The sequence below is a fragment of the Mixophyes fleayi genome, chromosome 3, assembly GCF_038048845.1.
Source record: "Mixophyes fleayi isolate aMixFle1 chromosome 3, aMixFle1.hap1, whole genome shotgun sequence".
NCBI lineage: Eukaryota > Metazoa > Chordata > Amphibia > Anura > Limnodynastidae > Mixophyes > Mixophyes fleayi.
In genome coordinates, this window is record NC_134404.1 from 51,921,376 (window position 1) to 52,498,091 (window position 576,716).

A 576,716-nucleotide genomic window follows, 5' to 3' on the forward strand; every position below is an offset into this window, starting at 1 on the left:
CCCAGGAGAATACAAAAAAAGTATACACTTATTGTCGCCTGTTAATAATATAGTCAGTAATGAAAAAACGTTATGTCCCCCTCAATTAAATACATTTATCAGGATGTTATTAATGTCTACTGTACATATTTAATATTGCTCCTGATTTCAAACATATGTTGTAGCATGCATACGCGATAGTCATAACTATCACTCTGCATTTACACACGACCTGTAGCTGGTGCAAATAATACAACTGAATAACATGTAGCTTAGAGATGTCTAAAGCTTGAATCGGGCGCCGCTGCGTGTACTGGAGCTTGCCACGCCCTTAGAGTAAATTGACTACACTCATTTCCCTCCCCATTCCACTGATGAAATTGTATCCTGTCGTAAGTGTTCTTTGCGCTCGAAGATGAATTTTATGTTCTTGTGCTCACTGGCGTATAGACATTTTCTGGGCATGCAAAGTGCGATTTTGCGCAAATACTGAACATATCAGCATTTATGTTAATGAATCAGGCTTAATATTTCAGTTTCTCTGATTAGTTTGTGGACCAAATTTCAATTCTGCATTGTTGAGAAGGAAAATAAAATTATTTAATACCCATTTATAAAAAAAATAAAGTATCCCTGCCTAATTCATTAAAGAAAGTAAGGCAAAAAAAAGGAGTACATTTTTTCCTGGACAAATCATGTTACAAAATAAGTGGTGAAAATTAGTTTATTATTATGCACATAAGTTAAATGGCTGTTTTTTATATTGCACACAAATACTTGACAGCTTTATTTGCACACTAAAATTTAAAGTTGATCTAGGATATTCCCTACCCCAACTATAAATCTGCCATCACACTTTAAATTTACATCTCTCTCCAATGCAACATGGTTTAGCCAAGGTGCAAAGTTACTCCTTTTCTTTTTTGCTTTACTTTCCTTAATTAATCAGGCCCTCTGTGTCTCTTTAGGAGTAAAACTAGCATATAGTTTTCAAGAAATATAATCAACAATTTATATAGCGCATTATTAATATACATCCACTAAATCGAACCCTAATGTGGTTGGAACTTCATTTATTGCCACTGGTAAATATATAGTATTGGATAGGGGGTGTCCACAGAGTCTTGTATTTTGAAGTTATCCTAACAGCCTACGGTTATGGACAGATGTAAACCCATAGACTCTATGGTTGCTTATTCATTGAAAAACTTTACTGTTCAAATAGAACAAAACTCAATTAGGATATGTTCACACAACAGCAATATCACTATTGTAGCTGTTATTATAAGTTTGCAAAGCCTTCTTTGTACTGTCATGAATACTATATTCTCCTTTTATGTTACTCCATTTGTATAGAAAGGTAAAGATCTTACTGTCTTACCAATCAGATATGACCACTTACTAAACACAGTGCAATGAAGAATTTATATCTATGTGCTCGAGTACAGAGTACATCCATGTGCCTTCGAGTTCATCCATAAGCATACTCAATTTCACTCCATATATACTTATTTGTTACTAAAGAATATATGTATAGCTAAATTAAAAAAGAAAAGAAAACTTGAATACTCCCATGTCTCTGTTAATAAAAGAGATACTTCCTTATAGGAATTAATCTGGACATATGGAAGACATAAGAATATATCTCTGAAGTGATATGACTAGAAGTGAGCATAACTATGCAGATCATCTAATAATTCATCATGGTTTGGGAGGTTTACCAGACTCAAATCAAGTCACAAATAAAAAAGCAGAAAAGTCACCCACAGAGAACTTCAATAATTAACGTATATGTCCTAAGGCGGCTATACAGCTAAACGCTTAATACCCAATCAAAGATAGAGTCCAAGTGTCATGCAATCAGAGTCAGGATGGGTCTCGAAGTCTGCTCAGGTGGATACTAACCCCAGAGAGGTGCAGAGTCTAACCGAAAGAGAGGTTTTCACCAGGGATCCCCACAAGAGAATATGGGATTAGCAGCTTTCTAAACACAGATCGCTGTCCTCTAGGGGACCGATGAGCGAGACTAGATGGATGATCAGGAGATATTGGTTGCAGTAAGATTATGTCAAAGTGCTGGAGGCGGAACCAACAGGTAAATGGAAGTTCAGGATTATAGGAGACAGCAATAGTCTGCAGGATGCTGATGCACCAAGGTCCTGATGAGCTACAAGTCTTGGAGCAGGATTAGCGGAGATGCACAACGATTTGCAGCGTAACAGCAATGTCTTGACTGCGGAGGTGATACAGATATACATAGGAAAGTAATAGACTGCAGGGTAATGAAGCGCTGAAGTCCTGATGAGCTGAAAGCCCTGGAGCAGGATCAGAGGAGATGCACAATAATATGCAGGGTAGTGGCAGTGACTTGACTGCGGAAGTAATACAGGTATACCCAGGAGATCAATAGACTGCAGGGTGATTGCTGAATCCAGAGTACAACGAGGTGGAAACAATAAATAGGAGCCAGAGGAAGAAACGTCCTAACAGGTAAGGAGACCTGAAGATCTGGCAACCATAGTAAGGAGACAGGTGCTTCAAATTACAGGCTGACAGGTACTTAGCCAATCAAGTGAATGTAGGGAGTTTTGAAAAGACCAGGTGTGGGCATGCAGTACAGAGCAGCCAGAATGAGAGGTTAGCTTGTGCAATGTGTGACACCAAGATGGTAGACCACTGACCTCTCCGCTTTGCTTTGGTGTAGATATCATGCATTGGAGCAAATTGTACAATAGCATCTCATAGATCCCTATTTTGGTAATCTATTATTGAATAAATACACATTATGCTATTATATTGTTACATACAGGTGTACCCCAAGAGCCTTCAACTACCTTCCCTTGACCGTGAATCTCAAACATTTATTGTACTCATGTATAGCTCAAGAGAACAAAAGCAGCATGCAGAGTGCTACAGGAGATCTGTCCAAGCTGAATATGTCACCACATATTCCAAACACACTAAAAAATATTCAGAAAGGTTTTATCTCCCTTAAGGATATATTTATTAGCAAAATATAGCACTACTAAAGTCTATATCAATAGTTGTTATGTCAGAGAACAGGTGGCTACAGTATTCATCCATCCAGATTGAGATTTTGGAACAGTAGCTTTTACCTCATACACCAGAATGCAGTGGAAGGGTAAAGAAGAACCTGCGCTCACTTACTTATGGACCTATTAGATTAATGGTGGTAGACCCCCATCCGGTGGTCATTGACATGACAATTAAAAGAAATTCTCACTTTGAAAACCCCTGCTAGCTCAAGAGTGGTAGAGTGACCCAAGATTGGAAAGGACCTAATGTGACTAATAGATGTCACATACAATGAGGTTTGAGCTGCAGACTGTCAGTGGGAACATACAGAAAGTACTGCTAAGGGTTTATCTTACCTAGAGAGAAAACTTTGCACCCCCCATCCACCCACCCAAGACACCACCACATTTCTACAGGCAGATCTCACACAATACCTAAAGTAAACAGGACAATATATTGCATAAATTAGTTAAGACAACAAATATATCACTGTTGGAGTTGTTATTCAATGTATTCTTGAATACTGTGTTGTCCACTATGAGCACTGATCTGTGTTCATTGAGGCATTCTGCATCCCTACTGATATTACTTATAGCCTTTTCCATAAACATATCATTTTTTATCCTGGGTGTAGGTGGCCATAAGTTTACTCCATTCATGATTTTTATCACATGCTGAGCTCTGCTTTATATTCATAGAAATTTTAAGCAATAATTCATGGAGTTGTCTTTTATGTTTGTTCAATTATGTTCTGCTATATTTTTGTCTTTTTATATTTTTATGCTCTATGTTACTTGCCTACATTATGATCGATTCACACTATTTTAACATATTCATACAATTTCTCGACTGTGCAACTTGTCATTTATTTAGATTTTGTTTATCTTAAAGACACAATCCTCTTTTTCATGCAGTAAATGAGTACATCGTTACTGGTCTTCTTCCGTTTCCAAAATGTCTCGCCATTTGTTTAATAATTACTAGCTACTATCTCTCTTCAATTTATCAATAATAGCAATATTAAAAATATGTTTTCTTCTTAAGCAATTATATCCTGTTGAAAAGGGAAAATTAAATTTATGTATATTCTTACAAACAAGAAATCTTAACAAGAAAATACTATATTTTTTTGTACTTTAACCCTTTCTTGCAATAACAAGCTGATAAATGTCATGTTTTTTGGTGTTATGCAACAACTTAATGTTTACAAACTTCATGTGCAGGATGGGTTTGGCACAATAACTAGACATCCATAATTAGAAACCATGGAATTTAATTCTGACACTCACACCAGGTGCTTCTGTATTGCTAAAAGGACAGCAAGAAGAATTCCCATAGTTATGACCAATCTCCCCTGCACGCCAGCAAAATTAGATCTTGTAAATAGAGAGTTTTTGGTGTATTTGACTTTGAGTTTACTTATCATAGTGAGTTAGATTAGTTAGCCACATAGCTGTTTAGGAATTTGTGTGTTAAATAGAGGTTATTTCAGAAAGACTTTTCTTATTTATCATAGGTAATAAATCAGACATGTTAGGTACTAAAGGTATTTTAGACTAAATTGGAATCTTTAATACTTCTATATTTCAATGATGCCATCTGCTTATCCATCAACTGCAGTTCAGGTGCACCCCCAAGTCCTGGTCTTTGGAAGCACACTGGTAAAATGAATCTGAGCTGAGTGTTGAGGGTTGGCACCTGCTTTTGAACATGAGCATGGTGTGCACAGAAAAAAATTCACATTAGGTTCAACCTTTCAATTTAAGACCACCCCTCTTATTAATTTAAATATTTAAATTTTTACCTAAAATACAGCTTAATTTATGCTTTAATGAATTAATCATGAGAGTGAGGAGACCAAGTAATTTCACACAGATCAGGGATAGATTAGATGGGAGAGGTAGGGCAAGGAGGATATAACACAAGCATATATTTTACAAACGGCTGTAAAATTGTCTCTAACTGTAATCTCTTCTTTCCTAGGGCCCAATCCTTTTTCTTGCTCACCTAGAAGCCTATAAACAAGCATAAACTGGCACTAATAAATCACTCAAAAATAATCAGAATAAAGGTGTGCAACTGTGTTTCCTCTGCTGATCTTTAAGACCTGGGAGGCGCCAGTAGTGTACAACAACAAGGAAAGGCTGGGTCTGGCTAATGAATGGCAGTTATAAAGGGCAGGGTGGCTAGTGATAAATAGGGAAGAGAGATTAAAAAATGATTCAGCTGGCCATAGGCATTGCAATATCATCAGTGATAATTGGGCAATTGGACTGGTATTGCTGTGCCCATTATGAATTGAGTTCAAATTGATTGGATTATATCAAGCATATTGATAAATGTGATTGGAAAGTGTTTTGGCTTGTGTGTGCAGTCATCTTCCATTGAAATATAGAATATAATGGCAGATAAGGACCATTTGCCCCATCTAGTCTGTCCATTTTAATATCCCTGATAACCCCTACTTGATACTATTTTTTCAGAGTTAGGATAGGCGTATGTCTATCCTATGCATGTTTAAATTTCCCTAAGCTATAAGCATCTACCAAATCTGTTGTGAGGCTCTTCCATCAATTCACTAACATTTTGGTGAAGTAATGTTTCCTCAAATTTCTCATAAACTTGCTACCATCCAGTGTGTCCAATGTATGTGCTCTTGATCTAAGACTTACCTTCCTCTAAATAATCCTTTTCTCTAGTAGGTTTATGAAACTGTTGATATATTTGAAAGCTTCTATTATATCCACTCTCTCTTCTCTGTTCCAAGCTGAACATATTTAGACCATTTAGCGTTTCCTGTTAAGTTTTGTGATTTTAGACCATGTACCATTTTAGTTGCATCTTTATTGCACAGTCTCTAATTTTTTTATGTTTTATATCTATTCACCTATGAAAATAGGTGAACATACCTTACACTGACTGTATACTTGGTGCTTGGGAAAAGTATCAGGATTGTCTCATGAGTGGCTCTTTTAAGAGCCGTTTTCCTGTGGTGCAAATGGCATATTCTTATAGCATGCATTCATTTTGTGTAAGTGGGCCAATTTATTTGGGAAGCACACCAAGATGTTGTCATCTGGTGGATTGAAAAATATTGGATGCCTTTGCACTAAACATACACTTATTATGGAACAGCACTTTAATAGGCACAATTCTATCAATGTATTAAAAACTTTAAAAAGTACAACTGTAATAGACAGTTTCAATGTCAATGTTACTCATTATTTATTTAAGCGGTGGTAATCATATTATCGGTGCTGATAACACCGACACCGACTTGATAGACAAAATTTCCCTGAACATGACTTAACCGACATTAAAAAAATCCAAACTTACCTCTTTCATGACAAGAGAACTATCCAACTGTGTTCTCTAACATCCCAATCAGAAGTAATAACGGCACTGTCTTTTTAATCATTGAAATTGGTGACCGCGTTATTGCAGTTTTAAAACTTCTAATATGGCCATTTTCAATGATGTAAAAACGCAGTGCCGTTAATACTTCTCATTGCGATGTTTGTAGAACACAGTCGGCAGGCGCGGGCTGACAAATCTTAGCCCGGGGGGCGCACAGGCGGTCGCATCACATGGCACGCAATGCGGCCGCATCATTGATGACGCTGCCGCATCACCTGTCATGTGATGCGGCCGCCTGTGTGCTGACGCGGGTAATATTAAGCAAAACGTGCATCCACGAGGGGAAGAGGCCGGCCCAAACAGGGGTCAGACTGAGCGGCCCAAGAGACCGATGCCCCCCTGCCCCCCGGCCCAGCCCGCCCCTGACAGTCGGATAGTTCTCTTGTCATTATTCAGATAAGTCTACATTTTATTACTGTAAATAGTACCCAACCCTTATTTAAGATATGAGTGAGGTTAGAAATGAGTATTTTGGGGGGGAAACATTAAAAGTGATAATTGATTGTTGTCACATTGTTGTCACATTATTTTAATGCTACTAGCATGTTTACTATTTGCTGCCTATATGTGAATTTAAATATTGAGTTTATTTAATGGTCATACCATAAGTACAGCTTTAGCCTTTTGAAAGCACCTCTTTATGTGGACAATGAGAGCAATGGTAAAGACATATTTAGAACATTATCTCAGTGATGATTGTCACGTTAAATGAGAAGGTTCAGAAGAAATTGGATCACTGCAAAACTGCAGAGGACTAATAGGGGCATAAAGATGTCAGAATAGTACTGGACACTATCACACATTTAGGTGATTTGTGAATGACAGAAAGAGGTGTTAGTAGTAAAAAAAATACATTTACGTTCCTAAAAAAAAAATTAAATTGGCCAAAACTGAACATGTTATAATTGTTCAATGTTCATAATTTCTGTTAATATTTTTCCGTATTTATTGTGAGGTTGTAATATTATTAAAACATAGAAGGGAAATTGAGGCTTTTTTAAGTACAATTTAATACAGGTGTTTATACTTTCTCTTGATTTTATGAAATTTGCTAGTGGGATTGCTCAGCTGTTATATTTTCTGGCCCAATTCTACCCACTTCACGCTGGCTGGCCACCCTGGGGTGCCTTACTATGCCAGGGAAGCCTACCCCAGTACCTTCTAAGGTTCATATCGTTACTCAGACAAATGCAGTTAGAAAGTAAAACAATACATTTATTGTAATAAAACCAATCACTAGAATATTATATACACCAGTAAATAAATGCCAGGCAAGTTTACCACATTATCTGTCCTTACACCACTATCTTAAGGAGTTACAGTCATTGGTAGTCGTGTAAACGGCACTTACAAATCCGTCACACACCACACTGACAAAAAAATGACCGTGAGTATAATAGCGATAATATAATGATATCGACTAACCATGTAACTGACAACCAGTATTTCCGGCAGCTAAAATCCCCTTCAAATGTAAAATGCGACTTTGCAAAACCCATACAGTAAAAAATCATGTCCCTTTTAATGAACATCATGATAACTGCTGTTTTAAAGTGGCAATGGGTGAACCCACAGCCTGGATTACATTATCCAGGCTGTGGGTCCACCCATTGCCAATTTAAAACCGCAGTTATCATGATGTCCAAAAGTCACTTGATTTTTTACTGTATGGGTTTTGTAAAGTCGCATTTTACATTTGAAGAGGATTTTAGCAGCCGGAAATACTAGTTGTAAGTTACATGGTTAGTCGATATCATTACATTATCGCTGTTATACTCATCGTCATTTTTTTCAGTGTGGTGTGTGTCGTATTTCTAAACGCCGAGTTACCCTACCACACCCGTTGCAGTCACCTGGCTGCCCTGACTTGACAACCCATGGATCTGCCAATTTATTTCACTGGTAGAGAATGGCAACTCAACACCAGATCTTGCACCTTTTAGGAATCAAATCACAGAATGAACATTCCCTCCCCCTTGGAGTAGCTCCTTATATTTAGGGTCAAATTTCCACAGTGTTTTCCCCTCCCTCGGCATTGGTGAGTGCTAGACTAGCGGGTTGGAGGAAGAGTGTAGATGAGCTGTTATTCCACAGTGGTCCCCCTGCGGTTTCCCAGACAGAATGCCTCAGACAGTCCTGTGGAGGACAATGGGTATTAATTGGCCTTCCCACCTCAAAATATCAGATAACAGTTAACCCCTCCTGAAATTAACCCCTTACACTACTTTGTGATGTCACAGGGTCCCCAGCTGTTCCATGCTTCCTGTAGAGAAAGGAGAGGGAGAATCAATGTAGCGACACCCTCCTAACTTGTGTCCTGGAATCTCATCCTTACCCATAAACCACCTGGCTTCACTTTAAGAACAATGAATAACAGCTTCACTGCAATATCAACAATATACAATATTCATATTTACAATGAACTACAATGTGCCCTTATTCACATGTAATTAAACACTGCAGTTATACTCTGTTGAGCTGAGGAACAAAAGCAAGGGCTATAAAAAATACATGAGATAATCCACATTTTGGGCCTGAGTCATTAAGGAAAGTAAGGCAAAAAAAGGAGTAAATGTTTTCCGGGACAAACTATGTTACAATGCAAAGGGTGCAAATTGGTTTATTATTTTACACATAAGTTAAATACTGGCTGTTTTTTCATGTAGCACACAAATACTTGATAGCTTTATTTTTACACTGAAATTTATAGTTGATCTAGGACATGCCCTACCCCAACTATAACTCTGCCCCCACATTTTAAATTTGTCTCCCCCTCGAATGCAACATGGTTTTGCCAAGGTGCAAAGGTACTCCTTTTTCCTGCTTTGCTTTTCCTAATGACTCAGGCCCTTTGTGAGAAACGAGAGACAGGCTGGTTAAGGAGTTATTAAACTTGTTTCGTAACAGTGATTTATGTAGCCAACTGAATAAATAATAATAATAATAATAATAATAATAATAATAATAATAATAATATAATATAATAATTATAATACGAATAATAATAATAATCCCAACAATTTAAAGTGTATGTTTTATATGCATATAAACAACCAGTACATGCATTACATTACTCATCATTAATTATCAAATGCCTCATGGTTTATAGAATCATAATTTACTATGCTATTGTATTGTGCTGCAGAACATATTGTTGTTTTATAGATAAAGGATAATATTCTGCATTCACAGTAATTGAGTGCACTAACAATAAGTAATTACATACTTAAAATTCATTCTAGTTCACTCTAGTTGTTGGTCAACAAGCCCAATTAAAGGTGTTATGTTGTCACAATTATGTTGGAAGAGCTTGCTGGGGCATGAAAAAGAGATTAACATATTGTTAGTTACTTATCTCACACTGTGCAGATCTGCAACATTATTTGCATTTGAAAACATAGACTAACCAACACCTTAAAACAGTTGCAAAAAACCTCTATTGCTAAAATTTAGCAAAGATGTCTGGATTTTTTTTAGCATATGTTTTAAGGTGCTGGTTTTACTTTACACATGGAGTTTCTAACATATTGGACTTGTAACATACTGGATTTATAAGATATCTGCAGAAAGAAAATAAAAAAGCATTATTTAGCTAAATAAATGCTTAGTTATCTATAATGTACAAAGGTGTCATTTATTATTTCAGAATAACTTGTAACTCTTACAGATCCAGGAATTAAACATTGGAAATAAAATGCTGCTGGACTATAAGATATTCTTTTTTGACCAAAAAAAATGGGCAAAAAAAACCTGAGTTACTTATGGTCCAAATGTTGGCTTAAGGTCTGCCATGATAGTTGCTCTACCTAGTGGGAAGAACAGTGGAGACAGTAGACTGAGCTGCAGCACTCCTTCCTCCGTCAGCAGAGTAACATTAAATACTGTGCCAAAGATTGGGCTAGGACTGTTCCTGCCTCTGACATATTCAATGCCCTTTATCTGTTCATGTAGGTATCCCAACCAAAGTGTAGACAGCAGCCAAATAGTAATCATCTGCTCTCCAGTATGAATGAAACATGTGGGTTTACTTAATGTGGTCTCACTATTCCTCTTTCTAATCCATCAAGCTCCACTGTTTGAAAGTAAGGTTGCAGAGATGTGTCTATTATCACTTTGGACACTTCCAGGGATCTTGCTATTTCTGGAGCTAGATTTCGGATACCTTTTTGAGCCTCTATTTAGCTATACTTATCTGGTCCTCATTTTGTACTATTACTACCAATGTGAAGTCTGCCTTTGGACAGATTCCATTCTTTGTGATTGCCAATTTTAGCTGCCTAAGAGCAGAAGACACTAAACCACAGGTTCTTGTTAGGATCAAGAAGCTTATTTTTTATTTTTATTTCACTAGAAAATGTCTACATTGAGGAAAGGTAATTGTACAGAATAGGAGACATGACCTGGGTCAGATTTCTGAAAGATTAAAATAATTAAGCTTGAATTATGGAACTAAGAAATTCAGAATTTTTTAAATCCTTTCCAAATCCAGCAAATCATTGTTCATACATTACAAAATAAAATATCATATGTTTTCTCTTGGTCATATCAATACCTCAATTTTTACATGTTAGCAGGTTGTGGTATTATGGTATAAAATTGTGCCACAATAGCTCTATTGGTCCTGGACTTAATCACAGCTTTACTGACCTTTGGGGCATGTAAAATCATATTCCATCCGCCACAAATTTTACAGCAGTAATTGATTCCAAAAGCAAATCTTATCTCTCTAATTGCTATATTACATATTGCTTTGTACAACTAGTATTACTTATATAGAGGTTTAAGCAAACCTATTCTAATGGATTTGTTATAACAGTCTGCAAGATATCCAAACAAATCTGCTTAGTGAACCAGACTTACACCAATGGACCAGCTTAACTTGGCCAATAAGAATGCATGCATCAAATATCAACGTTACATGGTGCCACTTAGCATAAGAACGCAGAAGAATAGGAGAAGCAATGTTATGGTTCAGCAGGGAACACTGTGTCTTGTTAATATGACTGATATTAAAGTAATATTTTTATTATTGTCCATCCTGGTTGATTTCTTAGCCGCAAAGCGAAGTAGCATAATCCTATACTGAATCATCCCTGTTGTTGTTTGTATGCATTGCTCTCTTCCCATTGACTCCACACCTCCACTGTCCTTCAGAGATCTAAAGCCTTTCAGTTTGCTCAACGGCACAATAAAAAAAAGATGAATATTTTTATCTATTTTAAACAAAATGCTAGGGGTAGTGGATAATCCTGAGTGACCACTGCCGCATCTAAAAACGATGGAAATAGGTTTGTTAGGTGCTAATATACCTAATTCCTATGATTGTTATATAATAATAGATTGTAATGTCATTTACGTTTACATACCATGAAAAAGTAACAGTCACAAGAATTCATTATATACATTTTCCATTTATTTATATGCAGATGTACATACATAGAGACCTATTTGAGATTTTTTTGGATATTTGTCCCGTTAAGTATCATCTGTCATTGCAACAATGACAGTTGACTTTGGGGGCAATTTAGTATAAAATTCATATTGGGACAGCGCATCTGAAAGGAGGTTGCCCTAGCTATGACTCTTTTCTAATGAAGACTCCAGATTCCGATGCGTAGTATTTGCTGCACATGCACAGATGACATTTGTGTTGAACAGTGCAAGGAAAAGCAGCAAGACTGTCGGAAAGTGATCCAAAGAATGGTTAAAGCCATCTTCAGATGGTGTTAGAGATCAGGGTCAAGCTCCAAAGAGTTAAGCTTTTTCGGAGAATGACAAAATTGCCCACACACTATTGAGTATTATGGGGACTGCTAGATTGCACGGTACTTTGCCTTAAGTGCGTTTGGGTTTTATTAAATTGCTATTTACTTAAAAATTTCTGCATGGTTTAGGGCTTAATAAATAGGAGGACCTCAGAAGGACATAACCACAGAGGAACCGGGAGTGAGACTACAAACTTATCTTTCCAGTGGGGTGGTGATCCCAGGCTCCAAGAAAAAGAGGGGTGCGTTCCCTGTTGCAAACCCTCCTTTTTGGCAATATCCAAATAAATGCATAACACCTGAATCAAATACATTCTGAATTCATTTGATCGACTTGACAATAATATCATAGTCATATGTCACCCAAAATTGGGCACATACCATTTTCCAATTAAGAGAGGATGCAAGGTCACATGTGATGAACAAGTGAAATATGTAGGCTGGCATTTGTGAGAAGGCAACATAAGTACAATTCAAGGGACATTGAATTGCAGGGAAAGCCTCTTGCTTTATCATATTACAATATCCTGGACTGGTAGCTTCCATTGGGCAAATATATCTGAAGGATTTGCGTATGGCCATGAGTGAGCAAAGGAAGGTCATGTTAGTCAAGAGCCAGGGCCATCTTAACAACATTATGGGACCCCGGGCAAAGCAGTGCACCGGGGCCCCTAGATATAGATATAGATATAGATATAGATATAGATATAGATATATAGATGTATACAGATACAGATATAGATATATAGAGATAGAGATAGATAGATGTACTTGCTCAGTGACCCTTGAAGGTTTTTTTTGCAGGTTTATTTCTTTTGCAGGATTATTTATTCTCATTAAGAGCCGTGCCTATGGGGCCCCCTTGCCCGTGGGGCCCCCGGGCAGCTGCCCATCGTGCCCAATGGAAAAGATGGCCCTGTCAAGAGCACAGATAGACGAGCAATTCTGTCTTATAACACCCTTCGTAACTGACCATAACTGTTCCTGTCTGATTCCCATACTTATACTTAAGTCAATAAAAAATAGAATACCACTGCAACTAATAATAAGAAAAATAAATAGAATTATAGAATTCTCAAGTCTTCCATTAATCTCTGTCTTATGTTTTCTTTGCAGAGGTTTTCAGTGAATTCTTCATTAAGCTCTGGTAACTCTTTTGAAACTTGAAACCAAGTAAAATATTGTCTTAACCTTTCGTCTTGACATTTTTTTTCTCTAAATTGTTTAAAACCTCCATATAAATAATTGGCGAATTTCCAATTTGTTTCAGAAATAGAAATGAGACATTATCTGAAGGCTCCAAAAGTACAGAATTATTTATTGAATATTTAATGCACAGATATTTGTTTTATATATCTTCATGGGTGTACTTCTTGGTTCCTAGAATCTCTACTCTAGTACTTAGCTTATACTACTTAATTTTCTCATAAGACCTATATGCATTATACTCTTACTATTCATATATAATAATAACATTTATAATACTGGTAAAAAGGAACATCTGAATACAGAGAGCAGCTGCAAATCAAATGTTTTATCATTACTATTGTGCAGATAATAGTAGACAGCTCAGGGTTTCGAAAAAAACGTGTGACAGAGGTGCATTTTCCATCTAATTTATAACTACATGAGGTCTTCTGTAATGATAAAGTGCGATTTTTCCATTTACAAAACGTGGGCTTGGTAAAGCAGCAGAATGTGCTTTTCTAATTTAGAAAAATCAGGCTGAGGTCTGTTCCCTAAAGGCAGGATGTAGTGTAGGTAATAATTGTTAGGTCTGAGTGAAAGAAAAAAAAAATCCTTGTGGCTTTTTAATATGACTATGAATAGTGTTACTCTTCAGCTAGATGAGATAAAGGCTGGAACAAAAAGAATCTTGAATTACACCAGCAAAGGCCTAATAGCAGCAATTACTAGGCCCTAGTATTCCGAGTTCCACACCCATCAGAGCCTGAAGGTAAAAGATGTAAGAGGCAAAGAGTGAAAGCCTTGTCTGAAAATGCAAACATGAGGGTATTCACTTGCTAAAGGCCTAAATGAACCCTCCACACTATCCTTTGTGCCCTTTCAAATAAAGCTATTGAGTTGTCATGGTAATAGCAACATGAAAAAACTTCAATGTGCTACTTAATTTATATAGGGATCATTATTGATCTCCAAGTGATCTGTATTGTTAGGAATTGTGAAACTGAATAAGTAGCTGTCCATCTCTGTCAATTATTGTGTGTAATATATATATATATATATATATATATATATATATATATATATATATATATATATATATTACATATATATATATATATATATATATATATATATATACATATACAGATAGATAGATACATATAAAGATAGATAGATAGATAGATAGATAGATAGATAGATAGATAGATAGATAGATAGATAGATAGATAGATAGATATTGATATAGACAAACAAGTACTGACCTGCTAAAGGGTGGAAAAGAATTCCACGAGTATTAAATGGAATATTGTACCAGTGACACTTTGAACTATAATTGGAAGGAGCTAGAGATTAGAGGTGTATATAACCCCAAAAGTTCTGTTCGCTGTGATTCAGGCAAATTTCACAGTTTTGCAAATCGCAGCATTAAAATTGTCTGTCGGACACCAGTTTATCTGACAGCAAATACAAATAAATGAGATATTGTGAGATATTGTGACTTTACAATGAAAATATGTTTAATAAATGAGGGTGGACAGACTGACTAGTGGTTAGTGCACAGCAGCATAGGTTGATATCATAATAGATTGCCTGGATTGTGTAGTACAAAATGAATCACTAGTTGAAACGGTAATGTATTGACTATTTACACACATATATAGCCAATGGTGCTAAATGACAACTACAAATATAAATTGTGTTTTTGCGTCAGTGTATGGCAAAAAATTCATTAGCTGAGATGTCAAAATATTGCCTGGCTATTTGTACACTGAAATCGCTTTCATACATTCATCCAAATCACATATTCAGGTGAAATTCCAGTGATCTAAATACGCATGATGAATGTGTGGATGGTTTAATGTGCATATTTAAATCATTTTTTTTGTAAATCTCTGTGCATCGACTGATGTGACCTTTATATATGATTTCCCCAGTGTGCTCAGAAGTGAAGAATAGTCAGAACCCTCTGATATTCATGGCTTAAACCAGGATTCCCAAATAACATTCGCATACATTTTTCACTAGTACAACCCAGGAAGAATGAGTGTCAGATGGGGCAATAAGTTCCTTTTATAAGGCTACACACATGAGACATTGTTGATCCTTGTTGATTGGCTTCTTTACATTCCACGCACTGTGATTGACCTGATTCTGCAGTGGGCTTACACTATGGTGAACTCTGAATGAAATTAGCAGATTAATTTCAGAATGGAACTAATTGTCTCATCTCTACCAATATCAATACATGGGGCTGGCATCACTTAGTGGCCCTCGTCATGCAGATGTATCTTAAAAAAAACTTATTATAAATCAGGCTTTGCTTACGTGACCAGTACATACATTCATCCCATTTCAGAGAAATAATACTCCCCCGGGCTTGATATTTGAAAAAAAACAAACAGATTCACCCTGACTATTATATATCCTGTTATTCTATGGGGGGAATTCACATGGACCGAGTTACTGCCGAAAGTAACGCAGCCTGCGTTCTATTACCTTTAATTGTAACCCGAATTTCTGCTCGCGGCTCAGAGAGCAAAAATCAGCTTTAAATATTACTGTACTATTGGTAATAATACACGGTATTACCGTAGTAATGGTAATAGTGTGCAGGCCGCTCTACTTTCGCCAGTAACGCGGCCAATTGAATTCCTTCCTATAAATACTATTTTTTTCAAAAAGTGTTTTTTCTCGACCCCTGTTAATACTTTTGATATATTTAATTGTGCTATAATAAAAATAATACTATACCTAGGAGAAATGTGTTGTTTCTAATGCCATGAATGCATTCTATAATAGTTCATGACAATTCAGTGTTCTTTTGGAATGATTGCATGATAAATCATTATGTCTCGGGAGATCATTTGCTATTGTAGTGCCAAGCTACAGCAATAATACATGCAAATAAGTAGAGGCATAAAGGTATCTAGACAAAAAGGTAAACTTCCGCCTTCATTTTCACACCTGAAGTTAGTGATTTTCAATGGTTTTTACAAGAGAGGCCGCAACTGGTTTTTACAAGAGAGACGAACGCAATTAAATAGTGACAGTGTTTGCATTTGAGCTTACACTTACCTTGAAGGGGTTAACTGTGGTTGCAGGCCCGACCAATGAATGTCTCATTGGAGGGTCTTGAGTTTCTTTATAGGTCCTCTCATTTCCTGGTTGCCTCATTCTGCTTTGCAAGATCCAACCCACCCATGCGTGGTGCCGGATTGATAGTTAGTACCTGTTTTAACCTATTTTCCCCTCGTCACAGATCAGGCACAGTTGGTAGGAAGGAACTGCGATCAGCAGCTTTTACATACAGCAGTATTGTGATTGGCCTCAGGTCTCTGTTCTCTTCAAAGCAACGGTAACTCTTGGCCCTTCAGTGGGGAGGGTCCTTATCTGGCTCAGTGAGGGCGGGCATTTGAGTTTAGAGGAGGTGCAGTCACTCTTACGTCAGGTCAGCGCAGGCTAGGCATTTAAGGGCAATTTCCATTTTAATTGGATTCACAGCGGTTCGCCATACCCACACTTGGCAGTGCTCTTTCTCCGCCACCAAATTTAATTAATAAAACTGTGACCTTCTTTAGTTACTTTATATATGTCTCCATGTCTTTATTTTTAGATAAGGAAGTTAAGTATGTAAAGGTCTTGTGAAGGGAAAGAACAACATACAGAGTGAACTATTTATAAAAGCAAGTGAGAATAACTTTACACACACAGGCAAACATATGTTAGAATAAAACACATTACTTAAAAAAAGTAGCATCAACACACATGACACTGTTAAAGAAGTGCATTAAGGAAAATAGTACCTTTCCAGAAAAATTTAGTTACTAGATCATAGGTTACTAGTGGTTCCCAAACTTATACAAGCCCAGGTACGCTAATAAAGATCATTTGAGGACCAAGTTCGAGAGTCTAGGAACGGTAGGACATCATCGTTCTGGATAATAAGACATCATCCTTGGTTCGAAATGTCAAACCAGTGGGCAGTTATATGGTGGTATATATATATATATATAATGGGAACAAGCGCTCAAATCCAGAAGTAAAAACACACACCCTATCACAAGCAGCACATAGAGAGACTCTCTCCCAAGAGCCCAATATTAATCCTGTATTAAAATCCTATAGCGCTCAGTGATAGAACATATAACTCCACATATACAAACTGCATATCAACTAACATATGTCAATAAAAACGTGCACTGGGTGGACCTTGGTTACACCCATGCACTTGCTAACATGCAGCAAATACCCCTTTGGGGTGATCTAGTACATTGTTTGAATTAAATGTGGAATAAAAGCTGAAAGAAGCATGAACCAGATAATAAATTGTACCGTTATAGACTAAAGTCTAGAAGACAGTGTTGTGCCACACAATAAATCAGTGTCCCAAGTTCCGTGGAGATGTATCATCCGTTTGGGCGAGCTGTGTTCCTGGATAGAAATTCAACCTCCCGGTGGTGATCGCTGCTGGTGGTCTCAGTGTCCAATCCAAGGATCGTGAGTAATGCTGGGTAATGTAGTTCGTATATGGTAATAGATCCTCCAGCGTTGGACACTGTATAATCACAACCACCGACAGTGCCTTTCCAAAGCGTGCACGTCAACCAAGGAAGACCAAAGCAATGGATCAATACAAAAAACTTTATTGTGACATACAAATTACATCAGTACTTACACTGAGGTTTTGGTCACGATGTTCATAGTACTCCTCTACGCGTTTCGTTTCCATAGGGAACTTTATCAAGAGTGAGTAATACCATAATCAAGGTGCTTTATATATCGATTGTGTCAATTTGGTTGGGTAATTAAAACCAATCCTAAATTGCTATAATTAACTCCTTGTGTACTCAGTTCTGTGAGCATTCCTATCATCTACTGATACAGCCTTACAGCAGTTGTTAAATATCTAAATAAGACAATTCAATAAAATCATCAATGGAATATGAAATAAAAACAATATTTTGCAGTATTAAATAATAACAATATCTCATATAACTGCAGTTATAATAAAATTATGTATATGGAAAACGTATATAATAAAATTATGTATATGGAAAACGTATATATATGTAAAAACCCACACACAATATACCAATCGCAAATTTAAATGAGCATGTCAGTTTCTTTAAGCCACATATAGGTGTCAATCCATATTAATTGACCGATACCCAAATATGTATCTTCTAATGTCTTCATAGAAAATGTGTATTCTTTTGATACCTTATTTCAATAGGTTAGATTATAATTGGTATATCTTAACAATATATTAAATAGTAACAACAACCATTATTACAAGGTCATGTTGCTCTGACAAATTACTCTAACATGCTTCAACACAATATGGACAACAGTGAGGATAAGATAAAACTTATATTAAATTCAATCTTAATAAAACCAGGTCATCTACTCTTTTTGTCTTACAGTAATGAATTAATTTCGGAATCTATGTTCATCCCCCTAGGGGCCAAAGTCCGCAATTTGAACATTCATTTCATTTCCTCTTTGTTCAACTTTTTGATATAATCACCCCCCTCCAATCTGGTCTAATTTGGGTCAGTGCCATAATATTCAAACCAATGGGGTTACCTCCATGGTGTGCTGCAAAATGCTGGGATACACTATGCAGCATATTCAATTTCTTAATGTTCCGAATATGTTCACTAATGCAAATTTTTAATTTCCGTGTGGTTCGGCCCACATATTGGGTATTACATGGACATTCCAATAGGTATACTACATTTTTACTGCTACATGTAAGATGTTGTTTCACTTTAAATTGTTCCAACGTCTGGTTGGACTGAAAGGCACTAACAGGTTTATTAGATCTCAGACTCAAACATTTGCAGTTAGTACACATGCCACAGTAATAGAAACCCCCTTTCTGGGAGATGTCTCTAAGCCAATTCTTTGATTCTAATTCTCCAGGTATGTAACTGTGTGTAATTGTCAGGGCCACACTAGGTGCTCTACGGAACACTAATTTCGGTTTGGGAGGTAAGATAGTATACAGTTGTTCATCCTTCAACAACACATGCCAGTGTCTGTTGAGAATTTTCCTCAATTGTGTAGCCGATCTTGAATATTGGGTTATAAACACAGGTGCTTGAAATTGTGATACTACCTGATTCTTGGCTGGTTTTGACTTATATTTGAGCAGAGTGGAGCGATATATATCCCTATTAGACTCATAAGCTCTTGTTACTAGGTCAGGGTCATATTTTTCTCGAAAAAATTTATCTCGCAACTGTGTACTCTGTTCTTTATATACATCAAGATCCGTGCAGTTCCTACGGATTCTACGGAACTGACCATGTGGAATATTGGTTAACCAATTATAGTGATGGTGACTTGTGGCCAGGATGTATCCGTTCACATCTACTGGTTTAATGAAAGTTTTGGTCTTTAACAAATTCCCTTCTATATATATCTCTAGATCTAGATACTCCACTCTACTCTGGCTACAAGTATGTGTAAAAACTAGATTACTCTGATATTTATTTATATACAACAAGAATTCATCCAGTTGTATACGTGTTCCTTTCCAGACTATGAGGACGTCATCTATATACCTCCTCCAGAGCACCAGCTTTGCCCCGAATTTGTGGGGGGACCAGATGTATTCTTCCTTCCACTTGCTCATGAATAAATTAGCATAACTCGGGGCAAACCTGGTGCCCATTGCTGTTCCACGTGTCTGTAAGTAGTATGTTCCTTCATACCACAGGTAATTATGTTGTAATATGAATGCCATACTATCAATAACAAATTCAATCTGATTTTGTGGCAAAATACCTGCATTCTCAAGATAAAATCTTGAACTAATTAATCCCTGATGGTGATCTATTACAGTATATAGGTTGGTGACTTCACAGGTCACCAACCAAAAATCCTCTTTCCATTCCAAACTATCTAATATGTTAATTACCTGGGTAGTGTCCTGAATATAGGACCTTTGAATTTTGACATGGTCTTGAAGAAAATAGTCTGCGTAATGGGACAAATTAGATGTCAGGGAACCAATCCCCGAGACAATTCATTAACATCATGTACTCAGCCTATGGGGATTTTCAATCTCAGTTCACATAATCTATCCCAATCTGAAACGACACTCTTAAATAAGGGGATAAAGTTTGCTCCAACCAGCAAAATGAACAAATTTGAAGTATATTTAGGTTTACATAGGTTCACACGCAAATTATCGTTGAAGAAATACTTTGTGAATACCAAATTACCTGAATCACGAACGCTGGATCAGTATACACATACCAATTTAAAATTACCATGTACCTTTAACCCCAGTTACATGAAGGGGAACCTTATTAGTTCCTTTGAGAGATTAGTTGCAGACGATTTGGAACAGATAGATAGTAAATCATTTAGACACCATGATAATTTGACTAGGGTAGAAAGAGAAGCATTAATTGGATTACAGAACAACACCAATATTATCACCAAGCCTGCTGATAAAGGTGGCGGTTTGGTGATATTAAACATAGAAGATTATAGAACAGAAATGTCAAGAATATTGAATGATATTGAGACATACTCTCGTTTATCTACTGACCCAACACAAGAATATCATGATTTATTAATTTGTCATTTAAAATCAGGATTAGACAATGGTATTCTGACCCAAAAGGAGTTTAAATATCTAGAGACACTCCATCCGAGGAAGCCGGTAATTTATTATTAACCAAAAGTTCATAAGAGCGTTGACAACCCCCCAGGAAGACCAATTGTCTCGGGGATTGGTTCCCTGACATCTAATTTGTCCCATTACGCAGACTATTTTCTTCAAGACCATGTCAAAATTCAAAGGTCCTATATTCAGGACACTACCCAGGAAATTAACATATTAGATAGTTTGGAATGGAAAGAGGATTTTTGGTTGGTGACCTGTGACGTCACCAATCTATATACTGTAATAGATCACCATCAGGGATTAATTAGTTCAAGATTTTATCTTGAGAATGCAGGTATTTTGCCACAAAATCAGATTGAATTTGTTATTGATAGTATGGCATTCATATTACAACATAATTACCTGTGGTATGAAGGAACATACTACTTACAGACACGTGGAACAGCAATGGGCACCAGGTTTGCCCCGAGTTATGCTAATTTATTCATGAGCAAGTGGAAGGAAGAATACATCTGGTCCCCCCACAAATTCAGGGCAAAGCTGGTGCTCTGGAGGAGGTATATAGATGACGTCCTCATAGTCTGGAAAGGAACACGTATACAACTGGATGAATTCTTGTTGTATATAAATAAAAATCAGAGTAATCTAGTTTTTACACATACTTGTAGCCAGAGTAGAGTGGATTATCTAGATCTAGAGATATATGTAGAAGGGAATTTGTTAAAGACCAAAACTTTCATTAAACCAGTAGATGTGAACGGATACATCCCGGCCACAAGTCACCATCACTATAATTGGTTAACCAATATTCCACATGGTCAGTTCCGTAGAATCCGTAGGAACTGCACGGATCTTGATGTATACAAAGAACAGAGTACACAGTTGCGAGATAAATTTCTCGAGAAAAATATGACCCTGACCTAGTAACAAGAGCTTATGAGTCTAATAGGGATATATATCGCTCCACTCTGCTCAAATATAAGTCAAAACCAGCCAAGAATCAGGTAGTATCACAATTTCAAGCACCTGTGTTTATAACCCAATATTCAAGATCGGCTACACAATTGAGGAAAATTCTCAACAGACACTGGCATGTGTTGTTGAAGGATGAACAACTGTATACTATCTTACCTCCCAAACCGAAATTAGTGTTCCGTAGAGCACCTAGTGTGGCCCTGACAATTACACACAGTTACATACCTGGAGAATTAGAATCAAAGAATTGGCTTAGAGACATCTCCCAGAAAGGAGGTTTCTATTACTGTGGCATGTGTACTTACTGCAAATGTTTGAGTCTGAGATCTAATAAACCTGTTAGTGCCTTTCAGTCCAACCAGACGTTGGAACAATTTAAAGTGAAACAACATCTTACATGCAGCAGTAAAAATGTAGTATACCTATTGGAATGTCCATGTAATACCCAATATGTGGGCCGAACCACACGGAAATTAAAAATTTGCATTAGCGAACATATTCGGAACATTAAGAAATTGAATATGCTGCATAGTGTATCCCAGCATTTTGCAGCACACCATGGAGGTAACCCCATTGGTTTGAATATTATGGCACTGACCCAAATTAGACCAGATTGGAGGGGGGTGATTATATCAAAAAGTTGAACAAAGAGGAAATGAAATGGATGTTCAAATTGCGGACTTTGGCCCCTAGGGGGATGAACATAGATTCCGAAATTAATTCATTACTGTAAGACAAAAAGAATAGATGACCTGGTTTTATTAAGATGGAATTTAATATAAGTTTTATCTTATCCTCACTGTTGTCCATATTGTGTTGAAGCATGTTAGAGTAATTTGTCAGAGCAACATGACCTTGTAATAATGGTTGTTGTTACTATTTAATATATTGTTAAGATATACCAATTATAATCTAACCTATTGAAATAAGGTATCAAAAGAATACACATTTTCTATGAAGACATTAGAAGATACATATTTGGGTATCGGTCAATTAATATGGATTGACACCTATATGTGGCTTAAAGAAACTGACATGCTCATTTAAATTTGCGATTGGTATATTGTGTGTGGGTTTTTACATATATATACGTTTTCCATATACATAATTTTATTATATATACGTTTTCCATATACATAATTTTATTATAACTGCAGTTATATGAGATATTGTTATTATTTAATACTGCAAAATATTGTTTTTATTTCATATTCCATTGATGATTTTATTGAATTGTCTTATTTAGATATTTAACAACTGCTGTAAGGCTGTATCAGTAGATGATAGGAATGCTCACAGAACTGAGTACACAAGGAGTTAATTATAGCAATTTAGGATTGGTTTTAATTAACCAACCAAATTGACACAATCGATATATAAAGCACCTTGATTATGGTATTACTCACTCTTGATAAAGTTCCCTATGGGAACGAAACGCGTAGAGTAGTACTATGAACATCGTGACCAAAACCTCAGTGTAAGTACTGATGTAATTTGTATGTCACAATAAAGTTTTTTGCATTGATCCATTGCTTTGGTCTTCCTTGGTTGACGTGCACGCTTTGGAAAGGCACTGTCGGTGGTTGTGATTATACAGTGTCCAACGCTGGAGGATCTATTACCATATACGAACTACATTACCCAGCATTACTCACGATCCTTGGATTGGACACTGAGACCACCAGCAGCGATCACCACCGGGAGGTTGAATTTCTATCCAGGAACACAGCTCGCCCAAACGGATGATACATCTCCACGGAACTTGGAAGACTGATTTATTGTGTGGCACAACACTGTCTTCTAGACTTTAGTCTATAACGGTACAATTTATTATCTGGTTCATGCTTCTTTCAGCTTTTATTCCACATTTAATTCAAACAATGTACTAGATCACCCCAAAGGGGTATTTGCTGCATGTTAGCAAGTGCATGGGTGTAACCAAGGTCCACCCAGTGCACGTTTTCATTGACATATGTTAGTTGATATGCAGTTTGTATATGTGGAGTTATATGTTCTATCACTGAGCGCTATAGGATTTTAATACAGGTATATGGTGGTATGTTATATCGCCATTTCTCCTACTGCCTTTATTGTAAAACTTTCAAATTCCATTGACTAACATTTTCCATACTGTTACTTATCAATTTCCATTTTGACCTCTGGGCGTGCATGGAAAAGTTTAGTATACAAACAAAACAATTCTTCAATGTTTCAAAGAACAAGAGTGAACAGTAATGTTCAAAACTGTACTCATTCAAAATGCTTATGGTATATATTACTAATGATCACAAATTTACAGTATGTCTGGAAAGATATTAGACAAAGAAATGTTATTTAAATGCAAAACCCAAGGTGTTGGGTTGTAAAACTCTGGGTTTTGCATTTCATAAACATGGCATTTTAAATCATGGAGTAAAAATCTCAGATAATCTGTGATTTTAAAAAACTGATCCTTGATAAATGAACCCTTTGGTGCTGATAATCAAACTCGTTGATGTTAACAGAGAAAGCTCCTATGAGCCTTTTACTCCTCACACATGTATGTTTCTTCCTGCTTTAAATCAATAAAAAATACTTCCTGCATTTTGTTCAGTAAAATTATTTGATTTCTAAGAATAATCAAAATTCTAACAAGTAACAAAACTGAATGAATATTTTTTTTCAACTCCAATTTCAATTTCATGTGATAAGCGCGCTTGAAAATGTGATACCCCAGTTAAACCCTGGGTGTCCAGAGTCTATAGTAAAGAAAATGTTATGTGTGAGAATTATTATGGCTCATATACATCGGTAAATGACTTATGTTGCTTTAACATTTACAGGGAGATGGCCATTATGTGTTACTAGTGAGTGGTGATATTAGAGCTATACAATACTGTTGAGTGCTGAGGTTCCTTTAAGAAGAAACGTGAACTGTGAACTCCCAGAAGGCAATGGGCAGAGGAAAGTTCAAGACTTCTGAGGGAGAGAGATGAGGTTTATAAGTGACCTGAAGACAGACCAAGAGATAAGAAACCTGAGCTGAATCTTCTCATGCAACTGCTCACTATCTCAGGAACAAGCTGAGAGAGATACAAGTTTTACTACTGGAAGTGGTTCATATGAGGGACTGTAGTTGAAAGTACAGTAGGTCTGCAAATCACCTTTGTCACAGATTCCTCCACTTGCTTTCCTCCATGCTAACAGATTTAATGTACTACAAGTCCACTGACTTTTGTAATGCACTGAGTACTCCCAGAGACTTCAAGTCCAATAAAAAAAAACCTTCAGTGATATTTTATACCCAGCCACAATTTCACTGCAGAAACAGCCTGTTGTTTTCATTGCAGAGACTCATTTAAATTAATAAGAAATAACTGTCTGGAAAATTGTCAATTACTCTTTCAGGCTGATTATTGCACAGAAAGTAACTTCAAAGTATGGAGGATTTGAGTCCATCTTCTCCGTTATTCCAAACTGGCTACAACATTAAGTTACTGTAAACTTACAGACAACTGGCCGTGTACACCAACGTTACTGAGAGGTATTAACCCATTTGATGGGATATAACTGAGACAATATTTACTGCATAGTAAAATTTCCTATGAACAGAGTCTATAGTTGCCTGCATAACCCTTATTTATACTGTGTTCGGTTTGTAAATCTGTTATTTATATGTGTAGACAATTGTGATAATCGTGACAGTTAATGTTATACCATTCTTCATTTAAATGTCTTTGAGTTCTTTTGACCGCAATATCTGCATCTTCTTAAGTACATGTTCCGTTATCTGAAAGCTCTCCAAGATATCATCTGGGGCCTTCCCCCAGAATAAAGTGAAGTTCCTTGAGAGGATACTGTTGACATTTTCGTGTTTTGAATAATCCTCCTTACCTCTCCGAAGGCACGAGAATACGGAAAAGCGAACCTGTGAATGTAAGACACTGTGTCCTGGTAAGGTGCAACCTACACAAATCTAAATCACACGACACCCAACGGGGTAACACAAAAACACTTATATGGACGTCAGTATTCTAACATGAGAGGGATCAAATGTTTTTAGAACGCCTGAAGCTTTACTCTAATGACAGGTGAGGTCACCAGGAGAAGTTTTTTAGAGAGAGAGAGAGAGGCAGGTGCCTCACACAGTAGGGGAGACTCTTGTAACACAGGTGGTTGTATCACCAGATAGGTGGCCGCAGGCGATGACACAGGCAGCCGCATCATCCGTGGGACATGGCCAATGGTGTGGTGTGAAAGTGCCAATGCCAGTTATGGGAGGTCAAGTGGCAGTCAGAGTTTATAAAGTCTCTGGCTTCCTGCCTTTAGATGTCAGCCGCCATTTTAGCTGGGATCTGGGAAAGAGGTGGATGATTCCAGGTCCCCGGTGAGGGCGTCCTCCATGGATGTCGCAAGAGCGCATAGAGAAGGGAAAGAAAAAGAGCCCAATTTTTTAAGAGTCCCTGAGAGGTTTAGCTAAAGAAGGGGTTAAAGGCCCCAATGAAGTAAGAGTACCAAAGAGGAGTGTTAGGAGCAGCAGGGGATCCCCTCATTCAAGGGTACCCCAGGAAACAGGCATCAGTGCAAATTAGAATATGTAGTAGAGCATGAGAGCTGCATTTGGACAAGAGGGGGAGAGTCCCCACAAGCAAAGTTCCCAAAAGAAAGAGAACCTTTGGATTGGAGAGTGTCTGGAGAAGCCTTAATGGACGAGCGGCAAGTATGACCCTTCGTGACAATAGTGCGAATAATGAACTAATGTGAAAGAGGACCCTGTGTAGAACCCCCATGTAAAGTGCCCTCATATTGTGATAGAGAGTCACTACAGAGGCAGCATGGCTAGCAGGTGTTGAATTAGGGGAGCCGATTCTCCCTGTATGAAAGCAGCCTTGAAAAGTGCCTCTGTACTATGAGGATGGGTCGTTGCAACCAGGCAGCATCATTGCTCTAGAATAAAGCAGTCCCCACAGTGAGATGTAGAAGTCCTGTGTTTTGGAAATTGTTACAACAAGTGAAGCAGAGTCCCTGGATATTTGGAGGTTATTAATAGGTCTGCCTGAATATCCATTGAATGTTCATGTATTGCACAGTAACTGCAGTGTGGGTCCCAGACATGGAAGGGTCTCTGGATATTGGGATATTATATTAAAGTAACAGTGTGAGCAGCAGCAGTGGTGCTGGAGTCAAAAGATCCCTGAGTGGGATGGGGTGCACCATTGCAACACAATCCCTGTATGTAGTTAATCCCTGTTGGAACTTCAGAAGTATGTCCGTTGCTTCCTGACAACTGATAGAGAGAGCTAAGTATTTATAGAAAGTGTGTACCTATTGCACCCAGCAACACTGTGTAACTATGCACACAGGACTTAAGCACGAAATGTATTGGAGGCACTTGGAGGAAGATGTACTTGTAACCATTAGGATCTGAGCTGGATGAGTTTGGAGTTATGTGTTTCTATCATTGCCACTGTTACAATATATACATGTTTATTTTTCTGAGAGATAGTCTGGTGCCCAATAATTTGAAATCACACTGCACAACAGGGTACCCTCTGATCGAGGATACCACACCCATGCCATAGTCGGAGCAGAAGAGGAGGAGTACCATACTACATATTGGCACCCTAAATATGTGCGCACACACACACACAAGACCAGCAGGGGTTTCACATTAGTAGTCCCTGTGACTGATGCATGCTGGGAGCATAAAGTGCAAGTGTGCCACTACACTTATGGGATGAACGTGTAATTTATCAAGCATATTTTTTATAAGATTCTGTTATGGTGATTTTTTTGTAGAATAGCTTTATTTTGTTAGCAGTTTTAAAAATATTACACAATCATTTTTAAGATAAAAAAAAGAGTATAACAGTAAGTTAAAGGTCATTGGGAATAAAGCTTCCCATTTTATATGTGTTGTAGCATTAATGTGCTAGTACAATGCTCAAAATTAACACCATAAGACCTCAAGCTTTTCTTTGTCTACGATTTTGATAAAGTAAATATTAACAGTATTATTTTTAGAGATCTCAGGCTCGATATCCCGAGAAGCGAACACACCAGAACTTAGCCGATCCGAGCCGAGCCGGCTTGGTACTTTCGCACGCCCTCTTAATTGAAAGCGAGGCAAAATGTCATTGTTATGTCGTCATATCTCGTGAGTTTTAGATTCTATAAATACCGCCCTCCACGGCGATCCAGCGCCAATTCACAGAGGGACACAGAAGGGGTAGCACAGTCCTTGGCAGTCTGTAGAGCAGTTGGGCAGCGTCATAGGTAGAATAGAAAGAGTAGAGGGTAGCAGTGTTCTTCACAGTCTACAGTGACATTCAGGAGAGCTCCATTGATCCATTTCTAATTGTCATTGCTGAAATAGAAAGAATTAATAGGTCTGGCAGGCTTGGTCTTCTAAATCTGCAGTCCCATAATGTACAGTGTTATATAGGTAACACAAAAGAGGAGAGCTCCATTGCCAATTGTAATTGCTGAAATACAAACACTAGGGCTGGCAGGCTTGGTCCTCTGAATTTGCAGTCAAATTGTACAGTGTTATATAGGTAAAACACAAAGAGGAGTGCTCCATTGCTCCATTGCTAATTGTCATTGCTGAAATACAAATACTAGGACTGGCAGGCTTGTTGTAAATCTGCAGTCACATTGTACTGTGTTATATAGGTAATACACAAAGAGAAGAGTCCCATTGCTCCATTGCTAATTGTCATTGCTGAAATACAAATACTAGGGCTGGCAGGCTTGGTCCTCTGAATTTGCAGTCAAATTGTACAATGTTATATAGGTCACACACAAGGAGGAGAGCTCCATTGCTAATTGTCATTGCTGAAGTACAAATACTAGGGCTGGCAGGCTTGATCCTCTGAATTTGCCGTCAAATTGTTCGGTGTTATATAGGTTGCACACAAAGAGGAGAGCTCCATTGCTCCATTGCTAATTGTCATTGCTGAAATACAAATACTAGGGCTGGCAGGCTTGGTCCTCTGAATTCGCAGTCAAATTGTACGGCATTATATAGGTTACACACAAAAGAGGAGAGTTCCATTGCTCCATTGCGAATTGTCATTGCTGAAATACAAATACTAGGGCTGGCAGGCTTTGTCTTCTGACTTTGCAGTCAAATTGTACAATGTTATATAGGTTACAAACAAAGAGGAGAGCTCCATTGCTAATTGTCATTGCTGAAATGCAAATACTAGGGCTGGCAGGCTTGGTCTTCTGAATTTGCAGTCAAATTATACAGCGTTATATAGGTTACACGCCAAAAAAAGAGCTTCATTGCTCCATTGCTAATTGTCATTGCTGAAATACAGATACTTGGGCTGGCAGGCTTGGTCTTCTGAATTTGCAGTCAAATTGTTCGGTGTTATATAGATTACACACAAAGAGGAGAGCTCCATTGCTAATTGTCATTTCTGAAATACAAATACTGGGGCTGGCAGGCATGGTCTTCTGAGTTGCAGTCAAATTGTTCAGTGTTATATAGGTTACACACAAAGAGAAGAGCTACATTACTAATTGTCATTGCTGAAATATAAATAATAGGGCTGGCAGGCTTGGTTTAAATCTGCAGCTACATTTTACTGTACCATTGCTCACTCAGAAACAGGAGTGATGGCAGGGTTCAGTGCTGAAACAGAAATTGTAATAATAGGACTATCAGTATACTTAAAAGTGATCCAGTGACATTCTACTGTGCCATAGCTCATACAGAAACAGGAGGGGTGGCATTGTTCTTGTCACTCTCCAGTCTCAGTCATGATGATACTAATCCCTCTACCTCATGTGCTAAGGCCTGTGTTCACGTGCATAGTAGTTTTAAGTCAGGGAAACAAAATTGCAAATAAAAAGTGTACCTTTGTAAAGCAAAAAAACCTCTCTAATAAAGATGAAAGTTTACTGTAGAAAAACATAAAATTGCCAAGATGCCATTCTACCCAAAATATTACCAAACATACCAGCATCAGCTAGCTCCCTTCTCTCAGCTAGATTTCAGCACCTGCATTCTACACTGTCATCATATTCACCCTAATCAGTGTGTACATCATCCTCAAACAATACTAATTGATCCCCGCTGGAATCCAGCATCACAGAGGTCTGTGTACTTTGATGTAATTGCCGGTAATGGCCTTCCTCATGGAATTTGTAGTTCATTTTATAGCAGAGCTTTCACGATTTTTGGGCAATTCTTTTAGACCAGACCAAATGTCAAAATGTTGTGCTGACTCATCTGCATCACCACTGAGTCATGGGAAAGCTTAGTTTTTTCCTAGAAGCAGTTGCCAGAGAAACTGAAGGAGGAGACGTTGTTGTGTCATGTACCACTTGAGCTGTCAGGCTGCTGACCAGGAGCTCAATGCATCTCTTGAGATCTGGGTCAGTTTAAAAGACAGAGAAGACATAGCTCTTAAACCTAGGATCAAGCACAGTTGCTAAAATGAAGAGATCCGATTTCAAGATGTTGATAACTCTTGGATCCTGGGGAAGCGAATTAAGTACTTAATCTCCAATATAATTCCAATATAGTTAGCGGATTTGCTTTGTTTCATTTCCTTCTTCAATTTCTGTAGCTGCTTCAAAAAAAGTCTAGTTAGGGGAATCACTTGACTCAAGCTAACAGTGTCTGCACTTTCTTCCCAGGTGACTACTTTGCTGGACTAAAGTACATTCCCCCTCAAATTCTATTTTTCTTGCAGCTGCTGCATTCACCTACATACTGTAGCAGAATGCCGAAAATGAACCAAAATTTTTCTGGACAATTTTCTTTTAAAATTTTCACTGTGATTTTTTAAAAAGTTCTGTACCACCAAGTTGATTGTGTGAGCAAAACAGGGAATGTGATGGAATTCCCCCTGCTGTAATGCTGTAACAATATTAGTGGCGTTACCAGAAATCACATATCCTCAGGAGAGTCCAAGCAGGATTAGCCATGTTCCAATGGCATCCCTTAGTTTTTCATCATCATCTTTTATTTTATATAGCGCCTCTAATTCTGTGAATTCAGAGAACTCATTCACATCAGTCCCTGGTCCATTGAAGCTTACAATCTAAATCCCCTAACATACACACACACAGATCGAGAGAGACTAAGGGCAATTTAATAGCAGCTATTTAACCCACCAGTATGTTTTTGGAATGTGGGAGGAAACCAGAGCACCCGAAGGAAACCCACAAAAACACAGGCAGAACATGCAAACTCCACAAAGATAAGGCCATCGTTGTAAATCCAACTCATGACCCCAGTGCTGTGAGGCAGAAGTGCTAACCACTAAGCCACCCTGCTGACCACAAACAGGTTGTCAGCGGTAAGCCTCTTAGTGAAGCAGATACACAGAGTAGACTGCCTCTGAAAGATCTGGCATTGTTTGTTAGATGTTGCTGCTGTTTATGCTGCTGAAGGCGATTTACCAACCCAGTGGACTGTCACAGTCATATAATCTTTAGTTTTCTCAGTTCTGCTTGTTTCCATATCTGTGGTTTAGTGTACAGTGGGTAGAATGGCATTTTGTATCACAATTATTTTCTTTTTTGTAACCTCCTGGTACAGGTGAGGAATTGCTTTTCTAATAAAATGGTGTGGTGATGAAATTTGGTAAAAGGGACACAATACCTCATTTAACTGTCTAAAACCAGCTGCATTAATAGTGGATATTGGACGCAGGTCTAAAACTAGCATAGTCGCCATGGCATCTGTGATCTGTATTGCGACTGGATGACAGCTTTCATACTTGATAAGCATTGTTTAACAGTCAATTGTTGTAAACTACTAGTAGTCTTTTTCTTGGTCTGCTTCTGGGTTGAAGATCCACCCCCAGCAGCAGGAGCAGCAGAAGTGGGCCTAATGCTCAAGGATCCTTCTGAGGAGTGCTGGATAGGGCAGGAGTCATCTCGCATTAGCTACTTGGATGCAGGACTAACTCCGATCACTTGTGAGGATATTGATGATGAAGGTGTTGTGGGTGTAGATTGCAGGTGCTGGGATCTAGATGAGAGAAGGGAGGTAGCTGATGCTGGACTGCTTGTTGTTATTTTTTTAGCATAAGTTTCTGATTTTCCCAACCGCTTTCCATGAACTCGCTTCAAATGGCGTAACATGGATGAGGTTCCTAGATAGTTAAGGTCCCTACCTCTATGGACTGTGGCTTTACAATGCTACAAATAGCTAGACAACTGTTGTCAGAATTTGGCTAAAAATAATTCCACCCATAAAAGTTGTTTTTTTTCATTTTATGCCTAGGCATGACAATGGCCTTTTTATCACTGTCAATAACTACTGCAGTCTTTTTTTTGAAAGTGTATGGAAATAATATTGTGACCAGTGAGGTGGTCAAAATTGACTGCAAATGACTTGAAATTAGTGTTATTGAGGTTAATAATAATGTTGGAACAAAAAAACTAGCAAAATTATGTGATTTTAGCATATTTTAGCTATTTTCTAAAAAAATACAGATTCAAAACTAAAACCAAAAACACACGAGGGCGGTTTTGCCAAAGCACGAAGTTAATTCAGATCCAAAATCAAAACCAGAACACGGGGGTGAGTGAACATCTCTAATTATTTTCACCTCTGTTTGCTATGTTCATCAAGTAGTTGCTGGATTTCCTTTACTCATTACTTGTTTGAGGGTTTCTTTACTCATTACAATGCTAAGGCTTTCCCTAGCTTTACATTATAGGGGCTTCCCCAATATGTTACAGCACAGTAGCTCTCTCTCTATTATTAACATGGAGGTCATAAAATGTATCAATTGCCTATGCTTGTTTACACACAAGGGTAAGGGTTTCATATAATTTAATGGTACTTTTCCTAATTTACAGCTTTAATAGTAAATAAGTCCTTAGTGGCCAATTGCAACCATATTTACTTAATAAAATATCATAGCAGCAGTGGCCCAGTATGGTGTACCATAGTAACAGCAGAGTAAATAAAGGGAATCACCTAATGCTTTGGGATTGTGGTTTATAGAACTTGTTTAATTCAGAAAACGATAAAGGTTATTTATTACCGTTCCATATGCAGATTATATAATTAATACTACAGAGTTTTACATATCATTAAAAATCAAAATATGTCATTGTTAGTTTGATATTTGAGGTGTGTATTCTCTAGTATCCACTTCCATACTGGCAAAAAAAAATAATAGTTTTACTAAAATAAGCCTCCACTTATTGATCCACGTACTGTGCATTGTTGACCAATGTCCTTGGTTGCCAAATAGGCAAGTTTGTTTAGCACAGCTCCCACTTTTCCTAATTAAAGCAGACAGTCCTAATTTGTCCGAGCTCTGTCCTGTTATCTCAATTGGGAAAACTTTGGGGGTTGTGGCCACGCCCCCATTGAGACATGGTCCTGCTGATGTTCCGAGGTTGCCTACCCAAATGTTGGGAATTAGGATTTAGTGCAACAAAGGGCAATCTGAACATTTTTTGTTAAAAAAAAGTAAAAATACAACAGCCTGAAGTCACATCATCATTATCATCATCAACATCAACATTTATTTATATAGTGCCACTAATTCCGCAGCGCTGTACGGAGAACTCATTCACATCAGTCTCTGCCCCATTGGAGCTTACAGTCTAAATTCCCTAATATAGACAAACACTCACAGACAGACAGGGAGACAGACAGACAGGGAGACAGTCAGAGAGAGAGAGGCTAGGGTCACTTTTTGATAGCAGCCAATTAACCTACCAGTATGTTTTTGGAGTGTGGGAGGAAACCGGAGCACCCGGAGGAAACCCACGCAAACACAGGGAGAACATACAAACTTCACACAGATAGGGTCATGGTCGGGAATCGAACTCATGACCCCAGTGCTGTAAGGCAGAAGTGCTAACCACTAGGCCACTGTGCTGCCCCGTCACAGGCTGCCTAACCCTGACCTACATTGTAGTCAGGTAGCTGGTGCCTATGGATAATATTACTGGTCTCCAGGTGTAACAAACTTTTTGGTAGAATCATTGATCTCTATGGGCCTGATTCATCAAAGCACGCATTCTGAGCGCAACCTGCATTCAGTATTATACGCTCGTATTTAGGCTTTGCAGTCGCCCAAAGTCAGTAAGGCACGGACCACAAGATATGTGTGTTTTTGAAAATCGGGACAGACCTGCTGTGCTCTAATACACCAGACGCAGCAGAAATCATCCAATATCTATGTGGATTATAAATTTGCCAAAGAATGGACAGGAAAAAGGAAATAAACTTACATTATTGCTACCTGATAGTAATAAAGGCATTAATGTAAAAACAGGAAACAAGTGTTTTTTTACCCCATGAAATATATTTATTAGAATGTTGTTAATGTCTACTGACCATAAAATACATTGTTACAGTTGCACGTGATTGCACACACATTTCACAGCATGCATACAAGACTGTCATCACTACTGATCGGGACTTATCTCTTGCTCCATGAAAAAGGTTACAACAGAAAAACACAGATGCAGAGACGCCCCTTCCCCTCACAGTTCACTCCCCGAAATCGTAGGCTGTAGTAAGCGCCCCTTGTGTTCACCAGCGCACGGTACAAGATGCGTTCATGAATGTTTCTGCCGCTTCTGGGCATGCACAGAGTGGTTTTGCATACGATACGCTCAAAATGGGCAGATACGTGCCTTGATGAATCAGGACCTATGTGTTTTACTGAAAGATGAAGGACAAACAAATTAAGTAAAGTAACCCATGATATAGCTTTAGATTTTCTGTTGGAAAAAAAACAAAGATCACCCAAATGTAAAATGATTAGTGACCTAAAGGGCGACTCATTTTTTTTGCAAACAGTATTACTGTGTGTAACTTAAAAATCTAGTTGTACAGAAATATTTATTTAAAAATTAAGGCTTTAGTGCATGCGAGTGTGGGATAGACAGTGGCAGTTTTATATAAATATTCCAGGGACTATTTTTGCTCCCCATAGGAAAATCAGCCATCAAATACTGTAGAGTTACAATGAAAGCAATCTACATTTACGGGTCTACATATACATATGTTTCACCCACAGTGAGTATAGCCATGGTCCATTTGTGCATCTGATGTTTGGTTTATTAAATGGCACAATGCATATCTTGCATAAGTTAAAACCACAGTCTAATGTGACATTTGGTTCACCCATATCATTAATTTAATATTTCTATTTTTTCCACAATTACACTGCTTGTTTACCCTCATTCATGTCTCATTTGTTGCTGGCAATAAGGTTACATTAGGGCTGTCTATTACCGACAAATATTTGAAATATTTTTTTCTGCAACACTTTGGTTTATGTTGGTATATCTACGTGCAGTGTGCATTAGTTGTCAGATACTTCCATGGACTAAGATACTTAATTAACATTGCATGAAAATTATGCTTTCTGTCACCTCCAAATGGTGTAAAAAATTAACACTTTCAAATATTTGCACCTTCACCAGCTCATTTAAATGTCTTATCCCTACTGTCATAAATGCATCAGGCCACGTTTTCCCCTATAATGTAGGGTTTTTTCCTCAGCAATTCCAGTAGAGGCACGAAAATGCCTCAATATGTATTACGATGATTTTCTTTTAAGATGCATTTGACCAGCATACAAGTACCTATTTTATTCAGTGTTCACTTCCTGCTCATCTGACATATGGCCAGTTTTTTAGATCATCAGCCTGTAATTCAGTGAGTGTGCTGATCCTGTAGCAGGCAGTGACCTGCCCACTCTTATGAATATGTTATAGTTGCCAACCTTTAGCGATCGGCCTCCGGGAGTCTCAGAGTAGAGGTGGGCGTGGGGGGCGTGGCTCCGCAAATTGCATAATTTTGGCCCCGCCCCTTGTGACATACTGACGCAAACGCGTCATTTAAGCATGGGGGGGCGAGCCAAAATGATGCGATTTCTGGGGAATTACATCATGGAGGCTTCAAATCTGCCCACTTCACTAGGAAGTTTTTTCTAATTTTTCAGCTTTTACTGCAGCCTACAATTTCAGTGGTGGAGCGGAGAGGGGACTGGACGTATGCACATAGTCAATGCATAGTAATGGCATGTCAAGCTCGAGTGCACTCAGCAGTGTATGAGTCAAGCATTGGGCATCTCAGAGGTATGTGTTTTTCAGTCGTATCACTTGCACCAGTTACAGGTCTGGTGTAAGCACTGATTACTAGTGATGACGGCTGTATGCATGCTAGAACATGTGTTTGCTATCAGGAGCAACTGTAAAAATGTAGTTTATTTTCAGTAGACATTAAGAACATTCGAAATAAATTTAATGGAAAAAAAACAAAATAAAAAAATACGCATAGGTGATATTAATTGAGCAGTTTCTATTTTTTAACTTTTGTTACTTTGTATTCCACATATGTATTGGACATATCCTGCAGCGTTCTGTGTATAAGAGCAGAGTGGGCCTAGACCGTATTCATAAACAGATGTATATTCACATCGGCTTCATGCTGAATATGGACGTGCGTAAATCCGATGCGCGTGTATTTTTTATTTTAAATGCACATTACGTTCCTTTTGCGTTGGGTGATGAATCAGGCCCAAGATGTTGCATTTTTTTCTAATGGAGTTCTTTGAATAAACGCATAAGAAAATGCATAATAAATATACAGAAAACACCGCCCTAAATGGGCGATTTATAAGGAACATCATTAGATAAAGTTAAGTGTACTCAATTTCATTGTATTGTAGCCAGACCCTAATTAAGGGTTCAGGCCACCCTAGGCTAATACACTCATAGCGCCCTCCCACCTTCCACACCAGGCTAATACACTGTAGTAAAAAACAAACTCATCCTTAATTTAAAATCTAGCTTCCTACAATCTCCCCCATCAATGTTGTTTTTCCAGTGCTTTGGAAACTCAGTTCTACTTGGCTTTATAAAAGGATCACAGCATCTTGGAACTCATTTTGTTTTCATTAAAATCAGAACTGTATAGCAAAATGGAGGAATGAAAGAGCGCTACTGAGAGTTTGACTGAGGTGGAGGGGGCTATCACGCCTGCGCCTGTTGACGTGCTTATATTTCCTACTTGCTTATATTTAAACGCCCACACAAGGATTGTCTTCTGCCTTTACTATGGAAATATATCAAGATTAAACCATTACTACAGTTTTCTTTTATGTTTTCCTTTTACTTTGGAGAACAACTAATCTCTTATTTCTGCAAATTAATTTCAGTCTCAGTTTCCCAAAAAATTTGCGCCCCCCCAAAAGCCTTGCTCCTTAACCTGCTGCCTAGTCAGCCTATTGGATAACCAGGCCATGATCGTAGCCCAATCACTTCTATATTTCTATAGTATTCAACTCTCACTTAGCACCTATTCTGTGAGATATTTTATATCTATCTATCTATCTATCTATCTATCTATCTATCTATCTATCTATCTAAACATATATATATATATATATATATATATATATATATATATATATATATATATAAATATATATATATAAATATATATATATATATATATATATATATATATATTCTTAAGATTTTGTTTTACTTTTAAAGGTGACCTATCATAGTTGTGTTGATGCACTGCAATTATTACTCAAACATTTAAACAAAATAAACATTTTTTGGGGATGACCAGGTGGTTCATGGCATAGGATGTTCATAGCCTGCTCTTCTACTATAACTATACTGTTTATACATTTATGGTGCTAATTACATTTGCTGATTACTTTTTATTTCCCATTCAATTATTAAACTTCTATACATTTTCTATGAAGCTCTTTTATTGCATTAGCTGCTATCCCCAGTTTTCTGCATTGGAGGTTTTAATAATTATTATTATTATTATTTTTTATTTATAGGGTGCCACTAGCTATCCGTAGCGCCGTACAGGGACAGACAGTAATATGATACAGGGTGAGACAGCACGGTACAGTTGACAAAAAGCACAGTAACTCAGAAGCTCAATGTACAGCTAGATGAGAGGTGAGAGCCCCAAGCGGGGTAGAGAGAGGGGTAGAAGGGCAGGAGGACCTCGTGGAAGAGACAAGGAGCTGAAGAGCAGAGTTGGTGGTGGAGAACAGAAGGAGAGGAGGCCCTGCTCGAAGGAGTGTACAATCTAAGGGGAGGGTAGGATGAACAGAGACGCAATGGTAGGAAGAGGGAATGGGGAGTACAGAGGCAGAGACGGAGAGGGGGGAAGAGGAGAATGAAAAGGAGAGAGGTAAGAGGGGGACAGGAGAGAGGGCAGGAGTGGGAGGGGGTAGGGGGAGACAGGGAGGAGGTCAATTAGGTGGGGGACTGGAGGGCTTTAAGGAAGAGGTGGGTTTTTAAGGCCCGTTTGAAGCTAGACAGGTTGGTGGAAGTTCTGATGGAGCGGGGGAGCTGGTTCCAGTGAAGGGGGGCAGCGCGGGAGAAGTCTTGGATGCGAGCATGGGAGGAGGTAACCAGGGGGGAAGAGAGGCGGCGGTCATTAGCCGAGCGCAAAGGGCGGGATGGAGCGTGAATGGAGATTAGGTTGGAGATGTAGGGAGCAGTGGAGTTGGAGAGGGCCTTGAAAGTAAGAGTGAGGAGCTTGAACACGATTCTGTAGGGGATGGGGAGCCAGTGGAGGGATTGATAGAGGGGGGAGACAGAAGAGGTGCGGTGAGAAAGGAAAATGAACCGAGCGACAGCATTGAGTACGGAGCGAAGGGGAGCGAGATGAGAGCGGGGGAGGCCAGTAAGGAGGAGGTTACAGTAGTCCAAGCGGAAGATAATAAGAGAGTGGACAAGAGCTTTAGTGGCATCTTGGGAGAGGAAGGGCCGAATGCGTGCGATGTTGCGCAGCTGGAAGCGGCGGATTTAGCGAGAGAGAGAATATGAGGGGCAAAGGAGAGAGAGGAGTCAAGGGTGATGCCGAGGCAGCGAAGTTGAGGAACAGGGGAAATAGAGGAGTTGAGAACGGTGATAGAAAGGTCGGAAGGGGAGGGGGAATGAGCGGGGGGAAAGACAATCAGTTCGGTTTTAGCGAAATTAAGTTTGAGGAATCTAGAGGACATCCAGGAGGAGATGGCGGACAGGCAGGCGGACACCCTGGAGAGGAGGGAGGGAGAGAGATCGGGAGAGGAAAGGTAGAGTTGGGTGTCATCCGCATAAAGGTGGTACTTGAGACTAAAGGAGCTGATGAGTTCACCCAGGGAAGAGGTGTAAATAGAGAACAGTAGGGGTCCAAGAACAGAGCCTTGGGGGACCCCTACTGGAAGGGGGTAGGGGGAGATAGATCCAGAGGTGGAGACGGAGAAGGTACGGTCAGCAAGGTAAGAGGTGAACCAGGACAGGGCGGAGCCGGAGAGGCCAAAGGATTGAAGGGTGTGGAGCAAGAGTGGGTGGTCAACGGTGTCGAAGGCCGCTGAGAGATCCAAGAGAATGAGAAGGGAGAAGTGGCCCCTAGCTTTAGCAGAGAGGAGATCGTTGGTGACTATGGCCAGGGCAGTTTCAGTGGAGTAGAGGGGGTGGAAGCCAGATTGGAGAGGATCGAGGAGGGAGTGATCAGAGAGGTAGGTGGAGAGGCGGCTGCAGACGAGCTTCTCAAGTATTTTGGAGGCTAAGGGGAGAAGAGAGTTGGGGCGATAGTTGGAGAGAGGTGGGTCAAGATTAGGTTTCTTAAGAATGGGGGATAAAAGAGCGCGTTTGAAGGAGGAGTGGAAGATGCCGGTGGAGAGGGAGAGGTTGAAGAGGTGGGCGAGGTGGGAGCAGGTGGCGGGGGAAAGGGAGCGAAGGAGGTGGGAGGGGATGGGGTCCAGGGGACAGGAAGACGGGGGAGAGAATGAAATGAGAGAGTGGACTTCTTCTCCCGTAGTGGGGCGGAAGGAGAAGAGGGAGTGGTGGCTAGAGGGAGAGGGAGGGAGGGTGGGGGGGAGGGCGGGGGAGGGGAGGAGAAGATTTAGAGTCTGATGGTCTCGATTTTAGAGGAGAAGAAGGAGGCAAAGTCAGTGGCGGTCAGGGAGGAGGGGAGAGGAGGGGCGGGGGGGGACAGGAGGGTGTTAAAGATGGTGAAGAGGCGGCGGGGTTTGGAGGACTGGGGAGGAGATAAGGGATTTAAAGAAAGATTGTTTGGCGAGAGAGAGAGCGGAGCTATAGGAAGAGAGGATGAACTTGAAGTGGAGAAAATCAGCCAGGGAGCGGGATTTTCCCCAGTGTCGTTCAGCCGTACGGGAGTATTTTTGGAGGAAGCGGGTGAATTTGGAGTGCCAAGGTTGGGGCTTGGAGCAACAGGGTTTGACAGAGTGGGCCGGGGCGATGGCATCAAGAGCAGAGGTGAGGGTGTGATTGTAGAAGGAGACCGCCAGGTTGGGGCACGCCTGGGAGGAAAGGGGAGATAGGAGAGTGTCAAGAGTAGAGGACCGAGCAGCAGGATCGAGAGCGTCAAGGTTGCGCCAGGAGTGAGTTGGAGTGGGCGTGGGGAGGGGAGCGGGAGAGGAGGAGAGAGAGAAAGAAAAAAAAATGTAACGTAACAGATGGATAGGTGGACAGAAAACTACACCTCACTTCCACAGCATGGTTCTGACTTTGCATAATTAAAACCGCAACATACACAATAATGCTACTGGCTTAAAAAGCTAAAAAAAAAAAAATAGAACAACACAAATATATTGTACGAGTCACTGAATAAACATATTTATTAACCCACATCAAAAATGTGAAAAACAGATTTTATATAATATATATAATAGTAAATCAAATTAAAATACACTCACACAATACATAACACTCACACTCCTCACACTATACATAGTGTGAGGATTCATAACTTTAGCTCCAGATGACAGCTGTCAGAAAATAATTACTGTCAGGATTCACAAATGTTGCTCCAGATGACAGCTGCCACAATGACAGCTACAAGCACATTTTCTCAATTCCTGTAATCAGCGCTCTGCTAAGAGCAGCAATCTAGCTAGTCACCTCACCTGGACTACTGCACAGCTTTTGCTACTCTACAATCAACCATTCAGTGAAAATCTCAAGTAAATCAGAACAATTAATCTCACCTGTTTGTAGGCTTTATGAAGTCCCTCAGTTCTACCAAACCTTTACATGAGCAAATTTTTGTTTTAGATTTCTCTTCTTGTGCTTTTAATAATACTTATTTTGTTTGAATTTACATCATTATTTTATCTTCTCAATTCCTTCAAAAATGACTCCCCCTATATTCTACCTTCTCCATTCCATTAACTTTGACTTTGACCATCATTACTCTATCTTCTACAATGCTTTGCTTTCACTTGTACCTCATGACTAGTCCTCGAAGGACTGAGCAGCTTAGGAGGACGTGGTGTGTTTCTGACCAATTTGTTAATTTGTTAATTTCTGGGAGTTGCCATTGCCATGACCTGCCATATATGGACCATGCTGGGGTAAAGCTGAACTGGGATGCTTTGCAAAAACGCTCAAAGAAACATGAAGCGGAGATTAGCAATCTGAAGAAAGCAGTACTCATAGCTAATGCTGACTATGAATGGTTGGTTTGCCAACTTAACCACCTGATTACAGGTCTCAGTTTGCTGTCTGAGAGCCTAAAATTACTGCACCCTTGCGTTTTCATGGCAACCCTAAAGAGTGAAGGGGATTCCTGACCCAGATTCGCCTATAGTTTGAATTACATCTTGCCTTGTTCCCCAGAGAGTGGATCAAAGTAGAATGTATAATCTCCCTGTTGATTGGCCAAATTTTGTCCTGGGCCTCCCCACCCTACAGAGAATGGGGCTGCTTAGCACCATGCCCCCACGGGGCAGAAAATGCCTGCTGTTTGAACTGAAACAAGGGCCATGGCACATATATACAGGAATACTTAGAGCAAGGATTCATCAAGGAATCCAGATCCCAAACCTGTGCGAGCTTCATTTTCAATACGAAGAAAGACAGTTCCCTAAGACCCTTCATCTGTTATCGTGGGCTCAATGAAATAAAAATAATCTCTTTCACTCCCACAGATCTCTGACCTCTACAAGTGGCTTCTTCAGGCCACAGTTTCACCAAACACTAAACTGGACCTTTGTGAAGCCTACAACCTCATCCGTATCAGAGAGGGAGACAAATGGAAAATTGCATATAACACTAAGGGTAGGCATTTCAAAAACATGGGCCGTTTGGCCTGTGTATGGCCCCAGCTACCTTCAAAGGCTATTTGAATTCCTGCTTTAGGGACCCACTGGAGACATCAGTCCTCATCTACCTGCATGACATACTTATCTTCTCTAGCACACTCAAGGAATATTACAACCATGTGGGAGAGGTACTGCAAAGGTTACTGGACAATCAATTATTTGCCAAAAATGTAGAAGTATTCCTTTCAACCAGTTCAGTGTGAGCTACCTGGGACACAACATCTCAGCAAAGGGCATATGAATGAAACCACAGAATCTCTCCCTGTGTTCAACTGGCCAGTGCCCAGAGGGATTAAGGCTATCCAGAGGTTTGTGGGGTTTAACAACTACTAGAGACGTTTTATCCAAAATTTTTCAAGAGTAGTTAGCCCTATCATGGCATTGACCAAACAAGGGACTGCCAAGGGTACATGTACTCCCCAGGCACAACTAGGCTTTTGAAAACCTCTTTAAACCTCTTCATTTCAGGCATACATCCTCTGGTATCCCAACCCCAGGGTCTTTTATAAAGTTACAGCCACAATAACCTGCAGTATATTCAGGGGTCCAAGAAGATGAACTGTCGGCAGGCAGAGTGGGTGCTATTCATAACCTGCTTCAACTTCATTATAACATGCCAGCCTGTTTCCAGCTTCATCAAGGCTGACACATTCTCCGGGCTGTTCTCTCCTGAATAATCCATAAAGGAGTGCAAAGTTATTATCCATTCAGGCTTGTTTCTGGGACGGGTAATTTTTTTGGAGTTGCTGAACAAGATCTAAGCCACAGCGACAGAACTTACCCAAGGTGCCCAAGGCACCAGCAGCAAATATGTTTATTTCACCAAGCTTTCAGGTTCTGCAATGGGGACCTGAATCACGATTGGCTGGACATCTTGGTATCAGGAAGACTATTGATTTGGTCCTTTGAGAATTCTCATGGCCCACTTTAAGGAAGGATGTCACCTTTATCATCCAATTGTGCACTAATTGTGCATGCACCAAGTCACCACAAACACTCTCTTCTGGGCTCTTGATGCCCCTGTCCATTCCACAGAGGCCATGGACCCATCTTTTCATGAAATTTATCATCAATCTCCACAGTTCTCAAGGCAACACCATCATCCAGGTGATAGGGGTCATTTATCAGAGCAAGTCCACTTCACAGTCTTGAAGAAACTGCCATTGGCACTTCAGATCATCACCAAGGAGGTCTTCCGACTGCACGGACTTTCCTTAAAGATCATATCTGACAGAGAGGAGGGTTTCAGTTAGTGGCAAGGTGTCACGGGCACTAGGAGTTTTTGCCCAGGATATCACCAGATGATGGACTTACCAGAGTAATATAGCTGGTACTATGGTTCTCTGGTAGCAGGGTGACAACGGAACAGGAGAAACAGCAGATGGTGAGAGAATGCTCAAGGAAAGTCTATGACTAGCAGCAACTGGTAATGAGTAGATGAATGTACACGAGGAACTAGATGGACAACGAAACGTGAGGAGAGTCAGTGGTCTGCGTATAGCAAGTTGTACCACTGCTTATGTGAGAGGATACTTGAAACTGGTGTAACAGGGAACAGGAGTCAGTGGTCTGCGTCAGCAAGTTGTACCACTGATATATATATGTGAGGATGGGCACGAGGAGATGAATGAAAAGCAGAGTATACACGGGGCACACAGAACTTGATCCCACGATGATATCCACAATACAATAATAACTGACAAGCACTGCTTGAAGTATACAAAGTTACAATAGCTATCCAGGCAATAGGAAACAAAGTCAATGGTAACAATAGCTTCAGTGGATAGGAGGCTCCGGAGGAGAACACAACTCAGTCCAGATGGATATGCAATACAAAAGCAAAGTCAATGGAAAGTATGCATACCACGGTTCAGGAGAGCAGGCTGTCAGAGAGACGTGCAGGGATACCTGAACGGCTGAAGGCCGGCAGGAGGAGAGACCACTGGAGGGTGGAAGCGATAATGAGGTTGGTGCAGCGCACGGCAGGTAATCCAGAATCAACGAAGCAATACTCAGGAAGCAGTAGTAAGTGAAACTGGAAACATGATGAACAAGGGAGAGTTGAGGCTGTCTGGTATCCAGTAGTAGTGGTGGAGGCAGCGGAGAGAAGGCACGCTGAACACGGGAGAGTAGAGGCGGTCTGGAACCCTGTAGTAGTAACGGAGGCAGCGGAGAGCTGACACGATAAACACAGGAGAGTTGAGACGATCAGGAACTCTGTAGCAGTAACGGAGGCAGCGGAGAGCTGACACGATAAACACAGGAGAGTTGAGGCGATCAGGAACTCTGTAGTAGTAACGGCGGCAGCAGATAGGAATCAGCTGAGTGCAGGAACGATGAACACAGGAGAGTTGAAACGAACAGGAGTCCGGTAGTAATAGCAGATAGGAATCAGCTGAGTGCAGGCACGATGAACACAGGAGAGTTGAAGTGGTCTGGAAACCACAATAGCAGTAAACAGGAATCAGCAGGAGCTGAATACACGAGGAACACAGGAACACCTTCAGAGGCTCATGGGGAATGAGACTCCAAGATCAGGCAACCAGGTAATGATCACAGGTGGTTTAAATAGGGAGGGTTGTCTGATCATCCAATCAATTAAAAGCAACAGGTACTGGAGGTTTGATAAGGGCTGCATATGCGCAGACCCTCAGGATGGCGGACGGCCACGGTTCCTGAACACACGGGAAATGGCACTCACAGTCCGGTGAGTGACACAAGGTTTTGGTGGGCCTTCGGTAAGAGGCTGGGATTTCCACTGCTTCTTGTCTGCATGCAGCCCCCAGTCAAACAGACACACAGAGCATGCTAACTAATTCCATGAACAGTTCCTATGGCGATTTGTCTTGGATGCCCAGAAATACTGGTCCCAATTGATTGCATTAGCAGTGTTCTCATGGAGCATGCCAATTAATCCAGCAAACAGTTCCTGCGGTGCTTTGTCTCAGATGCCCAGGATGACTGTTCTCATTTTCCTGCATGAGCAGAGTTTGTTGGTTATACCTTCTGATGTTGCTAAAGGAGTTCAGCAGTGTTAATGTGGATGATAAGCCACAACACTTTTGTAACTTAAACAGGTTGCTGTTTATTTAAATATGATAACAATAAATGAATGCAGTTACTTACAGTTGCTTGTAGTACAGCAGTATTCTGCTGTAACACCAGTTCCAGCAATCAGGCGATACAGATATATGCAGTACACACTTGTATGTAGATATGCTGGTATGCAGATGCAGTCTTGTAATATGCTTATACACTCTTATGCAGATGATGCAGGCAGGTGTTCTATATATGCTGCACAGTCATGCAGGTACTTGCTGTGGCAGATTCCTTTTAATATATCTGTAGGGACAGTCGGGAGCCTCTGTTCACTATCTGAGGGCCTTTGGGGTTTATATACATGCAGGCACGCAGCTGCTCTAGCTGCGACTTGTCCCCTCACCATCTCACGGGAAGTAATGACGCGAAGCCAAACTTCTGGTTATCGGGACCCGCACATGCGCAATAACAACATTGTCAGGCTACCCCACTTCCTCCTAGACCACCGAGGAAACGGTAACCATGGCAACCCGATTTCATTAGGAGACGGAGCGTTAGCGCTCCTATATGCCAACAGAGTTATCTTGGAAAAACTTGATGCAGGACTCCACGTATCACTCACTTAAGTTAACCATGGGTACCATCTGGTGGCCATTCCGTCTTCACATGCAGCCTCTTGGGATCCTTCAGCAGAAAACATGTGCAAAGATATCCAAGGACTATGTAAAATTCTAAAGACAGTGGTAGTTATCAAAAATAAAGATACCAAGAATATAAAATTCCATGGATGCTTGACTCTCACAGATCTGGTAGTGGAGTGCAGTACCTGGTGCACTGGAAGGGCTTCAATCCTGAAGACCTGTCTTTGTTTAAGACAACCAATGTTCACGCACCTGCACTGCTCACCAAATATTGCAGACTGAATCATGGCAAGCCTAGAGAATCACATGCGGAGTTTCCTCCTAAAAGGGGCACACTGTGAGGATTCACAACACTAGCTTCAGATGACAGTTACCTGAAAACTATTCACAATGAAAGCTACAAACACATTCTCTCATTTCCTGTAATCAGTGCTCTGTTAAGAACAGCATTCTCGCTAGTTATCTAATCTGGACTTCCGCACAGCTTTCCTAACTCTGCAATGATCCCTTCAGTGAAAAGGTCAAGTCAATCAGAACAATTTATCTCACTTGTTTGTAACCTGCCATCTACATGATACATAGTATCACCATCATAATTAACAACATTTATTTATAGCGCCAGCAGATTCCGTAGCGCTTTACCATTGAGTATATATTAATAGTATATATTAACTATCAAGAAGAAAAGGAACCCTTAGGTAGAGTAAGTGTATATCAATAACCATTCAGCAATGCAGTCTTGCCACAAATAATTAAAGTAATCAACAGTGCTTAGTATATAAAATGGAAAGTGAACATACCAAAGGGTCATTATGGCCCTAATTCGTGTTTGGACGTACATCCATTTGCATAACGTATCTTGTGGGAAATAGCTCTGCATGTGCTCGGAAACAGACCACACACCAATGATTGCAATTGCATGCAATTCATACCTGAACGCAAATCACACTTACGGCAGCCTACGACTTGAGAGATGGAATGGAGGAGGGTAGCGTAGGCCATGTGCAGTAAGGGTGTTCTGAGGGCTAATAATAGTGATGACTATCATAGCATAGGCTTTGTTTTAAAGCCTGCATGTATGCATGCCCCTAGATAGCAAAGAAGATGTGTATGCAAGTAATATAGATTATAAAAAGTAATTTTATATGCTGTACGCATTAAAAGCAATTTTATTTATGTAGTTAATGTAAAACAAAAATCTTGGAATTATCCTCAAGTTCGGTGCTCTATTTTTTATAACGCAACCTACATGCAAGTTGCGTCCGAACATGAATAAGACCCTATAAGTGTTTAAGACATAATTCTTCCTACACTGACATGTTTGAAATTCAAGCACAGGAGATAACCTTTCATTTTATTGGTTATCCCAAAGAGTTATTGAATAAAATCCTAAATGCAGTCAGACAAATGGATACACCCTCTTATGTTTAAATCAAATCTAAGGATTTAACTGTTTAAATGCAGCCTACAATTGCAGCCTTCAAATTTAATGGGTCATCACATATTATAAAAAAAAGATTATCAAGAGGAAATACTGGATCCTGCTTTGAGATCAATGGTTTCTTATAATCCTGTGGTTATTTTCAAAAGAAATACTAAATTAAAATTGTATTGGCTCCCAACTATATGGTACCAAAACAGCATGATAATAATACTAAATTTTTTAAGAGATATTACCACTTGGTTGCTTGGCTCCCCGATTGGGTGCTTAGGTGTGTGAAACCGGCATATATTACTTGCATAGATATTAATCCTAATAAAGGATTTACGTCGGCCAGCAATGGCAAAAAATGTATGATTTGTAACTTTCTAAAGTGTACTACGGATAATATAATCTGCATGCTGCAGTCTAGCTGCACTTAACAGCATTGGAAGGACCACTAGACGTTTAAAGAGAAGAATCCCTGAGCATAGACATAATATTATGATTAAATTGACCTCCCATAGCGTTTCCAGTCACTTTATGGATCACCACAATAGTGATTCTGGCTGTTTAACCGTAGTCGGCCTGGAAAATATTTGGGTTACCAATAAGGGAGGTGATAAGTTTAAGCAAGTTTGCAAGCAGGAGGTTTTCTGGATGCATCAATTAAATACAACACATCCAGATGGCATAAATGAAGCATTAGAATGGAATGGAATTTATTTTTTTGCCCACCTGTGTTTTTTATTTGGGTAATCTGCTTTGTATTCCAATGTATTACTATATTAAGGGTGCTCAGGTATAAATGAAGCACTGAAATTGAAAAATTATATTTGATATATTTACCAGGCCATTTGTGTATGTTAGTTATTTATTTTGCATAGCTAATTATTATTACATTTATTAAGGGTGCTTAGTGATTTTCTTTTTCTTCTCTTTTTCTTTCTTCTTTTTTTTATAGTTTCATCCTTAATAATGGTGGTATATTGATAGTATGTACATGAGAAATATTTTGGTTTAATGTGCATAAGAATGGGCGTGTTGGTTCGTTGGGTGTATCTTTCCAGCTTTAAACATGTGACTATTGAACCCTATTATATACATGTTTCTATTGTAATATAAATATTGGGGAAATATTTTGATTTGATTTATATTGATTAGTGCTGCTATTGGCTATACTTTTACAGCCCCTCTAATGTGACAAAAGAAAGGTATTTGGACTGTATTCCTTGTGGTTTAGAAGAATACTAATAAGCATGTTTAAATTAATATCGGATCCACTCACTAACGAGTTTTGGCAACAGGTAGGAGGGATTTGTTGCACATTCATTAATTGAGATTATGACAACTTAGATTTGTTTGTATGTGTGTGTGCTTGCGTGTGTGCGTGCTTGCGTGTGTGCGTGCGCGTGTGTGTGTGTGTGTGTGTATCCCTTTTTACATTTTTCCACACCAGTCACTGCATGTGAACACAACTGATTACTTGTTGTAATTGATGATCGTCCACTATCTATGTTATTGCTGAATGTCCACAGTATGTTTGCTAATTCCCTCTGAATAAGTTGTACTAAGAAACTCATAAGGGTAACAATATTATTTTAGTTTTGAATTAACTTTTAAGGTAAAGTAGTTTTATCTGGATTGTTACAAGTGTATGTGAACACTATGGCTAGGATCTAGTAGCTATTTGTTACAACTCACCTGTCCTCGCTCCAGTGCCGCGATCCTCTCTCTCTTCCGGGTCGCGGCGGCGCTGTCACGTGACAGTCGGGGCAGGGAATTCAAACTTGCAACCCTACTAAAGACCTACTCTGATGCCTGGGCAGCGTCAGAGCAACTTCCCATGTTCCCTGACTAGGTGCTTCTCGTGTGTCTCTCCGTGTACCAGTTCTTGCAGACTTCTCAGACATTCTCTCCACTCCAGTGTACCAGACCCAGGCTTGCTGACAACGTATTATCTCCACTCAAGTGTACCAGACCCAGGCTTGCTGACAACGTATTATCTCCACTCCACGTGTACCAGACCCAGGCTTGCTGACAACGTATTATCTCCACTCCAGTGTACCAGACCCAGGCTTGCTGACAACGTATTTTCTCCACTCCAAGTGTACCAGACCCAGGCTTGCTGACAACGTATTATCTCCACTCCACGTGTACCAGACCGAGGCTTGCTGACAACGTATTATCTCCACTCCAGTGTACCAGACCCAGGCTTGCTGACAACGTATTATCTCCACTCCAAGTGTACCAGACCCAGGCTTGCTGACAACATATTATTTCCACTCCACGTGTACCAGACCCAGGCTTGCTGACAACGCATTATCTCCACTCCAAGTATACCAGACCTTGGCTATCCTGATACTACCTTCCAGTTTCAGTGTTATCGTGGGCTACCTCCTACATCCTTACCTCTAGAGGTAGACCAGTGGACCGTGATCTGCGATCCTCCGCAGCAAAGCCCATCCCGCCTTGCGGCGGTTCTTGGTGAACACCAGGGGGTTCGTTAGACTCTGCACCAGGGCCGGCCAGCGCTGATCTAGAATAAGGCAAGCACTCCATATTTAATACCTTCATTGCTACATTGTTGTACACGCTACATAATTGTTACACTATTCAAATATTGGAAGGGAAAGAGGAGGACTTGTATAGTGATACAAATTCATTGTTACTTTTCTCCTTGTAACGCCTGGATTTACCAACACTTGTAGTGGAAACTTTCCACATCCTGACCTTATGTGATTGGACCCAGAAGCCGGAGCTCTAAAAGACTTAACGAGGATCTCTGCAATATACCATAGTTTGTACTCCATTAATCTATTTTCATTGCAACATGTCTTATTGCTTGGATTAATAACATCATCCTATTTTTGAATGAAGACCTTCTGATCAAATGGGAATATTTATTCCTATTTAAGATCTGTAACATAATGTTAAGAGCAAAATGTATTCAATGAATGGAGCGACTTGCTAGTCATTGTTTTGGGACCCTTAATGAGTGTAATAGACAAATACTGCATTGGTGGATGTTTAATTGATATACACTTACTCTGCCAGAGGGATTATTTTTACTTTGCCTGTTGATATATACTGTGTATAGTTCTTTAGTACAATTTGCTATTATAGATACATTATATTTTATCTGTTTTCATCATTTTTGTTGTGGATTAATAAATACATTTATGCAATGAATTGTGGAACTCATTTATTTAAGGCTTTAAGGGACTTTTTCCAGCCTTAAAATTAATTGGACAAACTCCATTATTTTTTTTCAATTCAGGCATCATGTCAGTATAGTGTTATGCATTTATTCTCTGTGTACAAGGCCACTAAATTTTAATATTTGGGGAGCTGATTGTCTGATAACCCTGCAGCTTACACTGCACTTAGCATTACCCTTTTCCCTGAGTCATTATGTATAAAAACCCAAATGTGGAAAAAAATTCCTGTCATGGTAACAGGCAGAATTAAGTTGACTAAAATGATCAAGGCAGGGCTTTGTACAAACAAGGTGGCACTCAAGGATTTTCTTCAAGCAGTAGTTCCAGGAATAGGTGATATATATAGGTGAATAGACTGATGTGCCTCTAATTCCACAATTCAGCGATAAAAAATGATGGTTTTGGGGGCCATGTGTTATTATAACCTTGCTTGTTTTAATTTTGCAATGGTCTCACAGAGTTCTTTACAGTGAATCAGAACCTCATGTAGCAGCATAAGATATAGAATTGCCAACTGTCCCTCATTTTCAGTTCCAGGCTTTAAAGATTCGTCCGTGGAAATGTCCTTGTTATTCAATATTTACCAAGTGCACAAAAAAATCTCTTTCTTCTGTAAGTCAGAAACAATTCTTGCCATTTATACTTTATCCACCTATGGGCTTTATATGCTATGATGGGTAATGCCATTAGAGATGCTCAGACAATTTTGAAACAGATCTTCGACTACTTCATCGAATCTACAAAGAAGTTATAAAAAAAAATTCTAACTTTTCCAAGTTTCAAGCGTGCTGGAGCAGTTCTAAGGATCAGTTCCCTGAGAACCGAGTACACCCGAACTTCGCCGATCCGAGGCTCAGTACTTTTGTGCGCGCACGCGGAGTTGAAAACGAGGCAAAACGTTATTGTTATGTCGTCGGATCTCACGAGTTTTGGATTCTATAAGTACCGCCCTCCACGGCATTCCAGTGCCATTTCACAGAGGGACACAGAAGGGGTAGCACGGATCTTGGCAGTCTGTAGAGCAGTTGGGCAGCGTCATAGGTATAAAAGAAAGAGGAGCGGTATCAGTGTTCTTCAAAGTCTCCAGTGACATTCAGGAGAGCTCTATTGCTCAATTGCTAATTGTCATTGCTGAAATAGAAATAACAGGGCTGGCAGTGTTGTTCTTAATCTGCAATCAAATTGTACTGTGTTATCAAAATGGATTCACAGCAGTACACAGAAGACCAGGAGCACCAAGCAGCTGCTGGCACCAGTCATGATGATAGTAGTCCATCTACGTCATATGCTAAAGCTTATGATAAAGTGCAAAGTGTTTTTAAGTCAGGTAAACAAAAATGTAAAAAAACACCTTTTACCTTGGTCAAGAAAAAAAGACCAGTAATCCAGGCAAATTTATCTGCAGAAAAAAATAAAATTGCCAACATGCCATTCTACACACGCAGTGGCAAGGAAAGAATGAGGCCCTCACCTTTTTCTATCAGTGCTAGTTCTGCAACTGTCACTGAGGCATCTTCTCGTAAAGGTCAGTCATAACCAAGCAAGACCTTGTCATTCGGACTCCAAAGTGGTGTCCAAATACTTTTACATGTAAAAGCCGAGATGGAAGAAAACAGTAAGGCATTAGAGGAAAATGTATGTTTAGAATCAGAAATTACACAAATTGCTGAGGAGAGTCTAGCCACAAGTGCTATGTGTAAGCCTGACCTTTCTGATAGTGTACCCATAAAGAAGGCTACTTTCAGCATTTCTGCAGATGTGTGCATGAACAGCCCAAGTGTAGCCGGTGATACACAAATTGAGGTTGCCACTTTGGAATTGCAACAGTATAAGGGGGATATTTGCGTAGCTGATGGGGGCGCTAATGAGAATGTTGATGAGAATGATGTTGTTTGTGTAAGTCCTGCACCAGTGGAAGCAGTTCTTGCACGTGATAAGAAGTCCATTGTCATGCCCTGGCATAAGACTAAAAAATCCACCTCTTATGTGTGGAATTATTTATATCCAAGTCCTGACAACAGTTGTCTAGCCATTTGAGGCGTTTGTAAAACCACAGTCAGTAGAGGTAGGAACCTTAACCATCTAGGAACCTCATCCATGTTACGCCATTTGAAACGAGTTCATGGCAAGCTGTTGGGAAAATCGGAAATTTATGCTAAAAAAATTGCAACAAGCAGTACAGCATCAGCTAGTCCCTTCTCTCACCTAGATCCTGACACCTGTAATCTACACCCACAATACTGTCCTCATCAATATCCTCAGTAGCGATTGGAGTTAGTCCTGCATCCAAGTTGCTAAGGCTAGATGGCTCCTCAACTACTCTGGATTCCTCAGAAGAATTCTTGAGCGTTAGTCCCACTGCTGCTGCTCCTGCTGCTGGGGGTGGATCTTCATCCCAGAAGCAGACCAAGAAGAAGACTACTATTAGTTTACAATAATTGACTGTTGAACAATCCTTTGCAAGAGGAAGCAAGCATGAAAGCTGTCACCCAGTCGCAAAGCGGATCATGGCGACTATGCTAGTATTCGATCTGTGTCCAATATCCACTATTAATGCAGCTGGTTTTAGACAGTTACTTGAGGTCTTGTGTCCCCGTTACCAAATTCCATCACAGCACCATGTTACTAGAAAAGCTCTTCCTCACCCCTACCAGAAGGTTTGTAAAAATGTAATCATTGGGCTACAAAATGTCATTCTGCCCACTGTACACTTAACCACCGATATGTGGACTAGCGGAACTGGGCAATCTAAAGATTATATGACTGTGACAGCCCACTGGGTTGGTGATTCACCTTCACCAGCAGCAACAGCAGCAGCATGTACCCAATTAAGTCACATTTTTCAGATGCAGGCTACTCTGTTAATGTAAAGGTAAAGCTTGCAGCTATTTACCTAGTAACCAGCTCAATCAGTGAACTGCAGGAATGATCAGGGGCAAGCAGGGCTGTGAGGCAGCGGGCGAATCTGCCCCCCCAGGCTGGTCCCATAGTGGGCTACCTTGGACTGGGTCACTGGGCCACCTGCATTTTTTTTTTTTCTTAAAAATGATCCTAATAGGCTGCTGAGTTGAGTCTTGCCCGCAGTCTAAAAATTGCCTTCCCTCCCATGGGAATGATCCACATAGTAGTAGCAGTAATTGCACAGATGATATATCAAACAAACAGGAGAGTTTCTTATTTCTTAACAAATTGTTTTTACTTTTAGACTGCCACTTTAGTTCTTCATGTTTTGTACAAGAAACAGTCTCGAAGATACAGAGGAAACTTGATCCCTAATCTTATTTGTGGGAGTATTGATTAGTTTCCTCATTCTTTAAAAATCACAGCAAAGCAAAAATAAACAGAACAAAAAAATATTTTATTTCTAAGATAGTTCAGGGGTCTGAATTCTAGAAGAGCAAACAATATAAAATACCCAACAGCAGAAAAAGCAGACAGGTAAGAGGGAGGACACCTATATATAGTTCTGTACATTTCAGCAAATCTGCTTTAAAGATTATGGGCCTAATGCAGAGTTGTATGCAATTTACACTGAAATCGTAAGTGTAAATTGCATCCTGTAATTTACACAGGATTCCAAGTAGAATTAGAGAAGTGCGCTGACCCTCATGTTTCAGTTTTTAAACTGGTGTAATTTCTAACCCAACCGTGTTTTAGCTTTGCTACCGAAGGTTTTGGTTTTGGATCTGGATTTTATTAAAAATTGTGAAAAATAGGTAAAATAATGTCATATTGAGTTGTTTTTGCTCCTATGTTACTTTTTATAGCATTAAAATTCATTTCCAGTCTTTTCCAGTCTATTTTCCAATGATCCCTTCGCAACAGTCACAATTTCCACCAATTGTGACCAAAGTCTGCAGTGATATGGCTGGCTAAAATTAGTGACAGAGCAGTAGCACAAATATATCGCACAAATACATAACACTTTAATAAAAGATACAAGACCTAGACTAGGGAACTCAATACATGTGTCAGAGTCACTAGGTGGAATTGATGATACCTGCCAGCAGTTGGCGCCACTGAGTACTGAGGTGCGGAGTCTAACACGCCCCTGGTTTTCACCAGGAACCCCCGCAAGGTGGTATGGACTTTTGCTGCAAGGGGCGTGCAGGTCGCGGCCCTCAGTATCAGTCAGCTAGCGAGGTAACAATTGAGGCAGCAGTGACAGCCCACCAGGATGCAGGATGGAAGAGTAGTCAGCAATCCGGGTCAAAACTAGAGGAACGAATATAGCCAAATCAGAAGCAGGAGAATGGTCAGGAAGCCGGGTCAGTACCAAATATCACTCTAAGCCAGAATCAGGAGAAGTCAGGAACAGCGTGAGAGGGGCAGTGGAGGGGGGACACAGAGTGAGAGGGGCAGTGGAGGGAGGACACAGCATGAGAGGGGCAGTGGAGGGGGGACACAGCGTGAGAGGGGCAGTGGAGGGGGGACACAGCGTGAGAGGGGCAGTGGAGGGGGGACACAGCGTGAGAGGGGCAGTGGAGGGGGGACACAGCATGAGAGGGGCAGTGGAGGGTGGACACAGCATGAGAGGGGCAGTGGAGGGGACACACAGCGTGAGAGGGGCAGTGGAGGGGGGACACAGCATGAGAGGGGCAGTGGAGGGGGGACACAGCGTGAGAGGGGCAGTGGAAGGGGGACACAGCATGAGAGGGGCAGTGGAAGGGGGACACAGCGTGAGAGGGGCAGTGGAGGGGGAACACAGCGTGAGAGGGGCAGTGGAGGGGGGACACAGTGTGAGAGGGGCAGTGAAGGGGGACACAGCCTGAGAGGGGCAGTGGAGGGGGATACAGCCTTAGAGGGGCAGTGGAGGGGGACACAGCCTGAGAGGGGCAGAGGAGGGGGACAGCGTGAGAGAGGGCAGAGGGGGGGACAGCGTGAGAGAGGACAGAGGAGGGGACAGTGTGACAGAGTGCAGAGGAGGGGGGGACATCGTGAGAGAGGGCCGAAGAAGGGGGGACATCGTGAGAGAGGGCAGAGGAGGGGGGTTATCGTGAGAGATGGCAGAGGAGGGGGACATCATGAGAGAGGGCAAAGGAGGGGGGACAGCATGACAGAGAGCAGAGGAGGGGGGACAGCGTGACAGAGGGGGCAGTGTGTCTGGATGCAGAGGGGGCAGTGTGTCTGGATGCAGAGGGGGCAGTGTGCCTGAGGGCAGAGTGTCTGGATGCAGAGGGGGCAGAGTACCTGAGGGCAGAGTGTCTGGATGCAGAGGGGGCATTTTTGCATACAACTAAATAAGTATTTCTGTCCTGACCTAAATACTTATTAATTTTTTTTGTGCCAACTACTTCTAAAACAGGACTGCTCAATAATTATTTTGGAGGGGTGCCTTGAAAAAATGTGGAGACTCTAAGGGTGCCGCGAACTGCAAAAGTTTGGGAACCACTGGGTTAGGGAGATTTTGGCGGTAACATTTGCTGGCTGCAGACAGGTGAGCAGAGATAGCATCCCGCTGCTAGGCAACAGAACGTGGTTGCTGAGAAGTTGCAGGCGTCCGTCTCCTGCACCAAGTGTCAGTGCGGAGACGGCGCCTGACAACATAATCTGGCAGCCTTGCAAAAATACACTTTAGAGATCATAAGTACCTTCATTAGTAGGGGATCTACTTCATAATCAAGAAAGAATGCAACAGAGCATCCCTCAAAGACACTTATGCTACAGGAACAGGCAGCATTCATTGGATGGACAGTGGTAGAATTAATATAGTTAATTTATACAGTTAATAGAGACATTGATAAAACTAAATAGACAAAGGTGGCCTACACTTCATCTATTTATGTACTATGGACTTATCGTTGAGTATTCTCCGGGAGCCAAGAGTAGAGCTTACAAACAAGTTATTTTACTACTTTTACTACAGTGCTTTTTATGGTATGAGTAAGGTAGATCTGGCTGAAAGGCTCTTCCAACCTTTCTTTCCCCGCATTTTCTCCACAATTAAATTGGACCTTACTATGTGGTCATATCAGTATATCACTTGGATAGTCTGTATCAATGCTGTCAAAATGAATATCCTTCCCAAACTTTTATATGCACTTATTGTTGGTTAGATTTTTCACAAGAGTCGAGTTCTCAAACACCTTGTTTTACTATAAGTGCTTTTTCTGGTTTGAGTAATGCTGCCCATGTAAATCAAACAACGGGACTCGTCACTCATATATATTTGCAAGTATATAAATATGTCATGTATAATATGTGTCATGTATATCAATATGCAATGCATATAAAAATATTTTTAGATATTTGTATAGCTTTAAAAGGACGAAACCGCTAGGCTAGGTAATATATAAACCAGACAGTTCAGATTGGGCAACAGTTGGCCTTCTCACACAAGTAAGTATGAATAACTCACATTGATGCAGATTTGGTTGCCAAACATCTGTCTTGACAAGACAAAGCAATTGAACTTGAAAGTCCACATTCTGAGAAATTTAAAGACAGAATTTGACATATTGGTCACCCAACCAGCAGTCAGTTGGCAGTTGGCAGCACTAGTATCATGCTGAAAAAAGTTAGGCATTGCAATGAGTTACAGACATCCAAAAAAGGGAATTTTAGTACTAGAATGTAACAAAGGCTTCAGAAGATTCTTGGGGAAAAGTGGAGGAGCCAAAATCATGCAAAATGGAATTGTCCTTGGAGCCACCCACCCATATGTTGAAAACGACATGCACAAAGGTTAAAAAACCAAGCACTCTAGCAACAGTCACTGCCCTTTGTAGCTTAAGGGCTTAATTTGTTTGGGCCCCCAGAAAAACCAACATTTTGGTTGTTGGTTGTTCAACTGGATATTCGATAGGAATGTTAACAAATGAATCCTGGATATATGGATAACAGTGGTCATCTTCCTCAATTTAACCAGTCAACGCCCTCATTGAAGATGTCTACATGAACATCAATTACATTTTCTTTGACTATAGAAGATACACCAAGAGAGAGTTATCAGCAATATATTGGAGAGGGTCAGCAGCAATACATTACAGAGGGTCAGCAGCAATACATTGGAGAGGGTCAGCACTGCAACATTACATTGGAGAAGGTCAGCTGCAATACATTGAAGAGGGTCAGCAGCAATACATTGGAGAGGTCAGCAACAAATATATTGGAGATGTCAGTAGCAAATACATTGGAGAAGGGACAGCAATGGCAGTATCAGAGCTCATTAGACAGACAGCGTCTGCATCAATAAACATTATTTAACACATGATGAGACAATGAGGGCACAATGTCAAATGGTGCAAGATGACATTGTACTTGGGACAACCAACCCCGGAGTGATACATACATGTTTTCAACAGCTACAGGATTGACATAATATAATTAGTGGGCAGCAGAATAGACAGGGTTATAAAGTCAACAATATAATGACATCAACAGTATTATTAGGACAACAATTTAAATGTAGACAGTATTTATTAGGTTGACAAATCAAAAGGAGACAGTATTATCTCTAACTTTAACCCTGTCCCTATCCCTAACCCTGTCCCTAGACTTGACCCTATCCCAGTCCTTATCCCTGTCTCTATACCAGTCCCTTGACCTGTTCCCATCCCTGTCCCTAGACCTGTCTTAGCTATATCCTTAGCCCTATTCCTATAGTAATACTGTCGAATTTGAATAGTCTGCCTAATCAGTGGGGTACTAATTATCAACAACGAGAATTCCGACAAAAAGAAGGTAGACAGGAGAATTACGATGGCTATTATAGCAACATCTACTAAATGTAGATTTACACAAAAAGTAACAGGAAAGATTTCCGAGAGGAATTAATGCCGGCAGTGTCATTCTCCGCACAGCAAACTTCCTGACAATCAGTTTGCTGCACTTAAAGGGGCGATGCGAGGACCCGGCGTCAGGATAAAGTAGAACTGTTACCTCTGTAATGTATTTTATACTTAATTTAATGTTTTGGTATTGTTTTCTGTTTTGATCTTTTTTTCTAGCCTGTGATGGTCAGTTCATATATACTAAACATCCATGGATTTATATATATATATATATATATATATATATATATATATATATATATATATACTTAGAATACTATGCAAATTGCACAAACACACCTCTTTATCTGCCTTATAGACCAGTGTGCCTGATACACTTAGGTGTATCAGTCACAGCAGCCATGTAATACAGATCAATCGCTAAATAATTTAATGTAAGACATACCTTTGGGCTTTGAGAAAATCTCTTTACTGAGACGAAACGCGTCAGAAGTACTTGGACCTGCTTCTCTCCTTCGGAAGTAATCTGAGAAGATTGGACCACAGTTATTTCCTACATGCTCTAAATATCTTTCCAAATGAACTTACAGACTGGAGTGCTACACGTATTGAAGTGATACATGCCAATTGTATCTAGTAGGAACATCCTACCAAAGAACAAATATCTGTCTGGGCAGTATTGTGAGTACTCCTTTGTTTGGATTGGAACTTATCCACAACAGACGATTGCTAGTAGATGGTATTCCGGAGAGCTGGAAAATGAAAACTACGAGGGTAAACGTGAGTAATAGTGGGGTCAACTAACCACCTAGATCAGGGGTGTCCAACCTTTTAGCTTCCCTGGGCCACATTGGCAGACGACGAGCTGGTTTGGGCCGCACATAAGATACACTAACAATAACGATTGTTGATCATACAAAAAACCATAGAAAACATAGTTAACATATATATATATATATATATATATATATATATATATATATATGAGGAAAAAAGTGATATATATATATATATATATATATATATATAGATAGATAGATATAGATATATATATAGATATCACTTTTTTTTCAAATCCCCCTATACTTACCTTTCAATCGCCCTGTTCAAAAAATCCTCTCTAGTTATTATACTATAATCACTTTTTGTATTGTTTTGATGCAATATCATTTAAGCCAGGTATTGTATATCAGGGTGCAATGACCAGGCCTGCGGTACCTGACATATACACCACTGTGACCCCAAATTGTGACCTGTTTTGATAATTACACCACTATGTTAGTTAAGGGATAACAACTTATAATGGGCCAAAGAGAATAATATATAATGCCCCATTAGTAATACAAATAGAAGTATGTAGCAGGGAGATAAGGTCCATGATGCTCCAGGACCAGGTGACTTTTATTCACTTGTTAGCGTCCCTTGAAATAATAAAAAAAATCCCCCTTAACTTACCTTTTAATCGGCTGTTCTCCTGTCTTTTCTCCAATTCTGTGCTGCTGATTGTTCTTCTCGCGCGGGTGTCTCCTCTGTGCTGCGCTCCGCAATGGATGTCGGGCGTGAGGACATCACGCCCGACATTCACTGCGAGTGCCGCACGGAGGAGGAGACAAGGGAGGAAGCCGGAGTACCAGCTGACGTGACCACGTGACCGCAAGGTAAGTAGTTTTTTTTGCAGGATGTTTTTTTTCCATTAAGAGCGCTGCCCCCTTGCCACAACCAAAACTCCTTCTGGGCCACATTTACAGGCGTGCTGGGCCGCATGCGGCCCCCGGGCCACGGGTTGGACAACCCTAAACTAGATCCTCTGTAATAACAACAGGCTCACGATCCGGAGTAATTCTACATAACGTATGTGATCTTAAAGTGGAGTATTTACTTAGAAAAGAGACTTTATTAAAGAGAGACTCTATATATATATATAAAATGTGCAATTAGGATATGCCAACACAGAGTCAAATATCTACATACTAAGATAGGTCCATATATCTTTTCTACCAAAGGAGATTGAAGCTCTTTATATACATTTTTTCATATAGGCGATTTTTGTCTATTTGAGCTCATTATATTAATGTTGTTTTTATTAAGCAAAATATATATTTGTGCAATAAATTGTTTATGTTTATATATTGGTATATATATTGGTATCTTCTGCCCTGGTTTTTTATTATATTAATTTATTGGATAATTATCTCAGCGCTGTGTTTTTGTTTGTAGTTGGTTCAGTACTTTTTTTGGGATTAGCAATTAGCTCCTTATTCCACAGCTGCTCTGATATACAATATATATTATATTTGTATATCTGTATATAGCCCAGCGCAGGATATTTTTCTTCCTTTTTGACATTATAGACCAGTGTGCCTGATACACTTAGGTGTATCAGTCACAGCAGCCATGTAATGCAGATTAATCGCTAAATAATTTAATGTAAAAAAACAACAACATGTTTCTCCCACCCAAAGAGCACTAGGGTTGGTTAAGCTGTTTGGGAGGGGAAGCGTGTCTTTTTTTAAAAATGTAATTATTTTTTTCATCACAGCAAGGTCTGTTGCACCAAGAGAAAGCACCCGCTAAAGATACATTTCCTAGATACCTACCTGTGGCTGCTTTCAACTCAGCATATCATGTAAAGAGTGTGAACATGCCTTTACATTGCTAGGCTCGCCCACTAACTTCCCTTTTCCAACTCTCTAAGCGCAGTCAGAGTGCAATGATGTGTGACGGATACTTGGCCAAAAGTGCTTTTAGTGCTCATAAGTTGGACTTGTATCCAACTCTACATGGGGCCCTATGTAGTTGGAACAGATGAGGGAAAACTACAGCAACAAATGTTGGCAAATACGTTTCTGCTGCTCTGAAGGTTTGAAAATTTGGGTCACAATTGGCAGTTAGAAAACATTTTCGAACAACTCTTAGAGGCATATTCAATTGACGGCGGGATTGCCAAAAATCCTGCGCTCCAAAAATATTACCGTTAATACGGTAATCCTGCACGTAAAAACCGTTAATACGGTAATTTACTCGCTGGATTTCAGCTCGGAGCTGCGAGCTGAAATCCAGCGAGATATTACCGTATTAACGGTAATATTTTTGGAGCACGGGATTTTCGGTGATCCCGCCGTCAATTGAATATGCCCCTTACTGTTTAAATCCATAAGAAAAAAGTTAGGAAGTGTAACAAATATACAAAATAAACAATGTTTTATATATTTACATTTTCACTAAGTCTAACCTAAATATTGGCTTACATAAACCAGCTAAAGACATTCACAAATACATGTGTAAGACTTTTATGAGTTAATTAGAACTGAAAATATTTGAGATACATTCGGGGTTGGGGAAGGGAAGTCCCCAGAGTAGGCAAGCATAACATCGATAAACAATTAATAAAATATTTGATTTGCCAAAAAGATAAATATTTGTTAACTATTTAAAATTGTCCTATCAAACGAACCACACATCATATCTGGTGTTGCAGGGGCGCACGGAGGATTTTTAAGGGGGGGTTTCCCCTCCACCGAAAAAAAAACAAAATAAAGAAAGAGCTGCCATGTAGGCAGCACTGTACTATACAGCAGCCGCGGCGCTGTCAAAGAAGCGTCCGCGGCAGTGCTGTATACAATACAGGTTGGGACAGGTTATACAGTGCTGCTATATAGTACAGTGCCAATATGTAGGGGCACTTCTTTAACGGAGGGGAGGGGTTTCTGGAGACCCAGAAACCCCCTCCTGTGTGTGCCCCTTTGGTGGGCGTGGCAAGATTTTCAGTGAGTGCTGAGTTTGTCAAATGCTAATTCTTGAGTTTTTGCCTTGTTGGACTCGCCGTTTTTTTTACCGTACATGTGTCTAATCCAACTTTTTCTTAGCACTGAAGCGGTTAAAGGATAGGTAAATTTCCTAATAATTCATTTGTGATAAATTGGATTAGGCCCAAACATACATAATTCATAGGCATGGCTTCTATTAAATCAATTAAGCCTAAACATGCATGCATGGTACCTGAAAGCTTTAATTTAGAAGATATAGCACTATCTGGCTCCCTGTGGAGCAATCCTATTAAGTTTGGTTGCTCTGGGTAAGAGATGCATTTATGCAGCCATAGGACTTCTGACTTTCCCCCTCCCTCTACAAAACTTTATTCTGTGCTACTTTTTCTACAGTTGTTATCTCTGGGCAGGCAAGATTCAATAACTAGATGCTCCAACCAGACTACATTGAGCATGATAATGATGTAAGAAAAGAAAAAAAATACTTTTATTGTTTCTAAAGGATGCATGGATGCAATGTATAGTGTTACCAAAGTCCAACAAAAGGCATTTCTGAAGTAACATCAATAAAACATTGGATAATATACTCAGGTCATTGTTCTTTTGAGTTATAAATGCTAAACAACAGCTCTAGAAAATAATCATGTTAATGTAGGCATATTAGGGGCCTGTTGTCTAGGGAAATAAACTTTCTAATCATTCTAATGAAAAGACTTCCAGAATTAGAAACTGGGTCTGCTCTGGGGCCTTGTTACATTATAAACATGCTATCAATACACACAAATACGCACACAGATATTGCTGTGGCTGATGTTCAAAAAATGTGGTAGATAAGGTGTGCATATTTAGGCTTACTAATATGGGGGATACATAATAAATCATGGGGGGTGGGAGGGGGTGACATTTACTACAACAGAGGATTATAATAGTGCATAATAGTGCATCTTTCAATAGTCCAGATTTTTTTAGATATGTCCCGATTTTCGTATGATAAATGGGGTGAAGCGTGTTGTGAGGCATGGGTGGATCAGACCTTGTTTGGCCAGATCAGGGGGGGGGAGCCTAATTTATCCTGGTCTTCCAATCAGAAATGTTGTATATATTATGAAAGAGATTACAATATAATTAATAAGCATTTTTTCCTATATTGGACTGTTGCTGGTGTCGAAGTCAGCATATTGGATAAAGTCATTTCAATTAAAATCGAGCAAACTTGGTTGTCTTTGTCTGAAAAGATGCGTACGGCACGCTACGGCGTAAAAGGGCATGCTACGGCGTAAAAGGGCGTACGCAGCTGCAACACGTGGCAACAACAGTATTTAGTCTTTTACATACATTCGCACACACACGCACACTTGTAAAATAGTACATAGTTAATGGTAGTTGCAACACATAGTCATTTATGTTGAAATATAGTAGTATTTATGTGTAATATCATAAAGTTATATGCATATCAGTAAAACATATGGTACAGGTTGAAGGAATCATATCATGTGTGGTATCATAATACTCCTCTTAACATTTGCAACTGTCCGGGCCACTCTGCGAAGGAATCGCAGAGTGCATACGCAAGTTATGAATGATAGGGAATTATGAACTATTTAAGACTAAGGAATCTTGGCGGGAAGATCGGAGCATACCCCCTGAGGAGATGACCCCCTCCTTTGGATTCTTTAGGTTGAACTAGCCAATGATTGACAACCCCCTTGGACCTTCCTGAAACCTGGACCAATAGAAGCAAGCTATACCAACTTCATTGTTTTACTGTATTTCTGTGTGCATATAAACAGCAGCTCATCTAGTGTGCAGACATCTTGTCCCCAGACTTCAGGATTGAATGACTGTACACTGGATCCAGAGCGCCTGCGATAAGTAACGGCTGTACTTATTATAATTTTCGCTTGAATATCTACTGCTACTTTTTGAGAATAAATCTTTGTGCGTTGGAAACACAAATCGAGATTTGACAATCGTTATTGGTTAGCGAGCATACGCACTTAACACTGGGTAAAATAATTCTATTGAAGGATTTGGTGGAACTTGAGAAAGGCTTTTTTTGCCACAAATATTAATTTACCTAACTATTGGATTCATCAATATTTAATGGATCATCACATACATGCATATATATTTTTTTCTACATCTATAGAAAAATAATTTCCCTGGACATATGTACACAAATGAAGTGAATGTAAATTCTCCTTATAGGTAGGATTTATCCGGAGAAAGTATTATGTACAATAACTAAAAATTGACTGAATGGAGCACATCACGTTCTTGTTTTGTGTAGTTTTGATTCTCTTTGAATAAAGTTTGTATCAATCATTATAAATTCATTTCAGCAATATAAATATTCATAACGTTTGTGCAAAGGACAACATGTCCTTCACATAAAGGAACACATGCAATTAATGACATCCCTTTTACAGTTCATAGGAGATTTCCACATTACCAAAATTAATTAAGACTTCTGTAATTGAATATTCTGCACTGTGCACATTGCGTGTCGGTTTGGACTGCATTCTGGGCCTCTCCACACTCCTGAACATGTGCAGCTGCTGGCAGAGTGAGAAGAGGCTTTACAAAGGGGATAGGACAGAATAGTTGTTGTCACTCAGCAGGTTGCATGTCTCCCCTGCTTGCTCTCTGTCTGCTAGCTGTGACCTCCTCTGGTCCTTCCTGCTGCTCTAAGGCACATAAATAGTCTTCCTAGCCTACTGTGCACCGCGCAGATTATTCTCCCAATCTGCTACACAGTTGTGGCCCGATTGAATTAGCATTATGCTACAATGTCTGTTTTTTTCTCTCTGTAACATTTTAATGCAAATGCTAAGTCACTAAAAAGTATCTTGCAGCTGCAAATTTAGTAATCATGCAATGATTGTCCACCTGTTTTTTTTATAATGAGCATATGTTATTTTGGACAACATAGGCATAACATAATGTGAATAAAATAATGACTGTAGCAGTTTTGAAGAAAGTTCCATAGCCATACATAATATAAAAATAGAACATTTAGGTTATTCTTTATTTGTACACTTAGAATAAACACACAAGAAGGTAACCAGCCTATATTTTCTTTACTGTCCAGAAATCCATAGTTCCACTTTTTCAGAGCATCTTCTTTGCTTTATATACTAAAAGATATATACTGATATACTGATACGTTTTGTAGAATATTTTATACTTTGAAATCAGTAGTAGCTTCAAGGTAAAGCACTGGTGGTATAGTGGTCTGTAATCTGCAGGACAGGTGGGGATTCAGATTACCTTGGAGTCTGAAATGTAATCTAGACAGCTCCAAGGTCCTAAGCACTCCCCTCTTTATCATTAACCCTTACTCTCTCAACCACTGTTTAGTAAGACAGGAAGATTCAAAGACATTAACATGCTTCTCAGCAGGTCCTCAATCTGCAAAGTAATTATAATCATCATCATCAGCTATTTACTGTATATAGCACCACTAATTCTGCAGTGCTGTACAGAGAACTCATTCACATCATTCCCTGTCCCATTGGAGCTTACAGTCTAAATATAATACACAACATACTATATAACACAAGGCATACTTGAAGTATTCAAGAAATTTCGAAACTCTATCTAACTGTCCCGATCCGACGAGCTCAAACTTTTGGTCGAAAATATCTAGATCATGGTGTATATTGTATAACTGTTAACCAAATAAGTCAAATTCAAAGTTTGAACTCAAAGATAAACTTCCATTTGAAAGACATAAAATAAACTGTATATATATGCCTTTTTGCCTGTTTGAGCTTAAATAGGTACATTTTAAAGAATTTTAACCTTTTTTTTAACTAGAAATATGACATTCCAGAGTTCAGATTTGAAGATCACATGGAAAACAGTTAGAAATATTATACAATGAAGCCATTTAAGCTCAAACAAACTTGAATATTTTGGAACAGGCATGACCATTGTCAAACCTGCTCACCTTGCTTGAAATTAGCTCTAACTTTTTAGACTATCCAAACTTTAAGAATTTATAATGGACTTTCTAACTTGTCAAGAACATTTTCTAGCATCTCTTCAAATAGTCAAACAGTTAATAATATTGGTGATATTATCCATTTCAAATAGGATATTTACATTTGAAGTTCAGAAATTGAACAAACACATGGCATTCTGTTGAATTGTTTGCAGTGCACACATCCAGCCAAGTACAAAATTATGATTGCTTTGGACCCTAAACTGTAATCAAAACTTGCCCCTGTCTGCCAACTAGCTCCTCTGACCATTCCCCAACAAGATGTGCTATGCCCAGTAATTAATTACCTGGATGTAATATGACCAGTGACAACATATAAAAATGCAATAAGCCCTTTAATTGGTCATCAAGGTAGAATATTCCCAGTAATTGGCCAGCTAGGTTTAATATGACTAGTTGTTGTTGCCCAGCAAAATGTAATAGTCCTGACAGGTGGCCAGCAAGTTGGTATATGCTTTTCAGATGGACATTAAGATCTAGCAATCCAAGCAGGTGGCCATAAAATGATATATGTCTAGTAGGTCAGCCCAGTAAGTAGCAATTAATAGTCTCAGCGGTGGTCTAGTAGATAGCAAAATATAATATGCTCACCAGCTGACCAGTGGGTAACAACATGTACTGTTGGCAGTATTTAACCAGTATGGATGCAAGATGTTACCATCATAACCAAGCAAAAAATCAGCTTTAATCACATTGTATGAGTATCACAATATCATTACTTCCTCAGTGCTTTGGTCCTCACTGAGCCCCCTCAAGATTGGTGTGTCTCTGTAAAGGTGTTTGGTATTAAACTTTAGCAGAGTCTTTTTTGCAATGCGCTGTATAGCTCACATGGATACTGTGTGAGTGTAACAAATTGCAGTAGTGACCCAGAAGCATAGGCCCTGGTGGCGGACGGCCTCTGCTACAATATTATTAGTTATATTACAGGAATAATAATATATGAAGGAGGAATAAATAGTGAGCAAACTGCGGCAGAAGTTCACACAATAAAAGAAATCAACGTTCAAGTTCATGGCTGAAGTTTGGTTTACAAATATTAATATTAATATTAGCAGCAATCACGGGTCACATAAAAATTAAATGAGTAGCAGTCAGAAATCATGGATGACATCCATTGTAAAAACACCAAAATAAGGAGCATTTATGATTTGCAGCCAAAGGATGAGAAAAAGGAGAAGACACAACAAAACCCAACACTTATGTACCGCAACATCAGAGGTCAAAATCCTGGCACACAGGTCAATGGCGGCGGTCAGAGTTCAAAGCCAAGGTCTGATATGTCAGGAAATAAATGAGTAGTAATCAAGTTCACAGATAAAGTCCAGTATTTGTGCAAGAAATAATTAGTGGATATATTCACAGCTAAGGTTTGACTCCCAGGTAATGACAATCAGTGGTCAGATCTGATACACAGGAGATGAAATAGCAATAGTCTAGTTGACAGCCAGGATCTGGTACATAAATGCAGACTAACTGGAAACCCTAGACTAGGATCCAAGGTACTCAATAATCTGTCAATATGTGCTTGCTGTCGCCAGATACTTATAGATACAGATGAATGTCCAGCACCTGGGATTACATCGCTCCTCATCAGTGAACTCTCTGTTAACCTGTCCCAACCTGAAAGGTAGTATAGCAAAGGTAAATTACTTATACATTCTGGACAGTTTTCTGTAGAGTCTGGTTTTACTAACATAAGTATCCCTATGATGTTCTACACACACAGAGGAGCTACTACTGCCATGGTTTGTGAGAGTGAGCTATGAAATCCATTGTAATAGTGTCTCTAATAATGTTTATTACCAGTACTTTTTGAATCTCTCACCTGCTTTCATTTACGCGTAACATTGTTCTCTACTGTCAGCTTGAAGTTCAATGAAGGTCCTGTGCAGTTGGTTACTCTCATGGATCATTTCTACCTGCCACAAAGGTAGAAATGTAAGCATGCATTGAACAGAAAATTGCTTTATTCATTAATGCAATGTATCTAGTAATGAGAAGAGACTGTCATAAAACAAAGCTCAATGCCAGTAGTGATATATGGCCAGTAGGTATTTTCTTTATGGAATCTATATTTTATAGGTCATAATTACAGTATACAAATCCATTTATGGTAAAATGTATATGTAAATAGAGTCAATAGAGTGTAGGGCAGCACAGTGGCCTACTGGTTAGCACTTCGGCCTCACAGCGCTATGGTCATGAGTTCAATTCCCGATCATGGCCTTATCTGTGTGGAGTTTGTATGTTCTCCCTGTGTTTGCGTGGGTTTCCTCCAGGTGCTCCGGTTTCCTCCCACACTCCAAAAACATACTAGTAGGTTAATTGACTGCTATAAAATTTGACCCTAGTCTCTCCCTCTCTGTCTGTCTGTGTGTGTCTATATTAGGGAATTTAGACTGTAAGCCCCAATGGGGCAGGGACTGATGTGAATGAGTTCTCTGCAGGGATCCAGACTTTTGCTATACCCCGGGCGATTTTAGGGGGGGCGATTTAGGCCCCGCCCCCTTTCTAATTTCTAAGGCTGCCGGCGGCTGCACAGTATGTGCAGGTCCGCTCGGCAGTGACAGTGTGCTGCCCCGCTGCTCTGATTGTGTTTAAAACACAGTGTGCAGCCGCCGGCAGCAAGCCTCTGCTAGGGGGGGGGGGGGCGATCGCCCCGATCGCCCCCCCCCCCTGGATCCGCCACTGGTTCTCTGTAGAGCGCTGCGGAATTAGTGGCGCTATATAAAGAAATGATGATGATGATGATAAGATAATATAATATCACAGCAAGTTTTTAAAGAAAAACATCTTAATGGATAAAAATATCAGCTAAGCAACAATTTGACAAAAGCCACTTGCAAAATAAGGGAACTTACATCTAGCATTATTTTAAAACATCTTACACAAGCAAATACTCTATACCTATTTATCAAATGTCTATTAAAGTATGTTAATTTTCCACCCATCTTGTATTCCATTAGCTAAGATAAATCTCTAAATTATAGGCCTACATTCTACATTAGCAATGCAAATATTTGAATAAACCCTCTCCAGCACTGCAGACACCCATTATAGAGTGTTAGTGCAGTTTATCTAAAAAGGGCATCACAACTCACCCCATTTTATTACACTATTGGGTGCCTCTCAGTGTCCTTGTTTTTTTGTAGCTCATATATACACTATGAGACTGATATGTAGTTAAACGTAATGATGCCCTGTTTGAGTATAAGCACAGATGCATATGCACACCTGAGTTACATGTATGTCGAGATAACTTAAGGTTCTACGTATCTGAAGATACTCGCAACCTTAACCTCATCAACTACAAAGCTCACACCCGGTTTATGTAGGTTCAAAATTTACAATTAACATTTCGTAGTAAACATTTTTCAACATCTGTGTATCACAAAACAAGTCTAATCTCATTGGGACATGTTTAACTTGGAGAATAATTTCTTGCTTGACTGAAGAAACTGTGGTTTAGAGAAGAGTAAAGGTCAAGGGAGGAGAAGTAGATTTTGGTGTGATCAGCGCAGAGGTGGCGATGTAAGATGAATGAGCAAATTAAATCCCCCAAAAGATAGTGGAAGTCCCAGATAGTGGAAGTTGAGGAGAGTATATGACAGAGGTAGAGACACTAAAGGAGCAGTTCAATAGATAGGAAGTGAACCAGAAAATAAATGTGTCATGAATTGGAGTGAAGGCTGTTCAGAAAAAGATGGCAATCAACAGTGTTAAAAGCAGCAGGAAAGTCCAGAAGGATGGGTATGGAGAAGTGACCCTTTGCTATAAGTAGATCATTGATTGCTTTTGTGAGTGTAGTCTCTTTGGAATCTGTAGAGAATTGTAGAGAGTCAACAATAAAATTAGAGGATATATATATATATATATATATAGGTATATATATATATATATATATATATATATATATATATATATATTGTAACAAAAGGAGGCATTTAGCTGGCAATATGCAGAGAAAGCAGGGAAGTAGAGTAAAACATTTGTGCAGTAATGCACCTAGATTGAATGTAAAGATCTATGTATGAAAAGCAATAGTTTAAATTTGGTTTAACTTACATGACTTGAAATCCTTCCTCTCAGCAAACAGACAGGGTGTGCCTGTTTGAATTACAGAGCCAGTGATGGGCGCTTCCTTTTAAAGAGAAGGTGGGCGTGTCACCTGTCCATCAAGCTAAGGCTGGGGGAGGAGTATCAGGTATAAAAGCTTGTTTATATAATTTGTGCACGGAGACCAACGATGGGTGAGCTGGCTGGTCCTGAGAGAGAGCTGGACTATGTAAAGCTAGTGTTTAGGGTCTCCATGATTGCTGTGCAAGTATACGGTGTCAAAACATTTACCATCCTGACAATAAAGCACCATAAAAAGGAAGAAGTTGTTCGCGTGTGCTTCTGCAGTAGCGGGCTCTTGCCACAATATATATATATATATATATATATATATATATACTAGCAGAATACCCGGCATTGCCCGGGATTTAAAGAATGTTTATTTACAAAAATCAATCTAAATATTAAACATACATGTAAATATCATGTTAAAATTGGACCAGTAGAAGGTGAAAAGTGAAAATGTCAAACTGTATTTGAACTGTATATGATGGAACGAACCGATAAACAATTACTTCAAAACAGCTTGATAAACTATATTTCTCGTTTCTTCATTTGGGGCAAATACATACCAATTTCTTGGTGATCCAACTCTTAAACACACAACGTAAAATTGTCCATGAGAAAAGCAAGGTGATTCCAAGTTGACTCCACCTACATGTAAAGATTGTCCTTGGGCCTTATTGATAGACATGGCAAAAGCTAAACGAACTGGAAATTGTAGACGCTTAAATTGAAATGGCATATCAGATGGAATGAGAGGTATGCGTGGAATGAAAGCATTGTCACCTTTTGCACAGCCTGTCAAAATAGTTGCTTTAATGACCTGAGAATGGAGCTTTTGGACTACTAATCTTGTACCGTTACAAAGTCTTGGAGGATTTAAATTTCTGAGAAGCATAATGGGTGATCCAATCTTCAGTACCAGGTTATGCGGTGGCATTCCGGGAGGTTCTAAAGAGTTTAAAAATTCAGTAGGATAGTGCACAGCCTCATTTTCTTCAACAACGGTATCTATTGATTTGTATAATATGGCTTGTCCAGGCAACTCTTCTTGAATCTTTAAGTTGATGTTGTTTACACAATTATTTTAGTTACTGAATGAAGCGGCATTAAACCATTCCCAATATTTAACAAATGATTAGTAAACTGACCGTCCATTGTGTTGCCATGCAGAGAAACTCTCATATTTGTGGTTAGTCGCAAAGTGCGAACATGCCTCCAAAGATGTGATGATTTAAGGCATGCATTAATTTCATCCGCCATTGTTCCTTTTGGAATGACCGGCAATGTTTGTCGAAAATCTCTAGCCAATACAATAGTGACTCCACCCATTAGTAAATCATTGCCTTTTAAAAATTTAAGTGTTTGATTGAGGGCCTGTAAAGCATTTTTGTGTGACATGGTGCATTCATCCCATACAATGACCTGACATTCCTGCAGAATCTGAGCTTTTTCTGTTCGTTTAGTGATATTGCAGACGGGAGTTTCACTTCGGGCCAGATTAAACGGTAACTTGAAAGCTGAATGTGCTGTTCTTCCACCAGGGAGCAAAGTTGGAGCAATTCCAGTAGAGGCCACAGCAATAGGTATCTTGGAATGTACTCGAATTTTAGCAAGTAACAACTTGATAAGAAACGTCTTACCTGTTCTTCCAGGTGCATCCAGAAAAAATATATTTCCCCTTTTTTTTGGAACTTCTTCCAAGATGGTAGTGTAAGCAGCTCCTTGATCATCCGTCAGAAGTGGTTCATTCTGTGATATGTAACTTCTCAGTTCTTCAGTGTTGTATGATGTCTCTCTAATCATCTCTGTAGTGATTATATTAGATATTCTGTTGGGAGGAGAAAGGCCGATGTCCTGGATTGTTTTGCCTATTATTTCTAAAACCTTGTCTTCAATAAGGATGAGAGTTTGATTGAATATTGCAGGGGTAAATTCAACATTGGCACCAGAATTAATCATTTGAGCTTGGAGACGTATGTCTTCAGAAAGACTCTCTTTGTGTGTATTCCATAGTTTCATGGGATCTGCAACTCCACAATTAACGATGATGATTGGAAATAGAATCCTCAGGTTTTTTGGTGATTTAGTCTCAGCAGCCTCCAACATAGTTATATCCCAATGTGTATCATCTTCCAACAAACCTCTCCTTAGGCAGGCCTCACGAAAAGTGTGACAAACTTCCCCATCAACAGTCCTAAGGTCTTCGAAAGAAGTAGGACCTGTAACAGTGAAAAGCAAATTTCGGAGATAGAAGCATTCAAAATTTGTGGGATGTACCGTGTAAACACGGCCAAGGGCTTCTGTTGCTCTGATACCAGGATGACCATTTACATTGACCACCTGTTTTCTGCTTCCAAGACATTCTTCCAGACATTACAGAGTTATGGTCGTTTTCGATGATTTTTAGGTGTTACCCCCCTCGCCACCCCCACCCTTAGGAGTGCTAGGGTTGTCTTGCCCCCACAATATTTGTTGTCAGACTGTAAGTCATATGTGTACCAGGTTTGGTGTAAATTGTTCCAGACATTCCAGAGTTATGGTCGTTTTCGATGATTTTTAGGTGTTACCCCCCTCGCCACCCCCACCCTTAGGAGTGCTAGAGGTGTCTTGCCCCCACAATATTTGTTGTCAGACTGTAAGTCATATGTGTACCAGGTTTGGTGTAAATTGTTCCAGACATTCCAGAGTTATGGTCGTTTTCGATGATTTTTAGGTGTTACCCCCCTTGCCATCCCCACCCTTAGGAGTGCTAGGGGTGTCTTGCCCACACAATATTTGTTGTCAGACTGTAAGTCATATGTGTACCAGGTTTGGTGTAAATTGTTCCAGACATTCCAGAGTTATGGTCGTTTTCGATGATTTTTAGGTGTTACCCCCTTCGCCACCCCCACCCTTAAGAGTGCTAGGGGTGTCTTGCCCCCACAATATTTGTTGTTAGACTGTAAGTCATATGTGTACCAGGTTTGGTGTAAATTGTTCCAGACATTCCAGAGTTATGGTCATTTTCAATGATTTTTAGGTGTTACCCCCCTCGCCACCCCCACCCTTAGGAGTGCTAGGGGTGTCTTGCCCCCACAATATTTGTTGTAAGACTGTAAGTTATATGTGTACCAGGTTTGGTGTAAATTGTTCCAGACATTCCAGAGTTATGGTCGTTTTCGATGATTTTTAGGTGTTACCCCCCTCGCCACCCCCACCCTTAGGAGTGCTAGGGGTGTCTTGCCCCCACAATATTTGTTGTCAGACTGTAAGTCATATGTGTACCAGGTTTGGTGTAAATTGTTCCAGACATTCCAGAGGTTTGGTCGTTTTCGATGATTTTTAGGTGTTACCCCCCTCGCCACCCCCACCCTTAGGAGTGCTAGGGGTGTCTTGCCCCCACAATATTTGTTGTCCGACTGTAAGTCATATGTGTAGCAGGTTTGTTGTAAATTGTTCCAGACATTCCAGAGTTATGGTCGTTTTCAATGATTTTTAGGTGTTACCCCCCTCGCCACCCCCACCCTTAGGAGTGCTAGGGGTGTCTTGCCCCCACAATATTTGTTGTCAGACTTCAAGTTATATGTGTACCAGGTTTGGTGTAAATTGTTCCAGACATTCCAGAGTCATGGTCGTTTTCGATGATTTTTAGGTGTTACCCCCCTCGCCACCCCCACCCTTAGGAGTGCTAGGGGTGTCTTGCCCCCACAATATTTGTTGTAAGACTGTAAGTCATATGTGTACCAGGTTTGGTGTAAATTGTTCCAGACATTCCAGAGTTATGGTCGTTTTCGATGATTTTTAGGTGTTACCCCCCTCGCCACCCCCACCCTTAGGAGTGCTAGGGGTGTCTTGCCCCCACAATATTTGTTGTAAGACTGTAAGTCATATGTGTACCAGGTTTGGTGTAAATTGTTCCAGACATTCCAGAGTTATGGTCGTTTTCGATGATTTTTAGGTGTTACCCCCCTCGCCACCCCCACCCTTAGGAGTGCTAGGGGTGTCTTGCCCCCACAATATTTGTTGTCAGACTGTAAGTCATATGTGTACCAGGTTTGGTGTAAATTGTTCCAGACATTCCAGAGGTTTGGTCGTTTTCGATGATTTTTAGGTGTTACCCCCCTCGCCACCCCCACCCTTAGGAGTGCTAGGGGTGTCTTGCCCCCACAATATTTGTTGTCCGACTGTAAGTCATATGTGTAGCAGGTTTGTTGTAAATTGTTCCAGACATTCCAGAGTTATGGTCGTTTTCGATGATTTTTAGGTGTTACCCCCCTCGCCACCCCCACCCTTAGGAGTGCTAGGGGTGTCTTGCCCCCACAATATTTGTTGTCAGACTGTAAGTTATATGTGTACCAGGTTTGGTGTAAATTGTTCCAGACATTCCAGAGTCATGGTCGTTTTCGATGATTTTTAGGTGTTACCCCCCTCGCCACCCCCACCCTTAGGAGTGCTAGGGGTGTCTTGCCCCCACAATATTTGTTGTAAGACTGTAAGTCATATGTGTACCAGGTTTGGTGTAAATTGTTCCAGACATTCCAGAGTTATGGTCGTTTTCCATGATTTTTAGGTGTTACCCCCCTCGCCACCCCCACCCTTAGGAGTGCTAGGGGTGTCTTGCCCCCACAATATTTGTTGTCAGACTGTAAGTCATTTGTGTACCAGGTTTGGTGTAAATTGTTCCAGACATTCCAGAGTTATGGTCATTTTCGATGATTTTTAGGTGTTACCCCCCTCGCCACCCCCACCCTTAGGAGTGCTAGGGGTGTCTTGCCCCCACAATATTTGTTGTCAGACTGTAAGTCATATGTGTACCAGGTTTGGTGTAAATTGTTCCAGACATTCCAGAGTTATGGTCGTTTTCGATGATTTTTAGGTGTTACCCCCCTCGCCACCCCCACCCTTAGGAGTGCTAGGGGTGTCTTGCCCCCACAATATTTGTTGTCAGACTGTAAGTCATATGTGTACCAGGTTTGGTGTAAATTGTTCTAGACATTCCAGAGGTTTGGTCGTTTTCGATGATTTTTAGGTGTTACCCCCCTCGCCACCCCCACCCAGTAATGAATTTCAATTTTAATTTTTTTTAGTTGCCTCCGTCATGTTTTAATACACTCGTATGCAAAATTTCATGATCTTCGCGTGAAAAATGTGGATTTGTATAGAAAGACAGACAGAAGGACAGAAGGACAAATTTTCTCTTTTATATATTAAAAAAAAAAAAATATATATATATATATATATATATATATATATATATCAGTAGTATATATTAGTTTGCGGACGAGTGAAGCATGGAGGTAGATGAAGAGAGAGTCTGGGTCAAAAGATGGTTCCCCAGCAGTGTGGAAGCACTTTTGCCTGCAGGTCTGTTTGGTGTGCCATGGTTGATATTTGGATCATTGGAGGCTATATGCGGTGGCTGGAGTTACATTGTCTAGTGCTAATGTAATCATTTTGTCGTAGAAAGAGGCTAGATCAAGACAGGACAGGGTAGATAGAGTAGATGTTTTAGTGAAATGATTAGTAGATCAGGTCAAGAGTATTTAGATGCTTGTGTGCGTTGATTTGGTGCAAGGGAGAGTATCAGGTAAGGAAGAAGGTCAAGTTGGAGAAACTAAAGATGGAGCAGAAATGGGAGATGACAAGGCCAAGGCTGTGCCCATCACAGTGGGTGGGAGATGAAGTCCACTGGAAGAAACCAAAGCAAAGACAGTGTGTTGTCAGTAGGAATGTTTAAATCTTCTAGTAGGCAGGTTAAATATAGAAAATAAGAGAACCTGGCAGCAAAGTTGTCAAGGAAATTGGAAACTAGACCTAAATGACAGCAACGCGAAGGTGGATAAGGGGGAAGAGACTGATAATATGGAAAAGAAAGAAAGAAAGAAAGAGTTCTGTGTGTATTACTCAGAAAGTGCAGTATAGAGAAAATAGATTGCCTACTCTACCAACCTCTCTGCTTTCAGAATTGATAGCGTGGCTGAAGGAAAGTCCTCTGAGAAGAGAGCTATGGCTGATGTAGTGTCAGAGGAGGTAAGCCAGGTTTCTGTAATGGCAAGTATGTTGAGGGACTTCGAAATGAATACATAAATGCAAGTTACAAACAGAGTTCATATTCCAAAGTGCACAGCAAAAAGAGAGAGGGTAAATGATATATATGGAAATGGTTGGAGAGATTAGAAGTACAAGTCATCAAACCCAAATATAGTACATGTTACACAAGCTGAAATAGGGTCAAGACTTTTCAAACGGCCTGGTTGGCCCAGATTCTTCAAACTTGCCAAAGTTCAAGAATTTCCAATAATTTTTCAAACTTTTGCATAGATTCAACAAACTAGTTTCAAAACTATTTTCAAAACTAAAATTCTGCTATGAGATATTTAAGTGAATTTCAGAGGGTGGAGGGTGTGATTTTTAGTTTATATTCCTTGGTTATCAGTTATTATATTTTAGATTTTTAGTTATTATATCCCTGTTGCAGAGCCTTTTTGCTACTGCAAAAGGATTTGATTTCTACACATCCTTGAATGTTCAGCAGATTGGGTAACTGCCTACAATATAATTTCAATCAGATATGATTTGCACCTTCCATGAAATCAAAATGTAAAAAGGCATTTAAAAAAACAAATGTTTCACATATAATAAAGACAGTTCATATGTGTCCTTAGTATGGTGATTTATTTCAGACATCAAATGGGTTTGAACATGCAATAAATTAATAGTATACTGGACTTTAAATTTACCTTTTCAATTTTTTCTACTAGGTGCTGTTCCATCAGGATTCCCAATCTCACAAATGATTATGCAGAGTGTTTGCATAGGACACTTACCAAATTGGAAAGTGGTGGTCAGAACAGAGGCTGAACTAGCGAACTGTGGGCCCCGGTACAGGGAGGCAGGGTGGAGGGGGCCCCATTATGTCCATGGGCATGGGCTCCGCTATACAGAACCTGCTGCACCAATGATTGTTCCACCACTGGTCATGAACCTACGTGCTTGGTGACAAAGAGACGCGTTTGCAGCATTGGATACAACGGCCCTGAACTAGTCAAATTCACACAAAATATGAAATGTCTCTATTTATTTTGTCCCATTTCAAAGTATGTGTACTGGTATTGCATTAATAAAAAAAATCACAATAAAATATATAAAAATCATATTTGACAATGTGACTATTGTGTAGACTTGACAATGTTTCCTGGTAATATAATTAGTTTAATGTGTGACCAGAAGATAACAAATGAGCCACACAGTTTTGAGTCATTATTAGTCTATTTGCAAGCATTAATTGAGCAAATCTGTAGAATAAATTAGTTAAAAGGCTTGAAGATAAATTTCGGCTTTCAGAAGTAATTAACATACTTAAAATCGTAACATAATTCAAGTACTTGTTCTCACTGACCCAACCAAGGACAATTTCCAGATTTTTTTGATTATTCTTAATTAAAAAGTAATATTATTTTCAGTCATATTTATGCTATTTTATACCAGACACAATGGAGCTTGTTCTTGAAAAATGGTAAAAGCAAGAAACAATTTTCCGTTTGTATTGGAAATTGAATGCTTGAAATGTGTCAATTATTTTTCTGCACTGCTTTCCACTCTTGACATTATGCAGTCATTTCAGTGTATTATCTATCAAAGACATCTGAACAGCAATGTACTTCTAAGTTGTTTAAACCAGATTTACCTTCATAGTGTTTAGCACTTAAGTGCATTATGGAACACAATGTTAAATTCAATTTTATGACATTTTCAACTCAATTTTATTGGTTTATATATTTCAATAGTTATATTTTTCCTTATTTTATGGCCCAGTTAAACTTTTATTAACCCTTCCCCACAACAAGGCATTTATAAATATCATTTGTAAAATGGTGACTACCATGTATTCCACCATGTTGAATTCTCACACATTTTGGTTTTATTATTATTATTATTATTATTATTATTATTGTTATTATTATTATTATTATATTTTATTTTTAAGGCACCACATAGGGTCTGCAGTGCCCTACATGACACATACAGAAAGCAATGATCCCTAACACACAACATGCTACATGAAAAACAATATACAAAGACCAGACATAGTGAATGAATAAAAAACAGGTAACATGGTAATGCAGATCAAATTATTTGCGGGGCAGTGAGTGAGAGTGATGGTAGTAACCAGCGAGAAGTAGGCCTAAGCTTAAAAAAACAGGGCTAGGGAAGCAGGCCTAGAAGTACAGAGGGTAATAGAATATTAGAAGGAGAACACAAGAAAAAATGGCCCTGCTCATGAGAGCTTACATCCTATATGGAAAGGGGGAGACACAAATAACGTACTACAGACTGGGAGAGTGGGGGTGAAATCCTGTACAAGGAAGTTAGGAGGATGGCTGATAGGCTTGAATAAAGAAATGAGTCTTAAGGGCACCCTTGAAGCCTTTGAGAATAGAGGTTCACCTGATGGTGTGTGGGGGATCATTCCACAGATGGGGATCAGGAGTGGGAAGAGGTGATCTGTGAAGTAGTGAGGCATCAGTCACTGGCAGAGCAGATGGGGTGGCGTGGAGTGTAGGTATTGATAAAGTTGGAGATGTATGAGGGGCAGATTGATTGAGAGCTTTGAAGACGAGAGTGAGGAGTTTAAATTTAATTCTGTAAACCATGGGGAGCCAATGTAGGGACTGACAGAGGGGGACAGCAGCGATAGAGTGTCGGGAAAGGAAATTGAGTTGTGCAGCAGCATCAATGATAAACTTAAGAGGCACAAGGCGACAGTCAGGTAGCCCAGAGAGAAGGGGATTACAGTAGTCAAGACGAGAGATTACAAGAGAGTGAATAAGAGTTTAGCATTAATGATTTTCTAAACTGAGGTGCCAAAGTGTAAAAAAATAAAAAATCTATTAAAAAAATGTACATTACATATATATGTACAAGTTATCTCGTGCATGATACTCATGCATTCTAGTCAACTCAAGCTACTTAAGGTGTTAAAAAGGTTCTTGTCATGCATTTGGGCCTAGCCCAGGCCTCCTCAGGGGAAGAGCGTTACTTCCCGAAGCAAGCGCCCGTTTTTAACGTGGTTTTGTCCACATGTCACCACCTCATCATTTTTCTCCATCACCTCATCCTTCATCTTCATCGCCACATTCTTCATCAAGCTACTTAAGGTGTTAAAAACTCCCCACTGTCACCCCCGGCAACCACCAACCACTCCCAACTGTCACTTCTCCTTCAAGAAATATATAGGTCAGTGTATAACTCTGCCCAGCAGATGGCGCTGCAGCTTGTTTTTGTTTTTTTCACACACGCCACTAGGCATTTATATAGTAGATAAATATTACTGGCATGATATTGTCTTTAAATAGTAAACAGCATGTAGCTGAAGATACAAATTTAAAGCGTTTTAGTTTACAGCTCAAGACATAATAGTTTGGCAGTTGAGGGCATTTTTAGATTTATACGCTAGGCTGGGACTGAAGCAGCATAACTCAAATTCTGTGAATGCTATATAGCATAGTTGTGAGGAAGGAACTTAGAATATGGGTAGAGACAAACCATGGTATTTGATTTGGTCTTCACAGATTGCAAAAAAATGGAGCTGAAAAGATATATTATTGACATACTGGTTTGTGACTGAAAAGCATTGTTTGGGAGTGTAATTAATCTGGAGGCAAGATATAATTAATACGCGTCTTATACAGTATATACTTGTGTAGTGATACTCATCCAGAGAGCGAGGGACACAGTCTAATGGGTTAAGGTTTCAAGGTGAGTATAGAGCTTTTAGTGTGGGGCGAGGGATACTGATGATATGTAAGGTTTAGTACAAGGTGGGTGAATATTATTGTAGACTGCAGGGCAGTGCAATGTGTGGGTGGTAGTGATGTGTGAAACTTTATTAGGCTGTATATTAGAGATGTGTGCTGACCCCTGCATTTTGCTTCTAAAACGCGTTCATGTTTTGGTTTTGTAACTGTTTTTGCAAAACAATTCACAAAAGGTTTTGGTTTTGGATCTGGATTTAATTAAAAATTGGGAACAATAGGTAAAATAATGTAATTTCCTGCTGCTTTTGCTCCTTTATTACTATTTATAGCATTAACATTCTTTCAAGTAATGTCTAGTCTATTTTCTAATGATCCCTATACAAATGTCCCAATTTTCACCAATTTTGGCCAAACTCTGCTGCAAGCTATCTTAATTAAGGATTTGTAATTTTGTTTTCATTGTATTTGCTTTCTCCCATTCAATTCCAAAAATAATTAATCAGTCTATAGGTTTCTCTAACTCCATAACTTAGCGTAAATCATCAGCCATCATATCTCCTTCTTTAAATGTATTCTTTGCCAGGACCAAAATCTGTCCTCTAATTTCTCAGAATGTGGATTTTTAATTGCATTGTCAAGACATGTTTTGGGCAACCAAATCTGCATCAATGTGAGTATTATACATACTGACATGTGTGGAAAGGGCAACTATTGGCCTGTCTGAACTGTCTGTTTTACAAATTTTTCACACTTCATTAATAGAACATATAAATAAAATTTATATACATTCCATATTTATATTCATGGGTCTTGAGGGTCACCTCTAGGGATGTGCACCGGCGACTTTTGAGGTCTCGTGTTTTGTGTTTTGGATCCGGATTTTCGTTATTTTTGAGGTTCGGATTTGTCTCGCAAAACACTTGACGAAAGGTCTCGGTTCGGATTTAAGGTATTGGATTCGGATTTTTTTTGAAAAAAACATAAAAAGTTTAAAAATCAAGTTTTTGGGCTTATTTTCACTCCTAGGCTATTATTAACCTCAATAACATTCAATAACAAGCATTTCCACTAATTTACAGTGTATTGTGAACACCTCACAATATAGTTATTAGTCCAAAACGTTGCAACAAGGTATCTTTCTGGACTGCGTAGAGGAGTGGGTCACCACAATATATATTAAAAACCCTGAACTTTTATGAATCGCACCAATAAATGTACCTGGACTGCGTAGAGGAGTGGGTCACCACAATATCTTAAAAACCCTGAACTTTTATGATTCGCACCAATAAATGTACCTGGACTGCGTAGAGGAGTGGGTCACCACAATATCTTAAAAACCCTGAACTTTTATGATTCGCACCAATAATTGTACCTGGACTGCGTAGAGGAGTGGGTCACCACAATATCTTAAAAACCCTGAACTTTTATGATTCGCACCAATAATTGTACCTGGACTGCGTAGAGGAGTGGGTCACCACAATATATTAAAAACCCTGAACTTTTATGATTCGCACCAATAATTGTACCTGGACTGCGTAGAGGAGTGGGTCACCACAATATATTAAAAACCCTGAACTTTTATGATTCGCACCAATAATTGTACCTGGACTGCGTAGAGGAGTGGGTCACCACAATATCTTAAAAACCCTGAACTTTTATGATTCGCACCAATAATTGTACCTGGACTGCGTAGAGGAGTGGGTCACCACAATATCTTAAAAACCCTGAACTTTTATGATTCGCACCAATAATTGTACCTGGACTGCGTAGAGGAGTGGGTCACCACAATATATTAAAAACCCTGAACTTTTATGATTCGCACCAATAATTGTACCTGGACTGCGTAGAGGAGTGGGTCACCACAATATCTTAAAAACCCTGAACTTTTATGATTCGCACCAATAATTGTACCTGGACTGCGTAGAGGAGTGGGTCACCACAATATATTAAAAACCCTGAACTTTTATGATTCGCACCAATAATTGTACCTGGACTGCGTAGAGGAGTGGGTCACCACAATATCTTAAAAACCCTGAACTTTTATGATTCGCACCAATAATTGTACCTGGACTGCGTAGAGGAGTGGGTCACCACAATATCTTAAAAACCCTGAACTTTTATGATTCGCACCAATAATTGTACCTGGACTGCGTAGAGGAGTGGGTCACCACAATATATTAAAAACCCTGAACTTTTATGATTCGCACCAATAATTGTACCTGGACTGCGTAGAGGAGTGGGTCACCACAATATCTTAAAAACCCTGAACTTTTATGATTCGCACCAATAATTGTACCTGGACTGCGTAGAGGAGTGGGTCACCACAATATCTTAAAAACCCTGAACTTTTATGATTCGCACCAATAATTGTACCTGGACTGCGTAGAGGAGTGGGTCACCACAATATCTTAAAAACCCTGAACTTTTATGATTCGCACCAATAATTGTACCTGGCCTGCGTAGAGGAGTGGGTCACCACAATATCTTAAAAACCCTGAACTTTTATGATTCGCACCAATAAATGTACCTGGACTGCGTAGAGGAGTGGGTCACCACAAGATATATTAAAAACCCTGAACTTTTATGATTCGCACCAATAAATGTACCTGGACTGCGTAGAGGAGTGGGTCACCACAATATCTATTAAAAACCCTGAACTTTTATGAATCGCACCAATAAATGTACCTGGACTGCGTATAGGAGTGGGTCACCGCAAGATATCTTAAAAACCCTGAACTTTTATGAATCGCACCAATAAATGTACCTGGACTGCGTAGAGGAGTGGGTCACCACAATATCTTAAAAACCCTGAACTTTTATGATTCGCACCAATAAATGTACCTGGACTGCGTAGAGGAGTGGGTCACCACAATATCTTAAAAACCCTGAACTTTTATGATTCGCACCAATAATTGTACCTGGACTGCGTAGAGGAGTGGGTCACCACAATATCTTAAAAACCCTGAACTTTTATGATTCGCACCAATAATTGTACCTGGACTGCGTAGAGGAGTGGGTCACCACAATATATTAAAAACCCTGAACTTTTATGATTCGCACCAATAATTGTACCTGGACTGCGTAGAGGAGTGGGTCACCACAATATATTAAAAACCCTGAACTTTTATGATTCGCACCAATAATTGTACCTGGACTGCGTAGAGGAGTGGGTCACCACAATATCTTAAAAACCCTGAACTTTTATGATTCGCACCAATAATTGTACCTGGACTGCGTAGAGGAGTGGGTCACCACAATATATTAAAAACCCTGAACTTTTATGATTCGCACCAATAATTGTACCTGGACTGCGTAGAGGAGTGGGTCACCACAATATCTTAAAAACCCTGAACTTTTATGATTCGCACCAATAATTGTACCTGGACTGCGTAGAGGAGTGGGTCACCACAATATATTAAAAACCCTGAACTTTTATGATTCGCACCAATAATTGTACCTGGACTGCGTAGAGGAGTGGGTCACCACAATATCTTAAAAACCCTGAACTTTTATGATTCGCACCAATAATTGTACCTGGACTGCGTAGAGGAGTGGGTCACCACAATATCTTAAAAACCCTGAACTTTTATGATTCGCACCAATAATTGTACCTGGACTGCGTAGAGGAGTGGGTCACCACAATATATTAAAAACCCTGAACTTTTATGATTCGCACCAATAATTGTACCTGGACTGCGTAGAGGAGTGGGTCACCACAATATCTTAAAAACCCTGAACTTTTATGATTCGCACCAATAATTGTACCTGGACTGCGTAGAGGAGTGGGTCACCACAATATCTTAAAAACCCTGAACTTTTATGATTCGCACCAATAATTGTACCTGGACTGCGTAGAGGAGTGGGTCACCACAATATCTTAAAAACCCTGAACTTTTATGATTCGCACCAATAATTGTACCTGGACTGCGTAGAGGAGTGGGTCACCACAATATCTTAAAAACCCTGAACTTTTATGATTCGCACCAATAAATGTACCTGGACTGCGTAGAGGAGTGGGTCACCACAAGATATATTAAAAACCCTGAACTTTTATGATTCGCACCAATAAATGTACCTGGACTGCGTAGAGGAGTGGGTCACCACAATATCTGTTAAAAACCCTGAACTTTTATGAATCGCACCAATAAATGTACCTGGACTGCGTATAGGAGTGGGTCACCGCAAGATATCTTAAAAACCCTGAACTTTTATGAATCGCACCAATAAATGTACCTGGACTGCGTAGAGGAGTGGGTCACCACAATATATATTAAAAACCCTGAACTTTTATGATTCGCACCAATAAATGTATCTGGACTGCGTAGAGGAGTGGGCACTGGGCACCACAATAAAATATATAAAAAACCTTCAACAGATCTGCATTACACTACACATACGGCTGCTCCTCCATCCTCTCCATCATATACATGTTGGAGTTTTAGCGTGTGACAACCTCTTGTTTTTGATAATGTCAGTGCATTTGGAATATTTTTCAATTTGCCCCACACCACTGAATGTACTTTATCTATGATACGCAATACGCATCTATCTATCTTGACTGCGTAGTGTGGTGGCCCCGGTACACAATTTGGTACCGAGGCCACAATATAATTAAAAAACCCTCCACGTGTCGGAATTCCACCAAACAAGTATCTGGACTGCGTAGTGGGGTGGCCCCGGTACCCAATTTGATACCGGGGCCACAATACCTCCTCCAAACATGCTACAGACAATTCGTCATTGAGAGACCCCAGACAGACAGGGTCGAAGTGCTATTGTTTGACTTTGTAAACCCAAAAAAATGTCCCTGTTGCACATAGTCGTGCAATGAAGACTGACTTTTTCATTTAAAGGCACGATCTTTAAAGTGTAGTGTTTGTAAGTCTAAGTCATATTATACTTTTGGTAAAATTGGTTTTTTTTGTTCCTCTTTATGGTAATTAATTAGTAATAGAATTAAAGTAGGAAATAGAATTAAATAGAATTAAAGTAGGAAATAGAGTGGTATAGAGTTGTAGTGTGGTATAGATAGAGTGGTCCACACAATATAATAATAAAACCCTCAACTGGTCTGAATTCCACCAAACAAGTATCTTGACTGCGTAGTGTGGTGGCCCCGGTACACAATTTGGTACCGAGGCCACAATATAATTAAAAAACCCTCCACGTGTCGGAATTCCACCAAACAAGTATCTGGACTGCATAGTGGGGTGGCCCCGGTACCCAATTTGATACCGGGGCCACAATACCTCCTCCAAACATGCTACAGACAATTCGTCATTGAGAGACCCCAGACAGACAGGGTCGAAGTGTTATTGTTTGACTTTGTAAACCCAAAAAAATGTCCCTGTTGCACTTGCACATAGTCGTGCAATGAAGACTGACTTTTTCATTTAAAGGCACGATCTTTAAAGTGTCAGAAAGAGAGAGAAGACACAGGAGAGGAGAGTTGTAGCTGGGGACCTGGGGTGGAAGCTCCCAGGCTCCCCCAGCATTGCCTGGAAGTCTGAGCGTGGTGACTGAGCCAGGGCAAGGAATGTGTGCCCTGGATGAGGGGGAGAACTCCATGCCACTATAGTGAACCCAAGAGAGAGGGGGACACTGCACATGGAAGAGGCCCTGGAGTGAGGGCTGCTACAAGAGGCATGGTAGCTGTAGTGTCAGATCCTGAGGCTGAGAGTACACAGAGTGACGTGTCAGAGCACAGGAGACATTATCCCCGCAGAGGAGGGATGAGCTGCAGTTGAGAGGTATGTTGTTGAAATAGGACATGCACACTTTAACAAACCAATCATTTCAGCGACAGGGCCTACCAAACAACTTTGACTGAAATGATTGGTTTGTTTGGGCCCCCACACCAAAAAAGCTATTCATCTCTCCCTGTACAGACTAAACAGGCTCTACTGAGGCAAGATGTCGTCCTCATCCTCAACCTCTGATTCCTCTCCCCCTACAGTGTCTACTTCCTCCTCATCACACATTATCAATTCGTCCCCGCTGGACTCCACAACCACAGGTCCCTCTGTAGTATCTGGAGGGCAGTGCTGTACTTCATTGAGGAATTGATTATTCATTTTTATAAACATCATTTTTTCAACGTTGTGAGGAAGCAACCTCCTTCGCCGCTCACTGACCAGGTTCCCCGCTGCACTAAAAACTCTTTCCGAGTACACACTGGAGGGGGGACAACTCAGGTAAAATAGAGCCAGTTTGTACAGGGGCTTCCAAACTGCCTTTTTTTCCTGCCAGTAACAATATGGACTGTCTGACATGTCTACTTGGATGGTGTCAGCAAAGTAATCATCCACAATTTTTTCTATTGTCACAGCATCCAATGCAGCGAGAGTAGACATGTCTGCAATGGTTGGCAGGTCCTTCAGTCCGGACCAGATGTTATCAGCATCCCCGCCAGTGCCTCTTTTGGGAAAACTGAGCTTTTTCCTCGCAGCCATAGATGTGGAAGAAAATGAGGGTGGAGCTGTTGGCATGTCACGGTCCTCTTCAGAGGACAATCTCCTGACCAGCAGGTCTTTGCACCGCTGTAGACTTGTGTCCGCCGGAAACAGAGACACAACATACGCTTTAAACCGAGGATCGAGCACGGTGGCCAGAATGTATTCCTCTGACTTTAAAAGAGTGACCACCCTCGGATCCTGGCAAAGCGTACGAAGGGCTACATCCACAAGAGCTACATGCTTGCTGTAATCGCAATGGCTTACCAGCTCCTCCCTCACTTTCTCCAGCTGCTTCTGCAACAGCCTGATCAGGGGAATGACCTGACTCAAGCTGGCAGTGTCGGAACTGACTTCTCGTGTGGCAAGTTCAAATGGCTGCAGAACCTTGCACAACACGGAAATCAGTCTCCACTGCGCTTGACTGAGGCGCATCCCCACGCCTTTGCCTATGTCGTAGGTGGCTGTGTAGGCCTGAATGGCCTTTTGCTGCTCCTCCATCCTCTGCAGCATATAGAGGGTGGAGTTCCAGCGCGTCACAACCTCTTGTTTGAGGTGATGGCAGGGCAGGTTAAAGCTTTTTTGATGTGCCTCTAGTCTGCGGTAGGCACTGGCTGAATGCCGAAAGTGTCCAGCAATTTTGCGGGCCACCGCAAGCATCTCCTGCACACCCCTGTCACTCTTGAGGTAATGCTGCACCACCAAATTAATGGTGTGGGCAAAACATGGGACGTGCTGGAAATTGCCCATATTTAATGCCCGCACAATGTTACTGGCATTGTCTGACACCACAAATCCCCATGAGAGTCTAAGTGGGGTAAGCCACTGGGAGATAATTTCCCTCATTTTCTCTAATATGTTGTCAGCGTTGTGCCTCTTATTAAAGCCTGTAATGCACAATGTTGCCTGCCTTTGCATGAGCAGCCATTTTGTAGATGCTGCTACTGATGCAGCTGTTGCTGTTGCTGCGGAAGGGGATGCATCTACCCAGTGGGCTGTCACAGTCATATAGTCCTTCGTTTGCCCAGAACCACTTGTCCACATGTCCGTGGTTAAGTGGACAGTGGGTACAACCGCATTTTTAAGAGCACTGAGGACACTTGATCGTACTTCTCTGTACATTTTTGGTATCGCCTGCCTAGTGAAGTGGAATCTCGAGGGGATTTGGTACCGGGGACACAATACCTCCATCAACCCTCTAAATCCCACTCCACTGATGGCGGACACCGGGCGCACGTCTAACACCAACATTGCAGTTACAGCCGCAGTTATACGCTTTGCAATAGGGTGACTACTATCGTATTTGGTGGTCATGGCAAACGACTGTTGGACGGTCAATTGTTTGGTGAAAGACTTAGCGGTCTTACGACTTCCCCTCTGGGAAGATGACCGACTAACAGCAGCAACAGCAGCAGTGGCAGTAGTAGGCGTACCGCTGCAGGACTCCTCGGATGAATCCCGTATTGAGGAGGACTCAGTCTGGCTGCTGACTTGGGCTGCAGGACTGAATCTGATGGAGATTGTGGAGGAAGTTGACGAGGAGGGTGTTGCTGGTGTGTATCCAACTGGACCACGGGATTTAGGTGTCCCTGTACCGATGAGGGTCCTAGCCCCAGTTCCTGAACTAACCACTGAACTATGAAGGTTATTCAGGTGACGTATAAGGGAGGATGTTCCTAGGTGGGCAAGATCCTTACCCCTGCTTATTTGAGCTTTACATAAGCTACATATTGCCATACATTGGTTGTCTGGATTTGGATAAAAATAACTCCAGACCGAAGAGGTGCATTTTTTGGTCTTCTGACCAGGCATGACGATGAGCTTTTTCATCCCATGGACATCAGCTGTTTCCCCCCCTGGTGCCTCATTTACAATAACCACATCACCATCCTCATCATCAAGTTCCTCCACAGCGCCAGCTACATCATCAATAGCCTCCTCCCGAGCCACCTCTTCCCGTACAGTGATGGGAAGGTCAGGCTTGACAACCACCAACACCCTTGGACTCGCCTTGGGGATTTGTGATAATTTCTCTTTAGAAGGCAGAGTTGTTTGCTGTTTTGTTGCTGACAGCATAACTCTCTTCAATTTTTTGTAGGGGGGGGGAGGAGGAGGAGGGCTAAGATCAGTGGGTGAAGCTGAACCACTAGTCATGAACACGGGCCAGGGCCTAAGCCGTTCCTTGCCACTCCGTGTCGTAAATGGCATATTGGCAACTTTACGTTTCTCCTCAGATGATTTTAAGTTTCTCTTTTTACTACTTTTTCTTAACTTGGGCTTTTTGGATTTTACATGCCCGGTACTACGAGATTGGGCATCGGACTTGGAAGACGACGTTGATGGCATTTCATCGTCTATGTCATGACTAGTGGCAGCAGCTTCAGCATTAGGAGGAAGTGGGTCTTGATCTTTCCCTACTTTATCCTCCAAATTTTTGGTCTCCATTATATGTAGCACAAGATACTGCAGAATGTGTGAACTTGGTAATATTGCAGTACCAATGGACTTATACTGCTGGATTGGTTTTGCAAATTTGGTTATAATTATTATTTTTTATTTTTTTTTTAAATTTTTTATTTTTTTTTACTTTTTTCTTATTTTTAAAAAACTTGGGAATAATGGGGAAATAACTATGCCCTTAGAAGCACAGAGCACAGGACACAGCACCACTGGACTGAACAGGACACGGCACAGGACCCAGCAGCACTACGGAACTCAGCAGGACAGAGCACAGGACACAGCACCACTGGACTGATACTGCAGAATGTGTGAACTTGGTAATATTGCAGTACCAATGGACTTATAATGCTGGATTGGTTTTGCAAATTTGGTTATAATTATTATATATTTTTTTTTTTTTTAAATTTTTTATTTTTTTTTACTTTTTTTTTATTTTTTAAAAACTTGGGAATAATGGGGAAATAACTATGCCCTTAGAAGCACAGAGCACAGGACACAGCACCACTGGACTGAACAGGACACGGCACAGGACCCAGCAGCACTACGGAACTCAGCAGGACAGAGCACAGGACACAGCACCACTGGACTGATACTGCAGAATGTGTAAACTTTGTAATATTGCAGTACCACTGGACTTTTACTGCTGAATGTGTGAACTTGGTAATATTGCAGTACCAATGGGCTTATACTGCAGGATTGGTTGTGAAAATTTTGTGGTAATTAAAAAATATTAAAGTAGTTTTTGGTATTTTTTAAAAAAACTTTTTTTTATTTTTTTAAACACAGGGGAATATTGGGGAAATAACTATGCCCTTAGAAGCACAGAGCACAGGACACAGCACCACTGGACTGAACAGGACACAGCACAGGACCCAGCAGCACCACTGACCTCAGAAGGACAGAGCACAGCACACAGCACCACTGGACTGATACTGCAGAACACAGCACAGCACAGCACAGCACAGCACAGCACTAAACAGCACAGCACAGCACAGCACTAAACAGCACAGAACTAAACAGCACAGAACTAAACAGCACAGAACTAAACAGCACAGAGGACCACCTAACACACCCTCCCTCTACCCTGATCAATGCCCGAGTGAAGATGGCGGCGACTAGCGGGGAATTTATAGGATCCGAGTATCGCGAGATCCGACAACGGGATTATGAGTCAGAGCCTCAGTTTCACTTTTGAATTTGGCGCCAATACCCGGATCTGTCTCGGATCCGACTCGGATCCGCAACGTTCGGGTGGGCTCGGATTTCAGAAATCCGAGTGCGCTCATCCCTAGTCACCTCTGTTGCAAGTTTCGGATTGTCCCCTTTACTCACGGGGTAGACGAAGCTTCCCCCGTGGAGTGATCCTGCAGCCCTCTTCATAAATATATAAAAGTCCCCTGGTTTGATTCAGAAGAGCAGCACTATGGCACAGACCTTAAAAGTAAAACAGGGCTATAAAAGCTCTGCTTTTGGATACTGACGAATGCTTTCTCTGCCCAACCAGAAGTGAATAGTACTAGTCTTTAAAGTTCTTGGTATGAGAGCAGGCCACCTTCATCCATTTATTATTATAAATGTCTAACTCTATTCATTCATACCACTGTCCATCCAATGACCTCTGCCTTTTTCTATAGCTTCAAAATCTATGACGCATGTCCTGCAACATCCAAAATGTAATGTGTGCATATTCTTTTAAGTTTTGTAGTATGGGTGTAGGTCACCTTCATCTATCAGCATCATCATTTATTTTGTTAGATATTGTGATTTGGCTCTGCTGGATCCACATTGCTGTTCATGCCTATAATACCACTGTGTTGTTTTACTGTGTGTTTTGCAGCCTGCTGTAAAACGTGTTGCTTTATGTTTGTCTTCAGTTTAGTAAAAAGTGTTTTACAGCATGCATAGCACAGCTTATGGTCTCCATGCCTGTATGTATGAATGAGCACACACAGATACTACATATTTACATACAGCAAATTACGTAACACTTTACAATTGGATATCTCCTTGTCTAAATATCTACTGATGCCTCTGTCCATCTAATGACATCTGATTGTTCCTGTGTCTTCACTCTCCATGATGCATGCTGTCTAACATTTCAAATTTAGTGTGTGCATAGTGTTTTAACATTTTTATCTTTTGCACCTTACACTAAACTTTTTTTGTTGTTTGAATTATCTAATGGGCTTGCTTCAGTTGGTGGCATGGCAGATGTAATTTTTTTTGCAGCAGTTGCAATGTTCTCCATGTGTCGCTGAATGTCGAAAATGCACAGAAAAAACTCACATGCAAACATCCTTTTTTAAATATAGATCTCACTGAATGAGCCTTTCAAAATTGACAAGTATTGAAAAATAGAAAACATTAGAATATATAGCATTTCTTGGAGGTGTGCAGGTAAGTTGACCCTTACATGCAAACACCCTTTTTAAATATAGATGTCACTGAATGACCCTTTCAAAACTGAAGTATTGAAAAAGAGAAAAGATTAGAAAATAAATATATTGCATTCTTTGTGGAGGGTGCAGCTGCCTGGACACTCACACGCAAATACATAGTTTTTTTCAAAATTAATTCAGATGTCACTGCCCAAGATTAACCTCACTAAAACAAAACTTAAAATTCTAAAAGAAATACATTGATTTGTTTTTTGTATTATGCTGCTAATAATCATATACCAAAAGCACACTGTTTTTCTCCACTAAATATACTACTTAGTTCAAAATGATATCTAACTCTGTCCATATACTAGTACTATTATATATGAATTAATAACAACCAGTAGCCACTAGTCTGTCTAAACTTTCTGAAATATACATGGTCAAACGGTGCTCTTTTTATACAGATTCTGACATTCATGTGGATGTGTGGTAACCCAGCCCACTGATCCCAGCTAGCACTGCAACATCTGAGATATTATATTTGATAATTAGCATACGGATGCAATATGTTCTCTAACCTTGGAGCTAACGCAATTTAACTTACAAAATTCACATCAATCTGTGATATCCTGAATTACTTGCATCCTGAGTCTACATTGTTTAGACAGGTTCTAAGATACAGGAAGAAAAAGTACACAGGACCGAAAGCTAACGACCTCCTGCTGTGCCTTCAAGTTGAAAAAGTGTCGGTCACTGAGATGAAAAGGTCTAATTAACATGAGATTACCTGCCTTCAGACAGTGCAGAAAATACATTTTCTCCAGAAAAGTTATAAAAACAAATCATGATATACTATCTCAGAAATCAATACATTTCTACACAAAATACATACCAATACAAAAATTGGTACATTTGCAATGATTAAAATTGCTTAACTGCGCTATTCATTTAAATACATTTATACAATAAGCTATTTATAAATGATCCAGCCATACACGCATACAAAAATACAACAATGTAATGTCTGATGTATCCAATCTATTCTGAAGGGACTAGGCTGAGACAAAAGTGGGTGGTGACACAGAGTGCCTGAGTCATTAAGGCACGCATAATGGGCCTGAGTCATTAAAGGAAATAAGGCAAAAAAATTAGTAAATGTTCTCCAGGACATGCAATGTTACAATGCAAGGGGTGCATATTAGTTTATTATTTTGCATATAAGTTAAATACTGGCTGTTTTTTAATCTAGCACACAAATACTTGATAGCTTTATTTTTACACTGAAATTTAAAGTTGATCTTGGACATACCTTATCCCAACTATAAATCTGTCCCCACATTTTAAACTTGCCCCCCCCTCCCTCCCTCCAATGCAAGTGCCCTTTTTTAACGTGGTTTTGTCCACATGTCACCACCTCATCATTTTTCTCCATCACCTCATCCTTCATCTTCATCGCCACATTCTTCATCAAGCTACTTAAGGTGTTAAAAACTCCCCACTGTCACCCCCGGCAACCACCAACCACTCCCAACTGTCACTTCTCCTTCAAGAAATATATAGGTCAGTGTATAACTCTGCCCAGACAGATGGCACTGCAGCTTGTTTTTTTTTTTTTCCACACACGCCACTAGGCATTTATATAGTAGATAAATATTACTGGCATGATATTGTCTTTAAATAGCAAACAGCATGTAGCTGAAGATACAAATTTAAAGAGTTTTAGTTTACAGCTCAAGACATAATAGTTTGGCAGTTGAGGGCATTTTTAGATTTATACGCTAGGCTGGGACTGAAGCAGCATAACTCAAATTCTGTGAATGCTATATAGCATAGTTGTGAGGAAGGAACTTAGAATATGGGTAGAGACAAACCATGGTATTTGATTTGGTCTTCACAGATTGCAAAAAAAAGGAGCTGAAAAGATATATTATTGACATACTGGTTTGTGACTGAAAAGCATTGTTTGGGAGTGTAATTAATCTGGAGGCAAGATATAATTAATACGCGTCTTATACAGTATATACTTGTGTAGTGATACTCATCCAGAGAGCGAGGGACACAGTCTAATGGGTTAAGGTTTCAAGGTGAGTATAGAGCTTTTAGTGTGGGGCGAGGGATACTGATGATATGTAAGGTTTAGTACAAGGTGGGTGAATATTATTGTAGACTGCAGGGCAGTGCAATGTGTGGGTGGTAGTGATGTGTGAAACTTTATTAGGCTGTATATTAGAGATGTGTGCTGACCCCTGCGTTTTGCTTCTAAAACGCGTTCATGTTTTGGTTTTGTAACTGTTTTTGCAAAACAATTCACAAAAGGTTTTGGTTTTGGATCTGGATTTAATTAAAAATTGGGAACAATAGGTAAAATAATGTAATTTCCTGCTGCTTTTGCTCCTTTATTACTATTTATAGCATTAACATTCTTTCAAGTAATGTCTAGTCTATTTTCTAATGATCCCTATACAAATGTCCCAATTTTCACCAATTTTGGCCAAACTCTGCTGCAAGCTATCTTAATTAAGGATTTGTAATTTTGTTTTCATTGTATTTGCTTTCTCCCATTCAATTCCAAAAATAATTAATCAGTCTATAGGTTTCTCTAACTCCATAACTTAGCGTAAATCATCAGCCATCATATCTCCTTCTTTAAATGTATTCTTTGCCAGGACCAAAATCTGTCCTCTAATTTCTCAGAATGTGGATTTTTAATTGCATTGTCAAGACATGTTTTGGGCAACCAAATCTGCATCAATGTGAGTATTATACATACTTACATGTGTGGAAAGGGCAACTATTGGCCTGTCTGAACTGTCTGTTTTACAAATTTTTCACACTTCATTAATAGAACATATAAATAAAATTTATATACATTCCATATTTATATTCATGGGTCTTGAGGGTCACCTCTGTTGCAAGTTTCGAATTGTCCCCTTTACTCACGGGGTAGACGAAGCTTCCCCCGTGGAGTGATCCTGCAGCCCTCTTCATAAATATATAAAAGTCCCCTGGTTTGATTCAGAAGAGCAGCACTATGGCACATACCTTAAAAGTAAAACAGGGCTATAAAAGCTCTGCTTTTGGATACTGACGAATGCTTTCTCTGCCCATCCAGAAGTGAATAGTACTAGTCTTTAAAGTTCTTGGTATGAGAGCAGGCCACCTTCATCCATTTATTATTATAAATGTCTAACTCTATTCATTCATACCACTGTCCATCCAATGACCTCTGCCTGTTTCTATAGCTTCAAAATCTATGACGCATGTCCTGCAACATCCAAAATGTAATGTGTGCATAGTCTTTTAAGTTTTGTAGTATGGGTGTAGGTCACCTTCATCTATCAGCATCATCATTTATTTTGTTAGATATTGTGATTTGGCTCTGCTGGATCCACATTGCTGTTCATGCCTATAATACCACTGTGTTGTTTTACTGTGTGTTTTGCAGCCTGCTGTAAAACGTGTTGCTTTATGTTTGTCTTCAGTTTAGTAAAAAGTGTTTTACAGCATGCATAGCACAGCTTATGGTCTCCATGCCTGTATGTATGAATGAGCACACACAGATACTACATATTTACATACAGCAAATTACGTAACACTTTACAATTGGATATCTCCTTGTCTAAATATCTACTGATGCCTCTGTCCATCTAATGACATCTGATTGTTCCTGTGTCTTCACTCTCCATGATGCATGCTGTCTAACATTTCAAATTTAGTGTGTGCATAGTGTTTTAACATTTTTATCTTTTGCACCTTACACTAAACTTTTTTTGTTGTTTGAATTATCTAATGGGCTTGCTTCAGTTGGTGGCATGGCAGATGTAATTTTTTTTGCAGCAGTTGCAATGTTCTCCATGTGTCGCTGAATGTCGAAAATGCACAGAAAAAACTCACATGCAAACATCCTTTTTTAAATATAGATCTCACTGAATGAGCCTTTCAAAATTGACAAGTATTGAAAAATAGAAAACATTAGAATATATAGCATTTCTTGGAGGTGTGCAGGTAAGTTGACCCTTACATGCAAACACCCTTTTTTAAATATAGATGTCACTGAATGACCCTTTCAAAACTGAAGTATTGAAAAAGAGAAAAGATTAGAAAATAAATATATTGCATTCTTTGTGGAGGGTGCAGCTGCCTGGACACTCACACGCAAATACACAGTTTTTTTTAAAATTAATTCAGATGTCACTGCCCAAGATTAACCTCACTAAAACAAAACTTAAAATTCTAAAAGAAATACATTGATTTGTTTTTTGTATTATGCTGCTAATAATCATATACCAAAAGCACACTGTTTTTCTCCACTAAATATACTACTTAGTTCAAAATGATATCTAACTCTGTCCATATACTAGTACTATTATATATGAATTAATAACAACCAGTAGCCTCTAGTCTGTCTAAACTTTCTGAAATATTGAAATTAAAACCAGTTAGTCAGCAAATTATTCTATTTGACTGATCGCTACAGAACTGCTTTAAAATAATCACACAAAATTGACGCGCAAAACAGGGTCATGACTCGGTTTCACTCGAATTTTTAGAATCCGAACTGCTCATCTCTTCTGTACAAAATTGTACGTTTAAGATGCATTTTAATGCAAGTTAAGCATATGTGCCTAAAAGGCATTATACTAAATGAAACCATACATATGTTCTTTTCTATGTGCTTTAGCTTGCTGTGTCCTAGAGTACATTGTTTGAATGCTTCCTGTTCTAGTTCAGTGCGCCAGGCTCAAGTCAATTACATTTATCTCAATGGGAGCCTGTTGCAGATGCTATGAGAGGCAGTTGAAGATCCTTTACATATGTGTCTAGCTTGAACATGTTAATAACTTTCTGTTATTTCACATAGGCCTGCATAAAAACTGCAGATTGAGCATATTGTTGGTCACTGAGTGTAGTGTCAGTCACTGAGATGAAAAGATCTAATTAACATGAGAATACTTGCCTTCAGAAAGTGCAAAAAACACATTTCCTCCAGAAAATTTCTAGAAACAAATCATGGCATATTGTCTTAGAAATCAATACATTTCCATACAAAATACATATCAATAAAAAAATCGGTACATTTGTAATTATAGAAATTGCTGCATTGTGCTATTAATATAAATACATGTATACAATAAGCTATTTATCAATGATCCAGCCACACATATACAATAAAGTAAAGTACATGTACCTAAGTGCATATAAAATGCACATTGCATGCTGTGACAGGATGGACCTTCTATGCCACCCTTTCCAGGCTGCTGGGGACTTGCCTTGCCACTGTTAGTAGTAGAGGCTTGCTGCTGCCACCACTAGGCTCCTTCGCCGGCACCTATTACCACTTTCTTCACGGTAACTCTCGCTGCTAGTGTACCCCTTTGCAGGGCACCTGGGCTGGTACACCCTACACTTCGTCCTTTAGTTAAGGGTTGCTGTGGATGGTTCCTCCTGGCCTATCACACTGGCCAGAGCTGCGGGGTAGCAGGCAGAGCGCTGGTCCCAACCTCAGAACAGCCAGATAATGAATTAGATCTGTCTAATCTGTAGGTCACAGGAATTGTCACAGGTAAGTAGGCGTCAAAGCAGGATTTTGAAGCAATGATGTTTTTATTACCTCAAGTAGCCCATATTTAGATAGTTACATGCCAGTTTGTGATACAAGCAATATTTCCAGAAGTTACAGATGGAATGATACATTACATGGTCAAACGGTGCTCTTTTTATACAGATTCTGACATTCATGTGGATGTGTGGTAACCCAGCCCACTGATCCCAGCTAGCACTGCAACATCTGAGATATTATATTTGATAATTAGCATACGGATGCAATATGTTCTCTAACCTTGGAGCTAACGCAATTTAACTTACAAAATTCACATCAATCTGTGATATCCTGAATTACTTGCATCCTGAATCTACATTGTTTAGACAGGTTCTAAGATACAGGAAGAAAAAGTACACAGGACCGAAAGCTAACGACCTCCTGCTGTGCCTTCAAGTTGAAAAAGTGTCGGTCACTGAGATGAAAAGGTCTAATTAACATGAGATTACCTGCCTTCAGACAGTGCAGAAAATACATTTTCTCCAGAAAAGTTATAAAAACAAATCATGATATACTATCTCAGAAATCAATACATTTCTACACAAAATACATACCAATACAAAAATTGGTACATTTGCAATGATTAAAATTGCTTAACTGCGCTATTCATTTAAATACATTTATACAATAAGCTATTTATAAATGATCCAGCCACACACGCATACAAAAATACAACAATGTAATGTCTGATGTATCCAATCTATTCTGAAGGGACTAAGCTGAGACAAAAGTGGGTGGTGACACAGAGTGCCTGAGTCATTAAGGCACGCATAATGTGCCTGAGTCATTAAAGGAAATAAGGCAAAAAAATTAGTAAATGTTCTCCAGGACATGCAATGTTACAATGCAAGGGGTGCATATTAGTTTATTATTTTGCATATAAGTTAAATACTGGCTGTTTTTTAATCTAGCACACAAATACTTGATAGCTTTATTTTTACACTGAAATTTAAAGTTGATCTTGGACATACCCTATCCCAACTATAAATCTGTCCCCACATTTTAAACTTACCCCCCCCCCTCCCTCCCTCCAATGCCACATGGTTTTGCCAAAGATCAAAGTTACTCATTTTTTTTTTTACTTTTCTTAATGAATCAGGCCCATAATCTGTTCTACAGACATTCAGCACTGGGACATGGAGTAAAATCTTATAGAATTAAAAACGTATGAATAAAATACCACAACACTGATGATACAAAGCAAGTGCTTCAGTATATAAACACAATGGGCTTGATTCATCTAGGCACGCAACCTGCATTTAGTATTCTACGTACGTATTTTAGTTTTGCGCACTCCCAAATTCACGAGGGCACAGATCTCAAGATGCGTGCAGTGGTGAATACGGGTGTAGGACTGCTCTGTTCAGCTCTACTACACAGGAGACTGCAGGATAACTCCAATACATATGTGAAATATAAAATTACACCCGCGGGACTCTCTGGCACTATAAAACAGTGTGCATTGTGCATTTGTTCTAAACCGCATGTAAATCGGCTCTCCATACTCCGAAGTTAACAAGGAAGGGATCTAAAGTTACGTCTAGTGTTGACTACGGGTGTAGTTTTACTAGACCACTCACTTTAGGATATATACAATACCTATGTGGAATATAAAATCTCAAAAGAGCGCACAGAATAAAAATGAAACAAGTAATGTTACCTGTCAAAAATCTAGTCATGTATGATTATAAATGGAATTTTTTTTTAAAATTAATTTTTTTGTATAATGTTTATCCCCTTGGAAAAAAACATTTAATTGGCTGTTCTTAAAGTCTACTGTACATAATGGACATTTTTACACTGGCTCCTGATTGCAGACACATGTTATATTATGCATACGATATTGACATCACTATGACTCAGGACTATAGCTGGTGCAAGAGACAAGGTAGAAAATCAAGTAACTGTGAGACGGCCAGTGTTTGTTTTGGGCTTGGCTGCGTGCGCTCGAACTTGGCACGCCCTCATTGTAAATTGACTATGGGCAAACATCCCTTCCCTGCCCTGTTAACTGCCTGAAATCGAAGACTGTAGTAAGTGTCCTTTGTATCTGCAGATGCAGCTTACTTAACTTAGTTGATGGATGTATGTGCCAGTTCGGCGCATACGCAGATGAATTTTGCATACGATACACTCAAAATAGCCAGATACGTGCCTTAGTGACTCAGGCCCATTGAGCTTTTGGTAGTGTGATGAAATAGCAGAGAGACAGCTGGATACACTAGAAATGAAAGAAGGTAAGAAAAGTAGGAAATGAAACTGGATAGAACACAGCCACAGAGTTCTAGGTGATGTAGGTGTTGGGAGAAGAAGGATTAGAGAAAGGGAGAGGGAAAGTGACCATGGGGGCAGGTAGAGGGTGGAGAATATGAGAGAATAGCATAGACCTAATTTCCAGACACACGGGAGAAAGCACAGATAAAGCGTTGGCGAGAGGGGAAGGACACAAGTAAAGCAGTCGTGTTCTAGAATGAGGAGATTTCTTGACAGATTGTGTCATTTTTGGGGGTTGTGAAGACAAGGGCTGTAATGGAGATACGGTAAGTGTTGGCAGAGCATGAAGATGAAGGTGGCAGAGAGGCAACAGGCATTGGGTGACTTTATGGACACAAGAGTCTTAAAGTAGCAAGGGAGAAGACAGAGTTGTTAGACAAAGAATGAATTTGAGTTGAATGGAGTTAGCATTTGAGTGATATTGAGTGTTCCTTGGTATAGGTGGAGTCACTGCCGTGTCTAGGGCTGAGGTAAGAGTGCAATTTTACAGGAGACAGCCACAGTTGGGCAAAACAGAGTGGTGATAGGAGAAAGGAGTAGTTTAAGTATGGAATAAAAGGGGAGAGGGTCAGAAGGTCAATAGCATAAAGATGATGCTGAATGCACCTGGATTTGGGTCACAGGAACAATATGAGAAGTGAGAAGAGGCAAAAGGAGATGAGATTAGTGCAAGAGAGTGGATAGGGGAATTTGGAACAAGTAATTGAGAGATAGGACCTTGGTGATGACAGATAACATAAAAATAGATTGGATAGCCATGGACCTCAAAATAAGAGAATAAAGAAAGAGAGGCATCAGAAATGGTCAGCAGGAAGAGATTTGGATGTCCGTACCATGTAGGAGAATGCTGCAGGGGAAGCCATGTCAGAGAAGGATGGTCAGATTTAAGTAATGGCGAGGAGGTTGAGAGAGATAGAGATGAAATTATCATAAATAGAAGCCTGTTTATTGCAGCATTATCTTGGGATTAAATGTAGGGGTAAGACAGGGCTTGGGGTTGAGAGTGATTTAGAAAATGAACAACATGGAAAGAAGATTTATGGGTGAGGATTTGTTATGGTGAGAGTGGGTAGGTGAGAAAGAAGTACATAGCTTAAAAAGTAGAGTATGAGTGAACAAAATATTGTAAGATATGGGGTTTCTGAGGGAAGACTGGAGTCGAAGAAAGAGGAGGTTGAGGTCAGTAGTAGAAGGGGAGATAGGGGAAAGATTTAAGCAGACAGGGGAGGAGCAGGAGGTGAATATTTAAGTGGGATGATTGTGGAAGAGTAGGAGAAGCAGTGATGAGTGATTATACAGGAGGTAAAGGGAGTTAAATAGATGAAGAGGTGGATATTGCTCAGGCAGCTGAAATAAAAAGGAAAATGTGTTGCAGAAAGATGTGGGGAAGCAATGAATGACAATTAGTATTATAATAATAATAATAATAATAATAATAATAATTAGTATTAAGTTGTTGAAAAGAGTGCAACTACAGTCTATCTATCTATCTATCTATCTATCTATCTATCTATCTATCTATCTATCTATCTATATATCTATCTATTATTAATACATGGATGTTCACTACTTTTGTAAGTTTTTACTGTAGAGTACAGTGCAGGGTGTTTTGGGTGTCTAGTAATGTAATGGTGTGCGTTGAGGTGTTAGTGTACTTAGTATGGAACACAATGTAAAGTGTGGAATTTAGTAGTATATATAAGGTAGTGAATTCCACCCAATACTAAAACACTTTTGGTGGAATTATTTAAGGTATAAAAAAATAAATAATATGGATAAGGGGGCTGAAAGGCAACACAAAGCTGTCAATGTGTATAAGAATTACTAAGTACTATAATAAGATCATGTTACAAAATTATATATAGAATAATAATTTGTTCAAAACTCCACACAGCTGCAACTCAGTGTAGTGTTTTTTGGGACTAAACTGTTTAAACAATTCAAGAAAAAATACATAGCAGCGAGAAAGTATATAAAAAACTCTATAAAACTGGAACAATTTAAAGGAATTTTATATATAGGACACTATATACAATATTGTAACATGGTCTTAATGTATACTCTTTTTCCCTCTGAAGAAGTTACAACTGGTAACAAATAGTGTAAGGGTCATTTAACTAGTGCATATATTGATTTTATCTGGGGCTGGTTTGTCATTATGGCAGAGGGGCCCTACGCTACAGGTTCCTCTGCTATAGTGGCAACAGCCCCAGCTGGCTAAGCCTAGTGCTGGTTGTAGCAAAATAGGGGGGACCCCACGCTTTTTGTCCCCCTGATTTTGCTACTACCACTACTCGGCTGGTAACACAAGTATTAATCCTGTTATGAGGGGCGGACCCCTTGCTTTTGTTTTCTAGTTCTGTCTTTAAACACTGTTTTATAGTGCCAGAGGGCCCGGCGGCTGTATATTTATATTTCACATATGTATTGTAAGTATCCTGCAGTCTCCTTTGTAGTAGAGCCAGACAGAGCAGGTCTACACCCGTATTCACCACTGCCCGTATCTTGAGCTCCATGCCTTGATGAATTTAGGAATGCACAAAACCTTAATGAATCAGACCAAATATGTTTAGACTTTTTTATTTTTTAGGCTATTAAAAATGTCTATGTTTATTACTGCAATTTGTGTGTGCTTGTATCTGTGTTTTATGATGATGCATGTAGCTGTATTTTATTGCACTGTGTATTACTGCACTGTGAGTGTCTATTTTTACTGCATAGAGTAAGTCTGTGTATACTTGTGTGCTTTTGCACTTTGTGCATTTTGCATCTATTTGTGGTGTTCTGGTTGGTTGATAGTTGGTGACAGCCACTCTGTTCCTTCCTCAGAGGGGGAGTGTCATGAATCCGGAAACAAAAAGAGGTGAGGTCCCAACCAGAATAGGACTCAAATCTGGACACACTTAAAGGAACTATTTTAATTGCAAATACTTAAAAAAGAGGTGGTTCACCATATTTAATTAGACACTTGGGGCCTCATTTGGATTAGATATTAGCCCATTTGTGAGACATAAATATGTACATTTCCAAAACCTGCATACATATTAAAAATAGCCCATAATTAGATTTTAGCGTATCTTAGACTTCTGGCCCTTTACACCTGGAGAGGCAGAGTGGGGCCAGAAAAGCATTTGCTGAGTATGATAAGTGTGTGTACACATTAGTGAAGCACGCAACCCAACCTTATAAGACTTGGACTCATCCTCAGATATGCTTCTTAAGAGTCATGTGTTTGTGGTACCGAATGATTGGTGTAAAGATACATGATGTTGGCGATGACACCCAACGCAACATCTAGTTACTTCTGATTGGTTGTTTGTGTATTAACCCCTCCAGTTGACAATCCTTCAGTCATTTGCATCATGTCTAAATTATGTCAAGTTGTGGGTGTATATTATTTTCTGTTATTTGTCATTTCCATTTATACCATTGCAGGAAAGGAGATTCTCATTGGACTTATAAAGCGGTAAACTACAGATGTGGTGCAGTATTTAATTCCATTTTACATGGATAATGCGACTTTTTAACTAATACTCTCAAGACACTTTTCTCTCATGTGTACATGACACGTCATTGCATTATATTGTGTATGAATAGGGTAATGCAACTTTAATAACTATCACTGTGAAGCTGTATTTCTACGCTGTTGTTGAGTGTAAGTATACACATTTGATGCATATATATCCTTTATGTAGAAATACTGCTGTGTTTTGACATATCTTGACATACGTGTCAATATACACGTAAGTACACAGTTTTACGCCACATCATTTTCACATGCATGTTCTGGTGGTAAAATACGTCAAACTGTAAATGAGGCCTTTGGTGCTTTTTGCAATAGTTAACTGTCGACATTACAAGTCATATTATGACTTGTATGCCAACAGCACTACTAGCAACCTGTGGCTGGACCAATTGCCTTATCTATAGTAGGGTAAGTCTTTGCAAAGATATTTATTTTGCCAATCTAATATGTACTGTGCACCATAAGTGTCCCTAAGTTGACCACTAGTACGTATATCCAGGTCTTATGTGAAACCATTAAATATATAATAATTATTTGTAAAAAAATATTTGGGATCATATTTCTGTATTAAAAAATAGAATGATATTCTATGACATTGGCTAAACACTAACAGTAACAAAAAAAAAATCTATTTTTTATGAAGATGCTAAATATTTATATTTTGAATTATGATTTGTTTTCCTTTTTAATTATTTAGCAAGTAGCACCATATCTATGTTCAGAACTGATGACCTAAGTACCACACACTATCTGTATTCTCTATTGAAATTGGTATGCAAAAATGCTGTTAATGGTGATAGCAAGCATAGGGACATGGCAACTTGATTTTCAGTATTATATTTGAATCAATACCATTGCATTTTGATTAAATTGCAAATGCACATCTACAAACCAACCAACTGAGCCCTTAGGTTAACATTTGAAGCAGTGAACAGATGGAGCACCTTTCTTTTAGACAAATGACGTGATCTGGCACTTGTCAAACTGATGTTAATGCTCTGGATCATTAACTCCTCCCACTCATATATACTTTTATGTGAGTGCAGTGAAGTAAATAGTGCAATAAGCATTCTTCGCTCTGGTTGTCTAAAAGAAGATTGCTTCATCTGTAATCCTAAGAAAAAAATAATATACCTGCAGTCATAATTCCTTTGTTTCTCTGTTGTCTGCAAAGAAATAGTGCTGATCATATCACCTGTTGGTACTGTGCATAGAGAATATTCAGCATTGATTTGAATATAAATTGTTTAGTTCAAGTTAGTCACAGTTGTTTACAGTAGTTTTATAGACATTTTTCCACCTGATATTTAATGCCTTACTAACCCTTAAGTTACCTTTAATAAATACAAAAATAAGGTAGTTCAAAAATATGGTTTGATGATTTTGCCTAATTTTTTTTAGACATAAGTAGTATTCTTGGTGGGGTATACTGCACTCAAATAATTAGGCATCATAGTTTAATAAAGCAGCAGTAGAAAACAAGGTATCCCTCCTTGATATAATATAGACAAAAAACTTACAATTTAACTGCGCTCATAATTAAACTTAATTTGAATGACTCCAAACATTAGTATGATGAAGATATCCTAAAAATGGAATATACTTGCAATCAGTAGGCTAACATAGAAAACTATGAATTCTTAAAATTTCAGAGTATAAATCACAACTAGTATATAGAAGCTTATGAGCAAATGCAGGTAGCAAATACAGAGAAAAATCCCCCAGCACAACACTGTTAACCAGTAATAAAGCCACTGTTTCTTATTGTACATAAAAATGTTAGTTATACCCCATTCATACTGCACCAAAATCCCGGGTTTTTGCCGGGGCGAGCTCAAACGACCCGGGTCTTGGTGCAGTATGAATGGTACAAGTCAAAAATCCCGGGTCTTCAACCCAGGATTTATCGAGGGGTAATTCCCGGGTCGGACCCGGGTTGCCTGCACTATGAATGGTGCAACCCGGGTTTTTCAACCCGGGTTGCACAGAACACAAGCTGATTGGCTGTCTGCCTGTCTCTGGAGGATGATGTCATCGGTGGGAGCCCGTGGAAGAAAAAAAAAACAGTCACCTTTCAATGACATCACCATTTTTCAGCCAATGAAAACTGCTCTGGTGATGACTCCCACAAATTGCCAGGGCACAGACTTGTGCAGTATGAATGGGGCCAACCCGGGAAATTCCCGGGTCCGAGGTGCAGTATGAATAGTGTTTCTGAGCTGGGACGCTCTGAGCCCCGGCAAAAACCCGGCTTGAAAAACCCGGGATATTGCCGGGGCAGCAGTATGAAAGCGGTATTACACACATTTGCAAATGCATGATAAGCCACCTGCCCCTTCACGGCGCTTCTGCTAATAGGGTGCTCCTAACTCTAATCAATAAGAGTAGCTATTTTTGGGTCATACATATATGTGTTTTTAATATGAGAGCTAACTTACCAATAGGTACCCCGAAAGCCTCCAAATGGCAGTATAGCACCAGCACTCCCCATCAGCTACTGATACCAGAGCATGCCTGTAAAGCAAACAAAACAGACAGGAAAGTTGTTCAATCATTGATTGCACCTCCTATAAATTGATTGAGCAACTTTTCAATCTGTTGAGTAAATGCAGGTGTTAAGAATCTTGTGTTATAAACGTAAGTTTGTGCTTACTAAAACATGCATGCAAAAAAGTGATTGGCCAAAGTGATTGGTCAACAACTGAAAATGCCAGTATCTTATAATGATAATTCAATGTGTATAAAAAGATTTTTGAATCAGATTGTACCTCCTATTCTTCACAATTGCGCCAATAGGGTGACAGTTCTTGCAGGGAAACCTGAAAATGTCAATGTCAATTATCACGGCTTAAGAAGACTCCAATAGAGTTTTGGTTTAAAACTGCTTTGCATTCGTGTCTTCATTCAGTTTATAAGTCTGAATCTTCGAAAATTGAATTGTGTTTGGATATTATTGGTTATCCAATTGTATAGTATTTAAGAAGTGGTTGTGAGGATCTTTATCCAATCTGCCTCAAAACAAAAAATAAATAGATCTACTTAAGTAGGCATAAATAAGAACTCTAGCAAGAGTCTTTTGTCTATGCATATATTTTAATAGTACTGTGTTTTTAATTGTAACACTCCTTCTGTATTATGTGTTGTGAGGGTGTATATATATTGAATGGTGTAGATGTTTCTCACCTCTGCACTTGGTTTTCAGTGCCTCCACCCGCTTTCACTTCTGGGAGGTGTTCTTGAGATACACCAGTTGAAGAGAAACCCCCTGCCCAGTATTAATACTCTGTGACACACTGTGTGCTGCAAAAGCCAGCCAGGAACATGTATTCAATTGGAAACACTAAATGGAGCATTTGTGATTTTGTAGAAAAATATACTTTGGCATAGCTTGAAATCATAGTGTGAACAATTCAATAATAAGACAGCGTGGACAAAGTAGAGCACCAAATCTTACTATGAACAACAGGTTAACACAATAACTCTCAATAAATCAATAATATCAACAGCATAAGACATAAACATTAATTGTCACAACCTTATAAACTGGATCAATATATCAAATGCTAACCTTACAGGTTCCTGATGCTGGGAAATATCTCAAGGGGTGAATGTATAAATATTTACTTATATCTCTACTATATATTGCCAAACACACACTGTGCAGCACACAAACACATCACACAGATGGAGCAGGACACTGCAATTTGGGGTCCTTTTGCATGGATCCCAGCAAAAAATAGAAACACCTTGTGTCCTCTTTGCAGCTTTTATAGGTCTTTCAATCACTTGCAACAACGTACAACAGTCGCAGTATGCAAACCTTCCCACAGCAACAACTGTAAAATCCTCCGTTTGTATCCTTTTTTTTATTTTATCCTGGAATTTGTAGTTCCACAACTTTAATTTAACACAAGAGGGATCACATTGTGGTATACCCATAATAATAAAGAAGAGTCCATGAGAGAAAAAAATGGAAGTCCACAATAAAGAAGGATGTGTGTTACTACAGCATGGGGGAGCCAATTAATAGTGGCAGCATTGCCATATTGAATCTCAATATCTAGAGAGGAGAGAGCATGTAAATATACCCAATGGAAAGGTTTTCTGCATGACCCAGTGTAGCAGTTTTAATGTGGCCCATCTAATCAGCCATTCATGTGGCAGAAACTCAATGCATAAAAGCATGCAGACATGGTAAAAAATTGCAATTATTGTTCTGTACAAACACCAGAATAGAGAAGAAATGTGATCTAAGTGACTTTTACTGTGGAGTGATTGTTGGTGCCATACGGGCTGTTTCAGTACCTTAGAAACTGCTGATCTCTTGGGACTTTTACAGTCTCTAGAGTTTACGGAGAATGATGCGCAAAACCAAAACCAAAAACATCCAGCGAGCGGCAGTTCTGTGGGTGGAAACACCTTGTTAATGAGAGACGTCAGAAGAGAATGGCCAGCCTGGTTCCAGCTGACAGGAAGGTGACAGTAAATCAGTTAACCATGGGTGGTATGCAGAAGAACATCTCTGAATCCAACCTTAAAGTAGATGTGCTACAGCAGCAGAAGACCACACATCACCCTTGTAAACACCACACAATACACAGCACCCTTGTGACCGAAACACAATACACAGCACCGATGTGACCGCCACACAATACATAGCACCCTTGTGACCGCCACACAATACACAGCACCCTTGTGACCACCCCACGATACACAGCACCCTTGTGACTGCCACACCCCTGTGGCCACCACAAAATACATAGCACCCTTGTTACCACAATACAATACATAGCAGCCTTGTCACTGCCACACAATACAGAGGGCAACCTTATGAACGCCACGCAATACAGAGAGCAGCCATGAGACACCCACCAATACAGAGAGCAAAATGTGATTATTATTGATACAAACTGCAATTAATAATTGAGAATGTGATTATCAGCTGTTATTTATTTTCATACCTCCTAACACCACAAATGGCCAAAGGAGAATGTATAAGATTTGGTATATATAACTATTCTTTCTTCAAGTGTTCAAAAATCTGAGCAGACTTAACAATATAAATAATCAAACACAGTTTCAGTGGCACTAGTGTCTAATCTCCATTGAAAAAGTTGGTAATTTTGTTTTAAGAAAAGAAACTGATCTCTATGTTAATACACGTGGGTATTTTCACATATCCCTTGTTGTGCTTGTTTTCACTAGAGATGTTAACTGACCCCCGGGTTTTGGTTTTGGATCTGGATTAAGTACGTGTTATAGTTATGGTTTCGTTCTTTTCGGCAAACCGCCCTCATGTGTTTTGGTTTTGGTATTGGCTTTGGATCTGTATTTTTTAGAAAAATAACTAAAATATGCTAAAATCACATAAATTCGCTCTTTTTTGTTCATACATTCTTATTAACCTCAATAACACTAATTTCCAGTAATTTCCAGTCAATTTTGACCACCTCACAGGTCACAATATTGTTTTCATCCACTTTCAGACAAAGACTGCAGCGAGCTGGTTGGTAGCTAAGCAACAGAGCAACGACATAAACACACAGCAGTTCATAGCACATCTAGGAAACATTGCCACATAGCAGTGGCCGAAAAGAAAAGTGGTGCAAGATGGAATTATCCTTGGGCCCTCCCACCCATCCTTATGTAAGATATTGAAAAGGACATGTACAGTTTAACAAAGCAAGCACTCCGGCGACAAGGAGTGCAACTTTTGTGGCTGAGGTGCTTGGTTTGTTTGGGCACCTACAAAACAAGCTACCAATAGCTTAGCTGCCTTAAGCCCAACAGTGCTGTCAATGAACTCTACATTATTAAACCATGTCAGCTCAGCATGCATCTTTATTCTCCTTCTCCTCTCTGGATACCTTCCTCTCATCCCTGAAGAACTGCCAAACTTATGTAGACACAGGAATGGATATTACAACTGGAGTAGCATTACATCTGATTCAGACAGACTGTGACACGGAACATGTGGACAGCATGGATTCCGTCATGTTTGAATACGCTGCATTCAACAGAGATTTAAACCAATATAGATGTAGTTGAGGAGACCGTAATTAAATTAAAACGTGACCCACCGGATGAGATCCCGGATGTAAGAGAGCTTGTACATGAGAGATACACTGCACTTCAGAAGAATAATACAGAGGAGGCCCTGAGGCAGGATGATAAATATGTCCAGTTTAAAGAACAGCTAAGATATCTGAGAAAACAAATGGGCGTGTCACTGGACCCTGCAGACGAAGATTTGGAAGATGAAGACGAGGAGATCACCGTCACCCAGAAAACTCCTGTAACACAGTTTGAGATGGTGAACCCAGTGAAAAACAAAGTATGTGGTCACAAGTACGAGAGAGAAGCAATTAAATGGATGATTGAAAACAAACTTCAGCACCTATAGCACATGTAGGTAACATTGGCACTCAGCGGTAGCTGAAAGGAAAACTGGTGCAAGATGGAATTGTTCTTGGGACCCTTTCACTCACCCTTATAATGGAACTTAAAAAGGACATGCACACTTTAACAAACCAAGCATTTCAGCAACAAGGAGTGTCACCTTTTTGGCTGAAGTGCTTGGTTTGTTTGGGCCCCGCACTAAACAAGCTAACAATGGGCTTAAGGCAGCTAAAGTAACAGTGCTGTCAATGAACTCTACAATGGATAGATGATGTTGTCATCATCTTCAGCCTGGTCCTCACCTTCATCAGTGTGTACATCATCCTAACTCAATATTAATTCATCCCCGCAGGAAACCACCATTACAGAAGTCTCTGTAACATAAATGTCAAAAACAAAATATAAAAAACAAACTTTTATCTGTTTAAAGAAAAAAAACATATCTTTAATAAAGGGGAAATTTTACTGTAGAAAAACATAAAATGGACAAGTTGACATTTTACCCAAATATTAATAAGCATTCCAGCATCAACTAGCTTCCTTCTTTTAGCTAGATCCCAGCACCTGCAACCTACACTGTCATCATCGTCATCCTCATCAGTGTGCACATCATCCTCACACAATACTAATTTATCCCTGCTGGAATCCACCATTACAGAAGTCTCTGTGCTTTGATCTAAATGCAAGTAAAGGCCTTCCTCGTGGAATTTGTAGTTCATTTTGATGAACATCATCTGTTTCTTATTTTTAGGAAGTAGCTTCCTATGCCAATCGCCAACAAGGTTCTTGGCTGTGCTTAAAACTCTTCAGGAGTGTACACTGGAGGGTGGGCAGCATAGGTATTGCAAAGCGAGTTTCTACATGGGTCTCCAAATTGCCTTTTTTTCCTCCCAGAATAAAAAGGGACTCTCTGACGTGTCTATTTCTATGCTGTTGTTAAAATAATCCTCTATCAATCTTTGGTCTTTGGATGTTGATAGTATGATCAGTTGGCGTTACAGCAGAGATGCCACGATTTTTGGCCAGTTTTTCAAGACCAGACCAGTTGTCAAAATGTTATGCTGAATTATCTGCATCATCCTTTGGTCTCTTAAAAATGCTTAGTTTTTCCTAGTAGCAGTAGCCTGAGAAACTGATGGAGGGGACACCGTCGTGTCAAGTACCACTTTAGCTGTCAACTTGCTCACCAGGAGCTCACTGCATCTCTTGTGTTCTGGGATAGTTGGAAATAAAGAGAAGACATAGCCAGGGCCGGATTAAGGGAATGGAGGCCCCTGGGCTAAGGGCGCCTCCATTCCCCCATGAGGCCCCCAATGTGAGCCACCTGCCGCCCCCCGTCCCCCGTGAGGGCCCCCCTTCCCCCAAGTGCTTACCTGTCAGTCCAGTCCTCCGTCCCCGGTGCGCTGTAAACTCCTTACTGAGGAGATCTCGCGAGAGTTCACTCACGAGATCTCCTCAGTAAGCAGAGTACTGAGCGCCGGGGACGGAGGACTGGACTGATACTGCTCAGCAGCATTGATCGGGCTGGGGGCGATCCCCGCCCCCGGACCGATCAATAATGCTGCTGAGGACTTTGAAGGGCCCCCTGGATGCCCGAGGCCCCTGGGCTATAGCCCAGTTAGACCTCGGGTTAATCCGGCCTTGGACATAGCTCTGAAACCTAGTATCAAGCATAGTCGCCAAAATGTAGTGATCCGATTTCCAGAAGATAACTCTTCGATCCTGGGGAAGTAATTAAAGTACTTAATCTACAAGTCCAACATACTTAGCTTAATTTATTTGTTTAATCTCCTCCTTCAATTTTTCAAAGTACTTTTCGAAAAGTCTAATTAAGGGAATCACTTTGCTCAAGCTAGCAGTGTCTGAACTCATTTCGCAGGTGACTACTTCGAAACGCTTCAGCACCTTGCACAATACAGAAAGTATTCTCCGCTGGACTAAAATACATTCCCCCTCCTTTCCTTATATCATGGCTTGTGGATTAAGCGTGGATGGCTCTTCACTGTTCCTCCATCCTCACAAGCATATAAAGTATGGAATTCCACCTTGTTACAACCTCTTACTTCAGTTGGTGGCAGAGCAAAATAAATTGTTCTTGCAGCTGCTGCAATTTCCTACATGCTATTGCAGACTGCCACAGACAGCATCTCCTGCACGTTCCTGTAATTTTTTTTTAAAATCTCTGTACCACCAAGTAGATTGTTGGAACAAAACAGGAAATGTGATGGAATTCACCCAGCTGTAATGCGCTCACAATATTGGTGGGGTTATCATAAATGACATATCCTCAGGATTGACCAAACAGTATAGGACACGTTGCAATGACATCCCTTAGTTTTTCAAACAGGTTGTCATCAGTATGTCTCTTAGTGAAGCCACTGATACACAGAGAAGGCTGCCTCAGAATAATCTGGCGTTGCTGGGTACATGCTGCTGCTGTTCCTGCTGCTGAAGGCAATTCGCCAACCCAGTGGGCTGTCACAGTCATATAATCTTTAGTTTGCTCAGTTCCGCTTCTGCACATATCTGTGGTTAAGTGTACAGTGGGTAAAATGGCATTTTGTAGCCTAATAATTACATTTTATGGAACATTCTGGTAGAGGAGAGTAATTGCTTTTCTAGTAAAATGGTGTTGTTATGGAATTTGACATCGGGGACACAGGTTCTCAATTCACTGTCTAAAACCAGCTGCATTTATTGTGGATATTGGACGCAGCATAGTCGCCATGGCATCTGTGATCCGCTTTGAAACTGAGTGACAGCTTTCATACTTGTTTCCTCTTGCAAACGATTGTTTTACAGTCAATTGTTGTAACCTACTAGTAGTCTTCTTCTTGGTCTACTTCTGGGTTGAAGATCCACCCCCAGCAGCAAGAGCAGCAGCAGCAGTGGGACAAACACTCAAGAATTCTTCAGAGTAATCCTGGATAGGGAAGAAGTCATCTAGCCTTAGCAGCTGGGATGCAGGACTAACTCCGATCACTAGTGAGGATATTGATGAGGAAGTTTATGTCGGTGTGGCTTTACAAACGCTACAAATGGCTAGACAACTGTTGTCAGGATTTTGTAAAAATAATTCCACACATAAGAGGTGTATTTTTTGGTGTTATGACCAGGCATTTCAACGGGCTTCTTATTATCACCGGCAAGAACTGCTTCCACTTGTGCAGGACTTACACAAACAACATCATTCTCATCATCATCCTGATCAACATCTTCATTAGAGCTGTCGTCAGCTACACAAATATCCCCCTCATCCTGTTGCAAATAGAAAGTGGTATCCTACATTTGTGTATCACCAGCTACACTAAGAGGCATACCGCTGACAACTTGTTTGAAAAACTAAGGGATATCATTGCAACAAGGCTTATAGCGCTTGGACTCTCCTGAGGATATGTCATTTGTGATAACGCCACCGATATTGTGAGAGTATAACAGCGGAGAGAATTTCATCACATTCCCTGTTTTGCTTACACAATCAACTTGGTGGTTCCGAGCTTTTTAAAAAATTACAGTGACTTGCAGGAGATTCTGTCTGTGTCCCAAAATAATTTGGGTCATTTTTGGAATTCTGCAACAGCATTGTAGGAGATTGCAGCTGCTGCAAGAAGAATCGAATTTGAGTTGGAATGTACTTTAGTCCAGCGCAGTAGAGAATACTTACTGTGTTGTGCAAGGCGCTGAAACCACTCAAAGTAGTCACCTGTTAAATGAGTTCAGACACTGTTAGCTTGAGTTGGGTGATTCCCATAATTGTAAATTTTGGAAAAACAGCTAGAGAATTTGAAGGAGGAGATGAAACTAAGCAATTTTTCTAACTATGTAGGACTTGTAGATCAAGTACTTTATTCGCTTCGCCAGGATCCGAGAGTTATCAACATCTTGAAATCGGATCACTACATTTTGACAACTGTGCATGATCCTAGGTTTAAGAGCTATGTCTTCTTTTTATTTCCAACTGACCCAGATCTCAAGAGATGCAATGAGCTCCTAGTCAGCAAGCTGACAGCTCAAGTCAAGTAGTACATGACATGACAACTCACCCTCCCTCAGTTTCTTTGCAACTGCTGCTAAAAAAAAAACTTAGCTTTCCCAAGACACCCAGTGGTAATGCAGATGATTTAGCACAACATTTTGACATTTGGTCTGGTGCGAAAGAATTGGCCAAAAATCTTGACAGCTCTGTCGTAAAATAAACTACAAATTCCACGGGGAAGGCCATTACCGGCAATTACTTCAAAGTACAGATACTTCTGTAATGGGGGATTCCAGCCGGGATTAATTAGTATTGTGTGAGAGCGATGTACACACTTACGAGGGTGAGTGTAGATTGCAGGTGCTGGGATCTAGCTGAGAGAAGGGAGGTAGCTGATGCTGGTATGATTGTTAATATTTTGGGTAGAATAGCATGTTGGCAATTTTATGTTTTTCTACAGTAAACTTTCAACTTAATTAGAGACGTGTTTTTTTCTTTAAAAAGGTTCAAGATGTTTTTCTACATATTTGTTTCCCTGACTTAAAACCACTATATACTTGAACATATGCTATAGCACATGATGTAGAGGGAATAGTATCATCATGACTTAGACTGGAGAGTGACAAGAACAATGGGACTGGAGGATGGTGAGTGAAAAGTAAACTGCCACCCATCCTGTTTCTGTATGAGCTATGGCACACTAGATTGTCACTGGAGACTTTTAAGAACACTGCCAGCCCTATTATTAGAATTTCTGTAAAATGTCACTGGAGCCTTTGAAGAACATTGTCAGGTCTATAATTTGTCTTTCAGCACTGAAAACTGCCACCTCTCCTGTTTCTGTGTGAACTATAACTCTGTAGAATGTCACTGAAGACTTTGAAGAACACTTCCACCCCTTCTCTTTCTGTTTAAGCTATGACGCTGCCCAACTACTCTGGAGACTGCCAACAACCCTGCTGTCCCTTCTGTGTCTCTTTGTGAAATGGCGTGGGATCTCCTTGGAGGGTGGTACTTATAGCATCCAGAACTCGCGAGATCCGATAAAGCGACAATGACGTTTTCCTCGTTTCAGTTCTGAGGGCATGTGAAAGTACCAAGTTAGCACGGCTTGGTACTTGGATCAGCTAAGTTCAGGTGGGCTCAGTTTTACGAAAACCAAGCCCGAGCATCTCTAGTTTTCACATATCCCCTTTTGGGCTTGTTGTCACATATCCCCTGTTGAACCCGTTTTCACATATTCCCTTTTAAAAATAAAATTTTTTTTGCTGAGCGACGCTGACCTCCGCCTGGGACTGAGTGAAAGTTGCTACAGCACGAGTCACACAGCTTGAGTCGCATGCAGCCACTGTAGGCCAATTTCTGTGGAGAGGCCTGCGGCTGCAGCCCCGGCAGGCCCATTGTTAATCTGCTCCTGAGTGAGAGCACAGTAAGAATGTGTTATAGCCCAAGGGATGTAATCCCTGCAGATGAGTGATGAGTAACTGTGATCACTAGAGGAAAAGTGAGCTGTCCTGTGTTTGAGGAAAGAAAACACAGCATGTGAGAGAGCTACACTGAGAAAAATGAAATGCTTACAAGTGCATTGAACACAAGATGTCCCAGATGTGGGAAATGTTTAACAGTGATAATGCAGTAAAAGCATGTCTGTGGACAGAGAGCAGGGAGAGGCTGACATGCAGTCTGCAAGTGGATGTGTGGAATCACAATACCCAGGAGGAGCTGGTATATAATCTGTTGTGTGTAATAATGCAGTTATATTGTGTATGGAAGCAAGTGACTTAAGTTAACTGTGATTTTGCTGAAGTTGAAACTATGAAACAGAATAATGTTTTGCTACTGTGATACAAGTACAGGAGGAGTGAGGAGAAATGTGAATTGCCCTAACAGCATCCTGAGAAATGTTTAAGCTTTGTGCAGGGTGAGTATGTGGAAATGTATGTGATGCAACCATATTATTACTATCCGACTAAGATATGTGCTGGAGGAAACAAGAGCTGTACACATTTATTTTAATGTTATTTGCAACTCAAGTATTGTGCTTGAGTGAGGAGGAGTGTACTTAAAGAGTTCTATTTTGTAATAGAGAGTGACATACTGTTAAGTATATATAGCACCATTTAAAGGAGCCATTATGTTTTTGGACCGTGGGAGGAAACCAAAGCACCTGAAAGAAACCATGTAAACACAAGGAGAACATACAAACTCCAAACAGATAGAACCCTGGTTTGAATCAAACTCATGACCCCAGTGATGTAAAGCAGCAAAGTTAACTACTTTGTCACTGAGTCTTAAAGGGGCTCAGACTTCAACACGTCTTTTTTTTTTATTTGTATTTTGTGCAGGAAAATTAATGTGAAAATACTGTTTTTATTTTCTGTCTTTGGATAAAGACCTGTTTGTGAGTGACAGCATGGGTAATTTATAAACATACAAACAGGAACCAGAAAGGCATTTGCCTATTTTTGCATTTCAGGGAAACATGATACTGCACATCAAGGTAGTGGCGTCTGTATGTGCAGAAAGGGAATGGGTAGGGGAGGGTGGGGGGGATTTGCCTAAAATTTGCATCTTCTGATGGGACAAGCTTGGTTTGGGCTAAGCACATGAATGGTATTAATGGGTGGTCCTCAGTGTATGTTTCTGCCACCAGGGGCTGGCTGGGCTGTGGGCAGAAGGACATCTGAAACCCAGGCCGGTCCCATAGTGAGCTACCTTGCGCTGGGCCATCTGCATTTTTTTTCCCCTTTAAAATTTTCCTAATAGGCTGTTGAGTCGAGTCCTGCCCCCTGGGCTAAAATTTGCCAGCCTTCCCCTGGCTCCACTCCCTTTTCTTTCTCTCTTATCCTCCTCTCTAAACAAATGTCTGATAAGAGAGTAAAGTACATTTATCTGAAGTACGGAAGGAAAGTGTTGACGATGGAGGTGGGGACAAAGAATTGTTAGCACATGCATGAGGAGAAAGTGTTATCTGGAGAGGTGGCAATAAAATTACTGGTGCTACCAATGAGTTGTGTAACTGTTTGTAGCAGGCACTATCGTGGAACCCTTTTCAGACAAATCTTTAAATAAATATATCTCATTGAAATTCCATGAAATAAAACATATGGGAGAGATTTTAAAAGCAGTTAGTGTGACTTTAGATATTATTGTGCATGATGTGCAACTGTTACTATGAGTGATAGCATATGAATTTAAAGTATTGCCCTAAACTATAGCCTTTTTAAGGAAACAAATTCAAATGGGATATTTGGAAATTATGTATATATTTTATTTATTTATAACATGTTGATTTGCTTGTTACAAATTAAAAATTTAAAAAAACTTAGAGACACATAGTAACGATAATTCTTACTTTAGTTATGCTATATTGCATTTATTTCTTCCAGCAGAAATATATAGCTCTCTCCATGAGCATATGTTTAATCTGCAATGAAATTACAGCATTTTCAACACCTATGAAGAATTGATTAAAGACTGTCTTTCACATGTATTAATAAGTGTGAGCACACTATAGATGCTAATCACACTCATCATGAAGATTAAACCCTGAACCAAATACCATTCCTGGAAGATATATATCAAGGCTCATTATCATTAAAAATGAAGATATGCTAATTATTGTATTTTCTTTTAATACTTTCTGTAGTTAATTTGATTATGTCTCATGCAGTGTGTCAATATGTATTATTAATGCACCATCTTTAATACAGTGAACATGTTTAATATTTCAAGCAATGATTCAAAACTGACAGAGGGCTTGTTACTTATCGGCACCCTCTGTCACACTGTGATTTGACACAGCTGATCCATAAATCTGTCATTAAATTGTATGTACTATAGTTTATCAAAATATGTTGAACATGTTTTTCAAATAAATAAATTGACAGAGAAACAAAGAGTAGGGCCCTCCTGCAGGGGGCAGTATCTACTGTCTCGTGAATTCTCAAGGGCTAAGGGATGGTTGCTTTCACTAATAGCATCACCTGTTCTGCTCATTTCCTCATTTCACTTGGTCTGTTTCATGAGCAGGAAATGGAAGATTGATGAAACTAGACTGGCTTTGAATGAAGGGTTTACTGATCCTTATGATGATAACCCATGGAAACATTATAACTCAAATGAGCACTCCACCTAAAACAAGGACGATTGTATGTAGTCCTCTGCACAGGCCCAACTCTATTATATCTCTACAACATCTACCCAATGTCAGTTTGAAATCACCAGTTGCTGGCACTGTAAAGACACTGACCAGAGCGTGTATGAAGAGGACTGCATGTGGACATTTACACCTCTCCCAGTAAGGGGCTAGTCTCAAGTTTCCAAGAGAAGGGCTTCTATTTGGTGCCCTTATCATTAAGGGGTTTCCCAGATCATTTGTCCTCCCTGCCTCCTCTGGTGTGCTTTGCTATGTTGTGCTCTGCTAAGTCTAGGAATGGGACTGGTAGGTGAATAACAAACAAACATTGAGGACAATGACCACTTAATACGTGAGAAGGGGATAGCAGTTTAGGATAGCAAGTGATTTTAACTAGAGATGAGCGGTTTGAAGTCAGAGAATCTGACAAATCCGTATTTTAGGGATCCGAGTTAAACCAGACACGACTCGGTCTCCAACACCAAATTCGGATCTGAAAAAAAGAGGCAAAGTGTAATTTCCAGTTACGCATGAGCTTTGTATTGAAATCTGCTATATATAACCCCCCCCCCCCCCCCATATTAACTTGTGCCATTTTAACTTGTGGATAGGATGTAGGCAGCAATTTGCTTGGAGATGGTTGGACAGGGTGAAAGAAGAGGCTATTTATCTTGCAATAGCTGTGATTTTACTGCAGTTTATTTAGAGTTCAGTCTGCTAAAACTGTTTGCTAACAGCAAGGAAATAAAGAGAGGCAGACACAAGAGTCTGCCTCTGAAATCTGCAGAACCGATGGTAGAAGAAAAGTGTGGGGGTAGGAGTGGAGACTGATTATTAATGTAAAGTTGAGGGTGGGTAATAATCATTTAATAGTATGTGGGAAATATTAATTTAATTGTGGTTGGAAATTTATTTGACGATGGGGACTAGCACATCTAATAGTGGGTCACAGTAATGAGTATTAATTTAAGGTGGTGTGATGACATTATTTAATAAATACTAGGGTGGTTTGGGGGCTATTAGTTTAATGTGGGTTTTAGTTTAGAGAGAAGGAGGGCTATTTATTAATTGCGAAAACCAATTATTTAATATTGAGATAATTTGTGGGGAAGTAGATTTAATTATTTGATGACAATACTAATTATTTAATATTAGGGCTGTTCAGGGGGAAATAAGTGCATTTATTAAATGTGAGTACTATTCATTTAATGTCAATGCATGTTGGGGGGAAGTAGGTCTTTCTATTAATTCTGAAACATTCCAGGATCCAGAGAAGCACCAACTCAGCCGGGCAGCAATGAGTAGTAGAAGTTTCAAGAAAGGTAGGAGAGATCAGCGCAGTCTGCCAACTGTCCTGATTCTGGTGCTGTAGTCCCAATTTCTGAAATATTTAGTGGACCAAAACCATGTTGCTATATCCATCTCTTTCATGTACTATCACAGTACTGATCGGATGGTAAGCTGCCCATACTGATCTGATAATTAACCCTCCCAGAATCTGCCTGACCCTAAAGGTAATAGAAGTGGAAGGGAATCAAGACCCATAACATTTACTCATTGACCAGCATAATTATTGCGGACAATACAGATTTGAAGGTACCACTTGTTAATAAAATAACATATGTCCTATTTGTAGTCAATCAGTCTGTGGGACACTTATATATATAAAGAGTTTGTATTTCTGGACTCTAATATTTCTTTTACATGTCAAAAGAAAACACACTATGGGCTAGATTTACTAAGCTGCGGGTTTGAAAAAGTGGGGATGTTGCCTATAGCAACCAATCAGATTCTAGCTTTCATTTATTTAGTACCTTCTACAAAATGATAGGTAGAATCTGATTGGTTGCTATAGGCAACATCCCCACTTCTTCAAATCCGCAGCTTAGTAAATCTAGCCCCATGTCAGTGAAAGTCAGAACAAATGTTATCGGACCACAGTTTGTCTCTCTGATCAGTGAGTTCAGCCTGTTGTTATTGTTTTATCATTATTCTGTCTACATTGGTGTCATTTTATACAATTATCTACATTTTTTATTCTCATTACTCATTCTATATTGGTATGTTTTTTGAATTGCTTCAAAGATTTTATTGTATATAAGCAAATTTGCGAGCTTGATATATTCAATTGCCCTTTCTTTCTCTTACCTTAAGAGCTGAATGCCTAGTTTATTATCTGTACACTTCAAACGGTTTGGACACCCGTAGTTTAGGTTATCTGCCTGCTTTCCAAATTCTTTTCCCTTAGTATGTTGGTGAGAGTGCTGTTTTCCCTTAGTATGTTGGTAAGAGTGCTGTTTTCCCTTAGTGTGTTTGTAAGAGTGCTGTTTTCCCTTAGTATGTTGGTAAGAGTGCTGTTTTCCCAACTTTAAAGATTTTTGCCTTTATTTTTTCTAGGCTGCTCTTTGACTCAGCAGCACACCCCCCAAAAAAATATATATCATGCTTTTATTCTTTTAAAATCCAGATTGCTTCAATATGAAACCAATTGTGTGAGGGGCAGTATCAGTAACACATGAACTACTTAGTGGGACAAAAAACAGGGTGCCGTGAATGACCTGGCACTGGGTACTAGCTCTACTATGCTTAAGGGATCAGGGGGAGGGTGATGGCAATGATGCTACAGTCACTGCTGCTGCTGAAGGCAGAACACCTATCCAGTGGGCTGTCACGGTCATGTAGTCTTTTGCTTAAACAATGGCATTTTGTAGGGACCGAAAAACTTTTTTTTTGTTATTTTTTTATGTAACCTCCTTATACCGCTGAGGAATTGCTGTATTAGAAAAATGGAATCGTGATAGAATTTGGCAGCATGGACACATCATCTCAACTAATCAGCTAAAACCTGATCCACTGACAGCAGAAATTGGACGCACAGCCAATGCTAACATAGCTGTCATGGCTTTAAAGATCCACTGTGCAACAGGATGCTGACTATCATACTTGCAGACACTTGCTTCACAGACAATTATTGTTTGAAGCTACGCTTACTCATCTTGGTCCCCTTCTGTAAAGACGTTTCACCCCCAGTAGCAGCTGTAGTGCGCTAGGATGCCTCTTGGGAATCATGGATTGCATTAAGGGAGTCAGTTTGCATTTGAAAATTGGATGCTGGACTGCGTACTGATAATGAGGAGTTTGATGATGAAGGTGTTGACAGTGTAGATTGCATGAAGTGTCTATCCAATCTGCTGCTAGCTGGTGCTAGACTACTTGTTACTATACATGACTTTCCATCTTTTGATAAACTACTTGCAAATACTGCAAATAATGTAACAGAGATTGTAAGTTTGCGCACAGGGCCATCTTACCCCTCTGTCTGTCTGTATTATCCAGTTTTTTTACTGTGCTTGTAAACCACTAAGGAATTTGCTGTTGCTTTTAAAATAATTGATGATGATGACGATGATGATGAAGGTAGGAGGTGCCTAGCTATATATACAGATGTCTTGGCAAATGTTTTCTGAGTTGGGACTAAAAAATGTCCACATGCAAGAGAAAAATATGTTGGTCTTTTGACCAGGCATGATAATGCACTTATCATTGGTATGAGGTGGAACCACTGGTGACTGACTTACTTGGACACATACAACATTCTCCTCATTATCTTGTTCATGAACAACATATTGTAACATTTTCAGATCCAGAATCATCCCCCTCATTCTGTTATACATTAGCAAGTTCCAAAGTAGCATCCTCAATTTCTATGTCTAAACCATCTTCATTACTTCTTCTCCTCACATTTCCAAAAGATTACATTCGACAACTAGACATTAATTTTGTCAACATTCAGAACGTCAACAATATTAGATTAACAATTTAAATGCTGACAGTATTATAGGTTTAAGGATAGGCATAGAGTTAGGGATAGGGATATAATTGTCAACCTAAAAATACTGTCTACATTTGAATTGTCGACCTAATAACACTGCCTACATTCAAATTGTCATTTATCATTGTCAATTTTTAATTAAATCCAGATCCAAAACAAAACCTTTGAGGATATTTATGCAAAACCAGAACCAAAACCAAATCATGAAGTAGTTTAAGAACCAAAACCAAAACACCAGGGTGCCCACACATCTCTAATTTCAACTTCTACTTGTTAAATGGCCTATTTTCTCTCCTGGTAACCTGAGTTTGTTCCCAATACCGCTTTAACAAAACAGTTTAACAGCTATACACAAACCAAAATAGCTGTCACAGGTATATCCACAAGGTGACTAAAACATTGAAAGCAAATATGTTTATATCTGGGATGTAAAAGGTTTGACCTTTGGTACTAGGCCTGGTCTCTGTCCTTCTCCACAAGGACTTATTCTTTAAAACCATGATATTTAATATATGTATTGGGACACAGATTGAGATGCCATGACAATTAGTGTGGGTCTCCATGATATTCCTATCATGTACTACCAAAATATATTTGCAAACAATAGTGAGTGCTGAACAACATATTTAATTTGAGTTGAAAATGTTTAAGAAATGTTCAAAAATGGATTCTCATGCGATCTATAGGGGTATCTTATTAGAGGTCCACTTCTAGGTTATTTGCAATAGTACTTGCCTATGAGTCTTAAAGAGATATTTGCTTCTATACTAACAAAATTAAATGTAATGGCCCAAATATATAAAGTGACTAAAGCCTTTAATAAAATTGTAGAAGATTGTTACTTGTAGTGGATTGTCATGCCATCGGTTATAGGTAGTTATGTGTGAACTAATATAATTTGAACTGGTTTGAAATTCAAAGAAATTAACTGGTACAATCAGCTAGCATGATATGGAAACACTGACCTTGAACAGTAAACCTCAAAACTTGTGTTTGCGTTAAAAAGTTTGTGTTGCCTTGCATTTGCGGTTCTTAAAATAAACTAAAACATTTTGTGTGATACAGCTTAAATTACTACATTTTATAGAGTTTTCAATCGTTTTTAAAATAAAAAATCGAACACTACTGTGTGCAAGTGGAAAATTGGCAAAAGTACTATAAAATGCATCAATTAATCTCAAACTTGCTCACATTTTTAGTCTATCCTACGTTTAAAATTTATCACAAATTTCAAACTTTAGGATCAAGACCAATTTGAAACAATTTTGAGCATCTCGAATTATAGGTGCTCTGCTAATGATAACTACCAAGTCATATACTTATTACTAATCAAGTACTCAGATGTCTTTTATTGTTTTTCAATAGAAATAAGAACAAACATGGTGTCCCAATTAACATTGAGCCAGGGACAGTGAAGCTGAAAAACTCAGTTTCAGCAGCACTGTACTATACAGCAGCCGCGGCGCTGTCAAAGAAGCGTCCGTGGCGGTGCTGTATACACTGTGGTGGACGCTTCTTTGACAGCACCGCGGCTGCTGTATAGTACATTGCCGCTATGTAGGGCCACTTCTTTAGCGGAGGGGAGGGGTTTCTGGAGACCAAGAAACCCCCCCTGCGTGCGCCCTGGTATTCACATGTTCTTTGCTATGTCTTCACTGTTCACATATAAACGTTCTCTGCCTGTGTGTAGGAATTTGTTATCTCTATTCTTAAAGAAGGTCAAATTCAGGTTGTATTTTGTTCACTACTCATGAATCTCATGGGTGTGAATTTAGTACATTTCTCAGGAATGTTGAAAGAGCCACCACTATCTGATTTTCATGTAATTGTTACAAAACATTAAGTAACACAATAATTTTACACAGTGCAGTCACTTTAAAGAAAATATGTTAGTTCAAACATGAAAACTATATGAAAATGCTTTAAATATTATTAAGAGAAGTTAAGCCCAGAAGAGGAAACGATAAATTGGCTAGTGGAGAATAAAGGAGAATATTATGTGTCTATCTAGTGATGCTGGATGGAACATGCACTTAAGAATTTTAAACTACAATTTAAAATGTTTAGATTTTTATTGTAAAGTTGCAATGATGCTGAATTATGGCACCAAGGAGTAAGGATTCTGCTCGCAAGCAGGGATTAAGGCAGTCTATTAATTGTAAGGTGTTATGTGAATAAGACAAAGCTTGAGTAGCACTTGATATAGAGCTTATATATAAGCATGTTGTGTGGTCCTCAATAAAACCCATTGACTATAAGACGATTACAATATTATCCTCTTCAATGCTATTTTCTATAGGACTTGCCTATGGTTTCTAGAAGAGATTTTCGTTACTATACTAACCAATTTAAATGTAATGGCAAATATATATAAAGTAGCTAGAGCCTTTTATTAAATTGTCGATAATTGTCACTTGTATTAGTAATTGTGATACATGTACTGCATGTAAAGATCCAGAACAGAGTAACTGGATTTTAACCCACGCAGGGTCCCTCAACAAGTATGCAGGAAATTCAGGAATAGTTGAGTAAAATGTGTGTACATTTTGGTTTAAATGGAAAAAAATAAAATGCAGATGATATATGACTTGTGCAAAGGCCATTTGTAAAGAAATCCTAGCAGCCATCTTTTACTTAGAGATTTATATGCTTACCAGATGCCTTATTATGCAGAAAAGACCCTATTGTTCTGTGTAGGAGGAGATTGTCAATATTAAGATAACTAGGGGTACAGGCAGTAGTACAAAGTCACAGTGCATACAAATCAGAGCAGTCATTGGTACAAACAGAATAGGCAAATGAGCTACTAAATCACTAGATGAAAATCAGTGATGGAGCACAAACTGGGTTTGGGGTTATGTGAGTAAAATCAATTGGAAACCAAGGGCTAGATTTACTAAGCTGTGGGCTTGAAAAAGGGGGAATGTTGCCTATAGCAACCAATCAGATTATAGCTGTCTTATTGTAGAAAGTACTAAATAGATGAAAGCTAGAATCTGATTGGTTGCTATAGGCAACATCCCCACTTTTTCAAACCCGCAGCTTAGTAAATCTAGCCCCAAAGATCAAATCCAGAAATCAAAACAATCCTTTACACCCATTGCTAGGCAAATCTATTCACAGACAAAGAAAGATTGGTAGGCCTGGAAATTATTAGTGAATGAACAAAGTGCTCAGTGAACATAATAATTTTCCTATAATAGCACTTACATATCACCAATGATAAGCTCAGACTGAATGCATATGAAACTGTGCAGGTGCAAGAGAAGTTGGTAGTTTATAGAAAAGAATATGTAAATGTCATCTTGTTATTATTTATTAGCAAGCTAAATACAACATTAAACATTAAAACGGCAACTTAGGTGACTCATAAAAGCATAGAGTGGGAAGTAGGGGGAGTGAAAGAGTCTGGTGGAACATTGAATTTAAGTATGTTGTTGTACTTAATGTTTACAGAGTAGGCAGAGGACAGAATGCTTCAAGTTTCTATACTCAGACACAGCTAATTCTGTTGTCACTGTTCCATCATCATCATCAGCATTTTGTTCATTATATGCCCTTTTCTATGTAACTATTAATTGTTATGTAGTACATCTAAGAAGAGACAAAGACATTTCTGCTTATATTTTTGAGATTATCATCATCATCATCATCATTTATTTATATAGCGCCACTAATTCCGAAGCGCTGTACAGAGAACTCATACACATCAGTCCCTGCCCCATTGGAGCTTACAGTCTAAAATCCCTAACATACATACACAGACAGACAGACAGATAGAGAGGGAGAGACTAGGGTCAATTTAGCAGCCAATTAACCTACCATTATGTTTTTGGAGATAAACATTTAGGACCCTTATTTAGAGGTGGACTTACATCCACTTGTTGGCTTTGCAAATATACACATTTCCAAGCTACACATGCATAACAAAAGGTGCATATTTTAGGTTTGAGCATATGTTAGATTTGCTGCCCTATACACATGGAGATGCGAAACGGGAATATGGAAGCATAAGTTGAGTACAGTAAGACTGTGTACACATAGGTGTAGCGTACCCCCTATGAGATGCGACCTAATGAGACGGTGGCGCATCCGCAGATGCCCCTCCTTAGGAAGTGTATCTTTTGTGGATGGCATCAGCAGCACCATCTATATGCTTTTGATTGGCTATTTGCATACTGATCCCTCTAGTTGATTGATTACTTTAATCATTAGCATTGCTGCTATATTATGTATACTATTAACCATTTGGACTAGTGCAAGAAAGAAGATTCCCATTGGATCTATAAAGTGGTAAATGACAGATATGGGGAATTTCTGTTTGGCTATATTTTTTATGGAAAATGCAGCTTGTCTTGTGTATTTGACACTTGCATTTGTTTCCAGAGCATGCTATGCTATTTCCATACAGTTCTGTGTGCACTCCAGGCACTAACACAGCCAATCTGTTTGGAAATTATCATATTCACTTGACTACTACTTATCTGCTTCCATTTCTGTGACCATCCTTGATGTGGCATTCTGTTCTCAGCTGCCATTTAGGTAACTGGCATAACAACTACCTTTTAGTGGCCATCCCATAGCGTGTCTGTACTGATTTATACTTGCCTTAGTTTAGAGGTCCTTTAACAGCTTTATTGTACTAGTGTACTGGGTATTATTATCTACAGCAGAGTTATAAACAATGCAATCTTCACTTTGCTGAACCTTTCTTGTCTTATGTCTTTTGTCCAGTGCTTGTCATGACATAGACCGAACCTGACTATCTTTTTTTCTTTACCCCTTCTCTGGGTTGTCACAGAAGACCTGATGGCTGTGTGGACCTTGAAAGCCTGATCAAATTTGTCCAGGTGATCACATGAGGCAAAAGACCCACAAGAGCAGAGTTTCCTAACTCCAGTTTTCACGTATCCCCAATAGCTCATGTTTTTAGAGTTTCTGTCGGCAATCCATGACACCTCCTCTCTTTGTGTCTGTATACAATCTGCACCTGAAGAGGCTCATTCCCTATTCCATTGATTCTGAAAATCACATCAATTCTGAAAAAAATATTGTTTACAGTTTTCATGGCATTTTGGATTCAGAGCAGCAGCATTTAGTACATGTTTTTGTTTGGTAGCCTGAATGCTGCCCGCATCCGGCCCTTCCTCTCTCAGGATGCAACCAAAATCATAATTCATGCACTCATTATCTCCCGCCTCGATTATTGCAACCTCCTCCTTACCGGCCTCCCCCTCTCCTACCTTGCCCCCCTCTGCTCTATTCTCAATGTGGCTGCAAGACACATCTTCCTCTCTCGCCGCTCCTCCTCCGCATCCCCCCTCTGCCTTGCCCTACACTGGCTCCCCATCCCCTACAGAATCCTTTTCAAACTCCTGACCACCACTTACAAGGCTCTTTCCCAGTCCACTGCCCCCTATATCTCCAACCTCCTCTCCATTCACACTCCTGCCCGCTCCCTGCGCTTGGCCAATGACCGTCGCCTCTCCTCCACCCTGGTCACCTCTTCCCACTCCAGAATCCAGGTTTTCTCCCGTGCAGCCCCCCTTCACTGAAACGACCTCCCTCGCTCCATCCGTCTCTCTCCCAATCTAAGCTCTTTCTATCGAGCACTTAAAACTCACCTTTTCCTTAAAGCCTACCATCCTTCCACCTAACCTATATTCCCTCTCTCCTCCCGGTCTCCTCTCCCTCCCATATATGTCAACTGACTCCCTTTGTGCCTGAGTCTTGCTCACCCTCCCTTAGGATGTAAGCTCATTTGAGCAGGGCCCTCTTCCCTCCTGTATCCATACCTGTTCTTCTGCTCTGTACTTACTGCATTAGCCTGCTTGGAGCCTCTGAAGATTGGTATTTATTGTTCATTGTTCAGTAATGTCTTACCCTGTATAGTCTACTGTTTGTACAGTGTACGGCGCTGCGGAACCTTTGTGGTGCCAAACAAATAAAGGATAATAATAATAATAATAATAATAATAATAATAATGCTGCAGCAAAACAAGCCATAAGGGTTTAGGTCATCTTCAACTGCCAGTCCAGGGGGTAAATGTATTAAGCTCCGGGTTCTTCAACACCCGCGAGTTCGGCGTCTTTGGCGTTTAAATTTAAAGCGGCGCTGCTTTGTAAAGGGAAACTTCCCTTTACAAAGCAGCGCCGCTTTATATTTAATCGCCGAAGATGCTGAACTCGCAGGTGTTGAAGAACTCGCATGTTAATACATTTACCCCCAGGTCTTTCCTTCACACCCTTACTAGTCCACCATAACCTATAATAAGATTGAACTTGCCATTATTGAACTTCAAATATGCTTAACCAATCTGCGACATGGCAGCAGCTTAATTTTCATGTCATATTATTCCCTGGACCCCTATGCACATGGGGAGGCAAGATGATCTGACCATAGGTTGTATGGTAATTTATATATCACCATTTCTGAGGTGGTAGCACAATATTGCTTATAGCATTTTAGTAAATGGACAATTTATTCATGAATCATACTTCATCATTTCAACCAGTTTTCTTGCCTGATCTATTTGGTTCATTCATCTCTTGTTCACAGACTTTTTCTTTGTATGTCAGATTTTGCCAAACTTCTCTCACTGACTAATAAAATGTACTGTCCTAGATTGTCCAAATCAAAGAAATGATTTATAAGCCACAGAGAAGGCTTTGTGGGTCTCCAATCACGGAGATGTCCGGTGGTTCACAATATTTAAAATAAAAAGTTCATCCTTCAGAATACGTAATTAAAATTTATAGAAGTGACAACAACTCTGGGGCAGCATTAATTACTGCATTCTATAATTAGTGCAAACATTATCTTCTTCAAAAAGCAACACGGAGGACTAGATTTGCCAAAGTGCAAATTATAAACAATGTATGTAATTTCACATCTTGCAATTAGCTGCAAAGTAGCTCATGTTTGTTCTTCCAAATGACACCAATACCAGAGCAACAAAGCTAAAAGAAAGACAATTATATTTGTTCTGCCAACACACAAGTCAATTTACATCTTTTATTCAAAACTAAATGTGACATTTGCTTTATTTTTACAGAGATTGAAAATACTGCTATCATTCCTAAAACAAATTAAATGTAGCAAATGGCATTTACCAAACTTTATTAAACTACTTTAACCCCTGCAGCACTTGGCTTTGCAATGCTGTCAATGGTTTTGCACAGCAAGATGACATCTTGGCATTGGATTACACAGAGATTAGAGAGTATAGGAGTGTTCCTTATACATAACTATCTCATTAAAGTGATGCACATATCTGAGTGCCCTAGTCACTAAAACAATATTGTATTATCCGTACGTGAAAGATTGGGATAAGGATAAATAAGGCATTCCCAATTATGTCGGACATCACAGAGCTTTTCAACATGAAAGGTCATGATTTTAAAATTACCTCTAAGATGAACTTCTGAGTTCAATAATCCAAAAACATACAATACCCTGGTTGCATAAGTATGCAGACCCTACAACTAATATTTTATAGAACTTTTTGTAATGAGTCTTTTTAAATAAGTCTATGTCAACTGCGCACACCTAGCGGTATATTTACTAAACTGTGGGTTTGAAAAAGTGGAGATGTTGCCTAAAGCAACCAATCAGATTCTGGTTATAATTTATTTAGCACATCCTAAAAAATGACAGCTAGAATCTGATTGGTTGCTATAGGCAACATCTCCACTTTTTCAAACCCGCATTTTAGTAAATATACCTCCTGGACTTTGAGGTCTGGGCTCTGACTGGGCCATTCCAAGACTTTGATATTTCTTTTCAAAACCTATTTCTTGGTTGACTTGGATTTGTGCTTTGGATCATTTTCATGTTGGTAGATTAAATTCCTCTTTGTCTTCAACCTTCTGCCAGAGGAGAGCAAGTTTTGTTCAAAATATCTTGATATTTGGAGATATTCATTATTCTCCTCTATACTAACTACTACTAGGCTTGTTCCCAGCTGAACAGAATCAGCCCCCAAGCTTGATGCTGCCACCACCATTTTTCACAGTACGTATAGTGTTCTCTGGGTGATGAGTTCTATTGTCTTTGTGCCTAACATATCTTTTAGAATTAAGGCCAAAAATTTGAACCTTGGTCTCCTCAGACATTCTCCCACATTGTTTGCTGTGATTGAATTGAGAAGTACGTGGATGTTCTTTTTTGTAGGAAAGGACTTCCATCTTGTCACCCTATGCCATAGTCCAAACATGTGCAGAATAAATCAGATTGTTGTCACGTGCAGGGAGTGACTAGTTCCTGACAGAAATTCCTGCAGCTCATTTAATAGTTCCATAGGCCTTTTGATAGCCTCCCTGGTAAGTTTTCTCCTTGTCCTGTCATCATCATCATCATCATCATCATCACCATTTATTTATATAGCGCCACTGATTCCGCAGCACTGTACAGAGAACTCATTCACATCAGTCCCTGCCCCACTGGAGCTAACAGTCTAAATTCCCTAACATACACAGACAGACAGACAGAGAGACTAGGGTCAATTTTGATAGCAGCCAATTAACTTACTAGTATGTTTTTGGAGTGTGGGAGGAAACCGGAGCACCCGGAGGAAACCCACGCAAACACGGGGAGAACATACAAACTCCACACAGATAAGGTCATGGTCGGGAATAGAACTCATAACCCCACTGTCATCAACTTTGAAGGGACATCCTGATCTTGGCAACGTGCCTGTTGTGCCACATTTTCCCCACTTATTGATGGTAGGCTTCACAGTTTTCCTTGGTACATGTAATGCATTTTATACACCTCTTCTGATTTGTACAATTTAACAATGAGATCCTAAAGTTGTTATTTAACGATCCTTGCAACATGGCTATCCCAGTAGGATACAACAAGGAATACTGCAAGAAAATTCTACAGGATCTTTACTTGTGGTTAATCACAATCACTTTCATTGCTGGCAGGTGTATGCTAATTACCTTTGAACATGATTTTTAATGTGATTGGTTAACTCAGAACACAGCACCCATTATGAAAGGCTGTGCACACGCTTGCAACCAAAGTATTGTAGGTTTTGTATTTATACTTCTTTTTCCTAAAAATTGTCTATTTATTTTTCACTTGAATTTTGTTGTCTGTAAGGTTATTTTTTGTTACCACATATAAACAATATGTATTGTAGGAAATTACATTATTAGCTAAAATATGAGTTAGAAATAGCAAAAAAGTGGGATGCCTTAATTTTAGTAGACTATTACAATTTCTATTAGTTACATAACATTTTATCTGTTCTGTAGTTTCCTCGGCTTAACCTACAGTACTTCGTTTAGGCCTTTGCAGAACTATATAATTTTTTAAATGTATAAGTAGCTTAAATGTCATAAAAAAAATGTTCACAAATAGCAGTTAATGTGTTAAGATCTCAGCATTTAATTTAAATCAGATTATTTGATTATTATTATCAGTTGTAGTATTAGTAGTAGCAGTAGTAGTAGTAGTAGTAGTAGTAGTGGTAGCATTCGTGTTTGCATCACATTTGCAGAGTGTGACTTTCCTAGATTACAGCCTTTCTGCAGAGAGTTTAGATGTAGGTGTCTGATTGCAATTCTTACAAACTTGTATAATAAAAGTCTGATACTGTCTCCATCTGCTGGTGTAAAATGATTTATAGAGGGAATACACCCTAGTTATAAGCATTATGTATTTTCAATTTATGGATATACATTGTTCAGCAAGCATATTTATTTTACTCTGCAATTAGAAATGTACAGAAGATTAGAATGAATAAGTCATGTTTAGCATTGCCTATTATTTAGAATAATTTATTTTTAAGACAGTTCATGACAGTTCTACTTAAAAATTGATATGTTCTCTCTACAAGTTATTCCTACACATCAGCTTCTGTTTGGATCCACGAATGACGTCTCAGCTGCTGTGCTGACCACTATAGCAGGTTTGCAAATGTCATGTGCAATTGTCATAACTGCTAAATGAAAGATTTAAATGTGGCATCAATATTGACCATTGATGATAACAACTTTGAAGCGTTCTCTATCCTGAATGTCAAGTACAGTAGCATTTCCCTGACATAGATGTCTGTGCAATTGAAGGACATGCAGTAAACATGAATGATTTGCAATCTCTTTATCTTAAAAATAGCAGACAAAACGCCAGACAACTGGAGCAATTTATTTACATTAACATTTTGATATCTTTTTTATTATGTTTTTCTAACACTTTGTAAATGACATCATTAATTTTGATTGCCCCCCCTATTTTATTGCCAGTTTGCCTTTTTGATTGATGCTCGTAAAGGTAAAATGTGGGGTAAATGATTTGCTATTATAGATAAGGTGATGATGTGAATCCTATTTGCAGTAGAATTGTAGAGGGAAGCATGTAATATATAAAAGCCACTGAAGCTTAGCATTTCATTCTCAGACTTGTGACACCATATGTGACCCAATGTTAACCCTTACAAACATTATTTATGAACCTGGGTACATATACATTTATATATATAAGGATCTGGAGCAAAAGTCAACAAACATTCGTATCCACCAACATCTAATGTTTCAAAATTACCTTTGCTAAAGGAATATTGTATTACACATTTTCAGGAAACACTGTTAATCCGCGAAGGAATTGTGTACTATATACAATTCATTAGTATAGTATTTGCTTTTATTTTTGGGTTATTTAGTAAATTACATATGTCTTGTCGTGACTGATAACATTTTTGCCAGTATGCATGAACAAATATCCATTACTGTTTTTGTGAATTATATAGGGAAGGCAAAATGAAATAAAATGAAAATGCCATGAACCTAAAATGAATTATGTTCCTCTTTCAGTTACTTTAAATGATTATTATCTATGAACCTCTCTGACAACTGGGAGAACTAATCAGAAACTTTACAGTCCATTTGTTTCTAAAATAAGGGATAAAGGAGAATTTTACGTTACACTTTTTATGAACTACACGAAAATAATCCACTGCTAAAAGAGAATCAACTTCTGGTTAATGACATTTGCATTGAAACCCTTTAAGTCAATACCCAATCAATACCCAATCCATTGGGCTCTTAGAGCATTAAACTATGCTGACACAGAACATTCAACATTCCACAGACTGCCTCATCCCGTTTTGATACCTTAAATTCAGGAGCAGGCTGGGCTTGGGGACAGGGGGCATCTACCCCCCCGGGGCTGGTCCCATAATGGGCTACATTTGGCTGGGTCACTGTGCCACCTGCATTTATTTTCCTTTAAAATGTTCCTAATGGGCTGCTGATCCGAGACTTGCCCCCTGGGCTAAAATTTGGCAGCCCTCCCCTGTTTAAATTCCAGTGATTATGTTTTCAGGTTGTCCAGCCAATTGGGTGACCGGGAACCATGATAATATTTTCTAGCCACATCACTTGAACCCTGTGTTCTTAGTACTGTATTTCCTATACTCTCCGTGACAGCCTGGTATCCTGTGTCCAGTGTTGTGCATGACCTCCATTGTGTGCCATTGTGTGCCATCAGCATGAGAGTTGTCCTTAGTGATAGTGGCGAGTTCCAAATCTTGCTCCTGCCGACTGTTCTTCAGTTCTCTTTGTTGTTAAGCCACAATCTCGGTTGCCAACTATCAGTAATTTTACTTATAGTCAGTAAAAATTGCTTACCGTAAAATATGGTGAAATGTTTACCTGTCTTTAAGAAAAAAAAAACTCTATGACAACCACTGACTTCACTAAATTATATAAAACACTATATTAATAGTTTAAGGTATGAGTAGAGTTACAAGCCCCATATTTTCCATGGACAACCCCTTTCTCTAGATGCTGCAGCAAAATACAATAAGAATGTTACTAAGTATAACCCATACATATGCAGCGCACCCTGGATCCAGGAACAGTTGTCAATGCTGATGTCTGTTGGCAAAGAGACTGTTCCTGTAACAGAGGCCAGTTTATATACATTTTGGTTTAGAAAAAAACAATGATGATGTCACAAGTATACATAGATAACACTAAGAAAGTTCCTTATTGGTCCAGGGTTTATGATGTTCCAGTAGACTGCTGGTCATAGCTCAGTTTAATCGATCCTCTTTCAAAGGTGGGGGCAACTCACTCCAACTGTTGCCGATGTGTCTTCCCGCCTAAAAAACAGTTTAAACTGACCCATAAACAAAGTGCTTTTGAGTATTAATCTCATACTATTCATAACAAGCGATCGCTAAGTGCGATTGCTCCTCTGCTGATACTGAGTTTCTGTTAGCAAAATATGGATTAATATGAGACCAAACTCCATACATTTCTACAAATATTAGACTTTGGCAATGGATAGATAGATAGATAGATATATAGATAGATAGATAGATAGATAGATAGATAGATAGATAGTATAAATATCTAATTATACCTCCATGTCTTACAATGTAATATTGATGGAATCACTAAACAGGCCCCCTAAAATTAAATCTAGATCCACCCATGCACAGGAGCAACATGGTTTGAGTAATATTGATGTATAAACAAATGTAATATCACACTTACAGTCTAAATCATAGAATTTTGTATTATTACCATTGTTTGTTTGTATAAAGCCACCATACTATGTAGTGCTTTCCAAATAAAATAGGATCATTCACATTAGTTCCTTCACCATTGGAGCTTAAAGTCTAAGATCCCAACCACACAAACATAGACCCACTAGGACCCATTTTTGTTAGAGGCCAAATAAGCTACCACTATATTTTTGACTGTGGGGAGAAACCAGAGCAGTGGAGGACACCGACGCAAACATGGGAAAAAACATACAAAATCCATCCAGATAGAGCCTTGGTCAGAATCAAACCTATGGCCCCAGAACCATGAGCCAGAAATGCTAATCAACGTGGCACCAAAAACAACTGAAAATCCAATCATTAAATCATTGTCCAAGACATCTGTAAAATGACTTATTGCAGCATCTGAAACAAAGAATGACATTAGTATTTTTTGCAGAAATTTTTGCCACTTCTTTGGGAGTGCATAGAGTCTTGGGGGTAGAATTACTAAAGATTCTAAATGTAAATGTGAAGGTGCCCATAGCAACCAATCAGATTCTATCTATCATTTTCTAGAATGCACTAGATAACTGATAGCTAAAATCTGATTGGCTGCTATGTATGGGCAACTCCTCCACTTTTTCTTTAAGGAATATTTAGTAAATCTAACCCCTTGGCCTTTGAGCTATAATTCTTCTGATGAAGTAATATCTGGGAATCAAAACCAGCAAAGTTAATTTCAGATTGCAGATGCTCATGTAAATCACATTCTGATTTGTTCATTGTTCAACAATATTTATCTGTAGCCGATATTTAATGCTTTTTATAACACTATAAAAATAAAATACAGACATTTGGCCCTGAACTCTATAACAGTGCCAGCCCCTGTATAAAATACACGTTTGGTATCTCTACATGCAGGATAATTAGCTGATTATATTTTAGGTCATTTGTAGCACCAATTGTGTAAAATTAACTAATAATGGAAAAGGGAATTTTACTTTATCTTTCTAAAATTCACATGGGTAGAGTAAGAAATAGAAAATGAGCTCCCTGTAAGATTGGCAAATAAACAAAATGTGCAACGTGGGCTAGTCATGAATGGGGGATATCATACAGTTAAGAAGAGGTTAAAATGAAAAGCAACTGTGGAATAACATGCTAGTCCTAGGATAACAACAGTGAACCTGAAGACCTTTGATGCTTAAATAAGACATGGCAAATGTATCAATTTATATATGATGATTCTTGTAATAAGCATTATGTCTTTGTTACCAGAGTTACAATAAAATATTTGTTTAAACTACCCCCGTCCATTTTAAATCATGCTGGATATGTTGTAAAACGTGAACAAAAATTATACAATCTGTTTTTAAATTAAGACAATTTTATTTGTTTTTTAAATCGAGTATACTTTCAAATGGGAGGGATTGTGAGACTGTAACCCACTGTACTAATATTTTATTGCATTTTTTCCCCACTGATTGCTAGTTTAGTTTGGTGCAATCCAGACAGGATGATGGATGCTACTTTCTATGACAAGAATTTTAACAGCCCTTATCCAGCTCTCAGTGCACAACCAATTATGTGTCTGAGCTGGTAACCTTGAATTTATGTTGCTATGGTGAGAAACTGGTCATGCATTATGGATTATCATTGGAATTCTACACCCCTACCTAGCATAATGAGAGTTGGGGACTTAATCAAATCAGCCATTCTATGTGACACAAAGTGAAGAGCTAGCTCTTTTTGTTCAAAGTCTAGAAAGAAAGCATGCCTGATGGACTGGCAGCTGGAGTGCTGCAGCCTGATAGATTGACCTTATATACATTTGTGAATGTATAGACAGATGGTTCTCAATGCCTGGAATTTTCAGTTTAGGGAGCAGCTGTTCTGATAACCTCTGCTGTCTCACCTAGTTGTCATGGTACATTGAACAGAGGCTGAGAATGCAGATACATTCATTGACATTACAACCTAAATTACACCGCGTGGTATCTCATACCAGTGAGAATTACAACTTACATGAATGATTTTGAGCGGTGACAACCAGAGTTTTTGGGACGAGTGAAATAATGTGTTAGATAACCTGTGTCTTCAGATCCACAGTACAGTGATAAAGCCTGTTACAAAATTCATATATAGGAACTTTTTTTTTTTTTTTTAAATCAACATTACTGTATAATTTTCCATGTTCTCTGTGTTTCATAATGGAAATGTTCACCATGCAATAACTATAGTCATTCTAACCTGGGCAGGTGGTCATTTTAATAAATACAATGACCTATTCTACTGCTACAGATTCTGCAATAGCTGCCTGACCGGGTGATGTTTAATGCCCTATGTCAATTTAGATCCACATGGTGAACAGAGGTCACTGCTTGTAGGAACCCAGGAAACTCTGCATTCAAATATTGTCATTTATGGTACAATGCCACACAGGACCATCCAGAAGTGGACCAATGCAAGTATTACATACTTACTAGATGTATCATTTCATTGTAGTTATGTTCTAATTATTACAGTCCTACATTTTCTAGTAACAGAGTAAAAGCCTCCAGGGATGCAACTACAGACATATATGTTGTCTATTTTATGCAACTCTCTTATAAAATATGCTATTCTTATTATGGGATGTACCATATCACAAAGTATCCAAACTAATAAAACAGAATACTGTAATGACATAACTTTCTTCAAACAGTTCTAGATTATACATTACAGGTGTCAAACAGATAAGATGAAATATATAGGAAGGGGAACCAGTAACCTGCTTATTATTATGTACACCATTATGTCAGAGCAAAGGGAAATTAGCAATCTAATAAGAAACATATCCGATAAGAATGAGCAATGAGCCATAATTTCAGATCTGACTAGCTGAATGCCCATTTATATTACTCACATAGCTGTATTTACCATTAGAACAGGACTACACAACTCCAGGCCTTGAGGGCCAATAACAGCCCATGATTTTTGAACATCCCCAATTAATCAAAATGATTACTTCACTGACTGACACACTCGTGATTAATGGCCTGCGAGGCTTCCAGTTGTATTGCCATGGGCTATAATGATTAAGATCACTGGTTCTCAAACCGGTTTTCAGGCCTCGCCAGTAGTGTGTGTTTTGTGGATCCTCTCATTGAAGCACAAGAAGAAATACTCAGTAAGAGGCTGAAACTGCACCTGCAGCAGTAGAGATGCCATTCACACTGGCTTTTACAGAACTGGGCCTTATGTTATGCAACGGCCATTCATAGATATTTAAACGCAATATAACAGCGTATTTTGTATCTGCTGATGGGAGAGGCTGGGAGTGCCTAGTTGTTTACCACATGTAAAAATGAGATTTGTGCTTTGTGGGATGTGAATATTTCATTGAGATTTAATGGATTGAGATGGTGTTTGTTTAGTAGTAGGTTGCAGAGCATTTTTCTCCATGGATTTATCAATATACTCCGCAGAGGTGGTGGAAACCAGGGCTTGGACTATATTTTCAATGGGTTCCCATTTGCACTTTACATAAACACTTTATACAAAAAAGTGCATTACTAGGTCAACTTCAAACAGTGTGATACAAATTTTCCAACACAGCAAGTAACTCAACCTTTGTTCAAATAAAATTACTTTGTAGCCCACATTATTGCCACTTTTGGGAAAAAAATATTGTGTTTTCTTATTGCATTATTGGCAAAGTCTGTGAACAGGGTTGAAAACTACTGATTATTTAATTGACAGAAGATGTGGCTCTGTTCACTAATTACAATTAAGATACAGCAGTGGTTCATAGATAATAATAATAATAATAATAATAATAATAATAATAAAAATAATAATAATGCTAATATTTTCCTAATTATATGGCATTTTTTTCCCATTGAGACTCGAAACATATTACATTTTGCAGACACTGAGACACTTATCTAGGGAGTACTCATTTGCTGTCCCATGTAATCATTCACATCAAACCCTGCCACATTGGAGCTTATAGTATAAATTCCCCACCAACAGTACCACTTTGTGCATGTGCACACACACACACACATAGACACACTTTTAAGTTCGAAGCCAATTAAATACCAGTTATGTTTTTGCATAATGTATATTCTATCTGGTTCTGAATCACTATATATGAATAATAAATTATATGTCTTGCTGAGCACAAAAAGCTGTGTCTTATATCACATGTCTGAAAGCTTATGACACTGAGTGATTGACTTGCTGTCTTCTAGGTAACATACATTTCTGTGCAGATTGGCACATTTTAATGCAGGGTAGGAACAAGTTTTTTTTAACTATGTATTTGTTATTTATATATTTTAGCCAACTAGTACACCTATTGCCAGCTGTACTATGTGATAACCGGGGTTTTTCTTTTTCCTGACAAGTCTGACTTGATGTAATTAGAATTTTCCTACTTCTTTCTGCATCTATCTACCTCCAGGATTGCCTTGCTAATAACTGTACATGATGTCACGGGATTTCCCTATCTAATGAGGTAGCTCCATACGCTCCCACATTTGAGACACATAATGGTTCCTATAATGACTCTGCATTTAGGTGTAGACTTTGCAATTAGCCAGAGCATCAACTCATAAATTAGATCTTATCTGCCTAGAGTAAGTTACACAATAAAGACAACTGGGTTTGTTTGCTGTGCTTTAGCACACATTTTGCTCCTAAATTGAATAAGAGTCAATGAGCCATTTAGTGTATGAACACTTTGTGCAGGAAATAAACGAAACTGTTCCTGGTTGTAGGTTTTGTGCGGGATTGTGCAGTTGCCCCTTCTAATGGGTGTTTATAAATATTCATTTACATATAAAGTACCTCTAAAACAGACATTTATAAACATCCAATGGGTGAGATGGGGTTAACAAATGTTGGAGTATGATTTGTCTGTAATTTTAATATGAAGTCAATACCATCTTGGATTGAATTTTCCCTTCCACCTTGTTTAGCTTATTTTCTATTATTCAGTCTTTGTGCTTGCTCAAACCCAGTGACCTGTATTTTAACGGTCTCTTGAGCAGATTCCTGGCTACCAAATGTTTTAGTCATTTTCTCCATGGTATTTGTATGTTCAACAATTCTTACCTGTAATGAGTTTTCTTCTGATTTACAAATAAATAAAACATTAGGAAAAAAAAGGGAATATGGAATCATGTGAAAGAATCTTAGTATAGATGTATCTAAATGAATATCACATTATTAAAACAAGGGCCTATGGAGATTGTATATGTCATGAAAATAGCATTGATCAATACAAATGTTAAGATTCTAAGACTCCTGTGTTTGAAGTTTACAAGTCCACAGGGTCTCTAATCTTTGTAACTACTATGCACCAATGGTGCCCTGGCTGATCGATACCCATGTGTTTGAAGTCGACAGGATGCTTATTGTGTTTTTTGCAGAGTACTTAACTACACCATGCATACCTACAGCATTGCAGTTATTAGATATTTGAATAAAATGACATTCCTTATTGTCCTTATTGTATGCTTGATGCCACAAAAACATCACACAAACAAACAATATGACTTTCAAACATCAAACTGTAAACTACTTGCGACATGTAAAACTGTTTTAGTATATGCTAAAAATGTCATTCTGTTTCTTGCATGAATTCAGACTGGTTCATCAATTAGAAATTTACATATATACTGTATGTTGAATATAATTAATAGTTTTAATTACATGTATTGAATGTTCAATCTAAATGGATTGTCAAATTTTAAAGTGTACCATGAATGATTGATTAATAGCAAACAGGAAAGGGAAATCTTTTGGTGCAGAGGACTGGGATAGAAGTAAGATATAAATAGTTTGTACCATTCTCAAAATTTCGATACTCAAAAAAGTGGTAGTTTGTGGTAGTGTTTTGCTATTATTCCGTTAAAATCACTTTGGGCATGTCCATTTGTCCTCACCCTAATGGAAATAAGATATGTAATAGAAAATATAATAAAAACGATTTAGTGTAGAGTGCATCGGCACTATGAAGTTTATACATACATATGTATATTGTATATGCCAATGCTCTTTACAATATATTATTTATTATTATTACCATTTATTTATATAGCGACACTAATTCTGTAGCTCTGTACAAAGAACTCACTCACATCAGTCCCTGCCCCATTGGAGCTTACAGTCTAAATTCCCTAACACACACACACACAGACATGTACAGATAGACAGACACACAGACTAGGGTCAATTTGTTGGTAGCCAATTAACCTACCAGTATGTTTTTGGAGTGTGGGAGGAAACCGGAGCACCCGAAGGAAACCCACGCAAGCATGAGCAGAACATACAAACTTCTCACAGATAAGGCTATTTTTATTTTCTATGGCATACCCTACTTACATCTGAAGGAGGATAAATTACTGAAATAGTAAGAACAGTACATATTTTTTGTTTCCTGATCTGTGCCCCCCAAAAAATCTATCTCTCTTTGGACGGACCATGGGGGACCTTCTTCTTTCACTGATGTGACTAATATGACTAATGAACGTGTCCAAATAAGAAATAATTTTAAGACAAGGACTTTGGCATTGTGAGTTGGAGGTGTCTTATGTGATGTAGGTGGCACTAGTCATAGCAATTAATATCAAAATTGTATTACAATATATTGTTATAAGTTTGTGTGGCTTGTCCAGTGGGATGTTCAATATCATGTGACTATTAAGAGCCAATTAAGAGCCCGTGTTATAATCTAGTTATGCCCTTTCTACACTTTGATGATATTAGAGAACATTTCTCAAGAGCATACAGAACCTATTCATTGGATTGTTCTTTCCTCCTGTAACTAAAGTCACTACGTTGCGCTTTGACCAATTTCCATTCTTTTATAAGCAACTGCTCTAGTAATTGAATATTTATTGGAGTGAAAATACCATAATTATATGGAACAGAGTTCTTGTCATTAATTAAGTGCATAATGGAGATCCTCAAGAACTTCATATATATATATATATATATATATATATATATATATATATATATATATATATATATGAGGGGCCTAATTTATTAAGGAAAGTAAATTTAAAAAAATGAGTAAATTTGCACCTTGGCAAAACCATGTTGCATTGGGGGGGGGGGCAAATTTAAAATGTGATGTCAGATTTATAGTTGGGATAGGGTATGTCCTAGATCAAGTTAAAATTTCAGTGTACAAATACAGCTATCAAGTATTTGTATGCTACATGAAGAACAGACAGTATTTATCTTATCTACAAAATAATAACCTAATTTGCACCCATTGCATTGTAATATGGTTTTGTCCAGGAGAAAACATATTCATTTTTTGCCTTACTTTCCTTAATGACTCAGGTGTGAGATGTTTATAAGGATGAGATGTTCTGCAGATATCTAGAGAGGTCAGAAAACTGATAATATTCAAGTTCTTACTATGAACATCTGATACCCTCCCTAAACTACCAGAATCTCTGGGGTCGCATATGTAAAACCCACAGAATTCCAGAGATAATAACCCTACTCTCACCAGCAATAGTAATGTTACCCTGGAGAAGTTTGAATGAATGCACTGAAAGTACTCAGTAGAAGCAATAATGTCCCTCATGTTTCAAAGCAGTGCAGAAATTCTTTCAGATTTCATTTTGCTGAGCAAGATTACTGTTGTGAAATAAAGGGGTGAAGATGGCATATTGTCCTGGACATTTCATGTTTCACTTTGCAAAAGGACTGTCATTTTGCACCTGTCCTAAGTTGGCATAAATCGGTCTTGTACTATACTTTTGATGGGACTCCTTTTACGTCTTCATGCTGCCTTTAGACAGAGAAGTGCATTTCAAGGCACAATTCGAGAAACCTAAACAAAGCTTTGCACACATAAAAGTGTCACCTTTAATAGAGATCCCCATGTCCCCACACTCATGGTGACAGATTAGTTGATTGAAAGAGGTGGAGTTAAAGAGGTAGGAGGTTGGAATTTGATTACAGAGTCTTGATCCATTTCGAAAAGGTTCTCCAGATAGTTAGTTGAATCTATGCAAGGGTTTAAAGAAATTTAGGGAAATTCTCAAACCTTTGCCAGTTTGAAAGATTCAACCACACTTTGAGCTTATTTGAGCAGGTTTAAGGCTGTTCAAAAAGTCTCAAACCTGTTTCAACCCAATTGACGATCATCAAGAGTATTCAACATTTTTATGATTGCATTTGATGTCCGTCAAGCAAGTTCAACATACGTGTAACACCTTTGTCAAACACAATGGAAGTGCATGTAAGACGTGTGTCAAACTTAAGTATTTGCTATACGTCTAGCCATGTGACTTTGAGAATTCTCTAGGGGGGGAACTGTGCTAAGTGCAAAGAACCTTGTGCAGCGGAGTTGACCAAGAGCAGGCAGGTGGGAGGGAAGGTAAGCGCACATTTGACCTCATAGAAATTACATAGAAAGTACTTAGGATTTCTGTTCCTGAGCAAAAACAATCTTAGGATATTTATATAAAAATGTGATTCTGTATTACACACATCCGCTTTATTTCAGCATTTTTTACATTAATGTCTCCCATTTACACTTGAAGCAGTGTTAAAAAGTATCTAAAATGAATTTCATACTATCAAACTCTTTAAAGGTTCTGGGGAGCCTGGCTGGCCTCCAGCCATTCACTTAATTTGCCATACCAGTTCTTGTAATTTCCCACTGCAACTACTGTGTCTTGTGCATTCTATGTGTCTCACCTTCTGAATGCTGTTTTAAATTCAATTCCAGAATTTCCATTAGATTGCGAATGAACCAGCTACAATTCAAGTATGAGGCCTTGCTGAAAAAAAACACAGTGGACCTGTTTCATTAACAAATGCAAAACTAATGTAATGTGAGTTTTTGTAATAACGCACATAGGTCGGGTATATGCACATCTGTAGTCATCAAGGAGCTGATGTAAAGATACGTCTGTTGACGAATACGGGTGTAGGTCGCTCTTATCTAACAGACATTACACTGCAGGATATGTCCAATATAAAATAAAGTATTATAAAGTCACAAAAGAAAGCACAGTAAATAAAAAAAGTATTTAATGATTGTCACCTGTTAATAATATAGTCAATAATGAACACAAAATTATATATATTTTTTAATAAAGTCTACTATGCATAAAATGTATTTTTATATATTGCTGTTATATAATCTGTTGCTCCAGATTGCAAACACATCTTCTGGCTTGCATACACATCCATCATCACTGGTGTAAGTGCCAAGACTGAGAATCACATACCCTACAGATGCCCATAGCTTGAATTACTGTACATTGACAATGTGTATACGCCCATTCACCTCCCCGTTCCGCCCATGAAATCGTACTAAAGGTCATTTGCACTTGAAGATGATTTGGATGTTGCTGTGTTCTCAGGCGTATGCTCAGGTCCTGCGCATGCGTAGTGCGATCTTATGCAAAATACGGCACATATCGTCATTTACATTCCTTAATGAATCAATTTTTTCCCCACCTTTCTGCATCATTGAGGCATACATAGTTCAACTGTGCAGTGGTATCTCAGTGGTATCTCCCAAGAGCACAGAGTAGGCACACACTTCCATTTGCTCTGAGCTGACCCATGGAGCACAGTGATACAAAACCAAGGCTTTTTCCTGTGTGCATTGGGTGAGCTTTGAAAATGACCTGTTCTGTGGTTAGTTTGCAGATTCATTTTCTCTGTTTGCAGATAGGGATTAGTGGCATACACTTCCACAAGTCTGCCAAGAGTCAACATAACCAGATTGCTTCCCGACAAGTTTGCGCTGCAGCAATAAAATCAGCTTCACTGATATAGTTGTTTGTTTTCTACTGGTCACTGCATATAGTACAATTCCCAAGATCAAATAAATATAATTTTGTTGACTTGTGGTCTTTTGTATGACCAACCCAGTTTGTGTCTAAATAGCTAGCTAACTTTGTCATAGGAATTTCTGTCAATTTAAATTTCTAATTGACAGAAATCTTATGACACATGTTCAAGTATTCCAGTCTCCACAGTATTCCCACTATGGCAGCAAAGTATGGCCTTGTTTTTGTTGATATGAACAATAGTTTGCCTATTAGTAGCAGATAATATAGTACTTTGTTCAGGCGTTTTCAAGTTAAATAAGATGCTTTTGTTAAAAATCAAAACTTTATAAGCTGCTTCTTACACTGCAGCTAAACACATCATAGACAACTGTCAGTTTCTAGTTTCCTATAATCTACACCTCAAAGAAAAACTTTATTAACAAAATTTAAATTCCAAAACATATACAGAAGTTGTAACAATAAGCACATAGTCATGGCCAAAAATATTGGTGCTCTTATAATTTCTTTAATAATGCACAATTTCTTCCATAATTTTGTTGAAATGTAATAATAATGTTGGATATTGCAGTGAAAAATACACAAAAAGTAGAAAAATGTCTTACTTATTGCAAACAAAAATCCTTAAATGGGCCGGATGCAATTATTGACACCTTTTTATTCTTAACTTTGGAACTGAATTCATCTGTTGTGAGTTGCAGATACCTGTAATATAAAATTACTAATTAATTAAGCTTAAATAGAGAAAATGACTTATTCTCCTGTGTGTACTGTAGTGAGCATGGAGATTAGAAAGAAAGCCAGAGAATTGTCTTAGTAGGTCAGACAAAAGATTGTAGCCAAGCATGGGCAAGGCTACAAATCAATCTCTAGAGACCTTGATGTTCCCATTTCAACTGTATGCTATACTATCAGCAAGTTTAATGTCTATGGCACTGTAGCTAATTACGCTTAATGTGGCCTGTTTTATGCATGTCCTGTTTTTAGTGATTTTATACACAATATGGCACATATCGGAATTTACGTTCATTTTGAGCGTCTTAATGAGTCAGGACCACAAAGTACACATATAAACCAGAAGGCTACAGTGCTGAGAGAAGTACTCACCCAATCATGATTAAATCCGTGAAACAAAAATTGATAAAAAAAACACATTTATTAAATAGATAAAATAAAAAAGTAAAAAATCTATATAAAAATAGATGAAAATGACATATATCAACACTTTTAAATATTTATCAGTGCACTGATCAAAAATTTTCTTAACATCCAAAAACCACAACTGGCAATAAATCCTCAAATAGGCAATAATCATCCATGGATAGTAATATCAGAAATCATCCGAAGTCATGTATCTAATCTCCTTCGAATATTAATGTTTTGCTCCACAGAATCCAAATCAATATTGCATCAATAGACCGCTGTATACTTGGAGTGGAACCACCTATTGTGTTATTGAGATACATGGTCAACCAGCGACAGATATTTTTCTACTTATTCTTTCACAAAGTAGACATAAATGCAGACATGAAAACAAAGGTTATGGAGGGCCCTGCTTATGAGAGCTTACATTCTAAGTGGAAGAGGGTACAGCTGACTCAAGAGGAGCGAGTGTGGTTCAGAGTTGAAATTGGGACAGTGATGGTTCATTAGTGTGAGCAGTGTTATCAGGGATAAGCTCTAATAAATAGATTTTGACCAAAAAATGTGCTACTAAATATAAAATCTAGGGTAACTAAACATTATTTGGATCAAAACACATCAGAGTAGGAATTACACTCAAAGAGAACCAGATACATCCAATCTCATATGTGTGGTGGAATTTTCTTTTAAAGATCAAGGGGTATATTTACTAAACTGTGGGATTGAAACAGTGGAGATGTTGCCACTAGCAAGCAATCAGATTCTAGCTGTCATGTTGTAGAATGTACTAAGTAAATGGCAGCTAGAATCTGATTGGTTTCTATAGGCAACAGCTCCACTTTTTCAAACCCGCAGTGTAGTAAATCTAGTCCCAAGTCTGTTATAAGGATGTCTTTTTTTTTAATAAATGATAAAAAGATAATTCACTATCAGTGATATTTTCTTTTCGTATGTGCAGTGAAAAAAAACAGAATTTGGAGTCTTATGCAGCACTATAAGGAGATAATACATTTGATATGCAATGTTGATTTTCAATTGATCTCTCCTAAGTACACTCACAATTGGGAGCGGAGTGACACACGTGGGGTAAAGTTTTGATAGTCGAAACAACTTATTCAACTTATTGAATGGGATGGAGAAGTTTGAACACATTATTGAATATTTTATAAATATGTTCCACTATGATGTACTTTGTTTGATTTTTCATATACGTTATTTGGAAGGAAATCATTGACGAGATTCTACTACAGATTTTAGAATTTGTGTATATGGACTTTGTATTAAACCACACAGACTACGTAAGGTTTTTGCATTGAGGGACAGCTGGTTTATGTATTTTTACGGATATTTTTGTAAATCTTTGTATGTCAAAATTGCTTGATACTCATTTATCATATAGGATTAGTAGCACCATCTCTGTTTTCAATATTGGATGATTAAATCTAGGGTGTCAAAAATGTTGTCAACGCCATTTCTATTCACTTTCTGATTTAAAAGAATACACAGTATTAATATAAAGGTTATGTAATATTAACAGACAAATAATTGTACAGACCTAATACTATTGTTAAGTTCAACTTATGTTTAGAAGAAATTGTGAGTGGGTGCCAATATTATGGGCTATTACTGTATGAATAAGCATTGTTCTAACAATGCCAATGACTTTTTGATATGGGTAGTTATTCCCTTTTCACCATTCAAGTATTAAAATCCCATTGGTGTTTTCACTTCCTTTGCTTTTTCAATTTCAAATTTGTTAATTTGTCTTGAATTTTATTTTCGCCTTGAATAACAAACTCCAATTTTCAACCCTCCTTGTATTTCAAGATAATAGGAAACAATCCGTCTTATAATTTTAGCTCAGTTTTTGTTGCAGTTGTCCCCTTCTTGCTCAAAGCACATCATCCACATCAATCAAGGTATTTATCCATCTTTTATTTAATTTTCTTGCTTACCATATAAACAGGGATCTACGTTGCTTCTGGTGAATGTTCCATGTAGGAGGACTTAGTTCACCTTTTCATTCCACGGCCTGACTTTTAGATAAGGCCATAAATCTCCTCCTGACACTTTCCCACCAGGGGAAATTTTATTGCATTTTGAATGCTTTCATCTACAAAATCCTATTTTATGCTGAATTCAATTGCATTAGCATGTACACAGTGGTAGAAGTGAGGGTGTATACAGTGGTATGCCATACCGCCACTTCTCCTATTGCCTTTATTGTAAAAATATTACATTCCATTCACTTACATTCTTATTACATTTTTCATACAACTACTTCTAAAGTTCTACTTCGACCATTGCATGTACAGGTTGAACAAAAACCAGGAAAATGGCTTTTAAAGTGCTTGGCCGCCACAAGAAGATGAAATGATGCACTTCCTTTTACTGACAGGTAATCAGAAGTGGATAACTACTAGTGGCAAGAGGAGTCTTAGAGGCCCCCTCTTTTATCATTTAGCGATAGGCAGCATTAGTGAGCGAATGCATTTCGTATTAGGCTAATACAGTAGAGCAGTTTAAACATGCTTGGGATAGGCAAAAGAATATCCTTATAAAGAATAAGGGATCAAATAAGGTTTAAGGTTACCATAGGTTAATAAAAAAAAAGGGCAGACTAGATGGGCCAAGTGGTTCTTATCTGCCATCAAATTCTATGTTTCTATGTATTTTCATTTATCTTTTTTCTTTTTCTTCAATGGACTGCAATTAATCAAGAATGAAGAAAGAAGAATTTATTTCCTATTTGACTATGCTGGATTAAGAAAATATATTTTATTTTACATTTATTTAGGTGGTAAACAAGGCTTTGCAAAGTGTTCAATGAAAATTTTTTTTTGCTTTTCATTTTCTATTTTGTAATAATGGATAGGGGACTTGGCCCATTATACTGGGACCACTTAGGTGGTTAAGTTGTCAAACCAGAGGTCTCAAACTTGTTCATTATTCTGGCTCCCACAGCTCAGAGTTTATGTGAATTCTAGAACGGGGAAGTTAGTTTCACATTTGAGCTTGAATCCCACTGTTTCAAAAGTTTCCCACCAGCCTCAGATATTTAGTAGATTATAGAAAAAAGAATTTGCCTAGTGGTGAGAGAAGATATCGCGTCAAGTGAATTGAATAGGCTTTCCCAAGTACAGCCAATGGTCGTGATTATACTTGTCTCTCGTAAGAAAGAGAAAAGTCAGGCAATTGAATGGTGGAAAAGAGAAAAGTGTCACTATTGTGCAGGAGAACCAGTTTCTCCAGCAAAAAGGGTGAATTGAGTAAGTCTTTATTTTCTGGATTTGGAAAACTGTTAAAGTTGCTCCATTTAAATATCTTTATCAATTTCATCATATAAAATTTTATTTCTATGCATAAGTGTTATCATTGCTTTTCTTTTTTGGCTATGACGTATAACAGTGTTGTCATAGTTGTTTGCTTTTCCACTGGAGCAAATGTTTAATTAGAAATTTAACCAAATGATTGCGGGTACTCTTCAACAACTAATAACTTTGTAATGCTAAACCTCTCCATTTGCATTGTATGTTATTTTAAATGTCCATTTACATCCGATTGCAATTTTGTGGCAATTGAAATTGTCACATTTCATTTTTCTACAAGGAATCTATTTCCATTTGTATTCCCATTAACCATTTTTGGCTTCATTCATGGCAGATGGCTGATTTCATTAAGAGAGATTGGTTCCAATAATCTTATGAAATGTTTCCCTATCTCATTTTGTGCTCACCTTGTGTGTTGGTGGCAGAAACCAAGTATTGCTATTTAATTTATTTTGCAGTGGCACTGCAGGGCACAGATTTACTGCTATGTCATCTATCAAAATTTTGAACAGTAACATTGCAGTACTAGTACAATCAGACGTTCTACTTCAGCTAGTAAGGACCATGTAAGAAGAAAACTTCAGACAGGGCCCTCCAGAAAACAGCTCTTTCAAGTGTAAATGGAAAACATAATGATAATAATTATGACTGTGAAAAATTTCATAAAAAAACAAAAAAAAAAACAACAACATTATTTACACCACCTGCAAAGGAAAGAAAAGGCTCTGACCATGGTCATTTATTATTACTAGTGTTGGTCCTGATACTGCTCGTACAAATGGCCAGTGCTAAAGCGAGTGACTGTCAAGGTCATGCATCTTCTGTAACTAAACATGCATCACTTTCTAGTTCTAAAGCTAGGTACACAATAAACGGTTTTTGTCCAATAATCGGCTCAATCAGCCGACATACGACCACTCGTTCAAAAGTCAGGTCAGTGTGTGTAGTGACACGATGGTCGAAAGTCTGCTCAAATGGACGATTGTCGCCTCATTTGGTTGGTCGTACCGTTTAATATTTTCGTTCCAATCTCGTTTCCCTTGTGTAGTGTGTATAAACTTCCGACCGATGTGTACGAAATTGCAATCATTGCTCACGACAACATGGCTGTAAAAAGTCGCTAAAGGGACGTCCGCTCTTCCCTTTATCTTCTAAAACAAGGCTAGTGTGTATGCAGTCCATGGACCGAGCGATCGGACCATCGATTGCATGTAAAATCGATCTGCATAAAAAGTTGGTGGAAAATTCTATAGTGTGTACCCAGTTTAAGTATTGGCCACACCAACATAGCCAGGATAAGATAAATCAGGATAAGAACTCTGAGGCTGAAGAAGAAGAAGCAAAAACATGTGATCATGAGGACAATTTCAATGGCTTTAAGAGCTGATTTTTCGCTCAGAGTCTCTTTTCCTCTCTAGTAGCCTTCCTGTATTTATCAAGTAATCTGTCTTTGACAATTTCCATAGTGAGTTTAAATTGTGGTTAATAAAATCTCCACATGATGCAGGAAGGAAATAGGAGTATAGCTACTGTATGTATATATTCCATTTCCTCTCCATTTTATCTCAAATACTCTGAAATTCATATAATTGTATTTACATGTTATTATATTTTCTAATGCTTTTGCAGTCACATGCATTATAATTTGCATAGCAGGTACAGTTTACTATTTAAATGTGAACTTTCTGCAGTGCTCTCCACATACTTTCTGTTGTGGTTTATTTCCCGATGTAAATTAGTTGATTATCTTCCATTAGTAAGTTGATTACTGCTTATGCCTGCCTGTTCTATTATCCCAGCCTATAGGATTGCTTTCTGCTTCTCTGTGTATCATCTACTTCCCTCAGGTCATCTTTACATTAAAGATTTCTACTTTGAAATTCCACAGCTGGTAATTATTGTTCATCAGCTTTGTTACCCCTGATCTAAACTCCAAGCTGACCGCCATTCTGCCAGATCATCAGCTACTTGCTGTCATTCCAAAATTTTGCATCATCAGATTATAAAAATGTAGTGAATCTGAGCACATAACATGTCAGAATATTGGTTTGTAAGCTCAAACTCTTTGTAACTAAAGACAAATCTTTGGAATGACAAAACCAGAAAAATCTAATTTATTCAGTGTACACAGGATAAACATAGCAGCATAAATTGTTTGTAACACATCCAAATGGAAGAACAACAAGGTAGCATAATACATGAACGGGAGAGACAACACCGGGTATCATGTAACACACAGAGATCATATTGCAAAAAAGCAACCATTTCCGCTATATGGTCCATCAGTATTAACACTTTAGGTACTGTGGAATAATAATTTATTAAACTTATTGAGAGGAGGTTTCATCTGGATATGAAACATGTAATTAGCATCTTCTTTAAGTGGGGGACTCTGCAATAAAGGAGAGAGGAGGTTGTGGTGCTTACCCTTCGTAAACAAATTTTGCTGCACCATACATAATACATACTTTCTATGTGAGAAATAAAATTAACTCAACTCAACATAAATGTTCTATAAAAAATAAAAGGAACTTAAACCAACTTCATTCCTAACCATCTTCAATGAGCTATTGAACAAAATATGCTCTTCAGATGCATATTATTCCTTGTTTCTGAAATGATGAAGATGATGATGGTGATGATGATGATGATGATGATGATTATTATTATCATTGTAATTATTTGTCATAATAAATAAATAATATATTTTTACCTTTGAGAGACATCAGTTATTGCTAGATTTAATAAATAGGCTTGTGTCATTCTAGTCCAATCTTATACTGCATCGTATACAGACTCAAGATCCAATGATTTATTGCTTTTCTTCATTCTTTTACAATAGTTGCTTTATGCCTGGATGTATGTTTTATTTAATGTTTGAATGATATACGACTTGGCGGGCATTAATATCCATGCTGTATATTATAATGTACAATGGAACAATTATTTGCTGCATATGTTAAAACTACCATTAATGCCTTAAATTATAATCTTTAGAAGACAATTTGACATACTTTGCATTCCAGGATTAATCATAGGTCTCGATAAAATAATGCACAGCAATGTTTAAAAAATTACAGTAGTTTGTCAAAGATAAATGGGGAATCATTTTAATGTACCTGATGGACCAAATGGTTAATGCATATAAACAACACTAAAAAGTAATTCTTTATATGACCTCCTACATTTCTATTGTGTTTTAATACTCTCTGTTTACTTTTTATTGGAGGACATACAGAATGTAGCACACCAAAAAATGCAACTACTTCATTTTAGGTTCAGGTTTGCCTCACATTCTCTAGAAAAGCATATATGTTACAAAAACAACAGCTGAAGTCAAAGTGATGAGGTTGTACTGCATTTTTCATGCTTGAAAATTAGTATGAAGGGAATATGTGAATAAGCCCTTAACAGTAATGTTAACAGACTTATTTAATTTGCTATACTTGATACATACAGACATCTCAGACCCTGAATGCAGCTATTTCTACTTTGGATCTGTCCAATGTTCAATGAGTATAGAAAAATCATTCCTCATAGTATTGAATAGTTCATAACTTGAATTCTGATTACACTGTACCTTCCCAATTAGGCACATAAATCTGCCTGTGAGTACATACTGGGAGGATTCACAACTCTAGCTCCAGATGACAGCTGCCAGAAAACAATTACTCTGAGGATTTACTTCCCTAGCTCTAGATGGCAGCTGTCAAAAAGAAGTTCACAATAACAGCTACAAACACTTTCTCTCAATTCCTGTAATCAGCACTCTGCTAAGAACAGCAATCTAGCTAGTCACCTCACCTGGACAGCTTTACCTACTCTGCAATCAGCCCTTCAATGAAAAGGTTAAGTCAATCAGAACAATTTCTCTCACCTGTTTGCTGTCTTTATAAAGTCCTTCAGTTCTACTAAACCTTTGAGACAAAATTAGTTTTAGGCGTCTCTGCTTGAGCTTTGAAGAAGACTTGCTTTGTTTGACTCTACATCACGACTCACTACCTTCTCCAATCCTTTGAATTCAGCTTCATTCCCCACTATTCTACCTTCTACAATCCCTTGTCTTCAATAGCTCACAACTAGTCCTCTCAGGACTAAATGGCTTGGCCGGACATGGTGTGTCTCTGATTGCTGATCCAGCCAAATAATCTTTCTTGGGAGATGCCGGCACCGTAACATATATTATATTTAGGTTTGGAGACAGACAAATACTGCTAGTAACTAGTGAAGGAATTTATGTATAAGATCAATAAAGTCACAAAAGATAATTTAAAAGGAGACAATGGGATTTTGGTCAAAGATTGGAACTGAATTGGGAGGTTCTCCTAACAAAAAAAAACAACTTTCAATTTCGCTTACTTAACATTACGCAAAGCCAGAGCCCTTAAATTCAAAAAATATATCTATTTTACAATGCAATGTACAGATTATAGTAAGGTATGAATTCTATACACTACTATAACATATATAAGGTATACTATACTTTATATTGCATTATGCTATACACATGGGGCAAAAATTGAAATTTATACTAGCGCTGGCTGCTGCCCATTATTTCTATTAGTGTCTCCTTTATTTTCTAAATATTTTTATAAATTTGAAAAGAAGTAAACACAGTAAAAGAGACACACACACACACACAAGAAAAAAAAACAATATTTAACAGAAAAGCAATTGGCTATAGTTTCCCATGAAATCAAAATAAATAACATTCTTAACTCTTTCTTACCAATGGGCCATATATAAAATGTTACTTGGAGCAATTCATATCTTCTTTTTGTTTATAAACAGGATTTAAAGGCAGCAGATGTGCTTTCCTGAACACACTGCCCTCACTGGACCCCCATTGTCCATGACAGCCTGGGGATGTAGTTTTGGGGCCAGGGTCCGTTTTGTTCAGCTCCTGCTATCACAATTAAGTAAAAGTAGTAGCTCAATAAATTAATTAATACAATACTATCCTGTTTCTCCCCTATACAATTATAACAAATATTTTATAAAAGTGCACAACTGTGTTAATCTTTTGTTAATGAAAACAGCTTACTAAAGAATGGAGTAAATTTACATGGTTGGTCTGTTTAGAAATCTCTGTTGCAATCTCAAGTTTTCTGTATTTTACTAATAAAGTAAAAAGTTACCTACCGAAATATGATAGCAAAAAGACTGATTCATTAAGGGACATAAACGGCGATTTTGTGAGTATAATCTGCACAATTATTCTACGCATGCCCAGAACCAGACCATGCACAACAGAACGCAGCAACGTCCAATTCATCTTCGAGCATAAAGGATGCTCACGACAGCTTGTGATTTAAGGGGGGGGAATGGGGCAAGGAAGAGGAGTTTGCCCATAGTCAATGTACAGTAAGGTGCGTGCCAATCTCGAGCGCACCCGTAGTGTCTGATTTAAGCTCTGGGCATCTCAAAGGTTTTTATATTTTAGCCGTATCTCTTGCTCCAGTTGCAAGTCTAGTCTAAGTGCTGATTACTAGTGATACCGGATGTGAATGTATGCTATTATATGTGTTTGCAATCAGGGGCAGCTGTAAAAAAATATTTTAAGTACAGTACACATAAATTACACCATAATAAATGTATTTCATGAATAAAAAACACTTTTTGTTTCATATGTTGTCGTTACTGACTATCTTATTAACATGGAACATTAATTTTATTGTGTTTTCTTAATATTCTTTCGTGATTTCATGTTTCACATATGTATTGGAGTTTTCCTGCAGTGTCCTGTCTGGTAGAGCAGAGAAGAGCAGACCTGCATCCATATTCATCACCAGACATATCTTCATATTCGCTCCTTGTGGAATTCTGTAACTCATTCACGTGCATTTCTTTACAAAATGCACATTGGGCCTGAGTCATTAAGGAAAGTAAAGCAAAAAAAGGAGCAAATGTTGTAAGGGACAAACCATGTTACCACGCAAGGGGTGCAGATTAGTTTATTATTTTGCACATAAGTTAAAAACTGGCTGTTTTTTCATCTAGTACACAAATACTTGATAGCTTTATTTTTATACTGAAATGTAAAGTTGATCTAGGACATGCCCTGCCCCAAATATAAATCTGTCCCCACATTTTAAATTTACCTCCCCCTTCAATACAACATGGTTTTCCCCAGGTGCAAAGTTACTCCTTTTTTATGCTTTGCTCTCCTTAATGACTTGGGCCCATTATGTTCAGTATGCATGCCTTAATGATACAGGCTTTCTATCTGTTGCACAATAAACAAATAGAGACAATTTCCCTGGTTAGAATACATTTTTTTTTAAAATACATCCAATGTATCTTAAGTTATAACTCAGGTTTGATCAGTAAGGTGCAAAATAACTCAGGTGATTAAGGGGTTAATAAATAACTGAGCCTTCCAGTAACAGTATAAGGTAATTGAAAGAAGCACACACTTATCAAATTTGGAACAGTTCAGTGAAGTGAGTTCAGGGCTTTCTCTATGTTTAACAAATGTCAGGTAAATGATCACACATACAGATCAAGTGATTAAGTGGAGTAGAACAGCCCAGGAATTGGTAGCTCAGATATTTCAAAATGGGTAATTTAACCAAATAATTATACCTGGGCAAAATTTACACTTCTGTGGTCTGTAGCCACAGAACCTTTAGCACACGGTCTTAGTACAATATCACTTAACAAGACAACTTGCACAATAAATCCCGTTAGATACACTAGTCTCCCCATCCATTGCACATACTAGAATTTCATGTTGCTTTCCACAGTTGGGAAGTTTCACAACCAGATTGTTACCAGACTACTAAATCAGTAGGGGCCTGATTCATTAAGGAACTTAAATTAAGACGTTTCTTATTTAAGTCTCCTGGACAAAACCATGCTACAATGCAAGGGGTGAAAATCAGTTTTCTGTTTTGCACATAGGTTAAATACTGACTGTTTTTTTCAATATGGCAAGATCTACTTGCTCTCATTCATGTTGTTTCATGCATTTTATAAAAGCCAGCAGTTCTTCATAGACATCAATGATTTTGATGTGAACGTCTTCCATATACACAACTGTGAAAATGTAATGAATGGAAGGTGAATTAAAAATATCACTTTGCTTAGTAATGCTTTGGCTGGATATGATCATATATAATTTGTTTGATTGCTAAGGGTGGACAATCAAAAATTGACTGTGGCCTCATTTTCTATACTGCTGCCACTGAATTGTGATAAACATATATATATATATATATATATATATATATATATATATATATAGTGAAAAAATTTGAAAATTCTTAATAAAGTAAAAGTTAATTAATCTGCTTCCATTCACCATGATAAATTGCTCAGTGGAGCACAACATAGGATATACAAGCTCTACCATTAAAGCTTTGACTCCCATACTGTTTTCCTGCCCACGATAGCATGAAACCAGAGGAAAAAGGCTGTCTCTGATACTTCAAAACGTGATTTGTAAATCAAAGTCTCTAATTTTTAATTTTTATCTATTATATAAAAATTCTGGTGTCATACATTTAGAGAATAAAAAATATTACAGAAAATAGTTACATAGCTGTCCAACAACCAAAATACAAAGGTGTAAAGGTAAGATACAAAACATTCAAGATGCATAAATGCAATAATACCAGTATATTAAGCATAATATGTGAAATATTAAAGGCAAGGTATATAACAAAAAGCATAGTACAGGCAGGACATTGAGGAAAAAAGAAATTCCATTTTTTCCTCAATTTACTCATCAGCTTATAACACCCCCTCTCTCTTTAATTGGAAAAAAATCCATAATTAGAATTAGCAGGAGAAGAGTTTTTGTCTAAACCAATTGGTGCAGGACCCACTTTCTTTTTCTTACAGGCAGGACATGCAAGAGTCTTAATTTAAGGATACACAGATGGATGAGGTGGGAACAGACAAGAAGACATTAATAAAGGTCTTGCTCATGAGAGCTTACAATATAATGGAGAGGGGTGAGACTAAAATAAGAGTGAGAATGTGGATAGCGGGAGGCTGGGCCAGAAAGACTGGAATTACATGGAAGACTGGTAGGCTTTGAGGACCAGGTGGGTTTTTAAGGAACATTTGAAGGCAGGTAGAGAGTCCAAATGGGCATGAAAGTGTATCCCAATAGGCTAGGAGTGGCACAGAAGAAATCTTGGAGGTGGGAGCAGGATGTGGTCAGGGGCTGGTTTGCAAATTTTAGCCTGGAGTCTCAGCAGTCTATTAGGAACATTTTACAGTAAAAAAAAGCAGGTAGCCCAGTCACCCAGCCCAAGGTAGCCCACTAAGGGACAGACCCGAGGGTAGATATCCATTTGCCCTACAGCCCAGCCGGCTCCTGGATGCGGTGATCAGTGAGGAGATGAGGGGTTTGTCGTTAGCATAGCAATGAGTGCAGCCTGGAGTGTGAAGTGAGATGAGGTTGGAGATGTAGTGGGGGATGCAGCAGCTGAAGGCTTTATAGGAAAGGATGTGGAGTTTGAATTGGATTCGCTCTGGAAAGGTGAGCCAGTGTGGATTGCCAGAGTGGGAAGACGGAAGTGGAGCCCTGGAGAGAAAGATATATTCAGACATAGAACAAAAACACTGTGTACAAAACAGAATGTCCATGTAATGCTAATATGTAATAATTTAACTATTTAATATGAAAAAATATTAAACATATATTAACATAATACAAAGAAAAATATATTATGACATACTTAAGTTACTTTTCTCAAGTTTTCTTCAAAAATCTCACAGATGTAATTTTAGCATGCAAAAATATTTTAAAATTTGCTTTGAAATGACATTTCTTTTATTAATGAGGCATTTGGGGAATTAAACATTGGTCATTAAGACATTCCTTATATGAAATTAAAGCCTTTTTTTTGTTTAAGAAGTAGTATAACCATGAGGCATTAACATAATCACATCGCTGGGGTTTTAACCTTGTATGATAATTGTCATATTAAAGTATAAATGGCTTCAAATGAGATGAACATGTTAAGAATGTTATTAGATTTCACAAATTCTGTATTGCTAATTTAATTTTATGTTTTACAAAATATTCAATGACACATGAACAAATGCTATAGGTTGCTGGGAATGTTTCAGTAGAGTGTAAAATAACAAATATTTCCTTAAAGTTCTCAATTTAGTGGTGCATTCTAGATAAGATTTATCTTACATATATATATTTTGCAAGTTTTAATTTTCTAACAGCAAATCATACAGAAATGTGCTATCTATTAGACTGCTGTTATCTATAACACTGCCACTGCTTTATGGGTACACACTTGCTGCTAATGCATCCCCTTGCTGGGCCCTTGGGCAGGGTACTTCTTATCTTTTCCTTCAGATCAGGGTTGCTGTGGATGGTTCTCCCTGGACTATCACAATGCCCAGAGCTACAGGAAAGCTGGCAGAGCGTTGTTACCAAACCTCTGGACAGCCGTATAATGGATTAGAGTCGTCTAATCTGTAGGTCACATGACTTACAGCATGTTCATAGGTGTCAAAGCAGGATCACAAAGCAATGATTTTTATTGCTCAGAAAGGTTCCTTATAAGGACTGTTGCACACTAATTAAATGGACATAACCTGGCAGAAAGTAATCCAGTCTCCTATCACTTTAACATATCCATCCTGAATCATGCAGTCTGCACGTGAATCAGTCTGGATTGGTTTCACACTTTTAACAATGCAGCCATTGGCAGATGGGTAGTGTACTTTCCCCTGTCAATGAGCTGTCAGAGAGAGGGGAGCTCATCCTCCTCTCCATCCCTGGTGCTAATAAGTCTAGGGCGGGGGGTTGATCTTTAAATCTTCCACCTAAAAATACATCCAGAGAATCTGTCTTGGGGTCTGGCTCTCTCCTCTAGCCATCAATAGCATCAGAGGTAGAATGACCAGACACCGGGGCAGCAGTGACCATCCGACCACTCCTAGAGCTCTTCGAGCTCCAGTAGGCTTTTTAGCATGCTGGGTTCTCCAGCATGTCCTGCATCTCCTGGATTATTCTGAATCCACTAGGCACTGCTGCAAGTCTCCTTGGGCAGTTATTGTGCTGCAGTTGCTGACGGGGTTCACATCTGCAGAGGACCTGACTCCCACTTTATCCCCCCGGGAACAACAAGCATTGGGGACCCTCCAGAACCACAGCACTCCGGTCCCATGGAACCCGCCGTAAGAGACCCCCATCCCCACTGGACCTCCAGGAAGTTAGGATACCTTTTATCTTATTAAATATAGATTTAGTGTTAAAATAGGCTTTACATTTAGCCTTTCTGCGATGCGCGCCGGTTACTTACCAGCACTGCAACTCCCATACATTAAATACATTCATATAAAACATACAGTTTTGCACTCCCCAGCACTCAGTGCCAGAGCTTAACCCAATGTTGCGGTGCCAGATACTACTCTCCTGGCAGCGCAACGCACACTTAAAATACATTCATTTTCATAAAATACATTTTTTTAAACTATTTTACACACACACAGTGCCTAATTTAACCCAAGTAGGACACATTTCAAGATGGCAGAACAGCAGACCCGGCCACAGATGGAATTTATTTAGCATTCCTGCTTTTTGTTATAACTATATATTTTAGAAGTATAAAAATGTGGAAGCGTAACTTACATTTGAAATTGTTGCATGCAAGTGTATGCATGTGTACTTACGTCCACCTTACAAACATGTCCAAAAACCTTTAATTTTATATGTTATGAATGCAATGGCTATCATTTAAACTTGAGCAATCTATCTAATACAGGAACATCTTACTGACATGTGCACAAAAAAAATATTTTGTCTGTCTTTGCTTCAACACATTCAGAGACTTCACTTCCACGTCCCATCTCTTCATTCATTTAAATCTTTTTGTTTTTCTCCTAAAATATTATTAATTTTACCTCCATTTATGTCTTCCGCACTCTAGTCTCTGAGACGGCCATCACTAAAGTGATGATCTACATATAGGCAGGGCCATCTTTTCCATTGGACACGATGGGCAGTTGCCCAGGGGCCCCACGGGCAAGGGGGCCCCATAGGCACGGCTCTTAATGAGAATAAATAATCCTGCAAAATAAAAAACCTACAAGGGTCAATGAGCAAGTACATCTATCTATCTCTATCTGTATATATCTATATCTATATCTATATCTGTATCTGTATATATCTATATCTAAATCTAGGGGTCCCGGTGCACTGCTTTGCCCAGGGGCCCATAATGTTGTTAAGATGGCCCTGCATATAGGTAAGTCTAAGGTTGACTTACCTATACCCACTCATTCTTCTTGATCTCTTTGTCACATTCAAGACAGTTGACCACCTTCTTCTCCTGCTTACCTTCTACTCTCTTGTTGTTTTTTTGTGCTCAAGTGCATTACAGAAATGCATATTTGGTGCAAGAAAAGTTCAACTCTACATTTTAAATAATCTCATCCAGAAAAAAACAAAATCTTGCTTGTACATGTGGATAAAAAGTTGACACATGAATGTGGCTATTCTGCCCAACTTCTCTAGTTGGACTTACAAATTTTAATACCCCTGCAGAAGCCACAATTTTGACCCACAAATTCATGCCCTTCCCTGTGCACTTTCACACTTTTGTAAGTAAAACTTTAATGTCTAAACTAAAGTTCTACATCCTATACAAATCTGTAAGTAAGCAGTATTAAATTTAATTACATTTAGAAAAATTCTTGGTTGGAAAAAACATAATTTTTATGCTGCAAGCACCTTGCTGAGAAACAGTGATCTTTCAGCTGGAGTGATTATGTTTTAACGCTCACTGCTAGAAGCACTCTGATCTTGCTGCAAAGTAATGAGATAAACTGTACTGCACTTAGCCTCACGTAGACCAGAATGAAAGGTGAGGTAATGTAACAGAAGCTGCCCATGGAAGTAATTCTCTCTAATCAGTAGTCATTGCCAGCATTTGGGACATTTGGGACTCTACCAGTTAAACTAATTGGCTCACATGAGAGTCTCTTGATACATAATCCTTCAGGAATAAGATAGATGTCCATGCATCACATGTATGGTGTAAAAATAGATAGAAGACCTTTGCTAGTACAGTTGATGATGACTACATCGCTCTAGATGTTCAGACAATCATGTAGCGACTGGAGGGCCGGACCTTTGCCTTTACCATGGAAGCAGCTCAGTTATAGCTGTATTGTCAGTGGTTGGCTGTTTGCAGTGCACAATTTCTAATAAACATCTTCATAAAGCAAGAGAGAATATCTCAAATGTGAGACAGAATTTCATATTAAACAAAGCTAATACATTGCATTTTCATGACTATTCTAAATGACACAATAGTGTACAATAAACATAACAATTAACAACTTCATGTACAGTCATGGCCAAAAGTTTTGAAAATGACACAAATATTATTTTTAACAAAGTCTGTTGCCTCAGTTATTATGATGGCAATTTGCATATACTCCAGAATGTCATGAAGAGTGATCAGATGAATTGCAATTAATTTCAAAGTCCCTCTTTGCCATGACATTGAACTTTATTCCAAAAACAACGGGCCTGATTCATTAAGGAAATTTAAGTAAAAAATTGAGTAAGTAGTCTCCTGGAAAAAAACATGTTACAATGCAAAGAGTGTAAATTAGTTTATTACTTTGCCCATAAGGAAAATACTGACTGTTTTTTCATGTAGCACACAAATACTTGATAGCTTATTTGTACACTTAAATTTAAAGTTGATATTTGTGTGCGATATGAAAAAACAGACAGTATTTAACTTATGTGCAAAATAGAAAAATAATTTGCACCCCTTGTATTGTAACATGGTTTCAGTATTTGCCTGTGAAATTAAATAATCTGTTTTTTTGCGCAGAATACTTTGATTTGCGTGTGGATTCCAGGAATTTAAAGACTTACCCTTGAAAACTTCTGTTGGCAAACATAACTTTTTAAAACAAAACTACAATGTAACAATTAAATAATCTTACTGTATATGTTAAAGTGTTCTTGTGCATCGGTCATTATCAATAACTGGATTTATGAGTAATATACTCATAATTTAGTATAGATCAGTTTTATGCTGATTGACCTTATTGCAATAAAAGTTTGTCCCCTACCAACATACACAAAGGTGGTCATCAGCCCATCCACTTTACTTTTTTTACTTGATGAGAATCTTCATGTATTGGAGTATGGCAGAATTAAACCATCTGTAACACTTTACATCACTATCTTTATTTGTTGCCTTTGTCCGCTTTGCATTAGGCTGTCAATTTAGTTTAGTTAGTTAGTTAGATTTAGACCTATTTGTGGGGTCCACTGACCTCAGAGAAGTGGTTAGCCTAGGTGTGCTGTGGGGTTGCCACCAGGGACTACATATAAGCAGGGATCTGCTTTGTAGCTCAATTCTGCATCAGCACAGGCTTAATATTGTGGGGGGAGGGACTCCAATAGGAAGCGTGTTCAAGCCATTGAGGGTTCAAGTGCACTTTGTAAGACATACAACAACTGATTCTGTTCATGGAGAGAACCAAAGCTTACTTAGAGCCAGGATAAGGTGGAACTGCATTCATAACTGCAACAACCAACAGTTTTGCAGACCAGACAGAGGAAAGCTAGGGACATGAAACAATAAAAGTGAAAGAACAGGTATCTTAAGATGCCGACAAGTCTACATAGTGCTCAAATTGCGCACATTTGAGTAAGATGTAAAAAGTAATGTTTTAAGTGTATCTTGCAGTACCAGGCTAAAAAGAAAAAAGAAAAAAGTGCCTCCCCCAAACCAGCACTAATACTGCCAGCCTAGACTGGTACCGGCAAAATTGGAGGGACAAAGAACATGGGGTCTCGCCGAAAATGCTAATGCCAGCACTAGGCCATGCCAGTCAGGCCTGGTGGTCCTATAGTAGGAAACACTGCAACCCTTGTTATAGTACCAACCAGCCCTAAGCCGGTCAGCATAGAGATGAATTCCCAAGAGGGATCAGGCCTCCCACATTCCTTAGAGAGATCAGCCTCCGCCAAAAACAATTAAGGCCCTCCACCTAGGAAACAAAAGCCCTGGGCTGATAGCACTAGGACTATTCTAGGTAGTGGGTTGGGTTAATAAGTAAAATTAATTAGAAATAATATAATTTTTCTATGGTGCAATATGATTCCAGCATGCCCTCTCAGCTTTAAAGTGTATGGGTATGCTTGCACATTTGGTACTACAAGTGCCAGCATACCAATGTGGCTGCCAGGGCATGCAGTCACTTGTAGAACTGATACAACATGAATTGTATTTATATATATATATATATATATATATATATATATATATATATATTGTGGCAAGAGCCCGCTACTACAGAAGCACACGCGAACAACTTCTTCCTTTTTATGTAGTTTTATTGTCAGGATGGTAAATGTTTTGACACCGTACAGATTTCACAGCAATACTTGGAGACCATAAACGCTAGCTATACATAAACCAGCTCTCTCTCAGGACCAGCCAGCTACCCCAGCATTGGTCTCCCTGAACAAGTGATACAAACAAGCTTTTATACCTGATACTCCTCCCCCAGCCTCAGCTTGATGGACAGGTGACACACCCACCTTCTCTTTAAAAGGAAACGCCCATGACTTCCTCTGTTTGCACTAGAGATGAGCGCACTCGGATTTCTGAAATCCGAGCCCACCCGAACGCTGCGGATCCGAGCCGGTTCCGAGACAGATCCGGGTATTCCCGCCAATTGCAAAACTGAAACCGAGGCTCTGAGTCATAATCCCGCTGTCGGATCTCGCGATACTCGGATCCTATAAATTCCCGGCTAGTCGCCGCCATCTTCACTCGGGCATTGATCTGGGTAGAGGGAGGGTGTGTTAGGTGGTCCTCTGTCCTGCTATATCTCGTGCTGTTCAGTTCAGTGCTGTGCTGTGCTCTGTGTTCTGCTCAGTCCAGTGGTGCTGTGTCCTGTGCTCTGTCCTTCTGAGTTCAGTGGTGCTGCTGGGTCCTGTGCTGTGTCCTGTTCAGTCCAGTGGTGCTGTGTCCTGTGCTCTGTCCTTCTAAGGGCATTGTTATTTCCCCATTATTCCCAAATTATAAAAAAATTCAAAAAAAGTTATAAAAAAAATAACAAAAAAAGTAATTATATAAAAAAAAAATATATCCCAAAACAATCCTGCAGTATAAGTCCATTGGTACTGCTATATTACAAAGTTCACTGATTCAGCAGTATAAGTCTAGTGGTACTGCTATATTACAAAGTTCACTGATTTTGCAGTATAAGTCCATTGGTACTGCTATATTACAAAGTTCACTCATTCTGCAGTATAAGTCCATTGGTACTGCAATATTACAAAGTTCACTCATTCTGCAGTATAAGTCCAGTGGTACTGCAATATTACAAAGTTCACTCATTCTGCAGTATAAGTCCATTGGTACTGCAATATTACAAAGTTCACTCATTCTGCAGTATAATTCCAGTGGTACTGCAATATTACAAAGTTCACTCATTCTGCAGTATAAGTCCATTGTTGTTACTGCCATATTACAAATTTCACTGATTCTGCAGTATAAGTCCAGTGGTACTGCTATATTACAAAGTTCACTCATTCTGCAGTATAAGTCCAGTGGTACTGCTATATTACAAAGTTCACTCATTCTGCAGTATAAGTCCATTGGTACTGCAATATTACAAAGTTCACTCAAAGTATAAGTCCAGTGGTACTGCAATATTACAAAGTTCACTCATTCTGCAGTATAAGTCCAGTGGTACTGCAATATTACAAAGTTCACTCATTCTGCAGTATAAGTCCATTGGTACTGCAATATTATAAAGTTCACTCATTCTGCAGTATAAGTCCAGTGGTACAGCAATATTACAAAGTTCACTCATTCTGCAGTATAAGTCCATTGTTGTTACTGCCATATTACAAATTTCACTGATTTTGCAGTATAAGTCCATTGGTACTGCTATATTACAAAGTTCACTCATTCTGCAGTATAAGTCCAGTGGTCCTGCAATATTACAAAGTTCACTCATTCTGCAGTATAAGTCTAGTGGTACTGCAATATTACAAAGTTCACTCATTCTGCAGTATACGTCCAGTGGTACTGCAATATTACAAAGTTCACTCATTCTGCAGTATAAGTCCAGTGGTACTGCAATATTACAAAGTTCACTCATTCAGCAGTATAAGTCCAGTGGTACAGCAATATTACCAAGTTCACTCATTCTGCAGTATAAGTCCATTGTTGTTACTGCCATATTACAAATCTCACTGATTTTGCAGTATAAGTCCATTGGTACTGCAATATTACAAAGTTCACTCATTCTGCAGTATAAGTCCAGTGGTACTGCAATATTACAAAGTTCACTCATTCTGCAGCATATGTCCAGTGGTACTGCAATATTACAAAGTTCACTCATTCTGCAGTATAAGTCCATTGGTACTGCAATATTACAAAGTTCACTCATTCTGCAGTATAAGTCCAGTGGTACTGCAATATTACAAAGTTCACTCATTCAGCAGTATAAGTCCAGTGGTACTGCAATATTACCAAGTTCACTCATTCTGCAGTATAAGTCCATTGTTGTTACTGCCATATTACAAATCTCACTGATTTTGCAGTATAAGTCCATTGGTACTGCTATATTACAAAGTCCACTCATTCTGCAGTATAAGTCCATTGGTACTGCAATATTACAAAGTTCACTCATTCTGCAGTATAAGTCCAGTGGTACTGCAATATTACAAAGTTCACTCATTCTGCAGTATAAGTCCAGTGGTACTGCAATATTACAAAGTTCACTCATTCTGCAGTATAAGTCCATTGGTACTGCAATATTACAAAGTTCACTCATTCTGCAGTATAAGTCCAGTGGTACTGCAATATTACAAAGTTCACTCATTCTGCAGTATAAGTCCATTGTTGTTACTGCCATATTACAAATTTCACTGATTCTGCAGTATAAGTCCAGTGGTACTGCTGTATAACTCCAGTCCAGTGGTACTCTCTTGTGCCGCAGATAATTTGTAAAAGCTTTGCCGAGTGTGTGTAGTTATGTATCACAGGTTTTAAGAAAAGGCACAACACTGACAACCTGTTAGAGAAACTGAGGGAAATAATCTCTCTGTTGCTCACCCCACTTAGACTCTCCTGGGGATACGAATAACTGCCATTTCTATTACTACCTTCTTTCTTTCTCTATTTAAAAAAAAATAAATAACTGCCATTTCTATTACTACCTTCTTTCTTTCTATATTTAAAAAAAAATAAAACTGTAATTTCTATTACTACGTAATTGTTTGTGCAGTCACAAAAAAGAGGAACTGCGCCCTTAACTGCTATGTTGGTTTTAGACGTCCATCCGGTGTCCGACATCTGTGCACTGGAATTCAGACCAGTTGAGGGTTTTATTATTATATTGTGGCCCCGGTACCAAATTGGGTACCGGGACCACTCCACTACGCAGTCCAGATACTTTTTTGGTGGAATTCAGACCAGTTGAGTGTTTTTTTATATTGTGGGGACCACTCCACTACGCAGTCCAGATACTTTTTTGGTGGAATTGAGACCAGTTGAGGGTGATATATTGCGGCCCCGGTACCAAATTGAGTACCGGGACCACTCCACTATGCAGTCAAGAAAGCTACCTCGGTGAAACGTTTTGGACTAAAAACAATATTGTGAGGTGTGAGGGTGTTCAGAATAGACTGGAAATTTAGTGGAAATGATTGCTATTGAATGTTATTGAGGTTAGTAATAGCGTAGGAGTGAAAATAAGCCCAAAAACTTGATTTTGGAACTTTTTATGCTTTTTTTTTTTAAATCAGGTAAGACTTTATTGTATTTTTTATCTTTTCTTAACATTCTAAACACTACAACAAAAAAGAAAGCCCATAACAGAAGGCTAAAGCCCCAACTATATCCCACACAGTGATACAGGTATCGTAAAATACACATACACAATAGGATAAAAAAAAAAAGCATTGACATTCAGATTTTCAAGCCAAGGTATGCACACCTTCCACATTTTCAAGATACAGTAAAATAATAATACTTTTATGCTTTTTTTAAAATAAATCCGAATCCAAAACCTTAAATCCGAACCAAAACCTTTCGACAGGTGTTTTGCGAAACAAATCCGAACCCAAAACATCAAGCAAATCCGAACCCAAAACACAAAACACGAGACACCAAAAGTGGCCGGTGCACATCCCTAGTTTGCACTAACAGACAGACACACCCTGTCTGTTTGCAGAGAGGAAGGATTTCAAATCATGTAAGTTAACCAAACTTAAACTATTGCTTTTCATACATAAGTCTTTACATTGAATCTAGGTGCGTTACTGCACAAATGTTTTACTCTATTTTCCTGCTTTCTCTGCATATTGCCAGCTAAATGCCTCCTTTTGTTACATATCCCTCCCCCTAGCGTCTCCAAATAGGGGGACGCGGACTTCGCGAGGAGCGCATATTTTTGTGACAATGCATCTGCATTCTTGTGCAGAATACCAGGTCTATGTTCAACTGAGAACTTGAAAGGTTGCAGTGCCAAGAACCAGCGGGTTACCTTGGCATTTACCTCCCGGTTGTTCTGCATCCATCTCAATGGTGCATGGTCTGTTATTAAGGTGAACTCTCTGCCTAGGAGATAATAGCGCAGAGCTTCTGTAGCCCATTTTATGGCGAGACAATCTTTCTCCACAGTGGCATATTTTTGTTCCCTTCAAAGCAACTTACGGCTTAGGTACAGCACAGGATTTTCTACTCCATTCTTCTCCTGTGACAGGACTGCACCTAAGCCAACACTAGAAGCATCAGTTTGGAGGAAGAACCTCCGGGTAAAATCCGATGCTTGTAGAACTGGGGAGGAACAAAATGCTAACCGAAGATCAGACCAGGCGGTTTCTGCAGAGTCAGACCAGGTTAATCTATCTGGACAACTTTTTTTTTTAACATGTCCGTTAGTGGAGCAGCTCTAGTGGCGAAGTGGCTTACAAACCGCCTGTAGTAACCTACTAAGCCTAAAAAGGTTCTTAACTGCGACTTTTTTTCTGGTCTTGCCCAATTTTTGACTGCCTCCACTTTATCTAGCTGGGGTTTCACACGCCCTCGACCAACAACGTTCCCCAAATATTTGGCTTCTCTCATGGCTATGGCACATTTCTCTGGGTTAGCTGTTAACCCTGCTGACCTTAATGAAGCTAAGACCGCCTCAACTTTGGCTAAATGTGATCCCCAGTCTGGGGTATAAATCACTATATCGTCCAGGTAAGCGGCTGCATAAGCTGTGTGAGTTCGTAGCAATTTATTCATGGCCCTTTGGAAGGTGGCAGGTGCCCCATGCAACCCAAAGGGTAATACTTTATATTGATAGAGACCACCAGGGGTGGAAAATGCAGTCTTTGGCTTGGCCGTGGAAGTCAGGGGAACTTGCCAATAACCCTTTGTTAGATCAAGGGTTGTTAAATAATTGCTACCAACAAGATTTTCCACTAGTTCATCCACACGTGGCAACGGATAGGCATCAAACTGCGACATACTGTTTAGGCGCCTAAAGTCATCGCAGAACCTAATTGTCCCATGAAGTTGCGGGACAAGCACAATGGGACTATTCCACTCACTAGTGAACTCTTCAATCAAATCTAACTGGAGCATCTTCTCGACCTCCTTTCTCACGTCCACCGGTCTAGCTTCTGGAATACGATACGGCTTCTGCTTTACAATGACTCCTGGCGCAGTGACAATGTCGTGTTCGATTAAGGTAGTGTGCCCAGAAATGAAAGAGAAGACATCCCTGATCCGGAGAATCATTTCTTCAGTCTGTTGTCTCTGCTGAATGGACAAAGCTGGCTCTATGGGCACTTCAGACTTTTCAATGGCAGTACTCACTACCTGAGGAGAGGTTTCCTCATCATGCCAAGGTTTAAAGAGGTTAACATGATATATTTGCTCCTCCCTTCTCCTACCTAACTGGCGGACTCTGTAATTGACAGGACCGACAGCCTCTAGAACTTCATATGGACCCTGCCAATGGGCAAAAAGTTTGCTTTCCTGGGTGGGAACCAGGACTAGGACCTTGTCCCCAGGCTTTAAAAAGATCGAACAACAGCACTTTTATCATAACTATTTCTCTGTCGTTCCTGAGCCTCTTTTAAATGTTGCTGCACAATGGGCCCTAGCTTTCCTAGCCTCTCATACATTTGGGACACAAATTGGACCAGATTTGGCTCCTTGGGACCTTGCTGCTCCCACCCTTCTTTTAACATATCCAAGATACCCCTGGGCTGTCTCCCAAACATTAACTCAAAGGGACTAAACCCTGTTGAAGCTTGAGGTACCTCACGGATGGCAAACATCAAATAGGGAAAAAGAGTGTCCCAATCTTTTTTTTCTTGAGCCACTGCTTTCCTGAGCATGTGCTTTATTGTGCGGTTAAGGTGTCCCACCAAGCCATCTGTTTGTGGATAGTATACAGAGGTGTGAAGCGCCGTAACCCCTAGCAACTGGCACATGTCCTTCATCAGTTTAGCCATGAATGGAGTACCCTGATCTGTGAGAATTTCTTTGGGTATTCCCAAACGTGTAAACATCAATACAAGTTCCTTAGCTATGATGCTGGACTTTATGTTTCGTAGGGGAACTACCTCTGGATACCTGGTTGCATAGTCAAGCACCACTAGTATATATTGGTGCCCATGTGCGGATTTTTCCAGTGGCCCCACAAGGTCCATATCTCTCCGTTCAAAGGGAACTTGTACTATTGGTATTGGAATGAGAGGTGCCCTGTACATGGGTTTGGGGCAGGTTCTCTGACAAATGGGACAGGACCGGCAATACTTTTTCACTGCCATGTGTACCCCGGACCAGTAAAACCTAAGCAGAACTTGTTCCCGTGTTTTATCCTCCCCTAGGTGTCCCCCACAGACATGTGTGTGTCCTGCTTTTAACACTAGGGTTACATGGACCTGAGGAGCCATTAATTGTTCTACTTTTTCCCCCTGTACACTAGCAGCTCTGTACAGGAAATTATTTTTAACAATAAAATATGGTATACCTTCTGCAGGCTGGGCAGCTTTTGCTACCCCATTTACCTCAGTCACATTTTTAAAGACATGTTCCAAAGTGGCATCATTAAGTTGGTCTCGAGCAAAGTCCTGCAGAGGAAACATAATTGGTATTGAGGACCAGTCCGTATCCTCACTGACAGGCGGGGTGGGCTCATCTGCGACATCACAGACCAATGCTAGTTTGGACTGTCCACGTTTCCCCGCAGGTGGATGCTTTTGTGGAACTCCTACTGTGACTCCCAGTATGGCATTCCGGTTTGGCGGTTCCCAAAGATCGATGTCCAGATGTTGTGGATTCTTAGGCGGTTTCTTTAAGACCGGGCTTCCGACCGTTGCATCAGTTGCCGGCATGTCCGGCCGGATCCGCTCACCGAGGACATCACTAAACAGTGGGAAGTCTCGCCCCAAAATGAGTGGATATGGGAGTTTAGGTGCTATGGCAGCTACCACCATAACAGTTTTGTCTTTGAGTGTGACTGGTAGTATTGTTCTTTCATACTCCTCTGTCGTGCCATGTACGCAAAGAACCTTCACCTTGGGCAACCGAGAAGTTATGGATTCGGGTAAGGCAGAGCTGGAAACCAATGAAAGTTCACTCCCCGAGTCAACCAAGGCCAGAACAAGGTTTTGGTTGATTAGCACAGTAACCCGGAACAAACAAGGACTTCCTGATGTGGGACTCATGGTAAAACAGCTTGGAAAAGCAGGCCCAATATGTGCCACGGAACAGTCCATGGGTTCCTGTAGTTTAGGACACTCTGTCTTAAAGTGGCCTAGCTCACCACATTTACAACACTTCATTAGACAGCTTTGCACCTGGCCCTCTGTCCGTAGCAGTTTTGCCATTGGGCCCTGTAGCAAGGATTGTCAAACCTGGCTTTTGGCGTGGCAGCGGCTTTGGCACAAATGCAGGTTCTTTAGTCATTTGCTGTAGCGCACAAAACCTTTCTACCACGGTGGCAAGCTCTTCATAAGTTTGTGGGTCTGATTGCAGAACCCACCTTTGCAAATCGCAGTTCAGCCCTCGGATGCAGTAATCTATCGCCAGAACTTCAATAATCCGAGAAGCCGAATTCTCCTCAGGCTGCAGCCATTTCTTTAAAATTTTAGAAAGCTCAGCCACTTGTGCTCTGACCGGTTTTTCTTTGTCATAGCGCCATTGGTGATGGCGCTGGGCTCGGCCTGGCCCGGAAACTCCAATGCGAGCCAATATCTCAGACTTTAGGCACAAATAATCAGAGGCCCGGTCCTCATCTAGATACATATAAGCTCGCTGAGCTTCCCCAGTCAGATATGGCGCCAGTCTCTCAGCCCAATCTTTAGGAGGCCATTTTGCCCTTTTTGCAAGTCTCTCAAAGGACACCAGATATGCTTCTACATCATCAGCTGGTGACATTTTCTGGAGAACAGGACCAGGTGGTTCATTTCTGTCATGCCTCACCTGACTTAACTCTTCTCTTAAGAGCCTTGTGTTTTCCACCTGTGCCTCGGCGACTCGTAGCATCTGAGCTTTCTGTTCTTGCTGCGCAGCGGCCACATTCATGAGGGTTCTCAGTATTTCCTCCATGTTGACGTCTGCGCGGGTTGGGTAGCGGAAACTTGCTTCCCGGAGCATCCCACTCCTGACACCACTTGTGGCAAGAGCCCGCTACTGCAGAAGCACACGCGAACAACTTCTTCCTTTTTATGTCGTTTTATTGTCAGGATGGTAAATGTTTTGACACCATACAGATTTCACAGCAATACTTGGAGACCCTAAACGCTAGCTATACATAAACCAGCTCTCTCTCAGGACCAGCCAGCTATCCCAGCATTGGTCTCCCTGAACAAGTGATACGAACAAACTTTTATACCTGATACTCCTTTCCCAGCCTTAGCTTGATGGACAGGTGACACACCCACCTTCTCTTTAAAAGGGAAGCCTATCGCTGCCTCTGTTTGCACTAACAGACAGACACACCCTTTCTGTTTGCAGAGAGGAAGGATTTCAAATCATGTAAGTTAACCAAACTTAAACTTAACAAACTTAAACAAACTTTTGCTTTTCATACATAAGTCTTTACATTGAATCTAGGTGCGTTACTGCACAAATGTTTTACTCTATTTCCCTGCTTTCTCTGCATATTGCCAGCTAAATGCCTCCTTTTGTTAAAATATATATATATATATATATATATATATATATATATATATATATATATATATATATATATATATATATATATATCTCAAACAAGTTCAAAAGTGGCTGACCAGTAATTTTTACAGTTCTTTCATGATCGTTATTCTTAAATCTTCAAACGATACATGTTTAAACTGCTTTGGATTTTTTTCTTCTTGCAGCCTAATTATTTGCACAGGCTTAATTTGCACATTTATTATTGTACTAGAATGAATCCATAAAGGTAAGGCATGGCATGAAAAGACACATAATTGCAGCACAAACTACGGATCACAAGTAAAAATTGCTTTATTGGATTGAGAAGTAAGCAGCATGACTTTAGCCCTAGGCATCTATAGTCACAGAGGTGAAATGCCTTTACAGTGAGAACACTGTGATAATCTGCTGTACCAGCCTGTTCTCTCAGACTTCAGTCTTTCTGCTAATCCTTTTAACCATCTTATTGTGCTATAATTTCTGTAGTGCAGTATGAGACATCTTTATACTGTAAAGAAAAAGTTTTAGAGTTTCCTTTCATTTAACCCCAATAGCGCTAATGATCATTTAAAAAATGCAAACAGTGTTTAGTTTTTTGTGTGCCCTATATGGTTCTAGTATGATGAACTCATATGGGCTTGAGACCCCCTGCGCTAAGTGACATCACTGCTCACACTTTCTGGACTGGCAGGTTTTAGAAGTAAATCATTCAGTGAATTTAATGTTACAGTGAACTTGTTCTCCACATAAAGCTAAACTTATACATTTGATGCACTGGTGTTTTTTTGACTATAGTTTAAAAACAGGAAGAAAAATTTGTTCATAAACTCAAACAAATGTTTTTTTTGTTCTTAAAAAAAACCAACTGCTGAAACCAATGAATTAAAAAATTCTAAAGTTACCCGTTGGATATCACTTTATTATCAGATACAATCATTTTAATACCTAAAGCATAGTATGTTTACAAAACCGTATTGCTTCATCATTTGTTTCACACATCTGTTCACTTTGTCTATAGTGGTGTAATTGGACAGAAGTGTATTTATTAAATAGACTTAAGGTGGCATATACTTGGGGTCCCACAGTCAATTAATTACAGTGAACCGCAAACCTTCTGTTAGTGACATTTTATAAAGCTGTGTAAGGAGTACTCTAGGCCTCATGCAGAGTTGAAGGGTAAATTGTGTGATTTTGCTCTGCGCTCACAATAAGCCCGGCAAGTACCTACTGTACTCTTATGCAGAGTTGTATGCATCCATACTTGTGCGTGCTTGGACCTGAAGAGGTGATGGAGGAGGGAAGTGGCATTCTAACGTAGACTGAGTACAGTATTATTATTACTATTATCATTTATTTGTTAGGCGCCACAAGGTGTCCGCAGCGCTGCACACGGTACTAACAGTAGACTATACAGGGTGAAACCATACAGAACAATGAACAAAAAGTACCAATACTTCAGAGACTCCGGCTAGTCATATGCAGTAAAGAAGGAGCGGAAGAACAGGTATGGAGACAGGAGGGGGGGGGGGCCCTGCTCATACGAGCTTACATCCTAAGGGAGGGTAAACAGACCAGGCACAAGACGAGCCAGTTGAGGCAAGAGGAGAGAAGGGAGGACGAGCAAAGGGAGGAGATGGGGGTTAAGTAGACGGTTGGTAGGCTTTTAGAAGATGTGAGTTTTGAGTGCACGTTTGAAGGAGCACAAAGTAGGATAGAGACGGATGGAACAAGGGAGGTCGTTCCAGAGAAGGGGGGCTGCACGGGAAAAGTCTTGGATTCTGGAGTGGGAAGAGGTGATAAGGGTAGAGGAGAGGCGGCGGTCGTTGGCCGAGCGCAGGGAGCGGGCAGCAGTGTGAATGGAGAGGAGGTTAGAGATATAAGGGGCAGTAGAGTTGGAGAGAGCCTTGTAAGTGGTGGTGAGGAGTTTGAAAAGGATTCTGTAGGGGAAGGGGAGCCAGTGTAAGACGAGGCAGAGGAGGAGCGGCGTGAGAGGAAGATGAGTCTTGCGGCCGCATTGAGTATAGATTGGAGGGGGGAGAGACGAGGGTGGGGGAGGCCAGTGAGGAGGAGGTTACAATAATCAAGGCGTGAGATGATGAGTGCGTGGATGATAGTTTTGGTGGCATCCTGAGAGAGAAAAGGACGGATACGGGCGATGTTACGTAGTTGGAAGCGACAGGCTTGGGCAAGGGAATGAATGTGGGGGGGGCAAAAGAGAGAGAGGAGTCGAGGGTGACAGCCAGGCACCGAAGTTGGGTGACAGAGGAGATGGTGGTGTTGTTGACGACAATAGAGAGGTCATTGTGGGATGTGAGTCTGGGCAGAGGAAAGACAATGAGTTCAGTTTTAGAGATATTGATTTTGAGAAAGCGCTCGGACATCCAGGAGGAGATGGCAGAGAGGCAGTTGGATACCCAAGCGAGGAGGGTGGAGGAAAGATCAGGAGAGGAGATATAGAGTTGAATGTCGTCAGCATAAAGGTGATACTGAAGACCGAAGGAGGAGATGAGAGCACCAAGGAAGGAAGTGTAGAGCAAAAAGAGTAGAGGGCCGAGAACAGAGCCCTGCGGGACTCCTACGGTGAGAGGGTAGGGGGAGGAGGAAGAACCAGACGTGGATACAGAGAAGGAGCGATTAGCGAGGTATGAGGGGAACCAGGCATGGACAGAACCAGAGAAGCCGAGAGAGAGAAGAGTTTGCAGCAAGAGGGGGTGGTCCACGGTGTCAAAGGCTGCAGAGAGGTCAAGGAGGATAAGTACGGAGAAGTGACCCTTGGATTTGGCTGATAGGAGATCATTAGTAACCTTGGCCAGTAAGGTTGTGTTTGCGGAATTGTTATGATGCAGACCTAAATGCAGAAACAAATGCGCGTTTTACTGCAATATTATTTGCACCTGTGTAAAGCTGTTGCATCAGGCCCTATGTGTGCAAAGAATCTATTTTTTCTGTGACTGTGAATTGAGAAGATGCTAACAACAGACTGCAAATGAGAGTTGCATTTTTTGTCCCATATAGCAATGCAATTTTCATTATAGACAATTAAAGAGATAAGCACTTAAAACATCACAGCAAAACACCTGGTTAAAGTAAGTGTTAATCACAAGCAAATGTAGCGTCTAAACCTGTTCTTACTGATTTGTGTTGGCTGCTAAGAGCTGCCACATTAAATTAACCTGCATGTGTTTCCTCTGCATCTGTCTCAGTGTGATGAAGTAGATGAGTAGCAGATTACTGTAAAAAAAATGCAGAGAAAACTAGGTAACAGTTGCTATATATCGTCCATCTAAGCGCTCAGTGTCCACTCAAGTCCCTAGTGCAATCTAGGGTTGCAACTGAACGCACATTAGAGGCATACAATAAGTAAAGGAACAGGAAGACTGGAGACAGGAGTTTTTTTAGAACATGTTTTTTCTTTAAATCATAAAGGCTTAAAACCATTGTGTTAAAATCAAGAAACACATCTTCTGAAAATGTGTAAATTACGTTTCTATTGCTTTTAAAGAGTCTCTCTCTATATTCTTGCATTTCAAAGACCAGTAAATACTAACTTAGAATTTTTTTCAAATCTCCCCTCTCAATGTAATAATATATCCACCCACCACTCTCTATTGTACAGAGCTTTATTCAATTTGTGTTTATTGTTTACTGATCCCTTAATTAAGGCTACAATGTGACCTGTTTTTTTTCCCAGGATTGTCCTTTTCCATGCTACTGAAAATCCTTACGTTAGATTGCTTTTTTTCCCCAGAATTCTGACCCATAGTATATCTAAATTAATATGATAAATGGCAAGAGATTCCTAAAACAGTTTTGCATTATTTGGCATCCAAAAAGGAAGCATGGGGTAGCTTTTCTGTCCTCGGCAAACATCAGGTCACATGGCTCTGCTGGTTTTGTCTTTGGGAATGATTGGAGACCCTGATTTAATCTTCACATTTGTTGCTATGGAATTAAGTCTGGAATTTATAATTCCATTCAGCTCAACAAGCAAGACTTTCAAGCTAAAATATATCATGTAATTATTTTTTAGTCAGTAGTTTTAACTAGTTTAATTAAGAGGATATTTAATTTGCATAATCACCGGCTAAGTATGCAACTAAACACCAACATGTTCTCCGTGTGTGATTATTTGCATATTAGGTGAACAGGATTCCAGCCAAAGTCCTGGAACACACATCTTCCTACATTAGCTGAAAGTGGCTTAATACTTACCTGAGCTTGATTCATTTGCTTCCCACATTGCCTATTGATCGTCTCTAAATCTGCAATACACTCCAAAGAGTATAATAAGGAGAAACATATTTTTGTAATATTTTAAGTCTCTTCTGCTTAATAATAGGCATTAGTTACTTGCTGTATAATTGGTATTAATGATAGAAAATATAAACTCTTTCTATTTATACTATGACCTCCAACTGTCAGGCTGTATAAAATATTATTAAACAGCAAGAAATATGTCCTTTACCAGCCGTACAGGCTGACGTCATATAACAGGTTGATGTTACCCTCAAGTATAATCAGTTCTTCTGTAATTATTTAACCAGATGGCTTAAAGTCATTTATAACCCAAGGCGGTAGTCTAGGAATATTTTAATATGAATGGGATATACTAAAAATATGGTATGGGCTGTTTGGCTTAAAATGAGCTCATGACTGAAGACTTGTGAAATGTGTATTACAATATACATGTATTAACTTCAGAATTCTACATATACAAAATAACTGAAAATATAGAAATGTAAATAGATAAGGGCTTGCAAATGCGTATTGCCTAATTTATGCTAGGAATGGGTTATGAATAAATGTTAATCTCAGCACTGTTTGGAGCTGTAAATTTGTTTTAAATATATAATACCTTACAATATAATGACATTTTGTATTACACCTCTGACCTCCAACACTAATTTTAGAGTGTTTTAGAATTTTAGATGATGGGTTTATTGTTTTGAAGGATAGCTACTCCTTTTGTTGACATTTTTTAGTTTTTATTGGCGATGCATGCACCAGCATGTAATAGTTAAAAATGATACGCCCTGCCTATGTTGGTTTGTGTGCTAGGTATTCTGTATAACGTGTGTGTAACATTACCTGCAATGTGAGAGATGGCCTTACTTCAGACATCTATCTTCATGGTGAATTTTATACCCGCGGATGTTGGGCAAATGATGCAGTGGTAGGGTAGACATGAATGCAGAGCACATGCAAGTTTGCCTTCTGAAGTGAGCATTTTATATTGCAGAAAATATTAGATACACTCTGCTAAAGAGAAAGAAATCAAAGTAGGCAAGGGGCATAATATACAAAAATCGCCCTTTGGGGGTGTTACATGTATTATAGTTAAAATAAAAGTCTACAAGAGTGGTCTTATCATGATTATGGTAAACCATTTAACTAAATAAAAATATAAAAAATATCTGTTTTTGTACAATGACATAGCAATAGGTGCAGTAGTTGTACCTATATCTGCAAGGGCTCTGTTGTGACCCCTATGTGCAAGGAAAGTGGGTCAGATATGGCCAGGCATACAAGCCCCAAGCTTTAGATAAAGGGAGGCAGAGTTGGCGGAGTATCCATTGATGTAGTAGGTTGGAAATGCGTGAGGTCTGGTATTATATTTCGATTAGGTGGCATTATAGGTTCCTCAGCTCAAATTTTACACTGGGCTTGAAATGAATTTATCTACACCGCTACCTGTGTGCCTATGTTTTGACAGGTAATAACAAAACAGAAACATGTATAACATTCATGTTGCTTTAAGCAGATATTCTCATATTTATTTAATCTGTATATTCTGGTTAAATCTTTGTTTGAAAAATGAAGTAAATTATTGATGGCCACTCTGTTAATTCCAGTTCATAGTCACTGGTTTTTCTTTTTTTCATTTCATAATAGTCACCAGGAAGCATTTAACAGTCCACATCACAAGCATCTGACTCAGAAGAAGTTCAGTCATTTAAATGACACCATCTCACATAGGAATTTATAATAGTCTAGACCATTAGGTTTCCCTGAAACTAAGTACTGCAGTAATATAAGGGTGTTTTCTAGGATATCAGAGGTTTTTATTAACACTAATACAATTTGATATCAAGGTCACCTTTCAGAGGTGAAAATACAAAATAGGATTATTAACTCTGTGTCTCATCTTGATACAATTGGGCCCCACCCCACCAAAAAGTGGGTCTATCAGCAGTAATGCATTACACATTGCCAAAATGTGAAGATTGCAAGTCCTTCCAGCAGTATTGTGATTTAGTCTATTGTTATCAGTGGATTGTACCCGGGTGGTATATGTTCTGAATGAAGTCAGATATTTCACATAAATCACTTGCTTTTAAGTAACTTACAAAAATATTGGGACACAATACTACACTTAGCATTCATATCTGTGTTTTGTTTAATATGAATTTTACTTTTAGTCTACTTAACATTTTAAAATACAGAAATGCAACCAGTTTGAAACTTTATAGGTCAAATATTTAACCACATATTTTTTTTAAATGAATATTTTATGTCAGGTTGTCATTTTGCTCTGACAGCGATGGAATGCATGTTTTCAGGGTGGTGAAAAATAAAGTCAACAAAACTTTTAGATCAAGACCTCCGGAGGCCAAGAAGAAGTGTGTTAATAAACACTGTATTAATCTGATAATTGTAGTGATCATGTGTATACATATATGTAAGTTGGTGTTTATATGATGTGTACAATATCATTAGGAAGCAAAATGCATTTTAGTTGTTTTTCACTTTCATTTGGACATTTCTTAATCATGCAAAATGCATTTTAAATTGAGCATGGTGAATTGATTTACAAGAAAATTAAGTGAGGGTATATTTTGAAAATAAGTCCTGTCCTGAGAAAAAACTTGCTCTGTGGGGCTATTGAGCAATTATATATATCATCATCATCACCATCATCATCAGTTATTTATATAGAGCTACCAATTTCACAGACATCTACAGAGAATAATTGCCAATCACATCAGTCCCTACCCCATTGGAGCTTACAGTCTAAATTTCCTAACATACAAACAGACTTAGTTTAGTTTCATCAGTCAATTAACCTACTAGTATGTTATCGGAGTATGGGAGGAAACTGGAGCACCCAGAGGACCCCAGCACTGTCAGGTAGAAGTGCTAACCACTGAGCCACTGTCCTGCCCCATATATACATTGCAAAAAGGATGTGCTGTGGTGAGTACAAAGGATCAATGTCTTTTTGTTTATACAAAAATACATTTTCTTGCACCCCATTTTAAGTTCTTACAATTAATTAAATCCAACTTGTATCAGGTAATTTCCTAGGTGTCTAATAGCTGCTATTGCTTCAGGAAGTAATTGCCTTTAAAAAATGTGTGCAGGTAAGCCTCAACCCAAATAAAAAGCATAGTGTAAGGCACCATCCCTCTTCCCCTGAGGGATGGCCGACTTCCACTCACTCCGACACATCTCGTCACCTAGCAACCAGACGTGTCTCTTTTGGCTCTTGTGCCGGTCGCACAGCGCATTAGTGTCCAGTTGTAAGGCTCCAAACTTCAGCTGTGTTCTCTGGCGTTACGCCATCGGTATTTCAATTGGGGTTTCTCCTATGTACGGTTACCCTTAGGGTGCCAGAGTATTAGGTCCCTATGCTCCAGCTACCTTCCTGTTGTTTACATACGCCCTGTCTGACTCCTGTTTATGACCTTGGCTTTTCCTCTGACCTGGCTTCTGGATTCCAGTGTTTGACCTTTGGTTGCCTAAGTAAACTTTCGGATCATCCATGTGTACCTCTTCTGTCTGCACGGTATCGACTCAGCCTGCCTGACTACCCTCTACCTTCCATTGTTTCACTGGTAACTCCATTGGTAGACCACGACCTGCGCATCTACTGCAACAAAACCCAAACTCCCTAGCGGAGGTCCATGGTGAAGACCAGAACCAAATTAGACTTTGCACCCACTTCTAGAGCTGCAGAAAAATACCATTAGGCAACCTTTGGTTGCAACTTTACCGTGACACATAGCAATTGATCATGTTAAAGTTTTAGAATTAATTTATGGTTTTATTTAGTGTAGGACTGGCCAGAAGGGAAAGAATTTGGCGGAAGTTGGTCAGCTTAACATGTATTGCAACATGTGGAACTAACATTCTATATTTTTAACATAGAGTACAGTTAGAGCAGCATTAATGGTGTATTCTGGATATTTAATTGGTGGGCAGAGTTGCCCATTCAGCCTGGTGTCAGAATCCTCTGCAGAATACTTCCAAGCAGAGAAAACTGTGGTGAGAACTGTGGGCTACCCCCAACTGAACCATTGGAGCCTGAATATCTGTGGTTTCTTGAGACACTTCTGCAGTGGCTGAATCCTGGGATGGAGACAATGGATCTATGCAGAAACACTGCAGAGGCATCTGTCTGTAGCTGGTTGTTACGACACTGTTCCAGAGTCACAAGAAGAGTACGATACTCCCTGCTGAACTGAGACCTTTGTATTTCAAACTGTTACTACCCTGAGGTCTGGAATGCCAACATTACTTAAGAAAAACAAAGCCCATTCACTGCTGTGGGACAGAATGCTCACAGCAGCAGGAAGAGGTGTCACTCACCGGACCGTGAGTGCCTCTTCCCGGACATTTAGGAACCGTGGCCGTCCACCATCCTGAGGGTCTGCGCATGCGCAGCCCTTTTCTATACTTCAGTGTATACCCCTTTAACTTAATTGGCAGATCAGGCAACCTCCCTATATTAAGCACCTGTGGTCACTACCACGTTGCCTGATCTTGGAGTCTCATTCCTCATGAGTCTCTGAAGGTGTTCCTGTATTACTTGTGTATTCAGTGCTGCTGATTCCTGTGGTTTCCAAACCACTTCTACTACTGTGGTTCCATACCACTTCTACCATCAACTTTATCATCATGACTGTTTGCTGATTCCTATCCGCTGCCTCCGTGCACTACAGTCTTCTACACCACTTCAACGTTATTTTATATCAATGTGACTGTTTGCTCATTGCTATCCGCTGCCTCCGTGCACTCCAGCTTTTACCTCACTCACCTGCTTCTCATCAAGTCTGTTTGCTGATTTCTATCCGCTGCCTCTGTGCACTACAGTCTCCTGCTTGCAACTCGCCTGTGTTCAACATCGTGACTGCCAGCTGACTACTATCCGCTGCCTCTGTGCACTACAGTCTCCTGCTTGCAACTCGCCTGTGTTCAACATCGTGACTGCTAGCTGACTACTATCCGCTGCCTCTGTGCACTACAGTCTCCTGCCTGCAACTCGCCTGTGTTCAACATCGTGACTGCCAGCTGATTACTATCCGCTGCCTCCGTGCACTACACTCTCATCTCATCTTTGCTGTGACTTCCTCGAGACTGCCGCTTTTCATTACCATCTGCTACACTTCGTGATCTACAGCTCCGGCCCTGCGCTGCACTCCTGTTTCCCATCGCTGTTGGTTCCTGTGGTTGCTACTGGTTACCTCCGTGTGCCGCTGAGTCCTGCCGCTGTGGTCAGCGCTATCGTCCATCTCCTGCTGATCCACTCTCCACGCCTTCACGTGTTCCACTGGCCTCTACCCTCCTGTCAGCATTGGATTTGTATCTCTTCTACTACCCTCTGCTGGATCATCTCCATTCTCCTGGGTTTCCTATGAGTCCAGTTCCACGTGTTGCTGACTCCTGTGGATTCGTGTCCCTGTCGGTCTACTCACCTGTGCGCTGCACCTGCTAGACCGCTGCTTCTCCTATCCAGGGACTTCCTATCCAGTCGGTCTCCAGCCGCTCAGGTACCGCTGCAATCCCATCTGACTGCTACTGCTGAACCACGGTATGCATACTTCTCATTGACTGTGCTGTGTATTGCATATCTTGCTGGACTGTGTTTGGTTCTCTCTGGAGTCTGCTATCCGCTGAGTCTATTGCCATCATTGACTGTGTTATCATTGTGCTGGACTACTTCAAGAGACTTTCTAGATTGCAGACCTGATCAGTCATTTACATATATATATACCTATATTGTGCATATTACTGTGGATCGTGTATAAGGTGCCTGTGTATATCCTGTGTTGCAGTCTTCCCCCGTGCACCTCCTCACATATATATGCAGTGGTACAACTTGCTGATGTCAGACCACTGATCCCTGTTTCCGGTATCACCTGTTCCATTATCCTCTCACATAGCAGTGGTACAACTTGCTACCGCAGACCACTGACTACCTGGATACCTCCACTTGGATTCCATTCCTTCACTCAGACAGCGGTACAACTTGCTACCCGCAGACCGCTGACTCTCATCACCTCCTTGTTTCTGTTGGACATTCCTCCTCACTATAGCAGTGGTACAACTTGCTATCGCAGACCACTGACTACCTTCACGTGTCCTTGTCCATACAGTTCCTTGTGTATCATTACCTCATTATTACCAGTGTTGCTAGTCATAGACTTTCCTGAGCATCTCATCGGCCATCATTTCATGTTCCGTGATCACCCAGCTACCAGAGTACCCTATTACCATCTACATTGCTCTGGTAAGCCTACCATCTGGTGATCCCTGGGTAAAGACTCCTAGTGCCCGTGACAGTAAGATCAGGCCATGACAGACCCAGATGTGGAACCTACCGCCAAAGAGATGCTGCAACATCTGGTTAGCCGTGTGGAGCAACAGGATGCCCGCCAACAGCTGTTACTTCAGTGTTATCAGTCATTAACCTCCCAAGGAACATCTGGACAGACTGTGACAGCTACTACTGAAGCTCCTGTGCTTTTCTCCGTTTCCCCGTTGCCATCCCAGGTGTCTATAGCTTCCACGCTTCACCTGCCTACTCCGTCAAAGTACGATGGAGACCCCAAAACTTGTAGGGGTTTCCTTAACCAATGTTCAGTCCATTTTGAGCTCCAACCTCAAAATTTTTCTACCCATCGTTCCAGAGTGGCCTATCTTATCTCTTTGTTTTCAGGACAAGCCCTGGCTTGGGCCTCCCCTCTGTGGGAGAGGAACGATCCAATATTACAAGATAGTGCCAAATTCATTTCTACATTCCGAAGTGTGTTCGATGAACCAGGTCGTGTGACCTCCGCTGCTTCCAGCATCCTCCGTCTGCGACAAGGATCTCATACTGTAGGCCAGTACGTCATTCAATTTAGGATCTTAGCCTCTGAACTTCAGTGGAACACTGAAGCCCTAGTTGCCGCCTTCTGGCAGGGGCTTTCCGATAAAATTAAAGATGCACTGACTACCCAAGAGCTTCCTTCGTCACTTGAAGATTTGATCTCTCTATGCCATCGTGTTGATATGAGATTTCGTGAAAGAGAGGCTGAGAAAACGACTTCTGCTAAAGCACCTTTTCGCTCTAACCCTCAATTTCGTCCAGTGTCACCCACTGTGATTCCCATGGAGATTGGACGTTCCAAGTTATCTTCTGAGGAGAGGAAACGAAGAGTCAAGAATAGACTCTGTATCTATTGTGCTGATTCCACTCATGTCCTCAGCTCCTGCCCTAAGAGATCGGGAAATGCCAGGCCCTAACTAGTTCTGGAGAGGTGAAGTTAGGGTCCCTGGAGTCCTCTCCATCGTCTATGAAATCTAAAGTCTGCGCTTTTGATGTGACTATTTCCTTTGCTACCAAGACCTTTGAGTCACAGGCATTGATTGATTCCGGAGCAGCAGGAAATTTTATTTCCAAATCGTTAGTTAATCAATGGTCTCTACCAATGATTACCTTAAAAACTCCCATTACTGTGACGGCTATCGATGGATCACGTCTCATCAACGGTCTCATCACCCAGAGTACGTCTCCAGTAACCCTTCAGATTGGTGCTCTGCATCATGAAGAGATATCGTTTTTAATTCTTCCTGTTACGACAAGTCCGATTGTCCTAGGCCTTCCATGGCTTCAGTGTCATTCTCCCCAGATTGACTGGCGCACCCCTCAAGTCACGTCTTGGGGGCCTGAATGTCACCATCATTGCCTTTCCCAAGTCATTCCTCTCAAGGTACAGCAAGCTTCCATTTCAGCTATTTCACCGGGACTCCCTCCTCAATATGCTTCATTTACCGATGTTTTTGATAAAGCTCAGTCTGAACGTCTTCCTCCTCATCGTTCTTGGGATTGTCCGATTGATCTTCTTCCTGGCAAGACTCCTCCCAGAGGCCGGGTCTATCCACTCTCGTTACCTGAAACTCAAGCTACATCTGAATATATACGGGAGAACCTCCAGCGTGGGTTCATTCGACCTTCCACCTCGCCCGCTGGAGCTGGGTTCTTCTTTGTCAAAAAGAAGGATGGATCATTACGCCCTTGTATAGATTTTCGTGGACTCAATGCCATTACTATCAAGAACCGGTATCCCATTCCGTTGATCACTGAGCTATTTGACCGCATTAAGGGAGCCCGTATTTTTACTAAGTTGGATCTTCGTGGTGCTTACAATTTAATCAGAATCCGTTCCGGTGACGAATGGAAGACGGCGTTTAACACCAGAGACGGGCATTACGAATATCTGGTAATGCCTTTCGGGCTATGTAATGCCCCCGCTGTTTTTCAGGGCTTCATCAATGAGATTTTTCGGGACTTATTATATGTATGTGTCGTCGTCTACCTGGACGACATATTGATTTTTTCACAGGACCTGCCTTCTCACCACCAACATGTGGCAGAAGTCCTCTCCAGGCTACGGAAAAATTCATTGTTCTGTAAATTAGAAAAATGTTCATTTGAATTACCCCAGATTCCATTCTTGGGGTATATTGTTTCCGGAGTTGGTCTGAAGATGGATCCTGACAAAGTAAATGCTGTACTACATTGGCCCCAGCCAACTACTCTTCGTGCCATCCAGCGTTTTTTAGGTTTTGCCAATTACTATAGACGCTTCATTCAAGACTTTTCTTCCATTGCATCTCCTATTGTGGCCCTGACTCGTAAAGGGGCTAATCCTAAGCAATGGTCTACTGAGGCTATTCAAGCCTTTCAAACATTAAAAGAGTCCTTCTCTTCGGCTCCAATCCTTCGTCAGCCTGATGTGACACTCCCTTTTTTCCTAGAAGTAGATGCCTCTAATGTGGGCTTAGGAGCTATTCTCTCCCAACGCTCGGAACAGCAAAAATTCCACCCTTGTGCCTTCTATTCTCGGGGTCTCCTACCCGCAGAGAAGAATTATACCATCGGAGACAAGGAATTACTGGCTATCAAAGCCGCATTAGAGGAATGGAGATACTTGTTGGAGGGAGCTCGCCATCCGGTGACGATCTTCACGGATCATAAGAACTTGTCATATCTCCAGTCTGCCCAATGCTTGAACCCTCGTCAAGCAAGATGGTCTCTTTTCTTTTCCCGTTTTGAATTAATAATTACCTTCAAACCAGCTGCCAAGAACAAAAAAGCTGATGCCTTATCTAGAGCCTTTGCTACGTCCTCTGATATAGAAGAGGTTTCCAACCATACCATTCTAGACCCCAAATGTATCTCACTGGCTGCTTCATCCACCAAAACGCTACCATTTGGGAAGACCCTCGTGCCTCCTACTCTAAGGAGGAAAATCCTTTCGTGGTTCCATGCCTCTCGTTTTTCTGGACACGCCGGTGAACACAAGACTTTTGAGATCCTCTCCCGAAGTTACTGGTGGCCTTCAATGAGGAGAGACGTCAAAGAGTTCATTGCTTCCTGTGAATTATGTTCGCAATTCAAATCCTCCCGCAGAACCCCAGCAGGGTTGCTGCGACCACTACCCATTCCGTCCAAACCATGGACCCATATTAGTATGGATTTCGTTACTGACTTACCACCTAGTAAGAACCATAACACTATTTGGGTCGTAGTGGACAGATTTTCGAAGATGGCTCATTTCATCCCTCTGTCTGGTTTGCATTCCTCGTCTATCCTGGCTGAACATTTCATTAAAGAGATCTTCCGTATCCATGGATGTCCATCTGAGATTGTGTCTGATAGAGGAGTACAATTCGTGTCCAGATTCTGGCGAGCTCTTTGTAAAACCTTGGGCATACGATTAGCACTCTCATCTTCTTACCATCCACAATCCAATGGACAAACCGAACGTGTCAATCAAGATCTTGAGACTTTTATAAGGATATTTTCATCAGCCAATCAAGACAACTGGGTAGAGTTACTCCCTTGGGCTGAGTTCGCCCATAACAACATGTACCATGAGTCATCATCCAAAACTCCATTCTTTGTGGTCTACGGTCACCATCCGTCTTTTCCGGAATTTCCTGCCCTCCCGCCCACCCAAGTTCCTGCGGTGGAGACTGTTTGTCAGACCTTTAAAAATATCTGGTCTCAGGTTAGAACCTGTTTGAAGAAGACATCTGTCAAATATAAATCTTTCGCTGATAAGAAGAGGCGGGCTATTCCACCACTAAAAATTGGAGATCGTGTCTGGTTATCCACAAAAAATATTCGTTTGAAGGTTCCATCCATGAAATTCGCCCCTCGTTTTATTGGTCCATATAGGATCATTCAAGTTATCAATCCAGTATGTGTGAAACTCCTTCTTCCTAAGAGTCTTCGGATTTCTAATGCCTTCCATGTATCTTTGCTCAAACCTCTTATTATCAACCGTTTTTCAACTCCTCCTTCAGCTCCGCAGCCAGTTCAAGTCCATCAGGAGGAGGATTTTGAGATTACCGAGGTACTAGATGCAAAAATTTCGCGAGGAGTCCTCCACTTCCTCGTTCATTGGAAGGGCTTTGGTCCTGAGGAGCGCTCTTGGATCAAAGCTGAAGATCTTAATGCTCCTGCCCTTTTGAAGAAGTTTTACTCCAAAAATCCGGACAAGCCCGGTTCCAGGCGTTCTGTGCCCACCTTTAAAAGGGGGGGTACTGTCACTCACCGGACCGTGAGTGCCTCTTCCCGGACATTTAGGAACCGTGGCCGTCCACCATCCTGAGGGTCTGCGCATGCGCAGCCCTTTTCTATACTTCAGTGTATACCCCTTTAACTTAATTGGCAGATCAGGCAACCTCCCTATATTAAGCACCTGTGGTCACTACCACGTTGCCTGATCTTGGAGTCTCATTCCTCATGAGTCTCTGAAGGTGTTCCTGTATTACTTGTGTATTCAGTGCTGCTGATTCCTGTGGTTTCCAAACCACTTCTACTACTGTGGTTCCATACCACTTCTACCATCAACTTTATCATCATGACTGTTTGCTGATTCCTATCCGCTGCCTCCGTGCACTACAGTCTTCTACACCACTTCAACGTTATTTTATATCAATGTGACTGTTTGCTCATTGCTATCCGCTGCCTCCGTGCACTCCAGCTTTTACCTCACTCACCTGCTTCTCATCAAGTCTGTTTGCTGATTTCTATCCGCTGCCTCTGTGCACTACAGTCTCCTGCTTGCAACTCGCCTGTGTTCAACATCGTGACTGCCAGCTGACTACTATCCGCTGCCTCTGTGCACTACAGTCTCCTGCTTGCAACTCGCCTGTGTTCAACATCGTGACTGCTAGCTGACTACTATCCGCTGCCTCTGTGCACTACAGTCTCCTGCCTGCAACTCGCCTGTGTTCAACATCGTGACTGCCAGCTGATTACTATCCGCTGCCTCCGTGCACTACACTCTCATCTCATCTTTGCTGTGACTTCCTCGAGACTGCCGCTTTTCATTACCATCTGCTACACTTCGTGATCTACAGCTCCGGCCCTGCGCTGCACTCCTGTTTCCCATCGCTGTTGGTTCCTGTGGTTGCTACTGGTTACCTCCGTGTGCCGCTGAGTCCTGCCGCTGTGGTCAGCGCTATCGTCCATCTCCTGCTGATCCACTCTCCACGCCTTCACGTGTTCCACTGGCCTCTACCCTCCTGTCAGCATTGGATTTGTATCTCTTCTACTACCCTCTGCTGGATCATCTCCATTCTCCTGGGTTTCCTATGAGTCCAGTTCCACGTGTTGCTGACTCCTGTGGATTCGTGTCCCTGTCGGTCTACTCACCTGTGCGCTGCACCTGCTAGACCGCTGCTTCTCCTATCCAGGGACTTCCTATCCAGTCGGTCTCCAGCCGCTCAGGTACCGCTGCAATCCCATCTGACTGCTACTGCTGAACCACGGTATGCATACTTCTCATTGACTGTGCTGTGTATTGCATATCTTGCTGGACTGTGTTTGGTTCTCTCTGGAGTCTGCTATCCGCTGAGTCTATTGCCATCATTGACTGTGTTATCATTGTGCTGGACTACTTCAAGAGACTTTCTAGATTGCAGACCTGATCAGTCATTTACATATATATATACCTATATTGTGCATATTACTGTGGATCGTGTATAAGGTGCCTGTGTATATCCTGTGTTGCAGTCTTCCCCCGTGCACCTCCTCACATATATATGCAGTGGTACAACTTGCTGATGTCAGACCACTGATCCCTGTTTCCGGTATCACCTGTTCCATTATCCTCTCACATAGCAGTGGTACAACTTGCTACCGCAGACCACTGACTACCTGGATACCTCCACTTGGATTCCATTCCTTCACTCAGACAGCGGTACAACTTGCTACCCGCAGACCGCTGACTCTCATCACCTCCTTGTTTCTGTTGGACATTCCTCCTCACTATAGCAGTGGTACAACTTGCTATCGCAGACCACTGACTACCTTCACGTGTCCTTGTCCATACAGTTCCTTGTGTATCATTACCTCATTATTACCAGTGTTGCTAGTCATAGACTTTCCTGAGCATCTCATCGGCCATCATTTCATGTTCCGTGATCACCCAGCTACCAGAGTACCCTATTACCATCTACATTGCTCTGGTAAGCCTACCATCTGGTGATCCCTGGGTAAAGACTCCTAGTGCCCGTGACAAGAGGTATAGCAGATGTTTTTCTAACACTGCTATTTGACAAATCAAAAGCAGCAAAAAGGTACTTTATATGAGAGTCACAGTGACAAATACCATATGCTATCCCCTTTATCATCTGCACAGGGCTGGCACCATATTGCTGGTGCTCTTTTTGGAGTTGGTCAAGGGCTGAGACTTGCCTGAGAGGACCAGTGTATTTTTCTTTTTACAATGTGTTCCCATCTGTTTTGCGCCTCATTTTAGTACTTTATATTAATTGAATACAACTTGTGTCAGGTGATTCCCTATGTGTCTAATGGCTGATCTTGCTTGGGGGAGCACTTACCTTTAAAAGCTATATGCAGGTAAACCTCAACCCAGATACAAACCATAGCAATAACCATGTTGAAGTTCTGAATGAATTCATGTTTATACTATTGGCAGAAACTTATCAGGGAAACTTGTGCTGTTATATGTCATAAGTGTAAGAGGCGTTGGTTGTAGATGTTAAACCACAAGAAGCTTTTAGACTTTGGCTTTATTTCAGAACTTGTTGTAACGGATGATATATGTATATACAGTTGCTCACAGTTGATACTGACTACAATAGACAGGCAGTATTACAAACCTATGCAGCTAATGTACTTAACTCTTTTATATTACATTAATATATGCAGGTTGTAAGCTTATTTTGTCGGCATAGTCAGAGAACAGGTTGCTCATATATATTTTTGTGCCTCTGGTCACTTTATATATCTATATATAAGTAAGAGAACACAAAAAGGATGCAACTCCATTTATCATTTCTTTACAGTTCAACTGTCACTGGAAGAACTTGCTGAGTCTAACTTCCTGTCTGTGCATGCTCAGTAGACCGATGCAGATGGCTGGAGGCTGACCCACTTCCTCTCTTCACTAGACTACATGTCCCAACTTGACAACTTCGTTCTGCAAAAGATCTGCGTCTCTCATCCGCTCTCATTACATGCTCCCATTACCGTTTACAGGAATTTTTTCAAGCTGCACCCACTCTATGGAATTCCCTCCCTTGCATAATAAGACTTTCCTCCAATCTATAAACCTTCAAGCATTCTCAGAAATTCATCTCTGCAGGCACGCTTTTAATATTCCTCAGACACCCTCTTAACCTCACTAGGTTATTCTTATACCACCCTTTATACAATTCACACAAGACAGCAACCTTCTGACCCCCTGACCAACATTGCTGTGTGACTGGATCATATAGCATACAAATATATTTTTACCTTTTCATCGAAAAGGTAAAATGTAACACTTAACCTCATGTATCCAACTCCCATTGTCCCGTAGATTATAAGCATGTTTGTCCATTTGTCCCCAATTGTAAAGCGCTATGGAATTTGCTGGTGCTATATAAATAAATAACTACACCAAGACTAAAGGAGAGTCTTAGCGCAAAAAAACATTCTGTTTTTTCGTTTGCTGAAATCATTTCAAATAGCAGCTGATTCTGGTTCATTACAATTGAACCATACTACATTTGGTTTATATATATATATATATATATATATATATATATATATATATATATATATATATATATATATATATGTAGCCCATACTTATACTTTGTATGGACAAATTCAACATGTTACTACTAATAAGAGCCACGTACCTCTTGCATGGTGTCTAAAACTCTGCACATAACATTTCGAAAATACATGGTTGGATCTGACTAGCATATGGTCACTGAAGTTCTGGAATAACACAAGTGTAAAGTTGAATTCTTATTCATGTTTAAGTCTCCACATAGTTTCTCTTGACTGCCTATTATTCTTGCAATGCAGATCTTTCTGGTAGTTCATTTGGGTGTCTGTCTGCCTAAGGCTGTATGCTATCTTGATAGTGGTTGAGCTAAAAGGTCATTCCTTTGCCTGCCTGACTGAGGATAAGGTAATTTACACTCATGAGAGTGACAAATCCTTTATACTTTATCCTGTTGTACCTGGCAGTAACCTGCACGCAGCCTTTCTGTTTCAGCCAGCAATCAGTCAATGCCCATTAGTAATCTACAGCAAAGAGCAAAAAACATTAACCCTACATTTACTTTTCATTACTACAGAACTAATTTTACACTATTGGTAGTACTTAAAATGAAAATAGAACTAAGTACAGGTATCATGACAAATGTACCTGTCATTTCTGATAAAATACCTGAATATGAACTCAGCATATTTTTGTATAAATGTGTTACATTCGGAAACCAATATTCCTAAAACTAAAGTCTTGTCCTATGTAGTGTGTACTGAATGTGGAAGAAACCACTTAAAACTTAATTGAGAGATTTACGAAGTAGTAATTTTGTTTGTGGTTTGCTAACACCACATATAGCATATGGATTTCATAGCCAAAATGTCAGATTTACTGTTCTACTGTAGTTTCTAAGCTGAAAACTCAAATCTCGGGCAATGTGTACAGCGGAGAGATGGCATATTTTATCCTGCGGGGCAAGACTCTACTGAGCAGCCTATTAGGAACATTTTAAAGGGAAAGAAATATAGGTGTCTCAGTGACCCAGCACAAGGTAGCACACTATGGGACCAGCTCGGGGGGGCAGATGCCCCACTGCCCCACTGCCCCCCAGCCCAGCCTGCCCCTGAATGTGTATCAATTTGCAAAGTCCCAAACCATGTTCATATTACCACAAACTGCATGTGGTTTACAACTGCCAGTTTTACTATACAGGTTTCAATTGGCTCTCAAAATACCTTGGATTGTGACCTCACAATATCTATAAAACCTTGCCATTTCCTCTTTACCTTTATAAGGGTCCAGAGGAGAGAGGGGATAGGAATGGAGAATATAGTTGTATAGGCTTTCTATAGCCATAATTGACATTTTAGTGCCCTGGACAAGATAGAACACTGGCAATCCCCTCCCCCCATGCTCATTTTGGTGAGAGCAATGCTGGAGGAAATGTTCCAAGCATATTTCCTTTCTCCAACACTGTACTGTCCTCTCCAAGCTGTTCTTGCATTATATTGGAGATGTATTGATTTCTGAGGTAGGAAACTTGTTTTTGTAATATTTTTAAAGAATGGAAATTCCATGTTAATTATGCCTTTTCTTCTGAGAGTGAACAACACATCTTTTTAGCCAGAATACACAGCAGATCGTTATCCTTTAATCCTGTGTATCATGTTAGAGAGATAGGGGAAGTATCTGAATAATGAAACAGCAAGTAATTTGGAAAATCACAGATTAATGTAAAAGTTTATATTGTGTTAAATCATGGTTTACCTCAGGCCAACATGTGTCAGAAACTACATAAAAGAGCTATCATTTGTATTTCAACTGGTATATATCATCTGAACCTGATGATCACTATTACCTCTAACTAGTGTGTAACGGTCCATATAAGGACCCTTTCTGAGCAATAAACATCACTGCTTCAAAATTCTGCTTTGATGCTTATTCACTTTCTGTAATTCCTGTGACCTATGGATTAGACCACTCTAATCTGATATACAGTTGTTTTAAGGTTTGGAATCCAGTGTATAGTAACAACGCTGTGCCTCCTACCCTGCATCTCTGGCCATTGTGAGAGGCCAGATGGAACCATCCACAGCAACCCCGATCTAAAGGTAGAGATCATGGGTACCAGCCCAAGGGCCTAGCAAGGGGGTGCTCTATTAACAAGTGCGTACCCAGAGGGAAGCGGCTCCAGGTGCTGGTGAAGGAACCTGGTAGTGGCAGCAAAGTGCTACCTATAGAATTTAGAGGGCACACATCTGGGATAAAGAAAGAGGCTGGAGGCAAGGCAGGCCCAGCCCGGTCCCCAGCAACACTATAGGGTGGTATAGGGGATCCATCATGTCACATCTCACCACCCTAATCTCACTGCTGTTAGAAACAATCAAGAAGTTGCAGCTGCACACACACTTGGCAGCACCTGATTGGATGCTGACACATGTAGCTAAAAGAATTTCAGGTTCGACAGAGGAAGGTATTGTGTTGCACAGGTAAGTCAGAAGCCTGCTGGATACCAATTTGTTTGTTATGGAGCAGTGATATAAGGACATTCAGTCATAAGACAAAATATTTTTTAGGTAAAAATCTATGTCTGAAAAATATGTTAAATGAAATAATGCAAACCTTTTCTTTCTAATTAAATATTACAAATGTTCACTTATATCTAATTCTCTGTAACATAGCAAAAACATTTTGAGGATGGTACTCCTTTAATTCCTTGCATTTAATGAAGTGAAATGATGATATGGCTGCAGCTTGATTCAAGTATGCTTTTACTTACTGTAATTAAATAACACTTTGAGAAACTTTATATTGTTGACATAAGTATTATATTGAGCCATCTGTACAAATAATGTATTGGAATGCCAATGACATTACAACTTAATAAGGGCTTACAGAACATTATCATTGCTTCTTTGTGACCTCTTCAAGGCCACAAACTATTCAAGGATTTATATACGATCTGTGATTTTAATTAAGTGCTTTTTAAAGTGTAATACTTGAAATATGCCCTATTATTAAAGAATCAATGCATAGCTGAGTTTAAATTAACATAATTCTCCCTTCGTTAGCCTGTGTATATCTATAGAATTAAGGAAAACAAATTTAAACTCATTCAATTATACTGTTGACTTTCCATGGCCATACGCTGAAATTGAAGTGAGGCAATTCACAAAGCCAATAGTAATAATTTGAGTTGATAATTATTTTATTGCATTGTACAGCGGCGCACGGAGGATTGTCGGACCCAAAAAAAACAAAAACAAAAACCGAGAGAGAGCTGCTGCATATGCGCAGCAGCTCCGTTTCGCCAGCGCTGTCCTATACAGCAGCCGCGGCGCTGTCTAAGAAGCGTCTATGGCGGTGCTGTATACAATACAGCACTGCTGCGGACGCTTCTTTGACAGCGCCGCGGCTGCTGTATAGGACAGTGCAGCTATAGTGGCCACTTAGTTAGCGAAGGCGGGGGGGCTTCTAGAGACTCAGAAACCCCCCCTGCGTGCGCCACTGTTGTACTGCAACCTGCTTTATTATAGCTAGTGATGAACAAATATGCCCTCTTTACAAAACTATTCCTGATATTGGAATAATTGTTTGCTTTGTTGAATCTATAGGTAAATGTTTTAGTTTTAACTGACAACAAACAATTATTAACACTTGCCCCCAAAAAACATTTTGGGGGTAAATTTAGTTGTTTAGAACTTAAATTGGTTCATTTTGTTTTGATTCTTTAATGTTTTTAAATAACTGACAAACTGTGATTTTTAGCAAACATACTTATCTAATCTATGAGCAAAATTCCTGTCCTTTGCTTTACAGATTGATCACAATCCCCAAAACTGCAAAAACGTGATGAATTTGTAACCATACCAGGATGGTTTGTTCATCTCCAATTTTAGTAAAAATGCCCAGTGTCCAAAAATGTTTCTTCATTTAAACTTGCAAAACAAGCTTATTGTGGCTAAATAGCTAAATAAAACTATGCAGCATAAAATGCATACAGAGTAAATAAGCATAAACAATGGTAATACATTATTTCAGTTGTTAAATGTTTTGTGTTTGTTAAAATCAAAATCTGCTAATTTGTAGTAATATACCCCAAATTAGAAATGGCTTTTATGAATGCTAGTGTTCATGATGGTCAAAGTGAACAAGTTAGGAAATTGGGATACAATTTTCAAACTTTTTGAAAATAATTATCTTCATGAATAATACATTTTATTAAAGAAGTAAAATATAACATATTGAACAAAAAAGCATTATAATACATAATGTGTGACTGTATAAATAGCTAGAAAATAAACATAAGGAATAATGCTCGATACTGTGAAATATAAGCATTATAGATGTCACAAGAGTTCTGTGACCTGTATTAAAATACAGCCTGTATATAATTATGTTACTCTTATGTTACTTGTAATATCCTAATAATTCCCAGCAAGGGGTGCATTATCCCATATAAAATACACTATCAACTTTTTGATCAGCAGTTACATCATCAATTATATTTGGAGAGTAGTGATGTCACTTCTTTAGAATATATTGTCATATTTGGTTACTGATGTTGTAACTTATATCATATGACTCATTTTGACATTGTTCCAGGTTAGCAGGTATAATTGCTAGTTAAGGCAAAATATACCTGTAGCTGAGAATTAACTTATACAGGTGACTTGTTTTGCTCCAATTTGAAACATGCATATAATAAGTAATGCTTTACATTGTCATTCTTATATTAGTATTTTGTTATAAAATGAGTATATTATTCATTTTATTTTTAAAAAGCATTTTAAATTAAAATGTCTTTCATAACCATTTTTTTTGTTTAAACCATTCATAATACATGAGTGAATTGATTTAGTGACAACAAGATTTTGGGGACTGGTTCATACTAGGCTTTGTGTCAAATACAGTAATTTAATTTCCAACTGTTTTTATTTTTTATGCGTATAGCCAGTTTTATAGAAACATCTCTGTTGAAGCATTGGTAGAATATTTTATGTAAACATAAATATAATGGGCCTAATTCATTAAGGAAAGTAAAGCAAAAAATGAATAACTTTGAACCTTGGCAAAACCATGTTGCACTGCAAGGGGTGCAAATGAGTTTATTATTTTATACATAAGGAAAATACTGGCTGTTTTTTCATGTAGGACATAAATACTTGATAGCTATATTTTTACACTGACATTAAAAGTTGGTCTAGGACATGCTCTACCCCAATTATAAATCTGTTCTCACATTTTAAATTTACCTCCCCCTGCAATACAACATGGTTTTGCCAAGGTTCAAAGTTACTCATTTGTTTTGATTTACTTTCCTTAATGAATCAGGCGCAATATCTTTCATTATGAAGGCATACCTTCCAACATAGTAACAAATAAAAAGTTGGGACAGAATTGGTGCGGACCAAGATCTGCTTATCCATGCTCCCCATATGTCTTACCATGAATTTAAAATGGTCATGCCTCTTTTCTGGTAAGCATTTTGTCAGGCAGATGACGACCCGCATGAGCTCCTTGTCTATCAATCTCAAGTAAAATCATATTGCAAACACTTTGTTCATCTCCATAAGGCTGTGACTAGCAGGGCCACTGAGAGCAGTCTTTGGGCCTGGTGTGTCACTTCTTGTCCCTCTCCCCTCCCCCCAAGGCTGATCATGCAAAAAATTATGCTGTGCATGCATACATCCTAGGGGGTTGTGTGCAAAGCTTCTACAAAAGGAGAGGTGTGAATCTGTGGACCAATAGGAAGCCATTGGTCCACACAGTGATTTTATTCCCCATCCACAATCTGAGTCAGACAATTATGTGAATGGGTTGTTGGGGTTGAAGTCCTATCCACACACAACATCGTCGTCATAGCCGGGACCCTACATAAAGCAGAGATTTGAAACAGGATACGCTCAGGAAGTAGATGTTTATAATTTTAAGAAGTTCATACAGTTTTACATTTAAAAAAACCCATAATTTTCTCCAGATCTAATAATAACTTTAAATCCATGTACCGATCTGATCTCTTTACAGAACAAATGATGCTAATGAAGGGTGTGTCTATCATGAGGCAAAGCAAATCAGATGTCTCAAGATACATCGTGAGGCATATTAAGAGAATTAGATTAAAATGCAAAATTTTTCCACTAACATGACTAAATTGCTAGATCCTACTCATTAGTACATGAAACGAAAATATATTTGTCTTACACTAATATAAATCATTTTAAGTGGTGAGAAAGTGCCATTTAAATTGCAGCCTTAGGGAACACAATGACTAGCCTTTGTACTAAAACAAGGTCAGGTAAACAATAGTTGAGCTTGAATATAAAACAAAATGGTATAGTAAGAAAAAGAATGAGGATATGGAACATGACTAAGTTTGCATGTGCATATGCATATCTAAGTTTGCCCATTATTGTATCCCAGAGACAAACAACAGTTAAACAGTTTAACTTTGCAATAATTGATATTGAATTAGTCCACTTTTGTGCCAATATATGTTAGATTTCCAAAGGAACAAATTTGTAATTTAGCCTCCCTACTTATCTTTGATCATGTATTACATGTATTATGTAGAAGAGTATATTTTACAGTACCTTGAAAGAGTATCTAATAAATCACGAAAAATAGGAGTGTTAATGACAAGTGACCCTTTAGACATGCAGCATACTGACCTAAAATATCCACTAGGCAAAATCAATATAACAATGAATGTATACTGTTTTTACCATATATTATAATATAGCTAAGACAGTTTAATTTTATTGTCTTGTTATACTAAACCAACAATGTCAAAACAAGGTTATCGTTGTTAAAAGTAAAAAAGGTTCTTTTAGTTTTCAATGAAACAGAGCACAATATGTTGCATCATTTAAAATCATCATTAAATATAATTAATTTATTTCACTTGTTTACATTTGCATTTGAAAGATTTCAACTTAATGTAAATTTTAAACTTTTGATTAACAAATGACAGAAAGGCACATTTGACTGTTCAAATAAGTGCCCTGCATGCATCACTCAGGTCCAAATTAACCATACTGTTTTTTTACTTCTCAAACCACATAGAGTCACATTATCGGAGCTTCCCTTTAACACTTCACTAATAATTGTCAGATAATAGCTTACTACCCTCCCTAGAGACCTGCAGCCTGGCTCCAGCTACTCATTAAGGATAATTTTACAAAGCCTATTTATAGTACTGCGTTTTAATTTTTTTTGCACCATTTATACCAATACTACTATTTTATAACCCCAAAGATCATCTTTGTTGCTCCATCTGCTTTATACAAGCATTGCACATTTGTTACTGTAAATTCAAAGCACAAAGGCCCAGACTAATATATGTTCATACCTCCACCAAGCACCTTTGCTGCTCTACCCCCATTTCTACAGACAGTGGCAGAGCTAAATGCCCAGTGGTCACAGTGCAAACCTTGGGCCTCCTTATTGCTTATATTCTATGATATCATCAGTCCCGGAAACCTCTGCATACCCAATATTTTTTTTTATTATTCGTTTAATACGGGAGATCTTTAAAAGTACAACATGTAGACTACAACACTTAATGGGCCTGAGTCATTAAGGAATGTAAGGCAAAAAAGGAATAAATGTCCTCCAGGACAAAGCATGTTCCAATGCAAGGTGTACAAATTAGTTTATTATTTTGAATGTAAGGAAAATACTGGCTGCTTTTTCATGCAGCACACAAATACTTGATAGCTTTATTTTTGCACTGAAATTTAAAGTTGATCTAGAACATGCCCTACCCCAACTATAAATCTGTCCTCAAATTTTAAATGTACCTCACCTCCAATGCAAGATGGTTTTGCCCAGGTGCAAAGTTACTCCTCTTTTAAGCTTTGCTCTCCTTAATGACTTAGGCCCAATATTAGTAGCTAGGTAATATAAATGCAGTGCCACCAAACTTGAACGACTTAAAGCAATAAACCTCATAGGGAAGGACACTTCTGACTACATCATAACATTTATTGCAATTGGCTGGGGACTCAGTAATAATGTAGGTTGCCATAGCAGACATCCAAGGTTTGGATATAAGTATCATATAGTCGGCTTGTCGTCTTTGGCCAGTTTTGTCATGTTGCTGCTAAGACTCCAAGTCAACTGTGATAAATATTGCAAAGTGGCTGGGGAATTTGCTCACCAGTATGTATAATAAAATTAGTCTTTTGATTGAAACTCTTATATGTATGCTAAAAGTCTTTTGGGTGAGAGCAATTTAATTTCTTACTTTACTTACAGTATGTCCCGAAGTAACAGGGGTTATAAACTATTACACATAAGAAAAAACTGGTCACAGTTAACTTTTGTGTAAATGTATTAATTTGCTATGTACATTTCATCAACCTGTGATTTTCTACAATATCGGAAGAGACACAATACCATTTTCTGTTGTATATTATGCAAGTAACTAATTGTGATAGTATGATATTTGATAATCAAACTCTTAGTTACTCACCTTGCAGCCTGCTTATTTCTAAACATTTTAAAAGTTGCACCATGCAAAGGATGGTGACCATATTCACCAGTGCTGCTACTATACGCAAGCCTGTGTGTCACCATCACTCAGAGGTGTGGTGGGTGGGGAGAATAAGCTTCCACTCTTCTTTGAAGGTTTTCCACAAGATGTTGGAGTGTTTCTGAGGGTAGTTGTTCTCATTCTTTTTGTAGAGCATTTATGAGGTCAGGCACTGATGTTGGACGAGTAGACCTGGCTTGCTATCTCCGTTCCAGTTCATCCCAAAGATGTTCGATGGGGTTGAGGTCAGGGCTCTGTGTGGGCCATTCAAGTTCTTCCACACTGAGCTCATCAAATCATGTCCTTGTAGTCCTTGCTTTGTGCACTGGGGCACAATCATGCTGGAACAGAAAAGGGCCTTCCCCAAACTGTTGCCACAAAGTTGGAAGCATAGCATTGTCCAAAATGACTTGGCAAGCTGAAGTATTAAGATTGCCCTTCACCGGAGATAAGGGGCCTAGCCCAAACCCTGAAAAAACAGCCCCATACCATTATCCCTCCTCCACCAAAGTTCGCAGTTGGCATAATGCGGTCAGGCAGGTAACTTTCCGTATGCCCTAGATCAAATTTAAATTTCAGTGTAAAATTAAGCTATCAAGGACTTGTGTGCTATATGAAAAAACAGCCTGTATTTAACTTATGTGAAAAATAATAAACTGATTTGCACCCCTTGCATTGTAACATGGTTTTTCCAGGAGAAAACGTACTTTTAATGAATTACTGCCTTTCCATTAATGCCTGACAAGGGACATTACATAAATCTGACATGTTCTATATGCATTCCCCGATGACTGACCTAGTGTTACACTGTGAGAATACTACATGTAGCTGCTCTAATTAGCTGGCACAGTTATACATATGATTTTGAACTAATTGATGAAGGAGAAAGAGAACTTCTTACTCTCTGATAGAGAAGAAGAATTATGTGGGGGATGCCAAATCAATTGGCTGCACTTCCTAATTAAATAAACCATATATTTAAAATAGAAGCACAGAAATACTAGCCCCTTCTACATCAGAGTCCCAGTGCAGATGGCTCCTCATCTTACTCCATAACTCCATTGTCCCTACTTCCCAACTTCCCCCGTGACCCATCTGTGTAAGACTAGTTAAGGAACAGCCAGAAATTCCTGCATATTTGTTGACCTATGTCTGAGCCTCTAAGATCTTTTCATAAATTTGAGGCTGACTGTACATGGTTTGCAATAGTATAAATAATGAAGGTGCTCACTGTTCACTGTGATCCCTACTTAAAAATGACTCTAGCTAACAAATACATATTGATATAATATGCAAAGTTTTTTTTATAAAACACCAGGAATAACATCATTAACAGATTTATTTTAACCGCTTACTTTCTGAACCTCTGTTTCTGCCCAATCCTGATCATTTGCATGATATTATTAATTTTTAATGTGCATTTGATTAAGGACTGAGCACCTTATTGCATTTGCACTTACATGTCAGTTATATACCTAGTTTAGTAGCCAAACAGATCATCAGAATGTTCACAGTCAGGGTCAGGGGGCAGTGTCATGATGTGTGGAGAAGAATATAGGCAACTCAGGAGTGCAGCGAGTCAGAGGCACTCCAGATACTAACCTCATCCACATCTCTGCAATGATTACTCTTTTTTTTGAGGAGGAAACATTTTAACTTTCAGTCCTCAAACACTTCCGGGGAGGTCTCTGGGACTCTCCAAAGAATTAAGACAAGTGACATTTATTATGAATAAAACAGAGAACAGAGATAACAGAGACACATGTCGTATCTTGATATGTTTTCATGAATCAAGATAAGTACAGGAGATAAAGCTAAATAAAGGACTAATTAAAAAAACTGCCAGGCAGAGCTTAAGCATTGTAAATGCTGGAGGAGAATAACTTTTAGATGTGTATCCCTTATTTTCTTTACGCACCTCAGTGAGCACAGGGATGTTAGGTATGTTTTGATGATATTATGAGTCATCATATACCCTACCCACTTTATGACATAAACAATGCGTGTCTTCAAGTCCACTTACCTCTTCTCTTTATGTCTCACCTCCGCCTCTCCTTGAAGAGAAGTATGAATAGTAGGCAAGTATGTCTCGGTAATGCCAGCATTTGGGCAGCATTTAAAAACAGATATAATTTAGCAATTTAGCAAGCGTAACTTAACTCCTTGAGCCTTGGTGAGAACACTACTAGGAAAATGGGAGATATTTTGCACCTTTTAATAGATCTTTGCAGAAAAGCGCATTTCTAGGAGCACTTTGATTAATGTAGTACAAGCACAGTCATGATGTCCCACCCACTCTCATGATTAGTTCAGAAATAGTTTAAGAGAAAAATGAAAAAGTTAGGATTAATGAAGGGGGTAGTCCTACAGTGGCAGTAGGTTGGTCTTTGATGTGACATTTCATGCTTTCTACCATGCACATTTGCAGATAGGGCCACAAATCCACGTAACTAGATGTAGATTGATTTTACGATGGCAGTTCCCAGGGCTGAGAAGAGGGCAAGCACTTGAAATGCACTTACACATAGAAATAGTCCATGTTGTGGTAATAAAGAAGCAGTACTGGTCTGCACAGTCGGTTCATAAACCCTTCATGACAATTATTTTGTTGTTAGCATCTTGGTTGAATTGTTAAATGATTAGCTGACAGTATCGATTCTTTTTAGATGACCTCTGTTATTACCACATGTTTGACCTACATGAAGAATATTGTCAAGATATTTTTACCTACCATTTCTCTTTCTCCCCTTTCTTCTCACCACCTTTGCCCATCTGCTTTCCCTAATTGTCCGATCAATGTTTCTACAGAATGTAAATATAAATATAAATATACAGGACATGTATGGGTTTCAGCTGAGAAATATACAAATGGTAACATCATCATCATCATCATCATCATCATCATCATTATTATCATCACCATCAACATTTATATGACATGTTCTGTAGAGCTTTAATCACACCTTACAATATTTCAGGTTTTAGTGGGAATATTCAGATCATTTGCACAAGACAATACCCTCAATCAAAGTTTTAGAGAGTTTTTACCTTTCCAATGTTTTTTGCTGAATCGGATCACTCAGCAAGTACATACATTTTAGCATTTTAAAATCATTTTTAAGGACATTTTCTGCTGAGCCAATGCATTTACACACATTACGTGCAAAAAGGTACCAGTGGAACCTGAGGCATTGCTACCATCATTATGTTATGAATTAGGATATTTTAAGAGGGAGCAAATATAATAATAATCATCATCATTATCATCATCATTATCACCACCTCCATCATCATCTTCCATCGTCAATATATTTTATTTTTGCGTGTATGCAAAACATCTTTTATACTGCAATGCTTATTGTTACTCTATTGCAAATTAGTAAATTAGGGTTCAAAAGACATCAACTAAAATAACATTTCAGCCTTTGACAGAATGTTCTACAAACTGCAGTTTAGTTCAATTACAGCAGTGCAGTCCAGTAAGATAGGGCATGGTACTGTACAGTAGTATTAGGTATATCCTACAGCAAGAACACTGCTTTAGATGTATTGCTGCAATTCCTTTATCTTCTCAGAATGGCATTCACTAACACAAAATGACAAAAGCATAACGTATTGCTGCTACAAAAATCAAATACAGTTGTGCATTTTTTAAACTATAAATTAGCAGTAGACAGTACACTATATAGTTTAGTAGACCTAAACAATAAGATTTAGCATACAGAATGTAATAAAACACACACATGATAGTTCTTGATAAATCATATATTTCAATGGAGATTTCACCATGTGCACTACATGCAGAAACCTATTGATATGAATGGAAAGCCTCCATTAGAATAATTACTGTACTACTGTTTATCACTGCATGACGGAATGATCTCCAGCCTTGTCCTCATTAACACTCTCATCTGTATTAGAGAGAGAATCACTGAGCTGATGTCAGCTTGTCCTTTTGTGGCAGGGCTAAAATGCAGTGGAAATGTTGTTTTTGGGATAAAGTTCATTGTCAGGGCAAAGATGGACTTTGAAATGAATTGCAATTCATCTGATCACTATTCATGACATTCTGGAGTATATGCAAATTGGCATCATAAAAACTGAGGTAGCAGACTTTGTGAAAAATAACATTTGTGTCATTCTCAAAACTTTTGGCCATGACTGTACAGTATTTAAAAGGTTTTTTTAACCCCTTACATCAGTGTTTTATTTATCACTTGTTATTATATGTTAGTAAAAGTTGCAACTCCCGCGTTCTGATTTGTACTATTACCCCGGTAACCAGAGCACATGGATGTCGGAAGCAAGACCACTGCTTTTCAGCACAGGGCTGGAAGACTATTGGATGTTTTGGTGCCCCCCAAGCATAAGGCTACTGCAATTTAAAAAATGTATTTAAAAAAGGCTTTGCAAAACCTCAGCAATGCTTAATGTTGTGTTTCCATAAAGAGCCATAGTGCATTACAGTAATGGCATCATGGTATCTGTAACATGCAGAAATATTAATTTTTATTGTGTGTTTGGTCAAAGCTGAAAAAATAGAAACATTTCCAAAGTACACATATTTAAGTACAAATCTTTTAAAGATTGGACTGTCAGTGGCAGTTGGCACTTGTGTAAGTAGACTATTCCTTATTTTATTTCAGTAGCCTGGAAATGTGCTATGTGATGGAAATCATTATGAACCATTCCATATAAATATACTAACGCGTAAAATGCACCAATGAAGATGATAACCTCATGTAATATATACATTATGCTAATATATGTAAACTAGCATAAAAAAGTTCAGAATCAATTAGAAATTTTATTAAAAATCTATACTTTTTTTTATCAAGGTACCATTAAATTTGTCCGAAAATTATAGTCTATACCAGTGGTTCCCAAATTTTCCTAGTTTGAGGCACCCTAAGGTTCTCCATAAATTTTTCAAGACACCCCCAATCCAAAATAAATACCAAGCAGTCCCGTTTTATAAGTAGTTGGATCAAAATAACCTAATAAGTATATAGGTCAGGACAGAAATACTTATTAAGTTGTTTATAAAAATAATACACATAAGTCCAAGGGAAAAGAATATTTTTATATATTTTTTCAATTATATTTCTGTCAAAGAACAATTTACAGCACTCATTAACAGGTATAAGATCAAACAAAATAAAACAACAATTAGCACAAAAATCATCACACCGCACCCCTTCATCATCACACTGTGCTCCTTCACCATTATACTGTGACTCTTCATCATCACACTGTGCCCCTTCACCATTATACTGTGCCCCTTCACCATTACACTGTGTCCCTTCACCATCACACTGTGCCCCTTCACCATCACACTGTGCCCCTTCACCAGTATACTGTGACCTTTCATCATCACACTGTGCTCCTTCACCATTATACTGTGACTCTTCATCATCACACTGTGCCCCTTCACCATTATACTGTGCCCCTTCACCATTACACTGTGTCCCTTCACCATCACACTGTGCCCCTTCACCAGTATACTGTGACCTTTCATCATCACACTGTGCTCCTTCAGCATTATGCTGTGCTCCTTAACCATTATACTGTGACCCTTCACGATCACACTGTGCCCCTTCATGATCACACTGTGCATCTTCATGATCACACTGTGCTCCTTCACCATTATACTGTTCCCCTTTATCATAACAATGTACCCCTTCACCATCACACTGTGTCCCTTCACCATATACTGTGCCCCTTCACCATTACCCTGTGACCCTTCATGAACACCCTGTGACCCTTCATGATCACACTATGCCCCTTCATGATCACACTGTGCTCTTTCACCATTATACTGTGCCCTTTTATCATCACACTGTGCCCCGTTACCATCACCCTGTGCCCCTTCACCATATACTGTGCCCCATTCACCATCACCCTGTGACCCTTCATCATCACACTGTACCCCTTCATGATCACACTGTGCCCTTTCACCATTATTTGTGTCCCTTCATCATCACACTGTGCCCCTTAACCAGTATACTGTGACCTTTCATCATCACACTGTGCTCCTTCAGCATTATGCTGTGCTCCTTAACCAATATACTGTGACCCTTCACGATCACACTGTACCCCTTCATGATCACACTGTGCATATTCATGATCACACTGTGCCACTTCAGGATCACACTGTGCTCCTTCACCATTATATTGTGCCCCTTTATCATCACAATGTGTCCCTTCACCATCACACTGTGTCCTTTCACCATATACTGTGCCCCTTCACCATCACCCTGTGACCCTTCATGATCACACTGTGCCCCTTCATGATCACACTGTGCCCCTTCATGATCACACTGTGCCCCTTCATGATCACACTGTGCCACTTCATGATCACACTGTGCTCTTTTACCATTATACTGTGCCCCTTTATCATCACAATGTGCCCCTTTACATCACCCTGTGCCCCTTCACCAAATACTGTGCCCCATTCACTATCACCCTGTGATCCTTCATCATCACACTGTGCCCCTTCATGATCACACTGTACCCTATCACCAATATTTGTGCCCCTTCATCATCACATTGTACCCATTCATGATCACACTGTGTCCCTTTACACCATATCACACTGTGTCCCCTTTCACTATATCACACACTGTGTCCCCCTTCACCATGTCACACACTGTGTCCCCCTTCACCATGTCACACTGTGACCCCCTTCACCATGTCACACACTGTGTCCGCCTTCATATAATTGTTCTACTTATCAAACTTTATATCAATGACTCCTCCATTTGCAGCAATTACAGCTTTGCTGATGTTTAGCATTCTAGCTATCAGTTAATGAAGATATTCAGAGGACCTTTGTAGCCATGACTTCTGTAGTTTTTCACAGAGGTGTGACTGTCTTGTGGGGCATTTTTCTCTGACCTCACAGTCAAGCTCATCTCATAAGAGTTCAATAGGTTTGAGATTTGGCGATTGTGCTGTCCAGTCCAGCAAATACAGTACTCCGGCTTCCTGTTTATACATCCAAAAGTTTTTGTTTATTTTAAAAGTATGCTTAGGATCATTGTCCTGCTGCACACTGAAATTTGCACCAACCATACGCTGACCACCGGATGCAATGACGTTATAAAATAGAGTGGTAACATTTCTGGTCTATTACTCCTTACCCTCTCCCACCTTACCAACACTAAAACAGTCCCAAGCTATTATATTCCCTCCGTCATGCTTTACAGAAGTCATCGAGCACCCCTCCAGCATCCTGCCAATTGCTATATGTGTCACATATGTTCTCCTTTTTGAGCCAAACACCTCAAAGGGGTAGATTTAATAAAAATCTCGGCATTGGTTTGAAACCGCTGCACATCTCAACAAATTTCTGTTGGTTTAGTGTTCTAAACTGCCATATTTATTATAATGCGTTTGAGGCTTGAATGTAAAAACGGTGATGTGGTTTAGTCAAATAACCATGAAAGCGCCAGAAAAAAAGATAGCTTTTTTTTAATGCCGGCTTCAAACATGCTGTTTGAGATATTTTGCCATTCATAACATAAGAGACCACTACTGGCTAATGAATTACTCTGGCAATCATTATTTATTGATTATGGCACAAAATTTTAAATTTATAATTAAGTTTGGGGGGCAAATTTTATTATTTATTATATTAAGGTAACAATATTACTGTATTATTATATTATGTCATTATTCAGCACTCACGTGAGCCTGTGAGGCGTATGTGTGTGACGTGTGTGAGACAAAGGGTTAATCAAAAACAACCACCTGGCCTATAAGAATAATTCAAACCTTCCCTGTCTATTCCAGACACTAACTTTGCCACCACCAAGGTTTTTTTGTGAAGAGCTAACACTTACTTAGGAAGCCCTCAGTTCTCTCTTTATCCAACCTGATGTCTAACAACTTAATTTTATCAGAGTTCTTATAAACCTAATTATCTCCCCGACCCATAGTTATCATAAACCAAATGAACTTCTCTGTTTCAGCTATATATAGCATTCTATTACCAAGTCAAGTCGGATACATGAATTGGTAAGAACACAGAGAACCTGAACTTATTAAGTGTAATTTAATATGGAAAATAAATCCACAATGCTTAAGATGAAAAACAATTAACAAAAATGACATACAAATATATAATACAATAGTTTCTAGCAAAATTAAAAGGATTAAACACAGAAAAACGGTACACTCACGAATGATCAGATTTCTGCTTGCTGGCAGAGGATGAATTTAATTTTCTCAATAAGAGATTGACTCCCAAATGTAAAAACTTTTATATTAATATATTAATAATATATATATATATATATATATATATATATATATATATATATATATATAATTATATTATTAATATATATTAGTAATTATTTCTGATTGCGACAACAATTATTATTTCATGATGGGGGAACATTTATATTGTACATGCACATGGGCGCAAATGCTGGCATGCTTCTGTAATAAATGTTGCCTCATCATAAATATTTAGCCCTGTAGTATAGTATGTCTATTAGATGTCACCTCAGATTTCCATGATCCATATAAAAGCACAGAGTCTGCTGCTTTGTGCCTTATTTCACAGAACTCCTCTTTAACTCCTGATTTCCTTATAATTTACAGTTCGCAACATATCATCCCACTTATATAAATTTCTTAAATTATAACTAGTGTTCAGCAAAAAACACACTAGCTCAGATTAACTTAATTAAACCTGGAATATTTGTCCAATAGATTGTAAGATTGCTAGCAGGGCCCTCTCACCTCTTTGTCTGTAATTGTAAAGCGCTGTGAAATATGTTGGCGCTATGTAAATAAATGTTCTATTCACCAATGATGATGCAGATGGAGTGGAGATTGTTGCAGCGAAGCATTACATGGCAAACCTGCAGCAGATCACTGGTTGGTTTAACTGTGAATACTAAATTTAGCTGCTGAAAAGGTTCTGTGACATAACCCAAAGATGTACTGGGTGGGGGGGGGGGGGGGTCATTCTCCCAGATCCCCCTGCGAACCCTCTGGAATCACAACGGTTCTTAATTATGTTTTTTCTATAGTGTTCTGTGACAGTAAATAAGGTATCTGTGCTTTTTTTCAGTTTCTTTGCTGCTAAAGGGGATATGAAGAACCGGGTGACTACCCTTAACACTGCTACCTGTAATTTATTTATTTATTTACTTTAAATTGAATTGGATGTGAAGTATTAATGTTGTAGAGTTGTGTTAATTTATAAAGTATTATATTAATTTAGTAGGATATTAAATATGGATTTATTTAAAGGAGGTTAATATTAATGTCAGTGTATAGCTTACTTTATGCCTTGGGGTAGCACGGTGGCTTAGTGGTTAGCACTTCTGCCTCACAGCACTGGGGTGCTGTAAGTTCAATTCCCGACCATGGCCTTATTTGTGAGGAGTTTGTATGTTCTCCCCGTGTTTGCGTGGGTTTCCTCCGGGTGCTCCGGTTTCCTCCCACACTCCAAAAACATACTGGTAGGTTAATTGGCTGCTAACAAATTGATCCTAGTCTGTGTATCTTTCTGTGTCTGTGTGTGTCTGTGTATATTAGGGAATTTAGACTGTAAGCCCCAATGTGGCAGGGACTGATGTGAGTTCTCTGTACAGCGCTGCGGAATTAATGGCGCTATATAAATAAATGGTGATGATGATGATGATGCCTCATACTTTTATTATTTAATATTTTTTAATAATGTTTTATTTAAAGCATTTTATTACATTTGTATATATATTATACTTTTCTAATTTTATTGTTATTGTAGCCATTGTTTTTTTCTTTCTTCTTTTTAGAAATCCTGTGTTTGCCCCTGAAGCTAGGGTATTTCATTCACTGTAATAATCTCTGCTCCAACTCATTAACATGTATAGTATACACTTAAAAATACAGAATAAAACAAAAAGTTGTATTTTTATAACTGACCAGAACACGGATGCCATAGCTCATGCTTAACACCAGTATTGCTCTTTTAGAGCAATTCAGTATATCTGCTGATAAATGAAAGTGAATTCTCCTTCTAGGGATGTGAAAGGAAGAAAATAGATACCAAGCTCATAAAAGACTGTGTCATGACACAGACAAATGGCTCACAAAGTTATGCCCTCGCTAAATAAGATCATTTGGAGAGAAATAGTGAAGGTTGTTTGGCTGTAGACATGTGACTTTTAAACAAATGAGCCACATTATACATAATAATGTGTTAGGAATAACGTCACATAGCAACTCGGTTATCTTATGTACTAACTAGTGAGTGAAAAATAATAGTGGCTGAGTGATACATATCGTATACATTCTACATGATTGACAGTTCAACAAATGCGTGACTTGAAAAATTTGTTTTCCATTAAAAAAAAGTTAATATCCGTCATTCCTTTTAAATCACATCTTAAATACATATATGTCAAATTGTGCCATTTATGTCTTGAAAAAAAAATCTCACTGCAAATTGACTATGAAAACAGTTTAAGTACAAAGTACAGTAAAATAAACTAAAACGAAACTTATACCTATAAGAGATCTCCTGTACCACTTTGTGATTCATTCCAGACTGCCCCGTAACAGGCTTGAAACCAGCATTCTTAAGTAAACCACAAATATTCCCCCAGGAATAGTATGTTGATGTGCACTTGACAGAATGCAGAAACTTGTCTCATACTTCTCTTTGAACCTTAAATACTCTCTGAGGTATTTTACTTCAGTAATCTATGTTGCCCTATGTAATTGTTTTAAAAATCCTCAAATGTCTTATGGAGTCCACTGGGTTACTTTTTTTTTGCTTCTACCATAAATAACATGTCACTAAGCTTTGCTTTTTCAAGTTAAGCATAATGTAACAGTATGTCTTCTGTATTCATATAGTATAGATTTATTATATAATATTTTAGAAGTTGTTTCATTTTTTAAACTTTATATTTTTTCCTTCAGGACTAGATTCTAAAGAGAAAGAAAACTGTTGTACATTAAAAACGTGTGCATAAATGTTCTAGATTACAGTATATACCAGAATTACCTAAAGTGGTACAGAATCCTATCGGTCACAATCTTTACTCAAACTTTACACCTGTCTGATTTGGGACATAAAGAGAGGAATGGTGCACACATGTTTATTAATAAGTTATGACAGCAACAGACGACAATGCAGATCAAAACAAAAACATAGAAAGACAGAAGAACATAGCGAGGAATAGGCGATGCACAAACAAAACTCTTAGAGCTATGGGTGCAAATGTAAGGAGCTTATGAGATGAAATCCCAGAACTAAGTGGGATAATGACAAGAGATGATCTGGATATTGTGGCTATTACGGAGTCATGGAGCAATTAAAATCATGACTAAGTCATAGCTATACCATAATATATTTTATTTACGTAGGACCGAGTGGGAAGAATTGGAGGAGGGGTAGTGATGTATGTGAAAAAAGCATCAATACTACTTTAATACAAAGTATTGAAGAAATAACCGAGGTCCTTTGGGTTACCATAGAAATGGGGCAGCAGTCTATTCTTCATACTATAGACCACCAGCTTAGGAAGAGGAACTGGACAGGAACTTATTGCAGGACATCACTAAAATGGCACTAAAAAGAGAGGTAATAATCTGGTGTGACTTTAATCTATCTGTTGTGAACTGAGAGGGGTCTTTTGCAAGTTCCACTAGAAGCAAGAACATTCTGAATTCCTTGCAGGAAGCAGCCCTCAAGCAAATGGTGAGGGAGCCCACTCGCAAAGATACAATATTAGATTTAATTCTTACAAATGGTGACAGAATATCTGATGTAAATGTGGGTGTGAACCTAAGATCCAGTGATCATCAAGCAGTATGGTTTTGTATAAAGACAGAGACAGACTCATACAACACAAAAACAATGGTGTTAGATTTTAGGAAGGTTGACTTTGTAGAGATGGTAGAAAGTGTAGGTGACTCTTTCGTAGAGTGGAGGAACTTAAAAGGAGAGCAGGAGAGGAGGGGAAAATTAAAAAGTGCAACAGATCTTTGTATGAAAAGGGTTAAGAAAAGTACAAGGAAAAGGAAGCCAATGTGGTTTGCAAAAACAGTAGGAAGTATTGTAAAAGCAAAAAAGATGACCTTTAGGAAATATAAGCAGACTCAGAATAATGAAAACTAAGAGGTGTATCTTGTTAGACAGAAGAAGGCTACGAAGGTAATCAGATGTGCAAAGGCACAAGCTCAATAGAAAATGGCCCAGTCAGCAGATAAAGGTATATTTTTATATTTTAGGTATATAAGTGAAAGGAGAAAAACAAAAGGAGGAATAATAAGACTAAACACAGAGAGTGAGAGTCTTGTTGAGGGAGACAAGGTAATAGCAGATTATTGTAATAATTGTTTTTGCTCAGTGTTTACTACAGAAAGAGAGGGGAAGGGGCCATAATTAAGTTGAAAGTATATTCATAAAAATGAGATAGCTACAAGTACATTTACAGAGGAGGCGGTCCAAACAGAGCTCTCAAAACTGACAGTGGATAGAACAATGTAGCCAAATGGGATACATTCAAAGAACTTAAAGGGGTGCTGGTAACACCATTGACTGAGTTATTCAACCAGTCACTAGCTGCAGGAGTAATTCCAGAGGACTGGAAAAGAGCAAATGAAGTCCCACTGCACAAAGTGGAAGCAAGGAAGAGGCGAGAAAGTACAGACCAGTGGGCTTACATCAGTAGTAGGGAAATTGATGGAAACACTCTTAACAGAACGAGTTGTAGAATATCTAAAATTCAGTAGCTTACAGGATCCTAAGCAGCATGGATTTACTGGGGGGAGATCATGTCAAACAAATCGTATTGACTTTTTTGACTGGGTGACAAAAGTAATAGATCAAGGGGGGGCATAGATGTAGCTTATCTAGATTATAATAAGGCTTTTGACACTGTCCCACATCGCAGACTGTTAAATAAACTTGAAAGCTTGGGATTGGATTCTAAGATGGTTGAATGGATAAAATCTTGTTTGCAGGATAGAAAGAGTTGTAGAAAATTGAGTGCATTCACAGGAAGGAAAGGTTACCATTGTAGTACCATAGGGATCCGTACTTGGACTAGTGCTTTTTAATAGCTTTACTTGTGACATTTCAAATGGTATTGAATGGAAGGTATAACTTTTTGCAGATGACACAAAGATATGCAACACATTAGACACATCAGGAGGGGTAAAATAAATGACTGATGCTCTAGGTAGACTAGAGGAATGGTCAAGAGCATGGCAACTACAGTTTAATGCCACAAAATGCAAAATCATGCTCTTGGGTCTCCAAGGTAACCAAAGGCTAAATATAGTATTAATGGCAATATAATGGTAACTACTGAGGAGGAAAGAGATCTGGGAGTTACTATTTCAGGTGACATAAAGACCGGTAAGCAATGTAATAAAGCAATGAGAAAGGCAAGTCAGATGCTTGGTTGCATAGGGAGAGGAAGCAGTAGTAGAAAGAAAGAAGTAACGCATTAGAGACTGTACAAAGAAGGGCAACTAAATTGGCTAAATTAGTGCATGGTCCACAGCACAAAGCTTTCACAGAAAGACTAAAAGATCTTAATATGAATAGTTTGGAGCAAATAATGGAAAGGGGGACATGATAGAAACATTCAAGTATATCAAGGGTTTTAACAAGGTAAAGGAAGGAAATGTAGGAGGAAGAGAAGCATCAGAACACAGGTACATGCACTGACACTTGAGGGAAGTAGTTTCAGAGAAAATTTTAGGAAAAATTACTGCACGGAAAGGGTAGTGGATACGTGGAATAGCCTCCCATCAGTGGTAGTGGCTAATACAGTAGAGCAATTTAAAAATGCTTAAGATAGACATAGGAATATCTTTACAAATAACTAAGGATAAAATAGGGTTTGAGGTCACCATAGGTTAAAAAATGGGCAGACTAGATGGGCCAAGCAGTTCTTATCTGCCGTCAAATTCTATGTTTCTATGGTTCTATGTTGGCTTTCAGCCTTTAATGCTTTACACAGATTGATAAAATAACCAAAACAGGATTTATTGGAATTAGAAATAAATAGGTGTGACCAGAGAACTAGCAGCAGGCACGTATGTGAACAATAGTCATAGAAGCTGAGAAAGCTCCATAAGCTTTTCAACTATCCCAATAGTTGTTTGATTATTGGTTACAAGCTGTTAATTGTCTTGGAGGGAGGAGAATATACCTCATTGCACTTTATTTTCAACAAAACTTAAATATAGATCAGGGTAAAATTTAAGAGTAAGATTGTATGGTGTGTGCTTCAGATATAAACATGCTACCTTCACTGATTATTAACAGTCTTGTTTTTACATTTTTTATTTATGATCAGATCAGCTTAATTGAGATATCATTGAAGTCAAGTTTAAAAAACTGACCATATCAGACTAAAGTTGTCATCAAATAGCTGTATGAATAAAATGTGGAGATGCTATATAAATTTGGGCACATAGATGTGGGCAAAATCGGACAGATCTGTGGTTTTCAATGTTTGGGCCAAACAGCTGAATCCTATGATGAACAATTAGGGCCTCCTTTAGAGTCGGACACAATTTACACTTAAATCCTAAGTGCAAATTGCATCCCGTAATTTACACAGTATCTGGATTGGCACGGATCTTTATGTGCGACTTAGAATACTGTGCAAAATGCACAAATACACCTCTGTATCTGCCTTATGGGTCGGCGTGCAAGTGCTTCATGCACAGTGCCCTGTAAAGCAGATAGCTAAATAAAAAATAAAAAAATGTGAAAAAAAATAAAAATGATTCTTTCCCCACCCAAATAGCACAAGGGTTGGTTATGCTGTTTGGGAGGGGGGTGCCCACCTTTTTTTTAAACGTAATTATTTTTTACTTTGTAGCTTGCGAGCAGGGCCTTCTCACCTCTTTGTCTGTTTTACCCAGTTTGTTTATTAGTTTACTATGTTTGTCCCCAATTGTAAAGTGTTACGGAATATGTTGGCGCTATATAAATAAATGATGATGATGATGACTTTGTTCTTTAATACATCAGGGTCTCTTGCACCAGCTGAAACCACCCGCAAAAGATATGTCTCCTAGAGACCTATCTGCATGTGTCTTGAACTCAAAATAGCATGTAAAGAGCGTGAACGCGCCTTTACATTACTAGGCTCACCCACTTCCTCCCCCGCTCCACCTCCCTAAGCGCAGAGACGTGCAACGGGGAGATCCGTCTCAGTAAGAGTGCAAACTGAGACGTATTTTTCGCCAAAAGTGATTTTTGCGCTCAACAGAAGGACTTGCATCCGACTCTAAATCAGGCCCTTAGTGTGGTAATGTGATGACTTCACCAGACCATGATCATTATCTAATCACATTATCTATCAGATTTTGTTTGGAATCAACAGTTGTTTATGGTCAGTGATTTGTGGCCATTTATGTTTAGAACTGTCTAACGGTTTTTAAAATGTCAGCATGCCTCTTTTGGCTATGAATTGATTCTAAATGCATTGCATTCCGTTATCCGCCTTTATGTTTACAACCACATTTATTTTATTTTATTGGGACTTATATTTACTATTATTGCTATTATACAATTATAATAAAAAAAAATATATATTAATATATGTATAAACCCTGTAAATAATATCTGTATAAATTAGAGATGTGCGCACTCGGATTTCTGAAATCAGAGCCCACCCGAACGTTGCCGATCCGAGTCGGATCCGAGACAGATCCGGGTATTGTCGCCAAATTCAAATCTGAAACCGAGGCTCTGACTCATAATCCCACTGTCGGATCTCGCGATACTCGGATCCTATAAATTCCCCGCTAGTCGCCGCTATCTTCACTCGGGCATTGATCAGGGTAGAGGGAGGGTGTGTTAGGTGGTCCTCTGTCCTGCTATATCTCGTGCTGTTCAGTTCTGTGCTGTGCTGTGCTGTGCTGTGCTCAGTCCAGTGGTGCTGTGTCCTCTGCTCTGTCCTTCTGAGTTCAGTGGTGCTGCTGGGTCCTGTGCTGTGTCCTGTTCAGTCCAGTGGTGCTGTGTCCTGTGCTCTGTCCTTCTGAGTTCAGTGGTGCTGCTGGGTCCTGTGCTGTGCCCTGTTCAGTCCAGTGGTGCTGTGTCCTGTGCTCTGTGCTTCTAAGGGCATAGTTATTTCCCCATTATTCCCAAGTGTTTAAATAAATAAAAAAAAGTTATTAAAAAAAATACAAAAAAATAATTTAATTTTTTTTTAATTACAACAAAATTTGCACAACCAATCCTGCAGTATAAGCCCATTGGTACTGCAATATTACCAAGTTCACACATTCAGCAGTAAAAGTCTAGTGGTACTGCAATATTACAAAGTTCACACATTCTGCAGTATCAGTCCAGTGGTGCTGTGTCCTGTGCTCTGTCCTGCTGAGTTCAGTGGTGCTGCTGGGTCCTGTGCTGTGTCCTGATCAGTCCAGTGGTGCTGTGTCCTGTGCTCTGTGCTTCTAAGGGCATAGTTATTTCCCCATTATTCCCAAGTTTTTAAAAAATTAAAAAAAGTTATAAAAAAAAAATAATAAAAAAATAATAATTATAACCAAATTTGCAAAACCAATCCAGCAGTATAAGTCCATTGGTACTGCAATATTACCAAGTTCACACATTCTGCAGTATCTTGTGCTACATATAATGGAGACCAAAAATTTGGAGGATAAAGTAGGGAAAGATCAAGACCCACTTCCTCCTAATGCTGAAGCTGCTGCCACTAGTCATGACATAGACGATGAAATGCCATCAACGTCGTCCTCCAAGCCCGATGCCCAATCTCATAGTACATGGCATGTAAAATCCAAAAAGCCAAAGTCAAGAAAAAGTAGCAAAAAGAGAAACTTAAAATCATCTGCGGAGAAACGTAAAGTTGCTAATATGCCATTTACGACACGGAGTGGCAAGGAACGGCTTAGGCCCTGGCCCGTGTTCATGACTATTGGTTCAGCTTCACCCAAGGATCTTAGCCCTCCTCCTCCTCCTCCCCCCTACAAAAAATTGAAGAGAGTTATGGTGTCAGCAACAAAACAGCAAACAACTCGGCCTTCTAAAGAGAAATTATCACAAATCCCCAAGGCGAGTCCAAGGGTGTTGGTGGTTGCGAAGCCTGACCTTCCCATCACTGTACGGGAAGAGGTGGCTCCTTCCACCATTTGCAGCACGCCCTCTGCATATGCTGGAAGGATCACCCACAGTCCAGTTACAGATTTGGCTAATGAAGGTGTGAATGTTGTACACCGGGAGGAGGATATTGATGTAGCTGGGGGTGAGGAGGATGTTGATGATTATGATGCAGACAGATACCAAATTGCCTTTCTCAATTTCTATTTATATTCTAGATTATATAATGGCTGAATAGTTTTCTATTTTACTCCTAGTGGAGAGGGGATCTGATGCAGACAGATACAAAACTGCCTTTGTCCATTTCTTTGTATATTTGAATTTCTAGTTCTACAGTTTATGCAGGCTGCTTTTTTTATATTCAACTACAAGTGTAGGGCGGGGGGGGGCATAGATACTAGCCACCAAAAAAACGTGGTCTATTTAATTTAACTTTCTAGCTCCACAGTTTGTGCAGCCTACTTTTTTTTATCTTCAAAGTATTTACAAGCCTTGCAATCTAAATTAACAAGAGGTAGTGACGTGCTAGAACTCCACCCTCTATATGCTGCAGAGGATGGAGGAGCATCAAAAGGCCATTCAAGCCTAAACAGCCACCTACGACATAGGAAACCCTCATTTTCTTCCACATGTATGGCTGCGAGGAAAAAGCTCAGTTTTCCTAAAAGAGGCACTGCTGATAACATCTGGTCCGGACTGAAGGACATGGCAACCATTGCAGACATGTCTACTGTCGCTGCATTGGATGCTGTCACAATTGAAAAAATGGTGGAGGATTACTTTGCTGACACCATCCAAGTAGACATGTCAGACAGTCCATATTGTAACTGGCAGGAAAAAAAGGCAGTTTGGAAGCCCCTGTACAAACTTGCTCTATTTTACCTGAGTTGTCCCCCCCTCCAGTGTGTACTCGGAAAGAGTTTTTAGTGCAGCGGGGAACCTGGTCAGTGAGCGGAGAAGGAGGTTGCTTCCTCAGAACGTTGAAAAAATGATGTTTATAAAAATGAATAATCAATTCCTCAATGAAGTACAGCACTGCCCTCCAGATAGTACAGAGAGACCTGTGGTTGTGGAGTCCAGCGGGGACGAATTGATAATGTGTGATGAGGAGGAAGTGCACACTGTAGGGGGAGAGGAATCAGCGGTTGAGGATGAGGACGACATCTTGCCTCAGTAGAGCCTGTTTAGTCTGTACAGGGAGAGATGAATAGCTTTTTTGGTGTGGGGGCCCAAACAAACCAATCATTTCAGCCAAAGTTGTTTGGTAGGCCCTGTCGCTGAAATGATTGGTTTGTTAAAGTGTGCATGTTCTATTTCAACAACATAAGGGTGGGTGGGAGGGCCCAAGGACAATTCCATCTTGGAACTTTTTTTTTTGCATTATATGACCAATCAACAATCGTTTGCCATGTTCAAAAAGTAAAACCAAATTGCAACAAATTCAAGAAATTAAACCAAAAGTAAAATGCCCTGTCATAATTTAAAACAAGAGGTATTGTTGTGCTCAAGAACTACTGTATTGTTGTTTATATTTTATAAACACTACACTTGAAAGCTTGAGTCTTTCAATGAAAAAGTAACTCTCCATTGCACGAATATTTGCAACAGGGACAATTTAAGGGTTAAGAAAGTCAACAAATAACACTTCGACGCTGTCTGTCTTTATAAACACTACACTTGGAAGTAGGAGGAGGTATTGTGGCCCCGGCACCAAATTTACTACCGGGGCCACTCCACTGTGCAGTCCATATTTAGGTGTATCAGATATTAAACAACGGTGACAGTTGATGCCCAATTTATAAATTATATTGTTGGCGCTGTAAAAAATTGTGTTCCGGGCACACCACACTACGCAGTCCATACCCCTTTTTGGTGGAATTCTGACCCGTGGAGGGTTTTTTAATTATATTGTGGCCTCGGTACCAAATTGTGTACCGAGGCCACCACATTACGCAGTCAAGAAAGATAGATGCGTATCATAGATAAAGTACATTCAGTGTTGTGAGGCAAATCGAAAAATATTCAAAAATGCACTGTCATTATCAAAAACAAGAGGTTTTGACACGCTGAAACTCCAACATGTATATGATGGAGAGGATGGAAGAGCAGCCGTATGTGCAGTGTAATGCAGACCTGTTGAAGGTTTTCTCTATATTTTTTATTGTGGTGGCCAGTGGCCAGTCCTCTACGCAGTCCAGATACTATTTTTGGGTGTAATGCAGACCTGTTGAAGGTTTTCTCTATATTATATTGTGGTGGCCAGTGGCCAGTCCTCTACGCAGTCCAGATACTATTTTTGGGTGTAATTCAGACCTGTTGAAGGTTTTCTCTAAAAGATATTGTGGTGGCCAGTGGCCAGTCCTCTACGCAGTCCAGATACTATTTTTGGGTGTAATTCAGACCTGTTGAAGGTTTTCTATATATTTTATTGTGGTGCCCAGTACCCACTACTCTACGCAGTCCAGATACTATTTTGGGTGCAATTCAGACCTGTTGAAGGTTTTCTCTAAATTATATTGTGGTGGCCAGTGGCCAGTCCTCTACGCAATCCAGATACTATTTTTGGGTGTAATTCAGACCTGTTGAAGGTTTTCTATATATTTTATTGTGGTGCCCAGTGCCCACTACTCTACGCAGTCCAGATACTATTTTTGGGTGTAATTCAGACCTGTTGAAGGTTTTCTCTATATTATATTGTGATGGACAGTGGCCAGTCCTCTACGCAGTCCAGATACTATTTTTGGGTGTAATTCAGACCTGTTGAAGGTTTTCTATATATTTTATTGTGGTGCCCAGTGCCCACTACTCTACGCAGTCCAGATACTATTTTTGGGTGTAATTCAGACCTGTTGAAGGGTTTCTCTATATTATATTGTGGTGGCCAGTGGCCAGTCCTCTACGCAGTCCAGATACTATTTTTGGGTGTAATTCAGACCTGTTGAAAGTTTTCTATATATTTTATTGTGGTGCCCAGTGCCCACTACTCTACGCAGTCCAGATACTATTTTTGGGTGTAATTCAGACCAGTTAATGGGTTTTTAAATTATATTGTGGGGAACACTCCTCTACGCAGTCCAGAAAGATACCTCGTTGCAACGTTTTGTACTAAAAAAAAAAAAAATATTGTGAGGTGTTAGGTGTTCAGAATAGCCTTTAAATTAGTGTAAATGATTGTTATTGAATGTTATTGAGGTTAATAATAGCGTAGGAGTGAAAATAAGCCCAAAAACTTGATTTTTACACTTTTTAGTTTTTTTTAAAAAAAAATCCGAATCCAAAACCTTAAATCCGAACCAAAACCTTTCGGCAGGTGTTTTACGAAACAAATCCGAACCCAAAACATCGCGAAAATCCGGATCCAAAACACAAAACACGAGACCTCAAAAGTCGCCGGTGCACATCCCTAGTATAAACAGTGTGTTCTGATGTGCTCACTTATAATCATTTAGCTCTGCTGGTGAGTTCATGTGTCAGGAAATAATCTGTATTGTAACAAATAATGCACCCAAATTCTACAATATCAGTAATATTGGAAGTCACCCGAGATTTATGTGTCCTGTATAAGATAATCTTTTGTCTCATTCTTTTTATAGTCATGGAATTTATCTGCGACTTATAATTTCCATACAATTTACAGTACAGAATGCATTATTTCATATATTATGTAATTAAGCACATTTGGGGAAAATAGTTGTTCCTCTAAGACAATTTTACATACACATTTTGCTTGCTTCTTTGTTACCCTATTATGATTTCCATATTTACATTTGTAGTACTGTATGGGGGGAGTCCATGCTAATGAATGTTTTTACAGCTTCTGAAAAGACCTATGGGGGTATATTTACTAAACTGTGTGTTTGAAAAAGTGGATATGTTGCCTATAGCAACCAATCAGATTCTAGTTGTCATTTATTTAGTACATTCTACAAAATGACAGCTAGAATCTGATTGGTTGCTATAGGCAGCATCTCCACTTTTTCAAGCCTGCAGTTTAGTAAATATACCCCATAGCCTTGTACACTCCTAAAGCCCATAGCACTAATTTTGACAAAAATCTAACAGTAATTTTTTTTTTTACACAAATGATTAACTGACTATTAGTTTGCTGTACCTTTTAGAGACTTTCAGAACACGACACTGATCCAGCTTAAGCTACCTAAGAGTTTAATATATATTTCTGTTCATCTCCCAAGCCACTGCCACTGATTTTATCCCACATTATGTCTCAAAACCCAAAAAAGAACTTTAACTTCCACTGCTCTATAAAAACAGGCATATACTTTAAATTTTACTTATTTCTGACACTAATGTATTCTGTACAGCACAAACAGGAGGAGTAGAATTAAATGGGAGAGCTAAGCCAAACCAATCTGGGTTTATTTTTTCCCCCTGTTATTTTTTACAGAAGCTGATGTTTGGCCTATTAGCACGTGACCTCTCATTGTAGCATTGATGTACACTGGAGCATTTATATAACATTTAGATACACCGAGGACCTCATGCATCAAACTTGCTGTGATTACGCATGGCTTGACCTCACTAGACGTAACAGCTGCTTGTGTGGTTGAGTTAATGATGTTTTTAATGTTAAATTAACTATAAAAAAAGAGAAAAAAGGCAAGAAATCGCTTTTTTACTGCAGTCACAAAAATATAACATAATATATGTTGTGGTATGCCAGGCCTTTCATTGCTTAACACGTCAGTACATTGCTTTGTAAAATAAATCAGTCAAAAAGATTGTACAAGTAATTCTCAAAACATAGTTTGTCACCAAGTAAGTATTGATTTGGTGCTTTTGATGTCAAGTGCAAATCAACATGATTGATGGAACACAGCTGACATGTTGGATCTGCGGGGATTCTTGGTTAAGATGATTCCTAGCCATTCAGCTCAGGAACCAGAGCACATTTCTCTGGCAGACATCTTTGCTTTCGGAAAAATAATATTTATAGTAGAACTCAAACTGACAATATTAAGTTAACACTTTAGGTCTCATTGAGTAGAATGTAAGTCCATTAAAATGCATAGCAGGGAAGTTTTTCCCAAATAACACACCTGGGATAAACCTTTATTCCAAACCAAATAAAGACACGGACACAAAATTAAAGTTGGAATGAATGACGGTATTTATTTATAATTAAGCTAATAGGACTGTAAGGCGGACGAGAGCAGGGCAGTCAGGAACGCAAAACCAATAAGGTGGAAAGGTCAGACCATAATACCACCAACCCAGGATCATACCTTATCTATTGGCCGGTGCTAAGATCAAGTCCAACGGCAAGACTACACCCCCAATAAACTCCGCCAGTATAAACCATACAAAACTGGCCCAAAGGTCCTACTAACAAAACGGACCAACCATGGTATGACACCATAACCGCAGGGGGGGTAGTGACCTATGACAAGATCACCCAAGCACCATATGCACAGTTACAGACTGCACTGTTCTCCTACTCTCAACAACTACGTTCAAAGTTATGTAACCAATTGTAGGGAGGGCGGGCGGAATCCGGAAGCAGGAAGGGCAGAAGCCTCTGCACACTGACTTATAACTGTGTATAAGTCCCAACCCCTTCCTGCACTCATTGGCTGAAACTTACAGGGATCCACAGCTAATAGGTTCTTTGGTAAGTCACTCACCCGCATGATTTTAACTGCGTTTAGTCTGAGGGACACACTTCTCTAAAATGCATAGCAGGGAAGTTTTTCCCAAATAACACACCTGGGATAAACCTTTATTCCAAACCAAATAAAGACATGGACACAAAATTAAACCGCCAACTACAGACCTAACAAATCCCCTTAAACGCCAAAAAAGCTGGTCAATAAACAAACGAACACCCTCATCTGACAAATGAACACCGTCAAATCTATATAAAAAGGGGGACTCTACTCTCAACAAAGGGTGCTTTATAACAGAACCACCCACAGAACAAAAAATTTTACTGGCCACCTGATTTATTTTCCGTACCGCCGCCCCGATGTTAATGGCGGGCATATCAGATCTCCAATGCCTACGAGGAACAATACAGGACCAGCATAATTTAATATTAGGCCATCTGTTTGAAATAGCATACGTGTCCTCCCGAATTCTGATAATTAACTCCAGGGTCTTAATTTGCCCCACATCGTTACCACCAGCGTGGACCACTAAAACGTCCGGCACACCAAATGATAAAATTTCCTCTGACAGAAGAGGGAGCAAATTGTCCCATTTTAAACCACGTTTACCTATCCATCTAATGTAAACGTTATCCGCTAACCAATGACAATTACGAGATAACGGATGTCTGCTAGCCCAGAAAATATAGGAGTGGCCCAACACCCAAACGGAAATCATAGAGGAATTGGATCCTAAAACGAGATAATAAAAGGAGGAGGATAAGCAATAAAGCACGAAAAACTAACTAAGCGGAGAAGGAACAACATTAACATATTTGCATAAACTAAAGAACCATGAACTGAAGTTAAAATTACCCAACTATAAGGCACACCTATTTATAACTAGGAGGAAGGGGGTGAGGTGAATGCTGGGACAAAAACATTAATTCCAACCTTAAACCTAACAGAACGAAAGGAAAAGCAGCAACCCAGGTGAAGGTGAAAACCTATGAGGAAAAAGCCCTTCAACGCCCCCGCAAATAGCGGCGAGCAGCCTAGAGCCCTGGGTTCACTAGCTTAGAGGAGAAAAGAGGTAGAGAAGAGCTGCTTAGAGGGAAAAAACACATGTTAAACATCAGGACGAATATACGATTTATAACAACCAGACTTCCATCTTCCTAGCCTTTGTATGGAAGTTACTGAAGCCCCACTCGCTGCAGCCGCTGTGGCTGCCCCTATCCGAAATGAATGCGTCCCGAATTCTGATGAATTTAAACCAAGAGCGTTTAAAGTGTTGCACATAACCGCATGAAATTGAAATTTGGTGAGGGGGGAGAGATCTTCATGCACTAGCCAAACCTCTGATCCATGTGGCCTAATGCTGGAAAAATATTTACAAATTTTAACAGGACATATACTTTGATCCTGTATTTTACTAAGCGTGAACCAATGACCAATCCCTGCCTGATCTGTTTTTGATCGTCTAATTTTCACTTGAATGCTGTCGTCCGACAACACCACATGTTTACCTAATAATGAAGCATCTGTCCTGCTTTTGGATTGTGCAACTAACTCACTAACTCGCATGGCGCCATGAAAAGCTAAGGAGAATGCAGCCGCAAACAGGGAAGCTTCGAAATGGTCCAATGTAATCTCCGGTAAAGTAAAAATCATACGGGACAATAAAATAGGATCTATGGGCTTTCTCCTATCCTTTGGGGTGGGGTGGAGCCTAGACCAGCCTTTTAATGCTTTACTTATTAGAAATGATTTAGTGGGATCAGGTACACTTTGTAACTTGGCCATGAACGATATACCTGCCAGCATAGCTGCCATAGTTGTTCTACTAAGGCGCTCCTGGTAACACCCCCACATGAAGTCTATCATACCGTTAGAATCCCCCGAGGAACGATCGGGACCGGATAACAGAAAAACCTCCCATCGTTTCCAGGCTGCCCGATAAGCCTTCCACGTACTTGGTGCTAGAGAGGCCTATGCTAAGAATCTTAAACCGGACCGACCATCTGATAAACATAAAATGGACAAGATGTACCCACGGGGTCAGCACTAGGAGCTAAAGATCTAAAGCGCTCCCACTCAAAACGGGACAGGGAATCAGCAATACAATTGTCTATACCAGGTACATGTTTGGCGCGAAAATTTATGTCGAAGACCAGGCAACGAAGCACCAGAACGCGTAGCAAATTAATTGCCGGCTTAGAGGAAGCGCTCTGATGGTTAATCGCCTGCACCACGCCCAAATTGTCACACCAAAAGGAAACATTATGCCCTGACAGCAGAGAGGCCCACAATTCCAGCGCTACGATTATGGGAAAGAGCTCCAATGCCAATAAATTCTTTGTAAGCCCCCCGTCTATCCACGATTGCGGCCAGGAAGCAGCACACCACCGACCTTGGAAGAAAGCACCAAAGCCTTTAGCGCCTGAGGCATCTGTGAATAGGTCTAACTCTAATGTGGAAATGGGAGGTGAAGGCCAAATCCTGTAACCGTTGAACTTCTGAAGGAATGTCACCCATATTGTCAAATCTTCCCTTATCTCGTCACTCAAAGCTATTAAAGCATGGGGTCTGTTTCTGCCTGCCGTAGCCAACTGCAGTTTCCTGCAGAAGATTCTACCCATGGGTATAACTCTACAAAATTGAAGGATCCTAATAACGCTTGAACTTGTTTAAGAGTACGACAAGGAGAGGCCAGAGTACTGGATATCAAACTCTCCATTTTAGCTATTTTGTCAGCTGACAAGCGACAGCAGCCCGCCTCAGAATCTATTTCTATCCCTAGGAACGACAAGCAAGATGATGGGCCTTCTGTCTTATCCCTGGCTACTGGTACCCCCATAACCAAGAAAAGAGCTTGAGCTGCGTATAGCATATCAGAGCACACTGAAGAGCCAGCCGGGCCTACGAATAGAAAATCATCCAAGTAATGAGCGATGCCCTCGTGCCCTGTGCCCGCCTGGATCGCCCAGTGCAGAAAGGAACTGAAAGCTTCAAAGTAAGCACATGACAAGGAGCACCCCATGGTAAGGCATCTGTCAATAAAATATTTATCTTTAATTTTAAAACCCATGTACCGGAACGATTCCGGGTGTAAGGGAAGTAGTCTAAAAGCCGCCTCAATATCTAATTTGGCCATGCGAGCCCCTGTTCCATACCTACGAATAAGCATTAAAGCCTCCTCGAATGACTGGTAAACCACTGAACTTATGTCCTGATCTATGGCGTCGTTAACGGACTTGCCTGCGGGATGTGACATGTGCTGAATAAGCCTAAATTTACCCGGTACTTTTTTAGGGACTATACCTACTGGGGATATGACTAAATCTGCCAGGGGGGGGGAATCAAATGGGCCGATCATGCGGCCTAGGCTTATCTCACCTCAAATTTTTTCGTCTAGGATATCGGGGAATAAGTACGCTGATTTTAAGTTTCTAGAGGCCCTAGCAGTAACTGATGTGTTGATAGGGAGCCTAAACCCGTGGCGAAAGCCTTCCCTTAAGAAAGAAGCCTGCTCCGTATTTGGGTACAGTCTAAGCCATCTTTCCAGTGTGTCATTACATATGGGGGATGGGGCTTTACTGAGCGTTGTTATCATTGCCACGGTTTCTGGAGAAGCCGGGGGCACTCCTCGGACACTCTCTGGCTGCGTGGCCCCCGCGGCAGTAGGAGCAGATATGTTTGTATCTGCAAGATTCACCCCTGCCGCACGCTCCATTGTTAAAGGCGAAGCATCTGTTTTTTGCAAACTGGGGAGCTCCACGTCTCCCCCCTTGCGGAAACCGATTCCACTGTGCCCCTGAACTGAAGGCTAAACTAGCCTGGTTTAGTTGCATCCAGATCTCGACATCCTTAACGCCCAAGGGCATGTCTACCCGACCTTCTACTCTCTCTCTAAACAATTCGTCGTATTTGCGCCACGTCCCTGGGCGGTCGTTGATAAACATCTCGTTTATCATGTGCAAATATTTCCAGACCTCCTCGGTGGCCTGAGGTCTCGTCTCAATATAGCACGCCGCGAAGGAGCAATAACCTGACAGCCAGTTAGAAAAGGTTTTGTATGCGTCTTCTCCTATCCCCCCTTTTCCTCGGGCTGATTCTAACTCTTTCCTGCTAGCCTTAGTGATCTCGAACATGTCTACAAACCACCCTTTCTTAATCCTATCTCTAATACAGGGCCGAACGCCCGCTAAAAGGGCGGTGTTCTCGCACAGAACCATGGGGTTTTTACTCAATGACGACTTCCCTACTGGCCCACGTCTATCTCCTTTCGATGCTGACCTACTGAAGTGAGTATTAAGGATCTTAATCAACTTCCGGGGACCCTCCCCGATGAAGAGGGGGAGTCCTCGTCAGTGGACGACATAGGAGGGCTATGTGTCAAAACATTTGGCAGACTGACATCCAGTAACTCACCGCCTGTGCTCGCCACCGCCTGCTGTCCGGCTCCCGTCGCTCCGGAAGGTCCCGCTACCGCTGAAGCCTCCATAACCTGTGACTCCGGTCCCGACGGAATTCCTGGCGGCCCTGCTGCAGTCGATTCTTGTGTCTCCAAAGTGACCCCTGACCGGTCTGCGGCTCTGAACGTACTCCTGACCAAGTTCAATGGTTGTGTCGATGAAACCTCTACTGGGGCTTGAGAATCTGCAAATACAGGCATGTTAGAATCGGAAACAACTTAATGTATACCGGCAGGTAGCCCACACCATGCCCTTCTTGAAACGCCCCCAGTCTGACCGCGACCTGCCCCGATAAATCCTGGCTGAGGGGGTCTGCATAAGGGAGGGTCCTGAATGCCTATACCGCTAACCTCCGATTGATCGGCCAGAACTGAATAATAATGGGCGTAAGATCCGAATGGAATGGGATAAGGAGGAGCAGACCCGCTCGCGATACCCGCGGATGACATTCCCCTGGCCGGGGGATAGGGCAGACTCCAACCTCTCTGTATGTTGCTGTAAAGATGAACGGATTGGTAATCCAAGAAACTCCCTGGGCTAGCAGGGAACTCTCGGTGCCCGCCACCCCCACCTTGATGAAGGGGAAGGGCCCCCGAGACCGGACCGGGAAATGTCTGAGAAGGGAAACCTAGGATCTCGGAAGAAAACCTCCTAACCCCCACTGTACTCGAGAAGGACCCTTAATTGGAACGGCAAGCCTCTGATCTCTCCCCCCCAGCTGTGCATGACCCGGGACCGGAAACCAAACTACCCATACCCTCCAGGACAACCCCCTTGTTACCCAGGCTCTTATTACCCTGGGGCAGGTCCAGCCCCGGGCCCGGGACCAGAGGGTCATAAATGATGGGTCCTAATCCCCTATAGGGCAAAGGGGCTGATACCTCTTGCATGGCTCTAACAGACCCCCCTTCCGCCTCCCAGCTCCGGAAAATGTTGGAAATAGCTGCATTACTAGTAGGCGGTGGAGCCGCCTGATTCACCACCTGAGCCCCTTGAAAGCTTCCCTTGTCAGCAGCCGCAACCCCCCCGCTAGTACCCGCTGTACTGGATAAACCCACGCCCACCGCTGACAACTGACCGTGCACAATGGCGGCGGAGCTTCCTGCCCGCCGCCCAACGGAAGATGACCTACCCCTGGGCCGCCTGGACGAAGGAGCGCTGAGGGTCCCCCTAGCGGGTACACCGCTAACTAGAGGGGACAGCGCTACCTCCACGTGTGAGACGGCGGGAGAGGAGAGGGACCTGGCTGGGGGAATAGAGTCTAGAAACCTGGCAGGGGGATTCCTAACGCGGCTGGGCCGTGACATGATGACAAAAGGTATGAGCAAAATATAAAAATAAGCGGAATGAGGGGGAGAGGAGGAGGGGGGGGGATGTGGAGAGCGGAGCCCCGCGACTTAGAGGGGGAAGGAGAAACAGGAAGAGGGAGAGAAATAAGGAAAAGAAGAAAGGAAAGGCAGAAGAACAAGACAAAATTTACACAGAAATACACCAAAGATAGCAAATATAGCTACTCAGCCTGACTCTCTTAGAAATCCGGAAGCAGGAAGGGCAGAAGCCTCTGCACACTGACTTATAACTGTGTATAAGTCCCAACCCCTTCCTGCACTCATTGGCTGAAACTTACAGGGATCCACAGCTAATAGGTTCTTTGGTAAGTCACTCACCCGCATGATTTTAACTGCGTTTAGTCTGAGGGACACACTTCTCTTATAGTTAGTAAATATACGTATTTCCATGCTATGCATGCGTACCAAAATGCAGCTGAATTTAGACTTCAACTTCTCTTAGACTTGTGGCCTCTTATGTCTGTAGAGGCGGAATAGGTACAGGCAAGCATAGATTGAATAATGTAAGGGTATTTACATGGAAGTTTAGCAGCCTAGAGATGCAACCTGGCGTAAAGATATGTGATGAGGACAATGACATCAGCAGCAGCACTTTCTACCCGCTTCTGATTGGCTGTTAGCACAGTGGCAGAACTCTGTGTTAGCATATTGACCCCTCCAGTTATTAGCATTCGTATTTCATTCATTTGCCTCATGACTATAGAATGTTACGTTGTGGCCTTCTATTTGAAATCCTTATTTGTCATTTCCATTTGATCTACTGCAGAAAGTTAACTGAGTGCTAGTAATTGGCCCAAACTACCCAGGTTTTTGAAGATCCTGGATTGGTGCTGTAGCCCCTGCGGGGAAACAGGACAGACGCAACACAGAAGAACTTACTTTGTAAACGATGGTCACCTCCAGTCCGCTTCCGATGTCCCAGCTGCGATTCGATCCAAGCAGATCAGCAGCCGCAACCCTTGTCACCTCCTACCACGTCCCTCTAAGAAAGAGACAGAGATTACGGCCGTGCCTACCAGGAAAGGGCTGTCCGAGAACACGGCAATGAACAAGGACACTCTCACTATAAGCTCACTTGCCGCCTCCTCACTTTGCTCTCGCCAAGGCACGGGGGACTACAGGCACTTGAGACCAGGAACAGTCTCGCCTCAGGTACCTCGCACACCACTCGGTGAGGGCCCAACCAAAAGGGGGAATCGAGCGTGATACTCACCGGGACACTCCCGCTTCCGGTCCTGCTCTCCTGCACCTCCCCAACTCCTGTGGATGATAAGGAACACACAGCCTCCCTCTGCACTCTCAGTGAGACTACAATCTGCACCCACAACACTAAACTAACTACAACAGCGACACGGCCCTAACAACGCTCTAATGGTCGGCAACGCAACTAAGTCAAACAACTATGACTAACTAGGTGTGGTGCACTAACGGAACTACTCCCTACACACTACGGGGAACACCAGCCGGTGTTCACGGACTAAACCGGAGGGCGGTTCCTAACCCCCTCACCCAGGCCGTACCAAGAAGGCTGCCTTCTTACTATGGGGTCACCCACGGATCCTAAGGACCGGCTGCACCAGGCCCGACTGAGGCTCAATGAAGCAGCCCACTAACCCGGGGGCCGACTGCTGGACTGAACAGCCGATCGAAACTGAACCGCCCGACTGCCTGTACCCGGGTATCGAACACGTGTCCTTACACCCGGAACCACAAGATAACCTGCACGGAACTCGGGCTTGGGGACCCTCAACCAGAACCACAGGCCGCCCCTGGAACTGCGTTGAGCTGTGCTGCACTGCCACTGACTCACTCAGTCACCCCATCTGGATACCAGCGTGACCCCAGGGACCTAGGGGACGCGAAAACTACGTATGTTTTTCCCTGACTATGTGTAAGCTAGTAACTACAACTGTCTCCACAGTACGGGTTAGTACAGAACAACACAGGAAACAAGAGCCTACCTTTAATGGGGGCCTGACGTCTTGCCCCTGGACACAATTATGAAGCACACCCCAAAATACAGTAATACAGACAATACTCGCCGCACAGACAGAATAAATACAGTAATACAGTACTTTGTACGCTACTCACCAGAACACACAGCTGCTAGCCAACCAGCGGGTCGCTACAGCACCAACAGGAGCCTCCGCTCTACTGTACCTCCTAACGTTAGTGTGCTCACCTCACACAGGACCGCGCCTGCACTCACAAGGCTCTCACGCCTCTGTCACACCACCAGGGGCTTATGCCCTACACACCATTGGCCTCTGCCCAGCTACATACAGAGCCTTATGCTCTGTCTATGGGCCTTAGCCCCCTCTCTACCTCAGGGCTCTGGGCCCACTAACTAGGGCCTTGTGCCCTGCTACCTAGGGGCACTAGCCCCTGCCTACTTAGGCCTTGTGGCCTCCCTAGCTATCTACTAGAGCCTTGTGCCCTTCCACAGCCTATTGGCTATCAGCCCTACTTAGGCCCTGTGGCCTTCCTATGGCATCTAGGCCACTACCTACCTAAGGGCCTTTTGCCCTTTTACACCTGGAGCTCTGAGCCCCCCTACCTAACTAACTAATGGGGCCTTGTGCCCATAAAAGCCTTGGGCTACTTGCCCAATACCTAATATGGCCTAGTGCCCAACTCCTGGGCCTTACGTCCCTAATACATGTCTCCACGGGCCTTGTGCCTCACCGTGGCCACGGGCCTAAAGCCCGACCTAACGCTGAGGCTACTTACCTGCTCCGCGCAGGAATCTCAGCTTGCCACGCCATCTTCCTCTTCTTTTCCGGGTCTTCCAGACCCTCCAGCCGGCGGCACCTCTTCTCCTGTTCGGCGCTGGGTCTGTTGCTGCTCCGGAGGCGGGGGCGCTCTCAGCCCTGACAAGGGCTCCCCGCCAACGATCTCTGCTCCAGCGGCTTGATTGAAGTCTTCTTCCGCCGCTCCGCACGTCTGGTCTTCTCCACCGCCGATGGACTTCTGGCAAAATAGCGCCGGCGCGCCGTCATCACCGGGCGCCGCCACGAGCGCTGATTGGCTTGCGCATCCGGCCGCTGATTGGCCAGTAGGGAAAGGTGAGCCGTGATTGGCTCATCCTTCCTCCGCTGACAGAACATGAGGAAAAGAGGCGATACTCACCGCTGGAGCGCTGGACGGGTGAGTAACCTTCTTTCTTCACCCGCTTCTAGGGCTCAGCCATCCGGGGACTCTTCAGCCCCTCCAGGGGCACAGCGATGTCGGAAATCTTCGCCTTCTTCACGGGCACCAGACACAGGAACATCTTCAGCCCCTCCAGGTGGCGCTCTTCTCCAGAGACATCTTTACAGTACCCTAAAACCGTTAATGTTTTCAGCCTGTGTATATTAACCAATTAATATCCAATCAAAAGAAGTTTAGGGGTCGGCCTGGGTCTATGGGAGATTGTGATCAACATTATTGGCAACCCTGAATATTAAGTACATAACATACAATATCTTCTGAAAAAAGGAATGTAGTGAAACAACTTTGGTCTATAGACACAGAACAGCTAAGTATAGAACAATAACTATTTTAAAAAGTAATAGTAAGAAAAGCTATAGAAATTGAAAGAGTGCCATCAAACATTTATTAATACACATCAATTCAAATGAATTTGAAACAAGAGCTACATTAGACTGAAGTGTGATAAATTAGAAATTAGAGTCACCTGTGATACATTGTTAGTGCTCACATTACTTGAATTAACCCATGAATGATAGCTTTAATGTTTAAAAAGGACACATTTTATTCCCTGTAACTTTGCCACAATGGTGAGCTGTCTGAGAGCATCAGAAGTGCTATTGTCACCAAACACAAGACCTCAAAAGGGTACAAAGCCATCTCCAAAGACCTTGACATCCTAACGTCAACAATGCACAATGATATAAGTTTGTTGCTCATGGAACTGTGAAAAAGTTCCCTGTACGTGAGGGAAAAAGGGAAATAAACCACGTAATACATCCAAAGAGCTGAAGGCTGACCTCGAACAATCTGGAGTGATGGTTTCAACTTGTACCATACGCCGCACAGTATATCAAAAGGACTTAATGGGCGAATGCCAAGGAGGAATCTACTGCTGAATGAAAGACATAAAAAGGAACGATTGATTTTTGCCAAGATGTACCTAGGCAAACCGCAATCCTTCTGGGCAAATGTTTTGTGGACAGACAAAACCAAAATAGAGCTCTTTGGCAATGCAGACCAGGGATTTGTTTATAGGTGACAAAATTAAGCTTTTTTTTAATCACATCATTTTTATTGAAAAAATCAAAATACAAACAAAAAACAGATGTACAGGAATTAAACAACACAGAAACTAACAAATTAAACCATAAAGTTCGCTTTTAGAAATAAAAGGGTATGTCAAACCATTTATAAACAGACATGTGTGAACAATCAACTGGAAAAAAAAGCTGGTACAGAAACTGTTGCTCGATTACAAAGAATCAAAACAGATTATAGCAGTCTGAGTGGTCAAAACAACATGAAACATAAATCAATTATCATGTAATTATTACAGCAGAACTTAAAACATGTAACTAGGCATGCAGGACTCGGCTAACAAGGGGTCCAGAATAAGAAAATATACAGAAATACAGGAGATAGACAGATTTCCCAATAAACAGAATGTATTCTATACTTTGAATTGTACCAACAAGACCAGGGGGTAATTTTATCAAGCTGTGGGTTTGAAAAAGTGGAGATGTTGCCTATAGCATCCAATCAGATTCTAGGGCCTGATTCATTAAGGATCTTAAATGAAGAGGATTCTCATTTCAGTCTCCTGGACAAAACCACGTTACATTGCAAGGGGTGCATATGTGTGTTCTGTTTTGCATATAAGTTAAATACTGACTGTTTTTTCATGTAACACACAAATACTTGATAGCTTATTTGTACACTGAAATTTAAAGTTGATATTTGTGTGCTACATGAAAAAACAGTCAGTATTTTACTTATATGCAAAACAGAACACACATATGCACCCCTTGCAATGTAACATAGTTTTGTCCAGGAAACTGAAATGAGAATCCTCTTCATTTAAGAACCTTAATGAATCAGGCCCCTAGTTATCATTTTTTTAGTCCATTCTACAAAATTACAGCTAGAATCTGATTGGTTGCTATAGGCAACATCTCCACTTTTTTAAACCTGCAGCTTGATAAATTTTCCCCTAGATCTGGTGATATTTACATTTAGCATTTCTACTTGTGTACATATAGCGTTCATGGCCCATGGTGTCATTTATGAGAGCTCACCATTTCTGGAAATTAGGTGAATTAGCGGCAACCCACATGCAAGCAATAATGACTTTCACTAGCATCACAAGAATAAAACTATATTTATAGAGTATTTTAGCCAGGTTGTCAACCAACGAGGTGCCAAACAGACATATCATAGGGCCAAGGGGATTTGTACCATGTACAGTGTCACACACACAGGATTACAACACATGCACATCCAGTCTGCCACCCTTTTAAAACAGAGAAACCAGAGTGTGATATATTGGGTTGGGTATGGTATCCCGATGCTTGGGAGTCGGATACCGACTATTCCTACAAAAAAACCCGAACAGTTAAATCACGTCAAAATTATAATATACACGTACTGACGGAGGACATTACCAAAAGAACTGCTATGCGACTGCTACACAATCCGAAGATGCTGAATGCCGGTGGTTAATTTTGACGTGACTAACGACAGCGATGTTTTATGCAGCCAAACCCCACCCCTATCCCCTAACCCTATCCCCTAACCCTAACGTTAACATACCTTTTAAAATGTACAAGTAGCTGTCTTCGGGGATGTCACAATGAAGCGCTGGCATCCAGCATCTTCGGATTTTCCAGCAGTTGCATAGCAGTTCTTTCGGTAATGTCCTCCGTTGGTGTCAAGGTAAGTGTAGATTTTAATTATGTTGTGATTTAACTGTTTGGGGTTATTTTGTAGGTATAGTCGTTGTCGGTATCCCAAGCATCCGGATACCGATTATCACTGAATATACCCTATGAAGAATATATAAGTGAATTTGTTGGAATCTAATTTTTTTTGATTGAAAAAGTAGCTTTATTTTGTATAAAGTACAAAAAACACAGTTCATACGTTTCATTCAAGTGTACACAGTACACCGTAAGACATGATCATGCATACGTTTTAGTACAATACAGGGCATAAAGTACAAGACATAACATCCTACACTATATACATCAAGTACTGCATTAACCATTCAAACTTTAAAGCGTATCACAGTACAATAAAATAACATTGGATGTGAGGGGGAGGTGGGTGAGGGGGGTAGGGTGATGGAGTCACGAGCAAAAAGTTTTTATTGAGAACAGACACAAAGGGAAGGGTGCATAAATAGACATGACATTCAATAATACTTCATGCTGTGAAGGGGAATGGGTTGGAGGGGGGGAGGGAGGGGAGCACAAACCAAAAGTTTTTTTATTGGAAATAGACACAATGGGGAGAAGGTAAAGAGGAGACAAAAAGCAATCAATTACAATCAATCGTCGTCTTCATCTTCCTCAGGACTGTCAAGGGTGTTATAGTCTCTTAACAGGCTATGGATAAGCCTGCGACAGTCCTGGATGGTCATCTTCTCCCGCTTCAAAATGAGACGGTTCCTGGCAAGCCATATAGCGCTCTTAAAACAGTTCATAAGGCGCCAGGCCTCCTGGATTGCCTCAACGCTGTGAGTCCCAGGAAATAATCCATAAAATACCGAATGGTATGAAAGGCAAGTCCTGGGCACACTGTCCTTAAGTTCATGTACCAGGGCATCCAACAATGCCTGTGCAGTGGGGCAGTCCCAAAAGATATGTTGAGCAGTCTCCCTTCTGGTAATACAAAAGGGGCAGTGAACATATCTGCACAGGTTCCGGGAGTGCATAAATGTCCTGAGAGGCAAACCCCCCTGAATGGCCATCCATGCAATGTCTTTATGTCCATTAGTCAACCTCTTAGAGGCCACATTCTCCCAAACATGTTTGGCCGTAGCCACAGGGAGCCCTGGAACAGACTCCATAATGTCCTTAGCTCTGATGAGCTTGTGGATAGTTTTAGATTTCCACAAGTCTGGTTTAAGTCCCTCCAGATGGTGCTCCCTCACAAATTGTCCAACATCCAGGTAAAACCAAGGTGTAGTCCAGTTGTAAGGGAAGGAGCTGTCCCACTTGTCCCAACCAAGTTTCCTCCAAAGAGGAAGAAGGAAAAAGCGTGACATGGACTTCCCAGCAGAGCAAACGTTCTTTTCAAGGAGTGTCCTGCGGAATACAGTTGCAAACAAAGAAAGCCCGCAGCATGGTGGGGATATCAGGGATCCCTTTCCCACCTTTGTGGGGCTCCTTGTACATAACTGACCACTTTACTCTATCCATTTTGGAGCCCCAGATGAAGTGAAAGACTGTCCTCGTGATGGTCTTACAGACGGCAGCAAGAGGTGGCCAAGCTTGGGCCGTGTACTGCAGAACGGGGAGAATCTCGTTGCGCAGCACCAGTGCTTTCCCTTCGATGGTAAGGAGTCTGAGGCTCCACAATCCAATCTTTTGCCTGACTGTTGCCAGTCTCTCTTCCCAGCACTTCAGGGCCGCCTCCTCTTCAGCAAACCAAACTCCAAGGATTTTGATGAAGTCCGGCTTGATTGTGAAGGGGAATGCAGCGGGGGATGACAGGTGCCACTGACCAAACAGCATCGCCTCTGACTTCCCGCAGTTGACCTTTGCCCCTGAAGCTTGGCCGAAGTTGTTGCAGGTCTGGATGAGTGCTGCCACCGAACGCTGATCAGCGCAGAAGACAGTGACGTCGTCCATGTAGAGCGAACACTTGGCCTCTAGTCGGTCTGGACCCGGTGCGGTGATCCCTCTGATCTCTGGGTTTCGCCTGATGGACATCGCAAAGAGCTCTATACAACAGACAAAAAGGAGAGGTGAAAGAGGGCAGCCTTGTCTGACCCCAGACAATACGGAAAAGGGGTCAGTTTTCCAGCTGTTCACCAACACCGAGCTGTAAATATCAAGGTACATCAGGTTAACATAAGAACAAAACATATCACCCAATCCAAACCTGCACAGAACCTTACGCATAAAACCATGAGAGACACGATCAAAGGCCTTCTCCTGATCAAGACTGACCAGGGCCACATGTGCATGGCGGTCTTTGATATAATGAACCGTGTCCCTCAGCAGCGCAAGGCTGTCTGCAATCCTTCTACCAGGAATGCCACAATTCTGATCAGGATGAACAATTCGCCCAATGACAACCTTTAGCCTGTTGGCTAGTGCCTTGGCCAAAATCTTGTAGTCCACGTTCAGGAGGGAGATGGGCCTCCAATTTTTGAGGTCACATCTCTCTCCCTTGCACTTATACAAAATTGTGATCAAGCCCTCCCTCAGAGTAGGAGTCATCCTGCCCTCCACCACCATCTCCTCATACAGCTATAGCAGGTCCGGGCCAATGAGGTCCCACAGCGCTACATAGAGCTCGGCTGGGAGGCCATCACTGCCCGGGGTCCTGTCCAGCCTAAAGGATTTAGCGGCAGAGTGCAGCTCCCCCAAGGTGAGGGGGGCATCCATGGCTGCTCTACCTGTAGGATCAATAGGGTTAGTGATACCTGACAGGAAAGATTCAGCCGCATCGTCGTCTGTAGTCTTAGGGGAGTAGAGTTTGCTGTAGTAGTCTGTAATGACTCCCATGACGCCCTCCTTCCCCCTCCTGGGGGTGCCAGACTCGTCCCGCAGTTCAGTCAGGGGCGTGTGGCCGGAGTGGAGTTTTCTGAAAAAGAAAGAATTACATTTCTCACCCTTCTCCAGATTCTCCACCTTGGAACGGAAGATGATGCGTCTGGCCTCCTCCTCGAAGTGCCTTTTCAGGCCCCCCTTGGCCTCAGCCAGATCATCCTTCACGTCAAAGCCGCAAAGTTGGAGATCCAGCAGGGACTGCAGCTGACGCTGAAGCCTCCTGAAGTTTCTCTTCCTCTCACATGCCTGTTGGCGGCCTTTAGCCTGAAAGAAACTGTGAAACTTGCCCTTGACATACTCCCACCAGTTAGACATACAGTCAAAATACATTTTGTCATTTTTCAACATTACATAGGCATCCCTCAGCTCAACCATCACCTCTTCCTTTCCCAGCAGAGCGCAGTTCAACTTCCAAGAGCCAGGACCGGGAGGAAACCCATGGCCCAGAACACCTTCAAAGAGAATGGCCCTATGATCAGAGAAAAAGCAGGGAACCATAACATGCCTGTTTTGTCTTACCGCTCTCGAGGTAAACACAAAGTCAATCCGGGAACGCACTGAGCCATCGGGCCGACTCCAAGTATAATTCACAGAGCCGGACCCCATGGATCCCACTGCATCCCGCAAGGATGCTTCGGCTACCATCTCCTGCAACAACCTGGAAGAAACATCAAGTTTAGCATTATTGTTAGAACTCCTATCATCTTCCTCTATAGGACAGTTAAAGTCCCCAGCCATCACTACCGCCCTGGTGGTTGCGAGCTGGGCCCGCAGGGTCTGGAAAAGCTCCAAACGCTCATTCTTACCCGGGGATGCATGCACACAGATAAGCCTGATAGGCTCACCCGCCCAGGAGCCATCTACGATAAGCAATCTGCCACAGACAAACTCCTGAACGGAATCTAGTGTGAAGAAGCTTCCTCTGATAAGAATGGCGACCCCTGCAGACTTACAGTCACTCCCCCCAGACCAATAGAAGGGCCCGTGAGACCACTGCCTCCCCAGATGCCTGTAGGAACTAGAGAAAGGGAGAGAACATTCCTGCAACATGTAAACATCACATTTCTGACTGTCAAGAAAGGTAAACACAGACTGACGTCTAATCTTATCCTTCACACTCCTCACATTAATGGTAAAAAGAGAAAAGTTAGCCATTAGTTTGGAGAAAAAAGAGAGTTAGCACAGTCAATACATCAGTTACCCTCCTCGTCCGGTGGGTCTTGGTCCGGTCTACCCGTGTCCCCTTTGGGTGGGAGCAGACCTCTTTCCTCAAGCTGGTAGAATAGGCAGATGTGGGGTAGTTGCAGGAATTCTTCCTCCTCCTGCTCGGAATCCAGCAACTCATCCACCATCTCTACCAGGGCCCCCTCCGACGGGAGAGGGTCCTCTTCGAGCTCGATTGCCTTTTTCTTGGAAGGGTCAGAGTCGCAAGCTGGGCTGTCTAGCTCTTTCCGCTTCCTCCTTTGTTTGTTCTCATCACCTGCAGGCCCAAGAGGGGGGAGGGGGGGAAATCCTCCAGGGAAAGGGAGGGAGCTGCAGTAGCGGTGGAGGGGGTTAGTGCTACTACAGGGGGAGGGGGTGTTGTGACAGTGGGGAGGGAGGGAGATGCTGTCACAACAGGGGGGAGAGATCTTACCAACTCGTGGCTGCGGTGTGGGTTTCTGCTGCTTCCTCTGGGCTGGCTTGGGCTATCTTCTGACAGTCCATTCCCGGCAGCTGCAGCGCAGGTTCTGGCCCTGTGGGGGCAGTCCCTGTAGATGTGGCTGGCCAGGCCGCAGAGGTTGCAGGACAATTTTCGTGGGCAATCCTTGGTCTCGTGCCCCGCCACCTTGCAGTTCCTGCAGGCTGAGACTTTGCAGCTTCTTGCCATGTGGTCAGCTTCACCGCATTTCCTGCAGTTCCTCGGCTGATCGGCATAGTGAAGAAGGCCGGCAGAGCCGCCCAGGGCAAAGCTTGATGGCAGGTGTTGGAGTCCATCAGTTGCCGTGTTGTCTTTCCTCAGTCTGATAATGATGGACCACTTGCCTGTCCAGAAGCCATTGACATCCAGGATCTTGCAGGGGTCCTTGACCACGGAGCAGAAGCGGCTCAGGAAGGTAGCGATGTCTTTACCAGGGGTGTGAGGATTTCTCATGGAGACCGTGGCTCTTCTCTCCTCTCTCTGGATGGGGCAGTTCCCCACGAAGCGGGAGAAGGGAGACTCCGGTCTCGCAGTCTTCACTGCCTCCCAGTACCTCTTACAGATGGCAATGGAGGCGAAGGTGATGTACCAGATCCCTTTCAGGTAATTCTGCACGCTGAGGGTTTCAGCCTTGGAGAAGCCCTGGTCGAGGATCATCTTCTTACCGAAGGTCTCAGCCGTCATGTCTGGGACCCTTCCTTCCACTTCCTTCAACTTCAGGACCACGGTCTGCCTCATCCAGGGTTCCAGAGTGGGGGTCTTCTGGGTGGTGTCCTGGCTGGGCTGGCCTTGTCCAGCAGTAGCAGGGGCAGTGGAGGCAGAGGTTCCGGCCACGGGGAGAGGCTTCGGGGCGGTGGTCTTTCCTCCCTTCTTCCCAGGGGCAGGAGCAGGGGTGGAGGCAGGAGCTGCAGTAGCTGAGGCCATCGTCCTGGCTCTTCCTGGGGCAGAGAGGCTGGTCTTCCGGGGTGGAGGGAGCAGTGCAGATGTCCTCCCACTGGGTAGAGAGGAGCAGGGGCTTCCGCTGAAGAGGAGGTGCTTCTTCCGCTGGAGCAGGGCCCGAGGAGAGGAGGGCTTCTTCAGCTGGAGGTGCTCCCGGCGTCTTCTTCCCGGCAGGCAGGGGTCGGCAGCGCTTCTTCCCCAGGGTCGGTCTTCTTGCTCCTGGCCGGCTTCGATCGGGTAACACAAGTCTCAAACAGTTCCTCACCAGGGTTAGAATGTGCTATCGGATGAGCCACACTCAGGTATGTCCTCTGGGTTTTGGGCAGGAGAGAGACAAGTGCACCATGCAGCAGAGTCTACATCAGCCCCTCACCGATGTTAGAGTGCGCTATCGGATGAGCCACACTCAGCATAACCTCCACCGGATAGTTGGTAAACTGATAAGAACAGATACTACACTTGGGGCTAGATTTACCAAGCTGCGGGTTTGAAAAAGTGGGGATGTTGCCTATAGCAACCAATCAGATTCTAGCTTTCATTTATTTAGTACTTTCTACAAAATGACAGCTAGAATTTGATTGGTTGCTATAGACAACATCCCCACTTTTTCAAACCCGCAGCTTAGTAAATCTAGCCCTTGATCTTAGCCAAAAGGCAGAGAAGCGATTTGTTGGAATCTAATGCCAGATGTGGTATCTCAAAAGCTCTTAAGCACCTGAGTCCAGTCCTCATCAGAGAGCAGACTTATATTGACCTCCCATTTGGATTTAAGAGAGAGCAAAGTGCGGAGTCTAGTCTTCTCAGACCCATGGGGACCAATAGTTTTGTAATTGGAGAGACAGAGAATTGCGGCGGAATGTCGACAAATTCTGACCTAATAGCATGCTGCAGTTGCAAATAATGAAAAAAGTCAGAATTAGGGAGACCAAATTCCCGTTGCAGCTGGGCAAATGGTTTAAAGACATTGAAAGTTTACCATTATACCAGAAGGGTGTATCAAGATCATACCCCTCCCTGCCCAAGATAGTGTGAGACATCAACCACACCTCTGTGGCTTTCTTAATAATAGGGGCTACTCCTCTGCCCTTCCTGCCTGCCTAAGTATTTGAAGTGAAGTATTGAAAGATCCCATCTGCTCAGCAAGGAACCCCACCAGACTACTGTCTCTTGGAGCCCTCACCTAGTGAATTAAATGGGGCAACTGCACTGCCAGGTAATACTACTTGAGTTTGAGAGGGACCAAACTGCCAGACACCTGCTAAGGGTACTCAATTTACATTTGGGCCTTTTACACCCTCACCCCCGCAGAGTATAAAAATTGAATCCACTGAACAAAGGTTTCCCCAAGACCAAACTGACCGAGCACTTCCCACAAGTAGATCCATTCTGTCAGGATTTCCAATATAAACACCACTAGGAGAGCGTAAGTGGAACAAAGTTGTTTTTATTTAACACAGGTTACACAGGTTTCAGGATGCAGTAAATGGTAAAGCGGCAAGTGCAAGTCAGCAGGATATGGCGGTAATAGTAAAGATAACTCAGTAAGACACAGATGCAGAGAATGGACAATAAAATAGTTCAAAGAATCAGTGCTGAGAGGCCGAGTGGCAAGTCTGATTCTATGGCTGGAGAAGCAGGTTAAATCAAGGTTTTTAGAATACCTGGATAACTCAAGAGGCAAGAGGCACTGGATGAGTCACAGGTGTGAGGACTCCGTTTACTCAGAAGACACGAGGCACTAGAGCAGGGGTAGGCAACCTGCGGCTCTCCAGGTGTTGTGAAACTACAAATCCCAGCATGACTTGCCATCTATCTGCTGGTTATCTACTGGCAAAGCATGCTGGGACTTGTAGTTTCACAACACCTGGAGAGCCGCAGGTTGCCTACCCCTGCACTAGAGGAACCACAGTCAGGGAAAGTGTAGTGGTCTGCAGAGTGGAGTACTCGGGAGATCAGGTGGGCAGACTGCCAGGAGACTGGCTCAGACACGAGATGTATCAACTGCAGACATGAGAGCCAGATAGCTGGATAGCTGCTACTGACTGTAGATGCTGGATTGTTGGGGGAGCAATACACTGCAGACACAGTGACACAGAAGAATCAAACAAGCCAAGGATCAAAGCCAGACGGTCCACCACGATACCAGGGAGAAGCAGGTGCGGAGTCAAAACAATGCAGCGTCAGGGCTCACAGGAAGAGGAGCAAAAATGGAGGGACATGCCGAGGTCAAAATCAGGAAATAAATCAAGGATAACACACAGGAGAACCAGCAACGGTAAAGGCAACAGATGAACTGACAAGGACTACTGGGGAAGGCAGCCTTTTAAAAGCCAGAGGCAGGTGTTAAGCATCCCGAAGTAACAAGCTTAACTCTAGCAGGTAGGAGAGCAGTCCAAGTACCACAGAGACCCCTTTGGTGCAACAGTGGTACTGCAGGCGGAATACATATTAGGCAAAGTCCAACATAGTTCTTGGCAGACAGGAGCAGCTGGAGGCAGGTAGTAACACTTTCTAATGAGTCAAAAGCCTTGGGAACATTAAGAGACACCACCACTGCTCCCGGCTCAACCACTTACAGCATGTGGGGATGTGTAAACTGGTGGCGTATGTTAGTCATCATAGATTTACCTGGCATGAACTAGTTTGTGTGCACTAACTGACCAAGAACAGTGTTCAGCTGAGTGGCAAGAATTTTGGCTAAAATTTGGACATTGGATCCCAGGATTCAGTTAGAGAGGTAAGAATCGGGAAGCAGGGGATCCTTCCTAGGTTTAGGGACCAGAACAATCAAGGCTTTGGATATGAAGGGGGGCAAAGTGCCCAGATCCAGAAGTAGGTTGAAATTATCCAATGGTTGGGGGATGAAAAAAATCTCTAAAATTTTATATAATTAGATTTCCATCGACACCAGATACTTTATTATTTGGAAATGAGGCAATTGCCACATCCAGTTTTTCAACAAGGGGGTATTCAAAAAAACCTGCTGATCCCATAGAAAGATAGAGTAAACGTATATTATCTAAATAAGCTTTTAGGTGAGAGTCCACAAACGAAACTCTGGGCCCATATAATGCCTCATAGTAACGTAGGAGGGTCTGGGCCATATGTTTGCCAGCAAAGTGTTTAACATTGTACTTGTCCAAGATAGCCGGTATGGTTCTGCTAACTAGGTCATCTCGAGCCAAACAGGCCATGTAGCTCCACACCATATTCGCTTCAGTGTACCGGGAATGCCTAGAAAACAGAAGATGACGCTTGAACTTGTCATACAAATGGTTAGACTTGTCTTGTTGTGCATGAAGCCATTTAAGTCTTTCATCTCTGGAGCGGGAAGTACCTACATGCTTTTTCCAGTTCAGATTCCTTAATATTATTATTATTAATAATTGTACCCCTAAGGAATGCTTTTAAAGGATTCCACAAGAGAGCCTGGTCAATTATTTGGGCATTGTCTTCAAAGTAACCCTCCCACATATGGATCAGGTCGGAACCTGCAGCCATGCAACTTCCAAAATCGAATTCCCTTATCTGCAACTGTAACCATCAGGGGGGAATGGTCAGAGATTCCTCATGCTAAGTAAGCTACATCCGAGACATGGGGAGTCAATATGTAAAATATAAAAATAAGGTCTATTCGGGAAAGCGTGGGATGTGAGGTGGAATGACAATGACATGCGGGTGCCTGAGATGCCATATATCCACAAGACCCATTTTATCAATGAGCCTAGAGAATGGCTTAGACCTAGAAATTCCCTCCACCTATCATAGATTCCCTCCACCTATCATGGTGGGGATTCATGACATATGGAAAATTCCCAGACACACCACAGGCAATTCAGGAGAGAAGCCCATTAATCCCAACTCATTTTTTAAGATTTGCAAATTGTATGGAGGTGGGATGTAGAGGATGGGGAGCATAATAGAGGAGGATTCAATAACCGCCCAGGTAAACACAAACTTCCCATAAAGGTCAATTTGTATGTGTTCTAGAGCAAAACATAGATGTTTTTTAATCAAGAAAACACTAAAAGACTATAGTTGGGTAGAAGCAAAAGAGCACTCCAGTCCACTGATTTACAATTTTTCTTATAAGCATAAAAGTTTTTAACTTTATTTTATACATTTTCATTTCATATATATTGGCAAAATATTAAAAACATGTAGAGGTGTGTATCAAATGCTTTAATGGGGATAAATGGGGATAAAGGATATGTTTTAACTAGTGGTCAGTGTAATAGTTCCACAGCAGTCAATCTTTATTAATTTCTCACAATTCTAATCTTTTCTAGATATCTCATTTCCCATTAGATCTGCAACAACAATTCACTATCTATTATATTGGGCTAATAAATGATGATTTCAACATATTTAGGATAATAAATATCCTTGTTTTGCTAAAAAGTCTCTATATAGATAGGAGTTTATTTCATATGTTGCCCAAAGAGGGAAATAATCATTGTCCTCTATAGGCTGAAATGTGTATGGGATTGCCATAAAAATGTCCTCTACAATATTGCCATATGAGTGTCATACACACTAGTAGATATCATAAATAATATCTGGGCATAGTGCTATCACTAAGAATAAATATCATTCTAATTATTTGCATTGCCTCCTGTAATTTTATGCCATGGACTATTATCCAGCCATGGCGATATCACTGCAGATTAGTTCCCTTATAATTAGCTAAAAATCCCCCTATAGGTAGTTAGTAATAAGGTCATATAAATAAACCACCTGGTAGAAAAGGATTTTAGTCCTAAGATAGTTTACAGGGATAGTGGCGTCACTGGAAGTGACATTCTCTGACGTACGTTTCACTGATTGGCTGTCTCAAATGACTCCTTAATACAAGGGCAAATAAATCTAACTTGCAGAAAAGAACACTCCAGCAATAAATATTATCCTTCATACCCATAAAGGAACAAGTCAAAATGCAGACAAAGCAGCAAGATACATCACAGGAGTTGTAAATGAAAGGCAACAACGATGTGAGCGGGCACCATCCTGAATTCTGCCATCAAGCCAATCCATAGCATCTCTAGGAGTCTAGAAGAAACTGAAGCAGCCATCCGCCACCACTCAAAGCCTGGCCGGAAAGAGCATGGCATAAGGCAGTTGTAGCTCATGAAGTCGTCTTTTAATTTTAAGAAATTATGTCCTGCTCTTTTGGATATCACAAAGCTCAGGAACATGGAGACCTTCTGATTATCAAACTTGAGAGGACCTTGGAATATAGTTAGTCAAAGAATTGTGTCCCGATCCCAGAAATAAAGCAACCTGACAAGAAAGGAGCGGGGCGGAGACCCAAGTTGAGGGGGTTGCAGTGTGAGGCAATGGGCTCAATCAATTACAAATTGCGGTGCAAAGCTTCCTTTCCAAAAGCACGGACAAGCAATTTCTCCAGAAAAGATTCAGGGTTGGAAACTTTAGCCTGCTCAGGAAGCCCCACACATCCCACGTTGTTTCTTCTAAGTCTACCTTTCAATTCAGACATCTTCTCTCTGTAACTCTATGTAACTCTCTGTAACTCTTTTTTACGGATGATTTAATGGCAAAGAGAACTGGATGGATGGATGGACTTTCCTTACTAGCAGGGGAGGATGGGTCAGCCGCTGCTGAACTGAATGTTGAGGAAACATGCATGTCCGAGGGAGTAGAGTTAGTGGCAGATGAGGATCATGGAAACCTCTACAATTTTGCAGCTGAAGCAACTTGATTAGATTTTCCCACTGTCATCCAGTAAATGAAATTGGATTTTACAAAATTTCACAGGGTCCCATCATATACACGAGGGTGAGGGCCACAGAATTGTATCAAATGCAACAAAAAAAAAGCAAGACATTGAGTAATTTATACCATTTAGGCCAGTGGTTCCCAAACTTTCTCAAGTCGAGGCACCCTTAGGGTCACCATAATTTTTCAAGGCACCCCTAAGCCAAAATGAGTACCGGGTAGTCCCGTTTTTTAAGTAGTTGGGTCAAAATAATGTAAGATGTCTTTAGGCCCATTCACCATCATATTGTGCCCCTTGCAAAATTTAGCATGATGTAAATTTGTTCAGCAATGTGTTTTTACCCGTGCAATCACCTCCCTCCTGTTTCTGCAATTTACTGGGGCTGGATCTTTAGAGGTTCTAGACCAGCTTCCCATAGTTTTCCCCATACAACAGCCCACTTTTTGCCCTCTCCTGCATCTTCTTGACCTTGCTATGCTTTTTTTTACTCCCCACAATGCTTTCTCCTTGCTTTCCATGGCCCCTTCCATTCCATAGCCCCTCATGTGTTTGGACATTCAACATGTTGCCCTTGCTGGAAGTGTGCAGTCCTAGGGTCATATTTCCCATCCCATGGTGCTAAGTTCTTTCAAACCCTGTCAACAATCCCATTTATGGATTTTAAATTCAATGATGAGTTTTATATTGACAAATTCTTGCCCGTGGGTTGTACAGTGTTCTGCACCTGCTTTGGACTCTTTAACTCCTTTCTTCACTGGTGCTTTGTGATAGTTATGAAGCATCATGGTCTGGCATATTATTTGGACAATTTTTTGTTTGTCTGACCTAGGGTGTCAGAAACTTGTGGTGACATTTTGTTTGCATGCTTTGTTTACTTAAACTGTCCATGGCAGTGATAAAGGGGGCCTGGTTGAAAAATTCAAGTATAAAATAACAAATACCTGGCGCTAATAATAAAAAAAAAACCCTGCTGGAATGTTTCAGAAACGCTGCTACTCTGGGGAAAGTGTCACTCCCCTCAATAGTACCAATCACAACAAAACAATGACAGCGCGAATGTGAGGCATCCAGTGGGTAATATGAACCACTACTTTCCAATAGTACTTATTAAAGTACACTATATTATTGGAGGTTCTACATCTCTAGGAGACAAATCGGGTATTGGTGAATATTTGGTGAATATTTATAAAGCATTTTAGTGAGGTTTGTTTGTGGGTTCCTCATCCCTTGTGTAACTGCAAGCTCCAGCTATTTATGATGCCACTAGGTCTGTAGACTTCAGGGCTTACCTTGAAGGGTGTTGGCGCAATAAGCTTTGGCTGAAATCATTGGCATGAGGAAAGGCTCACAAAATATTGCTTTTGTTGTAGTTATTGCCAGTAGTGGTAGCCATCAAAGTATAGTAAATTATAGTATAGTTTTTTTGGTGTGATAACTTCGGGGTGAAATTTAATAATCAGCAGCCTCATTCCCTCTGGTGATACAGTTAATTATTCACCTGATTTTGAAGTGCCTCTGTCTTAATATTAGTTTCAAAACTTGGCATGTTCCTGGCTTTGATAACAAAATAGCAGACAATTTATTGCACTTTAGCAGTGCTAGGTTTAGGGAAGTTGCACCAGTGGTACAACGCACAGGTTTGTCATGCCTTTCTTATTTTTGCTAGTTTATCAAGCCAGCATAAAAGGTCTGTCCTGGAAGGCGTTTCCCCCAGTTGCCTTGAAGAGGTATAGGGAGGCCTGGAGTGAATGAGAGGCTTTCAGCAATGCAAGATGCCACTGAGGTACGATGCAGGTGCACTTCATTATGGCTTTTGTATGGTACAGTTTTCCAAGAGGCGATCCGAAGTCTCCATGGCTTTGTCATTGGCGGGAATTTCTTCTTCTTGTCAACAAGGGCTTAAAAGATTGACCAGATTTAAACACGTAACAGACGACAACAGGTGTCCCCTTTCGGCAAAAGTTATAGGGATGGAGAATGAGGTGGTGTCTGAAGCTTATTCATTTCAATTGGCTTTTTTAAGGGTTGGGGGGCTTCAAGGGATAGTGGATTGGCAGAATTGTTTAAGTTCTTCCACTGGACCGGATTGTTGAGCTATAATGTGACTTTAAATAAAAGAAGTTTGCTTTGCAAAATCCACAGATCGAAAACAGATCAGCTCAGTAAAGGGCATTGGATTATTTTGGCTAAGAGGGAGAATAAAACAGTATGCCCAGTACTTCTCGCTGGAGTTTACTTGGAATTGAAGTTTAACAAAGGTCTTAACTGGTTGATACATAGGAATGGGGATTCTCTTACCAAATACCACGTTTGAGCTGTTTTTAAAGGATGTTTCCAATACCTGGGACTTAATCAGGAGAATTATGGCACCCATTATTTTAGAATTGGTGCTGCTACTGTAGCTGCTGAGGCTACTTGTTCTGCTGAAACAATTATGGAACTGGTCAGGTGGAAGTCCAGTTAGTATATAAAAAATAGATAAGGATGCAGAGCAAGCTTTGATACTTGGTGCTTCCCTTTGCTGGGCTGACCCATGATGTAAAGTGGCTCACCACTATTTTGTGGGTATGGAGGGATTTGCCTAGGATTGAAGGATGTATATTTCAATATATGATACCTCCATGTTACAGGTAGTCATCAAGATGCCAAGTAGGTATGGATTGGGGGACATTCTTTAATGTATTGGGCTAGCAACAACCTGTCATCTAATAAAATAGCGATTTTCCCGAGAGCTAGGAATGTAAAATGATTAGATTTTAGGTGAATGGAATGCTATGGTCTCCCCTACATAAAACCACTACCCTTGCCTAAGCTAAATTTAGGATTCCTGATACATTATTTTTACATTTAGGAGGAAATTACCTGGTAAAGTTGAAGGGCATGGAGCTTATTGTGATGATTAAGGTTGACTTCAACACAGTAATGGTATGATGGCTTGGTTCCCAGTTAATATGCTATGACATTATTTCCAGGAAAGTTTAGAGAGACACCAATAGTGGATAAAGTATTAACAATTCAGCCATTAAATGATTATTGGTGGAAAAAGGATCAATGGTGGATCATCACATAATAAAATTTGGGGGTGATCATTTATAGAGGCCAGGTGGAGTACACCTCACAGAGGAAGGTTTTGTTCTTTTCACTGATCAGCTGTTTATGAGTCTTGTTGGGCTGTGAAGGGTCACAGTGGTTGGTGGATTGTGGTTCCTGGGGTTGGGAACTTTGTTGTGACTCCAAAAACATACTGGTAGGTTAATTGGCTTCTATCATATTGACCCTAGTCTCTCTCTCTCTCTCTCTCTCTCTATCTGTGTATGTGTGTTAGAGAATTTAGACTGTAAGCTCCAATGGGACAGGGACTGATGTGAGTGAGTTCTCTGTACAGCGCTGCGGAATTAGTGGCACTATATAAATAAATGGTGATGATGATAATGGGTAAGCATGTCAATCAGTGGTAATGTGAGCACTCTCCCTCAAAAAGAAGACTCATTTTTAGCAACACTTCTCCTCTGGGGTTTTATAGAGCACCACTTGTGCTGGTGGTTACCAGCTATGGAGCCCAAAAGGGGACAGTGGGGCTGCATTGCTAAGAAGCATCTGGGGAAGTTTGGTCGCCACCTCCTTGATATAAGGAGAGGTTGGGGGCTGATTGGTTTATGCTAGTCTTTGCGCCCACTAAAATTAATTTAATTCAATAAATGCATGACCCTTCTCCACCAAGCAATCCTCTTGTGTCTTTATTTCTTAGTTAAATGAAAACTTGTCAAGGGCTTAGCTAATCCTCAAGACTGGGCTAGAGAGCTCAGGCAGTATTTGAAAGTTTCTGACAGAAAGCAGTTGGGGCTTAGTGTACACAGGGATTTTGAGGGAGCAAAATGTGTATTTATATATATAGACAGCAGTGACATATGAAGCTGCCTCTCCTGTCTCTGCCTCTGTCCAGCCCTGCATGGGATAAAATGTTACATAACAATGTCATGGGTATAATATCCCAAAAATTAGAGATATGCTGTTTTTTATATACAGTAGTCATGCTGATATAGGGAGATTTCAGATATATTAGTAGGCATGTGTTAAATTTAAACATTAATAAGAATGTATCAGGCAGTGCACCTCCTATATTTTTCCCTTCAATACTTAAATCCTCTTCATATTTTGTCGGATCTATGAAATCTGCCTAGCAATGGATAAACATCTGAACTTAGGTTGCTATACAACAGACAAGATGGATGTAGCATGATTGGCTGTGTGCTATTGGCTTATCTTTGATTTGCCGATTAAGCAAAATGAGATTGTGATTGGACAAACTTTTAGAAGATTCCCAATATAAGGGGCTTAGTCCTCTATGAACAACCTTACCTCTGATGAAACCATCATTGCAGGATGGAGAAACACGTCAGCTGACATAATTTCCGGGATCACATATTGTTTGTTTAACAATTGCTAGCTCTTTCATGCAAATGAACAAATAATACTATTTGGATTGAATGGCCATTCTAACAAGAGCTATGTATACCAATGCTCTGAACAGATAAGTGTTATATTCTCCTTTTTTATATTGAATATTGGAAATTGTTGGGTTTGTATTGATATCTACATGAGAAGAACTCTGGAGAGCAAGTTGATTTATATGAGACATCAATCTCTGGGACTTATCCACTAGAAGGTAAAGATCTTGTGCTTATGCACATAAGGTGGATCACTACCATTCTTTCCTAAAGCTAAATATTATTAATCACACACCAGCCTGTCTTCATACGACTATTCTTCATTTATAAGTGGTGACGTTAAGCAATATATGCACGGATGTAGTGCGATTATTGGAGACTACCAACACGGAATGAATTCAATTTTACTCAGTATTGAATACGGAGACTTATCTGATTATAACATCTACTGCTGTTTACTATTATCCTAGCGCGCTGTTGATAATACAGCATATATATATATATATATATATATATATATATATATATATATATATATATATATATATATATTAAATCCTGATTTTATAGATATATATGGTATACCGGTATATTATTAAATTATATTGTATTTCATACATTGTTTTATGTCGATTTTACTTTTATATATATTTAAGAATGAATATTTCTGTCGATTTTATCAGTGCTTCCTCAATATTATTGTTCAATCCTTAAAAAGCCAATTGTAATGGATTAGCTGGATTTGGTACTAATCTTGATTAGCGCTCACTTACCTGAGGTGCGGAATCTAACAAACTCCATGATGTTCACTAAGAACTTCCGCAAGGCGGGATGGACTTAGCTGCCGGGAGCCGCAGGTCGCATCCTCAGATTCACCTCAAGATGTAGTATAGCGGGTGGAGCAGTGAGTAGAGAAGATGTAGTCAGACAGCCAATACTAGCTCACAGAGGAACTATAGTACAGAATCGACAGGCGGGTCAGCGTAAAGAAATCCGGGTACGGTACACAGGCTGGTGGCAGAGGTACAAAGCGAAGCAGAAGAAACGTCAGACAATCGGGGTCGGGGTCACAGGCAATCAGGAATGGTCAGCAGGCCGGGTCGGTACACAGGTATGGCAGAGATACTAGGCGAGATATAGAATTGTCAGACAATCTGGGTCAGGGTCTAAGGAATAGACAGCAAGCCAGGTCGGTACACGGGGGCAGGAGATCCAGAAAGGTGAAACAGGCAGGGACTGGTACACAGGAATACTCACAAAGGAAGCAATCACAAGGATTCCCAAGGAGAACAGGAGCAAGGAAGCAGGTAAGTTCCTCTGACACCCACCGAGTGTCAGAGTTGAAGTTTAAATACCTGCAGGGATTCAAAACCCTGCCTCGAGTTTCGGTTATGTGACCGCCAAACCTGGAAGTGCGACTTCCGGGACAGACGGAGCGGCGGTGGAACGAGTAGAAGGTAAATTTGTGACACCAATATCCACTACTTCTTTACAAAAACTTGTTGTGGGCTGTAGACAAAGAGGGAAATATGCAGTAATCTAGTGTATGGTCAAGAAAATACAGATGAGTTTCACAAAGTAATTTTAGATCCCATAGAGTACACTTATATGTAAATATCAGTTAAAATGATTACTATGGCCCTGGTACTTCATGCATTTGTGTTACAAATTTTATTTTTAAGTCTAGCTGAACACTAGGCTCAGCAAACGACACTAATCTAACAATTGAGTTAAAATGATGCAATTAATCCATTTAATGGAATCACACAAGTCAAGGCACTTAATATTCAGTTTAATTCTATTTTCTAAGACTGATTTGTTATTAAAAGCAGTATCTATACACTTCAGAAGCTTTCTGTCTGCTAAAGATAGATTTAGAACATTTGTAACTATTCATGCGTTTATGAGACTTTTACATGAATTTCAATACTGTGTATTTCATCCTCTTTTATTTTTTTAATTTTTTTGGCATCAAGACAGTTATATTGAAATTAAGCCTTAAAATTTAATTGACTTTAGCGAATAATAAAATGACTGTAAAAAATATTTCTAAATACTGTATTGTTAATATTATAGAGCATTGCTGTTTAAGAAGTAGTCTATTTAAGGTTAGTGTCACATTGACAATTTTTCTGCAGTTATTACGTCAGTGAAAATCACAGGTCAATATATCTGCAAATCTGTTCTCACACCAGTGGTTTTCTGATAGCGATTTACTCAATCGCTGCTAACAGTGTTTTCAGCCCAGCAGATAAAACACTACTGGAAAATGCAGCTCTGTTGAAATGACTGGTATCTGACAATTAACTGGCACGCAGGCCATATTCGAGACTGTTAAACAGCATTTTGTAACTGCTTTTCTGTTTTGGTAAGTCAACCTTAAAAAATCACCTAAAAAATATTCAGTATATAGGTAGTGTTTTTACCCAGAAATTGAAAGCAGTGGAAAATCACCAAGCAATCACTCATGAAGATAAGCTCAGCAATTTTGTGCTTTGGTTGTAACCGGTGGTGGAAGTGTGGGTGTGTATGGTGGTTTACCATACCGCCACTTCTCCTACTGATCTCATTCTAAAACTAACATTCCCATTGCATTTTTCATACCGCAGCCTTTACAATTCCACTTTGACCACTGCTTGTGACACGAACTGGTGTGGAGACCAACATATGAAAGCAAGTTCCAATAGCACTTATACCGCTTTCATACTGCCGCCCCAGCAATATCCCGGGTTTTTCAAGCCGGGTTTTTGCCGGGGCTCAGAGCGTCCCAGCTCAGAAACACCATTCATACTGCACCTCGGACCCGGGAATTTCCCGGGTTGACCCCATTCATACTGCACAAGTCTGTGCCCTGGCAATTTGTGGGAGTCATCACCAGAGCAGTTTTCATTGGCTGAAAAATGGTGATGTCATTGAAAGGTGACTGTTTTTTTTTCTTCCACGGGCTCCCACCAATGACATCATCCTCCAGAGACAGGCAGACAGCCAATCAGCTTGTTTTCTGTGAAACCTGGGTTGAAAAACCTGGGTTGCACCATTCATAGTGCAGGCAACCCGGGTCCGACCCGGGAATTACCCCTCGATAAATCCCGGGTTGAAGACCTGGGTTTTTAGACCCGGGATTTTTGACTTGTACCATTCATACTGCACCAAGACCCAGGTCGTTTGAGCTCGCCCCGGCAAAAACCCGGGATTTTGGTGCAGTATGAATGGGGTATAACTGAGCAACTAACAGACACAATGCCATATAAACAGACAACGTTTCTCCAATACAACATAAATAATGACCACAGTTATAAAAAACTTTTTTTGCATTAACCCATAGCAAATAAATATTATTTAGAGTGATAGGTAGGTTTCATAGGTCTCTCCTAAACAATAAGCTAGATCTGTGTTATCTGGATTTAATAACAGCTGATATGTACTTTAAACTGGACCTAATAGGTAAGCGTTGAATTGGGGTACCAAGGGACCATCCTAAGGAAGTATTAAAAGGGCCCACCCTTTAGTTAATAAAATACAGATTGAAGCTTGTTTGATATATATCTTTACACCACATACATTTTGACCGGCAGTGACTATAAGCACATTATGCCTTTCATTGTCCACAAATACATAATACCCACTTATATCAATACACATTATGTCCAGAGATGTCCACATACATTATTCCTTATAGTACCCATATACAGCATACACACCTCAAACAGAGGTCATACATATAATCACCTGTGATTACCCATTATAGAAGCATACATATAAATTATACCCAGCAGTGCTGCAGGAAAAGTAGAGCCCTATCTGATCACTATTATGAAATGTAGAGTCCAATATAATGATACTATATATTGAGACCAGTATAAAGACTAGCATAGAATAATTTGCTGAGTCCAATATGGTAAATCATAATCAGACTAGTACAGACCTGTGTGGTGGCTAGTATAGTAAACATTTTTCAGACTAGTATGGTGGATAGTATACAATAATAAGCCCAATTTGATCATGTGTGTACAAAGCTGATACTACTCAATACTGAACCTTATGTGGTGGCTAGTATACATGTTGACCACAAACTGGTGACTAATATCATCATCATCATCATTTATTTATATAGCGCCACTAATTCCGCAGCGCTGTACAGAGAACTCACTCACATCAGTCCCTGCCCCATTGGAGCTTGCAGTCTAAATTCCCTAATATAGACACACACTCACACACAGTAATATACAATGCTAAGCCCTGTCTAATAGGTACAAAGTTACCCTCATACTGTTAGCTTATGCCCAATGCTAAAGCCAATTTGTTAGCTTGTATAGAAATATGAATCCAATCTGATGGCTAGCACAACTAGCACTTTATATTGTCCAGTATGTCCTGAGCGGTCATTGACCCAAGATCCAGGTTGATACAGTGACTTCCATTACTGAACTGCTATCAGAATTTCTATATGTCAGGATCCTGTGTTCCTCTCTGCTTTTCAGCATGTGTAGAGTTAAAGCTCCTGTAACAGCTCTGTGCCTGGATCTACAATCAGAGACTTTATATGATCTGGCTTAGTCTTATACTCCCTTCCAAATCATTCTATTCAGTTCAGTTGGAGTGTACATCTTCTTGCTTCTACCCTGACCCAGGTCCAGGCTCGGATCTATCTTGCTGCTGGATTTCTTGGTCTTGTATATTGCTTGTCCTGGACTGCGTTGTGTGGTAAAGTCCATGAGACCTATGTTTGTCTGTGGACAATTCTGCTGTCTTGAACTTTGCCTTAGGAGTTTTATGTTTTCCTGCCTGGCACAGCCAGTAGCTGTTATTTTAATTTATGTTTTTACTTTGCATTTACATGCATTTGATTCATATGTCTTGTTGCGCTCTGACATGTATAAAAAACACCATTTATTCCCATTTCTTGTTGTATTAGATTCTTACCCTATCAGCCTGTGCTATTCCAGCATGCTGCCAAAGTTCAGGTCAGGACAGTAAATGGATCTTATCAGCCTTTAGTAGAACAGACTTGTAGCACCTCTTGACCTAAGAGATGTGATGACTAGAATAAAGGCCACATCCATGTGCTGGGGGGTATGTTGCTATTAGCTAGGTCAAGGGGTAATCATAGTGGGAGAGTCAATTAGCTGTGAATTGAATCTCCCCCATAGGATCCATGGAGTTTGATGCCCAGTGGTGTACATACTGTACAAAATATCTTAAAGAGATTATTCACCTCGGTATGAAGAAAGTTATTCAAACTCCCACCTCAGGAATGGTAGCAAAAGGGTTAGTGCATCACTTGGAACCCAACCACTACTGAAATATAGAATAAATCACATTATTTTCTCTGTGCCCATGATGTTCATTATGCTTTATTTTGGTGATGACAGGGTCCAAGGTTAGATGCTGTTGTTTCAAAAGGTTGGAGGGTGGAGACGTACTGCCCTAACTAAGGCGGACATTTACTTGTTAACTTGTGTGGCATCTTTTGCATATGAATCGAGGAAATAAGTACAGTTTGCTAAATGAACTGGCGGTAAAGTAACAAATCATCCTGCAAATGAAATCACAGTGAGTTATTATTATTATTTTTATTATTATTATTGTTGTTATTATCATCATCATCATCATCACCATTTATTTATAAAATGCCACTGATTCCGCAGCGCTGTACAGAGAACTTATTCACATCAGTCCCTGTCCCATTGGAGCTTACAGTCTAAATTCCCTAACACACACACAGACAGAGAGAGAGAGAGACTAGGGTCATTTTTTTTTATAGCAGCCATTTAACCTACTAGTATGTTTTTGGAGTGTGGGAGGAAACCGGAGCACCCGGAAGAAACCCACGCAAACACAGGGAGAACATATAATCTCCACACAGATAAGGCCATGGTCGGGAATCAAACTCATGACCCCAGTGCTGTGAGCCAGAGGTGCTAACCACTTAGCTACCGTGCTATTATTGTTAACATCCTTTATTTAAAATGTGACAAAATGTTACACAATGCGGCATGAGAGGACCATGATACAAATAATTTACATACAATGAAATGAAGCACAAGGTAAAGCTGGCGCTGACCAAATAAGCTTACAGTCTGGGAACAATTGAAACATAAGGTAACAGATTAACAATTGCATCTGTTGGTGGGGAGAGTGCGTGTACTGTAAGTCAGAATATATATGGGTTGGCACTGCTGTAATCACTTGGCAGCATAGACACTCTCTCAAGCTGTTCACATATTCCCATAGACACTTGTTTTCAGTCTCTCCACAGAGCAACAGCAAAGGACTAAACCAACTAAACCAAAAATTCTAATGCCCACACATTGACCGATGACATTAAACTGCTCTGTTGAGTCTTAACATGTTTACCACTGAAGCTTTGGTAAAATATTCCATGTGATGGAATATCTGCTGCTACCTCTCTCATCAAGAACTAAAACACACCCTACAGCTCTTAGCCATTGGCCAATATACTGCTGATATGACCTAAAAAGCTCTTAGTAAAACATAGAGGGAGTTATGTAGAGTCACCGTAAATTACACCAAAAGCATAGGTGTAATTTATGTCCATTTAAAATACATACTTTACTTAGTATTCAGAGTTGCACATATACAATGCAAGTGTGTCATACACATGCCATTACCAACACTAGGCTATGCCAACTCGGGCTAGTGACATTATAGCACTCGCAGCATTGGCTCCCCCTGCCATAGTACCATCCAGCACTTAGCCATTCAGCACTGGGCTGGATTCCCTAGAAGGATTGAGCCACAAAAGAAATGTGAATCCCCCTATACTGCTTAGAAATGACCAGATCTATGCTGATTGCACTAGGGCTCTTACCAAACCCCTGGTGCGGTGATTGTGGGGCATTGTGTTTAAAAAAAAAAGTTAAATCAGCATTTTGTCCATGGTGCACTACAGGTATGTGCTGGCTGTCTTTATTTCGAATATGTACAGGGAAATCCTACAAAATTACTAAGCACTTGGCTCTTCTTAAAGAGAAAAACAAGCATGACCCCATGTCTACAAGTTCCCTTTAAATGTTTAGCTGCGCTCAAGTGTTTTCAAAACACTTTCGTAATTTGTTTTGCCCTACCCATGCAACACAGCAGAATGAATTGGCTTTCTTTGTCTCAGCTCTACTCTAGTACTCTAATTCTGCATAATGTGAACTTACAAATACAGTGCAAAATAGCATTCTGTGCAATGAAGAAGCAAATCATAACTGAAGTACTGTATATATGGAACTTTGTACTACTGGAAAATGTCCCGTTCAGCTGTGAAATTCGATGTGTTTAAAACTTTATTCATTTCTACCTCCAGCCAAAAAGATTTTGGCACGTTGACAGCAGCACATTGTATTTCAGGAGATTCTGGCTAATTTTCTGGGAGGCTGTGACCAGTCCACGGGTATGATTGCGTTGGTGAGGGCAGCAATGACTGTAGTAAGGGGCAGTAAGATCATTGAAAAATGTTCTGTTTTGTGATATCATATAACTTTTTTTGTACAAATGCTCTTTTTTATATAGGAAACACATGGATCTAAGCACCAATGTCAAATCATATGTGGAGGAGATGCAAAATTGTGCTTCTTATGGAAGGAGCTAAGTGGATCACGGGGGTGGATCAGGGCATTCCTAGGTAAATGAGGAATGTGAGCACGATTGCAACACATATACAAGATTTTGTTTTGTCCTATGAGATTTTAAAATAAGAAACAAGGATTGAGAGGGCACATAATTTGTGGGAGGTCACAAAAGACTTAATTTTTACATGTGCTCAGAAGCTGATGCTAATTGGGAATCATCCTATAATTTAAGTGAGATGGTTTTATTTTTACCATTGATGCACACCTGATATTGATACATGCATTTATATGTACACAAATACCTATGTATTAATAATATTAACACGCACTCAGTTATACAAGTAATACAGTTTGTCTTGGACATGCAATATTTTAGAAGAAATTTTAAATGGTACATTTAATAAAGGGTGTGATCCTAAAGTATTAATATAAGTGTGATTTTTACTCTGTCCACAGTGCACATTTCCAGCTGCACCCTCTGGTAGAGTGGCAAATTGGCTTGTATGTGGCCACCTTTAGTATCATAAAACAAGGAGAAGAAAAGAAGAAGGCAGAAAGCCACACACTAAAAGTTAAGAGTAGAAGGAGCAGGGTCCTCCAACAGCACAGAGTAGTGATATGAGGATCTTGCCCAAATGATGCGTTCAACTTGTGGTGTCAATCACACTTCTATATAACACTAAATTCACACATCTATTTTGTTTCAAAAATAAATGCTTGGTGAAATCAACCAAATATTCTGTCATTTTTCTTTGGGAGCACTAACTGGATGATAACAAAACATAGCAAAACTCATCAGCCCCCACTCACACTATCAAACATAATCGTGTTTAGCAATAGCAACATGTTTTAATAAATAATATGGTGGAAGTGAAAATAAACTCTACTTTAAATATTTTTATGCTTGATTTATGCTGGAAAAAATGAAATATTCTGTACTTAATCATATCTGAGTCCGAAGTATTCACCAAAATGTATTTGCAGCTTCAAAGATGAGGCCCAAATGAGGTGAAGGGAAGTGAGACAATTGTCTATTCTTACAACTAAGATTCCACACTGGAAGCTACTTGCAGCTAAATAGATATCTGACATTTCTGTAGGTATTTAATTATCAGTATCTGTGCTGTAGCTAAAGAAATGAACACATCTTTTGCCTGGTTTTAATGAAATATGCAACATCAAAAACGTTACACCAAGTCATTCTCCAATGCTAATTCCATCAGCTTCTTTAATCATTCAACCAAGTTTAATTTCCAGCCACAATTTTAAAAAGAATTCCTTTTACCCAAGGATCAGTTTAAATCTTTAGTCAATTAAAACTAATCTCTACCAGTCATCCAGGCTTTGAGCCAAAACACAGGTGACAGAGTCCTCCTAGGTCAAAGGCTACTTTCTATTAATATTTTGCTGTTTAAAACTAAAACTGCAGTATTTAATTTAATTTGCAATGGCCGATGTTATTCTATATTATTTTTATTAATAAATGTTTAAATTTGAATATTATTGCATACATTGTGGAGACATTTTGAAAATTTCACTCATCTCTAATGCTGACTAATATGTTTGTGCATAATAAGAATACTACTGCTACTGCTACTGCTACTCCCGAACAACACCTATGATCAAGAAAATAATGTTGCACTTCGAGAGACTGGCAGGGATCACAGACAGATGCCCCCCTGCCCCCAGCCCAGACTGCCCCTGCTAGATGAAGAAGATGATCATGCTTATTTAGCATGTCAAACAGAATAGCATCATTAACAAGGCAATAAGTCGCGTAAGGAAATGCCAAAGGTTAGCAGGAGGGACAGTAATACCAGACAACTTTTAGGATCACAACAAAATTGAAGATTTCACAGCAGGGAACTATAAGACCCATTGAATAGTATAGTCTATTGCAAATGTTTGTTACTTGGGAATGGAGGCGAGTGTTCATGTAGATGCATGGCGGTTTTTTTGCATTGTATGGAGGTCATTTATAAAATGCAATATTGATAATTCACAGTACTAATTATTATTAGTTTTTACTTACAAATTGCTAACACATTATGCAAAAATTTGAAAAATTACCCACAATGATTTGAAACAGCAGGTAACGATGGCCCTGCCCAAATGAGCTCACAAGCTTAGGTTTCGAGCACATTTCCACAGATGTTTGTGTGATTGAGGGTCAGGCTGGAAATGTGCATGTTGTAAACTATCATATTAAAGTCCATACCTCTACTACTTTTGCACCACTACCTTTATTTCACTTATTCCATACTGCTCTGTTTAGCTTAATTTATTTCTTAACTTCATTATGACAGTTAGAGGACATCAGGAATACCTTTGTTACATGTCACTTTCTGTTTTCAAAATATCTTATATTGGACGAAACGTTCTTAAAAATGCACCTTCCTCTATAAAATGGGCCTGAAGGTGCAAACAGATTCATATTTAAAGTATAGGCTTTTGCAGAGAGAAAAGCCCCCTGCTAAATGGCACACCTTGGTAAGCAGGGCTTCTTAGTGCCTTGAATTTCATCTAAATAACCTTGTCCTAGAAAAGTAATTACATTTTTGCAAGTGGCTACATTACTAGCTATCGTCACATGCCTACACTGAGCAAGGAACATCTTAGATCCACCAAGCTACTCCATCAGAACATGCAAAACGTGTACCCTGCCAACATTGCCACCTTGACCTCCATGCACTTCCCTGTGCAAATGGTTGAATATGCACAAAAATAGTCTTGAATAGGAAATGTGATGCTGTAGGTGCATGTTTTGCACTTTTGTAACTGATCATTAGTCTGTCAAATTTGCATACTGATGCCATGGCTTTGGCCAGTTGCTGCCAATAGGAAAAAGATATACCAACAAAAAATGCAAAAACACCCCCTTTTAATGCTTGGTAGGACAGTAGCTTCTGGCTGCTAATTGCAGGGGGTCGGTACTCCCCGCATGGAAACAAATTCCAAAAACCAAACAAGATTGCAATAGCGCTCTGAAACTACATGAAACAAAAAAGTGATCTGTGGAAAATTAATAATATTCTATCAAACACTTATAATATATTAATATCTTAATACACAACTAATATAAGTTCAAATTTTAAAATAGAGCGTACAATATATAAACATCAAATTCACATCACCTAGAGGGCATAAATAAAATAAATTAGTATAAGCTCTGGATAAGCTACTGGATAAGAATACAAATGGTGCAAATACTTCTAATATTCACTTAAACTCTAAACCAGACCTAATTCAAATGATTAAGGAGAAAATTATAATCAATAAGTACATCAATTGCTTATGAATTAACCGGTTCCATTTCAATTAGGAGATCTTGTAAAAAAGAATATATACCATTCATAAAAATAGATGTGGAAAAACTGATGAGGAGAAAGTTATTCAAAAGTACTTACAGACGGACCGTCAGTGTAGAAATGTCTATCCCCTCAAATGATAATTCTTCCATCTGTCTCTTAATAAGACAGTTTTGGGGATCCCATTCCATACCCTAACATATGATGAAATCTTTATCAGTTGTTAATTATGAAGGGTGGCAACGATGAGACTTAATCCATTAAGCCATTCCCAGCATCTCTCCCACATCATACACTGATGAATCTTTGTTACTGGGCTTATTGATGTAAAAATCCAAATGAACAGTAAGCTCAGTGGTTCTGAAAGAACAATTGGAGTTGTGCTTAATGGGGAACAATGTCTCCCAAACGATGTTCCAATTCTGTGTCCGTCTGTGGTTCACTGGAAATTCACAGCCCTGTGTTACCAGGGCTATGTCTCATGGTTTAAACCACTTGTACAGGAGAGTTGTGTATTAAGATATTCATCAGTTCAATGGTTAAATCCTTTCACAGTTTCTCACATCTCTGTATGTGTCTATTCTTTTAATGGGACAATAATAATTGGATCCTTGATATTAAATACATAAAAAGGCAGTATGTAAAAGGCAGTGTTTCTTTGAGACTTCCAGAGAAGTGTTCAGCCTCACATTTTTATAATCAAACATCCTATTTTCAGGATTAGTCCATGAAATGAGCCATTTAAGCAGTGGCTGGTGTCTGCAACTTCTAATAATAGGAAGGTCACTAGCAAGGACTGGCTGGGATTGGGGGCATCTGCCCCCCCCCCCCTAGACCGGTCCCAGGCTGATCCCATAGGCTACCTAGGGCTGGGTCACTGTCCTACTAGTAACCCAGCCCAAAGTAGAAATGTTCCTCATAGGCTGCTTAGCTGAGTCGCGCCCACTAAATAAATATATATATTGTAACAAAAGGAGGCAGTTAGCTGGCAATATGCAGAGAAAAGAGGGAAGTAAAATAAAACATTTGTGCAGCAATGCACCTAGATTGAATGTAAAGACCTATGTGTAACAAACAATAGTTTAAGTTTGGTTAACTTACATGATAGAGAAATCCTTCCTCTCAGCAAACAGACAGGGTGTCTCTGTTTAGTGCAAACAGAGGCAGTTATGGGGCTTTTCCTTTTAAAGAGAAGGTGGGTGTGTCACCTGTCCATCAAGCTAAGGCTGGGGGAGGAGTATCAGGTATAAAAGCTTGTTTGTATCATTTGTGCACGGAGATCAACGCTGGGGAAGCTGGCTGGTCTTGAGAGAGCTGAGCTATGTCTTGCTAGCATTTAGGGTCTCCAAGAAATGCTGTGAAATCTGTACGGTGTCAAAACATTTACCATCCTGACAATAAAACTACATAAAAAGGAAGAAGTTGTTCGCGTGTGCTTCTGCAGTAGCGGGTTCTTGCCACAATATATATATATAAATAATAAATATTTTTTTTTCAGTATTATGAGTCATTATTTATTTGTTAGAGACACTTGAACATGTGTAAAGTAAGGGATGGAATTAATATTTACTTGGACAGAGAATGGTGTGGTAATTTTGTGACTGATATACCCAGCATTTCTTAAAGGACTAACATTGTGAACTAAATTGGTCACCCTTTGCTGTCAATGAGTACCTGCAGCCCATTATCCCCAGTGTGCCCACTTCCGATTTAAAATGGCATGGTCTGTCATTTAATTGCTGGAGTTTAGGAGCCACATGCTATTCTTTATATTTCTTCCAGTTCAGCAAATAGGATGGAAAGTGAGCAAAAGGTATACTATATTACATTGAGCCCTAAACAACCATAGGAAAGCAGCAACTGGTACCTGTGGCATGGTACAGGGAATGTTAGCTTACTGGCTCCTGGGTGTGCCTGAACTACACATATATGAACAGATGTTACTTACATGACGTTTCCATGTCATAACTGTTGTACAATAAGAAGAGGATCTCTGGAAGTCATCTCTGTGATGCCAAAACACAGGAACCCTACACCCAACACTAGGGTACTGGTTGCCCCCAGGACTACATCACATAGTTTTATGCATTTAACCAGAGGCTCTGTGTCGGAGAAGCTGCTTGAAGCACAAGCAGTCATGTGACTGCAATGTAATGTACCCTTCCCGCAGTTTGGATGCGTCCCTGATGATCAAATGACTTTTGGGGTACGTGAAGAGAATGTTGCAAGGCACTCCTGCACCTGTCACCTTTCACATATCTCAAGTGAATGTTGACATAAATTCAACACTAAGAATAATTGCTAGAGCAAGAAATGTTTTACCAGGCAAGTGAGGAAAGCTCTCCTAATAATTTCAACCTATTTGGGATAAATCCATCAATGATAAGGGACAAGTGACTGATCATTTTCCTGCGGAGTGCTTACAACCAGAACTTCCTGTGTTCTGTGTATCTATTTTAAAAGCTAATGAGCGCTAATAGATAACTAGCTTACTGTGCACACAAATGATGTTAAACATTTCCTAATTCTAACTACAAATTTGCAGTACAATTAAATATGTATTAACAAACTGTCCACCTTCAGATTGCATTAATACTGTATATTGACTTGTACAGGCCATTCTGCAACTTTAATTAAGTACATGGATTTATCTTTCTTTCTCTCTTCTGTATATTTCAGAAATATGTTTACATCAGACTTGTTAAATTACATTGCACTGAGATACAACAAAAATAAAAAATAAATGAAATGAACAAAAGTTTTGCCTACTCATATCAAAATTCAGATTTTTTTGTAAGGGGGCGGCATGATGGCGAGATTTGCATAAACTGCCATTGCGCAATGATGCAAATTGCGTCCCTGCGCAGTGGTGATGGAGCCAGGCATTCCAGTTAATAATACAGAAGTGGAAGTTGCTCAATCAATTTATAGGCTCATAGCAGGTACTTGAAAGGGTGGGATTATCCTGAAAGGAACAAACACAGAAAAATCCTCCAGAACACTGCTATAGCCAGCAAAGGAATGCCATTTCTACTTGTACATAAAAATGCAAGTCTCAGTTGCACACATTTGCAAATTATGTTTGTGCCACCCGCCACTCCACGGCGTTTTTGCTAATAGGGTGTCCCTAACTCTAAACAGTGAGAGTCCCATATATTAGGGCCATACATATATGTGTTTTTAAATTGAGCGTCTATTCCAGTTAATAAACCTCACACCTTATGGAACAGATGGACACTACCATCATCTTACAGGTTACATGGCGAAAACTAAAGAATATGTTTAGGATACAGTACATGGATAATGCACAATGAGATAAGCAAATAAATGTTTAGCAATGTAGGGTTCTTTCGATTTTACTCATTTCAGAGGAACTGGAAGGTACATGCATATTAGATAGAATAAGGATAGTGCAGAGTTCAACTAAACTGGTCCATATGTGAGTCGGATACTGAGAGCATGAGTGCCGCTAAGAATAATACCTGAGAGACTGTAATCACTAGTACAACATTTGAGAATGAGTTAAGAGACAATCAGAAGCTGAGAGGTGAGAGTAAGCTAATGTGAAGATTATGTGTCAGCAAATAATGGAATACATGCTGCCTTAATCCATCAGGATCAACCAGGTATGTCCTGTAAGCGGAGTTAGGGGAAACCAGAATCAGTGCAGGAGTGAGATAAGACAAGCGGGGAGTGACAGTCCCGGATTGAGTGAGCTTCAGCCCAGTAAACATGTTATCACCCAATAAATCTGATGATGGGTAGGATTCATGCTGCCATGATGCCATGTAAAGAAGCGTCTGTTTCAAATATTTTTCACTGTGACCAAAGTGACTTGTACTTTGAAGTGTTGTGAGAATCAAAAGCAAGAAATTATAACTGAGGGATGAATTAAGCCTGAGGGAAATTACAAGCTGAAGTTTGTGTTCATAACCACTTTTGTTCCTCTCTAAGTGGTTAAGGAACAGGCAAGAGATTTGGGTATGCCCATCGCTAGTGTCTCTAGGGGAGGACATATGTGCAGGCTATAAATGTCTGTGCATGAGTAGATTCTGCCTGATTCAGGAAATTTGCTCTCCCTCCCTCCTGGCCAGTTTGGTGAATCTGGGTAACAGATTTCAGGTCCTTCCTACCTGTAGGGGCACTCCACTGTTTTGCTTTTCTTTACCCATGAAGGTGGTCTTACATTTGGAGGAGGACGTGTCAAAGTTTTGAGATGGCTCATGGCTGGACTCTATAGCCTATAGTTTGCTGGATGTTCCGGATGGTTTGATTCTGTTTTTTGCCGGAAACACTTCAGTCAGCGGCCAAGGTTGGTGGGGCACACATAACTTTTATTTAGGCATTCTGAAACCGCTTTCCTTCGAAGAGTTTCCTTAGGTTTCAGTGCATTTACCGCCCTTGGGTTATGGACATGTTGGTTGCATCCGTCAGCACAGAGGGGATGCGGGTTCTGGAATGCCTGGGATGTTATCACAATTTAAGGATAAGGATAAAGGTGCACCTAGGGAAAATTGTGGTCAAGTTTTTTTGATGTCCAGAGGGTAAGTGACCCACGATTGCACATCCGGATTGGCTTGGGGTTTTTTTCAAATTTGCATACAGTGTTCTTCCCCACTATACAGTTTGTTTACTTGGTTAATAAATTCCTCTTTATTTGCCCCAGTTATGTGTTGCATCCATTATTTAAATCAGTGTTCATTTAGGATAAGAGAAGGGGGTAGAAGTTATGACAAAAAACGCTGCATTTTACTATATATTAAAACTGTAACTAAATAAATAATAAACAACTTGGCTCCCTTTATTGGCCCTGTTTCATTAAGGAAAGTTAACAAAAAAATTTAGTAAGCTTTCTTACTAAAGTTTTCTGGACAAAACCATGTTGCAATGCAAGGGGTGTTAATTAGTTTATTAATTTGCACATAACGAAAATACTGTCTGTTTTTTCATGTAGCTTATTTGTACACTGAAATTTAAAGCTGATCTAGGACATGCCCTATCCCAACTATAAATCTGCCATTGCATTTTAAATTTACCTTCCCCTCCAATGCAACATGGATTTGCTTTACTTATTTACTTTTGCTTAACTTTCCTTAATTAATCAGACCCATTGTCACCAATTGAGACTGTTCACTTGCTCCCTCTGCATTATACCTGATCCACTGTTATTGAACCTGCATGTATGCCATCTGAACCACAGGATTCTGAGTTAGGAGAGACTGAGCTACAATTGGGTGGTGATACCATGTAGGAGATATGCAGAGGACACTATCACAATGCAGCAATGCAAACAGGGCCTGTGGCACCACCCATTAGTGATGTCTGTGCCAGGGAGAGAGCACCAACCCAAGGGGCTAAAGCAGAACCCTGAGCCTAACTGGTAGATCCAAGGACAAGATAACTGGTAAATCAAGGACCATTGACAGGAGAAGCAGCAACAAGTATAGATCAGGGAGTAATGCAAAGGGAGTACATGGGATGCTAGATATATAGACACAGAAGTATTTGGAGACTTATAACCATACTTGTATTTGAGAAGCCCTCAGAAATGTTGTGCCTCTATTGCACAAAATTCTTCCTTCCAACAACTCTCTTTACATCTCATTACAGTCACACATAATCTATTTCCCTGTGGAAGTTGAACTGGGATTATGCTTTCAAAGCAGAGAACACTGGATATATGACATGCAACATTTATTTCTCCATTTTTAAAAGGAGAACAGATCTGTCGTGTTCAGTACTGGACACATGGCAGCGTGTGTGTGTGTCATGTTACTGGCTTGCCAGGTCAGGGATTTATAAAAGGTCACATATGAGAAACACATTGGGATTACTTCAGATGCTTATACGAGTTGTTTAGCAAGCATCTAAATAATTTCTAACCTAGAATCCCAGGTGTCCCCCTTTTCCCAGGACAGTTCCTGTTTTTGCAACTGAAAATCTTCATTGTTTTTACACAATGCAGTCTCCAAACACACCTGAATAAGTAATATGTTTTATTGCATATGGAAATCAAAACGAGCAGGCTGTTATGGGCTCGACATTATGTCATATGGATGTTTTTGGTTTCCCTATCAAATACATAGTGAGCCCTAAGATACCCCCCACTTCTCCTTTAGAACATACAAATCCTGAATAGAGCACATTTTAGAGGAAAAGAGCCCTTATCATTTGTGCAAGAACTAAATTAGATTTGTACTGAAAAAAACACAATCATTTTGCTATAAGCATGCAATAATTAGAGATGACCCCAGCTGCGGAAGAATTTTGGGGAAGAAGCAGACTTTCTGCGCAGTTCTGATTATACAATCTTGTTAATTTCCAGAATGCTATTCTACACTGTAATTGCAACGTTTTATGGAATCTATCACCATCTATCACCAGAGTTTGGATGACAATGGTGTCAGTTTATTCTGCTGTGTGGTAAGATTGAGATATAATAACAGAAAATTCCGGGTGGAACACAACTGATAGGCGGAATACTTAAGGCCAAATTCCACCAGAGAAATGTGTGACATTCCACGTCCTATGCTGAATGAAGCGAATTTTCCTCAGAATTGTTTTGAAAATGCTGTTTATCTCTACCAATAATGGAAATATATAAAATGACAGATGGGTTATTGTATTACTGCTGAATAGAATTCATACATACAGTTGGAATATGGCTATTATGTTTGAAGGTTATCTAAAGCACAGCATGGATACCATTTTTTTTAACAGTTCTGACAGAAAAATAATATCTTCCATCCAGTCTGAGGAGGATTTCTGTTTCACCATGGGCCTGGCTTCCCCTTAGGCTTTTATTTTTTTTTTACTGCTTCCCTAATGAGATGGTCCCTCCCCTAGTTACTGTATCTAGCCGAAGCCTTCATCCTAAGAGAAAGGCTGTATCATTGCACAGATGGGCCTTGATGGATCCTAAAAGGGAGGCATTACCTGCTGAAGTCACTGAGCAGACACAATTATTACAGGTCTCTGGGTTCATTGTCAATTAGAGTGGCAGTTAAAGGGAGCAGCAGCTGTGACAGATGGCTGGGCTCCAGCTACGTTGCGGTAATGGGAGCGAAGCCAAATCAAATCTTTTCTTCCCTCTTAAAAAAACCACATAGTTGTCAATTAGTCACAATGTGCAAAAAAGGAGAGCATGGTGTATACAAAAGGGGTTTTATATACACTATTCTAACCCCTGGCTTTTTTGAAGTAGTGATTTTTTTTTTCTCTAAATTCATTTTTTGCATGATTTAGCAGCAGTTTACTAAAGACAAGAGAGTTTATGTGAAATACTTGCCCTGCATGAGCTTACAGTATAATGCTCATTTTCTATTGTGTTGCACCAAATAAGCCTTTGAATTTTAATTATATCCCAGGCCTCGAATCAGCTCTAGACACCACTGTAAGAAGGATATACTTATTGTATTCAGCTTTATTCATTCAACATAAAATACACGCCGACTGCTTAAATATCCTTAAGAACACATATGCATTACATAATTACACAGAAAATAAATCATGTCTCTCAGTAGGTGACCAATTAAAAATAAAAATTGCTTCAGCTAATGCCATTATGCAGTAACCTAAGTTTATCATTTGCAAAAAGGACCACAGGAGACACATAACCATTTTGCTTTTAATAAGTTTGTATTTTTAAGACTTATGTGTTTTTAAACTGAAATATTTATTATTCCACTACTTATATGGTAAAAAAACAAATTGTTTTTGTTATTGTCAGAGTTCTATGCAGTAATCTAATGTACATTATTTGCTGACATGACAATTTTTGTAAAATTAATTAGAAAATAAAATTCCAGAAGAAAGAGTTTAAAATAAAAAAATAGTAAGAGTTCCAAGGAAAAGCTTAAAGAAAGGAGAAAAAAAGATTAGAACATAAAATATGAATAAAAATTGGAAAACAATGCTTGATAATGTTTGTATAGATTTGGGGGTATGTGTATTAAGTTCCGATTTCGGAAAGTCGCCGGAAATCGAGGGCGACGGCTTTTCAAGGCAAACTTGCCTTTACCAGCCATCGCTGTTTAAAATGTCTCCTGCAAATTTCGCTGATTTCTGGAAAATTGCAAAAATCGGAACTTAATACATTTAACTGTTAGAGTTGAAGACTGGAGCTCAACTCTAAATTGCCATGTTAAAATAAAGCTGACCAATGTTTGTGTGCTACATGCAAAAGCAGAGAGTTTATTTTCCTGCACGCAAAAATTATATTATATATGTACTCCTCACATCACAACATGGTTTGTCCAGGTGTAAATTTGCACCTTTTAGCTGGTTTTCTCCTAATCCTATATTAAGCCGTATGTTTTAATTTTCTTTCTCAATTTACTGGGTCACTGTTTATGAAGATTGGTACTTCCATCAGCTAAGAACAAAAGCAATGCCGTTAGCTTGTGCCTCCTTGTAAGCAAAATTCTTTCTCAGACTGTGGAAGGTGGAGATTATATTTTCTATTGGTGCCCAAGGTTTTGATTGTCAATCCTTGTGGTATATAAATATGTACTTCGATTATGAAATAGTCTTTGTGACCAATTCTCACATTCACTGATGCCCTTGACCACAAGTTGAGGAACGTCACAGAGGCCCTTGATACATCTGTCTCCCAGATTGATGTCTTGGATTTTGTGTCATTCTCTTTTGCATTCAACCAGCGAGAAACCAACATCAGTGTTCAAGGCAAAGTTAATATTTGATTTTCTGTCTATGTTTTGTACTGAGAAAAAAAAACCTTTAAACATCAGGCAACAAATCTGGCCTTGTCATTTCATAAGTGTAGACACAGAAGGAAAAAAAATAGAGAGAGTGCTAACACTGTTTCCTTAAAAAAGTCATATCAATCCTTTCTGGCCCATATATTCAGTCTATTTTGCTTACTTTTCTCAAAATCCTTTGATAATGATGGGAGCATTTAAATCATGTTTCAATAAGAATGTAAGGACAATTCTCCAAGGGAATATATTACTATACATACATTTATGGTGATAATGTCCATCTTCTTTCTTTCTGATGAGACACGTCTTTTCAAGTTTTTGCATCATATTTCATGTGGTTTAATATATCATGTGTGCTTGTTCTGTGCCTTACATGAACCATACCTCCTAGGAACTTCAAGTTGGTCCTTTTGAACATACTGTTAGTCACGGCGGCCGCGGGCACCGCCGCGACTCCTACTTGTCCCTGGTAACCGTCCCGGCTGTCGCTATGATGACCAGGATGTCACTTCCGGTCCAGACGTCCCGTCTGCATTCACCTGTTGCACCGCCCGGCCAGCTGTCAGATAGCCGAGCGCGTGCGCACAGGGTTAGTAAAAACACAGCCAATAGTTGCTGATTTAGGGGGCCCTTGTGATCTGTTTCTGGCTGTATGCCAGTGTTTCATTATGCAGCCACTGGGCTGATTATTACTGCTGGGTGCCTTTTGGTCTCATTGGCCAATAGTAACACTATCAATTAGGTTACTCCTGTGGAGCTTTCTTGGGCATTGTTCTGATTGGTCCTTTGTACTATTTAAGGCAGTGAGGATTGAGCCTCACTGCCGGTTATAGCATCCTGTTTCAGTACTGCTGCCTGCTACCTTGTCCCTGTGTTTGGTGTTTAACCTAAGATTGACTTCCCGTGTATGACCATTGCATGTTCCTGGACTCTGAACCTGTGCTTCTGACCCTGATCTATTGCCTGAACCCGGATTCTGATTTTCTGCTAGTGACCCTGATCTTACGCCTGTCCCTGGATCCTGAACCTGTGCCTGTGACCCCTGACCTTGGTTTGTTCTCTGGATACGTTGTCTACTGCCGGCCCCGATTCTGGCCTGGACCCCACGCTGCTGTCTGTCAGAACACTCTATTCCTGGGTTCTCCTTAGCCGGTACACATCTCTCGACTCTCTGTTTGTCTGCAGCCAAGTCTTTCCCCACCACTAGGGGCAATAGTGAACACCAGACTTCAGAGCAGACTCTAGGTTTTGCTGTACCGACTGGAGGGGTTCCTAACACATACATATGGCATTCTGAAAATGATGCCTAGATACTTCAAGTCAAAACATGAGTGTGAACCTAACCTTCTTACAGTTTGGAGTTGATTATATAAGTTCTATAGATATGCTCTATAAATTTGAGCACTTTAAGCACTCCTAAAGAAGGAGTGCCTTGAGCTAGTGAATGGTATAGGACATTAGCGGACACTGCCTCAAATAATTAGTGTATTTTCAATATGATCTTCTACATTAATTTCTTCCAATGTTAAAATTGGTGTTATAACCTAAACAATAATTTACTATAAAAGATGCCCCCTTATTTGCCCATATGGTTCTTAAACATTTCACATTAACTTTAGTGGCAAGTGTGACTGTCTGTACCCTGTCCACATGCAGCCAGAAGCATCTTTTCTGCACTGATACCTCTAAGATTGGTTTGGGAGATCGAATAGTAAGATATCCCACTAAACCTTACTTAGGCCTTTGTCACTGGGATCTTATGCTAAATCAAGTAGAATTCAACTACAGAAGTGTCACTCGCCGGGTGATCGGGCAGCCCACCCAACCCCCGGCAAACTTATCTTCCGCTGGCGATCCGCTCCGTCCCGGGCGCCACCATCTTGTATTCGGGTCTGCGCATGGTCTGCGCATGCGCAGACCCGTGGTATATAAAACATCTTTCCGCATTCCTATTGGCCAGGCTATTTTGGCACCAAATATAAAAGGCACCTCCTCTGAACATCCGGCGCCTATTCCTTTAGTTACCTTTGGTGCTAGACGTGGCGACAACCTATCTACTCGTCCACAGAGCTGATGCTCCATCCAAGTACCTGCAGAACTATCTACTTGTCTACAGAGCTGACGCTCCATCCAAGTACCTGCAGTTCTATCTACTTGTCTACAGAGCTGACGCTCCATCCAAGTATCTGCATACCTATCTACTTGTCTACAGAGCTAACGCTCAATCAAAGTACCTGCATATTTTCCTACTTGTTTACAGAGCTGAAGCTCCATCCAAGTACCTGCATATCTTTCTACTTGTCTACAGAGCTGATGCTCCATCCAAGTACCTGCATATCATTCTACTTGTCTACAGAGCTGACGCTCCATCCATGTACCTGCATATCATTCTGCTTGTCTACAGAGCTGATGCTCCATCCAAGTACCTGCATATCTATTTATTTGTCTACTGAGCTGAAGCTCCATCGGCTGTTCCGGTATTTCATCTATTCTTCACCGCTGCTGACTTTTCCTTATCTCCTGACTTCCCCAAAGGGTCTCGCTCAGTACTCTAGCAGGGGCCGCGACCTGCAAGCCAGACGCAGCTAAGACCATACTGCTTTGCAGCGGTTACTGGTTAACACGTCTCCTCGTTAGACTCCGCACCCTGATGGAGTAGCGCTAAACTGTACGAAACCTAGGATTCGCATCATAAAGCCCTGATCCCTGTGTGGAACCGTGACAAGGAGGTTGAATCCCAGGAGGGTTGGCAAGGTTGAGATCCAGATCCTGGGGGCACAGCCCAGGAGAGTTACTAGGAGACAACATTGCATCTAGCTTTAGACCTCTCCTGATCTCTGGTTCTCAAACTCATGACTGGAAGAGAAAAAGGCTAATATCATTAGATCCTTTCTGGGTCACTGCAGCCTCCCCACTATACCAAAGGATATAGACACACACACACACACACACACACACACACAGTTGTTTTATTGTATTGTGAGGACCCATGTCTGGAACATGGTGTATAGGGACATCCTTTCCTAATGCCCTGTTAACAGAACAATCATACGAATATGTGTAGGAGCTGTTTGTCACCAGAGTTACCACTTGAGATTTTCACTTTGACTTTGCTCAAAGTACTGTCATGGACTGCATGGCGGGGAAGTTTCATGTATTTTGGTCGTATGAGAACATCCACACACCCGCATACACCTAGCCATGGAGGTTACAGCCCTGATCAACCACTTCTTATTGTTTCAACAAGTTTGATCCATCTTTAAAGTTGTTGTGTGGTTCTTTATATAGAATTTCCCCCCCAACCAGTTCTGATCTTTCAGCCATGATTCAGCCATGAGTAATGCAACATGGTCACGCTTTACGGGCACCTGGCTTGTTTGGATAAACTTAATCATGTGCTTCTCCACAGCTTGAATCTCCTCTCTGTCACAGGTTTTTCTCCGCACTTCTTTACAACCTGAAAGTAAGTAGAGTGGTCCATTACAGGTCTGTGAAATACTGAGAAGACTCACCACATAATGTTTAATTGTCTTGAAGTTTTCTGCAAGAACAAACCTTCCCACGGATGAAATGCTATGTTCTGTCCCCCATTCCTTTGTAAAAGATGAAAGCTAAATCAAGAGACATCACTGAAACAGGTATTGTAATTTCAGATAGTCGGAACAAAGCAGCAAGATGCTGAAATATTATCCAGCCAAATTGACAAATTAAGAGAAGTCTATGTTGGAAAAAATATTACTATCCAATATACAAGATTAAAAATTGGAGTATAATTAAACGTAAAATGAAAGTGTAATAAAGTCATAAAGTCATAAAGCAAATATTATCATTGCCTGTAATCACTTAACGAAGAATTCATATATACCAAATTATAATCCCAGAAAAATCAGTTTCATAGTTGGTCACATTTATCTACAGTAGTCTGACTACATAAGGTCCATGATGCAGTTTGTCCAAAGTTCAATGCAATTAACCAGTGTTTTTTTTGTAAGAAAAAAGGTACCGGAACTCATATCAGTTAGTCAATCAGTGTGCACACACCCACACAGGTCAGTTGTGTAACGAAACATAACGCTCGCCACCCGCAGTAAGCACTCAGCGAGCGACCTCACAACCAATTACAAGCTGAGCAGCACCACTAGCCAAGCAGTGCCATCACAACTAGCGTGGGCGAAGCACGCATGCATCGGACTCAACACACAAGCAGCCCGCATGCACCGTTTTAATGATTTTGCCGCCGACTTGCTACGCTCAACAGGCGATTCAAGTCCACGTGGACCAAACATCAAATGTTCAAAAGTTACTTTTAAAACTTAAAAAAATGGTTCCGGAACTCAGTCCAGTGAGTTCTATGACAAAAAGAGCACTGCAATTAACAAATAGGGCTAATCTTCCAGCTCGGTAAGGAAAGGGTGTGGGTGTTAAAATAAGCAAATCTGTTACCAAAGGGAAAAGGAGAGGTAAAGAGTGCTGCCTGTTGCCCGCTACAGTGTTAGGGGGGTACAGATGTCCCAGAAAACAGATCACCAAAACAAAATACACAGAATTTGGAGAAACATTGAAGAAAGATAAAAGGTTTTACAATTTTTTATTTTTAACTGTAGTAAAGGTTAAAATATATTTAAATTTACAAACTATGTAGTAATTGTGCAGTTTAAATCTTTGAGCAACAATAGCTATTCATACATTATGTTGGAATAAACCTTATTTTTTGATTACGTCTTGATTGCATTGTGACGGAGATATTCGGACAGCATAGTTCACAACCAGTTTCATTTGAAATGACTCAAAACACAGCCTCTATCCCTGTACACACCATCAATCTTTAAATTGTGCAATCAAAACCATAATCAGTATCTCTTCTTAATCACCGTTTCTAGCTCTCTGCTTTCTGATTCTGTGTCATAATCATGTTCCTTTGTGCTTCCTATTATCAGCTACAGCCTACAGCTTTGTCCATTACCAACATAAACAATCACCATGTTACTATGGCGTATGTTGCTAGACCACAGATCATAAGGTAGTTTTGGCAGTTAGAACTGTTGCCTGTCAGCCATCTGGCCATGTTGTGTAGATAAAATGATGTTACTGAACATTTACATTAATATGTATGAATGCCTTTAAGGGCACTATAATATATAATTAATTAACTTAAGGTGATTCCACCTAAAATCTGACTGAAAAATATGTTTGAAAAAATCAAACTAATCTTTTTTTCGATTATTTTTTTTCAGTATTACTGCAGAATGAATGCTGATTGGTAGATGCAGCAGCCACTGTCTCTCCTAGTTGACTTCCTGGCTGTCAAGAAATACTTACTCTGCCAACCACTAGCACTACGGAAAAGGTTGTTGAGTGCCCCCTAATATAACTGGAGCTGGGACTGGGACTTGCAATGCAGTCAGTAAAAGACAAAGCCTACTACCTATATAGGTTTGTAGAGCTTAATAACAGATATACCAGCAGACATTTAGAAAAATTTAGTGGATGGCCACAGTAACACAGTAAAACCTTGTTTGTTGCTCTTACTAGACATAATGGTTCAAAAAGAGCAGACCTTACATTAAATTAAACCCTCCTTTTCAACTTTGACACATTTTTACTAAGTTGGGGCGCCCATCTATTTTGTACACATAGGAATGTTAAATGAAAACACGAAAGAGGCATTTGACCTGGTCACACTATTCAGTGTCCTTGATTTATAGAGAGGCGTCTCCTATCTCCGGTGACAAGGGTGATCCTAACATTTCCTGGTGGCAATACACCAAACAATAATAATTATAACAACATTAATTTAATGGTTCCTAACACTCAAATAGCCCTAAATCTGAACCCACCACAATTTTTATACTAACAAACCCTGTGTTTGCCCCTTGGCAGCAGTGGAAGCTGGACACCTATATGCATCGGGCATCAATGCATCTGGACTGCAGTCCGGACTGCCAGTCAGGAGGAGGTAAGAGTTATTATTTTTATTTTAACAAAAATTAAGTGTGTTTGGTTCTGGGAAGTGGATTTGGAGGGAGGAGGGGCAGCAGGCTGTAGCTTTGCCTAGGACACCGAGGAACTTTTCACCGGCCCTGCACATAGCACTTATTCAGCCCACTCCATTGTGCTACATATATACTATCTGCCTTTTTCACACTTATTTTGTAAGTGTCCTTTGTGACTTTTAGAGTAGTATTGCATTGAACATGCCCCATGGAATGCTGGATCATAACAACCCTGTAACTGGTATTAAATGCCACATTCAGGGGCATATTCAATTGTCCGCGGTTTCCACCGCGGAAAAACTATTACCAGTATTATGGTAATAGTAAGCTGGATTTCAGCGTGCAGCTCCCTGAGCCGCAAGCTGAAGTACCACAAGAATTTTGGCTATAATGCCAACAATTGAATATGCCCCTTAGTATGCATAGGAACAATCTTATCTGGGAACTAATTGTAATTGCTGTGGCCCAAACCACACCCTTGATGTGGCCACTCACAATGCAATAGCAGAATTGTGTAGGTATGAAGCCCTAATGCAGCAGTCTGTCTTTCCAAGGGGCAGCTTGATGTGGTATTAATTTGGTTTCCACGTGCTAATAAACTAGTGTTGGTGCAGTGCTGTCAGGTCCCACCAGGGGCACCCAGAGGTCTCAGCACAACCACCTTGCAGTCTTTTTTTCACTTGACAATACCATTCACTACCTTTCATTACTGAACACAATAGGTTAAAACTCCTTGATCACCCACTGTTTAGTAAAATAATTCAATGCAACGAGAAGCTGCCATGAATCTGTAATTCAGTTTGCCAGTGGCAATACTTTGCAGTTTCTTTCTGAACAAGAAAATTCCAGGCGTCACCTATGAGGGTCAGCAGCTTTACATATGCTTCCGCTTACTCCTGTAGGCCAGTTCTGCCTTTCATCATCTGCACGCGTTTCACCTCAATGGCCTGTTTAAACCAGCTCTCTGGTCACTCTAGTGCCTTAGCATAGTATCTGGTATTTATTACTTATATTTGGCCTTGCTGAAACCTATTTATTTCCTGAACACTCATTCTAACTTCTGGGCTTTGCTATGCTTTGTTGCATTTCATTTTGTTTACCAAATCCTTCTGATTTATTGACTCTAGTTAATTATGATCAGTTTGCCTGCTCCAATATTTCCTGATTTTGGCTGATTTTTGTCTTTGTTTATTTCCTTCTTTTTGGTGTTTTAGTCATTATGTTATTCAACAACTGTCGTTAATACTTATTGCCTTTCAGAGCTCTAGATACAGAATTTAGTATTTTATATTCTTTGTTTACTTTAGATTTAATGTATTTCTATTTATTAAATGATTTCTATATCTCACCTTGGTTGTTTTTTTTATGAGTTACTTTCCCATTGTTGGCATTGGTCAGGCCTATACATGATCTGGGGGTAAATGTATCAAGCTGAGAGTTTTCTGGCGAATTTGAAAAGTGGAGATGTTGCCTATAGCAACCAATCAGATTCTAGCTATCAGTTTGTAGAATGTACTAAATAAAGGGTAGCTAGAATCTGATTGGTTTTTCAAACCCACTGGAAAACTCTCAGCTTGATACATTTACCCCCTGGTGTTTCACCATGATTTACAATATAATTCCTGTATGGGAATTGTTATAACAGCCATCAGTTGCAAGGTGTGATAGCGATTATTACCAGCCCTTAATAAGCAGATGCCTGAAAATAATGTAAAACTATTAACATTTTACAATAATAAATGGTTTGAAACATGTTTAGATTGATAAGTGTGATTGTAGAGATTGCAATGAATTGTGTTACTGAAGAAAATAATACAAACTATTTAACCTAAGTTAAGTGCAAAATTGAAGAAATAAAGGTGCTGTTATTAAACTCAGCTCTAAAACTGGACACCATCTGTCAGGACTGAGACTTGTTCTGACAAGTTCCACATGTATGTATCATTACAGTCTGTGCATAGTAAGATATGAGAAGTATTCTAACATAAACAAGAACACAAATGTTGCATAAGCTGCAGGACATGTTTGGCGTGGGTTATTACACAATACATAATAGTGGCTCAGTATAGCCTGCGTATAATATTGACATTTTTCAAAAGTTCAAATTTTAATTGGTATTTTTTTAGGTTGAGATTGAGAGAAAGCAATATACAAATGACATATTAGTTTTCTGTCCCATTCACTTTCCTTGAAGAGATCTAATATCACACACTTAATAAATTTGTTATATAGAAAGAAGTTGATATAATGCTGAAACACCAGCTGAGCAAATCAATGTGACTTGTTATTTGCCTGCTGTCTTATTAATGCTAATGAGAAAATAAGAATGGTATAGGACAGATGGTCACCATGTCCGGGAGGGTTTGAGGTACTCATTCCATGAGGCTAACCAAAGCTCTAGACTGCCTCAATTTTGCTTGATATTGCAGAGTCGTCTAACATTGGCCTTGTAGGCATATGCTGTATTGATTTTTTAGTCCTTTGGGCCTGAATTACAGAAGGTCTGATAAATAGGTTAGCTCTCCTACGCTCCTGATGAGGAGGCTCAGGCTACTTCCTAATCTTATAACCCAGTAGTGGTGGTGGCGGAGAATCAGTGCTCACAGACGTAAGCTGCATATCAGGTGAAGATTAATTTGTTGCTCTAGGGTTCTACATATCCCAGCAAGTTGGGTACACCCATCATGTAATATACCTGGAAGGTTGATACAATGCACTGTTTACAAATGTATGTCAGAGATCTCTCATTATTTAATTCATATATTAGACTTACATCAAGTCTGGACCATAGTTTGAAATACTTGCATTAAACTATTACTATTAAAGGAACATTTTACAAACTAATCCCCAACCTCCTTGCTACCCCTTACCTTAACTAAGTTACCCAAACAGAGCCTTATGTTGGCCCCATCTCCCAATCATTGTATATGTTCAGGTATATCTTCAGGCCATTGATGACACAATGAACCCAGCATGGCCATTGATGACAGGACTAATAGTTATAACTGACATAGGGCTCTATTTGTGGCCTATGATGTATAAGGCTTTAATTTGATTTTTTTTCACCTTTACAGCACAGATGGTGTGGATCTCAGCAGAGACACACCTTAATTGTAGTTAAGAGGCAGTATGAGCTTGTGGGTTAGTTTGTAAAACTTTTCACCCAAAAGTGGAATTATTAAAATTGTACCAAATTGTAAATTTTGACCATTAATTGTCCAATCTGTTTGTCATCCCCTTCTTCAAACATAAGTTATATCATTATCAGAGCCCAATAATCTTAATAAGCAATTACTGTCTACCTAAGCTTAGAAGATGAGGGATCCTTGAAATAGTTCAAGAAAACTGAACAAAATGTGTGTACTTTTTAAAGTGCTCTGCCAGCCAAAATAATGTTTTTAACTACCTTAGGGTTTAAGAATGACATTTTCTCTATGTTATTCAGAAGTCCTGTATACAGCTTCATATTGAACTATTGCCCAATTATCCGTCGTAAAATTGTAACTTATTTTAATCTCTGGTATTATAAGGTCATTAAATTGTTAAAATTATCAGTTTTTTCCTTATAAAATATATGTAGAGAATATGCAATTTATTTCTGTGTTAAATTAGGGGCCATGACACAGCTACTCTACTGGAACAGACAGTTATTGTTGAAAAGACAACAAACAGCATCCAAGATGAATTCCCCATTTGGCTATGCAATTTCACTGGCAGAATTTGACTTATGTGTTCCAAGTCGTACCCCAACCACACAGATGAATTGACCGAATTCATCCTAGCTCTATTCATAGAAAATATATTTCGCAAAATGATAATTTTCAAATAAAGTGCAGAATGGCATTCCATGGGATGACAAAACAAAGGTGGTTCTTAAAGATTATGGGCATCTTTAGCGTTAAATGTACACCTGTTTTTGATGCGTTAGATATGCATTTCCTTACTATGCATGCACACCAAAAATGTGTAGGCATATGGCAGTGTGCAGACTTTTGCGCATTGTTTACATGTATTTCCTAATGCCAGGAGAGGCAGAATGGGTCAGGCAGAGGTGATAAAGCATAGTCCGCATACAATATGGGGGCACTCATGTAATTGCTAAGCAATCAGACATGGGCGCATCCACATATGTGAATTTGCGGAATAGTATATTTTTTGGGTGCGGGAGTGCTGGTGAAATGAGATGCAGTGATGATGATGACAATCAGCAGCACTAGCTCGCCACTTCCGATTGGCTGATTGCTCATTGACAAGTCTAGCTGATAATACTTAATTCAATACTGTTGCGGCTCTTTTATATGAAGTTGAGGCCATCATAGTCGCATTATTTAATTAACATCTCCATTTGGATAGCTGCAGGAAACAATATTCACTTTTCATTTTTAAATGGGAAAACAACAGAAGTTTGTATTTAATTTAATTGCTCTTTCTGTTTGTATTCAATTACATTTCATAGCATGTAATGTGGAACATGTGACGTTCACATTTATTAACAACATTTTCAAGACAATATTTTCTCTTGTGTATATGCCACTTCATTATGTTATTACATTGTGTATAGATAGGGTGAGGCAATTGTTTATACTGGTTAGGAGAATGAACTCTGCTTTATATACCAATCATCACAATAGGCTGTGCTATCAGAATGGGCATTGCTAAATAAATATTTTCAGTGGGTGATAAGCATGACACCATTATATAAACAACAAACTGCTCCTGGGTCTACTTTTGTAATCATGTCTAATCAATATCAATGTAGATACTTTTGTAATCATGTCTAATGTAACGTCTGATAATATAGTGTCCAAACTGTGAAGCGTGTTTAGTAATTGTTTTTATCTATCACATAGATATAGTAATTAATTATTACCAAACACATTTTACGCAAGCCTACATTGCTCCTCTATGCATCACGTTTATATGATTACAGTAAAAACAAGACAATCCCCCAATTATTCCATTTACACGGCCAATAGATCTATTGTTGACAAGTCGATTTAATCACAAGTGTTATATTCCTAGGTGTAGTACCCACCCAAGTACCCACTGGTGTCCCTGGATGTTGTTGGTAAATCACAAGTGTTTCTTAATACACACTTTTCTTTAGATCTATGTTAGAGTGTCACATTTGTTATAAGGTTCGCACGTGGGTTCTTTTAAATCACCTAGATGGATTATGGCAACTAAAAAGCAGTTTATTCCATAGATGCAATACAGACATGTGGATATACAATCACCAGACAGATGCAATTCTTTGCAGGTACAGCATACACATGTGACGGAAGCGCATTTCCTATTTACTAATCCACAATCACACCAGTATAGTGAAAAAAACACAAGTTATGTCCCATTCAATATTCCCACAGTGGTGGGACTAATGATGGGTGGATTACGGGTGGTATCCAGATTGCGATAGGTGGGAAAATTTTATTTTCCGCAAATTCCACAATTTGAAACTGGAGTCGTCAGCCGTAGTTGTCAAATAGTAATCATTTACTGAGAATGCAACACAAGATACAGGACCCTAAGTGGCCTTCCCATGATGGTTAGAGACCATTGGCTCCTTGTGGAGAAAGTGCCTAGGAGTCTAATCCAGGGTACTGTATAACAATGACCTTGTTGGCTAAATATGAAAAGGTTGATAATACCTGCATATGCTAATTGCTTAACTCAGACCTATTGTTCTCATTTAAGAATAACTTGTCTTAGGCTGGGTACACACTGAAACATTTTCGTCCACTAATCGGGCAAATCAGCCGACATACGACCGTTTGGTCGGAAGTCGGGTCAGTGTGTATAGTGACACGATGGTTGAAAGTAATTCCAAAGTGATGATTATCGGCTCATTTGGTTGGTCGTACTGTAAACTATATTTTCCAACCAATCCACCTCACGATCATGTAGTGTGTATAAGTTTCCAATCGATCCACGAGAAACTGCAGATAGTCCCTCGAGCTGTGACTCCTTTGGGGGCGTGTGTATGTTAATTTCTGATGCCTGTACCAGTCCCAATTGGTGCAGTGTCCACACATTACTCATTTGGTAATTAGGTGCTTTTAGCAGTAAAGCAATAGCAGGTGTCTATTGCATTAATGCATACTGCATATGTCTGCCATTTTAATTAGAAACCTTTGTCAGTGTAGTGTTGTAAAATAAAGTTTCATTTATATGTGTATTGCTTATGTCTGGCTTCTTAATTATATCTATGTGTCACTTTATTTTACACGCAATACACATTAATAAAAATGCAAAATATGTGTATTACATTTCTCTGCGTGCATAATTATAGAAATTTTTGTATATAACACGTTTTTGTTTTACCTATATAAATGACCTCGTAAGTCGTTTCAGTGTGTACAAAATTCTAATCTTTGCACACGACAATATGGCTGTGAAAAGTCGCTACCCGGACGGTCGGTGTTTTGTTAATTGTCTAAAACGTGACTAGTGTAAACGCATTAATGGTCTGAGCGATCAGACCTTCGGTCAAAGGTAAAGTCGTTGTAGGTAACACGTCAGTCGGAAAAATGTTCATTCTGTACGTAGGGTAACTTATAGAAGAATTAACATAAATACGCACAGCATACAACAAATGACAATAAACTGTAAGGCAGCAAGACAATGACAGTTCAGAATGCACAGAAAGGGGAGATAAATCACAAGTATCTTTATGCGTCAGTCACGTCAGTCACAAATATTGCACAGCGTGGTTTCACATTTGTGTCAACTAGAAAAGTAATTGTGCACTTTTGCACGTCCATGTCCCACTCACTCTAATTTAATTAAATCATTAATTATAAGATGTTAAACCGAAAAGACATGGCCCACAACATAATTACTATGCATACCACATTAATGATATACATATTACAATAGTAATGTAAGCACCTCAGTACCATAATGGTTTATCCATCTAGTGAATGTCAGGGGTTGCTTGTGGTTAATTGTCCATAATGATGAATTATGAAAGCCGGGGGCTATATAGATTTGCAGATTTTTATAAATGGTATGGTATTTTCAATCAGCAGTATGACAGCATGAAGTATTAAGCATAGAAAAAATGTATCTCTCCTTGGACTTAAATTACACCTTTTCACATTTCCTTTCTCCCAACACCTAAGCCCTCTGTGCATATTAGGTGTGAGAACTTCGCATGAATACATTACAAATCTGAAAATGTATATAACATTTGTGAAACACTTCTCTTCCTTAGAAACAATAAATAAAGGCAGTTTTTGTGATTTAACTTTTATGGCCTTAGAAAGTTGTCAAGTTCCAGATACAGAATACAGAGTTCTTATTTACTGAAATTTAGAGGCCATTAAACATTTCCAGAGCCCCTTGAAACCCAAGTTATTTTAAACTGAAGTCTGTAAAGATCATTTTCAAACGTGCAGAAATGTGCTTCTATTTGTACAAATAAGCCAATTTTTCTACCTCTTGTGTAAGAGTCTCTCCCTACTTTTGTGGGATTGTGGGTCCATATGAAAACATCTCTGTAAATCCCAGCCTGCTACTTCTTTAGGACCACCATAATTTATTCCATATTCCCGTCTGCCAACTACTTTAGTCCTCCATGGCCCCAACCTCCTCTGCAACCTATCTATATCAAATGAATAAATTGAAATATTTAACCTCTACTTTAGTCCATATAAATAATTGCTACTATTCAAAAGAATTTTTTTTAAATAAAAAAATAATGAAACAGAGAGTCAGTGCATGTGTCCCTTCCCCAAATACAGACCTGTGCCAGCCTCATGTACGTTGATCATGAGAGCGACGGAACACCTGTGGGTAAATTAATCAAGCTGCCAGCTTCCGGCGGTTTTGAAAAGTGGAGATGTTGTCTATAGCAACCAATCAGATTCTAGCTATTATTTATTCAGTACATTCTACAAAATTATAGCTAGAATCTGATTGGTTGCTATAGGCAACATCTCCAATTGTCAAACCTGCCAGAAACTCGCAGCTTTACCCTCTGGACTACCTTTATTATGTGTCACTTATGTGTGTGTGAATACATTTATTACATTGGTGTTCGTGCAGATGTAAATGTGTGTACCTGTATCAAAAGCACTTTGATGGTTTGAAAGCCACCCCATTAAAAGTTTACGAAGTCTGATTACTGCCACCACTTGAGCGCCCATTAAATAGCAGCATTTTTGCAGGGGAAAGAGGCTCTGCACCTATCCTCATGGTATGGCCCAGTAAATGTACACATTCCCCTTAAAAATATTTAAAATACCTTACTCCACAAAACAAAATTTTTTTTTTTTAAATGTGGGTGCAATTTGAGTCCAGCCTGCAATTAGCTAGGAACACACCAGCTAACAAAATTATACTGCACTGCAAGGGTGGCAAATTTAGAATATGAAGACAGATTTATAATGTAGAGCAGTGTGCGTTCTAGCTTAACTCTAAATCACAGTGTAAAAATAATGCTACCCCTACTTGTGTGTTACATGGAAAAAAATATTAATATTTTCCAAAAATAGAAAAAAAAATATTTACACTTATTTTATCACAATGTTTTTTTTTCTAGATTTAATTTTCCATTCTTTAACTGAACTGCCTCTTAACCCTGACTAAGGCCTTACTGTGTAAAGGGAAATGTATTTAAATGAACGCACATCAAAATCTTCACAAAAGGCAAAACCTGATAATGAAAATGTAGTGACTTTAGCTATACAGTAATTAAATAAGGGTTTCATTTACTTTACTGTGCATTCATAGTCACATAAACTGTATATATGGAAGAGAAACAGGTTTTAATGTCACATTTTACCAAATTCACATTATGTTTGTAAACCACAATTTGTAATAACACTTGTATCACACAAGCAATACTTAGCATTAACTATGGCAAATCTAAAGTTTTCGCTTTCAACTTTTGTTACATAACTTCACTGAGTGAACATAAAAGATGATTGTTGATTACAATACGTGCAAGGTAATGAATCTGATCAGCATAATGGAATGAAGATTTAAACTAATGTCTTAAATGAAAATAAAATAATGTCTTATCAAAATAAAAAAGTGAATGCAGCATAAGCTTACATATATATATATATATATATATATATATATATATATATATATATATATAGTAACATAGTAATATATATAGTAACAAAGGGAGGCATTTATCTGACAAGATCATCATCATCATCATTTATTTATATAGCGCCACTAATTCTGCAGCGCTGTACAGAGAACTCATTCACATCAGTCCCTGCCCCATTGGAGCTTACAGTCTAAATTCCCTAATATACACACACAGACAGACAGACAGAGAGGGAAAATTTTTTTTTTTTTTTTTTATAGCAGCCAATTTACCTACCAGTATGTTTTTGGAGTGTGGGAGGAAACCGGAGCACCCGGAGGAAACCCACGCAAACACAGGGAGAACATACAAACTTCACACAGATAAGGTCATGGTCGGGAATCGAACTCCTGACCCCTGTGTGCTGTGAGGCTGAAGTGCTAACCACTAGGCCACTGTGCTGCCAAGATGCAGAGAAAGCATACAAGCAGAGTAAAACATTGGTGCAGTTATGCACCTAGATTGATGAGAAACCAGGTAAAGACTTATGTGTGACAAACAATAGTTTAGGTTTGGTTAACTCACATGGTTTGAAAGCTCCTTTCTCTCAGCAAACAGAGAGGGTGTGTCTGTTAGTGCAAACAGAACCACTGATGGGAGTTTCCTCTTAAAGGGAAGGTGGGCGTGTCACCTGCCCATTAAGCTAAGGCTGGGGAGGAGTATCATGTATAAAAGCTTGCTTGTATCATTTGTACAGTGAGACCAACGCTGGGGAAGCTGGCTCATCCTTAGAGAGCTGGGCTATGTCTAGCTAGCGTGCAGGGTCTCCAGAATTGCTGTGAAACTCATATGGTGTTTTTCAATCCTGACAATAAAGCTGCATAAAAAGAAAAAGATGTTTATGTGCCCTTCAGCAGTAGCGGGCTCTTGCCACAATATATATATATATATATATATATATATATATATATATATATATATATATTGTAACAAAAGGAGGCATTTAGCTGGCAATATGCAGATAAAGCAGGGAAGTAGAGTAAAACATTGGCACAGTTATGTACCTAGGTGGAGATTAAACCAGGTAAAAACATATGTGTAGTTTAAAATTGGTTTACTTACATGATTTAAAAGCTGCTTCCTCTCAGCAAACAGACAGGGTGGGTCTGATAGTCTAAACAGAGCCAGGGATGGGCGTTTCCTTTTAAAGAGAAGGTGGGTGTGTCACCTGTCCATCAAGCTAGGCCTGTGGGAGGAGTGACAGGTATAAAACCCTGCTTGTTTCATTGTTCAGAGAGATCAATGCTAGGCTAGCTGGCTGATCTGGACAGAGAGCTGGACTATGTATAGTAAGCGTTGAGGGTCTCCATAATTGCTGTGCAAGTATACGGTGTCAAAACATTATTACCATCCTGACAATAAAGAACCATAAAAAGGAAGAAGTTGTACGCGTGTGCTTCTGCAGTAGCGGGCTCTTGCCACAATATATATATATATATATATATATATATATATATATATATAGTTTCTACAGTACCTCACACTACCTTGTTAGTTTCACTTCATGTCTTCCTTGCTTGCTTTTTTGTGATACACTTTCTATAATACTTGTAATCATACATGAGTAGAGCATTCCTAATAACAACCACAACCTCCATTCCCTCTTGTTTTGCCCTAAACATTATGGACCTGATTAATTAAGGAACGCATACTGAACGTAATGTGCACTTACTTTAAAACACACATAAATCCGGTATACATACATACATACATACATACACCCGAATTCAAGAAGGAAAGATTCTGAAGATATACATGTGGAGATGAATACAGGTGTTGGTCTGCTCTTCTCTACCAGGCAAGACATTGCAGGATCCAACACCTATGTGGAATATAAACTCACAAAAGAACACACAGACAATCTTACTTGTTAATAATATAGGCATTAAGGATAAAACAATGAAAAATAGAAAAAAGTGGGGTTTTTTTGTTTTTTTCTCTCCATGTAATATATTTATTAGAATGTTATGAATGTCTACTCTAGATAAAATACATTTTTACAGTTGCTTCTGACTGCAAACACATGTCCTAGCATGCCTACTCAGCCATTATCACTAAAAATTGGCACTGATACTAGACCTCTAGCTGGAGCAAGAGATATGACTGCAAAACAAGTACCCGAGAGATGCTCAGAGCTTGAATCAGATACTGCTGGTTGCGTTTCAGTTTGGCACACCTTTACTGTTCATTGACTACGGGCATATGCTCCTTCCCCACCCTGCTCACCCCTTGAAATCGTAGACTGTTGTACGTGTCTTTTGCGCTCTAAGATTAATTGAGTGTGGCTGTCTGGTTCTGGGAATGCGCAGAGAAATTGTGTGGATTATACGCACAAAATTGCAGTTTACGTGCCTTAATAAATCAGGCACTGTGTCTATTTTCCCTCTCATCTGTTAGACTGTAAATACATAAGCCAGGCCATGCTTTATCATTTGCTTACATTTGGATCGGTATGTAATGTTTGTGCCATTTTTAATCATTGTATAAGACTATGTAAAATGTTGGGGGTTAATAAATTAAACGTTTATTCTCTTACCAAGTCACCCCCATGGCTTTCATTGGATTTGAAAAACTTGATAGGAGATCACAAAATAAACCAATTTGGCAGATTGTCAAAATTAGACTTGTTTATTAATAGAAATGTATATAATTAAATAGATTGTTATGTGCTGCATAGTTGAAAAATGTGTAAGAATATCCAGGAATGAGCATTATTATATTTCGGGGGGGGGGGGGGGGGGGGGGGTTCATTTTATTTTTTTACTGGGAAAAAGGGAATATAAAGTGCATATGTGCACCCCAAGGATTAAGAGTTGGTATTATTTATGCACTGTATAGAACTCACACAGAAGAACCAGGATGTTGTAGTTAGAGTCCCCAGTAAGCTTTAAATTATATCTTAGATATTTGATTGCTTGTCCTTTATCATGCAAATGTAAAATTATTGTGAGGGTAGTGACACTGACTCTATAATTCAGCTGTCTGCTGCTTTATCACAGCTCACAGTGGGTCTCTAATGAATATTTCGATGTGTGAGTGTTTGTGACTGATAAACTATGAACAAATTCTAATTGGGTTTTCCAGTTGCACAGATAAGGATAGTATTAGTTGAACAGATGTCTTGAGTAATGCCAAATCACTGTATAATGAAAGCTAAAATAATATTAAGCTCTATTGCACATTTACTTTTGCAAAATAGCCTTTTTTTATGTAGATAAATTGTAATGGCTTTGTTCAAATATAACATTTACATCAAGAATCTGTGTAATTGCAATTACAGGGACATAAATAACTAATGACAAAATAAAATCTTAAAAAAACTAAATCATTTGATAAATAAATATGTGATTATGTGATAGATGTACAGCTAAGGGTACCTGTGTCAGATTAAATGGGTTTTGTGGTGTTTGACTCCAAATAAAAGTCTGCGGCATTATTGCAAATAAAGTTACAAATAAAAGTTAAACTATGACGATCATTACATACACAAGGAAGTACTTGGTAAACATGTAAAAACATAAGGAGGTAACAAAGAAATATTTAAACATTTTGCACCTTCCAGTTGAGTTTCAGCAAAGAAGCAATTTTAGGTGTACTTAGCTGAATGCAAAAAAAGAAGAAGCTTTAAACACAGTAAATGGTGATTCGTGGGGATGCAGTAATATTATGTTGAAGCTGGTGTGTGTGGGGTATATAGTAATGCCATGTAGGAGCTGCTGTCGGAGGTGTGCAAATTCCATGTGGGGGCTAGTGTGAGAGTATAAATGTTATGTTATGTTATGGCCGTTTATTAAATGATATGGGAGCTGATGGGTGGTAGTATCATGTTGTAGTGCTATCATAGTTGTGGGGACTATTAATGCAACGTGGTTCTCTATGAAATAATAATAATGTGGTGGTTTGGACTAAGCAACAGGAAACAGACATTGAAATTATGTAGAAGAGGAGGTGCACTGGCTCCTGTACAATTAAAAAGTACCTATTCTAATGTATATATATATAAAATCTCCATCCCTTAAACCTTTGCTCCTTGATGGGTCTGAGTAGTCAGACTCTCCAGCTGTGCAGAAGGAGATCAAGACGTTGTTAAATACATTTTAGGTATTGGTTTAAATTGAGGTAGATGTATTAAGAAATAAAGATTAAAGTGAAGTCACACCAATTGCAGTAATACAGTATCAGTATATAGATATGTTAAAAAAAAAACCTGACAGAGTTTATAAACAAACAAAAGGCTCAAATAAAAATATCTGTGGGCTAGACTGCTTGATAAGCCTTCATTGGTGGATAATTCAATTTTCACTTGGTTAAGTGATGTACGTGTCAGATTCAGATCTACATTACATATGCCACTGTGAAATATCTCTATTAAAATCATTTAACAATGTCCGATATCTTCATAGTTAAACAACTATAATGTTTAACAAATATATGCTTTTGAACGTCCAATGACACGATATGAAACCACTAATGATCGATGAGTGAAATTAGTAAAACGAATAAATAAAATCACTGAACAATCAAGATTCGGAATTTATTTGTTAACTTTGATTATTCTCATCTTTGATTTGCAGAGCTGAAAGCTTTCATTGTACGTAGTAATCATCGGCTGTAATGTATAGCTTGTTCTACTGTGTCAGTATTGGTGATTTGGTGATTAATTATCTGACTGCTAAGGAGTGCTTAAAAATAATCTAAATGCATGGTTAAATTGCTTGATGGGAAGAAGAGTAGGTGCTGTGATTTACTTCGTAGAGAACATTACTGTCACTTTTAATTGACAGTCTAAGTGGGTCACCAGCCTGGATATCCCATATTTATTTATTTTCTCCGACATACTGTAGCACACATGTTCTTGGTATCCTGCTGTTTGTCTGTCACCTCAAAGAAATTCAAAATTACATCCCATATAAAATATTCACTGTGCTGATATGACAGAGCTTCACTTGTTCCATATTCATGAAGCTGAATGCTATAAAATTATAGCTTTTAAAATAAACTACAGCATTATTTTAGATATAGAAAAAGGTCTTTCAGGCTACCAAGATACTGGAATAGACTGTGTAGGTTATGTCGCTATCTGCACAAAAAAAAAAAATCTGTTTTAATAAAAAGCATGGATAAGCTGAAGAAGCGTTATGTTGTACAGAGAACAATACACATCTTATAGGGAAGAGAGGGCACTTGATGGAAACATTAAAATATAGTCGTTGTGGAGAAACATTTTTTTTTCTCTAAAAAAGAAATGCTGGGAGAGTACAATACAATATGAAGATGAAGTCATAGCAAGATACATAGGAGGATATTTCTTAAAACAAATCACAAGAAAAGATGATGTAAACTACTGCCACCTATCATACTCTAAGGGGTAAAGTAAGGCCGTTTTGGTATGCAGTTATGCGTGGTGGTATGCCAACCACCACACAGCAAATGCATTTACTATCCAGCGGTTTGGAAGATGAGAACTAAATGGTCAGCCAATGTATGGGGGTTTGCAAAACCCTAAACCATATGCTACTAAGGTGAAAGCATTGCGGAGCCCCTCCTAGTACCCCTGGCTGGTGGGTACAGGGCTAACACTTTAAAAATAGAGTGCATGCTCTTTTGGCACTATATATACCAGCATCCACTTGGCCACCAGTGCATACTATCATTTGTGGTGCCAGTGCATACTGTCACTTGTAGGACCACCAGTCATTGCATTACATAGTGATAAAAATTGTGCCACCTTATTGAAAGAATAATCTTTTTTTCTACTGACTAGGTGAAGGATAGTGTGTTTGTACTGTACACAACATTTCCAGGTTTGAAAAACATATAGGTAAACCCAGTGCTTTTTTTTGTAAAAAAAAAAGGTGCGGAACTCACATCACATAATCAATCACTGCACACACACCCACACACGTCAGTTGTGTAACCAAACATAAACGGTTATCACCAGCAGTAAGCACTCAGCACGCGACCACACGACCAATCACAATCTGAGCCACGCCACAAGCCGAGCAGTGCCATCACAACCAGCGCGGATGATGTACGCAGGCATCGGACTCGACACACAAGCAGCCCGGATGCACCGTTTTAATGATTTTGCCACCGACCTGGTACGCTGGACCAGGTCGGTCCAAGGATTCAAGTCCAGGTGAACCAAACATCAAATGTTCAAAAGTTACTTTTGAAATTTGGAAAATCCATCCAAAAAAGATGCTGGAACCCAATGCTGGAACCCAGTTCCGGTGAGTTCTATGACAAAAAAAAGCACTGGATAAACCCTTAATACTGTTTGCAGATCAGTTGGTTATTTAACCACCAGTTCATTGATCAATGAATGGAAAGGATAACCCTAATGATGCAAATGAGCTATGCTATTTCATGGCAATATTTGGATCCAATGACATAATTTCATCTTCCAACACATCTTTTCCTCTTCCACTATGTCGATAGTGACCATGTAAGAGCTCAGCATTTAAAGGGTGCAGTCTAAGCACAACTTCTTCAACTGTGTATTTCCAAACCAGCAAAACTGTGAAAAAATCCAAATGTCTGAAAAGATTCGATCCTATTCAATCCCAATGTCTAGACTTATTGTTCTGTGATGTTCTATTTAAGATTTTTTTCTTTGCATTCTAGATAATAATGTGGATTTAGGTTATAATGTTGGTACAGATGTATTAAACAATGTTATATATTTGCTGGTATCATTGGATTAAATGTTTTGAACCAGAATTAGACAGTATAGAACACATTTTAGAACACATTTTAGAGTTAGACATAATATTAAAGTCACAAAGGTGCAGTTACCAGGACACAAATTGTTTAATACTTTTGTGCATTCTTTGACATTTTACTTAGCAAACACTTTTTAACATACTTTATAATCTGTTTCTATGTATTAATTTGACTTATATTTATTATCCAACTACACAGAGTCTCTAGAAGAAAAGGTCAGATTCCTGTACATCTGCTTCTTAACATTTTTTAGTGCAAGACTGATTTATTTTTCATCTTGATTGAATGAATGCTAATGCTTTAATAGTTATTAAATCTCTAGAAAAAGGCGTCATGAGAGTGATAATGAGATTAACATTTGAGGAACCTAATTTGCTGTTGCACTTTTCTTAATTATAACACTGAAACCAGTAGTGTACATGATTGATTTTCTAAACTAGACAGTACTATTAATAATTTAAAACAAATATGTGATCAATTTAATTGTGCCTGTTATATCTCTATTTTGCTGCTTTTTCACACAATCTCTTGCCTACATGTTTTGTACAGTAAATGAAATTTAAGTCCAATTCCTAGGATAATATATTTGTAATAGACAATGATATAAATTACACTACTGTGTTGTATTTTTTTATATAATGCTTTGCTGATGTCCACTAATTACTATGCTAATTAGCTTTTTTACGATTCTTTTTATAAATTGCTTTTATTTATACCTTTATGATAATTAACCTTGTCTAATACAAGGAAGTGATCCCAAGGATTGTCCTGTGTATGGGGATGCTTAGCCAGCCTTCTCCAGTTTCATGCAAAGCCCATATGGAGAAGTTACTCTTGCATTTCTAGGAACATAGAAATATAAGTATGATGAAAATGAATATTGCAAAAGTAAAGGAGTTAAATTATATGGTATGTTGGGATGTACAGTGATAACCAGCTACAAGTCTTTAAAAGTTCCAAAAATGTTGTAGGGCAGTCATGAAATATTCATCATCATCATCATCATCATCATCAACATTTATTTATATAGCGCCAGAAAATTCCGTAGCGCTTTACAATTGGGAACAAACATTAATAAGACAATACTGGGTAATACATACAGACAGAGAGGTAAGAGAACCCTGCTCAAAAGCTTACAATCTATAGGACAATGAGAGTTAGAAACACAAGGGCATGTGCTACATCATATTGCACAATGGACCAGCCAGACTGCAAAGGTAAAAGTACTGAGTGGGCTGTGTGTGTTGCAATGTTGGTGAAATATTGATAGATAAACTAATCTACAGTAGTAGTAAAACATAAATAATGAAATATGTTGAAAACACTGAGATTATTTCTCAGTACGAATAATGAAATATAGTGATTCAAATATGAATACATTTAAATCAATATTAATAATAATTAGAAAGAAATAAGTTAACAAAATGCAAAAACACTTACAGCGGTAGTGAACTGATGTTTTTTTTCTTTTTTTACAATTGTGTTTATCCGCTGGCTTGTGGTTTTCTCAGTGGATTTTTTATGACACTTTAATCAATTTCATTGAACCATTAAAAGGAAGGTACAATGGAGCTGTAACAACCATGGTACACCATGGTTTCTGTGTAGCTCACATGCTAGACATTGTACACGTAGTTGTGATGTCACTACTCATAATTAATGCAGGTTCGTCTGATTTATCTCCGTCAAGCAGAGCAGCAAGAATCATAAAGTATGAAGCGAAGTCCTACCTTTATCCTTTAACAAAATCGGCACCCACAATAGGACAGCAGGATTTTGACTTTAGGATAAAACAAGATTCATGGTCTTGTGCCAACTCAAAGGGAAAACTGTCTTGCTGAAGCTAAACGCACAGGTTGTAGGGCCACTTGTAACTGGCACCCAGTTTGAAGTATAGGAAGTCCCCGCAGGCCCCGCCAGCTGGAGTTGTCCCAAAGTGGGCCTTGTTGTGCTTTTTAAACCAAGTATGCTCTCTATATGTATGCTACACCTTGCATTGTTCCTTTTATCCCTGTATTTGTACTACTATGTCATATAGACTGCCATCTTCTAGGCTGATGAATACCAGCTGATTGGCTCCCTGTTAATAAGCACATCAGTTCTTTCACAGAGCAATGGAATGAGTGACTTAGTGGTTAGCACTTCTGCCTCATATCGCTCATATCGCTGGTTTCATGATTTCAGTTCCCAGCATTGGCCTTATCTGTGTGGAGTTTATATGTACTCCCCATGTTTGCGTGGGTTTCTCCCACACTCCAAAAACATACTTGTAGGTTACTCAAATTAACCTACAAGTAGTTTACTCAAATTTATACCTGTAGGTTAATCAAATTCATCATAGTCTCTCTGTTTGTGTATGCTGGGTTATTTAGACTGTAACCTCCAATGGGGCAGGGACTGATGTGAATGAGATCTCTGGACAGCGCTGCAGAACTAGTGGTACTATATAAATAGATAATGATGGATGTTCCTTTCCTACCTGTTGTATTTTTCTTTCACCATCTGAATTTAGTGCCTACAGTCTGGTCCACTAATGCCACAGTGTGACCTGTAGCTGCAGCCCCTGGAACATCACCTGTGGCTTGGCATAGGAGCTGCAGTCTACAGGCCTCTTATGATAGGGCTAAACTAATAAATAGGTACTTTTAATAGAAAATTTTAGTGTGGAATTATAATCCTAGGTTGAATTTTTGACCAATAAAGATGAAATATTTTGGAGATGTCATTCCACATTAGTATTTAATATCAGTTTTATATCACTTAATCTTACATACATTGTATATAGTAGCAGGCAAGGCAGTCAAAGTGTTTGTTAGAGGCATGAACTTTCTGTTTCTACCATTTAAAATTTCTTGCAGGATGTACAATGAGCAGGGAGGGGGGGGGGGGGGGGTGACCCATGCTTAAAGTATATGTTGTATTTATTTTAATTATCTTGCCATTTGAACCCCAGGCATGTAGGATTCCCTAAAGAAATATTTGTTTGTGCAACTGCTTCTGGGAATACATGGCTCACAAATATTAATACAGTTTTAAGTGTAAGAGGTGTATAATTTCTTAAAAGCCACAATTCTAGCCTTGAAAGCTACAAAATTCTTGGAACCAACATGACATAATAATTTATTAAAGTTAATCATTTTAACATTTACTTCTCACATTCTCGCTGTGCTATCCAAATTATTTACAGTTAACAAAGCTGGATTTTACAACTTCAGACACAGTACGGAATCACCATGCCATTTTATTACCACAGATGTAGCATGCATTTCTAAATGTATTAAATATTATTTACTTGTCACTCTAAACATATGGCACAATGGCATTCAGATGTATGCATAAAATCCATCCATACTATAGTCAACCACATGTTCAACCACAAAAAATATATGACACTTTTCATTATCCTGTTGCACAACAGATGTTGAAACATGTTTTATGCCCCTATATTTTACCCATGTATTTGAGATTTATTTTGCCTGTGTTAGGCTCCAGAACATCTACTAGAAAAAAGCATAGATATTGAGAGCAGTGTTGGGGTACAGAAGCAAGTCAAAGGTGATACCAAGTGGATAGGAATTTAAATGGTTGAATTAACATAAATGTATTTAAAGAATGACATAAAATTTTAATTACACTCAGCTTTCAAAATAGGAAAATAAACTGTTTTAAGACAATTGTTTTTGTAACTACTGAAACATTAAATTCACACGAGTGATTTACTTCCCTGGATGTTTTCATATCAACAAAAACCTCTCAAATATTTATATTTTGAGGGGCGAACTATTTAATACTCAACTATTTAAGCTTAACCATATTAGTGTGCCCAGACATTAATGAATTTTAAATGCTCTACTCGTTCATGGATCAGATAATTCATTGATTTGGTTGTTTAACAATAATGGATGACTGCAACTTTCCAGCCTCACCAATCAATTTTTTAAATTGACTTTCTGGTTCATCCGAGTTACTGTTTAAAATTTGACAATGTTACATACTCTTACATCTCTTCTCTGTAAAGTATATACCTCCCACTTGTCATCTCTGATCTGCAAAGGCCTTATGAATATCACCCCACCTTATTACAACCTCCCACTCTAGATTCCATGAGATTACTTCACTGCACTCAGTGATGCACAACTTCACCCATTCACAATAACACTGGCATTTACAATTTTACATATGCCCTGAAATCATGCCTCTTGATGAAAGCTAATCAATCTCCCTGAGTTGCTTGCTATTAGACCCCTTGTTTTTAACACCCTAGCTCAGTAGCTAACAGCACTCTTTATCTACTTGATCCTTCACAAATAAGTGCTCTTCAAGAACTAGCTGGGTGTATTATCTATACAGCGACTTTGAACACTTTGGAAATATCATCCTAATTAATATATACAATCAACTCCAGAATTATTGAATCCCCTCAAAATATTGAGCAAAATAATCACATAAAATAAACTATACATAATGTTTCAAATCTTAACTTAATCTTTTTATAAGAGACATCATTCCTAAATGAGTGTTGATTTACTTTAAGGATAGTTTATTCTTTCAAAAACATATGGGGTACAATATGACGGTGTAGGGTTATTTCCAAATACCAGCTTCTCCAAAATAAGAAGACCTCCTTCCATGTTGTCTCAGTGATCTGGTAGATATAGATGGACCTGGCTCACAGAGCTTTGAATCCAAAGACCCTGGTGTCATTTTGAAGGGCCTTGCACTTCTGAAGGGTGACAGGAGCTAAATCACTGAATAAGTGAACCTCTAAGCTTTCGTAGAGGAAGACCGTTGAGGCCTGAGATGCTGTCATCAGGTTCTCTTTTATATGGTAGAATTGCATTCTATGGATTTCATTTCTAGGGGGTTGTGCAGAAGAGGGCCTTTGGATTGAAAGCTCTGTGAGCCATGTCCATCTATAGGTCCCTGTTGGAGATATCTGAAAGATTGATTTTGAACAAATCCCAGAGGTAACTGGGAATCGCAGCATTGTCTACAGCTTTAAGAACATCCTTAAACCTGATGTTGTTTCTATGTGCTTTATTTCCAAGTCCTCACTTTTTTTTCATCCAGTGGGGAGTCCTTTAAAAAGTCCTGATAAACCCTTGCAAGGGTTTTACAGATATTGTCTCCAGGGCATCCATTCTGTCACTAAATTCACTGTGCTCTGAGTGAAATTTTTGGACCGTCTGGTGGAGTTCAGCCTGGAAAGCAGATTTTATATCCTGTAATAAATTGGTAATTAGATTTCAGACTGCTGAAGAGATGTCATCTTCCTCTGAGGGGTTTGGGCTTGGAGACCTTCTTGGGTTATGAGTAGATTGGAGGTTATGAATAAAAGATTTGTCCCATTTTCTTCCAAATTGTGTTCAAGGGAAAGTATGCTTTTTTGCAGATGAAACAAAGATATGCAACAGGGTAGACACACCAGGAGTTATTAATTATTAATGATCTAGGTAGACTACTTGCCACACTCTTGAGCATTCCCATAAAGTTTAAATGCCAAAATATACAAAATCATGCACTTGGGTCTCAAAAACCCAAAGGTTAAGTATAGTATTAATGACACTATAATGGAAACTACAGAGGAGGAAAGGGACCTGGGAGTCACTATTTCAGGTGATTTAAAGCCAGGTAGGCAATGTAACAAATCAATGAGAAAGGCAAGTCAGATGCTTGGTTGCATAGGGAGATGATTCAGTAGCAGAAAGAAAGAAGTAATAATGACACTGTATAGATCATTGGTACGGCCTCATCTAGAATTCTGTGTTAAGTTCTGGATGCCATATCTCCAGAAAGATATAAATACATTACAGACTGTGCAAAGAAGGGCAACTAAAATGGTACATGGCCTACAGCACAAATCTTACCCGGAAAGAATAAAAGATCTTAATATATATAGTTTGAAGCAGAGAAGAGAACGGGGGACGTGATAGAAACTTTCAAATTTTAGCAATGTACAGAAAGGAAAAATTGCTCAAAGGAAGAGAAGTATTAGAACACAAGGACATGCATGAAAACTGGAGGGAAGTAGGTTCAGAGAAAAGTTGAGGAAAAATTACTTCAAAGAAAGGGTAGTGAATAAATGGAATAACCTCCCATCAGAGGTAGTAGATGCTAATACAGTAGAGCACTTTAAACAAGCTTGGGATAGACATAAGGATATCCTTACAAAGAACTAAGGATCACAAAGGTTTTGAGGTTATCTTAAGTTACAAAATGGGTAGACTAGATAGGCCAAGTGGTTCTTATCTGCTGTCAAATTCTATGATTCTATGTAGAGAAGCTGGCTGGGTCTAAACTGCTCTGCCTCTTGTTCTTAAAAGCCATAATAGAAAGCTACAGTTATGTAGATTTAGGAGTTGAGCTGATTGTTGGATGGATTACAGTCCAAGCGAAAGCTTCAGGGGGACATTTTGGTAGAAAACAGAATGTTCAGCAGAAACTTTGAATCAGAAGAGAAGGCTGTCTGTGTCCATTTGCAGTGACATAAATCCCTATGTTCAGCCTTCTTAGTTGCAGGGTGTCAAAGGAGAAGAAGTAAAGGATGAAAGGTTAGGGTGTGGCGGGGCATGGGTGTGTGTGTGCAGCCAAAAAGGTGTTTAGATGGCATGGAGATGCTGCAGCTGGAAAATGGAAGTAGGACTTCCCAAAAACACAGAGATTGGGGTAGGCTATGCGGTGTTTCCAGGGAAAGCCGGCCAGTATTATTCCAGAAAAGTTGCCAATTACTAGTAATTGGAAGAGTTTCTTTCCATGAGACTATCTAAGCACTGGTGGCCAGGGAGGAAATTTGATGTGGGCATAGTGGTTAGCACTTCTGCCTCACAGCACTGGGGTCATGAGTTAAATTTCTGACCATGGCCTTATCTGTGTGGAGTTTGTATGTTCTCCTCATGTTTGCCTGGGTTCCTCTGGGTGCGCCAGTTTCCTTCCACACTCCAAAAACATACTAGTAGGTTAATTGGCTGCTATCAAATTGACCCTAGTCTATGTGTGTTTATGTTAGGGAATTTAGACTGTAAGCTCCAATGGGGTAGGGACTGATGTGAGAGAGTTCTCTGTACAGCACTGCAGAATTAGTGGTGCTCTATAAGTAGCTTATGATTAAGGGTAGTGAGGGTTTAGTCGTCTGCTGCAATACCACAAGGGGGGCTAGGAGATGGGGCAAAAACACTGCAGCGGAAAAGGAGCTAGTGAGCTAATGTAATTTGTAAAATATCACGTCAAGGGCCTCTTCCAGGGCAGAGCCAGCAGGGAGTTCTCTGCAGTTGCTAAAACTGGAGCAACGCCGCACTGAGGAGTCCCATTGGAGAGAGCTTGGAGACGAGCTGTATTGCTTGAGGGTCGAATTAATGATGAATTAATGCAATGTCCGAGGAGGTTCCCAGCTACTGAGAGTCGGATGATGTCTCTCCGATTTTCAGTGGGAGTACAGGGGAGAAATGCCGGCTGGAAATGGATGCAGCTGGGGAAGGCCCTTATCTGAGCACATTTTATATCATTTATGTATCAATAATCATTAAAGTACTGAATTTAACAGGATGTAGTCTAACAGAGGTGGAATGGTGGAACAAATGGGATGAGGTAGAATTGATATAATATAATACTGATATAATATAGCCACAACGTTAATTAAATTATCACTATTATGGAGAGGTCAATATGCAAACTGCCTATCAGAAGTGGCTAGATAGTGCTGCTGAGAGTCATTATTATCATCAATTAAGTGTATCTCTTCACTCCACTATCCGTAACAAATATGCCTGCTAAGGGAATATCCGGGGATGTGTTCACGTCCAGTTATGTTACATCTATAGGAGTTCTGCTTTATGTATGTCAACATGCCCTTACTGTACTCAACTTACAATTGCCCATCCCCATTCCATCTCTGTAAGTCTGTGATACACAGAGAAGCTTTGGTACACAGGCGCAGAACAGAAATGTGTAATTTACTCCACAAAAATGGATGCACATCTAACTCTAAATTAGGCCCAAAAGGGATAATATGTAAACTATTTGCATTATACACAAATGGAATCCTGTAGAGATTCGAACCATGGAGGTCTGTAGGTGGGAGATATCAAAGGGCTGCCAACATTTCACTTTGCAAAATTGAAAACATAATGATCAAGTCCCAGTCTGGACCACCACAATTGCCATTCTGCCTAATAAAATCATATTAGTTTTTTAATTGTTCAGAATTACCAGTCTCAGATCCAGTTAAACCATGCCAGTTCTGCCAAAACCACATCCATTGTGATTAATGTCCAATCCCTTTCAGACCAAAAAAGTAGGATTGCTGGTGGATACTGCTTAGAGTGACAGAAAATGTAATTTTTATGCTGACCTCATTGTGTTTCACTTCCTGCATCTCCTTGAGATGGTAATCTGTAGTGAGCATGACCTTCTCTCATTCTGCTTCATTGTAGAAATGGAGAATGGCATATGGTTAATTTTCTAGATCTCAGTGCATTGATCCACCTACTTGTTTAAAAGTGTATACTACTGCATGATAACTTTATGTTTTGGTGTATTCAGTGTCAAGCCAAGTGTTTATATTATGCTGTCTGTATAAGCCAAGCATGGTAAGGTCACTTGGCCTCTCTGATTGAACAGTGTTGTGTGATATATTAAAGAAAGTATAGTAGTAAAGAAAAAGATAGATTGTGAAAATCATAATCCATAACCCTGCATTCGTATATATTCTAGTGCTGACAATATGTCGAATGACAATGTTCTGTGTTAGTGACCTGTGTAAGGGCTAAAAACTAACATCTCCATAAATGTCCCTGAGGTGGGCTTTGATATATTCCTCACTTTGTGTTTCTTCTCTTAACCACAAATCCCTTTAAAATACAGGTTAAATTGTGTCCTTAAAATAGCCACTAACAATTGAATGCAATTTCCAGGATCATTGCACTGTTGAATATAATGCACTGGTTATTGATTGAGGAGAGGAAAATGATTCAGTCAGTCTAGCAATTAAAAGCTCAAACTTTGCCATTTGAATTGTGACTGGTTCATACTATAGACAGGTCTTTCAGGATGGGCTACTTGCCACCTGCAGACGTTTAGGTAAAGATAGGTAGTGCTCTTGTTCCTTGCTCTGTTGACTATCCCAAACTGCCCCCCACTGGAACGGTGTACCATGTTCCTTCTGACTGTCCCCTAATTTGTGCTGCTTCAAACGGGCACTTAAAACTCACCTCTTTTAAAGCGTACCAGCCATCCAACTAACCCTCTCTCCATACTCGCTCTCTTCACCTTCCTCTTCCTTGACCCTTCTCGCTCGTCCTGCGCTTGATCCCTACTGACTCCGTTTGTGCCTGCTTTGTTTGCCCTCCCCTTAGGATGTAAGTTCTTACAGGCAGGGCTCTCTTCCCTCCTGTCTCTATACCATTTCTTCAGCTCCAGACTCACTATAATTGCTATGCCTGGAGCTCCGGGAGTCTAGTAATACTTGTTTTTTGTTCCACACTGTTTTTACCCTGTCTGGTCTACTGTTTCATATTCTGTACGATGCTACGGAAATCTTGTGGTGCTTTAAAATTAAATGATAATAATAATAATAATCTTGGTGCAGTTGGATGATGGACACAGCAATACATAGGGAATCAGTTTTATATTTTGCTTAGAATGGTCAGCAGATTTACTGTGATCCTATATATTATCCTAGGGCTACCAGAGTGGAAGAACATCCCTTTCCCTGATCCTCATCACTAATTATTTGATTTGCACAGAAGAATCACAACAAGTCCACAAGTTGTTCCTTGTCTTTGCCACTAGGTAAATTTAGATTTCAGATGACACTTTTCAACTCCCAGTTGGATGGATTTATTCTCGCCTTGTTAAAGGAGAAGGAATTGATGTCACAAACAAGTGTTGTGGCAGGTGGTAAAACCGTGTTTACTTGCTTAACATGATAGTTCCTCCCATTTAATATGAATTACATTGGTTGCTTACAGGCATAAAATGCAATAAAATCATTCATGTTTTCTTGTCTGGTAGAGCTGTTATGGTTACACAAATGCAGCCAAATACATGTAACCATTAACTATTGGACTTATTATCAATTGGCAATAAAATAACAAACTACTTGCAACCACAACTGTTCTTCCCCATTTATATTAGCTGAGACCTCCTTCCTCTTCTGGTTCTGGAGAAAGCTTTTATTACAAACTGTACAAAATGCAGCTTTAGGGGAAATATCTAAAAGTTGCAGGAAGATAAAAATGGAGTAGAATACTTGCACACTAGCAACAAGACATATAGACCAAGCATTTCTGTCCCACAGCGCTGGGGCCATGAATTGGATTCCGTTGAGGGCACTATCTGTTTGGAGGTTGTATGTTCTCCCCACGTTTGTGTAGGTTTTCTGGTGCTCCAGTTTCTTCCCACAAGCCACAGTCCAAAAATATACTGTTTGGTTTGTTGGCTTCTGACAAAATTGACCCTATTGTAGTGTGTGGTAGGGAATTTTAGCTCCAATGTAACGGGGAATGATGCGAATAACTACATGTTCTCTCTTCAGTGCTGCACAATATTATTGGTGCCATATGAATAAACAATAATAAATAAATAATACCTCCATTTTCCTAAAGCATATTCTTAACAGTGGATTCTAGATTTGATAATTGTGTAAAACACAGTATTCCAAAGCCAGAATGTTTTCCCTAGAAGTGGAGTACCTTGAAAACTCGTATGAAATGCTCTTAAATATAGGAAGAGGGTACCTCTTGAAAATAGGTACTAGTTTGGGAGGTATTTCAAATGATTTTTCTCTGTATTGCACTTTTGAGCATGTCTTCTATAGAAACAGAAGACAATTTGCTTTTTTGCTGGTTTTAAAGTGTTTAATCTGATTTTATCTTCCCATCACTTTTAAGAATTACCTCCTATACGCATAGTATTTGTATTTAACTGTACGGCAACAGAACAGATCTACTTTATTTCCAGACAGAGAAAAAAAGATGAAAGCAGCTTGAGCCTCTTCTGTTAGTTTTCGGATATGAGCATGAATTGATTTCCTAGTTTAGCAGCTAAGTTACTGTACATTTACGGTTTCATTTTGACTCATAGTGCAGAGTTACGTATCCTGAGACCATGCACAGCATTATATTGCTCATTGTGTCTGTAGTGTGAAGTTCACATATGAGAAATGTGAGAGCCTAAAATAAATACTACATGACCCTGAGATGTGTGAAGACCCTTGGGAGTTAAGAAAATGAAATGCCTATCAGTCTCTGACACAGCAGAAGCTCCCTTCACTTGGCAGCTTCATGCTTCATTACACTTGACTGAGATATATAGGTACAGCCTGAGGCAGTCACTATGGTCTAAGAGTAAGATGCATTCTGGGATACTCAAGTGTCACTTGGTCTTGAATTAGAATTATATGGGGTAAGGCATTGATAAATACTAAGACAGATTACATCTCTGCATATCCTTGTTAGCATGTTATACTGCTGTTTGTCCTATCATAGTGCTTCATCGAGATAAAAACACACATGGCAGTGTCTAAAACACAGGAAAAGCATGACATATCCGAGTCACTATACAATTGGGACAGCTTCTTGTCACAAGAAGATACAAAATACAAGATACATTATATTGAAATAAGATATCTGCCTTAATTAGAGTTCTAAAACATATATGGTATATATACATGTATATACAATATACATATATATATATATATATATATACACATACACACACACACACACACACAGTACGTTATAAGATAAGTTTTCTAATACATGTTCTTGCATGTGGCATCAGACACATGAGTGTACCCCAGACACATTTAACTATGAAAAGTCTAATCTGCTCAACTCATCGCATCAAAAAATGATCTGCACCCTCCACTGGACTAAATCATCTTCACGAGCAGGTTCATTTGTCTCTGATTTAAATGGGTGCATTGTGCACGAGTAGCACGTATGCTATAGGGACACATTTTATACATATGTAAGTGATTCAGGGACTCATGTAGTGTTAAGAACAAAGGCAAAACCATGATGCACTGCAAGGGACGGAAATGTAGAATGTGCTAGCTGAATTCTAAACTACAGTGCAAAAATAAAGCTGTCCAATATTAGTGTGCTACATGCAAAATCAGGCAGTATTTTCCAAGAATGCAAAGAAATCAATGTATTGGATTCCCTTACATTGCAACATATTTTGTCCAAGAGCAGATTGTCTCCTTATTTTACATTGCTCCTAAATCTAAGTGTGGCCCTTAGCGTTCTTTACATTTTTTTAATCCATAAAAATATTAATGATGACATTCTAGAGTATAGAGTTGACAATGCTTATTAAATCTTATTTTACTAACATCCCTTATAGGAAATTCACAGGAGATTTTAACAGAGAGGTTATTGGAAAATAACTCATTAATTTTTACATTAGGATTTCACCTCTGTCTCTACTTTTGTATACTTAAGGGATACATTTATTTAGGTGCTATAATACAAATATGTGGCTGATGATTCAGATTTTTGATGCAGCCTTCTATACAAAGCAGCACAAGTTAAATATAGTTACCGTATGTTACATTTTGTATCTATCCAATGACTTGTGAGACACCATAAATTTAGCCCAGTTTCATTTTTTTTGTGTCCTGAACTTTGACCTTGATCCTTTAACATGATCCTAGCTTTGGTCTGTAACATTGACCATGATCTGATGCCTGTCTATGACTTTTACATTGACTATTATTTGTCCTGTTACCCCATGGAATCTATGGGTCTGGACACTTACTGGGATTTTGGCTTGGGTATTTATCTCTAGCCTGCTGTCTTCTGAAATATGGGCACTATAAGAATGACAAGCTATTGTGACATCCTATAATAGACAAATAGACTATTTGGGGATATGATATTTGGCAACCTAATATTATAGCTTTATTAAATGAACAACGTGATATTTTAGCACAGAAAATTGGAATATTGACGGAATTCTAGAACTTTCCCGATTCCGTTACTTACAATAATATATTACAGTAAGAGTAATACACAACAATTTTTAAATCACTTTATTTTTCAATTTTTCACTTTATATTTAGCTGTAATTTTAGATAATTATTAATAAAAGTTATATTTTTAGAATGCCAGTGACTTGGTTTATGAGGTAACAAGTGACACAAATATTGTACTACATTAGTGCACCTTAATCTAACTCAGTTCTTTGTTTCTTTTTCTTTACTTGAAATATGGGCACTATGAGAAGTGCATATATAAAGAGTTTTATATACATGAACTATCTTGTCTTAATGCATGTTTATGTTGGTCACAATATTTCGTAAAACATATAAGGACATATTTGCCTTGCACACAATATATACAATTGCTTGTAGGCATATTTCAAGCTTTACATTGTCCAAAAACATACTGATAGGTTAATTTGCTTCTGGCAAAATAGACTTTAGTCAGTCTGTATGTGTGTGGAAGTGAAATTAGATTGTAAGCTCTTATGGAGCATAGACTGATGTGAATGATTACATATCTTCTGTGCAGTGCTGCCTAATATCACTGATGCTATATAAATAAACAATAATAGTAACAATATTATGCTGTCATTGGCATTCACATGCATGTTGTGTACCGTAAAATTTGGTTGATTTTAATTTAAATATGCATGGACATTGCTGTTAGTCTTAGCTAAACATATCGTAATGTCATGTAGCCCTTCCTACTTTAACATGTATCTATTGTGGTGGTCAAAACTGAGTATTCTGGTTGTTACATCAGATCACCAAAATCAAAGATGTGTGGCCAATGTGGTGACAAAATTGGTCAGAGCCAATGGGGCCAGATTACCAAGTGCTCCTCTTATTTCCTACTTCCTGGTGCTTCCTGATCCTTCCTGGTTGGCCAGTGATAAAACACATGCACCAGTGGTAAAGGTAATTGGGCCACCACATTTTCCATTCTGTCTAATAAAATCATATTAGTTTTTTAATTGTTCAGAATTACCTGTTGCCCACAATAAATTAAAAAATCTCAGAATACATTGGTCATTAAAATGATCTAACATGATCTGCAATTGATTGAACTATGACGACATGATGGAAAACTAGGGAATAATAATATCCAAAATTAGATATGAAGAAATCAATCCGTATCTACTGCTTTGCCGATTGCACTATTAGTACAAGAATTGAATCTACTGTAGTTCCAGTAAATTAATTCCGAGAGCAGATATCTCTAGGAAATGCAGATATCCCAAGAGTCAAAATAAATATGGCTGTTACTATTTTTGTGCGCTAAGTATGTGAGTCTCTATTAAACATGCCTCTATGTAAAGAAACATAATAGAACAAAGATTTGACAGCACTCAATAAGCTATTCAGAGAAAAGAAATGATTTAAACACAAAAGTATCCGCCAAAATTAGTTGGAAAATGGCAATGTTGTGTATATCTCTGTAAAAAGGTAATTAAGTAATTGTAGTGAAAAGGGAGGAATTACAGTTCTAAGAATTAATCCATAACATAACTGTGGTGTATACAGCATAATCATAAGGGACTGCTTTGTAAATACTGTATATCAAGTGAACCCATTTATAATTTGTTTTTCTGTGTAAGCTAGAGGGTAATGCAAAGCAAAGCCCTGCTCGCACAAGGCTAACGACATAACTCAAGGTGTAAATGTGAGGTCAGAAATACTGGCCTGTGTTTATTCTGTGGCCCTTCCCGACCCAAGAACTACAAGATAACATTGTCACCTTTAGGGGGAACTGAGCAGCTTCAAAGGCTCCTAGGGATGAGTTATGTCCTGGCACTGAAGAGACTTTAAGAAACTGACCAAGCAGGGGGTCTAACACCAAAAGACATGGGCTCTGTGACCACATGATGGCTTGCTAAATAGGTAAATATGATTCCATTTCCAAAATACCACTTACAATCAACATAATTAGCGATCAAACACATATTCATAAATAGGATGAGGAAAGGCATTTCATACGTTGAATAATTATGTCTGTCACGCAGGGAATGAGAGGAAATGAGTATCAGCTCAACTAATATACTTGACCTATCTCTGTTTAGTATCTGTAGACTGGTAAATGTGTATTGGATGTATTAATGATAAAGTATGGTCTGTGGTGTAAAATGGTGTCACAGGCTTCCCCTGGAGACCAATCCCTGTAGTAGGGTAAAGGTGGAAAAAGTGTCTTTAATAGATGAGACCACTTACAAGATATTGTCAGACTTTTGGGAAATCAACCAACATTGATAAGCTGTCCATCTTCCAAGTCAATTTCCCTTGTCACAGATTGTACAACTTGCAGGTAAGTTTATACTTTTTTTCTTTTTCTTTTTTATCTATTTTGTTTACAACCTGTAAGCATTGCAATTTTTGTATATTAGATCTAAAATGTAATAAGTGCTGTTCTTACTGCTCTAAATGAATTTACTGCCTGTTTAGAAGAGGTTGATTGATTGGCTGTGTTAACCCTTTAATTACCAGTGTGGGAAGTGTTATCTAGTTTATCTAGATAGAGCAGAGTTTACGCAATTGGGTAATTAAGTCATAGGCGTTCTACAGGCCTTATACATAGATGGTGGTAGATGCGAGGGGTGGGAGTGTGTCGCTGTGTTGGAGAAGGGACCAGGTAAATCTGTAATTTAAGGGATAGAAGAGCACAAGATTTAGGATGGAATCCTGTGTGTCCCCTTACAGTAAACTTCCTAGATACGAGATTTGTGACAGGTAAAGGTAGTCAGGAGCAGTTTCCTGGCAACACAGAGGTTATATATTGTTTGACTGTTTGGTTATTTGATAAGTTATTAGATCAGAGTTGGGTCTCCCTGACAATTGGGGGTAGTGGTAGGATGTTTCTATTTTTTAGAGCATGATGAAAAAATGTGATATGGAACGTGAGCTGGGGACCAAGCAGCACCAGAGGAACAAAGTGGATATATTGTCCCAGATTCAGAGGATCCACTTACAATGATAAATATGGCAGATCTAACTAAAGAATGTCAGCAGTGAGCTGTCTCCTGCCACAACAAGACTCATACCTGCAAGATGGTTCCTTTCTGTTCAGGTATCCGGAAAGCTCTGTCACTGAGAAACTCTCTCTTTGTGTTTCTTGCTCTTTGGGGTCTCACTTTCACTCAGACCTCTGTTCAGCTCTCCAGTTATCTTGCTGCATAGCACTCCTTCAGTATGTCTGTCTCCCCGAGTCCCCCACAGCATTCCAACTGCTGTTTTAAACTGCTCCTTCAAAAGCTCTTCCTCCCCACTGCATGCTGTGAGAAGTAGTTCTCTGCATCCAAAGTGCATGTGCGGCCTGCTTGAGACGCTGGCACCACACCTAAACGATAGAGCCACATTTGGCCCCTCAAATATTACTCTACAATAATATTCCAAAAAAAACAGCAAAATACCATGGATTCTATCTACTAACACATATACAGCTCTACTGCTTTGCTTTTGATAAAGAGTTGTATCATATATAATACTGACAGGGGCGGGCTGGGCCGGACAGTAGAATAGTATTTTGGGCTGCCTGGTGGTCCAGTGGTAATGCAATGGAGACAGCCTTTGTGGTCTGTGCAGGGGCTGTCACATCGCGTAGTACTCACTGCAGCCGCATCATTCATTCACAGAATATTGTACTACAGCTTGTATGCCCCGGCAGTGAGTACTACGTGATGTGACAGCCCCTGCACAGACCGCAAAGGCTGTCTCCATTGCATCTCGGTAGCAGCTTCAGATCACTGTGTCATGTGACTGCAGTGGCCACATGGTACACAGTCTAGGCGGGCTGATGGAACTCTGTGGTAGTCAGTGCAGGAGCCTCTTTATTTCTTCCTGTTAATGGAGTCACTTGTGTACAAAAAGGTAAGAGGAAGGGGTACTGTTTTGGGGGAACTAGCATGTGTGAAGGGGGGGATGTCCGATTGAAGCTGCAGGGCATAGGGGGACATGTGTGACTAAAGGTGCTGGGGGCAGAGGGGGTATGTGGGGCTAAAGGTGCTGGGGGCAGAGGGGGCATGTGTGGCTAAAGGTGCTGGGGGCAGAGGGGGTATGTGGGGCTAAATGTGCTGGGGGCAGAGGGGGACATGTGTGCCTAATGGTGCTGGGGCAGAGGGGGACATGTGTGGCTAATGGTTCTAGGGGCAGAGGGGGACATGTGTGACTAAAGGTGCTGGGGGCAGAGGGGGTATGTGGGGCTAAAGGTGCTGGGGGCAGAGGGGGCATGTGTGGCTAATGGTGCTGGGGGCAGAGGGGGCATGTGTGGCTAATGGTGCTGGGGGCAGAGGGGGACATGTGTGGCTAAAGGTGCTGAGGGCAGAGGGGGACATGTGTGGCTAAAGGTGCTGGGGCAGAGGTGGACATGTGTGGCTAAAGGTGCTGGGGGGAGAGGGGGACATGTGTGGCTAAAGGTTCTGGGGGCAGAGGGTGTATGTGGGGCTAAAGGTGCTGGGGGCAGAGGGGGCATGTGTGGCTAAAGGTGCTGGGGGCAGAGGGGGTATGTGGGGCTAAAGGTGCTGGGGCAGAGGGGGCATGTGTGGCTAAAGGTGCTGGGGGCAGAGGTGGACATGTGTGGCTAAAGGTGCTGGGGGCAGAGGTGGACATGTGTGGCTAAAGGTGCTGGGGCAGAGGGGGACATGTGTGGCTAAAGGTGCTGGGGGAGAGGGGGACATGTGTGGCTAATGGTGCTGGGGGCAGAGGGGGACATGTGTGGCTAATGGTTCTAGGGGCAGAGGGGGACATGTGTGGCTAAAGGTGCTGGGGGGAGAGGGGGACATGTGTGGCTAAAGGTGCTGGGGGCAGAGGTGGACATGTGTGGCTAAAGGTGCTGGGGGCAGAGGTGGACATGTGTGGCTAAAGGTGCTGGGGCAGTGGGGGACATGTGTGTCTAAAGGTGCTGGGGGAGAGGGGGACATGTGTGGCTAAAGGTGCTGGGGCAGAGGGGACATGTGTGGCTAATGGTGCTGGAGGGAGAGGGGAGGCATGTGTGGCTGAAGGTGCTGGGGCAGAGGGGGGGCATGTGTGGCTGAAGGTGCTGGGGGCAGAGGGGGGGGGGCATGTGTGGCTAATGATGCTGGGGGCAGACATGTGTGCCTAAAGATGCTTGGTAGAGGGGGGACATGTGTGGCTAAAGATGCTTGGTAGAGGGGGGACATGTGTGGATAAAGGTGCTAGGCAGAGGTGGGGATGTGTGTCTAAAGCATGTGGGCATCAAAGGGGGGCCTAATTATAAAACGTGGGTGATATTGATTTGATTTGATTGATAATAAATATTGATTTAATGCCAGGGATTGTTGAAGTTTTCTAAATTTCATGTACCCATTTTTTTTTTTACCAAATAGGGCCTCCAAGGATCCAGAGCTAAAGTAACCAGCAGCCACAAGTGGTGACAGTGACAAGAGAGGTAGGAGAGAGCAGGACAGTCTGCCAACTGTCCTGAATCTGGTGGAACAGTCCCGAATTTGGATGACTGTTTCGCTTAGGACAGTTGGGAGGTATGTCCCACTTCACCGTGTACCTCGTGAAGGCAGAACTGTGTGCACGTAACAGTAGTGCACACAGTATAGCCTGTGTATTTTTCTAAAATGATAACCACGCTACATCATAGGGGGTTACCCTGTCTAAAGTGCCCAGGCCCCCCAGAGCCTTAATCCAGCTCTGGTTCTGGGCATAAAAATATATATGGATTAAGCAACACAAATAGCCTCTTTGTATATAGATAAATATATGTTGTACCAAAATCCACCCTTTAAGGATGGGCCGCTACTTATGGGTCAGTGCTGTGTGCTTGCCCCCCGGGCTAAAGTCAGCCAGCCCTCCCCTGAATACTGAGGTATTACATATAATTCAGCTATGCCCCAAAATGGGTGGAGGGGGTAGTGGGAGTACCAATCTCAAGCCTACTACATGTAGTAGCCCACATGCCCCCTTCTGTTTTACAGCAATAGAGAACTGTATAGGAGAACACTGACTGACTAAGTTGTTTCTTGTGTTTCACAGGGTTATAATGATCCTTCTCCAACTACTACAATTGTACAGCAACTTATATTCTAGTGGATACATACATCTTACATTATTGTTTTGTATAAAGTATGCACCACCTCTTGCTAATTTAGAAAATGTACTCACTCTCTATACTAGAATAACAGTGGAATGCCTCATGGTAGTTAAAACTCTTGAGTCACTTATAGAGGATGATGTTATGGCTCAGCACTTCCTCCCCACCAGGGATGCTTTAAAATAAAAAGACACTGCAAAGAAGCCATTACATAGTGATTGAGAGGCACCTACACATTTCCAAAGGTAAAATAAGCTGTCAGTAGTTGATTAATTATACCACTGCCTCTCTGCCATTCACCAATCAATGGGTTCTCATTACAAACTTACAGACATTACACTGTCATTTTTTTATATTCCCTAATGAATACTTTTTTCAGCAGAAAAGTAGTGTATCATTATGCACAGCAAACCTTATACAAGAATGCTTCCCCATGTTAATTGGAATATGCAGCAAGTTCCCTAATTAAATTTTATTAAGATTATAATTGTATCACTTTTGATAGGGGAGTCTGGATCCCCTTGGAACATTGGTCCCCCACTTTAAACACCCCTACTGTATTTTCAACCATTAATTTTTACACATTTACTGTGGGTAATTATGCTTATCAATTTAAATTTATTGAAAGCATAAATTCCTCCAATAGCTGAAAATACACTAATAATTACCACACTTAAAATAATGTCCTCTATTCTTAATACTGTCATCCTTATATACATTACCAACCCCATATATTACAATCTATACTTATGTTTATAGAGCTACATATACCCCTAACCCCCTCACTATGTCCCCTACTCTCTAGACCAGTGATGGGCAACTTCTTTAGGCGCATGGTGCAGCCTTTAACCTTCAAAAGGGCCCCACATTACACTTAATCTCTGTAATAACATATAAGCAAGTGTTTCAAGTTATAACAAACAAATCTGACAATAAAGCAAGAAGGACCTGGGGTCACATGTGATGACTTGTAGGGCATCATGGTGCCCTAGGTTCATCTGTTGCAAATCACTACTTTACTCTAACACCTCAATAATTACCAGCAAACCTCATATGTTATCCTATGTCCTTCATTCTCATCAATGACAACATTACATGCAAAATTGAATAATCACATATTATTGGACTGATACACTATATAATCTCCACTGTCTACAGCAGTAACCAGGCTCAGAACTACAATGAGTACAGGTGGTGATGTGCTATAGGGACCAGATGTGAGGGGGGCCTGGCAATACGAGTCTCTGAGGCCCCCGGTCCCCCCCTCTGACCCCTACTTTGCTTTCAATAGAGCAGAGCTGAGTCCTCTTCTGACCAGCACATGTGCACTGGGTGAATACTCTGGACCGCACATGTTCAGAAGAGGTCCCCGCTCTACTAAGGTGGGAGATGAAAATGCCCTTCCAAATTTTGCTATGGGGCCTAGTAATGCACTCTTCCACCCCTGGTAATAACTTTACCCAAACAAGTGAACACTCATAAATGACACTGGATACACTATATATACTAACAAAGCACCTGAAACCACAAAAACCAATGCATGGCATAAATGCCCAACTTGCGGAATCCAGTGCACCCACAGCTTTGTCCCCTCTCTCAACTCCAGGGCCGTAACTAGGGCAATGTGAGAAGGGCAACCGCCAATGGTGCAAAGCTGATGGGGATGGAGCAGCATTATGAATATTTTAGGTTAAGTTGAAATTGAGGGCTACGGGAGTGGCAGATTTTCATTTTAGCCCCTGGTGCTAACATTTTAGGTTATGGCTCTGTTCTGCCCTCTTACTATTATGCCTCACAATCTCCATTATATCCAACAATGCAACAGTAAAACGATATACATACATTAAAACATAGGTCCAACAATGGTAACAGTATTACTGTTGTAAACATCGCTAACGTCCACACATTGTACAGTCCTACTGCTGTCTACAGTAAACATATTCTATTAATCCTTACATATTATACACAGATCACCATTCCCTACACTAAAACCTACATATCAGGACACAATACACCATGTCACCTACTCTCTAAACTAATATAGCTACACTCAGTAATACTAGAAACATACACTACATCAGTAATTACAATTGAGTTTCTCATGGGCTGATTTTTATCCATATTGTAAGCTACTTTCCCACAATGGTCAGGAATTTAAGGCACTTGACCAGGGTCTAAAAATCCAATTGGTTGATTAGGTTGCAGGATAGGGCTCAAGGTTTTTGAGGGGGAGAAAATTGTGACAAGGAGAGATATTAACTGAAATTCATTTAAAAATATAAGAGAATAGTTTGTTCTCCAAAGTAAAAAAGAAAACATGAAAGGAAAATGTGGTAAGGGTTTAATGTTGATATATTCCCATGGTAGAGGCTGACAGCAATGAGTCATCCTCGGGCAGGCGCTTGAGGGTAAGCCAGAGACAAGGATGGCTACAGGTGCAGGTGTGACCCTTAACACCTTCACCCTCAGTAGTGCGCTCTCATGCCTCTGTTCAGCAACACAGTTCTGATTTTAATGTAAACAAAATGAGTGACTAAGATTGCTGTGATCCTTTTGAAAAGCAAAGTGGAGCTAAGTTATGAAAACACTGCAACATACACATTGGTGTGGAGGACATGAAGGAAGATGGATTTTAAATTAGCGATGAGTTTGTTTTAACCTACGGTGTATTAGTCTGGCACTATGAGTGTTTTAGCCTAGGGCAGCCTGAACTGTTAATCAGGCCCTGCACTTGACGTATATTCCATCACCTCCATCCTCATATACACATCTAAAATCACCTTCAACTGCCAAACCGTTATGGCCAACGACCGGGTGAGCTTTGCTCGAATTTACCTAAATCTGACTAATGTGTTGTCTGTTTTATCATTTAATGAAATGAGAATTTTCTTTTAGAGCATCTTAGTGGTTTTCTATTTTGCATCACTAACAGTTCTGCAGTTTAGAACCCAGAGCTTGTGCAATTGACTTTCAGTCTCTTAGGTAACAGGAATGCACTGTGCATATTGCAAATTGATTGATATTGCCAGTGTAGTAAGATATTTTTCAGTGGGCTCAACAGACAACAGGGAAGGAAATGCTTAAGTAAACATTAGTCTTCAACAAAGCTACAAAGTTTTATGTTTGAAATACGAACATTTAAACGCAAAGTTATATGCCCTTTATAAATATTATTGTGAAGTTTAATTTCTTATTTCAAAGGGTAAAAGGACGGGGAAAAAGATGGGCCTATATAAGTCGCACTAATGATAGAGCATGTCCCGTGTAGTTTGAATTATTATATTTTATTAAGTACGGGGTGCTACCATTCCTTTGAGAGGCAGATGAAAGTTTAATAAAAGAAGGGCTTCATAGGTGCACAATTGCGCGTCGGCGTTTCGCTGGATGCCCTTCACTACCTATTTACAAATCCTCAGATCCTTTTTAATGCTCCTATTAGACCCAAAGTTAGATGGAGATTACATTAGGTAGCTAGCAATACACCTTATATAGATCAGCGCAAATTACCTGCTAGATTACCGTGCCTCATAGATCCCTTGACAGCTAGACAGCTTAGGGCAATATCTAGTCAGCCAGGAGGGAAGTTTATTAACCAATGGCTAGTTATAGAGACTTTTGATCATTTACTTATATTATCAAAACCAGACGTGGTGAGATAATTGATCCATCGGGCAAATTTATATTGTTATACACACTAATAGGATCCAGTATAAGGTAGTTATTATTGACCAATGGGATGAAGTGGAGCATCCAGCGAACTTTTAAGTACACATCACGTTTTAACTTTGTTCATTTTATTTTATATTTCGCTGATATGTCAGTAATAAAAGTTACGTCTTAAGTGTTCTATACTCCTTTCAAGATTTAGAGCAATTGTGCACCTATGAAGCCCTTCTTTTATGAAGTTTAATTTCTACAAGGTTGTATTAAAGAGGTCATTTAGTCCAGCAGTATAACCTTTTCAACACTTTGTTTTTAATCCTACCGAATTATTAGTGCTCCCAAATATTTCTCCACATGTCTTGTTTTGTACACTGCCCGCACGTGACATGTGTTCTTCATTGGGTTTTCTTACGTCTCCCCGCTATACTGAGTGACAAACAAATTTTGACAAATTTTCCAACATGCATTAAGTATGTAAGTGCTTCAGCTACTTCGGTGCCGTACTTCCAAAGGTAAAATAGACTGAACTTAAGCTATATTTTCCCCTTTGATGTTAAATCTTCCTTACTCCATCTTCTATAAATGCTGTCTTGCATACATATGGTTAGGTAAGTCAAGGTTCAAAATGTAAAAAAAAAATTAAATGTAAAGAAACTGCATCTGGTAAAATTTAAATGAGGTCAAAGATAGCATTATTCTGCTTGATGTAGACTTCCAAAAGATGCTATCAAGCAGAGACATAAAAAGTTTTCTCCTCTTTCTGTATATAATCTCTGGTTTTGAAGTATCCTTTAGTTTTCATTTTGAAGTCAACTTTTCTGACTGCAGTCTTTATTCTGTACTTTACTATATTGATAAAACAGACACTTCCTCTGAACCCCTCTTTGAATTCCACAGATGTTCACAAAGATGTTAGGAAATATATAGAGAACATGATTTTACTTAATGTATACTGTTCATCGCTACAAGTCAAACTAAGATTGCAAGAAACAATAAGAAATAAAGCGAAAACGGAAGGATAATTTCATGCTAAATTATAGGCTTTTGTCAGCTTATCTCCATATGCAGAAATATTCTGCCGTTTCTATACAACCCCAGGGACATCAAGTCATTATTGTAGTTCAAAATGTATTTTTATGTACATCACTTAAAAATGTTGTGTACTTTTATTCATGATAAAATCAGATGAAGTGGAGGCATTGATGGACAATTTTAAGCTTTGTCCCAAATCCATTATTTACAGTCCTGCTTTCTATTATTTATGTTAGGCATGATTTAAATTAAAACACCAACTTTGCTCATCTGATCTGCCTGTTGCCCCTTATGTATTCTATAAGGATTAAGGGGGGGGCACAGGGGGCACGTGCCCCGGGCCCCCCTCTCTCCAAGGGCCCCCCGCTGCTGCATGAACTTTCCTGCTGTCAGTTTTTAACTGACAGCAACCGCTCCGGGCCCCCCTCTCTCCGCTGCTTCCCCCCGTCGCCCTTATGTCCTAACCTGCTCCTGCTGTCAGTTGCTGTCTGACAGCTCTGCCCATGATTTTTTTTTGTCTTTTGCGGTGGCGCGGGAGGGGGGGGGGCGGGGGGGGGGTTTGCAGGCAGGTTCTGGGCTGCTCCTCCTCGTTGGTGGGGGGAGCAGGGTAGCAAAAAAAAAAAAGAGATTTACTCACCTGATCGCGGCTGCGCCGGCGTCCCTCCTTCCTCTCTGCTCTGTTAATACTGAATGACAGGTGTGACGTCATCAAGTCACGCCTGTCATTCAGTGAGGAGCAGCGCGGAGAGGAAGCAAGAAGACAGAAGACTGAAGAGAGGAGAAGAAAAGAAAAGCTAATAGAAAGGTAAGTGAAGAAAGGGAATTAAGCAGAAAGGAAAGCTATGAGGAAAAAGGAGATAAGGGAGGCACAGTAAGGAGTAAGGGGAGAGAGGCACAGTAAGGAATAAGGGGAGAGAGGCACAGTAAGAAAAAGAGGAGTGAGGCACAGTAAGGAAAAGGGGGAGAGAGGCACAGTAAGGAATAAGGGGAGAGAGGCACAGTAAGTAATAAGGGGAGAGAGGCACAGTAAGAAAAAGAGGAGTGAGGCACAGTAAGGAAAAGGGGGAGAGAGGCACAGTAAGGAATAAGGGGAGAGAGGCACAGTAAGGAATAAGGGGAGAGAGGCACAGTCAGGAATAAGGGGAGAGAGGCACAGTAAGGAATAAGGGGAGAGAGGCACAGTAAGGAAAAAGGGGAGAGAGGCACAGTAAGGAAAATGGGGAGAGAGGCACAGTAAGGAAAAAAAGGAGAGAGGCACAGTAAGGAAAAGGGGGAGAGAGGCACATTAAGGAAAGGGGGGAGAGAGGCACAGTAAGGAAAAAGGGGTGAGAGGCACATTAAGGAAAAGGGAGAGAGGCACATTAAGGAAAAGGGGGGAGAGGCACAGTAAGGAAAAAGGGGGGGCACAGCATGAGAAAAAAGGGGGGAGAGGCACAGATTGAGGAAAAATGGGGAAACAGGTACAGCATGAGGAAAAAGTGTGGGAGAGAGGCACATTATATAGAAAAAGGGGGGGAGAGAGTCACAATAGTGGGGACTATTAATTTAAGATGGGGTAGTTTGGGGGTGAGTTTGGGGAGACTGAGGTCTCTATTAAATGTGCCTATGAATTATTTAATGGCAGTGACAGGTTCGGGAAATAGGTATATTTCTGAAATGCAAATACTATTAATTTATTGCTGGGGCTGTTTGTAGGGAGGGAAATAGGTTTATTTATTAAATATGAATACTATTATTTTAATGTTGGGGCTGGAGGAAGGCTTAATTATTAATCATGGGTGGTATTGATTTAACGCCGGGGCTGGCTGTAATTTTCTAAATGTCCCCATTTTTTTTCCAAATAGGTCCTCCAACATTCCAGGATCCAGACAAGCCGCAACTAAGGAAACCTGCAGCACAGGTGGTGAAAGTGAGAAGAACAGGTAGGAGAGAGCAGCAGAAACGTTGTTATTCTAGTGGGACAATCCTAATTTTTGGTGACCGTTCAATGGTGTACACAACAATGCAGGTCTTTTTGTCTGTAGGAGGGTGCATCAACACACTCATTAGCAATTTTGAATAAATATTGAATAAAATTGTAGTACATTATATATATATATATATATGTATATATATATATATATATATATATATATATATATATATATATATATATTAGTCAAAATTGGCGTTATGTTATCAATGTTTACTTTTTATGTTAGTTTTAATGTGCGGTATCATTGCTAGTTTTAATGTGCATTATCAATGGAATTTTTAATATGCGGTATCATTGCTAGTTTTAATGTGTGGTGTCAATACCAATTTTAATGTGGTGTTTTGATGATTGTTTTAATGTACAGTATTTTAGTTTGTGGAAACAATGATTTTTCTTATGCAGACAACCTAGGAGAGCTGTAAGTGTCATACTGTGGGCTGTAGGTGATGTAATGTAGGATGTGTCACTATGCCCTTAATTTTAGATTTTAGGGGCCCCCCTGTCTTAAGTGCCCCGGGCCCCCAAAGCCTTAATCCAGCTCTGCTATAAGCAAGTAATCCTGCTTATGGAATACATAATGGGCTGATGCGACACTTGTGTCGGATCATACATTTTTAATGTGCAATTTGTTTCACTGGGGAACAGAATCTCAAGATGGGGATTGGGTTATCCAAAGCAAAATTTCCTTTAACTATTTTATATTGTGAATTCACTTTGTTCATTGATTGCTATGAAATCACAATATAAAATAGTTAAAGGAAATTTTGTTTTGGACAACCCAATCCTAATCTTGAGATCCTGTTCCCCTGTGAAACTGTCAGGTGCAGTCCCGCACACTTAACTGGTGCCGGGACGGACGCCCTCTCTGCTGCCGCTCGTCCCGTTGCTAGGCAACATGACGTCACTTCCGGGCCAACAGGAAGTTCGGGCGCACGTGCCCGAACATCGCGTCTCCGTTGCTAGGCAACGGAGACGCTAAGCAGCGCTTCCTGTCGGCGGTCAGACCAACTGACCGCCGACCTCCACTCCCAATGAGAGGTCTGACGCCACTGTTTAAACTATACTCTGGCATCACTAGGGTGCCAGAGTATCTAGTCCTATAGTTTGTCTCTTGGCTCCCCTGCCATTTACCTGCATCTGTTACTGCCTGCATTTCCTGGATTCTGACCCTTGCCTGCTTTGACTACTCTCTCGGATTCTCCCTGGTTCTTGTTTTGATCTCCTGGTTTTGACCCTTGGCTTCCTGACGACTCTCCTGCCTGACCCCTCTGTACTTCGTTGCCTGCACAGATTTGACCTCGGATTGTTCACTACGTTTGTTCACGTTACCTCGCTGGTAGCTACCTGGGAGAACCGCGACCGACACGTCTCAGTGGCTAAGTCCAAAACTCCTTGCGGGGTACCTGGGGCGTGGTTAGACTCCGCGCCTCCTTGCGTAGCAGCGCTAATACCAGCAGGTAAGGCCTTCCAACTGCTTGCTCGTGATAGAAACAAATTCTCCTTAGACTGCTGGCTGCAGCTTACAATTATATTGAGTTGGGAGGAATCTAGCCCTCATGTAAATAGCAATTGATTACTAATTAGACACATGGGAAAAGCTATCTCACAGAGATTGTTATCACCATACATTCCAATGGCGTTCCTAGACACTTGGTGACATTATATGATCTGGAACTTGTAGAATCCAGGTCATCTCTGCCTCAAAGCTCCTAGCATCAAAGTATATGTATTCATTCTCTTACATGTGATACTGTAGTAAATATATACATTAAAAAGTTAAAAGCATTAACTGAATTTTAAATGGTGTATGTGTGTGTGTGGTGGGGGGGGGGGGGGTAGGCGCTTTTTTTTTGATAATACACATCTTTTTGTGTAAATTTTAAAGACAGAATAAGATAAGGGGCATATTTGTGGGTTGAATTGAGTTTGTGATGGTAGATGACAGAAGATTCATGAAGGCAATGATTTATTTTCCCTGTATGTTGCCCATAAGCTAAACAAAACACTATTTCTTGACTATGGTACCAAAAGTGAGCTATATCTGTCCCTGAAAACAAAAACAATGAACTGAAAAGAGGAGAGCACCAATAGTCTTATACTTATTTTATTCAGTGAAATACTGTGTACATTATATAAAAGAGTAAAAGCTTTATCTGAAACAAGAGCCAAATGTGCAATCCAAAAGGTAGAAATCCATCATTCGAAATGCAAGTCTTTACTGTGATCAATTCCTGGGTTATTAAACTGTACTTGTAACTAACTCTGAGAACCACCACCGAAACAGAAGAAGAATAGCTTAAACAGTCTATATGTAGCAATCTCTTTTTATATATCAAGTAAAAACAACAACAGAAACGTACCTACAAGTCAAAATATTTGCATCCCTTAGATTGTAAGCCAGATTGTATTACCTAGTATTGTATATTATTTTGTCCCCAACTTAAAGCACTACATAAAAAAAATGTTAATAATGATGATGATGTTTTGCATTGTGACTCCCTCAGGGGTATGACCTCCCACCATCAGAAACTCCTCTTTATAATGCATATCAATACAATCAGAGAGATTGGAAGAAACAGGTCACATGACTGGATCACTAACAATGATAATATGGTGTCCCACAATCTACATCAAAATATCAATACTATAGCACGTTGACAAACCAAAATGTCATCCAAATGGACAATAAGCGTTTCAAGTGTGGGAATAAGTATTAAATCAAATAACCATACAATTTTTTGAATATATAATTATATAAATAAATGAACTGCCTGGGTCGAATAAAAAAAAATATATTCTTGGCAAAAACGATACAATGCAAAAATTTTGAAAAAAAAACGTTTAGTTCCGCCACAATTTTGTCATGGACCCTTGGCAGTGAGAGGGTTATTAAGAGAGACTTTATTACAATTATATCTGAATTATTCCAAATGCACTGTTCATTTGATCTGGCATTGTAGAACTGAATACTTTTTACAGCCGTATTATTTGCTCCAGCCTAAGGGCTTATATAAATACACGCTAATAATGATGGTGAACTCCAGCACTAACTAAACGCTACTGATTGGTTGATTGTGATTTCACCTCTGAAGCTGCTAGGTGCTTACTTCATTATTTGTTCTTTTATCATAGGATTTTGTATGTATTTCTTAATGAAAATGTTATAACTTTCATGTATACTCGATAAGGAAGATTATAGCTGCTGTATTATATGAAGCCTAATAGCAAGTGCACTTTTCTCTATAAAATCAAATGTTTATTATTATTTCTTTTACAAGCTGTTTCTGTGTATGTCAATGCAAGTATGCCCGCCATTAACATGGCACATATGCTACAGATGCAGAGCTGAACACATCGTCAAATGCATGCAGCTAATTTTTGGGTCATACGCTACGCTGAAGTTCAACTCTGCATCAGCCCCCCTGTGTCTGTTTTAGAGAAATGGTGGGTGTGGCTGAAAATGCGCGTTTTGGAAGCAGTATAAACTTAACTTCAAAGTCCAGCCTGCTGTCATTATAGAACTAACCCATCCAGGAAAAGACATCTATGGTCAACTTTCCAGAATGGCCAGCAGATGCAAGATGCATTTGAAAGCACAAAAGGGACATTAACTGCAAAATTCAGAATGCCCTATACATAAGTATAGGAAAGGGAGTACATCAAAGAAGTATTGTTCATAATTCATTCTGGCATCAATGTCTGCATGTGTGTATAATCAGTGGGATTAGGCTTAAGACATATGTCAAACTTAAATGATACGCTCATAAGGAAGCTATAGTTATCATTTATCTTCCTTGATATTGGGCCTAATAATGTCATATTTCATTTGAAATTGTGTGGGAAGTTATTACCTGTTTATTGAATGGGAAATTATATCTCTGTTATATGTCAGAAAAAAGATATGGCAGTTATAAGAATTTCTGGTTATTTCTGAATAGACTACGATTTACACCCAGATTTGAATTTCCTCCCCATATTAGCATACTCTCAACCCACTACCTCACTGATAGGAAAGCAGAGCTTAAGAATCAGGTTTATAAGGTCCGTGTATGTTGTCATATTCCTGGAGATTAATCTTGTTTGTTGGGGAATAGGTCCATGTATCGGAGTACTCCCATAACAGATAGATAAACTGTGTACATTTTTTTTAATTTCTGTAATTACTTTGCAATATTTTGTTTGTAAACTTTATTTACTGTATGTCATATAATGATTATTATTTTGCTACCTTAAGCATTGTGAGTATTCCCTGATAATAAACGTCATTTAATAAGGTTCTGTGTTTGTGTTCTTAGTGGACTCACAGTCAGACAGCTTGACTATCATAAGCGCTACATAACTGAAATACAGTGTATTATTTCCCTAATGATAACGGAGGGGAAATTAAAGTTTAATTGTAGGGGGATATAAATTGTGATGGTACTCAGAGTTAAATGGAGAACCAAAGAGCCCCTGCAAAGTTCTAGCTTTAAAAATAAGCCTTGGTGGTGGCAATTTTGGATTAATCGTAAGTGTGTAACATGAAAATGGGATTTTACTTATTGCTAGACAGTCTAAGTAGATTTGTTGGGAGTATATCTTTGTCACACATACATCACATAGGCTGAGGTCAGTGCTATTTTGTGACAATTGCTTAGATACAGGTAAAGTGGCTGTGCAATGGTACTAGGCTACTGGATAGAGCAGGTGAATGTTAGTGTGTATGATCAAGTAATCATGCACATCACCAGTGTCTAAGAATTGCTAGAAAATGAATAAAATTGTGTTTTTCAACTTTAACTTGCCTGAGCAATGTCTTCACATATATTTTGCTATCAGGTTATTGGCCCAAGACAAATATAGAAAGTAAGAAATTTAATAGCCCTTATATTCTCATCATTAAAAGCTTCACCTTCTTTTGTTAATGCAAAAGCAGAGCATCCAATTGCATGTAAGAACAATACAAACTTTTTTTCTATTTGTCATGGCCAGTTGTGTTCATACGCGCGTGTTTTTGTTGAGGCACCGATTTTTGTATGCTGCTGGCGCAATTTAAAAGCTGTCAAAACATGCCCCCACAATTGAAAATTCATATCTTGAAAAATTCTCACGCTTCAACTGCCCATTCCACTCGTTTCCCACCACCTCCATTGTCTGCATTTATTTCCTTGCCTCTAGAATGTTAGCTCTTAAAAGTAGAGCCATCTCTATCCATTTAGAGTCTTCTCTTCTTTTTCCTCTTGTAAGGGTTTCTTTATGTTCTATGATTATTACTGTGATTATTCTGCTATTGTTTCTTATCTTCCAATATTTATTTGTATTATGTTCTGTTTGTGTAATACTGATTATACAGCACTGCGGAACCTGTGGCACCTCATAAATACATGGTTCTGATGAGATATCTATGGAAGCGTTTTGTGTACATATCCACTAGGGGTTAACACAAGAGGTTACACCACCATGTGCTGTATTTTCCCATTTGAATCAATGGCACATTTATTCTAATGGTCCATTCATTTCAATGCAGTTGTGCTCTAGAAAAGCCATTGAAATGAATAGGCTATTGAAAATAATGGACCATGTACATTAATTGAGCTGCAAAGCATTGTTAATTGTTTGTCACTCACCAATAACAATTCAATTAGTCTCTACTGGTGTGTGTGATCGAAGCAGGGGTACCCCAGGGCTAAATTCACCATGAGCAATCACATTGCAATTAGCATGGGAAACTGCTCATGATTGGCTGAGTGGCTAATAGTAGTCCCTGTGAATTTAGTTCTCAGTCAATCTGACTTGGGGATTTCCATCATGCACTGTGTGTTTTTATATTTCCCATAGAGTACAAGGAGAACTCCTATGGATTTCAAACAAAGAACATGGATTAAAAGAAGATCCCTTTTACAAATTACAAATTAAGAACATTTGCCGTGGTATAGAAAAATAATTCCTTTAGATATTTTTTTTTACAATAATAACAATTTAAGAAAAAGTACCTTTGGATTACACATTAAGGACAAAAATTGATTTAAAAAAGAATTTCCATTGGATTACAAGAAGACTACTTTTGAATAAAAATAAAGGAGAAATGTTTATTAATAAATTGATGAATGAGAGATTGGGACGTTTTTATATACAAAAGTTTTAATACGTAATTGTGTAAGTGTTTTATTTTGTGACTCTTCTAGTCTAATGGAACATTATTTTGTTGAACCTATTGTATTATACTGGAACCACAGAGGTAGCGAAGTTGCCCCAAGATGTTACAATATTTTCATTACCCCAGTTCCCACAGCATGGCACTGTAGTCTTTGAGAGGGAGGCCACAATACTTGATTTCTGCCCCACCCATAGAGGTTCCAGAGCAACGATGACTAGCCTATTATTGTTTTAACTATAACATGGGACCCCAGGCTGCAGGTTTCATTGATAGTGGTAACCAACCCCACCTATCTAGCCTTGGGCTTGTTCCAACTCTAACAGGGGGCTCCATGCTTGTTCCATGTTTTAGTAGGAACAAAGTACAGTCTGCGGGGGGCTGTGTTGCCTGTTTTTATATATGTATTTAGTTTATAAACTGAGCTTCTCCCATTCATTTCAATATTCCATTCATTTCAATGGGGTTTCTGCAGGTGTAGCACATATGCTGTAAATTTCATTGAAATGAAAGGGCTTACCAGTTGTGCACTGGACGGATTTACAAATCCATGCAAATTGTCCAGTGAATATCAATACGATGATATCAATGACTTCAATACGGAACAATGTTCTGTGTCAATTTCCTGTATCATTGAGAAGAATGGGAGTTGTTAATGGCAGTGCTTGATTTCATTAAGAACAAACAACTATTGTAAAGCATACTACTAAAGTAAACGTGCAATATACTCTGAACTTTAACCCTTGTTACTTTGTGATATTAACAGGGGGTTTGACTCTTTTCCACTTATGAATTCATTGGGAATGTCTTTGTTAGACCTGAGTAAGGTACCGTTCAGGACACTTATTTACCCTGTAACGGTCCAATGCTCTCATCCCAACCAGCAACCACTTTCACCCTGCATTTGGACTTTAGATACAGGGGATTACATTATAACACATTTGTTTTATATTTGATTGCAATGCTGTGTATCTTTCAGTTTTATCAGTGCACTGATTTATTTATTTTTATTATTTATCCTATAAAAATGCAGGTGATATAACGAAGTCATTTTCAAATTGTTTTTTTTCACCTATATAGTAGTGTGATATAAGCAGCCATATTACTCCGCTCTTTTCACTGTGCGCAGTGAGAGCAAGATTGACTGTTCTTTGGTTTCACTATACTTTTTGGAATTCGCCCCTTACATTTCCCACATTGGCAGCATTATACATTATATTCAATTCAGAGCAGCTCTGTCTTACTCCAAATCTATTTTAGTATTCTATGACTTCATTTCATGCAGCCTTTTAATACCATAGTTATCATGCAATAATCATGTAATCAGGTTGCCCTACATAAATGAATATATTGCTGCTTACATCAGCAAAAGTCAAATAGAGAAAGTTTAAAAATAACAGTTCTATAAAAGAATCTAGTCATAAAAGTGCAGTGTATTTATCCCAGAAATAAACTCTTCACAGTCTCACAATATATAGTGCTTTATCATTAAAGTCCTCGTTGTGGTCATATTGAATCATTATGTACAACATGATGAAGAGCTTAACAAACAGCTAGCACAGAACTGGTTTTAACAATGGCTATTAAGCCTCACTGATATGAGGAGCATTAAAAGGAGACAGACCCTAAAGCACAATTTATTGGAGAAGAAAACATTGACCGAGAAGTTCATATATTTTGAACAAACATGTTATTAAAATACATTTAAAAAAACATTTAGATATAAGCTATGTATGCATAAAAAAACTTTCTGGTTTAATAGTTGCAATCTATATGTATTCTGCATCATCAGTGCTCTGGCAATAAGACTTATGGGAGATATTGGGCATACATATGCTGACTAGCTAACGATACTCTAGATCAATATTTCAATCAATATTTATATATTTCCATCTATATTCAGTTGAACTAAGTCTTAACATTCCAGAATAAGAGACATACCGTATGTATATGTATATATGCTGTTCTCTTTACTGTACATTTTGCTAAATAAATGTATAAATGCATAATAACTATAACTATAATTAGATTAGTAAAGGAGACAATACTAAAAGAATCTTGGGCCTGATTCATTAAGGATCTTAACTTGAGATACTTCTTATTTCAGTCTCCTGGACAAAACCATGTTACAATGCAAGGGGTGCAAATTAATATTCTGTTTTGCACATAAATTAAATACTGACTGTGTGCTACATGAAAAAACAGTCAGTATTTAATTTATGTGCAAAACAGAATACTAACTTGCACCCCTTGCATTGTAACATGGTTTTGTCCAGGAGACTGAAATAAGAAGTTTCTTAAGTTAAGATCCTTAATGAATCAGGCCCCTTGTCCTGAAGATCAAACAAAAATACAATTTCACTTGCAGTTACCTATATTGGGTCTATATGCAAATAACCAATCAGAGCAGCTCTCACACTATACAATGAGAGTGAAGCCACTCTGGATTGGTTATTTGCAAAACCAGTAGTGAAATATATGAAAGTTCTATTTTTTTATTTTACACATGAGCTTAAATATAGAAGCAGAAATCTTGCAATACATGACTGCTAGGGAGCTCTCCCCAATTACAATAAATCAAATTACTGTGTAAATGACGATACTTTACAAAAAGCACATGTTTGATTACATTAGAAATGATGAATAGTTCCAATGAAGCATAATTTACATATTTTTATGCAAGCGTTCCAGTATACTGCACATGTCCTTTTATAAATGTTGATAACCTCAAGTAAACAGTTCAAATAGTCATGAGACAGTTAACTATTGTGGTTTTCATCATGTATGTGTTTGGTCAAAATGCCTGTGAGTGTGTGTGTGTGTGTGTGTGTGTGTGTGTGTGTGTGTGTGTGTGTGTGTGTGTGTGTGTGTGTGTGTGTGTGTGTGTGTGTGTGTGAGTGTGTGTGTGTTTGTATTTTTATACTTATGAGGACCAATATACCTTCAGAGTGGGGACTTTTTTGCAAAACCTGGACTTCACCTTCACAAGTTTTTGTGTTTAATAGTTTGGTAGGGGCAATATGAACCCGCTGTAGTAATATTAGAGTGGTCCTCTTTAGCATTGTAAGCTCAGTTATCTGGTTGATAGCCTTTGGACATGTTTATTTTAGGGGCTCTAGGGTATCCGTAGAGTAAACATGCAATATCTGCATTTAGCTTTAAAACTTGTTGCATCTACGTTCCTTTAAATAAAAACATGGCTCCACATACGCATGGCAAACACCGCCCTGGCTCCCAAGCGCGATTAGTTTGACAATGGTAACAGTGAAAAGAAGTAACAAAACCACTGATGGAAAACAAAAAAGCGGACAAAACACATCTCTGTGTAAGCATGAAATTGAAATTGCCGTAACCAAGGTTACTTTCTTAATTTGAAAAATTATTTTTGTAAAAAGCTTAAGGGCTAGATTTTCATTTATTTAGTACCTGCTACAAAATGACAGCTAGAATCTGATTGGTTGCTATAGGCAACATCCCCACTTTTTCAAACCCGCAGCTTAGTAAATCTAGCCCTAAGAGGTAGTGTGGTGAACTTGTTGCAAATGACTACTTGCCAAGCCAACGCTGTTTGGGATTTTTTTTATTAATACTGCTTTGTGGAAGCATGATTCCTGTTTTAAAATGAAATCAAAACAATAAGGGTCCAAAAAAATAAATAGAGTTCACTCAGCATCCCCTAAACTTCTTCTGTTAACAATTGAAAGTACTGAACCTAAGGAAATTTTCCAGAAAATGCATCATGATTGAAAATCACTGCATGTTAGAAAATACCCTTCTTCTTAAATTTGGAGATATGTTATATGTGAAACATGAAGTTTATAGGACACAGCATGACTACATAGCTCAAAAGCTGAGATAACTGTCATAATTTGTTTTTGCTGTCAATGAGTTAGACTCCAGCATTGAGTATCTGAAAGATGCTATTCATTCAACCAGATTTACTTTGGCAGTCGAGGGACAAGGAAACTATGTGGTTTTGATGTGTCCAGTAACAAATACAGAACACAATACCTGGCTTGAAAAATTGGCTATTCCCTAAAGAATTCTGCAGAAATAGTGCTTGGAGACAGTCTTCTGAAACATGACCTTGAAACAAAAGACAGATCTAAATAATATTAGCACTCTTCTTGAAACACAATGAATAATTTGGCCGTGCCCTTAGTATCAGGCAAAGTGGAATAAAGTGAGTGAGATCCCTCGGACAGAAGACATTGTGAAAATAAGTTCTTCAAGAATTCTGAGGAAATGGCAATACAAAAATGGGAATGAAACCCAACCCGTTCTGTTTGGATGATGGTGAGTGAAACTCTTTTAGCTCCAATCTTGCTGTTCAACAGAACAGTCGAGAAGGAGAATCAACAAAACTACTTTTGAAAACATACAGTTAAGTTTGAATAGTGGACATTACTATTGAATATGACATTTTAATACAATACAGGATCAATTACAATGTAAAAAGTGGGTGTGAATATTGTGTATGACATGCAGTGGTGGAACTACCATTGGTGCGGCAAGTGCCATGCACAAGGGCCCATTGAGATAATGGGGCCCGCTGCATGTCAGATGTAGAGGATCGGCAGCCTCGGTTTCCTCCTCCCTGCCTCCCTGCACCACAGGACCATCTTTTCCATTGGGCATGATGGGCAGCTGCCCTGGGGCCCCACGGGCAAGGGGGCCCCATAGGCATGGCTCTTAATGAGAATAAATTATCCTGCAAAAGAAAAATCCTGCAAAAAAAAACCTTCAAGGGTCATTGAGCAAGTACATCTATCTATCTCTATCTCTATATATCTATATCTATATCTGTATCTGTATATATCTATATATCTATATCTATATCTAGGGGCCCCGGTGCACTGCTTTGCCCGGGGGCCCATAATGTTGTTAAGATGGCCCTGCTGCACTGGGGCCCACAGCTGGCTAGTTCTGCCTCTGATGGCATGGCAGTGTAGTATTGTACCATGCTGCGGTATTCTATATTGTACAAGGTGTAGGTATTATGTGAGATGACAGTCTAGTGTCATGTTAGCGCTGTGCAGCATTGATACAACTTCCACTCAGCTCTGCAGCCTGGAAATAATGAAGGTAAAAATTTGAATTTAGGACAAATAGATTGTGCAGGGTGGCACCAGACACCAGATTCTCCAAGCAGAACCTCAGATTGAAGTTCTCATTAATTTAAGATTTCAACTCTTTTTTTAAGAGCACGCAAATCAAAGGGATTTGTGGGGTGGGGTGATATCATAGACAATTAACATAGGGGCCTAGATATTAAACAAACAGTTAATGTGGCACAAGATGTAATTGTTTTTAGAAAAAAAAAAAACTTTTCATTACAATATACCATTATTTTATTACTGTGGCAGGTAAGCGACTGCCACAATATAAAAAATGGCCATGACCGGGACTTTATGTACGGAACTGGAAGCTCGCTTTGAGCATTCAGTTCCACTCTTAAAAATATCAATGAAACAAATATTAATATTTTAAAAATATTTAATAAAAAATGATATAGAAAAATATATAGCATTGTACTATAAAAGTCATGTTACATCAACGCCCCACCTGAGAAATTATTTTTAAAAGATTTTCCGTCTTGTTTATATTATTTTAAACTGCAGAATTCCCAATGACCCAAAGCATGGGAAATCTTTCCTATTATAAATATGACTACATAACTGCTAAGAGCTCATTTGCGATGCATCGTCCTGTATGTTTATTTTTTTGGGGTTCTATAAAAAAAAGAATGCCAGGGATAGCCACATTGATCTAGGTGCGAAATAAAGAAGGATGTCTAAGGGTATTTTTTATAAAAAAAATATTTTTTAAATGGGGTGTTTGTTTTTAATTTACATTTTCCCCAGTGCAATACAGGTCCCAGCAACCCCTGGGTGCCAGGACATGCTGGCACTTGTGGTTCACCAAGTGCCAGAATATCCAAACACTTTATGGCACCCTGGGCAAGGTGGGATCAGCTCTGCAAAATAGTTAATTAAATCTATTATTTTCACAATTAACCCACACCCACCACTCCAGGGGTGTGAGAATAGTCCTTGTGCTCTTCAGTACTGGGCTGTTTATATTGGGGGGTATATTTTTGTGCGGGTCTGATCCCACTAGAGAATCCAGCCCTGTGCTGACCACCCTAGGGCTGGTTTAGCATTATTGCAGGGCACCATATGCTGCGGATTTCTCTGTCATAGTACAATCAGCCCTGGCTGGCAAAGCATAGGGCTGGAACTGATTGATTCGGGGGGCCCCATCCTTTTTCTTTTCCCTGATTTTGCCAGTACCAGACTAGCTGGCAGTCTATTACAAGGTCTGTGCTAATCAGAGCCAGATTTAGACCTCATGGGGCCCTAGGCAAGATACTGGTTTGGGGCCCCCTCCCTGAAAAATTCCATAGCACTATAGTTTTTAGCATAACATATACCCCTATTCAGGGGCTGGCTGGCAAACTTTAGCCCAGGGGGGGCAAGCACATAGCACTGGTCCATAAGTAGCGGCCCATTTTTAAAGGTTGGTCTCACCACCGACCCTGGGAGGGCCCTCTGGGGACCGCTGGGCCCTAGGCAATTGCCTAGGTTGCCTAGTGGTAAATCGGGCCCTGGTGCTAATGGTTGGCAATGTCATCATCAGCACGGACCTTGCACCAGGGGAGAGCAGCTGCAATAGATATGCCTCTTAGAGGTGTATCTGTGGCTACTTCCCCCTCAGTGTAGAATGTAAGGAGTGATAACACGCCCTTATTGTACTATCCCACTCTATTCCCCTGTTCTATCTCTCTAAGCATAGAGAGGGGAAAGGGGGAGAAAATCTCAGTCTGAGACGTAAATTATTCTACTGCGCATCCACAGTTCTAAAAATTGCTTTCTGTGCTTAGGAGTTGGACTTACGTCAGACTTTACATAGCCCACTGGATGAGCAGCGTTCAGAATCGGATTTGAATATACAGAAAACAAATAAGTAGATGTGCACTCACAGATAATGTCTGGGATTTGAATAGTGAGTACTCAACACTCAGCATCACAGCCATTCTCAGGTTTAAGGGTATGAGGAAAATAATCCAGGGACTGGTACTCAAGAGACACAGCCCTAGTAGAATTTCTAGCAAAAGTCCAGTATTTTAAGCAAGGGTTAATCAGTGTTTAAATTCAAAGCCAGTAACAGATTGACAGGTACAATTAAACAGCAGTCAAAGTTTACTTGGGATACATATAAGAAGTAAACAAACTTATCGCCAAAATCCAGTGTTTAGGGCAGGGTTTCCCAAACCCAGTCCTCGGGGCTCCCCAACAGTGCAGGTTTTCTGGATCACATGTGACATAATTAGGACCACCTGTGGATCTGTTACAATGTGTCAGTCAGTAATGAATACACCTGTGCTCCAGTAAGGAGATATGGAAAACCTGCACTGTTAGGGAGTCCTGAGGACTGGGTTTGGGAAAACCTGGTTTAGGTGAAGAATAGTCAGCAATCCAAATCACAGCCAAGGTTTGGTTTATAGATAGCAGTATAGCAGCGGACATGGTTCAGAGTAAAGATATGATACACAGGATACGATACAGCATAATCAAATTCAGAGGCAAAATCTTATACACAATTGTAGGGAAATTAGAAACACTAGACACTAATGCCAGGGACTCAGTAATCTGACAACTCATGCTTGCTGCTGACAGATAATTACAGACACAGGTGAATGTTCAGCACCTGGGATGACATCACTCCTCATTAGGAAACCCTCTGTTGACCTGTCCCAACCTGGAAGTTAGCGTAGCAAAATCATATGATTTACACCTCTTTGACAACTTTACATACAGACTGGTCTTAACAATATAAGTAGCCCTATGCTGTTGTACATGCACAGAGACCCCTAGTGCCATGGTTTGTGACATGCACAAAGTGGAAAGATAGCTTTCCAGTAACATACTAAAATTCCTATGAGATTTAAACCACATAAGACCGAAATCATTTTGCAGTGTTTTAAATTCTCAAATATTTGCATGGGGGAATGGGGAATTGCTTATTTGGCTACATAACCCTTTAAATAACACGATAACCAATCACTTGTTAGATTTCATCTTCTATACTATGTTAGTAAAACAACAGCAGATTTTGATTGGTTGCTATGGGTTAATCACAGTTAAACACATCCAGCAATGTAATAAAACATGCCCTTTGTTTAGCATTTCACCTTATGTACGATGATAAAGATACAGAGTATGCAGTAAATTACTTGAGAGCAATAACAACATGGTTATAGTTTGAAAATACATAGCAGTATGAGTAATGTGCTGAACAAACAAAACATTAGCTTCCACGTTATTAAACTGAGCGATACAGTTTTCTAAGGCTCATCTGTAAACATCTTGAAAATATTATGATTAGGTTAAACTTTATAAATCATATTCAGAAAAATCATGTATACTGTATGTATGCAATTTTCCACAAGTGTAATTTTTTTAATGTCAGGATCATAGCACATAAGTAATTTCCTATTCTAATTACTTTAGGTAATAAGAAATATATTTATACCTTTTTAACAGCAAATCCGTATTAGCATATTTTCATTAATCTACACATGAATAATTTATACTCTGTATAGCAGTTATAATTTACTCTAAAAAGGTTTTATCCTGAAGGATCATTTTTGTGACATGTCACTGATTCCCAATTTTTCACATTCCATCTCTGCTTGTATTATAAAACAATGTTATTATAAAAGGCAATTGATGTCAACAAGATAGGATTTATTTTATGCAGTATATTTGTATCAGTTACGTGCAAGAAATCCACAGCTGTACAAATTAGTTTAATCTTTGACTTGTGCAAATTATCATGTGTAACTGGTGTATACACATGTTTAGTATGTTTAGTATATTAACAGGATTGGAACACCCCCAAGGTTAGGCACTTGCCTAGGGCGCCGGGCTCTGGAGGGCGCCACAGAATGAAAATCACTTTAAAACTGTGCGGCGACCTCTGACCTTCCACGGCCGATGCACAGCATTCAGATATATCCACGGAGAGGGGGGAAGAGGCTATTGCTCACCACCACCGCCTCTCTGCTCTGTCTCCTCCCCTCTACTCACTGACTGTCGGGCCGTGACATCATCATCACGGCCCGACAGTGTCAGTGAGCAGACGGAGCAGAGAGGCGGTGGTGTTGAGGCAAGGTAAGGAAAGATGTGGGGAGGGGGAGGAGTGAGGCGGTTTTTCAAAGTGTTCCTGCGGCGCGGGGGGATGCCGATTTTGACAAAGTCCCTAGGGCGCCATGGACCCTAGCACCGGCCCTGAACACCCCTGCCTCAAAAACTGATCTTGTGATCAGCCAAGAGACCCTATGAACTCAATCACATGATCACTTGGTGCCCTCTTCGACCAGTAAGACAAACTGTTTTAAAATGCATGTCTCTCTTGGCCCATCACAATAAATAATGGGCTGGACTTTTTTTCGCAGGGGTTGGTGTAACTCATTTAAAAAGAATAGATTCATATACCTTCCAACATGCTGTTCACACCAGCAGGATGGGGGCATGGCCAATGCAAAATTGGGCAATGCCCACGAGGAGCGTGGCCCTATTTTCCCACAGGACTGACTAGCACTAGCCTGCCATTTCATACTTCCCTTCCGTCAACATTCTCAGCCGCGGGACAAACATGTCACTAGGTGGGACAGCAGGACAGAACCCTAATATCTGGACTGTCTGCTGAAATCAGGACAGCTGGGAGGTTCGGTTTTCTTTTATTTTCTAGCTGTATATATCAGGATAACATAATATAAGTTCTTCCTTTAAAAGATTAAAACAAAACATACTTTCTCTACTTTGGGGAAACATATCCTTTAGCAATCCCAGCTTATATGGACCAGTCCAAAATCTCTTCTACACGTGGCAAAATTGGTGTGATCTACTGAATCATTGGACATGGCTAGGGTGGATTGGTAGTATGAATGTGTGGATTCGGACATAAGGGACATGACTTTTTACATAGGAAATGTTGGAAAGAAAGTGGACATACTATAAAAGTTCTCAGCTTGATAAATACTAATCTTCTGAGTATGATGTCTTCATCTAAAATTGAACCAGGACGCATGCATTATGTCATTGCAATTGTGTATAAGGGCACATTTGTTGCTGGATGTGTCCAGCAACAAATTTTAGAAAATTTTAGAAAATGTAGTTTTAGAAAAGGCCACATATGACCAGACTTAGGGTGTCAAGGAAACTGGCCACTCTCTTATCAATATGTGCACTATTTTATAGAGCGATTGTCACTCACCGGACTGTGAGTGCTTCTTCCCGGACATTTAGGAACCGTGGCCGTCCTCCATCCTGAGGGACTGCGCATGCGCAGCCCTTTCTATACCTCCAGTGTATGTTCCTTTAACTTAATTGGCAGATCAGGCAACCTCCCTATATTAAGCACCTGTGGTCATCACCACATTGCCTGATCTTGGAGTCTCATTCCCCATGAGTCTCTGAAGGTGTTCCTGTGTTTCCTCGTTTATTCAGCCCAGCTGATTCCTGTGGTTTCCAAACCACTTCTACCTCTGTGGTTTCCAAACCACTTCTACTACTGTGGTTCCCATACCACTTCTACCATCTACTGTGTTTCATCGTGACTGTTGAGCTGATTCCTATCCGCTGCCTCCGTGCACTACAGTCTTCTAAGCACTTCAACTCTACCATGTATCATTGGGACTGTTAGCTGATGCCTATCCGCTGCCTCCGTGCACTACAGTCTTTCATTCACATCCACTCACCTATTCATGATTGTGACTGCCAGCTGATTCCTATCCGCTGCCTCCGTGCACTACAGGCTTCAACCTGCAACTCGTCTGTGTTTCATCATCGTGACTGCTAGCTGATTCCTATCCGCTGCCTCCGTGCATTACAGTCTTCAACCTGCAACCCGTCTGTGTTTCATCGTGACTGTTTAGCTGATTCCTATCCGCCGCCTCTGTGCGCTTCAGTCTTCAGCCCTTCTCAACTCTCCCGTGTTTCCTTGAGTCTGCTGCCACTATTGCTACCCGCTACTCTCCGTGATCAACTGTTCCAGTTCAACTCTGCTCTGGTGTCCCATCGTTACTGCACCTGCTGGTTGCTATTGGCTACCTCCGTGTTCCCGCAGAGACCCGCTGCTGTTACTTCTCAGCGCTACGCATCCATCTACTGCTGATCCGCTCTCCACGCCTTCCTGGGTTCCCTGCTGGTCTACCTACCTGTGCGCTGCACCTGCTAGACCACCGCTTCACCCATCCAGGGACTTTGCATCCTGCCGGCCTCCTGCCGTTCAGGTATCTCTGCACTTCTGTCTGACTGCCTTCTCCTGAACCACGGTATGCATACTTCCCATTGACTGTGCTGTGTATTGCATACCTTGCTGGACTGTGTTGGTTCTCCTCTGGAGTGTACTATCCGCTGAGTCTATTGCCATCATTGACTGTGTTATCTCATGCTGGATTACTTCAAGAGACTTTCTATATTGGCAGTGTTGTTCAGTCATTTATACATTTATATTGTGCATATTACCGTGGATCAAAGTCAAGGTGCCCGTGTATATATTGTGTTGCAGTCTCTCCCCGTGCACCTCCTCACATATATATTCAGTGGTACAACTTGCTAGTGGCAGACCACTGACCCCTGTTTCCAGTTTCACCTGCTCCAGTATCCTCTCACATAGCAGTGGTACAACTTGCTAACGCAGACCACTGACTCCCCGGATACCTCCACTTGGATTCCATTCCTTCACTCAGACAGCGGTACAACTTGCTATCCGCAGACCGCTGACTCTCATCACCTCCTCGTTTCTGTTGGACATTCCTCCTCACTATAGCAGTGGTACAACTTGCTACCGCAGACCACTGACTACCTTCACGTGTCCTTTGTCCATACAGTTCCTCGTGTATTACTACCTCCATATTGCCAGTGCTGCTAGTCATAGACTTTCCTGAGCATCTCATCATCTGCTATTTCCTGTTCCGTGATCACCCTGCTACCAGAGTACCATATTACCACCTATACTGCTCTGGTAAGCCTATCACCTGGTGATCCCTGGGTAAAGACTCCTAGTGCCCGTGACAGCGATAATTTACTATTTAGACAATACACAAATATAACCATGGTCTCAATAAAGACTGTATTATTATATAGCATTTATTTTATATACCTACAGTAGGAGTTGAAATCATTCAGTTATGGGGTTGAGGCAGGGGTTTTTGGGCAGCTCAGAAATAGTGCCCTGAGGGGGGCTTCAAATATAAATCTGGGGCTGGATATGTCAGAAGAATTTGTGTGATAAAAGAGAAATTTCTCTTGACAAAGTTTACATAAGAAATGGTCATGACATTTGAGTTATAATGCGAGTATGCAGCCACAATTTTCTATTTAATGTGCTTCTTTTGTTTATGAGTATGTTTGATTTATCTAACATCTAGGCCTGCATGTAAACATACTACTTCCTGTTGCCGAAAATATGACACGTGACAGTTGCTTGAAATTCTGGTTAGGATTTAAAACAATACTTAGTATTGGTCATTCTTTATAATTGTATACAGTTATATGCTATTATTATTCTTTAATATGATTCTCTTTTGAGGTTTGCTTTTAATGGGATATACTTAATCAGGGAACTTGAGTTTCAGGGAATGTAATACTTAACATTTGAAATCACAAATTTTAATACATTTTATATATAATTAAGATCAAATTAAACCTAGATCTGACAACAAGTGTCATTTGTTTCAAATAATCTAGTCATATTTAAGAAGACAATGTTCCTATTATCCCCATTATCAATAGGTATTTGTACATGTAAACTGATATCATTGTATGGGATTTAGTATTACTTGTGTGACAACCAGATTTACAACTACTCATCTGACCTTATTTTCTTTTAATTAGCCACATATCTTTTAGATATCTGATCATGTATGTCTCAATGGTATCTTAATTCATCATTTTTTAACACTCAGTGGCCCAATCATTCTACCTACTTCCTAAGTTTTCTATCTTGATGTCACCCCCAACTCAATTTCTTCCCATTTAGGACAATCTCTAAGTCGTGTCACTTCCACTTGCAACATCTTCAAAATGCATCCTTTATTCATACAAGATGCCACCAAGTTCCTGATCCACTCCCTTATAATTTCCTTCCTTTACCATCAAAACCCCCTTTTCGTCTCACCTGCCAATGACAAAACTATCTTCTGGGTAATCAATCTTGAATTGTACTAAAAGACTGATCCACACTTCCCATCTTTCTTTGTTTACTGACTAACTCTGTAAAGCCCTTCATTAGTTACTTATGTACTTCAAAATAACATGTTCAGCCTTGCCTACCTGTCCATCCATACCTCCTGTCCCACTTATATTTCTCACCCATAAAGAGTCGCCCTCTGAGCTCCTTTATACCACGTTCACACTGCCACCCTGGCTATATCCCAGGTTTTTAGGTCAGTGGTATTAGTGACCTTCTAAAGTCTTTCCCTCTAATAACCTCATCCGTTGCACAGCTACAAGACGTTTCCTATACAACTTCCCCTTATGCACCTTTTGACCCAATCCTAACAAAATCTTTTCATCCTTTAAAATATTTAAAAGTCTTTGAAGAATAGTTTCTTCAAAGAAACATGTCCCTTCATCTTCTGCATAATCTCTGTCCTTACATCCATTCTGCCTATAGTATCCACCCACATATTATGCAGATTTTAGTGGGGAAAGTGGTAGAGGCAACTTTCCCATTTATTACTAACTCAAGACAATATTCTCTTTTGTGTATCTGCATCATATTATGTAAAAATTCAACTGTAAAATGTATTATTAACACTGTCAGGCCATCTCTATGTTTTCTCTATGCTCTCTAGTATGCAGGACATAAGTCTGGCGCAAATGCTACTGTTTATGGGCTGGAAGCATCTTGAGATTCATCGGAATGGACATATGCATGTAAATATTCTTTTATTGCGTATGTATTTTCCCCCTCAAAAATTTTGAGCACTTTTTTGTCCACCTCTAAATGAATCCTACAATCTCTTGAAGTGACAACCTGCTGTGGTCGCTTTGCCATACGTATTTCTCCAGTGTCTCTGGCTTCCTCAATGGGCAACGTTTTTATTACATTTGTGCATTTTATTCAGCACCACTGGCTCCAAAAATACCTTTTGAGACAAGTTTTACTTGGCACAGCTCTGGACATCTTATCACACCCAGACCAGAAACACAGGAACAGGACCTAAATCAACTAAATTAGACCTCCACCTGGCCAGATAAGAAGAAGACATACAACCTAAAGAAAAGCAAGGACATCCAGAGCCACATGATTCTACACACAAACCCCACCAAGCACTTCATGCCAATAGGCAGCCAAGTAGATATTTATTTACTTCTCTAACTGGGTGGAGGATTTCCGTGTTTATAGCTCAGACAACATTTCCATACCGGCAAAGTGTACTGGTGAAGTTAAAATTTGGATGAAGCGCACCTGAAAAAGAATTTTCCCACCTAAATTGTCCTTGAAAAGTGGGAAATGCATCCCTTTGAAGTATTGTACAAGGCCCAATCAGCACCTAAAAGGATTGGAAACATTAAGTCTCATGCATGTGGATGTATAAGTAGAAGTCTGCCAGTAGTATTGGACTGCTTCAAATTATTAGTAGGCTGGACTGTGTTCACAAATTCAACTTAAGATTGGATTCACAGTGTCAGTCTCTCAGCCCTAAGGATAATAAACTGTTGGCTTAACTTACATAGTTACATAGTTAGGTTGAAAAGAAGGCAGGTCCAGCAAATTCTAACTTTATTGAATGTAAAACACCTCCCTCCCAGTTTAACAAGTGCCAATTTAGTCTCACAAGGAGAAAAATATTTCCTAACGCCAAAACTGTAAATCATATAAATACTATAGTTAAATTGCCCTCTATAATGTCCTCTGCTAACTATAAAGAAAGTCATAGAATCCATTTTTCTATTAATTTAGTGAATTTTCTATTATCACCACATTTGGTAAGAAATTCCACAGGATAACCACCCGTGTGATAAAGACCTGCATAGGAATGAATGCACTTAAATGCCACAGTTGTAGGATTCCTTTACACTTACCTTCAGGGGTTTAAAAATTCCTTGCCTTCTTTTGAATTTATTTCCAATAGTCTGTAACTTGGAGACACAAACAAGCCTATATAGCATCCAAGAACGGGAAGTGCTCCCTCTTTTGCTTTACAAATCCCATCATCCCCCCAGTCATGATATTTCTGTTAATTATGTATGGTTGTTTGTCTTGTTCATTTAGTTTTCTTGTTTCCTATTCATATATGGCATAGTCATTTGGAAACAGGGGCGGGCTGGGCCGGGGGGCAGGGGGGCATCGGCCCCCCGGGCCGCTCAGTCCGACCACTGTTTGGGCCAGCCCTAACTCCCCCGGAAGCCAAATTTGTATAACAATATCTGCGGCCGCATCGCAAAACACGCAGACGGCCACGTCCAGCACGCAGACGGCCGCATCACGTGACATACGATGCGGCCGCGTCATCAATGACACGGCCGCATCACGTGTCACGTGATGGGGCCCGCCTGTGTGCCCCCCGGGCCGAGCTCTCCCAGCCTGCGCCTGTTTGGAAAGCAGTGCAATCAGTGGTTAATTCATGGTGCAAGTATTTGTTTGGCTGCAGGATTCCTCCCTCTTTGTTCTATGTCTCTATAAAGGTCCTTTCTGCGAAGGCCCAGGGCAGGGCCACCTTAACTACTTTATGGGCCCCCAGGCAATGCAGTGTACCGGGCCCCTAAAAAAAAAATATATATATATATATATATATATATATATATAAATAGTGTGTGTGTGTGTAAAAAAAATTTATATGTATGTAAAAAAAAACGTGATTATATATATATAATCACTTTTTTTTTACATATATATATATATATATAGGGGCCCCCTTAACTTACCTTAAGTCCGATCCTCTTCTTTTTTCCGCGCCGCTGAGTCTCTTCTGCCCTCTTCCGTGCTGTGGTTGCAGTGAATGCTGGGCATGACATCACGCCCAACATTCACTGCGAGCACAGCACGGAAGAGGGAACCAGGGAGGGAGCCGGATCACCGCTAATGTGACCGCAAGGTAAGTATTTAAAAAAAAATTCGGATGGGTCCCCCTTGCCTGCAGGGCCCCCGGGCACCTGCCCATCGTGCCCAATGGAAGAGATGGCCCTGGCCCTGGGTAGAGATTCAGCTAATGTAACCTTTGAGGCCCAAAGGGGTGTAGTCTCTCTGAAGCTGTATGTTAGAGCCTGGGATTCTGGGCTGGATAGCAATCCCTATGTTTGGTTGTATAGTGTTAGCTGGTTATTTGAACTTGCATTGCTTTGTTCACCACAATCATTTATACAATAGTGACCATAGTTCGTCAAAATTGAAATCTGTGTTCATGTTCTTATTTCAGGTATCTTTATTATAATATGGGGTAGAAGGTGTATGTGCAGAGGGAGAATATTAGTCATTTGGTGTTTATAGTAAAGAGCTACTCCTATGCTTTTTTCTTCTATTTGCAATTTATGACCGCTTGTCCTCTGTATCGTCCTTTGTACATGAACTACAGACTGAGTAACTATAACATTACTTGTACTATTTTTATTTTAATTCCATGTAAGGAGATATTAAAATTAAGAGAGATGTAGTGGTCTATTAATTTATATTTTATTATTATATTTGGTAATGTGCTTTCCCCCACCCAAAAATGGGAAGAAATAACCTAAATGTCTATTAGCTATATGGTATGCTTACCCTCTATTTGTTTGTTTTAAAATGTTATTACTTTCTTTGTAGTAAGTGTGAAAAGTGGGGGTTAATTTAAGTAAGTGATCACATGGCACTGTGACCCTATTTAACTAGCAGTCATAGCTGTGTAAGTCTGTTAGGCTGTGTTAGCTAGTGAGGATTTCTTGTAAGTGAGGATTTTCTACAAGTGTATTAAAATTTAGATAGCATAGTAAGAGTTACACAAGAGTTGAACAAAAGGAGAATATTCTATTCGGAAACACTGCTACATGAGGAAAACATTCAACAATCATCTGTGAGCTCTGAAATCCTCCACCACCTGCATTGTGCACTGCCTGAACACACCCTGTTGATCTCTTTCTCAACCTTAATTCTTGCATCTGCTGTTTGATCATGACTTGTTAGTTTCACTTATGTTGTTGCTTGTATTCCCACCTTCAAATCACACTTGTTGCTCCACTTACCCAGATTGTCTAAGTGGTGTCCCTGCTCCCCACTTGCACACTGTTCATACACAGCTACCTCAGTGCACTGTGGCTAATGTTTTACAATCTCTCTCCACTCCTGCCCTATGTCACTGTCTTACTGTTTCTTACTCACTTATTCCTTATCTCTAATGTCCTAACTACTTCCCATTTCTTTGAGAAAGTCTGTTGGATCAGATGAAACGCATCAGCGAGTCTCATTTCTGGAAGTCCAAGATCTGATTGACCACATACATTCTGCCTGCTTATGCGCCTAATAGGAACCATCTTCTTAGAAATCATTCCATAACCATTGTTTCCGTGTGGACCGAATACGGGTGCGCACCCAGAAGACACGTGACCACTTCAATATCGGGACTGACTGCCTGTGATTACAGCGGAGGATCCGTGAGTCCCCAATTATTATCGATACATGCAGAGTCTGTCTAGCGGAGTGTCCGGAGAACTATAACACTGATTCAGTGTATGGTCACAGGTACCTTTACTACGTATTCTACAGGTCCTTACCACTGTGGGAAAATATCTCCCTTATTATTTCACTTGAATTGGCATTGTACAGGTCCAGATCGGGTTGGATTATATACACATCAATATATCCATTGGATTTATGAGATATCTTTTGGTTTCAGCTGTTTCATTCACAAGCAACCTCCATTGATTATTTGCCATTTGTTTTTTTTAAACCCAGTGTGTAATTGGCTGTTAATTTATACCAACTGTGACTTTGTCTATTGGTCTGTTCAGTATTTTATAAGAATGTATTAAATTACTTATGTCTTTTTTCTATATGCCGGTTTACTTCTGATTTTTATATTAATATATCAATTATATCATTATACTTTTTCCTGAGTGGGTATTTGCGCTGGTCTTTTTACTTTTTTGTTTTATATACTAGTGTGGGTTTGCCAATTCCCTCTTCTAGCTGCAGTGACCTCAGGTTCACATCTTATATACATCCTTAGCGCCTGCACAAATTTTTGGTCTTTGTATACTTCCCATTCCTCTGCTGATCCTTTTACATCTTTTCTTCCTCTTCAGTCTCCTACTACTTCTACAGTCTCTCACTTTACTCACTGGTCCTGTTCTCTTTTCTCACCTTACTTGTAACCTGTCTCAGTCTATACCTTCTGCCATACTCTCAATTGTCTTTTCCACGCAATATTTCTCTACTATTTAATGACTGCAAGGTCTCAATTACTACATCTCCTGTACCTTATTACTCTCCATTCAGCACTTCCACCCAATCCCCTTCATGGCTCCCCACATTACTACTCCATACTACAGACCCAAGCCTATTACCTCTATCCCCTGTCGCTCCCCCCTATATCACAAATCACCCTGTCTCTCCCAAACAGCCAATCCCGCCAGCCTTATTCCCATCACTCCTCTTACTCACTGTCCCCTGTTCTGTGCACTCTGGAATGCAAGATCTGTGTGCAACAAACTCACTCCCATTCATGACCTCTTCCTCTCTCATTCCTTTGGTCTCCTGGCCCTTACAGGAATGTGGATCTCCCCCTCTGATACAGCTTCCCCCATTGCACTCTCCCACGGGGGGCTCTCCTTCTCACACAGTCCCGGTTCTGGGGACCACCAAAGAGGTTGTGTAAGTGTCCTACTCTCTCCTGGCTACACTTTCAGTGTTATTCCTCCTGAACCCTCCCTCTCCTTCTCCTTCTTTAAAGCTCACTCCATCTGCCTCTTCTCCCCTCTCCACCTCCGTGGTGCAGTCATCTTTCGTCCCCCTGGCCAATCCTCTCAGTTTCTTGATAACTTTGCTGCCTGGCTTTCCCATTTCCTCTCTTCTGAACCTCCAACTATTATTATTGGGGAATTTAACATTCATACTGACTCTCATATTACTACTGCTGCCTCTAATTTGTTCACTCTCACTACCTTCCATGGCCTCTCCCAATGGACAACTTCTGCCACCCACCGTGATGGTCACTCCCTGGACCTAGTGTTCACCTACCTCTGTGACACCTCCAACTTCTCCAATTCTGTCTTCCCCCTCTCTGACCACAATCTCCTTTCCTTTACCCTCTCTTTACCCCTTGTCCCACCTAACCCACCCAAAGTCACTCGCACGCTGCGTCCCATCAACATGATTGACCCCATTATCTTTGCGTCCTCTCTCGAACTTTACTTGCTTCCATTTCTTCCTCAACATGTCCCAACACCGCTGTCTCTCTTTGCAACACCCCACTCTCTGTTTCCCTTGATACTGCAGCCCCTGCCACCCCCCTTTGTTCCCGCCAATCTAAACCCCAACCCTGGCACTCCCCTCTTACTCGTCATCTCTAAAAGTGATTCCGCTCCTCTGAACACCAGTGGAGGAAATCCCACTCCATTGCTGACTTCACCTGGTATAAATTCATCCTTTCCTCCTATTATTCTGCCCTCTCTCTTCCCAAACAAACCTATTTCACATCCCTCATCTCCTCCCTGTCCAATAAACCCCAATGCCTCTTTGCAACCATTAATTATCTACTGTATCCTCCCCCAGCTCCTCCCCCCTTGTCTATCACTGCTCTTGACTTTGCCACCTACTTCAAAGACAAAATTGATTCTATACACAATTATATTTGTTCTCGTCAGACTTGCCTCCCCCCACCTGTCCTCTCTATCACTCAGTCTGCCACCCCTGGCTCCTACCCACCTGTTACTGTGCCTGAGATCCTCTCTCTTCTCTCCTCCTCTTCTTCTACAACCTGTCCTCTCGATCCGGTCCCTCCAAGTCCCTCCAAGTTCCTCCGCTCCCTCTCTTCCAATGCCTGTTGTCACCTTGCTCACCTCTTTAGCCTTTCTTTCTCCACTGCTATCATCCCCTCAGCCTTCAAGCATATCTCATCTCTTCTATTCTCAAGAAACCTTCCCTTGACCCATCATCTCTCTCCAATTATCGCCCCATATCTCTGCTTCCCTTTGCTTCTAAAATTCTCGAACGACTTGTCTTCAATCGTCTGACCCACTTTCTCTCTTCCCACTCTCTTTTTGACCCTCTCCAGTCTGGCTTCCATATATCCATCACCTCTACTTCTTAGTCTGCCATCTAAATTTGTTCTCCCGGTTGGTCCTACTGTCTATCACCACTCCTCCATGTAGTATGTAAGTCCTTGTGGGCAGGGTCCTCTCTACCTATTGTCTGTCTCCTGTCCCTCGTATGTCCCGTCACGTCTTTTGCTGCACTCTGTGTAAGTCCCCATAGCATTACTCACACTCATCTCTGCTGCTGACATGTATTACCTTGTCTATTTGTTACTTGCTTCTGTATCTGGTGCTACGGAATCTGTGGCACCTTATAAATAAATAATAATAATGATAATAATAATATTATCAATACACATAGTAAACTCCACAACTTATCTCGTGCTTCTTCCCACTTATGAACCTACCCCACCTTACTAGACTCTATCCAAACCTTTCAAGTGCTCTCTCAGAACCCAACTCTTCACTATAACTAATCTATACCCACCTCAAATCTTGCCAATCCAAGTCCCACTGCATCCTATTGTCTCATCATTGCCCTCTTCATCTAGACTGTAGGCATTGTACTCCCATAAATGTGTAAGTATCATATTTATTACTACAAACTAGGTGCACAACCCTGTGTATATTTTCATCTGCCATTTCACGTCCAGTTTGCAATTTTCTTTATATGTTAATAACCCTATATTTAGGGTAATCTGTCTTGCACCCTGTGCACTCCGATCTGCTATGCACTTCAGCTACACTGGTGTCTCTCCCTCTGAAGAACTGTTTCTGCTTTCACTTAGTTCTGAGATCCAGTGCAGGCGTGCATACCCCTGTGAGATGATTGGAAGACTTCGCTATTTAAACCCTCACTTGTCATGAACTCATAGCCACTGATAGTGTTTGAAAAGCATGATTCTTGTCTCCTACATCTTATCCTGCGTGTTCCTGACTTTGCACAGGTTCCTGCTTCAGTATTTTATTTGTATCCTGACTTCTGTACTGTGCCAAACAGTTTTGCTGCTTCTGGCTTCTGGCTCTGCTCATTTACCCTTTGTAAAGTACATTGTACATGGCCCCATACTTACATTACCCCTTTAAGAGCAGCGGTAACAGCGTGGGCGAGGTCACTGATGTCATCCAGTGCAGCCGGCGTCTTCTGTGTTTGGGATTGCTTGAAGTCATGAAGTGCAACTGTCATGATGGATCATCGTCGTGAAACCAGGCAGCCGGACTACAGACGTCGTGGTAAGTGGTGTCGGTGTAGTCAGCATCGATATGCTGACTACCACCGCTACAGTGATTGTGTACTTTTTTTTCCTGTCTGTTGTTAATTTCTTCAAAATACTCCATATTTTTTATCACTATAATACTTTGTTCACACTGCCACCGCGGCAATATCCTAGGTTTTAGAACCCAGGATATTGCCATGTCACAGAGCATCCCAGTTTATCAGATCCCATTTACAATACACTTTGGACCTGGGAAGTTCCCAGGCTAACCCCGTTCATACTGAGCCCGAGTCTGCCCTGGCAATAGTGTGAGTCATCACAAGAGGAGCTTTGATTGGCTGATTAATGTCCCTATTCCTCCCCAATCAGCTCCTTTCTGTGAGACCTACTTAGTTTAGTGTCTTCAGCTCAGACTGAGACCATAGACTAGGTCAATGCAAGATCAATACAAGATTAATAAAAATATTAAAAATTATAAGACCAAAATATTGATACTTATGGTACAATAATAATAACAACCCTATTCTAGTATGAACATGTTCAATTTATAACTCTTCATTTTCTGTCCCTCTCCAGTCCTCTACCCATGCGCATACATTTCCCCCCAAGCTTTGTACTCTAATTTTATGTACCTTAATGGTAAGCAGTCGAAAATTTAAAAAAAAAAGCTAAATATATGACCTCAATAGCTGTAAATCCACTTTGAAATGTACCTCCTCATAAAGACTAATCCAGGTTGGGTTATGTTAGGCATGACTGGTCCTTCATAAAACCACACTGACACTACATTATCAATTTACTTTATTTTCTACAATATACTTTAGAATGACATCTCTCATAATTTCTTCAAAGTTACCCATGACTGACCTCAAGCTCACAAGTTTATAATTTCTTGATACCGATTGTGTTCCCTTTTTAAAGATTGGCACAACAACTGCTATCCAACAAGTCAAAGTCACTCTGCAGGTTATGATGAATTCTATAAAAGAAATAGTGGTTAATCAACTTCTGACACTTAGCACACATGGGTGGATGCAACCTGTGCCAGGTGCTTTACATGTCTTAATTTGATTTAGGTATAAATATACCTTCCCCTGTTTTTGATAAATAACATGTAATGTTGTGCAAATGTTTTGCCTAAAAAACATTCTCCTTGGTATACTTTACAAGATCAGCTTTCTCTTTATCTTCTACAATAATGTTTCCTACTTAACCTTTTATTGGCCCAGTATTGTAAGATGTATTTCTATTGCTGATTATGTAATTAAAAAACATTTGAAAGACTGGCAGCAGTGGTTAGCACTTCTGCCTTACAGCACTGGGGTCATGAGTTCAATTCCCGACCATAAATGGTGATTATGATGATGATGATTTATGGTACTAGACTTGTTATCTTTTGTAATCCATGTTTTAGCTTCTCTCTTCGAGGCTAAATTAAAGTAAGGATAGATTTTGCACACTAGCGACTAAGGGCCTGAGTCATTAAGGCATGTAAGTGTCTTTCAGGCCGCAAATAGGCTCTGCTTACACTCCTAGTCAACAAGGAATGGATCTGAAGATCCATTCCTTGTTCACTACGGGTGTATTTTAAAATTCCTTCCTGTTCTGCTACACAGAACGCTGCAGGTACATTCGTACCTGTTAGGACCAATAGCAGCCTACGGCACCGGCGGCACCCGCAGGCTCTTTAAAGCGTAAAAATAGAGATTTTTAATATTGTCAAGACATCCGGAGCTGTATGCCCTCAAAACTTTGCATGCATAATGTTGCCTAATTGCATGTTGCTACATTTTATTGCAGCTACACTGTGTTCTGCTAATCTCATCCTCACTCTCCCAAATATTCAAGATGTCAACAAGTGGTCACCTGTGACTCCCATTTCTGTACTCTGCACTGACTTACACTCTGATTTATAAGAAAGCAGAATATAAGTCAGAGCAGCTTCTCTTTTATGTGACCTTCTCTGCAATCTGCAGGGAAATCACACAGCACAACCAATCAGAGGAGGCGGGTTTTGTTCTGCTCTCCTTCCTCCCTCTGCAGGCTGCAGGTTTGAACTACAGGTAAGTATTTTTACTAAAGCCTTGCCACCACTTGCCACCACTGGTTTCTAGTATTAGTATTCTTAATAACTTATTACACTATGTAATACAGTTTGCTCAGAATACCCTCTATCATTAAAACACTGCTTGATATGAAATCCCATTCTCATTGCTATGTACTAAAGATATGATTTAGATGAATATATTTAGAAAAATGATTACATCACTGTTATTGTAATAAGAAATAGCAGGAAATGTTTCCTGTAAGTGTGGAGCTCGGAGTGGCATGGTGGGTGGGTGGGGGGGGGGGGGGGGGTTGGAGTACATGTAGGATAAGAGGGCATTTAGGGCATTTTATGGCAAGTGATCGGTCTAGATGACATGTTGTGGGATTTTGCAGTGATTTTGGGGCAAGTTTGGACATTTTGGGATGAGTGACAGATTGAATGAGGTGGTTTTGGGGCTTTTTTTTTAATGATTCTTGAAATTAAGGGCAATGTGCTGCCCCTTTTAACAATATAGGGCTCATGTGGGGGCATTTTGAAGGATGCAAGGCTGCACATGTGACCCTTGAAGTATGTCAGGTTGCCCATTACTGCAATGGACAGTGAAAGAAGTTGATAGTAATAGAGAGTGAATTAATCCAGTGCTTGAAGATAAAGGTGAATAGAGAAAATAAATCAAAGTGAGGTAACAGGTTAAAAGGCTGATAACATAGATGAAACTTCAATGGGAATTTAAATCAGGAAAGTAAAATGATAGGCATAGAGAGGCAAAACACTAAGAGAAAGCATAACTAATTCACAAAGTAGGAAGAAGCAATAATAAGCAAAGCGACTAGGAGAATGGGGAGAGAAAAGTGGGGTGCATTAGCAGTGAAAACTTCAGCCACCAGCACTACAATAGGAAATATGTTACCTGTGAACGATCCAGTGTTGAAGGAAAGTAGTCCAAGGCACTGCACTTCAATGCCTCAGAAATCGTCTACCCAGACTGCGAGGAAAGAGACTATCAGAGGAGTTGTATTACTCCAGGAGAAAGTAAGTTAATTCACTTAAAGGCACATGCACTGCACCCACGAGTTGTAAATATAACACATGAACCCAAGTCAGTGAAAACCCCTCAACAGTGTTTACACTAAGTACTAAGTAACAAGAGGCAAATAAAGCTTTAAGATGCACTTGTATAGGTAGAAACTGGACATAATACCGAGGGTCAGTATCCCTTAGAACCAGTGCAATTACTAGTGAAATTGATTGCTACTGAACAAGTACTTGAGTCCAAAATGGCCTAGGGCTTGGGTATGTGATTGAAAGTAATATATTTGGCTTAAAACTTTTTATATAGTTAATTGAAAAAGAAATTGTCTAATCGAAGAGTGATTGTAATAGTATTAAAATTATTAATTGTAAAATTTAAAAGTGACCTCTAGAGTCATGTATGAAGCGTTATATGAAGACTGATATTTTATTAATAATTTATATGTTAATTTATGACTGTTTTATTACAATGTTTTTAGAGTCATTTACAAAATAATCTATTAGTGTTGTACCCAGTTAAGCTTCCTGTAAATACCCAGACATTTGCCCTTCCCCACTCCTTTTCCTTACTACTGATAATAAAGTTCATGCCTTATTTCCACTTATTTGTTTTTGGGAATCTTACGTTTCTCAGTGATGATTTTAACACTGTCTCCAGAAGTAGTGAAGTAGTGGTCACCATCGACAACCACACCGCTGGAGCACCATAAATAATATCCAGTACAGTAATTATTCTGGTGCACAAAATCAAATTATATAAATGCACTACAGCTGCACAACATATGTTTGTATGCTGTCCTTAACTGACAGTGCTAAATTGCAGTATGCAGGGGGTTTGCACACAGTCTGAAACTGTCTGAAACTGAGACAGTGATCAGTCTGACCAGCAACTTGCAAGTGCAACTGACTAAAAAAAATCTTTATACATTTATGAAAGAGAAATACTAAATGTAATAAAGACAGGAATACTGACACACAATTTAGTAAGCCTGTCACCATGTGGATTATAATGCACCAATGTCTGCAGAACCTCATTTAGATGCATTGTCTCAGCAGTAAGGTGTCCCTGGAAATTGTTTTCAAATGTTGACTATTGACAGGCATTCTACACAAAACACACATCAAACACAAAGAAATTCAGCCCAAAACACGCAACATAAACACAGGCATTCTGTCCTAAAAACATGTCAAACACAATGGCGATCAGCAAAACCACAAGTTATACACACAGGCATTCTTCTCTTTGGGCAGCACAGTGGCCTAGTGGTTAGCACTTCTGCCTCACAGCACTGGGTTCATGAGTTCAATTCCCGACCATAGCCTTATCTGTGTGGAGTTTGTATGTTCTCCCTGTGTTTGCGTGGGTTTCCTCCGGGTGCTTCGGTTTCCTCCCACACGCCAAAAACATACTGGTAGGTTAATTGGCTGCTATCAAAATTGACCTTAGTCTCTCCCTCTCTGTCTGTCTGTGTGTGAGTGTGTGGGACTGATGTGAATGAGTTCTCTGTACAGTGCTGCGGAATTAGTGGCGCTATATAAATAAATGATGACGATGATGATGATGAATACACACAATATACACACATTGGGTTTGATTTATCTCCAAACACAATTTGCACGTAAGTTGTGCTTTTAAAAGGAGCACGGAACTTGAGCATAGCTGTGACTATTTTCAAATCTAAGCGTATATCAAGATACGGTTCAATTTGAATCTAGGTGGGAGTACATTCTGCCTTAATATTACTTGCGTTATATAGACACACAGGACCTGAGTCATTAAGGGACGTATCTCTGTTTTTTGTGAGTATCATATGCAATTCCCTTCTGCGTATGCCCAGAACGAGGACACTCGGCCGTCAATGAAAGAAAGTCTACTGCGTATGCCAACCCAAATGACAGTTACGCCGGCCTACGATTTCGGGGAGTGAACAGGGCGGGGATGGGTACTCGATGCACAATGTGGGCGTGCCAAACTCAAGCGAATGCAGCCATGTCGGAATGAAGCTCTGTGTGTGTGAAAGTTTATTGTTTTTCAGCCGTATCTCTTGCACCATCTAAGAGTCTAATCTAAGTCCTGGGTCAGTATTGTATGCATGTTATAACATGTGTCTACAATCAGGAGCAACTGTAAAAATGCATTTTTTGTATAGTAGACATTAAGGACAACCTAATAAATGTTTTTCAACGGGAAAATAAAAATTCTAAAAAAAATTTTTTTTAGACAGTTTCCATTTCTAATCATAAATGACGATATTATTGACAGGTAACATTAATTGACTAATATTTTTTTTCTGAGATTTCATGTTCCACATACGTATTGTACCCATCCGGCAGTGTCTGGTCTAGTAGAGCAGAATGAACCTACATCCATGGTCAACATCACACGTATCTTGAGATCCGCTACTTGCTGACCCTGGGAGTATGCAGAGATGATTTACATGCAGTTGTGAACAACTACACAATGCGCTCAGTATGCTGCCTTAATGACTGAGGCCCTCAGACTACAATATGTACAATAAAAGGTCACATCATAACACATAAAACTATGATCATAAAATAAAATAAAAATCAACTTTTAACATTTTATTAATATTTATTTTCAAATACATTTTAATATATTTTTTTAATATAATTTACATAAATAAAGAAGCTTTCAATGTGTACTGTACATACAATGCATTTTTATAGTATATCTTAGCTGTATACAGTTGTTCTATGATAGCTTTTATTAAGATTATTCCATGTTAATCAGCATTTACCCTCTAGTGGGTGCAAATGATGCTGCTGGAAACAAGCGTACTTATGACAAGCACATACTTAAATCAGCCACGTTAGAATGCCCTTACGTTAGTCTGCCTCTTCATTCACCCATTGACGCCTCTAGGGAGTCATAAGTGTCATTTGTGGTCAGACATGACTTACATGCAATTGTGTTCATTGACATAATGTCTATTTCTAGGTAACCGCAGAACTATTTCCCTATATGCTACGCAAGAGTTTATGCTCAAGAAACACAGTAAGCACATATGCATTGTGCCCAGAACACAATAGACATTATTTGCAAAGAATATTGCTGTGGTTTTGCCTTTCACTGCTAGTACTTCACTCCTTTTTCCATTGCACTTATCTATACCACTACCCAGTGGTTGGAGTGAACTGTTATACGGTGACATGCCATACCGCCACTTCTTCTTCTGTCTTCATCGTAAAGCTATCGAATTCCATTCACTTACATTTTCCATACCACCACTTCTACATTTTCACTTAGACCACTGTCTATAGCTGTTGAAGGCACAGCTTTGTTTTGTGTGTGATGAATCTCCAGAACTGGGTGTATCACCCACCACATCATCTTCTTTATAATACTAGTGTTAGAACTACAATTCCCATCATTTTTTTTACATAGTGTAGGTTATCAGTAATTTCATTGTTATAAACTGCATACTGTTGCTGCATCTTTTTCATTGCATGCTAAACCTCTTGCACATATGAAGATTTATTACTGTAAGTGATAAATAAAAGCACAGACACCAGTGTAAATTTGGCAAATAAGGTCACAGTTTAATTAAAACAAGAATGGTGGCGGAGATTGCGAGTCAGGTAAACAACCAATATCAGAAGCCAGACAGTGGATGGCCACATGGCCCTGAAACTCCTGGACCCAGAATATCATCCTTTACGACTGGTCAGTGCTTAATCTGGCATCAGAGTGACTACATCCCCTCCCGACTCACAATGACGTGCCCACACAAAGCAGGTTAAGGCCCCCGCCCCCACACAAAAGGACTAAGAGCCATGCTACTCAAAGGGGGAAGTGCCCTGCGGCCAATCAGTGGAAGCAATATATTAGTCACTGACTGTAATGTTTTCCTGCCTCATCTGTAAGCAGGGAGAGAGAGCTTTAATAACAAACTGGTAAAAAAATACAACAGTGATAGGTGAAGGGAAGGAGGGAGGGATTTTGTGCAGCAAAATGAAGCCCAGCAACCACTGGTGGGTATATATAGGAAAGCCCAAGGCCTTCCCTGTGGATACTATTGGCTGGGCATATGCAAGAAACTGATCCCCGAATAGGTAAGCGAATAACACTCACACAAACACATGAGCTTAAGTGCATTCAGCTTAATGACCTCTTTATGGCTTCTTCAGGGTTACTATCATTATTATATTATTATCACCAAGGTTGTATATCTGTGTATTGCTACCTCATCATTTTAAAAATCCACGTCCACTTATGGCCCAGAATATATACTTGTCATTAATGATAACTTCTTCATTTCATCCATGTGTCAATTTAAATTTATTGTCTCATAGTGTGCATGGATTGGTAAATTAAGAGTAATATTTCTCTTTACTACTTTGCGATCCTGTGATTAAAGTGGAGAGTATTAAAGTGACGTGATATTGATATATCGCCTGTCACGAGCCGCGACGATACGCTGCATCCTGGCGTGATCTAGCAGCCGGGCGCGTGCTATAGTTTCTATGCTCTGTTGTTATTCTTTGGGATTATCCTTGTGGCATAGATGTAGGAGGTGTAGGGACATCCTCCAACTCCAGGGGGAGCTCTCATATGATTTAAACTGGTTCATTTATATTTTTATACATGCTTCCTGGTTTATGTTATTACTTATGCCAGTTCTAGCTAGTAATTAATTAGCAGGCTCCTGAGGCTGATTGTCAGCCCTATTCTCCTCTGTCCTGATTGGCTCTTAGTACTATTTAAGGCAGTGAGGTCTGAGCCTCACTGCCGGTTATAGCTTCCAGTTCCCTGTCTGCTAACCTGCTCCTGTGCTTTTTGGTGTATACCTTCTGGATTAAACTTCTGTGTATGACCCCTGCCTGTACCTTGGACCTTGCCTGCTTATCTGTGACCCTGATTCGTTTGCCTGTACCTTGGACCCCACTGTATTGCCTATGACCCCGACCTTTGGCATGTTACCTGATTATTCTGCTTGCTAGTGACCTCTGACCGCTGCTTTCGTCTGACCATCCGCTGCCATCTACGCTGCCTTCTGGCCTGCCGCTTCGGTTTTGTATTACAAACTTACACTACATCTGGAGTTAAGTCCTGGGAGCATCTGAGCACCGGTGAGCGTATAAAGCTCTATGGGAAAGTCGGCTGCTAAAGGTAAAGACCTCCGCCAACTAGTTCTGTGAGTTTGTGAACAGACCGTCAGCTTAACACCACCCCATTGTTCTTATTCAGAGCCAAGTACATTACACTGATTAAGAGTCGTTTTACTATATAGCAAAATTTCAACTTCTAGACCAAAATTTGGTTCTATCACCTATAGATGCTGAAGGCCCAGAGCGTGGAGTAAGGGGAGAACAGATCAAGGAGGAGGTTAAGAACATTCATAGATCACAAACGATTGTAACTACTGGGATAATGATGTGCATAAACCACCTATCTAGTGCTTGTTGCCATTAGGGTTTAATGGGACAGCTTGCTCTGGGGGTCAGGCAGGGAATGCTGGGTCATAGCATTGTGGGGAGTGCCTCTGACATTGTATGATAAAGGGAAGCAGTACTAGATGTATTGCACATGCTGGGTGAAGGGGGGCCCAACACTACAGGACTGTGTGCCTCAGGTGATGGTCTCTATGCCTTAGGGCAGGGTTTCCCAAACCCAGTCCTCAGGGCTCCCCAACAGTGCAAGTTTTCCATATTTCCTTAATGGAGCACAGGTGTATTCATTACTGACTGACACATTGTAACAGATCCACAGGTGATCCTAATTATGTCACATGTGATCCAGAAAACCTGCACTGTTGGGGAGTCCTGAGGACTGGGTTTGGGAAACCCTGCCTTAGGGGATGATGCTCTATATTGCATCAGATCAAAGGATGACTTGGGCTGTGACTTGGATCAACAAGAATCCCTGTGGGAGGTGAATGTAGCAGCAAGCTGAGCTAGGTATTGGGGGCTGAAAGAGCACTGACAGAGTCTATTAAGGAGTGAGGGGACAGCAGAGTAGAAAGGTTGGACATGGGACCACTGCAGACATTTGTTATTACATTATAAGCTGCAGGGGGTGGAGTCAGGGTGGTCTATTACACTTGTTGCTTGTCTTTCTCACATTGTATCTTTCCCTATCTGAGCATTGATTGACCGTAAGGATAGATTTATTGATTATAAAATTTAAAAACAAATCATGAAGAACCATATTTTATTTTATCCCATTCAACGTAAGCAGGAAAATTAGCTCCTGACAATTTGTAATTAACTATTATTAATTATAGTGTGGGTTCTGCTATATCTTTAAATTATACATGTATGCAACATAAACATTAAAATGTTTATATTGTTGTTTTTTTTTCTTTCAATAACCTTTTTTGTTTAACTTTGATGGGCTTATGAAAATATATATGTCTTCAATATATTACATTACTTCAGATTTGAACAGTCTAAGGCCTTGTACACAGATATGTTAAATTTACAACTTCAACATGCTTTGTAAAAGTGCAGTAAATGCGTTTTAACCCTGATACTCTAAAAAAATAATGTAAGGTAATGGTCCGGTATATACACAATTTTTGACAAGCGTTTGCTTCTTGTGGTTTCAATTTTGCCACTGTCCCAAGTGTTTAAGCAATTGATATGATATAAGAAGTTCTATGGAAGTGTTCAGAAATTACTTAGTAAATGAAGAATGCAATTAAAATGCACTTTGAACACTTTGTTAAAAGTGAGGACAATATGCATGGTTTTGTCTATACTTTTAATAGATAATTGTTTTTTTTAACTTTTTGTCGGTATTAGAATTCCATACTAATGTATTAACCACTCTTTCCGGAGAGAAAGTGATTTTAGGAACTTTGTGTTTTATTGTTGCCAATCATATAATTTTGTGCAAAAACCCTTCTCCCTGTAGTTAGCAGCTTTTGCTATTCACATCATCACATGCTAATTTGGCTTATTTAGTGTTTTTATCGTATTTTCCATCTGGTGCTCCAGTGATTCTTGCATGAACTGCCGTATCTCTTGCTGTTAATTGTAACATTAAAATTAATAGCATGATCTCACATACTGTACAAAGCATTTTATCACACATCAGCATGTTCCGTGAAGGGCTGTTGCAAAGAGTGATAAGTGATAAGAAGCACACTTTTAAATGAAAACAATGCTCTAATACAAGACAAGCATTATCTCATCATGCCATTATGAACGCTTGCTTAGAATGTAAGAAGAGCATTTAGTGCACCAAAAATTATGCTCATATGTTCAGCATTGAACTTTGAAATAAAGGTCCTGTTTCAACGTCAGACATAATTCCCATTGCGTGTCGTATTTTGTATGAAATTGCTCCGAAGCGGCCTTTGCGCCAGTGAACGCAGGTGTATGCAATTCAAGGTCATGTGCAAATGACACTTCCAACAGTCTTCCATTTGAAGGGCGGAACAGGTGAGGGAAGGGGCGTATGCACGAAGGCAATATACAGTAACGGTATAGCAAGGCCGAATGCTTGCACATTCATCCCATTGAAACTCTGGGCATCCCTGAAGTATGTTTTTGTTACCTGTATTTCTTGCACCAGCAATAGGGCAGGTGTAAGTGCTGAGTAATAGTGATGACGGATGCGTATGTATGCTAAACTTGTGTTTGCAATTATAAGCAACTGTAAAAATGCTTTTCATGTACAGTTAATAATATTCTGATATGTTTTTCATATAAAAAATATATTAAAAAACTGAGATGTATTTTTATTAATGATAATAGTATAAAAAGGTGTTAATGTATTTAATATTTTTTTTCCCATGCATTCTGATTGGACTGTATATTGCAGAAATGCATTGTGCATGCCAGAACATATGTGTTTGCAATTAAAAGCAACTATAAAAATGCATTTTATGTACAGCAGGAGTTAGTAACATCCTGATATATGTATTTCATGTAAAATAATAAATAAAAAAATGAGATGTATTTTTATTAATGGTAATAGTATTAAGAGGTGTTAATGTATTTAATATTTTTTTCCATGCATTCCGATGAGATTTTATTTTGCAGAAATGCATTGTGGGTATCCTGCAGTGTGTTCTGTCTGTCTCAATACAACAAGTACCGTATAGCCAGAGCATACTTATAACTGTATGTAAATGGAAATTTTTCTTGAGATCCGCTTGTACTTAGATATGCTCCGACAGTTGTGCAATTTCTGTCCGATTTAAAAAATGCAAATTGAGTTCACTTTGCGTTCCTTAGTGAAGCAGATCCAAAGTATATTTAAATTATTTATTTTCACTTCAGATAATCGTCGTTATATGCTAATATGCATTTACGAACATGAGTGGCACCTGCATGCTATTTGCGCTGAAGAAGTGAAGTATACTTGTCACCTACACACAGGGCCTCATGTAGAGTTAAACAATCCATCTACAATGCAGGTGTAAATTACATCTGAAAAAAGACGCAAAAGTATGCTGAGTGGGATGTATCTCAGTTGATCGTCACCATTATCAGTTTGTAACTTACACAAGGAGTAGAGCACCTACGACAGAAACATTTTCAGGCAGGCATCCAGTCCTACACTTGCATGTCCGTTGCTTTCCCTGATCTGCGTCTATAAGCGCAACATGCAACTGAATCTACATATAGACAAAACCGTATGTCTTATTTGTGGATATGTGTAGTAGTGAAATATGTATTTTGCAATATGCAAATGGTGATTATCTTGCAACACTCCTTTTTTATAGCACAGTCTTGATTTTCAGGACCCAAATGTACATGACTCGTGCAGATCTAATGTAGTTTCAGCAGATCTGGTCATGCTTTGTGCAGACTAGATTATAACGTTATTTGTTGTGATTGTCTAATTGTGAATGTTGGCAAGTATAAGAACTAAGGGCTGAATTAGGCACTAGGAAAATTAAAAGCAGAGGTTGTATTCATAAGTTGCACCTCTCTAGGGGGTTAAGGAGCAGGCAAGGGATGTGGTTATGCTCACTGATAGTGTCACTAAGGGAGGGCACAGGGTCAGTCTATAAAAGTACTTGGCTTAGAAGGACTCTAGGATCCAGGAAATTAGCTCACCCACTCTTCCACATTTAGATCGATTTTTGGCACCGTCCTCCGGCCTTGCTCGCCTGATGGAGCTGTTTTTTTCTTTTCTCTGCCCTGGTGCTGGTTTTGTGAGTGCCTTTATCCTTTTTTCTGTTGGGTCCTGGCCTGGTCTGGTTGGCGTAAATTTTTGAGGTCCTGTATGGTTTTGTTTTTGCCGTAAATCAATGTGCAGTCAGTGGCCAATGCTTGGTAACCACGCATTAGGTTGGTTTGAAGCATTCTGAACCTGTTTCCCTTTCAAAGAGTCGGCTATAGTTTCAGAACAAGTAGAGCCCTTGGAGGCCAGCTTGTGATTACGCTCCTTTCAGCCCAGAGATTTTGTGGGTTCTGTATTGCCCGGGATAATTGATCCCCAAGTGAAGGTGAAGGATAATATGTGCTCCCGAGGGGAAAATGTTACTTACATTGATTGCTATCCAAACGGTAATTGACCCGCATTGGGATAATTGGTTTTTGGGCCTTGACATATTGCCTATGGCTTTCTCGTCCATCATACACTTTTTAGTACTAAAGTAAACTCCTATAGTTTGCCACAATTGTGTCTGGTGTCAATTATTTAAGGTAAATGTTAAGAGGGCAAGAGAGGTTAAGATAATAACATCAACTGTTAAGCATTTTATAACAGTGAAGGCATCTATTTTGTGGGAAAAATAAATATTTATGAAAATACAGTGTATTAATTTCCTAGGAAGTATTACTCCATAAATGTAATGGACAGTGCATCAGTGTTGTCACAAATTTATAGCAAATGATAGGATGTACAATGAGTTAGCTCACAAAATGGATGTATTCACTTATTCATAGACTCCAGTGGACCAAATTATGAAAATGATAGCATACACCCATAAAAGCAATTTAGTTGAACAAAGTATTTCTTAGGCATTAGCCTATCTTGTTTTATATTACAGAGAAAGTTGTGTGGACCGTGTAGGTACAGATGAAGTAGACTAGTTTGCCTTTTTTGCCGTGTACCATAATGCACAAGTCCCAGACTAATACAAGTCACAACTAATTCTCATTTACTTACAAGGAAAATGGAAACTAATGATCTCCCTAATTGGTGCTAATTAGTGAGCCAATTGTGTTCAAAGTTGCAATGAAAATAAGCTTCATTGGTATTAAATACCTTTAGAGTTCATTCAGACTAGTTCAGTATTGCACAATTTGCTCACTCTGCATCTCAAACACAGACACAATTCTGGGGGAAAGGATTATTGACCCAGATGACTGCATGTCTTTGCAGTTTACCAGAATTCGGCGCACACATTAATGATTTTCCAGCGTTTCGCTCTGGCACACAGATTACACTGCTTCTCATTTGAACAGCAGACATGTTTAGGCACTAATATCAATGATCCTGTTGCCTGCAGAATTTTTAGAATGGTTTTAATAATTAGCAAGTTGAATCATAATGCTTGTCTGAACTAATTTTTATGCAATTTTTGAGGTATGAGGTATAGTCTTTGTACAGTGTTTGCATCTAATTTGCAGAACGCCAAGTTTTTCAGGCCAATAATCTTTAACACCTTTATGATTTATATGTTTGTCACAGTACTAAGTTAAAATTTTTAATATACATGAATCTAAGAACAATATTTTTAATTTTTGATACTAGTGAAATTCAATATGCAATGTTAAATTACACTGCAACTTTACTCATCTCTAGTACAATCCCTGAAAATTAATTAGCTAGTTCTCTCTCTGAGTACTAAATTTATATACTTCATTTATGGTATGACAGTTATTAGAGCTAAACAAAATGTACAAATCTCTTCTGTAGAATATTCAACTCACTCTTCATTGGGCTGCAGAATTTGCATGTTTCTCGATGTGAAATTACGACTATAATTTTTATTCCGCCTGAACTTCTCCCTTATTGGGGAAAGCGTTAAACCTGAAAAGCGGAATACACTATTAACAGTCTTAGTAACTGCTGCTGTGAAAGGCATAGATTTATACAGAGAGATGTACAGAGACACAAAGAAAATGTAAAAGAGATTTCAAAGGAGAGTGAGACTGAGGGAGAAAAAGTAGGGAGATAAAGGAGAGTAAAAAAGGAGCGAAAAAAGTAGAGTGAGCGAGAAAAAAAGAGTGAAACAGAAAAAGAGAAAAAAGAATAAGACAGGGAAGTAAGACAAACTCACAATGAAACAAACTAAATGTTAAAAAAAATAGTGCTTACAAAGCATGTGCATTTTAAGCTAGATTTCATTGCATTCTCTTTCATGACAAGGGAGGGTACAGATGTGTGAGTGCACAAGTCTGGGGAGGGTACAGGTGTATGGGTGTGCAAGCCAGGGGAAGAAACATGCGTGTGAGTGCACAAGTCCAGGGAGGTCTCAGATGTGTGTGTGCACAAGTCAAGGGAGAGTACAGGTGTGTGGGTGCACAAGGCAGGGGCAGGTACAGGTGTGTGGGTAAGCAGCAGTGATCAGGCAGATGGTATGTTAGTAATACTCATTCATTGGAATCATTGAAACATAAATATAAATGCAAAATAGATTACAGGTTGACTTATACACAGGAATGGGCAGCATCACACTGATTACAAGCTGTCAACTACAAGTGCAACACACATGGTAAACAGAGATGTCCACACTCCCCAGAACTGTAGGGTACAGAGCTACATTGCCCACAGTTTCTGGAGAGACAACTCAGAGTCCTGGGTAAATTCAACCCCCACGCACCAGTGTCTGGAAAGCCCCCCAAAGAAGCAAGCAATATAACCATTAGATCACTGGCACAGAGCTGCCCCACCTCCCTCGTGTCTTTGCACAGATGAGCCTTTACCTCTGAGTTCTTGTGGGTGTCCAGTTGGCGTTACAGTCAGGTAAAGAGCAGATATCGCTTATACTGAATCGCCGACTCCTTCTCCCCCATTGTACCACAACTTCCAAACTCTGTTCTGTTCCACACTGCAACTTGGCTGCACCAAGTTGACACGGTCCTCATACAGATTTTGGAAGAGTTTGAAAATTGTGGCTGATCTGCCCTGTAATGCTACGTAGAAACACACAAGATTTCAAAGCTGCAGGTTCATCTGTGCAAACAGTGGCATGGACCGGGCTCCAGCGGCTCATAGGCTACATGCAGGACCCATAGAGAGTGTGGGGTTCCCACACAACCCCAGGAGGAGTGTTGTAATGTGTACATGGGAATAGACTCAGGTTATCATTGACTCCTTGACATGCATGGGTTTCTATGTGCAGATATCAAGCAGGACTTGTTGATCCAGGTCCTGAGTCTGTGCATGCAGCATGGAGTAAGTAGCGGTCCTGGAGCACATCATTTTTTGGATTGGATTTCTTTGAACTACTACATGGTTGTACAGTGCATGCTATTGAGCCATGACATAGCATCCATCCTTGACACCCCTTGACATCCTTGTCACAATTCACTCAGTCAGAGCTCTCAAACTGCACCTCAGAGGAGGTGAGTTCCTCACCTACACTGCACTAGAATGGGTAGAACAAAACACACACAGGGCAAATCCTCCCGGTTCTCCCCTGTTGGATGTTACTGATAATACTGATTCCCCTGATATCCATCCTGTCAGTCCTTTGCAAATTCCAGCACACTCTGCAACAGAAATGGCCAAGAAAATGTCATTATACTTATGCTTCTTATTGATAAATTGATAATAAATTGGAGTTTTTACAAACTTTACTTGATGTTATTGTGGCTAAAATTGATTCTAATAGTGCTAGACTCACTACCTTGAACAGTGGGTTAGTGATGCAGAAGAACAATCTCAACCACAACAACACTTGGTTGATACCCAAGCCAGAACCATACAGTCATTGACAGACAAGATAGATGATCTAGAAAATAGACATTGCAGGAGCAACCTTCCATTTATTGATATTCCTGAGTAAATAATTAACTAATGAATTATCTATATGTTTCCATTCCCGTTGCTCTAGGTATCTGCGAAGAGCTATGGATCCCCAAATAGAACGCACACACAGATTGGGCCCAGAGAGGGAGAGGGAAATGGCCAAGCCACACCCTGTGATTGCTAACTTTTCGGACTTTAGAATGAATGAAAAGTTGCTGACCTTGTATTGCAAAGCAGCGCAACTGATGACAAATGAACAGAGGATGTTAGTATTCCAGGACTTTTCCGCCATGGGATCCCAAAACCATAAAGAATTTTTGGAAGTGTGTGGCTATTTGCACATCTAAAATAAACGTTTGGCCCTAATGTATCCAACTAGGTTACGAGTCACAGAAAATGGTTGTACATTGATTTTTACTGACCCTGTTCTGGCTAAAAATCACTTTCTGGCTCCTCACTCTCCAGGTTGCTCACCTAACTGTCCTTGAATGCTAGGTTGAGATAACACAATTTATGTTGTCTACTTTTATATAGGGATTACGAGGTCTTTTAGCCCTCTTGTCAATAAACACTTTCTGATTTAAAAGAGTCGTATTAGACTGATATCAGGGCATAAGTTCCACTGTTCTTGCTGTTTATATTATGGCCCTGGGTTAGCCGTGGCCATGGCTGAACTGATATTGTTTGTCTGAATTGATACAAAGCTTCCTCTTACCCCTTTTATCTTTATTCCCTGACCTACTCCTTCTTTTTCTTCCACTTCTGTTACCAAGTAATCTCAGTTTTCCTTTCACCCCTCCTTTAATTTTTCATTACTTAGTTTTACTTTTAGATAGTTTTTTTATTTTTTATAATTTTGTTTTTGTTTTGTTTGTACTGAATAGTTCTGGTGTGTGTTGTCTCATCACAATGATGCCCACTTTTTTTTCCCATAGGTATGGTTAAAATTAGAAAATAGAGTACGAAGTTGAACATGATTGCAATACTGACTTGGTATTTGTCTTATGCTGATTTGAAGCTAATGTTTTTCTTGTTTTTCATGTGCTCAGAGAAGTCTTAGGACCACATGGAATTCATCCATTCTGGGAAACTCTTTACTTGCAGGGAGGAGGAGACTCCTGCTCTTTGGTGGTTATCAATGCAGACCTTTATTCATGAAGGTTGACCATGATGCCACGCTCACAGGTTAATTCAGCTTACCACACCATCACACATTTTAAATTGTTTTCTTGGAATGTTGGAGGATTAATTTCCCCTATAAAATGAAAGTGGGTTTCCACTCATTTTAAGAAATTTAAACCTGATTTAGTCTTTCATAAAGAGATTCACTGGAAGGAAGGAGATGGCTCTACCCTTAGGGACATGTGGATTGCCGACTGTGTGTCTGCTCCGTTCCAAGGAAATGCCATGGGAAGTGGCTATTTTGTTTCATAAGAATTTGCAATGCGAAACACATAACACTGTGTTAGACCCTGATGGCCAATTCATTATCATGGATATCTCTATCAGACACAATTATACGTTGCCACAAACTTGCCCCACTGGATTTGTATAGCAATTTAATTCACACTTTTGAGGAACAACTCACAATTTATAATTTTGGGTGATTACAACATGGTGGATAATCCCTCATTGGATAAAATGATCCATGTGGTCAGAGGTTCTCTGCAGATGTGGAGACAAATCCATGCTTTGCAGACTCCAGTGACAGATCACTGGAGATTGTTTAACTTCTGCGATGAGTCTTGTACATTTTACTCGGCGGTCCATCGCTCTCTCTCCAGTGATTAATTACATCTTAGTAGCAATTTCTTAATTCAACATATTGAATATGCTACCATACATGATGGGCCTGAGTCATTAAGGGACGTATCTCTGTTTTTTGTGCGTATCATACGCAATTCCCTTCTGCGCATGACCAGAACGAGGACACTCGCCCGTCAACGATAGCAAGTCCAGCACGTATGTCAACGCAAATTGCAGTTACGACTGCCTACAATTTTGGGTCGTGAACGGGGCGGGGAATGGGCGTGTGCCCCTACTCGGTGCACAATGTAGGCATGCAAAACTGAAGCGAATGCAGCCACGTTAAAATGAAGCTCTGCGTTTGTGAAAGTTTCTTGTGTTTCTGCCGTATCTCTTGCACAAGCTAAGGGTCTAGTCCCTGGAAATTGTTTTCAAATGTTGACTATTGACAGGCATTATACACAAAGCACACATCAAACAAAAAGGAATTCTGCCCAAAACACACAACATAAACACAAGCATCCTGCCCTAAAAACATGTCAAACACAATGGCGATCAGCAAAACCACAAGTTATACACACAGGCATTCCTCAGAATACACACAATATACACACATTGAGCTTGATTCATGTCCAAACACAATTTGCACGTAAGTTGTGCTATTAAAAGGAGCACGAAACTTGAGCATAGTTGTGACTATATTCAAATCTAAGCGTATATCAAGATACGTTTCAATTTGAATCTGGGTGGATGTACGCTCTGCCTCAATATTACTTGCATTATGTAGACACACAGGGCCTGAGTCATTAAGGGACGTATCTCTGTTTTTGTGAGTATCATATGCAATTCTCTTCTGCGTATGCCCAGAACGAGGACACTTGTCCGTCAATAAAAGCAAGTCTACTGCGTATGCCATCGCAAATGACAGTTACTTCGGCCTACGATTTCGGGAAGTGAACGGGGGTGGGGATGGGTACTCGATGCACAATGTGGGCGTGCCAAACTCAAGTGAATGCAGCCACGTCGGAATGAAGCTCTGAGTGTTTATTGTTATTCTGCCGTATCTCGTGCACCAGCTAAGGGTCTAATCTAAGTCCTGGGTCAGTAGCGTATGCATGCTATAACATGTGTCTGCAATCAGGAGCAACTGCAAAAATGTATTTTATGTACAGTAGACATTAAGGACAACCTAATAAATGTTTTTTTCGAGACAGTCTCCATTTCTAATCATAAATGACTATATTATTGAAAGGTAACATTAATTGATAAAAAAAAAAAATCTGTGCGTTCTTTTGAGCTTTCATATTCCACATACGAATTATTCACATCCTGCAGTGTCTGGTCTAGTAGAACAGAGTGAACCTACACCTATAGTCAACACCACACGTATCTGAGATCTGTTCCTTGCTGACTTCGGGATTATGCAGAGCTGATTTATGAGCCGCTGTGAACAACTGCACAATGCCATCAGTATGCTGCCCTAATGACTCAGGCCCGATATCCGTATCTCTCTTGAACATTGGTATACCCCTGTTCTTTATACGGAGATGTCGAAGACATGAGAGGAAAAAAAAGAATGAGGCTGATGTGTGCTACCAATCATTAAACTCATCCCTGACTGATGCATTTGAGGCCTATGTATATGATCCTAGTGACCAGGACAAGGCACACTGCACTCAGAATCGTGCTATTTTGGTAATATCTCCTATCCCATGGGAGACAAAATTTAGACTTTGTCCTTTATAAACACTACAGATAGGACAACAAGACAGGAAGGCTTTTGGCCACAATGTCCAAACCGAGAAGGCAAACACACCAGGTGGTTGCGATTAAAGACCCTGTGTCTGATACAGCCCATAACATTCAAGCTGTATTTTACATCAATTTCAGGAGAAACTCGCCTATATATTCCATATGGATTGGGTGGAAACTATGTTAGATAAAGAAAAGCGGTTTGGGAATTTATTTGATATGTGAGAAAGTTATATAAACTTTCTGCCCCCGCAACCAAATCTGGGCATGCTTACAACATACCACATGGTATGAACTACGAAATGTAGGTTAGATGTGTTTCTGGTGGTGTGTCAGACTCGTAGAAGACTGTAGATGTACTGGAATCACTAACTGGTATTTACACTACTGAACAGGGAGGTCCGGAGTCTAACGTACCCCTGGTACGCTAGACTCCGTACCTCATGTCCTGCTGCCTAGCAACGGGATGCGTTACTGCGCGTGGATGGAGCGAGGACGGCTCAGGAACGCTGCGTTCCAGTTGCTTAGCAACAGCCGCCGAAACTACCAGGCGGCTGTCCCCATTCCATGGAAGAACAGCGGGGGACGGCGCCTGACATGGGGTTTGTTGGGCTGATTGATTGTGATGGTCTTGTGCAGTATCCGGCTCTCGCTTCTCTTCATTTTCAATGTTGTGCACAGTCGATACAACAGATAATTTTTTGTATCTCTATTTGGCGTTTAATGAGATGATATCCAATTGTTGATGTAAATGATTTAGTTTCTATGCTATGCAATCTCTATGTACTAATTACTATTATGTCTTCTATTTGTAATGTTTGACTTCAATAAACACATGTTAAAAAATAAAATAAAAAATAAACAACTAAATGGTTTTTTTTATGAAATTATGTTTTTATGGTTAAACATACCTTTGGAAACAGAATAATAGATAATTTGATTTATGAATTAACAAAAGGAAGAGAAAAAGAATGATCTCATGGGGCACTCTTAATGGATGTAAAAATATAAATACAAATCATATTTTATCTGATCAGGACTTCCCTGAATAAATCTTTATTAATTTTCAAAAACTTTGTCTAGTAGCGAAATATTAAAACTTGTAATTGATTAACACACTGAATAAAGTAAACAGTTAAAAAGACAAATACTCTTTGTCTAGCCGGGACGCTGCTCTTTTATCATAAGCAAATTCAATGTATCCTGTCACATGACATTTTATATATAATAGTGGATATCTTGTCTATACCACATCCCTCTAGAGAGCTATCATATCTTAGCTTGCCACCTTCATAATAAATCTCATTATTAGAGGCAAAATGATTGGGTCAAATAGATGGATAAGCGCTTTAATAGTATATGGGTATATGCACACACCACTCACAGGACTTCTATCATTCCTATTGTGTCCACTATGTATATCTCATGCTTTCCAAGGCATAAGTCCCATATGTAAAGATTGACCCTTTGTAATAGCATAGAGCAGGGGTGGGCAAACCTGTCCTCAAGGGCCATATCCAGTTCATGTTTTTAGGATTTCTGTCTGTAGAAACAGGTGGGATAATTACTGACCCAGCCAAATAGATTAACTTAGCTGTACATGATTAAAGAAATCCTAAAAACATGAACTGGATATGGCCCTTGAGGACAGGTTTGCCCACCCCTGGCATAGAGAGTTATACCACCAATATCCTTTCCTATTAATAATATGAGATTTATGATCTCTGTCTACGGGACCCTCCCGCTAGGAAAGCTACTTGAGATCTAATTTGCTAAACTCTTATTTCTCGCTATTCTTATCAGCGCTTGTCTCCTCTAACTATTGCTGGCAAGGTAGGTACAACTCTTTATGCTCCTGTAATATAAAACTTTGTGGAGCTTATTAACTGGGATGGGTAAGAACAGAGTAGCGAGCGCGGCGTCCGCCGACGCGCGTTTGGCTATTAGCTTTAACTTAGGCAAGCTGAGTGTAAGGCTGAATGGGTTTTTAAAGAGGGAGAGCCCTCCCCTTCTGTGACGTTTTCCTTAGTAACGTTGTAGCAACAAGCTTACATGGATATGACGCCTCTAGTTAACCGGAAATGACATACACATCCTTAGCGTCATCGTCTCCATGGTAACCCGATATTTCTTATTTTAGAATTTATTGTGACACACATTGGGAAGTAATCAGAACTTCCTTTTCGGTGGATTTAGATGGTACCTTCTTAGTTTAAAACATATAGAGACTTAGGGCTTATACAACCACACATGTTATTCAGCAGATAGAAATCGATTACGGTAAGTGTATATAATTACATAAAATCTACACCAATGATAGTGGGCAAGTGCAAATTTGAGATTAAAATCTCCTAACTTTAATTGGGAAAAAGTGAAATGCCGCTACCATCAACTCCCTTAACTGGGAAATGCATCCTATGTGTAAAAAGAAAAGTGAATACCATAAATTACTGTACATATAACAGGTAATATGTGAATGTGGTATAAATTCTTTACCACTACTACACTAGGTGATTTGGAAGTTAGCTTACCAATATATCGCTAACTAACTTAATAACTTGTCAAATTTTATAGAATAACCTTGTGAATAAACTACTAAATACTAAGACGGTCCTTTAACTACCGATAATCGTGACTCAATAAAGCTAGAGTGAAAAAAACTCCTAAAAATAGAGCTTATCATATCCGATGTTATGAATGTGAATATAAATGACATATTAGTACACTACCTATATCGATATATAATATCCTCTTTGATGATAAAATGTTTTCAATAGAAGAAAAAGTATTTATTTCAGAAAGACAGAATAATTACTATGGTCATTTAGGCCATATGGGGTCATACTCTCCATTAGGAAGATGTGTTTGGTTTCCATATGTAGTAAGTAGTTCACTCTGAATATCACCTTCCCTTAAGCCTAAATTGACCTGTTCCATAGCAAAAGCTGTTAGAACCCTGGGATCACTTTGATGGTATTTTAAAAAATGTTTAGCCACCACAGTTATTTGTCTTAAGTTGATCCTATCATTGGCAGCCCTTTTGATATTTCCTATGTGCTTCAAAACTCGCTTTTTCAGAGGTCTACTCGTCATTCCCACGTACTTTAGGTTACACGGACATGAAAGGCAATAAATGACATTTGCTGAATTGCAATTTAAATATTTATAAATCTTCCAAATCTTTCCAAATTTGTCATTGTATTCCTTAATCTGACACATATTGGAACACGCCTTGCATGATCCACACTTAAAAAAAACCCTTGGGGATGTTAGAGACCCTTTTCTTTGGGGTTAGGAAACTGTGAACTAGATGGTCTCTCAGATTTCTGGATCGTCTCCATGTGATGGAAATTCTATCCTCTAATGTTTGTTTGAGGTCATCATCCAGTTGTAAAACGTGCCAGTGTTTTTGTAGGATCTGCATGATGGTTTTCCACTCTGAACAGAAGGTTCCTACAAGTCTTAGCTTGGAGTCTTTTATTTTCATTAATCCCTTATTATGACTTTGATGTACCAGAGTGTCTCTCTTTAATTTGGACACATTTCTTTCTGCTGTTTGAATGACATCATGATTATAGCCCCTTCTCTTAAGTCTACATATTAATTCAGCCGATCTTTGTTTATAAATTTGTTCATCTGAACAATTTCTTTTAGTCCTCAATAATTCTGCTTTCGGAAATCCCCTAATGACTGATGGATAATGCGCACTTGAAGCATGTAGTACACTATTTGTGGCAGTCTTTTATCTATACATATCGGTATGTATTCTCCCATCATCAGTTTTAAAGATAGTTAAATCCAGGAAATTAATTGATATATCCTGTATCTCTGATGTTAATTTTAAATTAAGATCATTCTTATTTAAAAGTTCTGTAAATTCATGGAACAGTCTATCATCGCCATCCCATAGTCAATGACCATAGTAATTATTCTGTCTTTCTGAAATAAGGAGCCTTTCAATACTTTTTCTTCTATTGAAAACATTTTATCATCAAAGAGGATATTATATATCGATATAGGCAGTGTATTAATATGTCATTTATATTCACATTCATAACATCGGATATGATAAGCTCTATTGTTAGGAGTTTTTTTCACTCTAGTTTTATTGAGTCACGATTATCGGTAGTTAAAGGACCGTCTTAATATTTAGTAGTTTATTCACAAGGTTATTCTATAAAATTTGATAAGTTATTAAGTTAGTTAGCGATATATTGGTAAGCTAACTTCCAAATCACCTAGTGTAGTAGTGGTAAAGAATTTATACCACATTCACATATTACCTATTATTTGTACAGTAATTTATGGTATTAACTTTTCTTTTTACACATAGGATGCATTTCCCAGTTAAGGGAGTTGATGGTAGCGGCATTTCACTTTTTCCCAATTAAAGTTAGGAGATTTTAATCTCAAATTTGCACTTGCCCACTATCATTGGTGTAGATTTTATGTAATTATATACACTTACCGTAATCGATTTCTATCTGCTGAATAACATGTGTGGTTGTATTAGCCCTAAGTCTCTATATGTTTTAAACTAAGAAGGTACCATCTAAATCCACCGAAAAGGAAGTTCTGATTACTTCCCAATGTGTGTCACAATAAATTCTAAAATAAGAAATATCGGGTTCCCATGGAGACGATGACGCTAAGGATGTGTATGTCATTTCCGGTTAACTAGAGGCGTCATATCCATGTAAGCTTGTTGCTACAACGTTACTAGGGAAAACGTCACAGAAGGGGAGTGCTCTCCCTCTTTAAAAACCCATTCAGCCTTACACTCAGCTTGCCTAAGTTAAAGCTAATAGCCAAACGCGCATCTGCGGACGCCGAGCTCGCTTCTCTGTTCTTACCCATCCCAGTTAATAAGCTCCACAAAGTTTTATATTACAGGAGCATAAAGAGTTGTACCTACCTTGCCAGCAATAGTTAGAGGAGACAAGCGCTGATAAGAATAGCGAGAAATAGGAGTTTAGCAAATTAGATCTCAATTAGCTTTCCTAGCGGGAGGGTCCCGTAGACAGAGATCATAAATCTCATATTATTAATAGGAAAGGATATTGGTGGTATAACTCTCTATGCCAGGGGTGGGCAAACCTGTCCTCAAGGGCCATATCCAGTTCATGTTTTTAGGATTTCTTTAATCATGTACAGCTGAGTTAATCTATTTGGCTGGGTCAGTAATTATCCCACCTGTTTCTACAGACAGAAATCCTAAAAACATGAACTGGATATGGCCCTTGAGGACAGGTTTGCCCACCCCTGCTCTATGCTATTACAAAGGGTCAATCTTTACATATGGGACTTATGCCTTGGAAAGCATGAGATATACATAGTGGACACAATAGGAATGATAGAAGTCCTGTGAGTGGTGTGTGCATATACCCATATACTATTAAAGCGCTTATCCCTCTATTTGACCCAATCATTTTGCCTCTAATAATGAGATTTATTAGGAAGGTGGCAAGCTAAGATATGATAGCTCTCTAGAGGGATGTGGTATAGATAAGATATCCATTATTATATATAAAATGTCATGTGACAGGATACATTGAATTTGCTTATGATAAAAGAGCAGCGTCCCGGCTAGACAAAGAGTATTTGTCTTTTTAACTGTTTACTTTATTCAGTGTGTTAATCAATTACAAGTTTTAATATTTCGCTACTAGACAAAGTTTTTGAAAATTAATAAAGATTTATTCAGGGAAGTCCTGATCAGATAAAATATGATTTGTATTTATATTTTTACATCCATTAAGAGTGCCCCATGAGATCATTCTTTTTCTCTTCCTTTTGTTAACTTATGCATGTTTAATGATCGGGTGCACCTTCCTCTCACAGACATTTGATGTGAAGATAGCTCTATAAAGGTCTGTAGATAATGAGGGTAACTATGGATAACCTGGTGCAGTCTTTATCTTTTCTGTAACCGGTCTTGCAATTTGATTTATGAAATCTTCCCTGCCTACATGTGACTAAAAAGAAAAGATCTCCACCTGACAATATAAGAAAATAATTTAAGTATAGATTAAGAAAATCAATAGGCTTAATTATGCTATAAAATATTAGATAATATTAAAGATTCTAATTTTTTTTAGTTTTTTTGTTACAATATTTCTCACAGACATTCTATGGATAATTATTGAAAGCAAAATGATAAAACATTCAAGTACCACTCAGTCAAACAGCTTTAACAATACAGAAAATATAACACAAACACGCTTATGGGGATTGCCTCTGCTTATGAATAAACATTAATAATTTATTATAGACCACAATAAATCACACCATTTATTAAATCCTTTACAACATTAATTTTAAGCCGACATTAGGTAATTATCTGGTTATTTCCTTAACATTGGCAATTAAGCTTATCTCATTTCCTTTTCTCATTAGCCTGTGCTCACTAGATTAATTATCTCTTTATTAATGTCCCCTTATAGTTTTTACTGTTATATAATGTACACGACATCCTGTATACCAGACACTGTTTTCTTTCTCTTTTTGGATTTCAATCTTTGCACTTTATAACATCAGTCTAAATTTCTACATCAAACCACCATATAAAACATAAACAGTATAAGTAAGAAACAATACATTAAAAAATTAAAGTCTAAGGGCCTGATTCAGAAGAGAACTTAAGCGTAAGCGCAACATGCGATAGAAAAAGATGCATTCATGTGTATGCGTATTTATTCAGAGTTGAAGATGGGTGCAGGTCTGAATGAGAAGCAGATGCATCCGTTTGACAACAGACCACTCAGAACCCTTCAGACACTAACGTCCAACTTGTGAACATGTACAAAAACCTTTTATTATATAAGTTACTTCCCGACATGTGTACAAAAAATAAATACATTTTGTATCTTTGCTACAACAAGCTCGGCAAATCCCAGTCTATGGACGATCAACTAAAGTCTCAATATGTGTCTGCGAATCAAACTTCTAATTATAAGTGGTCCTCTAGTTGGGGTGTTTGTCACAATCATCACCCTCTAGTTACACCTGCCCCTGGCCACGCCCATATACAAATGCCTTTTGATCCGTATATGAAAATACATCTTAGTCTGCAGCCGTAAGCAATTGCTCAAACATGTTTTTACTGTACATTGCCAACGCTAGGACGCTCCATCCCTCCCCCATCATACCTGTTCAGGCATAAGGAGTGGTAAGTGGCAAAAAGTGAGGTCTGCATAGACGCAGTTACGTACATTCACTTTCTGAGTATGCATAGTGCAGAAAAAACACAAAGATATGCTATGCAAACGGGCATATGTCTTGCACTGAATCAAGACATTAGAGGAATGCTGGGGGGGGCATGCTTGTGTTTTAAATAAGAAAATAGAGCAGTCATCCTTATCAACTGAGAAACTTATGCCTTCCTTCAGTAAAACTAACCTATCTAAAGATACTATTAACTGTAAATAGAATTCATCTCTAGGAGGCTTGCTTAACTTGCTTGTACTTGCAATTTTGTGGTAGGGAATTCATTCTCTGCCTCCCAATGGGGCAGAAAATGAATGATTTCAAAATAAAAACAAACTGTTTGTGATGTTGCCTCTATGTAACATTCTATACAGACTTTCATTGTCACTTGTTCCTTTAGTGCTTTTGTTCGACATTTGCTCTGGTGTTTTTCTAATGATTTATATGTTATGTTACGTTTATTAAAACCTAATCAAGAAATATTTAACAAAAATGTACAAAAAAAATGATAAACGTGTGTGACATCATATAGTATACGTGCTGTAGAATAATCATGATTTGTACTTTTTTAGCTTTTCTGCAAAAAAACAAACCAAAAAAAAACAAGAGATTTTTTTGTTTAAAAACAAATGGTTTAAAATCTTAATCTGGTGATTCATAGAAGTGAAATGCTGTTGCTTTGTCATGGCTGAGAACTGGGACTGGGTGATGTAATCTTGTGTTGTCTTTAATGCATAATGACAGGATACAGTGTGCCAACTCACAGTGCAGCAGCTGAGCTAAGCAACAAATGTTTCTCCAATATGTTATCAGTGAACATTTTACTCTGGAGCGAAATGATCTAGACATAACAGCAATTGGCATAAATAACCATCCTAATACAAAATGTTAATCTAATCGTGCCACATCCCTAGATAACTTTATTCCTGCTTTCTTAACTTATAACAGTGTAATTAAAAAATGGAGGTTCTATGATTATTTTAATATTTCACTGTGGATTATTTTTTTAAAAAAAACATTAGTTTCAGTGAAAACTAAAAATAATTGTACTATCACAAAACACCATATGCAAGATAAAGAAATATTGAGATATTGAGTAAATACATTTTTAGTTAGCTGTTTAGGTCAATGTTTTTTAAAACAACTGCATTGGAAATACCAGTTGGGTTATGTGAAAGATCTACTAATAATTTAATAAATTTAATTTTTCAGGGGACATCAGATTTCCTCCCCAGGTATTGAGAGAGTGAGGAAAAAAACTCATGGTTTTTTACAGCACCTAATCCGGGGCAACTCCTGATTAGTCAGCAGCTTGCTAGCTCCCTGGCAGGAAGACCCAAAATGGGCCTGATGAATGGACCCAACCCTTCTCTCTCCATTCATAACCCTAGGGACCTTTATACCAGCCTTTGCTACAGCACATCCTTTGGGAAGCTCATGCCTAAATACAAACAATCTCCTTGGGGTTTTAAAACACAAATGACAGAAATTCTGTGTATATATATATATATATATATATATATATATATGCTAGTTATCACTTTCTCAGTGCTTCTGCCAAAAAAAGTTTCAGGATCTCAACAGGACTGAAGGTGAAGTTGTAGCAATGGAATGGCAATATACCTGCACATCTGATAACAGAGAATACTAACTTTCACTCAACTACAAATAGATTATCAAACATATCATGCTCTGTCATGGTATGGTAACTTTTACCTATATATAGTTATTAATATTATTTGTTTTTTTAAGGCAACTGATATCTCTCTCTCTCTTTAAAACCCAGCAGCCTTAATGTTATACAGTGCTCCCTATTTGCACTGCTAGCTTAAAACAGTTCAGAACTGGAGAGTGGTATTATAAATAGGGTGACATAATAATGGAAATAACAAATTTCAATATAGTTTTCTGCTCAAAATGTAGCTGCTGATAATGACAAGAGAGGCCATATGCCGAACGCACTTAAGATCATCAGTTTAAGTGAATGTCATGCACTTACCCACTCAGGGTTAAGTCTCCTACATCCCTAGCCTATAAGATCCACAGGGAGGGTCCCACGCTTCCCTCTATATTTTCGCTGGGTCTCTTGTTTCCTGCACTGAATACCTCTCTCCCATCCTGTTACAGTAATGATTGTATTGCATTCTTGTATTGTTAACCATATTTCCTTCCCTGTCAAAGAGGAGGCACCATTGCAGTCAGCGACTAATTAATATAGTGCTGCCGCTGATTGGCCACGGGTGACTGCCCCTTTCAAAGCAACCTATCTCTTGGTCCTTTTGTGTAGAGGATCCCGTGACCTGCTTTCCGTGGGCACGTCATCATCTAGTTCAGAAGGGGAGTAGTCACTTTGATGTCAGATTTAGCACCGGCCAATCGTAAAGGATTATATCCTGGGACCAGTGTAATGGCAATCTGACATTCCACTGTATGGTTTAGTGGTTAGTTTTAGCTGACAGTGTAGCTCTCGTCACAACCATATATATTTCATTATGTTTTAATAAACTGTGACCTTTTGATAAATTTTAACTTGTGTCCATGTGGCTAGTATGATGTTAAAATACTAATTTGAATCTGAACATACGAAGGAGGATTGGGTGCTTGAAAAAGACATCAACACTATGCAGTTTAAAAATGAAGTGGAAATTGTAAAGGGGGGGCACAATATTAATTCATTCATTTGGTATAGCAAATCTGACAAAAAATAATGTTATCAATACATGTCCACTTACTTTTACCCTGCATATTAGATACTTTTCAATGTTTTCCCAGCAACTTTCTCTTACCTCTCTGGTCTCCTTCTATTATTTATCTATGGCATTGCTGGCTTTTATCTTCCACCTAGACTCTCCCCTTAGTGGCTGGCTCATTCTCTTGTCACTGCCTTTAGCCACTCTTAATACTTGCCATCTATACATATAACATATACATATAACCAAACCCCAGACCATTGTAGAACTGTCTGTGCATTCCAGCAGGTCATGAGTTGAAATACTTCCAGCACCTCTGCAGCTGGTCCTGCAATCAAGAACACTTTTAATCTGGTTGAGCCTGACACTCCCTGTCAGATCGTTTTCTATAAACTGTCTAGAGTGTGTATTGTCCTGATTTTTTCCTGGACCAGGTCCTGACTTGTTCTTGCATTGCGAATGGTGTGATCCTTGCCTATTTTGGATGTCTACCTGCCCAGTGACTTCTGCTGGCTCTAAATATTTCTCATGTGACTATTTTCTTGCATTTTTTAGCTGTTATTCACAGCCAGTAGCTCTTATTTGCTATTGTTTATTTTTTCAACATTCCTTTGTGATTTTCATGCTCTCTCTCCTTACGTTCTTGTTTTATTCTGACATTTATTTCACATATTATTGACATTTTCTGTTGTGTCAGAGCTTACAGCTACATCCTTGCACCTCTACAAACTTACAAACACCAGATTCACATAACAAATACAAATATATAATTACACATAAAGAAACAAGCTGCCAATAGAAAATGGATTTAAGAGGTAAGATCCTCCAACATGCTTCGTGTGAGCATTTGGCAAAATAATGCCTCTATTTTGGATAAATCAACAATGTTACAATAATATTTAAAAAGTCAAATAAAAAAACACATAAAGAAAAATGTAATTATGCCTCACATAATAGAGCTGATCTTAATCTTATCTCCATTATAACCAAGTGGATAGACCTTGTTACTACCTCGAAAATTTAAATGATTTAAAATGCTCTAAATTCAACGAAATCTTGGGGTCTAATCAATGATATAATTTCAAGGGTAGCAGTGGTCTTCTCAGCTTACTAGGTCCACGTAGCTACAACTTGAGGTGTTCTGATGCCCAGCTTCCCTCTTCAGTAAGCATTAAGCTTAATGAGTCCTTGATATGATATGCCTCTGGCTGCAGTTCTGCATCTCTTCCCTAGAGGCTGCTGTGCTGTCCCCTGATCCTGCCTATGAAGGGTTAAGCTCTCATTGTTGGATCCGGATCATGCTCACCTGTCGCTGGCCTGTAAAAGACTGTCTCTCCCAGCAATCTGGGCCAGTTCATCAATTGTCTTTGCTGCTGGTTCCTCAGAGTAAATCCTATGTTCTGATCCTGACTAACTTTCCTGTATTGACTCCTACTTATCCCTCTGTTTTAACTTCGGTCATGCTTTCTCCCTGGTATCGTTGTGGACCTTCTGAATTTTGACCCCTGACTTGTCTGACCGTCCTTTTGTCTGATTCTCCCGTGAGTCCTCCAGTGCCACATGCCTCCTGGTTAAACTGCTATCTGTGCCTGTAGACTATCCCTACAGCTTGATATCCAGCTTCCAAACTTCCCTGGTTACCTGGACATCTGTGCTACCTATGGCTGCAGACTATCGGTCCTACCTGGTAATCCAGTCTCTTGCCTGCACTTCGCCTGTAATATCTACAATCCACTGTTTAACTTGGATAACTAGTCTCCAGCTTCACAAATTTATCTGGCAATTCAAATACTCAATATTTGCAATCCACTGTTTATTTGGGAAAACCAGAGACTCCTGCTTCTCTGATTTATCTGACAAACCAGACATCCAGTATCTCCAGTCCACAGTATAATTTGGAAACCCAGTGTCTCCAGCTTCCCAGCCCAACCTGTTTACTCATTGTAACCCGTACCTGCAGTTTACCTGTTGGGCCAGGTATGCAGTAATCCTGTCCCTTTGTTACCTGGGATCCTGTTTTCACTGTTTATATGGACCTGAGTTATTTGCCTTATCATTTACTGCATCTCAGTTTTACCTGTATGACTTGTGTTTAAAATAAACCACTTTGTTCCATTTTACCTTACTTTTTGTGGTATTCATACTAGGAATCCTGACTCCTGCTATGTGACAGTTGACACCATAAGGGACATGAAGCTCCAATGGGCAAAAGAACAGTAGTCTTGGGCTCCAAAATGAAATTCTGCACTGAGCCAGAAGTGAAGTGCAGAATGTTGTTGCGGACAGTGCATACCATGCAAGAGTAGAGCAGGGGAAAGAGTCCTAGAAACCTTGGGGGCTCTTTCAAAATATCTTCAAGGAGCTTCAAAAATTCTTGGTAAGCCTGTGGGCTTAAATCCATGTTGTGATACACAATGTCCTGAAGATGGCCACCAATATCTTTTTTTACTACTGTTTTATAAAAACTATGTGAATGTAGATCTAATTGGAAAATAGTAGTATCTCCTGCAACATTTCCAGAGAGGTAAGAATTTTAATTAGCCATATCATCATCATCAGCTATTTATATAGCACCACTAATTCCACAGTGCTGTACAGAGAACTTACTCATGTCAGTTCCTGCCCCATTAGAGCTTACAGTCCAAATTTTCTAGCATACACACACACACAGACAGACTAGGGTCAATTTGATAGCAGTCAGATAACCTACTAGTATGTTTTTGGAGTGTGGGAGGAAACCGGAGCAACCGGAGGAAGCTCACGCAAACACAGGGAGAACATACAAACTCCACACTTGCACACACTTGGGAATTGAATTCATAACTACAGTGCTGTGAGGTAGAAGTGCAAACCACTAAGTCACCATGCTGCTTCCTAAAGAGGAGACCTACTGTATCTAGATGAAGCGTGCCATTCTTCTCATCGTGTACTCCTCTTACGCCAAGTCTTTACCTAGTAAATAGTGACTCTATTTGTGCAACTTATTTTGTATGTCTCGCTATTCACTGTTTTGTAACTAAGCCTTGGAAATATTTTTGGATTAAATACATTTAATCTAGCGTATTCTCCGTGATTCTTTCTGAATTTACAAAGCCAAGTAAGGCTCATGCTACATGTGTATGTAATTTAAGTGTGAAACATTAATAAGTGGTTTTGGTGAACGCAAGGACGCCATAGTAAATTCTTTGTGTGGCAGAAAAGGTGTATTCATTGGTAAGTGACTAAAGTGACTCCAGTCATGGCCAGCTGTTCAGACTGCTGTATCTGAGACAGGCTAAGCGTTCATGACAAACTGGTCACATGGACTTGACTGGGGACAGTCATTTCATATTTTATTAGCTGTACCAAGGATTGTGAACCAGCAATACAGAAGGCTCCTTTACTAACATTACAGTAAGTTAAGGTGCAACAATATGCACTAAACCACAACAACCAATCAGCCACCTAATTGTGTAACTTGCACTAAACAGATAAACGTTAATTGTCCATTAATTGCTAGTATTCAGTGCAAGTTGTGCACCTAAATGCAATGTTAGTAACTAAGCCCTATAGTGTCACTTAAGTAATGCATTGGGGTTGCTTGAATCTTTTTTTTTATGCTAAAATTTAAAAGGGATTCTGGGGTGGTGATTTCAGTGTATAAATATATTCTCAAAAAACTATTTACAAATATGTTACATACTTTCTATGCATGCATCTTTTTACTTTCTCAGTAACAAATATATATTCACTAATGGTTGACTGTTCACACCTAACATCATCAATCAACACATTTTTAATGAAAGAAATGTGAAAGGAGAAGTATCTGCTCTTTAAAAGCCCATGCATAATCTCATCTTAGAATAATTTTCATGGTATGTTAACAGATTTTACAATCTAACAAATATTAAAAATATAGAAAAACATATTTCACTGGGATTTTACTTTGAGATAAAGTTTTGTGAATGCTAAGATTCTGGGGACTGTAAATACAGTAATATTGCATTGCTTTTGCTCAGGTGCTGTATGCTGGAGGATAATGAGTAGGAAAGCAAAATCGATAGGAAATGTTTTGTAAGTTGCAAGTAGAAAGACATCTACAGCGTATGCTGCTATTGGCTAATAATAAAAGCTTTGACAAATATAGTACCAGTAAGACTAACCACAGCAAATGTTTGATTGATTACCATTAGTTAGCAAGTATTGATATTATACATTTCTGTACTTTAGAGTCATCTAATAGTTTGGCAAATTCTGAATCTGCTATAGACTTGGGAGAAAAATTGTAACTCTTCTTATTGTAGGAATCAATATTTTATAAAGTGCAATAGGTTACACTGGTAAGCTTTCTATCACTCTGCCATCTTTACATTCATTTCATTTTATCGAATCATATAATGCAATATTAATTTGAAACAAAATGCAGAAAAGGTTATTTTCTTAATGTTACACACTTTTAGTCAAGGACATAACTAGTTTAGTGAGACCCATTGCCCATTGGTCTGCATTTTGTTTGTGGACCCCAAAACCCTAGCGCATTCAGCTCTGTGCTGACCAGCCTGGGGCTGGTTGGCATCATCACAGGGGGACCCCACACTATGAGCTCCCCTGCTGTAATGCCGCCAGCCCTGGTTGGCTAAGCCTAGGTCTGCTGGGAGGAGGATCGAGGGGACCTCAAGCAGTTTTTCCCCCAAATTTTCCTCCGACCAGCACTAGGTTGGCATCACTAGGGTTTAGATGACTGGGGAGGGGGGGGCATGCTTTTTTAAAATGTATTTATTTATTTGTAATACCATTTACTGCCAGTGGCTCCAGCAACTGTATAGCTGCTGTACCCACTGGCATTGCTAATTTAAAGTTGGCATTGTGACTGTTGGAATTTTGACTGTCAGCAATCACAATGTCTGTATTTTGTCAGTGTTGGCCAAATTGATATACCTGCATTTAGCCTGATGGCATTTTCAGGTCGGCAGGATAAGTGTCTGTATTTTTTCGGTCGGAAATATGGCTACCACCAGTCCATCTGTACTCACCAACAGTCAGAGAAGCATGAAAGACGATCAGTCAAAGAAAAAAATAGCTATTGCGCTTGTTTGAACTTCTGATCACCAGGTAGTTTCTGAGTGCCAAGACATGACATCAAATACAGTCTGTTGAAGTAATAGACAATTAAACATAATTTCTTAGGACATAATTTTTAGCCACATTTTCCCACAAAAACAGTTTTGTTTTTATGGCCTTAAAATTAGAGCTCGGTCACTCAACAACATTCACCATTTGATTATTTTGTTATTCCAATGCTGCTTTGTTCATGTGATTGAGGGAATTGTGAAGCTAAATGAATTATCGCCAAGAGAGTATTGTCTGAAGCAAGAACTGCTGTGGTATAGTCTGAAAAACAACAAAACGGCATGATGATTCCACATCCATTTTACAAATAGTTTTCTTTGGGCATATGTAGTCTTAGATTTGTGCCAAACATAGCCCTTTGAACTTTAGCCAGATAACTAGTTATTGATATCCTCTGACTTCAAAACCTACTTCCAAAATTTTAACTGGATTACTCTCTTGCTGTCGTTTAAACAATAGATGACTTTGAGATTAGTCTTTGGGAGTATTGTCTTTTTCTTGCCACCATCATATACAGATGAAAAATATTAGTGTATTGATTAAATAGATCTATAAATTAGAGATCTAGAGATGAATTTCCCTTTGAGGAACAGAGAGGAGATGCTGAAAAAAAATGGGAATAGGAAAAGAAAAGAAACTTGCTTATATTAATTAAATGGTTAATAAAAGCTTCTGCATGTTTTCTTTCATACATGCATTTGCTGCCATAAATAAACCATAGTTAAAATATGTGAATATACTTAACCTTCTAGTGTCATCGAAGCATTTATGACATTGAGGACCTGATTAATCAAGGCATGCATTCTGAGTGCAACCCGCTCACCTATCTAGAGTTTGCATGCTCCCAACTTCATCAAGCCATGGATCTCAAGATCCGTGCCCTGTTGAATTTATGTGCAAGGCTGCTGTTCTCTACTACACAGGATGTTTCAGGAATGTACAGGTGGCATTAGATCTGCCTGAACCTCTGACTGTATACAGTGTAGTGCAAATAAAGAATTTATAAAAACTGTATGGGGCCCACCCTAATGATAATAAACCTAGTGCTGCCAGCCAAGTTTTGGTTTCCGCAAAATTGGGGGGGGGAGAGGCGTGGGATTCCCCCACCTACCCAATTTCACTAAAACCAGCACTAGGCAAGCCAGCTGGGGCTGGTGGCACTATAGCAGGGGAACCCAAAGCAGGGAGTCCCCCTTCCATAATGACAAACCAGCCCCAGGCTGTTCAGCACTGGAAATCCCTAGGGAGTAAACCAGCCCCAGGCTGTTCAGCACTGGGTTGAAATTCCTAGGATGTGTGGTCCACAAAAAAATGTGCTGACCCACCCTCTGATCCAACCCTGTGCTGAAAGCACTAGGGATCTTCCAACACCAATGGGCTGTGGGTTTTGGGTAATAGAATGTGCTAAAAATGAGAAAACACCATTTTACGTTGTAGATCTACAAGTCCCAGCCTGCCATTAACAGTCAGGGCATGCTGGTGCTTGAAGAGCTACAAGCACCTGCATACCCATGGCAGCCAGGGAATGCTGGCACTAGGAGAACCACAAATGCCAGCATGCCCTGACACTCGGGATCCGTTGAGCCATCTAGTTCCACAAAGTAAAATTAAAATAAACCACACTTCTCTTTACAACCACATTGCTTTAATAAAAATTAAAAACCCTCACTAAAATGTAAATAAATCAGACACCTCTTGGTTACCACATATTTTATTAAAAATAATAAATCCACATATACTTAACATCTGATGTCTTCATCTGTAATAGATCCAATTTCGTAAACTTTTAATCCAACTGACTTGAAACCATAAAAAAACCATAATATTCACAGGTCCCCTAATTGTCCCAAAAAATATCCATCAAGGTCCTGGAGTTGTCCGTAAAAAAAACCAAAACAAAAACAAATTATAGTTTAAAGGTTGTTGAAAATAATCTTTTTTTATTCTTTCATGAAGTCAAAATAATCATCAGATTACTGCTTGTCAAAAAAATAAACCATTAAACAAGACAACGTTAATCTATAATCTTCTATGGAAGATCATCCGGCGCAGAGTGAAATGCTGTAATGAGAATCCATCCAGGTTATAAATAGACATCTGTTAATATTTCATTCTGCGCAGTTAATCTTTCAAAGAAGATCATTGTTTAGCATCATCTTGTTTAATGGTTTAATATTTTGCCATAGCACTTGCTACGGCCGTGGCTTCGTGCGCTCGAGTGTGGCATGTCCACAATGCAAATTGACTACGGGGGAATGCCCCTTCCCCACCCAGGTCACTCCTCGAAATTGGACAGTGTAGTAAGTGCTTTTTCCGTGCACTGTTGCAGGAAAAAAGAGCTGCATTACCATCCGTCTCTGCTCAAATTAAGCAGATACGGGCCTTGATTAATCAGGCCCTGACAGTCCCACATTTAGAATGCCATTGTCGCAATACTACATCAAAAGGCATTTGCACTTTTAATGCTCACCCAGATCATATGTGTCATTCTGGACACCAGGTTGGTAAGACACATAGAAAGTGGCTGAGTGTCCATATGTGTCTACATTCTCTGGCATAGGCTTGGAAGCATATGTGTCCCTAAACAAATGTGCTTGGAAAGTGCACTTAAAAAAAGTACTTTTTGTTTAGTTATACCATAAGATAAACTCAGTAATATAAAGTGGAAAATCATAAAATAAAAATTTTAAGTTTGCTTTGACATAAAGCTAAAAGATCACCTCTCTGACTGTGATACATCACTTTTATTCGGACTATCATTTCATATGTCAAGCATTATGAGGGCTTAGCATTTTTGTCAGGTCATGAAGTACAGCTTAACCTGAAAAAGAGAATTGATCTTTCCAAAGTTTATTTTTAAATGTCAAATATAAATTTAAGTTAAAATAATACCACTAAACTTTTCTGAATTACGATCTATAAATAATACATGTAAATTAGCTTTTTCCTATTTTTTTCTATCTTTTTCAACAGGTTATATGTTAAAATGTAAGTACACATATGTTAACCCAAATAGAAAGCTTTTTTTTAATTCATTACACTATTTTCATTAATTGAATTCATTACAATATTTTTCTTTAATTTTGTTCCTTTCGTCTTCTAACCTACTCATCTTCTTCCTTACATCATCAATGAAGAAATGACTGAGCTTAAGTATGACAGTTATCTTTGCTACATATTACTTAACCAGTAGTGGATAGTGGTCTTATTGTTATTCCATTATTGAAGCCATTGTTTGGCACAAAAATTCAGGATTGTTAATGTGCTGTAAGAAATGCAACAAGGAAAGTTTGGAGCATAGCTGCTGCTGCTCTTTTACAGAATCTTCATAGTATTACTAGAGCAGGTTGTTTGTATAGTAAAATCAAAATCATGTCAATGTCACCATAGAGCTATCTGGAAAATTACAAGACTGAAATGGGCTGCAAATGCTTTGCAAGGAAAATATGAAAATAATATTTTTTTGTGGTCCTCTTTTCAGAAGTTTGGTGAAGGTGGTCACTTATTCAATATTTCTGGAGAGATTTTCACCAACCACAACTCAGAGAGAGGCGAGACCCCCAACCGGGAAAAAGACTTCCAATAACTGGACACTTTTAAAGGAATTATCTTAATTATTAAGAGCCAAGGAAAAGGAGTAGAGTAGGGCAAACAGAGGGGTATTCACAAGGACCTTGACTGGGCATAACACTAATATATTATCATATAAATTACTATAAGAATATTGGAACAACATGAATAAATTGTTCTAAAAAAATTGGTATAACACTATTCAATTATAATAGGAATTATTCTAAAAAGATCTGTGCAACATTAATGCATTAACATATGAAACATTCTAAAAATATTAATCTTCATAGAACACTTTCTATATTACTTGTTAAGTGCGTATTGTCGCTAACCAATAACGATTGTCGAACCTCGATTTGTGTTTCCAACGCACAAAGATTTATTCGCAAAAAGTAGTATAATATGTTCAAGCGAAGTGATAATAAATACAGCCGTTACTTATCGCAGGCGCTCTGGATCCAGTGTGCAGTCATTCAATCCTGAAGTCTGGGGACAAGATGTCTGAACACTAGATGTGAAGCTGCTGCTTATATGCACACAGAAATACAGTAATACAATGAAGATGGTATAGCTTGTTTCTATTGGTCCAGGTTTCAGGAAGGTCCAAGGGGTTGTCAATCATTGGCTAGTTCATCCTAAGGAATCCAAAGGAGGGGGTCATCTCTCCAGGGGGTATGCTCTGCTCTTCCCGCCAAGATTCCTTAGTCTTAAGTAGTTCATAATTCACTATCATTCATAACTTGTGTATGCACTCTGCGATTCCTTCACAGAGTGAACCAAACAGTAGCAAATGTTAAGAAGTTTATTATGATACCACACATGATATGATTCCTTCAACCTGTTCCATATATTTCACTAATGTGCATATAACTTATATTATAACACATAAATACTACTATATTTCGGCATAACTGACTATGTGTTGCAACTACCATTAATGTGTACTTTTTTACAAGTATGCGTGTTTGTGTGAATGTATGGTAAAAGACTAAATACTGTTGCTGCCATGTGTAGTAGCTGCGTATACCCTTTTACGCTGTAGCGTGCCCTTTTACGCCGTAGCGTACTGTATGCATCTTTTTAGACAAAGACAACCAAGTTTGCTCGATTTTAATTGAAATGATTTTATCCAATTTGCTGACTTCTACAGCTCCACCCTTTGATAGTGAAATAAACGATCACCCAATCACCGTTTCAAGAATTCAGAATTATACAATACTTCTTCACAGACCATGATCTCGGTATCTGGTACCACCCTTTCAGTCTCTTTCTCAGTGTTACTCCTAGGAGACCATTTTCCACATTTCAACACAGTAGGAACACATTTAACACATAAACCAATCGCTAAGATCACACCCAGTATAAGGAGAAGGGGCTTACCTACACTAGCAACCATTTCCTGTACCCACTCCCCCAGACCGGAGAACCATTTCACAGGGTTCAACCACGAGAACCAACCTGCCACCTTTTCCCCGACCTCATATAACGAAGAATTATGGTTCTTTCAAAATTCCCATTTTAGTTGCAAAATTTCATCCATCTTCCGGTCTATAACCTCTTTAGGGTCATCCGTATTATTGGTGATGTACGTGCAACATTTGACACCGAACTGGGTGGCCAGTGTCACACAGTACCCACCAGTAATAGAGGTGAGATAATTTAGTACCAGTCTATGTTGCAACAACTCCTTCTTGTACGCTTGTAGCTCCCTTCCAGTATACCTGAAAGTGTCATCATACATCTCGGTGATATTATCTATTAATTTAGCTAGGTCTTAGATATATTTAAAGTTTAATGTTCCCCGAGCGGTCCTGGTGAGATCTAGGGCTACCATAACTTGAAAACCAGCAGTTTCACTAATCAATTTTGTAGCTATGGGTTCCTCACCAGGAATCATATTTCTCTTGCAACGGTGTTCATACTGTGTGTGTATGTATGGTGGTGATGTAGTCTTGTGAATACGAACCATTTCTTCATGAGTAATAGTCATGATTTCAGGAACCAGTTTAGCTAAGAAACACAAGCCCTTGGAACTCGGAGTCACCCAGGAATAAGCTTTCCTTCCACAAACAAAATACACATCATCAGGGAGAACATAAGGAACAGTATGCCCATTAATTATATCACACAGAGTTTTGTTAAAACTACCCATGCCCAGTGTCTTCATTTGCTCGAGACACGTGTCCGCATTGATGACATTCTTACAATTATCTATAGAGACTTTTCCAATGGATACCTTCTTATGTTTGGTTATACGCCCTAATTTGTGACTTCCATCAACATTCCTGCCTATTGGTGACCTTGTGAGTCTCCCTCTAAAATGAGTGTGGCGAGCCATTGTCTGATCTGATGGGTCAGCTTCCCAATTCTCCAGACGTTTTGCATGAGAGATATTTAGACACAGCAAAGATCTGTCTATGGAGTATTGTCGAAGCGTCAGACTAGGGCCCTAGTGTTATTGCACCTCCCGTCTATGGGCCTCCCACCCCTCAATTCGAGTACTTCGGATATGTTTAGAGGGAATGGCACTAGTCCTATATTATGCTGCCCTTGCGGCACGTGAGAGCACACCCAACACTCGGTTTGGTTTAGCACCTTACCCACCAGGGAGTGATAATCCTCCAAAGGATGCCCGCCTATATTCAGAGTACTGGGGGACTGGCATCGTTGGATGCATCTCTCTTCAACTAGGGAGTCACAAAACTTGCAGATACAATACTCATCAGACAATAGCCCCTCACACTGCCTCCGAGTTCCTGAGCTAGCAGACCTTTTCATAACCCCCGGACCAAGCTTGATAATGGGCTGCTCTGAGTATTCTAATAACTTTTACTCTGCCTCCATCTCAACCGTATCACTAACAGAACTCTCCTCCGTCCTCCATCCTCCTTCACAAAAATAGAATGTCCTAGAAAGAGTAAAAACAAGGAAAATCCTGGAACAAAAGAAAAACAAAAACCGCCACTCCATCGCTGGAAAGATAGTTCTGGGGCAACGTCTCTGGTTCAGGTGTCTCGACTGCAGGCTTTTGGTCTCCCGGAACAGACTCACAAGTGACAGATCTATGTCGTCGGTCTCAGTTTTATCTTGCACTTTCTCCGGATTATGGACTCTTCTGCAGTGGGTGGAATGGACCCAAGTGTCTCTCTCTGCAACCTTCAGTGATGTAGTACTGGTCAGCAGCACTTGGTACGGGCCTTCCCAACGGTCTGTTAAACAACCTGAACGTAAGAAATTGCGGATCATAACATAGTCTCCAGGTTCAACATCATGACAGTTCGTTTCTGGCATACCAGGTGATAGCATTTTTAGTTTTTGTTGTTTTAGCTGTCTACTCATTCTTCTAAGATATTGTACAGTCACTTCATTATTACACTCCAAGTCGTCTTGTGGACTCACGATCAAATGAGGTTGTCGTCCGAACAGTATCTCAAAGGGGGACAGATTAAAAAGAGGTCTAGGAGTGGTCCGAATGCTATGGAGGACCAATGGCAAAGCCTCAGGCCATGCCAACCCAGTTTCAGCCATTACCTTACCAAGCTTGTTCTTTATAGTACCATTTACTCTATCCACCTTACCACTGGCTTGTGGTCGGTAAGGGGTGTGAAGTCTGCTACCGATTCCCATGAGTTTACACATATTTTGGAAGATATCACCAGTAAAGTGGGTACCCCTATCACTTTCAATGATTCTAGGGATACCGAACCTACATACAAAGTCTTGTACAATTTTCTTTGCAGTGAACACAGCAGTATTAGTGGCTGCCGGATATGCTTCTACCCAACCGGAAAACACATCAATACACACTAACACATACTTTAGATTCCTGCACGGTGGTAATTGGATATAGTCAATTTGTATTATCTGAAAAGGTCCGTCTGTAGGAGGGATGTGGGATGGCTCAGTTGGAATAGTTTTCCTGATATTTTTCCTCAAACAAGTAAGACATGACATTGCCTTCTTACCAGCCTGAGAGGAAAATCCAGGAGCACACCAGTATGCTCTCACCAGTTTGCACATACCTTCTTTACCCAGGTGAGTCAGGCCATGTGCTGCTTCAGCCAGGCTTGGATAGTACGTTCGGGGAGCTACAGGCTTACCTTGTCCATCCCTCCAGAGTCCTGAGGACTCTTGACCACATCCCTTCGCCTTCCAGACCGCCTTTTCCTGCAGGGAACACAAATCTTGCATTTCAATTAGTTTCTGCATGTCTAATGTCTGAAAAACCATCATAGTCTCGGTCGATACAGTCATAGGTTGCCCTGCTGCCCATTTAGCAGCTTCGTTCGCCCTGTTATTGCCCAGTGACACTGGGTCTTCTTCAAAGGTATGGGCTTTGCACTTTATGACGGCTACTGTTCTGGGTAACTGTATTGCTGTCAGAAGTCCTTTTATGTGTTGTGAGTGTGCCACTGGCGTACCTGCTGCTGTCGTAAAGTTTCTAAGACGCCAAATGGCCCCAAAATCGTGCACTACCCCGAAGGCGTACCTAGAGTCAGTATATATATTGGCTGATTTACCCTCTGCCAATTCACATGCTCTCCTTAGTGCTACTAGTTCCGCCAACTGGGCTGAGTGAGGTGGACCAAGGGGTTCAGCTTCTACCACATCCTGATCGTCTACAACAGCGTAACTAGTACATAGCTCTCCCATCTCTGTCTGTCTATGACAACTCCCGTCTGTATAAAACGTAAAATCTACATTTTCTAAGGGGGTGTCACGTATGTCGGGCCTTGCAGTAAAGGTCTGATTCAGGTGTTCCATACAGTCATGCGTGTCAGTATTCTTGCCTAACTCATCATCAACCAGGGTCTCCTCACCTCCCACCCTTTGTGTCTCTAGAGACACATATGGAAGGTATGTAGCTGGATTTAAGGTGCTACATCGTTTGATGGTGATGTTTGAGGGTACCATCAGGGCTAGTTCCCACTTTGTGAATCTAGCTGAAGAAACATGTCTGGTTTGGGCTGAATTTAACAGAGCTGATACAGCATGGGGTGTATAGACAGTTGAATTATGTCCTAATACTACATCCTCGCTCTTACTTACCAGAAGAGCAGTTGCTGCTACACTTCTGAGACATGTTGGGAGTGATCTTGCCACATTGTCCAATTGTGCACTGTAGTATGCTACCGGTCTGCTAGCGTCACCATGTTTCTGTGTGAGGACACCTGCTGCACAACCATCAGCTTCCATACAGTATAGCTCAAAAGGCTTTTCATAATCAGGTATTCCCAATGCAGGTGCTCTAGTCAGACTATCTTTAAGATTAAAGAACGCTTGCTCTTACTCTTCTGTGTGTACAACACGTTCTGGTTTTGACGAAGAGACTAGCTCCTGCAATGGTAATGCCAGAATAGAAAAACCTGGGATCCAGGATCTACAGTATCCACACATCCCCAGGTAAGTACGAATCTGCTTCTGGCTCTGCGGCAGAGTCATGTGTTGTATGGCCTCAATCCTGTCGGTTGTCAGGTGTCTTAGCCCCTTTGTGAGGCAGTGTCCTAAGTATTTGACCTTAGTCTGACATGGCTGTAATTTATCCTTTGCCACCTTGTGCCCTGTTTGTGAAAGATGAAGCAACAACAATTTAGTATCATGTAAACATGACATAAAAGAATCAGAGCACAGCAAGAAATCGTCCACATATTGAATTAGAACAGACCCATTGTGGGGTTAAAAGGATTGCAAACAGTCATAGTCATGTAAGGCTTGGGAGAAAATACTGGGGCTGTCAATGAACCCCTGGGGTAGTCTGGTCCATGTGTATTGCACTCTCCAGTAGGAGAATGCAAAAAGGTATTGGCAGTCAGGGTGAAGAGGGACTGAGAAGAAAGCAGAACATAGGTCAATGACAGTAAAGTGACTAGCAGACGGTGGAATCTGCATGAGGATGACAGCTGCATTCGGCACTACGGGGAATTGGCTCTAAACAACTTTATTAATTCCACTTAAGTCCTGGACTAATCTATAGCCCCTCCCCCCACTCTTCTTCACAGGGAAAATGGGACTATTTGCTGTACTGGCTGTACGAATTAAAATCCCTTGTTGTAACAGCCTTTCAATACCAGGATATACCCCTAGCTCCACCTCCGGTTTTAATACTGTGGGATTTTTGGAGCTATCCTACCACTTTTTAGATTAACCATGACAGGGGCTACGTTTGCCATCAGTCCAGTGTCCTGTCCATCTCTGGTCCATAGTGAACCTGGTATTTCCAGCAACATCCCCTTTACTTGAGATGGACTGTGTTCTATAACAGTAGAGTGTAACATTAACCTTTGAGGGGTGTCCAATATGTCCTGTACCTCATGAGCGACCTTCTCGGGTATATCTAGGAACACGCCATCTGAAGTACAGTATATGACACATCCCATTTTACATAGCAAGTCTCTCCCTAGCAAGTTAGTAGGAGCCGCTGCAGCCAAGAGAAATAATTGCTTAGTATGCAGAGGCCTGATAGTAACTTCAGAAGGTTTAGTTAGAGGATAATGTAACACTCTTCCCGTTACCCCCATAGCTGGAATAGTTTTACTGGTCACCTGTAGATTAAAAGGAGAGGTTATCACAGATCTGGCCGCCCCTGTATCTACAAGAAAAGTTTGTTTTCTACCAGCTATGTCAACTATCATTGTTGGTTCTTCTCTCTGACTCTCAGTTAACCTCACTGGCTGTAAACTACAGGTATGACCTGACCCCTAGCGCTGACTATTGCTTTCCCGCGCAGCATTTGCTGCTGTAACGTGTGCGGGCAGGTGTGAGTCTTCTAGTCTATGTGAATCCCTCCTTGGAGGATATCTATGTGACCCTTCTTCTTTGCAATTATAACATCTCAACATTCTGCGTTTCCGGTTATGTGGGTTATATGTTGGTGGTCGTGTATGCATTCCCTCTAATGCTTGTATACTCACCGTCATCAACTTGTCACTCTTTTCTTCCCTTTTTCTAAAAATATTTTTGTCGTGTTCCACAGCAATCTCTCTAAGAGAATCTACTGTGCTGCCCCTCCAACCAGGGGTTGAGGTTTGTACTCTTGTCTTTAAATTTTCTCTGAGGCCATCCATTAACACTCCTACAGCTACCTCTCTGTGATGTGGGTCTTCACCTATGTTGGATATCCCAGTGAACCGTGTTATTGTTGCAAGAGCTCTGCCAAAATAGTCCGCTGCAGTTTCACTATCTTTTTGTTTTATGGTGTAAATCTTACTCCAATTTACTACTACTGGAAAATAGATGGCTAAGTGTTTGACAATTTGTTCTATATTTTCTTGGTTAATCTCATCAGTCAAGGTGTCATCTTCGTCCAACAAACAATCTTTAATAAATTTTTGTATGTCAGTATGGGGAGGAAGACACGCCCTCAACACTACACACCAATCCTTATTGGTTGGTTCGTGGGCATTTCCTAAGTCTTTAACAAATTTCTGACATTTTGCCAACTCTTTTCTAGGATCTGGGAATTCAGTCATAATGGAACGTAATTCTGATCTAGTCCAGGGACAATGCATTGTAACATTTCTTAAAGGAACTACACCATCCTTATCCGGTTTCTAATTGGAAACTGATATTGTGCGGACTGGGTACGCACCCACTGGTTCACTGGTTTCAGAAGTCACTACTGGATCTGCTGTTTCAAGATTTAGAACGCTATCACTCGTAGTGATCACACCACTCTCACCTATGTCAGCCATTGCTCCTTTCCCATACTTACGCTGAACCTCTAGCATATTAACAGCATGAGCAATGGCTGAAATCACAGTGGGTTCATCTTCATCTTCTGATGCATTTGTTTTGAACTGACTTAAAACAGGATATAACTTAGCAATTTTCCTTTTTTCAGTTTTAATAACGGCTGTACTTATCGCTTCCGCCACTAAAGGTGGCGGGGGCGTGCTTGCGCTGCGTTCACCGCGCTTCTCGACGGCTACTACGTGCTTTTCGCCACGCCTACTTCCGCGGTGCATTCGCTGCTCTGCCACGTGTTACCTTCCATTTGCCACAATTTTAAACAATCATTATGTCTATTTCTCACTTTCGTTGACTTAATCAACCATACTTTATCTTTTACAGTATTTAGTACCTCTGCATTAAAACTCCCTATTGTTGGGAAAGGCCTATCACAATCTTTGGTCATCTTGACCCACGTGTCGCAATACGCAGTTGCGTATGCACCATATTTCTTACACATGAGAAATCTCGCTGAACCAATTGGACCTTCCTTAGGCAGTACCTTGGCCTTCTGTAACGTTTGCTTAGCACCCATATTGAACAATAGGGTTCCAGAAATATCACAATATCCTGCCACAAAATAAGGTTCCAGAAATAACACAATATTCTGCCACTAATTTTCAACACTACCGCTAGAGATATTTTACCGGCCTGTGGACGTATTTGCTACAAGCCGCGTCCACTCGCTTCCTCTTGTATTAAACAAGGACTACTAATACAGAAATATCAATGCGGACTAAAGGGTTATCAGCTCCCTGATCACCCCTGACTCTCCAACAAAATCTGTTGAGTTTATTACGCTTGGCAGCATCCGGTAAAGTCAATTACCAGCCTTTCCAACGTAATTCCTCCCCGTTACTCCCAAGTCACACTCACGGCTTTCCTTGCCGTGCGGTGCAATCGCAACGCTTAAAGCTAATCTGTAAGCGATACGATTACCCTTGGGTGCACGTCGCGAAAACTTATTCAGTTTCCGCCCCCGGTATACCTGCCTTGTATACCGTACACCAGTTGGGCCCCTGCCTCGTCAAACAGCAACTGACACTCTATTTTACAATAGATAAAACCTTAGTGTATTTAAAGTCAACAAATCACACGACATACACCTTTTCTGCGCAGAAAATAAAAGAATTCCCAACAATAGTAATAATGTCCGAGAGGTTTTCACAAGTGATTTATACTATGCATGTATAACTATCAAAACGATTGTTTAACCACGTGGAAAATCTACCGGAAGTTCGCGTACGCACAGCCGGAAATACACATACGCTATGCAATGCAATACAGTTAAAACGCACAATGGCAGTAAAAAGAAACAGTTTTCTCTTTTGTCCCTAGGTTCTAGTTAGCGTGCCCTAGACAATGCAAAACGGACATTCGGTTTTACAACACAGAGTAAAATTCAGCTTTTGAACACATTGCGTTCTTATCCGTTTATGACGCGTCTCCACCCTTTGTTGCGGAACCGAAATCCGTTGGTCTTGCGTATCATCGGCAACGAAACCTCCAAAGCTGACGAGCCCCCAAATTGTTAAGTGCGCATTGTCGCTAGCCAATAACGATTGTCGAACCTCGATTTGTGTTTCCAACGCACAAAGATTTATTCGCAAAAAGTAGTATAATATGTTCAAGCGAAGTGATAATAAATACAGCCGTTACTTATCGCAGGCACTCTGGATCCAGTGTGCAGTCATTCAATCCTGAAGTCTGGGGACAAGATGTCTGAACACTAGATGTGAAGCTGCTGTTTATATGCAGACAGAAATACAGTAATACAATGAAGATGGTATAGCTTGTTTCTATTGGTCCAGGTTTCAGGAAGGTCCAAGGGGTTGTCAATCATTTGCTAGTTCATCCTAAGGAATCCAAAGGAGGGGGTCATCTCTCCAGGGGGTATGCTCTGCTCTTCCCACCAAGATTCCTTAGTCTTAAGTAGTTCATAATTCCCTATCATTCATAACTTGTGTATGCACTCTGCGATTCCTTCGCAGAGTGAACCAAACAGTAGCAAATATTAAGAGGTTTATTATGATACCACACATGATATGATTCCTTCAACCTGTTCCATATATTTCACTAATGTGCATATAACTTATATTATAACACATAAATACTACTATATTTCGACATAACTGACTATGTGTTGCAACTACCATTAATGTGTACTATTTTACAAGTATGCGTGTTTGTGCGAATGTATGGTAAAAGACCAAATACTGTTGCTGCCAGGTGTAGTAGCTGCGTACGCCCTTTTACGCTGTAGCGTGCCCTTTTACGCCGTAGCGTACCGTACGCATCTTTTCAGACAAAGACAACCAAGTTTGCTCGATTTGAATTGAAATGACTTTATCCAATTTGCTGACTTCGACATACTCTAGAGATCACTTTTCAAATTTATGATAATAATTGTAGCACTCTTACAATCACTTTAGACTATTCCTTGTTAGTCAAATACAAAGTTATTTCTAACTTATCCAAATAGGGAACCTCTGCTCTTTTGGTAGAAAATGATTATGTCACAAAATGCTTCAGCCATATTGGCATCTGAAGCTTAGAGGCCTAGAATATATATATATATATATATATATATATATATATATATATATACTTTTGGAAAGCACAATGTAAAAGAAATGCTAAAAGCTATAGCTCACAAACGTTCTGCAGAATGGCGGCTGGTTTGGGTCTATGGAAACAGAAGAAGGGCCAATCTAATGTGTTCCTTGATGAGTTATGATGCTGTACAGGTGCTGGGGTCTATACTTGTGGTTATAAGATCTGGTCAGTGCCAACATACCATTGCCAGATTTTTGAGTCTCCTTGATCATTGTCCAGCAATCCTGCTAATCTGTTTCTCTGTCAATTGACACAGCTCTGTAATGACCAGTGTTGCTAGCTGACTGGCATTATGAGCCCTTGATTTGTATTGACCATCGTTTGCTTTGGCAACCTGGAGTTGTTTACTTGGGCAACAATTAAAAGACATTGGGCCTGATTCATTAAGGAAAGTAAAACAAAAAAAACGAGTGCATTTTCACCTTGGCAAAACCATGTTTCATTGGAGGGGGAGGCAAATTTAAAACGTGATGGAAGATTTATAGTTGGGGTAAGGCAAGTTCTAGATCAGCTAAATATCAGTGTACAAATATAGCCATCAAGTATTTGTGTGCTACATGACAAAAACAGCCAGTATTAATCTTATGTGCAAAATAATAAACTAATTTGCACCCCTTGCATTGTAACATGGTTTTGTCCAGGAGAAAACATACTCATTGTTTTGACTTACTTTCTTTAATGACTCAGGCGCATTTAGTCCTGCTCGTCTTTTCTGCAGAATGAACATTCAAATTGTTTGTACATTCGGACACTTCTTGTTGCATGCCGCACTGAACAGGTGCTGTACAACATTACTAGCGTGGCATTGCTCTTATGTGTCTGGACTAACTGCTACTCACAGAACTTGTTGTCAACTGTCTTCTATGAAAGGAGAGTTTCTGACCTGATTCTACTATCTGGTACTTTTCTGTTCATACCACAGCTGTGCCGGCACTGTACTCCATTACAGATGTTCGCAAAAGAAAATACCACTGCACTAAGTATCGCTATTCCAGTGTCATAATTCCTATCAATTTATAAGAGTTAAAGTGATATGATTACTGGATGGTGCACTTCTACACAGATAGCTAATATGCAAGCGAAGGAGAGAATAGAGGGAAATTGTGTATTCAAAGGCACTCTGCGATATTGAGAAATAAATTAAAATGTCTATTCCTTTATTGGTATACTTTAAGAAAAATCCCTCCAGTTGAATAGCGAAATATTAAAACCAAAGTGACTAAAGTGAATTAAAATAGCAAAGTAAATTGCTATGCCCCGCTACTTAAAGTCTGTATATATGAACATTCAATGTATGATATAGTAATCACTCCTATATTGGACCGATCTAATAGCTATAGATACCACTTCAAATAAAATTAATAGAAGTATGTGTGGTATAGATAGGACTAGTTATTATAGTAACCTTGATTGCAACAGTATGTAGGTGCTGAGCTTTGAGGAGAGTCTCTGACAGTTTTTCACATAATCCACTATCCTAATAGTCCTTTATAGAAACTGTATTTGTTAATAATGGGATGTCTTAAAGTGAAAACTCCATATAGATCTCAAACACATTCTTAATTTGATCACACTAATCCATATACACACTTTGGTATAGCGCCCAATAAGGGTTAAAGTATTTAAGTATATTTGTAGTAGGATTATTAGGACTTAAATAAAGTATCTGCCTAGCAATTGTTTAGCATAATTATATAATCCGGCACCATATTGTCCCGGTAATCCCACTCGTATATTTAGTTGATCAATTGTACTGTTATCAATCAGGCATCTCATATGTCTATAAGGACTCCTCCTAAATTGGAAGCCTGCTGTTTTTGCAGCTATACACACACACAAACGCACATGCTGTATTGTAACCCACACAGGGTTTAAGTGGCATCTAAGTTTGCTTATATCATAAGGAGTGATTGAACACAGTAGCGGGGTAAACGCCAACGCGCATTTCGCTACATGCTTTTTCAATTCAATTAGGAAATGACTATGTTTTGCGATTTCTCTTGCTCAGAAAGACTTAGAAAGTTGATAATTGTGGGCAATGTTAGAAATGTCATGAGAAACAAGAATTATGTAAAAGGATTGATGTAAGTCATTGTTTCCAAGAGAAAGTAAGACAGGAGTGTAAAAAAGCATTGCTTTGTACGGCAATTAAGAAATGACTATGTTTTGCAATTTCTCTTGCTCAGAAAGACTTAGAAAGTTGATAATTGTGGGCAATGTTAGAAATGTCATGAGAAACAAGAATTATGTAAAAGGATTGATGTAAGTCATTGTTTCCAAGAGAAAGTAAGACAGGAGTGTAAAAAAGCATTGCTTTGTATGGCAATTAAGAAATGACTATGTTTCGCGATTTCTCTTGCTCAGAAAGACTTAGAAAGTTGATAATTGTGGGCAATGTTAGAAATGTCATGAGAAACAAGAATTATGTAAAAGGATTGATGTAAGTCATTGTTTCCAAGAGAAAGTAAGACAGGAGTGTAAAAAAGCATTGCTTTGTACAGCAATTAGGAAATGACTATGTTTCGCGATTTCTCTTGCTCAGAAAGACTTAGAAAGTTGATAATTGTGGGCAATGTTAGAAATGTCAAGATTGCCTTGAAAAAGCATGTAGCGAAACGCGCGTTGGCGTTTACCCCGCTACTGTGTTCAATCACTCCTTATGATATAAGCAAACTTAGATGCCACTTAAATCCTGTGTGGGTTACAATACAGCATGTGCGTGTGTGTGTGTGTGTGTGTGTGTGTACAGCTGCAAAAACGGCAGGCTTCCAATTTAGGAGGAGTCCTTATAGACATATGAGATGCCTGATTGATAACAGTACAATTGATCAACTAAATATACGAGTGGGATTACCGGGAAAATATAGTGCCGGATTATATAATTATGCTAAACAATTGCTAGGCAGATACTTTATTTAAATCCTAATAATCCTACTACAAATATACTCAAATACTTTAGCCCTTATTGGGCACTATACCGAAGTGTGTATATGGATTAGTGTGATCAAATTAAGAATGTGTTTGAGATCTATATGGAGTTTTAACTTTAAGACATCCCATTATTAACCAATACAGTTATTATAAAGGACTATTGGGATAGTGGATTATGTGAACAACTGTCAGAGACTCTCCTCAAAGCTCAGCACCTACATACTGTTGCAATCAAGGTTACTATAATAACTAGTCCTATCAATACCACACATACTTCAATTAATTTTATTTAAAGTGGTATCTATAGCTATTAGATCGGTCCAATATAGGAGTGATTACTATATCATACATTGAATGTCCATATATCCAGACTTTAAGTAGCGGGGCATAGCAATTTACTTTGCTATTTTAATTCACTTTAGTCACTTTGGTTTTAATATTTCGCTATTCAACTGGAGGGATTTTTCTTAAAGTATACCAATAAAGGAATAGACATTTTAATTTATTTCTCAATATCGCAGAGTGCCTTTGAATACACAATTTCCCTCTATTCTCTCCTTCGCTTCCATTACAGATGTGTCATCAGTTCCTCTGAGTCCATACTTGGGATTACCTTTTCGGGTTTCATGAGTCTAACAATTCCTGATTCATTATTAAGCAAAAGCTCTCTATCTAATAGTCATCTCTAATTTTATGTATGCTATATGCTGCTGATAATTGAAACAATAAGTGTTACTATGCTCTGTATAAGCCTGTATTCTGAAATTCATGAACATGAACTGACATTAAAGCTGGCTATTTATATTGATGTATTTTGGACTATTCAGATATCATCATTCTACAGTAGTGTGGTTCATCTATACTGGAAGTCTAGTTACAGCTCTCCGAGAAGTTCCTCTGAAGTATACCGGAGCACTGCTTCTCCTATACATATGAAAGCCCTCTATGTTAAAGACTGGATGTGTTGTATCCTTGAAATCTGTTTTAATTTAGTATATTACTACTAGGGATAAGCGCACTCGGATTTATGAAATCCGAGCCCACCCGAACGTTGCGGATCCGAGTCGGATCCGAGACAGATCCGGGTATTGGCGCCAAATTCAAATCTGAAACTGAGGCTCTGACTCATAATCCCGTTGTCGGATCTCGCGATACTCGGATCCTATAAATTCCCCGCTAGTCGCCGCCATCTTCACACGGGCATTGATCAGGGTAGAGGGAGGGTGTGTTAGGTGGTCCTCTGTCCTGGTAGATCTCGTGCTGTGCTGTTTAGTTCTGTGCTGTGCTGTTTAGTTCTGTGCTGTGCTGTGCTGTGCTGTGTTCTGCAGTATCAGTCCAGTGGTGCTGTGTGCTGTGCTCTGTCCTTCTGAGGTCAGTGGTGCTGCTGGGTCCTGTGCTGTGTCCTGTTCAGTCCAGTGGTGCTGTGTCCTGTGCTCTGTGCTTCTAAGGGCATAGTTATTTCCCCAATATTCCCCTGTGTTTAAAAAAATAAAAAAAAGTTATTTAAAAAAATACCAAAAACTACTTTAATTTTTTTTAATTACCACAAAATTTGCACAACCAATCCTGCAGTATAAGCCCATTGGTACTGCAATATTACCAAGTTCACACATTCAGCAGTAAAAGTCCAGTGGTACTGCAATATTACAAAGTTTACACATTCTGCAGTATCAGTCCAGTGGTGCTGTGTCCTGTGCTCTGTCCTGCTGAGTTCCGTAGTGCTGCTGGGTCCTGTGCCGTGTCCTGTTCAGTCCAGTGGTGCTGTGTCCTGTGCTCTGTGCTTCTAAGGGCATAGTTATTTCCCCATTATTCCCAAGTTTTTAAAAAATAAAAAAAAAGTAAAAAAAAAATTACAATTAAAAATTAAAAAAAAAATATATATAATTATAACCAAATTTGCAAAACCAATCCAGCAGTATAAGTCCATTGGTACTGCAATATTACAAAGTTCACACATTCTGCAGTATCAGTCCAGTGGTGCTGTGTCCTGTGCTCTGTCCTGCTGAGTTCCGTAGTGCTGCTGGGTCCTGTGCCGTGTCCTGTTCAGTCCAGTGGTGCTGTGTCCTGTGCTCTGTGCTTATAAGGGCATAGTTATTTCCCCATTATTCCCAAGTTTTTAAAAAATAAAAAAAAAGTAAAAAAAAATAAAACATTTAAAAAAAAATATATATATATAATAATTATAACCAAATTTGCAAAACCAATCCAGCAGTATAAGTCCATTGGTACTGCAATATTACAAAGTTCACACATTCTGCAGTATCAGTCCAGTGGTGCTGTGTCCTGTGCTCTGTCCTGCTGAGTTCCGTAGTGCTGCTGGGTCCTGTGCCGTGTCCTGTTCAGTCCAGTGGTGCTGTGTCCTGTGCTCTGTGCTTCTAAGGGCATAGTTATTTCCCCATTATTCCCAAGTTTTTAAAAAATAAAAAAAAAGTAAAAAAAAATAAAAAATTTAAAAAAAAAAAAAAATATATAATAATTATAACCAAATTTGCAAAACCAATCCAGCAGTATAAGTCCATTGGTACTGCAATATTACAAAGTTCACACATTCTGCAGTATCAGTCCAGTGGTGCTGTGTCCTGTGCTCTGTCCTGCTGAGTTCCGTAGTGCTGCTGGGTCCTGTGCCGTGTCCTGTTCAGTCCAGTGGTGCTGTGTCCTGTGCTCTGTGCTTCTAAGGGCATAGTTATTTCCCCATTATTCCCAAGTTTTTAAAAAATAAAAAAAAAGTAAAAAAAAATAAAAAATTTAAAAAAAAAAAAATATATAATAATTATAACCAAATTTGCAAAACCAATACAGCAGTATAAGTCCATTGGTACTGCAATATTACCAAGTTCACACATTCTGCAGTATCTTGTGCTACATATAATGGAGACCAAAAATTTGGAGGATAAAGTAGGGAAAGATCAAGACCCACTTCCTCCTAATGCTGAAGCTGCTGCCACTAGTCATGACATAGACGATGAAATGCCATCAACGTCGTCTTCCAAGCCCGATGCCCAATCTCGTAGTACCGGGCATGTAAAATCCAAAAAGCCCAAGTTAAGAAAAAGTAGCAAAAAGAGAAACTTAAAATCATCTGAGGAGAAACGTAAAGTTGCCAATATGCCATTTACGACACGGAGTGGCAAGGAACGGCTTAGGCCCTGGCCCGTGTTCATGACTAGTGGTTCAGCTTCACCCACGGATCTTAGCCCTCCTCCTCCCCCCCCCTACAAAAAATTGAAGAGAGTTATGCTGTCAGCAACAAAACAGCAAACAACTCTGCCTTCTAAAGAGAAATTATCACAAATCCCCAAGGCGAGTCCAAGGGTGTTGGTGGTTGTCAAGCCTGACCTTCCCATCACTGTACGGGAAGAGGTGGCTCGGGAGGAGGCTATTGATGATGTAGCTGGCGCTGTGGAGGAACTTGATGATGAGGATGGTGATGTGGTTATTGTAAATGAGGCACCAGGGGGGGAAACAGCTGATGTCCATGGGATGAAAAAGCCCATCGTCATGCCTGGTCAGAAGACCAAAAAATGCACCTCTTCGGTCTGGAGTTATTTTTATCCAAATCCAGACAACCAATGTATGGCCATATGTAGCTTATGTAAAGCTCAAATAAGCAGGGGTAAGGATCTTGCCCACCTAGGAACATCCTCCCTTATACGTCACCTGAATAACCTTCATAGTTCAGTGGTTAGTTCAGGAACTGGGGCTAGGACCCTCATCGGTACAGGGACACCTAAATCCCGTGGTCCAGTTGGATACACACCAGCAACACCCTCCTCGTCAACTTCCTCCACAATCTCCATCAGATTCAGTCCTGCAGCCCAAGTCAGCAGCCAGACTGAGTCCTCCTCAATACGGGATTCATCCGAGGAATCCTGCAGCGGTACGCCTACTACTGCCACTGCTGCTGTTGCTGCTGTTAGTCGGTCATCTTCCCAGAGGGGAAGTCGTAAGACCGCTAAGTCTTTCACAAAACAATTGACCGTCCAACAGTCGTTTGCCATGACCACAAAATACGATAGTAGTCACCCTATTGCAAAGCGTATAACTGCGGCTGTAACTGCAATGTTGGTGTTAGACGTGCGCCCGGTGTCCGCCATCAGTGGAGTGGGATTTAGAGGGTTGATGGAGGTATTGTGTCCCCGGTACCAAATCCCGTCGAGATTCCACTTCACTAGGCAGGCGATACCAAAAATGTACAGAGAAGTACGATCAAGTGTCCTCAGTGCTCTAAAAAATGCGGTTGTACCCACTGTCCACTTAACCACGGACATGTGGACAAGTGGTTCTGGGCAAACGAAGGACTATATGACTGTGACAGCCCACTGGGTAGATGCATCCCCTTCCGCAGCAACAGCAACAGCTGCATCAGTAGCAGCAACTACAAAATGGCGGCTCGTGCAAAGGCAGGCAACATTGTATATTACAGGCTTTAATAAGAGGCACAATGCTGACAACATATTAGAGAAAATGAGGGAAATTATCTCCCAGTGGCTTACCCCACTTAGACTCTCATGGGGATTTGTGGTGTCAGACAATGCCAGTAACATTGTGCGGGCATTAAATATGGGCAATTTCCAGCACGTCCCATGTTTTGCCCACACCATTAATTTGGTGGTGCAGCATTACCTCAAGAGTGACAGGGGTGTGCAGGAGATGCTTGCGGTGGCGCGCAAAATTGCTGGACACTTTCGGCATTCAGCCAGTGCCTACCGCAGACTAGAGGCACATCAAAAAAGCATGAACCTGCCCTGCCATCACCTCAAACAAGAGGTTGTGACGCGCTGGAACTCCACCCTCTATATGCTGCAGAGGATGGAGGAGCAGCAAAAGGCCATTCAGGCCTACACAGCCACCTACGACATAGGCAAAGGAGTGGGGATGCGCCTCAGTCAAGCGCAGTGGAGACTGATTTCCGTGTTGTGCAAGGTTCTGCAGCCATTTGAACTTGCCACACGAGAAGTCAGTTCCGACACTGCCAGCTTGAGTCAGGTCATTCCCCTGATCAGGCTGTTGCAGAAGCAGCTGGAGAAAGTGAGGGAGGAGCTGGTAAGCCATTGCGATTACACCAAGCATGTAGCTCTTGTGGATGTAGCCCTTCGTACGCTTTGCCAGGATCCGAGGGTGGTCACTCTTTTAAAGTCAGAGGAATACATTCTGGCCACCGTGCTCGATCCTCGGTTTAAAGCGTATGTTGTGTCTCTGTTTCCGGCGGACACAAGTCTACAGCGGTGCAAAGACCTGCTGGTCAGGAGATTGTCCTCTGAAGAGGACCGTGACATGCCAACAGCTCCACCCTCATTTTCTTCCACATCTATGGCTGCGAGGAAAAAGCTCAGTTTTCCCAAAAGAGGCACTGGCGGGGATGCTGATAACATCTGGTCCGGACTGAAGGACCTGCCAACCATTGCAGACATGTCTACTCTCGCTGCATTGGATGCTGTCACAATAGAAAAAATTGTGGATGATTACTTTGCTGACACCATCCAAGTAGACATGTCAGACAGTCCATATTGTTACTGGCAGGAAAAAAAGGCAGTTTGGAAGCCCCTGTACAAACTGGCTCTATTTTACCTGAGTTGTCCCCCCTCCAGTGTGTACTCGGAAAGAGTTTTTAGTGCAGCGGGGAACCTGGTCAGTGAGCGGCGAAGGAGGTTGCTTCCTCAGAACGTTGAAAAAATGATGTTTATAAAAATGAATAATCAATTCCTCAATGAAGTACAGCACTGCCCTCCAGATACTACAGAGGGACCTGTGGTTGTGGAGTCCAGCGGGGATGAATTGATAATGTGTGATGAGGAGGAAGTACACACTGTAGGGGGAGAGGAATCAGAGGTTGAGGATGAGGACGACATCTTGCCTCAGTAGAGCCTGTTTAGTCTGTACAGGGAGAGATGAATAGCTTTTTTGGTGTGGGGGCCCAAACAAACCAATCATTTCAGCCAAAGTTGTTTGGTAGGCCCAGTCGCTGAAATGATTGGTTTGTTAAAGTGTGCATGTCCTATTTCAACAACATAAGGGTGGGTGTGAGGGCCCAAGGACAATTCCATCTTGGACCTTTTTTTTTTGCATTATATGACCAATCAACAGTCGTTTGCCATGTTCAAAAAGTAAAACCAAATTTAACAAAATTCAAGAAATTAAACCAAAAGTAAAATGCCCTGTCATAATTTAAAACAAGAGGTATTGACGTGCTCTAAAACTACTGTATTGTTGTTTATATTTTATAAACACTACACTTGAAAGCTTGAGTCTTTCAATAAAAAAGTAACTGTCCATTGCACGAATATTTGCAACAGGGACAATTTTAGGGTTAAGAAAGTCAACTAATAACACTTCGACGCTGTCTGTCTTTATAAACACTACACTTGGAAGTTGGAGGAGGTATTGTGGCCCCGGCACCAAATTTACTACCGGGGCCACTCCACTGTGCAGTCCATATTTAGGTGTATCAGATATTAAACAACGGTGACAGTTGATGCCCAATTTTTTAATTATATTGTGGCCTCGGTACCAAATTGTGTACCGGGGCCACCACACTACGCAGTCCATACCCTTTTTTGGTGGAATTCTGACACGTGGAGGGTTTTTTAATTATATTGTGGCCTCGGTACCAAATTGTGTACCGGGGCCACCACACTACGCAGTCCAGATACTTGTTTGGTGGAATTCAGACCAGTTGAGGGTTTTATTATTATATTGTGGGGACCACTCTATCTATACCACACTACAACTCTATACCACTCTATTTAATACTTTAATTCTATTTAATACTTTAATTCTATTTAATACTTTAATTCTATTACTAATTACCATAAAGAGGAACTGCCGCTTCTATTTAATACTTTAATTCTATTAGTAGTTACCAAAAAGAGGAACAAAATAAACCAATTTTACCAAAAGTATAATATGACTTAGACTTACAAACACTACACTTGAAAGATGGTGCCTTTAAATGAAAAAGTCAGTCTTCATTGCACGACTATGTGCAACAGGGACAGTTTTTTGGTTTACAAAGTCAACCAATAACACTTCGACCCTGTCTGTCTTTAACATACTTGATGGGATCTCAATGACGAATTGTCTGTACCATGTTTGGAGGAGGTATTGTGGCCCCGGTATCAAATTGGGTACCGGGGCCACCCCACTACGCAGTCCAGATACTTGTTTGGTGGAATTCAGACCAGTTGAGGGTGTATTTATTTTATTGTGGCCCCGGCACCAAATTTACTACCGGGGCCACTACACTGTGCAGTCCATATTTAGGTGTATCAGATATTAAACAACGGTGACAGTTGATGCCCAATTTTTTAATTATATTGTGGCCTCGGTACCAAATTGTGTACTGGGGCCACCACACTACGCAGTCCATACCCTTTTTTGGTGGAATTCTGACACGTGGAGGGTTTTTTATTTATATATTGTGGCCTCGGTACCAAATTGTGTACCGGGGCCACCACACTACGCAGTCAAGATAGATAGATGCGTATCATAGATAAAGTACATTCAGTGGTGTGGGGCAAATTGAAAAATATTCAAAATGCACTGACATTATCAAAAACAAGAGGTTGTCACACGCTAAAACTCCAACATGTATATGATGGAGAGGATGGAGGAGCAGCCGTATGTGTAGTGTAATGCAGACCTGTTGAAGGTTTTTTATATATTTTATTGTGGTGCAAAGTGCCCACTCCTCTAGGCAGTCCAGGTACATTTATTGGTGCGATTCATAAAAGTTCAGGGTTTTTAATATATTGTGGTGACCCACTCCTCTACGCAGTCCAGGTACATTTATTGGTGCGATTCATAAAAGTTCAGGGTTTTTAATATATTGTGGTGACCCACTCCTCTACGCAGTCCAGGTACATTTATTGGTGCGATTCATAAAAGTTCAGGGTTTTTAATATATTATGGTGACCCACTCCTCTACGCAGTCCAGGTACATTTATTGGTGCGATTCATAAAAGTTCAGGGTTTTTAATATATTGTGGTGACCCACTCCTCTACGCAGTCCAGGTACATTTATTGGTGCGAATCAAACAAGTTGATGGTTTTCTTATTATATATATTGTGGTGACCCACTCCTCTACGCAGTCCAGGTACATTTATTGGTGCGATTCATAAAAGTTCAGGGTTTTTAATATATTGTGGTGACCCACTCCTCTACGCAGTCCAGGTACATTTATTGGTGCGATTCATAAAAGTTCAGGGTTTTTAATATATTGTGGTGACCCACTCCTCTACGCAGTCCAGGTACATTTATTGGTGCGATTCATAAAAGTTCAGGGTTTTTAATATATTGTGGTGACCCACTCCTCTACGCAGTCCAGGTACATTTATTGGTGCGATTCATAAAAGTTCAGGGTTTTTAATATATTGTGGTGACCCACTCCTCTACGCAGTCCAGGTACATTTATTGGTGCGATTCATAAAAGTTCAGGGTTTTTAATATATTGTGGTGACCCACTCCTCTACGCAGTCCAGGTACATTTATTGGTGCGATTCATAAAAGTTCAGGGTTTTTAATATATTGTGGTGACCCACTCCTCTACGCAGTCCAGGTACATTTATTGGTGCGATTCATAAAAGTTCAGGGTTTTTAATATATTGTGGTGACCCACTCCTCTACGCAGTCCAGGTACATTTATTGGTGCGATTCATAAAAGTTCAGGGTTTTTAATATATTGTGGTGACCCACTCCTCTACGCAGTCCAGGTACATTTATTGGTGCGATTCATAAAAGTTCAGGGTTTTTAATATATTGTGGTGACCCACTCCTCTACGCAGTCCAGGTACATTTATTGGTGCGAATCAAACAAGTTGATGGTTTTCTTATTTAATATATTGTGGTGACCCACTCCTCTACGCAGTCCAGGTACATTTATTGGTGCGATTCATAAAAGTTCAGGGTTTTTAATATATTGTGGTGACCCACTCCTCTACGCAGTCCAGGTACATTTATTGGTGCGATTCATAAAAGTTCAGGGTTTTTAATATATTGTGGTGACCCACTCCTCTACGCAGTCCAGGTACATTTATTGGTGCGAATCATACAAGTTGATGGTTTTCTTATTATATATATTGTGGTGACCCACTCCTCTACGCAGTCCAGGTACATTTATTGGTGCGATTCATAAAAGTTCAGGGTTTTTAATATATTGTGGTGACCCACTCCTCTACGCAGTCCAGGTACATTTATTGGTGCGATTCATAAAAGTTCAGGGTTTTTAATATATTGTGGTGACCCACTCCTCTACGCAGTCCAGGTACATTTATTGATGCGAATCAAATAAGTTGATGGTTTTCTTATTATATATATTGTGGTGACCCACTCCTCTACGCAGTCCAGGTACATTTATTGGTGCGATTCATAAAAGTTCAGGGTTTTTAATATATTGTGGTGACCCACTCCTCTACGCAGTCCAGGTACATTTATTGGTGCGATTCATAAAAGTTCAGGGTTTTTAATATATTGTGGTGACCCACTCCTCTACGCAGTCCAGGTACATTTATTGGTGCGATTCATAAAAGTTCAGGGTTTTTAATATATTGTGGTGACCCACTCCTCTACGCAGTCCAGGTACATTTATTGGTGCGATTCATAAAAGTTCAGGGTTTTTAATATATTGTGGTGACCCACTCCTCTACGCAGTCCAGGTACATTTATTGGTGCGATTCATAAAAGTTCAGGGTTTTTAATATATTGTGGTGACCCACTCCTCTACGCAGTCCAGGTACATTTATTGGTGCGAATCAAACAAGTTGATGGTTTTCTTATTATATATATTGTGGTGACCCACTCCTCTACGCAGTCCAGGTACATTTATTGGTGCGATTCATAAAAGTTCAGGGTTTTTAATATATTGTGGTGACCCACTCCTCTAGGCAGTCCAGGTACATTTATTGGTGCGATTCATAAAAGTTCAGGGTTTTTAATATATTGTGGTGACCCACTCCTCTACGCAGTCCAGGTACATTTATTGGTGCGATTCATAAAAGTTCAGGGTTTTTAATATATTGTGGTGACCCACTCCTCTACGCAGTCCAGGTACATTTATTGGTGCGAATCAAACAAGTTGATGGTTTTCTTATTATATATATTGTGGTGACCCACTCCTCTACGCAGTCCAGGTACATTTATTGGTGCGATTCATAAAAGTTCAGGGTTTTTAATATATTGTGGTGACCCACTCCTCTACGCAGTCCAGGTACATTTATTGGTGCGATTCATAAAAGTTCAGGGTTTTTAATATATTGTGGTGACCCACTCCTCTACGCAGTCCAGGTACATTTATTGGTGCGAATCATACAAGTTGATGGTTTTCTTATTATATATATTGTGGTGACCCACTCCTCTAGGCAGTCCAGGTACATTTATTGGTGCGAATCATAAAAGTTCAGGGTTTTTACTTTTTAATATATATTGTGGTGACCCACTCCTCTACGCAGTCCAGGTACATTTATTGGTGCGAATCATACAAGTTGATGGTTTTCTTATTATATATATTGTGGTGACCCACTCCTCTAGGCAGTCCAGGTACATTTATTGGTGCGAATCATAAAAGTTCAGGGTTTTTAATATATATTGTGGTGACCCACTCCTCTACGCAGTCCAGGTACATTTATTGGTGCGATTCATAAAAGTTCAGGGTCTTTAATATATATTGTGGTGACCCACTCCTCTACGCAGTCCAGGTACATTTATTGGTGCGAATCATAAAAGTTCAGGGTTTTTAATATATATTGTGGTGACCCAATCCTCTACGCAGTCCAGAAAGATACCTTGTTGCAACGTTTTGGACTAATAACTATATTGTAAGGTGTTCAGAATACACTGTAAATTAGTGGAAATGCTTGTTATTGAATGTTATTGAGGTTAATAATAGCCTAGGAGTGAAAATAAGCCCAAAAACTTGATTTTTAAACTTTTTATGTTTTTTTCAAAAAAAATCCGAATCCAAAACCTTAAATCCGAACCGAGACCTTTCGTCAAGTGTTTTGCGAGACAAATCCGAACCCCAAAAATAACGAAAATCCGGATCCAAAACACAAAACACGAGACCTCAAAAGTCGCCGGTGCACATCCCTAATTACTACCTGGCCATAGAGGTTTAGAGGTTACCAGCCATTGAGTTGTATATATGGCCTGTATATTTCTTTCTCTTTAATCTTCCTTACAAAGGCTTTTGTTGCCCTCTCATTCTTGTTTGCTGCTCACTTACTGCTTTCCATTCCTCTATCACTGTGCTCTTTTACTAACACATCTATTTCACTCTCCCTGCTTTCTACTCTCTCCCTGCTCTCTACTCTCTTCCTATATGTTTTTTTTCATTTACTACTGTTCCCTCAGTTTTGCATCTCTTTTATCTTCTCTAGTCAGCTCTCAACTGACACTTGCAAGCAGTTCCTCACCTTTTTTTTAGCAAACTGCTCTGTTTGGCTTGAGCCTTACTCTTTACATACTTCTATATGCAGCTGGAGTCTTACTATCATTGGTGGATTGTGAAGGAGCAGTGAGAGGCTCACTCCGATCATGTGGGGGCTCTGTGTATAACGTCTACCAAATGTTTGCTGGCAGTTCTCATGTCCTGCCAATGGTTAGCGGCTCATTGCTTTTTTTTCCTGTTAAACAAAACATGATTTGCAGAACATCACTAGCAACAAAGCCATTAAGCTGCGGGACTTATGCAGGTGAGGTCTAACATATTTTGGCTCAGGGGCAAGCAGAACAGAATGCCCAATGTACATGAAATCCCCACCGCAACCCCTTGTGTCTATGGTTGCAGGTACTGGCATAGTTACAACATGTAAAGTCCAAGGGCTAGATTTACTAAGCTGCGGGTTTGAAAAAGTGGGGTTGTTGCTTATTGCAACCAATCAGATTCTAGCTTTCGTTTATTTAGTACATTCTACAAAATGACAGCTAGAATATGGTTGGTTGCTATAGGCAACATCCCCACTTTTTCAAACCCGCAGCTTAGTAAATCTAGCCCCAAGTGTAAAATTAACTCTTTAGCACTTTTATTTGGTGTACTGTCACAGTGTTTAGTATTGTTTTGACCTGGGCCCTATTTGTGTGAGGTTTGTATGTTGGCGGCCCTCTATCTTTCAAAAGGGCCGCACATTACCCTTAATTTCATCAATAAATTAAAACAATGCATGTAATCAAATAACATATCATCATAAAGACTATAACAAACAAATCTGCCAATAAAGTAGGAAGGAGCCAGGGGGACAGCTCACATAACAAATACTTTATAGTAATATTATTGATATTTGCCCTACCCTATAACTTTGAAGGTATATATAAAACATATAAATATAATATAAATGAAAAACAAAAATAGAAAATAACTTAATCTTATTCAATCTAACCATAATATATTATGTGCACACTAAGTGCCGATTTCAGTTACAAGATTAAATACATTTTTGCAGCTCAGCTGGTTACATCTGTTCAATGAGTCCTGCATCCAGTACCAGGAAAGGTAGGGGAGAACTGCAAGCACATAATAAAGTCAATTAATCTGATCATGGGTTAAAGTGCAGAGCGACCTCATTAGTTGTATGTATAAACTGCGCAAGCAATGAGAGTCACTAAAGAAATATAAATGTGGTTGGGCTCTATTGATTGATTAAACTGTCTCTGTGTTTTTGGGAACATGTTGGTTCAAATGGTAGGTCACTTGAGCAGGGAACCAAAGACAGATACCTATAAAAGGGTTTCCAAACAAATTAAACTAATGTTGTTTGTTTTTTCCCCTCAAGATCCTATTACATGAACGCAGTTTTAAAATACCGTAGATTAAAGCAAGTTATGGAAATGTACAGTTTGCAGCACATTTTTTATTTATACTATTAGTTTTCTTTCACCAAAAGAGTAAATAGCTGGACCTCAATATACCCGCAGGCCGGCTCACTTTTTGTTTATCTTCCTGGACCTGCAAAAGATACTGCACAGGCAGAACTACAGTATGTGACAAAAGTCTATGGGCATGCAGAAAATCAAAAATTGCACAGAACTATGTGATAAGTATTTTCAAGCTGCTGTATTATTATCCTACTAATCAGTCTCTGCTGTCAGTTAAGACACTGCCCAGGTGGTATAACAATAGGATGTGTAGGGGGTAAAGTGGCTACAGGGCCTGGAGGTGAGGGGGACTGAGAACGCTCCGTTCTTTTTGCGGCCCCCCACTCCCCCTCCGCCACCACTCTGCTTTCAAAAGAGTAGAAATCTCTTCTGAGCATCACATGTGTTGGACCAGACATGCTCATAAGAAGCCTCCAATCTGTTGAGAGCAGATTAGGGGCTCAGGAGGCAAGAAAAGCATAGCCGAGCCCCTACCCAAATTTTGCTATGGGGCCCAGTAATGTACAGGTCCACCTCTGGCCTCTAACACAGTGGAAGTCATTTACATAGTGCAGCTGAAGTGAACTGTAAAACTCCTTGGTTTTGTATTAGTGCACCTCTAAGTTCCATCCAATTCACATCAAGGTGCACACCAACACTCTTCTCTGCATACTAGAAGTGAGCCAAGGTTTGTGTGGAGGTGGAAAAATATGATAAAGACACTGCATAAGTGTAAACGTCTCATTGAAGTCCAGCATCCTACCACTTCCTACTACCACTTGACCCAACCCTTTTATTAAATTAAAATTTTCAAATTTTTTCTTCAACTACTGCTCACCAAAATTTCACTGAGACTGCACTCAAAATAGTGATAAATGATCTGCTTACAGCCACATCTAAGGTTCATTTCTCCATACTCATCCGGCTGGACCTCCCTGCTTCCCTCAACTGTACTAATCACTGTCTTCTCCTGCACACCATTCCCTTCATTGTCCTTTATGACACAGTTCTTTCCTGGTTCACTTTCTACATGTTGATTCACTCCTTTAGTGTCTTTGGCGCATTCTTCTTTCAAATCTATCTTTTGGGAAGCTCTGTTCTTGGCCCTCTGTACATGTCTTCTCTTGGATAACTAATTTGCTCATTCAGCCTCTAGTGCAACCTCTATGCTGATGATGCCCAAAGCTAACTCTGCTCAGCTTACCTCTCCCCTTCTGTATTATCTCATGTAGCCAGCTGTCTCCCTCGCCTCCCTAAAATCTCCCTCACCATCAATAACACCACAATTTCCTCAGTCCCCCGAGCCCGCTGCATTGGTATCACACATGAAACCACCCACAATTTTGCCTACAGGATATCTCATGTGCCGCTATCAACATATGGAATTCCCTACCACGTCTAATCAGACTCTCCCTACAGTCAAATATTTAAAGTCTCTCTGAAAACCCATTTCTTTACCAGAGTTTACCCTACTCTCACCTATACTAGCCAGGTATAATCAGATTAGCTCAGCAAATCAGTCTATATACTAAGCCTGATTGATTAATAAAATTAATTAATTAATTAATTAATTAACTAATACTGTTGACTCCACCTTAAAAAAATAATGCAAGATTACACCCTTTTCTTACTCAACATGCTACCAAAACTCTTATCCATTCTCTCATCATCTCTCTCATCATCTCCCGTTTTGACTATTGCAACCTCCTGCTATTTGGCATTCCTGACACCCGTATATCCACATTTGAATCCATCCTAAATGCTGCTGCAAGGTGGTTCTTTCTCTCTCACAGCTCCACATCCACTGCACCACTTTGCAAATCCCTACACTGCTAGGGGAAGAAACTCTAATAACTTTGTTTTGGTCAACCAGGTGAAATCTACAAAGGATCTTCTCAATTACATTACATGGGGTCACTATGCAGACATAAACAGTCAAATTACTCCACAAAAGAGTAAAATGAATTTCCCTGATGCAAATAGTTTCTGCATATACAAACAACTAACACTCCCTGAATCTCTGTCTGCGGTGTTTGCTACAGGCTTCTAAATGAGGAGACAGGTAATTAGCAATCTGCAGAGAAAGGCTGCAAACAGAGTTACACATTTGTACAGTAGTTCACCTAAGTTAAAGAGCTACAGGTGGTGGACATATGTGTGACAAAATAATACTAAAGAGTATTTTTAAGTTACATGTTTTGAAGTGGTTTAAAAAAACATATTTTCCCCAGCAAGCAGCAGCCTTGCAAAGTGTGTCTGCTATCAAAACAGAGCACCTGCAACAAACTCCCTTTTAAAGGCAAGGTGGGAGTGTCATTTGTCCATCAAGGGCTGTGGGAGGAGTGTAAAATTTAAACGTATCTGTTTCATTGATCAGTGGTGACCAATGCCAGATAGTCGCTAGGTTAGGTTAGGGAGCTGGTCTCTGTCTATCTAGTGTTAGGGTCACAAGAAAGAATGTGGAACTCTATGCTGTCAATTTACGTACCATCCTGACAATAAAAACAAAGTACAAAGCAAGAAGCTGTTTGTTTGTGCATCACCTGAAGTGGGCCTGTGTCACAATAAGCATTTCCATACTACTCATAAAAAATGAGTAATATAAGTCTTTATCCAGACTTTTGTGTGTAGTTGACTTGCATGTCCTTATACATTGAGGAGGGGTGTGAGATCCCAGTTCTTCAAATCTATGAACCTTATCTGGTTTGCTATCAAAACAGATGAGTCACTTTATTTCTAAAGACTCTCATCTGTTTTCATTTTACCTTTGCTATTTCAGAACAGAAAGAATAAATTATAGCACAAGTTTTGTGTGGTCAGATGTCTATGGCTATATCTTCAAAAAGTCATGAAGCTGAGAAAATGTGAATCTTTTCTGCTCAAAACAGGGAATGAGAGCTTTAATATTTCACAATCTTTCTTCAACATCAAGTATAGGCTGCAAGTAGGAAGCTGTTCCTTGTGGACAGTTCCAGAGCCCATTGTCTTTAGGCACATTTCTAAAAAGGCTTCATTTTATTTTTGGCTTAACAAACAAATTAAGTTCTGATTAGGAGAACCATGATAATTTTTCCATACTATAAAAATAAATAGAGATGACCTATACCTGTTGGGTAAGATATTAACCCACTGGTTCAGATAAAGGAAAATGTTGGTAAGCTGGACATAAATTTGCAGAATTTTATATATTGTGGTACTGCAACAAAATAACATCTTTGATATCATTTCCTTTACCGCCAGATCTTCTGTCTACTCACAGAATTACAAATGTAACATAGCAACCATAAGCCAAATAATAGTAACACTATCTATTCATTGGCCAGCTAGTTTGGCATTGATCACCCCACTTGCACCAGCTGAGACTGATTTCAAACTGTAAAACTCCACCCTCTCTGCTAATTGATATTTCCTGCATCCAAGCCTTGCTTCTATTTCTTATATTCACATGACTGGCATGTCCTTCCCCTGAGACTCATTTCCATCTTATCTGTGATTTATCTTTCTCATACAGCCTTTTGGTAATTGCCACCTGTAATCTACTATCCCTTATATAGTCATGTGGTAATCTTGTTAAAGCCTTGATACAGATCCTTGCCGATGGTGAAACTGAGAAGGGTGTTATGGAATTCAAAAGGAGTGCATATTCTCTTAAATGTGCATCTGCATTGGCATGTGTCACTGTAATTTTTCAATGGTGGAAACGTCAGGAACCATCAGGTGATTTTTGCGTTTAACACACGGTTCCTGCATCCAATGAGTTGGACCAATGTCAGTGATGAAACTCCTTACTAAGAAGCTGTATGATAATGATAATGTGGTAATTCTGTGGCACCATTTGAGGGCTAAATATTCATTCTCCAAAACTGTATATCTCTTTTCTGATGGAAGCTTACAGCTTAAATAGAGCACCAAGATATCAGAACCATGTTGCTATGATATAGCACCCATTTCAGGGGCAAATGCTGGACTTTTGGAGGTAGGGTGTCTACACCATGCCATAAAGTTGTCAAGACAATAATCCAAGAGACGTGGCTGTCATTTGAGACAGTGGTGCTGTCACGGGCACTAGGAGTCTTTACCCAGGGATCACCAGGTGATAGGCTTACCAGAGCAGTATAGGTGGTAATATGGTACTCTGGTAGCAGGGTGATCACGGAACAGGAAAAGCAGATGATGAGATGCTCAGGAAAGTCTATGACTAGCAGCACTGGCAATATGGAGGTAGTAATACACGAGGAACTGTATGGACAAAGGACACGAGAAGGTAGTCAGTGGTCTGCGGTAGCAAGTTGTACCACTGCTATAGTGAGGAGGAATGTCCAACAGCAACGAGGAGGTGATGAGAGTCAGCGGTCTGCGGATAGCAAGTTGTACCGCTGTCTGAGTGAAGGAATGGAATCCAAGTGGAGGTATCCGGGGAGTCAGTGGTCTGCGTTAGCAAGTTGTACCACTGCTATGTGAGAGGATACTGGAACAGGTGAAACTGTAAACAGAAGTCAGTGGTCTGCCACTAGCAAGTTGTACTACTGAATATATATGTGAGGAGGTGCACGGGGAGAGACTGCAACACAATATATACACGGGCACCTTGACTTTGATCCACAGTAATCTGCACAATATAAATGTATAAATGACTGAACAACACTGCCAATATAGAAAGTCTCTTGAAGTAATCCGGCATAAGATAACACAGTCAATGATGGCAGTAGAGTCAGCAGATAGTACACTCCAGAGGAGAACCAACACAGTCAATGATGGCAATAGACTCAGCGGATAGTACACTCCAGAGGAGAACCAACACAGTCCAGCAAGGTATGCAATACACAGCACAGTCAATGGGAAGTATGCATACCGTGGTTCAGGAGAAGGCAGTCAGACAGGAGTGCAGAGATACCTGAAGGGCAGGAGGCCAGCAGGATAACACAGGAAGGCGTGGAGAGCGGATCAGCAGTAGATGGATGAGTAGCGCTGAGAAGTAACAGCAGCGGGTCTCTGCGGGAACACGGAGGTAACCAATAGCAACCAGCAGGTGCAGTAACGATGGGACACCGGAGCAGAGTTGAACTGGAACAGATGATCACGGAGAGTAGCGGGTAGCAATAGTGGCAGCAGACTCAAGGAAACACGGTAGAGTAGACAAGGACTGAAGACTGAAGCGCACAGAGGCAGCGGATAGGAATCAGCTAAACAGTCACGATGAAACACAGACGGGTTGCAGGTTGAAGACTGTAGTGCACGGAGGCAGCGGATAGGAATCAGCCAAACAGTCACGATGATGAAACACAGACGAGTTGCAGGTTGAAGCCTGTAGTGCACGGAGGCAGCGGATAGGAATCAGCTGGCAGTCACAATCATGAACAGGTGAGTGGATGTGGTTGAAGCCTGTAATGCACGGAGGCAGCGGATAGGCATCAGCTAACAGTCCCAATGATACATGGTAGAGTTGAAGTGATTAGAAGACTGTAGTGCACGGAGGCAGCGGATAGGAATCAGCTCACAGTCACGATGATACAGTAGATGGTAGAAGTGGTATGGGAACCACAGTAGCAGAAGTGGTTTGGAAACCACAGAGGTAGAAGTGGTTTGGAAACCACAGGAATCAGCAGGGCTGAATAAACAAGGAAACACAGGAACACCTTCAGAGACTCATGGGGAATGAGACTCCAAGATCAGGCAACGTGGTGTTGACCACAGGTGCTTAATATAGGGAGGTTGCCTGATCTGCCAATTAAGTTAAAGGAACATACACTGAAGGTTTGGAAAGGGCTGCGCATGCGCAGTCCCTCAGGATAGAGGACGTCCACGGTTCCTAATAGTCCGGGAAGAAGCACTCACAGTCCGGTGAGTGACAGTACCCCCCCCTTTTAAAGGTGGGCACAGAACGCCTGGAACCGGGCTTGTCCGGATTTTTGGAATAAAACTTCTTCAGAAGGGCAGGAGCATTAAGATCTTCAGCTTTGATCCATGAACGCTCTTCAGGACCAAAGCCCTTCCAATGAACGAGGAAACGGAGGACTCCTCGCGAAATTTTTGCATCCAATACCTCAGTAATCTCGAAATCCTCCTCCTGATGAACTTGAACTGGCTGCGGTGCTGAGGGAGGAGTCGAGAAACGGTTGATGATGAGAGGTTTGAGCAAGGACACATGGAAGGCATTGGAGATCCGAAGATTCTTAGGAAGAAGAAGTTTAACACATACTGGATTGATAACTTGAATGATCCTATATGGACCAATAAAACGAGGGGCGAATTTCATAGATGGAACCTTCAAACGAATATTTTTGGTAGATAACCAAACCCGATCTCCAATTTTTTAGTGGTGGAATAGCCCGCCTCTTCTTATCTGCGAAAGACTTATATTTGTTAGATGTCTTCTTTAAACAGGTTTTGACCTGAGACCAGATATTTTTGAAGGTCTGACAAGCAGTCTCCACAGCAGGAACTTGGGTGGGCGGGAGGGCAGGAAATTCCGGAAACGACGGATGGTGACCGTAGACCACAAAGAATGGAGTTTTGGATGATGACTCATGGTACATGTTGTTATGGGCGAATTCAGCCCAAGGGAGCAATTCTACCCAGTTGTCTTGGTTGGCTGAAGAGAACATCCTAATAAAAGTCTCAAGATCTTGATTGACTCGTTCCGTTTGTCCGTTAGATTGCGGATGGTAAGACGATGAGAGTGCTAATCGTATGCCCAAGGTTTTACAAAGGGCCCGCCAGAATCTGGAAACGAATTGTACTCCTCTATCTGACACAATCTCAGACGGACATCCATGGATGCGGAAGATTTCTTTAATGAAATGTTCAGCCAGAGTAGACGAGGAAGGTAAACCGGACAGAGGGACGAAATGAGCCATCTTCGAAAATCTGTCTACCACTACCCAAATAGTATTGTGATTCTTACTTGGTGGCAAATCAGTAACGAAATCCATACTAATATGGGTCCAAGGCTTGGACGGAATGGGTAGTGGTCGCAGCAACCCTGCTGGAGTTCTGCGGGAGGATTTGAACTGAGAACATAAATCACAGGAAGCAATAAACTCTTTGACGTCTCTCCTCATTGAAGGCCACCAGTAACTACGAGAGAGAATCTCAAAGGTCTTATGTTCACCGGCGTGTCCAGAAAAACGAGAGGCATGGAACCACGAAAGGATTTTCCTCCTCAGAGTAGGAGGCACGAGGGTCTTCCCAAATGGTAGCATTTTGGTGGATGAAGCAGCCAGAGAAATACATTTGGGGTCTAGAATAGCATGGTTGGGAACCTCTTCTACATCAGAGGACGTCACAAAAGCTCGAGATAGAGCGTCAGCTTTCTTGTTCTTAGCAGCTGGTTTGAAGGTTATAATTAATTCAAAACGGGAAAAGAAAAGAGACCATCTTGCTTGACGAGGGTTCAAGCATTGAGCAGATTGCAAATATGACAAGTTCTTATGATCCGTGAAGATCGTCACCGGATGGCGAGCTCCTTCCAACAAGTATCTCCATTCCTCTAATGCAGCTTTGATGGCCAGCAACTCCTTGTCCCCGATAGTATAGTTTTTCTCTGCGGGCAGAAGACCCCGAGAGTAGAAGGCACAAGGATGTAATTTTTGTTGCTCCGAGCGTTGGGAGAGAATAGCTCCTAAGCCCACATTAGAGGCATCTACTTCTAGGAAGAAGGGGAGTGTCACATCAGGTTGTCGCAGAATGGGAGCAGACGAGAAGGACTCTTTGAGGATTTGAAAGGCTTGGAGAGCCTCAGATGACCATTGCTTAGTATTAGCCCCTTTCCGAGTTAAGGCCACAATGGGAGATGCAATGGATGAGAAGTCTTGAATGAAGCGTCTATAGTAATTGGCAAAACCTAAAAAACGCTGGATGGCACGAAGAGTAGTTGGCTGAGGCCAATGTAGTACAGCATTTACTTTGTCTGGATCCATCTTCAGGCCAACTCCGGAAACTATATACCCCAAGAATGGAATCTGGGGTAACTCGAATGAACATTTTTCCAATTTACAGAACAATGAGTTTTTCCGTAGTCTGGAGAGGACCTCTGCCACATGTTGGTGATGAGAAGGCAGGTCCTGTGAGAAGATCAATATGTCGTCCAGGTAGACAACGACACATACATATAATAAGTCCCGAAAGATCTCATTGATGAAACCCTGGAAAACCGCGGGGGCATTACACAGCCCGAAGGGCATTACTAAATATTCGTAATGCCCATCTCTGGTGTTAAACGCGGTCTTCCATTCGTCACCGGAACGGATTCTAATTAAATTGTAGGCACCACGAAGATCCAACTTAGTAAATATCCGAGCTCCCTTGATGCGATCAAATAGCTCAGTGATCAGCGGAATGGGATACCGATTCTTGATAGTAATGGCGTTGAGTCCACGAAAATCTATACAAGGGCGTAATGATCCATCCTTCTTTTTGACGAAGAAGAACCCAGCTCCAGCGGGAGAGGTGGAAGGTCGAATGAACCCACGCTGGAGATTCTCCTGTATGTACTCAGATGTGGCTTGAGTTTCAGGTAACGAGAGAGGATAGACCCGACCCCTGGGAGGAGTCTTGCCAGGTAGAAGGTCGATCGGACAATCCCAAGAACGATGAGGAGGAAGACGTTCAGACTGAGCTTTATCAAACACATCGGCAAATGAAGCATACTGAGGAGGGAGTCCCGGGGAGGAAGATGAGATGGAAGATTGCTGTACTTTAAGAGGAATAACTTGAGAGAGACAACGATGGTGACATTCAGGCCCCCAAGACGTAACTTGAGGGGTACGCCAGTCAATCTGGGGAGAGTGACATTGAAGCCATGGAAGGCCTAAGACAATCGGACTTGTCGTAACAGGAAGAATTAAAAACGAAATTTCTTCATGGTGTAGTACACCAATCTGAAGGGTTACTGGAGACGTACTCTGGGTGATGAGACCATTGATGAGACGTGATCCATCTATAGCCGTCACAGTAATGGGTGTTTTTAAAGTGATCACTGGTAGGGACCATTGATTCACTAGTGATTTAGAAATGAAATTTCCTGCTGCTCCGGAATCAATCAATGCCTGTGACTCAAAGGATTTGGTAGCAAAGGAAATCGTAACATCGAAAGCGCAGACTTTAGATTTCATAGACAATGGAGAGGACTCCAGGGACCCTAACTTCACCTCTCCAGAACTAGTTAGGGCCTGGCATTTCCCGATTTCTTAGGGCAAGAACTGAGCATATGTGTGGAATCAGCACAATAGATACAGAGTCTATTCTTTACTCTTCGTTTCCTCTCTTCTAAAGTTAATTTGGAACGTCCTATCTCCATGGGAATCACAGAAGGTGAAACTGGACGAAATTGAGGGTTTAAACGAAGAGGTGCTTTAGCAGAAGTTGTTTTCTCAGATCCTCTTTCACGAAATCTCATGTCTACACGATGGCAAAGAGAGATCAAATCTTCTAGTGACAAAGGAAGCTCTTGGGTAGTCAGTGCATCTTTAATTTTATCGGAGAGCCCCTGCCAGAAGGCGGCAACTAATGCTTCAGTGTTCCACTGAAGTTCAGAGGCTAAGATCCTAAATTGAATGACATACTGTCCTACTGTATGGGAGCCTTGTCGCAAACGAAGAATGCTGGAAGCAGCGGAGGTCACACGACCTGGTTCATCGAACACACTTCGGAACGTGGAAATGAATTTGGCACTATCTTGTAGAATTGGATCGTTTCTTTCCCACAGAGGGGAGGCCCAAGCCAGGGCTTGTCCAGAAAACAATGAGATAAGATAGGCCACTCTGGAACGATGGGTAGAAAAATTTTGAGGTTGGAGTTCAAAATGGACTGAACATTGGTTAAGGAAACCTCTACAAGTTTTGGGGTCCCCGTCATATTTTGACGGAGTAGGCAGGTGAAGCGTAGGAGCTGTAGACACCTGGGATGGCACTGGGGAAACGGAGGAAAGCACAGGAGCTTCAATACTAGCTGTAACAGTCTGTCCAGATGTTCCTTGGGAGGTTAACGATTGGTAACATTGAAGTAACAGCTGTTGGCGAGCATCCTGTTGCTCCACACGGCTGACCAGATGCTGCAGCATCTCTTTAGCAGTAGGTTCCGTATCTGGGTCTGTCATGGCCTGATCTTACTGTCACGGGCACTAGGAGTCTTTACCCAGGGATCACCAGGTGATAGGCTTACCAGAGCAGTATAGGTGGTAATATGGTACTCTGGTAGCAGGGTGATCACGGAACAGGAAAAGCAGATGATGAGATGCTCAGGAAAGTCTATGACTAGCAGCACTGGCAATATGGAGGTAGTAATACACGAGGAACTGTATGGACAAAGGACACGAGAAGGTAGTCAGTGGTCTGCGGTAGCAAGTTGTACCACTGCTATAGTGAGGAGGAATGTCCAACAGCAACGAGGAGGTGATGAGAGTCAGCGGTCTGCGGATAGCAAGTTGTACCGCTGTCTGAGTGAAGGAATGGAATCCAAGTGGAGGTATCCGGGGAGTCAGTGGTCTGCGTTAGCAAGTTGTACCACTGCTATGTGAGAGGATACTGGAACAGGTGAAACTGTAAACAGAAGTCAGTGGTCTGCCACTAGCAAGTTGTACTACTGAATATATATGTGAGGAGGTGCACGGGGAGAGACTGCAACACAATATATACACGGGCACCTTGACTTTGATCCACAGTAATCTGCACAATATAAATGTATAAATGACTGAACAACACTGCCAATATAGAAAGTCTCTTGAAGTAATCCGGCATAAGATAACACAGTCAATGATGGCAGTAGAGTCAGCAGATAGTACACTCCAGAGGAGAACCAACACAGTCAATGATGGCAATAGACTCAGCGGATAGTACACTCCAGAGGAGAACCAACACAGTCCAGCAAGGTATGCAATACACAGCACAGTCAATGGGAAGTATGCATACCGTGGTTCAGGAGAAGGCAGTCAGACAGGAGTGCAGAGATACCTGAAGGGCAGGAGGCCAGCAGGATAACACAGGAAGGCGTGGAGAGCGGATCAGCAGTAGATGGATGAGTAGCGCTGAGAAGTAACAGCAGCGGGTCTCTGCGGGAACACGGAGGTAACCAATAGCAACCAGCAGGTGCAGTAACGATGGGACACCGGAGCAGAGTTGAACTGGAACAGATGATCACGGAGAGTAGCGGGTAGCAATAGTGGCAGCAGACTCAAGGAAACACGGTAGAGTAGACAAGGACTGAAGACTGAAGCGCACAGAGGCAGCGGATAGGAATCAGCTAAACAGTCACGATGAAACACAGACGGGTTGCAGGTTGAAGACTGTAGTGCACGGAGGCAGCGGATAGGAATCAGCCAAACAGTCACGATGATGAAACACAGACGAGTTGCAGGTTGAAGCCTGTAGTGCACGGAGGCAGCGGATAGGAATCAGCTGGCAGTCACAATCATGAACAGGTGAGTGGATGTGGTTGAAGCCTGTAATGCACGGAGGCAGCGGATAGGCATCAGCTAACAGTCCCAATGATACATGGTAGAGTTGAAGTGATTAGAAGACTGTAGTGCACGGAGGCAGCGGATAGGAATCAGCTCACAGTCACGATGATACAGTAGATGGTAGAAGTGGTATGGGAACCACAGTAGCAGAAGTGGTTTGGAAACCACAGAGGTAGAAGTGGTTTGGAAACCACAGGAATCAGCAGGGCTGAATAAACAAGGAAACACAGGAACACCTTCAGAGACTCATGGGGAATGAGACTCCAAGATCAGGCAACGTGGTGTTGACCACAGGTGCTTAATATAGGGAGGTTGCCTGATCTGCCAATTAAGTTAAAGGAACATACACTGAAGGTTTGGAAAGGGCTGCGCATGCGCAGTCCCTCAGGATAGAGGACGTCCACGGTTCCTAATAGTCCGGGAAGAAGCACTCACAGTCCGGTGAGTGACAGGTGCTTTACAACTCTTAACCATCCCCTTCAAATACACTGGCAATACTACATACACTACTGTTAGGTGCACACAAATCCCCCTTAAAAATCAATGCAGTGTGAAGCCGGACATGCCTCCCAAAGTCCTGACTGAGTTGTGTAGTCACACAAATTTAGGACTGAAAAACCAGAACCAGCTCTATTGCTGCTTGTCTGGATCCTGGAATGTTGGGATCCTGTTTGCAAGAAAGGAAAGTCTAGCAATGAGTGAACACTCTAAGCCTTCCTACCCTAAACCAGACCAGACAATAAATCAATAGCACCCAAATCTGAAAATTAGGCCTGCCTACTTGAAACCAGTCCAAAATTAAATTATTAGCATTCACATTTATTAGATGAACTTATTTCTCACAATTAGCCCTAACATTGAATTAGTAGCATTCCAAAATAATCAATAGACCTATTACCCCCAACATACCCTGACATTAAATTAAATTATTGATAATAATAATAATAATAATAATAATAATAATAATAATAATAATAATAACAAATACACCTATTTCCCCTTCAAACAGCCCCAATGTTAGAAAATTAGTATTCACATTTAATAACTAAACCTATTTTCCCACAAACTGCTCCAACATTAAATAATTAGTATTCACATTTAATAAATAGCTCTTCTCTTCCCAACACTTAGCCCCGCATTCAGTTATTAGCCCCAAACTACCCCATCATTAATTATTAGTGCCATCACACAACCTTAAATTAGTAGGCACCACCATTACCCCAGTATTGAATGAAATAGTCCCCAGCATCAATTAGTTGCTCAAACCAATACATTACTATCTCCCACCCACTCTTACATGATTATCACCCACACTCATCATTAAATCAATATCAAGTCGCCTCCCTCATTATGTGAAGAGCCCTTTCTCCTCCTAACACTTACCTTTTGCTTTGGAGAGACTATATATCCTTTCTATGCCTTTGGTTTCCTGCATGCATATCATGTTGTGTGCACCCCATGTGTGTTAGGATTCTGAATCAGAGATCAGTGTAATAGAGGGGCGGGCACAACTGAGGGGAGGATCATATCTGCAGATGTCTATTATTATTATTATTAGTAGTAGTAGTAGTAGTAGGAGTAGTATTTTATTAAGTGCCACAAAAGGTCCACGGTGCTGTATTTAAAATTGAAAATAGTATTCAAAACACGGAGAGCAATGATCCATAATACATTACATAATACATTATTAAACTAAACATAATTATACAAAGACTGGACATATAATAATTAGCAGATTGTTCAGATATAACTTGGTGATGCAGGTCAAGTTATTTAGGGACAGTAGTAAGAGTGGTGATAATGTCCAATGTGAACAGGGCTGGATTAATATTGGGCCTGATGGGGCTGCAGCACCAGGCCTCTCCACAGAAATAGGCCCAGGTCAGCCAGGAGTAGAAAAAAAAATGTGCGAGGGCACCTGGCACGAGGAGGGGGGTTCAGGGTGATGAGTGGTGTGGGGTGGTGAGGCTTCCCTGGTTGCCAGGGGGCGGTCCAGGAGAGCAACAGGCAGCCAATCGCTAGGCTGTCTATTGCTGAGTGGGGTGGGGGCTGCGCCTACAGAGGCTGTGTGTGACTCATGCTGTGTGACTCGTGTTGTATCAACTTCCACCGATTCCCAGACAGGGGTCAGTGGCGCTCAACACAACAGGTAGGAACACTTTATTTTAACAAGTGATATATGACCGCAGGGGATCTGTGACAATAGGCCCAACAAGGTATATGTAAAAATATAATATGCATGTGTGAATGGCCCATGTGTATTAACATAGGGATCAGTTAATTTTCTCACAACAAATTTACTAACTTTTCAACGGAGATTATGCCTGGTGCTACTGACATAGTTAACTGTGTTTGAATATTTGTGTTTTGAAGTCTGCTCAGATGTATGAACACTTGAAGAAAGAATAGTTATATATAACAAACCTTATACATTTCCCTTTGAAAATTTGAGGTGTAAGGATTTATGAAAATGACCAATAGCTGATAATCACATTCTCACACATTAGCTGCATAGTTTGTTTGTATCAATATAAAATTATATTGGATGGCGGTCTCATGGCTGCCCTCTGTATTCTGTGGTGGTGCAAGGTTACCCTCTGTATTGTGTGGCAGTCACAAAGTTGCCCTCTGTATTATGTGGCAGTGACAAGGGTGCTATGTGTTGTATGGTGGTCACAAGGGTGCTATGTATTGTGTTGCGGTCACAAGGGTGCTATGTATTGTGTGGCGGTCACAAGGGTGCTATGTATTGTGTGGCAGTCACAAGGGTGAAGTGTATTGTTTGGCAGTAATGTGCTGGATGTGCTGTGAATTCAGAGATGTTTTTCTGCATACCAACTCAATGGATAATTGAGTTACTGTCGCCTTCCTGTCAGCTGGAACCAGGCTGGCCATTCTCTTCTGATGTGTCATTAACAAGGTGTTTCCACTACAGAACTGATGCCCACTGGATGTTTTTGGCTTTGGTTTTGAGCATCATTCTCTGTAAACTCTATAGACTGTTGTGTAAAAATACCAAAACATTAGCAGTTTTTGAGGAACTGAAACAACCAATATGGCACCAACAAACATACCACAATAAAAGTCACTTATATCACATTTTTGCTCTATTCTGGTGTTTGGTCTGAACAACAATTGTAATTTTTGACCATGTCTGTAATCTTTTATGGATTGAGTTTTTGCCACATGAATGGCTGATAAGATATTTGTGTTAAATAGCAGGTGTTCAGGTATACCTAAGTAGACAGTGAATGTTAAAAACCTGAAAATGAACATTTTTCATGTATGTTTCTGTTAAAGCACTTTATAACTAAAAACAATCCGAGAGAGAGAGAGTGAACCTGAATACCAAACTCTCACTCGTATATATATATATATATATATATATATATATATATATATATACACACATAGGGGTCGAGGTGGAAATTTAGAGGTGGCTTCATGGAAAATGAAAGTGAATGGAATGAAATCTTATAGTTTTACAATGTATGCAAATATATATATATATATATATATATATATATATATATACATACATATATATATATATATATATATATATATATATATACATACATATATATATATATATATATGTGTGTGTTTATATATATATATATATATATATATATATATAAATATATGTATATATATATATATATATATATATATATATATATATATATATAAATGTATATATATAATTCATATATTTTTTATTTATTTCTTTTAACATTCTTTCAAAATGGATCTTGTTACATCAGTGATTGTACTGTATTTTCAGAGTGATAATAATCTTTTCCTTTTACCTCACACTTCTGAGTTCTCAGTGACCCCTTATGACCCATTTGAAATTGATTTTGTTGTTGAGCTTAGTACTCGTGCAAATTAATCCTAGATGCATGCAAGATCAGGGAAGCAAAACACAGAGTACAAAGTGTCTGAGTACTAAAAGAAGAGAATTGGGTTTTTGGAGAAGGTGTTTCAAGTTTGGAAAGATAAATTATTGCAATGACTTGCTTTGATAGAACATCTGTAGTATAAGAGAAAGAGCGACAAGAGCTTGGGGGGGGGGAAGAATAGTAATTTAATAGCCTAATTTCCTGCCTGGCCTCTAGAAATATCTGTCTGCTTCTGACAGCTGATGAAAATGCACCGGGGTTTGATTTGATCCCAGGAGTGGGACAAGTTTAGGCTTATTTCTTACACTAGACCCCTTGGCTATAGTTGTTACAGGCAGGTCTCTGGTTTCCTCCTCTTCATCATGAATTCACAAACGGTTGAGTTTTAATATGATTTGATCCCTGTGAGTTTTGTTTTTCAATATCCATCATTGTCCTCCCAAATGTTATTATTGGAATAAGCTTATATGTGCATAAAATGCTATTGTACTCATTACAGATCCTATTGCTTTTAAAGTAATGTGGTTGTCTGCACAAAAAATTCACATATAAAAGCATGGTTACAAGTATTAGTCTAGGCAAGGAAGAAAAAACTATCCATTAATGTGTTTCATTATTGAGTTGTTTGTGGGAAAATAACATACATTTTATTGTTTTATGTTTTTTGTTAATTTAATCAATACCTTCTATGTAGATTGCTCCAGGGAAGGATGTATTATAATCATATCCCACCCTGGGAGTTCTGCAGCAGTGCAGCCCTGCTGGCCTGCAACCCCTTCTGGCAAGAGACGAGAAGATGAGTCTGCAATTTGCTCTGTTGGCTGTGTGAGCGTGGAATTGTATGGCTGCACAGTTGAAAAGGGAAACAGTCTTAGGGGTATATTTACTAAACAGCGGGTTTGAATAAGTAAAGATGTTGCCTATAGCAACCAATCAGATTCTAGTTGTCATTTTGTAGAATGTACTTAATAAATAATAACTAGAATCTGATTGGTGGCTATAGGCCAGTGTTGGCTAACCTGTGACACTCCAGGTGTTGTTAAACTACAAGTCCCAGCATGCTTTGTGAATATATAGCAGCTTATTGTTGGAAGGGTATGCCGGGACTTGTAGTTTCACAACACCTGGAGTGTCACAGGTTAGCTAACACTGCTATAGGCTATAAATTTACCCCTTTGTGTGGGGACATTGTGCTCTCCAGCAAGGCTTTGCCGAGAAATTCTGAACAGGTGGAATGGTGGAGAAAAGTATATTAGCAAATGAAGGGGGCTCAAATATAAATTATTTTATAGTAATTGACCCTTTAATTTACTGTCCAGTCATCTGCCACATTCAGCATAACCCTTTCTTGCCTCACATTTTAAATAATTTACCCAGTGCTATCTCCAGGTCTGGAGTTCTATGCTCCTCTTCTTGTCAGTCAGAACTCACTGGCATTTGGACCAATACCAATGTCCTTTACTGGGTGGTATTTGGAGGTTGTGACAAAAATGGCCTCCTATGCCACTCTGTCCGTGTTGCTGGGGACTGGCTTGGCTTGACTTGTAAGCATCCACTCTCTTTATCTCAAATGCACACCTCCTGATGCAGTAGGAGGAGCCTGCTGCCACCGCAAGGCTCCTACACCGGTGCCTAGAACCGCTTCCTTCTAGGTAACTTTCGCTGCTGATATCCCTGACCTCTTCCTTTAGATCAGCGTTCCCCCTGGCCTATCACACTGCAAGTGATGCAAGGTAGCGGGCAGAGCGTTGGTACTGGAATGTTGGGTCCCAACCTCAGAACAGCCAGATAACGAATTAGATTAGTCTAATCCAATGTTTCCCAAACCCAGTCCTCAAGTACCCCTAACAGTGCAGGTTTTCCAGGTCACAAGCAAAATAATTATACCACCTGTGGATCTTTCATAATGTGTCAGTCAGTAATGAATACACCTGTGCTCCAGCAAAGCTATATAGAAAACAAGCACTGTTAGGGGTACCTGAGGACTGGGTTTGGGAAACACTGGTTTAATCTGTAGGTCACAGGAAGTGCTGCAGGTAAGTAGGTGTCAAAGCAGGATCTTGCAGCAGTGATGTTTTATTAGCTCAAGCAGTCCTAATGAGGACAGTTATACATACCGCTTTGTGGTTCTAGCGATCTTTACAGAAGTACAGATGGAATAAAGCTAATAGATGGTCAAACAGTGTACTTTTTATACAAATTTACACAGATACCCTGGCAGGAGGCAATTCAGCCTCCTGTCCCTCTAACCAATCTAGGTGCTTCATGCAGCCTGCCCATAAATCAGCCTGGAGGAGTTTAACACCTTTTTACATTGCTGCTAGTGGCCTCACTATGTCTGAAGTTTTCTATTGAATGTTTACCATCAAGATATAGCATTTCTCTGATATTGTTTTGAATGCAAATTAACTTGCAAAATTCACATTCATCTGTGATCACTTGCATAGGGAGTCTACCAGCAAGTATAAATTACCTCCTCCTATCTTTCAGGCTCAACAGACGTTTTGGTCACGCAGCGATGAAAAAGTCGAGTTAACATGAAATTAACTGTCTCTAGACAGTTGCAAAACCAAAACATGACATACTTTCTCAGAAGTCCATACATTTCCATAGAAAACACATACCAATATTAAAAAGATAAGTACATTTGCAATGATATACAGAGGTGCACTGCACTTTTAATTAAAATAAATATCTACAGTAAGTTATTTCTATGAGACCCAGCCACAAATAAGATATTTATAAGTAATCCAGCCACAGAGGTCAATTTAAAAGTATATTTCTGATAAGAATGTAAACATTTCAGGAAAGAAATGTTTTAGACATTTCTTTCTATTAGTCTAAATTGTACTTTGCTGATGCAAGTTTATATATGTTATTTTATTAAACCTTACAACACATTTACCCTATTTGTACCATGTTTTTAAAGAAAAATAAATTAATGTTTACTAGGACTTGCTCCTTGCAGAGCCGTGATGCAAATAAAAGAAAGCGGTCAATACACGAACAGACAAAGCGAGAGGCTTCTGTATGACTGTAGTGTTAGAAAACCGCCCTGATTTACTATTTTCATATTGACAACTCAATGTCAATACAATTCATTTACTTGTGTTGCAGCTCATTACTCTCCAACCCCCCGATAACTACATTTTCAACCGCTGGGTATCGTAGCAATAAAATTGGATGCCCCACCCACTCTCCTCCACTCATCTCAGGGATTCTGTAAATCGAGCTTTTCTTTAGGTGTCTTTTCACTGACAAGCTGAGATTCCCTGAAGCTTTTAAGAAAAATTAAGTTACCTATCTTACAGTAAGTGTGCAGTGAAATGTAAGCTCTCATTGGCAAGTCCTTGTACCCTATGTCCAGGGACCCCGAGTACTAATTACTGGGGCCTGGGCATGGCAGGGGGCCCTAAATGCACACAATTTTTTTTATTTTTTTATCCTTCTTTAATTTTTTTTCATTCATTCTGCGAGAGGGTCAGAGCTAATCGGACCGACCTGTCAATTATCTAATGGAGACAGGCATCCAGCTACAAATCAGACTGCTACCAGACTGCCTGTCATTTCAGAGCGCGGCCACAGAGCTATCAGCCTCTGTAGAGAAAAGATGTCAGCAGGTAAGAACAAGGGGCCAGGGGTGGGGGTGTTATATGCCTGTCATTGTGTATGTATATGGAATTGTGTGTGTGTGTGTGTTTGTGTGTGTATGGCAGTGTATGTATATATGGCAGTGTGTGAGTGTATATATGGCATTGTGTGCATGTGTGGGTATGTATATATGGCATTGTGTGTATATATAGAATTGTGTGCATATGGCATTGTGTGCATGTGTGTGCATATATGGCATTGTATGTGTATATATGACATTGTGTGTGTATATTACATATATATATATATATACATATATATATATATATATATATATACAAGTTAACCCGTGCATGATACTCATGCATTCTAGTCAAATCAAGCTACTTAAGGTCTTAAAAAGGTTCTTGTCATGCATTTGGACCTAGCCCAGGCCTCCTCAGGGGAAGAGCGTTAGTTCCCGACACAAGCGGCCTTTTTAATGTGTGTTCATGAGGTAAAATTACCTCCCGAAAATGAGTTTGACCCCTCAACTCGTAAATTTAGCCTTTACTACCCCTCCCACGGGGGGAAGGGGGAATGATGGAAGTTAACTGACTTGACTATTCTAATTTTTTTGTCAAATAATGTCAGTATACCAAATTTCAGGTCAATTGGATGAGCCCTATCTGAGAAAATAGTTTTTTACACACACACACACACACACACACACACACACTAACGCACGCCTCTACACATGTGTGTACATGAGGTAAAATTACCTCCCGAAAATGAGTTTGAGCCCTACCAAATTTCAGCCCTTTTTGAATTTTTTCCCCACACACACTAAGAATTTAGTAGGTCAGTGTATAACTCTGCCCAGCAGGTGGCGCTGCAACTTGTGCTTTTTTTCCACACACAGACGCCACTAATCATTTATATATTAGATATATATATAGATATATATATATATATATATATATATTGTATTGTGCGCACAAGTATGTGTGTGTATATGCTATTGTGTGTGTATGTACAGTATGTATGTATATGGCATTGTGGGATGCGAAGGATAGAATCCATTTTATTTTTGGCAGCATACAGTGCGATCAGCTGTATTTCTGCATTCCACTTTGGTAATAAAGTGATGTTCTCTGCTTGTAAGTTTAAAGGTTTTCTCAATCTTTCCATTTGTCTGTGAATTGGTGAGGCTAGAAATCCAGTTTAAAAAAAAAAGATGAAAAAAAGCCTTTCATTGCCTCATTCTGCTGAGATCCCTTTTGAAAATCAGAGCCTTTCTTTATAAAAAGCAATATACCTCAACATGCCAAATTATTTTTTTCACATGAGCTCATGATCTTTTGCCACAATTGTATCTGGATCTGATTTTATGTACTTGAGTTGGTGGTCACAAGGGTGCCCTCTGTATTGTGTGGCGGTCACAAGGGTGCTTCTGTATTGTATGGTGGTCACATGGGTGCTGTGTATTGTTTGGCAGTCACAAGGGTGCTCTCTTTATTCTCTATATTTTCTGTGGTCAGTTATTGCTCTGCTTTCCATATTTCATGTACCTATATATTTTCAAAACAGGTCCCAACATTCCAAGAATCCAGTACCAGTTTGCGAAAGCTGTAATAACAGGTAGGGGAGAGCAACATCATATTAATACATAATATGTCGTATTTAAAGAGGCACACCCTGTATTGGCCACGCCCCCATCACTGTGTGGCCATGCCCTCTTTGGTGGCATCACCGCTGTGCCACAACACACATCCCTTTTCATACTATATGTGGAGGGGGGCACAAAGTTGCTGTACCGTGGCCCCCAAATTTCTCTTGGTGACCCTGCCTATGTCTCATGTCTGTGCCCTATGTCTCATGTCTGCCAACTTTTCCATCCTTCTCTCTGTACCTGTTTTGTCTTATGTTAAATTGTTTTTGTATGCCATGCGATTTATTCTGTTAATTGAATCCATGTATGTATTATTGTGTTTTTCTATACCCATTTTACTTATCTATATGTACTTATGTAACCTTGTAATTTTGTTATATGTTCTAACCCCCAATGTGTGACGCTGCAGAAAGCCTTTTGGTGCCTTATAAATAAAAGATAATAATGCTAGTATATAATATATGACTGTATGTATATATAATTATGGCTTCAGCGCTAACACTTTAATTTACAAACCAGTAATTGTAAACATAAAAAATATTCACTGCAAGTGGAAGAAACTCCTTGACATATTATTTTTAAATGTATTCCATTTACTTTCATAACACATTGACCTGACCTGATGTCTGCAGTTTGAAAGAGTTCTCGGGATTTTTGTTCACAATCTGTCAACCTCAGTGACACTTGATATTGTACATTGCACTATTGCAGGGCAGTATGAGATTTAACTCTTATCTAAGGATTGCCGTGTTAAGTCAGTTGAAACATAATGAAAATGTTTTTTTGTTATCACTGTGTTTTCAGACATTGACCTTCGCCATCATTGTAATGGTACTTGCGAAACAATACAACAAAACCTGGGCTTGATAGAATAATGTGAAGAATAAGGCTTTATGTAGAATTAATAAATAACATATATATATATATATATATATATATAATAATATATACCTATTGTATAAATAGTAAAGTGTGCTTCAATGCCTTCCTAGGACATTTATGAAGTGACGTTGAAATAAATACTTTTGATAGCATTTTTTTAGTGCAAATAAAAGCAAATAAACTGGTATGGAATGGAACCCACTGGTTATAATGACCCCAATAATAATGATAATAATGAAATACATGTAAAAGAAAATATGTACAAAATGAATAGAAATCAAGGCTCTGATCCTAACATCAGCTACTAATTATAATGAATTTAAACGGCATATAGATTGTATTATATATTAATGTCCAAGACACTGATCCAACCTAATGAGCACAATATAACTCACACATCTTTATAATCAATAAACAAAGTTCCCATTCTTCAGCAAATGATAGACATCTGAACGGAATAGCTTCTCTCTTCTCAGTAACACCTACGGAAAGTCCTTCAGCCAATGATTAATATTTAAGATTCTCCGCTACAGGTGCATAGATGATAGACCTCACATCCTCACAAAAGAAGAGAAAAAGAAACATAGGGGGGTACTCAATCAGGTTTCCGGTCCGCGGTAACGCGATGGAACGGCATGCGAAGGCAATCCACGGAACCACAATAACGAGGATTTTCGTGCACAACTCATAGGGTTGCGAAGGAAAATCTGCGCTATTACCATCAATACTGCGCACTTTTAACTGTAACGTGCGTTACCGCAAATGGGAAAGCTAATTGAAAATGCCCCACAGTGTGTACCCGTGGATTTCAATAAAAGCAAACGTTTATTGTACTAGTATGAACAACACAAGTATAAAAAATTCATTCCAAATGCAGTTCTTAGCACAAGTAAAGTGAAAATCGTACCAGATTTGATAAGGTAAATCGCATTCAATATGTAGTCAGTCCCTCTCCAGAAAAGAAACCGCCACCATCAGAGCACCCAAACTTCTCAGGATTTACTAGTTAGACACGAATATCTTCCCCTTCCACATACCATGGGGCGGATTGATTGGTCTGATGAGGCCGCTCGGAGCCTGCCTAATGTATTTCTTCTTTTTTAAAGTTCTATAATTTATTTTCCACCCGGCGGGGAACAGGGTTGCTGGGCAGCGCAGCCTGGACTCATCGGAGGCGGCCGCATCCAAGCGTTCACACACTACAGCTGTGTAGACGAATCACAGCATTTGGAAACCCTTCTTTAGGAATCTTTTGTTTGCCCATGCCAGCAGAATGCATTCAAAGACAGGCAGTCTGGCAGTAAATAAGAATGTGACAGCAGTATTTCTGATTTGCTGTTCCACTGTCTCTCATTGCATTGCATGAGCTGTGGAGCTCTGAGTCTCATGAGATGTGCTAATTCTTATCTTGCGGAACTAATAAATGAGACGACCAGCTTCCTCTGCAGAAAATGTCCACACTACTGTCAAAGGCATAGGTACCGAACAGGGGGCATGATATGGGGAAGCATATACAAGTGGAGTCTAGAGCCATGATTTAGGGGGTGCATTAATACCGGAGATACATGATACGGGAGCGCATCCATAAAGGATGCCAATGATACAAAGGTAAATCAGTACAGAGCCATGATATAATAATAATAATAATAATAATAATAATAATAATAATAATAATAATAATCTACTGATGATGTTGCATTGACCTCAATTAACACCAATGTTGCTAGGGCTAATGGTGTGTTAGCCCAGGCTACTTTTGTGTTGGCCCCGCCTTCAAGTTGGTTTCGTCCTGCCTACACGAGGCCACTTTTAAAATTTTCCAGGGCCACTTTATGTTCCCAATCCGCCCTTGCACATACCAATGCGTTTCAACTCAGAACAAGTCTTTCTCAAGGTTGTGAGGGGTGATAAACTTAACCGTATATATACCTAAATAAAACCAATCATCGGACCGTGTGTTATAAAATCATAATCAAACATGGAAATAAATATAAACATAAAACTAAGGATATTTCTCCTTACAATCCCAATAAAAGATACTTATCTAATACAGATATAATAGATAGAAACACAGAATATAAAAAAATCACTAACTGCTAATTGCATCTTATCATTGACTGTCATCCCGATCATGTGAATCAAGCAGCCAATGAATTTGACGAAAAACATATAATAGTATAGTTATACATAAAACAAATTGTTACAAAAGAAGTAATACCAATTCATCCACTGGCAAATACCCTGATTATATAACATCCATAATAAACAGTGAAAGAGCATTCACATGCTGGGAAACAAAATGACCCGATAGATAAAACTCTGAAAACTCTAACAAAACGATTATAATATACCATCTCCTTGTACAGTGGAGCCAAGGATACAAAGTTTCTTCTCTGGGCACAAATAATGGGCATGATAGACTTCCAATATATATTTACATTAAAAATACAGATCGGATAATGTAGTCATTAGGAATCCTAAGGCTCTTTCATTTTAATAATCTTCCAGAAACCATTTTAATTCAAAATCTGAATTAAAGCCTTGTAGAGTCAGAGTATTTATACAATAGATTCATTGCATGTTTTAAAGTGCATTCGAACCGAATATTTCTGGAACACATTCTTAATGTTTCGAATGTGCTCGGCCAATCTTACTTTTAAGGGCTGCGAAGTGCGACCCACTTAGAACTTCCCACATTTGCACTCCAATAAGTACACTACATTACAGGAGTTACAACTTACAAAATGGTTGAAACTATACTCTGAAAGTTAATTTAAAAAAAAAAAAGAATCTTATTCTTCTAACCTTTGAACGTGGTTCTGCACCCTATACATGTGCCACATCTAAAAAAAACCCTTTAGATCTGATCCCTTTACATGTATTATCTTTCAAGGCACTTTTGACCAATAGGTCCCTCAAATTAGGAGCACGTCTGTATATAAATTTTGTTTTTTCAGTCAGTATTTTACACAACGTGGGATCTTCTCTCAGAATTCCCCAATGCCTTCCTATCAATTTCTCAATGGCTCTATAATTGGAGTTATATTGAGTTATAAAAAGCAACATCTGTCTACTAGATCTTTTCTCTCGACTACTACAAGATGGATCAACCAAAAGAAATTCTCTATCTATCTGAAAGACTTTTTTCATAGATTTTTCTAAACAATTGTTTTTATATCCTTTGGATATAAATTGCCTTTTCATCACTAACTTTTGTTATTCTAATATATCAGGCTTGCTGCAATTCCTCTTAAATCAATAAGATATCATCTATGTATCACAGCCATGTAAAAGAAAAACTGTTTAACATATGAGGGAGAGAAATTATCATGTGCAGCATTCATAGAAATACATCTAGATGTAGCTATGGCTTCTTATGTGTCACCGATATTAACAATATGCCAGTATATGACCAATATATCTCCATATAGCCCCAAAAGCTACCAGGAAGCCAATACATCCATACACTTTCCTATGCCCCCATATATTCAACTTCACAGTGCAGACTAGGTTCTCGGGAGTCTTGGCAGCAGACAAAGGAGAGGTACCTTGGAGTTATACTTTCAGATCATATGAAGGTAGGTAACCCAACAGAACACTTGGGGGTATATTTAATAAACTGTAGATTTGAAAAAGTGGAGATGTTGCCTATAGCAACCAATCAGATTCTAGCTGTCATTTTGCAGAATGTACTAAATAAATGATAGCTAGAATCTGACTGGTTGCTATAGGCAACATCTCTACTTTTTCAAACCCGCAGTTTAGTAAATATAGCCCTTGGTTGTATAGGAAGAGAATTTAGTAGCAGAAAGAGGGATGTTATATTGGCACTATATAGGTCACTGGCAGGGCCGGACTGGGACTAAAAATCAGCCCTGGCATTTCAAGCATACAGGCCCACCTCTGTTGATCAGCAGGACAAAACTGTGTGCCGCTGCGCAGCAGCGGCGCCGCCAGGGGCGTGCCCACATTATGTTGGGGGCGTGGTCAACATGGGGCATTGATACATACATTATAAGAAAATATTACATTTATCAGGCCCTCCCTATCATATCACACCCCACCCCAGAAACACATTACAACACCCCCAGCCCACTGCACTTATTTATGCTTCTGAAGCTGCTGACATCCAGCAGGGTGGGAACTTCCTGTAGAGTGAGCAGGGATGCACTTAGTCTCACAAGATTAATAAATCTCATGAGACTTAGAGCTCCTCGGCTTGCTCTGCAGGCTGTGTCCTATCCAGGAACTGGGAGTAGCTATCCGCTCCCTCCTGCTAATCAGAGCTGGATTAAGGCTCTGGGGCCCTAGGCACTTAAGACAGGGGGACTCCTATGATGTAATATGGTTATTAGACACATTTTCAACAAATACACAGGCAATACTGTGAGCACTACTATTAGGTGCACACAGTTCTGCCTTCACAAGCAGTACAATGTGAAGCAGTACATAACTCCCAACTGTCCTTGTAGTCAGACCAAATCCTGACTAAGTGGGACAGTCACCCACCAAATTCAGGACAGTTGGGAGAATGTCCTGGTCTCTCTTACCTGTCTTGTCATTGTCTCCACTTGTGGCCGCTGGTGTCTTTAGATCAGTTGCTGCTTGTCTGGATCCTGGAATGTTGGGGGCCCTATTTGAAAAAAAAAATGGTTACATGAAATTTAGAAAACTCCAACCAGCAGCGGTGTTAAATCAATATAACACCCACGTTTTAAAATTAGGCCTCACTCCAGCCCCAACATTAAAATGATAGTATTCACATTTGAGAAATACATCTATTTCCCTCCAACTAGCCCTGACATTAAATAGTATATACATTTAATAAATAGACCTATTTTCCTACAACAAGCCCCAACATTAAATTAATAGTATTCCCATTTAATAAATTAACCGCTTTCCCTCCCTCCAAACAACCCCAGCAAGAAATTAAATAGCATTTATATTTAATAAAAATAAACATTTCCCACAACCATCTCAGGCATTAAATAATTCATAATTTCATTTAATAAATATACCTAATTTTCCCCAAACAGCCCCACATTCACTTAATAGCATACATTAGTCATATACTGTCCCCCATACACATTATAGTCATATACTGTCCCCCCCACACATTATAGTCATATACTGTCCCCCCACACACATTAGTCATATACTGTCCCCCACACACATTATAGTCATATACTGTCCCCCACACACATTACAGTTATATACTGTCCCCCCACACACATTATAGTCATATACTGTCCCCACACACATTATAGTCATATACTGTCCCCACACACATTATAGTCATATACTGTCCCCACACACATTATAGTCATATATTGTCCCCCACACAGATTAGCCATTTTTTATTTTCCACCTCCTACAGCCATTGCCCCCATACAGACATTTTCACTCCTAATTCCCCCTGCAGCCATTGTCACACACCCCCCCTCCCCCCTGCAGCCATTGTCACACACCCCCTCTTCCCCCTGCAGCCATTGTCATCCCCTCCCCCTGCAGACATTGTCACACCCCCCCCCTTCCCCCCTGCAGCCATTGTCACACACCCCCCTTCCCCCTGCAGACATTGTCACACCCTTCCCGTTCCCCCTGCAGCCATTGTCACACCCCCCCTTCCCCCTGCGGCCATTGTCACACAACCCCCCCCTTCCCCCTGCAGCCATTGTCACACCCCCCCTTCCCCCTGCAGCCATTGTCACACACCCCCCTTCCCCCTGCAGCCATTGTCACACTCCCCCTTCCCCCTGCAGCCATTGTCACACACACCCCCCTTCCCCCTGCAGCCATTGTCACACACCCCCCCTTCCCCCTGCAGCCATTGTCACACCCCCCCCTTCCCCCTGCAGCCATTGTCACACACCCCCCCTTCCCCCTGCAGCCATTGTCACACCCCCCCTTCCCCCTGCAGCCATTGTCACACACCCCCCCTTCCCCCTGCAGCCATTGTCACACTCCCCCTTCCCCCTGCAGCCATTGTCACACACCCCCTTCCCCCTGCAGCCATTGTCACACTCCCCCTTCCCCCTGCAGCCATTGTCACACACACCCCCTTCCCCCTGCAGCCATTGTCACACTCCCCCTTCCCCCTGCAGCCATTGTCACACACCCCCCCTTCCCCCTGCAGCCATTGTCACACTCCCCCTTCCCCCTGCAGACATTGTCACACCCCCCTTCCCCCTGCAGCCATTGTCACACACCCCCCCCTTCCCCCTGCAGCCATTGTCACACCCCCCTTCCCCCTGCAGCCATTGTCACACACACCCCCTTCCCCCTGCAGCCATTGTCACACTCCCCCTTCCCCCTGCAGCCATTGTCACACACCCCCCCTTCCCCCTGCAGCCATTGTCACACTCCCCCTTCCCCCTGCAGACATTGTCACACCCCCCTTCCCCCTGCAGCCATTGTCACACACCCCCCCTTCCCCCTGCAGCCATTGTCACACCCCCCCTTCCCCCTGCAGCCATTGTCACACCCCCCCTTCCCCCTGCAGCCATTGTCAATCACTTCTTTCGTGTATTTTTACTCATTCCCCTCCCTTGCAGTACCTGTCATTATCCCCCGGACACACCAACTCACCTCAACAACCCCGCGAGTTCAAAAGACTGACGGCTCCTAGGCGGCTGCGTGACGTCATGACGTCACATCGCGCAGCCGCGCGGAAGTTAAAAAAAAAAAAAAAAAGAAGAAAAAGCTGCGGGACATGAAGCGCAGGGACCGGACCGGCCCATACAGCCATCGGCCCTTCTGGCAAATGCCAGAAGTGCCAGATGGCCAGTCCGGCCCTGGTCACTGGTAAGATCTCACCCTGAGTACTGGATACAATTATAGAATCCTTATCACAAAAAAAACATGGCATAAAATTAAAAAAAAGAACAGATATTAAAATGGTGAATGAGCTGCATAATAAAACTTATCAAGAAATATTTTGAGAGCTAATCATATATAACATGTAGGAGTTAGAGGACAGAGATGACATGATACAAACAAAATTTTAATTGCAGTTCAGAAAGGCAGTATTTTAAAAAAATACAAGGACTTCTAGAACAATGGGTTACATTTAGAAATAGGAGGGAGAATAGTGAAAGGTAACATAAGTTAAAACATTTTTACAGAACAAGGGATAAATCAATCATAGGCCGACGTTACCACTAGGCATATCAAGGTGATCATCTAGAGCTCCAAAGATTAGGGGACATCTAATATACCGAATATGTGACATAATGTCACTAATTCAGTGTTATTATCTTCTCTGCATTGCCCCCACACGGAGCCATGGATTCATCCAGGGATTTAAATTAAACACACCCTTCCTTCCACATTGGCTGACAAAGGTGGAAGAGGAGTGTGTGTATATCATGTAAAAACTTTCTGATTGGTCCTCTTATCCCCTTCATTGGCTTTCCTTACTTTGTAGAGAATGCAGACAATGTGGGGGATCACACATCATGCTGCTGTTCCTCAATATTAGTAATAGGCTAGAAGCATTTCGCGCATGCTGATGCCATGCTGCAGCACCTCACTGCTAGCCTGACACAAAAGAGCAGAAGCTAGTGCATTGACACCCATCCTCCCAGCACATTTAGCAAATGATAGGCTTAAGAGGCAGCTTCATTATGCACTTAGTATGATCTGTATCTGTTCTACATTGTATCAGAAGTGTAACTGATTAAGTGCTTGATCTGGAAGTTTACTTACTTTGGGGACTGAGACATTTCCAGTTTCACCCATACTATTTTTTATGTATATAACAAAAGGTTACTGCACCTTTGGAAACCATACTTCTAGACAGTGTTAAGCGTATTCAATTACATTACAAATAATGTACCTTTTTGCAGGTGGCATGAGGTGGTCTCAGGCCTCTTAATGGAAGAAACGAAAATAGAAGATGTATGAAGAGTTAATTATCAGGCCTCTTAATGTTTGTACCTGTACCAGTCTATGAGAGTAACCTTGTAAGTGGTGGCTGTTTTGTGCGTGCTTTATACATTAGGACTACCTTTAGTCCTAATGTAAAATTTTTAACTACTTTTATTGTACTGGTTATTGTTTTACTATAAGTTGTTTTTAAATTAGAATTATTATGTGATGTAACCACTACTGATGATATTCTAAGCATATCAGAATATCAGAAGCAGGACACTACTGTACTCCAGCATCTATTCCAAAGAAGTTGCATGTATCACTGTTTTGATATTGCTGACAATTATGTGTTACATCTTACATATAGAACAAGGAAGCCAAATAGGATTCTTCTTGCCACTGGCAAAACACACCTACAATAAAATGACCATATTCCATGACCATTTCATAGACTATAAGCTGGAGACAAACAGAGCAAAGACTTGTATGCTTACATGAAACTTATTTAGAAGAGTTAAAAATAAGTCCTCTTCTCTTTTCTTTCCTCTTCCCTTCTCATATTTTTCTAAGTTTTCCATCTTATTATTCCTTTTTCCTTTCTCCATTCCTCTTCTCATTCCTCTTCTTTTCCTTTCTTGCTCTTGTTCTTTTTCTTCTTCTTTTCCTTTCTTGTTCCCAATCCTTTCATCCCTTCCTTCTTTTCCTCTCCTTTTCTTCTTCTCTCCTGGCCTCTCAACTTTCCTCTCCTTTAATCTTTCCTCTTATCTTGTCTCCCCTCCTCTCTTTTTCCATCCACTCCCCTTTTCCTCTCCTCTTATTTCCTTCCCTCTCATCTCTTATTTGCTCCACTTGATGCCTCCTCTCCACCTACACTCCCCTCTCTTTTCCTTTCCTCTCCTCTTCTGTCCCCGACTTACTATCTAGTGTTCTTTGCTACACTCTCCTCTTTCATTTGCTCTGTCCTGTCATGATCTGCCTCCAGCTGCTCTGCAGTATCTTCCATGAGGATAATGCTTGCCTCCCGCAGCTCCTGACTGCTAAGAACTATGTTTGGACTTTGTCTTTATGTGAATCTGGCCTGCAGTACCTCCCTACCAGCAGAGGTGCTATGTCCTACCATTGTACATTCCACCTCACTAGCAGGCGTTAACCTCTATCCTTAATCAGCACCCACACCTGTTTCTCTACCTTTATAAGACTGCCTTGCTCAGTAGTCTGTGGCAGTTCATTGATGTCTTGCTGGGTGCTGCTGATTCTTCAGAGTATCCTGTGTCCTGTTCCAGTCTAACTTCCTGGTATTGACCCCTGCTTGTTCTTCAGCTATGCGACTTATCTTCTGACCCAGACTTCATTCTTGATTAAGCTCCAGGACATTCTCTGGTACCTTTGTTGCTCTCCTGGCTTTTAAGCCTTTGCCTTGTTTTACCCTCCTATAGCCTGACACCCATGGATCGATATAATGACTTGTGTCTCCTGGCAAGACCTTGAGTCCTGTCTGACATGGTTCATCCAGTACCTTGTGCCTCATGAGTAAATCAAATATTCTGCCATCTGTGACTCATCCAGTGCCTCTAGCCTCCTGATTCTATCAGGTACCTTGATACCGTGGTACATCCTGTGTTTTCAGCCTTCTCTGCTTCTCCAGCCCCTTAGCTAGGTTAGCTGTCTAGCTACTCAGTACTGCCCCTACAAACCGTTTTACCAATTGTGACTTCCTAGGTTATTCAGTTATATTGCCAGTCCTGCTGTTTGTATCTGCTGCCTTGAACTGTGTTGCCATTATCATTTACTGCACCATTCTCTGCCTGTAAATCTTTGCCTAATAAAGACACTTCACTCTTATATTATCAATCTCTCTGGTGTTCACGCTAGGAATCCTAATATTTCCTTTTGCCTTTTCATATTTTTCCTCATCTCGCTTCCATTACATTATATATCTTCATTCTTCTATTTTCTTCTTTTTTCTCTTCCATCTTCTTTCCTCCCCACTTTCTCCACTCTTCTTTTCCATGGTATTTGAAAAGGCCTCTCATCGTTCCTCTCAATTTTCTTTAATAAAATTTTTCTTTCCTTTTTACCTCATCTTCTCCTCTATTCTTGTCTTTTATTTTCTTTGTCATTTTGTCTTTTTTCCCCCTCTCATTTAATTTCCTATGATGAGGGGAATATGCATTTTACTAAATTGATACAAATACACTTTTATACCCAGCATTGATGTATTTTCCAATCTGTTGTGATAATTCACTCTTATATTGATTGGGTGGCTTAAAAAAATGTTAATTTTCTACATATTCTAGCTAATTTAAAAACACAATGCAAAGAGCAAACCAAAAAAATCAGACATTTCCGTTTCACTGGAGTGATTAAAGCCTATTCCTATTGCTTACTGTGGTTCACAACACATATTTAAAGCCCAGTTTGTAAATATTTGCTCAGACTCCCACTGGACGATTAGTAAAATATTTTAATGTATCTTCCTTACTGTAATTTTACTTATAGGCAAACTTGTTAAACATTACATAGTGACACAAACACAAACTGTGAATATTAAGCCTTCAATAAGGATGCGTATTATTGCTTGATATGCAGTGAAGAAACACAAATAATAGCATGGCAGTATCACATGACATTAGCACACACCTGGTTTACTTTGAACTATGCAGATACCTATAAATTGGTTTAGGCTAACTGCAGCATTACAATTAGTTTAATAGGAATATTTTCTACTCTTTAAATCATCTGGGACCAACATACTACAAAAATACTTTTACTCCAGACTGAAAGAGATCAATATCTAAAATATAGCCATTGATTATTTTGCATGGGAATAGAAGCATTCTGTAAAAGGAATGTCTTCCTGAGCATAACTACTTACAATTTAGATATATATTTATCCCTCTCTCTCTCCCTATATATGTATATATATATATATATACTACTTCCAAATATTTATATATATATATCTATATATATATATATATATATATATATATATAGATATATATATATACAAGTTAACCCGTGCATGATACTCATGCATTCTAGTCAAATCAAGCTACTTAAGGTCTTGTCATGCATTTGGGCCTAGCCCAGGCTTCCTCAGGGGAAGAGCGTTACTTCCCGACGCAAGCGCTTTTTTTAATGTGTGTTCATGAGGTAAAATTAACTTACGAAAATGAGTTTGACCCCTCAACTCGTAAATTTAGCCTTTACTACCCCTCCCACGGAGGGAAGGGGGGATGATGGAAGTTAACTGACTTCACTATTCTAATTTTTTTGTCAAATAATGTCAGTATACCAAATTTCAGGTCAATTGAATGAGCCCTTTCTGAGAAAATAGTTTATTACACACACACACACACACACACACACACACACACACACTAACACACGCCGCTACACATGTGTGTTCATGAGGTAAAATTACCTCACGAAAATGAGTTTGAGCCCTCAACTCGTAAATTTAGCCTTTACTACCCCTCCCACGGGGGGAAGGGGGGATGATGGAAGTTAACTGACTTGACTATTCTATTTTTTTTGTCAAATAATGTCAGTATACCAAGACTCCACTCACCACCTTTGCATCTGGAGGCTGCGAGGACGGCTGTGTTTTAGTTGTCCTACAGATCACACGATGACACAACATGTGATAAAGCACAACATTTAGTGGAGTCTCACACAGCTTGGCTGAACCATTTCACTGTTTATTAGCAGTTGCCAGGTTGGTTTAAACAGTGTCAGCGGTGGTTACAGCAAAGATATCCAGTTAAAGCTTCACAACTCTCCCACATCCCTACATCTGGCTGAACAGTAGTTCCCTCACTACTAGCCGGCCACTAACTGGCATCGGTGGCCCTGCCCACAAATACCAACAGTATTTTATCCTTCATCTAAGCACTACAAACCAATTACACTCATGTAGAAAAATGTTATACTGTGCGCAGCCTGCTGCTGCAAACTAGCTGGGTTTTTACTTATTTTCTTATAGGGGAAGTGTGACACATATACCTCTTTGCCACCAAAAAAATATATTTATATATATACACATATATATATATATATATATATATATATATATATATATATATATATATGTATATATATATACATATATATATATATATATATATATATATATATATATATATATATATATATATATATATATATATTCATAGAAAAAGTCATATAAACATAATTCTGAATCAAAAGTAGTTTGTGCATCTTTTACACACAGGTGTAAGATATGTATTACATATGTTACTATTTCTTTTGGTTTGGGTAACATGGGTGTGAAGACAGAATGTAGTGAGATCACAAATAGAGGAGAGAAGTCTCATGAAGTTGATCCCCTTTTCTTCTCTGTTTATTAGCTAGACCTCTTTTTTTATCAGGGTTGATATACTTTTTATTCTATTTCTTTCATCATCATCATTACCATCGTCATTTATTTGCAAAGATCCACAACTCTGTGTAGCACCGGGCGATTGGTTTAAGAAATCATACTAAATAAGAAATCATACATAAAAACAGAACAATGTTGAAAAAGTAGGTTCATACATGGGACAGAGGCTAAAAAGTGCCCTGCTTATGAAAGTTTAAAGTCTAGAGGTGGAGGGAAATGCTGAGACAATATGAGTGAGAGGGATTTGAAGTAGAGATTGGCACAGCAGCTGAAAGTAGCCAGAAGTAGTGCTTTAAGGTAGTGGTTGAGTATGTTTTAGTGCAGTGGTGGGTTTTGAGAGAGCACTTGAAAGTATGAAGTTTGGGCAAAGTCTGATCTGACATATTGGGTATATTTTGCTGGAAAGTGTAAGGATCTCCTGTAATACCAGCTACGAATGACAGGTGGTGGTGCACCATCAACACTGACAACAGCAACATGTGAGTATCTGCCATAATACCAGCTACAGACAGCAGGGGGCAGTAACAGACACATGTGATCAGTGATTGGAATCAACTGCCCAATAACCTGCCACTACAAGGCCAGCAACATTTTAAGTAAACAGTCATCATACAATTGATGTAATACAATTTATACATCTAAATGCTGTCTAATTTACTGCTAGTGGCATATCCAGGAGGCTTGCTACCCTAACATGAGAACACCCTTACTGTACGCAGTTGATGCATGCCTGCTTCTGTTCAGCCTCTGCAAGTTAAATGGGTCAATACACAAACAGCCAATCACAAGAATAAGATATGCACAAAGCTTCATGTGGACACATTTAAGCTCCCATATGCGGGTTTCCTTCTCAAGCCGGGTAAGTCCTTGTTTGTGTAGTGGTAGTCGCGTTAGTGACTACCACCGCCATGTACAGTATGGAAATTAATCCTATATGCAGCAAATATTGACCCCAACTCTAAATAAAGCCCATAGTTGTGAATGGTATAGTTAGGTCTTATACAAGCTAACTTGTATTTTAGTGACCCTTTAGGAAAGCACATTTATTTTGCTCCATTGTTGTTAAATACTGAGCTATATTGTTCAGTTAACTATTATGCATCCTTTGTCTTTTCCTAGCTCACCAAGTTTCTAAAGAGCAACTCCCCAGAAGTTTCTATAATGAACATTTTCTTGCCATATGGTCCCCATGCAGACCGGCTCGCTGTACATTTCAATACACTGTGCTCACTTTATTTTGTAATAAACTTTCTGCAAAAAGCGAGGATAAGTAAAAGTTAATGTTTTGTATTTATTTATGGGCAGCATGGTGGCTAGGTGGTTAACACTTCTGCCTTACTCTACTGGGGTCATGAGTTAAATTCCTGACCGTGGCCTTATCTGTGAGGAGTTTGTATGTTCTCCCCATGTTTGCGTGGGTTTCCTCCAGGTGCTCTGGTTTCCTCCCACACTCCAAAAACAAACTAGAAGGTTAATTGGCTGCTAACAAATTGACCCTAGTCTGTCTGTGTGTGTGTGTAAGGTAACTTAGACTGTAAGCTCCAATGGGGCAGGGACTGATGTGAGTGAGTTCTCTGTACAGCGCTGCGGAATTAGTGGTGCTATATAAATAAATAACTGATGATGTACTGGTAATCTAAAAAGAACATGTACATTGCCATCTAAGAGAGTTTGTCAGTGAAATGATACTCTTTGATTTGTCTGTTATTTCATGAATGTGCCTTGTTTTGCAGCCACATTCGAAAAAGAGATTAAGTATTGCAAGATGAGATTATTTCAATTACACTCAATTGATGGAGAAGGCACATTTATCAGGCATTTACCTTTTTAATTGTAATGGCAGAACATTATTTTTCCCTGTAAAAGAACTTATTTTTTCCATTTACAATCCCATTTTACTTTCAATGGGATGTCTTTTGTATCTTTGATTTGTACTTTATGGGTCTGTTGCAGAGTTGGTCACAAAATTTGTGTAAATTAAACCAAAAAACATTTTTGCAAATATGCAGAGCCATACACATCTCATGACGCATCTACCTCTGCATCAGCGGTGTATATGCCTGGTTTAAACCAAGTCACCTTCATCTGTGTGCATTTGCACCTGCCCTGTAACAGGTGCAAAATATACTCATCCTTACAAGCATATTTGTGTGTTTCTGCAGGTCTGCATAAGCCCCATTTGCGTGAACATGCCTTTACTATACTCGTCAAGCATTTGCCGCCCCCTTTCCTACCCGTTCTGCCTCTCCAGACGTGACAATTCCAATTTCATCCCATTCTCATGATTTTTTTTAAAACCAATAAAGCCAAACCCAGCAATATTTTAGGAGGAATTGAACATTGAAAAGCTATGTGTACCTTCATGATTTTTGCATTTTCAGAAAGACCTTTATTGAAGACAAAGCACATCTAGGGCTAGATTTACTAAGCTGCGGGTTTGAAAAAGTGGGGATGTTGCCTATAGCAACCAATCAGATTCTAGTTGTCATTTTGTAGAAGGTACTAAATAAATGAAAGCTAGAATCTGATTGGTTGCCATAGGCAACATCCCCCCTTTTTCAAACCCGCAGCTTAGTAAATCTAGCCCCTAGACTTCTATATCCAACTTTTTATAAAGCACATTTCTAGCTTTCAACCAAAATTCATACGTTATAAAATTAGATGATGTTTATGTTCTCTAAATGAGGTTGTCGTCTTCAGTGTTTCCCTTATAATGAACTTTGGCTATGGAGTTTTGCACCTTTACATATTTGTTTCTGAAATACTTAGTCATCTACTGACTACATAGCAGTATTCTTTCTCTCCCAATCTTTTAGTTTCTTATAATTTACTGGTTATATCCTACCTACAACATCTTATCTAACCCTGAATGATAAATTGTCGTCTTGCCTAAATTGATTATCCTTCCCCAGGGTGAATTTATAACTTTCACTTCATTCTGTCTATTGTGTACCTATACAGTATGCAGTTACAAATGTGTTTCAGGGAAATAAAAGAAAAAAAACACAATACAATGATTAAAGCAATTTAAAATAAAATGTGTTTCTATCTTAAATGTGTACTACTCATGGCGACTTGTAAAATTTGTGGTTAAATTTAAAATGTTTTTAATGACTTTTATTTGAACAACATAGCATATACAATAGGCAAAAAAAGATGCAGAATATTCTGCCATTTTATAACTTCACAATTAACATAAGAAAATATCCAGTAGGAGAGGTGAATTTGTGCCCTGGACTCCAATTGCTATAGCACTGCAAGTTTGGAAGAGGGGGGGCAGTTGGTGCTATAGTTTGGGTATTTATGGGGGATAATGAGCATCTTATAAGGGGGGCAGGTAATCAAATCCTTCTTTTAGGAATCAAAGGATAAAACTGATACAAATGAATTCTCTCTGTCATGTACCAGATTAAGTTCTTAAGAGAGGTTCGATGTATGTCCAGTTTCTGGCAATTAGATATTTTGCGCAGCCAGAATGTGAGATGCCAGTTTTGTCAAGGGTTTATTCATATTCAGATGGGGAGGGGTAAACTCAAATGAAAGAACCACAGGGTAGTATGCTGTCTATTTAAATAAGGTGGAGATTGAGCTGCTTGCAATTCTCTCCCTCACCTCATTCCCAACCTTCTTCCTCAAGATGAAGGAGGGCAGGGCTAGTTCATTCTCCCATTTGTTACATCCCTGGGTCCTCAGTGATAAGTCAACCTTCATATTGTATGGATGAGCAAAGGCAGATTTTTTTGATAGTGGATAGATCATGGAGGGCATCTGAGAGAGGGAGCAAGAGTAGAAAATGGCCAAACGAATCCTAGAACCTTGGGCAGGGGCTGCTGGACTGGGGAGCAGGAGGGCTACCTTGGGCTGAGTCACTGGTCTATCTGCTTTTTTTCCTTTAAAATGTTAGGTTGCTGAGACGACTCTCACCCCAGGGCTAAAATTTGCCAGCCAGTCCCTGACCTTGGGTGCAATAAAGGAAAATTATTGGCTGGTGGAGAGAGGGGCCCAATTCTTTCTGTCAGCGGAGTCTACAGCTAATCAAATTCTAGTTTGAGTCCAGAATCAAAAGAATTTAGGGGTGAAGCCAGAATGGAATCTTGGATTATACCAGTGTCTTAATGGCAGGGAGGTGGGAGTCAGGGGAAGGTTGGTGGATAGGAGGCCATATCTGGTAGAGCATGAGTCTCATAATTTCATTGAGAATTTAAATGTCCGGAGGTAATAGAGCTGTGCGGGCATGTGTGTTTTGTGAAGGCCCTAGATGGATGATAGTAGGATTGTGGATAAATTTATATAAATTAAGGTGGATTACTGAGGTTGTGTGATAGTGAATAGAATGTCATCAGCAAATGTTGAAACTAGTGTCACCTACTTTATCTATTGAGGATCTAATGGTTGTTGCTAGTGGTTATATCACCGTTGCAAAGTTCAGGGTAGACACCAGGCAAATTTATCTGGCACCATTGTGGATAGCAACCGCTTCTGAAGGGGAACAGTTAATCCCAATCTCTGAATCCTTAGTCACTCATAATTCTTAGGTGAAGGATATGAAAATTTACTTTAAATGAGTTAATGGGGTACAGCCTTTCTATGTGAAAGAGCCCTAATGCTTTTTAAGTGTACCCAATCTTCCTAAGGATTGTCAACATTTCAACTACATCCCTTAAAATTGAACATTATATCCCCAAAAAAATTTACAGCTAGAACAACGTTTTCTATACTTATTAAATGATTTTTAAAGGTTCTGTGTGTGAAAAAAATATGAGAAAAAATTAAATTGCAATTCAGTATAATTAGGTGTGTAAGGTTAATAATAGTTTTAAACAAAATATCACACTTAAAAAAAAAAACCACTATGCTAATGTATACAACCACATATATACATTTAAAAGAAATATAGCAATGCTAATATATGAAACTACATATAAAGGAGCACAACATTTAAAAAAAATAAATTAAAAAACAATGCTAAAGTATGCAAATGTATGCAAATTAATATATAAAAAAACCTGTTTAAATTATCCACACATACGTATGTAATCTTTTTTTAGAAAGAATAAAAGTTTTGCTTTGCTGCTTTCTTTAACACAGTGGACCTGATTCATTAAGGAGAGTAAAAAAAAAGGAGCAAGTGTTTATTATTTTGCACATAAGTAAAATACTGGCTGTTTTTTCATGTAGCACACAAATCCTTAATAGATTAATTTTTGCACTAAATATTAAAGTTGATCTAGGTCCCCACATTTTAAATTTACCTCCCCCTCCAATGCAACATGGTTTTGCCAAGGTGCATAGTTACCATTTTTTTTTGTTTTACTTTCCTTAATGAATCAGGCCCAGTGTGTGTACAGCATTTGGTTCATTCGAAACAAAATTGCACAAAAGACGTTCCCCATACCAGGTGCGCACGCAGGATTGTCAGGGGGGGGTAGCTCCCCCCCTGACCCAAAAAAACATACGCGAGAGAGCTGTTGCCCATGCGCAGCAGCTCTGTTTCGGCAGCGCTGTCCTATACAGCAGCCGCGGCGCTGTCAAAGAAGCGTCCGCGGCGGTGCTGTATACAATACAGCACCGCCGGGGACGCTTCTTTGACAGCGCCACGGCTGCTGTATAGGACAGTGCCACTATGGTGGGCACTTAGTCAGAGCTGGATTAACCCTAGGGCTAACTGGGCTACAGCCCAGGGGCCTCGGGCATCCAAGGGGCCCTTGAAACTGCTCAGCAGCAGTATTGATCGGTCGGGGGCAGGGGCGCCCCCGGCGCGATCAGTGCTGCTGAGCACTTTCACTGCGCTCCTTCCCTGGCGAGCTGTAGTCTCCTTACTGAGGAGATCTCGTGAGTCTCACTCTCACAAGATCTCCTCAGTAAAGAGCGTACAGCGCGCCGGGGAAGGAGGAGAAAGAGGTAAGTGCCGGGGGGCGGCTCGGATCACGAGGGAGGGCCGTCACGGGGGAATGGAGGCCCCCTTAGTCCAGGGGCCTCCATTCCCTTAATCTGGCCCTGCACTTAGTTAGCAGAGGGGGGGTTTCTGGAAATCCCAGAAACCCCCCCTGCGCGCTACTGCATACAGTAGTTTTATATAGTGTTGGTTAGTGAGATGAGTGATGTCGGATGGGCAGGTGAATTGGCAATCATCCCATTATATTGTGGGAGGCAATGGCGTGCTTGGTTATCACCATCATCTGTCAACTACACCTGCCCTGGAGCGGGTGTAAACCTTACGTCTAGCAAAAAATATACTTATGACATGTCAGTTAGGTGTCAATTGTGCTCAGACATGAATTGCACTCAATTATGCTCATTGACATGAGGTTTGTTTCTGAGTATGTACAGAACTATTTCACACAAAATACGGCAGAAACACGAACATGAATCAGGCCCTATAGGTGTTTAGATTTCCCCTTATGCAATGTGATCACCACTATAAACAATAAACACAAGACAGAAAGTGGCTGTGTTCTTCAGTACACACAATATTTTCCTATGTAAGAAGTCATAGACAACTCAAGTAATACTGGGCAGAATTAAAGGTGTGTGGGAGTTCAGAGGCAGTGTCAGGGCTTCCTTAAAATTAACAAAAAATAAATAAATATATATATATATATATATATATATATATATATATATATATATATAAAGTTAGGTGGGATTCTACAATGGTAGGAAGTTAAACTTTAATGCACTGTCTATAATTTTTCACAGTGCAACTCTTAGGTATAACACAAATATTTCTCCTGTATATATTAATTTGAGCTAATGTAAAACCCTCTGTTGCTACATAGTGAAACCTAATTAATCAAATCCACGATAATATATTGAATATAGCGTTTTTCCATTTATAGCTACATCAATCTCTTCTGCTTTTCATATATTAATCACATCACGTACTGTTGTGGTTATAATACATCAACTGATTGATTTATCCAATCATCTGTATTTCATGTCAATGTTTAAACTAGAAAGCATCATGATTCTTACTGCTAACATGCCTGTATAATATTACCCTAGTAATTATTTGGTGTAAAATACCTTGATGTAGATTTTACTATCAACTGCGGCTGCACTACCACCAAGGTTAACTATTTGCATAACTGTATATAAATATCTCTCCGTTAGGCAGGAGAAGGTTAATAAGAAGCCAACAATTACAACACAATTAAAGCAATTAATATATGCTGGCATTCCGATGCAGGAAACCATAACCTTAATATAAATGCATAATGAAATGCTTAGGGTAGCTACGCGGCACTCCGTTTCATTCATTAATTCTGAGTCCAGGACAGAAAACACCTTTCAGGCAAATTGATGACTCTCGGGTTTTGAGCAGGCAATGCAGTCAATGAGTTATCAGCAGTGGCTGCCAGGACCTACAATTCACATAAGCTCTTCACTAGAAAATTATTAAAGATACATTATATTACTGCAGCATGAGGTGGGCTCTGATTCATTTTTAGGATAAAGCCTGGGAACTTAGCCTGGCTAACACCCAAAGCTCCTGTAACTTCTAACACTGGCTAACACCAGAAGAGTTTAGAAAATTTGAAAGGTCTAAAAGTTATTAGATTACTGTATGTTGTTTGTTTTTCATGTGGTCTCATCCTTATTAAATGATACTTGATGTAAATATATAGAGCACATGCAGACACAGGGAGGGCATGCTAACAGGTGCCAAGAATTTCCCACAAGACCAGACTTAATGGCACTGGCATTGTGATTCTATGCTTTTCCATAGCAGGATGTGTATTTAACATTAGGAGTATATACATTATGTAAGTTTTGTAAACTTTTCTAGAGCAGAATGTCTATACAATATTTGGTGTTTGTACCGTCTGTAAGCTTTTCTAGTGCAAGAAGTCTGTTCAGTGTTTGGTGTGTATGCCGTATATAACCTTTGTAAGCTTTTCTAGAGCAGGAAGTATGTGCCATGTTGGTGTATATACCGTATGCAAGCTCTGTAAGCTTTTCTAGGGCAGGATGTCCATTCAATGTTTGGTGTATATACAGTATGTAAGCTTTGTAAGCTTTTTTAGAACAGGATGTCTATTCAATGTTTGGCATATATACGGTATTAATCACATATATGTGTGTGCACTTTTAGTTTTTAATATTTCAAATGTTTCTACCGGGAGGTTGTTCTATTTTAAACTAACCAATAAAAGTTATATTTTAATGGAATAAGGAGTGCTAACATGTCCTTCTGTGATGAACTCTTGTTCATGTCTTTCGTGTCTTCAATCAATTAGGACTAGCACCCCCGCATGTTCATGACTCATTAATGTATTGTATAATACTTATATACATTACATGCGGTTTGTTCCCCTTCCCTGTGCAGAGCATTTTTCTTGCCTTATCTACATATATACGGTATGTAACATTTGTGGCATACACACAATATATATATTTTAGAGCAAGGAAAAGTTGGAATATTCCGAGTCAAAATCCTGCGTTTGCCCATGTGAGGTGCAAATTAAACAATTCTAATGTTTTGGCAGGCTGTTCATCATTGTAAATGGATGTGCGGTTTCAATTATCAAGCACAGCATTATGAATAATGCTTTTTTTAATGTAGGAACTGATCAGAACAGAGAAGACTTTTTGAAACATGCATGTGGCAACCGTCATGAGCACCTAGCATTTTTCAACCTTACCCCAGAGGTTGAACATGTTGCAATATGAATGGTGATTCATCTCTCTAATTTGTTATATATGTTTTTTTTTAATGTAGTATGTGTGTATGCATGTGTATGATATAGTTGCCTATTCTCCTGGAATGCCAACTAATTCGGAAAGCTCCTACTCTAATGAAAGAGCAAGCAATTTTTCCACAAGGGTGGTTGACTAGCTGCAAGATGGGCGTGAACCTGATGTGATGATGAGGATCCCATCATCAGGTTACGCCCACCTCAGTGCACACCAAGCCAGCAGAGGTGTGCTAATGCTATAGGCGACATTGTACACATTTTTTCACCATTTACACTGTACACATTTGCTCCACCCACCACTTTCTTTTTTACCTGCCTTTTGCATCTCTTAGAGGACAGTTGTGAAAAATAGGCAAGTACAGTGAATGAGATTTATGTGTGCTTTGGCATGTTGTTAGCTGAGTGTGTGGGGTTGGATGGGGTCTAATGGAAATTCATGAAATAATCTGTTGCAAAAGAATAATTTTGAATTAATGAAAGTTTGATCATTTCATATGTCTCTATGCATAATTTTCAAAAACAGTTTCTTTTAATATCTTAAACATTTCTAATCATGTTTTTATTACACAGCCAGATTTGTTTAACTGTAACTGAGTATAATCAGCAAACATTTTATTAAAACCACTTTAAGCCTAATGTTGCCCTCCACTGCTTGCTATTAGAGGTAGGCAAACCAATTAGGCTGGATCTGAAATTCAACTAGATTTCAGGGATTTGCCTCCTGTGAATTAATTTGTGAAACAGTTCCTATTTAATAAAAGGTTGGTAAATAGATAGCCCTCACTGGAGAGCCAGGCTAATCACAGTGCATTGAATGTAAAGAAGCTTATCAGTAAGCATAAATAATTGTCTATGTGTCAATGAAGCTCACTGCCCCTCTGACATTCATTCTTTCTGGATTATACTAGGGGAAAAGCATAAGTGGATACTCTCAATTCTTAGTAGCACAATGGTGGGCATGTGGGGAGGTCTGAGTGGCATGTGAGGGGTAAGCAGTGAAATCTGAGTGGCATTTGACAGGCATATGAGGAGTGGCATATAAGGGACATTATTATTATTATTATTATTATTATTATTATTATTATTAATCCTTATTTATAGGGCGCCACAAAAAATTTGCAGCGCTGTACAGAAAACAGACAGTGGACCATACAGGGTAATATTGTACAGAAGAGTGAACAAAAATACCAGTACTTCCATAGCTCCAAACATAGATAGCACAGTGGAGTTGGAGGAGAAGAAAAGGTAGAGAGACAGGAGGGAAGAGCGCCCTGCTTGTAAGAGCTTACATCCTAAATGGAGGGTAAACAGACAGGAGGCACAAAGGGGAGTCAGAGGGGATAATCACAAGAGGAGCAAGTAGTGGGACAGGGGATGAGAGGGGAGGAGATCAGGCATGGAGAGAATGTTAGTGGCATGCTTTGAGGAACAGATGCTCGTTTGAAGGTGCACAAATTAGGGGACAGTCGAATGGAGCGTGGGAGGTCATTCCAGTGGAATAGGGCAGCTCGGGAGAAATTTTGGATGCTAGATCAGGTTGAGGTGATCAGAGTGGAGGAGAGGTGATCATTGGCAGATCGCAGGGAATGAGATGGAGTGTGAATGGAGAAGAGGTTGGAGATGTATGGGGCAGTGGAGTGGGAGAGGGCCTTGTAGGTCAGGATAAGCAGTTTGAAAAGGACTCTGCAGGGGAAGAGGAGCCAGTGTAAGTCAAGGCAGAGAGGGTAGGCGGAAGAGGAGCGGCGGGAGAGAAAGATGAGTCCCGCTTTAAATATAGACCTGCGGAGGGTGAGACGGGATAGGGGGACGCTGGTGAGGCGAAGGTTGCAGTAATCAATACGGGAAATAATGAGAGCATGGATGGTGGTTTTCGCGACATCCTGAGAAAGGAAGGGCCGGATGTGGGCAATGTTGCGGAGTTGGAAGAAACAGGATTGGGCAAGAGACTGAATGTGAGGGACAAAGGAGAGGGAAGAGTCAAGGGTAATGCCCAGACAGCGGAGATGAGAGATGGTGGTGTTGTTAACAGAGATAGAGAGATCAAGATGGGATGAGGATCTGGAAAGAGGGAAGACAATGAGCTCAGTTTTAGCAATGTTAATTTTGAGAAAGAGTGAAGACATTCAAGAGGAGATGGCGGAAATGCAGTCAGATAGACAAGAGAGGAGGAGGGGGGATCAGAAGAAGAGATGTATAGTTGAATGTCATCGGAGTACAGATTATATTGGAGACCGAAAGAGGTGATGAGATCACCCAGGTAGGTAGTGAACAGCAAAAAGAGTAGAGGTCAGAGAACCGAGCCCTGAGGAACTCCTACAGGGAGGGCGGAAGGGGGGAGGAGGAACCAGAAATGGATACAGAGAAGGAGCCGTTGTGTCACGGTTTGCTTACAGGAAATTGATCCCTAGGCTCTGCTGAACATGGTAAAGTCCACCCACGGGCGCGGAGTCTAACAGACAGGTGGTTTTCACCAGAAACCCCCGCAAGGAGGTATGGTCTTGGCTGCACCAAGTCTGGTCAGGTCGCAGTCCCGTGAGTGAGTGTACAGCAGAACAATGTGGGGGAGCCAGGTGAAGTGGATGGAGATGATGGAGTCCACAGATGAGTGGTATAAATACAGGCACAACAATAATATAGGCTGATGGTCAGCAGCCAATGAGTCACTAGGAGAATAGGTGCTCTGTGGTATACAACGAGAGGACAGAGGCTGTCACTATGAAGTACTCTGGTGATGGTAATGGAAGTACTGGAGCAGCAATAGTTCAACACAGCCAGAGGCTGAAGGCTGACTGGAGTGGTGGATGTAACTCGTAGTAACAGCTGATGAGTCCCAGATGAAATAGCAGCTCTGAATGGTAGTGATGTGAGAACTGAAGCTGTCACAATAGAGTACACTGGAGATGGTAATAGAGGTACTGTAACAGCGATAGTTCAACACGACTGCAGGCTCAGAGCAAACTGGAGTTGTGGAGGTAACTCATAGTAACAGCTGATGAGTCACAGATGTAGTAGTGGCTCTTAGTGGTAGGAGAACAGAAGCTGTCACGATGATGTACACTGGAGATGGTAATAGAGGTACTGGAGCAGCGATAGTTCAATACGGCCAGAGACTGAGAGCAGACTGGAGTAGCGGAGGTAACCCGTGGTAACAGCTGATGAGTCACAGATGTAGTAGCGGATCTGAGTGACAGCGATGAGAGATCTAAAGCTGTCACAATGATGTACACTGGAGATTGTAATAGAGATACTGGAGCAGCGATAGTTCAACACGGCCAGAGACTGAGAGCAGACTGGAGTAGCGGAGGTAACCTGTGGTAACATCTGATGAGTCACAGATGTAGTAGCGGCTCTAAGTGGTAGTGATGTGAGAACTGAAGCTGTCCCGATGAAGTACACTGAGATGGTATTAGAGGTACTGGAGCAGTGATAGTTCAACACGGCCAGAGTCTGAGAGCAGGCTGGAGTAGCAGAGGTAACCCGTGGTAACAGCTGATGAGCCACAGATGTAGTAGCGGCTCTGAGTGGTAGTGATGAGAGAACTGAAGCTGTCACGATGATATACACTGGAGATGGTAATAGAGGTACTGGAGCAGCAATAGTTCAACACGGCCAGAGACTTAGAGCAGGCTGGAGTAGCAGAGGTAACCCGTGGTAACAGCTGATGAGTCAAAGATGTAGTAGCGGCTCTGAGTGGTAGTGATTAGAGAACTGAAGCTGTCACGATTATGTACACTGGAGATGGTAATAGAGGTACTGGAGCAACGATAGTTCAGCACAGACTACGAACTGAGAACAGACTGGAACACAGACAATCCACAAGGAGAACAGGAACCAGAACCACAGGCTGCAGGAAGTAAGATTGAAGAACAGGCATCACACAGGTGAATCCAGGAGGTTTAAATTGTGCTCCACAAGTGCTTAGCAAATGAAAAAGAGGGAGGAGGTCCTGAAGTGCAATAGGCTTGCACCTGCACAGATCTGAGTATAGCTGAATGAATGAACTGGAGAATGTCTGATGCTGGGACATGGCAGTTTCCAGATGAATGGACTGCAGGTAACGAGACAGGTACTATCTGTGGGACCGGAGCATTACAGGTTGGTGAGGTAGGAGGAGACCCAAGTGAGGATAGAGCCAGGGAGACCAAGAGAGTAAAGGGTGTGCAACAAGAGGGGGAGATGAACGCTGTGGAAGGCTGCAAAGAGGTCCAGGAGAATGATCAGGGAGAAGTGACCCTAAGATTTAGCAGAGGGAAGGTCGTTAATAGGACAGGTCTGAGTGGCATATAAAAGGCATGTGAGAAGGTCTGAGTAGCTTTTGAGGGGCATGTCGGAAGGTCCAAGGGGCATGTAGGGAAGTCTTAGAGTGTTATGGTGGTCATGTGGGGATCTGTGAGTGGCAGGTGTTGGCATTTTGTGACAAGTTGGGGTTTGACTGGCATGTAGTAAAATTTTGGAGCAGGTGGGCATCTGAGTGCATTTTGGGATGAGTTCTTAAACATAATACTGCACATGCGGTCCTTGAAATATATAGGTTTTCCCAGCCCTACTCTGTACTCTTGTGTGTGCATCGTATTAGCTGCATAGTGTGTAAACAGTACTGCAGCATTGCCTGTGTGATTTATCTTTTCCTTTTATTCTATTAAACATTTTAGACCCTCACTGTAGCAAACAATATTTTTTTGGATGCATCATAAGCATGACTAGCTATATAGTTGTAGAGATACAAAGGCGATGTATAGTGATATAAACTTGAGCAATTGTTAAAACACTCTTTTTCTAGATGTGTCATTAGCGCTGTTATCTTTGTAAATGTGTTTGTTAAAAAGCAACACTCAGAAAAAAGGGAAATTTTTAACCACATTTTAAGCTCAAAGAATACATGGCCAAGAAAAGTGCATCAGTGTGTTAATAATTACAAAAACAAATACAAGAACCTCATGTTAAAACAAACACATTTCTCTAGATTATTTCCGCTCCCTCTTTCATGCGGCAGTATACACTATAAAACCAATATCACCAGTGTCAATAATCAAAAAGAGGTGTAATTTGCGCTAATAGAACAATAAACAATAAAACATGTAAATCAACACACATAACAATAAATTATATCTACATTTACCTTCAAAATGCTCTGTTTCTTCTTGTGATAGATGTAAAAAGTTCCTCGTTTTCCAGTGTTACATGTGAAAAAATAAACGGAAAAACATCATAGTGCAAAACTGTGAGAATAGTCTTTCCAATCCACTATATCATAAATCTCTGCTATAAAACCTATCCCAGCTGTGATGTACTTTGCTTATATTTAAGTCTCAAAATAGAATTCTCAAATTTCTTACTAATTAAACACTGTTAAAAACACCATAAGATCTTCATTTTCCTTCTTATTGGAGATAAATCATTAAGGGAATCACCCTCTTATACAGTAATAAATACAAAACCACTTTCAGAATTTCTTTGAATTACCCAAGACATACGGACAAACGATTTCATTGAAAGGAAAAAAAACTTTCAAGATTTTCTTAAAAGGTAAACAAATATTCTTTATTACCAAAAAATAGTAAATAGATAAAAGCATAAACAAATTCCAACATCCAATGTAGTACAGTGTCTCCGATCCGTGTATAGGTGTACCCTTACCCCGTGTGACTAAACACAGGCATGTAATGAGCGCAGTCACTGCAGAATGGAAGCTGCAACTCAAACTCACAGTCCCATGTGTCTGTCGGAGTAGTCTTCACTGGGTATCGGGTCCCCACACTTTCACCACCAATGAGTTTCAATTTCATAAATCTTTGTCAAGGTTACATCTGTTTTTGATTGTTGACACTGGTGATATTGGTTTTATGTTTGGATGTAAACCTGAGGTGAATACTGCTACATGGTAGAGGGAGCACAGATAAATTAGAGAAATTTGTTTGTTTGAACCTGCTGTTGTTTGTAGTCAACCTAATAATGAAATTCACCAAGCTGACACTATAGCTCCCTCCTAGGGAAAAAGAAGGATCCAAACTTTTGATGATAATAATGCAGAAATTGTTTGAAAAAAGAGATTGAAATAAAAGTTGAGTTTTCATACATCTCTATTTATTTGTCTTCTTTGAGTTTTCTATTTGTCCATTGTAATATTCAACTTATATCTCTCTGGCAGTGCACCAAACTGCAAAGATTTGCCGAGCAATATCGCATCATTTTTTGGAACAGCAACATTTTTGAACAGGCTATTGGTGAATATGAGCAGAGTAAGGTTGTGCCTTGTGAATTACTGAATAGCTGCATACTTTTCAAGGTGAGAATATTGAAAAGAGATAAAGGGGTGGAGAGTTGCACTTCAATGGACGTGTGCTTTTCTAGAAGCTTTAAACATACAAAAGTACCACATATAATAAAGGCAATCCTAGGGGTAAATATATCAAGCTGAGTGATTGAAAAAGTGGAGATGTTGCCTATAGCAACCAATCAGATTCTAGTTATCATTTATTTAGTACATTCTACAAAATGACAGCTAGAATCTGATTGGTTGCTATAGGCAACATCCCCGCTTTTTCAAACCCGCAGCTTAATACATTTACTTCCCGATATGTACTCATGATTGAATAAAAATAGATTTTTGATTACTTGATACCTAAGGAGGTTTGACTTTTGATGTAATATTTAACCCATACCACAGTGCACCTTTTTAGATCTTCCACCACTTCTAGTTTGCAAAGGCATCTCCTGAGAGCAAAGAGTAGATGTGCACCTTAATGATCACCTGGCGGACCAACTAGACCAGGGGTAGACAACCTGATACAATTCAGGGGCCACATGGGGCAGGCAGCCCTCTAACCTTCAAAAGGGATGCATCGTATCATTAGTCTCAGTAATAAGTTCATACTTGATCCCAGAGGGGGGAGGAGTTTTGTGACTGAGGAGGGGAGCAGGATGCAGCGAATTGTGTCATGGAGGTCCCATCCCTGCAATGCAATGATGCAATCATATCATTTTGCCCCGGGGGCAAAAATTACATCATCAGTGCATCTTATTGCACCAGCCCTCCAGCAACAGATTATCCTTTGACAGTTCTATATGCATCTGCATACATGTCTCCCTCAGTAGCAAGTACGTGAACACACCTTTATTGTACTCAGCCTAGGTTCACCCTCCCCCATTCCACATTATTTTGCCCCCCCAGTTGTAAGGATTCACAATGTAAGGTGAACCAAATCTGCATTTGCATGTTTTGGTGCGCGGTATGGAAATTAGTTTATGCAAATAAACCTGTTGTCCATGCATACAAGAGGCCCCAATGAGTTTGCAGCTATGTTAGAAACTGCCTACCACTGGCTGATAAAAAGTATTTCATTTTTTTTAAATAATATTTCCAGTCAAGTATAGTTAAGGTAAATACTGAACTCAATATACTACTGTATAGGAGTACTGTGTTTTATCAACATAGATATTAATACATGAGAAAATACCACTCATGGTGTTACTAAAGACCTGCAAGAATGCTATGACTCATATGTTTTCAATATTAGATTATATATATCATACAGCAACTCTGAAACTGCTGCTTGGAAATATGTTGGCTACACCTTGAGGTGATAAGGTGGATGGAAAGGAAATGCTCTATTTATACAAATGTATTGACCTTGACTTCGCTGAGTTTGTATCTTTTCTATTCCGTAATAGTCTTATCACTGGATGCAGTCAATTACTGTAAGTCGAATCATAGTTTAGTCAAAGCAGTTATTTAAAACATGACACACTTATAAAGCAGTTTCCTGTCTTTTACAGTGCATAATTATACAGGATAATAAAAGCACAATTATAGAGGATAATTTATAGCATTATAGAAAAATATAGATATAGAAATAAGTGAAATCACTTAGTCCCATGCTTTCCAGGGTATAAACTACATGTCAATGTCCTGTATGGATACAAAACAAAAAGTTGTCAGCACTTATCGTTACTATGTTTGTATGTATCTAGTGAAATAAAAGTGTGAGGTATTAGTTCTTATTTTGGTCAAAGCATTTAAGCTTGCATCCCAATGCCAGTGACAGGGCCATCTTAACAACATTATGGGCCCCCGGGCAAAGCAGTGCACCGGGGCCCCTAGATATAGATATATAGATATATACAGATACAGATATAGATATAGATATAGATATAGATATATAGATGTATACAGATACAGATATAGATATAGATATATAGAAATAGAGATAGATAGATGTATACAGATACAGATATAGATATAGATATAGATATATAGATGTATACAGATACAGATATAGATATAGATATATAGAAATAGAGATAGATAGATGTACTTGCTCAGTGACCCTTGAAGGTTTTTTTTGCAGGTTTTTTTCTTTTGCAGGATTATTTATTCTCATTAAGAGCCGTGCCTATGGGGCCCCCCTTGCCTGTGGGGCCCCCGGGCAGCTGCCCATCGTGCCCAATGGAAAACATTACCCTGGCCAGTGATCATTCTTTTTATAGTCCCTACACATATGTTTATGCTTCAAACATCACTTAAATGTAGTTAAATATACACTCACTTCACAGGCGAAGAGGCTGAAAATGTAATAAATGACTACTTTTTTTTAAACCATACGTAATTAACCTTTAATAGGCTTAATGGACAGCAGCTAAAACACAATTAGGTAATATTTAGAAACAATAGAAAATAAACCAGTTCTCAGTTAATCCCATTTTAATTTATAGCATTGCATACTTTGGCTATAAATATGATGTACGTACCAATCTTTCCTTAATTTTTTTAAAAAAATTCTAGTTTAAGTCTGTCCAACTGACAGTTCGAAGCTTAGCATTTTGGATCATGGCAATTTCAGTAACATTATTTATGGGCCTTCCTCACTACAGGTCCTGGCTACTGCATAACCCATGCCTGCTTTCCCATCATCTGTTCTCAGACACGCGGCCAAACATTTGGGTTATAGTATTTGATGTCAGCAGGCATTCGATTTAAATCAAATCATTATACCTAAGAAACAGGTATTCAGCACTGTGTCATGGTAGTTAGTACATTAGATTATCTACTATTGACTTGAATTGCTTTATCCCTGTACCTGCAGACTGATTGTTTGTCTAATCACTGGTTACTGACTCTTCAGTCATTCTTGTCTTCATTGAAGCCGTAGCCTGTGATGTTTTCTCATAAAACATATCACCTCCATGTGGGGGTCATTGGTGAAGGCCAGACATGCATCTGGCTCATTGCTCAGGAATTGGACCCAACTGACATTTTGTTACCAACTTTGGTAACTTTGGGCCCGATTCATCAAAATTCGCAAACGCATACGCATCTGCGTTGCATACTTTGAGCGACGTAAACCGAAATAAGCACCTCAAACAGCAAAAACACACCCCCATGTGGTCTAAGGGACGGAAATAAGCAGCGCAAACGTTAGAAAACACACCCACCTGCGGATCTTTAAACATGCTACACGCATAAGCGACGGCTCTCAACTGATTGACGACAAGCCAAGCAATGCAAACCTCACGCCCACTGTGGGAGGGACCCAACAGTTTGTTTACACACAACACAACATAAATGCCTGGGGCTTATTTTTACGACATAGCTCTCTACTCATTAATCACTGACAAATAACAATGATGTGCAACACTCTGGACGGTTGTTTTTCCTTTGCTACTAATTAACCTAATACACACTTGTCCAAAACACATTGCTCACGATCTGTGTTTAGGATTTCTTCGATTTCAAGTCGCCGTATAGTATGCAAAATGCATGCACACGGCTACATTAAAAACACATGAATAACGAATGTATTAAAATGTATGTGGTGTGAATACATCTTTGCCTTTTCAGCAAAATGAATGCATAGCATACTCTTCCATAAAGGATACACACAAGAGTGTATATACAACCTCCACACAGAGGAAGGGTCTCTGTCTGGATTACAACTCAGGAATGACTGTATGCAAAAGGGGACAGCTACCCGCTACCCCAACCTGAGACATGAAAATACACAGACAACACCAACAATACAGCATGCGTGCTACACAGACACCTCACACTTAATACTACTCTTCATTATTCACACAAATTTCTCACAAAATACCTATCTCACAGGTAGCTCACTGGTTAGCACTTTGGACTCACAACACAGCAGACATGAGTTCAAATACTGAGCATACCCATAACTAATGTGTGGACTGGAATCATTATCCTAACAAGAAATGGGACACAATGTTTTTTTTTTTTATTTTGCATTTGTTATACACGCTCAACCATATTGTAAAATATGCCCTCTGATTTATACTGTATTGAAAGTAAATATTTATTTGGAGGGAAAATCCAAGAAGCCTCACGGCCTATACTTCACATGCACAGTATTAGCTGCATGCTGACATTGAGTATTCTAAATGGACTAAGGGGGGGGGGGTGTTGTAGGTGACAGCTTCCTTGGAGGTAAATGCAACATTGTCAGCAAATAGACTTTCATCTGGATCCATGGCGTACACGTTATGTCATGTACTCAGCTGTATCCAAACAGGCCGCTCTCCACACTCCAGTACGATGGTCCTTTGCCTCGCTTGCACTTCTGCCTTACACCACTGACGCCACTTCTGGGTACACTTTCGAGGCTCTCTTCAATGTGTCACTGTTACTTGAATGTAACCTTGGACTATCACTACAATGACATATGTATTTGGGGGAATTGGTAACTAGCTAGAGCGTTTGACATTTTTGGATTTTATCTTGCACACAGGGCCTACAGATGCAATACCTCTTATAGGGGTGGCTTGTTCGTGGAGGGCACATGTTACTTTTGGATTACATGCAAATAGCTAAAGAAATCCTTTTGTGTTTTACAAATGATGTTATAAGCAAAACATCTTTCTTCATTACTCTTTTCGGACTATTATATATACCCACATGTTGTGTAATGAGATGAATAAAGACACACACACCAAGGTTTGTTTTTTTATAAAGTTATATATTTTTAAAACACAACAATCTTTTCAAACTATTTACATATACATCAATAAATAAAATATCATCGAAATGAGGCCCAGTAGGCCAATTTAAAACGCAGGTTGCCTACAATGTTCCCAATATGTACGTGGAGGCCTTCCAGGTCCTCCACAATTTGACCCATGTGGGCCATCAGTTCTGCTGCGGTGGGTGGTGGTGGAGGCCAATTGCCAGCTTCCTCAGTGGGTGCTGAAAGAAATCAGAAATTAAACATTACATACATGGATACATATTTCATCAAACAGACAGGATTTACTAGAGATGTTTACTGTTACATTACTTTCAAAACTTAGGCCTCTGGCCACAAAACCATTTGCACGCACATTAGACATCGAGAAGGCATTCGAATCAATGTACTAAATTCTGGTGAGCCACGGGGAGAGGGCCATGTACAGGGTTGTCTTATCCAGCATTATTGGCCCCAGGTCCTATGCACTACATGGGCCACTACCTATACAATCACTCACAGGAATTCAAACGATTTTGGTGTATATTAGATTTTATAAACAAGTCATTAATATACTGACGATTTGACCAGGCTAGCGGCCACATTGTTTTGCCCAATGCCCTGCGTGCCCATGTGTTAAGATGGCTATGGCTGTGGTTTGAGTGTTTAATGCGCCTAAAATGTATAGGCAGATATTATAAGTGTTCGACCTGTGGCATTTAAGGCACCATTTAATCAACATATGTCACAGCAGGGATTATGTACAAGTATAATGCACATGTCAATCTTGTATAACTATGTCCATCACTTATCGCAAATACTTACAATCTTCCAACTCCACTGCCTCTTGGCTGCCTGATGTGGAGTCCGCTAAATCCTGGGGCTCCCGGTCAGCCTGTTCCTCGTCCTCCTCCACCGCTGCTGCCACTGGCACCGGCACTGGCACCGCCTCCTCCTCCTCCTGCTCCTCCACTGCCATTGCCACTGGCACCGCCTCCTCCTCCTCCTCCGACACTGCCACTGGCACCGCCTCCTCCTCCTCCTGCGACACTGCCACTGGCACCGCCTCCTCCTCCTGCGACACTGCCACTGGCACTGCCGCCTCCTCCTCCTCCGATGACAGTGGCACTGCCACCGCCACTGGCTGCTGCTCCTCCTCCTCCTCCTCCTCAGCTGCCTGCGCCTCGACTAATGCCCGGCGGCGTTGGCGGCGTTCCCAGCGTGCTCGGTCTGTTTGAAAAAAGGAAATATAAACAAAAGGACATGTTAACACAATCACCATTTGAAAAAAACTATTGTATTTTGACAATCAGGTGATCATACATATTTAATCAACTTTACATTGTCAGCAGGCATAAATATTTGCTACTAACAATGCAAGGAGGTAAACATGATGAACACAAAGCATTTCACATGACTTGTCAGCCCAGCACAGTGGTCTAGTGGTTAGCATGTCTGCCTCACAGCACTGGGGTCAGGAGTTCAACTCCCTGATGATAGTTACATATGTGTGGAGTTTGGAGGCTTGCTCCATATTTGCATGTGTTGTCTACCACACTCCCGGCCGCCTAATTAGGTTTTGTTCACATTTGGCCGTAGTATGTTTTTTTCATGTAGGTGCTTTTAAGTCATCAAACTCCCTTGGCCCTGGTCAATTAGTTCTCTACAGGACCACCGAATTAGTGGATGGAGGTCAAAAAGCTTTGAATGTTGAGTATACTTTGGAAATCACCCTTTGTTGGGACTACCTTACAGTCTAAAAGAGTCTAAATAGGCAGTTAAGTAATAATTGATTAGCTATATCTAGCACACTATCTAATCTGTTTGCATCTTATGGGAGCTTGCAAAAATCAGTCTAAACACTAAGGTGTTTTGTATTTGAAACGTGCCTTTTAAATCTTGGCCCAATAATGACAACACATCTTCCACTCCAAAATGTTTTTAAGGTTAGACTAGCAAGTTACAGCACTCGGGTCAAGACTTAGAATGCCTGATTTCCTAAACCACACTTAATGGTGAGAATTGTCACACAAAAACATTTAGGTCAGTAAATGGTTAGCAGACGCATTTAGGACACAGGAGCCAAAGCTTTTTGGGTGCACTGGAAGGGGCATGACCTTTATAGTGTGCTTGCACATAGTTATGTAGGCCATGTCAGGTGTTTAGGGTGAACATATTTACAAACATAGGGCCTGATTCATTAAGGATCCTTAACTTGAGAAACTTCTTATTTCAGTCTCCTGGACAAAACCATGTTACAATGCAAGGGGTGCAAATTAGTAATCTGTTTTGACCATAAATTAAATACTGACTGCTTTTTCATGTAGCACACAAATATCAACTTTAAACTTCCGTGTACAAATAATCTATCAAGTATCTGTGTGCTAAATGAAAAAACAGTCAGTATTTAACTTATGTGCAAAACTGAACACTAATTTTCACCCCTTGCATTGTAACATGGTTTTGTCCAGGAGACTGAAATAAGAAGTTTCTCAAGTTAGGGATCCTTCATGAATCAGGGCCATAGAGCAAATATATATATATGTTGACTTTTTTTTGGCGATTAGTAGAGAACTCACTTATTCTGATCTCCCTACGGAGCTCCTCCAGAAGCTGGGGCTGGCGGCGCCGGAGATCGCTCCACCGCCGTTGGAGCTGAACGGTGCTCCGCCGAATGTTGTATCGGAGGCGGAGGCGTCTGCGGACCCTTTGATAGGCCCGCACCTTCACCTCGTTGGACACATACCGTCCAGAGGGTACATTGTCCATACCCTCTGCAAGGACTCTCAGCTCACGCCTGCTGAAAATTGCAGCCCTCATTTTGGTATAATGTCTATAACACAAAATGGGGGCCTCTGCGTTCCGATTGGTTCGCTGAGCACGTATGGGCGTGCTCACGTCACACGCGGAGCTTTCACACACCTGTGTTGTGACTCTGATTGTCTCTCCCACCAAGAACATGGCGGGCGCCTGCACTGAGACGAGTACAGTGTGCTCTGCAATTAGGAAGAAGAGTGTACACCTGGTTTATTAATTCAACACTCCATTTAAACCCACCTGTGCTTTGGTCTAGTGCCTGTTCATTCGCTTTTTAGCCTGGATAGAGCACAGTCAAGATTTCATTACATTACATTTGGATGATTGTTCTAAAAAGCCAACAACAAACAGTAAGTACCAAACTAAATCAGAGATTGAAAGATTTAATTTTTTTTTGTGTTCTCCTAAAGTTTTCTGCCTACAGTATGCTAAGTTCTTTTGAACCTTATCCATATTCAAATTAGGAGGTTAGCTTTGTTTACCACATTACCTTTTCTTGCTTATAAAAATTAATTTGGTTTTTTTTTCGCAGCCCATACCACGCATTACCCAGTTGACTATCAAAATAATTTTTGTCTTTTGTGCCAAACTTTGGAGAAAAGTAAGTATAAGAATTTATCTGAAATTTCTGGATAGTTCCAAAATATTTTTATCTCCTAATGTAGTAAACTGTTTGCTCTGCAATATGTGTGGCCGGAATGTAAAAAAAACTGCTAAGCAAAGGGCCCCTGGCCTCACATTTAACATGTAAAGTTTTCAATAGTAGCCTACAGTATGCTAAGTTCTTTTGAAACTTATCCTTGTTCAACGGCATAATAACTAGCTCATTGCATTGATGGACACATGGGTCCAAATGTTGGCCGATTTGTAACCAAATATTAATAATAATTACACAATATAGGGTTTGCAACTGAGTGATATCCTTCATTTTGGTGTGTTGCTAACCTGTAAACCAATGTTATGGTTTGAAAAGTGAAGAGTAGTAGTAGTAGTAGGAGAATGTTGCTATAGTATTTGACTAATATGTCAGTCAAAATGCAGTGGTCAAACTAAATGGCCGTTAAATAGACAAACCACAATGTTTATTATAATAAGGGGCATGTGTTTTAGACCTAGTTAGAAGTTTGTGAAATTGTACCTTATGTAGGGGGGGGATGTGCTTAGATTCTGTATCACCACCTGACTGTGTGCATTGCCTATAAAGACACAACTTATCTTTGAAATAGGAATATGTCTGATGCTGGCCCAAGTAATGTGGAGGCACCAGGGCTGCCAACTAGGCGTAAAAACAACTTCATAGAGGAGGAGCTGGAGGTGCTGGTAGAAGAGGTTCTGGCGAGGTTCCACAGTGGGAACCGCCAAATAACCGGACGCGAGCGCCAAACCCATTGGCAGGAAATCACAAGGCTCATAAATGAAATATCTCCGTATGAGCGTACAAAGGTTGAAGTACAGAAAAGGTACGAATTAAATTTAAAAATAATAGCCCTATTTAACTTTACTGACTGTGTGTATTTGTCAAATAATATATATAGATATCGCTAGAGATAAATATGGATTTTGTGACATAGTAGCATTAGTCACCTGTGAGGTGAAACCACCTTGTGACTCCAATGCATTTGTTGATCAGGCCCTTTGTTTTCAGAAACTAACACCATGGCCCTTGGTCACATTGACATAATATGTTTACCACATTATACGCGCTTCAAAATAGCAAAATCTGTATTACTGTATGTGAAGGTTAAATTGTTGTGATTAGCAAACGTGCAATGTATTTGATTGAAAAATGTGTCATTTTGAGTTGAAGGTACTATGTGAGGCAATAATGTTTGTCTATTCCACAGATGGGCAGACTATAAAGGACGCCTGAAAGCGAAGCTTGTTGAGCTTCACAGGCATGCTCAAGGCACTGGTGGGGGGCCTCGACTACGTACTACTTTAACACCCCTCGAGGAGCGGGCGAGGGCTGCAATAGCCCTGGTGGAGATAGTTGGGGTGGGCGACATAGACACTGGCTCTAGCCCATCCCGAACAGGAGAGGCCGCTCCACTAGGTACATGATGAGTTTGCTTTCTTAATGTCTGTAAAGCTTTGTATCTGTCTGAGTAAAAGTGTCAACTCTCAGGATGTGTGTGTGAAGGTAAACTTCAATTGCACAATGTGTTTGCCTATCACATAGTAGGAAATGACATTTACACACTGAAGACAAATGGTCTCAATATGTAGGGCTCATCCTAAAATGTCAGACCATAAGTGGCAATGTTTGTATTTAGGGAGCGGAAAGGGCTGCTAGCACATTCAAGGGAAGCTGACACTTTACCAATGCTACATCACGCGTTGTAAGATGTTTTTGCCAATATAATATCGCACCTTACTCATTGATTCTAATTACTTTATTTTACTTATTATCTCTCTACAGCATGTGAGCAGCAGGCGCCTGCTTCACCGGTGGATGAAGAAGTTGCCCGTGATGTGGAGGAGCCTCAGCTGGCTCCAGCTGAATATGTAAGGCAGCGGACACTCGCACGCGCAGCCGAAAATCTTAAAGACGTCACTCTTGCACAGAATGTTTACCTGTCACACATATCAAGCACTGTCCAACACACGGATCAGCAAATCGACCGTCTCACTAACACATTCTCCGATTTCATGAGCACACACACCTCTTTACTGACGACACTCGCCACCAAAATTGATAATTTAAATACTTCAGTGACAAATATTGCAACACTCCTGGGTGATATCTTGCATGTCCACTCCCAACGCACCTCCGGCACAATCCCTTCACCCAGCTCAGATTATTTGTTCGGCAGCCCCCATACCCAGTTGTCTGTCGCCTCCGCCCTCCCTGATGTGTCTGTCGCCTCCGCCCTCCCTGATGTGTCTGTCGCCTCCGCCCTCCCTGATGTGTCTGTCGCCTCCGCCCTCCCTGATGTTTCTGTCGCCTCCGCCCTCCCTGATGTTTCTGTCGCCTCCGCCCTCCCTGATGTGTCTGTCGCCTCCGCCCTCCCTGATGTGTCTGTCGCCTCCGCCCTCCCTGATGTGTCTGTCGCCTCCGCCCTCCCTGATGTGTCTGTCGCCTCCGCCCTCCCTGATGTTTCTGTCGCCTCCGCCCTCCCTGATGTTTCTGTCGCCTCCGCCCTCCCTGATGTGTCTGTCGCCTCCGCCCTCCCTGATGTGTCTGTCGCCTCCGCCCTCCCTGATGTGTCTGTCGCCTCCGCCCTCCCTGATGTTTCTGTCGCCTCCGCCCTCCCTGATGTGTCTGTCGCCTCCGCCCTCCCTGATGTGCCTGTCGCCTCCGCCCTCCCTGATGTGTCTGTCGCCTCCGCCCTCCCTGATCCCGAACTATGTCGTCTTATGTGTTTTGCCTTTGCTCGTGGCTATGGCCAATCCCCCGTTGTGCCCACTTCCCCCTCGCCTGTCGTGGCCCCATCCCCATCCCCTGACCCTGCACCTTCACCTCGTCGGACACAACCCGCTTGCCTTGCCCCATTGCCTGGTTCCTCTGACTCCTCTACATCACGGGTGACAAGAAGTCGGAGTAGGGGAGCCTCCCGTCCAACCGGCTTTAAAAAAACACGGAAAAAGTAATTTGTATTGTTTTAACCTAACAAATATAGTTTCATATATGACGAAAATATGTATTATTTTTTTTTTTTATAATAAAAAAAAATTCCTACTACTGAAATGTCTATTTCTTTTTTACGGCAGATTCCATAATGTTTTTTGTAATAACAATGCTTGTTATCAAGTCTAACCATAGTATAATCTCCAAACAAACTGGCTGATTCATTAACGTATTCAAACAAATATGTATCGAATATCAGTGTGCTGACCAAAACCATGCCATGGCCCTGATTGAGTAATGAACCTAGATGTCAAGGATACATATTTCTGAATGCTGCTCAAAAGCCTTTTAAAATGCAAGTGGTGCAAAATAGCAATAGGTTTAGAGCACGAAAAAAAAATAAATGTCTGTATCCTAATGTACCACACAAATACTTGATAGCTTATTTGTACACTGAAATGTTCATGTCAGGTAGGACCTCTCCTACCCCAAAATTACATCTCCAATGACATTTTTGGTTTACATCCCCCTCCAAACTGACATGCTTTGCCCTTGCTTAGTTACTTTGCCTTACCTTTCCAGAATGAATCTGGCCCATGGTTTGCTGAAGAAGACTTAAACAAGAGGTGTATCAAGGTAAGCTTCTTAATGCTTTTGCCACAGTGTTTCTTTATTTGCCTTACTAAATAATTGCAAACACAACCTGCAACTACAGTGCCCCTTTAGAGGTAGGGCAAATCATTCGGTCAAGAAAGTATTGCATTTGCAAACTGTAACCTAACACAAAGGAGCCACAAAAGACAGGTGTTAAGGGAACCCAAATAAATTTAAAAACATTTTTTCCCCTGATGGCACAGGACAAATATTGTTAACTACTATTTTGTACAGGTAAGAATCTGTGCTAATTCTAAAAATCTAATAAGGGATTTGTATTTAAGATTAGTGCTAATGCACAGTGTGTGGTACACTCGACGTCATTTAGCATAACAGTTATTTACATGTAACCTCATGACCTTATTGCACTAAGCACATATAGGTTGGGTCTCACATTTGGATCTTAGGTGCACTTACCCCATCAGCCGCTGTCATATCACGGCTACCTGGGTGCCTTCTGGTCGTCAGCAACATTCCCGTCCTCCACAGCTCCGTTTGTAATCAAACACACACTGTTTGTTCTGCTGCATGTGCACAGGCATCTTGGATGCAGTCAGGTGATCATTCCAGATCAACCAGATTCAGCACCTGTGATCCCATTAAGTGCTCAGCCAATAGTTGCTTGGGACAAACCATTTAAAGCTGCTGCTGTGATCTGTTCATTGCCTGAACAACACACTTCTCTCCAGTGGATAGTTATTGGCCCCAGTGTTTCTGGCTGCATTACAAAATCAGTGTTTGTGTCCACATTCTCAGACTGCTCATTCCCCTGCTAGATTGGACAATCAGCAAGAACATGAGCAGGAAGATCATCCAGGCTGCTCTGTTCAGATTCACACCTGCTGCAGGTAATCCCAAGGGTCCCTGATTCGGATCAAGAAATACAGACTAACGTGACAGTTTGACACACTATAAGGGTGTATGTAGTGCTGTGTGTCTGACTAATCATGTAAGACGCAAATGAAAAAGCTTGGAGTATAGATATGGTTTGGTCAGGCAAAGAAGCACACTCTGTAATACAAGTAGACTCCAAGAGGTAGTTTGTCCACCAAACTCCTCTATCCTGTAAAGACTTTTCCAAACTCTATGATCTGATCCCCCCAATCCATAATAGTTTAAACCAATCTGGAACCTTGAATACATTATTATAACAAACAGACCCTAGAGTTTCTTACGTAATATACACTGATACATTCATTGTTAAAGTGGGCACGTCACTTGGATTTGGCTCCCTTCCAGTTTTGGAAAACATTTATGCAAGGCCAAGCAATTTTCTATAACGGGCAACATATTATCGTGTGAAGCTTGGTATGTTGTGATTTCTTGCCAATACAGACACAGGTACCCATTGCACACGTTCACCCTCTATAAGCCAAAAAAACTGGATGCCTCACCTAACAATGTAAACATCAACAATATCTACCAGACATTAATCCCTCAAAATACTGTGTGCTCGGCCCAACACTCTTGGATTAGATCAGGGGTGGGCAAACCTGTCCTCAAGGGCCATATCCAGTTCATGTTTTTAGGATTTCTGTCTGTAGAAACAGGTGGGATAATTACTGACCCAGCCAAATAGATTAACTCAGCTGTACATGATTAAAGAAATCCTAAAAACATGAACTGGATATGGCCCTTGAGGACAGGTTTGCCCACCCCTGGATTAGATGGTGGTAAAGGAATTTGAACATGGAGCCATAATCCTAAAGGGCGGATATCTGTACATTAAGGCTTTGTACTTCCCTTGCCCAAGGCATGGACAAATGCTGCAAATTATTGTTAACATTGACTAGCATGTTTAAACAGACATTGGTGGTATTACGACACACACTTTGAAGAGAAACAAAGGTGGAATGTTAATTTGTCACTACTTTCCACTTTAAGAGGACAAGCTACATGAAAATGGTATTGAGAATAAATTTCACATTTCTACACCACAATAACATTGGAGACCTGCATTATCAGGTTCAGCAAACATATCAAGTGACTGCTGCCTAACAATGGGTAATCAGACTAATGTAACTAGTTCTCATGTGGAGTATCTATGGTGGCTGTAAGTTTACATATAGCTGCCTTGACCAATTAGCAAACTAGGGGCCTGATTCATTAAGGATCTTATCTGTCATTTTTTGCTTATCTTAAGCTAATCCACTCTGTTCATGCTCAGAAAAGGGAGATAAGAAGCAAAAGCCACTGCATAAGTGACGAATTTCTTACGCTAGGATGAAAATCCATCTTTGCTTCACTCTTATCTCCCCGTTTCTTCATAACAATAAGCATCTTACCTTTTGCACAAGATAAGAAGATTACTAATGATTCAGGCCCTAGGTGATGGTATTATGGCCTTGTAGCAAGACTCCACTAGCTTAGTGCCCTAATGCATTCCCCATAATTGTTAGTGTGGGGTTTGTGTCTGGCATGTGGGTGTTGGAACACTTTGAAACAAAGTGCCACTAGCACAAGCAAAAAATATTGTTATCCCATTTGGCCCAGGGCCAAAAGTTGGTAGTGTGTGACCTGACACTGCTAACATTTTTGCTTTCTTTATATACATTTACCTGTAATGTGATGCCTATATTCCTACGCACATCACATGTTCGCTCTAAAAGCTGAAAGTGTCCAAACAATTTACTACTAAGCACCAAACACACATACAAACCTCCACACTATAGCCATTTTCTAAAACTATACATTTACCCCATTGAGCGTGTTTGTAGGCTATGGTGAATCTGTGGCAAAGGAGAAAATAACCACACCTAGATTTCATATATTCATTTAAAATAAAACCTGTTCCACAATAGTTTTGAAAGCACTACACATGGATTTATGGGTATTAAAATATTATTCAGTGCACTGTAGTAATGGTACAAAATGGCATGACAACTGATTGCTGACACATTTGCAGCATAGGCTAGATTTATTACATATATGAATTCAAATGTGCTGACAAAAACAAAGCAAACAAGGTAATGGTCTGTGTGTGTAAAAATTCCTTGAATTAAGAGATGACAATCTGGCCAGACTGAAGAGAGACATAAGCAGGCTTGGAGCTCTGGGGAAATTCAACAACATGTAGTGAGACACGAATTGCACAAATCCAAAATCCACGCCAACACACCCTGTTGAACGAAAGGCAACAAATTAATATGGCAATATTAGGTCAGACAACTTGCATTTTGATATCAAGAGATTGAGCAATGTATTGGCAGGTGTAAAAAAGCCAGTAATATTATAGTGTATAATAATGGCTTGTGTGTTTGGACTATACCTAGGATTCTGAATGCACTATTTGACTTAATTTGAAACACCAAACCCATATGTTACATAGCTAGCATCTGCCCATATGTTTTGTTTGTGCAACCACACATTGCAGGCTTAGTAACGACGACATTATTGTATGGAGCACACTCACTGGCCAATCACATTTTAGTGCAGATAGCACTATACTACTTACATTTGAAAACACCCTTCACCATGGCAACATCCAACTCCAAAGGGAAGTGCAATGGCAGAAAAGCCAGCACTGCAGGCCAAGTGTAATCTAAAGGCTGTAGATATAAGAAAAACAAATAAAGTGTCAATAATGTGCACTTCAACACTATATGTGCTGATCAATAAACTGTAGAAAAACCAAACATCAATTATGTTGCCACATTAGGCTGTTGATTTAAACTACCCCATTAACGTGCATTTAGCTAAAGACATTAAGGCTAAACTTGGAGGCATGAAGCTATACTTTCTACACACATTGTAAAGGTAAAATACAGGTAGGCATGGTTTTTCCCCTATTATTACACATAGAAACCATTTCAGTAACACACCAGACCATGTCTATTCATATTCCCATTTTGAATAACCATACCTTAGATAATCAACCCTTGACTAAGCTTGCACATGATTTGACCACTGATCTTTTAAATGTGAAGATATTTATGTTTTGTTCCAAAAAAAATAAAAAAAATTACAACATTGACCCCTTTCATTGTAACATGCTTTGTCCACTAGAACATTTACTTATTTTTTATCCTTTGCTCTCCTTAATGACTCAAGCACAGAGTGTTAATGTGTCTTTAAGGTAGGGTCTGAAAAACCACACTTCAAATAAAAGGTATTAGAAAAAGAAAAGAGAAAAAAAACAAAAAACAGTATGGACATTCTTAATGCAAAGTATTTTAACAAGGGGTATGTAATAAAACAATATCTGGTTTCTACTTACCACACACACAGACAAATGTGGAATGTCAATAAGCAATCACTAGACACCCAAAAAACACAATCCAGGACCAAGATCTGTGGAGGGGAGGGTAAACAGGTACAAAATAAATCAATATAGATGGATAATCTTTATGTGTGTCACTACAGTCGAGAGGTATCTATGCAGAGACACATCCCAAGTCTACACAGTTGCCTCAATATTCAAACTCTGCAGCTAATTAAAGACTTTTCCACTAACCTTCAACATAAAATTCTTAACCATTATGACCTTTCAGCATAATTTTCTATCTGTATCTCACCAATATCTTTTCCTACAAATAAACATGAGTGTTGAGCAAGGTACAGCAATAAACTGCAGAGATTATGAAACATTTCACCATTAAGGGCTACTTACCCAGAATTGTGAATCTCCCAACAACACAGAAAGCCAAGCAAGGTCTTTTTAAGTAACACTGTAATTAGTGAATTAAATGCAGGTGAGTAGGCTGGAGAGTATGCCGGACACGTCATTAGGAGCACGCAGGTGCGTTCTAATTAGCCAAGTGTGGTTTTGTGTAAAAGTGACCTGACATGTGAGCAACGTTTATTTTCTGTAGGTAAGTAGAGATTATAACGATTATTACAGATGTCATTAATGAGCTAAGCTGTTAGTGTTGTGGCAATAGTATGGGTAAAATAGTTTTAAGTACAATTCTATGAGGTATTATTCATTTGCATGTGCTACATTTAGATGTGCCATGATAGTGTAGTGGTTATGTATTTCACCCCCCAATACTAAGTGCAGAAGTTCGAGGCCCCAGGTCAACCCTAAGCACCAATTGAGTTAATAAAACACATTATTAAGCATACTCCTAAAAGTAAAAAACTATATGCAACTGCTTGTATTTAGCGTAAGATTCGCAAACGCGCTTAATTCGCATTTGTTTGGTGACGTTTTTGCAGCTCCTGTTGCTTTAGTAAAACAGTGTTTTTATTAATGTGTGTGTTTATCTAGGGTTATTATTTGAATACCACGTTATCCATCATGCTGTACATATTAATTGCAACATGGCCAATTTATCAGGTCTAAGACAGTCATTCAGCTGTGCTAACTAGTTAATGTGCAGTTTGGTGTTGGTGTTTCAATGTGAAGTATAACTCAGTGAATAAAGAAATGAGCTTGCAACAACAAGGTAATGAGTTTGAACCCTGAATGATGCGTGTATGTGGCTAACCTTGGTATATTTACAAGTTTGAGGGTATTTATTCCACTCTGTGACTTAGTATATGTTTTGGTGTGTAAGGTGGCTATATGTAATGTTCAACAGTGTTATCAGCTACAACACAGCAAAGCAGTTGTTGGCAAAGACTTTGGATTTCAAAGATATGTGAATTCTGTACTGGCAACAGTGGAAAAAGCTAAGTGCTCCACCAAATCAAATTGTAGAAATGGGAGCAATAAATGTTCTATTTTTGATTTGTATTTATCAACATGGATATATTTCGATATGCATAAATTGTGACTCTGCATGCACCAAATCTTTCTGGGTATCATATTTCCAAGTATTGGCATTTTTCCCCATGTTTAAGGGAAACAACTTATGCTAGAAGTTGCTGGTCATCTTTAATTTGTATTCTATTCCCTTGACATCACCACTTGTACAGTGGTGTAGCAGTTAGCCAATCCACCTTGCCAGCTTGCTACGTGGGTTCGAGTCCTCACCAGCCCTCGGCTCTTAGGGATCATTAATATCCTTAGACAATTTGTGTTGCTGTTAAAAGTGTCCCTGTGGTAATAGTACACTTGTTTTAAATTTGCATAAATCATGTGTGTAAAACCCTGAAATATATTTTCGAGTTATTATATGTCTATTAATATTATTTGTTCTTGCAAACGCACCATCACCAACTGTCAAATCAGGCATGTAACATATTGAGACTAATGATATTGGTAATTGTTCAGAATGGTTGGAGATTTATCATAAATATTTATGACAAAGTCTATTGTTTGGGAGACATTTTACATAAAATGAAATACTTACCCATGCAGTGTGCACAGCAATTCCGGCAGTGGAATGAATGTGGAATGCACTGAGGCAACCATTCCGGCAGTGGAATGAATGTGGAATGCACTGAGGCAACCATTCCGGCATTGGAATGAATGTGGAATGCACTGAGGCAACCATTCCGGCATTGGAATGAATGTGGAATGCACTGAGGCAACCATTCCGGCAGTGGAATGAATGTGGAATGCACTGAGGCAACCATTCCGGCAGTGGAATGAATGTGGAATGCACTGAGGCAACCATTCCGGCAGTGGAATGAATGTGGAATGCACTGAGGCAACCATTCCGGCATTGGAATGAATGTGGAATGCACTGAGGCAACCATTCCGGCAGTGGAATGAATGTGGAATGCACTGAGGCAACCATTCCGGCATTGGAATGAATGTGGAATGCACTGAGGCAACCATTCCGGCAGCCGGAATGCACTGTGACCTGGATTCTCCCCATAATGCTGAGGAGATATGTGGCTAGCAGTGTACAGGCCTATAAAAGGCAGTCCTCTTTACTGAAGAGGCAGTAAGCAGCAGAGGGCGCTATTTCCAGCTAACTAATTCCGGCATTCCGGCAGTCCCGGATTGAGGCCAAAGGGCCAAAATAACATCAAACATGTTGCACTTGCGAATTGCATTGATTAGAAAGGGGTATTTAAAGCAAAACAAGCTTAATTTACACAAACATACTAATGGAACATTTGTAAGATATGTAAAAGCTCAATAAAAAAAAAAAAATTAAAAAAATTTTTTTTTGCCACAGGCAGTCTGTATTGATATGTATGTATGTTGTGCATATTTCGTTTTGCATTTTAAACGCAAAAGATGCTCCTAAAGGCGTTTAATAGTGGTTTTAGCTAGCTGTATTGGAGTTAAACATGGCCTGAGACCCTGGCCTTCCTTAACTTTTGTGAAAGATTTGAGACAGGAGTGACGTCAGTTTCACTCATCTGGGCAGAGGGAACACCTACTATTCTCAAGTGAAAAAGCATAACGCCTACTTTACTCAAGTACTATCTCATCTCCGCCCAGTCCGCGCCTACTCTCCGCCCATTCCCACCCATATGTTCTCAAGTGGTCAGCAGTCATCTCAAATCTATTTGCGTTGGAGTTTGAGATTGAGTCGCTTTTTGAGAGCTGTATCTGCCGTGCTTGAGTAGCGTATGTAGTGTTTTGCGCTGCGTAAGCGTCGTTTCGCGCATGCGCAGAGCCATTTAGCAGATGCGTATGCGTTTGCGAATTTTGATGAATCGGGCCCTTTGAGTGGAGAACCAGGAGACGAGACAAGGCTACATCATTCAACCTCTACAATGACTATCCACCATCATGGATTTCTTCAGCCACCTCACCCCAGATACCACAGTTTTGTCCCTGCACATGTCACAGAAGTGCCTTTTGCCGCTGTCTCTTCCCTCCATATTCTCTCAGTGCCTCAATAAAATGGGGATCTTTAGCACCGTTAGGGTTTCCTCAAGCAGCGTGCAATCCAGTTTAAGTCTCAGCCTGTAAATTTCATCTCAAGTGTTTCAAGTTGGCATATAGCATATTCTTTCTCTCCGGCAAAACTTTAGTCACAGCTATAGAAAATAAATGATCCTCTTCTATACAATGCTTCTACCATCATCATAGCTTTTCTGAAAGTGTTTCATGAGCCTGGATGAGGATCCTTGACTCCCACAAGCAGAGCCGGATTTAGACCTCATGGTGCCCTAGGCAAGATATTGGTTTGCCCCCCCCCCCAGCCCCCCACCTGCCCACCCTATGCCCCCCCAGCCATCCACGCCCGCCCCCCCAGCCCCTCATGCCCGCACCCCCCATCCTGAAACAATCCATAGCATTTTTTTTTAGCATAGCATATACTCCTATAGTAAAGTAGAAGGGTAAACTATGTGCCGCCGCACATCACGCTGCTCCTCCTGCATCATCATGCGGCCCCTCATTATTGTCCCTCTCATCACACTGTGCCCTCCTTTATCATTACACTGCATCACACTGTGGTCCCAGCAGTTAAAGAATAATGTCCATGGACCCCATATTTTGTCAAAGGATCTACCAGAATTTTGAATTATGCTGGTCATATACTCCATACGATGAATATTAAGCTCAGTGGTCGAAGTGGAAGTTTAGAAGTGGCGGTATGAAAAATGTAATGAGAATGTAAACAAGTGAATTGAATTTTATTATTTTACAATGAAGGCAGCATGAGAAGTAGCGGTATGGCCTACTACCATATACACCCCACTTCCACCACTGCTTACCTTTCAATTTACACAAATTGTACTTTATCTTTAACTAAACTTAGGTATTAATCATAATTAACATGTCAAGAAACTGCATTTCATTGTTAGCAAGCCCAGTAATAAAAAAACAGCAGTCTCCTATCAATACCACGTCACAGACCGTCCGCCACTACAGTTACTGACTGCAGCCCTCTACCTACAGACACAGCCCTCTATCACACACACATGCCCCCCCCCCCTGTGCCCTGCAGCTTCACACACATGGCCCCCCCTGTGCCCTGCTGCTTCACACTCACATGCCCCCCTGTGCCCTGCAGCTTCACACACATGCCCCCCTGTGCCCTGCAGCTTCACACACACACACACATGCACTCCCTGTGTCCTGCAGCTTCACACACACACATGCCCCCCCCTGTGCCCTGCAGCTTCACACACACATGCCCCCCCCTGTGCCCTGCAGCTTCACACACACATGCCCCCCCTGTGCCCTGCAGCTTCACACAGCCACACACACACACCTTCTTGTTCTTACCTTCTTTTTTTTTTACAGGAACAGAAATGATGGAAGCTCCTGCACAGCTGCCATAGACTTCAAGCAGCCCGCCTAACACAGTGTACCATGTGACCGCCATGGAAATGTGTTCTCTGGAATGATGAATCATGCTTCACTATTTGGGAGTTTGACAAACATATATGGGTTTGGTGGTAGTCTGGTGAATGCTTCCTACCCAAATCTGCCCACTCTAAAGTTTGTTCAAGAGGAATAATGATTTGAAATTAAGGGAAATCTTAATGCTACAGCATAGAGCTGTGTGCTTCTAACTTTGTAGTAACAGTGGGTGGGAATACCCTTTCCTATTTCATTATAAGTATGCCACCATACACAAAGCAAGGTCGAAGAACTTTGGTGTTCAATAACTTGACTGGCTTGCACAGAGTTGTGACCTTAACCCAGTTGAACTCATTTGGGCTAATTTGGAACACCAACTATGAGCCAGGCTTTATCGCGCAACATGAGTGCCTGACCTCACTAATGCTCTTGTGGCTGAATGGTTGCGAATCCCCGCAGTCCTGTTACAAAATCTAGTGGAAAGACTTCTCACAAGAACATAGGCTGTTATAGTAGCAAAGGGGGGCCTCCATATTAATGCTCATAGTTTTCTAATAAGATGTTCAACAATTACATGTGGATGTGGTGTTTGGTTGTCCATATACTTTTGGCCATGTAGTGTATATAGATTATATGATTTTGAGGGCGTATTTTAAAATGATTTATTTTTTTGCCTCTTTTATTCGTCTGTGAGAATTAAATATATCTGCTTTATTAAAGAGATGTTTTTATTCAATTCAACCTAAAACCAAATAGCATTTTTGCTATCAAAATAAATATTAAAAAACGTTTCTTGTGCTTATGACCCGGTTGGGTGTAAGTTTATCTGAGTGCAAGATGCCTGACGTAAACCTTGTGCATATGCTATTGGTGCAGAGCTGCTCCTTTGCACTGGAATCAGAGATTTAACATAGGCTGCCTGGTTCCAGTGTAGGCAGTCCACAGAGAAGTAGGCAGCATGTAGAAGGGACTCACAACTAGATGCTTGTGTGTTATTTGCATTATACTTTTGAATACAACAGCAGAAATGGCTTTAAAAACAGCACGCCATTATTTTACTTTATGAATATATCTCATGAGAGCATGACTTTGACTGTCTGACTACAATATTTTAGTATGGGGAATACAAACACAAAGTCCCATAATGACCTCATCACACTTACTGTAATATTTACACAGTGCTTTCCTCTGTTTCTTGTAAACATATTCATTAGAGATGAGAGATATTGCAGCAAATTTTCGTTCAGATGAAGTTTTGCTGGAGCTGGCCATTTTACAGGGGTGGAAAGTTTCGGTGATTAAATCTTTGAGTTCCATGTATGCTGCACCATTCCACACTGTAGTTGTAAATTCTCAATTTTGCGGAACGAATAAAACAGTTTTTAGAATTATGGTCATCTCTAATATCCATAGAGTCTAGAGTTTTTATATGCACATTTCCGGCTAGGCATATTCAATACATTTTCTTAAGGGAAACTTTTAATTTAAATGATTATTAAAGTTTAAAAGCACAATTCACACTCCCATTTAAAGTGAACCCATCAGCTACACATGGTGGAGGCAGCCATTTTGAAGGTTGAACCAATATTTAAGACACCGCAGCCTTTAACTATTAGCTAGTGACATTACATATGCTCAGTGGTGTCAGTATAACCTATTGAATTGATAGATTTCATTCTCTTAGAATATTGGCATAGCCCACAAAAGACTGCCTCAACTCAAGATAATTTACGATGCATACACAATGTACACCGCAAAATGCCTTGGTGTTACACTTTTATCCCTCGATGATCCACCGAATTCACATGAAGGTTCTCACTTACTCTTTGTTCTCAGGAAAGAGAGAGGTGAAACAATATAGGTGCACTGTGCTAAAGTGAAAATGTTGCATTAAATTCCATCCTCTGTCCACATTACTAACATTCCTTTCAAACAAATAAACATTTACCACTTTTTTCTTAAAATACTACTTGGTTTAGCTTTATTTTTGGCTTATAGTAATCATGATGGTATGAGAGTATGGGGCTGTTTTTATTATAGTCTGCGTTTTTAAGCTTTTTATTACATTGTTCAGAGTTTACCTGGAAATTAGTTTATCTCAACAAAGTGCAACATGGAGGTGCAAACTGGGTCCCTATAAAAGTATAGGGCAGGACTCAATCTCTGTCTGCTCAGAGTTGAGGCAAAATCTTGTGGTGTAGTACTGGCCATGCCCCTCCGCATAGTATGCCTACTCAATTTTTCAAGTAGCCTTAATGCTAGACAAGCTCTGGGTCTCGTCTCAATCCCACTGGGCTGTGGGTGCCTGTCTAATTAACAAGGGGAGTGGCAAGTTTGTTACCCTAGTGGCCTTAGTATAATGGACAAGGGTCAGGGGTGAACTTGCTGTTTACAGGGGTGCATCGCTATTTCCACTCTGCAAAAGTTTGCCCAAGCTAGATGGATAATGGATCCCATATTGTACTTTTACTGGGACCCATGTGCCTCCCTGTTTTCAATTCCCCACACAATCCCCTTGTTACACATTCCCTCAAATCTACCCACACTGCCTCTCTCCCTTCCTGTATACCAGGCCAGTCTGTTAAGCAATGGAGCTAGTTGAGTATTTGGGGATGGGAGTACATTATGCAAGCCTGACATCACAATATGTGCTGTTGGAGTAACCTGCTACTGCCACTAACTCTCAGTCTGTGGCTTCCTGCTAGCCTCTATTACCATTCTTACACCCCAACAGCATACATGCCAAATGCTTACTTACAAAGTTATATGAGCCTCCCACATGACCAGCACATTCAAACCCTGATATAAAAATCTGTTTTTCTTTTTTTTTTTCTTTGAAAACTATAGAATGTATTTATTGGGAAATTGATATTTTAGAGAGTTACTATAGATCTCTTGTTTCTTCAAGAGCATAAATAAGAAACTGTCCAATTGTTCGGTTTGTGGAAAGATTCATGATAATTAAATAATAACTCTATTTTCTGTACATTGATTCACAAATTCACAAATGTCTTAATACTGGTTCAAACAAAATTAAAAACATATTTAGATTGGAGCTTTAGGGTATGAAAAGTAATTAATAATACATTCTTAGGGGGGTATTCAATTGTGAGCGAGATCGGTGAAATACTCGCGCTCGAAAAATATTACCGTTAATACGGTAATTACTAGCTGAATTTCAGCTCGCAGCTCCCTGAGCTGCGAGCTGAAATCCAGCAAGTAAATTACCGTATTAACGGTATTTACGCGCAATATTACCGTATTAACGTTAATATTTTTCGAGCGCGAGTATTTTACCGATCTCGCTCACAATTGAATACCCCCCAAATAGTTTATGATTTTTACATAAAATTTAATGTTCAAAATGTATATTTAAAATGTATATTTAAAATGTATATTTTAGACTACAATTTTGTTTAAAAACTTTTTTTTAGCAATACTTAGGGGTAGGTTTGTGGCGGGTTTGAAAAGTGGAGATGTTGCCTATATTGTGGGCAGCACAATGGCTTAGTGGTTAGCACCTCTGCCTCTGCGGAATTCAATTCCCAACCTTGGCCTTATGTGTATGGCATTTGTATGTTCTCCCCATACATTGGTTTCCTCTAGGTGCTCCAGTTCCCTCCCACACTCCTGCTAATAAATTAACCATAGTCTCTCTCAGTCTCTGTGTGTGTGTGTATGTTAGAGAATTTAGACTGTAAGCTGCAATGGGGCAGGGACTGATGTGAGTTCTCTGTACAGCGCTGCGGAATTAGAGGCGCTATATAAACAGCTGATGATGCTATAGCAACCAATCACATTCTAGCTTTCATTTTGTAGACTGTATTAAGTAAATTATAACTAGAATCTGATTGGTTGCTATAGGCAACATCTTCAGTTTTCAAACCCGCCAGAAACTCCCATATACCACTATATTCTACTTTTGACGTGCAAATTAGAGAACCCTGACATAGCTAAAATGTACAAAAAAATGTAAGAGGATGAGACTGCATATATCTCTTATAGTAAATTTCAAAACTTTGCTTTATTCATTTGTGGTATCTCAACATATTGACTTTTTAAACGATTGTAGTATTAATCATGAAGAGAATATTAATAAGGAAAAAATGTTAGTCATCACAGTCCATGTCAGTGTCATGTTAAACTTTACAGACATGTTGAAATCACAGCACCTGAGGAAGCTATGCCATAGACTGGACACTTAGTCATGCAGGGAGACAGAGTGAATCAGACAGTAAGTGTTGGTTTAGTCCCCTGTGAATGATACAAAGCAGGTAAAGTAATGAATCATGTGTTTGTAACCCTGGGGAGTACAGTGAAAAGCTCACAGCCAGGCGCCATAGTTAAGAAAAAAATACTACACATAATACCTGAGGGAAAAGGATGATAAGAGGTTCCTGGAAAACGATGTAATCACTTGCAATATTCAGCAAGGAAATTACAACTCCTAATAAACAACTATGTGTAAGATATCACTGCTGCTTATGAGGAAATCAGAATGAGGTCAATAAGCAATAAACTACTGGTGGAAATACTGTAGCTTTAGACTTATCAACATTTTTTAATATGTGTATTTATTTGCAAGTAATATTGCAGTATTTATAATTCTAAACAATTTTACAGTAGATATTTGCAGTCAGATTACTCAGTCTAAAAATCACAAATGTAGTATACAAAGTAAATGCGGCTATACAAAGTTGTTACATACATTGAAAAATATAAACAAAACAGACAACCCTGACAAGCTGTTGCATTTTGCGTATGCAAGAACATATGATTATGTGAGTGGTTAAAATTTTTGACTGAACTCATTGCCTAATCCTGATTATACTTATTGCAGTTTGGATATGTATTGGAGATGAGCGAATATCAGCATTCCATCATAAAATAAAATGCTCTTAGTTGGTCAACATTTTTATGTGCTCTGTCACACGTCGGACCCGCGAACCTAACACCCAGGGTCCGATGCACTCACCTACCCACGCTACCTGAGTTGGCACCAGCTCCGTTACACAGCGGCTCCCCCTGATGCCGTCAATCTGCTTTCTGGGTCTGCGCATGAGCAGACTCGTCTTTTATCACCTCTTCCTCTGATTGGGACACTAATTATCGCTAAAGTGATTTTATGTGTATATATATATACATATACATATATCCATATAAAATCACTTTTTTTTTACATCAGCACGGAAGAGTGGACAAGGGAGGGAGCCGGATCGCCACCTGACCTAAACGGTCAGGTGATCGCAAAAGGTACGGTTTTTTTTGGGGGGGGGGGTTTCTACAGGATTTTTTTATTTTCATTGCCTTGGGCCCTATTTTCCCCTGGGCCCCCGGGCACCTGGCCATTGTGCCCAGTCAGAAAGACGGCCCTGGACGCTAGCCACCTTTGGTATCTGAATAGAGTTCAGGTAGTGGGTCAGCAAACCGTAGCTACCTAGACCACATGATTGTGATATGTATGCAACATGTTTATTTTATAGGTGTGTTGCTACAGACCATCTCTAGCAAATGGCACTACATAGTTGGCATAACTCAGGCACTTTGACAGCATATACAGTAAAGCTCAGACAGTCTGGAGCTTGGTCTGATGTGTGGACATCAGAACAAGCACATTGTTCCCTTCTACCTTTCCTCGATAAATCTACTACTAGCCTCATAAGCCACTCTAACCAATCTCTGAGTGACTGTGGTCCATCAGGGACCTTTCCTATGTGGAGAGAAGAGGGTGTAGGAATGGGAGAGAGATATGGAGGTGAGGTGGGAAAAAACACAAAGCAGAACAGTAGCGGTACAGTCAATATAGTGGCGCTCTAAGTGTTGCAGCCGGGTGTTTATAGCTTTTTGCAGACTTGAATGTTATAGCGCTTTTGCTTTTTGTTTATAGCTCTTTTGCGGTGTATATTGACTGTAGTATTTTAGGGGCTATTATGTTCTTTTAGCTCTCTGTTATAGGTCTGGGAGGTTAGTATCAGTTGTTTATAGCAGTGTTTATAGCTCTTAGTATTATAGCTCTTAGTTTAGTTTTTTGTATGGTATTGAGAGCTAATGTTTATACCTGTGAGTGATTGTGGTATGTATGTGTGGTTAGTAGGTAGGCTAAATAGGGGTGTAATGTGGTGTGCGTGTTCTATTTATATTATACTGGTGTGGTCTGTTCATGTGAGTGTGCACTGTTGATTTCGGTTTGGTGGTACTGTTGATATTAGAATTGTGCTCTTGTCCGATTGCTCTTATAAGAGCAGTTTTGTATAGATTATTCTGCTTTCTTTCTTTCTTTGGAGCTCTTATTAAGCTCTTTGGGCGCTGTTGTAGCTTGACCGAGCAGCTTCTTTGTTCGGCACTTGGAACACACTGTGTGTTCCAATTGCCGAACTTCCGGGTTTCCGGTGCGTTCAACTGTTGAGTGAGCTCACCGCTGGCTTCTTCTTCAATTCCCCCTTGGTCGTTCTTTGGTGCAGGGAGTGGATGCTGCTTGCCAGTGTTCCGATGGTGGCGTGGGGATTCTCTTGGGTCTAGTCGTGTAGGTGCTGACACAGCACCTACATGACTAGATTTTATGTTCACAGTTTATGTTCACAGCTTATGGCACTTATGTTCACAGCTTATTCAGCAAACAATCCAGGCAAGACAAAGATTAGTATCATGTGCCTCAATCTGTTGTTCCTCCCCTTCTGTTTGAACTTTGTGGGCAAGTAGTTGCACCTATAAGTCCAGTTGAATGTGTTTCCGGAAACTCCTATCTCCTTCTACCTTCATGGCTAACATCAGTCTCTTGTAGCAAGTTACACTGTCCACCTCCATTAATAAAAGCCCCTTCCAGCTTGTCGCCTCATGTCTTCCAGAGTTGGATAGGAGAGCTCAGCTTGCTTGTACTTCCTCCTGAGACCCTAGATGTCCTCTAGCACAGAACATTCTACTAGGAGGTTTGTCACCTCTGAATTACTATGTGTCACGGGTGGGTCAGTCACTCAGCGGCTATTGTTGTCAGGTCTGTGCTCTCAACTAAACACCATTAGGGCTGGCTGCCTAATAGGGGCAAGAGCATCTCAGGCAATCCACAGGCTTAGACTACATGTAAACAATACCTTCTGCACTGCTGGGGAACATTGTCTATATAAGTAAGGATATGACTGGGCAATAAGTCTGGTCTAGCAGCTTGTGTTTGTTCCTCTGGGCTGGGTGAAGCTGGTGTGGTTCCTCTTGAAGACCTTAGTCTTGCAACTTGACTTCTGAAGATTGGGACAACAAACTTCATCAACACATCCCTTGTCAAAGATCTTTTCCCAGGACATTTATTCTGAGGTTATCCATGACTGCCATATCCATACCTCCATGCCGACTCCCCAGGTGAGAAATAACTTAGCTATGGATGCTTCCCACTGGTCTTTATTTCGCATTGTCATTTTTGTGGCGTAAACCTGCACTACAACAGCATGGTCAATAAAGTAGTGGCTTGTCACAGAAATTAATGCCACAGAGTATCATATTCCTTATCCCACAGAATACCACTTAGACTAGTTGAATATTACACCACATGTTTTGGCATTCCCACACAACTGGAACTCTCCACTGGATCACTCATTTCATCACTACATTCCATTGCAGTACCTAGCGTGAGTACTATTTCTTTTTGAACACCTACATTGGTCAGGCAAGCAAGCTGAGCTTCCTGAGTTGGTTTGTAGCTCAGTGGGTGTCTAGTTTTCCATCAGACATAGCACTTTCTTTCTGGCAGAGACAAAAGAGTAGCTAGAAGCAACCATGTGCATGGATAGTTGTAAGGGAGGGTGGATTGAGCAGTAGAAATAAGGAAAGTCAAAAAAGGAAACATACAGTCATACAAAAATCCTGCATGAATCACAACAGTGCATGAATAACTTATACTTGTTCATGCACTGTTGTGATTCATACAAGACTTTTGTATGACTGTATTTTTCCTTATTTGATTTTTCTTCTTTTTTCCACATTTATTTCATGGCCATGTTCTCCTTCCGTTTTTCAATTTTCCTTTTCTCTTTTTTTCAATATTTTTTCGGACTCTTCTGCTACACTCACCAAGTGATTCCTTTGTTTCTTTTTCCAAACTTAAGAGACTTTATTCAAGGAGACATTTTATCTGAGCTGATTGTTCTATTGTTTTGCTCATATAGACTCTGTGGTCACCTTTTTGGGTTTTTCCCCCTTTTTTTTTTTTACTTTCTTTAAATTTATAAAGGATCCTTCATTTATTCTACTGTAAATATGCTTACCCTAATTTATGCATTATATTCTGCACTTCTTTGTGGTTTATGACAAATTTGTTTTCTGGGCAGAATCTGTATATTTTTCCTATGTTTATGCTATATTAATTGCACAAAGAAACATATTTAGTATCCTTAGTTTTGCATAGCCACCTCTACCTATGTGTCTTGGAGTTCCCTTGCCATTACTTTCAATTTGCTCTTGTGGCACTCTCTGCACTAACAATGCCACTGCTCAGTCTGGGAGAGCTAATCTTACAGTGCTTTATCACTGGGATATAGTAAAAGATTTGTAGACTTTTGCATTACATTGATTAACGTCTTCTTAGGCCTGAAGAGGCGTAGCAGGGGTAGGATGTAGCGGCATCCATACTTCAAGAACATTAAGAACATGTAATTGCAACACAATTAGAAGTGGATGTATCTTCAGATATGCTTGTTAGAAGGTATAGGAGGTGTTTCTGTCAATTAATTTTCTTTGAGTATTGATCCCACCACTAAAGGTGTAGACTGCTTAATTTGCAGCGTACATCCCAGTGTATGTTTACTTGCACAAATGCACATAGATTGTCTGACTAGTGTAGGCAGAGGTTTGTTTCCCTTGCTGTATTGTTGTTTTACAAGATGCCACAGGAACTTTAGAAATCAGGGACTTGTGTACTTTTCTATGGCTACTGTCCAAAGAAGTGAAAATGCAGTACTGCCAGTTATCATTATAAACCTTCACCATCATTTATATTTACTTATAAAATATTGTTTGTTTCCTTTTGTGTATAATATAACTATTGTTAAGCAAACAAGGTTGGAGATTCAAAGGATTTTGGCTGGATCAGGTTCTCAGATTAATTTAACTTTAAAGTAGTTGTGTTGAACTTGTCGTAGCCAGTGGTGTCACCTTCCCTGCATATAAAGCACAAAGCTTCAGTGTGAGTCGTCCGCTATAATGGCTCTGGGTCAAGGAGGAATTAATATATTTCTGCTATCATGTCAATTTTTATCTGCATTATGATTTGTAATTTAACTTAACTTGCATTTTTCAGCTACTTGAAATTCACTCATGCAAAATACATATAAACATCCATAAGTGGATTGGGAACATTTTCGCAATACCAGGTCCAGGCAGGATTTTGATATACATCCGTTTAGGCATAATTCACACAGAAACATCCAACATGATAACATAATAAAATCACAATCCCCAAATAGTCACCATCCACCAAACTCATATATGTTCTGAAAATGCATAATCTAGTGAATTCAAACTGATTTTCACATTTTTAAAATTCAGTAGCATTGCTGAAATATTGGGCACAAACTGTAATTTAAAAAAACAAAACAAATTATATAAGATTTGTTCGTAAAAATAAAAATGATTTAAAAAAATGCAAATTTGGTTGCCTCCTATATTTTGGGAGTTGGACTGCTGCATTAGCCAGATAATTGTGTGGAGGAACAAAGTATTGGGAGGATAGGTAAGATTTTTATTTAAGTTGTTTTTCTAAATTTCATTTTTTTGTGTTTTTTTTATAATGCCCTCCTTCTTTATAATACACCCCTGTCTATTGCAATATACAGGAGTGTGGTGTTTTATAGAATAAAGACAAAAGCTGATCCTTGGCTGGTTACACAAAGGACAATTCTACTCTTAGGCTTAGCCTTAGGATACATATCATTGCCTTCAGAGACATGAGGTGGTGTGGTTAATATAGGCTGAACATGCCAATTCTTTTTCTCATGGGGTTTCAGGTAAGGGGATTAAAAACCCCCAAGCAACCACTTGACTCTAGAGCTAACAGAATAGACAGACTCCTAGGTGTCTTATAACTAAATATCAATACAGAACAACTGTGCATCAAATTACCTGCATCAACCTCCTAGGAATATTCATACACTTTCAACAAGGTACATGGTCAATAAGTAGTAAGAGCAAAACTTTTTCAAATGTCTCCTTCCACTCCACCAACTAGAGGTGTAGATTTGGGATTTGTCTGTCGTTAGGTGTTAAAGGACCAAGGGTAGCACCGTACCTGCACACGCTATCCTCTTTTTCTGTTCTTAGATACACTCACTATAAAACTCGCACTTTTATGCACTTTTCCTTACACAGTGTTGCCTTACTCAGTCTTTTGACCGCACTAAATAACACAAGTTTTACAGAACTATTTATCCAATATTCACTGTATCTCAGCAGTACTTCATAGTATATATTCATTATAAATAATCAATACTCACAATATATGTATGTATTTAAATCAAAATATTTTACTGTTACCACAGAAAAGCTTGTATTCACAATTCACACATATATCATAACATTGTTCAACATAACGTAGTATATCAATATAACAATAACCCTAGATTCACCACCGTTATTCCTTACACAATCCTAGCTTTAAATATGTATCCTTAATAAGAATCAGTATTTATAATATTGATTTAACTATCACAGATATCAGGCAATAGCTACTCAATTATATGTATATAAATAGTTAAATCCACATTACAAATACACATATAGCTCTATGGATATATATATATATATATATATATATATATATATATATATATATATATTAATGATACTTATCAAGTCCTTGTATCCTCGGTCCGATTCTTATCTGCAGTGTAGGGAAAGTTCTTGAAGCATGGAATCCTTTCTTGAAGCTTAGTGTAATATATATTGTAGTGTGTTGTAATCCTATAGATCTTTTCTGCAGTGTAGTGTATCCCTATTTGTATAATGTTCCTAGTGTAATGTTCCTAGTGTAATGTTCCTAGTGTAATGTTCCTAACGTAGTGTTCCTAATGTACTGTAGAGCTCTTTGTCAAGGGGCAGCAGGCATCCAGAGAGAGAGAGGGTGTCCCGGGTCTGGACTTTTATAGTCCAGACTTGGAAACTCCCAGCCTCCCAAGTAACAGTGTGTGTGTGGTGATTCACCCCACACACATGGAGTTTCTTTGATCCAGGGGTGATGATGTCACGACCCCTGTCGGTTCTCCCCACTATGTATGTGTCCAACAGTAAAAAGCAAGCGACCCTCCCAGTGTCCCAACACCTTCCTTTGTCTCAGGTTTCAAAGCTGTTATCTGAAACTGACCAGAGTTGTGTGTGGGGTTTTACAAACACATGCAAAATAGCTAATGCTGCCATGTGGCTGGGAGGATGGGAGATACTTTTGAATAATGCATGAAATGGCTTGAGAATCATATCATAATAGAAGGTTCTTCAACATTAGGAATATAAGTCCTACAACCCAGAGGCTGCTCCTTAATTCCAAGCTGGACGACTTAAATGCTGCTTTCATGACCCATAAGACGAGACTTAGTTACAGCTCCAACATGTCTGCAATGGCATAACCTGCTGCCCATGATTATAACTATATATTATTGTTTCAAGCATATAACCATGTCATCATCTCATTTTTTTTTATATATATCCACCTTCTCCTTAATGTTAGATTTGCATTGGAAACATTTGGTCAATGAACCATCTATATTGAATTTCACAGCTGTGATTAATCTAAGAGTGAAATAAATCGTGGCCAGTTTTTAGCTTTTCCATTGTAGAGCACTGTTTTTATTTACATGACAAAATTGTGCTCAGGTGTACCAAATTATCAAAGGAGAATCTAATTTCACTCATATTGTCTATACTTCGGTAACCAGCTGATTTATGGCTTTTGTCTGTTAAGGCATTAAACCATTTTACTGCTTGATTTGTTGGACTTTTTTTTATCCAAGCTGTACACTTTTTCTCTGAATATCAGTATTTTAATTATAAGGATTGGTTGTAGTGTAAAATCAAGACAAATTGCATGCATTTGATATAGGCCTGGCCTTTTAATTGCCTGTTGTGTTACTGAAATCTTTTAGGTGCTGATGAACAAAATTTTCAAAACTGACATGTGGAACGTTCACTTCATTCCGTACGTGGGTATGGAATTTGATCATTTCTGCAGCAGAATTTGGCTTTAAATGTTCCGTGTGGAATATCCCTACTCCTATCCCAACCTATCCCAACATAGTATCACAAAAACTTTGCACCATTGAGAAATGGCCTGTTCTGTTGTGAAATTCAATTTGTGTACATTTCACCCAACCTTTCATCTCTACTTCCAGGTGTTAATAAATGTTTGTAGATTATCAGCCTAAAATACAAAGCTTGCATATAATCCAAAATTTTTAAATGTTTTTGAACATTATTGTGCAAATTAGCATTGGTATACAATGAATTAGATCAGGATTTTTGTTTGACAGTTCATCATTCATTTTTGTGAGGTGAAGGAGAGTGAGAGAGAGAGAAAAGGGCAGGATGGATAAGCAACAGTAATGAATGGACAGAACAATTAGAGACAGTGAAAGAAAGATAGTGGGAAAGGAGAGATAAAGCAAGAAGAGGAAGAGGAAAGAACAGGAAAGGAAAGGACCAGAAAGGAGACAGTAGGGCAGGAGATAGTGAGAGAGAGAGGAAATGGGGCTAGGGAGAGAATAAATAGATTTGGTGGGAGGTCAGAAAGAAGGAGAATGAGAGAGGAGGATAGGTAAGAAGTAGGGAAGAAAGGGGGAGAAAGGAGACAGTGACGAAAGAAAGGATGCTTTGGAGAGAGGAAAGACAGAGAAGGAGAAAGAGAGAGAGAGGAGGGGAAGAAATGAACTTGGCAGAGATGGAAAGAGAAGAGAAAGTATAAAGAGATAGGAGGACAGAGAGTGAGGAGAGTGAGAGGAAGAAAGAGACAGTCATGTCTTGTGTTGTTTATGGGTGTTGGCATTTGTGTTATGGTACTAGACAATTAAAAAAATCTACTGAAGTACTGATTAACCTAGATTTAATGGAATATCAATAACTAGGATCACAATATAATTCTCAGTATTTTCCTTCATTTACACATACTATTATAGTGTCACAGTAATAAAACAATAAAGATACATATCTAGAAAAAAATAAATATATAATTAGATGTGTTTTTAAAGTACATGTTTTCTTGATCCCTTTTGGTATATACAGTTCAGTTTGCTCCATTCTAAATTCATCATCATCATCATTTATTTATATAGCGCCAACATATTCTGTAGCGCTTTACAATTGGGGACATACATAGTAAACTAATAAACAAACGAGGTAAAACAGACAAAGAGGTGAGAAGGCACTGCTCGCAAGCTTACAATCTATTGTTGTGAATTCATTAACTTAGAAGGAACACAGACATATACATATATATAGGGCAGCGTGGTGGCTAAGTGGTTAGCACTTCTGCTTCACAGCACTGGGGTCATGAGTTCAATTCCTGACCAATGGCCTTATCTGTGTGGAGTTTATATGTTCTCACTGTGTTTGCGTGGGTTTCTTACGGGTGCTCCGGTTTCCTCCAAAAACATACTAGTAGGTTAATTGGCTGCTATTAAAATTGGCCCTAGTTTCTCTCTCTCTGTCCCTGTGTGTGTTAGGGAATTTAGACTGTAAGCTCCAATGGGGCAGGGACTGATGTGAATGAGTTCTCTGTACAGCGCTGCGGAATAAGTGGCGCTATATAAATAAATGGTGAGGATGAAATATGCATAGTTACCATCATTTTGACATGAAAAATCAGGGCACACATGTAATATTAATTTTGGTAATACCATAGAAACCACCCTATGCTTTCATATGGGTGTCAATTGTCTTAGGACAGGACATATTCCTTACATTGCCCCAATAACTGAATTTTAAAATTAAGAGTGTGTGTCCACTTTATTTAATGCCTAAATTCTTAGGAATCTTCCTTCCATTTTCTTTCTTCCTTCTTATTTTCTTTTAATCTTCCTTCTTCATTTCTTCTCTGCTAATCCAATGGCTAAAAAAAAAAATCCCTCATAGGTGACAAGAGACTAACTCCACTAGTACCTGAAACATGAATGATGGGTCTAGGGCCCATTTGTATATCTCATTTATCTTTCACACAATGATGTAGCCCTAATAACAAACTTCTCCAAAATATACTTAATGTTGCATACTTTTGTCACACCTCATTGTCAAAATTACAATAGTTAAAATATGCTTGTATTTTTATTTTATTTAAAAGTACTGTATACCTTATGTAAATTATAAGAAAATTGTAATTATTTTAACCACTGTCACTATTTAACTTATACTCTTCATATGGGAATTTTTTTTTACCGTCAGCATTAGGAAGTTATCTGATAATAGTTGAAATGGCCAAAGGACAAAAGAACATGAAGCCAGCTACGTTATAAGAATACATGATTTTTATTAATAACCTTGGTAGAGAATAATCTCCATACAGTATGACTTAAATGGACACATACTTAAACACAGTTCCAGCACAGACATGTTAATAGGATCCATTATGTTTGAACATTTATTACATTTTTGATTGATGTTTTAATTTTCTAAGTTGGTTAAATGTTCTATGGTTAATTACTTTTTCTGGTACTGTAATATACCCCATCCACAGCTTAACATGTTTATAGATCTATAACTCCAAAGTGATTCTACTCATTACCACTGCACAGTTCTGTTATAGGCTTGTCAAATCCATCTGTATAAATGCATTTCAAGTAGATAGGGAGATATGAAATACTAATGTAGCAGTACGGTAAATAAAACTTGGTTTCGGAAAAATTCTAATATATCAATTGATGCAGCATCAGAATTGAAACGTATAAACTAGTTTAATTTCACATACTATATTTTTGTCAAACATGTAAACAGTTTTGATTGGGTTTTTAGGTTGAAAAATGTTTATCCAATGTAAAGAAATGGTGAAAACTACAAACAAAATTAAATAAAAATAAAGCAATATATTTAGATAAAATTGTAGCAGAAAAGCATTTACTAGCCAACAAAGGAAAGCTATCTGAAGGTGAAACTCCCTCTTAAGTTCTTTATGGACTGCATTTTAACAGATATGGAAACTGGAAGACTGGAAGGCTGGAAGATTGAGAAGGATAGTGATCTTCTTCTAGCCAAACAACAATAGCAAATAAAAAAGTCACACCAAGAAGACAAAAATTGCACACACACCTGATAATTTGCTTTTTTGACATGGACAGAAAAAAAACTTTTGTTTTTCTTTTCGAAAGACAGGATCTTGGGTGTAAGGGCGACACTGAAGTTGAGAGAGATGCCACCCATTCAAGTTAATATTCGCAACCCACAGGAAACGACAGCAGTAGCATGGCCAGCAAACCAGTTAGGAGCAGACTTGACCCTTCTCGAATGTAAATCTCTGCTTCTTAGCGGGCTTTAAGATTTAGTGGGAGAAATGTGGGCACAGCTTACCATGGGGTGGCCTTAAATCCTTCAACCTAAGCTCATGGTTGAAGGGTAGTCTCAGATTAAGAACTTGAGAGTGAGACTCTTGAAATTCAGAGAGGAGGTGCTAATGATTTTCTTGTATAGTTGACCATCGTAATATTATTACTGCCAGTTTGTATTACCTTTTGGCAACAGACAATGAAGTTGATTGTAGCGTCTGTACAGTTGTGTCATGGTTTGCAATCTAGAGTTGAGTCTGTTGCTAGCACTCTTGTTTGCAGCAGTAGTGAGGTGCCTGCTGTTGAGTAACCTTAGGGATGGAGATGGTAATGGTGGAGACATTCTAACCAATTGATTCTAGGGTGCACTTAGGTGATGCATCAGTGGATGCAGTTCATCATGACCATGCACACTTCAATGCCAGGGGTTTTTGGGGTGTGCTTCATGCTTTTGACTTTAAGCCCCACAATTCAGCAATATGGGACAGGCCACAGTCATGCTCAGTAGCAGCTCCCAGTAGGGAAATCACTCCCATCTGCTCCGTGCTTCACAGTCGGAATAGGACATAAGAGGATAGCTCCCTTGGCTGTGCACCACACTAATCCTGGACAATACTTTCAGTTTAGTCAAGCTGAGCTGTAATCTCAATACTCTATATACCACCTCAGACATCGCTCCCACCGCTCCTAGGAAAGCAGAGCTAGAGAAGTAGAAAGACAGGAATGGGGAACCGGGGGGAGGCAAAGTTTGTTGCTTGAGACAAGATAATGGCTGATGCACTTTTCAGCATTTTCATCACCTGTGGTGGGCATTATTGAGTTGCCCTTATCAGTGCTTCCTTTTCCCAAATCTGAAGATTTATTATTAGATTCAACTACATTATGAGCATGCTGACATTGTCACCATTTGTTTGGGGGCTAATAATTGAATGTGGGGCTGAGTTTGGAGAGGAGGGCTATTTATTAAATGTGAAAATGAATTATTTAACACTGGGTTGGTTATGGGAAATGAATGTATTTATTACACGTAAATGCTATTAATTTATTGCTTAAGCCGTTTGGAGGGTGGAAAAGAGGTTTATTCATTAAATAGGAATACTATTATTAAATGTCCGGGTTATTTGGAAATAAATCTATTTACCATTGCCAGTATTTCATCAGTACACCATTGCCATCATCTTTATTTTTCTTGACTTTAAACTTGATTTTAAGATACCAAACTTCCAAAAAATCTAGGTAGAAACACAAATGAACTGCATCCAAATCATGATTGAATTGAAAACAAATATTACTCCTTCAAACAGGCCTAGGGGTAAATGTATGAAGCTTCCCTTTACAAGGCAGTGCCACTTTAAATTTAAGCGCTGAAGACGCCGAACTCGCGGGTGTTGAAGAACCCGGAGCTTCATACATTTACCCCCTAGTGTTTGAAAAATGTAAAACTCATTCACAAAATTTGCGCATCTCTATATAACATATAGATGTGTCCTTTAACTGTCCTTTGATAAAGTGGGGAATATTTAAGAAAAATCTTGTTTTAAGTTATCACAAACTTGTTTTCTTTGTTGCACATGTAGTACTGAATCCAAATGGCATAAGGTGCCATTTAAATTAGAATTAAAATAATAATAATAAAAATAATAATAATTATAATTATTATTATTCTTATCTTTGACTTATAAGGTGCCACAAAGGGTCCACAGCGCCGTACATTACATATAGAGAAAACAGAAACAAGACACAGCATGATACAAAAATGTATACAAACACAGGTGACAGGGTAAAGCAATTCAGATTTTATCTGGGACAGATTGTGAAAGGGATGGTAGAAATCAGTGAGAAGAAGGCCAACGCTTAAGAAAACAGGGAAAACAGGGCTAGCGAAGCAGGCCAAGAGGTACAGAGGGTGAAGAAACAGAAGGAGCACACAAGAAAAGAGGGCCCTGCTCATGTGAGCTTACATTCTAAAGGGAAGGGGGAGACACAAATAGGATGGTAATAATTGGGGGAAAGAGCCAGGACAAGGAAGTTAGGAGGAGGACTGCTAGACTTGAATAAAGAAATGAGTCTTAAGGGCACGCTTGAAGCCTTTGAGAGTAGATGATAATAATAATAATAATAATAATAATAATAATAATTCATGTAAAGTGGCTCTGAACTATGAAAGACCATCATTTAGTGGGACATATCTCCCCATGCACAACCAGAGAACTTTCAAATTTGGACTGCTCCAGTTAGGAGGTATGTATATGTGACAAAGGGAGAATGGTGAGGAAAAATATGGGACAAGGGGAGTATTGGGTGGGAATAGGAGACATGTGACTTCTCCTGTAGTCAGCTATGCTCCCCCACCATTCTCCTGTTGCCATGTGTGCTACAAGCCTCTCCCTCCACAGATACCTACCATATGTGTCCGATGGAGGATGGTTCTGATCTTCACAGAAGCTCCCACCTTCATGTGGTAAGGAACTCTGCGCAGATGACTTCTACTGATGATGCCACCAGTGCATTGAACAGACCGCCTACATCAAGGAGCAGAGATGTAACTCTGACCTCTCCCCCACAGGACACTGCAGCAGGATAAGAGCTGCGGGTAGGAGAGGAATGGGAGAGTATCAAGAATATTTCCTGATAAAATCTTAACTGTGCTGGACAGTTCCCCAAAATTGGGACTGTCCCACCAGAATCAGGACAACTGGCACACTGTGCTCCCCTATCTATTCTTGCAGCTTGGACAACTTGCTTCTGCTGTTGATGTTGTCTCCATCTCTGCTTCTACTTGACCAGATCTTGAATGAATGTTGGGACCCTCTTGCTTGGAAAAGGTATATATATATATATATATATATATATATATATATATATATATATATATATATATATATATATATATATAGTTCACCTCCTGCACAGATAAGTAACAAGGAAACTCTCTAGGGGGTATATTTAAGCCACGGTTGCCATAATTTTTCAAAAATGACAATTTTCGTTCCCAAATGATATGTACCTTAACTGATTTCCTTGTGTAATATTCTTTTTGATGTGTTACATTAACAGGTTTTTTTTTTAAAATAAAACGTATAGCCCAGTATTTGTTCTGTACAGTATTCTGAAAATAGGAGCAATTCAGAATAGTCCAAGTTATGTTGCTGACACTGCATTGACCAACATTTTGATTTCCATACTTGTTTTTTTATGTCTTCTGTTTCTAGATGATTAAGGGCAAGGTCTAACAAATGTGCAAACATTGATAATAACATCTCCTAAGGCATTATGATTCAAGCCTTGCTATTAATACAAAGAATTCCTACAAAAACCTGCCAATCACAAAAGTGAAAATAAACTACTGACATTTAAAAAATTAAAATTACCTAAAGTGCCACATTGTCCTCTAAGATAGATGACATGTACCCTTATATAGAATGTAAGGAACACACTTGTAGTCACACACTTCATTTAAATCTTATTTGGTCTAGATGTGCCTCACTGGAAAGTATACCAAAGCTAATGACATGTTGGTAAAATATCACTGATCGCTAGAGGGTTGGAGGGGGAAATACAGATCAATACATGTTATGTTTCTGAACACAGGTTTCAGATGGATGAAAATGCACTAGCATATAGGTTGTCAGACATCATGCCTGGTTTAGATAATAAGGTCAGCAAAGCTTCATTATAAGCAACAATGTGAGAAAAACAGAGTTCACTAGCAATCATGCTTTGCTCACTTCAAATTGTAAAGGTTATTGATGTTGTACAATTGAGTTTTCTATAATGTACCTAGGCGTTAAGCAAGTGTTCCATAAAATGTATATCTGGCCACCTAAAAATAAATGTTGCATATGACTGTTTTGTGTGCATCATTGTGCACCATTAGGAATGTGTGTATATATATATATATATATATCTATATATAAAAATATCTATATATATCTATAATATATGTATATAGATGGATAGATAGATAGATAGATAGATAGATAGATAGATAGATAGATAGATATTGTGTGCGAATATATTCCGCAGCCCTGGGAAAAAAAACCACACTGAACGGGTGACACACAACCGAAAACAATACGGTCTAGCTATATATATATATATATATATATATATATATACATACATATACATATACATATATATATATATATATATATATATATATATATATATAGTTATTTAGACCGTACTGTTTTCAGTTGTTTGTCACCTGTCTAGTGTACTTTTTTCCATGCATATTTGTAATTCATCGACACTTGCTTTTTTTTGGTTTAGTTGTTGCTGTTAGCATATTACATGATTGCTCATGTGGAATATTTATTTCCAATTACTTCCCTTTCAGCAGAAGTGTGGATTAATCACGGATGATTTGAGCTGTGACTTATCTTCTAGTGATGAGACTGATGATCTTTATAATTAGACATATCAATTTATTGCACGTTCCAGAGATTAAGCATGAACATATAAAAAAAACAGACTCAACGTCCCACTGATTAAAAGGTAACTATCTTAGATTTAATATGTGATTATAAGATAGATAGATAGATAGATAGTATTTGTATATATATTTGTATATATTGGCAAGTATAGGAAATACTTAATAACTATGTGAAACAACTGGGAGATATTGTTTAACAGCAAAATTAGCCACAGACAAATCAGTCAAGCAATGTCTGTACATCTGTAAGGTTAAACCCACAGGGTGATAAGAAAGTAATTTTTTGAAAGGAACTTTTTATCAGTTTTTTTTAATCATTAGTTTTTATTAGAGGGTTTTAAGTTCAAGAGGGGTGATACAAAAGTTAAAAAAGGGGAAAGGGAAGGAATACATAGTAGGGATCAAAAGACTGATCACAACAAAACAGTTAGCACAATATACTCAGTGATAAACCACAACCAAAGCAATGGAAATGGTTAATGGTAATGAGGCGATACAGTCAAGCTAAGGGGTGCGGTGCGCACAGAGTTTGACAGATGCAGAAGCAGGGAGCCCTCTCTGTCTGTAACAATCTCATGCCAATCATGTCATTTAACCAGAGGGGAGGAGGCTGCCATGGAGTAAGGAACTACTGCTATCTCCATTTCAAAACTAAACTGTTTTTTTTTTTAAATCATTTTTTGATAGTGGGAAGGGAAGGATTTTTCCATAGTTGGGCTATTGTTGTTGTGGCAGCAATTAGGATGTGTCCCAAAATGTACCGAGAATGTTTTGGGATCTGTTTCATGGAAGTGGAAGTAGAAAAGGGCCACCAGTGAGGAGCCAATATAAAGACATCTGTCCATAGTGGTTGAATAGGAGGACATTTCCAAAATATATGGAAAAAAACTCCCACTACCTCATAGTTGAACCAGCAAAACATGGACTGTGCAGGCCATATTTGAGATATAGTCTATATCATAACTTTAATATCATCTCCAGATGATTAGCACATTTGGATATTTTGTGTAGGTCGTTATATACAGTATAATTTCCCACTGTTCTGGGGATACAGACTGTTGAAGATCCAATTTCCATTTAGATTGGGTAGATGTTTTGGTTAAATCTGGTATGTAAGTCAAGTGTTGGTACCAGAAGATGATACCTCCTTTAACATCACTCTTAGTTAATTTGACATGGATCAGCACCGGGGGAAAACTAAGAGAATGTTGGTTTTTAATCAACCATTGATCCAAAGTCACAATTGCAAGCATTGCAATTCTTACAACCAGCCAAGTCTTTACCAGGCTTTAGAATCATTATGATCTAAGCATTGAGCATTTGCTCAGGAAACCTGCCACAGTTGGTACTCATGTTGTACAGATTCACTAAAATAGGTATAAGATAATTTTGGAATAACACACTGGAACTCTAAATAAGTCTAGGAGGGAATTTAACATCTGAATGGCATCATGGTGTAAGGAGGGGAGCTGCAGGCGTTTGAGAAAGTTCTGGATTGCATCTTTGGGAACTGATATGTGGCATTATCATCTTTGAGGTTGTATAAGCCTGCATTATATTTTGAAAACAAATTAGCAATGTCCCGGGGGTTTGAGATTTTTATTCTGGGTTTCTAGGATGAGAGAGTTTAGACTTGAGTTAGTTTTGTAGATGAGCATTCACTTTGTTAAGTCTAGAACCAGTTTGTATTGTTACACCCTGCATAGATGCCTTTAGAGAACACCAATACATTAATATGGAGGTGTTTTCTGGATTATTAGATCCGTAAACAGTGCTAGGGCATCTTGGAGGGCTGTCTCACTTTCTGATAAAGTTAGGTGATATTTAAGGTGGCGCTATGGCTTGGGGGGGGGGGGGGGTCAACTGGTCATTTAGGGACCAGTTCCATAATAATGGGGCATGATCCAACAAGGTGATTATAAGCATGGAGATAGGTTTAGATTACTGCAGAGTCCACTTATTGGTAAATATGAAATCTATGATATCCTCTTACTGAGGGTGGATGAGGAAAATTTGAAAATTGTTGACATTTCAGAGAGGACCTCTGCATTTTCAGCCATTCTAGTTGGTCTCAATAAAATCTCATTCACATGGCAAAAAATGCATTCTAAGGAGTGAGTCTCTAGGGGAAGTCTCTGGTAGTGCTCTAGCCCTGAGTATTCAATATATGTGATCAATAAGAAGATGTGGCATATGACAGAAGGCCCACATTAGTAACCCGGGATACCTGTGATATTAACGTTATTACATCTTGACCGTTCTTCCATGTCCGCCAAATTGCATTTGAGCGTTTCCAATTCCTGCCACAGTGTGTCAAGAGCTTTTATGAGGTCATTTTGGGATGAAACAAATTCTCCCATTTTTTGTTCAAGGTAATTGGTGCAGTTTCATTTTGTGTTCTCCTATTGACGCTCTCATGTTGTTTATGAGCTCAGAGGTGTGGTTAGTAAGCATAAGTTGAAAGGTTCCAACAGTGAGTGGAGCATTAGGGTAAGATAGTTGGCAGAGGTGGTGGAGGAGTCCATGACCACTGTGATTGGAGTGGTAGCAGTGTCCATCTCGAACTGGGTTTCCAACAGTGAGTGGAGCATTAGGGTAAGATAGTTGGCAGAGGTGGTGGAGGAGTCCATGACCACTGTGATTGGAGTGGTAGCAGTGTCCATCTCAAACTGAGTTTCCAACAGTGAGTGGAGCATTAGGGTAAGATAGTTGGCAGAGGTGGTGGAGGAGTCCATGACCACTGTGATTGGAGTGGTAGCAGTGTCCATCTCGAACTGGGTTTCCAACATTGAGTGGGCTTTTTTTCTCAGAGCTGTCCGCAAGGTGTTTAAAATAGTTCACAGCAGGAATAGTTTTAGTTCTATTAAAAAAAAATTCAGAGAATATTTATATATCTGTGCAAATGGTGATCCATTGAAGAAAGCAATCACACAACAGTAGGACAAAACTGTCAATGGTAATCAGGCCAAGTCAGGTATGAACGTTAGTAAAGCATGGGTGGACTGACTAGTCAGAGGTTAGTAGCTAGACATGATCAGTTGCAAAGTTCTGTGGTGGGAGACAGGGTCTTTCCTTTCTTATCTTTGTAATAGACAATGTCAAAGAACTAGCTAATGTATTTATACTAGACCATATGCAGGAATTGTCCCAAGAGGGCACTGAAATATCACAATGGGATGATGAGAGATAACATTTGCAGAGTGGGCAGCAGGTGGCAGCAAGGAACAGATTTCAGATATTTAAGCCTGCTGCTTACTTAAAAATAATTAGCACCCAGTGCAATAGAAGATTAACTGCCACAATAATGGAAGAATTTTTGCACATACACTAACATTTTGTGCCATCAGGATCCAATAAAGGGAAGCCAGGCTCAGTACATGTGCTGTGGTCAGAGTTAGTAAAGTGGTCAGCAGACTTTTGGTAAATTGTGGCTCAGTCTAGGAGTCTACTTAGTGAAGCTGCCCTATGCTATAAGGCTCTGAGGTGGATAACGCTGCACTAGGAGGATGTTAGTAGAGGGGTACGCCTGAACCCTCATGTGAGTGGTGTAGAGTAAGAATCTTCTGTACTTTGGGGTGGGAGCATGCCTCATGAGTATAGGACTTATTCTGAGCCCCAGCAAGTCAGGCACAGATCACAGGGGAGTGAAGATCCAACTTCTAAGCGTGTCCGTCGGCAACTGGAGCCAATATCCACTGAATATAGAAGTAATCATGTTGGAAGGCGATCTTCCCTCCTCAAGAACCATCAACATTGCACCTTCTGGTCTCTTAAGTGATGGGTCTCCGGAGTCCAGCTGTGGTAATTAGCGGCTGTGTTGTTTCCCTTTCGGCGGGTGAATTAGGTGCCAGTGATTCTCACGACCGTTAGGCCCGATAATTTAGGGGAGTACCAGATGAGTGCCCACATGCAGGGGCAGATTTCCAGACAGCAGGTTCCGCCTGCTGGAATCTGGAAATGCCCAAATCTCCCAGGTGAAATGGGAGCCTTAATGCCAGATGTTACTTCACCCTAATGCACAGAGCTCTCAAAGAACGTGTGCCAATACAATGGTTGCCAAACAACACCCATCAGTTTTAGTTTTTAAACAAAATACAGATAGTAAAGGTTGGGATGGGAAGGGTGTTCTGGCGGGCTGCTTTGTTCAATAATAAAGATAAAATATTTTACAAATAGTTATACAAACATAGTTAGAACATTTGAGAAAGTTTTATATCTTCCATCAGTGATAGCAGGGGTGGGGAAAAAACAGAAGAGGGGTGCAGTGGTGGTCGCCCCAGCTATCTCCGTTTGGTTGGTAATAATGGATTTTCTAAATGTTAATAAAGGTTGTCAGGTGATGCCGATAATGTGCTTATTATTATTGAGTCCTACTATTAATTTGCTGAATTCAATAAAAAAAATGTAAAAAAAATAATGAATGTGGCTGGTGCAAAAGTGTGAGTTCTCACCCATGTGAGTGTTAATCTCATTTTTTGAAAATTCAAATAACACTGGATACAACTTACATTACACCAAGTTAAATAAACACTCTAGCCTTTATAACCTCTCAACATGTTGTTCCTCCCCATAGCAACAATTGGTGCCTCTAATCCGCTTAATGAGGACTAAAAAATAAAGACAAGTAACCAGGGCCTGATTAAGGGGTCTGGCTGCCCTAGGCTAATACACCCGTAGTGCCCCCCCCCCCTCAAATCATGAAAGGAAAATTCAGGAGTATTATCCAGCAAACAAATTTAGACAGATTCTCTCACCCGTTCTTGCTGTTCTTTCTTGCTTGTTCTTGCAGCTTTGTTGCCATTGAGCTGTCTTCTGGAAATTTGGGTTTCTGTTTTGAAAATGTGCAAACATTACAAACCCTCAATTGTTTAGCTCTTTAGAGACTATCCTCATGAACACCACACAATACAGAGATCATGCCCCTAGCCAGCCATTTCATCACACCCCAGTAACCAATTCATGATGCCCCTGGCAATTTTATCACCCACTTCCCAAGTTAATTCATCACCCATCCTACAGCCAATTCATCAGCCATCTTAGCTCACCCTCATACCTTCCACTTACCAATTTATAACATTAGTGAAAAGGATGTATGCATGAATGTCTCTTAACTCCAAGTGGACAATTCATGACCCTCTTTCCCCCAGCCATCAAATCACTGTGCCCATTATCACAGTGCCCCCTCAATACACTGTGTCATTTATCACACTCTGCCCCCCTTCCATCACGCTCTAACTCTCAGCACAATGATCCCCTTGCAGCACACTCCGTCCCCATACATCATACTTTTCCCCTTGCAGCACACTACTGTCCCCACTGCAGCACCCTCTGCCACTCAGCACACGCCCCCCTTGCAGTACACTGTGGCCCTCAGCACACCGTCCCCTTTGCAGCACATTCTGCCTCTCAGCATACAGTCCCCCTTGCAGCACACTCTGCCCCTCAGCACACAGTCCCCCTTGCAGCAAACTCTGCCCCTCAGCACACTGCTTTGAGCACAGCACACACTACCTCTCAGCACTCTGTCCCCCTTGCAGCACACACTGCCCCCATTGCAGCACACTGTCCCCTCAATACCCTGTGCTCTTTATCACACTGTGCACTCCTCCATCACACTCTGCCCCCCTTCCGTCACACTCTGCCCCTCAGCAGAATGATCCTCTTGTAGCACACTCAGTCCCGCTCCATCATACTTTCCTCCTTGTAGCACACTCTGCTCTCCCCACTGCAGCACACTCTGCCCCTTAGCACACCGTCCCCCTTGCATTACACTCTGCCCCTCAGCACACTGTCTCCCTTGCAGTACACACGGCCCCCATTGAAGCACACACTGCCCCCCTTCATCACACTCTGCTGTCCCCCTTATTTAATAATGCGGCTATGCCTCTCAGGGCCGGTGCAAGGTTTCTCAATGCCCTAGGTAAAATACACTACACTCCCCCCATGAATCACAATGTCCCCCAGCCCCGCAGCACACCTCTCTTCTCCTCTGTACAACATGCTTTTCTTACCTGAAAGTTGTCTTCAGGCTGCTGCTCCTCTCTGCTGGGCTCCTCACTGACACTGTTGGGACATGATGATGACATCACGCCCGACAGTCAGTGAGGAGGGGGGAGGAGGAGAGGGGAAGAGGGGAGGAGGGAAAGAAGGGAAGGGGAGTGGGGGAGTGAAAGTGTGGAGGAGGTGCGGCTCCAGGTATAAAAAATCAATAGAAAATAAATGTAGAAAAAAATCTTATATGCTGCCGGCGCTGCTCTCCCCAGGTCCTAGTGCCCCAGCCTGCAGCCTGATCAGCTTATTGGTTGATCAGGCCCTGCAATTAACTCATATGAAAAATATATAAATGTATTGCACTGTCAGAAACATCATTAACAAATAAAAGTCTTCTGTTAAAGTTAAGGTAAGATCTGGGAGATCCAGAACAATGTGACTGTTTGTAAACTGGTCAGATATGCAAAGCAGAACCCACATATCATGGCAATGGACCTGCAGTAAAGTTTAGCTGACACTGGAGTATCAGGCCACAGATCAACAGTACAGCACTGCTACACAAAAATGAACTGCATGGAAGAAGTGTCAGAAAGGATACATCAAAAATGACAGCTTCTGAAGCATAAAAAGCTATACTTAGGAAAGCCAGAAACTGTTCGGAAAACAAAGCCGTGCGAACTGCTGAAAACAAAAATGTAACTTGTTGGCCACAACCACAAAAGGTAATGTTAGAGAAAAACATGTGGAACATCTAAAGAAAATAACACATTGACAACCATGGGGGGTGAATCTATTATGCTTTGGAGTTGTTTGGTGTTGGAATAGCTTTTACACTTCTCAGCCTTCACTAGTATTGAAAATCTGTGAGGAAATTATTGAATACAATAAAAATATTTCTGATCAAGAAGATTCTGCAAGGGAGAATGGAAGATAATAATTCCTAAAATAAAAATGTAATAACTTTTAGCAGGGGCATACTAATGGTCAGTTTGAAAACCTTTTTTAAATAGCTCAAATTAATTAAAAACAGTAAAGCAAGAATATGATGTCTTTGTCTCTACTTATTAAAACATTAACTCATTTTTATCAACTTCCATTGATTTAAATGTAGCCCCTGCACTGTTGGGTACCATAGAGTACATGGAAGGGGTGTGGAGTGGTATAATTTAAGTTAAAAAAGATAATTTGGAGGAGGAGATCCAGAGGGTGGAGGAGGGCAGCCAATGTGAGGAAGAGATTAAGGAGGGCATGAAGGTCAGCCCTTGAATGCAAGGGCTGTGGACTAGGCCGGCCCAGCCAGCGTGAACCCAGATGAAGGTAAATACATGTACAGTCTTGTCGTAGCTGAACATACTCATGACCCTGTAGACCTTAAATGACTTAATGTTAGCCAAATAAAATGACTGTGTATGAGCAATTTCAGAAAATGTATAGGTGTTTTTGCATTAATTGAACAATATTTTCTTATGATTAACCTTTTTGCCAAAAATTATCCAAAATTTGTGTTTGATTGCAAAAAAAAGTCTGCCACAAATGTATTTTTAACAAAAGTGCAAGATGATGGCATTCTCATGTAGACCAAATGTGTGAAAGCCGTCTAATTCATATAGGTTTCTGCATATTCTGCATAATACCTCAAAGTAGAACTATGTATAATTGTTGCATTTGTAGCATAAGCTTATAATTTAAGATTACATACTTCAAAAGGCTATAGTCAATGAGTTTTATATTTAAAAAGACAACAATATGAGCCTACTCAATTTGTCAACAGTGATATCTTATATGTATTTAAGCCATGTTTAAGTAGCGAAAATAAATTATTATTACAACACTTATATTTTCTAGAGATGCTCAGGCTCAGTTCCCTGAGAAGCGATCACACCCGAACTTAGCATATCTGAGTACCGAGCCAGCCGAGCCGGCTCGGTACTTTCACGCGCCCTCGGAATTGAAAACAAGGCAAAACGCCATTGTTACGGCGTCAGGTCTCGTGTCTCGCAAGTTTTGGATTTTATAAGTACCGTCCTTCTTGGCGATCCAGCGCTACTTCACAGAGGGACACAGAAGGGGTACCACAGTTCTTGGCAGTCTGTAGAGCAGTTGGGCATCGTTAGAATAGAAAGAGGAGGGGTAGCAGTGTTCTTCAAAGTCTCCAGTGAAATTCAGGAGAGCTCCATTGCTAATTGTCATTGCTAAAGTAGAAAGAATTAATAGGTCTGGCAGGCTTGGTTTTCTAAATCTGCAGTCCCATAATGTACAGTGTTATATAGGTGTTAGGAACTTACCTTGTCCCCGTTCCGCTGCGCTGTCAGCGGGAGCTGACAGCGGTGTCCATATCTTCAGCGCTGCTTCTGTTAGCGCTGCCGCACTTCCGGCTTCTCTCTGCTGCTGATCATGTGACTCCTAGGCGGGGGAATTCAAACTCCTATATCTTCCCTGCTCTGACACGCTGCCTGTGTCAGAGCAATGTGTTTCCTGTTCCTGGCTACAGTTCCTGTGTCCTGACTCCTGTGATCCTGCTCCCTGTTTACCCCTCTATTCCTCCTACTCCTGTGTACCTACCTGGCTGTGACCGACTATTCTCTGGATCTCCCTCTGGCACCGTATACCTGATACCTTCTGTGTACCGACCCGGCTGTGTTACCGACTATTCTCTGGATCTCCCTCTGGCACCGTATACCTGATACCTTCTGTGTACCGACCCGGCTGTGTTACCGACTATTCTCTGGATCTCCCTCTGGCACCGTATACCTGATACCTTCTGTGTACCGACCCGGCTGTGTTACCAACTATTCTCTGGATCCTGCCACGCACCCATTGCCTCCGTGCATCTACCGGTTACTGTTCCAGACCTACTACGCCTGGAATTCACGGTTAGTGCCTGTACTTGCACCGCATTGTCTATTTTCTTGTCTGCCTGCCATCACTTAGAACTTTCTCCCTTACGTCAGTAGGCTAATCTGGGGGCCGCGACCTGCGGTTCTTCGGCAGCTAAGCCCACACTACCTTGCGGTGGTTCTTGGTGAAGACCGGAAGGCCGTTAGACTCCGCGCCCTAGGTAAGCCTGTGCTAATACTGACTAAGGCATCAAAATCGTAACAGTTTGCTCTGACCCCTATCTAACTGATGGAAGCGACAGGGAATCCCACTGCGAGAGTACTACTGGATAACTTAGCGGCTCAGGGGAAAAATCAAGAACAGTTATTACAGATTCTGCAGACTCTGTCTAACAGGTTGGATACGCTCCAAGCAGCTCAGGTGGCAGCTCCTAATCCTCCACCTGCTCCACCCCCACAGCCTGCCCCCGCTCCAAGCGGTTCAGCTGTATCTGCTCCCACCACCTCTCAACTCCGCATACCTAACCCACCCAAGTTCAATGGGGATCCTAAGGAATGCCGAGGCTTCTTGAACCAGTGTGCTATTCAATTCGAACTTTTGCCCGGGAACTTTCCCACACAGAAAACTAAAGTCGCTTATATTATTTCATTATTGTCTGGTCAAGCGCTTGCCTGGGCTTCTCCTCTCTGGGAACATGATGACCCCATTCTCCATAATTGTGCCACTTTCTTGGAAACCTTCAGACGCATCTTTGATGAACCCGGACGAGTCTCCAGTGCAGCTTCTGGACTCCTCCGTCTGCGCCAGGGTACCCTTACTCTGGGCCAGTATGCCCTTCAATTTCGCACTATGGCGGCCGAACTTCGTTGGAACAATGAAGCGTTAGTGGCCACATTTTGGCAAGGCTTGTCCGATCGTATTAAGGACGAGCTAGCAGCCCGAGAGTTACCCACTACCCTGGATGCTTTGATCTCTCTCTGTAACCAGATTGATATACGTTTCCGTGAACGCACTCAGGAGAGAGAGAGTTCCCGTCGATCTACTTTCCGTTTGGCTCCTCGCTTCCAAAGTCCTATTACACCGGAGGAAGAGCCTATGCAGTTGGGAAGAGCACGTTTATCCCAGGAGGAAAGAGAGAGGCGGTTCAAGAATCGTTTATGCCTTTATTGCGGGGAACCCGGTCATGTCCTGAGTCAATGTGGGAAGCGCCCGGGAAACGATCGGACCTAACTGATGACGGAGAGACTAAGTTAGGTATGAACATTCTCTCTCCTATGGATTCTAGTTTTTCTATCCAAGCTATTCTGCAATATACTGATAAACAATTGTCTCTTCCAGCGCTTATTGACTCCGGTGCAGCGGGGAACTTTTTACGAGCTGACATTGTAGAGCGGTTATCATTGCCTAGGCAACCCTTAGATCCACCTATTGCCATTACAGCTATAGATGGCAGTCGTATCATTGGAGGATCCATTAAGAACAGAACTGTTAACATGTCTCTACGCATTGGAGCCTTGCACACTGAGGAAATCTCCTTCTTAGTCATTCCAAAGGCTATCAACCCGTTGATCTTAGGCCTACCTTGGCTCAGACTTCACTCCCCCACTTTAGATTGGCAGAAACCGGAAGTTCTTGCATGGGGTTCAGAGTGTCATTCCCGATGTCTTCCCAGGATTCATAGACCCGCTATGGGCTGTCTCCCAACACCCTCCGGTATTCCTCCTCAATATCATTCATTTTCTGATGTCTTTTGTAAAAAGGAGGCTTCCAAGTTACCCCCTCATAGACCTTGGGATTGCTCCATTGAATTATTGCCGGATAAGATACCACCGAGAGGACGGGTATTTCCATTATCTCTACCCGAATCAGAGGCCATGTCCCTATATATTAAGGAGAATTTAAACAGGGGTTTTATCCGGAAATCCTCGTCACCAGCAGGAGCAGGTTTCTTTTTCGTAAAAAAGAAGGACGGCGGATTGCGTCCTTGCATAGACTACCGTGGCCTCAACGCCATAACGAAAAAGAATAGGTACCCCTTACCATTAATCTCTGAACTCTTTGATAGGATTAAGGGAGCTTCAATCTTTTCTAAACTGGATTTGAAAGGGGCCTACAACCTTATCCGTATTAAACAAGGGGATGAATGGAAGACGGCGTTCAATACGCACGATGGGCATTTTGAGTATCTTGTCATGCCATTTGGACTTTGTAACGCTCCTGCGGTTTTTCAAAATTTTATTAACGAAGTTTTTCAGGATTTCCTGTATCAATTTGTGGTCATCTACCTAGACGACATTCTTATTTTTTCACCTGATATTATTACTCATCGCCATCATGTCTCCTTGATTCTTCAATGCCTTCGGTCGCATCATCTGTACTGTAATGTGGACAAGTGTGTCTTTGAAAAAACGCATCTTCCTTTTCTTGGTCACGTGGTTTCTGGCTCCGGATTACATATGGACCCTGAGAAATTAAAGGCGATTTCTGATTGGCCCCAACCGGTTGGACTTAAGGCCATCCAGCGTTTTATTGGGTTCTCTAATTATTACCGCCACTTTATCAAAGGGTTTTCATCTGTTATTGCACCCATCACTTCCCTGACCAAGAAATCTGCCAACGCTAAGACCTGGCCACCAGAGGCGGTAGAGGCCTTCAAGTATCTTAAAGAAGCCTTCATATCGGCACCTATTCTTCAACAGCCAGACTCTTCCTTCCCCTTTTTTCTCGAAGTTGACGCATCCTCCACTGGAGTAGGAGCTATTTTGTCTCAGAAGAATTCTACTGGAAAGTTTTCTCCCTGTGGCTTCTTTTCTCGTAAATTCTCATCCACCGAAAAAAACTACGGCATTGGAGACAGAGAACTACTTGCTATCAAATTGGCCTTGGAGGCCTGGAGACATCATTTGGAGGGAGCCAGATTTCCTGTTACTATTTTTACGGATCACAAGAACCTGCTTTATCTACAAACTGCATCCTGCCTCAATCCCCGTCAGGCCAGATGGTCGTTATTTTTTTTCACGATTCAATATGATCATTACCTTCAGACCAGGGTCCAAGAACAAGAAGGCTGATGCCCTCTCTCGTTCCTTTGATTCTATGGATACCGAAGAAGAGAGTGTTAGGTCTATTCTAGATCCAGAATGTATTTTGGCTACTACTCCTACTCGGCTGATCATTCCTCACGGGAAGACTTTGGTTCCTCCACATCTCCAAACTAAACTCCTTAAATGGGCTCATGCCTCCCGTTTTTCTGGTCATGCCGGTATAAAGAAGACCTTGGAATTTATCTCCCGTAGTTATTGGTGGCCGGCTATCCGTTCGGACGTTCGACAGTTTGTGACGGCGTGTTCCACTTGCGCTCAGAATAAAGTTCCTCGTCAAGTTCCATACGGTCTGCTGCAGCCTCTGCCAATTCCGGATCGACCTTGGAGTCATCTCTCCATGGATTTTATCACAGATTTACCCTCCTCCAGAGGGTTCTCAGTAGTGTGGGTGGTCACCGATCGCCTTTCCCGAGCCGCTCATTTTGTGGCATTAAAAGGTCTCCCTTCTGCTCCTGTGCTGGCTCAACTCTTCATTAAAGAAATTTTCCGCCTACATGGCTGTCCAGATATTATCGTTTCTGATCGAGGAACTCAGTTCGTGGCAAGATTTTGGAGGGCCTTTTCTCGTCTTTGTGGAATTAAGTTAAATTTCTCTTCTGCATATCATCCGCAAAGTAATGGTCTCACGGAAAGGACGAATCAAGAATTGGAGAAATTCCTCAGATGTTTCATTTCAGCTAAACATGATGATTGGGTTGATTTATTACTTTGGGCAGAATTCGCCCACAATAATAATTCACACGACTCTACCTCCATTTCTCCCTTTTTTGCTCTTCAGGGATTTCATCCTAAAGTTCCACCCTTCAAAGAGTTAACCGCTTCTGGGGTTCCTGCAGTGGATTCCCTTCTATCGGACTTCTCGTCTAGGTGGGATCTTATCAAACGCAAATTACTTCACACCTCTGCCATCAGTAAAAAAGCATTTGACAAAAGAAGAAGACCGTCTCCACTACTCACTCCTGGTGACAAAGTGTGGTTGTCTACAAAGAATCTTCGCTTGTTGGTTCCTTCTAGGAAATTCGCTCCCCGATTTATCGGTCCCTTCAAGATCATTGAGGTCATTAATCCGGTGGCCTTTAGATTAAAATTACCCCCTACCTTGAGGATTCCCAATGTTTTCCACATTTCCCTTCTCAAACCACTTGTTGTTAACAAATTCTTCTCTTCAAGAAGACCTCCTGCTGCTATTTCTGCGCTAGATCAGGAATTTGAGGTGAAGGAGATTCTAGATTCTCGGATTTCCAGAGGTTCCTTGCAGTTCCTGGTTGACTGGAAAGGTTACGGTCCTGAAGAGCGTTCTTGGATTCCTGCACGAGACCTTCATGCTCCGAGTTTGTTGAGGAAATTCCATACCAAGTTCCCTCTAAAGCCTTATAGGTTGTCCGGAGGCCACCCCTGAAGGGGGGGGTACTGTTAGGAACTTACCTTGTCCCCGTTCCGCTGCGCTGTCAGCGGGAGCTGACAGCGGTGTCCATATCTTCAGCGCTGCTTCTGTTAGCGCTGCCGCACTTCCGGCTTCTCTCTGCTGCTGATCATGTGACTCCTAGGCGGGGGAATTCAAACTCCTATATCTTCCCTGCTCTGACACGCTGCCTGTGTCAGAGCAATGTGTTTCCTGTTCCTGGCTACAGTTCCTGTGTCCTGACTCCTGTGATCCTGCTCCCTGTTTACCCCTCTATTCCTCCTACTCCTGTGTACCTACCTGGCTGTGACCGACTATTCTCTGGATCTCCCTCTGGCACCGTATACCTGATACCTTCTGTGTACCGACCCGGCTGTGTTACCGACTATTCTCTGGATCTCCCTCTGGCACCGTATACCTGATACCTTCTGTGTACCGACCCGGCTGTGTTACCGACTATTCTCTGGATCTCCCTCTGGCACCGTATACCTGATACCTTCTGTGTACCGACCCGGCTGTGTTACCAACTATTCTCTGGATCCTGCCACGCACCCATTGCCTCCGTGCATCTACCGGTTACTGTTCCAGACCTACTACGCCTGGAATTCACGGTTAGTGCCTGTACTTGCACCGCATTGTCTATTTTCTTGTCTGCCTGCCATCACTTAGAACTTTCTCCCTTACGTCAGTAGGCTAATCTGGGGGCCGCGACCTGCGGTTCTTCGGCAGCTAAGCCCACACTACCTTGCGGTGGTTCTTGGTGAAGACCGGAAGGCCGTTAGACTCCGCGCCCTAGGTAAGCCTGTGCTAATACTGACTAAGGCATCAAAATCGTAACAATAGGTAACACACAAAGAGGACAGCTCCATTGCTCAATTGCTAATTGTCATTGCTGAAATACAAATAATAGGGCTGGCAATCTTACCCTGTATATGCTTCTGCGGATGGAGGAAAAGCGAAAAGCCATCCACGCTTACTCCACAAGCCATGGCATTGGGAAAGGAGGGGGATGTATTTTACTCAAGCACAGTGGAGAATACTTTCTGTGTTGTGCAAGGTGCTGAAACCTTTCAAAGTAGTTACCTGTGAAGTGAGTTCAGACACTGCTAGCTTAAGTCAAGTGATAAAAGTGATAAAAGGGAAGTCTCCCTTTACAAGGCAGCGCCGCATTAAATTTGATCGCCGAAGACACTGAACACGCCGGAGTTGAAGAATCCGGACATTAATACATTTACCCCCTGGTCTTGTCTACTGTAAAATAATTGATCAGAATTAGTGTCACCTCTGCTGTAACTCCACCTGATCCTAATATCAACTATCAACATCCAAAGAATGGTGGAGGATTATTTTAAATTTTTTTGAACGGTATAAAGACAACAGTTTTATTAACAAAGCACGTTGGTTGCAGAAGTAATGTAAGTATGGATGTCTAAATAGACGTGTATATGTATTACTCAACCCTTCCACTTTGCTGCTGTTTCATCAGTATTGCAAAAAGTGTTTGTAATCTGCACTTAACGTCAAAGGTACCTTACTATATTATAATTTTTGGGGAATTGGGGCTGATTCGAGCTCAGTGATGAACTTGCTTTTTGCTGTGAATTACAAAGGCTCTTTTTAGTGCATTGTCTGGCACCCTGGATTGGTCTGGGTCTGATAAAAGCTTGCATCCCGGGAGGGGTCAGCACTCGTCGCCATGTATTAACTGTAGAATTACCACAATTATCCAAGGAACGGGTGGAGCAATCAAATGAACCATAACTTTTCTTTTCTGCCACTGCTGTGTGGCAATGTTTCCAAGATGTACTATGAACTGCCGTGTATTTGAGTCATTGCTCTGTCGCTTAGCATCCAGCCAGGTCACTGCAATCTTTGTTTGAAAGTGTATGAAAATAATATTGTGACCTCTGAGATGGTCAAAACTGACTGCAAATGACTTGAAATTAGTATTTTTGAGGTTAATAATAATGTAGGGGAAAAAAAAGCAAAATTATGTGATTTTATCAAAAAAGAAAAAGGATTTTAGAAAAAAAAGGAATCCAAAACCAAAACACACATGGGTGGTTTTGCCAAAACCAAAACCAAAACCAAAACACAACGTTTATCCAGATCCAAAAGCAAAACCAGGGGGTCAGTGAACATCTCTGCTAAATAGTTTGGATGTCACACTGGCTAATACTGCCCCTCACAAAATTGCTTTCGGCTTAAAACACTTTGTACTTTATGTAACTCACTTTCTTCTGCTTGGGTGTGTGTACCAATCTTTGTGTCTTGTCTGTAAATGGACTCTTTACCATCTACGCAGTGACATGCAGTTCCTCCACCTTAGTCTATCGTAGATTATTCATGGGGTAGTGTCCTGAAGATAGCAACACCAGAGTGAGACTAAGGAACCCTCCGTCCCCTATTCCAGACCACACACACACACAGAAATATTACCACACCAGATTGGCCTTTAGAAGCCACACCGGCACATTTATTAATGTGGCATGAGCTCCAAAAGGGGTTTTGTAAATTTTTTATCAAAAATTAATTTCTTCAGTTTGAACAAAATGGTCACATTTAAATTATGAAGAATACTGACTAGTATTAAATCTATGATTACACAGGCCTCTCTAGTTTACTGTACCTAAGAGGTACCTCTTCACCTTCTAACAGGACCTTACAATGTCTAGCTTACGGAGATGACGATCACAAGCAATGCACACAGAGTTCTATCACAATTGCTTTAACTTTGCAAACACATAACATATAAATACATTTGGAAGTCCGACAGATATGTAGAGTTATCCAAACTGTGCAAGAGATAATTTAAACATGGTTCTCTCCTTCTCTTCCTTAGTTTGTTCGAAAAAGGAGCACATGTCACTCTCCTCAAACAACACTTGCATTCTTCAGGCTTGGCTTTTCCTCCTATACAATAAGGACAGGAAATAATTTATACTCTTGCCACTTCCGTTCACCCATTGACATGAACATGTAGTCACTGTAATGAAATAAGCTCAATATATTGATTTCTCACATGTAGCAGATGATAGTAAAGCAGTTGGTGCAGTTTTTCACAAAGTAATCTCAGTCTTTGTCCCCTAACTAATTTTCCCTACATTTCACCCATGTTATTATATCTCAGTCCAGCAAAAAGGGTATAATACAATATTCTTCAGGCCTCCCCACCTGTTCCCTACCTGACTAATAACACAATGCACAATCCAAGTAAGTCAACAGTAAATAAACATGGGTTTCTTATCCCCACTGATTGTTCAGCATCTGTATCTAAGATGTCTTCCCTCAGTTCAGGTTTCTGGTAAGATATCTTACTCTCCACTCCCTCTCCAATCTCTCAGGGTGTCACTCTTTCTTTCTTTAATCCCTCTGTCTCTCAGATCTCTCAGACTCCCTTTTTCCTCCCTCTGACAGACTACAGGGGACTCTCCCAGGATGTCTGTCCCTCTAAGTGTCTCTCAGAATCCCAACTGCCGTTTGTAACTGCTCCTTCACAAGCTTCTCCTCCCCACTGCATGCTGGGAGATGTAGTTCTCTGCCTGCAGGGAAGGCATCAAAAGTACATGTGCGCTTTTGGTGTTTTTTGTACATCACCCTGTTTTTTCTCCACTTAATAGTTCAGATGCCTGTACTATATACTATAACAACCAGTAGACACTAGTCTAAACTCCCATTAGATCAGACTGATCTCTAAATAGACTGCAATAAAATCGCAGCTATTGCTATATAAATTGCCTCTTTCACACTGTCTAACCTTCTACAAGCAATTTTCTGAGCACAGCATTGCAACTCACATGCACACCACATGCTATCATTTCTAATATGGCACATGAAAAAAGGGGGATGGCTATATATAAAAGATATGTATCCCAAACTTAACATTTTACCGGTAAAACACATTTTTGCCTTGTTTTTAAATCTGAGTTTGGAAACTGAGAAACGAGTCATGACTCAGGCGACTCAGTACCCCAAAATTCAGATCTGTTGGATATCACATTATGCGAAGCGCTCATCTCTAAGTATAATTGAATGTGCAAACGTCTTTATGACAAACAGGACAGTCACAGAGCATTCTCATTGGGCAATACATAAACAATCAATGCAAACATAATAAGGTAGTAATAATTATGTTACAAATTAACCCAAACAATTCCTATTGGGGGTGTGCAGTACATAAGAAATATGCATTGTTAATTGTAATAAAACTGTTTTCATGTAGAATATGCTATAAGGGGTACTTTACTAGGTGCGAGCAATGTTAATTCACAAATACGGTATACGCTGCACTCTATATTTGCAAATGAGGGTACTTTTCTCTGTACGCACCTGTACTTGCTGGGTTGATTTAGGTGTAACTATATTTAATGTATTCCTAATGTAAACTGGGTGCATTTGTTACTGTTGCAGTGCTGAACACATCTTGCAATGCATCTCACTGAGTATATGCACGCAAATAAGTTTTTTTTAGCGTGAGTCTTTTTTTAAAGCATCATTTTTGTCTGAAGTTTTCTCTCTACAATAAAGCTTAATCACTAAAAAATAACTGTTCCTGCTGTTTCTCACCTGACTCTTCACAACAGCTGCATATTTCTATAGTAGTCCTTCCTACTAATGAGGAGCTTGGAAGGAAAATTTAAACACTGACTGCAACGCACAAGACTCAGCAACGACTCTTGGACTGGCAGTGACTGGGGGTTAACGAGCACAGGAGAAAATTGGAAAAAGAACTCAACAAGCTCTAAACCTTTTCTGAGCTTTTATTTAAATCTGAGAAAGCTGCACAGGCTGTGCTGGAAACCAAGAACTAGATAAGGTTTGTGTTTTATTGGTAAAAACAGTACTTGTCAATGATGCACTTTTTTCTGTTTAGGAAATGCTCAATGTTAATTTAAGAAATTTGGTTAATTGTCCTTTAAATATGGTTAAAATAAAATTTTATTTTCAGTTTGTTCTTAAATCACCAAAGTATAAACAAGTATTCGCTCATGCGCATCTGCTACATCTTTACTACTACAAGATTAACACATAATAAAACAGTTTACAAATATTTAATGGAGTGTAATTCTGTGCAGCATAATAGCTAAGCTCTGACTGTACACTGTGCGAATGAAACAAGTTGAGTTTATTGAGATTAGAACAATAGATTTCGAGGGAAAGCTTTAACAATGTCTGACAATATCTGTATGTAAATGAATATTACTTCTATCAGCCAACCAAACAATTGACTGTGATTGACAGCATTCCTTTTTATTTTTATTTTTTTTACAAAGGAGGCACAAAGGTTTTGCAGGGACATCCAATTACTAACTGAGGGTATTGTGCATGAAACATATTGTTGCAAAAACATGCCATGTTCAAATTGCATGCCATTTGATAAACTTTTGTTTTGTTCCAGTATCTACAGTTTGTCCTTGCTGTAGAAAGCCTGGCAGGGAGCTGGGGACAGAGACAGCACAGACATAGAAAATCTCTGCAGGGTGAGGTGTCACGCTGAGCTCAGAGACCACAACTGCCACTCATTGAATCGTTAGCAATGAAAAGAAGGCAGTCAAGCTTGTTGTCTTGTCATCATATTATAAGAAAGTTGGCTTCAGACCAAATTAGCTAGCTATGGGAGTGTGAATGAGATGCTATGTAATATGCATGCTAATGAAATGGTTCTCTTTCTGCACATATCTCTACCCACAATGTGCCAATCGTACACTACCAGTGATCACTCGTTAAGGTAGTTTATACGCCTGCAAATGAAATATATTGTTTTGAAATCTAAGTTGCTGTTTTTTTATTATGGTTTGCCACAATTTATTTCTGCTGGATAAATTTGTTTGAGCAAACCAGACTTCTTCGGTGGTAACTAAATATCTCTTAAAATTTAAATACTTTGCAAATTTAACATTGCTGTAAACACCTTGTTTTAATGATTTCTTTATCAAAAGAGATTTGTATAGGGAAAAAAAAAAGAACTCAATGTATGGTTTTGATGAGCAAGGTAAGAAGCTAGATGGAGAGCTCCACCTATTGAAGAAATCAGCAATAGATAGTACTGTTAACTACAAAATTCTAAGTATTATTATTAATTTTATTATTACTATACATTTTTATATAGTTCCAACATATTAAGCAGTGCTGTACAATTAGCAACAAGTGCATGCCACACACTCACTAGACCAATTTAGTGAGCAGACAATTAACCTAGCAGTGCTTTTTTCGACTGAGAAAGAAACCAGAGCACCCATATGAAAGCCACTTGAAGCTCTTTATGCCAAAATGATGTTTCTCCCAGTAAAATATAATTGGGTATGTTGTGTGAATTTTTATGATAGCAACCTTAAATTTACTAGCCTATTTGCCTATGTTTGTGATATGGTTAAGTACTAAAACTACAGGCTCTAAACAGTAGCAGATGCAGATGAGCTGCCAGTATCCAGGGGCGGACCCAAACATTTGTCCTACCCCGGGCGATTTTAGGGGGGGGGATTTAGGCCCCGCCCCCTTTCTGTGTTCTAAGGCTGCCGGCGGCTGCACAGTATGTGCAGGTCCGTTCAGCAGTGACAGTGTGCTGTCCCGCTGCTCTGATTGTGTTTAAAACACAATCAGAGCAGCCGGGCAGCACACTGTCACTGCTGAACGTACCTGCACAGTGTGCAACTGTCAGCAGCAAGCCCCTGCAGCTATCTGAGCTGCCTTAACTTGCCCATATTAACAGCTGATTTCATAGAGAGGTTATAGACTCATATTGACCTTTATAAAAGACAGAAGCACTCTACCCTTTTTCTGTCACTTACTACAGTACTACGTGTAATGTAGAATCAGTACATAAATCTGCAGATTTATAGAGGACACAATATGCGGATATACAGCACATTTCAAGTTACTCAAACACACCTATTCCCTATCTATACATAGGCAAAAGCTTATTTTCTAGTTTAGAAATTGCACCATGAAGTCGCACAGTTTGTGGGATTGACAGCTAAGATTGATATATGGCATATGGTGGAAAATTGAAAAAAAACATAAGTTTCAAAATCCTGGCTATTAGCACTTTAGAAAAACCCCATTATAAATTAAAACCTCAGCTGCAATGCTGACCAGCTGGGTTTGATTCTTACTATAATTGAGAAAGCACAAGTGGGGTCCAGCTTCATAGTGAAATCAGCTCCAACGGTGTCTCTTTAAGGGCAAGAGAGGTAAAAACTTCTTCTTCTAGAGTCAACTAATTATTCTCTATATATGTAAGCAGTGTAAAATACTAAAAACACAATTTACATAAAGTCAATTTTGTTTGAGATTGTGTAAGACATGTTCCACTTTCTTGTGAACAAATCTTTATTAGATAATTATAAATGAGATCTTTAACCGTTTGCTCTTGTATCTTAGCTGTTTTATCATCTCTCACTACAGGTATTTCCAAGTTATCGCTTCCTTTAATTTTGCACTTTCTACTCCTATTACACCGATTAAAAGTATCTTAGAATTATTGTTATCTTTTAACATTTCAAATCACTGAAATGTAAATTTTAAAGATTTCTTTATACTGGGAAGTCTTGCATGTACGTTATACTCCACAGCCACAGATACTATTTTATAGTGTGTTCTTGGTGTTACAATGTATGTAATGGGTAATGAAAATATTCTCCTAACACTTAATGTGCAGAGGTCTCTACTTTCATCTGTAAGGACCAAATCATCATGCATTATGTATACGAAGGTGACACAAGCAGCTCCAAGTCATGTGAATTATAAAGTGATTCACAATGACTATGAAAGCTGTGGTTGGAGAGAGTCCATTTACTGTGGATTACATGTTATTGGACATTTTCCTATCAAGGACCATATACTGGTTTGTGTGTATACGATCTTAGCACATATGTGGTGGATATTGAGTTCAATCATTCAGCTGTCAAGCTTGGTGTTCTGTAGTACAAAACAAGTGTTTTGTAGAATAAACTGTTATCATCAGAGTTCTTGTTACGAGCGGCAGCTTGCGTCTGCCCACTCTCACCTGAGTTCTGGCTGTCATGACAACAACCGGGACGTCACTTCCAGTATCACTGTCCTGGCTGTCACCAAGGCAACGGCCGAGACGCCTTTGCAATCAGCGCTGCGTCCTGACATCTGTGGCAGCCGGATGCTTTCTTAAACCAGTATAATTAGTTAAGCATATTCTGGAGGGGCAATTAGCACCATCTGAGTTCCTAGCCTCTGATTGGCCACTTCATGTTTTTAAAGCAGGGATGGCTTAGCCTCCCTGCTGGTTATAGCACTTGTGTGTTGCACAATTGCTGACCAGCTCTGTCCTGTTCTATCCTGTGGATACTCTGCATTTGATCTGATTCCTGTTCTGACCTTGACTTTGACTCTGCTTGACTGCTGATTGCCCATGACCTCTGCCTGTTTTCTGTATTACTCCTGTTTGCTACCTGCCCTGACCTCTGGCTTGTTTCCTGGATATCCTGCTCGCTACTACTTACGATCTCTGGCCAGTCCCCGGTACCTGCTTCCAGTATTTTGGCTTTCCCCACCCTTTGCTATGGTTATACTGATAAGCCTTTTCTACCAAAAAGCTTAAGACCTGGGGGGATCCAAGTACCTCTGTACAACATCAGTTCTACGGGAAAGGCGGCTGTTAAAGTTAAAGAGATCTTTTAGCCAGGTTCTAAAGGCTTATCTAATAGCCATAGCCCTAACAGTTCTATTTATAGACTATGAATTCATTAAAATTAGGAATTGAGAAATACAGTGTGGAATGAACATCCAGCAGTATGACAAATCAAAAGCAGCACTGAAAGCTTGTATCACCGGAAATTTGTACCTCTGGCCTCTTCCATCATGAAATTCCACTGAAGCTTTGTTGATCTACACTCAGCGGCCACATCCAAGAATGAGCAGTTATGTGTATAATCCACCAGCTCACTCCATATAGGGTGAAAAAGGGATTTCAGAAATGCCTACCTCAAAATCAGGACTGGATCATCTGGTAAGAACATGCAGATTCACCCTGTAAGATGTTATGGTCTTAAATATTTGTACATTATGGATAGCGCAATTCATAAAAGGTTTCAATAGTGAACTATAGTTACTATGAAAGAACTGGAAAGTATTTACATAAAACTTGCATGTTTTCGAACTGCCAGTGAGCATTCATGACCACCTAGTCTCACTTCATCTGAAACATGCCAATAAAAGAAAAGGGGGCACACATTAGGTCTAGTATCTGTTTATATCTATCTAATAAACAGGAAAATAAATTCTCCTGCTACGTTTTGACCCCTACAGACACATTCCTCTTCTTCAAGGTTCATATTCTTCAACAAGCACAAATTGGATTAAATACCAGTTTAGAGGGGTAGTGTGATTATTTCCAAAGTTAATCTTTTAATTGAAGAGTGCAAATTTAGGTGGAATATACATTTTTTTCTAGAGGTCTATAGAGGTCCATATTATTTTCTGGGATCTGAAATAATTTAGGAAACCCACGTTTGCTGAAATTGAATCTGAGGACATTTGAGATAGTATCTATTTTTATACCATAATGAGTATATTGATTACATTTAGTTAAAGCAAAATGAAGAGTTATTCAGTATGGTTTCCTTATGCTAAAACCGAGATTTTGAGTACTATGCATAAAATAGGGCACAGTGAAGAATTTTTTTATTGCACATACCTGTTAAAAAGAAGATGAAAATGTAAATTGGATGAACTTAATTTCATGACAAGACAGGTTGTAGTTTGGAAGGACACCCTGTTTTTGGACAAAAATGATATTGTCTATGAATTGAATGAGGGACATGTAAATAGCAATCATAATAGAAAGAGAAAGACACCAAGAAATGTCCTCAGAATAGACTAGTGGGGTTTTCTTAATGATGTACTTAGGTCAAATTTTATAACCATAACAAAATAGAGGCGATTTGACCAAAAAAGTGATATCGTGAATCAGTAGAAGGATTAAATGACAGAGAATATTTTTTGGGCATAGTACATTTGATACTTTATTTCAAGAACAAACATGGTCAGTTGGCATTAGAAGGAAGACAAAAGCAAATGAGACACGTGATGAGCCCAATAGTGTAACAAAACCCAAAAGAAATTAGTTTAGCTCAAGGTCAATTTAATTTTCAACATAACAAATGTATCCTATTTGTATTTAAATGGGGACATGATCTCTTTGAAAGGAGAGTTCATTAGGGTACAGCCCCAATTCCTTTAATTTGCTTCCCAATTCCTTGTGTCTTGATCTTAATAAAATTATTTGTAAGTCGACTTTATGTCATCGTTTTTGTTAAGATTCATGCAACTAGCACCTCTTGACCCAGGGAAGGATGTCTGCCAGGGAGCATTGTATAGAGTTTCACTGTAGGGCTATTGACTCTCAATGGAATGACTTTGCCTTTCATAGTCAATTTGTGTGGGATTTCTAAAGTTATTAAAGTCAAAAAGTTGCATTATACTCTTTCATATACATTAGAAAGTACCATTCAACTGGTTATTAAAATGAACTCCCCACACAAATGTACTATCTCTAGGCTTAGAGATAGGAAGTTGGACTGCAAAAACTGCTCCCTATGCCATAAATTCTTATCCTCATAGCACATCACTAAACTTATTATGATTGCTTATTATTTATTATAATACTTTTTAATTGTTTGATAAATATACTGTTTAATATGGATTTAACTCATGATCTGTTAACTAGATCATTTGTAAGGTTTATGTAGGAATGCTGAGATGGGGAGCGAGCTCAGTCCTATATAGAGATTATATATAGTATTCCATATTGTGAGTGGGTTAAAGTGACTGTGTAGATCAATAGCATTTTATTGTACCTTGCAGACACACCCACAGCAACAGCTTTTGCCAATGCTATGCATCCAATATACTGTCTATATAGGTAGCCCAAAACATTTAATTCCTAGTTAGAATATACAAGCAGTCATCTGAACATGTAGATTAATAATATTTTCAGTGGGCAATTGATAGGATAAAGAAGATTTGCAAAAAAGGACTACTGAGCACTTTCCTGAATCTTTTATAAAACATTTCAATTATCAGATAATCACAGTTTTATATGACTCATTCACTTCACCATGTTCTCTTCAAAAAAGAATGCAAAATAAATTAAGCCATATATTTGTAATATAAATAATATCTCTTTAAGCTATAATGTCAGAATACTTTAAAAACTAAGCTCCTAAGACACTGTAGTAAGTATATATGACTAGACCAGTGGTTCCCAAACTTTTGCAGTTCGCGGCACCCTTAGAGTCTCCAAATTTTTTCAAGGCACCCCTCCAAAATAATTATTGAGCAGTCCTGTTTTAGAAGTAGTTGGGTCAAAAAATTGTAATAAGTATTTAGGTCAGGACAGAAATACTTATTTAGTTGTATGCAAAAATGCCCCCTCTGCATCCAGACACTCTGCCCTCAGGCACTCTGTCCCCTCTGCATCCAGACACACTGCCTCCTCTGCATCCAGACACACTGCCTCCTCTGCATCCAGACACACTGCCCTCTCTCACACTGCCCCCTCTGCCCTCTCTCACTATGTCCCCCCTCCTCTGCCCTCTCTCACTATGTCCCCCCTCCTCTGCCCTCTCTCACGCTGTCCCCCCTCCTCTGCCCACTGTCCCCCTCCTCTGCCCGCTGTCCCCCTCCTCTGCCCCCTGTTACACTCCTCTGCCCCGTTGTGCCCCAGCTGTCAACCTCCTCTGCCCCCTGTTACTCTCCTCTGCCCCCTGTTACTCTCCTCTGCCCCATTGTGCCCCAGCTGTCACCCTCTCTGCCCCTGTTACACTCCTCTGCCCCATTGTGCCCCAGCTGTCACCCTCTCTGCCCCGCTGTCACCCTCTCTGCCCCGCTGTCACGCTCTCTGCCCCAGCTGTCACCCTCTCTTCCCCGCTGTCACGCTCTCTGCCCCAGCTGTCACCCTCTCTTCCCCGCTGTCACGCTCTTTGCCCCAGCTGTCACGCTCTCTGCCCCAGCTGTCATGCTCTCTGCCCCAGCTGTCACCCTCTCTGCCCCAGCTATCACCCTCTCTGCCCCAGCTGTCACGCTCTCTGCCCCAGCTGTCACCCTCTGCCCCAGCTGTCACCCTCTCTTCCCCGCTGTCACCCTCTCTGCCCCAGCTGTCATCCTCTCTTCCCCAGCTGTCACCCTCTCTTCCCCAGCTGTCACCCTCTCTTCCCCGCTGTCACCCTCTCTTCCCTGCTGTCACCCTCTCTTCCCCGCTGTCACCCTCTCTTCCCCGCTGTCACCCTCTCTTCCCCGCTGTCACGCTCCCTCTCTCCTCTGCCGCGCGCCAGCCATAGAAAAAAAAGAAAAAGCACATAAACTTACCAATCCTCCGGGCGCCGGGACCCAGCAGCCTCCTCTCTCCCGCAGCAGCTTGTTACTGACGTCGATATTCAGTGACAGCTGTGGGAGAGAGGAGTCTTCTGGGGCCCGGCGGATTGGTAAGTTTCTGTGCTTTTTCTTTTTTTCAATGCTTGGCCCGCGGCACCCCAGCGGCGCACAGTTTGGGAACCGCCGGACTAGACAATATGTAGGATGCATTCTTATGCATTATGTTACAAGAACATGTGTACATCCTAACCCTGTATGACTATTTTAGAAGAGAGAATATTTTGGGAGATACTCAAGGCTAAAGGATTTATAATAACTTGGGCAGATCATATATTTGTAAGTAATAAATGTCATATTTTGAAGGACAGAATTCCCTCGACCTTATCTAAGAAAGCCATAATTTCTTCAAACTTACTTTTAAAAATAATGAGCATAACAGTCACCCCAAGGTCTCTTACACAGTAGGGGGGGGCACGTTTAAAGTTATAAGAATAGGCTTCATGAACATCTTTGAAAAACAGACAAAGCACACACTTTGAGATTCTGTCCTGAGCTCTTATTACTTCTGTTTAGCATCACTCTAATAAACCTAAGTTGTCTCACATTGGATCCTCCTTTATTTGGTCCAAAGCCTCACAGAGATTATAATATGTTGAAATACACTGGGTTATGTTTAAGTACTTTGTACTTGATGTCACCAGGGATATTCAAATAAAATAAAAAAACAATACCAGTATTGGTTTTCTGAGAAGGAAAGGGAAATTCAAAAAATATTTATGCTGAAAGAATGGTATAATTTGCTTGGCAAAATGACACTAATGCCAAGGCTAAGGGAACGGCTCAGTCTACAGGCAAGCCAAGAATTTAGTGAAGAGAAATAAAGGGTAAAGGCTCTAGAAATTTAGCATTTTACTGACTTGTGTGACACTGGATGTTTCTTCACCTGCATTGTCACTTACAGAAGGACCAATCTCTATTGAGTGACATTAAGGCTTTAGAAGACCACTGTAGAAAAAATTATACTGCTGTCAAAATAGATAGCAATACAATATACCTTGGTAGACTTACAGGGGATCTGACACATCTGCACACCAAAAGTTCATGAAAAGAGACACCCAAGAGAAAGCAAACTTAGGTGTAAATGTTGTATTAGATGCATCTCATAATGCTGAAAACGATCAGCCTAGGGGAGGTTGTTTAGGTTGATAGACAAGGCAACAGCAAGGTAGGACGAGGGCTGATGTGCTCCTTCTACTTTCTTGCACATCCCTTCTGCTCCTTCCCCTTCTCTGTGTTCCTCCATGTCTGCACCGCTGAATCCTTCTCGTCTGCATGGCCCAATGACCCCCACCCCAACCATGCAGGAGGTACACAGAGGAGTCTGCCACATACAGCATTCAAGCACTTCAAATAAAGTAAGTGTAGCAGTAGTGGGATAGTGTGGGCAGGTGAGGACTATTAATGTTATGTGGGGGCTATAAAAGCAAGATGGGTATTGATTGGGATATTATTGTAGTGTAGTTAGGGTAATTATTATAATACAGAGGATGGTGGGAGATATTTATATAATGTGAGGGCTATTTATATAATGTAGCAGCTGGTGGGGGATATTAAATCAATGTGGGTTTTTGGGGGTTATTAATTCATTGTAAAGTAAATCATCTTAACTATCCAATTAAACAGTTGCAACATACCAATAGACGAGACACATGTTTCCCCAGAACAAATTTTTTTTGGATCATCCAACCAAAAACTGTAGATGTTCACCTCTCTATTGGTTCATCAGGTACTTTAATCTTTTACAATCAAGTAAAAGTTATCTTTTTGATAAATATATGGGGTCAATCAAGTAGTAAATAGGTATTGTGTCATCTAGTGAATAAACTAACTAGAGGTGTAAAGATTATTTCAATCCAAAACTAAGGTGATATAAATTAAACATGTAAATCATATGTGAGATCCTCCTATCAGAAAGGGAACTTTTTAATGGCCCTAAGCAGGAGCTCCTTCTTTTTAGCTGTGGGTGGAATTATCCTTTAAATATAGAATCTAATTAAATTTAATATAAGTGAAACAGTCCCCAATAAACATGACAACAATAAGCCGAAAAATAAAACTAGTAAATTCATTCCTGACTTAATATATTTTTTTGATAAACAATGATATGTAAGGCAATATATAGAATACATTTCTTTATAATATGAAAAACATTTAATGAAATGGCTCTCTTGAAGGAAAAGAAACTGCCAGTTCCAGAACCAACACTACTCAGCGTCGTACTGAGCCTTCCTCACCTCCTTTAATCTTTGTGCTGTCCTTGTCTGGATCACTCGGACTCACCGACCCTCACCCGGGTAAGACATAAAAATACTACCTGTTGTGTGACACAAAGCCACCACCGCATCCACCCATCCCCTCTTCCCCCTCATCCCTTAATTCTATTTATCTTTAGATTTGCTGGCTAGTTTGTATAAATGTAAAACTTTTATTTAGCTTTTCTTTTGTATCTGGCTAAAATAAAGTGTTAAAAAACGATGTATAAAAAGGCTGCAGTTATAATTTAATATATATTCTGTATGTTGAATAAGCCAGGACTAAAAGCCACAAAGTGAAATAATCAGATTGTGATCTTCTGCATGTGTTTTTACATCTTGCACTTATTTAAACTGAATTTGGCAAAAAGGGAAACGTCTCAGACTACGACTGAACCATTATCATACCAGTGGTCTGAGGTATGTTGAAGGCTCTGCAAAAACTGTTTTCTAAATAAACATGTTGCGCATAAGAAAGCAGCCAATTTTCATTTTCATCCATTCATTTGATCTTAGTGCAGTTTACTTTGAATAACTTGGAGAATTAGGAAGGTGTTTAAAATGATTAAAAACGTAAACTTGTGAGAAAGATAAACAAATGTTTTCGTAACTATCTCTGATTTTCCATTTCTTCATAACAGACTTTTAGAGTTTCAGCCTTGGTGGTTTTACTAGTTTAAAATAGCTGTTGGGAGAAGTCAAGCATGTTTATTAGCATTCCATAAGATTGTAAAACGAAAACACCTGGGAGGTTTACATTTTATATCTCTGGCACTGCTAATTATTCTCTTAGGGCCTAATTAGGCAAACCCTTATTTGACTTTTAACAAGGTTTTACCTAAATTATGACTGAATTAACAAAGAGCAAGAATTGTGATCACATAAAGTTTTTATCTTGCACAGGTATTTTCAGTCATTTATTTTGCTGAATATACGACAAAGCAAATGCTTTACAAATGCTTCTGTGAGGAGCAAGTATATGAATATAAAATGTTATAAACACTTAAAACATACAAAACACATGGCAAAACGACTAAATTAATATAAATCCCTGTTTTTTGTCTATACAATGTGGGCAACCCCATCTTGCACCCCAGTCTGTACATGGTGAGTGCAGAGGATCTATGTCTTTTTCTGTTTATACAATGTAAGTCCCATCTCTCTTGCACCCCATTCTTTACATTAATTAATTCCAACTTGTGCCAGGTGAGTCCCAGGTCTCACATGGCTGCTAGTGCTTGGGAAAGACTTTCCTTTAAAAACTGTGTGCAGGTAAGCCTTAAGCCCAGATAAAAGAGCACAGCATTTGATCATGTTAGGACTGACCAGAATGGGAAGACTTTGGCGTGAGTTGGTCATCTTAACATATATTTCAATATATGGAACTAACATTCCATGTTTTTAATAAAGAAAAGTAATTAGTACAGCATTAATTATGTATTTGGAGAGTATCCCTTTTTTATATATATATATATATACATATATATATATACATATATATATATATATATATATATATATATATATATATATATATATATATATATATTTGCTTTACTGTTTTAAAGACATGTGGTTTTAATGTATCTGTTGGTACTTAATTATTTTTGATTGGTACAGGCAATTAGAAGATTTATTATTATTATTATTATTATTATTATTATTATTATTAGTAGCTGTATTAAAGACAATTACAGTGTTATATTCACTTTGGAGTATGATAAGTGAAGTTTAAAGTATTTGCCTTTAGGAGACATGTGTAAAACAATGCTGCCTTAAAATGGGGCTGTGGACAGTTACTTGCTGACAGTTGGGTCACATACGTTTCTCAAGGAAGCTGTACTCTGAAAAAAATGCCTAGATAGTGTTTCCCCATCAGAACAATCAATACTATGACATTGTCTATATATCGAAATGCTGGATTCCAATGGTAACTCACTTGTTTTCCATCCAATATTTATCTACAACCCTGAGTATGGGAGCACCTTAGGAAAATAGTTTCTTCGGTCATTGGGAAGCTTTATTTGGACCACTGGTTTGCCAAATGCATATTAGCAAAAGCCTAGATAAGAATTGGAAAAGAGAGAAAATTGCTAAATACATAAGTAGAAAGATAACAGAGATCCTCCTATAAACTAGTGTTCAGAGCTATTGTTTCAACGGCCACTAGTGGGAAAATTTTTTGATCTAAATGAAATACTGGTAAAGAACAGAAAATCAGTCTACTAACAGGATAAACTAACATCAGGTGCACAGAATCACATGAGATTTGCAGTTAAATCTGGGTATTATTATTATTATGATCATTTATTTATTTAGCACCACCACATTGTACAGAGCTGTACATAAAACATTTCATCAGTCACATCAACAATTGCCCTATTGGAGCTTACAGTCTAAATTTCTTACCACACAAACACACACTGGGGTCCATTTTGTTCAGCAGCCAATTAACACAAACTAGGGTTCTCTTTGATCACGAGGCAATTAAACTACCAGTGTGCTCTTAGACTGTCAGAGGAAATCAGAGTACCTGCAAGAATCCCACGCAGATGAACACAGACTATGGCATTTTCTGCAGAAAGCAGATTTTCTGGGCTCACAAGATGAGTGGAGTAGAGGTTAGTAACCAAATTGGGGTTTGGGGACACTGTGGCATTGTCACCAGAAATATGTAGTTTGCAATTTATGATGGGTGGGGTACAGAATAATGATGCTGATTATACCGACTTACCCCGACATCTTCACACCGAAAAGATCCTTCCCAACGAGGCTGCAGGACGACTGATGTGCCCAACTGTCACTCACCGGACTGTGAGTGCTTCTTCCCGGACTATTAGGAACCGTGGACGTCCTCTATCCTGAGGGACTGCGCATGCGCAGCCCTTTCCAAACCTTCAGTGTATGTTCCTTTAACTTAATTGGCAGATCAGGCAACCTCCCTATATTAAGCACCTGTGGTCAACACCACGTTGCCTGATCTTGGAGTCTCATTCCCCATGAGTCTCTGAAGGTGTTCCTGTGTTTCCTTGTTTATTCAGCCCAGCTGATTCCTGTGGTTTCCAAACCACTTCTACCTCTGTGGTTTCCAAACCACTTCTGCTACTGTGGTTCCCATACCACTTCTACCATCTACTATATCATCGTGACTGTGAGCTGATTCCTATCCGCTGCCTCCGTGCACTACAGTCTTCTAATCACTTCAACTCTACCATGTATCATTGGGACTGTTAGCTGATGCCTATCCGCTGCCTCCGTGCATTACAGGCTTAAACCACATCCACTCACCTGTTCATGATTGTGACTGCCAGCTGATTCCTATCCGCTGCCTCCGTGCACTACAGGCTTCAACCTGCAACTCGTCTGTGTTTCATCATCGTGACTGCTAGCTGATTCCTATCCGCTGCCTCCGTGCACTACAGTCTTCAACCTGCAACCCGTCTGTGTTTCATCGTGACTGTTTAGCTGATTCCTATCCGCTGCCTCTGTGCGCTTCAGTCTTCAGTCCTTGTCTACTCTACCGTGTTTCCTTGAGTCTGCTGCCACTATTGCTACCCGCTACTCTCCGTGATCATCTGTTCCAGTTCAACTCTGCTCCGGTGTCCCATCGTTACTGCACCTGCTGGTTGCTATTGGTTACCTCCGTGTTCCCGCAGAGACCCGCTGCTGTTACTTCTCAGCGCTACTCATCCATCTACTGCTGATCCGCTCTCCACGCCTTCCTGTGTTCCCTGCTGGTCTACCTACCTGTGCGCTGCACCTGCTAGACCCCTGCTTCACCCATCCAGGGACTTGTATCCTGCTGGCCTCCTGCCCTTCAGGTATCTCTGCACTCCTGTCTGACTGCCTTCTCCTGAACCACGGTATGCATACTTCCCATTGACTGTGCTGTGTATTGCATACCTTGCTGGACTGTGTTGGTTCTCCTCTGGAGTGTACTATCCGCTGAGTCTATTGCCATCATTGACTGTGTTGGTTCTCCTCTGGAGTGTACTATCTGCTGACTCTACTGCCATCATTGACTGTGTTATCTCATGCCGGATTACTTCAAGAGACTTTCTATATTGGCAGTGTTGTTCAGTCATTTATACATTTATATTGTGCATATTACTGTGGATCAAAGTCAAGGTGCCCGTGTATATATTGTGTTGCAGTCTCTCCCCGTGCACCTCCTCACATATATATTCAGTAGTACAACTTGCTAGTGGCAGACCACTGACTCCTGTTTACAGTTTCACCTGTTCCAGTATCCTCTCACATAGCAGTGGTACAACTTGCTAACGCAGACCACTGACTCCCCGGATACCTCCACTTGGATTCCATTCCTTCACTCAGACAGCGGTACAACTTGCTATCCGCAGACCGCTGACTCTCATCACCTCCTCGTTTCTGTTGGACATTCCTCCTCACTATAGCAGTGGTACAACTTGCTACCGCAGACCACTGACTACCTTCACGTGTCCTTTGTCCATACAGTTCCTCGTGTATTACTACCTCCATATTGCCAGTGCTGCTAGTCATAGACTTTCCTGAGCATCTCATCATCTGCTATTTCCTGTTCCGTGATCACCCCGCTACCAGAGTACCATATTACCACCTATACTGCTCTGGTAAGCCTATCACCTGGTGATCCCTGGGTAAAGACTCCTAGTGCCCGTGACAGTAAGATCAGGCCATGACAGACCCAGATACGGAACCTACTGCTAAAGAGATGCTGCAGCATCTGGTCAGCCGTGTGGAGCAACAGGATGCTCGCCAACAGCTGTTACTTCAATGTTACCAATCGTTAACCTCCCAAGGAACATCTGGACAGACTGTTACAGCTAGTATTGAAGCTCCTGTGCTTTCCTCCGTTTCCCCAGTGCCATCCCAGGTGTCTACAGCTCCTACGCTTCACCTGCCTACTCCGTCAAAATATGACGGGGACCCCAAAACTTGTAGAGGTTTCCTTAACCAATGTTCAGTCCATTTTGAACTCCAACCTCAAAATTTTTCTACCCATCGTTCCAGAGTGGCCTATCTTATCTCATTGTTTTCTGGACAAGCCCTGGCTTGGGCCTCCCCTCTGTGGGAAAGAAACGATCCAATTCTACAAGATAGTGCCAAATTCATTTCCACGTTCCGAAGTGTGTTCGATGAACCAGGTCGTGTGACCTCCGCTGCTTCCAGCATTCTTCGTTTGCGACAAGGCTCCCATACAGTAGGACAGTATGTCATTCAATTTAGGATCTTAGCCTCTGAACTTCAGTGGAACACTGAAGCATTAGTTGCCGCCTTCTGGCAGGGGCTCTCCGATAAAATTAAAGATGCACTGACTACCCAAGAGCTTCCTTCGTCACTAGAAGATTTGATCTCTCTTTGCCATCGTGTAGACATGAGATTTCGTGAAAGAGAATCTGAGAAAACAACTTCTGCTAAAGCACCTCTTCGTTTAAACCCTCAATTTCGTCCAGTTTCACCTTCTGTGATTCCCATGGAGATAGGACGTTCCAAATTATCTTTAGAAGAGAGGAAACGAAGAGTAAAGAATAGACTCTGTATCTATTGTGCTGATTCCACACATATGCTCAGTTCTTGCCCTAAGAAATCGGGAAATGCCAGGCCCTAACTAGTTCTGGAGAGGTGAAGTTAGGGTCCCTGGAGTCCTCTCCATTGTCTATGAAATCTAAAGTCTGCGCTTTCGATGTTACGATTTCCTTTGCTACCAAATCCTTTGAGTCACAGGCATTGATTGATTCCGGAGCAGCAGGAAATTTCATTTCTAAATCACTAGTGAATCAATGGTCCCTACCAGTGATCACTTTAAAAACACCCATTACTGTGACGGCTATAGATGGATCACGTCTCATCAATGGTCTCATCACCCAGAGTACGTCTCCAGTAACCCTTCAGATTGGTGTACTACACCATGAAGAAATTTCGTTTTTAATTCTTCCTGTTACGACAAGTCCGATTGTCTTAGGCCTTCCATGGCTTCAATGTCACTCTCCCCAGATTGACTGGCGCACCCCTCAAGTTACGTCTTGGGGGCCTGAATGTCACCATCGTTGTCTCTCTCAAGTTATTCCTCTTAAAGTACAGCAATCTTCCATCTCATCGTCCTCCCCGGGACTCCCTCCTCAGTATGCTTCATTTGCCGATGTGTTTGATAAAGCTCAGTCTGAACGTCTTCCTCCTCATCGTTCTTGGGATTGTCCGATCGACCTTCTACCTGGCAAGACTCCTCCCAGGGGTCGGGTCTATCCTCTCTCGTTACCTGAAACTCAAGCCACATCTGAGTACATACAGGAGAATCTCCAGCGTGGGTTCATTCGACCTTCCACCTCTCCCGCTGGAGCTGGGTTCTTCTTCGTCAAAAAGAAGGATGGATCATTACGCCCTTGTATAGATTTTCGTGGACTCAACGCCATTACTATCAAGAATCGGTATCCCATTCCGCTGATCACTGAGCTATTTGATCGCATCAAGGGAGCTCGGATATTTACTAAGTTGGATCTTCGTGGTGCCTACAATTTAATTAGAATCCGTTCCGGTGACGAATGGAAGACCGCGTTTAACACCAGAGATGGGCATTACGAATATTTAGTAATGCCCTTCGGGCTGTGTAATGCCCCCGCGGTTTTCCAGGGTTTCATCAATGAGATCTTTCGGGACTTATTATATGTATGTGTCGTTGTCTACCTGGACGACATATTGATCTTCTCACAGGACCTGCCTTCTCATCACCAACATGTGGCAGAGGTCCTCTCCAGACTACGGAAAAACTCATTGTTCTGTAAATTGGAAAAATGTTCATTCGAGTTACCCCAGATTCCATTCTTGGGGTATATAGTTTCCGGAGTTGGCCTGAAGATGGATCCAGACAAAGTAAATGCTGTACTACATTGGCCTCAGCCAACTACTCTTCGTGCCATCCAGCGTTTTTTAGGTTTTGCCAATTACTATAGACGCTTCATTCAAGACTTCTCATCCATTGCATCTCCCATTGTGGCCTTAACTCGGAAAGGGGCTAATACTAAGCAATGGTCATCTGAGGCTCTCCAAGCCTTTCAAATCCTCAAAGAGTCCTTCTCGTCTGCTCCCATTCTGCGACAACCTGATGTGACACTCCCCTTCTTCCTAGAAGTAGATGCCTCTAATGTGGGCTTAGGAGCTATTCTCTCCCAACGCTCGGAGCAACAAAAATTACATCCTTGTGCCTTCTACTCTCGGGGTCTTCTGCCCGCAGAGAAAAACTATACTATCGGGGACAAGGAGTTGCTGGCCATCAAAGCTGCATTAGAGGAATGGAGATACTTGTTGGAAGGAGCTCGCCATCCTGTGACGATCTTCACGGATCATAAGAACTTGTCATATTTGCAATCTGCTCAATGCTTGAACCCTCGTCAAGCAAGATGGTCTCTTTTCTTTTCCCGTTTTGAATTAATTATAACCTTCAAACCAGCTGCTAAGAACAAGAAAGCTGACGCTCTATCTCGAGCTTTTGTGACGTCCTCTGATGTAGAAGAGGTTCCCAACCATGCTATTCTAGACCCCAAATGTATTTCTCTGGCTGCGTCATCCACCAAAATGCTACCATTTGGGAAGACCCTCGTGCCTCCTACTCTGAGGAGGAAAATCCTTTCGTGGTTCCATGCCTCTCGTTTTTCTGGACACGCCGGTGAACATAAGACCTTTGAGATTCTCTCTCGTAGTTACTGGTGGCCTTCAATGAGGAGAGACGTCAAAGAGTTTATTGCTTCCTGTGATTTATGTTCTCAGTTCAAATCCTCCCGCAGAACTCCAGCAGGGTTGCTGCGACCACTACCCATTCCGTCCAAGCCTTGGACCCATATTAGTATGGATTTCGTTACTGATTTGCCACCAAGTAAGAATCACAATACTATTTGGGTAGTGGTAGACAGATTTTCGAAGATGGCTCATTTCGTCCCTCTGTCCGGTTTACCTTCCTCGTCTACTCTGGCTGAACATTTCATTAAAGAAATCTTCCGCATCCATGGATGTCCGTCTGAGATTGTGTCAGATAGAGGAGTACAATTCGTTTCCAGATTCTGGCGGGCCCTTTGTAAAACCTTGGGCATACGATTAGCACTCTCATCGTCTTACCATCCGCAATCTAACGGACAAACGGAACGAGTCAATCAAGATCTTGAGACTTTTATTAGGATGTTCTCTTCAGCCAACCAAGACAACTGGGTAGAATTGCTCACTTGGGCTGAATTCGCCCATAACAACATGTACCATGAGTCATCATCCAAAACTCCATTCTTTGTGGTCTACGGTCACCATCCGTCTTTTCCGGAATTTCCTGCCCTCCCGCCCACCCAAGTTCCTGCTGTGGAGACTGCTTGTCAGACCTTCAAAAATATCTGGTCTCAGGTCAAAACCTGTTTAAAGAAGACATCTAACAAATATAAGTCTTTCGCAGATAAGAAGAGGCGGGCTATTCCACCACTAAAAATTGGAGATCGTGTCTGGTTATCTACCAAAAATATTCGTTTGAAGGTTCCATCTATGAAATTCGCCCCTCGTTTTATTGGTCCATATAGGATCATTCAAGTTATCAATCCAGTATGTGTTAAACTTCTTCTTCCTAAGAATCTTCGGATTTCCAATGCCTTCCATGTGTCCTTACTCAAACCTCTTATTATCAATCGTTTCTCGACTCCTCCCTCAGCACCGCAGCCAGTTCAAGTTCATCAGGAGGAGGATTTCGAGATTACTGAGGTATTGGATGCAAAAATTTCGCGAGGAGTCCTCCGTTTCCTCGTTCATTGGAAGGGCTTTGGTCCTGAAGAGCGTTCATGGATCAAAGCTGAAGATCTTAATGCTCCTGCCCTTCTGAAGAAGTTTTATTCCAAAAATCCGGACAAGCCCGGTTCCAGGCGTTCTGTGCCCACCTTTAAAAGGGGGGGTACTGTCACTCACCGGACTGTGAGTGCTTCTTCCCGGACTATTAGGAACCGTGGACGTCCTCTATCCTGAGGGACTGCGCATGCGCAGCCCTTTCCAAACCTTCAGTGTATGTTCCTTTAACTTAATTGGCAGATCAGGCAACCTCCCTATATTAAGCACCTGTGGTCAACACCACGTTGCCTGATCTTGGAGTCTCATTCCCCATGAGTCTCTGAAGGTGTTCCTGTGTTTCCTTGTTTATTCAGCCCAGCTGATTCCTGTGGTTTCCAAACCACTTCTACCTCTGTGGTTTCCAAACCACTTCTGCTACTGTGGTTCCCATACCACTTCTACCATCTACTATATCATCGTGACTGTGAGCTGATTCCTATCCGCTGCCTCCGTGCACTACAGTCTTCTAATCACTTCAACTCTACCATGTATCATTGGGACTGTTAGCTGATGCCTATCCGCTGCCTCCGTGCATTACAGGCTTAAACCACATCCACTCACCTGTTCATGATTGTGACTGCCAGCTGATTCCTATCCGCTGCCTCCGTGCACTACAGGCTTCAACCTGCAACTCGTCTGTGTTTCATCATCGTGACTGCTAGCTGATTCCTATCCGCTGCCTCCGTGCACTACAGTCTTCAACCTGCAACCCGTCTGTGTTTCATCGTGACTGTTTAGCTGATTCCTATCCGCTGCCTCTGTGCGCTTCAGTCTTCAGTCCTTGTCTACTCTACCGTGTTTCCTTGAGTCTGCTGCCACTATTGCTACCCGCTACTCTCCGTGATCATCTGTTCCAGTTCAACTCTGCTCCGGTGTCCCATCGTTACTGCACCTGCTGGTTGCTATTGGTTACCTCCGTGTTCCCGCAGAGACCCGCTGCTGTTACTTCTCAGCGCTACTCATCCATCTACTGCTGATCCGCTCTCCACGCCTTCCTGTGTTCCCTGCTGGTCTACCTACCTGTGCGCTGCACCTGCTAGACCCCTGCTTCACCCATCCAGGGACTTGTATCCTGCTGGCCTCCTGCCCTTCAGGTATCTCTGCACTCCTGTCTGACTGCCTTCTCCTGAACCACGGTATGCATACTTCCCATTGACTGTGCTGTGTATTGCATACCTTGCTGGACTGTGTTGGTTCTCCTCTGGAGTGTACTATCCGCTGAGTCTATTGCCATCATTGACTGTGTTGGTTCTCCTCTGGAGTGTACTATCTGCTGACTCTACTGCCATCATTGACTGTGTTATCTCATGCCGGATTACTTCAAGAGACTTTCTATATTGGCAGTGTTGTTCAGTCATTTATACATTTATATTGTGCATATTACTGTGGATCAAAGTCAAGGTGCCCGTGTATATATTGTGTTGCAGTCTCTCCCCGTGCACCTCCTCACATATATATTCAGTAGTACAACTTGCTAGTGGCAGACCACTGACTCCTGTTTACAGTTTCACCTGTTCCAGTATCCTCTCACATAGCAGTGGTACAACTTGCTAACGCAGACCACTGACTCCCCGGATACCTCCACTTGGATTCCATTCCTTCACTCAGACAGCGGTACAACTTGCTATCCGCAGACCGCTGACTCTCATCACCTCCTCGTTTCTGTTGGACATTCCTCCTCACTATAGCAGTGGTACAACTTGCTACCGCAGACCACTGACTACCTTCACGTGTCCTTTGTCCATACAGTTCCTCGTGTATTACTACCTCCATATTGCCAGTGCTGCTAGTCATAGACTTTCCTGAGCATCTCATCATCTGCTATTTCCTGTTCCGTGATCACCCCGCTACCAGAGTACCATATTACCACCTATACTGCTCTGGTAAGCCTATCACCTGGTGATCCCTGGGTAAAGACTCCTAGTGCCCGTGACACCAACGACTGAAAGCAATCGCGATGAAGAATCCGGCGCGACTTGATGATGTCACTGGGATAAGGGGGTAATGTAAGTATTCGGCCATGGACAATGTACTTTACAAAGAGTTGTACATTGTCCATGGCCGCTTACTTACATTACCCCCTTAACAGGGTAATGTATATTTGTTAACATAATGCTCTCTATATTACATTTTGGTCACTAAAATAAATGCATAATATATTTTGATCAGCAGCATGCTCTCTTTAATGTCAAAATGTCAAAAGAATGCTCTCTGTAATTTAGAATTGTCATTAGAATGCTCAGTGTCATATATATCAGTCACCCATATATATCAGTCACCCAAAAACTCTCTGTGTTATATATTCATCACTAGATTCCATTAATATATTGTATATCAGTCTCCAGATTACTCTCCTCAAGTATGTTAGTCACTAGATAGTCCTTGGTTTGAATATCTGACTATAGAATGCTCACTGTAATAAATATTAGCCACTGTCAGTGGCAAAAAATTACATGTCAGTGAGGAGTTCTTTAATTATGGTAAAATAAATGCAATGCCAATGAAACAGAGGCGACCTTTAATTTTATTAATCTGGTCAGTAGTGAGCGATTCATTTATTATAATAAATATAGCATAATTGTTTGTTTGCCTCACACTCATGGGCATATTCAATTGTCCGCGTAACTCGCCAGAGTAATGCGGCTTGCGCACTATTACCGTTATTACGGTAATAGTGCATGTAATTACCGCTATTAAGGTACCTTTAACGCTGGCTTTCAGCTCGCAGCTCAGGGAACTGCGAGCTGAAATCCGAATTAGAATTACCGTAATACCGGTAATACTCTTAACGCTGCATTACTTTTGCTAGTAACATGGACAATTGAATATGCCCCTCAGTGTGTATTTCATAAGCAGGGAGGTCATGAGACGTGTGAGCAGAGGCTTTTTAATAGATGGATAGAAGGGAAATTTGCTCCTCCTCTGCCTCCCCTCTCTCTCTCTTGCCTTACACTGGCTCCCCTTCCCCTCCAGAATCCTTTTCAAACTCCTTACCACCACTTACAAGGCTTTCTCCCAGGCTACTGCCCCTTATATCTCTAACCTCCTCTCCATTCACACTCCTGCCCGCTCCCTGCGCTCGGTCAATGACCGGTGCCTCTCCTCCACTCTCATCACCACTTCCCTTTCTAGGATCCAAGACTTCTCCCGTGCGGCCCCCCTTCACTGGAACGACCTCCCTCACTCCATTCATCTCACTCCTAATCTGTGCTCCTTCAAACGAGCACTCAAAACTCACTTGTTCCTCAAAGCCTACCATCCATCGACCTAACCCCCTCATCTTCTTGACTCATTCTCCCCTCTCTCCTCCCGGCCCCACTTTTCTCCCTATACTTCAACTGCCTCCCCTTGTGCCTGTTTGTTTTCCCCCCTTTAGGGTGTAATCTCATATGAGTAGGGCCCTCTTCTCTCTTGTCTCCACTCCTGTTCTTTTGCTCCGCCTCTACTGCATTAGCCTGCCTGAGTTTCTGAAGTATTGGTTTTTTTTGTGTTTATTGTTCTTTACTGTCACTCCCTGTATAGTCTACTGTGTCACGGGCACTAGGAGGCTTTACCAGTATCACCCGCTGATGGTCTTATCAGAGCAGTAGAGTTGGTATATGATACTCTGATGGCAGGGTGATAATGGAACTGGAAACAGCAGATGGTTAGAGAATGCTCAGAAAGTCTATGACTAGCAGCACTGGTAAACAATAGGTAACTGAACACGAGGATCTGGATGGACAAGGGCACGTGAGGGTAGTCAGTGGTCTGCGCACGGCAAGTTGTACCACTGCTATAGTGAGAAGAATGTCCAGGAGTAATAAGGAGGTGGAAGTCAGCGGTCTGCGCATAGCAAGTTGTACCGCTGTCTGTAGTGAAGGAATGGAATCCAGGTGAGGGTAACGGGGAAGTCAGTGGTCTGCGAGTAGCAAGTTGTACCACTGCTTATGTGAGAGGATATATGCAACTGGTGACACAGGGAAACAGGAATCAGTGGTCTGCCTCTAGCAAGTTGTACCACTGAATATATATGTGAGGAAGGACATGAGGAGATAAATGCTATGCAGAGTCTACACGGGTACACTGAACTTGATCCCACGTTGAACTGCACACAATGATAACAATGAATGAACAGCACTGCACAGATAAACAAAGTCACTCAAATAGTCCAGCAAAAGGAAACACAGTCAATAATAGCAATAGTCTCAGAGGATGGAAACTCCGGAGGAGAACAACTCAGTCCAGATGGATATGCAATACACCAGCACAGTCAATGAGAAGTATGCATACCGTGGTTCAGATGATAAGGCTGTTAGAGATAGCTGCAGGGATACCTGAGCGGCCGGGAACAGACGAGATGAGAAGTCCTTGCAGAATGGAAGCGGCAGGTAGGTGCAGCGCACTGTAGGTAGGCCAGCAAGGATGACAAATACTCAGGAAGCAGTAGTATATTGAATAGAACAGCAGGAGACCACGGGGGAGTTGAAGCGATGTAGCAAAGCTGGAAGCCGAGGAGCGTAGACTCGATGCAACAGGCAAGTTGACACAAATGGACACACTGTAGAAGCAGTAGGCAGCGGGTCAGCTGATGGCAGGTAGAATGCAGACTGGAGCGCTGAGACGAGCAGACTCTGTAGACACGCTGAAGTGGCGAACAGGAATCAGCTGGAACAGTAGCGATGTAACACAGGAGAGTTTGCAGTAATCTGTAACTGTAGATACACGGAGGCAGCGGATAGGAATCAGCTGCTGGAGTCACGATGAAACACAGGAGAGTTTGCAGTAATCTGTAGCTGTAGATACACGGAGGCAGCGGATAGGAATCAGCTGCTGGAGTCACGAAGAAACACAGGAGAGTTTGCAGTAATCTGTAGCTGTAGATACACGGAGGCAGCGGATAGGCATCAGCTGCTGGAGACACTAGGAACACGAGGAATAGAAGTGGTCTGGAAACCACAAACGGCAAACAGGAATCAGCATCAGCTGAACACACGAGCAGGCACTGGAACACCTTCAGAGACTCATGAGGAATGAGACTCCAAGATCAGGCAACGTGGTATTGACCACAGGTGCTTAATATAGGGAGTGTTGCCTGATCAGCCAATTAAGTTAAAGGAACAGAACTGAAGGTTAAAAGGGACTGCACATGCGCAGTACCTCATAATAATGGTCGGACACGGTTCCTAGCTACCTTAGAAGTAGCACTCACAGTCCGGTGAGTGACATACTGTTTGTTCTGTGTATGGCGCTGCGGAAATCTTGTGGCACCTAACAAATAAATGATAATAATAATAATAATAATAATTTGCAAAGGTCCCATCGGGACAGGTGGCTCACCATTAAATTTCATAGTGATGGAGTAGGTCCTTTTAAGAGTGTCTCAAGTTAAAACTATATCTACATCTTAACAACCATGATCCATGTTTAAACAATCAACATCTAAATTTAAATGAGCCACACTCACTCAAAAATTGGGCCCATACTTCCTTTGGTTTATGGGTCAAGTCAAAAGACACATGTGACATACTGCATGGGTGAAATGGTTTGGCGAATTCTGCATCAGTAATGATTTTCCCAAAAATTTGGTGAACAAAAAGCTTTCTACACCTGTATGCCAAACAATAAAGAGACTTTTGCCTTTGAATCTTTTCTTAGTGACTCTATGAGGTATATTTACTAAACTGCGGGTTTGAAAAAGTGGAGGTGTTGCCTATAGCAACTAATCAAATTCTAGTTATCATTTATTTAGTACATTCTACACAATGACAGCTAAAATCTGATTGGTTGCTATAGGCAACATCTCCACTTTTTCAAACCTGCAGTTTAGTAAATATACCCCCATGTCACTTACAAAAAGATTAAATTTATACTTAATCAAATGATTTCTTGTTCAATAATAAATATTATTAATAAACTACTGGCACAGCTATGGGCACTGAGTTTGCCCTATTCATAGGATTTTGGCACTCTGAACACGACTACAAAAGGTCATCATAATTAGACAGTATTAGATTACACAGACAGTACATCAATACATTGTAATGTAATACACTAAGACCTCATGATAGGGACTACCTTTTATAAATGCTATGACATGCCTACTAATTAGTTTCAGAAAGCTATGATTAATGAGTGTCATCTGTTTTCTCATTGCACTACTTGCAAATAAATGGATAAGAAATCAGAAACTTTCTCCAGTTCCAATGAAAAGAATATTAGACATTCTTTCACTTATTTCACAACATGTGCTATTTATTTAAGTGCAGATGTAATCTATTTGATGTAAACAAGAAAAACTAAATGACAATGACCATATCAAGAAAAGTAAAAATGGATTTAATACACATAGCATATCATAACACTTTATTAATAGTCATAATGAAAGTTCGGACATATTCTCGTATAAAGGAATTGAACATGTGTCATTGGGAGTTCAAAGTGGCAACTGTGAATTATTATTGGATTATCCACACATGTTAGCTCCATTAGGTCTTAATGAGGAAATTTGTTTGGTGTCTTCAGCTATTATAATTATCTGAATTAGCTAATATGGTAGTTTTTACTTATCCCCCCATTTTAAATACAGCATAATTTGTCACTGACTTTTTATATCATCACATGTTTTTATTTCTATGTATTCTTTGCTTGTATTTGGTATTTGTTCACAGCTACAGAATGTTGTAATGTTAGTATGTTGTTACAAAGTGTAGGTCTACTTTAAAGCATATGAATGACCAATAGTTTTGATTTACTTACTTATTTTTAACAGTTCCATGAGCCTGACAATTTATTGAGCCAGCTGTTCCTGTGAAGCTAAAGATAACTTAGTTAAGCTTAATCAAATTTCTACATGACATTACATGTCCTCTTGATGGCATTTCCATATACCTATAATGTATTGTAGTCACATAAAAAGTTTCCACAGAGAATATCCCCATTTTCAATATTATAAAAATGCCATTTTATTAGCCACTATGTCCTATATAGCAGTTTATAAAGTGTATTTTTTTAACTACAACTGATGATTTGTAAAATGCCCAGAAGACCCTTTATTCTACATTTGTTAGTATCAATTAACACTCTCTATTCAGGATCATTAGGATCATTAGTCTGTGCAGTTCATTAATTACCACAATTGATTTTTAATTGCTAATACCAATCTGCAGCTTGTTGTAATTATGATGCTACATCCAAATGGTCTTCTTAAGGTCTTCTAGCTAAATTTAATTCAGTGATGACTTTTCATATGTTTATTACTGCTGTAACCATTTACCTCCATTGATTAGTAACACACTCTGAGTATAAAAAAATTTCCATGCAGTAAAAACAAGTATGACTTAAACCATTAACATTTCTGATAATGGTCCATTTCAGTCCATTTAATATTTACTAATCACACTTTATGATTTACTATGGCTTAATCAACAACATGTGGGATTTAAATTATTAAAGTTGCAGATAATGATCATTGAACTTTATTTAATGCTATTACTACTTCATTTAATACCATTATTACCTAGTACTAATATGGTCAATCCTAGTCACAGAATAATATTACTCTCAAGTAGGTAACCTATAACAGCATTGTAAGGTTGAATTTACAAAATGTTAATTAGTGACAGCTGTATTGTGCGTACCATACTTTACTGCTATTGATTAGTACTCCATAGTAATTCCCTATTGCTAAATGTAAATAAACTCGCCGCCCCCTTTATATTAAATACACCTGTACAACTGCTCATCACTGCAAATATATAAACAGCCAATCAAGTGACAGCAGCTCAATGTATAAAAGCATGCAGACTTAGTCAAGAGGTTAAATTGTTTACATCAAACACCAGAAAGGGCAAGAAATGTGACTTAAGTGAATTTGACCATTAAATGGTTGTTGGTGCCAGACAGAGTGGTTTGTGTATCCCAGAAACTGCTGATGTCATGGGATTTTCATGCACTGCAGTCTCTAGATTCTACAGAAAATGATGTTCAGAACAAAAAAAATCCAGCATGCAGCAGTTCTGTTGGCAAAACGTCTTATTAAGAGAGGAGTCATAGGATAATGGCCGGACTTGTTCAATCTGAGAAAAATGTGAAAGCAAGTCAGATAGTGATAAGTTACAACAGTGGTATGCAGAAGAACATTGGAAGATTGGAAAACTGTTGACTAGTTTAATTAATCTGGATCTTGCTGTGATATGCAGATGGTAGGTTCAGAATTTGGCATAAACAGCATGCCTTGTGTCAATGATGCAGGCTGGTGGGGGTGTAAAGGTGTGGGGATTATCTTCTTGGCACACAGTAGAACCCTTAACACACCAATTGAGCAAGGTTTAAATGCCACAGCCAACTCGAGTATTGTTGTTGATCATGTGCATCCATTTGTGGCCACAGTCTACCCCTCTTGTAATGTCTACTTCTAGCAGGATAGCGTCATCTTGGGCTGGCTCCACAAACATGAAAATGGGTTCAGTGTACTCTAATTGCCTCCACAGTCACAAGATCTCAATCCAATGGAGTACGTTTGGGATGTAGTAGAAGGGGATTTGCAGCATGAATGTGCACTCAAGAAATCTGCAGCAACTGCATGATGCCATCATGTCAACATGGACCAGACTCTCTAAAGAATGCTTCTAGCATCTTGTTGAATCATACCATAAAGAATTCAAGAATTTCTGTGGACAAAGGGGGTCCTACCCAGTGCTAAAAATGTGTACCTAATAAAGTGGCCACTGAGTGTATGTTTTGTCTACTATGACCTACTTGCCCTGCACGGCTTTTTTTTTTCATTTTTTGTTACACACTACTCTTAATAAACTATTTAAAATTAACCAACACTACAATATGTCCTGATTTTTATGTTTCTCTTGATTAGTAAGTTAAAGTTTGTAAATAACTTTTCGATCACTGACAGCAATAATGCACATACAGCCCTTACTGTTAGTGCGCGACCTGTTCTATGAAACTATGATTAAACATTATTATGTATATGGTTATTATTCAATAATGATATAATACATCTACTTTTTTAAACTTTTGATAGTGATCTATTATGTAATTTTTAACTTTGCCGTAGATCATTACCCTTTAGCAAACTTTTCTCCCTGCACATTTAATGTGTCTTGATTTTTTTATTTGTTTTCTAATCAGTATTGACAGAGCTAATCAACACTACGTAACTTTTTATTAATAACCTTCTTAGACTGTTTATAAATAGACCTTGATTTTACAATTTTCTCATTTGGCAATGAGGGTTTTAATCCATATTTTCGGTGGCACGAGCACTTATTTACAGGTAGAATGATGTGGAACACCCCTGATGAAAAAATATAACAACAGACAGAGGGGGAATTCAATTCTCCACGGAATTTGTGTTTAACGCTGCATTAAAAAATGCAAAACAATCCATGCCGGTTTGGACATGCAATCGTGGCCATTTTTACTTAACGCAGCATTAAAAACCATGGTATTCAATTTGAAAACGGGAAATGCCGCCCCCACGCGTTAACCAATGGTGCATGCAAATTTTTAGGAGAGTCAAGGAGAGGATTTAACGTGACCATCTAGAAAAAAAAAATGCATTGACATACATTATCATACATTTGTATTGCATTATACAACCTTCTATTTTATAATATCTACATACAGCACTTTTTTTTTACTATACTTTTTTAATTTACTTTTTTTTTACTATACTATTATCTATATCATCACTAAACGCATTAGTACATACAAGTTAGTACATACATACATATATACATACATATATTAATTTGTGATTATTCTGTTTGTTAATTTTATTTAAAAAATTTTACATGCTTTTTGTAAAAAAAAATCACCTTTTCCATGTTATACATTACTGAGAAACATAATTTTTCTTTTTTATTACATTATTACATGATTTCAATAGTTTTCTTTTTTTTTTAATTTGTTGCACAGCCATGAGAGGTGCAAGATAAAGCTTCTTTTTTGACAGTTTACCACACCGCATTAAAAAAGAATTGAATAGCTTTTAACGCTTCTCCCTCCCTCCCTCTCTATACTTTCAATGGATCATCTACTTGTCCGCAATGGGACCGTTTTCGCTAACAAAACGGTGCATTAAAAATAGATTTGAATAATGGGTAAAGTTAACAAGCTACAGAATGAGTGAAAACCGTGTTTAAACCACTTACCACTGAGAATTGAATTCCCCCCATAGGGTGGCTCCTCGCATCACAGTTTTCATTTAACCAAGTCAGGGACAGGAAGAATCTTCATAGCTAATAAAGATTTCTGGGTTGCTTACTGTGCATGAAATTCTGAATAGGATCCAGCAACTTCACTGTAGGTTTTTACTGCTAACATTTGGCTGCATCCAGATAGGCCTTCTAGTAACTTTATCTAATGTAGGAGTTTCTAACTCTTTTATATTAAAATACTATCAAATAATAAACTAGGAGGCAGTGCTTTGATCATCTCTCATGCACAATTTTTTGCACTACTGGGACTCTTGGGGGTATATTTACTAAATTGTAGGTTTGAAAAAGTATAGATGTTGCCTATAGCAACCAATCAGATTCTAGCTATCATTAATTTAATACATTCTACAAACTTACAGCTAGAATCTGATTGATTGCGATAGGCAACATCTCCACTTTCTCAAACTCACAGTTTAGTAAACCCCTTGGAGTGGAAAATTGTCACGGCAATGGTGCCACTATAATGGACATGGGTCTATGAGACCCCAGCAGATTATAACAAAGGATTAAACAAAAACAAAAAACAATTGAATAAAAGGCCCTCCCAAATCCCTTGTTATTCGCTTTATTAAATATATATAAAAAAATCTCTCGTATGTAGTCCTAGCTTTGATTATTTAGAGGATATTAGTATTGATGTGATGGTGTATCTTTTTTCCTTATCTTAACTATGACAAAATATGTTTTTATATATCTAATAAATGATGAAAGAACATTTTGAGAGTCAAGTATAACTAACATTTAAAACATTTAGATGTTATAACTAACATCTATTGTATTTTTCTTTTTACTGTTTTAGCATGATGGTCCATGGTAATTATCCTAAGCCCCACAGCCCAGGAGGGTCAGGGTGAGTCCCAATGTTTTTAGCACGAGTCAGGTGGCCTCTGGGATATGGAGAAAACTATTTTTGTGTTACAGTTCTGCGTGGATGCCATCCTTGTACTGTTTTGTTCTATAAAGCAAGGGGACAACCTGGACTGAAAAAGTTTGGGATCCACTGGTGTACAGTATATGAGGACTGTTTTATTCTTTGCCTAATCGATCTCTTTAAAAATAGTTGCTGAGGCCCACTGGGGCCATTTTACCTTTATTTCATTTTTGTATGAATGAGAAATTCATCACAACTTGGAACTTGTGATCTAAAATTTGGCCAAATTATGCTTAGCAGAATTTCTGGGACTTTATATAACTCCACTTTGTGCTCTAACTTACCACAGATTAATATTTTATATTACATATCCACATATATAGTAAACCACTAACTGTTTTATAGAACGATATGTAAAAGTAACAACTATAGGGAACAAGTACAACTGCTCTTCATTAAACTCGAAGACATATTCATACACATTTTCCATGATAGGTAATATTATACACCAAATAAAACTGTGTCAACTGTGTAATATTTTACTGTGTAATATACTCATATTAGAGAGAGAAAACTCACTAAAAAGTTTAACAAAAAATTGACTATGAAAGCAGACAGGAACTAACCACGTCTATGAGAACTAGACTGTAGTCTACAGCTTTTCCATTCCAGTTGTGCTACCATAAACAATCATTTTGATTTCTTTTGCGGTCATACAGTACTGATCTTAAGTCATGTCTGGACTCGAAATCAAGTCCAAGTACTCAGAGCCGTCTTAACGAATGAGCACGCTGGGCAGTTGTCCGGCGACCCCACAAGTATAAAGGTAGTATAGGCTTGCCAAATTTTCAGTATATTACTGCGGGATATTTATTCAGAACCTTCAAATCCTCTTTATTAAAACATTTAGGTGGACTAATCAGCTCAGTATCAACTGTTATCTGTACATGCGATCTTACTGTTGCAAATACATATTTTGACATTGACAAAGCAAAGTATATTGTCCAAATGATTGTGTGGATTAATCTCTGCTGCACAGCTTGCTTCTTATTGTTTCAACACTGATTTTGTTGGAGGTACCAATAAATATAAGCTTAATTTTATCAATAATTTACATTTTTATTCATGTGAGTAATTATGTATGTAGGGCCTCAGTGCATTGATTTACCCGGTGACCGATAATGCTGTTAAGGCAGCCCAGCAAGTACTGAGACTATGGGAACTGGTTGAATCATAATATTCAGACCGCTTGCCATGCTTTAGTAATGTCCATGACAAACATAATATGTGAAATATATCAATATGATAGAAATAAAATATGGATAAAAATAAACTGGATAATAATTATTTTTACTATGCATCCAAGGGAATATAATATTTGGAATAACATATGGAAGTTAAAAGATCTAAAGTGATCCAAAGCAGACTATACATGCTTATCATTAAATCACAAATTTTATAAAATATCCATTAATAAAACCCTGTGTGCAACTATACATGTGGTTATAAAATTAATTGTTACTAAGACAGACATACACAGAGAAAAATTAATAAATTAAAATTAATCCTGAATCAGGCCAGAAATCAATTCCTTATTGAGCAAGATCGAAAATTCATTGAAGCACTTAGTAAATATAACCCCTTGATTGCAAATCATTCATACATCTAGTTGTTTTATCGGGTTGGGTACGAAATGCCAGCAGTGGAAATTCCGTCAATGGAAATGCCGACACTTATCCTGTTCACATGATAATGTCAACATGATATATGCCAACACCTCCATAATGTCTACATGCTGAAAATGTAGACATTGTGAATGTTGATAGTAGAAATGTTGACAGTCACAATGTCAACATTAAAAAAGCAATGTCAGCTGCAGGTGACCCACTGGCACAAAACACTTTTTTAAAAAAAAGGAAAATAGTAATAAATGTTAAAACTACACCCTTCCCAAAACACCTAAAAGCTTGTACTGGAAGCTGTTGGACCCGATGGCATTGTAGTCGCCGGCACATGAAGGGTTGAAAAACCCATGCGGTACCCCTGCTCCCAACGATATTAACCCTTGTATTGCTAGCCTAGTGTTGGCAGGAGTGCTGTCAGTGGGAATGCCCCTAGGTTACAAATAGATCTTGTGTCTTTTATATTTCATTATGTGGCGAGTTGCTTCTGCATACTGAAGCAAGTTTGCGTCGTCTGATCTGGTTTATTTTTTTTGCCAATCTCATTACTTTGAAAATTTTGGTACATTCAAGCTAGAAATAAGATTTTTGTTTGCAAAAATACTATTTTTTTAACATGCAAATTGGATTAAAAGCTTACAAGATTTGGATCGTACAGAAGAAGAACACAGTTGTTGGTAAATATTACTGGGTTTGTTTATTTTTTCATAAAATAGTGTGGTGTGAACGAAGTGTGTGGTTTTGTAAAATTGTGTTTTGTGGCACTACGTAGCACAGTGGGTCTGGCTCTTATGGTTCTCCAAGTGCCAGCATGCCCTGGCTGTCATGGGTATGCTGGAGCTTGTAGTAACACAAGCACCAGCATGCCTAGACTGTAAATGGCAGGCTGTGCTTGCTGGGATGTTTGGTTCAACAAAACAAAATGGTGTCTACATTTAAAATAACACTTTTATTACCCAGACCCACTGCCCAGGGGTGGGAAGAGCCCTACTGCTTTCAGCATGGGGCTGGATACCACTAGGAGGAAGAGCCCACACTTTGGCTGACCATCCTTAGGCTAGTAGTCATCATGGCAGGGGGACCCAACGCTGCGGCTTCCCCTGCTATAGTGCCACCAGCCATGGCTGGCTAAGCCTAGTGCTGGTTGGAGTAAAGTCAGGGGGACCCCACACTTTCCCCTCCTCACCCGATTTTGATCCAATGAGTACCAGGTTGGCAGCACTAGGGTTCATTTCATTGGAAGGGGTAGGAGCCCAGAGTTTTTTTTAACCCTTTGTGTGCCAGCAGCTTGCTGTATTGCTACTGGGTCCAACGACTGCCAGCACAAGTTTTTAGGTGTTATGGGATGGAGAGGGGGGCTAGTTTTTACTAGAGATGAGCGGGCTCGGATATCTGAAATCCGAGCCCATCCGAACGTTGCCGATCCGAACCGGATCCGAGACAGATCCGGGTATTCCCGCCAATTGCAAAACTGAAACCGAGGCTCTGAGTCATAATCCCACTGTCGGATCTCGCGATACTCGTATTCTATAAATTCCCCGCTAGCCGCCGCCATCTTCACTCGGGCATTGATCAGGGTAGAGGGAGGCTGTGTTAGGTGGTCCTCTGTCCTGCTATATCTCGTGCTGTGCTGTGCTGTTCAGTTCTGTGCTGTGCTGTGTTCTGCTCAGTCCAGTGGTGCTGTGTCCTGTGCTCTGTCCTTCTAAGGGCATTGTTATTTCCCCATTATTCCCAAGTTATAAAAATTTTAAAAAAAGTTATAAAAAAAAAAGAATTATAAAAAAAAGAAATAAAAAAAAAAATCCCAAAACAATCCTGCAGTATAAGTCCATTGGTTCTGCAATATTACAAAGTTCACTGATTCTGCAGTATAAGTCCATTGGTACTGCTATATTACAAAGTTCACTGATTCAGCAGTATAAGTCCATTGGTACTGCAATATTACAAAGTTCACTGATTCTGCAGTATAAGTCCATTGGTACTGCTATATTACAAAGTTCACTGATTCAGCAGTATAAGTTCAGTGGTAGAGGGAGGAAGAGCCCACACTTTGGCTGACCATCCTTAGGCTAGTAGTCTTCATGGCAGGGGGACAGTGTAGATCCAGATTTGGATAATCAAGGTGTCTATATTACAAAGTTCACTGATTCTGCAGTATAAGTCCAGTGGTACTGCAATATTACAAAGTTCACTGATTCTGCAGTATAAGTTCAGTGGTAGAGGGAGGAAGAGCCCACACTTTGGCTGACCATCCTTAGGCTAGTAGTCTTCATGGCAGGGGGACAGTGTAGATCCAGATTTGGATAATCAAGGTGTCTATATTACAAAGTTCACTGATTCTGCAGTATAAGTCCAGTGGTACTGCAATATTACAAAGTTCACTGATTCTGCAGTATAAGTTCAGTGGTAGAGGGAGGAAGAGCCCACACTTTGGCTGACCATCCTTAGGCTAATAGTCTTCATGGCAGGGGGACAGTGTAGATCCAGATTTGGATAATCAAGGTGTCTATATTACAAAGTTCACTGATTCTGCAGTATAAGTCCAGTGGTACTGCAATATTACAAAGTTCACTGATTCTGCAGTATAAGTCCATTGGTACTGCTATATTACAAAGTTCACTGATTCTGCAGTATAAGTCCATTGGTACTGCTATATTACAAAGTTCACTGATTCAGCAATATAAGTCCAGTGGTACTGCAATATTACAAAGTTCACTGATTCTGCAGTATAAGTCCATTGGTACTGCTATATTACAAAGTTCACTGATTCAGCAGTATAATTCCAGTGGTACTGCTATATTACAAAGTTCACTGATTCAGCAGTATAAGTCCAGTGCAACTGCTATATTACAAAGTTCACTGATTCAGCAGTATAAGTCCAGTGGTACTCTCCTGTGCCGCATATAATTTTTAAAGGCTTTGCCGAGTGTGTGTGGCTTAGGGGTACGCTCTCTTGTGCTACATATAATGGAAAACAAAAATTTGGAGGATAAAGTAGGGAAAGATCAAGACCCACTTTCTCCTAATGCTGAAGCTGCTGCCACTAGTCATGACATAGACGATGAAATGCCATCAACGTCGTCTGGCAAGCCCGATGCCCAATCTCCTAGTACAGGGCATGTAAAATCCAAAAAGCCCAAGTTCTCAAAAAGTAGCAAAAAGAGAAACTTAAAATCATCTGAGGAGAAACGTAAAGTTGGCAATATGCCATTTACGACACGTAGAGGCAAGGAACGGCTTAGGCCCTGGCCCGTGTTCATGACTAGTGGTCCAGCTTCACCCAAGGATCTAAGCCCTCCTACTCCCCCCACTACAAAAAATTTAAGAGAGTTATGCTGTCAGCAACAACAACAAAACAGCAAAGAACTCTGCCTTCTAAACAGATGACATCACAAATCCCCAAGGCGAGTCCAAGGGTGTTGGTGGTTGTGAAGCCTGACCTTCCCATTACTGTACGGGAAGAGGTGACTCCATCCAGCATTTGCAGCACACCCTCTGCATATGTTGGAAGGATCACCCACAGTGTAGATCCAGATTTGGATAATCAAGGTGTCAATGTTGTACACCGGGAGGAGGCTATTGATGTAGCTGGCGCTGTGGAGGAACTTGATGATGAGGATGGTGATGTGGTTATTGTAAATGAGGCACCAGGGGGGGAAACAGCAGATGTTCATGGGATGAAAAAGCCCATCGTCATGCCTGGTCAGAAGACCAAAAAATGCACCTCTTCGGTCTGGAGTTATTTTTATCCAAATCCGGACAACCAATGTATGGCCATATGTAGCTTATGTAAAGCTCAAATAAGCAGGGGTAAGGATCTTGCACACCTAGGGACATCCTCCCTTATACGTCACCTGAATAACCTTCATAGTTCAGTGGTTAGTTCAGGAACTGGGCCTAGGACCGTCATCAGTACAGGGACACCTAAATCCCTTGGTCCTGTTGGATACACACCACCAACACCCTCCTCGTCAACTTCCTCCACGATCTCCATCAGATTTAGTACTGCAGGCCATGTCACCAGCCAGACTGAGTCCTCTTCTATACGGGATTCATCCGAGGAATCCTGCAGCGGTACGCCTACTACTGCCACTGCTGCTGTTGCTGCTGTTAGTCGGTCATCTTCCCAGAGAGGAAGTCGTAAGACCGCTACGTCTTTCACAAAACAATTGACCGTCCAACAGTCGTTTGCCATAACCACAAAATACGATAGTAGTCACCCTATTGACAATTTTTTGGTTAACAAAGTCAACAAATAACACTTCGACGCTGTCTGTCTTTCACATACTTGATGGGATCTCAATGATGAATGCTCTGTACCATGTTCGTCTAAAACAAAAGTTATTGACGTGCTATAACTACTGTAGTTTTTATAAATTATAAACACTACACTAGAAAGTTGGAGGAGGTATTGTGGCCCCGGTACCAAATTGGGTATCCACTATGCAGTCCAGATAGAGGCGTATCAGATATTAAACAACGTTGACTGTTGCTGCCAAATCATAAATTAATGAAAATGACCTGTCATCGTCAAAAACACGCTCGAACTACACCCTGTATATGCTGCAGAGGATGTAGGAGCATGTAGCTGTGCAGTGGAATTCAGACCATTTGAAGGCGGAGGTATTGTGGCCCCGGTACCAAATTGTGTACCGGGACCACTGCACTATGCAGTCCAGAAAGCTACCTCGGTGAAACGTTTTGGACTAAAAACAATATTGTGAGGTGTGAGGTGTTCAGAATAGACTGGGAATTAGTGGAAATGATTGTTATTGAATGTTATTGAGGTTAATAATAGCGTAGGAGTGAAAATAAACCCAAAAACTTGATTTTAACACTTTTTATGTTTTTTTCAAAATAAATCCGAATCCAAAACCTTAAATCCGAACCAAAACCTTTCGTCATGTGTTTTGCGAAACAATTCTGAACCCAAAACCTCAAGCAAATCCGAATCCAAAACACAAGACACGAGACACCAAAAGTGGCCTGTGCACATCCCTAGTTTTAACATGTATTACTGTTTTCTATTTTATTTTTATAATTGTTTTGTGCCGGTGGGTCTAGTGGCTATATAGCCACCGGACCCACCTGCATTGCTTGATTAATGTCTGTTATGACTCTGCCTGTTCTTTGTATCTAGCAGCGGTACCTTATACCACCAAAGGTGCTGCTGTTCATTTCCTAAACTCTTCTACATGCCTGAAGGAGCTAATCTCCTTGCATTATGCCTAATTAGAACTGCACCTGTCGCACTGCTTCAAACACCTGCCTCAAGCTGTGCTCTGTGCAGTTCATCCGTGTATACCTGGCTGCTGCTTGTTCCCCCTGTTCCAGTTTGGGTCTGCTGATATTTTATCTCCCGTTGTGACTTTGGCCTGTTTACCATTTATGCTTCTCTGCTCGTGACCCTGAACCTTGCCTGAATACTGGATACTGCTTGACCTCTCATTGCCCTAGACCTTGGCCTGATTACCGGACTATGCAAGTATGCTTGTGACCCTGTACTTTGCCTGGACTCTGTTTGCTTCCCTGGACAGACTTTTGCATCCTGGAATTAGGTAACTCACCATTCTTATCCCTGCATTCAAACTATATTAGCATTCTGTGGAACCTGTTATTTCTGTGTACCTTCCTGCCACACCTGTTCATGTTTATGTTGGGAGTTATACCTGTGTATGAAAACCTGCATGTTCCTTGAACTGAATCCTTGCTTATATATTTTGCCAGAATAAAGACATTTGTATTATACTTCCGTGGCTGCTTCCTGAGTTTACTAGAAATCATAACAATGTCAACACTGTGAGTGTCGATATTTCTATATTTTCAGCATGTAGACATAATGACGGTGTTGGCATTTACACTATCAACATTTTTATGTCGACAGGATAAATGTCTGCATTTCGACCACCACTGGTTTTATCAGTGCAGAAAGTGAAGATTTATATTAAAAAAAAGTACAATTTGTGGCTAAATATGGCAATCACATTCAATAGTATAGTGTGAAAATAATCGCACTAATGTAAAATCATTAATCAATTATATAAATTGGCCAAGGTTTCAGATCAATTAATTGACTAACCCATTCAGCAGAATGCTATTCATGCTATCATGCACTGCCTGTGAAGGCTCTTAGGATACTCTTTGTGTAGGAAATGGGAGATTAATCAATGAGAATAAACTCAGTATAGTATAATGAACTACTGGGATATTATAATGAAGAGAAGAGAAGAAAAAGAGAGAAACATCCCATTGATCAATGAACAGGTATAAATGTAGCATAAAAAAATGTATTACTACAAGCGTAAACATACCCAAGCAATATAAAAGTTGCCAGGGTGTCATGATCATGTACTTGGAAAAAGGTAAGATAAGCTTTCAGTGTTCTGTTCATGGAGCATACTCAGGGTGTTTCTCCAGTGGTTCATCTTTCCCAGTTCATGAATGTGCGTCATACTCCTTCAGATGCCTCTAATATTCCCTGATTGTTACTCTTTAAATAGGGACCTGTTGTATTAGTGTTCTGGGAAGTCATTGCAGTCTGCTTGTGTTTGGTCCTTGTACTGAAATCTCTGAGACTGTTGCTTTTTTCTGACTGCATTCCCAATTACTTGACCTTGACATGTTCTTGGTCTTGGCTATTGGTATGCAAGCCAGATACTTCAGCCCTGACATCTGCATAGCTTATTTTACCCATATTACCAGTATTACCTTGTCTAATACAGACTCCAGCCACTAAGGTCATCCTCTGAACTCATATACATCATTACTCCTGTTTGCAGTGTATATCTCTGCCTCTGCTCCCCACTTTTGTGAAACAGGGATTGTCGGGACCTGAAGATCACCATATAAAAATGCTAAAATCTTCAGTTTACTAAATGTATTACCCACACACCCACTACACCAGGGTTGGGGGAAAAGCTTGAATACTTTCAGCACAAGGCTAGTTATTCCTTGGGGAGAGAACACAGGCTCGATCTCCCTATGGAATTCAGATCCATGCTGAGTGGACTATGGTAAGAGACCCCACAGGTGTCCCAGCTATAGTGCCATCAGCTCTGTCAGTCATAGCCTAATGCTGGTATTGGCATTTGTGGGTGACCCCACTATTTTTGGTGGCGATACCACCCTAGGCTGTGAACGCTAGTGCTGATAGTATTTTTGCAAAAAATGATTTACTTATTTATTTATTTATTTATTTATTTATTTATTTAACATACTAGAAGTCTTGCACCAGGGGTGAAGCAACCACAACAGATATGTCTCTTGATTATACAGGGGATTTCATCTCTATATAGTGCATAAGGTATACAAAATGTCCTTACTGTACTTCCCCTATGCTTGCCAGCCCCCTCCCTCTTCCCTTCCACCTCTCTAAAGACAGAGGAGCAAGTGATAGCTACGTATAAGCCTGTTTGCCATTCTTTTATTTGCGTGCATGCGATACATCCAAACAATAAAAGGGAGCATGTGGATTGTCTTTATATCTGTCTCTCCTCTATTGTGTTTTTGACAGGTGAACAGAAGACAGATAGATATTCACTTATAGATCATTGAAATTTGAGAAGAGCGGCTGGTGCTTTGCACATTGATGTTTTTTAAAAGCAGATGACGCAATAGTGGAAAGTAGCATATGTTCCATTTATCCCATCTCTACACTACTATCCACAGCACCAATATGCACTGCACCAGCATCACTCCACATGCTCAGAAATGTACTTTACGCTATTGAACACAAGTGCATGCAATTCATCTGTGAACACATATGACACTTCAGACAGCTTACGATTTTAAGGGCAGAATAGGAGAGGCAAGGGGCGTATACATGTAGGCAATGTACAGTAAGGGTGTGCCAAAGTTGAGTGCATACACATTCCTCCAATTCAAGCTCTGGGCATCTCCGGGGTATATGATTTTTAGCTGTATAACTTGCACCAGCTACAGGGCAGGTGTAAGTGCCGATTGATAGTGATGATGGTTGCGTATACTGGCCAGAACATGCATTTACAATTAAAAGCAACTGTAACAGTGCATTTTATGTACAGTAGGCATTAATAGCATCCTGATAAATGTATTTCATGTTAATAAAATTATTACAATTTTGTTTTTAAATGTATTTTATTCAAAATTATAGTATTAACAGGTGTTAATGTATTTAATATTTTTTTCTGTGCGTTCTGAGGGGACTTTTATATTGCACATTTGCATTGTGCGTATCCCGCAGTGTGTTGCGTCTGTCTGCATACGGCAAGTCCTGTATATTTTATACCCGTATATAAATGGCAACTTTTCTTAACATCCACTTGTACTTGAAAACGGGCGTTCGTGTGTGCAATTTCCATCCAATTTAAAAAAAAATACAAATTGCATTCACTTTGAGTTCCTTAATGAATCAGGCCCACAATATTTAGGAACTCTGTATTCAGATTCAACACTTTGGATACAAGTTTGGGTGACTATATGTGTGAGAAACTGTTTTAAAGCTTTGGAGACTTTCCACTGTTTAGTAAAATATGCTTTCAATAACGCTAAGATCCTGTTAATGTATTTGGTTCATCGTAAGAACCAGGATACATTAAGCACATTCTTTCTCCATGTGCAGTCAACAGGGTGTAGGGTTCATTTTCTGCCAGATGCCTTAAAGTCTTTGAACTTCTGATGAATAGAAATAACCAATTTAAATTATTTAACATTTTTCCCAATGGGACGACATGAAAAAAGGTAATGATGTAATCCTGCAAGTATAGGGAGAAGGAAAGGTCAATGCCATTATTAAAGGCAAAATATATATAAATACACAAAAAGTAATATCTTTTAGATGTTTGTCTCTAGCATCTAATCATTTAACTAATTACATTATATTGATACTAATGCTTCCTTAGTTTTTATTAAGAATATTATTGTTAATATTATTTATATTATTAATAATAATAATAATAATAATAATATCATCATCGTCATTATCACAGGAATACATAACACGTAATTAAACCTAGGATTATTATGAAACATAATTTAAAATAAACTGCATAAAATCAAATAATAATAATAACAACAACAATGTGGGCAGCATGGTTGCTTAGTTGTTAGCACTTCTGCTTCCCAGCACTGGTATCATGATTTCAATTCCCAACCATGGAATTATCTGTGTGGAGTTTGTATGTTCTGCCCTTGTTTGCTTGGGTTTCCTCCGGGTGCTCCGGTTTCCTACCACACTCCAAAAACATACTAATAGGTAATTGGCTGCTATTAAATTGTGCTTAGTCTCTCTCAGTTTGTGTGTGTGTGTAAATTAGGGGATTTAGATTATAAACTCCAATGGGCAGGGACTGATGTGAATGAGTTCTCTGTAGAGCACTGCGGAATTAGTGGCGCTATATAAATAGATGATGATGATGATGATGAAATATGATTGAATTTCACTATTTATAAGATTAAACAAAATGCATTTTATAAAAAAAATGTAAATGAACATTTCAAAAATGATTTGTAGTATTATAATGTTTGTGTTGTTGCCATACTCATTCCTTTCTGATTCTTCTTTATTGAGCTTTGCGTGGATTGGATAGTCTGTAGACTGTACAAGTTAGAGAACATATATGAGATAGTTCCATATGTACAGTATATAGTACTCAGGCTATCCATTCAGCAACTATCTCTGTTTCTCTTATTTTCTTATCTACTGCTTAGTAATTGAAAACATCTCATATGCTGACTAAAATGCAGACAAACAAAACCCCCACACTAATGAATAAGAGAGGCAACTCTTTTTCAATTTGTCCCTTCTTACCATCAAATGTATAGCTAGGCTGATGGATTTCTGCTATTTATTTTTATTATTGTATATGATTAATGAGAAGGTAGATGAACAAATATTCATCAGTTATGTTCACTGATTGATTAGTGATATTGCGCTGGTATTTTTTTCTTATATTCTTGATTTTTTTATTATTAGTTCAAACAAAAAAAGCATTTTCAATGATGTTTTAGATTATAAATAGTTTATAATGCATTAAAATGTGATGTTACTATAATGCCCTTCACAGATATTTTTGGTTCAAGAACAAAATGTTAGGACAATTATGACATTTTAAAAGACTCTCTTGTTTGAATTTCAGAATTTTTCCTGGGCTCAATCCTCACAAACTGATTTACAGCCACAAAACATTAATATCTATAATTACCTGAATTGTCCCAAATGTTTACTCATCTCTATGAGGGACAAACACTTCCTCTTATAGAGGACTCAAACCTTACCCAACAGATACAGTATGTCAACATTAATTATTCTACCATTGAGGAAATACAATGTCATCTAAACACAGACTTGAAAATATAGTCAAGCTAACAATTGTGCAACAGATAATTTAAGTTTCATGGAAAATGTATTAAAGAATATGGACATCTCACTTTAGAATAAAATTTTTCTTACAAAATGACAAACTGAAAACAAAGTTAGGTTATCCCACTGAAGGGTTAATCGGCGCTCACAGAAGATAATGGAGGTGTATCAAGAGAGACTACATTTGAAGCTGCACCTAACCGCTATTAGCGGAGAATCCTGATAGAAGTCTGACTCGACCCAGGTATATATAATAAGCCCGCTACATTACATGAACTCCCTCCGGGGGGTTGAATTGAATGCCGGTAAGCGAAAATAACTTTACCCGACTGTATTCTGGGCCATATTTGGAGGTTTCGTTTTCACATTACCTACCAGGAGGCATTCGGGCGGTGAATATATCTATACGCCGGAACAACAGTTGGATGAAGTTTAGCCTCGGATTTGTGATTACTATTAAGAACCCCTGGCTTTTCTAAAATTACATCATTTCGCAAATACTATCTATCAGGATATATACATAATGGACATTTCTTTGAATCACGTGAACTGGTCTTTTATATGCAAAGTATAATTAATATCCAGTATTTTTTGGCTGCATAGCCTAATTACCTCAGTACTGAAGGTTTTTATATTTGTTATATACGTCATTTATGTGTATTTTAGACTATGTATTTTGCTGGTGGTGTGTATTTTCTATCCATCCATGATTGTATCATTATTCTTAGGTAATAAATGTTATTTAATACCCCTTGCTAGAGATTCTCTCTTTCTTTGGGAGATACTCCAGTTAAACTTTATTTATATTTTTACTTCTGGCATATAGACTACATTCAGTCTTCTTACAGCGCAACCTTTTTCTTTTTTCTTTTTAAAACAAAGTTAACCTTACAACTTTTAGGGGCAGATTCAATTCTCCGAGTTGTTTGTTAGAACAGTGTGGGACGCACATCATTACCGTTACTATGGCAATTGATGAGCATTATTACCATTTGGACAGTAATTTCAATGCTGATATTTGCTTGCAGCTCTGTGAGCCACGAGCAACAATCTGCATTAAAATTACTGTACTAACAGTAACGATGCACACCCCGCGTTGTTCTAAAGAAGAATTCAGGCAATTGGATCTTTCCCTTAAAGTCTGTACATCATGATAATTGTACATGTTTGAAAACACGTAGCTGAATACTATAACAGCACAAAATAATCATATTTCACATAAAAAGAGATATATTAACAGTTTCATAACAGAGATATTTTTATTTAAAATAGTAATAATGATGAGATTTATGAAAACTCTCCCAATGAGGTATTAAGAAAGCTTTGCACAGTATACTCTTTACCTGGTATGTCTTACATTTTGTTTTTTAACAATAGTTTCCATTATGAATTTTTAAGTTAAGGGTACAGAAAGCAAAAAGCAAGCATCACACCTACAACAGAAGGTGAGGGCCAGTGGCTTCATTGTGAGAGGGCTTCTTGTAGGGCCTGGAAATCATGTGTAACAGGGTGCTTATTCAAGCCAAGTGAACCACTCAACTTGACCTTGGAGATCACCTTATAGACGGGGGATAGAGGCTATTCTCCATGTTTAAGCAATCATGGCCCTTGCAGCGATGAATATGTGACCTATGACATAGCGGTCTCCCAAGGAGATCTGAGGGGGTAAAAGATGTAGGAGAGCAACATCCGAGGCGGAAGGAATAATATTCTTAGTGATGGGCGCTATCAATGTGAACACTTCAGACCACAGAGAGCAGACCCCAGGACATTCCCTGAATATATGAAAAACATTGCCTGTAGCTCCGCAATAACACCAGAAGTTCTTGATTTGTGTGGGCCAAATCTTGTGTAGTTTGGCTGGAGTCAGATAAAGCCTTTGGAGCAGTTTGAACATCTCAGAGTGGTTCAAGCACTGCGATAAGCGATGGGTGCTAATTGATGTTTATTAAGAGACTTCAATCCCTGCACATTTAACGAGAGAAACTTAACTATCTAAGAGAGTAGGGGGGAAGCCGTGGCTGCACAGGAGAATACAGATAAGGGGAGAGCATTTCCACTGTCTTCGGGAAGCTGCATGAAATATACAACCGAATGGCCATAGCGCGTACCTGGGATGGGAGAAGACCCGGGAGTGTGGGAGGTGGAGGGGAGGAAATAAGGGGGGGGATCAAAAAAATATACAGAAATAACCCCATTCCTGGTGTTAACATAATTTCCAAAGGGAGAACTAAGCAGAAAAATCGGTAACAGAGGTGAATTAACCCGCAAGAGGAACTCTCCACCTGTACCAACAGTGTAACTACGTATTACACGCAAGTAATAAGCAACAATAAAAATAAAAACAATGCATGAGCATGAATGGTGCCAGAGATCTAGAGTCCTCGCAGAAGGCACAATAAGAACATAAATAAAGGATAAATAAATATTCACAATGCAGGGTGTGGTAAGGCATATAGAAATAAACTTAAATTAACTACATAAGAAAATGTCCATTCAACACAGTCCCGCTTTTCTGTCTTGTTCTATAGGAAGGAGATCCACTTGGAATGATAGTCACAAACAGGGTCCCGAGCCAGAGTCCAGATGGGCCATAGAAGACGCCCAGGCAGTAATGAGGGTCCTGCCAAGGCGAACCAAAGCTGAGACAATAGAAGAAGCAGAGAAGCTATCGCTCAACCTCCAGTCACACATGACCACTCATGTTGAACTTGTGCCCAAGGTGTCAGGTCAGTAGAGGGCAACTGGATATCCCAAGATTGCAAAAGCTGAATTCCATCTTCCACTGAAGCAATGATGCTAGTGGAATTTTTATGTTGCATAATAAGTTTAACTGGGAAACTTCAACGATAATGGAATTCCTGATAACTTAGGGCCCTGGTAATGATCTGGAAGGATCGCCGCTTGGCAATAGTGGCTGAAGAAAAGTCAGGGAAAAACTGAAGGTCCTGGAGAATCACAGTGGATTCGGAGGTTATGCTAGCTCGTAATATCTTCTCTTTAATGTGGCAGAAATGTAACCGCATAAGCGTATCATGAGGAACAGCCTTCAGACCGGACTTCAGCTTCGGGAGCCTATGAATGCAATCCAGTAACAAGTCTTGGGGGTAAATTTATCAAGCTGCGGGTTTGAAAAAGTGTAGATGTTGCCTATAGCAAGCAATCAGATTCTAGTTATCATTTATTATCATTCTACAAAATGACAGCTAGAATCTGATTGGTTTCTTTAGGCAACATCTACACTTTTATCAAACCCGCAGCTTGATAAATTTACCCCTTGGTATGAAGCTTCAGGGAGCAGTTTTTGGAAGAGTTCTTTGAAGAAATGCAGAAGCTCGGAATTAGAGACTGACTCCGGAATTCCCTGTATGTTAAGATTATTCCACCTAGAGCAGTCCTCAATATCGACCAGCTTGTCAGACATGGACAGGACTTGAGCCTCCAGCCACTCCTGCAAGGCTAAAAAATCGCTATGTGATGCCACTAACTCCTCCATCTTGTCCTCAATGTGATGAGTTTGCCCACCAATTTCAGTGACTTGTGCATAGATTTTGTGTATAGAGGAGCGCATATCAGACACCAAATCAGCCTTGAAGCCAGCATCAGTTGCATCGTTTTGATAGTAAGCGGGCAATGAGGGTCAGCTTGTTAGAGTAAGTCAGCAGAAGGTGTTGATATGGGAAGAAGTCGAGATAATTAATTCCTGCCCTCCCTAGGCCCTTTCTTTTAGTAGTAGCCCCTGTAGAGGATGAGGGCTGCAGTTAAAAAACTTGACAACCGAGGGCGGTGGAGTGGTCTTTTTCTTTTTGGGTCCCATAGCGGCAATAAAGCAGAAGCATAAAGAACAGATGTCCAGAGTTCCCAGGTGAGTGGGCCAGATATGAGTTAAATCAGAGTTGGCGGGTGTGGCAGCAACGGTGGTCAATGATAAAGATAAAGTCATGAGGACATGGGTGGAGATCTCTTCATCTGGTTAGGCACTATGCATCTCTATGGAGGTTAGGCACTGCAGATGGAGTAAAGAGCGAGCATTCCCAACAAACATGTGTTGGTAGGAATGAGAATAAGGCCAACAGACCTGCAGCATTGCACAATATAGAGTCTGGTTCCACAAAGTCCAAATGCGAGAGACACTGCAGAGATGTTCTCCGACCTGGCTTCAGTGGTATAGCTCTAAGCATGGGTCCCTCTATGCTGGCAATGCAGAATCACTCCCAAACTGTAGGCCAGATGTGGACCATAAGTGACCATCCGCAAACCAGAAGTGGCCGATGGCGGTCCATCTACACAGTCGGAGCCGCGACAGGAATGCACAGCAATTCGGGAGGCATCCGGACCAGGGTTATGGGCAAAAGGACCTGGTAAGGGAGCCCAAGGAGATGGGAGAGGTTGTTGTTCACACTGCAGCCGGACGATGACAAGAGGGCCACTGTATGGAGGGCCACAGCAGCAGACTAAATTGCAGCTGCCAACAGCTGCCGATGTCTGGGACTTTTAGGTGACACACTGGGTGGAGGTGGATTAGAGATGGGCTGCGAAAGATGGTATTTAGTTGTCCCGTTACGCAGAGCTCCAAGCCCAGGCGTCTCCTCAAGATTATTATTATTGGCTAGTTTTGATGTCCATTTTTGGATAATGCAAAAAAGCAAACCATTTTCTTATTAATTATAGTAATTACCAAGTATCAATCAGAATTTTGAATGAGCCTGATCCCTAAAACACATTGTGCTATTAACCTATGAAACATATGTTAATTTACAAGATTAAACCTGCGTTGCAATTGTCAGATTTAAAATTACGATTTATTCAGTTAATTATGGAGGGACAGGATACTATTGTGAAGATAAATCAAGTGTTCGGCAGTGTAATACATAACAGAGAAAAGAATTAAATTTGGGGATTTTTTTCTGAAATTCATTTAACTGCAAGTTGAAAATGAAAAATGACAATGTTGGTTTCAATGAATGGAACAAAAGCAATCGTTTATTGTGTGTTTTATCTTAATGTTATGCAAAAGCCTAAAAAATTAGATTGCAAGCATCGTTTTAGAAGGTTTTGCCTGCTAGAGCTGTCAAAGTATCTTAGCAGGCTACGCGGTATTAATAATGCAGGGAAGCAAATTATAACCATATTGTATAATATTATTAACTGCATTTTTCAGTTGGGAAACTATTCTGTCTATATATACATTCAACACTATTTATTTAGACAGCATTATGCTCAGTTCTTTTATCTTATAGCCTTCATGCAAAACTTTAGAGAAGCATGAAATAACTTAGAATTAGGCCCTATTTTATAGGAACCATAACTGGACAGAATTTGGTTACTTGTGTTGATAGTAAAGTGCTTGAAAGTGCGTTTACTTATGCAGCATTTACCATGGCGATAGCAGAAGAAAATCAATTATTCCTTTATTTAAATAAAGCATTTTTTTTCATTTGGTAATTCTTTAAAATATTTTATCATTGTTAAATAGTATTCAGATACTTTATCTATTTTAAATAGTTTTTTTTGTCACTTGGTGAAACTGAATGCCAAATTGTGAAACTGAATGGCAAAGTCTGTGCAGGCAAAGTAGTTAAACTTTACCATTTCGGTATTGCAGAGGCCGTTGAGAATGCTGCAATAACAGATTTTCTATTGCTGTGATAAGCGTTGATAGAAAATAATTTTTATCGCCACATATTGATAAATAGGACAGAGGTATAAAACCCCATATGCAATGTGTTGCATCTTAAGTATTCAAATGGAAGATCAGTATTTCATGGTAAACTAAATAAAACATTTCAAAGCTTAATGATTATAAACATAATCTTAAATATAGATCTTAAACACCCTCAGTCTTAATTTAATTATGCATATAATAAAATTATTGCTAAAATAAACGGTCTTCCATTACCTTTAATAACAGTCTCCTTTTACCTGGATATATGCCTATTTGCAGATCTGGTGTTTATGCATACTAACCTTCTCCTGACCAAACATACAAATGCAAATACAAGTACAATTACAGTGAGCTTGTGGATACATACCCCTCATCCACCATATACATACACTGGTTGGTACTCTAAAACTGGCTGTTCACTCTCTTGTACTCTACCATTGTGGAACCAAGATTCCAATGACAACTCAAGGGTCTGACCCAGTCCAAGGTAGCCCACTATGGGACCGGTCCAAGGGGGCCGATAGCCCCCTGCCCCCCAGCACAGCCTGCCCCTGCTCCTAATGGTGTCAGAATGGACTGGATCAGTACTTGCCCCTCTGGTTGCCAGCACTAGGCATTTGGCATCACTAGGCATTCCCTCTGTTGGACGAGAGCCAAATATCAGTGTAGCGGAGGACTAGATCAGATTACCTCTGTCACTAATAGTATCGCTATTTTTTTTTAATATTCTTGCCCAACTGAAATGACCCATTAATGTGACTATATTAGTCTATGAATTGCTGAGCTTAAAAAAGTAAAATACAAAATAACTGAATGGGCTTACAATTAAATTTGCCTAAAATGTTATTTGTAATGTTCTTTTGCTGAAAGCTGTTATGTTTAATGCTGTGCAGAAGTATGTTATCTGGCCCTGGTATGACTGTAAAATGGGACAGTGAAGATTTAAAGAAACATACGTTTCATAGCATAGCCGCTTCCCTCTTGAAGAGTCACGTTGCTATTTGAGCTTTTGGCCCATTTAAACAGCAATTGAAGATATTTGCTGCAAGCTACAAAGGGTATAAATGGTCCAGAGCTCACATTCATTTCTTAAGTGATGGACCATATAGCAATAATTATTTTCAGTAAGGTATCATGTAGTTATAGAACATGCTTGGCAGTCTGAGTGGAATAATAATTTGAACATTCTATATTTCTTTAATAAGATTATAATTTGCAATTATACATATAAATTCTGTAAATAATGTTTGTATAAACATTGAATTCTGATGTCATCTCTTATAACCAGTGAGTTATGATGTCACCGCTTATGTTCATTATGAACACCTGTGTATTATAAGAAATAATGATCCCTCTACTTTAAAGTATTATGTATATTAGGAGTAACTGAAATCAAAAGATTTTTAGCCAAGTGACTGCTAATATCCATATAATTTACAACAGGGAGTGCATAATCCTATATATAAAAGATTTGAAACTTCATCCATTTATCGACTTTGTTGCACAATGAAATTTAAGTAAATTTACTAAGTCTGAAAGCTATATTATTATATCTTTTTCCACAAAATGTTAGACTTTAGGCCCCAACTCCCAAACCTGGATGAAAGGAGGTCTATTGTGTCACCTTATTTTAAATGTGATTTCAAATAATACAGTGACTTGTTGTAAAGTGGTGATTACAAAGGACCTACACTCTACACTGGATCATTGAGCACTACATTTAAAGTGTTAATAAAGGGGGCACTATTATTAATTACAATAATCAAGGGGCACTATTATTAAGATCATCAAGTGGGCACTATTAGTAAAATTGATAATCAGTGGGGCATTATTATTAATTAAGATCATCAAAAGGGCACTATTATTAATTTAGATAATCAAGGGGGCCCTTATATTAATTAATGTCATCAATGGGACACTATTAATATTAAAAATCAACAAGTAGGTACTATTGTTAAGATATTCAAGAGGGCACTATTCATTTTTTAAATCCTCAAGGGGTACAAGAGCCCCCCCCCCCCCCCAGCAAAATCAAGCAGCATTTAGTTGAGTGGCTGCGGTATTCAGGGATTTTCCCTTCACTAATGGTTTATTGTAAAAAGATGGTGAATTTTTACTTACAGTTCAAGAAGTCTTAAATACCTCACACGTTGGCAAGTTGGTTTACAGATGCACTATTACCCTAGGGCTGCTATGTTTTTTTTGTTCGGGGCTATGCCAGTTTTGTAATCCACAGTTATAGTTCAAGGCACAGTCATACTGTGCAACCACATGGACCATCCAAGTTCTCTGCACTATTGGTTGCATACTGCCTATTGTCATACAGGTGGTGACTTAGTTTAAGTAAGGGCACAACTTGCTGTGCACAGTGCGCATGTATGCTACCTAACTCCATTTATTGCTCTTCCTTGAGGGAGTGGATGGCGTCTGAGCAATTCTCTCCTGCTCTGATCCCTCCATTGTCCTGCTGTCTGCATCTTTCTGCCCATGTCTGTCAAGCTGAGAGTTTTCCGGCGGGTTTGAAAAACCAATCAGATTCTAGTTATCATTTGTTTAGTACATTCTACAAAATGAAAGCTAGAATCTGATTGGTTGCTATAGGCAACATCTCCACTTTTCAAACCCGCCAGCAAACTCTCAGGCTGATACATTAACCCCCATGTCTCTGTTTCCCTTTTTGTATTTACCTCTTAGTCTTGAATATTGTATCTGTACCTCCCTCTTCCTATGTCCCTTCATGTTTGCTCCCTTTGTGTTTTTATGCATCTCTTTCTTGTCTTTGTGTGTGTCTTTCCCTTTCTTTCCCCCTCTTTGTGAGTCTGTCTCTAAGTTTGCATATGCACATCTGCCTCCTCCCTGTCTCTCAATGGTTCCACCTTTGTGTTTGTGTGTCTGCCTCCACATTGTGGGTGCCTGTTCTTTGTTTCTCACCCTTTATGTGCCTATGCCCCATTACTCTCTTATCACATCTATCTTCCCACCTTCTTCTACAATTTGCCCCACCACCCATTTTTCCCCTGTACACAACCCAACAACACATAGCTGAATGTAAGGATAGCTAGTATACACAGTCTCCTGAATGTAATCATTTTTGCTAAGAGACTAAATAGTAAACCTTTAATACATTATGGGTCCAATAAATCAAGCTCAAAACCCCTTAATACACATGCAAATGGGGTCTTGAGACACTGTCGATCAAGGATTCCTCACTGAAGATTTTGCATGCACTAAGGGACAGATTTATTAAAAGGCGAAAATCCAGTTTATTATACCCATACATCAAAGGGTTACAATTGTATCCATGCCAGAGATAACACCCAAAGCATCTAAGGGTTAGATTAAATCGTAAAGTTGCCGGGTTCATTAACGTTTTAAATTTAGAAATGTCCATGTTGCTCTGCTTCATGAAGTACAACTGAAGTGCTGGCATGCTGTAGCTTCGCAATTTATAGCAATCTGGATGGAGACTCATCGGAAGTGTGCGTTGGCTGTTTTCTCGTAAGTCTGCATTTCATCATTTTTGCTCTTGTAATTGGAAGTTCTTTGTCTATATAGTGATTGTCACTCACACTGTTGTCGGGAAAACGAGTACCATCGCCTCACAGAAGCTGGTATCTTCTATATGCAACCTAAACTGAGTCTTGATGACATCATCTTTTAATTCAGTGGTAAACAGTTTTAGAGAAGACAACATTCTACCAGGTTTAATGTAAACACTGCAAACAATTATATAAAAGAGTGAATTGGGCTCTGGAGCACATCTTGTTTACACCAAATTCACAAGCAGTTAAATAGTCTATATCTGAATTCTTAATTTTTTATGCAACAAAAGGACACCTTCTTTTAATAATGTTTGCTTTAATGTATGCATTATATACATAAGCTGCTTCTACTGCTCCAACTGTGAAATTTAATGTGTGAGGAAGGTTCTATAGCTATAGAAATAGAAAATGCATTTACTGTGTGAAATGTATTGTAGAAACAGGAAGGTGATATTCAGGCAATGGATAAAGGAGGTCAATTTTATACATACTGAGGTTCTGAACCTATCAATTAATGAGTGATCTGAGACAGAGGAAAAATGATGAATGAATGTTTGGAACATTTATTTCTTTTCTGTAATTGGGATAGTAAAACAGTGAGAGCTCTGTTACCTTGCTGTCATCTATCCCCTAGGTACAAACAAGCACAGTCAGTGAATCAATACCCCAAGAAGAGTTTTTTACGGCTGAAGTTTAACACCAAGTTATAAGCGCTGCAGGTGTTAGAGACATTTGTTCATTAAAGTGACTTTCACAATAAACAGTTGCGACCCCCTTAGGAAATGGTAGTCATTTAAAAATATAAAAACAGGATGGCCCCTAGACTTAACTTAATTTTTTCCATAAAAGCTAAATTGACATCTAACATAGCTACTTATCTATAGAAATAACTGACTATGTAACTGTGTGAGTATACATGTCTTTATGTGGATTATTGCAACACCATACAGCGCTCAACAACTCATAAATATGGCTAATTAGTAACCGTTAAGTTAGAAGACGGTCTTATGATTTAGAGAGCTTACAACTGTAAATTGTCAATCATGTATAATATTCATTGTCACTGGATAAAACAATTCAGTCACCAGCCAATATGAATCACGTGATCATACAATGAAAAAACAAAATATTTTAATTTAAGATTTCTTCGTTTAATGACTGTGGTACTCCCTATAGTTAGTTCTTTGTTATATAAATCTTGCAGATTAAGAAAACGTGACATTCTTTTACAATGCCTCTACGGGCTATTACCCTGTTAAGAATCCAGTAATCATTCTGAAGTACAGACTTAATACGCACTTGCATTAACTTATAATTTTTCTAAATGAGCGGAGGTTAATTCCTATGATGTGAGCTGTCATTCAGGACCCTTTGTCACAGTTTTAATATTGGCTACTGATTGAATTTTTTATCCAGTTACTACAACAAATGTTGTATGTGATTCACTTTTTACAATTTACATTTGTAAACTCTAAATCATAAGATCAGATTCTAATTTAGTTACGATTAGTAACGATTCAGGGGTATTGTGAGGGCCGCACTTCCTGGTGGGTTCTTTCAAAAGTCACCCAGGCAAACATCCAAAATAACATAAATAGATTTATTTAACAAAGTGGTAGCACCAAATAGCAATACTAATATTTAAATAATAGCCTGCAACCATAAGCACAACAGTCTGGCACAGACAACATGCCAGGTATAATGAAACCATCTCCCCAGTATTCTAGCTCAGGAAACACTGTCGATTCAAACTTCTCCTGGGATGCACACCCTCTCTTCGTTAAGGCTACCAGCAAGGCATCAGTTCTGGATCACTATCATTCCGCTTTTGGTGGATACTCAGCTTCCCAAGACCTGGAGAGGTAGATCGGGACAAGAGTATTATTTCAGGGACCGAATGTCCCTTCCTGGTCACCTGGCAGAGACCTAAGCCTCAATGCCAGCCTGACTGAAGCTTTCACTGGGTAGTGAATTCCAATGTGCTTTTCTTAGGTGCTGTGTTTTTAAAGTCAGAAGTGTCCTGCCTCATTGATCCTTTTCTGTGTTTTCTGTACTTTTTCACAGATAGCAGATGATTTGCTCTTGATACAATTAGGGACAGGTATTGTTCTGTGGCTATACAGCAGAGCAGAGTTTGTTTAAACAGGAGAAGTCAAAATCTAGACACATTACATTTAAATACAAATGTAGCCATCTGTAATTAAACAAAGCAGTCTATGGCTGGGTACACACTACAGGTTTTTCAGCTGCCTATTGGGTCAATCGAGCGGTAAACGACCGTTCGGGCCAATATCGCAAGTGTGTATACTTGAATGATGAACGACAGTCGTTTCAAAGTACCGATTGTCATTTCATTGATTGTTCAGCAGAACTATGAATCTCGTTCCAACCTCCTTCCAATCCCACAGTTTGTGCAAAATCATGACCAATTGCTTGACCTACTGCCAATAGTTCTCAAACAGCAACTCCTTTCAGGGTGTAAATATTTAAAATTATGATGTTGTCTCTACCTCTCCCACATAGTGCAATGTCAGAATGTCAATCAAATGTGAATAATGGGCTGTTAATGGAGAAGCAATAATAAATATATTTAACAGTCTACATATGACATTTATGTGTTCCTGTATGCAAATGTATACATGTATTGTTATCATATGTGAAAATACATATTCTCATTAAAGTATCCTTTATTTCCTGATGTGACATATGTCCATCTATTTGATTTTGTATTATTATATTTAATTGTTTATTTTTTTTAAAAATACAATGGAATAATAATCATATATGTATGTGTATGGATTGTACATATTATGGCTATTAATACCTCTATGTGTTTGAAATTTCTTAAAATAATGAGTACAAATCAATTTATATAGTTGTGTATTGCATATGTCACCTTGCATAATTTTACATCTTCATCCACCCTGGTTCTGTCCCAAAAAACATAGATGTGTATTGAACTTTTTTACTGGTTTTGCCTTTGTTTGAAGCATATATTTCTTAAAAGTACATCCAATAACTCAGAAAATTGTTTTCAATATCATTTATTATCATTTATTTATTATTTAGTATCCACTAAAAATGGGTGTAGAAAAAAATGCTACAGCAGAACCTCTTAATCCACTAGCATATTTAACATTTATTCTGGCTACTGTATTGTCACGGGCACTAGGAGTCTTTGCCCAGGATATCACCAGATGATGTACTTACCAGAGTAATATAGCTGGTACTATGGTTCTCTGGTAGCAGGGTGACAACTGAACAGGAGAATCAGCAGATGGTGAGAGAATTCTCAAAGAAAGTCTATGACTAGCAGCAACTGGTAATGAGTAGATGAATGTACACGAGGAACCAGATGGACAGGTAAACGTGAGGAGAGTCAGTGGTCTGCGTACAGCAAGTTGTACCACTGCTATAGTGAGGAGGAATGTCCAGGAGTAGCGAGGAGGTAGTGAGAGTCAGTGGTCTGTGTATAGCAAGTTGTACCACTGTCTATAGTGAAGGAATGGATTCCAAGTGCAAGTAGGTAACGCGGAAGTCAGTGGTCTGCGTATAGCAAGTTGTACCACTGCTTATGTGAGAGGAAACTAGAAACTGCTAAATATATGTGAGGAGGGACACGAGGAGATGAATGTAATGCAGAGGATACACGGGGCACACGGAACTTGATCCCACGATGATATCCACAATACAATAATAACTGACAAGCGCTGCTTGAAGTATACAAAGTCACTAGAGCGATCCAGGTAATAGGACACAAAGTCAATAGTCACAATAGCTTCAGTAGATAGTAGACTCCGGAGATTAACACAACACAGTCTAGACGGATATGCAATACAAAAGCAAAGTCAATGGAAGGTATGCATACTGCGGTTCAGGAGAGCAGGCTGTCAGTGAGACGTGCAGGGATACCTGAACGGCTGAACGCCGGCAGGAGGGGAGACCACTGGAGGATGGAAGCGGTAATCAGGTTGGTGCAGCGCACGGCAGGTAACCAATATCAACGGAGCAATACTCAGGAAGCAGTAGTAAGTAAAACTGGAAACATGATGAACACGGGAGAGTTGAGGCTGTCTGGTATCCGGCAGTAGTAGCGGAGGCAGCGGAGGGAAGACACGCTTAACACGGGAGAGTAGAGGCGGTCTGGAATCCGGTAGTAGAAGCAGATAGGAATCAGTGGAGAGCTGAAACGATGAACACAGGAGAGTTGAGGCGGACTGGAATCCGGCAGCAGTAGCAGATAGGAATCAGCTGAGTGCAGGCACGATGAACACAGGAGAGTTGAGGCGGACTGGAATCCGGCAGCAGTAGCAGATAGGAATCAGCTGAGTGCAGGCACGATGAACACAGGAAAGTTGAAGTGGTCTGGAAACCACAAACATAGTAGATGGGAATCAGCTGGAGCTGAATACACGAGGAAACACAGGAACACCTTCAGAGGCTCATGGGGAATGAGACTCCAAGATCAGGCAACCAGGTAATGATCACAGGTGGTTAAAATAGGGAGGGTTGCCTGATCATCCAATCAATTAAAAGCAACAGGTACTGAAGGTTTAATAAGGGCTGCACATGCGCAGACCCTCAGGATGGAGGACGGCCACGGTTCCTGAACACAGGAGAAATGGCACTCACAGTCCGGTGAGTGACACGTATTTTAACATTACTTTCTCCTATATTTGAAAAATTCCAGGTAATTTTTCTCCAATTTATGAAACATCTTCTTAAAATCATTGATGTTAGCCCACAATTCTTTAAAATATTCGTTCAGCTTTTCCATATTTTTGACCACACCTTTTCCATCACCGGAAGTACTATAAATATTACAGCGTGTGCTATTCTTCTCTCCTTCTGAACTTGCGTCAGATATGACAATGGTATCTAAATGAGGAAAGGACAAGTATTTTAGTTATGTTTAATGAAGAAACGGAACACAACATCATTTTTTACAAGAGGGACTACTACCATTTGCTCACCTTGGACACTGCTTGAAATCACTTTATGCTGATGTCCCTCCTAGGCCTGGCCAGGCAGCATGCTGCTGTGCTGGGCCATACCAACTGAAATATAGAAGCCATTTTTTAAATATAAAGGAACAGGGTGCACCTTACATGTTCTTAAAGTTATGACGGTTTTTAACTACCCTATTTTGTTTCCTCTTTTATTTCTCCAATTCCTATATCTGTGATTTCTTGTTTTATAGTCGCTGCTGTTAGGCTAATGGCTCTTGTCATGAACTTGCAGATCTTGTGGTAGAGGTCTTCGAGTATAGCAGCCGCCTTTACAGTAGAGCTTGATGTGCTCACAGGTACTTGGATGCCTCCAGGTCTTAACTCTAATGTAGTGCAAGTTTATGAATAAAACCATAGCGGAAAGGGAGGAGGAGGGTATCAGGATGGTAGCAGTAGCAAGCGCTGGTAATCCAGTAAACAGGCAGTGGTGAAGGGCAATCAGCATTCAAACAAGGTCATAAACAATGCCAAGGGTCACAACAGGTATCAGGTGTAAAGTAAAGTCTCCACAGGACAGAGCTGAGCTGTTCAGCAATTAGTGCAGGCACACAGATGCTATTACCAACAGGGAGGCTATGCCTTACATACATAGAAGGGCCAATCAGCAACCAGGGGCACAGTAGGAGCAATCAGTCTCAGAAGGCTGTTAATTTATTTTGTCCGCTTGTGCACGCGCCCGGCTGCCCCTCATGACGGGACGCGGCATCCTAACAAGACGTCCCGGCCGTTGCCTTAAGGACGACCTGGAAGAAAAGTGACGTCCTGGTCATCATGAAAACAGCCGGGACACAGTAAGCCTGTAACAGCTAGTCGCACCAGCTTGAGGCAGCAGCTTTAGGCACCGCCACAGCTCATAACAGCTACAACATCTTCCATTTTAACTTTTGTGTGGCTACGCAGCAGACTTCCTCGTCCATTCTTCTTTCTGTAAATAGATGGCAAACTTTTACTAATCATACTAATCGTTATTGGTTCCGCTAATTACTAAAACCATTAACTAACTAGTTTTAAACATTTTCAATAACTACTTTTAATACTCTCTTTTTTAATGTTCTTTTCGATTCCCAATAGCCTTCTTTGCTTTTTGTTTTTTAAGTCGGACCACCATTTTTGGATTTGGAATTTTGACCTTGTTTTACTGAATTTTTCTCTAGGCAGATTTCTAAGTTTCTGCATAATGTCTTCCTTTTTTTGTTCAACTTTTCGGTATTTTCGCTTTTGACAGTCGTAGTCATGCTGGTTCAGCACTCTCACCATCATCTCCATTTCCCTTGGACTCATTGGCTTGGCTTTTTCAATGTCCTCCAATTGCATCCCTTTTTCTCAATCCCCCTCCACTCCTCCATCACTTCTGTCAATTTTATCCTGCACTTGTTCCTCATCCACCATCTTTTCTCATACCACTGGCAATAGACTGGCTTCTCTATAATTTTATAAATGCAGACACGTGCGTACACAGTTGGTATGGACAATTCACAACAGCTCCAAATACAGAGTAGACCATTTAGGGTGAACCTTATGTTTACAGCTGTGTCAATATAGTTTTCCCTGTATTTTTGGTAGCATATGAAGAGATATCACAATCTTTTTACCTAATGTAATTGCTATTATAGCAAGGTACGTGCTTTATAGCATGAGATTTTCTGCAGTTTTTGTTTAGGGGTGTGTATGGAAATATGACATCATATATGTGTTTTTTCTTTTTTTATAGCACTAGAATATCTGTATGTTTTGTTTTGGTGTGTGTATGTAAATATAACCATATGTGTGTGTTTTTTATTTAAACCACTATAATTTTCCTTTTTTCCTTTTTTGTGGTGTGTATGATAATATGACAATATATGTGTTTTATTTTTTTTAGCAAATAATTTGCCATGGCATGTGACAGAAGTGTTCATGAAGGACTTCTTTGAGGCCTACAGATCCCATACATGCTTGGGGAAAATAAAATCCAAAGAGTATTCAAACAGGCAGAAGTGAAGTGTGGCTTTGCAAGATGGGCTGCAAAAAAGTGCTTTCCACATTATCCCAGAGCAAATGTAGAGTGGGTAAAGGGGAAGATATAGAACCTAATGCTGTTTTTAAAAAATAACTTAACAAGTTTGAGGCCTCCAAAAAGTCAAGGACAGGGGCTGAGGATGTGTATGTGCACAAGTTGTGGTATTTTGACCACCTGCGCTTCACCCATGATGAAGAAATTGCAAGACAGTCCACCTGCAACATGGAGATTGAGAGTAGTTCCTCACCTGAACTTCTACAAACAGATGACATGGTTGTATGCATTTTTGAGGAAATACCATTGTGGAGCAACAATTAATAGCAAAGAAATTAGAAAAATAGACAGTACTGCTATTTTAGATGTTTGAGAAATTCCTATAAAACATCAAGGGCCTGAGTCATTAAGGAAAGTAAACCATAAAAAGGAGTAACTTTTCACCTGGGCAAAACCATGTTACATTGGAGGAGGAGATACATTTAAAAATGTGGACAGAAATTTATAGTTGGGATAGAGCATGTCCTAGATCAACTTTAAATTTCAATGTAAAAATAAATCTATCAAGTATTTGTGTGCTAGATGAATAAACAGCCAGCATTTAACTTATGTGAAAAATAATAAACTAATTTGCACCTTTTGCATAGTAACATGGTTTCTCCCGGAGAAGATTTACTCCTTTTTCTGCCTCATGATCATCGTTTATTTTATACATATTTATGTTTACAAAGCAAGATTTATTAAGTTGCAATTGACTTAAAACTGCAATGGGCTGTCCATAAGTCCTATGTTAAGATTTCACCAATCACCAGTGAGACTACTCTGTCATCACTACATCCACCAATCAGCTGTGCGTTCATAATAGCACCAAATCTAAAAAACAAAGTAATGTAATGTCTGGAAGCCACTTTTCCCTGAGGAAGCCCTGATTGATACTGGGGCGAAACACATTGGAAATTACATGGTATACTACATCTAGTATTACCATGTCATCTGTCTACTTTGTCTTGGCGCATATTTATAATATTTATATGCTTATCCATATCGTTAGTTTTTGTATTGTGTATTTTGCTTGTGTGTAATTTTTTATATGTTAAGTAATATATTTAGTTACAAAAGTGGAAGCTGCTCAAATCAATTTATAGGCCATAACAGGTGCTAGAAAGGGTGGGGTTATCCTGCAAGGAACATACACACAACATTTTTTCCCCCAGCACACTGCTATAGCCAGCAACAGATCTGCCATTTCTACTGTAGATAAAAATGCAAAAGTCTTTGTTGCACACATTTGCAAATGTATGTTTAAGCCATCCGCCACGCCAAGGCACTTTTGCTAATAGGATGGTCCTACTCTAAACAATGAGAGTCCCATATATTTGGGCCATACATATGTGTTTTTAAATTGAGAGCCAACTTACCAAAGAGGTACCCCAGAAGCCTCCAAACAGCAATTCAGTGCCAGTACCCCCTCTCAGCTACTGACACCAACATGCCTCTCAGACAAATACAAAAGTGGAAGCTGCTCAAATCAATTTATAGGCCATAACAGGTGCTAGAAAGGGTGGGGTTATCCTGCAAGGAACATACACACAACATTTTTTCCCCCAGCACGCTGCTATAGCCAGCAACAGATCTGCCATTTCTACTGTAGATAAAAATGCAAAAGTCTTTGTTGCACACATTTGCAAATGTATGTTTAAGCCATCCGCCACGCCAAGGCACTTTTGCTAATAGGATGGTCCTACTCTAAACAATGAGAGTCCCATATATTTGGGCCATACATATGTGTTTTTAAATTGAGAGCCAACTTACCAAAGAGGTACCCCAGAAGCCTCCAAACAGCAATTCAGTGCCAGTACCCCCTCTCAGCTACTGACACCAACATGCCTCTCAGACAAATACAAAAGTGGAAGCTGCTCAAATCAATTTATAGGCCATAACAGGTGCTAGAAAGGGTGGGGTTATCCTGCAAGGAACATACACACAACATTTTTTCCCCCAGCACACTGCTATAGCCAGCAACAGATCTGCCATTTCTACTGTAGATAAAAATGCAAAAGTCTTTGTTGCACACATTTGCAAATGTATGTTTAAGCCATCCGCCACGCCAAGGCGCTTTTGCTAATAGGATGGTCCTACTCTAAACAATGAGAGTCCCATATATTTGGGCCATACATATGTGTTTTTAAATTGAGAGCCAACTTACCAAAGAGGTACCCCAGAAGCCTCCAAACAGCAATTCAGTGCCAGTACCCCCTCTCAGCTACTGACACCAACATGCCTCTCAGACAAATACAAAAGTGGAAGCTGCTCAAATCAATTTATAGGCCATAACAGGTGCTAGAAAGGGTGGGGTTATCCTGCAAGGAACATACACATAACATTTTTTCCCCCAGCACACTGCTATAGCCAGCAACAGATCTGCCATTTCTACTGTAGATAAAAATGCAAAAGTCTTTGTTGCACACATTTGCAAATGTATGTTTAAGCCATCCGCCACGCCAAGGCGCTTTTGCTAATAGGATGGTCCTACTCTAAACAATGAGAGTCCCATACATTTGGGCCATACATATGTGTTTTTAAATTGAGAGCCAACTTACCAAAGAGGTACCCAGAAGCCTCCAAACAGCAATTCAGTGCCAGTACCCCTCTCAGCTACCTACACCAACATGCCTTACAGACAAATACAAAAGTGGAAGCTGCTCAAATCAATTTATAGTCCATAACAGGTGCTAGAAAGGGTGGGGTTATCCTGCAAGGAACATACACACAACATTTTTTTCCCCAGCACACTACTATAGCCAGCAACAGATCTGCCATTTCTACTGTAGATAAAAATGCAAAAGTCTTTGTTGCACACATTTGCAAATGTATGTTTAAGCCACCCGCCACGCCAAGGTGCTTTTGCTAACAGGATGGTCCTACTCTAAACAATGAGAGTCCCATATATTTGGGCCATACATATGTGTTTTTAAATTGAGAGCCAACTTACCAAAGAGGTACCCCAGAAGCCTCCAAACAACAATTCAGTGCCAGTACCCCCTCTCAGCTACTGACACCAACATGCCTCTCAGACAAATACAAATATATTTAGTTTACATTTTAATAAAAAAATTTAAACACACACTATATCTTTTACCAACCTTCATATATTGCCCACGCAGAAATTGTACAATAGCGTCACAGGTCTCAGGTATGGTCAAACCCAGAGCTTGAGGTGAAATTGCTTTGCTGTATTTGAGATCAGCCAGTGTTCTTTCTGTGGACAAAATATCAGGGTAGGAACCAGTCACTGGACTACAGAGATGGGTCTCCTTAAACGGGTGTCCTCCTTCTGGATGATGGGGGTGATTAGTTGGAGCAGTTCCTGGAATGTGGGTTCATTCATCCTCAGGAAGTTCTTGAAGTTGTCCCATATCGCCTGTAGCAGGGGCATATGTATAAATGAGTTTCTCCTCTGGAACCACTCTTTGGTCCAACATGTCCGATCTTCATCTTTCTTTCCTTACAGGTCTGTGCTTGCAGTGTTCTTGCCACAGCAACAAGCAATAGACCACAAGCTTGCTGTTGTTAAACTGTGGCCATTATATTAAAAAAAAACTGTAAAATAAATCATAGTAAATGTGCAATTGTGAATGAACATATACTATACACAAAGATGAGCTAAAGAATGAATGGAGATGATGTCTTTCCTTTCCTGGTACCTAGGTTTGCGTGACATTTTTTCTGGTGATGTTCAGCTCTTTATTTTAATTTATTCGGCATATTGCTGCAGGGAGGGCATATATCGCTGTAGTGTGTACAGAGTCACAGTCTTTTGAGACAAAATTATTACTCTCTGCCAGGTCAGTTAGTTGTGCTAAAACCATTTAAAACATGTATAGTGTATTGCATTAATCGACCGACTGAACGGAACTACAGTTGTAGGAACAATCGTTGTAGATACCACATTGTTCGGAAAATTCTGTAGTGTGTACCCAGCCTATCTCTGGCTCTTTTCCCTATCTTAATGCATGATATGCCCTGGTGTGATGTGCATTCATACAGGAATGGTGTACAATAATCCTTTTACGTAGGGTGAAAAAATGGCCTAGTCTGCATGTATACACAATATAAGAAAGCAATGCTGCCTGAGAAATTACAACCTGAAAAAACAATATATAGCAGTGTAAATATGATTGGTAAATATGGGGAACCAGAGGGCTAGAAAAAGTATATTTTTATAGTCTACACTTTGTGAGAAACGAGGTGCAGACTGGTTAAGGGGATATTAATACCTCGTTTCATCACAAGTAAATAATCTCTTGGTTAAGGTGGATATATTCCTGATTTATTCACTTTCTTTTTTCTTTTGGTGTTTTCCTATAATTGAAAATAATCTAATACCATAATTACAGTTTTGGATCTCGGCTATATTCACATTTTCCAGTGTATGTTGAGTGGGTGCATTGCTATTCTCGAGAATGACTAGCGACTACATTCCATA

The 576,716-nt window shown here is 40.0% G+C and overlaps 1 protein-coding gene and 2 long non-coding RNA genes across 4 annotated transcripts; all 3 read right to left on the reverse strand.

Annotated features, from left to right (window-relative positions):
• Positions 1–234,107: 234,107 nt before the first annotated feature.
• LOC142143121 (uncharacterized) lies at positions 234,108–237,285 on the reverse strand. The gene is made up of 2 exons (XM_075200835.1): positions 236,508–237,285; positions 234,108–234,137 (listed from the first exon to the last, which is right to left on the reverse strand). Exons 1-2 carry the CDS (start codon positions 237,234–237,236, stop codon positions 234,108–234,110), a joined length of 759 nt encoding a protein of 252 aa, XP_075056936.1. The 5' UTR covers positions 237,237–237,285.
• A 222,708-nt stretch (positions 237,286–459,993) lies between these two features.
• Positions 459,994–460,895, reverse strand: LOC142143558 (uncharacterized). The gene is made up of 2 exons (XR_012689544.1): positions 460,825–460,895; positions 459,994–460,241 (listed from the first exon to the last, which is right to left on the reverse strand). It is a non-coding gene; the product is annotated as an uncharacterized LOC142143558 (long non-coding RNA).
• A 9,030-nt stretch (positions 460,896–469,925) lies between these two features.
• Positions 469,926–472,806, reverse strand: LOC142143559 (uncharacterized). 2 transcript variants are annotated; one of them, XR_012689546.1, is made up of 3 exons: positions 471,255–472,806; positions 470,493–470,586; positions 469,926–470,157 (listed from the first exon to the last, which is right to left on the reverse strand). It is a non-coding gene; the product is annotated as an uncharacterized LOC142143559 (long non-coding RNA). The 2 variants fall into 2 exon arrangements; XR_012689545.1 differs by having other exon boundaries at positions 470,493–472,806.
• Between the last annotated feature and the right edge of the window lie 103,910 nt (positions 472,807–576,716).

What these genes read in the sequence shown, in the direction of transcription:
- LOC142143121 (XM_075200835.1), bottom strand. Translation starts at nt 237,236, where the DNA reads ATGACGGCTGAGACCTTCGGTAAGAAGATGATCCTCGACCAGGGCTTC. An exon ending in CACACCGCAGCCACGAGTTG is followed by an intron (nt 234,138 to 236,507) that starts GTAAGATCTCTC and finishes TGATATTTACAG; the next exon opens with CTCGGTGTTGGTGAACAGCT.